At 39.5% G+C, this 491,968-nt stretch overlaps 5 protein-coding genes and 1 pseudogene across 16 annotated transcripts in view; 3 read left to right on the top strand and 3 right to left on the bottom strand.

The window, feature by feature from the left end:
- The first annotated feature begins 16,681 nt into the window (after window positions 1-16,681).
- On the top strand, window positions 16,682-179,236 carry MESK2 (misexpression suppressor of KSR 2). 7 transcript variants are annotated; one of them, XM_083121973.1, is made up of 11 exons: window positions 77,680-77,840; window positions 80,610-80,812; window positions 89,235-89,285; window positions 129,524-129,723; window positions 142,162-142,282; window positions 158,015-158,156; window positions 160,588-160,734; window positions 162,600-162,869; window positions 163,876-163,960; window positions 172,692-172,733; window positions 178,217-179,236. In XM_083121973.1, the coding sequence occupies exons 2-11, from the start codon at window positions 80,622-80,624 to the stop codon at window positions 178,339-178,341; spliced, it is 1,374 nt and encodes a 457-aa protein (XP_082978099.1). In that variant the 5' UTR covers window positions 77,680-77,840; window positions 80,610-80,621; the 3' UTR covers window positions 178,342-179,236. The 7 variants fall into 7 exon arrangements, 6 of the variants coding, with proteins under 6 accessions (XP_082978101.1, XP_082978100.1, XP_082978098.1 ...); XM_083121972.1 differs by lacking the exons at window positions 77,680-77,840; window positions 80,610-80,812 and adding an exon at window positions 16,683-17,060; XR_014441668.1 differs by lacking the exons at window positions 77,680-77,840; window positions 80,610-80,812 and adding an exon at window positions 16,684-17,060 and having other exon boundaries at window positions 172,692-172,797.
- Window positions 179,237-180,436: 1,200 nt separating this feature from the next.
- On the bottom strand, window positions 180,437-250,358 carry LOC145987603 (carboxypeptidase B-like). Its single transcript, XM_083121970.1, has 10 exons — window positions 250,203-250,358; window positions 223,034-223,246; window positions 218,419-218,524; window positions 208,117-208,264; window positions 205,861-206,018; window positions 199,468-199,558; window positions 188,921-189,066; window positions 185,471-185,527; window positions 182,869-182,953; window positions 180,437-180,713 (listed from the first exon to the last, which is right to left on the bottom strand). Exons 1-10 carry the CDS (start codon window positions 250,298-250,300, stop codon window positions 180,505-180,507), a joined length of 1,311 nt encoding a protein of 436 aa, XP_082978096.1. The 5' UTR covers window positions 250,301-250,358; the 3' UTR covers window positions 180,437-180,504.
- On the top strand, window positions 210,561-213,174 carry LOC145988166 (26S proteasome non-ATPase regulatory subunit 11 pseudogene; annotated as a pseudogene).
- A 20,094-nt stretch (window positions 250,359-270,452) lies between the features above and the next one.
- LOC145987565 (protein GVQW3-like) lies at window positions 270,453-271,804 on the bottom strand. Its single transcript, XM_083121913.1, has 2 exons — window positions 271,204-271,804; window positions 270,453-270,460 (listed from the first exon to the last, which is right to left on the bottom strand). The coding sequence occupies exons 1-2, from the start codon at window positions 271,802-271,804 to the stop codon at window positions 270,453-270,455; spliced, it is 609 nt and encodes a 202-aa protein (XP_082978039.1).
- Window positions 271,805-273,685: 1,881 nt separating this feature from the next.
- On the top strand, window positions 273,686-292,930 carry LOC145987604 (carboxypeptidase B-like). Its single transcript, XM_083121971.1, has 10 exons — window positions 273,686-273,793; window positions 274,761-274,973; window positions 277,374-277,464; window positions 278,641-278,788; window positions 279,615-279,772; window positions 285,990-286,080; window positions 286,445-286,590; window positions 287,889-287,945; window positions 291,928-292,012; window positions 292,693-292,930. The coding sequence occupies exons 1-10, from the start codon at window positions 273,717-273,719 to the stop codon at window positions 292,881-292,883; spliced, it is 1,257 nt and encodes a 418-aa protein (XP_082978097.1). The 5' UTR covers window positions 273,686-273,716; the 3' UTR covers window positions 292,884-292,930.
- A 9,955-nt stretch (window positions 292,931-302,885) lies between these two features.
- Window positions 302,886-491,968, bottom strand: part of LOC145987602 (uncharacterized) — a 616,185-nt gene continuing 427,102 nt past the window's right edge. For 3 of the 6 annotated variants that reach the window (XM_083121963.1, XM_083121968.1, XM_083121966.1), the window contains exons 2-14: window positions 437,642-437,702; window positions 361,110-361,318; window positions 351,633-351,696; window positions 344,290-344,385; window positions 341,752-341,852; window positions 340,619-340,750; window positions 333,699-333,869; window positions 328,609-328,849; window positions 326,249-327,651; window positions 322,277-322,415; window positions 315,484-315,615; window positions 311,406-311,921; window positions 302,886-305,392 (exon numbers count right to left, since the gene is read on the bottom strand). In XM_083121963.1, the coding sequence (XP_082978089.1) occupies window positions 305,352-305,392; window positions 311,406-311,921; window positions 315,484-315,615; window positions 322,277-322,415; window positions 326,249-327,651; window positions 328,609-328,849; window positions 333,699-333,869; window positions 340,619-340,750; window positions 341,752-341,852; window positions 344,290-344,385; window positions 351,633-351,696; window positions 361,110-361,318; window positions 437,642-437,702 (3,306 nt within the window). In that variant the 3' untranslated portion in view covers window positions 302,886-305,351. Of the gene's footprint in view, window positions 305,403-311,405; window positions 311,922-315,483; window positions 315,616-322,276; window positions 322,416-326,248; window positions 327,652-328,608; window positions 328,850-333,698; window positions 333,870-340,618; window positions 340,751-341,751; window positions 341,853-344,289; window positions 344,386-351,632; window positions 351,697-361,109; window positions 361,319-389,707; window positions 389,930-437,641; window positions 437,703-468,625; window positions 468,815-491,968 lie in introns of those variants that run through there. The other 3 variants (XM_083121969.1, XM_083121964.1, XM_083121965.1) reach the window with 3 other exon arrangements.

Below are 491,968 nucleotides of genomic sequence, written 5' to 3'. Positions count from 1 at the left end.
CCTCCAGATCGCGCAAATGGATGTATTGTCATCCTTGAGTCCCGAGATTACATCTCTTCCTCTCCATCCGCCTGCTTGTTCATTAACGTGATTGCAGCGCTCTCTGCGTTCCGCTGCTAATCCGACAAATGCCGAGAGTGCACGAGACGAGATGTGGGACTTTTCCTCTGCTTTCGACAAAAGGAAGACAAGAGGAGGGAGCGGGGTGATTCGTGGGAACGACCTTCGCAAAGACGCATCCTTTCCTGTGGAAACAAAGTATAGAGATTTCTTTCCTTCTCCGAATCGATGTTGCAGTAACGTTTCCGGTGTGTAGTCACGTCGTAAGGGAATTCTTCTCTTATCCGATGCTGATACTATATACAATGTGTTACCAGTGCACCCAACACCCCCCAAAATTTCGTCAATGCACCCCTAATTTTATTTCGCCGGGTCATCTTGGCTCTTAAGTTACCCCTCACGTTTCCATGTTTCTCCTTCTTTGTTGATTTCTTTTTGTTTCCCTCTATTTCTTTCTTCACGTGTTTTCATATCTCTCTTCCTCCGTTTACCTCTTTTTCTGTCTGTATCGAAATTTTCCTGTTTCTTTATCTTTTCCTTCATTTGTTTCTTTCTTCGTTTCTCTCTCTATGTGCTTAAATTTTCTTCCTTTCTATTTCCCTGTCATTGCTTTTTCTTCTGCATCTCTAACTCTTTCTTATTTTCCTTTCTCTGTATCTAGGGCCTCCCCCATGGCGCAGTGGTAGCGTCATTGCCTTGTAATCAAGGTGTCCCGGGTTCGATACCCGGTGGAGGCACAAGTGGTTCGGATCCCACTTTAAACTGTAGGTCCAGTCCCGATTAGCCTTACTGTGCATAAAGTGGACTTAAAACAGTAACTCAAACCAAACCTTTCTCTGTATCTGTCTTGCTTTTATCGTGTTTTCTCTATTTCTTTCTTTTTTCCGTTTTTTCTTTGTTTCCCTACCTCTTAGCATCACTTTCTTTTTTCTTTCTTCATTTCTCTCTTTTTGTTTCTTTAATTTTTTATTCTCTTTCTCCTTCTTTGTTTTTCATCTCTTTTCCTCTCTTTTTATCTCTTTCTTTATCACTGTATCATCCTCTCCATTCCTTCTTCTCTCTTTTCACTCTCGCTTTCCATTCTCTCTTTCTTTATCTCCCTTTTATCATTTCTTCTTATCAAGAACTGAATGCGCACGTCTTTTGTTTGGATTTGCTGTTCTTTGACATATGTCTGTAGGATTGGACTATTTTATCTTACTATTCAGATTTTTATATGTTTCTTGTCCTTGTCAAACATTTTGTATTTTATTCTTACGTTCACTTTCTCTTTTACTTTGCGATATTTGATTAGGAGTTTCTTTCTTTCTTACAATGTATTACGATCACAATTCTCGTACCCTCTCTCTCTCTCTCTGTTTAGGCTTTCTTCGTCTGCTGCAAGTCAATAATTTCGCTTCTGCTATTGCTCTTTCATTCATCCTCTGTTTCTGTATCTTCCTTTCTCTTTTCCCACTTCTTTATCTGCTTTCTTTCTGCTTGAGTCATTTTCTCTCTGCCATTTTCTTCACTCTTTATTTTATCCTCTCTACGAGGTTATGAGGTCTAGATATCCATTTGGAAACTTATTTTTGCCAATTTAAGCGGGAAAATATTCTTCGATTGAACAAAATCAAAACAGAAAAGTGGCAAAGGAGAAAAGAACAAGGAATTTCCAAATGTGATGCTTTGACCTAGTTTTACTATACTTTTGGCTCCGATCGGGACTAGACTTGTACAGTTTAAAGTGTGAAATTTGCTTCCACCGGAAACAGAATCCGTGATCCCTGAAAATCAAGGAGATATCATTATTCTGACTGTGTCGTTTAATTTAGGGAGCTCAAAACTGAAATCTCCCAGCAAAAAACACAACCAGAACAGTCTCACTTACATATCGATTCCTCCTAATAAATTGATTTATGTACTTGAAATATTACATATTTCCTTCAAAAGTTTGTTTACTTCTTATCATATAGAACACTGACAATATAAAATAGAGAATAGTACATTGTTTGTTTTGGAATTTATAATCGGGAATCAAATAGCATTAACTTTTAGTTTATGCATTAAGCACCAACCTTTTCTATTGCATAGTTACTTTTGTAGCTTACTCCTGCCATCTACCGAAGGAAATATAAATGAAATATAAGTCTGAAAAGTTTCCATGTCGGTGATCCAGTCATTTCGAAACTTTTCCAGGTGGAGATTTTAGGCCTGGAAGTGCATGATTTTGACGTGGAAACTTGCCTATCGAAGAACTTCCTTTGAGAGTCAAAAGATGGGTATAGGTTTGTGTACGAAAGTTTTCAAATCTTTTATTTCATCTCGGCATTGATTGAATAACAGCTAAATGTTGGCCACACCTGATACTTACCTCTGACACGACCAGTGCTGCCAGTACACCTCATATATGTTTTGAAGACGTCAATTGACTATTTGTGTGCAAAATGTCATAATGGGACGGCAATGGGTTCCTATAGAAATTAATTATTTTGTATAGTAATGTGTGTGACACTTCCTAAATTTCTTGACTTGCATGTTAAAACTGTAATTATAAGCTGAGTGGTTGATGTTGAAGTCTTCATATTATATTTTATAATTTTACGTATATAAATGTGTGATATTAAGATTCGAGGAGCTTTCAGACTGAAAAACATGCAACAAGCGACATACGTTGATTGTCTCTTGCAAGTTGCTCGGACTGGGTCGTTTTTTCAATAAAGTGCATCATGTCGCCTCGGCCTGTTGTTCACGCATGCGCTACGAATGCTTTCTTATAGGGACCCGTGTTGCTTGTTGTTTGTCACTTGTCACTTGCTGTTTCTGTCTGAGATCTCCCTTACAGGTATTTGAAGAATAAAAAGTATTTAAATCATGCCTCTTTAATACAACATAATGGTTGATGTGAGGTAAGATATTTAAAGTATTCCAGTCAGTTTTACGAGTCATAACAGAAAAGGAACAAGTCTCAAGGGGAATAACTAGTTGTATTTCTTGATTGTTTACAGTGATATGTGGTGACCTTGGAATTTGGGTAGCAACAGATGTGGGTAATCTTTAATGCATCGTCCATCCCCCCACCCCTTTCTGCATACACACACAAATGCATAAATTGTATTGTTGTTTCAGTAAAACTTCTGACGTGAACATTGCAATTTGTTGCAACCTTTCAATGTTTGCAGCTGCCGATGGGTTGAAGGTGCGGAAGTAGGGAGGTAGAAATAGAAATTTCAGTTTTTCTTCGGTGGCAGTCTCTACTTGAAACCCTTCCGGTTGTCGAAAAGGCTGCTGAGTAACTCCTTCCAGTCTGCTTATAGCTTACCGTAGTGGAGGGTGAGAAGCGCGTGAAAAAGAGTGTCACTTATGAAATGTGCCTTCGACAAGACAATAAATATTGCAATTAGAAATGTGAGAGTAATTGATCTATCAGTGCCAGACTTGGTATACCTCAGTGAACATCACAAATTGTCTTTTGTGAAATACTCAATGAAGTAACTGTGTTTTATACTCTCAAAGTGACGGTTTTAAAGTGAATTAATTGTTATTAAACTAATGTGTGATTGATAAAAATGGTTGTTTAGTTTATTATGAATATTTTACGCACATACAAGAGTAATATTTATATATATATATATATATATATATATATATATATATATATATAGTATATTTTTTCGATATTAAGACCTTGTATTTGTATCCTATTCTAAAATGTAAACACAAATATAAAATTTTCAATTTGCTTACCTGATATTAAAAGTGATACATTTTAGGTATTTCCATATTATTTCTGGCCCAAAAATTTTGAAATATACTAATATGAGGACTTCAACATCAACCACTCAGCTTATAGTTATGGTTTATACATGGAAGTCAACAAATTTAGCAAATGTCACACACATTACTATACAAAATAATTAATTTCCATAGGAACAGATTACAGTCCCATTATGACATTTTGCACACAAATAGTCAATTGATGTCTTCAAAACATGTATTTAAAAAGAAAAATTAAAATGGGTGTGTTTGAGATTTTAGAAGAAACTATTTTATATAGTTTTTTTAAATTGTAAAATTGAAATAGAACAGCCATGTTGCATTTCAAATTGAAGTCCATTAGAAGAAAGAGAATGACACCAGTTTGAACTCATAGTTTTTGATCTACAGCTGTTTAAAGATTTCAAAACGTCGTCAAATTTTGAGATTTTTGCTTTCTTGAAAGTCAATAACTCAAAAACCAAGTGCCCAAAGAACTGAGATTTGACAGTTTTTGTCCTCTTTTTGTACAACGAATAAACAAAAAAATGTTAAACATTTGAATCCAAAAGGTTTTAAAATATTTTTCTGTTGGTTGATTTGACATGGAATGACCCAGCTGTCTTCTATCAGCGTTTGTCTTTACTTTGTACAAACAATTTTTTACACCTTGAAAACTTTCCCCCCATACTTAACGTTCATGTAGATCATAATTTTCTTGTTTAATGTTTAAAAATATCCACATAGACAAAGTTAATACACAGTGTAAGATTCATGTAATATAATAAAAAAAAAACTTGGTCCCTTACATTGAAAGAGGAACATAAATTGAGAGTATTTGAAAATAAGATCGTTAGGAAAATATTTTGACCTAAAAGGGATGAGGAGACAGGTGAGTGGAGAAGGTTACATAATTTAGAACTACATAATTTGTATTCATGTCCAGATATTATTAGAATAATTAAATCAAGAAGACTTAGTCGTGCAGGCCATGTGGCACGAATGGGAGAGGAAAGAGGAGTTTACAGGATTCTTGTTGGGAAACCTGATGGTAAGAGACCTGTAGGAAGGCCAAGACGAAGATGGAGGGACAACGTTGAGATGGACCTAAAGGAAATCGGTAGGGATGGAAAAGAGTATATAGATCTTGCTCAAGATAGGGACAGATGGAAGGCCTTTGTTGCTGCAGCCATGAACCTTCGGGTTTAAGAAGGCTAGAGAGTTAGTTAGTTAGTCGCTTTTTGTACAAAAGTTACGTCCGTTCAAAGTCTCGGTTTGCTTGAATTTTCGGACAGCAATAAAAATCATTTTTTAAATTGTGAATTAGAGCTTGTCTTTGCCCACTCGACGGTGAAGCCCCTGCCGCGTTAGGTCAACTGAAGACTGCTAAGTTTAGGTAATAAATGTACACTCTAGCAATCTAAAACTTTCATTTTTAGTCAGTAGATGGCAGAAAGAATTCTAGTAACTTTTCGGATCTAGAAACCATGTACGTTTGAAAATTCCGTTAGTGTTGTATGTATTTTCCTGCACAGTAATTGAGCTATAGAAGATTGGATAAAAAGTGTAGATGTTAATGACAATTTACGTGGTGAAGGATTATTTTACCCACGACTCTCTTAATTTTCTATCTGCCTGTTTCATATTTCTTTTCTGTCTCGCTCTCTCTTCCTATACTATTATAGGTTTTCTAAATTCCCGCAATATGTCCTCATAACGCTAAGCTTTGTCTACCAGAGAAAGTAAACTGTTCTTGCCTTACCCAGATTTAGCACTCAATCGCCGCTACTGAACACTACTGTAAATTTGGTAACTTTGCAAGCAACCTTTTTCTCCACATTAATGAAAACAAAGCAAACACTGGACACACTGACTGAAATACAAGACCAGGGCACGTGTGGTGGAGGAATGGCTTCCATCCCATGCACAGTCACGGGGCTATTTACTGCGACGCATTAGGTTTAACTAAACAGCTCATCACAAAATGTTCATGTGACCCAAATATAGCACGAACCATATAATGATCTTCCCCTATCCAGTGGCGTGCCGTGGGAAGTGGTTGATGGAGGAGATGGTTATAAGCAGTGGCAGGGCTAGACTATTTAGTGTGGATGGGCCACAAGCAATGGCGGCCCCGAAAGACAATTACTTGTGGAAGCAGATGGAATATATTTTCTGGGCGGAGTCACATGTAGAGTACACCTGAGCAGCATACAGAAACAATGACTTTGGGATTGAAAGGGAATTTATTTACTCGTATCTAGTTTCTCTTTGAAGAGGGTACAGGCCGAAACCAAGTGTTAGGTAATAATCAAAATCTAATTATTGATAACAACTCGTTTGAAACAGTTTCCAAATTCAAATACTTAGGAGTAATATTAACAAATGAAAATTATATTAAAGAGGAAATAAAAAGTAGGCTTAATTCAGGAAATGCATGTTACTTCTCTCTTCATAAACTTTTGTCTTCTCGTTTAATATCTAAGAAACTAAAAGTTAAAATATACAAAACAGTAATTTTGCCTGTAGTGTTATATGGGTGTGAAACTTGGTCCCTTACATTGAAAGAGGAACATAAATTACGAGTATTTGAAAATAAAATCCTTAGGAAAATCTTTGGACCTAAAAGGGATGAGGAGACAGGTGAGTGGAGAAGGTTACATAATTTAGAACTACATAATTTGTATTCATGTCCAGATATTATTAGAATAATTAAATCAAGAAGACTTAGGTGGGCAGGCCATGTGGCACGAATGGGAGAGGAAAGAGGAGTTTACAGGATTCTTGTTGGGAAGCCTGATGGTAAGAGACCTGTAGGAAGGCCAAGACGAAGATGGAGGGACAACGTTGAGATGGACCTAAGGGAAATCGGTAGGGATGGAAAAGAGTATATAGATCTTGCTCAAGATAGGGACAGATGGAAGGCCTGTGTTGCTGCAGCCATGAACCTTCGGGTTTAAGAAGGCTAGAGAGTTAGTTGGTTAGTTAGTTTCTCTTTGATTTGATTGATTGTACTTCGTTTTTCTGCCAATTTTGGCTATTTACGAAGAATTTTGAATTTGAATTTAAAATTTTGGGTGCGTCAGCACTTAGGCTATTTTTCACCCGTCACGTTATACGGGGTCCAGTCCCCTTACCATAACTAAAATAACATAATTGTAATGTCGTGTCGTAACTGAAATAGCAAAACATTCTGACTTCGGTTAAAAGCTGAGACTGCACACTCAGCACACATAAGTATAAAGAAATTATAAATATAATAGGTCCATATTTGCCACTATTAATGTCAGGACAACACACAGAGTTATACTGGCTGGCTATAGGACCAGATGCCAGAGCACGTTAGTCTGCAAAATGCAGTCCAGGGTGTATTACGTGGAAGGTCACCCCATACATCCCTAATTACGAAGATGAAGATGAGTGATGATACTATGAAATTAATGAATGGACACTCACAAAGAACACTCGTGCCCAGGCCGGGACTCGAACGCGGGTCCCGTGGCGTTGTATATCTCTGAGCTAACCACTCTGTCACGGATGCCGACTAAAGTTAAAGAGAGTACACAGAAGGAAAAATGTTGTAATAGCAAGGTTATGGAATATGTCGGAAAATATTTGAAAACATGGAAATTGTATGTCAAATTTGTGGTAAAAGCTAATAGCTACTGTATATGCAAAATGTGGAAAATAAAAATATCATTTTTCGAACTTACATACCACGATTCGAAAATTACATTGATTTTTAGCACTATATCAAGATATTTACATACAAATCCGTTCTCTGCTAAAAATCTTTTACCCATCATGCAATTAGACTTCCGTCTTCGAAAAGTTGCATATTCTTCTGTGGCAACACACGCACATTGTAATACACGCTGCAAATGTGTAATTGTTATTGTAAGGCATAATTTATCTGGGGAACCATAGTCCCTTTTGTGCATGTACTCGCTTGCTATCTGCATTGTATATCACAACCACCTTGAATGTTCCAGGACAAGAAAATTTACCAAGTTACGAAACTATTTTTCGAGAACTTCCACACGTAGCATTGGAGCTCACAACAAAGAAATTATCGCAGGACGTCCAAGGAGAAAGGGGTGGGAGAGAAGGTCCTGGGACATAAGTGTGTGTCACGAAGAGCTTGTAATTTTTACTTACGTAACGAGAGATTAAACTTTTTCGAAAACAGAGTTGCCAGGTGCACATATATTACACTGGGGAACAATTTTTTTCTCATTTTCTGTTGCATTCGTTTTTTCAACTGTTTCTGAAACAGTTTCCCGTACATGCTCTAGTTATCATGCAATTTGAAACTTTGTTAAAACTATCATATGCGGGAAATCGCTCTAACTCGTTCATTCTCTACTTTTTTACATTCGTGCTTACCTATTCTGCATTGCGAAACATTGTTTAACAAAGGATTTCGCTTTTCTTAACGAAATTAGTATCTATTGTCGACATATCGAGTAATTATTGTTCGTTCTTTTCTCACTTCCTGAACACGCAAAATGGCGGGCAAATCTTGACTAGCGTTGTGTTTCAAACGGCAAAGCAGTGTTTCAATCTTCTTAACAGAAAAATTCCCGCATAGCCCCAAAAATCATTCACGCATAGCCCCAAAAACCATTCAATATAGCCCCACGCACCATCACGATGCTCGCAACATCCGGTTCAAGTACATGGATGGAAATGCAAGCAACAGCTTTCGTGCATCGGACGGACATTATTATAGAAAAATACATGATTTAGCGGCCAAATACATTGAAAAATGCGAGAAAACACTTCCACAACCTTCCGAAATGACACAGAAACTCAATTCCGTAAGTACTTTCTCCTGTAAATTTGAAGAAATCCATTTCCCGGTTATGACATTTTTACCGATACTTTTACTTTTGCGGAAATGGACATCCATTGGTATTTACACCGAGGATACGTTGACAACTATGCTTAGATCTACCCTAAACACACATTAAAACACATCCTTTTCTGTTTTTGGTATCGAATTATGGCTTCTTCAAGTAAACCTAAGCAAGCAGCTGAATTGTTAGCCTCCAGGCTACAAGAAAGAAATATACTTCAAGGTGACCAAAGAGTCACATTTCCAAAAGTGGAGCCAGATTTTTGTGGATGTTTTTAATTTTTTTATCAGAAGGCAAATACTTTGTTTACTGCCATGATGTCCCAGGTCTTCTCAGCCTATTAGATGTCATCCCGTGTAGTTCAAACAGTGGCGATTATATTTCGATAGCTCTAACCATACTTGCACGAAGTGAATGTTTATGAAGCTGTTTCAGTTAACCACTCAGTACATTTTGCGAGAACACATTCACATAGAAATTGATATTGACTTACTCAAATATCATGAGCACAATTGGATCATTTTGTATAGGTCTCAAAACGATCAGTTCCCTGCTTGAACAGCAGAAAGGCTTCACGAAGTATTCATGCTCGAGAGAAATACTGGACACTGCAGAGGCGAAGATATAGTACAAGCAATGCAAGCACTGCTTGCATAATTCGAATATCATTTAATGTACTTAATGTTCTAACCGTATTTAGTTTCCATCGCACTCGATTTCGCGAAAACATGCGGCCGCAAACTCCCCCAGCAGCTCTGTAGCAAGCACCAGCCTCAATGCTTGCAGCCGTTCTGCGGGAAAATAAGGCCTCCGAAGGAGTCACATGGCGAAGCGTGAAATTCTGGTGGAACCCGTCCACAAAGCTTCTACAAAAAGCTGTGCTTTCCGAGCTTGCGTGATTCCCGAAAATAGCCGAGTTCAACCGAAAGCAGAAGGATTCATCTATGGGTACGTTGCCAGCAAAAACTAGTAACGAATATTTGTCTTCCTGAACACGTAAACAAGATCGCAAATATAATAATAATTGTTAGTCATAAAATAACTAAAAGAAGTTATTATCACTGTTCTAAATTCCATATATATCATATTATATTACAAATTATTTTAGATTTCGCGAAATGTAAAACGCGTAAAAAAAGTTGACATTGGGAGTTGGGGCAGTGGAATTTCTGCACCCCCGTGAAGAGTTTTCTCAGGGAGGGAGGGAAGATTGGACGTACCTTGGTCCTGCACCCTGCTTCCTGGTCGGTCCAGCTCAAATTACGCCAGAAGTGTTGACCGCTACCAGTGTTTGCAACTGCCAAATTATTTACGCAGTAATTCAAGTGAGCTCTTTCACAAATTTTACAATCAATAAATTGACTGCTTTTGAATAAAACTTGGGGTGAAAATAAAGCTATCTGAGAAAGAACTATCTACTGATATTTGTACATGGCATAGAAGTAAATCGTATACATTCTGCATATTATGAGCACAAGAATATGTTTTAATGATTGATTGATTGATTTGTTGTTTTAAGTCCACTTTATGCACAGTAAGGCTAATCGGGACTGGACCTACAGTTTAAAATGGGATCTGAAACACTTGTGCCTCCACCGGGTATCGAACCTGGAACCCCTTGATTACAAGGCGACGACACTACCACTGCGCCATCGGGGAGGCCCGAATATGTTTTAAGTTCTATTATTATGACGAAAGTGGTGTTCCCAGGGTCTTTTTACGGTTTCCATTTTGTCATCTTTTCCTTCCTTTGACGTTTTTTCTTAGATATACTGGGCCAAAAGGGGGTTATGTTTACCATCCACCCCCCCCCTTCGCCCCGGGCACGCCATTGAATGACACTTTATTACTTAAATATTAATGTACATACTCGTTCTGCTGAAATGATTCTGATTCCTCCGCGTAATTTTTATCTCCAAACTGATATATCTTTCCTTTGTGACGGATAAAATTAAGGAAATAGGTTGGTATCACTTTCTGTTGTTTCAGAGATTTTCAAAGTGATCTTGTGTGGATGCTTGAATTTGCAGTTGTGGAAAGCGCGTGGGATAGTGCGAGTGTTTGTTGCTTCGTGTTTTGTGCTGTGAATTTATCGGAATGAACGCGTATTTAGGAACGGTTGATGTGAAGTGCGGGTGTATTATTGAGCAATTGAAAATTGCTTCGTTTAGCTCGAGAGAGATAAGTGTTAAAATGAAAATCGTGGAAGGGGGTCGACCAACACCAAGAGTTTGAAATTTATTGTGGTGAGTACATCGTCTATGCATGTGTTTCTTTGCTTTGAAATGAATTTTTTATTGTGTGTGCTTAACTTTTTATTTAGTGTTTAAGTTACTCCAATGCGGTTTTTATGGCGCCCAGAAATACTAAATTACATCATGCAGCGTAAAATAAGCAAATGATTCCCATTTTTTTAATCTAAATCGGTTTGGTCACCGTTTGACCATATTAAATAATAATGAACAAATAAAGGTACTAATAAGTAAGTAAGAAATTCCGTCTCCCTTTAGTCGTATGCGGAAAGTTCGCATATGCAAAACGTTTAATATCATATGAATAACGTTACCTGGATTTTTTTTAAAAAGTAAATGTGACGTTTGCGGATCATATGGTTTATTTTTAGTACAGTCACTTTATTACGATATTTTGACAAATCCAGCGACTGGGTAAATGAGGCTATAAACCTTGAATCTTTCCCCTCGGCATGTCGTTGTACTACATGTTTTGTTGTACTGAAACATTGCTTGCCTCCTTCGTAAGACTACGCTTCGCTACTGGGACACAGTAGAAGTGAAACTCTGGAAGCAAGAATGTCAAACATTGTGAATGAACTAATTGTCAGTAGGGACAGACTCATTATTCCCGTATCAAGCTTGGCTTGAAGCAGTTCGTGAAGGCATTGAATACTGATGGTGAATGTTTTCACAATATAAGTAGTTTTCTTTCCCGCTTTGTCTTTCGAGAAGATCAAAGTAGGTGTGGTGCGTTCGATGGACCTCAAATTCGTCTCCTTGCATATGACGAAGAATTTGTCAGGAAAAAGAACAAGAAACAGCAGCGTGGCTGTTTTCGGCAGAAGAAAAATAATCATAATCTTGGTAACAAAATGGCGGACAACGTACGAGGTTGTGGTTGAATTTTGTTGGCATTCCGCGATTTTGGGTGCAACATGAATATAATGATCTATTTCCTGAACAGTCACCTTGATCAATTTCCCCGAAACCTTGGAACTGTTAGCGATTAAAAGCTTAAGGATAAGGAAATGTATTCTTCCCATTATAAAGATACTATGGAGAGAATAAAAGAAAATCAGTTAAGATTGGCATGGAAAAGCTATATTAAGTTACAAATTATCAAATTCTATGGATTCAGTACTTACAACTGATGTACAGGGTGGCCCATAAGTAGTAGACCATACTTTGAAGCGCCGTAACTTCTAGCAGAGTCGGCACGAAAAGAAACCAGATGGCTTATTTTGTAACAGACACTCTTTAATATCGGTTTTCCATTGTGTGATCAACTTGCATGCCATCAGCGTCAATACAGGCCTGTAATCGTAAATACATATTTTCACACACTTTTGCACACAGTTCATGAGGAACAGCAGTAAATTCCTCAGTAATCACATCCTTCAGGTCCTGTAGGGTGTTGATGTTGCGGGAATAAATGTTATCCTTTAAATATCCCCATAGGAAAAAGTCTGATGGGATGAGGCCAGGAGAGCGGGCATTCAATTGACCTGCGACGTCCGATCCAACGTCCGGGGAATGTGTGGTCCAACCAATTCCGTACAATTGTGGCATAATGAGGGGGAGCTCCATCCTGCTGCCACCACAACTGATCCAAGTGGTGTGTCTGCTGGAGTAAAGGGTAAACAGTGTCCCTAATGAGCTTCAGGTAATTCTCACCATTGACGCCATCTTCAAAGAAGAAAGGGCCAATGACACCTTGGTACATAACACCTCCCCAGACCATGACACCGGGTCTTTTATCATCGTACTCGACTTACACGTTTGGATTCGAATGACGCCAGTAAACACAATTATGTCTGTTTACACTACCGGATAGGTGAAATTTGGCTTCATCAGTCCACACCACACTCTGTTCCAACTGTGGGTCCTCTTCCAACTTGGTGAGCCACTCTTCAGCAAATTGAAGGCGACGATCAGGATCATCTTTAGAACATTGCAATATGACACTTCTGCTACATGTTACAAGTTAAACCTGTCAGAAAATGCACTTCCGCTAGAAGTTATTGCGATTGAAAGTGTGGTCTACTACTTATGGGCCACCCGGTATTAAAACATGCTGCTTTCATCAAGAACAGTTTACTTCCCTTGGTAGACAAGGTTATCATAAGAGATCATAGTGTGGGACAAAAAGTGGGGAGCAACTGCCCCCCCCCACGCCCCCTAATCGCCGCCACTGCATCCACGCACTCCTCCAACATTCTGTTGCATTTCAAAGCCAAGAACTACACTCGAGGGTTCCGGTTGCCAGAATATGCTGATAGCACCAAACTTAACTCTCCCAACAATATAAGGTGAATTATATTCACAATTACAATTCGAATAATTCCTACGTTGTTAGCTTAGAAGGCCAGGTTTTAGGCCCTTAGCAACCAATTTTCGCGGCGCGTTAGCAGGTGGATGTGCGTGGCGACGAACCCGTGACTCGGGAGAGGGGAAGCGAGTGCAACTACCAGTAGTTTGCAGCAGCGAGCACTCGCTTTCTCCCCTTCTCTACCGTTTTGTGCGGCAATGGTCCACAGATTCACAAGGTCTAAACGCATACCGGGCCTCCCCGATGGCGCAGTGGTAGCGTCGTCACCTTGTAATCAATGGGTCCCGGGTTCTATACCCGGTGGAGGCACATGGTGGTTCGGATCCAGCTTTAAACTGTAGGCCCAGTCCCGATTAGCCTTAATGTGCATAAAGTGGACTTAAAACATCAAATAAAGCAACCAACCAATCTAAACGTTAACTTCGGAGCAAGCAATGAGGTGTTAAAAGTGCGAAGAAACTCATTACTGTGGTAGGATATTAAGGAAGACAGTATCTCTCTCTCTCTAGAATCAACAAACCAAAAGCAACACCAAGAAAGAGAGAATGACTAAGGTCATTAAGGGGACGATGATGGCAACTCAAATTGTCATACCTAGAGCTGGCGGGAGGTGAGAGATTACAAGAAGATGACTCTAAACGTGATGATGATCAAAGAAAGAAAAAACAAATTATCTCCTTTGCAAATGATAAATGGCCTGCTTTTGTATTTAGTCACTATTTATATTTTGAGCCTTGGCAACACTGATTGAAGTTAGGCGCGATTTGACGTTTGCACGGAATCGTCTGGCATTATTGACCATAACGTACTTCAAATGTTTTGTCAATAGCTTCATTTGTGTTGTTTATGTTGCCTTGGAGATTGCGCGACAACAATAAAATGGAATTAACTCGTGAACATTTTCGTGCGATGATTTTTTTACGATTTTCGACGTGGATTATCAAGACAAGAGTGCATCGATCAACTTACTTCCACATTTGGCGACGAAGCCCCATCCCTTGCCACTGTGAAACGCTGGTATAACGAATTTAATCGTGGCCGCCGTTCGCTCACCGACGAGATTCGCGAAGGTCATCCAAAATCAGTTGTTGTTCAAGAAAACATTGATGCTGTGCAAAACCTAATACTGCAAGATCGTCATGTGACATACTGTGAGATTGAGGCAACCATAGGCATTAGTTCCACCAGCATATATAAAATATTACGTGATCATTTAGCTGTGAGAAAGGTATGTTCTCGTTGGATCCCACACAATTTGACAAAAACTCAAAAAGACGCTCGCGTCAATTGGTGCAAACAAATGCTCAATAAATACAATCGTGGTGCTTCAAAAGACGTATATGAGATTGTAACAGGTGACGAATCATGGATATATGCATGTGAGCCGGAACGTAAACAGCAGTCGACTGTATGGGTGTTTCAAGATGAACCCAATCCAACAAAAGTTGTTCGCGCTCGAAGCACATCGAAACAAATGGTCGCCTGTTTTTTTGGGAAAACTGGTCATGTGGCAACTCTGCCTTTAGAGGAACGTAGAACGGTCAACTCTGAATGGTACGCAACAATTTGTATGCCAGAGGTCTTCGGTCAAATACGGAAAACAAACAAACGCCGTCGGATCATTCTTCATCAAGACAATGCCAGCTGTCACACATCTCGTCTAACAACCGACTTTATGAACAGTCCAAAAATCGAATTGATGGGTCATCCGCCGTACAGTCCTGATTTGGCACCCAATGACTTCTTCTTGTTCCCGAATGTGAAGAATAAATTGCGTGGACAACGATTTTCGTCGGCGGAAGACGCCGTTGATGCGTTCAAAAACCATATTATGGAGGTGTCTCAAGAAGATTGGTAAAACTGCTTTGACAAATGGTTCGAACGAATGCAAAAGTGTATTGACCATAAAGGAGAATACTTCGAAAAACAATAAAGCAGTTTTCAATGCCAAATTCCTGTTTTTTCATTGTTAGGCTCAAAATATAAATAGTGACCCTCGTAATATGTGCGGTAGATTTTTTTTTACCTGATGTTTGAGTCTCACTTGATCAACACCTTCCGAGTTAAAAAATATGATTCATTATGAGTAGTAGTTTTAGTAAGATTTCAGACCGAAGTGACAAGCGACAGGCAAGGGTTCACGCCAAAGTGACATGCCACACATGCTCCTTCAGTATATAAGCAGGGCCTCCCCCATGGCGCAGTGGTAGCGTCATTGCCTTGTAATCAAGGGGTCCCGGGTTCGATACCCGGTGGCACAAGTGGTTCGGATTCCACTTTAAACTGTAGGTCCAGTTAGCCTTACTGTGCATAAAGTGGACTTAAAACAGCAACTCAAACTCAAAGTATATAAGCTAGCAACAACAGGCTACACGATGCACGTCATAGGGGAGAAAGGTCTTGTCCAGCGACAGGCAGGCGATAAGCGACACGTGCAGCTTGTCGTGTCGCTTAGGTTCGAAAGGGTTCGGCAAACGATACGTCGCGTGTCGCTTCGGTCTGAAAGCTTCCTTGGGGCACGTTTCTGCCCGTCTAAATAAAAATTTTCAGAATCGTTTAAAGTACAGCTAAAATCATACATACGCAAGGAGAAAGAGAGAGAGGGAGAAATATAGAGAAAAATGATAGAAAGAAACAGATGAGCAGATGAAGAAAGAAAGCAGAAAAGGAAGAAAGATAAAGATGACGAAAGAGGTAGAATCGGAGAAAGAAAGAAGGAAACAGAGAATCAGAGAAAGATGAAAAGAAGGTAAGAAAGAAATAGGGGCGCAAGAGAGAGAGATAAAGAAAGAAAAATAAAATAGAAAGAAAACAGTGTAATGGAAAAAAGAAACACGAAGAAAGACAAAAAGAAGGAAATAGAGAAGAAACAAATGATAAAATGAAGATAGAGAGAATTAAAAAGAGAACGATGAAAAAGAAAGGCAAGAAAGAAGGAAGGAGAAAACAGAAAAGATGAGAAAGATAGAAGAAAACAGAGAAACTTAGAAAGGAAGAAAAAGGTGATAAATCGCTTTTGTAACAAACGATTGGCACTTCTGTACCTCCCATTGCCAACAATGAACATCTTCGTAGCTTCAATAGTTCCTTAGATATCAATAACAAGCCTAACATTGATTACTAACTCGGATCTACATACTCTATACACCCGCAAGCTATAATTTCGAAAACTCTCTGCATCCACAAACATGAGTCTAGCTGTTACAAATCCTTAGATGTCCTTGTAGGTTGTAAATAATAATGGCTGTCGTTAACCTACAGGTTTATTTATCTTTCTAGCTATTTACGAATAGTTGAGATAAACGTCCCACGAGGACCTTAGAATTAATAACGTTTAACGTAAGACAGACGTAACAGAACGAGAAATTAAAATCAGGCACTGGCAACTCTGCAAAACAGACCCTGGCATACGGTATGAAAGATGTGGAAGGTATATTAGTTTACAATTTGAAGCCGGCAAGCAAGCTACACATTGTTCGACATTGCAACAAATACTTGCGTATACGTAAAACGCTGCAATATAGTTAGTGTCGTTGTGTGGAACAAGAAACGTCGTGCATTCGTGTTTTGTCTGTTCTGGTTCGCGAATCCTTCATTTCCCAGTGCGTTTTGTGTAAATTGTGCAAGGGGAGAGTTAGCGATGTCTGTTGTGGGAAGTAACGGTGCTTCTGTTGATAGCGTGAAGATACTTGAAGCTTCATCTAATGGGGAAGTTTCAACAATTTCAACAATTAAGACAATGAAAAGTCCTGAGGTGCCACAACCCGCTGTCTTACCGACAACAATGGAAGTTCAAGTTCCCTTGCACGTTATCTCGCAGGAGGACCAGGTTCCGAAGGAAGGGTATGTACTGAAAAATATTTAGCCATCGATGTTTCCTTTCACCTATTTTTTTGTGCTTTGTGCAGGTTATAGATCTTCAAGATAATACGACCTTGATAAGTTCCAGCAATCTATATAGGTATAGCTATTTGGGGTATTATTTCGATGTTCTTTTCAGTGTACAAGATGTGTTTGGAGACTGTTATTCTATACGTACACACGTGGCGTTAGCAAAGAAGGGTGTGGGGGGGCACATGCCCTGCGTTTGGAAATAGAAAATATTGCCCACTTATTCTTCAATTTTATATTTTTTTCTTCAGTTTTTCTCTTCCTGCTTTCTGTCCTCTTTCCTTATCTTAATGGCTCTTCCTCCGTTCTTACTTCTTGGTCAGTTCTTTTTTCTATTTTCTCTCTCGATATCTGTCCCATTTCTTATAAAAAATCTTTCAGAATCTCCTTAACCACTCCGTTAGCTCTGTCCAACATTTATTTGTAATTGCAACAAAGGGTTTTACAACAGTAACATTCCATTGTCATTTCCATACAATGTGCGCATCAAACTCTGTCAGCACACATTCAATATCCCTTATGCAATGTCACCACCACGTCGACAGAATGTGTGTCAGTCGAACTGAATAAAAGACAGCAGTATAAAAGTCAGGCCAATGCGACCATGATGTTTAAACGGATTCAGCCACAAATATAGACAAATAAAAGAAGATATAACGCGAATAGTCTGTGACACAATGTGATGTTTTCGCCAACCGCAAGGAACTTGGTTTTATTTATTGAACTCAACAGGTACAGTGGGATCCACTAGTATTACCCCGCAAATTGTCCATGACTATTTTCATAAATTTTTCTCTTACATCCTGTGTGTTTTTAAGCGATGGATTCTTATGTTAGCTGGTGCAGAAGTTGTCAACAGCTTGTTTTAAGTTTTCTTTTAATTCTTGAAGCTCTTATTGAGTCAAATGAGTGCATAAACATGGTAATGGACAATTTGCACGTTAATTAAAGAGTCCATAAATATAGTGAATCAGTTACATATATATTTTTTCAAATATGTTTGTACTTGCTACATTTAGTACATAATTTCATTAGAAAATTATGTGTTTATGTGTTGAGAGTGGCTTTACTGAGTTCTCTGATCATAGAAAAGATGTGAATGGTCATATTCTTGATTAGCAATTTATTGTAACTCGTGCACATTCTCCATAAAGGACAATTCTTTTCAATTTCCGATCTGGCCTCATGTAGTCTTGCGTCTAGTTTTCGCTGACGGGATTTGAAAATTAATCTTCATGATTTAACAATTTGTTGAATCGGCGTATTATGTGAAGATGAAAGTTAATGTAAATTATACTGGCTTTATTAATTTGTTGATTATACTGATAAGGTTAACGTTCGACAAAAAAGATGCTGTAAGACGCGAAAACAACTTTTCTTGCACTGTGATCACAGGTGAGGGGCTGATGAGGCTAGAGCCCCCTCCGAAGTTTTTCGAAAATGAACATTTTCAAATAAAAGCAGTGAAGAACTTGGGAAAAACCAGAGTGGTAAATACAAAACACCCTTAAAATAACCCCCGATTGCCATTTTTGAGACTGGAAACTTCTAAATATTTTATTGTCCATAAAAGCAGCTATACCCTGTCCCAGCTACCTGTGGAGCAAGGCCGCGCATATCGTCAGAGAAGCGAGGGAAATCTATTGGCCAGAGCGAAGCAGTAGACACTGATGGGCACGCTGGTAACTGCAGTCGCTTTTCCCCCTCCACGCAATCCCGTTCCCTCTCACGTGTTCATTGGTGGAGCCGTCTCGCGTCACTGCTTGCGCAGACACTTCTTTTCGTTTGCCTGCTCCACAGTTAGCTGGGACGGAGTATATGTACAGTGCGTTCGTTTTGGCTCTGGGCCGAGATAGCGCGTGAACAACTCTGAACAACTCTTACAACACAGGTTAGTACTCGTTATGCAATATAAATATAATTGTCTACAAGATATGTGCGTAAATAAGCGAGACGTTACGGAGCGAAAATGCCGGCATCTGCGCCGTGTCACGCGCTATCTCGGCCCAGAGCCAAAACGAAGGCACTGTGCTTTCCACCTTTACAATTCAAGCCCTCGCGGAAAAGAAATCCTGCGTGACAGTGGTTGTCCAGCCGGTAGGGCGTCTGACTGCCAGGCGGGAGATCCGGGGTGGGTGACCTATAGTCGGAATTTTTCCGGCGTTGTCCCCTCATATAGCGGCTCTGGGGCTCACCCAGCCTCACATCAATAGGTACCTGGGGGCATCCCTGGGTGGTAAAGACGATCGGAGAGTGGTACTGATCACATCACCTCCAAAAGGGCCGAGATCGAGAATGTGTGTGCCCCACATTCCCTAACGTGCCTTCATGGCACGTACCTTACCTGCGTACGCTAGTGACGCTGATATAGTATTTTGCTGCGCTTCTATAACTTACAAATTCTATTATTTCAATGCATTATTTAACGCAGGGTCCATTTAAAATGCATGACTATATGTGAAGCATTTACTTCCTTGTTTTATGTACCAATATGGCGTTGGAACTACGCTTCTCGATCAACCCAAACTAGTAAGTTACCGGACGATTATATCGTTGACACCACCCAACAGAACGGTGTTATACTGCCCTTCAACTTCACCTGTCCATAAACATTGCAACACACAATTCATCCCAGGCCCATAAATATGCGGCGCAAAGGCACAAGTTACATCGCCCCTGCCTCCCTGTTTGATGGCTCTCCTACGGGTTTCATGCCGATGGTAAAGTCGCCAACGATGGGGATTAGGAGCGAACATTTCATTAATATTTCCAGATGAGATTGCTAAGAGTCCGATTGAGTTGCTGTAGAAATGGAAATTGCAGTACTGGGAATTTTACATCGAAAGAGCAGAACAGAACAAGATTTGGAAGGGGGAGGGGGCAAACTTCCCGATATATACTTCAATTAATAATGCTTACCGGGATTTATTTTTTTCTGTCCTGCACCGTCTATAGCTGTACGCCCACTGAGACGCGGCAGCAGCACTTCTGTTGTCTGCTTCTATTAAAATCAAATGGTGTAACGCCCACTACAGGGAAACGCGAGGAATCGAAGCGGGAATTTCCGTGCCAGAAGTCTGCGGTTATCTTAAAGGTTATCGCCCACTGAGACGCCGGAAAGGCGTCTGTTGCCGCGTTTCTCAGCGTCTTAGTGGGCGCGCGCAGGTCCGATTCTCCTCGTGATAACTTTTCTCCGGAGATTTCGGTCTGTGTATGGTACCGGTGGCCACCCACCATCGTGAGGAAATCGGCGAGTTACGAATGGGTAGCGTAACCAGGTCGTGGAAACTTACAACGACTGGGGATTCGTCGTGCTGACCACACGTCACCCCGTAACTGGTTGCATGGTCTCCCACCTCGGCAGGTAGGCAGGCCCTGGCCCCCACATGCTGTTGCGCCACGGGTTATTATTATTTATTGTTGACGATGTGATGAAGGAACACTCACAAAGAACACCCATGCCCGGGGTGGGATTCGAACCTGGAACCATTGGCGTCGTAGCGCGCTGTGGTGAACAGAGTGAGTGAGAGGGGGGAAGAGAATTAGAGGGAGAGAAGGAAATAGAGAGAGATGGAGGAAGGGATAGGGGAGGGAAGGAGGGATAGAGAGATGGGCAAAGAGAGAAAAGAGAGAGTGGGATGATAGAGAGAGAGAGAGAGAGAGAGAGAGAGAGAAAGAGAGAGAGAGAGAAAGAGAGAGAGAGAGAGGAGAGAGAGAAAGAGAGAGAGAGAGAGAAAGAGAGAGAGAGAGAGAGAGTGAGAGAGAGAGAGAGGCCTCTCGTACTTCGCACCAACAATTTCCAGGAGCATGGAGCAACCGAATGAGCTGCAACAAAAATAAATAAATAAAACATTAAAAAATGAATCTCCGGTGGGAAGAAGGCGCGAAGTTTGTTTCCTCGTTCTCCGCCAGGCGGCGCAGTTCCACCTGATGAGCTCATACATAAGTAACGCCGATGCAAAAACCCGTAAGACGAGGCCTCCCTGCTAAGCCCCCCAGTTAGCGGGGGTGAGGCTGGAATATGGAAATTGCGAGGAATCGATTTTGTTTGTGCTCCGCGAAACCAAGGTCCCGTTGCCGTGATTTCAGGTGTGAGGCAACATGTACAGGGTGATTCGCAATTAGTGCCAGCCAATGGGGCACATGTGGAGGTGTATTAGTGTGTGGAAAATAATATTTATGAGTTTATCTTCAATTCTCTGAAATTTCATTGCTCTATCATTCATACTTTATTTTCTACGATTAATTGAAATTAGGTAGATTTGAACTAAACACCCGGTATTTGATTTGATTTTTGTTATTTACCATCACTTTTCTGCCACTTTTGGCTAATCGCGACCATGAGGGTGAGTGATGATATGATGAAACTGATGAAGGGACACTCACATGTGATCACGAGTAATGTGATATTATATTAATAATATTTAGAAGAACAAATGGATTTAGTGAATACACAACATTTGGTGTATTTAGACGTTAATTGAGGCTACAATTTGTATGCACCTTTTTTCCTTTTAACTAATGCGTTTGCTTTTCTGCGTCTCGGCAATTCAGACAATCAGATGCGAATATGTGTACTATGTTATACATTTGGTAATGGCAAATTGGGTGGCACTAATTGCGAATCACCCTGTACATGTTGTATCACACTTAAATCACGGGAACGGGACCTTGGTTTCGCGGAGCACAAACAAAATCGATTCTGATTTTTCTTGACTTCATAGATTGTTTTGACATGCACTCCTCACAAAAAGTTTGGAATATTTTTAAGTTAAGCAATAGGTGATAGACACGGCCTTGGAATGCAACAACACATGGTCTCTGTCTCGTCTTTCCACCGACACCGTGCCTATCACCTATTGCCTAATATAATAGCATTCAAAACTTGTGCCTAATGTAACAATATAGTGCCGGCCCTGAGCCTACATTGACAAAGATAACAGGCTAGGCACGTCCGGTGGTCTCGTAGGTGATTCGTGTCCGTATCCGGGTTGAAGTAATACGCAGTTGAACGACGATAGCAGAATTGCTTTTCTAGCCACTCTTTTCCCAGTTAACTGCATTTCGTGTAACAACTTCACAGAGAGTGAAATATGAGTTTGCTTTGGCTTAAAAGATGCTTTGTCTTAGGCTCTTGTGTTGGCATATGTATTGCTATACGCAACCAGAGAATGTTGGTAGCTTAAAGGCATTTCTTGATAATGGTGTAAGTGATTTATTTGTGTGACGCAGATTACAAAGACATTTTTGAAAAGTACACAAGTGCATCCTAGTTTCGTTTTGACCTGCATTCTCCATTATTATTATTATTATATGGCATCCCCAGTTCCACTTTAAGCTGTAGGTACAGTTCCGATTAGCCATACTGTACATAAAGTGGATTTAAAACACCAACTCAATCAATCAATCCATTGTTATTATAAAATATAGCTATTTGTAACGACCTCCATGCTAGCCAAATTGCACTCGTATATTGGAATATATCTTATTCGTATACTTTCAAGTTAATAACTTGCATTACATTATTTATACTTAATTGTTTTCATAAATCATGTATATATTTATGTTTTATCTTTCGTTTTTATATTATTCGCGTATTTTTGCAACACTAATTCAGAATTTATAGGCTAATAATTATTATAAATAGTATTTGCAACGTTTTCATTATTTGTCAAGTACAAAATGGCTAGGATTATTTCTATCTTTCACCCAAATGTTGTTGTTTAAGCACATGTTAAATACATTTCTACTTAATACCGATATTTCACAATAGGCAAGATTGAAGTAATTTAGTCTTCGTTATAAATCCGTAAACTAAATCTTTATTTAATCATTTTATGTGCAAGGGCAAATATGAATTACTTTATAAAACCAGTTTTTTATTTGTACAAAGTGTAATATTGTAACATGAAAGCACAGCAATTCTCTCTCGCTTTCAATAATATAGCGTTATCCCATTGGCTGTTTATTTTAGGAGTGGAGAATGACACTTCGTGTAAGTGGCGACGTCAAAAGTTCCACGTTGGAATTCTTAATTGTTGCCAACCATAACCAAAGCTTACTATCGCTAATTAGCATTAGTCTGACATATGTACATTATCAGCTTTTCTTGTATTATTTTTTATGGTATGAGTTTATAGCATTGTAAAAAAAGAGCAATCTGTTATGCTATGCCTCGTGCCTGGGTAAGCAGGAAGACGGTGCGCGGATTCTGTCGTCATAAATCGAGTAAGTTTCTCTTCACCGCCTACAAGCGAGCAGGACTTAACACATTATACGGTGTATGTATATGTGTATATGTATTTTTGACTTGTGTGAAAAAGTATGTAACGCGCGCGATCATTGATTAAAGTTATTTTGGACATTTTAATTTTAAAATATTTGAATGTTATTTGCGGTGACGTGTTGCAATTCGGTGGTTACCTTCCTGGAGGAATTGAGAACCGTTGCTTCCAACTGTCTAGACGGAGCATGGAGCGCTGTGTCACCAATTCGTATCTTCATACCCTGGAGTTGCGATTGTGGCGGCACGTTGCATATTTTAGATTTTAGAACAGTAAGTTTAAGCCTTATTTAGCGTGTTCATAACAGATATACGAGGGTCACTATTTATATTTTGAGCCTAACAATGAAAAAACAGGAATTTGGCATTGAAAACTGCTTTATTGTTTTTCGAAGTATTCTCCTTTATGGTCAATACACTTTTGCATTCGTTCGAACCATTTGTCAAAGCAGTTTTTCCAATCTTCTTGAGACACCTCCATAATATGGTTTTTGAACGCATCAACGGCGTCTTCCGCCGACGAAAATCGTTGTCCACGCAATTTATTCTTGACATTCGGGAACAAGAAGAAGTCATTGGGTGCCAAATCAGGACTGTACGGCGGATGACCCATCAATTCGATTTTTGGACTGTTCATAAAGTCGGTTGTTAGATGAGATGTGTGACAGCCGGCATTGTATGGATGAAGAATGATCCGACGGCGTTTGTTTTGTTTTCTGTATTTGACCGAAGACCTCTGGCAAACAAATTGTTGTGTACCATTCAGAGTTGACCGTTCTACGTTCCTCTAAAGGCACAGTTGCCACATGACCAGTTTTCCCGAAAAAAACAGGCGACTATTTGTTTCGATGTGCTTCGAGCGCGAACAACTTTTGTTGGATTGGGTTCATCTTGAAACACCCATACAGTCGACTGCTGTTTACGTTCCGGCTTAGTGTTGTCCACGGGACGAGACGGGACAGGCTTTTAAAAATTCGAGACGAGACGAGATTGACCATGTGTCATGAGACAAACGAATATTTTCGAGACGAGACAGCATTTCCACGAGACTTCCACGAGACGAGACACGCCAAAGTCTCGTCTCGTGGGAAACACTATTCCGGCTCATATGCATATATCCATGATTCGTCACCTGTTACAATCTTATATACGTCTTTTGAAGCACCACGATTGTATTTATTGAGCATTTGTTTGCACCAATTGACGCGAGCGTCTATTTGAGTTTTTGTCAAATTGTGTGGGATCCAACGAGAACATACCTTTCTCACAGCTAAATGATCATGTAATATTTTATATATGCTGGTGGAACTAATGCCTATGGTTGCCTCAATCTCACAGTATGTCACATGACGATCTTGCAGTATTAGGTTTTGCACAGCATCAATGTTTTCTTGAAGAACAACTGATTTTGGACGACCTTCGCGAATCTCGTCGGTGAGCGAATGGCGGCCACGATTAAATTCGTCATACCAGCGTTTCACAGTGGCAAAGGATGGGGCTTCATCGCCAAATGTGGAAGTAAGTTGATCGATGCACTCTTGTCTTGATAATCCACGTCGAAAATCGTAAAAAATCATCGCACGAAAATGTTCACGAGTTAATTCCATTTTATTGTTGTCGCGCAATCTCCAAGGCAACATAAACAACACAAATGAAGCTATTGACAAAACATTTGAAGTACGTTATGGTCAATAATGCCAGACGATTCCGTGCAAACGTCAAATCGCGCCTAACTTCAATCAGTGTTGCCAAGGCTCAAAATATAAATAGTGACCCTCGTACAGGGTGAGATGATAATGCAAAATATCTCACATTTAGTTTTCGAAATAAATGTTTGACATAAAAGTTATTTGGCTTTAAGGGGAAAAGTGAAACTGCATGTGTGTTCGTGTGGTATGTAGAGGGGGATTCGGGAAATTAAAGGCTGAAGCTAACTTCCCCCAACCTAACAATTTCCACTTCGAGGACTGTATGTGAACCTTGGCAAACCCGCATACATTCGGAGGTATGCGTTATTGTCCCGGTGCATTGAATTAAACCGGAACGTCAATGACGCGAAATATTTACCGGATTCCCCCTTTTATCCTTGTTCTTTATTCTTTATTTGTAATTTCCATTTTTTTACATGGTGGTATGATTTAATATCATACCAGAAAAAGGACCAATGGTTACTCGGAGACCAGAATAAACATTGGTGTACATTAGAAGGTCAAAATGTTTTTGTGTTAGATCTACAATTATTGATTTTACGATTTTAAAGTTGGACAGAACAGGTTAGTAATACTAGTGTAAAGTGTATAAAATGGGATAAAAGAGCTAAAGTTGACAAAGTTACTAATTGGGAGTGGTACGAAGTTTAAGAGTCTCTATTTGTTGTTAATTTTTATCAGTTAAAAGTTCTTCATCACCAAGAATTAGTGAAGGTCTACACTGTAAAAACAACTTAGTCAAAATCGAGCAAACTTTAGTCACTTTTGACTAAATCCAGTACTCAAAATAGCCCCGACCCGATTTTCATCAAATGTGACTACATGCATTTAGCCATTTCATTTCATTGTGTTATATAGTCAAAAGTGAGAAATCATTTTATTCATTTTCTGACTAAAATTTAGTCAAAATTGAATAATTACTGCTTCTCAAGGCTGAGGTCAATTTATTCATTTTCTGACTAAAATTTAGTCAACATTGAATAATTACTGATTCTCAAGGCTGAAGTGGATTTATTCATTTTTTGACTAAAATTTAGTCAAAATTGAATAATTACTGCTTCTCAAGGCTGAGGTCAGTTTATTCATTTTAGATTTAAATTAGGTCAAAATTGAATAAGTATTGCTTCTCAAGCTTGAGGCAGATTTAGTCAAAATTAAAGAGAAACTACTTTCCAAGATTAAAATAAATTTGTCACTTTTCAAGTTACCTATATTTGATAGTAAGAAGTGTGGAGATTAGTAATTCGAGACGATTTAGGAGTGGGAGAGAGAGTGTCTTACTGGAATCGCAGTAGGGGAAGTGGGTACTGGAGCAACATCAGAACGAGAACGAGCTCCTGGAGGCCAGAAGAATGAGAAATCCTGGAATTCTGAAATCGTGGCGTCCGAATGCCGCGCCAGAGATCCGGGTTTGATTTCCGGAGTTCGTGCTTTCAGGTGGCAATTTTGCAACGCCCGGCTCAGGGATTCACCAAGCCTCTAAAAATCGGGTAACTGGGTGCAACCTTAGGGCTAAAGGTGGCCGGTGGTGCTGATCACATCACCTCCAGGAATCGCCGAGATTGTGAATATGTGTCTGTCCCTAAACCCCGCATCGCTCTTTATGTCTTCACGGGATGTTGTTGTGAGCAAGGGTAACTTTTTCTAATGTGTGTGTGTCTGTAAAGTACATGCAAAATTAAAAGAATAGAAAGTGTCTACGGAAATAGTCCTTGAGTCACAGGTGTTATCGTGAATATTGGATCAGGATCATGTGAAGAAAAATTACAATAATGAGATATCAAGAGCGAATAATCCACGCACCCTTAATACCCCCTAACACCTCCCTAAAATTCTTACCAATGACCCTCCCTAATGTTCATTATGGCATTAAATTTACCTTAAACTTTCCTGTATTTTGCACTCAGGTTTTTCGAGCTCACGAATCTCTGTTCGAATAACTGAATCTTATTTCTGTTATTAACTATAACAACAACAAATTTCCTGCTTTTCTTAATATAATGAGATGAACAAGTATTAAGGGAGGGGGGGTTGATGGACCGGTTCGACCGCCCTCCCAACCCCCAAGCTCTCCCTCCCTTCCAACTTTTCTCCATGTTCCTATTTTCTCCTTCTCTGTCTGTTTCTCTACGTTCGTGTTTCCTTCCTCACTCGATTCTCTCTCTCCTCTCCCTATTTTATCTCTGCGTTTGTGTCACTTTCCCACTTTCCTCCATTCTCCGTCCATCTCACTTTCTCCCTGAGAAGGAGGACTCCTCAGTCGATCTTAATACTTTAGCACAAGTTCGTTTGATGAAACGTAACCATTTCATTACTCAGCTCTCCCCACCTTTCCCCTTCTGAATCGACATTGTAGAAGAGTATTTACGTAACTGATGTCTTAAAAGGGAATGTCCCAGGTTATTAGTGTCTCCCCATGGTAACACTATATTTCACATTTTTTTCCTCCTTTGATATGGTAATACAGGGTGTATCAAAAAGAATCATCCGATTTAAAAATGCTATATTTAGGAAACCAATGGACATAGAACCTTGCAGTAAGTTGTAGAATACATGCTGGAATATAAAGTTTTGCTTGCAATAAGTTTTACTTTGTTGCAGGTAGGTGCCACTGGTGCAGATCACCCTTTAGTCTGCGTCAGGATGGCAACCAAGTAACAGGCAGCATTCTGCGTGCTCTGCTTCAACAAATGTGGTTAGTTTCAACTGTGCAACGTCGAATACTGTGAGCAGTAGGTGGTGCAGTACCATATTTACGACGAAACTCACGCTGCACAGTTGAAACTAACCACATTTGTTGAAGCAGAGCACGCAGAATGCTGCCTGTTGCTTGGTTGCCATCCTGACGCGGACTAAAGAGTGATCTGCAACAGTGGCACCTACCTGCAACAAAGTAAAACTTATTGCAAGTAAAACTTTATATTCCAGCATGTATTCTACAACTTACTGCAAGGTTCTATGTCCATTGGTTTCCTAAATATAGCATTTTTAAATCGGATGATTCTTTTTGATACACCCTGTACATTAAATGGTTGATAACCGATGGTGACATTATTTCGTATTGTAAAACCTTTCAAGTTCACTTTAACTTTGGAAGCACGTTCGTTTCCAAGATATTAAACACCCCCCCCCACACACACTAAGACTCTCAACCTCCTTCTCCTCTCTTCGGCACGCCACTGATAACATGCAGTGTGTATATATATGTGTGTGTGTGTGTGTGTGTGTTCAGTGGCGTGCCCAGGATTTTCGAAAGGGAGGGGTTATGTGTAGTTTTTATGTAGTCAGTCCTCATTTTGCCATATTTTCATGCCTTTGACTTTTTTTTTTTTAGAAATGGTGTACTAAATGAAGGGGGTTATAACCCCCACCAATCTCCCCTTGGGCACGCCACTGTGTGTGTGTGGGTATATATACACACACTGCATTTTATCAGTGGCGTGCCGAAGAGGGGAGAGGGGGGTTTAGAGTCTTAGCCCACATTCGACTCCAGAAAACCTTCAAAATCCTAATGTCACAGTATATTTACAAAAAGAAAGACGCCATCTTCTTTTATCTGAATTTTCTCTGGACGTTTCACCCGGGCGAAGAGGATATTTGGCGCTCCCCCTAATTTCTACCACGCCACCTTCCTAGATTTCCAACCTGGTCACTTTACTTTTCACTAGATATTACCAGTAATTTAATAGACTTAGGTAATTACGAAACCATAGAAAATATCTAGCCAACAGAAAACAAATCACATGAAGATTCAAGTGAATGCTGGAGCAGTTTTTTAATTCAACGCCTGAAGAAATCAGCTGATTCGGGGTTAAAAGCGTCGTCAATCCAAGTTTGAAGAGCAGTTTCGTCACCAAAGGAGCTTCCTTGAAGATGGATTGAGAGCCGAAAAGGTATCAATCCGAGGGCGCAAGATCGGGCGAGTAAGGAGGATGTGGAATAACTACCCAACCAAGCTCCTGGATAGCAGCTTTTGTCATGTTAGCGGAGTGTGGGTGTGCATTATCGTGTCGCAGCACTTGATGCTGTCTTCCTGGCCTACTCGCTGATTTGGTTGTTTTCATTTGAAGCGTGTGGTATCCTGAACGTCACCCATTCGCCGTTCATCACATTTGCTAATTCTCGGGTCGACTGATGTGGATCCTCGTGGATTGAAGCGTTTAAACTGTCTTTATTAAAGCCCGATGGCCTTCCTGAACGTGGAGAAACGCTTAAGTTAGAAATGCCCTCTTTGTAATGACAAAACCCTTTTCTTGCCCTGCTTTTTCCCCGTTGGCATTCTCCCCGTACAAGGGACAAATGTTTCGAGCCGCCTCCGCTGCATTTGCCCCTATGTTAAACTCGGACAGAAGAATATGTCGGAAATAACACCTTCTTTCTTCAAATCTGTAAAATTCAATGCGTATTCACAAGCACAACAATGCCACTCCAATTGATAAACAAACATTAAACGATAAACAAACTCCTAACACAGCAGTGTTGCCATACCAAACACAAACGCTACGAACTTATAAATCAACCCAATACTTCTCTTTAACAATGTTCCAAACTACACTAGATTTATTTTCTGAATACGCAACCGAACGTACCAGCGACAAAAACGTACTTACCACCTGACCGGCTACCTGCGGCATCAAAAATAATTTACCGAAATTACGATTTTCTCTAGTTTTGCTGAATTCCATCACACTTTATCCATGCTTTGGATTGGCAAAATTAATATATAATGCATATATAGCTATTTTGGCGTGTTTAAAATCAGCTGTGGTTAAGCTCTCGTCCACATTTTGTTTCTTTTGTTTTCTCTTTTTGTCTTTATTTCGATTTTCGTTTTAGTTACAGTATGTCAGTTCTAACCTAACCTAACCTAACCTAACCTTTGTCGTGTAGGTTGCTTAGAGTATCTTGGTAATTGGCGTGTCTTCCTCTCGAACCCTTTTCTTCGCCTCTTGCATACGCTTCTTCAAATCCAACTGAGCGTCATTCGGGACTCCACAAACGTGATCACTCGTCGGGCCACTAACCACTTTATTCTCTTTTGATTTTAAGTTTAAGCATTTTCCTTGAAGTGGTACGTTTTGTCGCGGAGTAAATATCTTGAAGGTAGGTGTTTATCTGAGTGGTACGTTTTGTCGCGAAAACCCAAGTGGTAGAGTGAGATTACTTTCGTAACATCTCTGGCTGTTTTGCATTGGCAGCTTTGGAGCGAGTCATAAGTCCCGAAGCAGCCAGTCAACAAACGAGCCGCTAGCGTCATCTCTACCCAGCACCTATCGCTATCCCTGTTGCTCGCGCTCTGGACTGTTGGTAGGCTCACTAACTGGACTCGCGCGGTGAGCTGGAGTTGTTATGGAAATAATCTGACCTTTTTTGTCGCTGGTACGTTCTGTCGGGACACCTTCTTTTCTTATCGAAAGTTGGACCTCATCTCGAAAAAAAAAAAATGTCTGCGCCCCTGGTTGTTTCGGCGATCGTGACCGAAAAGAAGAATTAGCAGAAGAGAAGACGAGACAAGGGAGAATTTATCGTCCCCGTGATTCCTCCCGACCCCTTCTTCGTGGATATTGCAACCCAGTTTTTATCGTGTCCCCTCTGGGCCCTCTTTTCCGCAAGGCTGTTCCGTGACCGCAAGAAATTCGACACCGCGCCGTCCCCACCGAAGGCTTAAATTTCTAATGAAGAAACCATAACAGCATAAATCAGCTGTTACCTAGGTTCTTTCCCAAGAATGTGGGCACACGGATCACGTATTCGTTCCCCGACCAGCACAGGCCCCAGAGGGGTCGTGAATATCTCCGCCTGTGTGCATATAAGGTCTCTCCGAGCGTCAGTGTTACCATAACCGAGTGGCAAGATATCCCTGTCTTCTGTACAAAAGATCCCCCTTTCATGTTAACATGTCCGACGTCTGTGGAGGAATGGTTAGCGCATCTCGTTATGACGCCAGGATCCCGGGTTCGAATCCCGGCCTGGGCATGGGTGTTCTTCGTGAGTGTCCCTCATCATATCATCACTCATCCTCATCCTTCCGATTAGCCAAAATCAAGCAAACAAGCCAGTGAGAAGTTGAAATCAGTAATTACTTAACTATTATCATTATTATCATTATCAGGGAGCGGAAGTTGATGACCTAAAAAATATAGGCATATGACCTACAGAACGTCCTAAAAAATGTGGAAAATGACCATTAAATTTGTTAGTTTCAGGTTAAAAATTGAAATGAAAACGAAATTTAACAAAATGCAATCTTGCTTTAAAAAAATACCAAATTCAATTAAAATATGCAACAAGGATTTCCAATGGAAACTACCCAATAATTTTAAAACAATTTAATGAAAAAGTCATAAACACTGAATGAATTGGTGTGAAATGCATTAATTTCCCGCATCTTTGCCTGGTGATGTACTATGGTGTGTTTCTGTGGCACTGTAAAAGAAGAAGAAATTATCACGATCCACGTAAGACAACTTTTGTTTAGAAATTTAAAAAATTGTATAAAAAATAGGGAAACCAAAATCAGGGACGCATCCGGGAAAGGGTTCATAGACACGCCCCCCCCCCCAGGAAAAAGTACGTCGGAAAAGTAATTTTCAACATCATAAATTGTTTGAAATATCTCACATACAAGCACTTTCTAAATATTTAACGATTTTTTCTACTTACCTTACAGAGAGTTGCAGTACACCACCATTGTCTTTCGGAGGTTCTCAAACGAGAATCTTCGTCTGTTGTCAGTCAGACTCTAGAATATTACCAAAATGAAAGAAGTGACAAAATATGACGAAACAATACACCGAATATTGCGAAAAATGACGGGAAAATGCCAAAAATCGGGGAAAATTACCTAAAACCTGAAAAGTGGCAAAAAAAATGCATTTTAAAATTACCTTTTTTGGGTTCTAGACCAAGTGTAATATTGTGTATTTAATGGGCATCGTGTCCGAGATATCAGAAAAAAGATGACATTTCATCAACTTCCGCTCCCTAATCATTATCATTACTATTATTGAAATTTCGGACATTTTATGTGTGCTGAAGGTGTCACCTTGTAATCAAGGGGTCCCCAGTTCTAGAGTGTTGTGTCTAATTAAACGTTGTAATCAAGGGGTCCGGGTTCGATACCCGGTTGAGGTACAAGTGGTTCGGATCCCACTTTAAACTGTAGGTGCAGTCCCGATTAGCCTTACTGTGCATAAAGTGGACTTAAAACGCCAAATCCAAAATCCAAACCAAAACAATGCTTACAAATAAACCATAACTTTACATCCTACCGTGTAATCCTACAGGGCGAAATTTTACATCAAATGTTATCGTGGCTAGCTTGTTGGCCTAGTATTGAATAATGCCAACAGATGCCGTGGTAAGACGAATGTAATCAACGCACTTGCCGCTCCGGCCAGATACGATAGCAGTCAGGAGCGTAGCTAGGCTATCTGCGAAGCCTGAAGTAAAGAGAATGAAATACAGGATGAAAATCGGTCAGAAATTGTAAATAAATTTTTTCATATCAGTGAAATGATGATGGTGATTCTGGAGTTGGCAACCTGATTTCTTGTGAGTTGGCAACCTGATTTCTTGTGACTTGGCAACCTGATTTCTTGTGAGTTGGCAACCTGATTTCCTATGAGTTGGCAACCTGATTTCCTATGAGTTGGCAACCTGATTTCCTGTGAGTTGGCAATCTGATTTCGTATGAGTTGGCAACCTGATTTCTTGTGAGTTGGCAACCTGATTTCCTGTGAGTTGGCAACCTGATTTCTTGTGAGTTGGCAACCTGATTTCCTATGAGTTGGCAACCTGATTTCCTATGAGTTGGCAACCTGATTTCTTGTGAGTTGGCAACCTGATTTCTTATGAGTTGGCAACCTGATTTCTATTCATAGCCTAGGACCATGTGACGTGACATAGCCCAGATCTTGGACTCAGTATACACTGATAGCAGTCATTGTTATCTTCTAGCCAGGGCCTGTAGACTGTTAGCAACTGGGCGAATGATTACGCTCTGAGCTTTCATTGCTGCGTCATTCAAATTATTACTTATTAAATTATAAAAATAATAGATATCTGGATAATTTTAATATACAGCGTGAGCACAAAAACACTCCCTGGTTTTGAAAGGGTATAACTTTAATACCAAAAATAGTATTCTACAGAAATGTTCACAGTAGTTGTAAAAACTCATAACATAAAGTTTTCGTGGTGTTCATTGGAATTACAAATCCTCACTGTGAGCGCCACCTGTTATGCGGGAAACATCGAGACGATAATCCAGCTCCAACCACATCTTCTCAAGCGTATCCGGTGTGATGAAGTTGACAGCTGTACTGATGCGTTCCTGAAGATGATTCAAGGTTGTGGGTAGTGGAGGTACATAGACCTGGTTCTTTACGAACCCCCAAAGGAAAAAGTCACAAACTGTCATGTCCCGTGATCGTCGGAGCCACTTGCATAGATTTTGATCATTGGGTCCAGCTCGTCCTATCCAACGGTGTAGGAGGTTGTCATTCAGAAAGCTGCGTACAGATTGATGCCAGTGTGGGGGCGCTCCATCTTGTTGTAGAATGTAGTCACCTCTCTCTGCAGCAAGTTGAGGAATTATCCAGTCACGTAGCATTGTTAAGTAGCTTTCACCTGTGATTGTTGGCCCCTCAAAGAAGAACGGACCGTACACTCGACGCTCTGACGCTGCACAAAAAACATTCACCTTGGGTGAGTCACGTTCCACATCAAGAGTGGCATGCGGATGCTCGCTTCCCCAGATCCTAACATTATGCCTGTTCACTTTTCCACTCAAGTGGAAGGTCGCCTCATCACTAAAAAATTATATTTGTCAGAAAGGTTTCATCGTCCTCCATTAAAGTGTGGATAGTCTCGCAAAACTCACGTCGCTTTACCTTGTCTTGTGGATATAACTTTTGAACCAATTGCAGCCGGTACTGGTGAAAACGCAAAAGCTTCCGTAAAATCTTGCTTACGGTAGTTTGTGGCACCTGCAGCTGCCTGCTGGCTTGACGTGTTGATTTTCTGGGACTGCGTACAAAGGCTTCTCGCACACGATCCACAATTTCCTCAGAGATGGACGGTCGGCCAGAATGTTCTTTTCTTTGATCACAAATGCATCCTCTCTCAACAAATGTTTTATGCCACTGCAGAATGGATTTGTGTGTAGGTGGATCAACATTAAACTTCCGTTTAAATGCACGCTGCACTCTCACAACACTGCTTGAGTGAACGCCATTTTCGATGTTACTGCCCTCTAGCTACCGAATTCACAACTAGCGATTCTGAAAAGAAAGATATTAAAATATTTTGAGTTAACTGAGCTTTGGATATCAATTTTATCAAAATTTTCAAGTAACTATTAATTTTATGACATCTTGAAACCAGGGAGTGTTTTTGTGCTCACGCTGTATAAGAGGTCTGACAATTAAGTTCGCAAACTCGCCACCGTTTAGCGCTGAAGGCAGCACTATACAAGCAGCTCTGTAAGATTTTGTAACCTTGGTATTGCAATGTCTCACAGCAGTGTTCGCGTTGACGGTTGGCGGATTTGTGCTGAGTGGCGTGCATTGTTGTTGTGCTTGTGTCGTGAAAATGGCTGAGGTGGAATTAGAGCAACGAGCAAGCATCAAATTTCTGATGAAACTGGGCAAGAGAGGAAGTGAAATACGGGAAATGTTAGTGCAGGTGTACGGCGAGAATGCCATGAAGAAAACAGCGGTGTACAAATGGATTAAACGGTCTTCTGAGGGGAGGTTAGACCATCCGCCATACTCACCTGACCTTGCCCCCAATGACTTCTTTCTTTACCCGAAGATCAAACAAGTTTTGAAAGGAAGATATTTTGATGACATTGAGGACATTAAGGCTAATTCGACCGCAGCTCTGAAGGCCATTCCGGAAACAGAGTTACAAAATATCTTCGAAGGTTGGAATAGGCTCTGGCATCCGTTTATAGTTCCCAAGGGGAGTTCTTTGAAGGTGACCACAGCGCTATTCAGCAATAAGGTAAGTAGCATATTTTCTAGGATAAGTTCGTGAACTTAATTGTCGGACCTCGTAGATATCACATATCCGAATTATTCCTATATTGTTGTTATTAGGATATTTATGAGGTAAACGACTCGCAGTTCAAGAACTTTCAAGAAAATTCCTTGATATTTGTTCACTAAGAAAAACGGATATTTATTCATATTAAATATGCACATTAATGAATATTCAACCATTTTTTTTTGTGGTTGATTACTTACTTTCTAATTTTACTAATGCTTTGATTGTAGTAACCTGATTCGACTTGCGAGCTCTGGGTTTATGGCACCAGACTGACCAGTCACTCGCAAGTCTTAAGTTAGCTAATTAGTGAACAGTAAATAAGATAACACAAAAGGAAACAAACTACTAATAATATCTAATTTTAACCTTGTATTTGAAAATAAACCTTCAAATCCAATATTCACTACATTTTATACTATAAACAGTGGTATTTCCAATAATCAATATAAACTTTTCTTCTTATGCCAGAGAATGTGGTGTGGGATTATAATAGTAACAATTTGTTCCAATAACAACTCTTCACAAGCTCAACTTTACTAACTATTAAAACTACCGTCTAATGCGTTCAAAAGCATTTTCTCGACGCCCGGATAAAGTTTGGTCAATCGCGGGGAACTCGCAACGCGACGTCTGAAGTCACTACTGCCAACCGAGGAAGCAGTTCTCAATCTTTCCGCGTCTCGAACTGAACCGTTTTCGTCCTTTGGTCAACCGCGGGACACTCGCAGCGCGACGTCTGGTGGCACTACTGCCAACCGAGGAAATCTTTGCTCATAGAGAAAGTTGATGTTACGCCTCTTCTGTTCCAAACTGGATGGATAATAAACCTTTTTTCGAGCAAGGCCTCATCTCCAGGAAGCTATCAACTCGCGGCAAGCCACGGCACCTAGCGACCTGTTGAGTAAGATGAATCAAGGCAAAATGGATAATAAACCTTTTCCTGCTCTCACAAAAATAGGCAATAATCAGGCTGGAAAGTTCATACGAACTAACCGATCTTGATCAACTTTTGAATGAAGTCTTCTGTTCCCAACTGCACTGTTCTCGCCCTTTTTGCATCACTCACCCCACTGCAACTCTAAGGCTGTGATTGGTCTTAGCATAATCACACCATGCAATGTTAACCAATAGCATTTAAGCTCTTACCCGCCTAGCTACAGCTTCTATTGCGACACTGCAAAACACGCTCACTGAAATCCAACACTCTTCCTACGCACTATTCCTGTTCCTCGTAATCACCCTTTCGTCCTACGTGTGCGTTATTTTACGTGACCCAAAGTAATCGGTCACAAATATGCCAGATTATATTTATATATAGTTGTCAGTAGAAAATAATGAAAAGTGTGCAGACTTACAATCATAGGCGTAGCTAGAACTTTATATTTGGGTGTGCACAAAGAAAAAAAATAGGTCTTGTACCTTTTTTAATAGCATATTTTGCAACACAATCACTTGGCTCTTTAACTGCACAGATGTTTGTAAAGGAATATAAATTCACTAAATGACAGTGTTGAAAATTTCTGAATATATGTAGTAGAAAAAAATCAAATTGCATAGAAATTACACACACACAAAATGTTCATAAATGTTACAAACAAATTCATCAAAATACACATCATCTATAACAAGAGACGTCTGTCAAAAGGTACAATGTTCTTAAACTCATCAATAACTTCATTTACAATAATAGACTAAGCTTTTTTTCTGTTCTACAAATAGCAAGAGGAGGGCTTCCAATCTATCCTGCTTCTGAGTTGCTCTTAATTTAGTTTTAACTTGGGGAAGCTTGGAGAAAGCTCTCTCACACGTGCAGCTTGTGACAGGTATAGAAGAAGGGCGCTGCAGTACAGAGTAGAATGCAGTAAATATCTTCTTTCTCCAATGACATCAAAAAATCGAAAATCTATAGACACCCGCTTCATCAGCGATAATTAGGGACATTGAATTTTCGCGATGCGCGAAATCGCGAAATGTGAAAAGAAGATGAAATTTTGAACATTCTGCAAGTAACTGCACCCCCAATGATGAAATATGCATGAGTTTTATTCGCGAAGTAATGCGAAATGTGTGCTTTTCCACGAAATGAACGCTTTTTCGCGAAATAACCGTGAAATATCATCAAATTAAGTAGAAAACACGCAAAAACCGGCAATCGAGGTAGTGCGCACAAACTGTCGATTTGTAACGAAACGTTTGCCTAAAGTTTCCTACCATTTGCAGCTGAAGAACGTTTTATTTTCGATCACATCAGGAAGACGCTGCAAATTGGGATTTCACATGCACATAATCTGAGTTCGAAAACTTCGCACCCTGTGAAGCTGCATTCCTTTCTTCCCCCGAATGTCTATTGAACTTCCAGTTTCATTGAACTTGCTAGCTGTAGCAGCGATAAGATTAGTCTGTTCCCGCACATCAAGGGAAACAATGGTGTCATTTGTGTTCAGTCATGAATTAATTTTGTTTATCGTCATGTGATTTTCAACATGTGTTTGTGTATGTGCAGTAGTGATTATTTTATTTGTTGGACAGCAAGGATATCATTTAAATACATACAATGAATAAATCACTTGAGATATGCAATTTAGAAATGAAGTGTTTTGTGTTGATGTTTTCTTTTTGGTTGGACAGCTAAGTACTTGTGTATGTGTACAGTATTTAAAAATGAAGTAGTTTATCAATTTATAGCTCTTTTGTATGTTGTTTCCTCTCATGATGAAAAAGTGTGTGCCAATTTTTTTTCCCACCGCTGGTATATACCGCTGATCTAACATTTTATTTACCGCTCTCCTCAGTTTTTATTTACCATAAATTTGTCTCCCCAGCGATAATGCACACGTTTGTACCAAGTAATGACATTTTCAACTTCTTACAAACTGCCGCTCTTATTGAAATATCTGTATTTAATTCTCTTTGATAAAGCACCCCGTAGCTACGCCTATGCTTACAATATAAACTTGGAATATACACATTATGTACATGTTTATGTCACCCATAGAATTCAAACGTTTCACTCGTGCTCCTTGCTTTAATATTTATCGTGCACAGATGAACGTTTGTATTCAACTGTTAAGTTAAAATTTGTTATTACTTTACATATGAATAGAAGCTGTCAAAAGCACAATATTCCAACTATCGAACACCAAATCCACAAAAGAGCATGCCAGTGTTAGCCATATTGATCTTTCTTACACGTTGTTTTTCTGAACTGAAGTTTCCATTGTGCTCATGCTGCCATCTATCCATTAAAAGTGGAATTAATATCACTGTCATATTCTCGATTCTGAAAAGAACATTTTTTCCGTCTTTGCATTACATTGCAATTGCATAAAACGCTGGTTACAATATTAGTCGTGTCAGTTCAAAACAAAATACGTGCAGAAGTTCGTGGGATAATCCTCAGTTCTCTTCTTCTTTCTCTTTCTTCCTCAGTACCTATTTCTTTCTTGGGAGCGAATTGACAACATAGAGAAAGTCTCCAATTTTGTTAATTTTCGGTATACTAATTAATTTTGGCCTCCGAATCACGAATCTGTTGTAAAAAATCGGGGGTCACGTCTGGAAATTTGAAAAAAAGCGGATTGAATTTTTTTTATATAGGTGTATATGCGGAGTTTTACGAACGAAATGTTATAACTATGCTTGCCTAACCTAACTGAACCTAACCTAACCTTACCTGAAATTGTTATCCGTGAATGATTTGTGGGCCAATGATCACTTTCAATAAGCAATTCCTAGTTTTGTAGCACGTAACCGACGAACAATGTTTCATCATTACGGAACAAGTCACTACGGAACACGCCATATGGAGAATTATCGCGGTAAATAACAACGTTATTATACAACTTCTACATGTAAATGTACAATTTTAACACGCGACCCCCACATCATAACTCCAGATACGTCACCAGGAGTGCATAAGAAGTGAGTATAATAAGTAGGAAGTGAATTAGAGACTTTCTCTATATTGTCAATTCTTACCCTTCCTTGTCGTCCGTTCTCCCTCTTTCCTTCTTTCTCTGTTTTACTTTCTCTTCCTCTCTTTATCTAAATTTTCATCGTGTGTTCCGCTTTCTTTTTACATGTCTCTTTCTTCTCTTTGTCTGTCTATTGTTCCCCCGTCTTTGTCTGATTTTCTTCCTTCCTCCGTTTTTCTCTCTCTTTTTTCTCAAAGTTTCTGTTTTTCTTCTCTTTCTTCATTACTTTCTTATCTCCTCTCTATTTGTTCATCTCTTTTCTTCCATTGTTTCTCTTTATATTATCTATCTTTCTGCTCTGTTCTGTCTCTCTCTCACACACGTTTCTCCCCTCTGATTCTCTATATCATTCATTCCATTTCTCTATGTCACTCAGCGCCTGTGTGCATGATACTATCTCTAATATAAATTATTTTTTAAAAGTAAATTTCCGCTGGCCACACTTCTGCTGACAATGACGAATTGAGAACGTTTGCGAGATCAAGGCGGCCCAAATCACGGTCCGCGAGCCAAACATTCATTTGGTCTGACTATCATCGCACGAGGAACGAACATTTGTTTCTACCCGAGAAACCGTTGCCATGTAATCAAAGGATCCTAGGTTCAATTTCTGGTGGAGGTATATTGCACAGCGGTTCGGATCCCGTTTTAAACTGTAGTTCCAGTCCCGATTAACCTCAGCACAAACTTTGACTTTCGTGTGTGTGATTTCTCATTCCTCATGCTAGGGCGTGCAGCAAGGGCGCCCGCAGAGGGGTCTGGGGCACTTGCCTCTCTTGAGATATCTGAAAATACTTCATTTAATTTACATGATGAAAGTGTAGCGTGAAAACATGGACGAGGGGTGCCGTGAAAGACAGCAGATTGTGCCCATGCAAATTATCCTAGTGCTGGAATGATTCATGACTAGGGAAAGGATTTTAAGGTGCAAAATTATGGTCGGGAAAGGGAAAGAAGGGTTTTCAAAATGGTGCTGATAAAATGCCTTTTCTTCAATGCTCTCTTTTTCTGCGCCTTCTGTATATAATGCGCGCGGACCGCAGAGAGAACTGTCATTCTGCCGAATAGGTTTTGTGGAAGTTTGTGTTTCCTCTCGCGGGTTTTGCTACATTATCTTGGAAACTATTTGGGCTGCAATGATTATATTCTACCATTTTTTAGCTCTCGTTCTGCTCTACAAAATGAGGCTATAGGATTTTATGTAGCTTCTCAAGAAGAGTGAAAATCGTTTATTTTTCTGTCTAATTTTTTAGCAAAACATGAAAAGAAAGGAAGGAAAAATGCAATGCAGCATCAAAGAGGGAGTAAAAAGGGAATAAATGTGCTAATCTCTCGAAAAGGTGCAACAAAGGGTGTTCGTTTTACTTGATTTCATGTCCTAAAATACATATCTCAACCGATCGGTATGAACACAGCTATACAGGGTGAGCATAAAGTCTTTCCCTGATTATGAATATTTACATCTCAACTTCCACGGTAGATAGGCAAATAAAACCTATGGCAATAAGTGGTGCAATACATCAAGTTCTTTTTTCCATTTCTTTGTTTTGTCTGATTCTTATTCTCTTGCCTGATCATGGCCACCGCGTTCGCCGGACATAACCCCTCTTGACTTTTTTTATGGGGTTACGTTAAGGACGCAGTGTTTAGTTCACCAGTTTCTGATATGCAAACTCTTCAGACACGAATACGGGATGCTATAGAGACGGTGACGGAAGAGATGTTGGCAAAGACATGGAGAGAAATTGAGTATCGCCTAGACGTTCTAAGGGCAACAAAGGGAGCACATGTCGAAGTGTATTGAAGTGTACTGATATCAAAATATTATGAGTTAAGCTACCATTTCCAACAAACCGCATATCTGTATCTAGCATAGCTCTTTAGAAATAAAAGTTTGTAATCAGGGAAATACTTTATGCTCACCCTGTATTTTTGGAAACGTGCTTCACCTTAAAATTCGTTCCCTATTTATGAGAATTCTGAGGGAAAGCGTAACTCCATATTTCCCCCACTTTAAGCACCGCTGCCCCCCTGAGAAAAAAAAATCCTGTTACATTTTATTTTAAACTTTTTCTTATTTTTTCCTCTTTCTACAAAAGTTTCTGTGAATTTCCCTGCGCCTGGTGAATTTGGAGTCGGTTCCGTAACACTGGCGTGCACGGCCTTTGCGGTAACCTTTCCCCGCCCCCAATTTGCCCACTGCTTCCCTCTGGTGGCTTCGAGACGAAATGCTCCACCAAAACCGCATTAAACAACCGCATACGATCTTGGCTCGCGGTAACTTTAATCATTTTAAAGGGAAGGAAAACACGGAAAGCATCGGGGGATGAGGTCGCGAACTGAGGAGGCCAAATTGTTGTCTCTTTTTTCCTTTCCCTTCCTTCCTGCTAATGCGAGAAACAGGGACTTTACCTGTTTGTATTCTGGGTTGGTCATGACTCATGAGACACCGAGTTTGGAGTTAGTGTGTATGTGTTTGTATTGATGTGTATGTGCCCTTTCGGTTTAGTTTCGCTTACGCAATGACGTGTAGTGCAAATGATGTAGGTTATACATGCTAAAGTATGATTTACCTTGCGATTTATACGTAAGAAGTTCTATTTCAGAGAGGTTTCAGCCCGAAGCGACACGCGCGTAGCTTGGAAACGTACCTTCAGCAATATATTCAACCTTTCATACCGATGCGACACGATAAGCTGCACGTGTCACCTGAGTGTCGCTCGGACTGGGCCATTCTTCTCGATGGCGTGCATCGAGTTGATCCGGTCTGTTGTTCGCGCATGCACGGCGAATTATTACTTACAGGGACATTTCAGACCGAATCGACGAGCGACACATGTCGCTTGGGAACGAGCCAATCAACGGCAAAGTTTCACACCGTAGCGGCACGACAGGGCGCACAAGCCTGCGTTCGACCGGTAAAATCCTCAAGCGACACGTGTCACTTGTCTCTTGGGTGCGAAATCTCACACGGAGCGAGACGAAACAGGCGTTTATGACTGAACGAGAGAGGTATTCACGACTCGGAAAGAGGCCGAAGACATGACGAGAGCGGGACTTTGCCTATACTCTGTCCCGTCTATCTCTGGAACAAGACCGCGTAGCGGCAGAGAAAGGGAGGAAATCGAGTGAGCAGAGCGAAGCAGTACACGGTGCTGCGAAGGCTGGTAACTGCAGTCAGTCGCTTTCCCCCTTAACGCAATCCCATTCCCTCACACGTGTTCATTGGGGGAGCCGTCTCTACTTGTGCATAGACTTGTTTTCAGTCGCTTGCTCCAGTGATAGTTGGGACAGAGTTTAACTACAAGAAAGATCATCCCTCCCGCCATCACATAAGACCACTAATCCGTTTCTGCATGAAATATTTGGTCTATATTCCTTTTCCGGAATGTCTGGAGTAGCGACGCGCAGAGGCGAAAGCTTGTGGGCGGGGCCAGACTATGTGGCGCTCCCCTGAATGCAGAATTCCCACAGAACTACTGGAACGCGAATTACCAGTCGAGTCGCCCCAGGGGGTGCTATTCCGGCTTCCCGCGCTACGGCGGCACGTGAAGGTCTTCTGCTAGAGTGACGTCAATAAGGGGATCCCTCAGCTGCGGGCCGCTTAATAACATGTAAAATCATACAAGTTTATCGCCTCATAGAGGCGATTATAACTCTTGGGAAGCAATGTTTATAACATGTAGTTCTTCTTCACTGCTTTCCCGTACCTTCTCAAGTTAACTAAGGATGGCAAACGAACAAATTCATGCATAATTTAGCAAAAAGGGAATCAATGTCTTTGGTTCTTTAACACTATTTGTCTACACTTCTACACGCAGAAATAAAGTTGGTTGATTGGTTGATTTGGTGTTTTAAGTCCACTTTATGCACAGTAAGGCTAGTCGGGACTGGACCTACATGTTAAAGTGGAATCCGAAGCACCATGTGCCTTCACCGGGTATCGACCCCGGGACCCCTTGATTACGAGACACTGCAATGAAGTTAAATGATTATTAGATGAGAGTCTCATCTTGAGACGAGCACAATAGAGAACACCCGAAAAATCGTAAAGTGAAACAATTTGAAATGCCTGTGTGTGCTGGAAGGGGGGGAGTAGAGTCTCGTGCGCATATTTTCATGCAAATAGTTTACTAACTTAATTAATTATAGCGTGGACCTAACTGCAACAGGATCGAGAGAGTAAGATTAAACGGAAAGGATTAAGTAAGTCCCTCTACATGTAAATAACCAGGGAGGTTATTTCAGTCGTTCACCGCCAGCGTGACGGCCGTTCCGCGGACTCTTCATGCAACACGTCCCGGCAAATTGCGTTCAGGAAGTCCGTAACAGAAACCGCTTGTTTTGTAATGTTTCCACTTTTCACAATTACAGTTACAATTACAATTGAAATAAGCACGTACCTAGTCGCACGGATGCAGGAAAAGGTGTCCTCCCAAATACAAATATTTCCGGCACCTTATTTCTGACATCTAATCTTAGATTACACATCGCTACTTTATCCTCAGTTGACAGAAAGGGAAGACAGCATCCCGGCGCATAAAGCAAACCGAAAGCGTAAAATGATATTTAAAAGTAATAATAATGATGATCACTAACCTCCTGTGTTATAAGAGATGTTGAAAATGACTTCCTTCAACAGCAATACAACACGTTTCTTAGGTTCAAGAGATCCTGTCTATCGTAATCCCTGACCACTTTTCTGCAAAAATTCGTTTTCACGTAATTATCGTACATAAAAACTCTATGTTCAAGACTATATTTGTTTAACGACATAAGTAATGAATGAATAACAATTAACACACAATAAAGCACTGGCCACGAGTAAGCACATTACAATAACACAGTATAAGCAACACGCGTACTGTTGAACGCAAACAGAATTGAACATGAACGAACACTGACGTCTGGTAGCCGACAGTGTTGCTAACCATTTTTCGGCAATGTCCCTACAGACGTAGTCAAAATGTCCCTACAACTGACCAAATGTCCCTACGCCAAGTAAAGTGACTAAAAAAAAACACCTCATGAGCATGCAAACAGAAGATAAAATATACACATTTACTTACCAAATCTTTCTGCTCGGTGCTTCCACAATTAATGAAGGAGCGAATTTACAATACAGGACCTCTCCCCGATTTTTTGTAATATTTCGCATACTCACTAATTGAGGCCTCCTAATCACGAATTTGAAGTTAAAATTTGGGGGGTCACGTGTAGAAATTGCAAAATAAGTGACATTGAGTGGTCCGCGATCGGCACGATTGCTTATTATTTACCGGAAGATTTTGTGTTTCCAATACTTAAAAAACGAAATATACATTCCTGATATTACTACGACCCCAAATTTTAACTATGTTTGCCTATCCTAACCTAACCTAACCGTACCTGAATGGTTCGTGGGGCTATCCGTCAATGGTTTGTTGGGCTACCCGTGCATGTTTTTTTCGAGCCCAAATTTTAACTATGTTTGCCTAACCTAACTTAACCTAAACTTACCGAGAATGGTCAGTGGGGCTATTCCTGAATGGTTTTGCGGTAATTGTGATTACGAACCGATAAAAAATATTATTTTCGTAGCACTTTAACGGCAAACGTTCATCATCGAAGACGCCATTTTCGTATCCTGCAATTTTATGATTGATGTACTGTTGCCAAATTTACCTGTAATCAAATCAGTTCTTCTACAGTGATTGTCGCTGTCACATGTAAGCACGTTCTTTGGGCAATATACTGAAATCCATAAGTTTATTAATTAGCCCACAGCCATCCTCCTGCACACTCCACCTAACAATCTGTACAACATTAACAACTTTTTTTACTGTTCTCTTCCGCCATTCTTACACGATCCATGCTCTCCAAGTATGAAATCAACAGTGTGGCAACGCTGTAGACAGCGTAACTAATTTTAATTTGTTCATATCAACAAATATGGCTACCATACTTGTATACGGAGAATCATTGCGAGAATTGAAAAGCTTATTTTACAACTTCTACACGTTAATGAACATTTTTTCCCCCTCACCCCAACATGTTAACTTGAGATAAATAATCACGAATAATTATTTCGTGAGTATAAGACGTAGCATAGAAATTACAGAAGGGTCCGGTATTGTAAATTCTTGCCTTAATGAATAATAGGGGTGTGCTGGACAGAATTTTTTGGGTCGGGCCGGGATCGGGACGGTAATTTTTTTAAATCCCGACATTCGGGACTGAAAAATTTGCAATTTCCCGACCAAGTCGGAAAATTTTCTGGACGGGAAATGTTCGAAATTTCCCGAAGCACTGGAAATCTCGAATTTTACAAGTCATTTTCACTTTAAGTGATTGTTTTTGCATTTCTAGAATAAAAACTTACAACTTTCGATAAGTTCCAGAAACTTACAAGGCAGAAAACGTCGAGAATTAACGACTTTTTAAAGTAAAGAATCCAGCACACCCCTAATGAATAACGTTGAGTCGTTTACTGTTGATTATGTTATTTGAAGTCATACATGCTGCTGCTGTGAAGAGATAGATGTTGGTTGGTGATGCTGTATTTCCTGCATTCTTTAACAATTTTGGTCCCATTTTATTTCCCTTTTTTGTTTTTGTATCACTTAACATTGAAAATATTCTTTCCGTTTCCGCGTTAGAATGCGGCAATGTTAGCACTATTTTCGCGAGAGTGGAAATGTTTTCAATGTATGTTACGCCCTCCCTTGCCCGGGAAAACAAATGCTACCACTACCTAGATAGAGGCGGCAAAATCTCCCTCTGACAAGCGAAATAGCGTTACGGTCCAGGTCAAGTTCGTGTGTAGGAACCGGTGACCGACAGTGCATAGTGATAAGCCATATCGAATAAACACAAAGACATATGTACTTTCAAATAACCACCTCTTTACCTGTAGCCGGGAAGCGGCTAGCTGCATACCTGAAAATCACGGGTAGCGACATGCATACGAAAATGATATAGCCCAAAATTAACATGAAAATAAAAAGTATATTCTATTCATAACCAACAAAAATGGAATCATTACAGGTCCCCACACTTGCACTCTCACATTCTCTCTCAGATTCAATCCTCATGGGGTCATCGACACAAGAAATTATACATGACATGTACAGGTTTTATCACGACAAGCCCTAATTATTGCATTCTCAATTAATTTTATCTTACTTTTTGTCTAATCAGGTCATTTGTGATTTTGCTCCAGTGCTACTTAAATCCTAGCCAGCCCTTACTTAAGTTCACCTTTTGTTTTTTTTAAAAAAGAAACTAGTCGGCGCGGTGACAATACATTACTTGACCAGTATAAACAAAGGCGTCTCAACGGCAATTACATTCACGTGGGCGGACGCTTTCCTTTTACAAGACCTCACGCGGTTCCAAACATAACAAATAACCTCCGTTGAGCGACGCAAACATATACTCTCTAGCAGGCGGGACTTAAACACTTCGCCGCGACGAGCAATTCACATTACCAGGCAAATACTTTTACTAAATGATCACACATGCGGCCTGACATAGCTAGCATTGACACATAAAAAATGAACAAACCTCCAGTAGATTAAACAATTAAGTGGGCGGCGCTTTCTCTAATAGTACGCACTTTAAACAAATACAAAGGAGCACAAACAACAATAAATTTAAGACCATTAGAAAAATATCACAAGGAATAAGAGAAAATGACCTGAGACGAATAAATTACAAATGACAAGCGCGACGGGAGTTTGGTATGAAGTTCGAGTTGAGTGGGCGTTTTCTAAGTGTCGACGAATTTCAAGGGCGTTCTCTAAATCAATCGGGCCGTCACGTGTTAAGGTTCACACAGATGAATACTTTACCATCTCTCAGCTTCCGGGGTGCATCCTGGCGTCTTTATGGGCGATTGAAAACACATAGTATCCACGCGAAAGGTTACTTTGGTCGCGACGATGAAGATGCGAAAAGGATTCAAACACCTAGTTCCCCGGCTCCTCTTCCTCTCGAGATCGGTGGATCTCCGTGGTATGGCGCGGTTCGGACGTCGCATCTGAGCGGTCGTTGTAGGCGTCGTCGGCGTCGTCGGGGCGTCAACATCTCTCTGTCGCGGCTGGTAGGCGTCGTCGGCGTCGTCGGGGCGTCAACGTGGCGGATGGTAGGCGTCGTCGGCGTCGTCGGGGCGTCAACGTGGCGGATGGTAGGCGTCGTCGGGGCGTCAACGTGGCGGATGGTAGGCGTCGTCGGCGTCGTCGGGGCGTCAACGTGGCGGATGGTAGGCGTCGTCGGGGCGTCAACGTGGCGGATGGTAGGCATCATCGGTGTATCAATAGGGCGGCGTTCGACGTTCTCTCTCTCTCCATGGCGGCGGATAGGCATCATCGGCGAAGTTTCTTCTGACATCTGGCGAATCGACGTAACGCCCTCATCTCTCTTCTTCTAGCCCGCCATAGTTTCCGGTGTTCCTCGTTTCTCAAAAATTATAAATGGCGTAAGGTAATCACGGAAACACGGTTTCGCTTCAACTTCCCCCAGCGGTTGAGGTAGGCGCACTCGTGTAGACTTACTGCCTATCACACACACTGGTGTTCGCACAACACAACCAAGTCCACTGTACACGAAGGTAGCGCGAAGGTGCTCTCGTTCCAAGAATCGCGGCAAAACTGTATATGGAGAGTTAGCACGGAGCTGCTCTCACTACAAGGATCGCGGTAAGACTGTGTATCGAAAAACCATGTCCTTCGTTTTATTTGGATTTTGAAAAAGGACGCTAGGCGCACGTTGGAGCGACGCTTCCGCAGAGGTTATTCCACCACGCTCTATTGTCTCCAAACTAGGACGGACCGTGTCCGAAGTTTACTCAGACGGATTAAGCTTCAGCCTCGCTGTCGCCATAGCTCAACTGCAACCGGTGTCCACAAACTGATCAATTACAACCGATTTGATCTGGCGTCCGTAATTGTTGCTTGATCGCGGCGAAACTCCACACATCCGTCCTTGCACACATGCCGCTGCGCTGGTATAAGTTTCACGTGAATCTGACCGCTGGAAACCGAGATATTTAAATGTTTGTCATTTCGGTCGAATTTCCTAAGCTTTAGGCGCATAGCGTGACCCTTCAGGTGCTCACCCTTAACACAAGCGAATGTCTCGTTCCTCCCGTCGGCTTGGCAAAAATCAAATATGTAATCTTACAAATGAAAACACTCAACACTTTGAATCGACACGTCTTTTTACCGCTACATACATGAATAATAATGATAATAATAATAATGACGGTAAATCTGACTGTCACAACCTCGCCCTTCTCCTTCTTCCAAGGATTTCGTAAGCGTGAAAAATTCGCTCTACACAGGGACAGAATTTTTTTGTTTACAAATCCTTGAACACTCTGTATATAAAATAGACCAACAAATACATGAACACCCTGTATATAAATTGGCAAACAAATACATTAACACCCTGTATATAAAAATTGACAAGCAAATACATGTACACCCTGTATATAGAAATTTACTCTCTGAACGGCACGGACACTGTGACCTTCCAGATACATAACATATATAATAACACCCTGAATATAAACATAACATGAAGAGTATGTACACAAAACAAGAACAAGAAGTGAGCATTTACGCGTCAGCTTGCACTCTTACGTCGCTCTTACTCTCGTACAGTGCTGTCCACTCTCTGCGCTTCTCATCGGAACAGTTCCACCTCTTGCAGTTCTCTATATGCTGGGGTGCTATGGTCTTCCCAGACGTGCAGTCCACTAACTCCAGAATATTGGCGGCGAGCTTGCTCTTGCAGAAGTACGGACCATCGTACATGAAAAAAAGCTTCTTGATTTTCCCTTCAATTTGTGAGCTAAGTCCGTGATTTTTTACGAATGCGAGGTCTCCAGTTCGAATCTCGGCGCCGTCTCTTGCCTGTCTTTCATTGGCCTTCCTCCTGGTTTCTCTCGTCCGTTCGACGGCCATCAGGATCTTTTGTTTGACAGTTGGGTCGCGGTTGTCCTCCCTCAATCCAAAGTGACGAATTACGTCTCTCCGAGGTGTGCTGCCGAATTGTAGCTCTGCTGGTGTGAACCCAAGGGTGTCGGATTCTGTGTTGTTTAGGAGGAGTACAATCGAGGTGACGTGCTTGCTCCATTCCTGATGCTGTTGATGGCAAAATAATCTCAAGAGGCGGTTCATTTCACAGTGCATGCGTTCGACCTTGTTTGCCTGCGGCCTGTAGCTCGGGGTCCATATGGGCTTCACTGCGTATGCTTCCAAAGTGTCCCTCCAGAGGCTACTTGTGAACTGAGCTCCGCGGTCCGTGAGTATGTAGCGCGGAGTTCCGAGGTGTACAAAGTAATTTTCAGTAAGCTTACGGAGCAACACTCTCGTCGCGGTTGACCTGACTGGATACGCAACTAGGAAACGACTGCATCCATCCATGACTGTGAATAGGTACTTCGTGCCGTCCTTGCTCTTCGGGAGTGGTCCCACGCAGTCTGCGAACAACACTTCCCGCGGTTTCTCTGCCACAAACGAGGTTGGGTTTTTTGCTGCTCTGACGCGGTTAGGCTTAGTTTGCATACAGATGACGCAATCGCGCACCCATTTCTTAGCATCTTTCCGCATCCCTTTCCAATAATAGGTACTCTCGAGGTATCTCCACATTTTCCTCCCCCCGAAGTGACCTGATTTGTCATGCGCTTCCTCCAAGATTTTCTTTCTCGCTTCAGCTGGCACATATACCCTCAGGCGCTCCGGGTTGTGGACATCTGTCTTGCACAGGATCCCGTGCGCGACGACAAAATGCTCTTTCACGCGTCGCTGGCGACGTGGATCTGCAGGTTGCTGGTCTTCCAGGATACTGAAGTACTGTGCGAGCTCGGCATCTTCGTGTTGCATTTCTATAAACCGCCCGCGGCTGAAGGTGGTCAGGTACAGGGAATCGAACTGCATCAAATTTACGTGCACTTTTGTTAATCCTTTCCCCCCAACGTATCTTGACAGGGCATCAGGCACAACATTCTCTTGCCCTTTCACATACTCCACCTCGAACGAGTAGCGCTGAAGGCGATTGCTCCACCTCGTTAGTCTCCCACTCCAGTTTTTCGCGCGGTGCAGCCATTGGAGATTCCGGTGGTCTGTTCTCACAATAAAGTGTCCTCCGGCCAGATAAACATGAAAGGTTTCGATGGCCCACACCACGGCCAGGCACTCGAGTTCTCCGACGGTGTAATTTCTCTCTGCCCCCCGCAGGGAACGACTGGCGTACTGAATCACACGTTTCTCCCCCTCCTTTTCTTGATAGAGTACTGCGCCCACGGCCGTGATTGAAGCGTCGCACTGGACATAAAAGACGTCAGAAAAATCAGCGTGGTAGAGGCAAAGCTGTTCACAGACGGCGTCCTTCAGTTTATCTAGGGCTCCTTGATGTTGATCCGTCCATTTCCATGCCTTTCCTTGTTTCAGCAGTTCAAATAGGGGTGACGCAAGTTCGCTGAAGTTCTGTATGAAGCGCCGGTGCCACGTAAATATCCCTAGAAGGCGCTGGACTCCTTTCCTTGATGTCGGGGGCTCAAGCTTCCTTATGGTTTCAAACTTCACTGGGTCCTGCCTCACGCCTTGCGCGTCTATAATGTGGCCCAAAAATTGCACTTCCGGTTGAAAGAAAGCCGATTTCTCGAGTTTAATTGTCATTCCCGCATCTCGTAATTTAGTGAGGATCAGGTTTAGATGTTCAAAATGTTCTTCCACGTTTCTTGAAAAGCACAAGATGTCATCAACATACCACAGACAGAAATCTTTCACTTCGTCTCCGAGCACTTCCGCCATGGCGTTCGTGAAAGCTTGCACGCCGTTAGAGATTCCGAACGGAACGACGGTAAACTCATATAAGTTATCCTCGAATCCGAAGGCTGTATAAGGCATGCTCTGTTCGCACAAGGGGACCTGCCAGAATCCAGATAACATATCGATTTTTGAGAACACGTGTTTTCCATGGAACAGTTGTAGGGTGTCCTGTAGTTTTAATGTTCTGACGCGTTCCAGCTTACACCTCGTATTTAGCGCGCGAAAATCTCCGCAAATTCTGAGGCTATTGTCAAATTTCTTCACCACGAGTAGAGGATTCAAATGTACGGAGCGTGATTTCCTAATTACGCCCCACTCCAGCATCTGCTGCAGCTGCCGACGCACTTCCGGTCGATGTGTAAACGCTATCGGGTAAGGCTTACTGACAACTGGACTTTCTCCCTCGACACGGATTTCATGCGTATACTTCCGGCACTTTCCTGGCCTTTCATCAAGAACGACGGCATTATCCCTCAAAAGATTGGCAAAAACTTGCTTCTGGCTCGCTGAGAGATTCTCACACGAAGCAACTGCGGCGTGCAATCTTTCCTGTACTCCTTTGTCGCGGTCGACCTCCGAACATAAAGCGACGACGGGCTGGAACTCGCCCTCTTCTCCTGCGCATGACCTCCAGAACTCGACGTTGAACTCTTCGTCGCGATTATTCAAGGTTACAAAGTGTCGACCGATGTTAAGCACAGACGCATACCGGCTCAGGAAATCCATTCCTAGCAGCAGGTCCACGGACAATGACTGGACCACCAGAACCTCAACCTCAACGTGATGTTCATCCAGCGTTGCCTGCAGAATGGTGTGACCGAGAGGCCTCTCTCTCGCTTTGCCCGAGAAATCGATGAGTCTAAAGTCTCGTACGTGCCGAAGTTGTGGCCTGCGCACTCCCTTTGTCACGCGCCGCCAAGTTGCCTCCGAGCACAAGCTTGCCTCACTTCCCGTGTCTAGGAGCCCCATCACAATTTCATCACCCACTCGCAGTTGTACATGTGGCGATTTCGAAGGCCAGCGGTCCTCGTGACTTTCCTCGGCTTCTTCGTCGGCGTGGATCTCCTCGTCCAGCCAAGCGGCACGAATCCTGATCGGCGTGGTCTTTGTTACATCCGGGTGGTTCGGCTCAAGCGAAGGTGGATCAGGTGTAGTCTGCCCCGCATCCGAGCCCTGACGCGAGACTTTTATTAGTTTCCCGGATGCTGGTATCCCGACGGTCCTGGCCTGGGCGAACCGCGTCTGGAATTCGGCCTGGTCTCTTCTCTCGCTGGGCTCCGTTGCGTCCTCGCTCCACGGCGTCCTGCATCTCCCCGATCTGACTCCGGGCTGACCGACCTGCTATCCGCGTGGCGCTGATAAAAGCCATCCCGGACTTGGCCGTTCTGAGAGAAGCTGTCGTTCCTCCTTGGCGACGCACGAGTCGGACCTCCACGCCGTCTCCTGCCTCTGAACGGGCGTCTTCGTCGCGGTGAAGGTGGATCTTGCAGCTGGCGGTTCCATTCAGCCCCTGGAGCGTGGTGCTGTCCTCTCCATCCCTGCTGGACTAGATGAACGCGCGGGTGTTTATTCCGGTGCGACGAATCATCTTCCGGTCGGCGCCGCTTGCTAAACTTCTCACCCCTGGTTTTCTGCCTCTCCTCCTCGCACTGAAACAGATTTTCCAGTGTGAGGGACATCGCGTCGGCGTCAAACACGCATGCTCCATTGAGATGACGACGAATCTCGTGTGGGAAATGGTACACCAGAGCGGCTATTATCTCCGCCGTGGTCATTTGGGGTTGCAGAGACTTGAACTCATTGTAACGTTTCCAAAAGTACTGGGCATACGTGAGTCCTCCGCCCCTGTCGTATCGTTCGTTTCGCACCTGCATCAGCATCCTCTCGACCTGCAGGGGACGTTGAAAATAAGTGAGAAACGCTTCTTTGAACTCCTCATATGAATTGAAGTTCCCCTCGTTCCTGTCCATCCAGTTCTTGGCCCGGTCCTGCATTAAACCTTTCAGAATCAGAAGCCTATCCTCGTCTGTCAGGCCTAACTCACGGGCTGTAGAATTAAATTCCTCGAGGTACGTGGAAGGAAGAATTCTGTCAGCACCCGAAAATTTGTTGAAGTGCTTCCGGTATTCGGGCGGAAACAGAGCTCTCCTGGCGGACGATGGGTCAAAGTGTAAATTTTCCTCCCCCTGCTCGCGGCGTGGACTCAACCGTGGTGACGCAGCGTCTTCTCTTCGAAGGGGGCGGGGCGTTTCTGGAGCTCGCTGGTCGCTTTCCCCGTTCGAACAAGTGGCGACGTCGGCTGCCGGTGGTGACGTCAATCTGGGCTCCCGCGACGATTGTGAAGTGCCGCTGCTAGTCATGCTCAGTTGACGCACTTTCATCTCGAGGTCCTCAATTCGTTCGGAGTTTCCTTCGGCTTGAACTGAAATTTCTCTCACTTGTCGCCCCAGGGTGTCTATGCCACGGTCACATGTCGCTTCCAGCTGCACGCATTGTCGGGCCATCTGCTGCATACCTTCCTCTTGGTCGCGCACGCTCTGAGACAGTGTTGCCATCTGGTTTTCTTGCCGGTTGACCCGCGCGTTGGTATCGGCGATCTTGGCTTCGACACGGGATTCGCATTCCTGTACCCGAGTGACGAGTTCCTGCGTAATCGCCTCACCGGATGTACGGATGGTCTCCTGGAGGCGGTCTTCCGTCACTCGCATCTGGGTGCTGATGGCCTCCATCTTGCTTTGGGTGGCTTCCATCTTTGATTCTAGCGAGGCTTCGATTCCGCTTCGCGTAGCTTCCATCTTTGATTCTAGCGAGGCTTCGATTCCGCTTCGCGTAGCCTCCATCTTGGTTTCGAGCGAGGCTCCCATCCGCAGTAGCATCTCGATGATCTGTTGGGAGTTGGTACCACTGAGGCTAGCTGCTTCGTTGACCCGTTCTGCTTCTCCCAGAGATACCTGTTGCGCGCTGGTCTCATTGGCTTGCCACCCGCTGTTCGGTAGACTGGTTTCTTCAACGTCGCACCGGGAACAAACCTGTCTAGCTGTGCAGACATTTTCACTTTCTGGGAACTCCTCGCTGCAGACATCGCAAATCACCCTTACGTCACTCATGTTTAAGTTCTCGATGCGGCGGTTGCGCAATTTCATGAAATCAAATATTCAACCCTCGGTCGATTCTCAATGCTCGCTGACAAGCGTAAACGTGAGCGCTCACAATATATACCAATATATGTATTTAAACAATTCACAAACGAAAAAGATAAGGGCGGTCGATTCCCCTTTTGCCAGAACTCAACTTAACGCCTAATGCCATATGCCAAACAAAAATTTTAAAATGCCTAACGCCTTAAGTAGCTGCCCTACTACCTTAACAAAATAAACGCCTAATATCTCAATTACCACCTCACGTCAAAAATAACACAATAAAATCTCACAATGAAACACAGTTACATGACACCAAAATACGCCTGACGTAGCCCTTACAAAAACGACATATGCACCTGCACTGAGGGTGCTTTCGATTTAAAATATACCGGTCCCTGTGTTCGCGGCGCCAAAAATGTATATGCACCTGCACTGATGATGCTTTCGATTTAAAAAAAAACCGGTCCCCTGTTCGCGGCGCCAAAAATGTATGCTACGCCCTCCCTTGCCCGGGAAAACAAATGCTACCACTACCTAGATAGAGGCGGCAAAATCTCCCTCGGACAAGCGAAATAGCGTTACGGTCCAGGTTAAGTTCGTGTGTAGGAACCGGTGACCGACAGTGCATAGTGATAAGCCATATCGAATAAACACAAAGACATATGTACTTTCAAATAACCACCTCTTTACCTGTAGCCGGGAAGCGGCTAGCTGCATACCTGAAAATCACGGGTAGCGACATGCATACGAAAATGATATAGCCCAAAATTAACATGAAAATAAAAAGTATATTCTATTCATAACCAACAAAAATGGAATCATTACAGGTCCCCACACTTGCACTCTCACATTCTCTCTCAGATTCAATCCTCATGGGGTCATCGACACAAGAAATTATACATGACATGTACAGGTTTTATCACGACAAGCCCTAATTATTGCATTCTCAATTAATTTTATCTTACTTTTTGTCTAATCAGGTCATTTGTGATTTTGCTCCAGTGCTACTTAAATCCTAGCCAGCCCTTACTTAAGTTCACCTTTTGTTTTTTTTAAAAAAGAAACTAGTCGGCGCGGTGACAATACATTACTTGACCAGTATAAACAAAGGCGTCTCAACGGCAATTACATTCACGTGGGCGGACGCTTTCCTTTTACAAGACCTCACGCGGTTCCAAACATAACAAATAACCTCCGTTGAGCGACGCAAACATATACTCTCTAGCAGGCGGGACTTAAACACTTCGCCGCGACGAGCAATTCACATTACCAGGCAAATACTTTTACTAAATGATCACACATGCTGCCTGACATAGCTAGCATTGACACATAAAAAATGAACAAACCTCCAGTAGATTAAACAATTAAGTGGGCGGCGCTTTCTCTAATAGTACGCACTTTAAACAAATACAAAGGAGCACAAACAACAATAAATTTAAGACCATTAGAAAAATATCACAAGGAATAAGAAAAAATGACCTGAGACGAATAAATTACAAATGACAAGCGCGACGGGAGTTTGGTATGAAGTTCGAGTTGAGTGGGCGTTTTCTAAGTGTCGACGAATTTCAAGGGCGTTCTCTAAATCAATCGGGCCGTCACGTGTTAAGGTTCACACAGATGAATACTTTACCATCTCTCAGCTTCCGGGGTGCATCCTGGCGTCTTTATGGGCGATTGAAAACACATAGTATCCACGCGAAAGGTTACTTTGGTCGCGACGATGAAGATGCGAAAAGGATTCAAACACCTAGTTCCCCGACTCCTCTTCCTCTCGAGATCGGTGGATCTCCGTGGTATGGCGCGGTTCGGACGTCGCATCTGAGCGGTCGTTGTAGGCGTCGTCGGCGTCGTCGGGGCGTCAACATCTCTCTGTCGCGGCTGGTAGGCGTCGTCGGCGTCGTCGGGGCGTCAACGTGGCGGATGGTAGGCGTCGTCGGCGTCGTCGGGGCGTCAACGTGGCGGATGGTAGGCGTCGTCGGGGCGTCAACGTGGCGGATGGTAGGCGTCGTCGGCGTCGTCGGGGCGTCAACGTGGCGGATGGTAGGCGTCGTCGGGGCGTCAACGTGGCGGATGGTAGGCATCATCGGTGTATCAATAGGGCGGCGTTCGACGTTCTCTCTCTCTCCATGGCGGCGGATAGGCATCATCGGCGAAGTTTCTTCTGACATCTGGCGAATCGACGTAACGCCCTCATCTCTCTTCTTCTAGCCCGCCATAGTTTCCGGTGTTCCTCGTTTCTCAAAAATTATAAATGGCGTAAGGTAATCACGGAAACACGGTTTCGCTTCAACTTCCCCCAGCGGTTGAGGTAGGCGCACTCGTGTAGACTTACTGCCTATCACACACACTGGTGTTCGCACAACACAACCAAGTCCACTGTACACGAAGGTAGCGCGAAGGTGCTCTCGTTCCAAGAATCGCGGCAAAACTGTATATGGAGAGTTAGCACGGAGCTGCTCTCACTACAAGGATCGCGGTAAGACTGTGTATCGAAAAACCATGTCCTTCGTTTTATTTGGATTTTGAAAAAGGACGCTAGGCGCACGTTGGAGCGACGCTTCCGCAGAGGTTATTCCACCACGCTCTATTGTCTCCAAACTAGGACGGACCGTGTCCGAAGTTTACTCAGACGGATTAAGCTTCAGCCTCGCTGTCGCCATAGCTCAACTGCAACCGGTGTCCACAAACTGATCAATTACAACCGATTTGATCTGGCGTCCGTAATTGTTGCTTGATCGCGGCGAAACTCCACACATCCGTCCTTGCACACATGCCGCTGCGCTGGTATAAGTTTCACGTGAATCTGACCGCTGGAAACCGAGATATTTAAATGTTTGTCATTTCGGTCGAATTTCCTAAGCTTTAGGCGCATAGCGTGACCCTTCAGGTGCTCACCCTTAACACAAGCGAATGTCTCGTTCCTCCCGTCGGCTTGGCAAAAATCAAATATGTAATCTTACAAATGAAAACACTCAACACTTTGAATCGACACGTCTTTTTACCGCTACATACATGAATAATAATGATAATAATAATAATGACGGTAAATCTGACTGTCACATCAAAAAGGAACTTGCCTTGAAAGTTTTTGGTAACCGATAACATGTTCCAAAATTCTGATGGAGATCTGTTAGTTATTTCTTTTTTCTCCTCCTCGCTAAAGTATCCAGATAAACTAATTCATAAAATGTAATTTACCAAGATTGAAAAAAGTACCTACGTTTTCCCTCATTTGGCAAAATCTGTCCCTACGTTCCTACGCGGGCGAAATTTAGTGAAAAGTCCCTATGCGTAGGGACATGTCCCTACGGTTGGCATCACTGCCGACACGTGCAGTATGAAGCGCCCTCTCGCGGCTGACAACTCACCCAACCCCCGATAAGCTGCAGGCGCTGTCGCGACAACTGAGAATAAAGTAGCGATGACTAATCTAAGATTAGATATCAGAAATAAGGTGCCAGAAATATTTGTATTTGGGAGGACACCTTTTCCTGCATCCGTGCGACAAGGTACGTGCTTATTTCAATTGTAATTGTAACTGTAATTGTGAAAAGTGGAAACATTACAAAACAAGCGGTTTCTGTTACGGACTTCCTGAACGCAATTTGCCGGGACCTGTTGCATGAAGAGTCCGCGGAACGGCCGTCACGCTGGCGGTGAACGACTGAAATAACCTCCCTGTATATAACGGGTCTCCATGACAGCATAACGCTTTAGGAAGCCAGAGGCCCCAGTTTGAACCATAGTAAGGCATATAGCAATGTTTGTCTCATTCTCCACTCATTAGTTCATCATTCATCCTCATAGTAGCCATCAACCCAGTAGAAATTCGTCTTTAAATGAACGACACATACATACGTATTGATTTATTATTATTTCGTTTATCTGCTACTTCTGGCTAATCGCGAAGATGAGGATGAATCGTGATAAGATGAGACGGACAATCATAAACATGTAAGCACAACCCAATACGAGCTCCACCAAGGATTATAATGGCCACGAGTCCAGACGCCAGAGCCTCGCTAGTCACTAGTATGTCAAATGCAGTGGTATGAGTCCTGTCGAGTTGCATCCACGGGAAGCACCAAAATTTCGGTGTTGTGTGCGTGTGAATAAAACTATTATTATTATGAAATTACAGTTACGCAATAATAAACGTCTAAGCCGTATGAATGCAAATATTGCCATCAGTTTCAATAATACGAATGTCTATAACAGTATCCTTCTTATTTAATTTTTATTTAACACGTAGTGTTTTTTTTTTTTGATACGGAAGAAATATGCATCAAATTATGTCAATATATTGTACATATATTCAGGTAGTGTTGTATTTTTAAAATTTCCAGCAGTAGAATTTCAGCAACTTCTTTGCAGGGGCGACTTATTGTTGACAAGAATTAATTGAAGTTACTGCTGCATAACGTAATAAGTACGAGTATATTGCAAAATCATAGACAAAATGCAGTGGGTGGAGGATGTCTATGCAATTTATCCTAGTGGGGGAATTTTCTTTAAGAGGATTTTCTTAACTAGAGAGATAGCATTCCAAAACCTTTCCCTCTTTGAGCACTGCTGCCTCTCCTGTGAAAAAATCTTGCGGTCGTCCTTGTCAAATTGCGTCACTACGAGACAATTTTTTTTTGTTATTTTTGGATTGCTTTCCTGTAACTTTTACCTAATTGGAAGGCGAGGATGAGTAATGAATAGATGAAATATATGGACACCAGCAAAGGGACACAATGTCCAGGCGGGACTCGAGCCTTAAACCTTCGCTGGGTAGCGAGATCGTTACTGAACCAATTAACGTTCTCATCGATTTCTATTTTGAGGGCCTCCCGGATGGCGTAGTGGTGGCATATAATCGAGGGATCCCGGGTTCGGTACCCGGTGGAAGCACGTAGTGGTTCGGATCCCACTTTAAACTGTAGGTACAATTAGCCTCAATGTACATAAACTGGACTTAAAACGCCAATTCAATCAATCTGTTTTATTATTTCACGTCGCTTTTTGACATATAGAGCAAACTAGGGCAATGAAATGAAAATGAAAGATGAAATAGATAAGACACACAATGATACACACACATGCCTCAACCAAGGTTCGCTTCTGAGTTAAAAGAGCGTTACGCTAGCGATTCCTCCAGGTAAGGGATATACGATAGACGATTTGACGTACACCGAGGGGGTTCATACCTGCAGTTGGAAACATTCAAATGGAAAGTAATTTCTTCCACTTTCCGAAAGCGACATGGCTTTCATTGTTCGGTATAAGCCAACTTCGAGGCACAGATTTCTCCAAGATGTCAGAAAAATCTGCAGGTCCAGTAGTAGCGATCAGGTATTCGTTTACAGAAGTGCTTGTGCTGTTTGTCTTGAATATTAAAGCGAGTAATTTTAGGTCGTATTACGTTTATTCGGTGTCTGTACCATGAATAAGCGTGCCAAAGGTAAACATTCTTGTGCTGTTGCAGAGTGTACCAATTGGGGCTTTAAGGAATCTGGCACCACATCTATTTCTATTTTGAGGGCCTCCGCGATGGCGTAGTGGTGGCGTCATCACCTTATAATCGAGGGATTCCGGATCGATACCCGGTGGAGGCACGTAGTGGTTCGGATATGGAAAAATTCATTCAATTTGAAATTGTGTCTGCATCCTTCCATGGGTAAACTGTTTCCAAGCAACATAAAGTTATGGACACTCTAAAGACAGTACTTCAGTCAAAATTTCCTGAAGTTAACGAAAAGATTATTTCCCTGTATGTCAGAACAAGAACTTTTATTAGAATTCGACATTTGAATAAACTAATGAAACTCAAGTCCATGGAAGCAAGTGCAGCGAGAAAAATACGACAGTGGGTAGCATCGTCTTCAAAATCATAAGTCTCCAGGAAGGGTAAGTTGTAATGAATTTTTATTCTTACTGATATTTATTTCCGCCTCGGCCTCCACCGTATAGTGATTGACAAATCACATTGCTAAACCAAGATAGAGGCCAGGCCTATTGTTCATGTATTTGTTATTTGACGTCGCTTTTTTACCACTTTTGGTTAATCGCGGCGATAAGTGTTGATCACATAAAATTGATGAAAGGGCAGGCACAAAGAACATCAATGCCCACGACGTGACTCCAAGTCGGGAACTTCAGTGATGGGATTCAAAGTCGAACACGCGGTTGACCAGATTCGCCATCGAGCTGGCACGAGTTTCCTTGAATTTATTAAGGGATTACGCTTTCCCACGACATTGCATTTTATTCATTTATTATTTATTTATTAAGTTCTAAAAAACATATTTTGATGTTACGGTTTTTTAAACACAAATCAGTCTAGGTAGAATATTTCTGCAATTTTACCATAGTGTAAACTTTAATGTGAGCGAAAGCATGTGTGCATCACTAGTTAAAGATTTTCACATCTACAAAAATAAAATATCCAAAACCCATTTCCACCTCACTCAAGGATTATGTTAATTCAATTCAAATTGTACGCGGGTTCAGTGCCATGAATCTAAACTTTACTGAAGAGAATGAGATTGGTTCATAGAATGTATCGCCGAAAATCAATTTCGCTGATATCCCGTTGTCGCTGTTCTATTTTCATTAGATACGAGCTCCAATTACCATTTTAATCCTTCGTTTTAAAAGTTATTCAAACACAAAAATAGTTATTGGGGGTCATTTTAAAGTTGTTTTTTTTACTTCATTACTGTCTTCATTTGATTTTTTATTTTCTAAGAATTTCGGCGGTCTGCAGCACCTTAAGCCCCCCCCCCCTGCGTACGCCAGTGCTTGCCACACTCATCTAGCCTACGCTCCCATCAAATTTATCATTTCACCATTCATTTTTATTGTTGCGGTTACCCTAAAAACGTAGAAAAGCGACGTCATATAACAACAGTGACAGCGACATCCTATGTGTATATAAATTATAATGAACAAATTACACTGTGTAACAAATTTACAACTTTTTTCTCTTTCCGAAATGAATGCAACTGTTTCCGATAGAACTTGTCATGCTGATTACAGTGGTGTAACTGAAATTCCTGTATCAGCCTTAGATTTCGAGAAATAATAGTTGAAAATTTTATTATGGAATGTAAATGCTATGCTATTTGAAGCACTGCAGGACATGGGATGTAACGAAGAATGAAACTACAAGTAATTCTTTTTTGAAATTACACAGTACAAGAAGCAAAGATTACAATGCTATCGATCTACATAAATACCAGTACCGGTACCGAAATAAATACCCTGCCCGACCCCTGTCCCACATCCCTAGCTGCTCCCTTATACCACCCTGAGTCAAAGGTACCTACGAACGCCTAAATGGAATTAACATCAATTCAAGAACTACAAATATATATTATGAACAAAATATGTTATGTATTACACCAATAGGTATCAGAAGTAACAATATTGATCAAATTAAGTAATGTACATACATCCAAGGATGATACATAAAGTAACATGTATAAAGATGTTCAAGGTAGTCTTATCGGCGCTTCCGTTTGTACTGAGCACTCTCGTTTTCTCGTTTCAAGCTTCAACAATAGTCAGCTAACATAGTAATCCCACACTTTCCCTTGTACCTTTCTTGCAAGACACGAATGGTCTGATGAAATCGTTCACCATGTCCATCTGATACTGGTCCTAAGTTTTCTGGGAAGAAATCTAAGTGACTGTGTAGATAATGAAGCTTTTGGGACATGTGACAACCCATTGCATGAAAGCTCAGTAGCAGTTCTTCTACAAGTTCGGCATATTGTTCAGATTTTCGGTTTCCAAGGAAATTTGTTATCACATTCTTCAGTGCAACCCACGCTCTTTTCTCATTTTCATGCAGGATTTTGTCGAATGTTTAACGAGATCTCTAATCTGTTGTTCGACGAAGATTCCTTCCTTTAACTTTGCATCTGTGATATGTGGAAATATTGTCTTTAGGTACTGGAAACCACCACCCTATTTATCTAATGCCTTCACAAACACCTTCATTAATATTCTGTCCAGGAATCATCGACTTTCTTGTGGGCCAGTGTTTCACACGATAGTGTTTCTCTTTTGCCCTGCTAACCCATTCACACAGAAAACAACAGTGTTTTGTATATCCTGACTGCATTCCCAAAAGCAGACCAAGAACCTTAAAATCAGCACAAATGTGCCAAGGATGATCCGCATACTTCATTCTGTCAAGCAAGAGCTTCATATTTTGGTATGATTCTTTCATACCTACAGCATAGGTGACTGGAATAGCAGGGTGACTATTGCCATTGTGTAATAACACAGCTTTAAGACTGACTTTCGAAGAATTAATAAATAAACGCCATTGATTCATGTCATACTCAATGTTTAATGCAGACATAAGTCCTCACACATCTGAACAGTACACCAAACCTTCGTGACAGCTGAAAAAAATTCACTAGATCACTTCCACGACAGCGATACATTGTTATTTTCGTGTCCTTTCCCAAAAGGTTGCAACCTTGTAGTCTGGAAGCTAATAGTTCAGCCTGTTATTTGGACAATTGCAGATCTCTCACGAGATCATTTAGTTCTGCTTGGCATATTATATGTGTTTCCTTTGCGTTCCCCACATACACAGGATCTTCACTTCCTTCACTTTCGGATTCACGTTCAGTATCACAGTCACTCAACGTCCAAGCAATTGGTGGCACAGGAACAGGTAACTCATTAGTGTGGAACAGGCCTAATAGCAGAAGGTACACATGGATAGTTGATTGACTTGCTTGTTTTTGCGGTTATTCCACGAATGTTTGTTAAACAAAAATAACAGTCTGTGGTGTGGTGTTGTGGCTCACGCCACACCATTGGCACGGCTAATAGTATTGCCTTGTGTGTTCCGTTCAACCATCCCCGAAGGTTCACAGCACAGGATTTACAACACACGTGTGGAGCCCATTTTTAATCCTGGTCCCCGACTTTGCAGGAAAAATACAATTCATAAGCCTTTTTCACAGCAGGTGTCAGGTGAGTAACATTGGACTTAACAGTCACTGTCACAGAACATGTTTGGGTTATTTACACAACTTCTTGGCATGATTTACAATAAAGATACATCAAACACATATAATGTCAGAACCGGAGATACTTGTCACATCCGAACAGGAATATCTAATAGTCACACGTAGCAACAAACTGAAATCTTTGTGCTGCAAGTCCAGCTTTCAGTACCTTCTGAGCAGTACATTAACACTGTGTGAACTCGTACAAGAGTTCTTGGAACAGACAAACGTCCAGAACAACAATGAATAACAACACACAAACACACTCTCAATAATGTACCACCAGCTTCTGATACGGATTTTCTTGCAGTGTTGCAACTTCACAAGAGGAAGTGTTGCCACCTTGAAAGAGGGAAATTTCGTATTTTAAAAATCCCTTTTTTCCCCATTTGCGGGAAAATGGAGGCTGATACAAACAAATGCACTAGTGCTCCTACATCAGGGTACCAAGGGGTATTATGGTCACTACATACCATCCAGGAAAGAAAACCTTTGTTACACAGTGTTATTAATAACAAACATCTGTGAAAATTTGAAGGTGTGAGGGATAATAAGTATTGGTGTGGTAGCGAAATATTTAATACGTAAAATTGCATTTATTTACCCATACGCAACTTCAGATTTCAATGTAGAGGCGCTATAAGAGGATAGTCGTGATTACTTTTTGTTTGATTTGTATAACGCCATTTATTGTATTTGCGTGCTGTAAACTTCTTCATATTATTGCCTAGGTCTTATTCCTTGCGTTTTGCTTATTATTCTGCCTCAAACGGTTAATAGAACCAAGATATGGACAATTAAAAATGAAAATATTTCCCGTAAGCTTCCATTGCTACGCGAGCCTCACCCCTTGACAGATCCCCTTGGTCACGTCAGAGCTCGTTGCGGCTTCTGGCCAATGGGAGAGCTCCGTGTCTCGGAATGCTCTTCCTAATATACTTCTATATTCCTTGAGTCGCCCCCTCCCGCGCGACCCCTCTCGTCCGCGCGTTCATTGGACGAAGCACACATCGCAACGTGCGCGCAGGACGCGTTCGCGTTCTCTTACTCCAGACATTCCGGAAAAGGAATGTAACTATACTCGCACGAGAATCTAACACCTTTTACGACCTGAGTCATCGTCGCCTTGTAATCAAGGAATACCGGATTCGATATCAGGTGGAGGCACATAGTGATTCGGATCCCACTTTAAACTATAGGTCCAGTCCCGATTAGCCTATCTTGTGTACAAACTGGACCTAAAAACTGAAACTCAAACTTATTTCGATTTGCGGACAACCGACCTTCACACGTGCACGACTGAGGCGCACTGAACGATTATTTTATCGCGAAAAGCCCCTTTGAAGATACCCGCTCCCCCTCACGGCATTCCTGAAAATTCCGGCTTTATCTACTAGGAGCGTCCTTTTATATTTTTGCTACCGTGCTTTGTATCACTGAGACAAGAGATAGTGCAAGTCATATGGCACAAACGAGGTACAGGGTGTGCGAAAAGTATCCGAACGTCAACATGTTCTTTTGCTCAAGTGTTGATTGGGGGTACATTGTACTTCACTGTACATTCGATTACAGAGTGGGATTCGTAAGTATTACCAAGCAAATTGTTCTTCATCATGTTTATTCTCTTTCTTTGACGCAATGAGAGTTTCAAGAATTGAAACAAGATACCAAAATAAGCTGTTGACAATCTGTACACCAGCAATCATAAAAATCCATTTCTTAAAATGACGTAGGATGCAACAGAATAATGTTTGAAAAAAAGACGTGGACAATTTGTGCAGCAATACTTGTGCGACCTACTGTATTGTCACGCCTGTTTTTACGTCCGCGGAACAGTGCTCGAAGTGAGGGGGGGGGCATGATATCTGTCCAGCTAGCAATTTTTTTGCAAAGCACCCCCCCCCCTCATGTCACCATGTTAAACCATAGGAGCTAACTCCAAGGTTCCACCAAACATCTCCCCAGCTAACATTTTCCCCTTTTCAAGGGCTGCCACGGACATTGGAATCGAATATACCTGCAATAATATACAGGGTGTTTCCGTGACCTGGAAAGGTGTATGGTGACCGACCAAGCACTCGACGACAAAAACGTTGCAGTAAGGAAGAGGAGTAACTTGGGACCTAACTTTGGTGTGGCAGAATCGAACTTCGAATTTAACTTTAAGGGGGCAGAATTAATTCAAGCCCATAAAAATATCACCAGGACTATTTTGATAAAAGACTGTTATCTACATTTGCAAAATCATAAGAATCTCGTTAATTTGCTCTTCAGGTTCCAGGAAATTAACAAAAGTACCATTAACTTGTAAATTTTCATAAATCTGAAAATTGAACATAACTTATTAACATGTACACAACCAAGTACAGATTAACAAGTTATGTTCAATTTTCCTGTACACTCGAATGACTGTATTTCCCCCCCCAAAGAACGTATGCCAGGAGGAAAATTCACAGTCTTCAAATATTTTACCAAGGTAAAACCAAGTCTTTGTTTTAAGTTTACGTGGTTCAGTTGTTTGTTCATCCAGCAAACAGAGGACATCAGTGCCATCTGTTGCTTTAATGTTTAATTACAAGATCTTTGGTATGCTCTTAAATCAAGAAAAATGATTAGATTTGCATAAAATATCGCTCACGTACGATTCCACGTTCCTCATTCTTTCCAGAACCGAAAGTAATTAAATTTGAAAGTCATTTTTTGGAATACTCATTCCTTCTATTGTATTCTCGACGCTCACCAGGGGGCCGTAACTTCAGGCAAATTTTACTCCAGAGCTTCCTTCGGCAAGACAGAACCAGTTCCAAGTGTGTTCCCAGTTCCCCCAGTTCCCCCTTTATTACTTCCGCCTCGCGACGCGAGATGGCAGTGCAGTGCCACGCAATGGCCGAGACATGTAAATTCCACGATGGAATATTGCCATGTTGAGGTCACATTGGAGGTAAACAGCGAAATATTCCGGCATAGGATAGGGGCAAAAAGAATAAGAAGGGAGAGCTGAATTTTCAGCAAAAAAAAAAAGGCAAGAAGCAAGGAAGAGGGGAGAAGATGTGGGAACAAAAAAAGATTGTATCGAAATTGTTCGTAAAAGATTCAGATGTCGTTCTCCATAATCTGCATACTCTAATCCGGCGATCACGTGGTTCCTTCTCATGATATGTTGCAACAGTGTTGCCAAATATGTTATCTGCATTTGCGTTGTTGTTTTTTTCATAATCTTTATCGTCTTGTCTCGAGATCCACTCTACATTAGCAATGGTAATGAGACGGACATTAAAAATCAAGACAGACATCTTCAAAATCGTGACTAGACGGAAACATGTTGTCCGAGAATGTGATTCGAGACTTTGGTAAACAAAAATATGTACGTAGTATTCGAAAATTTCACAAAGGAGAGGGCCTTTTTAAAGTTTGCTTAGCTTTTATTTTGGATTGCCGCATTTCTGCCACTTTTGACTAATCGCGACCATGAGGATGAGTGATTATATGATGAAATTGATGAAGGGATACTCAGTCACAAAGAACACCAAAGCTTGGGACGGGATTCGAACCTGAGACCCTTATCGTCCTGGCGCGCCGTGCTAAGCACTCCACCACGGAGGTCTGCTCCAAAGTTCAACTCTTTGCAATTTATACTATATATATATATATATATATATATATTCACTTGACGAAACTCTTGTTACAATTTTTCTTTCCTTCCGGGCACACTATATATTTTATCAACGTAGGAAATTAAAATTTTATCTGAACCGAACACTTGACGTTCAGCATCACATTGCAACCAGTACTCCTTCCATTGTTTGCGCTTTTCTTAATTTTGAGCAAATCTTGTTCTTATTTTCAAATAGGTGTCGTTTCGCGACTGCAAATCTGTTCACAAATGTTAAGGCTCACTTTACACGGAAGCATACTTTTTCCTGTAACATTCCGGTAGCATTTGTGATTGCGATGGAAAGCGTGCAGAGAACGTTCTATATACAGCACGAAAGGCGTACAAGATGAGTCAGTACTCTGTGTTTATAATTGAAACAACTATTTTATTCTCCCATCCGTGCACTGTATTCACTATAGAGATACTTCTAATAACCTTGCTATAGAGTACATATTTAAGCAGTGCCATTGATTTGTACCTAATGCCTTTTTATAGGAAACGTTATTCCTTTTGGTTGATAGTTATCGCTTTTTAAAAATGTGAAGTGATGCATTGTTTACATCTCACTAATCCGTCATTACGTGATTGGTTATGCTACGAAAAATGCTACTCTATCCCTGAGAAATGCCATTGTATGTGCCATGAGATCTGAAATGCTGTAAGATTTTTCACTTTACACGGGATCATTTTGGTCATGGCATAAATGTTACGAAAAAACTAAGGAAAATGAGTTCGTCTAAAGCGGTCCTAATTGCAACATTTCACTTACCACGTTTTAATATATAAAATTAAAAGTAACAAATAAAGAAATAAAGTAAACTGCATTACATGACTACTCTTATGAGAAAAATAGCACACTTACCGATTGCACCGTCACCTACGTTTCACACGACTTGTGTGAAACATTCAGTTTGCACCACACTATGTATTTCAGTCTCCACGCTTTGCGACGCTAGCGCTCCAGTGGCAGTTTGAATCGCGAATGTGTCATTCCTGCCCTTACAAACAAAATTCCAGCAAAAGCTTTTTTAATCCACCGGCACTTGTGTACCGACAATGCCGCAAAGGAACAACTGTATTTTCGTACTTGGGGGGAAAACATTGAATTGTTTGTTCAAAGCTTAGAGAAATCATGAACTACAGAAGTCCACGTCGCATTCCTTTGTTCTTTTCCTTCACAACAGATGGAGCAGTGTTTGCTAGTTATCAAATTTATCCTACTGACTTAAAATCTAGTTCTCTCCTTGTAGATAATGTATCTTTCTGCCTTGCTATGTACAGTTTCTTGTTAATATAAGGTTGTGGATCTCTCTGTGTGCAATGTCTATGGTTCTTCAAACAGATATTGCAAATTCTTCCATGTTAAGATTAAGAGTCTGTTCTTATGAGCTATGTTCTCCATTTACTCTTGAAATTTTTTAGCTTATTATTTTGTCATATCTTAAAAGGAAGTGCGTTATTAACTATGGTTTTTCATTAAAAGTAATGTCATGTAAGCCTTGTAATGTAATGCATTTTATTTAACTACGTGAGCCGCTCCCTAAACGAAAATTGCAATTTTTCACAACGTAAACTTGAAGGCCTGTCGAGTCATTGGTTAAGTCCATATTTAATTTCCTCTCCATGGTTATAATATATCGCCGAAGACACGAAAATGCACTGAAAGTGAATTTATATGCATTAGAGGAAAGTATTTTCATGAATAAAATTAAAACATTTATGTATTCAAATTCAAGTATATGACTATAAATCATTTCGCAAAATTTAGGAATTCTTACAACGTAAGATCGGTTTCGAGAACATGCTGTACAAGACACCAATATCTTACATATGCATCATCAATTTTTCTGAGTGCCTCTTCGATGGCTTAGTGGTAGCGTCGTCGCCTTCTAATCAAGGGGTCCCGGGTTCGATACCCGGTGGAGGTACATAGTGGTTAGAATCCCACTTTAAACTGTAAGTCCAGTCCCGATTAGCCTCACTGTGCATATACTGGACACGAATTCAATCAATTAATCATTTTTTCTTGATTATTGGGGGAGACGTTTCCACCTGTCCACTGCTAACGACGTCATTGAGGTTTACGTACTGCATTTTTTCAATTTCTGAAGAACTTGCTTATGCACGAAGTTAATAGCGAGAACGCTAGATGGCAGGGTAGTCGTACGAAGCTCTTGATGCCATCTTGCGGAAAGTCCTAGAACTTCTACCACGAAGGTGAACAATTCACGTTCTACGCAATCTTGTGCAACTGGAAGAGAAAGTGTCGAATGGGAACGAATGACCTGATTGCCTTGTAACAGCAGCAGGGAAATTATAGATTGTTCAGCGTCAGAATAAAATGGGTTGTTTCAATTTATATTTAGGGCCAGTTGCACGGGTATGTGTTGTGCACAAGTGTCTATTTTGTAAAATTTCTTGAGTTACCAGCTTTTTGCTTGGAGGGGGGGGGTGGGGGGTGCACACTCAGTGCCGTATTTGTGATTTCATTTTTCGGAGGGGGTAGATTTCTTTTAGGTATGCATATTTATATGTGTTACCAGTTAGTAAAATCAACTATTTCCTTCCAGTTCTAATTACCTAAGAAAGATATTAAATCTTATGATAACATTTAGCCTTAATTTAGAAACAGTATTTTTACATTCTAAGAAAATCCAAACCCATACACAAAGAGAACTATTGAACTACTATAACGCCTAGAAAAACTTTACCAAATATATATTGCGCGTTCAACTCAATGACGGCTTACGGCGAGAAATGTGATCCACCTACCTCCAACAAATAAAGATGACGCAATCAACTCATTTTGCTATGGCGGTAGGCTTTCGTAGGATTTTATTTTTTTTTTGTCAAGAGAACAGAGTAACGGCGTTACTTTGGAGGCTTTCTTGTAAAACCTCTGCTTCAGACCCGAAGTAAGATTCAATTGTTTTAAAGGTTAATTAACTGTTTTCCCGAATCTCGGTGGTGTTTCTTCCTGAGTTAAGAAGAGGTATACCTTATGTTTATAATTCCATTCTCTCTCGCAAGGTTTTTAATGTTTTTCTTCTACCGGGGATATTTTTTTGTAGGGGGGGGGGGATACCCGGCGCATCACCACCGTTAATTCGTACATTGAGTACCAGGTGATCCATACTTTATTACAGAGTTTTCATATTTTCTGACGTGAATAAGATAATATCTTATTTTAATTTTCTTTTGGAGACCGTGTAACTGAGTTCACTGCAGCTGTGATACGGTTCTGCAGGTCGCCCAGAGTTTGTGGTAGAGGTGGTACGTACACGGCTTGTTTGACATACTCCCACAGGAAAAAGTCACATGGTGTGAGATCAGGAGATCTCGGGGGCCACGACAGAAGAGCCAGGTCTTCATTTCCTATGCGACCTATCCATCGATGAGGAAGGGCTTCATTCAGAAATCCTCGAACAGCACGGTGCCAATGGGGCGGAGTCCCATCTTGTTGAAAAATGAAATTTTGGGAATCTTCATTGAGTTGAGGAGCAAATGTTCCAACATGTCGAGATACGAAATCCCGGTTAAAAAAAAAAAAAAAGGTCCGTAAATCTTTCTGTGCGATAAGCCACAAAACACATTTACCTTTGGTGAGTCTCTCTCATGTGGCAGTGTGGCACGGGGATTTTCCAGACTCCATATACGAACATTGTGCCTGTTCACTCTTCCGCTAAGGTGAGACGTCGCTTCGTCACTGAACACTACGCGTGGGAGAAATGTGTCATCGACCATTTTGTCTAGCATGTTCTCACAAAATTCAATACGCTTTTGTTTTTCACTCTCGAGAAGCGCCTGTCCAAGTTGTAAGCGGTATGGTTCGTACAGTAAACGGCGTCTTTGGAGACCCTGTCCTAGGCACTGGAAAGGCATGCATTGCAGCCATGTGCGTCGGGAGGAAGGGGATCGGATCCCATCGTCAACCCCCATCGTTCATTTGGAGTTACGAGCTTGTTTTTGTTATTGTTAGTAACATAAATAAAGCTCAGTTAGTATTCAAACAGCAAGTAGAAACTGCGTTAGACCGAAAAATATTTAACCATTTAATTCAAAGAATAAATGCTTCCACAGCTTTCAAAATTCCAATAAAATAGAGTTTGCTTTGAGTGATGATGTTCTGTTGTCTCTCCCAAATCCTCCTTGAAACTCACCGACGGCTGAATTGTCAACAAACTGGGATTAAGCGATTCCCTATCACGTCACGTTATCTGGTTGTCATGCGAAGGGAGACAGTCAAGACAGGTCATGGTCCGTTACGCCGCCTGTTGTTTGGCATGGCGGTCGGCCTTGCGACAGAGCAGAAGAGGCACATCGTTATTAAAATCTCATTGCAGTTGTGCACGAGGACGTAATCAGGACCAGGGTGACCCTGTTTCAGTGATGTGCAGTAGACTATAAGTTTACGTCTACATGCGTTGTCTACACGTAATCTACGCGTAGATTACATTGGGTTTTAGTTTACATAGACTACGTAGACAATTAATTTTCAAGGGTTTCATGAAACGAAAGTGACATTTTCAAATATATTGATTCCTAACGAATGGAAAGAATCCTATTTACAACAAAATTTCTCTTCTCTTCTATTATCAACTATGGAAGAAGATATATAGTATGCAAATAAACAACAACAGATGGCAGTCTTGAGGCAAGAGTGGTCTTTTTCCCATAAAACACTAGAATATTTCCTATATTAGGTTTCTTCCTAGGTGATAAATTGTTCGAATTTGGAAGTAAGAGTATGAAAAGTTCTCTTCACACATCAGCAACTGATACGCAGTATAATTTTATTTTAATTCCGCGGCGCCCTTTGCTAAGTTATCACCTTTCGCCATGTTGTTTACATAGATTATGTAATCTACGTGTATAAAATAGTCTACGTGTAGAATGTAGAGTATCGCTGTTTACGCGTAGACGCACATCACTGCTATATGCTGCCAACTCGAAAATCCAGCGGCGTGACCAGGAATTTTGTGACGGGGTCCTATATTACCGTAAAGAGAGGGTTACCTCAGGGGTGTATTCAGCCGGGAGCAAGGGTGGGATATTTATTTTGGTTCCTTGTGCTATTTACGCTGAGAAGTAAAATAAATGTTATTCCCTTTCAAATACCGCATTTACGTATAAGACGCACTTTTTGCCTTTAGAAATAGGTCTGAAAAACAGGGCGCGTCTTGTACGCCGGTACGTAATTTTTTATTATCTTCATTTCTGGAAATTTTCTCTGTTCTGAGTCAGACGATTTCTCTCTTGCTTCCTCGCGGTGTGTGACGAAGAAGATAAAAATGTATTCCTTCCTTGTTAGATTACGAAAGTTATTTTTTGAAAGTAGACATACATATTACTTTGGATTTGAGATACTGTATAAATTATTACAAATTCTGTGATAAAACTTTTTCCTAAAAAAAAATGTTTACGAAAAATGGAGTGCGTCTTATACGCCGGCAAATAGGGTCATTCAAAATAAAGCATTGCCATAATTTCCTCCCTGGGAAAGTGTTCTTTGTTTCAGAGGAAAAAGTATTGTTGTGGTCCTAGCGACCAGTCCTATTTTGCTTTTTTGCCTGTAGTCAGCGTTTTTAGTGATCTATTATTACTATTATTTAAGAAAGTCATGCCGAAGTTGGGGTTATAACCCCCCAACTGCACTTTGGATACGCCATAAAACCTGGGAATGGATTAATATGCAAATTGGAGAAACAATCAGGATTGAAAAATATTCATACAGTATTTTTTTTTCTATAAAACTACCTAAATGTTTACTCTAATAGGGCCTGGTAATAACACTTCTTTCTTATATAGATTATATACTTAGCATTGAACTTATACAATATACGTTGTTTTGTTTTTTTACACCACTTCCCTGGATATGGTGTTCGATGTTTTCAAGCCGGTCCCCGTGGCGTAGTGGTTAGCACATCGCGCTATGACGCCAGGGGTCCCGGGTTCGAATCCCGTCCTGGACATGGATATTTGTGAGTGTCTATTCATCAATTGCATCATATCATCACTCATCCCCATCTTCGCAAATTATCCACAAAAGGCGAAGTAAGATAAAGCAAATCAGTCAGTCGACGTTTTCAAAACCATCATCAAGAAAACACGAGCATCAAAAGAACAGAACAGACGTTTGTTTATGAAACAGAAAATAGATGAAAATATAAAACGGAAGGAAAAGAATAGAAAAAGAAATAATCTACAAGAGGAGTAAAAAAAAAAGTGAGAAAAATAAATTGACTACAGGCCACGAATTAAGGGAGCAACTTTTGATCATCAATTAAGTTTAACAATAAGAACATATTTATAATTTTGGCAACTTTTTATTTTCTGAAGATAGTAACTTTGACATCACAATGACAATTTTATCTGTTTTCCACATGATTATCAATTTGAGCTCCATTTAAATCAATGCAAGCTGGGAGACGTAAATGGCTTCCCTTCTACATGTATGTTCGTGGCTCACCAGATTGTTAAGTTCTGAAACACTTCCGGTTGGATCAAATAACTTGTTGATTCTATAGGTAGTATCACTTTTAACTGCCAGAGGTCCACATTCCTGCAGCATTCGCCGCTGAACTTCAGCTACACGTTATTGGTAATGGAAAATAGACGTACTACACATTCGACATGCTGCTCAATACTTATGCGACTTGCTGCCGTTCTAAACAACATCCACTTCTTCCGTTATGTTGGTTACATTTTACATACGCATGAAGAAAGATAAAAAGGAAAGCAAAATACTAGCTCAATTAATACAAAAGTTACAGTGACAAAAGGTGCCCCCTTAATTCGTGGCCACCCTGTAGAAAAGATTAGCAAAGTAAGACAATAACAATGTGGGAACAAAATTATAGATTGAGATTTAGGCACATACTTAGGATGATTCACTTTCTCACATTCCGGTAAAAACAAATCTAATACCAAACCGAGTTTTTAGTTCTTACATATGAGGTGACAAGCACACAGGGCGTTGCAACCTTGCAGCATAAACACATTGAACTGTAAGGTGCGTTCGAGCACACAAGTCTTTGTACAGAATAAACTTCCGAGACCAATTGTACATTATCGAACTTTGCATATCTAAGACTAGGAAATGTCTGCTGGCGAGGGGCAAGGACTTCAATGGAGACACCTTTCCAGAGAGTCTTGCATAAACATTCGTCCAAGTGGCTTTTCTTTACTCGTTTCCTGACAGGCAAGGTCAACTGGTCCCTTTTTTCTAATGCTGCAGCTGCTACGTTCTCTGAGTATGCAGAGACTGGTAGAGACGTGCCAACCAGCTGATATTCAGAAGTTATGTAGCTTAGGTGCTGCAGCTGCCTTTAGTAAAGCCCGAATCACACGGAACTGGATTACCAGTAGGAATGCCTTAGTTGTTAAAGGTCCAGGAACCTATATATTCTAATGGGTTTTATTGGGTTCCGCAACAGGACCGAAACCCTTTTTTTCTCGCACAATTTAAATTCGGTCCAAAGTTGCGTATTGTTTCATTTCAATACGGAACTTGGACTGCATTTAAATTGATCTGGAGAAGGATTCCTGGATCGTAGAAATTTATTTATCTTTGCGTCTGACTGTAAAATATGGCACCAATAAAATTATACCGTAGTAAAGTATTAATTAAATAATTACACCTTAGCCGGTATTCGTTAGCCTACGAGAATTTGACGTCAAAATCAATCTTTACCCCCCGACTTATTTCAAGCTGGCGCCGTCACTGCTGTGAAGAGGCAGGTGTAAACGTACTATAAATATGAATGCACTGTGCTTTGCTACGTAGCAGATGCAGGGAGGCTTTTTAAACTCGTAAACAAAAGCAAGAGCTCAGGACGTAAGCTCTGATTCACCGTACAAGGCCTACTTGCAGTGGTGCAAACCCCAAAGACAAATTAGTTTCTAGTTCTCTTTTTCTCTACCAAACTTGATGCAACATCCTCTGCATTTTACTATTGAGCTAGACTTTTCTTCCTTTTTCTTAAAATGTTTCCGAAATGTCACTGTGAGGCGGATTCATAGCACAATGTGCATAAGATGGCACTGTGATGCAACCTGTAGATGCGGACATGGAGGCTATCAGAACAGAAAACACCCAGAAATACGACACTCATAGCGAGGAATACGCTACGGGGTGCTGAAGCTTAGGCCGCCATGCACGTATTTTTTAAGACAACAAAGTCAGAATATACGACGGAAAAATCTTACACTTGGAATTTTCTGTTTCCCAAAGTAGTAGTAATAGTACGTTTATAAAGAGGTTCTTCAGACACTAAGATACGAAATATTATTGAATACGCTAAACTTTTTTTAAAATCAGAAATGCAAACTACGAACTATATTTCTTTTAAATGGGGCTTTCTTTGCTTTCTCATTTATAGGATGTAGGGGTGCCCATCCCCACAAGGCCTATGACGCACTCCCCCCCAAAAGGTAGAACATTCCCTCCAACCTTATGCCGAATTATTTACTCAAATTATTTTGGCGCGTCATGAAACCTGCCTGTGGGCACTCCTGGTAGGATGTGAATATCACAAACCATGGCATAAGAAGAAAATATCGAAGGACGCCAGTGGCGGCGATTGGGTTCCAAAACTAGGTGGGACAAGGTGCCAAAACTGCGGGGGGGGGGGCAAAGACAGTATATTTTCCTTTGTAGATAAGGTTTAGCATAGTGCGGGGGCAAAAGTTGCGAAAAATGGGTGGCAATTGCCTCCCTCGCCCCCACTAATCGCCGCCACTGAAGGACGCACATAAAATGTCGGTGCTTGGTACTAAGGGGGCCGCCAAACCAAATCCTGCCTAGAGCGCCAAAATATCTACGTAGAAACGGGGCTGAGATATACTTTATAAAAACACAACTGCAACTTGGCATGGATAATATCGAAATGTACATATTGAAAAACTCGAACAAAATCCCAATTATCTCTTTTCGTTCATGGCTTTTTACTTGGAATTCCGTCATGTATTGGATGTGTGGGGCAGGCCCGTAGCCAGGCAGGGGCCGGGGGGGGGGCTGACTCCCCCCTGGAACTGCCATCATCCCCCTTGACATTAGGTAAAACTATTTTGTATAATTTATTTGCAGTGAAGTGTGAAAATGTAGGCAGCTCACAACTTTAAATAAGGGTGAATTCACAGAACACGAACAGCCGCTATAACATTCGCTCATCTTGTTTATGAGCTGAAAACTAAGTAGCTGCAAGTATTTTAGAAGATTATCTAGACTTTGTAAGTTCTTTCATAGGGAAGGTTCTTTATCTGTACCTTCACTGTCCCTGTTGAGACGTCCCGTTTAGACAGAAATCTGTGACCTTGATGTCATCATGCAAATTCCCTTCGCATCTGCATCAAAGGCCAACAGCTCCCAAGTTTTGGGAACGAAGGGGAGTTTCATTCCTTCGGCCGGGGGTGGAATGTACTGCAGTAGCGGCTCGTGCCTAAAATAACAGGTGAAGAAGTACATTTATAGGCAATGAAAAACAAATAATAAGTGTCAGTGGGCCCTCCACAATTTAAAACGTCTTTTTTTGTCTTTATCCGTCCATCTGGAAAATTGTGTCTGCCACAAATTACACACTAAGTCATTTACTGGGTTCATTGTACAAACCACAGCTCAAAACATGAACACAACACACGATAGGAAACACACATGCGGAACAAGATCTCGCGAGAACGCAACGTTTTTGCCACAACCACTGTATGCAATGTTTTCTGTCGAAGAGAGAACTGCTGCACCTAGATGGCGACACCCGTTCAATTCCAACGCTAGGTGACGTCACCGTTGCCATGACAACCGGGTAAAGTCTTCCGCAACCTGGCGGCGTCTGCTCTTGATTTGTTTATGCTACGACGAACTCTTCACGTGCGTAGCGCCGAGCGGCGTATTATTTGAGTATTATCGTGTGCGTTCTGCTGGGAAATAGTTTAATTTAACAAGCAAATAAAAAATGTCAATATTAATTTGAAAATTAGGTGAAAACATCTGCACTTGGCCAGCCGCCACTGATGTACTGTAGGCACTGTGATTGAATATTGTGCACTTTTTGTGTGATATAAATATCTGTAAGCAGTATGGTGTGTGTAAGGGATGATTTCAGTATCAGCCAATTAACACTTTAAGAGGTGATCTAAAAGATGGAGAAAAAAGTAGTATTTGTATGATATTTATAAATTTTATATGACTTAATGACCCCCCCACATAATTTACCTTCATTAAATACTGTTACATTTTTAAAAAATGGGCTTGATTTACAAAGCCCCCTAACCCGTGAGCCCCTCCCCCCTGGAGATCACTTCTAGGTACGGGCCTGGGATGGGGTCAGCGTCCCAGGTTCGAGGCATAGATTTGTCCTTGTTTGTGTCCTATCATTCATTTCTTCTTCATCGTCGCGCTTAGAAAATATCCGAACTAGAAAGAAAGAAACATACTATCTGCCATAGCAAACAGGCCAAAGATGGAAGAAAATTTCATTTATCAATTTTAATGCTGTTCAGTATATCCATGTTGGGTGTTTGACCGTCATTTACGCAAAAGAGTCGGACCTTGTGGCCGAGTGGTTAGCACATCGTGCTGCGACGCCAAGGTTCCCGGGTTCGAATCCCGCTAGGGCTTGGTTGTTTGTGAATGTCCATTCATCATTTCATCACTCATCCCCATCTTCGCAAATTAGCCAAGAGGCACAAAACGCGAAGTAAAATAACCTAAATCAATCAATCATTTAGGTAAAAGAGGCAATCACTTTCATTTTGGACGTCAAAAGGGAGGAATCGCACAATGAAATCTATGCGCCCAAGTTTTCGATAAGTTTCCTTAGATGGCAAAACTGCCTCTGATACGTTCTGCTTTCTTCTGCCACCTACTGAGGAAACTGGAAACGTGAGTCACGTGGTACGTGCTAACCAATCAATGAACGCCGAAAGCAGCAGGCAGGCATTTGTTGTGTGTTCAGTACAGAACTAAAAGTCAATTACGTTCTGTGGCGTGTACCTCCGTGTAAATATTTGTTGTGAATTTGAAAGACACTTACTTTAATTTAGTGTTAGTTAAAAGGATTCTTTTCATTTTTACAAGAAAAATAGGTAAGATAATTATGGTTTTGGATTGCTTCATTTGTAAGTAGGCTGGTATGATTTTGGTTCTTGAGAAATAAAAACAAACGTAGGTGGAACCGTTTTTACCATAGTGTCATTTGACCGCTTATTTAAGCAGATGTAGATTGTTTTTCTGTGCATTTCATTTTGCAACTGTTATACTTTACAATATTTTAACTTTATTTTGCCTTTCACATTTTACCTTGTTTTTATAATCTTGAGGTAGAGACTTCTCATATCACCTGCTGTAGTAGGATTCCCGTTCTGCTTTACTGCCCGTGAGAAAAAATAACACATACACGACGTACTGTTTTGATTAATATTGTGTATTCCCGGTAGTGAATTTCATTTACTAATTAAACGTGCACATGCAGTTATGTATGGTAGATGGGTTATTTATGTTTTAAATTGAATTCTGTACACAAGCAAGAAACACCTTACTCGCTTTAAATTATTTAAAGGTTAGTTAGGTAGACAATAAACTAAATCAAAATTCTTCAACCGTAAAATCTTTATCCGTTTTTATGTTTTTTTTTACCGTGGATCATATTCATAGTCTTTCACTTCGGATGTCTGGACACGAAAGTAGGGAAGAACAGCAGAAATCGATGTTTCTGTTCTATATTTGATTTGAACATAATATGCAGTTACCTAAGTTGCTAAATTCTATTGTGCGATTTTGCTTTCAAACTTATTGAGGTGAGCGATGATCCTAGCAGCAATAACATGTGGCAATTTAGCCATCCAGGTTCCAATGATGGCTTGAGCCAATTTCCCGAATTATTTTTGAACCCAAATTACCACTTTAGGGCGAATTCATATGAAAAAAAAAATATTAACGTACACAGAAGTTAGAATATACATATCAAAACTTTGATAATTGTATTGTAAATCAACCAGAAAAATCAAAATGTTCTCATGAAGGCAATATTTTGACAAGCTTGTTTCAGGTTATTATTTTTCCTCTAAGTGATGGAATGGTTTATAGGTGTCATATGGTTGTAATCTAATCATGAGTGCATCTTAAGTACCGAATACTATGAATATCTAGTCTAGTTTTTATTTTAAATCAAATTACTTGATTGATATTGAAAAATGCAAACGCAGTAATTGATGGTGAAGTGACATTGTGACATTCAATAAAACATTTGTTTTTCATTAGGTGAATAGTTGTTCAGCTTCACGCACATGATATACCATGTGTATCCAGTACTTTTTATTTGCTAGAAACTTTAATGTCTCTGGTTGAATGCCGAAAGCTGCATGCACACTATCATCTTAATGATGTGACAACAATACTAAATTGCTCAGATTCCAGCAGGACAAGCATGATTCTCATGAATCGCAGGCTACCAGTCACACCCCAAAAATACGAACACACACATACAGTACACTTTGGTCATCAATCACTATGTGTGCGACAATCTGGATTCAGCAGTTGGAATGGGCATCTCTGTCCCCACGAATTTGTGACTAATGTAAAACAAAATATGCTTGTAAAAAAATGCTTGATGCTTTATTAGTTTCATATCATCCGAATGAGGATGATTCAAAGCTGTTGTGCTTGGATTGCTACTTGCATACATTTATTTTGCATAGAGTATACCAAATATTGATTATGTATTTTTAATTTTTAGATATTTTCCTACGGAAAGAAATTGTTTATTTTTGCCTGGCTAGTCTTTATACTAATCAAAATAATTGAAATGCTGTGTGCTTATCGTCTCGAACCAAGCGTGCTGTAAATGTTCATACTTCATAGAGCGCAACACTAACCTGTTAATAAAAATGCTAGGTTGCTTTTGTGCTAATATATTCAGTTTCAGTGAAGCTAAGTTCACATGTTGGTAATTTCCATTTCTATTCCATCTTTGGAAAAGAGTTGGGGGGGGGGGGTCAACAAATGATTATCAGCAAGACCTGTAGTTTTATATGTTATAGATTATGTAGTATACTACACTTATTTTCCTGATTATACTACTTTTCCACAACTCTTAAAATTATGTGACAAGCATAAAATTACAACTATATCAAGGTAAATTGTCGAGAATATGTTGATTTTACGCTTTGTTATGGCTGCAATAGACACTAATGATTCAGTAAGTGCTGTCACATGTGATGGCCACGTTCTCAGGGGGCAACAGGTTAACAATGTTGCTAGAATTCATTGTAAGGAACTTCGATCCAGGGGATGGAGATTGGCTGTCACAGTTTGTGACTCGATTGCACTCCACACGCCCAGGTCCATTGGCTTGTTACATATGGCAAGCAGTATAGAACCCAATTTTTCCAGACTTTCCGAGTTAATTTCAAGAAGAAGAAAAAATGTTAGAAGCTCTACCCTCAGGCCTAGCAACGACCCATGGCCAGCCTTGTGAAGTCTGGCACATCTGCAACTACGGCTTGTACCCCCACCAAATAGAAATGTTCAACAAATAGCTTAACCTTACATTTGCAATTTTTTTTAATAGTTTCAATGAATAAAGTTGTTAGTGCATTTTTTAACTGTTATTATTCTTTCATACCTTATGTATTGCTAGCACTGCATACCTTAATTTGCTTATGTTTCCTTGTTATTGTGTTTGTTTAATACTTTTGCTTAATTTTTGTGTAGTGATTTAACGTATTTGTTTTCTGATTTGTTTATTATTGCCTGTTAACATTGCTTTTTATATGTGTGTTTAATATTTTTTTTCCATTAGTTTATTTTCTGATTATTGCAACTTTTAGTTTTTGATTTGTTTTTGTTCACTATAGGCGACACAAAACATGCCTTCAGGTGTAGGAGCATCTTATAGGTCCCTGCCTGATGACGTGTACAAGAGCACTACAGTTGCGGAAAACAAATTTAGTGTAATTGAATCTGTTAAGCGTGCATTCAATTTCAATGGACCCAAACCTGACAATGCCTTAGCGCAAATTGAGGAAAGCTTTGAGGTGTCGTCTATTGCCGCTGCAAGGTAATCTGAATTTTAAAACGTTTCTAGGAGAGACTTACTTCTACCACCTTTCTTGGGAATTAAGTTCTTTTGTTAAAGAAACTTTATTGGTGTAACATCAGTGACAGTTCCTTTGTAAATTGATCTAGCTGTTGAATACAGGGTGATTGTAAAGTCACTATATATTTATGCATAAACAGGTTTTCTTATGCAATGTACTGAAACACATCACAGTAGCAGATAACCTGAAAAACACTCTCCAACATGACTGGTCAGCAACTGCAGATAACTTGAACGGGTTGTTGTAGCCTTTCAGCCACTACAACCTTCAGAATGGTTCCACCCCTTTCATGGTTAATCTAAACAAAGTTTTTACATGTCGGAAACATCTGGAACACATCTTCACTTTCTTCAATGTAGATATTGCCCTTAGTAATTCCATTGACATCAAGTCTACCAATCAGTTTACAGGTCTGCAACAACTGCCTCGTACCACACTGAAGAGCCCATACCATACCTGCAATCAGTGGATTATGGAAGCTAGTAATGACACATCAGTTGGAATGAACGATTGAATTAAAATTTTTGGGTACAGCATCACGTATGGCCTTTCTTCACCCCTCAATATATGTTGGAAAATATCCCTTATGTGAGAGTTAAAAATGGGGTCAAAAAAGCTCCCTGAGAAAGGATAAAAGTGCAAAGTCGTAAAGTGACCTACATGGGACAAACACAACACATTAAAAAAGGTAAGGCTGGACTAAAACTTCTTCGGAAACAGTGTGAGAGGTTCGCTCTTCTCAAAGAGTTAAAGACATTAGTTAGACATCTCCAAACATGGATGTGTATAGGGGGTGTGGGGGTAACGCCCCACACTTTCTTGATCCGGTCGTGAGTGGGGGTGATGTGATCAGCATTACGCCCCTGACCGCCTTTACCCCCCAGGGTTTCCCCCAGGTACCCATGTTATTTGACGCTGGGTGGGCGCCGGGGCCGCTTCCACCGTTAGAAAAGGTTGTGTGAAGAAAATAAAATCTGCACATTCGATAAGAACATGCTGAACACTTAAAATGGCATTACAGACACGACACTTTGGAGAGTCCAGCCCTTGTGACATGTTTGAGACAGCTGAGTTAGAATGACTTCTTCTCGAAGGGATGGATGGTACAAGCAACGCCATGCACCTGTAGCCTGAAGCTTGTTCCCAGTTAGCTCATCCTACTCTTCCTGACAAGTGTCAAGTTGTTGACCAGTTTGCAAGTGAGAGTTGAGCAGAAAATTACAATGTTCAGATTTCTTCCTTCTGTCCTTGCCAGGCAGTTGCTTAGTGACAGCTCTTGATTCTCTATGATCTGGTCAAGTGTAGAGGTGATAATCCTCCGCTACTGTGATGCAAGTGGTTCAGGAGAGTGGTCACCTAGAATTTTTGTAGGATAAATGGTTGGGTTCTTAGAAATATGAGATCTAGCAATCGATGTAAAGGCTTAGAAGGCTATACAGGGTTGTCCAAAACAAACTACCTGGTATAATGGGGCTCTTTCTTCCTGTCCATGTTATTTAATGCCATTTCTCAGTGTTTTGGGTTAACATGATGATAAGGATGAATGGTGAGGTAAAGAAGTAGTTGGTGAGACAACACAGTGATAAATTATCTGCTGTCGTAGCATGTTAACGCCGGCCCCTCTTCCTCAGAGTAGAATGTGGCATCTACACTACCCACTGCACTGTGTGCTTTTTTGGTAAATTTCCTTTGAAATGATATTTGTAGAGGAAACATGCGACTGAAGGAATTGTCACTGATTTCTTTGATCTTCTTCTCTTTGGTAAGGACTACCTATTTGATCAAATAACATGGTATCACATACTAACAGTGAGTTTATATCAACCCATTATTGCAACTGTGAGGCGATGGGGATTAATAGGTGTGTATCTTGGTGTTGTCTTGTGCTTCCCTCTTAACCTTTTGTGCATTACTAACACATGATGTTGGTGCTAACGTGGTGATGCAGTCTTTTTTAGATCTTACCTGCTGTAGTGTTTTGACACCTATTAGATGCAATTTTAGATAGTGAAGTAATTGTTATGTAGAATTGTGTCATGTCGCTTTGTGTGTTTAGTTACGTATGTGTGCAAGGTAAAGTGCATAAACAGTGATATTAGGCCTCCTTGATGATGTAGCGGTAACATTGTCACCTTGTAATCAAGGGGTCCTGGGTTCAATAGCTGGTCAAGGCACGTGGTGATTTCGATCCCACTTTAAACTCGAGGTCCAGTCCCGATTAGCCTTCGTGCATAAAGTGGACTTAAAAGAAGCAGCAAATCAACAATAACAAGCAGTGATAGTCTATATCTACGCGTAGCCTATATATACAACACAACATGACTACTAGTTCAGGTTTGATAACAAGAATTGTAAAAAAGTGTTGGACTTATCCCAATATATCGAGGAAGTGTAAAAAGTTCTCTTGAATATGTGAAGTACTCCTGATAAGAATTTTGAATTAAGTAGGATTGTTTTTCTGTACCATGTTCTGTAATGGTTAGCGCTTTTGTCTTTGTTGCAAGCAGTCCCAGGTTCAATTCCCATTGGGGGAGCTAAAACAATTCTGTGTTGACCCAGCATTGTGAAGACAATTGGAGAATTGCTTGAAAGGAATCATAATGTTCCCTAGTCTCAAAAGTAAGAAAAACAGCAGCAATACACACACACATGTAAATGAACCTATAAGTTTTTCTGCAGGACCTCCCTGATGGTAACAATATTGCCTTGTAATCAAGGGGTCCTGGGTTAAATCACCAGTTGGGTGCACATGGTGCTTTGGAGCCTGCTTTAAACTGTAGGTCCAGTACCGATTAGCTCATCTGTGCGTAAAGTGTACTTAAAAGTTTGTCCAGAAATGTGCAATGGCTGAACTTTAGTGCACACATGTTGCATCACCTCTCTTTTTGTCACTATTTTCCATTGTTAACACAAAGGTCCTGATGTTCCCTTTATTTACTGTGAATTGTGTGAATTTATAGAGTAGCAGTAACGAGTGAAGGAAAAGTTAACGTATCCACTATTTTTTCTGACTGTTGGAAAAATGGAGTGGATATGTTAGTTAGAATTTCTCCCCCCCCCTCTTTTGGCTAATTGAGGACGAGTGAGGACTAAATAAAATAGTTATAGGTACACTCACACAGAACACCCATGTCCAAGCTGGATTTGAACCCGGGAGATCGCTTATTGTTGAGGACCATGGTGGTTTGGTTGGTAGGGCATGTGATGGACATGTGGGAGACCTGGATTCAGTGTGTTCTAAGGTTGGAATGTTTCTGGCCCTGTCCCTTCATAAAGTGATTCTGGGATTCACCCAGCCTCTGGAAAAAGGCAATTGAGCATGGTGCTGATCACAATCACCTAAAAGAATGTTGCAGATCAAGAATATGTGTGACCATGCTCCCACATTCCCTCCCCCTAAATGTGCTTTCAATGGTGCAATGTGCACGAGGAACTTTACCTTACCTTAGTAAACCATCTGAAGTGGATACGTATGTGCTTGTAACCATTAATACATTTTTGTTGCACTTGTAATTTTTGTAACCATTCGGCCCTTATTTTTGAAATGCACTTATACAGCATGTAATTAATAATATAAACACAAGGCGACTGGTCCTGATTTCAGCATCCAGCCACACATGATGCTCACACATTCAATGTATGTAGAGTTTACTATTCCTACATACTCATACAGTGCTACATGTATAAAAAAGTTAATAGTTAAAACAGTCATCTTAGATTGTATGCATTTACATGTATAGGCACACCTGACACAATTGTTCCATAAGATTTTTTAACATTTTATATTGAGTTTTACAGTACAATTCCTCTTTGCCAATTTCTTATTTTTTAATGGCATGATTATCTTTTTTGTGATTACATGGTTTGTAGTAAGCTTGCTGCATGTAGTGGTTCCTTACTTAGAATGGGCTTAAGTTATTTTTCATTACAAGGTGAGATGACTTTCTTTTTAAATTATTACTTGATAATAAGTACGTAGCCTGTCATTAGTACATATATATTTTATTTTAAGTTATAAGTGTGAATGTCATTACAAAAGGTTTAGAAATTATAATTTAGATAACGGAATGCTTTCATGTGAGTGTGAAAAATTGTACACTTATTTCGTCATTACAAATAATGATACAGAGCACTATATATACTTGAACTGTTTTCAGTTTTGTGTATCTTACTAGTATGTTATCATTTATCTCAGTATATAGATTTCCCTACCCATATATGAGCACCCACAAATTTTCTATGATTGAGGGGAATTCAACTACTGAGAAAATATGGTTTGAAATTTTGAATTCAGTCACGTATTGGGAATTTTAACTAATTCAGTTTCCCCATGTTTTAATATAAATCCTAAGAGAATGATTAGGTACAGGTTCAGACTCGAACCCTCTTTTCTTTATTGGCACTTGGTGCTTTTTGGGTGTAGGTACTTTAATAGTTTATCAGTATATATCCAACTGCCAGTTGTCACAGCAACCAACTAATGTGCTACCTTGTAGTCAAGAGGTCTCAGGTTCGAATTTTTGTGGTGGAAAATTGCACTTTAATCTGTAACTCCAGTCCTGGAAAGCCTGTCTGAACATGTTTTTTCTCAGCAATCGAGTACTAGTAGGACGTGTTGACAGTGTTTCCCCCTGTAAAACATACTGAATCACAAACTAAATACAAACAGTTGATGCAAGGATTGCCACAAGCATTACACCAATGGTATTGGTATGTTTCAGGTGGGGTTATATGTGTAATTTAAAAAAAAAAAACATTTTTAAAAATTTGATCCCAGGGGATATTGTGAAAGATGCAGCATGTGTTTATTACAGTTTATAGATCCTGAGATGAACAAAAACCATGTGTATTTGCAAACCTGAAAAAGTTCAGTGGTTTACTTCTCTGAATATGTTGCACCAATACTTCCAATTGTTTACAAGAACCCAAAAAGCTTGTAGTGCTTAATCATCATCCTCACAATTTCACTGAATGATTTCAACCAAAATAGTATGTAAGTAAAGATTAATATGAGTTTGAAAGTGGCTTAACCTGTTACCACCACTTCATGTATGTGGGTTGGAAGAAGATGTATAAATCATAAACAAACCATAATGGATAGGCAAATACTAAAACATGTTCACAAAGTAGGACTTGGATATTTGTTACTGGGCGAAGTTACCTTACCCCTCCTCCCCTGCCCCTCAATCTCTTTCTACCTACAGACCTGCATCTGTGCCATACGGAAGTTCATAAAATCCATGCAACAATATGTGTTTCATGCCCTGTCTATTATTTCTCAGCCAGGAAAATTATGCAAAGGATTCCGTGCATGTAACACCAAGGCTTGACCACCCTCATCCCTCACCTTTCATTTTCCACTTCAAGGGCTCAAGGATCCACATAGGTTTAAGGCCAGCCGCACACTGGATCCAACATGACGGTCCACAAGTGACACTATGAGTCATTTTGTTTGTCGGCTACAATCTGATTACAGATTTTGTCCATGAATAGATCTAGGTCTGTCTTTTATAATTTGGGAAGCTGGTTAATGTTACATAATAACAGTTTACAGCAGAATCAATGCATTTTTGTATATGTAGAACTAATGTATAATTTTATGTGTTTGAATCGAGTCAGTATATATTACCTTAATGCATTGCTTATGTGACATACCAAAATATCATATTTTCTAAACAATTACTTGCTAGAAATATATTCCGACAAAATGAAACAAATGAAAGTAAGCTTCTCGTGTGTTCAGTCAACATGGCAACTGACGAAGAGGCAATTACAGTATGTGCATGTTATTTGATGCATTTGGAAGACAATAGAACCTCCCGCAGTTGCTGGATGCATCCAATAACAGAATGTCCGTGGCTTTTTAATTGGACTACACGATGATGGGAAGAATTTTTTTAATTTCACAAGGTTAAGTGTAAATAGCTTTGATTATTTACTGGGATCAATAAGGCCAACCGCACACCGGATCTGACATGATCTTCTGTTTCGGTGATCTCCTGCGTCAGAATATAACCACATTTAATTTGCAATTAGATAAAAATATTGCCACCATGATACTGTTCCCCAGTTTAGAAATTTTGGACTGAAGTGGCCTCCATTTCCGGTCTGTAATTAGACGTCTGTGGTTGAATTGAATAGATTCACTCGGACGGAGATTGTTTTGTTGCAAGCTGCTCCTTGCGATACCAAATTCCACAGACATTTGCAAACCGTTTCAAGGTGACTCAAGATGACTCGAGTCAAATGTTTCGTCAGGTGTGCGGCTGCTCATAAGAGCATCATGGTAAGCCTTCACAGAGTCCGTTTGCAACAAAAATGACTTGTCACATCGTGTCTGATCTGGTTTCGTGGCTGGCCTAAGATGAAAATAGTTTTTCTCTAGTCACTCTTAAGATGAATGGGAAGCAGGTCTACAAATATAATGTTTGAGAAACTGGAAAATTAGTTGTGATAAGTTGATATTAATATACATCCAACACGGAATCAGTATTGTAACTAGGGGTGTGCAGGATCCTGAAAGGTTGTTAACATGGACCAAGAAAATTTTTTCCGGCTTTTTGGAATTCCATATCCTCATATTTCAAAGTGCTTAATTCTCAATGTTTTCTGCACTAAAAGTGTCAGGATATTTCTTTAAATTAGCTGCTTTTATTCCAGAAATCCAAAGACAATTTCTTGAGGGTTAAATAACATGCAGAATTCGAGGTTTTCACAATGGAAAATTTATAATCTCTCCCTCCTGAATATTTACTGACCTAGTTCGGAAATGGCAAGTTTTCCCATCCCAAATATCTGGATGATAAAAATTGCACCGTCCCAATCCCATTCTTACCAAAATTTTTCTCTCCTGCATGCCTGTAACCGTAACATACATTAGCTATAAACACAAGTTAGGAAGGGTATGGTTTATTATTTTGGCTATTTGAGCTTGTTAGTACATTTAACTGAAATAAAGTGTGAGGGTAACCTCAAGCCCTCTTTAGCTATTTCATGATGTAATTGAATTCAACGAGGATCTTTGCCTGTAGGTATGCACCATGTACCCTATGTCTTAAAGTTTGATTTAAGTTCACTCTGCTCATGATGGGCTAATCGGAACTGGACCTAAAGTTCAAGTTTGGATCACAACCAATGCAACATGTCTCAAAAGGGGATCGAATCCAAGACCTTTTAAGATAATAGTTTTTTCTTTGTATATTCAATTTACTCCCCATATGTAATAGTTCAGTTCACTGTGACAATGGGAGGAATTATGATAATAACCCATCTATTCCAGCCCTGGACCCCAAGTTTTGCATAATTATGTGTTGTTATCTAGAACATGGAAGTGTGCTTGATTCCTGTTTAACAGTGCAAGCGTAGGTTGCAATTGATTCTTAATGAGGTGCTCATCTGAAATTCGCCCCTCCATACTGTAACTTGTGTGCACAGCTAGAGAACTGCAGTACAAACACTTACACTGGTGCCAAGCTACTCTGGCACAGGGGTTTATCCAGAATTTTCTGTCTAGGAAAATGTAAGGTTAAATTTAGGACCAAAATGAACATATGTTGGTACTTAGTGAAAGAAATTGGGAGGGGAGTGTTGGGGGATGTGGATAAATAGCTCTCGGGCATGTTTGGCCTTGTTTTACTGACCACTGAATGGAACCAAAATATGTTTTTGAATTCTCCAGTAGTGTAGTACCATTTCCTCTTTATACTTGGTCATCATTACCTTGTAATCAAGGAGTCTCAGGTTCGATATCTGGTGGAGGCACATTGCACAGTGGTTCGGGAGTGTTTATTCATCAATTTCATCATATCATGTAATCCAATCCCCATCTTTGCAAATTAGCCAAAAGTGGCACACAAAAAGCGAAGAAAAATTAAGCAAATCAATCAATCTATAAGAAGCTGAGCATCACAGTATTCAAAACATTGCTAAACCATGTGAGAAAAACTGGAAATGCAGGGTTGGGGGACAAAGAGTAAGAACTTATTACTGATTCTATGAAATGTTCACAACGTTGATAAAAAATATCATTTGCTAACTTACGCTGTACTGCAATTTGAACTTAGAATCTTCAAAATTTCGTACATGGCAATATTATAGGAAGAGATTAAAGTCGCCAGGCTTGAATTTTTATTCGACCTGGATTTTTCGAGCCCTGCGCATAAGTGTAGAATAAGCTCAAGTAGGGACATTGTGCGAGAGTGTGTGTGTGATATTTCTATTGACATGGTTAAAACTTATTTTAAGTTAAGATAATACCAGTAGGTGAATGTGAAAGCAGCTGGAATGCATAAGGTGTTGCATGTTGCTATTTTTGTATCTGATTTTCCTCTTAGCATCTTAGTTGATTTTATTTATATAGCGTTGCATTAATGTTTGTTTCAGGGATAGAAAGATGCCGACCTCAACATCAGCAGAAGAGACTGCGTTACTTGGGTAAGGAAGCTTTGTTTTCCTTTTCATGGGTGTGTTGTGAAGTAAAGTTACTAATTGTGAGTAATTCTATCTCTTCTCTCAGCATTAAATGTTGTCTTTTACATGCAAATAATTTAGCAATGTCACGAACTTGACATAAAAACTATACCAAAACTGATAATGCGGCATTGGTGTCGGAAAATATCAGTTACAATTACCCTTACTATCCAATAACTTCATGGAATGATTCAAAAATATAATACCACAGTTACGTAAACATGCACCATATTTCTTGAAGCAGGGTGGAAATATTTTCAATATTGCTATAAATTTTTTGTGTATGATATTCCTGCAAGTAACAATGCTTACGACATCAAGATAAGTGCAACAAGTTCCAAAGAGGATGGTGGCAGTGACCACTGAAATTAATAGAACTAAGAAAAAGAACAGTTTCGCGGAAAAAGTGAGTACTAGTTTCTCTGTATTTATCTCCTACCGTGTCTCTCGTTTCCCAATTATGAATGAAGATAAGTGTTGTTGCATGTATTGCAAGCACTGTCAGAGCCTGTGCTTGAAATGGAAGTTGCTATCTGTAGCCTTGTGTCTTTGTGAAGCAGATGCTCCTATGGTTTGATATGGTAGCAATGAGACCCCTGTGGGGGATGCCTTGCAAAAATTTTGTTATCTGGACCCCTCACTTCGAGCAATGGTCAGAGCATAAGAATGGATGCTATTATTACACTTTTGATCTCCAACATGTCATCTATCTGGACCTTGCGGCACTCATGGTGAACAAGTAGAAGTTAGTTTCCAGTGATAATTTAGAAATAAAAAGGCATTAAAGGGAAAGATATGTGAATGTATTATATTTGTTTTAGCTATTGCTGCATGCTGAATTTGTCTATGATTACTTTGTCCACCATGATACTGAACAGCTTTTTACTACGAGCCTGTTTGCATGTGATGTACTCAGGGGCGAAGTGAGGAACTTTCTACAGTTAATTTATATTTGCTTCATTTATATTTGCTTCCAGTTCTCTACTTTGTAGGAGTTTAATAATAATGCACATTATAAAATCTAGCTCAATGTATGTACAATTAACTAGGTTAGCTACTGTCAAAGACTTGACTAGTGCAGCTCCTTCCAGCTGCAGGCAAAGGACGATGGACACACAGGCTTGGCTGCCGCTCACTGAGGAACATCGGCATTCATCCTACAGACAGATGGGTGAGAAGTGGAAAGGGGCAGGGGGGAAGGTTGCGGTTTTTAAAGATCCAGTGATGAAACATCGAGGGGTTCCTCAATCAGTGGTGCCAATCCCATCAAGATGATACTAAACGTAGCACAGTTTGATTTTTTCGTTGGCCCCTAGCATCCTGCTTTGGGCATAATGGTGAAATCTAGCATAATATGCAAACGCGTGTCCCTGGGAGAGGGAAATCAAATTCAAAGGAATAGGTTTTCAGGAAATAGAAATAAAATTGTCCAAATCTTATTTATACTTCACCAGCGAACTTGTTTCAAATAAAAGGGAGTATGGATACACAGCGAGACACTTTTTTTTACAATCATCAAGCAATCCACCCTCTATCTTTTCTATATCCTGGCGATTTTGTTCCTGAGGAGATTTTCAGACAGTAAATCAATAGAAGGTTGGGGGTAAACAAACCATTTTCTCAAACAATTTCAAGTGCTATTCTATTTTGCCTGTTGAGCCATTCTATACAATTTTGTGTAGTGAATAATAAGTAACACAAGTTCAAAACTCGAATATTATATTCATAATTGAACTTAAAACTGCAGTTATCCAAAAAAAAAGTAATTTATAATAAATCCTAGCACAATTTAGAAGCATTTAGCATAATTTCAGAATTTATGCAGCACTTTTTGTTATCCTCAATCCACATGACAGGGAGAGGAGACAAAATCGAAATTCTTGCAAAATGTGAAATATCATCAATACTATTTTCATTGTTTTTTATAAGTTCACATTTAAAAAAAATCATAGTTCAAAGGGGCAAGGACCTTGTGTGTTGGCCTGCAGGTAATTTTCTAAATGTAATGGATAGTACGAGCGATTTGTGCGACTGTAATTGAACGTATTTTTTCAAACCTTTCTCAGTTGACCATAACTTTTTCCTACACTTTAAAAAAGCCACAAGTCGCCATTAGATGTACTGCTCACCGAGCCTTCAACACTGATCATGTGATTTAAAGAAACAAATCACTGTGCCACTTTGGAGTGGTGCAGTCCTTTGAATGTACTCTATGATTCCAAAATGTCTGCTAAAATACCATTGAGACTTGCCAATGTACAGCCTCAAGGGTGCATGCTACATTGAAAATTCGCGCACTTTAGATTGAAACCCAGAAAATTCCAACAAATTTCCCCTCTTTACATTTTTTACTATGCACTCTAACAATGGAGTTCTCTTGTGGGACCAGACTTTTGAATCACTCTGTATATTAAAATTATATAATTTTTTTAGCATTGTTCATTACTGTTGAACTAACTAACTAAGAGTAACAATTTATTTTGTTACTTATTGATTTTTTGCAAAAAGTAACTTGCAAACAATGGTTCCTAATTATGTTAGCATTTTGTGCAATATTGTAAGAACCGCTCTCTCTCAGGGAGCTTTCAGACTGAAGTAACAAGCTACAGGCATTTATTCAGAAGTATATGCAACCTCTCATACTAAAGTGACACAATAAGCTGCATGTTTTGCTTCTCAAGTGGCAAGAAAATCATACTAAACTATACCATAATATTCAGTAGTTACCAGTTATGAATCCTAAAAGGAATTTGATATTAATTGAACTTGATAATAAATAGAAAAAAAATTACATTTCTCTCTCACACCCATGCATGTAGCCAGGGCAAGGGCTCAGGGGTCTGAAGCCACTTCCGAAATCTTACAAATATATAATTTAAATTGTGTTTAGTGGTAATTAATTTTACTTCCTTAGCAAAAATAAACATCTTGTATAAGTTGTAATATACAGAGAAATTCATCTTCAGGGATTCAACCCTCCAGCCACTTTTTTACCTTTAGATAGCGGCTGCTGATTAGGGATGATGCCCCCCCTGCCCCCAAAATAAAATTCTGGCTAGGGGCCAGCACACGTACATCCATTGTCAAGCAAACCATAAACAGTCTGCTTCTGTACACTAAAGTACAGTTATTACTTAATTTTCTGTCTCAAATGCATTTTACATATCTTTTGTACTTGATACAGAGTCTGAAGAAGACCTTGCTAGAAGGTTGAAACGTTATGTTTAGTTTGTTTATAATAAAATAAATTACTGCCTTGGTCAGCATATTTAGTTTTTCATAATCATGGAAACAAGGCTTAATGGTGTTATAATTGTACATATCTGTTTCTTTAATACATGTACCATATTATATATATTTTTAGAGAATTTCATGTAAAAGAGCGACATAATTTTTAAGAAAATAATGTTGCCCGACCCTGTGGCCGAGTGGTTAGCACATTGCGCTGCGACGACAAGGGTCCCGGGTTCGAATCCCGGTCGGGCTTGGTTGTTTGTGAATGTCCATTCATCAATTTCATCATTTCATCACTCATCCCCATCTTCGCAAATTAGCCAAGAGGCACAAAACGCGAAGTAAAATAAACTAAATCAAATCAAAGAAAATAATGTTATTTAAGCTGTTTTCGTATTTTGTATGGATCCTAAGTATTTTATCTGAGACAGTATGTCCCTTATTACATGCTCTAATACAACTATCAAACAGTTATTAATTGACCTATATCAGTAGAATAATAGCAAGCTGATGGATTAGAAAAGTTGTTTCTGGATGGTGCGTTCAGCGTGTGTTTGACTTGCTCATGGCATTCCACTTGCTGGTTTCATGCAAATTTTATCAATTGTAGCAGGCGGCATGATTTATGGAAATTGTGTTTTTTTTCTTCTTCCGCTGTCTGCTTGTTTGTGTTCAGTTAGCATCTTGTTATGGCTGAGGCTGCAACACTCTTAGGAGCCGCTAACGTCACGATGACGCTCGTGCCCATTTGAAAATCATGCATCTTTTATGACTTGAGGATTGAGCTTTCGTTTGTTGACTACGCTAACTCACTTGCAAGATGGAAAAGACAAACATGTACGCGAACATCCCTGGTTGTTGGTGAAGGATGTCGCAGATTCTGTTTGCATCTTTTATTCCGCCTCGTTTGAGGTTAGCAAAATTGCAGATGGTGGAGGCATTGGCCCCCGCATTACAGTAGTGTGTAGTAGAAATAAGTCCTCCTCCGTGGCCGTGTTGTCTAAGGTGCTGTGCTTTGGGCTCAGACTGCGGGATGGCATGGGTTCGAGTCTGCCTGGGTTCTTGGCCTGTGTATAGGACCGGTGGCAACCCACCATTGTGAGGAAAATGGGGAGCTACGAGTGAGTACCGTAATCCGGTCTCGGAAATCTCCTATAACGGCTGGGGGTTTGATGTGCTGACCCCACGTCACCCCATTACCGGTTAAACATCTCCACACCTCTAGGTAGGAATGTGGGAGGGAGACTGGCATTCGGGAGATCTGCTTAGGCTCTTCAAGTGCTGTCGAGCCACGGGTAATAGAAATAAAATGTAGTGCCTGCCTACTGGGAATTGGCGATGCCTGAAAATTGTCCAAAAATAATCAGCTACTGTGAATGCATAGTTTCTTGGATGACTTGACACGTGAGATAGTCGCACATATAAGATAGTAATATTTGAAAAATCATGTTTTTACCTGGTATCATTCATGTGTATAGTTGTCATGTGATAGCTAGCATGTTTGATTTCTCTGACAAGCTTTGTTTTCTGTATTAGTTTATATTTCTACAAACTGATCTATTTAACACAGAGTACAGTTCTGCATAATTACAGTTGTGTTCTGTTTTTATATTTTATAAAATAATATGAGGACATATATGGCATAATAGACTAAAAGCAGATTTGAAAAACTTTTTCACCCTGATGATTGACCAACAAATTTGTTAAGGCCCAGTTGAACTTTTGGCCGATGCCAACGAAATCTTTTTTGAATTTTTAACTCCTTTCGAAAAACAACTATGATCCAAAATCTGAAAGGAACTACACATGCTTAGAATGCCTTCTAGAGCATTAACGCAAATCTTCACGTGGTTTTCTTTTGCTGTTGTCCAGATATTCTCGATAGTTTGATAGGCTTACGTAGCCATGAAACTATTGTGAATATCTAGCCAACAATGAAAGCAAGTAACAAGTAACTGCTTTGTTTTTCTTGGCTACAGTTTTCCTTCACTGAGTGAAGGCCTCTTTATGGCAGGTAGCATATGGTGGGTGGATATATTGTAGCATTGTTTGTTTTTAGAGTTGTTGATAAGGGTTTGTTGAGATGTTAGTCAACCAGGAAAGGTTATAAAATCTTGAATGCAAATATGGCCTTTGATCGATAGATGTAATAATAAAAAACCCAAATGTCATACCTGGTGCATCCGAAAATCGTGAATCAATTATGTATATATATTTCTGCTCTTTTTAAGGCAACATAGCAAATGGAAACTGAATTTATCATTACTTGGCGACTCTGGCCGAGTGCATTGACTGTCCAACTTTGTCTCGCGACCGAAGTTCCCAGGTTCGAATCACAGCCAAGGCATGGGTGTCCCTTCATCAAGTTCATCTAATCATCACTCATCCTCATTATGATTATGTCAAAGGTGGCATAAAAGTGATGCTAAGTAACAAAAATACAAATAATTAACTTTTGCTGAATTCTATTGTATGCTGATAATAGTACTACTACTACTTAGAATTTTTCTGGGTGTGTGTGAAAATGAGTTGTTGTGCAAATATAAAGTTTCTTCATTTCATTTGTGAGAAGGCGATTCTAAAATTCCACTTCCCACGAGGGCTTGTGTTCAGCACTTAAAGTGAGACTGAATGCACCAGAACTCTTGTTCGACATTTCAGTTTGGTGTTGAAACTCAGTTCCTGCTGCAACATTAGACATCCATTTTTTTTAAATACATTACACAAAGTTCATCCTTTGTTTCATTAATTCTTGTAAACAATAGGGGAAAAGAGGAAGTTCTTATACTGAATGCATCTCCTATTGGTGGGAAGTCCGAAAATTTAGGAGAAATGATACATTTCGGTGGTTGCTATTCATGCGAGATGTAAATGAGAACGTAATTTCCGGAAATGACAAATGGAAGAGATCGTGTGATTACATATTTACTTTGGATAATAATCTGTACATTTTTTCTGGTGGTTGTGGTGGGGAGATTTTTATCCCCATTGCTTCTAAATCGTTTATCCCCATGTTTCCAATTTATTTGAGTGGGCTTAAAAGGTGAAGAAAATGTTTTGTTACAACACAGTGTACTCGGTTGTTTACACAATTCTGCTTCATCTGTGGATAATAGTAAATATTGTGAACTTGAAATAAGTGGACAATGAAAGCTAATTTTGCATGGTTTATTTACAGTACTACTATTTCAGATATTTCGGACGGGGTGAACCTCCTAAAACCCTCCTCTCTGCACGCCCTTGGGTGCTTATACGAATATCCACACACACACACGCCGGCCTTCGTGGCAGAGTGGTTAGCGCAGCGCGCTACGACTCCAGGGGTCCCGAGTTCGAAACCTGGTCTGTGCATGGGTGTTCTTTGTGAGTGTCCCTTCATCATTCATCCTCATCTTCGCTATTAGCCAAAAGTGAAGTAAAATAAACCAAATCAGTGAGATATATTTTAGACAGACGTACAACTCCCACCTCTGTGTGTATGGGCCTGTTTCAGTGATTCGAATCCCGCCAAGACCAACTTATCTGTCAAGCTAGTATTTGATAACGTCGTTATGTAGCTGGTTTAGTCTGGGCTTCTCGTGCCGCAGAGAATATGGCGCCGTGCTCGCTCTAGATATACGAGGAAATAAATTATTGAGGGAGACGTATTTGCATGTAACCACCGTGATGGAAATATGGAACGCAGAATGCACGAAGGTCCGTTAAGTGCACCAAGAACTTGGACAGGTTTCTGTGAAAGCGCAATTAAATACGGCCAGATGAAACACCACGATTTCCATCGGGAACGAGAATGCACTGATAGAGAATAGGGTGTAAGGTGTTACTTTATGTAAAGACACCCACATGTTAAACCCTCTTCCACGTAGTATACCCTGGACTGCATTTTGCAGACTAACGAAGCTCTGGCGTCTAGATCCACAGACTGTATAATCCTCTGTGGGGCTCGTGTTGTGTGCTGCCCATTTGCGTTTGAGGGCCTCCAGGTGGCGTAATGGTAACGTCGTCGTCCTGTAAGCAAACGGTCCCGGGTTCGATACCTGGTGGCGGCCCATTCCAGATTAGCTCATCAGTGTATAATTGGACGAAAACTAATTTTCCGTTTGTGATTGTCCTTTCATATATCTCATCGTGGCGATTAGCCAAAAGTGGCAGAAATGCGAAGTAAATTAAAGTAAAATCCGTCAATCAGTAAATAGTTTCGTGGATGTGCCACTGCACAAACTGCATCCATACATTTACACTAAGCCGTCACCGGGATTCGAACCAGGGCTTCTTTGATTGTTGTTAGTTGGTTGATCTGGTTCATTTCATTTCTTATTTGTGCCACTTTTGACTAATCAATCAATTTCATCCTATTAGCATCACCGTCGCGATTAGCCGAAATGGGCAGAAACGCGACGCCAAGTAAGAATCAAATGAAGTATGGAAGGCATCGGCAACGGGCACTTTTCTATCTTCAACTCCTAGAATGCAGGGCTTTACGAAAACTCGCCTGCAGGCAGAGCGCGCATAACTGGACCACGTAAGGGCCCCATCACGAAAGCCTTGCAGATCAATTGTTCGTGCAGAAAGCAGGGTATCGACCCATTGAAACTTGCATGTTTCTCTCCACCACGTTCTATTCCAGGAACCGCTGCCTTCCCGCCATGTGATGCTCCGTATGGGCAGGATGGTTGCTGAATCAGCCTTGTTTTGGCTCCTTTGTTCGATGTTACTGCGGCGCCATGTGTTGAAAATTTAATTCGGTGATACGAGCACTTGGTACGAGATCGAGCTGTGTTTTCTGCGCCACTTTACCCAAATATACCGCGTTGACAATTTATCAATATCTAGTCTTCATAAAGGGCAACCAAGGTGTGCGCCCCCAAGGGTCCCGGGTTCGAATCCCGGTCGGGCTTGGTTGTTTGTGAATGTCCATTCATAAATTTCATCATTTCATCACTCATCCCCATCTTCGCAAATTAGCCAAGAGGCACAAAACGCGCAGTAAAATAAACTAAATCAAATCAAATCAAGGTGTGCGCCCAAGTTACAAAAATCCAGGAATGTTTTGTAAGGCGATGAGTGACAGTTTCGCACCAGCTTTGCATTTATTTCTGTATCGTCGGAATGCGTATTGCTAGCTACTAAAAATAAATCCGAGTATACAAGAGAGTATGAATTTCTCCCCATGGTGCAAATGGAAGCGGTTTTCAAGTTCATTAGTCAGCTAGACACGATGTTTGAAAAATATAAGAATTTTCAGAATCCCATTCCTTATGGAGGTAAAAAAAAAACGCAACAACTTCCAAGTTGCAGCTAATGAAATTGGAGTTTTGACTTTTCCAACGACCAAAAAATTTTTCAACGTGTCCTCTTTCCGTTCATGCGTTTTTCTATGCCATCGGAAGTTTCATATTAACACAAGTAAAATTATACTCCCGTAAGCGTAATGCTAGGGTTTTCTCCGTCTACAAGCACATCCAGCGCACAGCCCTGTCTCCATCTTGCCTCGGGGAAAGGTCGGGAGGGGGGCCGTTTACGGTCCTCGCGTCTGGCTGGACATGGAAACTGTTCTTCTTGCCCTTATCGACGGTATCCCCCACCCCTACATCTGCGTACGCCAGAGGGTGCAGTGATTGGAAGTTCATATCCTCTACATGCGCAAATTCTTGCAGTGTGTGTGCGTCGTCAGCACTGTTCAGGTAATTTCAATGCGTAAGCACTTCCGAGATCTCTCCGACAAGGAGGAACCGCTCTTGTTGTTGCTCTTTTGTTTGTGCTTCCTGTTTTGCATTACGGCTCCTCCCCAACCCGAACTCAACACATTGGCCAGATTCCTGTTCACAACAACATTGTAAGCAACTTTGTACTTGCACCAAACGACCAGTGTTGCCACAATCTGTAAGCACAATTTCCCTTTCCAAGGGATAACATTTCCTTTTTCGCCCATTTTTCCCTTCATCTAAAGAATTATTATTATTATTAATAATAATAATTAAATATTATCGTTGACCCACGTTCGTATGTATGTATAAAATGTTAATCAATTTAACTTTTAAATGCTACGACGCCAGGGGTACCGGGTTCGAATCCCAGCCTGGGCATGGCTGTTTGTGAGTGTCCATTAATAAATTTCATCATATCATTACTCATCCCCATCTTTGCAATTAGCCAAAAGTGGCAGAAAAGCAAAGTAAAATAAACCAAATCAATAAACAATAAAATCAATAACTTTTAAATGTTTTTTTTGGAAGATTTAGATTTTATTTCTAAACTAAGCGAATTTTTTTGTTTTGAGATGAAAGCTAAAACTATGTTATAGTTGGCAACTGAAGATTTTCATCAGTAAAAAGCAAAACACACAAACAGAGATTGGATTTAGGGAGACCAATGCCGCTTGTCTTCATCATACCATCAGAAGAAAATTAAAAATATAATACACAAAATGCTGTTCTAGTAAGGCGCACATATGAAGAGTTTGTGTGGAAAATCACATTTTTGTATATATAGTACATACCTGAGCAAATGTTCTATTCTGGTAAATTTCACATACTAGGTGGAAACTTCTAAAACAGCAAGTTTTTTATTAAAATTTAATCCATTGTTGGTCACTTCTTGCCACTCTGCACGGAATTTTTTAACTTGTTTCCGCGGGTTTTTTTTCCATCTTCCGATAATTCTCCACGATGTTTTATAACATATTCTGGAGTTGCAGAGAGTTTCCTTTGCTTCCCTTGTTCTCGCGTCGTCCAAGACGGGCACAGCCTTCCACGAAACACTCGCACACGACGAATAACCCACCCAGTGTCCAATGAAGACTGAAGTAAAGATAGGTTTGCGACAAAGATAACTTTATGGTTTGCACGTGTAGTGTTTGAGGAAAAATTCCCCATAAGGATGAATGGCCAAAGACCTCCGGCCCCAAACGGTAGCCAGATGTGAGTCAACCCAAATTCCACCCTTCCTCTCAGAACAAAGTATACGACAAAATAAAAAAATGATAAGTTCTCATTTTCAAAACTGGAATCTGTTATAATGTTTAATATAATTAATGTTTAGTCTGTCTTAAAATTTCCCTGAAAATTCGCTATTTTTCATCGAATTTCCCTTTTCACTTAAAATTAGCTCCAAATTTCCCTTCAAAAAGGGAAATTTCCCTTCATGTGGCAACAGTGCAAACGACACGAGCAAACAGGGTTCGTGACGACGTTTGCTCGTAAATCTCGTGTCCCTTCATCAATTTTATCATATCGCACCCTTTCACCGTCGCGATTAGCCATTAGTGGTAGAAAAACGACACTGACCGTGGCCTGGTAACGGACTCTGGCATCAGTTATACTGGGCAGAATGACATTGATTAGATAGAATAGTTGACAACTATTTTAAACATAATTTTATGTTTACCAACAAGCCTAGACGTGATCGAAGTATTACTTTTTATGATCATGACACGATTTATTAATTTATATTTAATTTGAATTGTACATATTAATTAATGTATAATGTTAAAAAAATATAAAGGTATTTACGAGTAAAATTGTTAGAATCCGGGCATCGACTTATAAAAAGAGAATTTACCAGGCCTCAGTCTCACGAAGGTTGAGATCCACTGCTCTAGTGGATATAATTATTTAGTACCAAAGATACATGTTCTGTTTGACATTATTCGAAGTACTGAATACTTCTTGCGATATCTATTCATTTGTTTTTAACACGTTGCTTAGCAACGAAGCACCACACTATTACACTCACGAGAATTGACAGAATCGATCATGCTGTTCACGTAATTTGAAATCGTAAGTTTTGCGAGGTCGGTTAAGGGGACGCTCGGCTTGGTGATGACCCTGCGTATCGTCACTAACTCCGGGTTCAAATCCCGGCCTGGCCATGAATGTTTTTTTTCGGGTCCCTTCATCACTTCACACATCTTCATCTTCGGAATTAGCCAAAAGTGGTAAAACAGCAAAGTAAAATGATTTTATAGGGGGAGGGATCCTTTTCCACGACACCCAAATGTGAACCTCACTTCCACATAATACACCCTGGACTGCATTTGGCAGAGTAACCAGGTTCTTGCGTCTGGGCCCATGATCGGTATAATCCGGTATGCGATTTTTTGGTGTGTTGTCCATATTTGTTTATAATTGTCCCTTCATCTCTGTCATCTTAACATCATTCATCCTCATCTTCGCGATTAGGCAAAATTGGCAGGGATTCGAAGAAAGCGAAGTAAAATAAACCAAATCATTCATTCGTAAGCCAAATCAGAAAACAATAAATCGTTAAGGCTCGCCCGGACCTTTGACTGACGCCAGGGCAGCTGTTTTCAAAGTTTCCTCTCCTTCAGAAAAACCGCTACGATATTCCAAAATCTGAAAAAGTACATCAGCTTAGAATTCCTTCTGGAGCATTCACGTGAATTTTCGTGTGGTTTGTTTTCACTGCTGTCTAGATATTCTCAATGGTTTAATAGGATGATTTAACCACGAAACTATTGATAATATCTAGAGAACGGCGAAAGCAAACCACACGAAAATTCACGTGAATGCTCCAGAAGGAATTCTAAGTTGATGTAATTTTTCAGATTTTGGAATATCGTAGCGGTTTTTCTGAAGGAGAGGAAACTTTGAAAACAGCTGCCCGTCCAGGCGAACCTTATGGAACGTGTCCTTGTGCATCGACAGATACAGTACACGCACGGCGAATACCTGGGGGTGGGGACAGGATTCCAACCTAAAAATAGTGGCATTATACTTTATCCCGCGAGGAAGTCGAGTGACTGAAATTAATTGGCAGGCCTGAATTACGTAATATATATTTCCCCCATATAGCGCACGTTATTTTGCATGTCTCTTCCCCAATGGGTGATTTTCCGTAGTTCGCATGCAACGCCAAACTACGCGAGGCTTTGGAAAGGAAAGAAAAAAAATCGCTGCATTCCAGAAAAGTTCCGCGTTATTGCTCTTGGAATCTGTAGCGTTGAAAACGAGCTGAAACTTGCTAATGCTATCATTTTCTTTCATAGCTACACAAAATGACGCACGTGTTGGAACACTTTTAGCACAGTGAGAAATCGTCGCCACAACTTGTTAACCTGAAATAACTTTTCCACTGTGCAGAAGAGAGATTGCTGATGATTGAACGCAGGAGCGGCCAAATGCTGTGGGCCACCGATTTTTTGGGGGGTCCTGTTTAAAGTTTGTGTTTAAGGCGAGGAGGGACAATTTCCCCTAGGTCTTTCTCGCTGGGGCAGCTGCTGATCACTGTTGCCAACTTCGCTCTTTTGGAGCCAGATCTGGCTCTTTCGTGCACTCGTTTGACTGTGAACTGTGGCACCCGCCCTCTGCCCCACTGTGATGCCACCACTGACTCCGGCCCATAAATACCAACTTTTGCCATGAGTGTACATTTTGCACGTGACGTGATATTCGTATAGCTATAGGCTGCGTCACCCACCTCTTCTTTCCTCCCCATGTATTTTTATATATAGCGCTGTGGCTAAGATGACAATTTTGTTATCCGGGAACCCTTTATTTTCGATTTTATATTAACATCATTGGATTATTGAGATGGGTGATGCCGCCAAACCTAGGCGGTGAAAACAAAGAATAAATTGCCATCACTTTAAAGCTAACGGTAATAGCAGCACCCCCACCGCTCTGACAACTAAAATTACCCTAGTAGGCACTTCATGCAGCCTTCGTTAATCTAGCTCCTTGAAAGTCCTCTTTAGCTATATTAATGGTGAAATTTAGCTCTTATTATGCACATCAGGTTTGGCAACACTGCCAGGATGGCCGTAGGGCGCAAGGAGAAATGCACTAGGCTTATGGGACCATTATTTATTCGTTCTCTCGGGAATATCAAACATCCGATGACGTAGAAAAGTACATGGACGGAAAAAGGAGACGTAGAACTGTCATAGTAGTAGGAAAAGTCGAAACTCCCATTTGATGAGCCGTAACTTGAAGTTGATGTCCCATAAGGAATACATGGGATTCAGTAAATACTAATTCACCATATTTTTCAAAAATCGTATAAGGCTTAATAATCAACTTAGGAAACCGCTTCCACTTGTCACATGGGGAGAAATTCAAACTCTTCATTTCTAGCGGAGATCTTTTTAGTAGCATTGCTCATTCCGGCGATATTGGAATAAATGCATGCCTGGTGCGTAATTGTCCCTCTTCGCCTTAAGTAAACTGTATGCAGTAGGCTAATCGAGACCTACAGTTCAAAGTGGTATCCGAACCACTATCTTCTTGCTACCTCCGCAGGGTATCAAACGCGAGACTTTTTTTTTTTTATTAAAAGCCCACGACGTTACCCTATTTTCGCATAAGTGAACTTAAAAAAAATGTAATATTGGTAAACCTCAGGTAAACATATATGCCTAATCGTAATTAGACATTTGTGATAGGTTTAGATATTCGTAGCACTCTAGTTTTAGGTTTGAGTCCAATTTATGCGCAGATCGGCTAGTCGGGACTGGATCTGCAGTTTGAAGTTAGATCCAACCAAACGGATATCCAGATTTCAAGTTATCCGATATCCGTTACGGATGCAACGAATAATCCGAATATCCGGCTAATTCGGATAGTACAGATTTGATGAAGGATTTGTAGAAAATCCGTAAGAGTGAAATGCAAACATGACGAATAAAATAATGTGTATGGCCGTAAAACTGAAAACGATAAAACTGTCCGGGTAATGCACACATTAGGATATCCAGACATTTGGAATAATCCAGATAGGAAATTATCCAAAACCGGATACAATTTTATCCGATTTTGGCCATCCCTACAAACCTTCTACGTGTCTACCCCGGGTAACGAACCCGGGACCTATGCATTACCTGTACCTTACCACTACGCCATTAGGAAGGCCAATCCAGGTTTGTATCCTGCTGCACGTGCCACGCACTCTTCGAACCCCCCCCCCCCCTGCCCTCCGAAAAACTCTTTTTTTTCGTCGGATAGCGCGTGGTCACCGTACCAAAATCGGTAAGAGGAGCTGTTAGCGAGCTTGGAACAGGGATATCGGTCCAACAGAGAGACGAGTCCTTACGACAACGATTGTAGGAAAACTTTAGCAATACTTTGACGTCACCAATCCTTCGATGAGAATGCAAAGTATAGTGATTACAAGGAAACCTAGATGTTGAAACACCCCCGCGTAGAATATCTTCTTGTAAATGTGATGTTCAGTTGGTTAGAAACTTCCTTAACTCCAGTATTTGTGACCGTGGATTATGTACTGGAGAGAACTCTAGTCTCGTTCGAGTCTTTATTAAATTACAATCCAAGGCGTTGGAAAATGCCGCCTGGATCAAAATTTATTTACTCCGCGACTTCTTCGGACATACCACAAGGGGATGGGTTGTTTGTAAAGAATATATCTAGACGAGACTTTGTCTGCAGTTGCAAGTGCCTGTCTTGCCTCTGTCTCCTAGGGTAAGTCTGCCTTGTCTCGAAACACATGAACAATCAGTGTTCGGAAAGTTACTCTTTAAAACTAACCGAATAACTATTACAGTTACTCATTTTGAAAAGTATGTGGGTCACACTTACTCATAAAAAGTAACTGAGCTACAGGTACTCCCTTTAAAGAGTAACTGAGTTACAGGTACTCCTTTTAAAGAGTAACTGAGTTACAGCTACTCACTTTCAAGATAACTGAGTTACAGCTACTCATTTTCAAGATAACTGAGTTACAGCTACTCATTTTCAAGAGTAACCGAGTTACAGCTACTCATTTTCAAGAGTGACTGAGTTACAGCTACTCATTTTCAAGAGTAACTGAGTTACAGCTACTCATTTTCAAGAGTAACTGAGTTACAGCTACTCATTTTCAAGAGTAACTGAGTTACAGCTACTCATTTTCAAGAGTAACTGAGTTACAGCTACTCATTTTCAAGAGTGACTGAGTTACAGCTACTCATTTTCAAGAGTGGCTGAGTTCTTGCAGTTACTCATTTTCAAGAGTGATGCAATTCTCGCAGCTACCCATTTCCAAGAATGACTGAGTGCTTGCAACTACTCATTTCCAAGAGTGACCGAATTCTTACAGCTACTCGTTTTCAAGAGTGACCGAGTTCTTACAGCTACTCACTTTCAAAAGTAACTGTGCTCCTGGGTTCGATACCCGGTGGAGGCACATAGTGGTTCGGACCCTGTAGGTCCAGTCCCGATTAGCCTTTCTGTGCATAAAATGGTCTTAAAACACCAAATCAATCAATGAATTAAGAGTAACTGAGTTACAGCTCCTCATTGTAAAGGTAGAATAGACGAGAATGTTGAGATTGGTTGCGTACCCCCAATTAACAAGGAAGTATCTGAATATGTGATATTAGTGTATTGTATCGCAATAATTCAAAGGTAACTACGCCTATACCACCAAGTCTGTCGTCCTTATTTCGTCTTTCTTGAGCCTGAAGCTATCGGGCTGTGTTGTGCTAGTTGCAATTGCGGTTTCCATGGCAACCACCACCATTCAGGCACTGCATAGCTGTCGGGCGGGTAAAAAAGTGCAGGAAGTTCCGTCACGTAACCATGGAAATATCCGCGTCTCTCGCAACGAAATGCGGTATCCAAGACGCGGGCGTGGTGCGATCGTGATTCAAAGAAGTGGAAAAGCGTCTTTTGGAGTCGATTGCCGGAGATTTTTCTCCGAAGATAAAATCTTGAAGTACACTTTCAGTAATGGGACGGAGGGGATGCTGAGACATGAACGAGATTTGTTCTCGTCTTGGTCATTCTACGTCTTCAGCTTTGCATCTTAAAGAAACGAATCACGTTTAGACAAAAGACGAAGAGAAAATAAAATAACATTTTTATGTGATGAAATTCTCCAGAGAGAAACCGGCCGAGGGCGAAACGTTCGAGTACTTTAAGCCCACTTTATGCGCAGATAGGCTAATCGGGACTGGACCTATAGTTTAAAGTGATATTCGAACCGCTGAGTATCAAACTCGGGGTCCATTGATTACAGAGACCAGTTTCCAATACTGGCAAGCAAGAAACAACTTAATTTCTGTTGATTTTTCCTGCGTTTTTACATAATTGTATGGCGTTTCTTCACTTGATTTCTTCGACTTCCCAAGGTCTCCCAGATCAAGTCTGGATCTTATGTAGATTTGTTTCATCAGGGTGTCTACCAGCCAAGAAAGTCATGTGAGTGAAAAAGTCAAGAAATTGTACTTGGGGTCAGAATTTTTGCTATTATATGACTGACTGATTTAGTTTATTTTACTTAACTTTTCTGCACATTTTGGCTAATCACGAAGATGAGGATGAATGATGGTAAGATAAGATGGATGAAGGGACAATCACAAATATTTAGGAACGACAGCAGGAGCTCCACGTAAGATCATACTGGCTGCGAGTTCAGATGCTAGAGCCTTGCGTCTGCCAACTACAGTCCAGGATGCATTAATAGATAAATCAAGTCTAATTCTCTTGTTAACTACAGCTTCAGTTTTCATCTTAACTGCCCTTTTGGTATGGGTTTTTCATTAAATAGATATTTAATTGCTAATTTTCAACTTTACCTAAGTAGGGGTTATACGAGTATAAATAAAGGTTAAGAAAAACGAAAAAGTAATGAAAATGTCAAGAATTTTGGATTTCTTATTTTGGGAGAGCAATTCGAACAAGGAAGCATGTTGAAAGGGAACGTCCGGGAGTGTAAGGGATTATCCATTCCAAACCAAATTTGCACCTAGTACACCATGGACTTCATTTTGCAGACTAACGAGGCTGTGGCGTATAAACTTTCGGGCAGGATTATCCTCTGTGTGGCTTGTGTTGCGTCTTGTCATTCAGCATCGTCACGATTAGCCAAATGGGGCAGAAAGGCGACGTAAAATAAACCAAATTAATCAAAGCATGCGACGTCTGGATGTACGGACAGTGGCGCAACCACACGGGCTGGGGTCGTTGCCCCCACAACCTTGGACGGAAACAAATTATAAGGGGGGACAAACATTGAAGTAAAGAAAAGCAAGGCTAGCAGAATCTAAGAGTAGCAGGACAAAATGATACTCAAGATCGAATAAGTTTTCATATATTTCTTGCATTTTTCTTCCAGGCGGCCAAGAGCACCTGCAGGGTGGCCTAAGAGGGGCAATTGCCCCCATCGATTTCAAATTTTATGCAAATAGAAATAAGTTTAGTAAAATTTTCTTCCTCTCTTCGCTCGCATTATCTGCTCTTCTTGTCTTATCATGTTCAAAGCCGTAGTAGCTAGAGGGCGGCAGAAGTCCGACCTGGGCACGGAATGATCTAAATTTAAAATGTTGTAAAAGAGAGAATGCTTTTGCGCCCTGTTAAATCATTCCTAGTTTTCAGTTTGCAAAAATTGGATGTAAAAAATGTCTTGCTCTCTTCGCTGGCAGTGTGATTCTTTTCTGGAATGCATTGTAAATTACTAGAGAGAAAAGTAAGACCAAATATGTACTTCAGACTGACTAAACAGTTTTGTTTTAAATGTATGAACAATTGTTTGTTCACATGTGAGAGACAATTTATATAATTTTTGCTATTGGTTTGTTTTGAGGTGGATGAATTGATTATGTAATGTATTTTAATAACAAGCATGTATTTTATATACACACACAAATACATATATATATATATAGATATATGTATTATAGAAACATTAAATACGTGCAAAATTTAGTGTTAACATGTTGAATATGTATTTTCTTATTTTACGTCGCTCCATGTTGCATATATGTAAAACATATGTTCTACATGAAAGTTACACATGTCATATGTACAAATAGAATTATATTAGTCATTTTTGTCGTACAAGAATAGTTTGTGTGCTTGTTTTCCATTATTAGCTAATGTGAAATTGAACGTATTCAACGTGAAAGAATGCCAGGAAAGATGCGAATAATAATAATAATAATTATACCATTATTATTATTGGCACGTTTTTCCTCCTGGTACTCGCCCTCCAGACAGAAATTCGTGGTTGTGCCTCTCTTCATGGATGGATGAAGGGACATTCACACACAAACACATTGGTGGAACACAAATCCTAGGCCACGGAGCCTCTTTAGCCAATTGCAGTCTATAATCATTATCTTCCTTTATGTATGGTAAAATATTAAAATGTAAGTAAAAATGGTCGAATCCTTTTTTTGCAAACGGACAGGCACCGTTGGAACTTAACAGTAGGATCGAAAATTTACGGTACCTTCAAACTGTGCATTTCGGTAACAAGCCATTGTGTGCGAACGAATTACGCACCGGGAAGGCAATTACTCTCGTGCGACTTGTTTGCCCACAGAGTTAGCAGTCGTCGGCGCCGGGCTCTGATGCACCGCCGCGGTAGCCAGGAACCGCTTCCACCGGTCTCCGGATCGATGATCGACCTTCCCAGAAACTAGGTCGCCAGTCGGCCGTCACCATTCGTAGCCTGGTTCCATTCTCCCGAGCACTAAACTGAAAGATTGCCACAAGGGGGGAGTCTGCCCTCCGCACTTCTTTCCTTGCCGTTTTTTTTTTACATCCAGGCAAAGTGTTGCAAGTTTTATGAAGGCGAACCTCGTACTAAAAGTGAGGTTTTGTGTGTCGGCGCATTCAAAGCAGCGCTTCAGATTTCGGCCCTGATGTTAAGCCTTGCCAGTTTGTGTTTCTCGTATGGTTTTTCGGTACTTATTTTATATCGCTTTTCTTCCCCTCTAGATTAATCGTGAAGATGAGGATTAGTGGTGTACTGATGCATTAAATGAATGAACGAACTTATGAACCGAAGGGGTGTGCCACTCAGATTCAATTTCCTCCATATCTTGGAAATATAGGCGCCACCATTAAGTTTCATAGGTTCGCTACTTTTGGGAATTTTTGATACAAAAATTGAATAATAGCAGACATCCGTGGCGGAATGGTTATGATAGCGCGCTACGATGCCAGGGGGTGTTCGAATCCCGGTCCGTGCATGGGTTTTATTTGGGAGTTTTCTTTCATAAAGTTCGTCATGTCACTCATCCTTATCTTCGCGATTAGTCAAGAATGGCAGAAAAAGCGAAGTAAGGTAAAAAGATAAAGATCTCTGTGCATATAGCACCGTTCCATGAAGTCACATTTAGGGGATGTGGGAGGTAGGGCCCCTTTATATTCTCGATCTCTGTCATTTTGGAGATTATGTGATCAGCACCACGCTCCGGCTGCCTTTACCCCCTAGGGTTGCCGCCAAGTACCCATAGATTTGAGCCTGGATGAGTCCCAGAACGCTTTATGCGACGAGAAGCTGGGAAAATTCCAACCTTAAATCACCCAGCCCGGGAATCGAACGCGGGTCTCTCGCGTGGCAGTCAGACGCCATACCAAATCAATGAATCAATAAAACGCCAGGGATCCAGAGTTCGAGTCCCGGCCTAGGAATGGGTGTTCTTTGTGACTGCCCCTTCATCAATTTCATTATCATCTTCGCGATTAGCCAAAAGTGGCAGAAAAGCGAAGTACAATAAACCAAATAAATCAATCAACAAAAATCAGCGAAATATTTCGGCAACTTTTAGAAATAAAAAGCATAACTTAATTTAGAAATCCATATGCGCCAATATGTCCGAGGAGAATCGCTTTTGTTCCCTACAGTACTTTGGGGAGCAAGAGGAGGGGGTCCTGCAGTGCGAGCTGGGAATTTTGCGCTAAGAAACGGAGGATCGATAGGCGACCTAGTTTATATGCTTTTCACTTTTATTGATTGGTTCTATCCGGAAGACAGATGGGCAGCGCTCACGGCTATTTATAGGTAACACTCCAGCAAAAGTATTCTGTTTGAACTACTGGGGTCTTCAGATGTTCGAAAATCCAGATTTTACAAATCTGGAAAGGATTGTATCCCTATTTGCCCGTCCCCTGTACTATTTCTATATTTTTACGTCACTTTTCTACCCCTGTAGGTTAATCGCGGAGATAAGGATGGATGCTGGGACAAACACACTTCTCTACATCCCGCTGTCTAGGCCACACACCCTAAGATGCTGTAGATGTTTTCTGTGTTCTTGTAGTTGATTTAAGATCTTCAAAGTATGGATCTGCCAATGCAGATGTGATTTTTGGTAATTTATGTTTCGTAAAATTATGTTTGTGTACCCAGAATGCAACTGTAGAAGCAAGGACTGGAACGAGTACGAGGAGTGAAGAGAAATAAAAGGTTACAAAGGCCATACATTTCAGTGTAGTTCTCGTAGGGTCAAGTAAACGTGTGTGTACTGATATGTTTATTACGTTGTGTGTGTAGATTTGTCTCGTTCTGACCGAAAGTATAGCTGCGTAGCGACTGTTCAAAGTGGCCATACGTTTCAAAAATTGGCCAAGGAGAAGCGAGGGTTGCGATTCGTTTTTCGTGAGCCATAATTGCGTCGGCTGCCCAATTTCGCAGCGAACTGGTGGAAGTTATGGTGAAGGTATGATGTGAAGGCAGCATGTAGCGGAATGTTGTCGTCCCTTTGAAGCGACGCTGGATGAAGATCAAAGTGAGCCTGAAAAGTTCTGGATACTGTTTTCTGGAATGCGTCTGGCGTCTTACTGGTGAAATACATCGAACATGCACGCATTGTTAATGCCTGTGCGTACTGCCAGACACTTCAGTATTTATGGGAGATCACCACAAGGAAACTGGCAGGCCTTCTATGCAGTCAAGTAATCATTCTTTATGATAATGCACGCCCCCCATACCGCACATTAATCAGTTGATTGCTTGAGAAGTTTTCACTGGGAAAACCCTGGACACCCCCCTTACAGTCAGGATTTGGCACCAAGTCATTTCCTTTTTCTTCTCTGCTCTAGAGGGACACGTATCTGGACACTACTTTCATAGTAATGAAGATGTTAAAACCGCTGCTTCCAGATAGTTCCGAAATCTTAATGCAAAATTTAGTTCATACCGGATCCGGAAGCAGCGGTAGTTACAGTACATTTAAATAATCTAGGAAAAGAGCCATGCTTTAAACTATTTTCAAGTAGAAAACTTCTACAGTAGGTGTTTGTCATTACCACTTTCTTGTTGCAATTTTTGAATCGTCTTTGGCTGATATTACATCTATTACATATATTTCTATAATTATTTATTATATATGGTATAATTGTTATTTTTTATATAGAAAATATAATTATTTGTTTACCATTAGTCAATACATGGCAAGTAATATATAAAAGCTCACCCCCGATCCCCCTATCCAACAGTCACTTTGTTCTGTTTCCCTTGTTTTTATACGTTTAATATGCGAAGTAAATATTCTAAAAACTTTGGTAAGTGGGAATCTAAGTCTGGTGTTTATCTGAAATGTAGTGATCGTCTTGAGTTTGAGTTTTTAAGTCCACTTTATGCACAGTTAGGCTAATCGAGACTGGGCCTACAGTTTAAAGGGATCCGAACCACTATGTGCCTCCACCGGGTATCGAATCAGACACCTCTTGATTACAGGGCGACGACGTTACCGCTACGCCCACGGGGAGGCGTAGTGATATTCTTGCACAGATGTGTAAATATACGAATTGCCCTCATGACTTGGTCTGGAAAAGCCAAGGAATTTTGTTTCTATGAACTTGTAGACGTCCTGGTATAGAAATTATGCCGTGGTGGGCCATTGCCCCTCACGGCGCGTGGGCGAATAATGTTGCTACGGCGACAGTGCTCTTCCATCGTTCGATGAGGAACGTCCCGACGCCGTCTCCGCTGCCAGTCGCCAGCCTCCCTGGTCCAGCGCAGGATGCGAGATCCTAACCGGAATTTCTCTTCGCCGGAAATTCCAGCGACTCCAGAGGCGTTGGCGTCCGAGATGGAAGAGTAGGGCGCTCGAACGGACGGATCCTTGAGAACTCTCGAATCGATCGTGCACTAGGATAAAGGCAGGTGCGATATCTCGATTTATAACCCAAGATGGTGCCCGTGATCCCGGCTGTTTACGGTCGCGTGACCCCTCATTCATCCCGTGCCGGATGTGACGTCAGGAATAATAATGGAGTGGGCAGAGAGGAGTTCACTTCGATATCTTTAAGGTTAGGCTTCTAGATGATTTACGTAGCCTCTGCTTCTAGTTCGCTACATTTAGCACTAGGCGCACTAGCTTCATCAGCAGTATTTATTAGCATAAGCCAGTCGGCGTTAGAAGCTTTAAATTGTTTCGGAAGACATATTTTGTAGTGCTCTAATGACGCTTTCAATGATTTGGGAAACAATTTGAGATGACTCTGAGAGAGACTGCCGTCTCAGGCTCGGTTGAACCTTCGGCCGGCCCCAGCGAAGTCGTTTTCGAAAATTCGTCTTCTTTCGAAAAACCGCTCTGATGTTGAAAGTTCTGATAATTACACCTGCTTAGAATTCCTTCCGGAGCATTCACGTGAATTATTCGTGTACTCTCCTTTCGCTGTTGTCTAGTTATTTCCGATATTTTAATAGGTTTGGACCTCCCCGATGTTTTAATGGTAACGGCGTCGCGTTGTTAGGGTTCCCAGGTTTGATACTCGGTGGAGGCACACTGCGCATTGGTTTGAATCCCACTTTAAACTGTAGGTATAGTCCCGACTAGCCTATCTGTGTATAAAGTGGACTTAAAGCAGAAACTCAGTTTAATATGTTTACGTGGCCACGAAACTATTGCGAATATCTACGCAACGGCGAAAGCCAAGGACGCGAAGATTCACGTGAATGCTCCGAAAGGAATTCTAAGCAGGTGTCATATTCAGAACTTTCAACATTTCAGCGGTTTTTCCAAAAACGCCTTCGCAGTCGTTGGCCAAAGGCGCCAAGCTAAGAATCCAAAGGAAGACGAGGCGAAGGTTTGTTTCGCAACGGTCTTGTCTCTTTTGGTTGGAACTTTCATGAACCAGAACGTAGAAACTTAGCGAAAAATACAGGCTCTACCAGAACTCGAACCCGCTTTTTGACATACCATTCCTTTGCTGCACCGAATCGCCCTGATTTCTGGATTCCATTTTCTTCAACTACGTGGAAATTGATCCACGAGACGGTATGCCAGAGACCAGAATTCGAGTCTGTATTTTTCGTCAGGTTTTTACATCAATGTCATATGCATGGTAATTAAAAATTCCCTGTGAGATTTTGAAGTTAACAAAAGAGCAACAAAGTCGGAGCAGAAAGAAGCATATAATTAGATGCGGAAACTTAAAGTTGTAGAACAAGATCGCGGCGCAGAGTAGTAGCATCTTCTCTCCGCTAGGAGCAGCAGTGTCGCAATTATGGTGGGTACAGGTGAACAGAAAGCATCTTGTGTTGTCTACAAATGAGTCAGTAGTGACAGCACAACGAAGTTTTCTTTCAACGTACCTCAAAAGAGGCATCTACAGACAAAATAATTTGTTACTGGTGCAGGCAATTTTCACAGACTGGCTTTTTGTGTAATGCTAAACTACCAGGCTGGACCGGTCATTCGCCAGAGACTGTTGGATAGGCTGCTCTTCTGTAAACGTCTTTGCTCGTGTTTTTTTTTTTGGCCACCGAGCTCACCGGACCTCACCCCATGTGATTTCTTTCCGTGGTGTTGCGTCAGGGATCTAGTGTACTGTCAGCGGACACTTCTGGGTTGTAACGATCGCTCTGTGTAAGTCAATTGAGTTTTTACAACCCAGAAGTGTCCGCGACTGTACAAGCCCCTTGGCCACGTGACGTATCAGACGTTCAACAAAGAATCGTGGGCGCAGTCGCTTCCATTTACCATCAAGTGTTGCAAATGGTACGACAGGAACTAGATTACACTATTGACGGCTGCAAGGAAGGACATAGGGAGGATCTGTAATTTTCTACTTTGCGTGTTTCCTCATGTAATGATATGTTTCTATCTGCTGTATCTGCCTTGGCTGGTTTGTCTATCGTTTCCGGAAAACCTGGAGCAAATTATGAATTGCCCAGTCTTCAAATCTTAGTGGGTCGGTGAGTGTGGGATTATGTTATACAGGGTGCTCGGAAATTCCCCTTACAAACTCCTAGGGCTAGTAGAGGGGACTGAGTAGACAATATTTGGAATAGGAACCCATGTCCGGAAACGTATCGTTTCCATGCTACAACTATGAGAGTGTGTCGGATGTGCCTGTGTTGATATGCAACCGGGTAGGCAGTACATGATGTCAGAAGATCACCTGATGGCACGTGACGTCTACCCTGCCGCGGTATCCTGCCTGGAGCCTCATTCACGTGCCTGTTTGTGAATAGACCGAGGTGGTCCAACCGCATGGCCCACACTATCGCCGGATTTAACGGCATTGGACTATTTCTTGCGGGGTCGTATGAAGAGTATGGTGTACAAGACCCCTGTAGAGACAAAGGGGTTGCTGCACAAGAGATTGAACATGATTCGTCGTACAATGTGTGCAATGACGTTGGTGGTCTTCACATCGAGCCACTGTTGTAGTTGAGCAGTGCCGTATGCGACATATCCAATGCAGAAGACAGAAACAAATTGTTGCGTTCCACTGTCGACACAAGTGTTATTGTGATCAATGAATAGTACATTTATTTTTTGTTCCCTTGATATTGTTACCAAATAAATTTGTTTGTATTATGTACTGAGTCACACATCATTCAATTCCGTACCTTACGTAACACCTCATTTGACATGGTTGTAATAAATGATTACACTTTATGTTATCAGGTGATCTTCTGACATTATGTACTGCCTACCCGGTTGCATATCAACACAGGCACATCCGACACACTCTCATAGTTGTAGCATGGAAACGATACGTTTCCGGACATGGGTTCCTATTCCAAATATTGTCTACTCAGTCCCCTCTACTAGCCCTAGGAGTTTGTAAGGGGAATTTCCGAGCACCCTGTATATGTTGGTTAGTTCATAGTCATCGGGCTGGTCGTTTAGTAATTTGATATCTTCCCCGTCACCATTAATCAAATGGTACAAGCAAGCGACATTTAATAAGGAAACCGACATACGACACGTAACTGCACGATGGCAAGTCGCGGCGTTTGGCATACCTTGTCACCAGATCTCATTCCGTGCGACATTACGCGACGGTTCTCAAAAAATATGTTGAGAAGATTTCTAGGTTGAAGGATGATCAGATGATGTGGGTGAAAGTGCAAACGCAATAGAATCAGCCCAGATCCTGACTTGAACGTAGCACAGACGGCCGCGAGGTCGTGGGTCGACCAGGCAACGAACTCTGCTACAGTGGCGGCTAAAATCTGCCAAAAACTGCATCTTGATCCGATCTCGGCGGAGTGGTTATCACAGCGCGCTACAACGCCAGTGGTCCCGGGTTCAAATCCCGACATGAGCTTGGATGTTGGTAAGTGTCCCGTAAGTGTCCCCATCAGTTCCATCATATCATCACTCACCCTCATCTTCGCAATTAGTCAAAATTAGTCACTGAATTTGAAAATTCAAGCGCCAGGTGAAAATTTTCAGACGTCCTGTAATTTTTTTGCCCTCGCTTTACTCAGCAACTTATCCAGAAGGGCCTTCTTGATTGTTATAAATGTAGGTTATGTGTTGTTTAGTGGAAAGAGTTAATATTTTTACCTTGTTACAATAACCCCATTATTTTTGTATATGTGATTTCGAAACCGGGACAGGAGACTTTCCATCCTCGAACGAGACAAAAATGACCATCCCCTAGTCATGAAGTTATGTTTACCTAATTTTTTTAATTACTTTCGTTGTTGCACCTTATTTTTTGCATTTACCTGACGTCGCGGCGGTTGCATCTCTCAAGGACATTTTGGGCTATTTCGGTCAGGGGGACCTCGTGCATAACGGAGCCGAGAAAAATAGTTGCCGCATTCGGGACGTTTTATTGATTTTGCCACAAGACTCCGCGCCCGTTATGTAGGTCGTGGAGTTTCCGAGAAGGGTGGGTGGCGACGGGCTATGTTCCAGATGAAACACCACTCAGGGGGAAATTGGAACAGTTACTCAAAGTATCAAGGATGCAACGAGACCGGGACACGTATTGTCCTATCAATTTTGAAAAAAAAAAAAAAAAACCTCTGTCCCTGTCGTCAACACACTAAGCGAGCGAGGGTGGTGATACAATCGACTGCTTGCCGCGTAATTCCGCCCCTGCGTTGCCAAAGTGTGCGGCTCCCAATAGCCAACCTCATTTCCACGTAGTATACTGGTAAATAATTTTTCTAGGGTAATGTGATTGTGGCGCCTGGACTTGCAGCCAGTATAATCCTCGGAACATCTGTCAAAGGATAACGCAGCTGTCCTAAGGGCGGCTCACCGAGGCCAGAAGTCTCGGGTGCGGTCGTGTTGTTCTATGTTTGCCCTTACGTGTGCCGAATGCCCCTTTACCGTCTCACCTTTTAACTAGGGTGTGAAGATTTCGTCCTCGGTGACAGTATTGTTTTAGGGGCTACTCTGATGGCGTAGTGGTAACTTCGTTCCTTTGTAATCGTAGGGTTCCGGGTTCGATACCCGGTGGAGGCACACAGTGGTTCGGATCCATCTTTAAACTCTAGGTCTAGCCTGTCTGTGCGAAGAAGTGGACTTCAAGCAAACTCAAGGAATATTGTTTTAGTTGTTAGAAATCGAATGAGAAAGTTTTAGAGAGATACGTTTTATTATCTTGTCAAGGTCCTTTCCTGTCCAGCCCATGTGCTGGCGTGCCCACGAGTTAAAAATCAATCAAAATTTATACGCCATGGCGAAGGTGACGTGATTAGCACCACGCTCCGACCGCCTTTATCTCCCAGGTATCTGTACTGGGCTAGCCCATTAGAATGAATGAATCGGTTTATTTTACTTCGCGTTTTTGCCACTTTTCGTAATTGCAAAAATGAGGATGAATGGTGATAAGATGAAATAGATGAAGGGACACAAGCGCATGTGTCCCAGTAGGATTATACTGGCCATGGGTTCAGACGCCAGAGCCTCGTTAGTCTGCAAAATGCGTGGAAGTAAGATTGACATTTGGGAGTCACCCCTTGCACTCCTAGTCCAGTAGAAGAGTGGTCAAATTTAGATTCACCTTTTTATGTGAGAAAGAGCGATTATTTTGACTATATATTTGAAAGGAATATTCACAAAAATGAACCTTGAAGTGTGGAAAGTTTTCCAGGAAAGCTAGACGTGTGCTTAAATGTTGCCTCGTCGCTAGAGCTGGCATTCCCTGATGTTTCACGTTGTCTTATCTATTTGTTGATGGCGGCGTGCTTCTCCAGAGTGAAGTTTACGCAGCCTGCGCAAACACTGATAACAGATATGAACGCTTGTCTTATTTGGAAATAAATAAGACCACCCTTCTCTGTATCTTGTCGTTAATTTGTAGTTCATTTCTTTAACTCCTAAGTCTTCCTAATGACTTTACTTTCGTCTGGTTTATCAGGGACTCGTGAACTTAATGTACCGGGTGACCACAATTAAAGTTGCTATACTTAGAGCCCTCTGGAGCCTGTTGTTTTTACCTAAAGTTATTTGGAACAAACTATTATTATCTCTTCTTTAGAGTTTTATTCAAGATTCCATCGATACACATAAACAGACAATTCACGCGATATAACTTGTAGGCCGAAACCTGATATTTTCGTAATTGCAGAGAAGCACCATTTCGGAGTCTGGGTTAGAAACATCCGACTAGGAGTACACCAAACCGCCTCGAAGAGCACTGCAAGATATTTTCCCAGGCGTCCCCTGAGTCACCAGCCTTTCAGCAACCAGGGGAATATCCGCCGAGTTTACAGAGCCTTGTCCTTTTATACATATTTTTTTTTTTACATTTTTCCAAGACACTATAGATGTTTACACATTCTTATAGTTACAGAACTTTTACAGGAATTTACAATTTTCTTGTATTTTAGCAAAATACCAAAATCTTTTACATTGTTTTTTTTAGTGAGAATGATGCATGCTTCCAAGTGATTTAAACACGCGACATTCGCACCATTGCTTCCAGGCCAGAGGTACAGTCAACGGCAAAGATAAGGGTCATCACACTGTAATTCAAACCGAATGAAAATTGTGGTGGACAATTCGCCTACTGTTTCTTTTGCCGTTGGGTGTACAAAGATGGTGTTGGCAAAGGCGTGCGCAGACCCTCTGTTAAGGGGGGGGGGTGGACAAAAACCGTGATGAAAGTTCAGTCGGGGAAAAGAAACCCTCAATTCATCCCACCGTTTTATTGTATTGATGGATGCGAAACATGGGTGTGTATGTATATCGTGTGTGTCCGGACCCACCGAAAATCACTAAGAATTCCAACTTCTGGCACCAATTTTATCAGCCCCTCCCTTATTCCCCTCTCTGTGGTGTAGATACTAATTTACGTGGAAACATGGTTTCGTACTGCAGATTCATAACAACTACACATATTTTATTCATTTCCACAGTAGCGGTGACAAGGGGGCGTGGGAGCAGTTGATTCCACACTTTCCTCCCCCCTCCCTCACTTGTCTGCCAAGAAAAAGTAAACTGTACTCCCCCCCCCCCCGTTTTAGCACCCAATCGCCGCTGCTGATTTCCAATGTATGGCCAATTTGTTCTGCAAACGTATAGAGGTAACACAACTAATGAATAAATTGTGTGGGAGAGTTAATAATAAGAAATTTGGTAGAAAATGACGTCAGATAGTCCACTTACATAGAAATGAATGCACACCTTCTCCCTCCATCGTTGCTTGGAAAGGCTTGAAAATACTTAATGTTTTCTTTAAGAGCACAATATTGTTTAATAACGATTGCTTTACCTTAAATTTCTAAGTGCCCCCGTGCGCACGCCTATGGATGGATCAGTAACCAGTGGAAATCAGAAGAAAATAATGGACCGCTCAACCCAGAGGGACCTGCTTGGCTACGAAGTTTCAAGAGGAAAGAGTTTCAGTCATTTTTCAATTTGGTACATAATTTCCATGCTCGAGCGAGTGGAAACATGGAAGGACATTTGGTCTCAACTTGCAACCATTTGGCTGCTATAAAACATATGCAGCACACGATATATTTCTCCGAATCAGCTCCTGCATTGGAAAATGTTTACTCGAACCTTGGGGTTGGCTGGGGGGTGCTTTGCGGAAATTTTGCTATCTGGTAGGGAGGATACCAACCCCACCTCACTTCGAGAACTGGCCGAGATAATTCTTGGAGCAGACGCCCCTGTGTTCCAATTACTTGTATCTTTTTAGGATCAATATTTTCATTGATATTTATTTATGACTCACCGAAAACCTTTCAACTCCCATTACTTTATGCAAAAATTCCGTGTGAAAATGACGAAACTATAGAAGTTTTGCAATATTGTTGATTTTTCTGTCCTCGTAAATCTTTAGGGTGGTTCCCGAAAATCTGGAAATGTCCGGGAAGTTGGTTTTGCAAAATTCGAACCTTGGCTGTGTTTACATTTGAAAATGTAATTGTTGCAAATGGTGGCAACTGTAGTGCTGCGGTTGGATACACTTAGGAGGAACGACAATCTAATTAGATGATAGCGTCTATCTCCGTGGCGGAGGGGTTAGCACATCGCGCTACGACGCCAGGGGAGCCGGTTTCATCATATCATCACTCGTCCCTATCTTTGCAATTAGCCAAAAGTGGCACAAAAAGCGAAGTAAAATAGAGTAAAGCCAGGATTTTATTTCTGAGAGGGAGCGCATCCATTATCAGCACATTTAAAACTTGATTAGTAGAAATAATAATGGCAATAATAATTATTACCACTGTTATAATTGTCATTTTAGAATAACTATTATAAGTTAATAAAATATACCAATTTCAATCCAAATTTATTGTTATTATTACGTAAATGGAGAGACGTTCCTACTCTATCCACCGTATGAGTGAAAATCCAACACAACTCTTGCCCATTATTTTTCTTACATTTGGTACAGTTAGTGTACTGAGATTCATAGCTACTGTATTTTGTTATTAAATTTTACGCATTCCGTTAAGAAAAGGCTTTAAAAGTTAGAGCCAAATTTTACTCGTAAAGTTTATATTTTGTGACCTCTCATAAAGAAAACTACACATTTTGAGAGCTGTGAATCCATTTATTCTTTGGATTAAATGGTAGAATATGAAAATATAAACTGGTTCCTTTATTATACACTAAACTTTTTCGATCCGGCTAAGGATGTAAAATTAATTACCACTATACACTATTTAAAGTAGATATTTCTAGGATTTCTAGGGGGGCTTCAGCTCCCTTAGACCTGCTAGGAAGGAATGCGATAAACTAGAGAATGGCAGAAAAACGAAAAATTAATATCGACGTACTATAAAGAAATTAATTAATCAGTGAGCAATTATTCCAGTTTCGGGGGGAGGAGTGAAGTGCCACCCTCTCTTTGACCCCCTCAGTGAGCCATTTCGGTTTTTCAGACGTCCATATCTAAATATTAGATATTGCGCGCAGAATACGAAAAATAAAACACCCATGTCAGCTTCCTTCCGCTCGTTCGTAACTGAGAAAATAGAGCGTAGAATTGGGACAAGATTGGCCACTGATTACAAAATTGCTTGGGGTAAGGCGGAAATGGCTGTAGAGATGCGTCATCTAACTGACTTGTCTGATTTTGACGACAGATTTTGCAAATGGCGTGTTCTGTTAAAGCGGACGTCTTGAAAGACAACCGACAACGCTGCCTTAAAGAGTCAGCTGAGGTCACAGGATAACCCCGTGCCGTTTGGGCAGCAGCGGATTAATTTGTGGTCTGTGTTGGTGTGTATTGCGCAGTGTGGGTGCCAGTGGTCACTTCATCCAGTTCGTTGAGTGCGGGAGGACCAGACGTTGGTGTGCCTAAATTTTATTCTGTGCCAGAAGATTATAACAATTCGATCAGGATGACGCAGTAATTTGAGGATTTCTTAAGTATGAGGTGTGTATTAAGTAGTGGCGATATATCGTCTAGACGTTATGTCGTGATATTGAAAAAATATCGACCACGCGATATCAACTAGACGATATATCGTCACGATATTTTGGCGACATCGTGTCGGCGATGTGTGGTCATGATATACAAAAAAATACAATACGGAAAAAATATCGTATTGTCTTGTGACGATATTTTCTTGACGTTATATCGCGATATCAAATTTCCGATATCGTCCATCCCTAGTATTAACCGATTTTGTATGTCAGGGAATTTTGAAAAAGTCAGGAGAACCGAGATTTGGGACCTCATGATGGTAGGTTATTTTATGTAAAAAGGTTTTAAAGTTTTTGTTCGTTTACTTTGAATTTGTTTTGCCAAAAAAAAGTGGGAACTTGATAGGGAAAGTGCATCATCACATTTGGCTCCCCCATTCATCTCACCCATGGCCACTTGCTGCAAGGACTGAACCCTCGAATGTGTCGTGTCTGTAATGTCGTTTTAATTGTTCGGCACATTCTTCTTGAATGTGCAGATTTTGCTTTTCTCAGACAGGCTTTTAATCTTCCCAACTGTTTGTCATCCCTGTTGACAGAGTTTTACCAAATGTTTTTAGTTTTTTTTTTTTTTAGAAGAGCTGGTCTAATCCACCGTCTGTGAGGAAGTTTTTAATTGATTGTTACTTTTTAAAGTGTAGTTTGTCTTGTGCAGGTCCCTTACAACCTCGCACTTTTAATCTTTCTTCAAGGGACTTCTTAAACCCCTTGTTTTAACCTTTAAGTAAGGAGTTTAGACAACGGGGTGTTTCCCCGTATACTTTGAAGTGGACAAAATGGTCGTATGTGCCGACGCACCCACAAATTGTAAGTCAATGAATCATTTCTCGCCAGCTATGGCCGAGTACCTTCATTGGTTGACTTCTGATCCAACCAACGAAGTTTCCGGTTTCGGCCTCATGGACGTTCTTTGTGAGTATCCTTTCATCTAATTAACACTTCGCCGTCACTATTAGTCGAAGTGACAGAAAAGCGACGTAAAATAAAACTAGAGCTGAATAAAGGAGTTTCGCACTGAGAACATGACATTGCATGCTACAAACAGTTGACGCTACTCTGCATTTGTGTCGGTGGATCTTCAAGGACGCTTTTGAACAGTACCCCATAAAGATGGGACCGTATGTCCATCGTAGTTTTTGCATTGCAAACAAATGGGGGAACGGGTCTGAAGGTGAATATTTTCTTACTCCCATTCCTATACACAAGAAATGAACACTATATTGGACCAAGGTCGGTCCTAGATGAATGCGGCACCTAGAGCATACACAAGGCCTGAGATTTCTAGAAAGAGTTGTTAAGGTGTAGCGATAATTTATTAAAAAAATATTGTTTTCTGAGACTTACAGGAAGTAAGTTACAGTTAATATGTAGTATACAGTTATGCAAATTGTGTTGATACACAATATGGAAATTACAAATGTATGTACTTTTAGAAAAAAAAACAAGTAGTAGTAATGATGATGATAGTTTTTATGAGTGCCCTCGCTGAGAAAAATCCTGCGGGCACCTTTGGACACACATACAATATTCGCGTGGCCTATAATACAAATACATCAGATTTTCGTTTCTTAGTGATCCCCATACTATCTTCCAGCTGCAACGAGTTTCACCTTGGTCGTCCAGAACAAAAATCACCTCACAGTTTTAGTCGAGGCACAACAGTGGTGCCCGCATGAATTTCTCCTAGCTCAGGGAATTTTAGGTCAAAAGGGAAATTCAATGGAAAGTACGTATATTGCGAAGAAATTTGAAGATTCAAGCCTTGATTTTTCAGTTTTCAGAAATATGAAGATCACATTTCGCCACATTCTCAGTTGAAATTTGACATCAAGCCTACCTCTGTGGCCGAGTGGCCAAGGTAATTTTTTTTTTTTTGAATTTGAATTAAAACTTTTTGGGTGCGTCAGCACAGGCTATTTTACACCCGTCACACTATACGGGGTCCAGCCCCTTATCATAACAAAAATAAAAGCGTGTCTGAAAAATAATTTCCTTACCTTGGTTAAAATCTGAGGCTAGAAAGGGCGCTCAGCACAAATAAGGACAAAACATAGGACAGAATTATACTGGCCATGGGGCCAGTCGCCAGAGCCTCCTTAGTCTACAGTCCAGGGTATACTACGTGGAAGTGAGGTTGACCATTGGGTGCACTACGGGGAAGTAGCACCCCTTACACCCCTGATCAACGTAATGTGCTCTGTCATAGGTCTCAGGTTCAAACCCTAGGTAAAGGCGGAGTGCACCTTTCCCATCATCCATTTTATCAATTCTTCATTGAATCTCATCGTCGCCATTAACCCAAGAGGTAAGGAAACAACGTAAAAATGAATGAAATTTTTGAAGGATAGGTAACTTATTGTCGTGCCTCCCCGATGGCGTAGTACTAACGTTGCCTCGTAATCAAAGGGTCCTGAGTTCGATACCCGGTGGAGGCACATAGTTGTTTGGACCTCACTTTAAACTGTAGGTCCAATCCCGATTAGCCTATCGGTACTAGTTTACTATCCTTCGGACATAATTCTTCATTTCTACAGAAGAAACTACTTACCGTAATACGTTCCTGTAGTATTGTCTAACATCGGGAAGGTGTTTGTGTGAAATTCAGGTAAGTTTTCCGTATCCTGGAAACTGATTTCTTCAAATTTAAACGTTTGGGGCTCATTTGGGGGCAGGTGACTCCGGCCAATTTCTAACATCCCTTTAACAGGGAGTCTATAGAGGGAGCCGGAGCGGAGCGGCGTTAGCGGTTGGGGGTGGTAGGTCAATTATCCCAGGGGCGGAGCCCGGAATCGGTGGGAAATTTGGACTAAAAAAATTCAAACGACAATATTTTTTAGTTTAAATTTCCCACCGATTCCGGGATGGATAGCCCCAAAAACCATTCACGGAATGTTCCGCGAAGCAGATAGTTAAGTACGAATGTCAAAAATTGACGAAACTAAGAAGTTATAGGTGTCCGAAGGATAGTAAACTGTTACCCTTTGCGAGTGTCATATCATATCACGCACCCTCATCTTCGCGATTAGCCTAAAGTGGCAGAAAATGGAAGTCAAATAAACCAAATCAGTGACTTGGTCAACCTAAAGTGAAAATTTGGTGTCAACACTGAGGTACGGTGCGTAATTGTGTCCGAACATGTAAAGCACACTGCGTCGATTTTTCCATCGTTTATCGGCGGAATTTGAGTTATCCTCATTAAGAAACAACAGCTCTTGTTTTCACTTTCTTTTCCGCTGTGCTGAAATCCAGCTACACGAGTCGTTACGACCTTCACATGGTGCATCGTGACGTTCCCATTTTGCGCTTAAGTGCGACGCTATTATCGTTGTTAGCAACGGGCATTGACTTGCCAACACTTATTCCCGGTTCTTTGTCTACGCCACGCAGTGTGGCCGTTCAACCTTGATCAACCACCGCAGAAAAGACGGGGAATCTTGCGAGACTTCCTGAAAACATTTGTCCCAGATCCAGTGTTGCTCCCACAACGAAGATAACAGTTTCCTTTGTACTGAATAACTTTTCTCACCACATTTCATGTGCATGCTGTCGATAGCAGTCTCCTTAAATGTGCTCTTCCGCCTTTGTGCGTACAGTCACGTGCACTTGGGGTATTCGACGAAAAGTAATCCTGTTCCATATGAATAACAAAATGAATTAATATGAAAATTAATGGTTTTTAATTGCATTATCGTTTAGATGTTGAATGTATATAATTTGCACATTTCACCAATTAAAAATTAATAGAATCTGCAGCCTATGTGATTCACAGATAAATGGTCAAAATTTGCTACATTTTTAAAGTCACGCACGTAACGCACTTTCGTGAATGCTTTTCATGCATTCACCCTATGCCATCATACTCAATTTTTTGTCATTTGTTAGCAAACACCACGAAGTACTTCATATTTCTATGAAATTGGTTCATTATGAATATTTTAACCCAATCTCATTTCTGAACCTTAAATTTTGTGTGTAAAATGTCACACGCGTAACGATGAAAAGCCACACTTTCGTTACAACCAGAAGATTTGTAGAGTCGAATTACTTTCGAAACATCTCCAGCGGACTAGGCGAGTCTGTCTAGCGAGTCTAGTGGGCGTGTAGAGCCTGAGCAGGGGGCTTAGCGATAGGTTCTGGGTTGAGATGACGTCAGCGGCTCGCTTCGTTGATTGGCTGTTTCGAGAGTTGTGACTCGTTCCGAAGCTTCAAATGCATAACAGCCAAAGATGTTATGGAAATAATCTCCCTCTACCTGGTAGTTCCCGCGACTTTTTGATCTAATTTGCCAGCAGTGTTCCGTGACAAACATATTGAGCCCTCTGTTTACGTGCTTGTAAAATTGTATTGCGTAGGTGGCAAAAAGTCAAATATACCTAATTGGAAAGCTTCAAGTGTATTTTTTAATAAGCGTCATCTGAAAATTATTTTTCATTGTATTTTCTTATTATAATGAAAAAATTACTAAAAAGTGTAGTTTTTCCTTCCATTTTGCAAGAACGGGGAACTTAACTTCATACAGTTCATAATCAACTATTCATATAAAATTGAGATTTTTTGTATTTAAGACTGATTATTTTGGCACCTCCGTCGAAAAAGTCAAAGATCTTCACTAGATTCTTCCAAAATTGAAATTTTAGGCAAACGTGCAATCTGGAAATGCATAATTGCAAATTCAATGAAATTGTAAAAAGCCGTCCATATGACACATTTGATCCAAATCCAGAAGTTTAACGTATGTTTCTCAAGTATGACCACAGATATAAATTATTATTGACTACTCCTATTATGGAAAACGCGCGGATGACGTATGGCGAGATGCGGCCAATGTCAGACTCCGCGGGCTGCAGGTGACTTGCACAGCGTTGCCGCCTCGCTACACGGCCTGCGGGAATATTGGAAGTGCGTTCCGTTGGCCCGATCCAAAGCATTGTAGCAGTGTTAAATAATGAATAAACAATTTGTCATATTATGAATGACACATTTTCTTTGTATACTTTAGTTGTTACATTTTCTAGCTTTTTCCAATGTTTATACGAACGTCATTGTCTCCGTATCTGTATCATTTTGTGTCGCTCATTTCAACAGAGTAAGTTCAACTAAGAGCACGATTTGATGAAGGCGATAAAAGATCTTAACAAATATTCGAACCCGTGACTTCTGGCTTCGCAGTCTCCTCTGTATAAAAAACAACAACATGCCTGCGATGTGGAGCAACTTCATAAGAAAGGAAAACAGGAAAGAAAAAGTGCATGTAAGGGATCTTATGTATGTTTGCGAGTTCAGGTAATAATTCATGGTAGAAACACAAGTGTGATAAAATAAAATTTGCATTTGTCAATTACAGTATCTGAACAATGCTTCCCTGTGCACAACAATTCGCTTTGTAATCAAAACTTTCGGCTTACTTTCCGTGTCAAAGCCGCTGGCTGAACGCAGAGTTTAAAGGGCTGCCGACGGCGGGTGCCAAACAAAGCGCACTTCGTCGTAGCAACCAGAAGGAAAACGCGCGAGCCGGTTGCCAAGAAAAACAATTCTGTCTGTCGTTTTCAATTCACAGAATATGAAAAGATAAGGCATGGAAATTTGATTTTTATTCCATGCTCATCATTTGGATATGCTTTGCATCGCCATTGGGCTAACCGTTATCGAGATTGCAACACTGTTATTATTAAACATTAATTGTGGCTGTTCCACAAATTATAGCAACATTTGGCTGAGATATTTCCACATAAAACAAGCTTCAATCACAAGAAATGTCATATTTTTACGACTGGTTTACAAGAAGCTACACACAATTGAATTCGACTTACATAAAAAACACACGAAAAACTACACTTTTATAAACAGTTTTGTTTGAATAGAGAACAGACACAGCTAAAATCAATTTGTCTTGCACAGAGGGCTCAATATTTTTGTCACGAATAGTAGTTAAAAGTACCAGTTATTTATTGACGAATTCTAACTGTTAAGAGCTACTATTTTGCAGTAGATGTAACGTTATCAACGGCTACTGTAGGGAGATTTCAGACCGAAGCGATGCATGCCGCTTGGGAACGAGCCAATTAGCGTCAAAGTTTCACACTGTAGTTGCCGCACGTTGATTGGTGAAATCCTCAAGCGACACGCATCGCCTGTCGCTTCGGTGTGAATTCACCCTTACATTACGGCACTTAAGATGTTGACTTGTGGAGTAGATCTAAATTTGGCAACTCTGTTTCCAACTATGCATTTTCTTTGGATGCTAAGGTGAAATAATTTTCGTGGAATCGCCAAGGCAAGGAAGGTAACCTTCGTTCCATGATGAATTGAGAACATCTACGCTGTACTACATTCGTCTAATTGTCCACGAGGACACCAATGTTTGGGTGTCTGCATTCATTTGGAAATGGTAGCCGTGCTAGAAAGAAGTCATTGTTTAACACCGACCTCCGTGGCGGAGTGGTTATCACGTCACGCTACGGGGTCCCGGGTTCGAATCCCAAACTGGACATGTTGTTTTTTGCGAGTGTCTCTTCATCAATTTCATCATATAATTACTCCTCCAAACGTGGCAGAAAATGTACGTGAAATAACCTAATTCAATCAAAATTTCTATACACACCCACACACATATTCTACCATATGCACTCCGTCAAATAACGTCACAAATCCCTGCGTGTAGGATAAATCGCTGCAGTAGGCATTATAACGTCACAAATCTTATGAGAAGCTATTATCAGTGAATACATAAGACTTGCCACCTACACTTACATTTTTTTAAACTAACTAACTCTCTAGCCTTCTTAAACCCGAAGGTTCATGGCTGCAGCAACACAGGCCTTCCATCTGTCCCTATCTTGAGCAAGATCTATATACTCTTTTCCATCCCTACCGATTTCCTTTAGGCCCATCTCAACGTTGTCCATCCATCTTCGTCTTGGCCTTCCTACAGGTCTCTTACCATCAAGTTTCCCAACAAGAATCCTGTGAACTCCTCTTTCCTCCCATTCGTGACACATGGCCTGCCCACCTAAGTCTTCTTGATTTAATTATTCTAATAATATCTGGACATGAATGCAAATTGCAAATTATGTAGCCTTCTCCACTCACCTGTCTCCTCACCCCTTTTAGGTCCAAAGATTTTCCTAAGGATCTTATTTTCAAATAATCTCAATTTGTGTTCCTCTTTCAATGTAAGGGACCAAGTTTCACACCCATATAATACTACAGGCAAAATTACGGTTTTGTATATTTTAACTTTTAGTTTCTTAGATATTAAACGAGAAGACAATAGTTTATGAAGAAAGAAGTAACATGCATTTCCTGAATTAAGCCTACTTTTTATTTCCTCTTTAATATAATTTTCACTTGTTAATATTACTCCTAAGTATTTGAATTTGGAAACTAGTTCAAACGAGTTATCAATAATTAGATTACATTTTTTTTGTTTAATATAATTTAAGAGAATAATAACTATTTCGTTTTAGATTAATACATCTTTAAAAACTGGAATAATCCAGGTGTGATATGTGTGTTAACGACTCGCACGTCAAGTCAACTGTAAGTACGCGACCGATCCTACATTAATTGAAGATTTCTCGTTACTTGTAGATGTCCCGAGAGAATAGTTTAAGAAAGTCTACGATCAGGAAACTGATGGGATACACGCTGCAGCCTTTCATTGAGAGAAGCATTTTCTCTCCATTTCTTCGTCATGTCACCATCTTTGTTAAGTTGCATGTTCTTTACACTTCCTTGTGAATTCTTTCGCAACCGATCTGCAACCACCCCGCTAAGCACCGCCTTTCGACGTCACGGAAACACAACTATGCGAGTAGCAAACTGTGCCGTTGAGGTGGTCCGAATCGAAAGGATAACTAGCAGCACACTTGGCTGCTTTTCCCACCAGGTGTTAGTTCGAACGTCACCCATCGCGCTCGATGTCCTGTATTAGCGACGTCCCCAACAGATAACTGAGCAAGTCGAACCAAACCTGTTGCGCATTGTTTCCCTGTGCGATAACATTGGATTTTCTATTCGAAAGGATAACTTTTAAAATTGTGATTGATGTACTATACACATCGCGATTTTGTTTCATGACTGCTGTCACAATTGTAAAATTTGCCCCTCGCTGTGGCAAATCCAATGCTATTCCATAGGGAATCACCACGTGACTGGTTGATTTGGACTCAATGTGACGTCACACTAATACGGTAGCAAAAAGGCAGTTGCCAACAATGTAAATGCTGTCCACCTATACGTAAATTGAAAATGTGGCATGATATTTCTTCTGTTGCAGTTTTTCTAAGTACACTGTTATCGATAAAATTCCCAAGTAGCAAAAAGTTAGTTCCACCCCTTAGAAAATGAATGTGCCAACTTAGAATTATATATTTTACACAAATGCTCTTAATTTCTGTTAATTATTGTAAGGCCGTTGCAGGAACGCGTTAACTTCAAACTGAAGGGTGCTTTTTCGAGGGGGCATCACTATTATAAGGGAAAATGTACCCCCGATAATATACATTGCTTGCCCCTTCCTGAAAGAAATCCTGCGGACGTCCATGCTTAAGATCTCTATTTGAGCCCAGCGTTCTCTCAAAAAGTATCCCCATGTGGTGGAGAAGTATTTACCAAACAAGGATCGGAACATCAAACTGAGAAGGTTGCCTTCCAAACTTTTTTTGTTACGACGGAAAACTGTACATTTATACTAAACTAAGTAATGCACAGATCTGTTTTAATCAAAAGAAAGTTAAACATTTTTTTTAATGCGGAGAATCCGTAATAACTGATAAACGTACAGATTGGATGAAAGATTTGTAGAGAATCCGTACAGTAGAAATACGATGACGGATAACAGAATATGCGGAGAGCAGTTTCTATGTTTAATAAGAAACTCGAAATGCTGAGTAAGGCACAATTACAAAATAGCACACTACAAGATTTTTTTCCCATTTTCATTTGGTTCAGAGACTGAGGAAGACCTTGCTAAAAGGTTGAAACGTCACATTTATAAAGTGTGTTATTTTACAGTAAATTCTGACTTGGTCAGCATTTTGAGTCCCCCCCCCCCCAAAGATGCACACGGATTTGGCATCCCATCCCTCCATTGCAGTGTGTTAATCTAATGAGTTTTGTGTTTTCTTGATTGCAGTACCATGCCGTCAGACAGTATGGACGACATCGAACTGAAGAACATTCAGCTGCAGTTCCCGTCGCCTCGGACGTTCACCAAGGCAGACGGCATCCTGCAGGAGGAGAGGATCCAGACCAGCCAGGGGACGGTCTTCGTGGCTGTCCAGGGGAACAGGAAAAAGCCCGCCATCCTCACGTACCATGACCTCGGCCTCAATTGTGAGTACTCACTTTCACTGATTTTTATATTATGGCACATCAACACACAGGCTATTTTTTAACGTCACGCAGTACGAGGATAAGCATCTTAACTAAAACAAGATTGAGAGCAGGGCCCTAACAAGAAAATAAAATATGCCTGTTAAGAACTTCCTAAGATAAAATATGCCGATTAAAAACTTCTTAAAATATGCCTGTTTAAAACTTTTTAAAATAAAATATGCGTGCTGAAATCTTCGTAAAATAAAATATGCCCGTTGAAATCAAAATAAAATATGCCCGTTGAAATCAAAATAAAATATGCCTGTTGAAATCTTCCTTCCACGTCTGACTACCATGCTAAAGGTTCCGGGTTCGATCCCCGGCTGGTTCAAATCCGGGAACTGTTCTAACGTTGGAAGCGGCTCCGGCCCCCATCCAGCGTTGAATGACATGGGTACCGGGGGGGGGGGGGGGTAAAGGCGCTCAGGGGCGTCATGCTTATCACATCAACCCCAATCACGACCGGATAAAGAAAGTGTGGAGCGTTTCCCCTCCATACCCCCTATACGCCTTCATGGCGTGCTGCTAAGCACAGGGGAGAACTTTACCTTTTTGTTACCTGTTAAAACTAAAATATGCGTTAAATAAAAACTTCTTAAAAATAACATACGATTTTAAAAACTTCCTAACTCAATTTTTAAAACTAATACATTCATTCATTACTTCACAAGAACTGCTAATATATTGTCTCTGAGGTTAATATCTGTATACCACACTTACAATCTGAGTCTGTAAAGGGGTATTGGATGAATTGCTGAATTCGACGTCGTTTCTCTTTACAGCAGCCAATAAGGCAATAAAAATTTGGGGTTAAGGTCCTAAAAACTTGGAAAACAGCAAAATAGCAGGCACAAAAAATTAACACTGTCTACTTTACTTCGCTGCGGTCTTTCTCTTTATGGTACGACTGCACATATTTCTAAATTATTGACTGTCCCGATGTCTCAGTGCTAAATTTGTCGCCTTTTAATCAAGGGGTCTCGGGTTCGATACCGCTGGAGGCACATTCAGGTTAGGATCCCAGTTTAAGCTCTAGGTCCAGTCCCGATTGGCCTTTCTGTGCATGAAGTGGACTTAACAACAAAAACAAAAAACAAACTTGCTTCCAAATGATAAAACATGAGACACCAGCGTAAATTCTTCTAGACCCGAAGTACAAACATGGGTATAACTTGGGTCTTATGGACGCAGAATCAAACTTGGGACTTAATTTTAGGGAGCAGAATCGACAAGTTTTCCATCCCATAAAAATGACGGACTAATTTGCTAAATAACGTAACGTAAGAAGATCCTGTTAGAGGGTGGAAACGTTAACGTTCTTATGTATATTTTTATACTACAAATGTTTGCCTTGTCCGCATTTTAATGTTTTATAAATAACCGTTACATTTTTGAAATCTTAAAAATACTCTTCATTACTTTGCTCCTCAGGTCCTAGGAGGTTAAACAACTTTTAAATTTTATAACCTGAAAATTGCCCCGGCGAAGTTACGCGTATGAAAATTATCGTCATTTTGATGCTGAGCATGGCTCAATTGTGAATATCAGAGTTTTGGGAGTAAATAACACGCAATAATGAGAGAAATAACCTCGAGATTTAGGAACGGCTTCGATGATGCGTAGTGGGTCATCCAAGAACATGACTTCCGATAATAATTTTAAAAATAAACTAAGAGCGTTGTGCATTTGCGGTATTTTTAACCGCCTTATACCCACTATCTAAAGAACTGTAAGGTTTATCACAGAGTTCATGAACGGAACTATTTTCGCATTACATAATTCTGGCGCGAGGACTGTTTACAAACACGGTCTTATCTCTCCCAACTCGAGCTTGCCAAGCGAAGGGGATTAATTTTGTGCTGGGAGTGCGTCGTTGCTCAGAGTTCGTTGTACGAAGAGAGAGTTGAAACCACAGTACAGTCACACAGGGGTGCCCATCCCTCCCAAATCATATAATTCGCACCCTCAAACCATATCGTAATCCGCACAAAGTATTTAATCACGACAGCGTGTCTACAGAAAGTAACTGTTTCTTAGCTTTACTGAACTGTACTTGATCTGCCGCTCCTCCCTCAACAGGGGGCCCATCACTCAAGACTACCCATAAAATCGTTCATCATAATCGAGAATATCGCTCGTCTTGTAATGCATCTACAGTATAAAAGCTTCACATTCACCTCATTAAAGCGCCAAACACGCACCTTAGTAACATATTGCGAGCGAAGCGAGCAAGAAATTTTTTTACATCCATTTCTTTGCGGGCTTTCAAGAATATTAATTTAATAGGATGTCAATACTTTATTAGTATTTTCCAGCTTCTCCTTTGCCACGTTCGGGGTCGAAAACGTTTGGATACCATATCGCTAAATACAGTCTCCGAAATTTAATGTTAAACTCTCTCTCTCCACTACAGAAATCCCTTGACAATCTAAGATTTAACGCTGTATCAAGAGCTATCTATCTCTCCCTTTAAATTTAATACTCAATTAATTTTAGACTCACTGTTGATATTGAAGAGTAAATATTGCCTCCTCAAAAAAAAAAAAATAGTCTCCACAACAGTCTAAGACAATAGGAATACACAAGAATTTGATATCGCCTCAATTTAATGCTCAGTCTCCCTCTAACTAAAATACCCGCCATAATCTAAGACCTAGAGTTGGATACTGTCCCCCGAAAATTTAATTCAGAATCCCCCCCCCCCAGAACCCACATGTCAATTAAGGCCTAATATGTAAATGTTGAATATCTCCCCCCCCCTCATCTTCGATAATACCCTTAAAAACATTTTCTTTTCTTCATTTATTGGATTAAATATGGTGCATTTGAGGTGTAAAATGTTTACATATATTTTGGCAAAAAATATAAATGTTGAATTTTATATTATTTGAATGGAAAAATCCCCCCCAAAATCTCGATGTCGCAACCTGCGTCATATTCCCCGTCCCTGTGGGCACCCCTGCAGTCACAAACACTTGTGGTTAGTCGCAACTCCACCAGTGTTATGTCCTTAACTGTACGTGTGTACTTGAAGCTTTGCGGGTTGTCCCGGAGTCCCAGGGAACGTTGTGTAAGGGAGATTTCACACCAAACTGGCGAAGGTCAAGCACGGGCAAACAAAGGACTTGAGCGGTAGAGTGACCCTAATACAGCATTTACGTTGACCCCAGCACCTCCAAGCGGCGATTCTATCGAACACAGGCAAGCATGTGCCACGTCGCACGTGACCAAAACATAGTCTCTTTACATGATATAGATATTAATATCAATGGGGAATAACAGCCGGTAGTTGCAAAAACAGAAATAATAAATGCAAAAGATTTACATTTTGAAACATTGACATTATAATGAAGCATCAATATGTACAAACTAGAATGCTTTAATCTCACCAAGCTATGTACAGTTGGACCTCGATTTTACGTTTTTCAGGAGACCGAAGTGAGAATACTTGAAATACTGGAAAATATAAAATCTGGGAAAACTTTATAACATTTTATTCTATTGCGACCATGAGTATTGAATATACAAGGTACAGTCATTAAATAACAGGAATTTTATTATAACTTTCAGGGAGATAGATGCACAACGAAAAATTGTATCACTGAACACAAAATGGTTCCTTAGAAATATGCCACATAGGTGTCGGGACGATCAAGCAGTTTGCGCCTGCGCAGTAGTACATACAACATGGCCGCTCCGCTGTCGACCTGCACCGAAGAAGAGCAACGAAATGTTATTCGTTTTTTGTGGTCAGAGGGAGTGAAACCTTCTGAAATCTACAGCAGCATGAAGGTTCAGTATGGAGACAAGTGTTTAAGTAAGGGGAGAGTACGAATGGGTGGAAAGATTCAAAAACGGGAAAAAATGTGAGTGATGAACAGCAGAGTGGGAGAACAGTTTGCGTGGGAACTGAGACAGTGAAACAGCAGATCGAACAGCAAATCAATGCCAACAGGCAAGTGAGAGTCACTGTTGATTAAATTGCCATGGAATTCAACATGAGTCATGGGTCTGCATTCAATATCATCCATTATGACCTTGGCTATAGGAAAGTGTGTAACCGATGGGTACCAAAGCATCTGCCGAGTGTTCATTGTTCATACAATCTCTCAGGAGCACTTGGACCGTTATGCTCGTGAAGGAGATGCTTTTCTTCATCGAATTGTGACAGACGAGTCCTGGGTGCACCATTATGAACCAGACAATCGATGGAGTGGAAACACCCAACGTCTCCGGTCAAGAAAAAATCAAGACGCAGGCATCCGCTGGGAAAGTGCTGCTAGCGATCTTTTGGGATGTCAATGGCCCTATATTGTTGCACTTCCAGGAGAAGGGTCAAACTGTGAATAGTGCTCGATACGGTGACATGCTGGTAAGCAAATTGAAGCCTGCCATACGATCAAAACGTCGGGGACTTCTCTCAAAAGGAGTATCGCTGCTCCACGACAACGCCCGCCCCCATACGGCTGTGCATACTATGGATACAATACGTGATCTGAAATTTGAGGTGTTGAAACATCCAACATACAGTCCCGACCTGGCGCCATCTGATTTTCACTTGTTTGGACCTTTGAAAAAAACATTTGCGGGGTCAGAAGTTTGCAGATGACAACGAGGTAATCGAGGCGGTGCAAAGATGGTTACACGTCATGTCAAAAAGTTCCGCAAGCTTTTGGACAGGTGGACCAAGTGTGTTAAAAAGCACTATGTCGAAAATTAAGGCAAAAACCATTTTTGTATGTATCCTTGTAAAAAAGTTATTATACAATTCCTGTTATTTAATGACTGTGTCTTGTATAATGTAGAAGAATGTCTACTGCAGGAAGATGTAAAATCCTGGAACGTAAAATTGGAACTTCACTGCATAAGCTCTAGAAGAGAGGCCAACCGGGGTCTCATACAAACGCAAACAGACAAGAAAACTTCGTCGGATGATAAAGCATTCACTTCGAGGCGCGACTATTGATAAAACGGCCCAGTCCGAGTGACACGCAGGCGACAAGCGACGTGTGCAGCTTGTTGTCGCTCCGGTAGGCAGGCCCGTAGCTGAGCAGGTGCCAGGGGGACTGACCCTCCCCCCTGGCATTGCCATCAGGCCCTTGACATTAGGTAAAACTATTGTGTACAATTTCTTTGCAGTGAAAAGTGAAAATGGAGACAGCAGATATTATTTGCTCACAACTTTGGTGAAGGATGAATTCACAGAGCATGAACAGCAGCGGCAAGTATTTAGAAGATTCTCTTCTGTAGACTGTAGATAGCTCCTTCATAGGGGAACTTATTTATATGTACCGTCGCTGCCTTTGTTGCGACCTCCTGTTTGTAGCTACAGAAATCTGTGACTTGACGTCATCATCAAAATTCCCTCCGCATCTGCGTCAAAGGTTAACAGCTCCCAAGTTTTGGGAATGAAGGAGTGTTTCATTGCTTCAGCCAGAGATGGAATGTACTGTAGGTACTATTATTGAATATTGTCAATTTTTTCTTGCATGATATGAATACGTATATCTGTATTATCAAAAGTAGTATGGAGTTTGTAGTAAGGGACGATTTCAGTAGGATTCAATTAACACTTCAAGTGATATTTTAAAAGATATAGAAAAATGTAGTGTTTGTATATTTCTAAAATTTATGTAACTTAATGGATTCCCCAACACACACACAATTTGCCTTCATTTAATAATGTAAAACTTCGGAAAAATGGACTTGGTTTACAAAGCCCCCCCATGATAACCCTTGAGCCCCCCTGAAAATCAATTCTACAACCTTGGTGACAATGAACTTCGACCGGAAAGGAATACGTGATTAAATGCACAGAGACATAGGCGGTGGAATGGGTGACCCGCAGAAGTGACGCATGTGTGTAAGAGGAGGCGTGTGAGCAGGCAAGAATCGTGATCCCAGCATGTTGCACCCAAGGTCACGTAAAGAACGAAAACGGGGAACTATACGCGTGACATTGAACTTCGACCAGGCACCAGACCCATACGGAAATTCCAGATAGTGGCGCATTCGACGGAAGCATGACGTCACGGACACGATAAGGGAGTCCGCCGTATATAAGCGCGTGCTGTGCACCGAGGAACCGCAGTGCATCATCACCATGGCCAGGGCAAACCTATTGACAACGCCGTGAGGAGAAGAGTGGTGGAGTTGCAACGGGATGGACTCAGTGAACGGGAAATAGGGCGCCAACTGAATTTACCCAAGTCAACCGTCCACTGCATCATCAAATACCACCAAAATACGGATACTACAGAGCCAGGTAAGGCCCCCGGTCGAAAACGCCTGCTGAGCGTGCGTGACCTACGAATATGTAGGCGCTATATCCAGACCAACAATCATGTTTCTGTGGCCGAATTACGACTGTGGACTCGAGAACGCTTTCACATTGAAGTGTCAACCAGAAACTTTCGCCGTTACCTACAGCGATGCGGTTACCGAGTGTACAAGGCGAGACCTAAACCCTTCCTTTCCATGTTGAACAAAGGCAATCGACTACGGTGGGCACGAATGTACCGGGGATGGACATTTCGGCAGTGGAACAGGATTTTGTGGACGGACGAATCCATTTTCAATGTTGTGTACGGGAAAATACGGAAAACAGTCATTTGTCTGAAGGAGGAACAGAATGAAGCAAAATGTTATGCACGTCGGGTACAGAAACCTGCGTCAGTGATGGTATGGGGATGCATGACGGCATCTGGGGTTGGCCCACTACACGTCTGTGAGGGCATTGTGAATGCACACGCCTATACACGCATACTGGAGCGGCATCTTCCCACAGTGCGAAGGCACCTGTTACACAGGCGGCGTCTCATCTTTCAACACGACAATGCCAGGACTCGTACAGCGCGGCTGACAAGAGAATGGTTGACTCGCCATCACGTGCGAACTCTGCCATGGCCACCATCGAGTCCCGACCTCTCGCCCATTGAGAATGTGTGGCGTGTTGTTAAGCGACGTATGCAACAGAGTGGACCCACGACAGTGGCTGCTCTTATCGCTTGCCTGCAGGAGGAATGGCACCGCTTCGATGTGTTACGGGCTGCTAATTTAATAAATAACTAATTATCTCAACTAACTCAACTGAGCTGAGCTTAGCAACGCAACAACGAAGAATCGCTCGCCTCACCTACTGGGCGAATTAAACATTACATGAAATATAATACGGTCAGGATAAGTGCCTAACAGTCGGAGTTACCGAGAATAAACCTAGGAGGATTTGATTTTAAATACCTGAAATGACGTTACATAATACTACGGTGTTTCTGAATATACACATATATTAAAGCACAGATAAATACACATTACATCTTGCCCTCTTTCACTCGATCTCACATTCATTCTCTCATTCTATGGCATATTGCGACAATATGACAAATACAAAGGTTAGATTAATTACTACTTTGACCATACTCTTGCTATGCCTTGGCTACATGGCCTTTTACAATTTATCGATTAGGATTTTAAGTATAAAGTGAATAATTGTTCCTTGTGCGAACCCCTTCTATATTTTCTGAAGGTATAAATATATTTCAATGAACTATTGTTTGCTGTTAACATAAACTCTCATCTTTAACATTTGATTACTCCGCCGGAAAACAGATGTCTAGGGTTGCCATAGCACTGATTTAAGTTATGCAATGATTTGATTCACGCAGATTCGCGGTAGATAGTCGTCATCTTTCTCACACACGCACATGGTTGGATCTTACCTTCGCTGCATTCCCTCTGACCTGGGTTGGGTGAAAGTGGTCCTACAGTTTTGGAAGGCCTCCACGCTCCATTGTTGCACCTCGCGGTTATCCTGGTTCGCGAAAGTGGATCCGTCGGCAGCTCCATCTGGCATCATCGGATCCTGGCTTCACTCGTTCACTGTCGACTCCATACGACAACTTGCGCAATAATAGGTCAGTTCTTCGCGGTCACTCGTAAGTACAGATACGTGACTTGGGCGATGAGACGAACATACGCGATGAGCCATTCGCGGTTTCACATGGATATCAAATGTTATTAACTTTCACTACTTAGGACGTTGTTTCGGACGATTGACACGGGTGGACGTGTCTGGCGTTATTCTCACATAACCACACGTATGTGCACGGATGCGTTGACGGCGAGGGGGAGAAGGACCCCCTGATTCTACTTTGCTCTACTCCATGGCTCTGAAACACTCACTCGAGGAAAACAAATCCAGACCTCGAGTCTGCTTGCAACTCGCAGCTCGGTCGCGCGTAGCTCACACTCCGGTGGCGATTGTAGGCAAAACTGTTCCAAATCATCCCTTTTATTCCAGATTTGAACGTAGTGACGCTGTACCCTCTATGATCAGGTGCTTGTTTATTGTTTCTGGTGCTTTGACCGTTGTCCTCCTATCCTGGCCAATGCTCACTCAGGTCCTTAACCCCTGGCAGCAGCCCCTCGCGCAGAGATTAGGCTAACTCTTCCTCTTTTGTATTCAGTCACGAAAAGCAGGAACAACTCGGTAGGGTAGCGTCTCCCTTTCAATTCGGCGATGAATCTTTAATAAATCATAACTCCCGTACTTCTATTCTGATTAGGCTCAAATCTTGGAATCAGTACTTTCATGATGTGTTCTTCCGCTGGTTGAAATCTCATCCAATTCGGTCCATTGGTTTAGAAGTTGCATTTTTCTTGTTATTCCCATAAGAATGCATGTAAATCCGAATTCGGGCGAAAAACGGTGGTTGAGCAAGCTAGTGCTGGCTAAGACAGTCGCTAGACACCTGTATTCGCGACGGATATTAATATTACCAATTGCAATTAATTCCTACTAACGGGCAATTAGATTAATTACTTGTCACTCAATATTTGACCGTTATAGATGTGGAATACCTTGAGCGACTCGTCCGCAGCATGCCCCGATGCATTGCCACAGTTATTCGCCGACGGGGCGGCGTCACACCATGGTAATCATGATCCCCTCTAACAGTGGTCGAACTTCAATGTCACGTGTAGATGGACGAAAATGTTTTATTTTGTGTGGACACCATACATTGCTGCGTTGCAGCGGAAATTTATGTTTTCCTTTGTTCCATGTAGCCTGCTGAATAAAATATGTTCAGCATATGCATGTGTTCTCCTTCTTTCACAACGCACCCCTATATTTGTGACTGGTCGAACTTCATTGTCACTAAGGTTGTAGCTATGGGCCTGCCGGCAGGAAAGGTTGCATCTATTTCTGAAGGCTTGTTTCTAGGTCACAACCAACCTAAATCAAATGGAAAAAAAAGTTTTTATCTAGAAGATTTCTGCAGGTAGGGTTGCACAGTTTGGCTGCATTTTAGCATTGACCCGTTGCTGATCTACGTATAGTTTCAAGTCTTGAGTTAATGCCTGAATACTTCAAGAATCTTCGGGATTCACTGCGAAGGTCTTTCAACCCGTCTGCCTGTGAATTGATGACATTGTTGAACCACCACCAACTTTCGTAAATTTGGTGGTGTGAAAGTCTCACCGGGACCTTTTTACATGACCTATGTTTGACACTTAGTCCGGAGACCGAAGTCCCCTTCCTAGGTGCCGGGCCCAGCTAACGGTTTTGATTCCAGGGTACGTGTGACCGGATCGGTTTTTACCCCCGACGAATAGCCGACTCGTGCATAAAGTGACGTTGAATAATAATAATAATAATCAATAATAATAATAATTGATGTTAGCCAGCAGAAATGCTTTGCTGACTTAACGTTGAACTAAAATATAAATACCACCAGTTATGAGGATTAGTATACTATTTGTATGAACACAAATCATAGTCAAATCATAAATAACAAAAATGTATATTATATAACACACAAAAATAGACAGATTACACAACCCCTCACTATCATTCAAGCATTCACACACTCTCTCATACCGCAGGGGAATAATTACATTAAGATAAATACATTGGCCCTTTTTTAGACACCATGCAATATTTAGTTTTTTCTTATGAATATTAAACTGCGCCCGAAGACGTTAATTGGCTTAGAATTAAAGATACTAAACTTTCATCTGCGCGTGCTCATTACATTCTGCCAACGGGCATGACACGTAAACTTTTTATTCTTGCAATTTACCAAAACATTTAAACAATTATTGTTTAAATTATTACTAATGCGCCTTGGAACTTCAGTAACATTAGGCAGGGCACGCAACTCGTGCAACATAGATGTCAACTGCAAGGCATACATGTTTACAGAAAAAATGAAGACACTTATGTATGAATATATATTAAAAATAGCACGCAGTTAATTTACTTCCTCACTTAGCATAAGCATATAAGGTGACATAAATAAACATTATTACTCAACAGCTCGGCGCAGAGCGTGGAAAAACAACAGTATGCTGTGAATATATCTTCCGAATTAGCAATTGTCGTGAAATTTAGATGATGCTGGCGAGAAATAATTATAATCAATACCTTTGCGACTTTTAACTTTAAATACAGGTATCTTTTCGTCCGACGGCCGATCTTTGGAGGCTTGGGTAGATGATCACTCACACATATAGAAAATTAACAGTAGTATACTATACCATCTCGACGTTCTAGACGTTTCAGCGACGTTTACCGTAGTCCTCTAAACGGCGGGGGGACGTCGATCCGCGGTCCTCTTTGCGACACTAACACTTCCCCACGCTACTTCTTTGTAGCGGCACTTCGCAATCTTCTTTGACACACCTTCCTTCACGCTTCAAACATCACGGCGATCATCCTGTCGGCCTCGTAATGGAGCGATTAATTGCTTCGCATCGTCTCTCTCTCTCTCTCTTTCTGGGGGGACGTCGAAAAAATGGGCGAAGTTCCTTTACCGGGGGTACTCGTGGATTCTCGCTGCTAATCTCACGCGGGACGTCGGCGTCGTCTCAAGACGCAGTAGGTGTCGCTTCATTATCTCAATCTTCTCTTCTAGACGGTAGATCTAAGTGTGGGCTGGTGTCGCTTCATCTTCCAATTTCTCTCTCTCTCTCTCTCTCTCTCTCCGTAGAATTCTCGTCGGGCGTCGGCGTCGAAGTACTCTAGGATGCTGATTCGGCTTCGGCTTTCGGCGGTATCATTTCCTGGCTTCTAATCGGGCTGTGGGCGTCATTTGTGGTGATGTGTCGTTTGTGGCTTTTGTAGCGTTTGTGGCGGCGTTTTAGTGGCGTGACGTCGCGACGCTGAGCGATGATCTGCTGCGTTGTCGGCTTCATGCAGGCTAGGAAGACCCCAGGCCCTCCTTCTCTCGTGATTAGCCCGCCATAGTGGTATTAGTGTTCCTCGTCACAAAACGAATAACGCGAATCCAGTGCACAGGTCACCAATTAACACGGCGTATTCGTACAACTAGTCACTGTCACTCACTCACGCAGGTTAAAATACACGGCGCGGTAGAAAAAAGACAAAGTCCCGAATCTTTACTCCGACTGTCGCAGAGGTGTTGTCGGTTCGAAAACTGGCGCTAGACTGTACTTGTTTGTTCGTTCTGCCACTATATAAAGACAGCTTGAAACTTCGAATACAACGGACTGACTTTTAGGCGCGGGAATCTGAAGTTACGACGTTGGTGGTCAAGCGTCCATTTTTTGCCTGGTCCAGCTTCTTCAAGCACACGTGTTGCGTTAAAAATGGGGTGAAAGAATAGTTCTACCCTCATCCGGTACGTAACATGTTCCTTCCAGTAATTGGCCTCCCAAGTTGACTTTCCCGTCGCCAAATGCACAAAAGTCGCTCAAAAACAGTGAAGGATTTATCACAGCACACTGTCGGTCCCGAGCTCCTACGACCGAAAGGGGGAAAAGTTGACAAAGGCAGAAAAACACAAAAGGTTCAGGAACGTGGCGTTTTTCTACCGAAGCTTCAAGCGGATACGAAGTTACAGAAAAATATAAAATAACGAAAACCTAGGATAAAAAAGTAGGTGACAAAAACTGATTGTCATAAAAGCATGCATAGAGATATTGAATTTTCATTTGCAGGATAATTCCTATAAGTTTGAGGCTTCCAGAGGATAAGACACCACTTTCTTTCACTCGTGCAAGTGTATGGACGAGGCACGATCTTTAAAATTACAAAAATGTCGTTTTGAAATCTTGAGGGCGTTTTGTAAATAACAGCTGATACCTCATGTAAATTTGAGCTGTAAGTCTGCCCTATAATTTTTGTCGGAATTTAAAAGATTTTCACGAGACACTCCCTCCCTTGTTTCTGAAATACATCTGTCCTAAATAGTCATGATAAAGAGAATATTCACGACCTAGGTGGTATTGCATGAAGGAGAAACGTCGAAAAACCTGTGGAGATGAGAATTTCGTAATTATTTTGTTTCTTTCCATATCCGATGTATGAAAATTTAAAGTCTTCCTTATTTGCTCTTGATGTGATTATTAAACCGCTCTTGTTCTTGTTTCCAGACATATCCAACTTTCAAGCCTTTTTTAACTACGTGGATATGAGGGCCCTGTTACAGAACTTCTGTGTGTACCATGTGAACGCGCCGGGGCAGGAAGAAGGAGCACCGATGCTTCCAGATGAGTGAGTACCCTATCTTCCTCTTTTTTCATCTGTGGTCTGTTTATTCTTGTACAGTTGGTGCACAAAAAGTTGCTGCACTATACCGGATTGCATAACATCTAAGGGGCTTTCAGATCGAGACGACAGGGGTTGTTCATACCGAAGTGACAAGCAACAAGCTACAGTGGCTTCTCCAGACAAGCCCGTATCCTGAGGGGGGGGCGGGGGGCCATGCTCCACCCTCGAGTTATAAAATATTTTAACGTGAGCCCTTAAAACGTACGAGAATAACGTTGACGATTTTTCCGATTTACAAGAATTTCAGTTTTTTCCTTGCATACATGAATGGGTTGTTTCTGGAGAGAGACAGTCTCCAGAAGTCGACAGTGCAATATTTTGTCATTTTATATAACCATTAATTCAAAGCTACCAGACGTCCTGATTCAGTCGGCACAGTCCATTCTTTTTAATCCCTTTCCCGACTTCTTTCGAACTGCAGTCGTGATTCGAATGTCTTTATTTTTTCTTAACTCGTTTTCAAACATGTTTTTCATTATAAGAATCGTTGCTCATACGTATAATTTAATATCGTTATTATTTTCTAAACATAGAATTATCATAACTGTTTCACTGGTGCTGACAGTTCTATTCGAATACTTCTGAGAATTAACTGTAAACCAAGCTGTACGTCATGTGCAGTGTTTGTCTGTAAGCGATTGTCTGGTTGGGGGTTCTAATAGGCGAGTTGAATTTTTCCCGTTACTTTGGACCATAATATTGCAAGTCAACAATTGTACGTCTCGCTGCAGTACTACGTACCATAACCTTGGTTGTCACATGGAGCAGGGTGCGAAATCTAAAAGGGGGGATTCCCCTCCCACCAACGACCTTGTCCTAAAACGTTCCCCCCACCAAATATACTTTACTAATTTGCCTTCTCTAGGATGTAATTGTAAAACCTTATCTCGCTTTTTTTTGGGACAATTTTCATGTAATTTAACACACTGTATGTGTAAGTGAATCCTGGGTGCTTTCACGACGTAGCCGAATTGAAGCGTCTTTGTTAGTTCGTACTCGTGTAAGCAAACATCAAGAATCAAGATAGATACCGAACAAAGTTCAGCGTGCCAGGAAGCAATGAAATCATTCTTGTCTTCAGTATACAAGGTTTGAAAGGAGGTATGGAATAGAAAGATATGCAAATAACAGTTTGTACCCTTGACCCTCTGCACCCCGTTAGAAAGTGAAAAATGTTTCATGGTTTATGAAGATTGTTGTTTATGTTATTTCTGTTGTTTTTCGCTTGCGTATGTGTGTCATGGTTAAGTAAAGCACCTCTTGTTACCTTAGCCTGAAGCAGCCCAGTGGCAAGTGAATATAGCACCCGACGCGACAATCCAAAACAACTCTAGACGGTCGTTGCCACTATACCGTTTCATAAACAAAAAATACCGATAAAAGTCGAATAAATTTACAATAAATATTAATTATATTATAATGCAATTTAAAATAAAGTAAATCCAACACGAAGGACTTAAAACTTCGAAACGAAAACATACGAAACCAAAATAGAAGCGAAGTTATAGAAGGAGTGTTAATGCTGTGTTAGGTTCGACGCTGATAGCAATTGTTATCGACGTTTTTTGTTAGGAGTGTCAAGTTTGGTGGTGTTATCATTTGCACGTGTTCTTTACAAGTGGGTGTGCGTATACGGGTTTTTACGAATAAAAACCGAAGTACTCGGATATAAGATTTTTTTTTTCCTTACGCGGGACATACCGAAGGGCTGCAGCAACACAAGCCTTCCACCTGTCCCTCTTCTGGGACAATCCAATCTTTTCCATCCTTACCGACTTCCTTTAGGTTCATCTCAAGGTTAACCCTCCATCGTCGTCTTGCCTTCCTACAGGTCTCTTACCATCAGGTTTCCCAAAAAATAATCCTGTAAGGGCCTCAATGGCGCAGTGGTAGCGTCGTCGCCTTGTAATCAAGGGGTCCCTGGTTCGATACCCGGTGAAGGCACATAGTGGTTCGGATCCCACTTTAAACTAGGTCCAGTCCTGATTAGCCTTACTGTGCATAAAGTGGCCTTAAACAAAAGAAAATCAAGAATCCTGCAAACTCTTCTTTCCTCTCCCATTCAGTGACTGCGTCAGCCTGAAATAAGTGGGGCGGCTAAAGATTTCGGAGTCAAATTCTAGGGGGGGGGGAGGGGTTAACCTATACCAGCTAAATAGTATTTTCGTAAAACTTTTCTATGGTATATTTTTACCAGTGACATATTTTACAGTTAGATCCAAAGATAAATCATTGCATTTTGTTCCATCACACACAAAGGTACTGTTAGGCACAGATCTTTCATGTCAAGTAAAATGCAATAATTCTATTGTTCTCTCTTCCAAAACCATTTTTGAGTGGAATAATATCACAGACTTACTAATTACTATTCATATAAACAGTACAAAATAAGTTATAAAAGCTACGGATAAACGTATAAATATAAACGTAACACTATTTCTATGTAAAGATTTGTTGTTGTTGATTTGGTGTCCACTTTATGCACAGTAAGGTTAAATGGGACTGGACCTACAGTTTAAAGGGGGATCCGAACCACTATGAGCCTCCACCGGGTTCTATGTAGAGAGTTTGAGTACTTTTTTTTTTTTTTTTTTTTTTTGCTAAAATGAGAAAATGAACCACATCAAGAAATACCATAAGATAGGTATATTTTCATGAGCAGCTACAACCTTGTTTAAATCCAAAGATTTTGCAACCTCTTTCTCAAAGAGAGAATAAGACAGAACGCTCAACCTCTCGTCACCAATTCGATTGCGAAGATAACACCTGATTTGCTGCAAACAGCCGTTGATATGGGTATGGACATTTCAATAACACAAAGCTTGTAAAGTTCGTAAAAGGCAGTTTTTAATTTTCAACCATTGCAAGGAGGTGCTGAAGGGCCTTTATTTTTAGTTCCTTTCTACCTCGTAGTGTGTCATAAGTCTAAATTGTCCAAATCACAACCACAGGAAGCGGCAAAAGATTGTAGCTTTTCGTGCTTCAGAAAAGTGGCACTAACTTGTTAAAGTAAGCATGAAATAAACAACACCACCCTTGAATAGAAAATGTGTTAATAATATTATTTACTCTGCTGTCATATTACGTTTTCTTGTTCAACGACTGCAATTCAGAACTTGGGGCTAAAATTGGGGAGGATACGAGAAATACCGTCAACATACGAGGTGCCACTCTCAAGGAAGAACCATATTTTCACTATAAAACTCACCTCCATTAGGAGACAAATATATTGACATAAAAACAATTAAGAGTTGCAACCCTTGCACCGAGCATTTTGACTAGTGAAAATAACTTCTGAAGATTATAATTTTATTTCAGAATATATTATGCATAAATACTGATCCGAATTGGATCAAAGATTGATTTTCCTGCACGGATACCACTATGACGGTACTGCAGAAATTGCTTTTTAACCTCACAAATGTTAATTAAGATGTAGGACTAAGACTGCAAGCAAGAAAGTTGCCCAAGCATGCTGATTTTCGCACCGCATTGCAATGTTTAGTTGATTGGATTTGTATTAAGGTTCACAATATGCACACAGAGACCTACAGTTTCTAGTGAAATCCCAACCGAACTAAATGAAAATGTTATACCTCGTTAGGGGATGGAAGCCAGGACCCCTTGATATCAGGGCTGGGAGCCCAATTTTCATGTTAGCATTTAAGAATCAGGTAGTTTGTGTACTCTTTGATTCTTTATCATCGTATTGTCCCTCTCGAATATTTGCAGCGATAAGAATAGATATAACGACGAAACCAGTGAGAGAACATCGCTAACACTTGTGCAATTCTCGGTACTCCAATGAGGAACTAACAAACAGAAAATAAACATAACGCTCCTTTAGATTTTGAACGTCGTCCTACTTATTCATGTAAAATTCATTTGTCACACCTGCTAGACCTATTCAGGAACTGTATATGCCAACAACCAAAGAACAATGTCGCAGTCACTGACTACGTTCACCTACCAGGCAGGCACCAGATTTCGTAGCAAGTTTGGCGACTCGATTGGCCAATTACTTAGTACTCACTCTGTCCCATAATTATTGTCCGGTATGCCAAAATGGTAACTTTTTATTTAGGTTGTTTTGGATACTTGATCGGCCAATTTGTACTGATCCTTGAGTATTAACGTTGTATGACACATTCCCGTGTTTCATTTACTTCTTCTGTGTACACCAATTCACAGTTTGAATATCGTACAATTATGGGACAACAAACAAAAGTGTACCGGACAATAATTATGGGACAGATGGAGTATCAAATAAATGATCAGTGGGCACTGTTATCCAGGCATATCTGCAGCTGTTCTCCCCCTATGTAATTTTACAACACATCATAAATAAGGTAACCTTGCTATCTAACCGAAGTTGAAAATGTATTTGAACATTGAACTTGCCCCAATGGTAGTTTTATAATGGAAAATGTAAACTTCTACTTTTTAAGTTTTCGCTCCAAATGAATCTACCGTATTACAAAAATCTAGGGGGCTGAGACCAGTTTTAAAGCCCCTCTAGTCTCCCTGTAGCGCCGTCCCTGCTCTCATTCGTGCCACATCTTAAGTCTTGTTGACTTAAAAATAAAATTTTAAAATTTAAATTTACCTGCTAATTTCCAAAATCTGGTTACAACCGTTTTTAATGTAAACCTAAATGCTTTATTATGCACAAGGATAGATAATGGTTATAGGTTGTAGTTTCGTGCACCATAAATGTATTTTTTTAAAAAAGAACATTTAAAATTGCATTAATTAGGTAATCATGTAATGATCGCTAACACTATAAAACGCCCATGGCCAGACTGGAAACTGAGAACAACGATGCGATGTTGCGAAAATAATCGTAGTGTATGAACGTATTCTCTCCACTCATGTTTCTTTGATGTATTCCCCGCAAGGCGCCACCGAGGCCGCGAACAGCGTAACGTTGTCTAAGCACACACCGCAATTAGCTCTGTGTTAAGGCATTTGCACGCTCGCTACTCAAGGTTATCGCCTCACCCGATACTCGTGCCGTTCTTATGGCAATCCAGTTAGACACGGCTACGGGCAGATAAATAATTACTACATTGAAGTTGCGAAGAATACAATGAGCAATTCGAGTTAGTTAGTTACCTGAGGCGAGAAATTTCTTTTGTTCTACTGATTGATTTCAAGCAGTGACTGTATCCCCCCCCCCCCATCGACCGGTCCGCCCTTTGTATCCTCCTACAGGCAAGTATCTAGAAATACATTTCAGGGGGGGTCCGAACAGGTGTCTCAATAATAATAATAATTAGGATATATTAAATTAGATTAAAATTTTAATTAAATATGTAAATTAATTAATATTGTATTAGCATTACATGAATAGGTAAAAAGATAAAAGAATAGAGATATAACAGCATGTATTCATTATCTAGCTTACGTGTAGTTAAGATGGCCAAAATGTGTATAAAACAACTGCCCTGGGAGGAAAATTGCCAAATAGATAAAGAATTTAACATTTATTGAATAACAAAAAGGAATTAGATCCAATCGTAATCGGCAGATATAATTGTACGGAGATTACTTTTAATTGCTTATTACAATTTATGAAAAGTAAAGTTTCTGATTAATATTTTATGCATATCATCATAAGTAGTAGTGTGCAGAAATCTTTGGAAATGCCCTTAGAAGCCGTATGAGGCAAATTCTTTGCCTTCCAATAAGTTCAGCGAAAATAAATAACCATCGATTGTGTAAGAAATGCTGAACAAATATTTTTGATTACTTAAGTACTTGGTAAGTCTTGGGGGGGGGGGGGGTTCTGGACCTTCTGGACCCCACTAAATAGGGTCCTTGCCTTCTGAAAACAAGAACTGGATAAATGGGTGCTATTATCCCAAATGTGCATTTTAAACTGTATTTTGATGGCAACGGTATCTTGTGTTTGTGTCACCAGAAAATATTCCCATCCCCCATGCCTCCATATTCTGCTCGGCGCACGTGGTTAAGTTAAGGGCACGAGGAACAGTTTTCACGTCCAGCCAGACGCGAGGATCCTAAACTACTGCTCCCCCAGCGACCTTTCCCTGCGGCGAGTTGGAGAAAAAGGTGTGTGCACTGGATGGTTGTAGGAGGGGAGAAAACTTAGCATTATGCTAATAGGATTATTATTTTATTTGCTCTCTTGGGAATATCAAACTTCCGATGGCGTAGAAAAACACGGGAACAGGACAGGTTGAAGATTGTTGTGTTAGGAAAAGTCGAAACTTCCATTTGATTAGCCATAACTTGAAGTTGTTGCGTTTTTTTTTACCACAAGGAATACATTGAATTCTGAAAATTCTTATCATATTTTTCTAGCATCGTGTCTACATTTCAAAACAATTTTGTAGGTTAATAATCAACTTGAAAACCGCTTCCACTTGCAATATGGGGAGAAATTCATACTCTCTTGGATAGCGTGTTTCTTTTTAGTAGCAGCCCATTCCGACGATATTGACAAAAAGTTCTTGGTGTGTTTTCTGTATCATGTGTATCATTAAATCAGAACATTAAAAATGCCATTAAGATTTTCACTTGCTATCCGAAATTTATAATCTGCAACGATATGGTAGAGTCGGCAATAGTACATTTGAATGTGTAGTGTTGTTATTCATAATGTTCTTTCGGAAGGTCACTCCGGAATTAATTACTTTTAATCCAATCTTGTATTAATAAAATTTCGAAATATGTAACTTTATCGTAGTTGGATTCGTTAGCTCGTATATGAAAGAAAAAGGGGCTAGCGCCTGAACTTTTGTCTACCCCCTCCGTCACTACAAGAAAGTGTCTTTGGAGGAAAGATGGGTGAAACACTGATAGAAGGATCATGCCAGTCCCTGCTTAAAACACACCCGCCTGCACCACCAGTTCTGATATCTGACCGATTCAACGGAAATGGAATTTTTATCGCTGGAAATAAACTGAATCAATCTCGTCCGTTGAAGCAACAAGGCACGCGACATTCCGTGACGTCATGCACGTAGGCAAAGTTGCACTTCGGGAAGGGGAGCTTGAAGGAACTCGCTCTTCGGACAGAATTCTTGAAAGACGGACACGCAGGAAATCAAACCGCACCAGCACCAGCGACCAGAACCATTTGCGAGTATCGACACACAACCAGGCAGAGCGGTTCACCCCCACAACGAAGATCTTGCCCTCAAAAATCCTCCCCTTAATTTTTTCCAGACGGGGAGTTACTATAACAACAACAACAACAAATAAGAAATTAAGTTTTGATATCAAATATACTAACTATACTAAGAATAATGTCGAACACAAGCGCGCACAGATGGAAGGATAATGTTGATGTGTGTGTGTTCCTGTTGCTTCCTGGTCCTACTCTTGTAGTGCAGATAGCAGCATGGTGAAGTAAAATAGATTTTTAAACATTACGTCACATTGGACTGTTAAATAACAGATTACACCAATAGCATTATGTACACAATGAAATAATGCAGACCGAATATAAGTATTAAAAAATATCCCACCAGTATTAAAATAAAATAGAAAGAACAATACTTAATGCAAGTATTTTGTAATTTATTGACATTCATTCATATATTTAATAATATAATAAATAATATAGAACATTCCCTGACATTCCCTACGAGACTTGGCGGCAAGCGGCCCGGCATCAGCGCTTGTCTTTCCCGGTGAACGGGATCCGCGACAGTCGCTAGAGTCGGCTATTAAAATTAGTTTTCATATTGTGTACTAACCTTCACTACAGAAGGTGTTGACTGCTGCAACACATTCCTGGCATCTCCGAAGGAAATTGGCATTTACACGTGCAAGTTCGTCTACTGTAATTCTCCCGATTTCTCGTACAATACTCTCTCTTAACTCACGGATGGTGTGCGGATTGTCTTGGTACACTTTATTTTTTTTTTGATTTCCCCATTTTTGTTTCCACTTTTATTCAGAACTGACCCTGTTACTCTAAACTTTTTTACGAGGTTTAATATAGTGGTCCTATGTGGAACGGGAACACAGAAAATTTCGTTCCAAAACATCGTCGTACTTTTCCACAATTCCTCTTTCCGAAGTAACACTCGACAAGATAAATCCATTGTTGTAATGTAAACTTTTGTGGTGCCATATTAAGTCACAATCTTCAACACAAGACACAACACAACTTCCGAGGGAGGATTATGCTGGCGTCAGTCTGCAACGTCAACAGAAAGTGAAAGAGAGCGAAGGCAGATAGAGCGAGAAAAACTGACTGTAGCGTGCGACTGTCGCAGACCCCGTTCACCGGGAAAGACAAGCCCTGACGCCGGGCCGCTTGCCGCCGAGTCTCGTAGCGAATGCTCTTATAATAAATATAATTGCACGCACATATATACGTGAGTTTAAATTTAGACCTTCCTCACACCAGTGTTTTATGATTTGGCTCTGTACAGTGATATGCATAAGTGTTACCAAGCAAATTGCCCTTCATTCACCATTTTCACAGTTTTTTTCTATTTCATTCTACCCGATTTTGCGGAATGAAATAGTTCTGTTACTGGTAGACACTTTGTCAACAGCTTCGTTGGTGTTTTTCGACTACGTTTCCTAAATCGAATTCTGCAATATGCAACGTATCTGTTGAATTTCTCGAGTTAAAACAACATTTCAAAAATAAAAGACTAGGAAGTGTAAAAAATAAAGTGAACACAAGACATAGAGCAGGATTTATTTGTTAAAGTGCTGCCATTTTAAGACCCGAGATTAGCGTTTCAGGGATTAAACGTTCTGTTTGTTCAGGAGCTGTGATAAGATAAGCCAGTCATTTGTCTTTTCCACGCAGTGTCTATGCTCACTCGTGCAACTCATTCGGCGATTAAATGCTGCGACTTTCTTGTATTAAAAACACGCGTATACAAAAACACATACACGAATAAGAATAACATCAGAAGCACTGTTAAATTGAACAGTCTGCCTTTACAAGAACGGGACCTATTTTTTCGTGAGCGCAGGCGTATTCATGTCGTCATGTTTCTGTGTTGTGGTTAGAATGAGACTTAAAGTTGGCTTTGGTAGCGGTGTGGAATATTCGACACACAAACATATGACCAATGATTAATCGGTAGATCCCAGATTTCAAAGCACTAGAAGGTGCCCAAAGGGGCTATGCACGAGAAAACAAAAACACATCGAACGGCACAATCGATTGTGGAACTGCAGCACAGCAACTTCCGGTTTACTTCCACCGGATAGGACTTAAGCACGTACTTGTGGCCTTTCTTCTCTTTTTGTGTATCAGATTAAATGGATCGTGTAAAAGTACTTGATGACGAGGAGAAGAAGATATATCTGGACAAAGTAGAGGGTTTTCCATATCAATTGGATGAGCAACGACGAAGTAATACGGGATTATTCCAAGCTGAAATCTGTTTTCTGAGCGTAGTTGCATTTGGCGATATGTGTAGCCTACATATTTAATAGAAAGTAATTTTTCTTACACAGTTCAAGCGCTTAAAGCATATAAATCTTTGGATGCATACATTATGTTTTAAGTGAAAAAGTGCGACATGTACTTTTTTTCTTCTTCAGTCAGGGCGAGTCCGAGGGATGCGGTAATGCACACTTGCTGGTTTTGTTCCCGTTTGAATACAGAAATACAAAACGCTCATTGTTACTTTAAGTAAATTTTCTACCATTTGTGTTAATCGTGACGACGAAGATGAATAATAAACTGGAAAAATCAATAACTGGAATAAATAACACAATGATTCACCATTGACTAATGTTCAAACTTAGGACCCCTTCTCTTTCAATGTTTCAGATATATGCAAAAGACAAAAATTAATAATAATACTGCCACTTAGTTTTTCTGGTCACCAAAAACTTATTTCCTCTTATTACACAAAAATTTAATACAGTTCATGATTTCTTCAAGAACATAACGTGTAACCTGACTATGACCGAGCATCTTTTGAAATGAAAAGTAATAGTATTTTTGCTCATATCACTAAAACCGAAAGAATTGAGATTTTAATGATTTCACTTCTACCTTTAATGAAGTGGTTGGGTGTGCGAGATGCAAATTTTTTGGTCTGGACGGAATCAGGACGGGGTGTTTTTAAAATTCTGACGTTCAAAACTGAAAAAAATAATGTTATTTCCCGACTAAATTGGGAGATTATAGGAGCTGAAAATATTCAAAATTACTCGACACTGAAAAATGTTAGTATACACACAATTTCAACCTCGGGTGATGATTTATTTTGCATTTATGGAATAAAATCTGGTGATTTCAATACAATTCGGACACTTGTAGTACAAGGAACTATGTAGGGAATAAACTACTTTTAAACTCTATTATTTAGATTTTTCGGAAGTCTGGATCGGGATGGAATTTCTTTTCAGGTCCCGACTTTTTGGAATTCTGCACATCCGTCGTGATTACTACGGAGTCTAATGCTGCTAATGGGCTGTCAATTTTCACGCCTGACAGCTTGAATGAAATAATTTTGACGCCCTAGATCTTGAGGAAAGATCCGTGAAAGATTATTTAGCCCTGATCGTAGTTTACATCCTACTGCTACACGCCCATTCGTTCCTCTCCCATATGATACAATCTGAACTCCCTTTAGCGGCATGTTGTGAGCCTATGCACCGGAAGTTATCGTGCTACCACTATGGTGTCCGGCCGAAGACACTTCCTTCCGGTGGATAGCCCTCATAGGGAAGGGATAGCAAGCAAAATACTGAAATGTATCTGCAAGTCACTGTAAAGATTAGATTCGGCGAATATGTAGGTATTTTACTAATTACTTTCAGATGAGGGGTTAATTAAGAAAAACGGAAGAAAATCTGGTATTTTTGAGGGAAAAAAAATAGCTTTCGAACACAGGCGATTTAGGCCATATATATAAAAAAACTATATGAAGATATCTTACGTTCTGAAAACTGAAACAAAATACTGTATTTACTGTCGGAAACAAAATACTGATGTATTTTGTATATCTGTGTAAAAACTATCGATGTTCCTGTAAAAATTCCTGTTTCTTGAAAAATTACCTCATTTTCTTAGTTATTTTTTCACTAACAACTTATCCGTGAGGAGTGAGTACAACATACGGGCTTTCTTCGAAATCTAAAGTTCGACCTGCTAACTGTGGGAGTTTGAAGTGAGGAAAAGCGGTGTTGTTACACGCCTGACCTTTGTCTAGTCGTACACGACACCTTTTTCTGTCGACCTTGCACTCTTCGCTCGCATTTCAGGGAGAGGCAGGAAGTCGGTGACCCATTCGTTTACTTCGCGGAGGCAACCATTACACCCGGTCCACACGGGCGGAAAGAATGCTTAAAAAGTGCTTAACGTCTAGGCATTCTTTCCGCATTGTGTCCGTAAGGTATTGTAGAGAATGCTGACACTCAGCGGAAACTGCAAATACTTCAAGTGACAGCCAATTATATATTGGTGAGGAATGTAAACATATAAAAAATGATATTTTCACCAAAACAAAAAAGTTGAGCCCCTTCCCTTTTTGGGAGATGAGGATGCCTTTTATGTCGGTGTATTTTGAGATATTTATTAGTAACATCCAGATTAATGTGTTTGCATGCCGTGTGTTATGAAAAAGCTCTCGTACATGAGTCATGACTTACCAACAGATTTCCTCTCTGCATCTGAAAGCTGAAAAAAGGTTCCTGGACCGTATTTGAATTGGTCTTGAATAAAGGTCCCTGGACCGTATTAAAATTGATGCGGGGAAAAAAAGTTCCTGGACCGAAACTGGTTGCTACCTTATTGAGCTGCACTATACCTATAGAATTGGCAAATCTACGGCCAGTGAGGTTGTCAGAACAGTTTGTCGTGCAATATGGGACACTCCTCATCTCAACCAACGGAAGAGATGTGGAAGAATATGGCAAACTGCTTCGAAAATCATACTAATTTTCCACACTGCATAGGAGCAATAGACGGGAAGCATGTACGTGTGAATAAACCAAAGATGAGTGGTTCGTTGTACTACAACTACTGAAAGCTCTGGGAAGTTTGGTAACAAAAGTACAGCAGATTTCAATCCACGCCGAATCTTTTCTGTTTTTGTCTTTATATTTCTCACACCCAATATCCCAAATACATGGCCTCTTTTGCACTTCCATAATAAATACTTCTGTGTCTAATTTATCTATATCACCCATCTTCATTTGCAAAAACAATGTTTATCAGAAACACAACGCTAGAACTCAGCACCGCGTGGTGTGAAACAATGAACAAAGCGCGTCACGTGATCATTCAGCCCAGCAGACGTCCCGCTCGTGTGGACGTTGCCATAAGACGCAATAGAAATAGCAATCAGCCCAGTCTTCGTTCCGCACTTTGTCCGCTGCGGCCGACGTTCAGCATCCGCAGGCTAGTCAGTCCGTGTGGCCGATCCTATTACTTCCTTCAGCCTTAACAACCAATGCTTAAAGAGTGCTGAAACGCTAAGCAGTCTTTAAGCATTCTTTCCGCTCGTGTGGACCGGGGCTTAGGCTTCGCCGTGCTTGGCCTTGTTGAGGGAGCCACCTGTTTCGAAAACTACTCGAAACGAAAAAATTGGCAACGCAGAATGCTACGAGAGTTTCCCCTCGCCACGCCAACTGGACCAAGCGGATTGGTTCAGCGGTTCATGTGACCCACCCTGGCTTTCAACGGAAAAGACAAAAATAGATTTTTTAAAGTTTATTCTTTCGCTGAACACGCTTTAGTCTTTACATTGATGCACCGTACATCTTTTTGTTTCCTAACCGCTGTCACTAATAAAAGTTACACCTTTGCGATCAGTTTCCAATGCCAAAGCATAGGGGCTTCGCCGCGTGAAACGTACATCCGGGACACTTGCTCTGGTGACGTCACGCTTAGTCAGTCCGTAGCCACGATAGTATGCGGGTGTTCGAGAATCTCAAAAAGTTTGGATAAATGTGGAATATGTGCCAAAAATGATCGAGATCACTGGTTGATTTGGTACGGATTGGCCGACGTAAAAAATTCCGAAGGTAGATTGTTTGTGTGTGGAGCCTGCAAGGCGGGTTGTTTATGGCGCGAATAAGAAAAGTGTTCATAGAAGGTCACGAGCCTTAAACTTGCGGACACGCGGAGAAATAAAGTCGATGAATAGATGTTTTTCGAAGCCCCAATCACGTGTGGGCTCCTTGTAGGAGCTCTGCTTAGGTCCTCATCTGCATGTATGCAAATGTTCGAGACGTACAATCTAAACATGGCACGCGTCCAACTGGATTTCACTCACCTTTAGTCGTACGACAGGCTCACGCCTTCCGTCGGGAGGCTACTTTGCCTTTCAAAAGATGGCGGGAAAACTAGTTTCAAGGGGTTTTGTGCCCCCCCCCCCACTCCCCGCTTCTCTAGAAGCTCCTTCGACTTTGCTCACAGGAAACGTCCAGGAAGTAAAATAGATACTACCACAACATGAAGCATTATAGTAACCCTACCAGGTTACTGTACTGTACAGTCACCAGCAATAGAAATGGGACACCTACATCCTGAAATACTCGCTTCCCTGCAAGGCGTTGTGCGTGTTGCCTATTTCTATGGCGATAAGGGGATTTTAATAGCAAATTTTCAATGGCAACTTCTACCACCGCACAGTGGTCCAGTGAATGGAAAACCTAGTCAAAATCCCCAAACTTGAAAGTTGAAAATGAAACCTTTGTAATTCGAGAATAAAGTGGCTATTGGAAACTTCGAAACTATCTGCTGTTACACAATAATGTCGCCTTCAGTCGGCTAGGAACTCTTGAAGTGTCGGGATTATGTGATCTTTCTTAGTTTCTTATGGTAAGGACTTTTCCACAGTTAGTTTTACGTTTTTATAAACATTGATCGGATGCCAATTGCAGTTTGAAAATTAGTTTTTGTAACTTTTAAGCTTTAATTTCAAGGAGATACTTTTATAATTTGATTTAATCAAGTGTTAAATTGTTGATGAGCTGGAACTCAAGTTAGTGCTAAATGCCTTAAGATTTTTCCATTTTGATGATTCTCATAGTTACAAACGACTCAAACTAGCTGAAGTTAAGATTAAACCATCTTATGTTAGCATGTTTCTGGTTTCAGGATCCAAAATTAGTTTTTGCTCATTCTTGCCCTTTTTCATAAAAAGTCGTTAATTGTTATTGGTTACGTGACACATTTTTTCCGACAAATTGCTTATCATATTTAAAAAGCTCGAACAAACTTGCAGCAAAACATATGCCCTTCGTATAACCAGGTTCTGGACGCCAAGAAGTGCTATCTGAAGCAATTGATGTAACTGAATCAAAGCCTCCAGACAGCATAGTGGTAACGTCACCACAGGAATCTCTTTGATTTATTACCTGGTGGAGGCATGTTGCGCAGTGGTTCGGATCCCACTTGAAACTATAGGTCCAGTCCCTATCAGCCTATCTGTGCATAAAGTGGACTTGAGTCGATGAAGTTACATGCATGCCATGTGAGTTGAAAGGTAAGTAAACAGTTGATGAAGAAAATAAAGCAGAAGATATAAGCTGAGCTGAAGAAGGACTTAGGCATCATTATAGATGCATCAAGGGAAAGTGGGACGTTCAAGGACAGAAATACTGAAAAAGTATTCATTTTTCCCAGAACTCAGAGAAAGTGGTGGATATGTAATGGGAATAGACAGAGACCTCCTCAAGAAATGTGCCGTGATCCTACAGGCACTACCAAGAGGAAAATTGAGCTGCACTTCTCGCTCTATTCTTTGATCAACATGCCAGCTTCTGTTCACAAGATACTTGTCCAAGGCCCAGCGATTATTTCGGCTGCCTTTCTGCCAATAGGAGAAATGTCAGAGGAGACTCAATATGCCAGAAACAAGAACATAAAGCATTCGGACCAGCTCTGGGGGGAGGGGGGGGGGAGATGGACGTAATCCTTAGACTCCTTAAATCCAGTCATCTCCACAGAGCAGTCTGAGATACACTTCAAAACGATGTATTAGACTTCCTTAAACGTCCCATCCAGCTAGTGGCTGATGTTGAAACTGATTCAGATGGAAATTGTAAGTATGTTGAGCAACGCATAAGTCGTGGTTTACTGTATTGTGAGTGCAATTGGCAACAAAATCTAATACCATTGTCAAATATTGTTCTCTTTCCCTAAAATGATAGAATACATGAAAATAATCTGCTTTCAGAGGTCACAGACCAAAAAATGAATTTCGACCAGGTTTTCCTTGCATTTGGACTACTGTGACACTAGCATAGAGTTGGGCAACACACATAATGGAAGCAATCATGATGTACACATTATAACTTGCTGGTTATATGCAGTGAAGCAAGGGCCTTTTGCTAAAACTTCAAGAGATCATCCTAGTATTTCCTTTTATCAAATAGCTGCTTACAATTCGACAAGTTCAATGAAAACTCTGAAGTCGCTTAGATCTTTTCAAGAGGTATTTAACATGTTTTGCATGTTCTGCTAATGAAAGTATGGAAATTACTAACTTTAACTGTTTTTGAAACTTTAAATGAAATTGTGTAGTGTTAAAAGCCTGGAAGGTAAAAATCCGAGGAAGAAGACACATCTGCAAGTAGAATAACGAGAATAGAAGGCTTGTCTAGTTTCAAAAACAATTATTTGTGAAATATTTATTGTGCTCTATGATTTTTGTTGCATTGTGTGGAAGACATTGAGCGAACATACTGATTTTTGTACCTTTGTTGCAGCTTTATTTACCCCACAATGGACGAATTGGCTGAGCAGCTTGCAACAGTCATGGCACACTTTGGGTTGAAGAGCGTCATTGGATTTGGAGTGGGAGCCGGTGCAAATGTCCTTGCCAGGTTTGCTTTGGCGTATCCAAAAAAAGTGAGTATGATTCTGTTCTGGCAACACTGGAATTACCTTAAGTGAACATATCAATGTGACATCTTGTGCTTAAGTGAAAATAAGAAATTGCAATCATCACAATATGTATTCCAATACTGCCAGTGTCCTCATCAGCTAGAGATTACATTATTAAATGCAATAATGCAAGATTGCATGAACTTATAATGCTTCAGAGAAATACTTATTTGGGTAAAAAAAAGAAAGTAAAGTAAAGTACTCCCCTGTGCTTTGCACCACACCATGAAGGCATATACGGTGTAGGAGTGTGGAGTTAGGGTCCCACACTTTAGAAATATTACATGCAGAGGTGAAATACTAAAAACAAATATGTTGCATTATGTACCAGGCAGTTAAAACAAACTTATTTCCAGTGTATGAAACTAGATTTCTAGAAAAACATGCTTCACTTCACATTTTTGTTAAATTTCTTCAACCTTATCAGTTAAGTAGAGCTGTCCAAGTGAACCATCCCAAGCAAGTGATCTTCCAGCCGCAGTTGAAAAGGGGACTTTCTTAATTGTACTCTTTATCTGTGAAAAAGGTTTTCCGTTTAGAACCCTCATCACATTTTAGCCTCTGCTCTTTCTTACCCAAGAGATGTCAAATATTTCAAATTGCTACTGAAAAGTGTCAACAGACATTCTATTCTGAAATTGTGAATCCAAGAATAATAAACCACAGAATACAAAACAAAAAAAACTAGATAACTCTCCTCGTACTACTTTAGAGGAAGGGGGGCATGCACCATTAGCCTTGTGGGATAGGCATCCCTAGCTTGATGCCTCCAAATTTTTTTAAATGTGGATACGCCCCTGGCTACCTTTACCCCCCAGAGTTTCCTCCAGGTACCCACTTTATACAATGCTGGATGGGCACCGGAGTTGCTTGAACAGGTGGGAAAAATCTCTGTTCTCCCCTGCCTGGGATCAAACTTGGGTCTCTTGCATGGTAGTCAGACACCCTAACAACTGAGGTACCGCTGCTTACTTATTTGGGTAAGGAGAGGAAAAGTAACATACTTTCTAATTTGTCAAGGTACAGCATTTGATAACGTATGAACATATTTGCCCAAATCTCAAAGTTGCAAATTTCTGCATATAGGGATGTACTTGGGTACATGTAATTTGTGCAGTAATAGGTGGAATTAAATGCCTTTCCAAATTTCAAAGATAGCATAATCAGACAGTAAATACTATGAATTGGTTTCAAGTTTAACTTTATTTGTAATACTTTTAAAAGTATTATGTGCTGGAATATATTTGTTTCTCCTCTAAAATACATTTAAAATATTCTACTTTATAGTTGTTACAAGCATTTAGGAACACCAAATAATGTGTTTAAAGGCTTGGAACAATGTAATCTGGAAGAAGAATTGTACAATACATACAGAATTTAAAATCTTGCCATTACACGTACCTAATATTTATATCTTCGTAGATTAAAATTGACACAAAAAGGATTTATATCTTTTGTTTTCATATCAGTATTTATAGTTTCAAAAAGTAAAAGTTGGTCTGTGAAATTACACCTAAGATTTCTAAACCTGTTTTGGTGTTACGTATTAAGAAGAAACAAATTTATTTGCATGCATTATGAACTTGCAATGAATATCCTTGCAAATTAGACTTATGCAGGTTTGTAGTGCTATATTGTGTCATCTTTGTTTAAATGTTCTTGAAGGTTCATGCAAAGTTATTGAAATGTTTTATCTTGGAAACCTACCTGAAAGAATGTGAAATATTTATTCAGTAACATTTACATGCATTGCAAATAGTAAGTTTTGTATTGATCTTTTACTTATGTTCAAAATAGGAAATATTAGTGAACAGCTGCATTAGGCTTAGCAACTTAAAAGTGCATTGTTGATCAAGACTTTCACTATCTTCTGATGCTATACATCATCCAATAAATAAGGTTTGCGTTGTCTTCTTGCAGTTGTTTTCATATTTACTGTAATGTCATTGCTTTTGTGATTCATATTTGTATTTTTAAACTTAAGAATTGGTATTTTTCTTAGTTTTTGTAAATTTTCTGGTAGTTTTGGCTAATTGTGACAATAAAGATTAGAGAGTAGGTTAGATAAATTGATATAGCAGATAATAGCAGTCTGAGACTTATGATGAGATTGTCAATTGATAACGTAACATTATTGGCCCTAAAGGCAGTCAAGAGTTAGATAATTGCATAAAAATTTAATACTATTATATTGTTAGCATTAAAAGTAGTGTGTTTGCAAATTAGACCCAGAATTGGAACTTTAGAGATGTCAAAAGAAATCAAAATTTCACCTGCTGTGTTTGCTTAAAATGTTTTTTTTAGTTTTCTTCACCCTTCAGCATGTATTTCTGTTTTGTGGTAATGTTTTTGGGGATGTATGTATGTAATATTGTTGTTGACAACATTATTTTAGGTTGAAGCACTTTGCCTCGTCAACTGTGCATCAACTCAAGCTGGTTGGATCGAGTGGGGATACCAGAAACTGAACGCTCGTCATCTACGCTCAAAAGGCATGACACAGGCTGTGCTGGATTACCTTATGTGGCATCATTTTGGCAAGGTAAGCTGAAGAGGTACATTGAATGCAAAATGCTGAAGATGTGATGATTATAAGGTGATCAGACTTCTCGCATTAACTAAATCAGTCGTGACTTGTGTTCAGTAGAGGTGATTGGGCTCCAAAACTAGAGGGGCAATGACATTTCACTTCCTGCCACTGCTTGTGGGCATGCAATTTCTGCAACAATACACCTTCTCTACTATTACGATAAACTATGGCATCGTTGGATTGAAATTATTTCACATTGCAATATCAACAATGTGCCATATTCAAATTTTCTTAAAATTTTGGAGTTTACCTGGAACTAATGCCCCCACTAGGGTGACCAGACGTCCTCTTTTATCCGGACATGTCCTCCTTTTCAGGGGTCTGTCCTGCATCCGGGCAGATTTTTCAGAAATCTGTAAATGTCCTCCTTTTTTGAAAAGAGTATATCATTGATCATAGCAAATGTGCTGCCTAGAGAATGCTCATTTAAGGCATTTCTTGGGGGCATGTTAAGAATTCGAGCTCCCCTAGCATCTTGGAACTCCAACATGGAGGATGGATGGCCCGTTCCTTTAAGAGTCTACAGACACGATACAAAAACGCATTGTGAGAATTTTTATTAAGTAATAGTTACTTTTATGAAATAACGAAGCGAAAGTGTACAATGATCTCGCAAGAAAATATCCAGCTTTTAACTGATGGAAGAAACAAATATGAGGTAAAGTGTAATGTGGTTGAAAGAGTGCTACTAATGTTAGCGGCATTAAAATCAAATTTCTTGTCCTAATCTAAACTACCTAAACTGTAACGAAGCCCGTTACATTTGCATTCATTCATGGGGATATTTCATTCTAATATCTAAGAATTGGAAAAGGAGCAAAATTCTGTGCCTGCAATGTATATGTTCTTGGTTGTGATTATGTTCGCCATGCATATAGCACCGTGCCATGAAGGCACATTTAGGGGATGTGGGGTGGGGGTCATATTCTCGATCTCTGTCATTTTGGAGGTAATGTGATCAACACCACTCTGACTGCCTTTACTGCCCAGGCACCCATAGATTTGAGGCTAGGTGAACCCCAAAGCCGCTCTATGTGAGGACAAGGCCGGAAAAATTCCGACCTTAGATCATCCACCCTGTGGGAATCAAACTGATTTTCCGCATGGTTGTCAGACACCCTACTGACTAGTTGTCATGTGCTAAATAATAGATTAAAACAGTGGTTCCCAAAGTGTGAGCCACGGTGTCGTGGCTAGTTTAAAGGTTCCAATAATTCACTAAAACGATATGAATTGTTTGAAATATGTGCTTATTTAGTACTTAGTTCCTGAATTTCAAATGTGTGTTTATTTCTTAACTTGAGGCAAGTAAATTTACCACATTAACTGAGCGTTGCAAGTGTTAGATAGGCTTATATTCTGACTTGGGAGCCGCGGCTAAATCTTGAAACGCTAAGGGTGCCGTGAAACGAAAAAGTTTGAACTCTGAAGGTATTGATGTCTTGAGTATACATACTTTTGTGAAAAATAGTTTTCCGTCCCCCTTTATTTTACAAGCAAGCGCAGCCACCTTTAGGAGACCTCTTCAGTGCCAGCTACTAAGCACAATGCAGTGGACTCTCTTTAATTTGATCTCCAAGGACACGAAAAAAGTTCGAATTATCTAGTAATCGAATTATCCAATAAGCAACTTTAAACATTTGATGCACGTTAGGGGTCCGAACAACAAAATATATTTATGGCATTAAATTATAGGTTAAGAACTGCTAACTGGTAGTGTGCAGTTATTATTATTAATAATTTTCATTTCAAAATAAAGAAAATAAATATGTAGCCCTTTTGTGTTCTATAACTTTTCCATCATTATATTTTAACAGGGCACAGAAGAAAGGAATCACGACCTTGTCCAAGTCTACAGGGAATATTTTGAACGACATGTCAATCCATCGAATCTTGCATTGTTCATCGACAGTTACATCCAAAGAACTGACTTAAATATCGTAAGAGAAACTGACCCGGTCCGTCGCCCAACTGCACGGACCTTGGAGATGGCAGTATTAAATGTGACGGGAGTCTTCAGCCCTCACGTTGACGACACGGTGACTTTCAACGGCCGACTTGATCCTACTAATTCTTCATGGATGAAGGTAATGCGACTTGTGTTGTTCAGTTGCTTTTGTTGTTAGTGTAAGTTTGCTGTACTGAAAAGGTGAAAATTTCTGTATCTCATGGGTTGTTTGATGAAATATCACCGTATTACACCATTCTGGTTCATTGACTGTCATGTCATTTACAATTGTTTGTCTTCGTCGTCATGCGTTGTTAATCTCTGGCATTGACTCAATACAGTTCCACACCTTGGTTGTGGGGTCTAAGGCGTCATGCTTTGGGCTTGGGCTGCAGAACGTGCTCCTGGGGTAAGCATCAAGACTTTTGTAAGATTTCGGCCTGTGTATGGAACCGGTGCCCCCCCCCCCACCATCACGAGGGAAATGGGGGCTACGAATGAGTAGCGTAACCCGGTCATGGAAACCTACAGCAATGACTGGGGGTTCCTCGTGCTGACCACACGTAACTGGTTGGATGATCTATCATCTCTGGTGAGAGAGAGTAGAATCAGGTGGGAGTGAGGTAGGCCTTGGCCCTCATGGGCTGTTATGTCACTGGGTTATTTACTCATTACAATCATTAATCAAATCTGTGCTTTCCAATGTAGTTAGTTTCTTTTTTAAATGTTGACTGTTTCTGAGCCAATAACAATACCAGTGTATTGATATCAGCCTATACAATTGCTATTGAAAAGTATTAATTCAAATTTAATCACGGATACTGACTGATACTTTCTACTTTCCATAACTTGCAAAATTATTACCCAACATTTTTGCAGTCTTAAGTATGCAGTAAAGTTTGCAAAATGTGTAGTTTTATGTAATTTTACACCAGTAGTGTCTGTTGGCAATATTTTTTTTACTATTCATCTAATAATGTTATTTTATGAATAGATCTATAAATTATTTTATCTTAATTATAAACATTTTATTATTAATTCTGAGCCACTTAGTCTCCCCTTCCCCTCCCGAAATATATTTTTAGATTCTAGATACGTGTCTGCTTCACTCGTAGATCTCGCTGAAAAACTCCTTTCTCTTTCAGATCCAAGATTGTGGTATGGTTCTTGAAGAACAGCCAGGAAAGGTTAGTGAGGCATTCAGGCTTTTCTTACAAGGCCAAGGATATGGTAAGTGGATGTCCAATCTTCCTACTATACCTGTTGTTTTCTAAAGAAGTATATAATGTTACTGTGTACATAGTCTGTCGCACATATGTTTTTTTAGGTAGCTTACTCCATATTTGTTTGTGATATACATTGTACGGAGTATGAATTTAAAGATAACACCAATTGCATTGTTTCCATACAATCATGGTGCATTGTGTAACCTTGTGACGTGTACAGAACATTAGATGCATGGATGGAAGTTGTGTTTTTAAGTTGTTGAAATCTGTAGATGGTTGGACCAGCATTGCGGAATAAGTGGTGAGGTACGATCAATGAGAGACTGCCCATTTTCTTTGCGAGGATGTAGATTTATCCATAAAAATGTGAAATGTATTTGTTTTTGCCTGTCCTTTTAGATTTTTATTCAATTTTATTTCCATGTGGATGGTCGAGAACATCAGAATTAACGTAACCTGCAATAGTCTACACCTATGTTTGTTTCACATATCTATGAATATTTTACAAAATTTACAGTACCACACAACTAAGATAAAGGACAGAACGAAATAATTGAACCAATGTTTCAAACCAAAGAACTACGGTTCTTCATGAAGGCTTCATATGCTTGAGAAGCATGATGTGGTAGAATTGATAAAATGCTTAATACATATGCAAGGCTGGTATGGCCAGCACAAAACTGATGTACTGAAAAGTTAATGTGAAAAATGGTGTCTCAACCAGAGTGAACATCCTCTGACCTTCATACAATTTAAAAAAACTTAGATTTTTGTGTAAGTTTGTAATGTCCATCACAGAGGTGCATTGCAACTTTGTTTTTGGTGAACTTTTTTCAGTATAATTTGGTGAACACAATAAGTTGTAAAATACTACCTTTTTGTGGACTAATTAATACATATTGACTATTGAAACTATTACAGATGGAAGGGTCATATTTCATGAACTGGAAGACTGGTTTAATACAATATAAATTAACCTGATAGATGAGTTCCTTCAAGAGTTTGAAACCAGTTAAATATTGATTCACCTGTTTTTGATTAGAATCCATAGAACACAACTTGATTACTAGGACCTAATTTTTACATAATTGAATACTTTTGTCTTTTCTATGTAAGAAGCAAAAATGACAAATGTCTGCAAATTAACAATGTTAAGAACAATACATGTATTGTTACATATTTTCCGTTTATCATTCGTATTTTTATGCAAAATGCAGTATTTGGGCCTTATCTCTAATTTTCATTGAGTAAATTTTGGGACAGTATTCAAAATATGGCTATCTAAAACTTTGTAACTTTTATCTGATTTTGACTGATCTGCCACGTCATCTCTTTTTCAAGAAAAAAAAAATACTGCCAGAACCAAGGTTCCATTTTTTACTTTGTTCGTCATCATTTCCATGTTTTTCAAATAATGCCTTCCGATTCTGAAAAGAGGTTAAGGTATTGACCCTCTTGAAATTTCAAATAAATCCACTCGAATGAAGGAAATGGAACAAAATAGATGAAAACTTCAAATTTTAAATAAATTCCAGGATAATTAGATTTTGCGAAGATTTTTGCCGGACTGTGAAAGACCAAAATGCTGGAAAAGTAGCAGCAGGTATCTGTAAATAATTCCAACTGATGCTTTCCAGTATTGAGACCACCGGTGTCAGCCAATACAGATACATCAGCTCAGCACTAATTTTTACATTAGGGACATTCCGTTGTCATAGTTGGGACACCCAGATTACATTTTTTATATTAAAGTAACTATTCTACTGATAGCAACATTTATCTTGCAGTTTCTGTGCATTGAATTATCAAACTAAACACTGTTGTTTTAAAAATAACTACCCTTAAAATAGAAGGGTAAGTCAATAAATAAGTTGCAAAATGGAATAGAAAGAAAAGTTGAAATAGTTACCTGATGAAATGTAGTGTATTTTTCAACGTAATCTCCATGAACATTAGGCACTTGTCCCAGCATTTCATGAGTCCCTCAAAGCCAGCAGCTGGTAACCTCCCGATGGACCTCCTCCATATCCTGGAACCGGTGACCACCCAGGTGATTCTTCAGTGGGCTGAAGAGATGAAAGTCTGATGGTGCCAAATCTGGACTGTAGGCTGGATGTTCCAGGGACCGTATGTGAGCCACTGTGGTATTGGCACTGTGTGGATGAGTGTTGTCATCCAACAGAAGAACTCCATGATGCTGGTTCGACCACGATTGACATGTTCCACCCAGTTGTAAACGGCTTTCCTGGATAAACATTTACCGTAAACAGGTATCATTTGCTGCGCAAGTCCACGGAAATCGAATTATGGTCTGTTGCTCACCACACGTACACTCGGCTAACACACCTGCCATCTTACCCACTCGAATGACTCACCGCCACTTGAGAACGTGACTACTAGCACCGTATACGATATACGGTGGTGCTGCCACCTACACCGACACTTGCGGAAAGGATCAGTGCAACAACTGATATTCATAAAACAATTTCACATTGCAGCAATGCGAAGATATTTCATTTTGCAGCTTATATATTGACTCCCCACGTACTTTCGAAGATTTATAGCCATGAGTGAACAATTTTGTGTCACGGGTGGGATAGATTAAAAAAACACTGCCTTTTTACTAAAGAAATTTATTTTAATTACTGGGAATTGTAAATTATGACAAATAAATTATTTAAGACAGAGAGAGAAGGTAATTTACCTTTGACTATTCTAGTGGAGTTGAGGGGGAAATGTAACAGTTGGAGAAATTAATTGCTTTTGTGTGTCACTGTTGGGACACTATACAAAAATCAAAGTAAATAAAAAAGTTAAAATAAACAAACAATATGTAAAATACATTCTACCTTCTAACTTAATTATGTGTAATACTTGCATTTCTATGCATCATGGCAACTATTTTTTTTTCTCGTGAACTGGGCATAACACGAAAAATCTAAGATATACGTTTGAAAGTGTATGGAATGTACTTTTAAAAGAAGCCACCAGATGGTGTGTGTGAACAACGGTGGAGTAATAAACATGCACACAAGTTCAGTCGGTGATTGAGAGCTTTCAAAAATGGAGGTTGTGAAGCAGGAGCAACGTTCGTTCGTTAAAACAGCAGTTCTCCACTGCAGAAATGCTGTACAGAGCTACGGGAAGCACTGGGTGTTCATGCCATGCCCTATGGAACAGTGGCAAGGTGGGTGGAGGCCTTCAAACGGGCCAGAGTGTCAACTGCCGATCTGTCTCTCGCAGTGGGCATCCTGTGTCCAAGGACAAAGATGTATGGGTAATGGTAATTGAACAGTGTTTACATGAGGACAGGTGCCATGCCTTAATAAAACACAAGTGGATAACCTGGGTGAATACTTTGAAGGTTGTTAAACAGTATAGTCTTGTGTATTTGTTGCCCATGCCACAATAAAACACTGTTGTCCACTGTCCTGTGTTCTGCCTCTTTCCTACGAGAGTCTCCCGCATCCAGACTTATCAGATGGCTTCATTTTAAGGTACATTCCATACTCTTTCAAATGTATATCTTAGATTTTCCGTGTTGTCCCCTGTTTGCGAGAAAAAAAAATAGTTGCCATGACTTATGACTTAACCCTCGTATTTTGTTCACATTTCAGTCATTAATTGTATATATATTTACATACTGACTACATAAAATTCCGGACCTTAGTGTTCACACAGTAAATGCAGCTCTGTCTAGTTTGCATTACATTCGTGTAGTCTATATCCTTAATGGAAATTGAGTTTTTAGGAAAATCTGGAATATCCTATAAGACGAAAGTTTACAATTATGACATATGGAGTGGTGATCTGTAAGAAAATGCAGTAGGCAGTCCTCATTGTATGCATGCAGAAAGCTGAGTAACAAATACATTTCATGCGTTGTACGTGATTGAAACACATCTTCTTCCATGAACATATCACTGTTATTTTCCTGTGTGAATCTTAGGAATCCAATGGCTATAATTAATGTGAAGTGCAAACTGTGTTGTTGTTTTTTGTTTTTTTTTTAGAAGAGAAGCAACTGTAGAGATCCTAATGTTTAGTAGTTGATAATCATAGTACAATGTAACTTTGTTAGGATGTTCTAGAAACCACTGTGTTTCTGGTGTTGTGAGAATTTGTTCTTTTAAGATGGATTGGTATTGCAAATCAATGGAGGAAGCTTGTTTTAATGAATATCAAAAGCAGCATACACCAGTAGCACAGTCTTCTGAGCACATCTGTAGTATGAAAGAATAAAATAGAATTGTAAATATTTTCAAACTAGTGAAAGAAAGATTGTGTTTCCAAACATATTGTAAGCAGTAACTGTCAGTTCTGGTGAAAGACTTTTAGAATGTAGATAAATCATGTTGAAACTGATTAGAACATGTTCAAAACTTTTATTTTCAATGTTTCCAAATGGAGAGCTACGTGGTATGTATGCTAAGCTTATTATGTCACCTTGCAACATAATTGAAGTCAGTTTTAGGCATATTTTAGCATGCTGTCGTAGCGTGTTTTTGTTGGCAATAGTACCCGCAGAAGCTTATATTTAATTTTTTTTCAGCAAAACATACAAAATTTGCGAAGATTCCTCTTACATTATCGTAGATATTTACTTGTTTTGCAAGTCTTTCCATTGTTGTATTACCTCGTCACCCCTTTGAAAATCTTATACTGTTTTCCATAATGTGCCCCATGTTTTTGCTTGTAAAAAATGGAATAATTCCTTTTCTGTATATGTTGCATGTGTTACGTACCCTGCAGTTTTTTCAAATGGCACTTTTTCCCAACTCATTGAATAACATTGATGCACCTATAATGTTTTAAGCATTATGTTACAAGTAAAACTTAAGTAATGCTCAAAGTGAGGCATTCGCGATTAAAATTATCAGATATGCCATCTGGTGAGATTTTCAGGAACTACTACTGTATGTAGGACACTGCTGTGTTGGTCATTCAAAGCATGGGGAATGTTAGAAAGAGTAACATCTACTGTTCAGCTTTTGGCTCTAAATCGTTTTATAGATCAGAACAAGTGAAACGTTTTTCATGTGTTGCCACCCCCTGGAATCAACAAGATGAAAGGGAGAACTGAAGCGATATGTTTGCAATTTTCTCCTGCCCCCCACCTTTTCAAGTAAAGGTCAATTTCTTTATTTTGAAATCATTTCCAAGAGCCCATTACAACATGAGGTGCAGATGAAACAGCACTGCTTTGAAGAACCAGTGCATATACATTAGTTTTGTCTGAGTTTTCTGTTATTTTTGCCTGTCATAATTAAATGCTTCATTCTCAGCACAGCTTCACCTTCGTTATAGTTCCCGATATTCACATTTTTGCAGTTTTTAAAAATATCGTGTAACTTAGTTTCTCCCATAACAGTCATGACCATGTGCTACTACTAATACTAACTGAATGTAAACATTGGACGTATCCTACATACAGTGACCATATAGGAAGTGACACTAGTGCTCGGGGGGGTAATTTAATGGCAAATAGCATTACTCAAACTACAAAAAATTGCATTAAGTATCCCCATCATCAGATTCATTGCCATCAGGTTAACAGTAAGTCTCTTGGAGTGGGAGGTTTTTGAGCATGTGCTTTTAAATTTGCAATGGTGCACAGAAATATTGTTTGAAGGAAAACTGTTTACCATAGACAATTGTGGTGGTTTCCCCCCCCCCCCCCTCAAAGTATCGTTCTCTTGTGGGAAGGGAAATTATGGTATCCCAAGAAAGCAGAATTAGAAGAAAACTTAAAATTTTTACTGAAAATTCCTATGTGAAGAGTCCCAGGGTCCCCTGCAATAAATTGAATTGAATAAAAAAAAAATCTGAAGTGTAGTACTCTTAGGATCCCACAACCATGCAAACTTTTGTGATACTAGTTCATTAGTTGATAGCAAGAAAATATTAATAGGATTACATTATACCAAGGTTGTTTAAGGTTCAGGAATCCATAAATTCTAATGAGTTCTGTAATAGGTCCGGAACTTTTTCTCGCCCAATTTAAACTGTCCAAATTGCCTATTGTTTCATTGCATATTGCCCATTTACGCTTGCTGATTTTCACTTCTGGAGCAGAATTGAATTTATTTACAATTCCTGGATCTTTAACAACCCTGGGGTTAAAATTCCCGGAACCCGTAAATTCTAATGGGTTCCGTAACAGGAGTGGAACCTTTTTTCTCGCACAATTTAGATGTGGTCCAAGTTGCATATTGTTTCATTTCAATACCAAAATTGGACCGTATTTAAATATATCCGAAAAAGGTTCTGGGACTGAATTGAAATATTTCAAAGGTCAAAAGGTTCAGAACCCATTTATGCTTGCTGATTTTCACCCCCAGACCAGAATTGAATTTTTATTTATAAGTACCTTAGCCTAGCCAGTAAGCCAGTGTCCTAGTGCACATTGTATGTACACTCCCTCAGTCTCAATAATGAACAATACTGTCTGTGTATGCCGTAAAGAGTAAGTTTGTCAACATGACTGATACCAGGTGTTGAATCTATTGATACTAGCTATTCATGAGAATTATACATCTTACCAACCTTGACTTGAATACTTCAGGTTTTACCATTATACTGATTTGTTTGTTACCTTAGTAACAATTTACAAAGTATTAAAAGTTCCCAGAATTCACTCGTGAAGTACTGTCCATATGGCTTTGTCCTTACTGGAAGCACATCAAAAATTCCTCTTTTGTTGTATTGGCTTCAATGTGTGCGATTGTTGGGACATTAATTGAGGAGTCCCATCTTGGGAGTAGTGAATGGCCAAATATAGCTGTTGCCAGATCAGGTAAGTAAGGTGGTTGTAGCACAAGTGGGAACATGCTTCTCCGCCAGGAACTTTGAAATTTGAAAGGCCTTCACTCGGCAGCCTCTGTCTCACACCTGAGACACACCACACTTGCCACAATGGTGCACCAGTCCTGGGAACTTTTTAATAATACCTCGTGTATTGTTTACGTCTCAAAAGAAGTTATTGCCCCTTGCATATACTTGGATTACTTTAGGAGTACATTAAAATTGCGAAAGTAATATTTACATCAGTTACCTACCTGTAAAATCTCTTCCTCTTTGCCTTGTGGCTTCATGAAATTAAGAATGAAAAGTTATAAACAATTATATATTCTTTTGAAATGAATTTCAAGTAAGTTAGTTGCATTTTGTGGCGTTTACATGGTGTAGTTTATTTACTTTCTGTTGTAATTTTTGTGACTGTAGCATGTTCTAATTTTGAATTGTCATTCTTTATTTTTTGGGTTTCAATATACTAAACTGGAGGTTAAAAATGCATGTAAGAACATGTGAAAAATTTGTGGTACATGTGTCTGTCGAGGTAACTTTAATGCTAAGGAATGAGTTGTTTACAGTGTAAACGGTTCTAGAATGAAACTATATTAATATAATTAGATATAGGCATGCACTTCTTGACTGATTTTCTTTGTTAGTGTTATATTGAGTGCTTATGTTATGTATTGTGCAGTTTTATGGACAGAGTATCAAATCGCGGGCAATTTACAGCATGTGGGAGGAATCCTTCTTTGTCCTGCACATTAAGCATGAATCAAAATGTTCTAAATAAGTGAAATTTGAGATAAAGATGAATTCAATTATTGAAATGTAACTTCAATTTAAGGTTGACAATGACCAGATATTCCCAAACATGGATGCCTTTGCTCCATTTAAGTCAAATGCTACTCAAGATAGCAAAACAATAGCTTATACTGACTCATATATTTTTTTGTGGCAACAATTAGTTGTCAATATTAATTAGATTTGAAGAAAAGTATAAAGTATGTGTTGTCACAAGAATATGCATGCTGGTTTTATGTAATGAAATTCTAATGTTTTCCAAACAGAAGTAATTAACCATGTTATTTAATGGTTAATTTTTATTTGGTTTGCAGTTTTGGGCTTCTCAAATAAGTACAGTGAAATTGTCCACTGCCACACTATTTATTTTTTATTTTTTATTATTATTTTTTTTTTTTGTACAGTGTTGGTTTAAGTGAAGCCAAGTATTCCGTCCATAACATTACCAGTAAAAAACCTGAAAAACTTAGATAAATCAATTTTCAATTGGGAAAGTCCTGGATAAGCGGGAAAAATATTCACAAACCTGGAAAGTTAAGCAGTTAATTGTTTTTGTATACTTCAAGATTATAGACTGAAATTACTCCAAGATGTTCATATTCAGCAGTGTGGAATTAAAAAATAAACTTGGTTCATCTGAATAGTATTCAAAGTTCAATACCAACACCCACTTTTTTGCAGTAGTTTTCTCTAGCTGTACGACAGCACTTTTTTTTTTAACACACACAAGAATAGTAACAAATAATTGTGTGCATTAACTAAAGAAATATTGATAAATGTGTGTTCCAACACACCATCATGTATTAATGTGCTGCAGTTCATCAGTACCTCACGATTAAAAATTTGTCTTGTCAAACTGAGTTATGAAGACTACCAGAATCCCCATCACCCAAAAGCTCTGCACATGTTAAAATATTATAAACTGGTCTAGAAATTAATTTTAAAACATGTGGGGAAAATCAGGGAATTTGGTTTGTCAGGAGGAGTGGGAATCATGAAATACTGGAAAATTTACATAAACATGTTTTTAAATTTTTTCAGATATATGTATAAATAAATTTTAAATGAATTTTTTAAAAAAAATATGTGAAAAAAATATATGTGAAATTCCTTCTTATATATTTGTTTCTCTTTCAAAGCTGTGAAGCTTGCTCGGAAGACCTCATCAGCTTCGGCAGAAGGTAATTCTAATTAAAAAAAAACTCATCATTCTCTGTCTGGAGAGCATACTTCCCCCATGTCGATGTAAGTGGCTGCTTCTTTCAGATTCTGTTCCAATCTTTCCTATGGTTTTGTGTCGCATGGCCTGAACTCGTGGGAACTCATGGTCTTTTCTGTCTTTTTTTTTCTCCCCTGGTAATGTGTGGTATATTGGAATGCTTGCATGCCCTTCAATGCAACTTACCTCTATTGTTTTATGTAGTGGTGTGCTTGGTTTGTTAACAGGGTTTTCACAACTGGTACTGAATTAGTCTCTGTAGAACTTTTTCAAGAAAACTGCTGTGTTTATAAAGAATGGTTGATTGATTTTAGCAATTCTTAAAATTCAGTTTCTTTTCATGCCAGAAAAGTTTGTATTTAAGATGCGGTTGGGCTTGTAGCTTGTGATTTTATTTGTTTGTAGTTTACATTGGAGCCTGCATCTGCTCATCCTTAGTATACAGGGTTATTCAAAAAGAAATTCACACTTTGAAATGATTGTGAATTTATTTTTGAATAACCTTGTACATACATCAACCAGTTTGCTGACAATCCAGAAAGGATTTGAAAGCTTGAGACCATTATTAGCTTCTTCTCGATGCCAGTTATGTGTTGTAGTAAAACAAAATTACTCTGATTGTAAAAGTTTTCAGTAAATATACTGGTATTTGAAGAATATTTAGGTGATTCAAGATCACAAGGCAACAAACGTTTCTGGTATTTGTTGACTTGTCAAAAATTATCCTCGGACCAACATCGAACAGTGCACAGCAGTTTTCTCTCTTCCAACTAATATTGAATAGTCTCTATATCCTTTCCAGCAGAATGTGTTTGTCATAATGGATTTCTTTGTATTTGGGATCCAATATAGTAGTGTGGTATGCTGGTGGGTTCTCTATGTAGTTATGTATCAGATATGTACAAATGTATATGTAGTATTAGATTTTCGTGTGTGTGCATGAGGTTTTAATGTGTTATCAAATATTGATTGGGTGATAGTTGAATATCTTGCATATGAAACTGAGATCTGTTTTGTTTTATGACTGGTTCCAAATTAAAGGAGGGCTGTCCCACCCACCTGCACTCCCTTTTCTGGTTTCAGTCGAGCCATGCACCCCACTCCGGCCTTCTATGGCAAAGTGGTAACATTGTCAGCTTGTAATCAAGGGGTCCCAGGTTCGAAACCCGATGAAGGCACACAGTGGTTCAGATCCCATTTTAAAAATTGTAGGTCCAGTCCCAATTAGCCTATCTGTGCATAAAAGTGGACTTTCAAAAATGGTTTCAATATTTTACATTTTACTTCATGGTGCAACAGCCCTCCGAAGGTGGCTTTATGATTGGATGATAGTGCAAGTCCCATCTGTCTGGCTTTTGAGCCCAGAGCCTGATACTTCTTAGTTTCAAATAGCTCCCCAATTGTTCCTACAATGTTGGACCAACTCAAGGTTCTCAATGGGACGCTTAGCATCAAAGATGGCAGCTGAGAGCCCAATTCTCAAATGTAGGCCAGTTTTGTTTGTTCTTAAGTATCGAGTAGCATCAAATATTTATATTTAAAATGATTGATTTGGTTTATTTTACTTCGCTTTTCTGCCACTTTTGGCTGATCGCAAATATGAGGATGAGTGGTGATATGATGAAGGGACACTCACAAAGAATATCCATGCCAAGATCAGAACCTGGAACCCCTGGCATAGTAGCATGCTATGCTAACCACTCTTGTCACAGAGATCGACTATATTTAAAATGTTTGTGTGTGTTTAGTTAAAAAATTGGATCATTAACAGTGTGAGCAGACCCACTATTGGGAACTACTGTGTTTAAAAAGATACTTTTAATCCTTAAAACACTTGTTTTGCTCAGAATGGAAGTCATCCTTTTTTAGTACTTATTTTTGGTTCATGCAGAGAACTTACTTCTGTTGTGGCCACGTTGCCTGCCAGACAATATATTGTCTCAGCCATAGGAACTTTTTGATATATTTTTATTCCTGTAAACCACATATGCAATGAGATTTGTCAGAGCACTCGCACACGAAAAGAGTTCTGATCCCTTAAGTTTTTTTTTTTTTTTTTCAATTTCGTGCTCAAAAGGCTAATCGGTTGATTACAAGATTACTCTGTTAGCCACTACACTATTGGGGCCCCTTGTTGCATTTTCATGATGCAGTTGACAAATTTGTAATATTTTTTAGACATGTTTCCTCTCCTATTTAGAAATACAGTACAATAACAAGGGGCAAGAAACAAAATTTTCGAGGAACCTCCTGTGCAGCAGAAATTACTTGCTTACAAATTATTATTAATTTTTTACAATAATATACACAATATATTTAAATTAGTACTTGTGATTCTAGTCTTTCTACTTCAAGGAAGTCTTGCAACTTATTAATGTTGTCATTTCCCCACTATTAAAAAAAATGAGATAATGCTGGAAGAATTAAAGATATATTGCATTTTTATAATGCAGGTGGCACCAGATTCTGCTGCTTTTATAACTAATGCAGTTCTGTCCATACAAATGTAATTGCACAATTTTGAAGTGTTGCTTTCATTTCTTCCCATGCTTCCACATGTACGTTGCAATTGTTTTTTTTCCACCACTTTCATCTTCATGAGGATGCTTTTGTAGTCTCTTTAAGTGTGGGGTTTAAGCAAATCCCCACAGAAAAGAAGTTGTGGTAGGCTGGTTAAAAGACCTTTCCCCATGGCATAGTGATTATGTAGTCACCTTGTAATTAAGGGGTCCCAGATTTAATACCTGATGGAGGCACATAGTGGTTTAGATCCCACTTTAAAAACTGTAGGTCCAGTCACAAATTGAACACAGTCAGAATCCTTACACAATTGACTCTTCTCGTTATACAGTAAACCCTCGTTAACACGAATCCCAAGAGACTGAAAAATCAAGAGTTCGTATTAAAAAAAATTGTGCTAACCGGGGACTCAACTTTTATTTATTTATTTATTTTACCTAAAGTTTCAGATACAGTACTGAATGACCATTTTACACTGAAACAGTAACAGCAGGAAAATAACAACAACAACGAAGATGGCACTGAAAACAAATCAAAATTATACATATATCGTTAAAAATTTTCTAAAACTTTCTTCTGGCAAGAATATGTCCACATTTGGAGGCAGGTTATTATATGAATGAGGAAGCCTGTAGAAAAGAGACCGCTGTAGAAGGGAGAGCCTTGTGGTGGGATTGTGGAAGAGCTTAACGTTGCGGGTTGGCCGTGTGGGAACACGTAGATGAAATTTGTTGAACAGAAATTCGGATTTAATTTTACCATTCATGATTTTGTGCAAGAATTTCATGTCTGCTAATTCGTGACAACGACAGAAAAAAAAATTATGAAAAACTTGTGAAAGTTCCTGTTAAATGAGATCTAATGACGCAACGGATTAAAAAACAGTTCGTAATTCGTGGTAACCAAAATTTGCATTAACCAATAAAACTTTCTATAAGATATAATGTGTCCCTGCCGGGACCAACATTTTGTTTTAACAGAGTATTCATCTTAAGGAAGTTTGTGTTAACGAGGATTTACTGTAGTTTACACCATTGTTAAGGCATTTCAAGACACACAGGTTTCTCTTGTTAGACTTGACAAGTGACTATCTCAAGAAGTAGCTTTTGGTGTAAGGTTTCTGACTGATAAAAGTTGTAATGAATATGTCACAGTCTACCATGCTTTATTTGCTGGATACCTCTCGTATATAAATTAAGGGTGACTTGACACTAATACTTCAACATTTAAATGTATTTTTTTTCAATGCTAATCTACCAGTGTGTTTTGAAGAAATATTTGTGGATGTCTTGAGAAGCAGTCATATAAAGTAACTCCAATTTGTGAACAACATTTTTGACATAAAATTGAAAATAATAATAATATTGTAAAATTCAGAATATTTGCTATCCATCTTCTCACCCTCAATGTTTGTAGGAGGGATATTCAGAAAATAACATGGTGCAAGAATATTCTTTCAATGCAGCTCTTTGGTAATGATTGTTGATTTGGCTTGTATAGCCAAATGTATTTCACATCGGCTGTAACATTTTGTATCAAGACTTTTCAAATTATTTTTTTTATAGTATGGCTTACGTATCGCTCTCTTGGCATTGTTAAGGTCCTATATTGGACAAGATAATCTAATCGCAACAATTCTTACCAACTGTTGCACTGAAATATTAATCTAGAATTTGGAGATTGTTTTTAATCCGTAAATAGCATTTGTAGTACTGCACTCTGCTGTGGGAATCTCTGGGGCAAGGGAAGAGGTCTCAACCAATGAGAGGGTGAGTGAGTACATGTCGGAGAAAATGCCGTTGCAGCAACCAGCCGTTTGCACTGATTTGTTCCACCTACTCACTTCCTCCCCTTTTCTACCATTATGTGCAACCTTGCTCCACAGATTCCCAAGACAGAGTGCAACTGCTCTTGCTAAGTAATTTTAACAAGTACGTTCTTTTTCTGTAATTTATGGTACGGTGGAATTGAAACTTTTTTACCCTTAATGCAATTGTACTTTAAGACGTAGTTGCAATTAGTTATTTAATTGCTTCTTTCTCATTTAGCTTAAGTATTTGCTACAAGCTGTGAAGCATGATTTATGTGAATGTTTAGATTTTGTAAACTTTCTTACAACTACATTAGATATAAATCATACCTCGTTACTTGTATTCTGTAAAGCCTGCTGTACTAACAATATCAGTATAGAGATGTGTGGAATTCCAAAACTTCAATACATAAGATTCTTGATTTTGATTTCCTGAACGCTTAGCAGTGTTCAGTTTTCAATATCGCAGGGTGTTTTGAAAGCCATACAATCGTGAAAAGTGTAAGAAATGTTTGAACGCCGGTTTGAACTCAGATCATGTAAGAAATTAGAGGTCGACCAGACCATCAAATTTGAAATGCTAGTTTCCTTAATATATCCAATTTCCCGTTCACTTGTGCAGGAGACTCCAGCAAGATTTTAAATTAGAAATTGCCAGAGCTATAAAATTACAGCTCAAGGGAATATAAATTAACTCAATTGAAAGTTAAAGATCCTGGTAATGTAACATGTTTTTTTTATTGCCCTGTTTGTCTACCTGTAAAAAATAATCATTTAATTACAACTTAAAAGTATTTTTATCAATCAAGAAATGATAACAAAAATTAATCAATCAACTTTTTGAAATTTTGACAAATGGCTTCATGGCTTGCAGAATTTGGCAATCTCTGTTATAAGCAAAACACAATGTAAACACACAGTAAAATTCTGAGAAGTTTGTAAGTTGCAAGCATCAAGTCTCCATGTCTTGACAACAATGAACCACGTTCCGCACATCTCTAGTTATAACTACAAAAATATCAACGAAACTGTCACGTTTCTGTTTAAATGTATCAAAATGAATGTTGCTAAAGTGAATTAGAATATTATACTCATTGTGTTCCTTGTTTTTGCAGTTCCATATCTTTCTCGTGAAAAAATAGAGGCAATTCGTAGAGCTGCTTCTATGGATGTATGTCAGAACCCCAGCCCTGCAATTAACATAACAGAGAACCCCATTTCTGACACCGCCGTGTGTTAAGATCCAACAATAGGAGCAGGATGCTCTGTTATGAATTCAATGTATGTTGCATGCATTGCACTATTGTTGACAAAGAACTGTTAAAGCTTAATTATTTCGGTCACCTTTTTGCCCTTCCCGGAGAAAGTACGTAATTCTAGTTAATTTTTTTTCTATGTGCAAATCAATCACTTATGACAGTTGTATTTATATATACAAGTTATGTATTAGACTTGAGAAGGCTTTGTATGTAAATAGATAGCACCATGGTTATGAAATTTAAAAAAAAAAAATAATAAATGATTGGTTATTGTTGTACATGGAACAATTACTGCATGTACTGAAATTGTGTAAAATACATGTGCTTGTGTAATGAGACTATACGTTAACATTAGATGAGTTTGATTCAGATTGCTTGAAATTCAGTGCGCACAATTTATTTCGGTCTATTTTTAGTTTCTAGTCACAGCAAAGCATATACATCCGAGGATACCAGTGAATGTTATGGTTACGTTACTAGTGTTTTTGTAGGTGTTAGAACAGAATTTTACCTTTACGATTAAAATTAATGAATTTATTGCAGTGAAATTTTACATTTAAGTGGCGATCTTGTAATCTCATTATACTTACATGGTTAGGAGACGATGCTCTTGCACCGAGCATACAGTAACTGTATAGGAGTTTAAGAAAAATGTATGTAAGTGTACATATTCATGTATTGTTCTGTTAACTATAAATATCAATGCCGAATAGAAGGGTTTTGCAGCCAAATATGTTAAGCATTTTATTATTTTTTCTATGGAATGTGCCTGCTACATCGGTAGCTTCTATAACATATAAGCTTGTAGAAAAGAAATGAATTATTTTTAGTTGTATAAAAAAGAAGTGTTGAAATAAATTTTACATGTAAACTGTATTTCTCTTCAACAAATTGTGATGTTAGGAAATAGTATGGAGAGATCCTCACTAGAGTTGAGAGGAATGAGATATGCATGAAAATATTTTCATAATGTAACACTGACATTTGTATTTATAATTTTAATCAACTTGTGTTTTTGTAAAGTTGATAGCACTCTTTAATCCTTGACGGTGGTGGGGTGAGACCAGTGATGTGCGTCTACGCGTAAACAACAATAGTCTACATTCTACATGTAGATGACGTAATCTATGTAAACAACATGGCGAAAGGTGATAACTTAGCAAAGGGCGCCGTGGAATTAAAAGAAAATTATACTGCGTATCAGTTGCTGATGTGTGAAGATAACTTTTCATACTCTTTCTTCCAAATTCGAACAATTTCTCACCTAGGAAGAAACCTAATATAGGAAATATTCTAGTGTTTTGTGGGGAAAAGACCACTCTTGCCTGAAGACTGCCATCTGTTGTTGTTGTTTTTTTGCATAATATTTATCTTCTTCCATAGTTGATAATAGAAGAGAAGATACACTTTGTTGTAAATAGGATTCTTTTCATTTCGTTAGGAACCAATATAGTTGAAAGTCACTTTCATTTCATGAAACCCTTGAAAATTAATTTTAACGCACTTTAGATTGTCTACGTAGTCTATTTAGACTACAACCCAATGTAATCTACGCGTAGATTACGTGTAGACGTAAACTTATAGCCTACAGCACATCACTGGGTGAGACACACATTTTTCTTTCTACACTCTTTTCTCACTTGCTCTCTCTTTACTCCCCATTCTCCAACTCCGTTCTCTCTCCGAGGTAGAGGAGAGAAAGAACTCTTCTTTCCTCTCTATTCACTCCCCCTTTTTCCTCTATTAAAGTGGAAAGCTGAAGAGGAGGGGAAAGATGAGACAACTGATGGATAAGAAAAAGAATGGAGAGAGGAAAGAGAAAACGAAAGGGAGACAAGAGAATTCTCCCTCTTCCCTTTGATAGCTGAGAAACTGAGAAGAGGGATTATTGAGAAGATAGATGAAGAGGAGAAAGGAAAAACTTCTTTTCCCTCTTTCTCATCTGTTATCGGGGAAAGATATTCTACAATGGGAGGAAAGTAAGGCTGCACTGCATGAAATGCATAGACTGTTATTAAAACTTCTGTGAGGCTTTGTGTACTTCTTTTCCGTATTTTGCAAATTAGGAACTACACATTAACATGGAAATATTTTTATGTAAGTTTTAGAGCCGTTTGGTACAAATTGCTTACGTTGATTCCAGATTAAACAACTAAATTCCCGTTGGCTGCTGACGAAGCAATAAAATTCCCGAACACCTTGACTGCCTCAAATGTTTCTCTCACCACACTTTTGATTCTATCTGGAGGAAGGTCGAAGCCCAAATCGCCACCTCCAGGCAGCTCCATGGTGTAGGAGTACTTGATCCCAGCTTTGGCTTTTGCCCAGTCATCACCTCCTCCACCTGCAGGCGCTGTAAAGCAGAGAAAGTCAACTAGAAAAGTTTGTCCAATAAATAGAAAAAAAAACATACCAATTAGAGCTAAGGTGAGCAAATACTGATGCTTGAAAATTGTAATAATTAAAAGCCGTTCAAAATATTGATTAATTTTAGTTTGTAAGTATTTCACAAATTATATGCATCAATGTACCAAGAGTTTTACTTTAAAAAACACAAGAATTACATCAGCATATTAAAATACCTCTTATATAACCACAAAATCCAGTTTTCACACAAAACTGGTACAAAATAAGCTTTAGATAATTAGACTCTGTGAAAGTAAGTGTGTGACAGCATTTTTACAAAACCATGAAAGCTCAAAATGCCGGAAATTCCAACTGATATTAATGTACTCTTACTAGCTTATTAATTTTCCAATGCAATTTTTTGGCAGTCTATTTTCCTAGCCTTCTGTGTGCTCTTTCATAACTATACTAGAGATCCTTAAATATGTACTTCCCGAGTAAGTGGATTTGATACTTGACTTTTGGTCCTAAACCCAGATCAGAGTACTTTTTTTTTTATTCAGGTACCCAGTAAGTTGCTAAAGTTTTGTTGCTGTTGAGTTTTGCAGCTTTAAGTCCATTTTACACACAGTAAGGCTAATTGTGACTGGACCTACAGTTCAAAGTGGAATCCATACCACTATGTGCCTCCACCAGATATCGGACCTGGGACCCGTTGATTACAAGGCTATGATGTTACCACTATGCCATCATGGAGGTCCCTTGGTATAGTGCACCTTCTCCTACTGGTATAGTGATATGCATAAGTATTACCAAGCAAATTGTCCAACACCATATTAATGATCTTTATTTTACCCAATGAGAGCATCAAGAATTGAAACAGAACACCAAATAAGCTGCTGACAAACAACCTCTGCACAAGCATACATAAAAATCTATTCCTTAACCTTTAACGGACGAAGCCTTGTCCTCTGCAGACAGGACCTTCTCAAGCACACACTTTTGGTTTTTTCTTAAAGACAGGGCTTTTAGCAGAGGTAAAATTTATACATTGTGCTTCCTAATAATGAGTATTAAAGGAAGAAAGTAGAAAAAGAAAATCAAAATTTAAAAAAAAAATGCTCCTGTGGCCCTCACAATAGACTGAGGTACATTACTACAACCATGCAAAGTTTTGATGAATAAGAATGTATAAGGACTCCCCAGTGGCATAGTGGTTATGTCGTTGCCTTGTAATCAAAGGGTCCCACCAGGTTTGATCTCGGTGGGGCACATTGCACAGTGGTTTGGATCCCACATTAAACTGTAGGTGCAGTCCCAATTAGCCTTACTGTGCATAAAGTGGACTTAAATAAGTGTGGCAGTGTTGCCAGCCTACAGAAACAGTTTCTAGAATTGATATATGATTTTGTAATTTGAGTATGTCATACCTTTAGAGGTATACTAACGAACACAAAAGACAGAATTGAAATATCATGTGTGGCATGGTGGGAGAAATATCTCCCATCCCTCCACTAAAGGTTAAAAACATAGGATCCAAGAAAAAAAATATTAAAAATATTCATGCACAATACTTATGCTTCCCACTGTACATTTGCTGCTACTAGACAACTTGAGTCGTCTTGGCATGAACATAGCGATTCCTCCTTTTGTGTGTGTTGCTAGAGCTCATGTTGCCCAGGAGTGCACCCAAAGTTTAACACTGCAGGACACATGGGGTCTGTGCAGATAAAAATATGGCAACAGTTTCCTGAACGAGGCTGACGTTTCAGGAATTCTTGTACATCTGCTCGATCTATAGTTTATCATAATGTGCAGTTGTCACAAACTTTGGTGATGTTCATGTAGCATTGTTTCTATTCATGCAGTACCACAGCTGTTTATTTCTTTCAATTACTGTTTTAGTTTGATATAACTTCTATTGGTGTTCGGATGATTTCAATCCAGTGTGGTCTCCCGTTGGTGTAGTGGTAACATCATCGCCTTGTAACCAAGGGATCTGGGTTCAATACCTGGTGGAGGCACACACTGGTTCATATCCCACTTGAAACTGTAGGTCCAGTCCCGATTAGCCTATCTGTACTCCAGTGCAGTGTATTGCAAAGTAAATTAAAATCAATCATCCCATATACATTATAATAATATTTGGTTAATACACTCACCAAGAAGTTCACATGGAGACCCAACTGTGTAATTGGTCCCAGCAAAGTTATACAAGGCATTTGCTGCTTGCCTTGCAAGTTCAGCCTAAAAAAAATTGAACATTATTTACACGTTAAAAAATTATCCAGCAGGGAGGGGGTTATTTTTAAAAAAAAATGACCATAAATTAAACCACCACAAAATAAGGTGTGTGAAGGAAATTTTGGGGGAGAGGTGGATAAATAACTGCAATAAAGTGAATCTCAAAAATTTCCACGTGAAATTGCTTTTAAATCCAGCATCCCTCAAAACATAAGTGAGGTTTGATGTTACTTCTTCATTTTCTTCAGAAAATAGTAATAAAAGGCAACGAATAACAAAATGGCAGATCTTGCACTAGGTTAAAAGCAGTGTTAATTGAATTAAATCACTCTAAATAAATAATTTATAAAATAATGTACATAAGGATTTTGTAGATGAAAGTACATTAACCTCATAAAATGGGGATTATTCGGTTCTAAGATAGCAAAATAGAGGAAATAAAATATATGTACTGATGGTGTGAAGTTCATACGAACGGAAATGTAAACACAGGATTTCTCTCCAAATTTCAGCTACGAAGACTAAAAAAATATTGAAGTTAATATTTTAAGTTACAATTACAGAGTACATCCAGAATATTTTATTTTCACTGGAAGAAAAATTACTGAAATAATTATTAGTTTCATTAACAAACTCCACAAACATTTCCATAGTAGTTACAGTATCAGAAACAGAAAAATGTATTATTTAATTAAACTGTTCAAATATTTTACAGGGACGTTTACTAGAAAAAGCCTTTCTGTAAAAAACATATCTATGTTCATGGTGCCAAAAACCATACAAGCAATTTTAAGCATTTTTTTTAAAAAAAAAAAAAGATTTAAATAAAAAAAATCTACAAAAATTATTTTTAAATAAAAATCATGTTTTTATCCACCCTGATTAAACGTTTCTTGTAGAAATATAGGAGTAAAATTATTGGCAGTTACCCAGTGCACTTATTTTATCTGATATCAATCAAGTACAGATTATTCTGCCCTTACCAAATATATGCAATGATTTATATTCTTGGTGTGTGATTCTGTACTTTCTTTTAATGTTACTATTGCTCAGAAATCTAAATTATATTTTTGAGGGGAAAAAAATAAAAATAATATGGAGACCAGTAAAAGAAAGAAATGTGAAAACAAAGGTAAAAAATTGTATCGTCTTTTTAAAGATCCCTGTATAGAAATTTATAAATACTGGATTGGACAGGCCATATACAGGGTGGGCCATATTGGTGGATTACATTTTATTTTGTAATTTCAGAGTAGGAATATTCTATCATGTTTCATTTTGCCCTGTGGACTCCTGTCGAAATTGCTTATGGTGTGGAACGAAGACTAAGCATTATAATGACATGTTAATAATCTTCATTCTTGAAATGAGGCAGCGCGATCTTCCACAAATGTGAATGCAACAAGATGATGCCACTAGTCATACAGGAATAATGCCAATGAGAAACCTTAGACAACATTTCCCTGGGAATCTCATTTACTGATATCAATTGGTCCACATCATTAGATCTAGCATCACTGGACTATTACCTGTGGCATTACTAAAACTGAAGGATGTAAGCCAGAAGACTCCAAACGATTCCTGAGCTGAAGGAAAATATCCGAAGGAAGATAGAGGCCATTCCGGTAGGCTTGCTGCACCACAGCATGGAGAGAATATAACTCTTCGAGGTGGTACTCATCTACGGGATGTTATATTCAAATGATGAACAGCGCTGTGAACTCCTGTATGTGGGTTATGTATCACACACAGTGATTATACAGGGTGTCTACCAGTCAAGAAAGTCATGAAAGTCGAAATCAAGTAGCAGGTCAAGAAGTCAAGAAATTATAATTATGGTCAAGAATTTTTGCTATCACAATGATTGATTGATTGATTTATTGTATTTTACTTTTCTGCCCCTTTGGCTAATTGCAAACATGAGGATGAATGGTGGTCATGAAGAAACAACCAAATATATAGGGATGACTGCCAAATGCAGTTCAGGATGCATTAATACATAAAGCAAATCTAATTTTCTTCAGTTTTTATCTTAACTGCCCTTTTGGTAGTAGTTTCTGCTTAAATAAATATTTATTTTCTTAATTGATAATTTTCAACTTTACCTACGTAAGGATCATATAAATAAAGGTTAAGAAAAACTGAAAATGGTGAAAAAGTCAAGAATTTTGAATTTGTCATTTTGATAGACACCCTGTTATAGTAAATGTACATGTTTCATTCCTAGTAATGTGCATTTGAAATGTGTTCCATCAATAAGGTCCACCCTGTACAAAGGATGGAACAAAGAAAATAGCAAATTGTACAATCATACAATAGGAAGATCCCAAGGGAAACCAGGAGAAGATGGATGGCAGTGGAAGTCGCAAACTGGAGGAAGAAAGCAGAGATGCATAGAGGGGCTACAAGGGAGGCCAGGGCTTGATATCGGCCGTAGGTGCCATAGACTAAGATGAACCTAGAGTATGAAATATTTTTATAAAAACTATTAGGTATCAGAAATAAGTGTAGAAAACTTACCACTTGAACAATGTCTGCTGGAGGCTGGCACGTAAATGCAAACGAATGCAGAACAAACTGGAAAACAAAGAAAAATGAGAAATAGGATTGTTGCATTTTAAGAGAACTGATAGGAACAGAATACTAACATCACATGATGTCAGCATGTGTAAAACAGAGATAAGATCACAACATGTGGATTCTCAGGTCAACACCAAACCTTTTCCATGGATGGGAGAAAAGATTGCGTTGTGGAAGGGTTAACACATTGTTAAAATAATTAAAAAAGTATAAAAACTTAATTTCTTGATTTTGCCTCCTCTGAAGCAATCAGCCATTACTTTTTAACCCTTCCACATATCATTCTTCTTTTTCTTTTGTTTTGTACCATTCCTGAAGTAGGATTGAGTTCCATCTGAAAATCTAGAGTTATAAACAAAGGTACATATTATGATTTTATCTCAGTTTGTAATGGACTGAAGTCATTGTTAATGTCATCACCTTACAATCAAAGGAGTCCCAGGTTCGATACTCTGTGGAGGCTGATAGTGGTTCAGATCCCAGTTAAAACTGTAGGTCCAGTACCACTCAGCCATAAGGGTGGGGGGAGGTGTTACCCTTCCCCAGGGTGAATGGCATGTTCCCCCAGATCATGCCACAAGTCCCATAAAGTATTTAATTACAACAGCGTGTCTACTATTATCCTATTACTGAATGCCACTTTTTTTAAAGCTTTACTGAACACCACTTTATTTCCAATTTATCTACATACATGCTAGGGAAATTTTTTTGGCAGGACAATTTCGAATAATGACAAAACGTCATGAATATTGAGAAATCTGTTTGTCAGATTAGCTACTTATTAAATCATCGGTAGAAGGAATGAAAACATTCTTGTGGAAATATTCCTCTACAATAGTACGAGGATGGTTATCTAGTTTTGTTTGGTGTTTTGTTATTCTTAGAATTGCAATTTCAGAATTGAATGTCTGTTGACACCTTTCAGAAGCAGTTTGCAATATTAGGCTAAACTCTTCATCTGAAATCTCCAGAAGTCTCTGAAGCTGTTCTGCGACATCTCATGCGTAAGAGCAGAGGTTAAATCGTGATGAGGGCTCTCTAAATACTTTGACAACTGCACTAGTCATGAAAAGCACTTCACAGAGAAATAGTGTAATTAAGGATGTCCCCTTTTCGACTGCGGCTAGAAGATCACTTGCTTGTGATGATTCACTCTGGCAGCTCCACATAACTATTAAGGTGGAAGAAATTTGACAAAAACGCGAATTTAATCATGTTTTTCTAGAAATCGTCTTTTGCACACTGACAATAGTTATTTCTTCTTTACTGTTTGGTACATAACACAATAGATTGTTTGTAGTACTTCACCATTGTATGTATTAATCTAAAATACAAAACACAAACCTCACATACTGTACCAAAACAGTTTCTCACGGTGGAGTTAGACATGGCTGAAGTCAGGCCTAGATTTATCGTATGACTGCCACAGTGCACGCACATTCCTTTTGGGTACTGTCATTTTATTCGTGAATGCATCTGCCACTCCTATTACTTGCACCATCATATCCCTGGCATATGAGTTATTTCATTTCAAGGGCAAGTTTGTGACACTCTTCAAGAAGAACTAGCTCATCCCTTATCAGAAGCTACCATCTTAAATCGAGCAAGCGTGGGGTAAAAGCCATGAAGATGAATTTCTAAGTAGATTACAACTTATCTAATCCTGCTAAGAAAGTAAAATTAATTAGCATTATTCACTATTTAATTTAAATATTTGCAGGATTTCTGGGAGCTTCATCCACCCGAGCTCCCCTGGCTATGTTTCTGCTGTGTGAAACTTTAGTGGATGTTATTGTCAGAATCCACAAACCGTGCACGCAGAGATTTTTTCCATATCTGCTACATCAGTCTCTCATCGGGAAATATGTTGAATATTTTGAAAAAGATGAAAGAAATTTAGGTGGGGGTCCGGACCCCCTGGAACCACCCCTAGGATATGCCCTTGCTATTCAGGGATATTGTCAGAAAAATTCCCACCTGGGTATCGAACCTGGGTTTCCCACATAATAGTCAGATGCTCTACTGACTGGAACACCATTGCTACAAATAATACCGTATTTCACCACACAATCCTCGCACCCTGTTTTTTTAGTCAAAAAATTCATCGTGCATTTGTCACATCGGCGCACGAGATAACGAAACCAATGATAGCATCACAGAATCTTAAATTGTGTAAGTTTGTACTTTGCAACATTGTAATAAAATTTTCTCAAGTGTAATATTTCGACTACAATGCACAATAACATCTAAAGTGTAAACTTTATTTTCAGACAGGCAAAATGTTCGCTTAACTGTCATGAAGTTTTGTACATCAATTTGGACTATATTAAATTTTAATGTATCTTCACGAGTATTCCGGGCAACCTAATCTTGCACGAAAAACAATTTAGTAATAAATGATTTTTAAGTACAAGTAATGCCATCACAATTTTTTTAACAAATAAAAACTTCACAGAACGGTGGCACCCCTCTTTTTTTTGCAGAAAAAATTGGCATAAAATCTGCGACGATTGTGTGGTAAAATATGGTATGTTAAATACTAAACTAAACTCCACGATACAACAACCCTTCGAGGACCAGGGTTGGCCAAGAAGCTATTTATTGGGCCACACGTGGTCAGTGTGTAAAGCCCCATGATAGTGGTTGAGTGGATCTTGAACCCAAAGCCTAACAGAAATTCTTTCAAGTAGCTCCCCAAATCGGCCTCACGATGCCGGGCCAGCACAGACATTTCAGAGCTTCCACCAGGACAGGAATCGAACCCTGGACCATTCACACCAAAAACTGGAGTGCTAACCTTTAGGCTACATGGGAGCTCATTAAATAGTTGAGGTTTTATTTTGATTAGCAGCTGATATTAGCCTGTAGCTGCATAAAAGTCTTTCAATGTAGCGGTGTTGTGCCATGACAGATGAAATCCACATGTAGCTGAAATATATGTTCCTTTAACATTGGTAACAAAGTATATCTAACAATGAAACTATTCTTTTTCTACAGTTCTCTCAGAACTTTAATGATGTGAAAGTAAAATATACTTGCTGGTATTTTGGATCTCTTGCTATTTATTACATACTGGAAGATCACTTTTCAAATAAATAGCTTGTATTTACAAGGTGAACTGTCCCATGAATATAATATACGAGGTGTGACTAGAAAAAAACCAGATTGATGTTGCTGTCGACAAACGGAAGCAATGGAAGATTCGTATGTAGCGGTGTATCAGTAGTGCAGGGGAGTACTTTGAAGGGGATTATGTTCATATTGTACAAAATAACCAATAAAAGATTTTGTAGCAACAGTCCAGTTTTTTCTAGCCACACCTCGTATATAAGTTAAGCCACTGATTGACACAGGAAACAAAATTTAGTTTAATAGCTTACTGTACATTACCTGTCCGTAGCTGTGGAAACTGAGATACAGAGCTATTTGGTTCCTGTGGTGGTAGATAAAATTGGAATGAGCTATTATTTCACTTTCAGAAAAAGGTTTAGGGCCAGCATATATTTCAGAGCATGGGTCGCTGTCGGAACCAACTTCTGCAAAGAAACAAATAAGAAATAAGTTAATTAAAACATAATTTTAATATAATTCACAAGATGAAATCTCTTCAGTAAAAATAAATGTGTCAAATTCAAGTAATATTGGAAAGAAAAAGTAGTAAGTAAAAGTGTTTTTTGTTATTTTACGTTTCTTGGTGAAGCGATGATGAGATGAAATTGAGGAAAGGACACTCACAAAGAACATCAATGCACAGGCTGGGACTCGAACCAAGGACCTTTGGTGACAAGATCAATTGTCAACCACTTATAATACCCAGCCATAGAGCTGGCTAATAAACCTGACGATTTTAAAAATGATATAACACAGTAAATAGAAACATTGATTGATTGAGTTGGTGTTTAAAGTCCACTTTATGCACAGCAAGGCTAAACAGGACTGATTGATTGATTGATTTGATGTTTTAAGTCCACTTTATGCACAGCAAGGCTAATCGGGACTGGACCTACAGTTTAAAGTGGGATCCGAACCACTATGTGCATCCACAGGTATCGAACCCTTGATTACAAGGTGACGACGTTACCACTGCACCTTCGGGGAGGCCGATAAATAGAAAGAGTTTGTCTTTATTCATGTACTAGCCTTACAGTCGTATGTATGTCATTATTATTGAAAAGAAAAAAATTACACCAACATTAACCATCAACTACAGTTTTGATGTCCCACGGACCGGAGTGTTCCTTTTGTTTGTTACCCCGCCAGTAGTTTTGACCTTGAGGCTACCTCTCTTTCAGTACCTTTCTCAACTTCAATGTGCTGTGAAAGCGTGAAGGGAAAGGTTGCATTATCTGCTTCTGTGGTGTTCTATTTATATACTGTGGTCCCGCGGACCATGTTTGAGGGTTAAAATCACCGACGATTTATTACGATCAGTAAAGGTAAAAAAAAAGGTAAAGTGTTCCCCTGTGCATAGCACCACGCCATGAAGGCGTATAGGGGGGTGTGGGGGTAACGCCCCACACTTTCTTGATCCGGTCGTGAGTGGGGGTGATGTGATCAGCATCACGCCCCTGACCGCCTTTAACCCCCAGGGTTTCCCCCAGGTACCCATGTTATTCGACGCTGGGTGGGCGCCGGGGCCGCTTCCACCGTTAGAAAAGTTCCCGGATTTGAACCGGCCGGGGATCGAACCCGGGACCTTGAGCATGGTAGTCAGACGCGTTACCGACTGAGCCAACGCGGCCACCAGGCAAGAGAATTTCAGATTTTTTATTTGTGGCATATACTGAATAGAGGGACCCGTGGTTTTAAAGAATGAATGTTAAACAATAACTATGGACTAAATTCACGTTGATCAGCTGTGTGTAAATACTCAGTTGAGAGATATTTTGGCTTAGTGAATTTGTTTTCCTTAAACTCACAATAAAACAAAATACTTTTTTTGAGAAGTTAAAGAATAATGTTTCGCTCTCAAAACTATGTAATTGTGCTCAGTGAATAACAAAGCATACAACATGATTAAATTCACATCATTTAAAATATGTCCTGATATAGTTATATTCCTTTTTTACTTAAGAGGTCCTGTGGACTGCACAACTGTGTTAGTGCCCGGAACGTTCACGACAGCAGTTAAGGGATAAGTGCAGAAAATAACATCTTGCAAATGGCACCCAATTTGGTGTGTTAAGTTCCATGGCTTCATGGTGACTGAAATGGCAGCTTGTGAGGAATGGAATCTCCACCACCTTCCTCCCACAACCCACTACGTGATGCAACCCAATAAGAAAACAACAGTCAGCAGGTTTTTCTTCCCCAGAAAAGAGAAGTTTCAGTGACCGACTCCAGCAGTGTGTGGACCAAAATGGGCGCCATTTAGAAGATATTATTTTTCTGCACTTAATGTTAGTGTAAATCATATTGGCTGTAAGGCTAGCACATGAATAAAAACGAACTCTCTTTTATTATTTTATTTACTGTGCTATATCATTTGAAAAATCATCAGTTTTTTCTGCCTCACCCTGTACATTAAAGAAAATGGCCTATGCAGATATCTCCTGTGCACTACAGGTGTGTTTCACCTACATCACAAACTGTTGTATTGTAGCTTCGAGCAGCCGTGATTGAGGCCAGTTCTTGTAAGCATACAGAATTCAAGTGGGCGGGTGAGAGATACTAACAGACATTCTTGATTTAAAACAATGCAGTTGGTGAATATATAACGAACGCTAAGTGGTTGATATTTCCTTGTAAATGACAAATTAAATTGGCTGCAAACATGGTGGCTGTGTACATCCTGACATCACATGAAACCCACCTATTCACTGATAACTTCAATATCTTGAATTTTTTTTCTATTTTTATTTCTGTTGTGTACTGCATGTTGGATGCTTTCATTGGAACTGCTTCAGTGGGTGAGTGCATTAAGTGAACAACTAAAGATTTCACATTTTATATTTGTAGTTTAACAAACCTTGATTTAAATTGCTTTGCTAAGATTAACTTGAATTATTTCTCGAGTATCCAGTCACAAATCTTCAATAAGATATTTATTTTTTCTGTGGCAAGCCTTCAAATATTTCATCACCATCCTTCGAAATTTCCTGCCTCTGGCTGGGTCGGCATAGAAGTCCCATTTTTTCCTGGTCTTCATCATTCCTCTCTTTCCATTGTGTTCCAATCTTGTCCTCTTCTCCTAACACTCTCCACTATCTGCTCTTTCCACAGACATCTTGGTCTCCCCCTTGGCCTTATTTCCACTCCTTGTGCATTGTAAGCTTTTTTCTGATAGTCTTTCTGCATTCATCCTCTTCATGTTTCCGAACCATCTCATCTGTGCCTGATCTATCCTGTCCTGAAGCTTCAACACTGTCTGTCAGATCTCCTCATTTCTTATTCTATCCCTTCTAGTCTTCCCCAATATACTCCTTAAAAATGTCATCTCCACTGCCTGCATTTTTCTTTTGTCTCTCTCTGTCATTGTCTAAATCTGTGCTCCATACATAATTATTGGTATATAGTATGTATTATATATTACCTTCTTGCATTTCACAGGTACATATTAATCTTCGAATGCTTTGATAGAATCCACCTCCCATTTGTCCTCTTCTGTTTACCTTCTCATCTATTCTTCCACTTCTCTCAATTATGCTTCCTAGATATTTGACTACCCCCAACTCTTCCGTGTCCATGTGTTTCTTGTTGTTATTAGCACCTCTCTTTTCTACACTGAATATCATTCCTGCTCTTCTGATTTCCTCATTCCAAGTATCAAGCTGTCTCTGTACTTCTTCTTCCCTGTTTCCCCATATTACTAGGTCATCAGCGACAACAGGGCCTTCATCTGTTCCTCTCCTATCTTCTTCCCCACCTCTTTGTTAATTACATCCATTGTAATTATGAAGAGCAGTGGGGAAAGAACACTTCCCTGTTTTAGTCCATTACTTATACGAGGGTTGCTGGAAGAGTTTCTGCAAACTACCACCAACAGTGGCGCTAGTGTTCCGCTATTATAAAAATCGGAAGAATAGACCTTTTTTTGTTTAAATTATCTCGTACTGAACCACTCTGTTCTTCTCACTGGTGTCTTCCCACAGCACTGGTTGGCCTTGTGTGTGCTATGCACTCTACACACTACCTCTTCCTCGACCTCCTCCTCTCTTAGAGCCTTCCAAATCTTTGTTCTGTCCATGCTATCATATGCCTATTCTATATCTAGGAATGCCATAATCAAATCATTTCCATACTCGTAATGCCTATCCTGTAATTGCCTTATGGTGAATATCAGATCTACTGTTGATCTGCTTCTTCTAAATCCATACTGTTCCTCTCTCATGTTCAGCTCTGTTACTTCCCTTATTCTTTTCTCTAATATTTTCTCATATACCTTTGCTGAGTGGCACTTCAGTGTTATTCCTCTGCAGATTTTACATTCCTTTCTGTTCCCTGTTTGAATACAGGGAACTATTAGTCCCTTTGTCCAATCCCTTGGCACTTCCCTCTCTTGCAACACTGTTTTCAACACACTGTACAGTCACTGCACACCAATCACTCTTGCTCCTAGTATCATTTCCACTGACACCATCTCTTCAGTGCTTCCTCCACTTCTTTCCATGTGAGATTCACTTTTTCCTTCACCTCTTCATGTTCCTTTCCTTTTTCACTTTCAGCAATTTCTCGAAATGATTTTTCCACATTCTCTTTATTTCTTCATCCTCTTCTACGATGTTTCCCCTTTCATCCCTTAGTTTACAACTGTCTCCTCCTGCTCTTCTCCTTTCTCTCACTAATCCATACAATACTAGTCATTTTGTCGCCCTGAGCCATGGCCGCATATGCTGCTCCTTTCGAACGCCCCCCCCCCATCATTACGCAGCAACGGGAAATTGAAAATCAATTTTTTCTAAGTAAAACATTAAATTATAAAATAAATTATGAGACTTGTTACGCTATTTCAATACTATTAAGGACAAAAGGATATCTCGCTCGACCACAGTTAAACTGTAAAAAATGCGACACTAATTTTATATTATTATTATATTTTATGAAACTCTCTCTTTTAAACGTATCTTAAATGTAACAAGTATTAGGAAAGAAATGAAGGCTTGACTGCATATGTTTACCATTGTAGGTCTGTGATATATGATTGGATTTTTTTAATGTAATATTCCCGGATCTCCCGCATGGGTGATCTTAGGTCTGAATTATTTCCTGCGTTGTTCCCGCATAAAGCGGCTCTAGGTTTCAACCATTCTCAAATTAATGGGTACCGGGAGGGACCTTGGGAGGTAAAGGTGGCCAGAGAGTGGTGCTAATCACATCACCTCCAAAATGGCCGAGATTGAGAATGTGCGTGGCCCTACCAGCCACATCCCCTAAATGTGCCTTCATGACATGGTGCTATATGCAAAGGGAACTAACTTTACCTTTGCATGCAATATTCTTCTTCTTATAATGCTATCTTGCATAAAATGGCAACAAGCATGTTTCAGACATGATTGACCGAAGATAGTAATTTTATTAACATTAAATTAAAAAAAAAAAAAAATGTGTTCGCCACTTGCCACGGTTACCGACAAAGTTAATAAATTCGAAGTTCTACACTCACATTAGGTGCAAAATCATGACCCTTTATCAGTTTAAGGTCTCCTTTGGTGTAATATAGCAGAAAGCAATTTTAGTTCATCTTTTAATTCAGTAGCCTTCATGTGTTTACATTTCGGCAAGTTTTCTACACTTTTCAGACAAAAGATATCTATGCTTGCTAATATCATAAAAGAAATTGAAAAATTCACTATGATGTTTAAGTTGCTCAAATCTCTCTCTTAGAGCTAAAATAATCGTCTAGGACTTGGTAATAAAAATCAACTTTGTACCATTTATGAGGATCTTCAACAGTTTCATCATACTGAAACTGCTTCTTCCGATTTCGGCCCTGTACAGTGTTGCCTATCTTTGGATCATCTATATCTAAAATCGATGCCAATTCTCTCTCGTCAATCGGGACTCACAGGTTGCCGCCCCCGACGCCTCCACGAGTGGAGGGAGGGAGGCCCTGCCAGTCTGCCAAGTGATGTCTGAGAAACTTTCAAATTTTTCATCACTTCTGCTTTTTTCAAAGCTCTGATAAGTTTCCACGAAACCATCTAAAAAATCACTGATATGTTTCCAAGAAACCATCTAATAGCATCTAACGAATCGTAGATTAATGTTTTGAAGGTATTTGCTCATTACATTAGCTACGTGGAGTGAAAAGTCATACCAGATAACTAGCGAGAAAGGGAATGTAAAGCCACACAACTGGTTTGCAATACACTGAGCCTCATGTGCGACCATTTGGACAGTTTTATTATCACCATTCTTTGAAGGAGCGCATCATAGACCACTCCCACTTGATATCTCAACAGAGTTAAGGCATCAAATCTGTTTTCCCACCTTGTGACACTCAGGGGTTTTAAAGCGAGAATACTGATATCTTCCTTCAAAACGGTGGGTTGGCATATGTTATCTTCCAAGTTATATAATATAATATTATAACACTCAAGTTTTCAATAGGCTTATTTTTTTTTCTCTCTTCAAATTTTGCCACCCTGAAAATTTGATGCTCTGGGCGGTGGCAGGGCCCTTCCGCCGGCCCTGCCAGCCACTTTCTTCTTTCCTCCATCACTACTGTTCTTGCCTCTTTCTTCTTTTCCATGTAGTCTTTTCGTGCATTTAGTGAGTTAACTTGAAACCTTTTTCTAAATGCATCATTTTTTGTTTTCACTGCCTCTCGAGTCCTTTCATTCCACCATGGTGTTTCTTTCTTCTTTCCTTTCTTGCTTGGTCTTCCACATACCTTTTCGGCTGCCTCTACTATTTTTTTAAAAATCTTATCCATTCTGTTTCTACTCCTTTGGGTTCATCTCTTGGCACTTTAGTATGCAATATTTCTTGATATTTCTCTTCTATCATCTTATCCTTCTCTCTTGTTCCTCCCTTGCATCCTTTATTTTCAATCCCCTCACATCTCCTACTAGTAACCTGTGGTCACAGTCTTAAATTCTCACTGGGTATTACTTTAATGTTGTTCATTATCTTCTTTACTGTCCTCCTCCGTAGCCGAGCGGGTTAAGGCATTCACTCGTCTTGAGATCGTTCGCTGCGGGACGGCGTAGGTTCAAATCCGGCTCTGGTCGGAATATATTCGGCCTACGTATCGGTCTGGTGGCAACCCACCATCGTGAGGAAATTGGGGAGCTTCGAATGAGTAAGAGTAATCTGGTCACGGAGACCTACTATAACGGCTGGGTATACGTCGCGCCGACCCCCCAACTATTCCAATACTGGTTGAAGATATCCACGCTTAGAGGTGACGAAGGAAAGCGTGGAAGGGAGACCGGCAGTCGGTAGGTATGCCTAGGCCCTTCATGGGCTGTTGCGTGACGGATTATTATTTATATTTATCTTCTTTACTTCCTTGTTTACCAATATATAATCTATTACAGACTTTTGTTCATTATTCCAACTGTATCTTGTAATCTTATGGCTGTCATATTTCTTCATAAACCAGCTATTACCTCTCTTACAAAAGTTCAGTATCCTCCTTCCCTCCTCATTCGTCTGTCCCCATCCATCTGCTCCAAGTACTTCTGTATACCCTTTCCTGTCTCTTCCTACTTGTGCATTAAAATCACCCATACAATTTGCCATTCATTTCCTACGTGTTCTTTCTTCAAATTCCTTCTTTCTCCTCCTTTGCACATCCTGTTTGCGTGGAATACACTTTGATTATTTCTATTACTTTTTCACTTACATTCATTTTTAGTTTTATTATCTTGTCATTTACCCTCTCTACTTCCTCACTTATTCCACCTTTGACTACAAATCCAACCCCACTTCTCCTGCTCTCTTCAGTACCTGCCCAGTACAGTTTATAGTTTTTCCTCAATTTCATTTCTCCTCTTCCTTTTCATTTCGTTTCGCTCATTCCAAAGATGTCGATTCCTCTTCTCGCCATTAGATCCACAATTTCTTCAGTCCTTCCTGTCAGTGTTCCAATATTCAATGTCCCTATTCATAGCCCACTTTGTTTTCAATTTTCAGTCTCGATTTTTTTACGTTTTCGGCTGTCGGCTAATCGGGTCTGTCACAACCTACACCTGGGTGGTGGGGCTGACACCTGTGGGTTCTCAGGTACACCCTTGTTTTCTGTCAGGATTCCAACCCCCTTAGCCTTTCTGGATCCCTCCAGGCCCACAAGGCAGTGGGGGGCAAGCACTTTTATGGCAGTGTTTATTTGCCATGACAAAAGGCTGTCGATGAGTATCTGTGAGACTGTGTGGTATCTGTATCTGCCCATACCACTGGACACCCTCCACACCCTGATAGCCTTGCTACCTTGATCCAGTACTGCTTATTTGGGTTTCCCTTATCACAGCTCCTCTTCATATCCGAGGGGTTTTCACTATCTGTCACCTGTGACTGGTCAAATATTTAAAGTTGATAATTCACTTGTAAAAAGTTCAATCGTGATAAATATAATAATCACTCTACAGATCTGTTACTAAAGAACACCAATCTTGTCAATTGAAACATTGGTCAGTGTCTGTGTGCTAGGATGCTTATGGATAATACTTAGCTGTATGTCTTCAAATATGGCGATTTCAGGCTTCCATTGCATCACCACTAAAGTAGTTCATATAAACGAAGGAATTAACAACTTTATCTGATGTCACAAGCCCTTTTTGACATAAAAATGTCTTTTAGTATTGTATAACAAACCTTTCTACTATAATTCTTTAGTTCGAGGCTAAAATAAGGAGCCTACAAAATGTCAAAGTTCTGTTCTTTCTCTTTATTCATCATCAACCAATTCAATGTTACCAGCTCCTCACAAACCATCACTAACAAGTATGATGAAAATATTGATGTTTACATGTTTTTAAATGTTAAGCATGGACATATTGTGAAAAGCAGTACTATTAAAACTGATTTAATAACAAGTATTGAAACCAAAGTACATAATTTATGACATAATCAACATATACTTCATGTATCCTGTCATAAATTCCAATAACATCCGACTTTTTATGTACTGTGCAATGGCTATGGTCACACCTCAATATACATATTCTACCACATTTAGTTCAAATATACAATTTCCAATAAACTTTTGAATACATTTTCAATATGTATACATTATTTCCTAAAACAATATAAATGATCTATAAACAGATTGAAATTTGATCTCATGTAAAAAAAAAAAAGACATGTTATTTATAATTTCAACATCTTGCAATATACAGAGCATTCCCAGACATTCGCTACGAGACTCGGCGGCAAGTGGCCCCGGCGTCAGCGCGTGAACGGGGTCCGCGACAGTCGCTAGAGTCGACTATTAAAATTACGGTTTTCATATTGTGTATTAACCTTGACTACAGAAGGTGTTGAAAATGATGTCCCTCAGCTGAAACACATTCCTGGCATCTCTGAAGGAAATTGGCATTTACACGTGCAAGTTCGTCTACTGTAATTCTCCCGATTTCTCGTACATTACTCTTATTCAACTCACGGATGGTGTGCAGATTGTCTTTGTATACTTTATTTTTTAGAATTCCCCATTATTCTTTCCACTTTTATTCAGAACTGACCCTGTTACTCTAAACATTTTTACGAGGTTTAATATATTGGTCCTATGTAGAACGGGAACAGCAGGAAATTTAGTTGCAAAACGTCATCGTACTTCTCCACAATTCCTCTTTCCAAAGTAACACTCCACAAGATAAATCCTTTGTTGTAATGTAAAGTTTTGTGGAGCCATATTAAGCCACAATCTTCAACACACGGACACAACACAACACAACTTCCGAGGGAGGATTATACTGGTGTCAGTCTGCAACGTCAACAGAAAGGGAAAAAGAGCGAAGGCAGTGAGAGCGAAAAAAACAGACTGTAGCGTGCGTCTGTCGCGGAACCCGTTCACCGGGAAAGACAAGCGCTGACCCCGGACCGCTTGCCGCCGAGTCTTGTAGCGAATGTCAGGGAATGCTCTGTAGAAACAAATGTCATAGCAGCAATATTTGCCAAGGTGTATCATAATTAGAGACCGAATTTTAAAGGGAAGTCCTTTTTTATTTTTCAACACAGATCATGGAATAAATAACAGGGTTGATAATTATCTTCCACCAACAAAATTACATGGTTTTGCCTTCCCTTTTTTGCCCTTTTTCAGCCCACATAGCCTTTTTTTAATCTTTTTTAAAATATTATCCTTTCTGGTTCCTTTATTGACTAGTTTTTCAGCCCACATTCCTTTTTTGAACAAAACATTCAACAATTATCTATTTGGTGGAGTTTAGAGGAGAAAAAGAACAAGCGATTGTTGAAACAATACGATCTGGGCTTACGCAGCAACAAACGCATTGTAAGCGGCACGCCTGTTGGGTTGAAAATGTACTTATCTGCTAGATTTAGACTTTTCATTTTTGAAGTTTTTTAGAATAGTTTTAACTTTACTGTGTGATAGTGATGACAGTATTGTCAATGAAATGGCGAAGCCAGGTACAACACAAGTGGCTGCAAGCTATGGAATGCGGTAAGCTGTTGCAAGGGAGATTTCGTCAAAACGGATGGTAAGATTATTCGCTGTTTACCTCAAAAAAAAAAAAAAAAAAAAAAGGAAATGAAAAAGGACTTTAGTTTATTTTTGCACTCACTAAAAATTCTATTTTAAATGAAAGCACAATGTATACCATTCATATACAAAAAGGGATATGTAAATACGAAATTCAATGTAGCCCTTTTTATGTATGTATGGTATACGTATATTGCGGTTTCATTTAAAATAGTATTTTTAGTGGAGTAAAAATAAACTATGGTTCTTTTCTTCCCTTGTTTTGTCCTTATGACAGCAAGCTGAGTTGGACCTTCTTAAAGTAAAGAAAATATATAGAAATATTTACCCATCCAATGGATATCATAGTTTCTGTTGCCGTCAACCCCCATACATTCAGATCCTTGATTTATGGATCTGGTCTTCCTCCAGAATCTATCCTGAAAAGATAATATAATAATATTAATGGATGTAATATATATTTGTAACTCAATTATCCTGATCTACATCCCAAATGTGTTATCAAGGGTATGTAATATATGTATTTGCTGTATCCCATGCATGGAATCGAACTGATGTAATAATATATACTTGTAACTTTAATTATGCTGCATCCCATATATGTAATCAAGTGGATATATTTGTACTGCAATCATACTATATGTTATATGTAACAAAATGATGTGTTCTATACTACTGCAGATAGAAATATCAACACTGTAGTCAACAGAACGAGAATAAATTACAATTACAAGTAGGTATCACTGACAAACTATCATATTGCATAGAAAAGTGTTCCATAAGTGTCGTCACAGAAACTTTTACCTAGTGTAATAAATTAAGTGTAAAGTTTTTACTATCAATTGAAGTTTTTTGCATTTGCCTTTCTCACTCTGTTGCTTCCATTATGCCAACTCGAGTCAACCCAATAATTTGACTATTGCTTCCACATTTGCCAGCATATAAGATGCACTTCTTACCTTTAAATCTAGGTCTGAAAAACAGGGTGCTTATCCATAGGCGCCGACTCCATGGGGCTTAGGGGGGCTCGAGCCCCCCCAATGTTAATGATGTGGGGGCAGAGCCCCCCAAATAATTTTGCTTAAGAGGATCTAATGTATTATTTTTCTTCTCTTGTAAAGTTTAGTCTGAATTGTGCCACATGAACTTAACTTTAAATACACATTCGAAATGTTCTAGACCATCAACTTTAGGGGGCTGAGACCGCTAAACCATCAACTTTGTGGGGCTATGACCGGAGACAGCAAAACACATGACTTATTACTATATACTAAGTATATAATTATTATTTACTATTATACATATATTAATCAGAGACATAATGAATTTAGCCAACGACTTGTTAAAGACTGTTTGGGAATCCCCTAAAAGAATGCAAATATTTAGGAATATTATTGATGTGAATGAGAAAGCTGGCCATACTGGACTGCGACCAGTTTGCCCTCGTCGGTGGACGTTGAGAGCCTCTAGTATGCAACAGATCTTAAGGAACTACTTGAGAAATTTTCTGAAGAAGATTCTACTGACCAGCATTAAAATGTGCTGGATACCTGGAGACAATGCTTCACTTCAAGACATTTTTCTTTCTCTCCCTCTACTGCCATGTGATGGGTCCAATAGAAGAGGTAAACTGTAAGATTCAGTCTCCACGCATTGGTGCTACAGAAGTGGAATAAAAACTAAAATACTTGACTGACATCTTTCAAGGAAAGCGAATGTGTTTTGAGCAGTCCTGGCAGAAATGCGCAGAGGACAAACCCAGCCTCGTTGATTAGCCAGAATTGCCCCGGCAACATCACTAAGCAGCTTAGCGGTACTCCACATACATCAAACTGTGCTTGATAATTTGGACCTGAGACCGCTCGTTAATGAGTTTATAAAAAAAAAACCACTGCGTAGAGCAACTTTTGCTTTATTTTCAAATCATGTTCATATGTCTTTGTTGTGTATGTCACTTTATATCTTAGTGTACATCCTATTTTTCTTGTTATTGCAAAATTAAATTTAAAAAGTAAAATATTGTAGCAAGAACAAAAGAGTAAAACTATTTTCTTGCGGTGTGTTAGCATTTATGTAAATAATTAAATAAAACTGTTAAATATTGTAAATATTCGTTACTTTATAGGTTATTTGCAACCCATCACATGTCTGTTGCGGACATTAAAACACACCCATGCCCTCGCTGGGACTCGAACCCGAGACCTCTGGATCAAAGCGAGTTGAGTCGACCAGCCAACACGCTTGGCTACCAAGGCCGGGATAAAGCTGTTAGGTTGGTCCGTTAATGTAAATACATACTATTCAATAAAAATGTTAATTGTTATCTAAAAAAACAAATGAGCAGACACAAAAGACATAAAGAGACTTTAAAACATTTTCTAAACGTTTTTCATGTTACATTTCATTTGTATGAGGAACATAATAGCTGCTTAAAAACTGCTATACGAAGACGTAATTTTTATTTTTAAAAAAGGGAGGGAGTGAGTCATTCATTCATTTATTTCAGTGATCAGAGCTCCCCCAATAATTTTGACAAGTCGGCGCCCCTGTGCTTATCACACGCCGATACTCAGATTTTAATTATCTTCATTTATGGAAATTTTCTGTTATGAGTTAGACGATTTATTTCTTGCAGTGTGTGACGAAGATTAAAATGTATACTTTCATAGTTACATTAGGTAAGTTTTTTTTTGTTGAAAGTAGACCTACATACTACTTTATACGTATTTGAAATACTGTAAATTAATTATAAATACAGTTATAAAGTTTTTCCTTCCAAAAGGTGTACAAAAAATGGGATGTACCTTATGCTAGGGTGTATCTCATATGCAGGCAAATACAGTATATTTTATTTTAGAAATAAATGTGTCTGCAGGAAGATGTTTTTGCAGTCTTGCAGTGTCTGTAAGTTCTTGTTTGTTGAGACTGATGGCTGAAGGAGATGGGTTTTTAATTATAACACCATTAAGCCGTGTTTCCATTATTATGAAAAAATATAAATATGCTGACCAAGGCAGTAATTTATTTGATTAAAAACATAAACTAAACGTTTTTAATCAAATAAATTACTGCCTTGGTCAGCATATTTATATTTTTGGGTTTTTAAGTTTAACCGTGTTATATCATGATAAATAAAGATTTCCACATAAATTGTCCTTGAAATTACAGTAGAACGTAGTTTATCTGCATTAATTGGGACCGAAGGTTATGCAGATAATCAAACATGTGTTTATTTAATAAGGAAAAGCACGTACAGTACAGGTTTATTTTATACATACAGTACACAGTACTACATACGTATACAGTACAAGAAAACAAAAGACATGAGAAAACACTCGTAATATACGTACAGTACGTGCCTAAATTACAGTACTGTACCTGTTTCTTGAGTGTACAGATAACTGACGTTGCGGATAATTGATGTGCAGATAAACAACGTTCTACTGTATTTGTGTTCTTAATCATGTGTACACCTTCCTTAAAATTTTTGGCTGAAATTTCTGAGTATAAAGAGGTAAAGTTCTCCAGGTACTTTGCACCATAGCATGAGGCATATATAAGGGGATGTGGGGTAGGGTCCCATACAATCTATTGATCACAGCCATGTTGGAGGTGATGTGATCAGCACCATGCTCTGGCCACCTTTAACTTCCAGGGTTGCTTCCAATACTCATTCATTTGGGGATAGGTGAGCCCCGAAGCTGCTCTATGTGGGGACAAGGCTGGAAATATTCCCACCTTAGATCACACACCCTGGGAATCAAACCTGGGTCTCCCACGTGGTAGTCAGACACCCTACTGAATAGACCACAACAACTCCTGAAATTTCTTACTAGATTGATTTTTGTTAATATAGCATCACTTTTGGCTAATTATGATGATGAAGATGAGTGATGAAGGGACCTTCTCAAAGAACACCCAAGCCAGGATTCAAACCTGGGACTTCTGGTGTTGTAGCAAGTGCTAACTACTCCACCACAGAAGTCTGCTTCTATGTAGTATATCACCTGTGTGTGCCAAATTTTAAACTAGTATTGCTCCTACATCTATTAGTTTCAATTTCAACTGTAAGATCCCATTTCTGCATGGATAATAGTAATAATACCAAAAGTACCACTGAATACCAGTGTTAATTTAATTGATTATATTGTCCATACCTCTAATGGCATATTTATATCAACAGTGCTACTAACATATGCTTTTGAGGAGGTTGACATTTTGATGTGTTACGTAGAATCATGGATGATTGATGGTGAACCGTTATAAGGTGGTTGCAGAACACTAGTTCAGATGACATGATAGCACATCGCGCTGCGACGCCAAGGGTCCCGGGTTCGAATCCCGGTCGGGCTTGGTTGTTTGTGAATGTCCATTCATCAATTTCATCATTTCATCACTCATCCCCATCTTCGCAAATTAGCCAAGAGGCACAAAACGCGAAGTAAAATAAACTAAATCAATCAATCAATCAATCAATCAGATGACATGAAGACAACAAATTTTCTAGCAACATTTTGCTTGTTGAGGACTTATTTCAACACTACGAGCCCATGAAAAAACTAGATTTTCTTTCCTCTAAGCTTGATTTATTTATTTTACTTTATATTTCTGCCACTTTTGGCTAATTGCGAAATTTCCTGCATGCATGCATTTCAGATTCACAGTTGCCACTGTCATTTATTTTTTGTCTAAAACAGGGTTGTGCAATTACGCGTAAGAAATTATGCATAAAAATTAAAAGAAAACATGGCTTTTGCCATGGTGGTTGTTATGTATGGCAGTTCACAGTCTTAGAAAAAAAAAACTTCCAAAAACTTTCCTTCCGAATTTGTATGTGCTCTTCTATTGCAATTTTACAAACTGCCATATTCACATTCACATCATAATTAGCCTATGCAAGTGTATATAATACGTATACAAAATAAATTTTAAGCTGTTACTAAAACTTTGAAATCCAATCTAAATAAATTGTCATTAATTTTCATGTTATAAATACAAGTACTAGTGCAAGATGTTATATTAACACATTTCTCAACTTTTAAAAATATGTGAAAGGGCAGTTTTATTTTTAAAAATCTGTTAGCGAGGGTGAGGCTGTGAGGTGGCTGTATAAACAATCTTCAGAAAATGATGATTTTGTAAGAAAACTAAAGATTAAAATGTAATATACAAGGTGCATTCAATAAATAACCGGAAAAGTAGTATAAAAAATCTAAAATACAACCGTGAATGTTATATGTTTGTTATTTTGTGAAGGCATCTGCAAGCTATTCACAGCTGGGGCTGGCACACCTGCCTCGTGCACGGGACGCTGGGAAACAGTTACACAAGATGGCGGCACCCTTACAGGAGTGCTCCAAGCTGGAGCAGCGAAGTGTCGTGAGATTTTTGTTGAGTGAAGGTGTGAAACCGATAGAAATTCATCGCCTCATGATAGTTCAGTATGGTGACAACTGTACGAGTCTATCACAAGTGTACGAGTTCAAACAGGGCATAATCAGCGTTGAAGATTCTCCACGTCCAGGTCGCTCTGTCACTGAAATCACGGAAAGCAACATTGCTCAAGCAGAGGACTTGATACAGGAGAACTGGCGTATTACTGTCAGTGAAATTGCTTCCCAGATGAAAATAAGTGTAGGATCAGACCACCATATCAGTCATGACATAATGAGGTTCAGGAAAGTGTGAGCGAGGTGGGTTCCTAAACGTTTGACACTGGAAATGAAGAAGAGACGTGTTCATGTGTGCAGGGAGCTTTTGCTCCATTATGAAGCTGACGGTGTGGCATTTCTTCATCGTATTGTCTTTGGAGATTAAAGTTGGTTCATTTCTATGAACCAGAACATAAATAGGACAACAATGGAATAGTGACATCCTTCGTCTCCCAGACTGAAGAAAGTGTGTGCTCAATGGAGTGCTGGAAAGATCATGTTAACTTTGTTTTGGGACCACAAGGGACCAATTCTTGAACATTACATGCCCAGAGGTCATAATGTAAACAGTACCACCTAGTCCAACCTTTTGCGCAAAAAACTGAAAGCAGCCATTCTGCAGAGACTACGTGGTCTGGTGTCTGCTGGTGTGCTTTTTGCTCCATGACAATGCGAGACCACACACTGCCAATGTCACATTGTCTACCATGGAGGACCTAAAGTTTGAGTACTTACCCCATCCTCTATATTCACCCTATCTCGCACCTTCAGATTTCCACACATTTGACCCACTGAAAGATGGACTAAGTGGATCGAAGTTCCTGAATGACGACCAAGTCCAGTCAGCGGTGCATGAGTGGTTACGCACGTGTCCAAAAGATTTCTTTTCGTGTGGAATCAGTGCCCTTATTAAGCCCTGGCCTAGGTGCATTGAACTAGGTGGGGGACTATATTGAAACATAGTACTGTAGTTCTTTTGGTGCTTGTAATAAATATTTGTTACAACATATTTTCGGTTATATATTGAATGAGCCTTGTAATTAAAGTAGTTTTTATATTAGTAATTTACAAAATAAAATTACTTTTTAAATGTGCGTAAAAAACTGGTTTTCTATGCGAAGTAAATTACTAGTAAATTATGCATAATTTACGTAAAAACATAACGAGTAAATAACCTTGCCAACCTTGGTCTGAAAACATTAAATTTTATAGTATGTTATGGAAACATCATGCAGTTCCAGTGAGCATATGTATAGTTAAGACGCTTCTACAAAGGAAATAATACTCACAACTGTATGTGCAAACTCGTATCCATCAGGGTTGATGACAGGAAGAATATACCAGTCGACAAGGTCCAGTAAATGTTGATGCTTTGGGTTGTTTTCTACCAGTTCCTGGATGATGTACAAAACAACTGCAGGTGATATCCATTCCCTGGCATGGATACCTGTAAAAAGTTCAAATTGTTGAGGATTTATCTCCAATATCCATCATTTGCGTGAACTCAAAGCTTAAAATTTCCAACTATTTTCAATACCTGTAATTTGGACTTAACATTCTGTAATGGTTCTCTTCACCAATAATTTAATGCAAGCAATCCATAGAGTGGAAAAATCTACTGCATTACTTGTTGAATTGTATTCGACTTTTAACCGGCACATGTTTTTAATTTCATTGTTTTGTAGACTGTACCTGGAGTAGATTGTTACATTCATGCATGCGTGTATTAGTTTTTGAGCCATGTTACATGTGCACATCTACGTAGATTTGCATTTTGTGTTCATGTTATTTTGCAACACTTTTCTGCCAAATTTGATGAATTGTGGCAATGAAGATGAGTGATGATTAGATGAAGTTGATGAAGGGACACACAAACACTCATGCTTAGGCCAGGTTTCGAACTTCAGTGGATCGAAAGTCGACCAGTGAACCACCATGTCTGCAGAAAGTTAAAATGTTGGAATTTAAAACATATACAGTGGTTACAAGTCCACTACAATTCATGCAGTTACAAACAAAACAATGAACTATTGCAAGAAGATGACATTGCTGAATGTTTTCCAGACGTTTATATCTAAAGCTCAAAATAGTGTTCAATGAATCCAAATACGAAATTGGTTCATGGCAGACCTAGAAAATATATGCTAGTTAGTATAACTTGTTGCCCATGTAACCTGATGTCCCACTAGAATGCCTTCTGGCCTCTAAACTATCTACAATTGGTATTAATTACTAGTTCTCATTGCATACGCTCCTTAATACTGCAATAGTTACAATCTTTATTCAGCATCTTTGCACAGGATTTAATTCAATTGGTATTTGTTGATTGCAATTAAGTCGTCGTCATAGTCCTCTGGCCTCGTTGGTACAGAAATCATCTGTTCTGCCATTACTCACTCTCTCACTCACTCACTCTCTCTCTCTCTCTCTCTCTCTCTCTCTCTCTCTCTCTCTCTCTCTTTCTTTCTTTCTTTGACTGTCCAATAACATCCTCCACATGCAATTCTCAGCATGTAGTATATGTCGAATATTACCTTATTGCAGTGGTTTCCAACTTTTTTTGTTTCACAGCACCCCTAGTGTTTCAAGATCTTTTTCACGGTTCCCAAGTCCGAATGTAGGCCTTTCTTACTCTTGCAATGCTCAGCGTGGTTAGGTTGCTTGACTTAAGTTAGAAAGTAAACACATATTTCAACTAAAGAAACAATTTATATGTAAAAAGTACTAAGTAAGCACATATTTTGAATAAGCGTCATTTCAGTGGAAATAGTGCAACATTTCCCAGTACCCAATATGCCAGCCATGGTACCCCAGGGTGCCACAGTGCACACTTTGGGAACCACTGCCTTATTGCATTTCACAGGCATGTTTTTGTTCTGTACCAATCCCCTTACACTTCAAAAGATTCTGAGGAGAATTTAGAAACTAAATCACCCAGTAGAGAAAAAGTGTCAGTGGACACTAGTTTTTCGTTTGTAGAATTTGTCTCATTTTTTCTCAAGGGATTTTTTTTCTAAATAAGTCTACAAAGCATGAAATTAACGAGAATCAAATTTACATCCCATAAATTACATGAATGGTTGGGTTACCATAAGGTTAATTCTGATTGGCTGCTCCTAGCAGTTTAATAGACTTATGTAATCATGAAACTAGATAAGAACAAAAGCAAGCCACATGAAAAAATCACGTCTAGATGAAACTGTAAGCTGATTTATTTTTCAGAATTTGGAATATCATAGTGATTATCCAAAGGGGAGGAAAATTTAAAAACATCTGCTCTGGAGGCAGCCCAGTGTGTAGTCTGCATACACCCTGGAAAAAATCTTACTTGCCCCTCCTGGTAAAAATTCTGTGGCCATCCATGCTCCTGGCATCAAACATAAAAATACATCATGGGCCAGTTGGAATAACTGGTTGCACAACAAGTTGGAAACATTGCATTTCTTCTTTGACAATCACAAGGACATTCTAATAGGAAATATAGCTCTGCAAGAAATGGGATTAAATATAGCAAAATAACTCAAAGAGTTTAATTTAGCACTTACCTCCATCAATAAATATTGCTGGTTTCGGGTGGGTACGTTTGGATATGGTCAATAATTTTAGTTGTCGACCTTCAAATGAGGTTCCAATGGTTTGGACGCTTACAAAATTTGGGTATGTTGCAGCTAAATAGTCAAGATATGCATTGATCTGAAAGAGGAAAATGCAACTTGTTATAACCTAACCTAAAAACCACCTTAAAGATGAGGGGTACACTTTTTTTCATGAAGTATAAAGAGTCAAACGGAAGCTAGAATTTTACACGAGAGCTTTTGGAAGAATTACCTCACCATTTACTCTAGAAGCATGTTACATAATGTAAATGCACTAAAACAGAAGAAATGAAGTCAAAACATTGCTCTGATAAGTGAAAATTAAGTTGAACAGTAAGCTTTTTCATCTTCCATAAGAAATGTATGGGAGTCATAATATTAATAATTTTGGTCAGCTTTATGTAGCTTAATAATAATTAACTGACATGACAACTGCAACATGAGGAGAAATTCCGTACCATAGACAAAAGATAAGATTCAGCTACTGTAGTACTACTACGTACTACTATACACCAATAAACCATATTGTAAGAAAAATAAATTCATTTCACCAGCAAATACGTACATGTATTTGTGGGATGTCAACATATTGTATTTTGTACTGTAAATGCACCAGGGGTAATTTCGGTGTGAAAAGTTCTCAATTAAGTTAAGATATGAGCTTCCTAAGTTCATAAAACATAGCTAACCATCAGGAGATAGTTAATTATTACTGCTTCTACTACTTCCTGATATATAGGCTACGTGTACAACAAAAAGGAAGAGGCACGGGTGTCTCAGGAAGGGTTAAAAAACAGGTATTCTAACTCCACTGAAATAAGGAAAAGCTACGTACTTATTTTTTCTTTTTCTTTTTTACTATCTCTTTTGTTTGTGCTTATACCTCCTCTCTACCTGATCATTTTTTACATATATTTCTCCTGCTTTATTCTTTCCCCCTTCTAAAGCAAACAAATTACACAATTGCATCAATCAAATTATGACATCATAATGTGCCTAACGTATTCCTTTTATATTTAACATTTCAAATGCTGCATTTTTAAGTTACAATCTCTCTTTCACCTCTTATTTCTTATGTTAATTTTTTATCTCCCTTCATTTACTTATCTCTCTTTTTTTACTCCTGTGTTTCTCTGTCCATGTATCAGACTTATTCCTCTACAGCTCCCTTCCTCAAACATTTGCTTCTCCTGATGACATAAAACATTACATCACTTGGTGGCTCATTCTGGAACATTTAACCTGGTTTACTGCAACAATTCTTATTTATTATATATTTATCACACACCCCATCTTGATTAGTTAAATTAATAGAAATAAAACGGGCATGCACCAAGGGAGCAACACTGCCTCTACCAAGCACGGCATGAAAGCAGGAAGGAAGAAGCAGCATTCTCCTGTCAACGCTGAAGCTGAGCCTGCAGGCCACGTGTTTCAAAATAGCCATTTGCTTTGGCTCCCTCGCCCTATCCACATGCCATTGGGGAGGAAGCCCGGTCATCAGAAGGGTGCGATGGAGATCGATAGTTTGCATAATATATAGAATGAGCAATTACCCATACATTAAAGCTAAATGTATATAAATATACGAATAAAGTTGGATTACCAAAATGCGGCAAACATGGAGAATACACCACTGATGTCACTACATCTCACTTTAGAACAAAATTTTCAGACTTTGCCCCCTGTTGCAAAACTGTTTGTGGTGCCCATTATGACAATAAAAATAATACATTGTCATAACTACATTTGAAAATGGTTAGGCTAAGTCCAAAATTCCACATTTGTGCAATATCTATAATAATTTAGTCATATGATTGCTCAAAATTTTATTCATATAATGCAATTAAGTGTCTGAAATTACTATTTAAACTAATTTCATTAAATATGATGTTTAAAAAAGCCAATTTGTATATCATGACAAAATTATCAAATTGTGCAATATTCTGAATTCATATTCATAACAGTTATTTTTGACTGACAATATGAAAAAACAAATATCTTCAATCATATGTGTTCTTTCAGGCAAGCAAGATAAGTTACATTCAAATTTATAATTAAATTTATTGAAATTATGTACATTTGCATTGACATCAAGGTTTATATATAAAGGTCAACTCTTTAAAATTGTTCAATGTTTAATATGATGTCATACTTGGTATTTTGTACCAACATTCAAAAAATAGTAATTGTAATCATTAGATAAGTATATTGTGATATACATAGTAAAATAGCTGTAACAGAGCAAATATGTACATTTACAACACAAACATTCAAGCTGTTAAGCACTTATGGACAAAAATATAAAACAAAAACAATTGAAAATAACACATACTAAAAAATCTGGCTTGAACTAGTTGCTCTAAGACTAGTTGTCTGTGACTTTAGAAAAATCTCAAGATGGATGGTACATAAGTAAAAATGTGACGATTGGTGAAGGTTTGATATCATTAAAAATCTGGATCTTTTGAGAGATTATACTTGATCAGTTTATCTTTAATAGTTTGTTGAAACTATATAGAGACATTTTGTTGATAACAGAAGCTTGAAAATGCTTTTATAATGGAATAATCTGTATAACGAAAAAGGAAAGATTTGGAACTGGTGTAAAGTGCCTAGTTTAATAATTGAGAGCAGGAAATTATTATCTGCTGGCATCAGCATTAACTAGCTAGTAAATGAATATTGCATTATCTAAAATGAAATGTTATGAGAAATAAGACTAAGTGAGTGTAATATTTTCTACATTTTGAATGTGAACAAGCCAAATGTGAAGTTTTGAAAATTGAAGGAAGCCATCTTGTGGACCTGATTGAGGAATCTGACATGTTGAGTGTGCTCAGATGTAGAACTGACGCATACTCAAATATTTAGTGAAAAACTTGCTCTGTCTCACAAGGAGATAATAAAGAAATGTTTTCTACATATAAATAACATTTATATGTTATAAATGTTCTTGTAAATAATTGCATAATTTGATGCTATTGTAATTTTTGTTGTTTCTAGTTTTTTCTTCTTCTTTCTTTTCATTATTATCAATATAATAATTATAAAGTTATCAGTATATGTAAATTTAAATTTCCTTTTCAACATAGCACCATAGTTACCTATTGCGCCAATACTGAGTTTAAATTATACTGACAAAGTTGTTATATATTTAAGATTATGAGACGTCAGGTGATTAGTTGAAAAGGTTCAAGCTTATAATAATCTTTGTATTGTTTTGCTTCTTGTTCTGGTTTCTGAGGTTAGGTGTTTTTACCTTTAAATATGTCAGATCCAAATGGTGATTTCTGCTTGGCAGATGTTATGGCTGCTCTCAATGCTATCAAGGATGGCCAAACAGATCTCAAAGCTAATCAGGAGGATCTCAAAGCTAATCAGGACAAGATTAATGCTCAATTGACAGAGCTGAATGATATTATTAAAACTAGTATCTCAGAAGTCAGAGTGTTCAGAGGTGAAATCGAAGCTACTTGTACAGAGCTTAGAGAAGAGATCAAAGATGAACTCAAGGTGGGCGAAAATACAAAAATGGCGGCTATATGTGTGGAAAGAGCTCAGTTAATGTCAACCTCAGATAAGTTAGAGGAAATATATGATATGTCCAGGCTTCTGCAAGAACAGGGAGATAAAAGTGAAGAAGATGCAATTTATGTCAAAGAACAAAGTATCTTGAAACTAGGAGAGACTTACAAGAAAGATGGCAAAGCAAAAGAACTGTCTGAACTTATTAAGCAGACGAGACCCTTCCTCTGCACCATTAGTAAGGCAAAGGCAGCAAAATTGGTTCGTGCTCTGGTTGACATGTTCTTGGATCTGGAAGCCACCATTGGCAGTAAAGTTCAGTTGTGCAAGGAATGCATTGAGTGTACAAAACAAGATAAAAATACTATCCTCGGGCAGTATTTGGAAGCCTGCCTAATAGCTTTGTATTTTGACACTGGAATGTTTACTGAAGCTCTTCACTTAGGATCGACCTTATTAAGAGAACTGAATAAGTTTGATGACAAAATGTTATTGCTAGAGGTTCAACTTCTAGAAAGTAAAACTTACCATGCCTTGAGTAATCTTCCAAAAGCACGTGCAGCACTTACCTCAGCTCGGACTACAGCTAATTCAATATATTGCCCTACAAAACTACAAGCATCGCTTGATATGCAGTCAGGCATTCTTCATGCTGCTGATGAGATAGACTTCAAAACAGCATACTCTTACTTCTATGAAGCATTTGAAGGCTATGATAGTGTGGAAAGCTCAAAGGCTTTGACTGCATTGAAGTACATGCTGCTGTCTAAAATAATGTTGAACACACCAGAAGATGTTCAGCAGATCATAAGCGGGAAACTGGCTCTGAAGTATGCCGGAAGTGCAATTGAAGCTATGAAGTGTGTTGCTCAAGCAAGTCTTAAGAGATCTCTGGTAGACTTTCAGGAGGCTGTGGATCAGTTTAAAGAAGAACGGGAAAATGATCCAATTGTTCGAGCACATTTAGACAGCCTTTATGACACAATGTTGGAACAAAACCTTTGTCAAATCATCGAACCTTATTCTCATGTTCAGGTGGATTATGTTTCAAAATGCATTAAGCTACCTGTAAACCAAGTAGAGAAGAAACTTTCACAAATGAATTTGGACAAGGAGTTTCACGGTATTCTAGACCAAGGTGAAGGGGTGTTTCCCCAAAGTGTTCCAAATGTCCAGTGGAAGGATAGAATAAGGAAAGGCACCAAATTTAAATTGAAAGAAATTAATAAGACTGTTTTCACCAATTGCCCAGGTGCAAGGAGGAAAGTAACAACCCATCCTAAACATGTTCGTAAAAGAACATTCCGGCAGAGATGTTTGAAATTATGGAGGAGAAAATTTCGTCTAGAAGCATTCCATGCTTACTCCTCACATATTTGTACTTTGACTGTGATAACATACTTGATCATGCATCGTACACATGTACGCAGAAGATGTCACGATGATGTCATGAAGTTAAAGTTAACTTCAAATTTGTAATGTCTTAGACTTACATTTTAATCATTTGATTACTTACCTGTAATGTATCTTTTCAAAGGCATTGTTGCAGTGCGCAGACATGTCTTACTATATTATATTAGATATGTGACTGAAAATTACTTGATGGGTAAAGATTGTTACATACTTATAGTGCTTATCATTCGTGATTAAGTTCAGTAGTACAGTAATATGAACTATGTGTTGTAACATTCTTATGTGGTTGCACATGTTTGGAAAAAGTATGTTATGAAACATACATAGTTTTATTAGTATGTGAATTTGAAACATACAGTTTAGCAAAATAACTTTATTGTGTACATGTAACATCTGATACGAAGAGTTATCTTGAATATTTTCACTATGATAGTATCAGTATATGTTTAGTTTGGGTATTGTCGATGGAGTAAGGTCAGTGGTTACATAGCTTGACATGTTGAATCATGAATATAGTTCTGTTTCAATGCTGAAATAAATAAATCACATATGCATACCCTAAAGTTGAAAAATATTATGTTTAAAGAAAAGAATTACACTTTACATTGTTCTGTGTGAACATGAAGTATAACTTTGTGACCTAAGGATAGGTTCACATGCTTCCGATATCATGTGAAGTAAAGACATGTCGACTTCGAAGTGTTATAAGGGGATGTTGAAGAAACCGAAGACAGGTTTCATCCCAACACAGAAAAGTCTCGGAGCATCAAACTTTAAGAGGTTCAATATAATGATTTGGAATTTAATATCCTTTATCTCAGATTACAAGGTGATGGTAGGGGGAGTAGTTAGAACACTCACACCCGATGGTAACCTGTTGTCTAGGTAAAGTAAGGGAATATTAATAAAGGGGTTCATGCATATTTATTCAATTTGTTCAGCAGCCTGATTCTTCTGTTGGAATACACTGTTAACAATAAAGGTGCGGTAATTTGGGCACACGTGTTAACATTTGACCACATGTGAGCTGACAACTTATTATGATTGTATACCCATCTGACTTTCAAAGATTTTTAATTTTAACAAAGATTGATTTGATGTACATCCTGAAATATTGTTGCAGGATAATTTAATCTATACTTACCATCCACAGAGTAAAGTAACTTTAAGGGTTGGTTGGTTGGGAGTTTCTTATTGACTGAGTGTCAAGGGTGGTATATAAGACCTCAGTTCTTTATTTTTTCATTCTTCGTATATTAATTTTGGCATTATGCAATTGCTTATGCTAACTTGTTGTTTATTTTGTTGGTTTGAAGGAAAAAAGATACTGCTTCATTTCACAACCATACCCATGAGGGTTGGTTGGTTGAGTTCTTCTTCTTAGGATGTTGGTTAAAGGTGGTACTGTGAGTCACAGTACTTTGTGCAGAATTTTTCTTTTGTCGGCTGTCAATGTAAAAATTTTCTCTTTTTCTTGAGTCAGAAACATTAGTTCAGATATGAAGTCTTCTTCTGTAGAGTTTGCTTTAAGTTGATCTTCATGATCCAATATCGGTCCTCATTCATATTTCTTGATCCTTAGTTGTGTTGAACGGTGGAAAAATTCAATATAACAAATATTCTTTGTTATGTGTATTTTGGAGTGCAAAAAATGTATAATATAATGTGATGGCATGTGCATAATAATTTTGAATGCTAAGATTTAGCTTTGGCTTGAAAAATATTTACTAGAGCACAAAGATTCCAAGAGTTGAATCGTAGGCTCAAATAGGAATGAACTTGACAAAGAGCAAAGAGATTCGCGTGTTGATCCAAGCTTCAGTCAAGTAGTTGTTTCCTTTACAAATGCTAGAATGCATTATGGCTCCAAAATGTGTTCACAAAGGGCTGAATAGTAAGTTCGAGCCGTGACGCTGCGAGTTCAGGAACAACAATTATTTATGATTTATAATTTTAGTGCGCACATCATAATTTATACATTTCTTGCATGAATTCATTTGTGATGTAAAAAATCTTATATTCAGCACTCCGTAAATCTGAGGATGTTTGCTTTTCGATGCAGGGACTTACATTTTTGTCTTGTTAGCTGATGTTGCTAGATGAATGGATCAATTCCTAATGGGAAATACTCTACATGTAGAAAATTATTATTAATATATTTTTTGGCTAAATAAAAATTAATATAGAAATTATGCTCCCAGGTTGAGAATGAAGTTCTGAATGGTGCTTCATTGTTTGATAATAAATAATAATGTTATGTAGGTACATTGTTTATGTAAAAATGGTTACTTTACTGGATAATAATTGTTGGTATGTCGAACTTGATGTTTTTTGTTTTTCAATATTATTATGTACTAAATGTTCATTATGGGTAGTTGAAATGTATTGGTTCATGATGAACAAGTTCTGGTTGTATTGTTGGAAAACAAATATTCAGTCACACTCAATTGATTATAATGCTGAACATGTAAACAGATTGTAAATATAGAGGCATTGTATTGATGATTATATGTTAAATGTCTCAGTAGGGCTCAGATCTGTTGTGGGTTCGTCCCTTGTTGAGCGCCAGTATGACAATAAAAATAATACATTGTCATAACTACATTTGAAAATGGTTAGGCTAAGTCCAAAATTCCACATTTGTGCAATATCTATAATAATTTAGTCATATGATTGCTCAAAATTTTATTCATATAATGCAATTAAGTGTCTGAAATTACTATTTAAACTAATTTCATTAAATATGATGTTTAAAAAAGCCAATTTGTATATCATGACAAAATTATCAAATTGTGCAATATTCTGAATTCATATTCATAACAGTTATTTTTGACTGACAATATGAAAAAACAAATATCTTCAATCATATGTGTTCTTTCAGGCAAGCAAGATAAGTTACATTCAAATTTATAATTAAATTTATTGAAATTATGTACATTTGCATTGACATCAAGGTTTATATATAAAGGTCAACTCTTTAAAATTGTTCAATGTTTAATATGATGTCATACTTGGTATTTTGTACCAACATTCAAAAAATAGTAATTGTAATCATTAGATAAGTATATTGTGATATACATAGTAAAATAGCTGTAACAGAGCAAATATGTACATTTACAACACAAACATTCAAGCTGTTAAGCACTTATGGACAAAAATATAAAACAAAAACAATTGAAAATAACACATACTAAAAAATCTGGCTTGAACTAGTTGCTCTAAGACTAGTTGTCTGTGACTTTAGAAAAATCTCAAGATGGATGGTACATAAGTAAAAATGTGACGATTGGTGAAGGTTTGATATCATTAAAAATCTGGATCTTTTGAGAGATTATACTTGATCAGTTTATCTTTAATAGTTTGTTGAAACTATATAGAGACATTTTGTTGATAACAGAAGCTTGAAAATGCTTTTATAATGGAATAATCTGTATAACGAAAAAGGAAAGATTTGGAACTGGTGTAAAGTGCCTAGTTTAATAATTGAGAGCAGGAAATTATTATCTGCTGGCATCAGCATTAACTAGCTAGTAAATGAATATTGCATTATCTAAAATGAAATGTTATGAGAAATAAGACTAAGTGAGTGTAATATTTTCTACATTTTGAATGTGAACAAGCCAAATGTGAAGTTTTGAAAATTGAAGGAAGCCATCTTGTGGACCTGATTGAGGAATCTGACATGTTGAGTGTGCTCAGATGTAGAACTGACGCATACTCAAATATTTAGTGAAAAACTTGCTCTGTCTCACAAGGAGATAATAAAGAAATGTTTTCTACATATAAATAACATTTATATGTTATAAATGTTCTTGTAAATAATTGCATAATTTGATGCTATTGTAATTTTTGTTGTTTCTAGTTTTTTCTTCTTCTTTCTTTTCATTATTATCAATATAATAATTATAAAGTTATCAGTATATGTAAATTTAAATTTCCTTTTCAACATAGCACCATAGTTACCTATTGCGCCAATACTGAGTTTAAATTATACTGACAAAGTTGTTATACCATGGAAAGTTTTGTGTGGAGTACACAGCGGAACCTAGATTTTATGTATTTACCGGACCAAGATGAAAAAACTTAAAATGCGAGAAAATGTAAAATCGAGGAAAATTTTATGACAATTTGCCATGTTGGGACCATCAAGGTTGAATGTACCAATGTGGGAAAATGTTAAATCTGGGTTCCACAATATTTGGGAAACGATTTTCTGTCTATTTTGACTGAGAAGGAGTAGCTAACCACTTACCTTCCGCACTCCTCTGGCATCATCAATGCTAATATAGGTGATAATTAGAGCCCGGATTTATAAGCACAATCAAACAGTAAAATAAGCAAGTTAATAAGCACAAAAAATGAAAATAATAAGCACCAAAATAAGCATAAACAAATACAGGAAAATCTGAAAAAATATTTGTTTATAGTTCTCTTAACTTATTCAAAGCTGTTATAGTATGTAAGGAAGGTCATCCTGAAATTTTCTTGTGTGCAGCTCCTGTCTCTGTCAGTGAAGAATGATTTGTACAGTGAAAATGTTCTTTCCACGTAGCATGACATCACAGGCGCATGTGAAAAACACCACAGTTCTTCTTCGGTGAATTCCTCTTCAATGTCTGTTTCTTCACCAGAAATCTTTTTATAAATTTGGCACAGTGTTTTGTAACCAGGATTTTTCAGTAGTTCCTGACTGAGCTTATCGGACACAATTTTACCAACACCGTGAGTTTCTGAAGACAACGTTACTGAAATTTCATGAATAAGAGAAAGCGAATGTTGCAATGGATTATTTTGAGCTTTCAACTGTGTTATAATATCAGGTAATTTGGAAAAATGATTATGGATGCACTGTATCTTTTCTAGGATGCTGTTTCTCTCGTGCGGATATTTAGAAGCATTGATCTCGTCACCCCGATGCAGTAGTGTGATTGAAATAGGATTGAAATATGACAGATTTGAGTAAAATATGCTATTTTAAACCAAAATCATAAAATAAGCAAGCATAACCGTTTCCTGCAGAAAAAAGCATTTATAAGCACTTTCAACTTTAGTTAAACAGCTCATCAAGATATGTAATACGAAGTATAACCTTTCTTCTTACAATTAGAAGTCTGGAAAAGAATATGCATTTCACTTATAAATCCGGGCTCTAGTGATAATATTCTCAACATTTTTTCAATTACTGCAGGGATGCCACAGAAGACTGCACTTAGCCACTGATTGAATATTAATAAATATCATGCAGGTCTCAAATAAGAACCTTACTTATTTCATAAATATTTAATATTATTAGACTGAGTTTCATCTTACCTCGGGGTGCCTGTTGTAAGTATCAAAGCTTATCTTTGGTTGGTTTCTGGATCGCCTGTGGGATTGACCTGAAGACATCTGTCTCCATTTCTCTTGATTGAGAATGCTTTGAAAGAAGAAGCAATCATGAGTTATACTCGGAATATAAACCACATTTACTTTAAAAATGCTTCAATCCAGAAGAAAGGTCATCTACCTTGTACCTACATTGCAAGCAATCTTCAAGGCTTAGATACTGCAGTTAATAAAAAAAAAAAATATAACAAGACAGGGGGTTTTGTGAATTATAAAGCCTTATTTATTGACGAAATTTTAAAATGCCTTTAATTGCCAGTTTATAACATACATAAAATACTACAAATTAATTAATAAGGATGTTTTATGCAAAGTTTCTTAATTGTGGAAGAGATAGCATCTCCCACATTCACCCACTTCGAGCACTGGTTACAATGAAAAAGTATCGTCAACCAAAAAGTACATTTTTTACATGTTGTTACGCAGGCAATCTTGAGAAATCTATTCAAAAAATTGTTCACTTTTGATGTAAGTATTTAGAAGTACCAGTTACACATTGCCATTTTTGAGAAACAGTAAGGGAGAATTCGCACCAAAGTGACACGCTGCAAGAGACAAGTGCAGCTTGCAAGCAAACACTCAGTAATCAATTGAACCTTTCGAACAGGAGCAACACGACAAGCTGCACGTGTTTCATGTTGTTTGCGTGTTGCTCGGACTGTGCTGTTTCCTCATGTTGCCTCAGTTTGTAGTTCATGTATGCCCGCCCAGTCAATGCGTCACCCCAATGAGCTACTTTAAGAGCAACCAACCGGAGGCCTTAAAACATGGTTGAACCTCTAATTTGTTGATATAATAAAGTGTCGACATGTACAATGTTTTAAGGTTTAAACACAACGTTCTTCTCACTCTATCAAGTTTTTTGATGCAGTTACCTGCCTTTAACACCGTGAAAGAGGCTGTGTTTTGGGCATTTAGGATGCGATTCCTTTCATTTTAAGAAGCCAGCACATTGAGGCACTTTAGTCCAAAAGAGATCAGTCAACGTGGTAAAGTACTCCAGTGCATTGTTTCTCAACTGCCGGGCCCTCGTATCAACTATACTGAGCTGTGAAAGGTTCTGATGAAATTGGTTGACAAATAACACAATCCCAATGTCATATTTGAGTTGAGTTTTCGTTTTTTAAGTCCATTTCATGCAGAAACAGACTAATCAGGTCTGGACCTACAGTTTAAAGTGGGACCCACACTAAGTGCCTCCACCGGGTATCGAACCCAGGATCACTTAGTTACAAGGAGACGACATTACCACATATTTTTATATTTGTCAACAATCCAACATGTAATCAATTACTCTTTATGATTATGCTAGAATTTATTTATCAATGTTTAATTTCATGGCTACATGTTAATTCATGCATAAAATATTAAATAGTCCAAAGGTATTTACAAGGAAAATTCTTGGGCTAAGGGCATTGACATTAAAAAAAGAAAAAAATACCGGAACATGGTTTCACGAAGGTTGAGAACCATTTCTCTAATGTTTAGGTTTTCGCTTTATCCAGGCTGGAAAGTCTAGTGTATACAGTTTTAGGTCAGTGCATATGATTTCTCCGTTTCTCATGCACAACATGCCTCTCCCTAGTTCCAATAAGTTGCACAAATTTTACAACGTGATTTAAATGTAACAATGTATCTTGTGACTAATAAACTGATTAATGCAATTCGTATATCTGTACAATCATGCAAAATGAGAAAAGAAACAAGTGTTGCTTGCCGTATGCAGCTTGTCTCGTCGGTGTGAATTTTCCCTAACGATTAACTTTTTGAAATAGTTTACTGCAAAAAATAGAAATGAAATTGTTATCTTTGGAGATATCAGGGCCATGTTGTTCATTTAAGCAATGTTTGGAAATAAAAAAATAATGTACTCCACTTGTAATCCTACAGGGCGAAATTTAATATATTAAAATGTCAATAACTGTGGGTAGGTAGTTAGCATCCATTGTGGCTTAGTATTTCAAGAACATCACGTCACACGTGTGTGTTTGAAAGGAAATGTTTTGAGTAAAGTTATTTTTCCAGTATGTGTGTTTACTCTTACTTGTTTACTTGACTTATATTTAAACATATGAGTGTTTTTCGAGTTTAATGAACAATTACTGTTGCAGAGGGTAGAAATTATAGTTAAGGAGGAGAGAGACAATTTACCCTAGGTCCTTCTCTCTGAGGCAGCTGGGGAGCACTGTTGCTGACTTAGCTCTTTTGCGACCAGATCTGGCTTTTTCGTGCACTCGTTTAGCTGTGACCTGTGGCACCCAACCCCTACTCCACAATGATGCCATCACTATCCCTGGCCTACATAGACCAACTTTTGCCATGCGTATACATCACGTATACACACGTGACGTGATATTATTATATTGGCTGCATTGTCCCACCCCCTCTTACGTCCCCAGATACTTTTATATAGCGCTTTGGCAGAGATGAAGATGATAAAAAAATCCCTTATTTTCGATTCATACAAACATCAGTGGATTATTGAGATGGGTGATGCCGTCAGATCTAGACGGTGAAAACTAAGAATAGATTGTCATTACTTTAAAGTTACGGGTAATAGCAACGCCCCCCACTCCCTTGACAAATAAAATTACCATGGGATGCACTTTATCCAGCCTTCGTAAATCTAGCTCCTCAAAAGTCAACTTTAACTCAATTTAAGGTGAAATTTAGCTCTTTTACGCACATCAGGTTTGGCAACACTGCCAAAATGGCCATAAGAGGCAAGGAGAAATGCAGAACGCTTATGGGGGAATTATTTTATTCGTTTTCTTGAGAATTTCAAACTTCCAATGGTGGAAAAAAACATATGATCGGGTAGAGGATCGATTTAAGATGATATTTGCGCTAGAAAGAGTCGAAACTCCCATTTGTTTAGCGTAACTTGAATTTGAAGTTGTCTCTCCATAATGAATACTTGGGATTCTGTAAATACTTATTCATCATATTTCTCCAACACTGTATCTAGCTTAATCATCAACTTTAAAAATCACTTCCACTTGCAATATGGGGAGAAATTCATACTCTCAAATTATGTGTGGATTGTCTTTAGTAGCAGTGCCCTTTCTGGCAGTATTTAAATAAATGCATACCTGGTGCAAAATTGTCACACCTCACCTTAAGGGTTCCAATTACTAGGGTTGGATTTTCTAGGACAGTCCTGGAATGTTATCATTTGCCCCGGTGTCTCAAAAAGTTTCTTCGGGATGCATTTATATCCTTTAATAGGGTGGGGAAAGTGATGATTATGGCTATACTTATATGAATTTCATTATTTATCAGTTACATTTCTATTCACAAATCTGTTATGTTAGGTACAAAATGGTTTTCTGAAATTTTAAGTCAAATTCTGGTGACTTTTATGGCAAAACATGTAACCTGAAAATGGGCTACAAGGCAGCATTTTCATTTTCTTCCTTGTCCTTGAAAATTGTTTATGATTTCAATTTTGTCCATAACAATTATGGTGTGCATACACACTACTTTGTTGGGTCTATGTCCTTCCTCCCAACAGCTTCTGGTCAATGGTATCCCAGATTTTTAACTCATGAAATACAGCAACCCTTATTACAGCCCATCTATGAATTAGCGTTTTTAAAGTAAAACAAGACAAGACGTATTATCTGACATCCAACATTGCCACAACCAGCCATGACACAAAGCTATATATTTTTTAAGAAGACAAGACAATGTTTTCATCATTGTACTATTTGTTTTCGTCCTGCACTATAAAGTTAATGAACTGTAAACAAATATTACTTGATAACAAAGTGATGAATAATATATGAATCAGGTAAGGTAAGGTAAAGTTTCCCTTGCGAACAGCACCATACCATGAAGGCACATTTTAGGGGATGTGGGGGCAGGGTACCACAAATTCTAGATCTCTGCCATTTTGGAGGTGATGTGATCAGCATTACTCTCCGGCCACTTTCATTCCCCAGCACTGCCCCAGATACCCATCGATTTGAGGCTGGGTGAGCCCCAGAGCCGCTTTATGCAAGGACAAGGCTGGAAAAATTTCTACCTTAGGTCACCCACCTCAGGAATCAAACCCGGGTCTCTTGCATGGCAGTCAGGTGCCCTACGACTATAAAAAAAAAAAAAAAAAAAAAAACTAGCCTTGAAACCAGAATATACAATTTTTTCAGTAATTATGGGGCCACTGTTCAAGAAAAGTTTTCATAATTGTCCTCATTTGTCAGTACAATAACAGTTATTACTAGAATAGGAAAAATTATATGAAGAATGTCATGTTTAAAAGCACTAAAAAAAAATATGTAATCTTATTGGAAAGTTGTGTATCCCTTAAAATACAATAGAGAAAAAAAATTGTACAAAAAGTTATGATTCACTAACCTATCTTTAAAAAACAAAAATTACAGATCAAGGAGAAAAGACTGACTTTTACTGACCATTTTCTAACCCTGCTGTTAACATTACAAAGTAACTAACTTGGAAGTAACTTTCCAAATCATGCTAAGGGTAACAATATTAAGTTTTATTTCTCTCCAAAACAATGGGATATAAATGTACTTACTTTTGCACGTTGTTGATTAAAGTCGAATAGGCGAAATTATTGATTCTCAAGAACTGTTCGAATGGGTCGATCTGTGCTGGGTAAACCATCACGTCAATCGGTCGGTTCACAGCGAAGGCTTGGGTCCAGAAGTCGAATCCGGGTTGGTACCGGTAACCTGACAGCATACTAAGTTGCTCATCTGTGTAAGGTAAAGTACGGAAAACTTTGTATCTGTTAAAAGACAAAGAACAATAATTAATTATACTCGATGTGTTATAAGTGTGTGTGTGTGAGAGAGAGGGAGTTTGTGTGTATATTCACATCAAGACAATTACAAGGGTTTGTTTTAGGTTAAATCTCTGGTCAGATAAACTAAACTGAACTGGAGCTTCAAAGATAAATCTGAACCACTGCATTATGTACCTCCTCTAACCAACCCAGGAGCCATTGATTAAAATATAGCATTAGTACATCTTTGTAAAATCAAGGAGTCCCGGGTTTGATACCCACTGGAGGCACATAGTAGTTCAGATCCCACTTTAAACTGTAGGCCCAGTCCCCACTAGCCTTACTATGCATGAAGTGGACTTAAAACACCAAATCAATCAATAATACCCTTATGGGAGGGGCACATGCCCTTCCCGCTAAATCTGCCAATGTATATGAGTCTATGAGTATTAGTCAAATGTTACACTTGACCATTGAAGTACAGAACTACAGAGAAATGACAATCAAAGACCATACATTTTTGCTGACATCCAACTACAACTACCATAAAAAATAATCATGATCATTTTTGAAGTATTAATGGCCATTTCAATGTTTCAGTATTTAAAAATATATATGATGCAAGCAACTGGAATTTAAAATCATTATCTTTCTTTATGGATGATAAAATATTCAATTAAAATACTGTTGCATCCTGTTTTTGTAAAGTAACACACAGACTGTTAAGTTCTAACTGTAGAGCATTGTAAAAATTATGGTAACTTAAGTACTGTGTGAGAATCACTGTTAGATCGACCTCTATGGAGGGGTCAGTCAGACCGCTGTTTTGATTTTGAACTAGCTGTTTGCGTATTTCAATTTCTGATGTGTTTCTTGTCGCTTGACATGGTCATAGAAGCCTATTGCGAATCAGTTTTTAATTTTTATAGTTTAATTAAAGAAACATAACGTAATTTATGCAAAGAGGAAGAAAATTGGCCAGAAATTGCAAAGGCTTCTTTATTTTTTAAAATTCCAAATTCTTAAAATGTCTACATTTTATATGGTCAGAAGAGCAGGAGTTCAAAGTAATATGAAATCTTTTGCTGAAATTGAAAATGAGTAATGAGCCATTGGAAAGATAACAAAACAAAAAACAAACGTAACTACTATGGTACGTCTGTCGGACCACTCTCCGAAAATAGAATTCATAAGATTTGAACCTTAGAGTATAAGATTTGAATAGGGCTTGCACAAGGAATGCAAAACAAATACAAATATAAACAACATTCTTATCGTTTGGATTAACTTGGGGAGGGAGGAAACCGACGTAAAAATATGCACAAATACAGATGCCCATTTGGCAGCTCTGTATATATCCTGCTTTCCATTATTCTCTGTCATTTGCAATAAAAACAAGTCACTGCAGTATTGGCATCGGGCATCAGTCACACAGAAGGGTAGAGCACAAGAAGAAAATACACCCCCTCCCTTCCCACAGTGACATTCATCCCTTTCCCAGGCACTCAGGAATGAGCCTAATAATGCTGGTTTTGAAAAAGTCACGTTCTTGACCAACAAGTTTGTGAACAAGAATTGGCAATGGATGGTTTCTTATATTTCCACATAGCATTGACCAGCAGGCAGTTACATGCCTTCAATGTCACATTTGGGTGCAGCACTTTAGTCCTGCCTTTCATATTGTCATCTGCTTCCCAGAAGGGTAATGTACATGTACATGGAACTCTTGTGCAGGACCCCAACCTGTCACAAGGAAGGGTGAACAAACTTTTGAAAAGGATTAATCTTGACAAATGAAATTCTTTTGGCTGCTCTAGCCACTCATAATCTTTATTATTGGATTTTATCGGCGAAAAAAAATTGAACCGATACTTGCCAATACCGATAGATCGGTATCATCTCAGCCCTAGATTTGAACAAACAAAGGCAAGTCCTCTTGTCGTTGACAGTGTGTAGCCAGCACTCTAACTGAAAGGTAGAGAGAAGAGTTCCCTTGTAGTTGGATGGGTGCAAGAAATAAAAGTAAGAGAGAAATTCAGAGTGGTCTTAAAGACTGTCCATAGTAGTTAAGGGTTAAAACTACCATAAAGATTTTTTACATCCTCAGTTCATAAACGTAGCAGGAGGATTTTTTAAAAACTCAAGTCTTAAAAATGACAATTGCACTAACACAATAGAACACTTCATAAGTTTAGATGGTAAAGCTGTTGAAGAAAAGGGAAGATAACACTACTTCAACAAAGAATAAGAGAATAACACTGGCACTGTTGAAAAATAAAGCACATGTAGCAGTGAATGTGAATATGTAACAAATTTTATTTGATGTACCACATTACGGACACAGTAGTATAAAGTTGCAACCTGTATATTATGACAGGGGTTGCATCTTCTAATGAATCCCTTCTCTGCACGGTTAGGAAATGTAATCCCTAAATACGAACTAGTCAAATAAATTATACAAACTACACAACAATATTCAAAATGAGAAAACTGTAGTGTTTACATTACGCTTATCATTATATTTACATCTCCTCGGTCATAAAATGCTTCTTGTGAGATTTACTTCGAAAGCTATGAAGCCATATTTACAAGTCCTAATTTATGTATCATTACAACACTACAGATATATTTCCTGCAGTGCTTTACACTTTAAACACAGTTTATGTATATTATAGTGAACATAATGTGGCACTACTCGTCATGGCCGTAGGCAGGAAAAATTTTCGGGGGGGGGGGTTCATTCATAATTGTTCGCAGGGCGTCGCCAGAAATTTGAATAATATAAATAATAATAATTGTACAATAATAATTAAAATTTCATAATAATAATAATTATTATATTATTGTTATATCCTTGAGGGGCTTACTCAATCCAGCAGATGAGTGAATATCCAGCATAAGTTTCTTTTTTTTTTTTTTTTTTTTACGTTTCATACAGTGTGTACTGAAATGCACAATTATTATACTTCGTCATTAAACTTTAGATACCTTCAAGAAAAAAACTTTAAAAGTTAGATGGAAATTTTAGTCATAAAGTTTTTGTTGTTGGACTTTAAAATTACATTTTTGGAATTTTGAAAAGTGTGGAACCAGTTATTCTCTTTAAAAGCTTAGCCTGGTGCATGGATTGTAACCTCAATCACCAACGTAATGCGCTACGGAACTGGAGGTACTAGGTTTGAACTCCTATCAAGGGGGGTTTATTTTCGACTTTATCGGACGGGGAATTTAAAAGCTGGAAAGGGAATTTTGGGGCAATCATAAGGGAATCTTCAGTCTATATTCCTTGTGACGCAGGAACAACACTGGAAAATGACAGCAGAAGTGATAATGGAGGGGTCGCCGGTGGGCTGCGATTCCGAGAATAAATCCTGTTTCACTCAACTTTCAGAATTCCAAATGTATGAAAATTCTAGCTCGATCGTTTCAACATTGTCTCCTTGTATTTTTGTGATGCTTCGAAAAAAAAATTGAAAAATTGTTATAGATTTTGGTTTCTGAACATCCATTAATCCAACATGTCAGAAGTTTCGGGGGGGTTTGAACCCTAGAAACCCCCCCCCCCCTAAACACGGCCATGCTACTCGTGTGCTATTATGAAAATACAAAAATCTGTATCACTAAGAAATTTAGAGATGTGAACTATTGTATATGAAACAACAATAATTAGTAGACTCTTCATTCAATAAATAAAATGTTCCCATCAGTAATTTTATGGTTGTATTGGACGAATGTACAAAAAATTTAAACAAGCTGCGCCTTGAAATATACAGTCGAACATCTACTGCGGAGGGGGCCACTCCGCGACTTGCACGTTATTGGCTAGAGCTTGTGACGTCACCAAGAGGACACGAGCGGAAGAAAGCTATGCGTAGAATGTCAAGTAGAATGTAGCAGATGGCCCATGAAACGCTGTGTTTTCATGCATCTTTTGATATTATACACCAAAGCTGTTAATTTAATTTGACAACAAGAGATCAAATACGCGATAGAAGAATACACTTATTCCGAAACAATGCATAGTTTATTTTTCAGACATTATTATGCGTGATATCTTGTCCCTGTAGGCTGTAGTCCACTGCCGGCTTTTCTTTCCAGCTAACCTATTGCATTTATTTTAAATGTCTAATTCTAAGGAAAGTTCTTGTCCGGGCATATTCTGATATGAATTTTTACTGAATCTCCTGGAATTTCCCTTTAATATTTTTACGCTACTTTTCAGATTCTCCAGTTGATCGCCATGATAAAGAAAAAAATGTTTTTGTTATTTAGCGTCTTCTTCCACTTTTGGCTAATCGCGACGAACAAGATGAGTGATGATTAGTTTAAATTGCTGAAGGGACACTCACAGCAGGCACGTATCCAAGGGGGAGCTTAGGGGGCTCGAGCCCCCCCCGAAAGTTTGCGGTTTACAATTACAATAGATAAAATGAGGTTTATGGTTTCTTGTGGTGTGAAATAAAATAATGTGACGATAAGGAGAGAAATAATTATCGAGTCAAGCACGAATCCAAGGTGGGAATCAGGGGGCTCCAGCACCCCTTCAGGAAATTACGCTACATAAAATTAGGTTCATGACTTCTTGAATAACGTTATGATAATTTGAGATAAATAATTATCGAGGCAAGACACAGAATGTTCTATAACCCTGTTATTGTTAATAGCGCGTATCCAAGGTGAGATCAGGGGGCTGGAGCTCCCCCTTAAAATTTTTCAGTTTACACTACATAAAATTAGATTTTTGTTTTCTTGAATAGTGTGCCGAAAATATAAGGAGACAAATACTTACCAAGGCAACACGGAGAATGTTCTATAACCCTGTTGTTGATAATATTGCATTAAAGCTTTTCTTGCGCTTTCGGTGTTGTCGCAGCACTATGCAAAGACTTGTCAGCATTTGAAATTGCAAACGTAGCGCCATACGCAGGGTGATTCATTGTAATTTTTTAATCTCTGGAAAGCGCGAGAGGGAAAGTTCCTGATTGAATAAGAGAAGGAGTCGAACTATCGGCAACGTTAACGAATCGTTTTAGAAGAGGAGGGTTATGCATACTATTTTTGGTGGTCAGTCCTCATTTTGCCATATTTTCCTCTCTTTGACGTTCTTTTTTTTTTCTTTTTTTTTTTTAAGGAATACTTGGTCAAATTGGGTTTTGACCTCACCAACCCTCCCTTGGGCACGTCACTGGAGATAAATGAATAAGCATTTAATCATATTGAGAGAAGAAACACTAGATGTGTTGCGATCGGAAGGGTTTTCATTGTTTTCGAACTGTATTCGAGAAGACTTACTTTGTTTCGTGCCAATATACGAGTATGACAAGACTGCGGAAGCTGTGACAGACAATTGTGAACACTTGAGAGTGCTTACGCCCCATTATGAATAATTTTGTGGGTTTCGGCTTTTATAAGAACTGCAAACATGGGAGGACAAGACACATTAGTGGTGTTCAGGCTCGAATCAGAGAGAAATATTCGAGAACTTTCTGCGTTCAGTTCGCAGCCAACAGTTCGAGTCTCGCGTTGTCGAGTGGATTGTCCTTCCCGTGCGTGTGTAACTGCTTCGTAAAAACACTCAAAGACGCCATAGATGTTTTGATGCTGATGAGAAGAAATGGTCAAACACACATACTGAGATGGTTCCGGCACACAATGTTAATGCATGGAAACAGAGGAGTTGAGTGGTAAAAAATGTTCCGATTTCACGTTCTGAATAATTTGTCAGTCTTGAACAGTGGCGACGATTTTGGGGATAGTTTCTCCCCATTTTTTTGCCTTCACACTATGGCCTCTTTATGCTAACCCTTGTATACCAAGAGAAGAGAAAGTAAACTTTACTTGCACCCCCACTCCCGTTTTGAACACAATTGCCACCACTGGCCTTAAACATACAATTTGAGGTTATATCTATACCCCTTAAAAATATGGTGTTTAGCCTCCCACGAAAGGAATTCCTGGATACGTGCCTGACTCGCAGAGAACACAGATACCCATGCTGTGACTTGAACCGGGAACTTCGGAGGCGAAATCGAAAGTCGACCACTTAACGCTCTCGGCTACCGAGCCGGCGAATGAATTAGATGATGGCTGTTGTATAAAGGGTGTCTTTTCGGGAAACATTCAAATAGCAATATTTCTTCCAGGTAATATATCCTAGGAACTTCATTCTTGCGGGCTTACTAGGCTCTGGCATGTGGGCCAACAATCTGTGTATTATTCTGTACTGTTTGTGATACACATGGATTTGTGATCATGCATTTCATCTACTCACCATTCATTTTCATCTTTGCGATTAGCCAAGGGGTAAATTATACTTGAAATAAAACAAAAGCAAAACAAATACAAAACAAAAATAATGGAACGATTATGCTGTTACGTTTTCCTGTATTTTAGGCACGTCGCATTTATCAGCCAACAGTCAGAGATTGCTTTTCGGTCGAATCATACTTCTAATAATCGGAGGTAAATGCAAGCTGAGAATTATAATTTGGTTTCTTATCCACCTGAGTTGAGGATCTAAATTTTTAGATTTTATTTGTAACAATATTTACTACTGCGAGGAATTAAAAAAAAATAATTACGGCTAATTTCGGCACTGGCTTCCTATTCTGTAATAGTTACATTTGTTGTAAGAACATAATACATTAATTTACTTTGTATAAATATTACATTATCCATTGGTTTTCCTAATTAAATCTCATACCATATCCAACACACACATAAAATGTGTTTTACTAATAATACAGTGCGCAATTAAAAAATAAGTCTTGTGAAGCAACACAAATATGCCCCCCCCCCGATGGCCTAGTGGTATCGCCGTCGCCTTGTAGTCAAGGGGTCCCGGGTTCGATACCAGGTGTAGGCAGATCGTGGTTCGGATCCCACTTTAAACTGTAGGTCCAGTCCCAATTAGCCTTTCTGTGCAAAAATCGGACTTAAAACACCAATTCAATCAAGCAACACAAATATGAAATATTAAATCAAGTTTTTTTTTATTATTTTACTTCACTTTTCTGCCATTTTTGGCTAATTGCGAAGTTGAGGATGAGTCATGATGATGAAATTGATGAATGGACACTCACAAACATCCATACCCAGACCGGGATTCGAACCTGGGACCCGTGGCGTCGTAGCGCGATATGCTAACCACTCCGCCACACATGCCGGCTATTAAATCTACATGGAAAGAGTTTCTTCAGTATGTTTGAGTTGAGTCAAACAAATTTCATAATGTGTATTCTCGCGGCATGTATTCAAATGTGTACTAATACCGGGCTAAGGCCTACCTACCGACTGCCGGCCTCACTTCCACCTGCCGGGGCGGGATATCATCCAACCTGTTACGAGGTGACGTGTGGTCAGCACGATGACCCCCAGTCATTTTTTATAGTTTCCATGACCGGATTACGCTAATCATTCGTAGCTCTCCAATTTCCTCACAATGGTGGGTGGCCACCGGCCCCATACACAGTCCGAAACCTCAGAATGAAAGTTGTTACTCTTCCCCTAGGAGACTCGAAAATGCGCATTCCGTAGTCAGAACCCAAAGCATGATGTCTTAGACCGAACGGCCACGGTGTGCGACTAAATAAGGGATAAGTTTTAAAAGCAAAAGAACCTTCTGCGCGTTGTAACATGCCATGAATGAATATAGGGATTATGATTCACAATCCCGGCCATTAATGAAGGTGGTGTTAGCATCACGTTCCGGCCCCCAAAATACTATTTTTTTAGACCCCTGTTGAACCTCGAAGCAGTTTTCATGTAAGGACGTTGCTGAGAAAATCCCCCTCGAGACCAACCACCCTGGGAACAGAATCCTCGTCTTCAGCGTGACAGATTATTTACCGACCGAACCAACGAGGCTTTTTAAAGCACATATAAAATAAATTAAAGCCAGCAAAATAGTATTATATTTGTACGATATCTTTAAATTATAATAACGTGTGTCCGGCTTAAAAGTATAATAAAAGAAAAATTAATAACTGAGAAGTAATTGAGATATTTATTGGTGGTTTGCTTCTACAAGTATGTTAACTCAAAATGTTTTTTTACATACCTAATACACCTCGATATGTGCACCACTAATGGCGCGACAGACATGTAATCTGTATTCCACTTCTCTCCAAGTGTTTTGCAGCATTGCAGGCGTAACATTAGCGATAGCTGCACGAATGCGATGGTGTAGATCTGGTAGATCACGAACTGGTGTCTGGTACACTTGATTCTTGATAAACCCCCAAAGAAAAAAAAGTGGCGTAATGCCTGGGCTTCTAGGGGGCCAAGCAATCGATGGACTACCTCTCCCAATCCAGCGATCTGGGAACTCATGATTCAAGAAATCCCTCACAATGTTCGCAAAATGGCATGGTGCGCCATCTTGTTGAAAGATCACTTCACGAGGAAGTTGTGGCACAACATACAGCTCCAACATGTCGATGTACGTTCTTGCATGAACTGTAGTCTCCGCGAAGAAGAATGGGCCTATAACCCTGATCTTCAACAATCCACACCACACAGTTACTTTCGGAGAGTCACGTTCCCACTCCATCACTACGTGGGGGGTTCACTTCCCCATATGCGGCAATTGTGCGTGTTTACCTTGCCGGAAGTGTGAAATGTAGCCTCGTCCGAGAAACAGAGGAAATCCAGGAATGCCTCGTTTTCATCTATTTTTGCCAGAATTGTCTCCGCGAAGTTCTTCCGTCGTGGCCTGTCCTCGGGCTTGATTTTGTGACGAAGCTGCATTTTGTACGCCCGTAGGTGCAACCTTTTATGGACGACATCGTGTACTGTCGAACGAGGTAACTGTAACTGCCTACTTGCTCGTCGGATTGACTTGCGAGGGCTCTGCTGGAAGGACACTCGGATTAATTCAACAGTAGCCTCTGGAACTGCGTGCTTGGCATGACGACCAGACATCGAAAGCAAACTTCCACTTTCCCGAAGCTGCTTGTCCTACTTCTTGATTGAAATGTAACTGGGAACATCGTCGGTTGGTTGCAGTCCATATTCACGCCGAAAACGACGTTGTAACAGACTTTAGTTCCGCGAGAGAAAGCACACAGAACACATTCTGCTGTGGAGTCCACATGGCTACTGACGCGCGCGTTTACGTGAACAAAGCAGTTACGTGCAGTTACGCGCATGCGCACGCGGTACCAACTGCCGCAAGCGTACGTAAAAAAACATTTTGAGTTAACATACTTGTAGAAGCAAACCGCCAATAAATATCTCAATTACTTCTCAAGTTATTAATTTTTCTTTCATTATACTTTTAAGCCGGACACCCTGTATAATAGACGTGTATACAACATATTATATTGATAATACAAAAATAATTGATAAAATTTTCCTTGCTTTGATAAGTATGCTTTACATTGAATAGCTTCTTTGGTCATTATTTACATTATAGCTCTTCTAATTAATTGATGAGAAGATTGAAAGGATGCGCAGGGGAGAAACATCTGTCCTGTAAGTCCAGCGGCGGCTCGTGACTTTTCAAAGATGCGTGCTACAACTGATGCTGTTTTTCATGTACTTATAATGACCCCTCCCCCCCACCCCCATCGACTTTCGATCTCGCCACCGAAGTTCCGGATTGGATATGGGTATTCTTTGTGAATGCTCCTTCATTAATTTCATTATTACAAAGAATACCCATACCCGGGCCGAGACTCCAACCCGGAACTTGGATGGCGAGATCGAGTGCCTTTAAATACAGTGCTGTTGTCAAGATGTTCTTTAACAGCATTGTCTAAACTGCTGACGAAATCAAGGAGCCCTAAACATACCCCAGGGTTTGCGGAGGAATCTGTTTCATCGTGGCCGGCCACGCAGGGCCAACGCAAAAGCTCCACAGAACTTGATGCAGTCTATGATTTTTGACAAGACGTGGTGATTTTTTTCAACTTGCTCATTATGCGATTCTAGATAAGCGTGGCTTAACTGCGTTGCTATGTTGACAGTTCCGAGAGAGACAAAATTTAACTCATTATTCATGTGCTTTTTTTCATATATTCACATAAATGTCCTAGATCTTTTACCCCTCCCTTAGACCACGAATCATTACTTCCAAAAAGTATGCAAGGAAAACAGAATAATGCATTTCGAATTTGACACCTACAAAGCCATGGTTCACTATCGTACAGTTTTCTATTAAATCGCCTTTTATACGTAGTGTTCTTACCATGGACGTCCGCAGGATTTTTTCCAGGGAGGGGCAAGGAAGGTGTTTTTTCCAGGGGGGGCAAACAAGTCACATTTTCCTCAATAATAGTGCTGTTCCCTCAAAAAACAATGCTTAAATTTGAATGTATCATATTCATGCAATAATTAACACATATTATTGTGGCTGTAATGAAATTATATGTGAAAAATATATAATTTTTGGTTGACTCATTTTCCAGGGGGGCCACGGCCCCCCTTGCCTCCCATGGTTCTTACCTCCCTTTGCATTTTGCGATAGATCCAAATCTGGCAACGGCCGTCCTAGCACTTTTATTTCCAACTTTTCTTCAAGTGTTTGCTGCAACAAAGAATCCACCGAATTCATCGTACACTAACACACACACACACACACTCACTTTCACTTCTAACAACAACAAAAAGCTAATCCTTCACAACAATGACCACCACTTCACACGCCACGAGATTTTAATGTATACGACATGTAACAAACATTACATTACATAAGTCTACACTGATAACGTACAGAACTTTTGAAAATGACATTAATAAACGTTCTGACAGAGGCAATAGGTTGTTGTAGCCATTCTTCTTATCCTCAGATGGCACACTTACCGTGCTGAGTCTTCCTGTAGCACGCTAGCAGACGATTTTTTTCGAGCCGAGACCCTATCCTCCGTACAAATCGAGGAGTGGGGGGGGGGGGTTAAAGTATTCATGCGCGGAGTGATGAAAAAGGGGCGAAAACGTGCTGTTGAGATTCTAGCACGGTACGCTATTCCTTATATCCCCCAACAGCGTAAGGGAAATACGTGGTGCCGCTGGTAAATGTTGAGGCTCTTAACATGAGAAGTTTCATTTCACTTTGGGGCTTCATTAAACTTCTTGCATGTGTGAGATTTGCTTTTTTCTTCTTTTCATTTTAACAAATTTAGCAACGTGCTATAGCACGGTAGCACGTATTAAGCAGCCGCCACTGTGTAAATCGTACATTATATTTTCAGCACAATTTCTCAACAAACGAACATAAAGTAAAGTAACACAGTGCAATTGTTAATTAGTGTTGGCTACCTACGAGATGTTGAAAGTATTATTTTGGCGGGCGATGTTTCAACTTCAAATCTAATAAATCTTGTCTTGCACTCAATATTCAATGAAGCAATACTTAGAAACTGAGTTCCGATTGTGTAAGTGGAAGAGAAGGCATTAATGCCTTAACTTCACCATGTAAACAAAGTCGTAAATAAATAAAATAAAGGTTTTTGAAAGTTGCATACGTGATATACGGAAGGAGAGTGTGGAAGTAAGAACAGAGGCGCAACCACGAATTTTTGTCTGGAGGGGGCAAGTACCAGGATAAACGTACCAATAATAATAATAGTAATAATAATATTAATAATGGCATTATTATTACTAGTGGTAGTAGTAGTAGTATCAAAGACGTTATTATCCTCCTAAATTAAGCAAAAGGGAGGTAGATGTCTGTGCTAAAGCATTTATTTGGAACAAACGATTTGAAATATTTTTTCAACACCAGAAATTTAACATTAGCTAATAATTGAAAACAAGCACTCAAACTGTATTTTTCAATGGCAGAAAATGAATGATAACTGCATACCGAAGATATTTGTTTTGTACATATAACATGTATAACTTTCATATGTTTTACACATATGCAACATAGAGCGACATAAAATACATATGCAAGATGCTAACACTAAATTATGTACGTATTCAAAGTTTATTCATTACATATATACAAAACATATTATTTAAATACATCACATTACAGAAAACAATTATATTGCGAGCAAAGCGACAAAGAAAATTTTAGATCCAATTTTTGCAATTTAAAACAATATTGATTTAATAGGGAACAAATAATATCACATGGCGCCAAGGCATTCTCTCTTTCACAACTTTTTTTAAAATTTAGATTATTTGGCGCCCATGGCCGACTCCCGCCGCCCGCTAGCTACGGCTCTGAACTTGACGAGACTGAGAAAAGCAGGCACTGCAAGCGAAGCGAGCAAGAACATTTTACGAAATGTATTTTTATTTGTATAAAATTTGGAATAGAAGGGGGCAATTGCTCCTCTGTGCCCCCTGCATGTGGTGCCTTTGGCCATCAATGTTTGCCCCTCCTAGAATTGATTTCCGTCGAAGGTTGGGGGGCAGTGCCCCTGCCCCCCTTTGGTTGCACCACTGAGTAAGTCCGAAATTTGGAGGAACAAATTGAATCAAAACTGCTACAGCAACTTGTTTTTTGGGAAGCGATGATCACTTTATTCCAGGCGATTTTCTACAATTATTATTGCACGTGACAAGAGCACAAACAGGGTGATTTGTTCTCATTCTACTGGCATTTAAGAAAAGGTGTGTATAAGTAAATAATAATCGACCCATTTATCTCAAGCTTCCGTATACACTAACGAAGTAAGTTCCATTCTGTCCTCTTAATGACGTCATAGCGCGCACAGAATCATGGGAAAAAATCTCGGAACCTCGGGAATGGCCTACCTAATAAAGGTACGTTGCATCTATTGCTCTGGCCAACAGTGTTGCCAAACCGAATCATCAAAAAGAGCACCTTAAATGAAGCTAAAACGCCGAGTCTGCTGGCAGGCGCGGTAAGCGTCAAATTTGCTCCTGCCACGTAATTCGTCTGCTAAGAGGATGTTACAAATCTTAAGAACAGATGAAGACGAGAAAAATGCAAGTTTATGACTAGTTGTAATGAATGTACAGGTAATTTAGAAACTTTTTTTTTTTAGAAAGCATTTAGCGATATTATTTTAATGCTAACAGAACCTAACCTAACTACGAGAGTATTTAGGATTATTATTAGAAGAATGCTAAGGGACCTAATCTTAAAACATTTTTGTGTAAGTAATCACTAAAACTTCACAGTATGTGTTACAGACGTAATTGCATACATAGCATGATGAAATCACGATAAAACAAAGACCGAGTCTGCTCCCACGCGCATGTCTCTTTTGAGGTTACAGCAGAAAAAGAACGTGGCAGCAGACACTACCAAGCTAAAAATAATTTCAAGGAGCCAGATTTTTTAAGGTGAAATAAACTAGAGTCTGTGAATAAAGCGCCTTCTCCTGGGTAATTTTATGTATCCGGGCTGGGGGGGATTGCTGTCGACTTCAACTTGTCCTTATTAGATCGGGCTCTACTACCACCCCCTCAATAATCCACCGATTCTGGGAAATCAATATTATGCAGAAGTGCCAACTTCTAATAAATATTGGGGGAGGTGGGAGGGGAGGGCAAGATTGACGATCAATATCAATATTCAGGGCAATATTTCATATCACTTCCTTCTTGGTCTGCGGGGGGGGGGAGCGCGCACCATATCTTCACAGCTTAATTTTGAATACTTACATTTGTGTCGACACGTTTTAAAACCGATAATATGCATCGTAAATTTCATTAAGCTCGTCGCCAGTTACCGAAGAAGTTGAAAAGCGATCTATATTAATCAAAGCGTCAATATTGTTACAAATAGTATTTTTTTTTTTTTTTGTGTATAATTCTGTATGCTTGGTTCAGTGTAGTATAAAGGAGCCAATAAGATTTGAACTTTCAGTCCTCCCCCATGCGACGAGGGAGGAAGTATAAATATCGCCTCTGACAGACGACAGGGGAGTGTGTGTGAAACGGATAGCAGAAGGGAGAGTGATCTTCCGTCTCCAGTGGCTTTCCATGAGAAAGAGCATCCCGAGGCGGTTCCGCCGATGCTTAGCTCCCACGCTACAGTCCTCAAATTAGAGAAATGTAAATAATGTAAATTAGAGAATCCGAGCCTTGTTTTGTTGAATTGTAAATAAATGTACAGGGTGGGAAATAACCTTTTGCTAGGGGTCTGCAGGAAAAAGTAACAACAATTAAGAAATTATGGTAATACCTAATGTTTACTACGACAATTGTGGTTACAAAAACAAAATTTAAAGTTAGTTCACGACAAAGCACCTTGCTTCAAGGCAAATGCTAAAACCAAGACCTTCTTCGGCGAAGTGGCATTGACTTCTTCAGCAGTTCTGAATGGCCGGGTGCATCACCGGACCTGAATGCAGCTGAGCTCTTTGGGGCTATTCTGAAGGACGCAGTTGAGTCCTTGATGGTAGTGGAACGCGGACCGGACCGCCATTCCCGGCCAACACTCCGTGCACATCTGGAACAAGTCCTCCGTGACATGGAATGGAATACGGACTGTTTGCGAATCTTCTGAGCTCCTACCCTGATCGTCTTCGTGCTGTGAGAGAAGCAAACGGCGGACATACTAACTTTTAATTTTGTTTTTGTAAACACAATTGTCGTAGTAAACATTTGGTATTACCATAATTTCTTAATTGTTGTTACTTTTTACTGGGGACCCCTAGCAAAAGGTTATTTCCCACCCTGTATAAAGCCCATTTCTGCGAGTTTTCAGAAATCACCCTGCAACATTAATTCAGTAAGTTCTTGCCTGTGATTGATTCTTTGGTTCCGAGCGCTCTGGTGAGGAACGGGATGGGAACCCAGGACTAACGAGCCTATTTAGTTGTTTATTTGGGTTTTTCGCCAGAAGCGGCTTGATAAGGGTGGAGTGTTGCGGAAGAGATTGAAAAGCGATCTACTATAATAACCAAAGCGTCAATATGGACACAAATTCTGGTCGAGTATAGCTTTGAGGGTCGATCCCCCCCCCCCAAGAACAATGTAAGCCACCCGTCTGACACATTATATGATTCTCAATTCATGATCCGCAGCTTTGAACAAACAGTGTTAGATATCGTGAAGAACAAACTGTCCCTGAGAATTCGCACACAGATCACCGAGTTGGCAATAATGTACACTCTGATAATGGCAAATTGAAAAGCTTACAAAACATGGAGCAAATGTTTCGGGCTTCGAAATCGAAATGTAAATGTTTTAACAATACTTAGCAAATGAGTCATTAAGTCATTAATTGCACTTTTATTGACAGGATATCGAATTAAATGACACGAAGATTAAAATAGTTGTTAATTGTCATTTTCTGCGGAACAGTGCTGGAAAGGAGACGAAAACAAAGTTGGAAAACAGAAAACGTCGCAACGCCTGAGATACATGCATCTAGAGAATTGGACATTTTAGTTTCACTGTTCGTGGGATTATTCCGAAACATTGTTTTAAATGAAGGTTTTTCATAGGCACCCAGGATTTTCGTAAAATATGTATGATCGTCGTCTTTTTTGCCAGTTAATCCTATACGTATTTTGTCATTTTCCCTATATTTGGCGTTCTTCTTTTTTTTAGCAGTTTTGGCCAAAGGAGTACTATGACAGCCACCAACCCTCCTTTGAGCACGCCACTGCTCTTACACGTAGCGACAGCAGTCGTTCACTCAAGCAACCGATCTCATTGTCTCTCAGTCTCCTCAACTCGAGCTGAGACATTACTTGACATTGGGGCTTACAAGCGTGGCGACTATACTACTCTCAATCTCGGGAATCTCTGCAGCAAACGAAAAAAAACAAAACAAGTCTGCGCAAGTAGGATTCGAGAGGAAATCGCGACTGCAGCTATTAGCCGTTTGCTGCATCGCGCACTGCTTTGCCCCGTACACTCGCTTACCTCTCCCCTCTCTTCCGTTATGCGCTATCTTGCTCTACAGATTCCTGAGTCATGTTGGCGCCTTCTGGACTGACGGTTGAACTCGACGATAAGCGATCGGATCGGAATTGAATCGGCATATGCAAAAAGGTGATATGTGATAAAAATGAAACTTTACAGAAAACGCAAAAACTGGTTAGCTCTTACAAATTCATATTTGATATGCATTTCCCTCTAAATTGGCAGAAAAATAATAAATTATGGACACACATCACCTTTTTGTAAATTAACATGATGTGTGTTGAATAATATTTATTACAAAAAAATATTTTGTCATGAAATACAATATAATAATGTACCAAAATCACATTAGAGTAACGTACAATGCGAAACAATAAAGTATTGAAACATTACTCCAAACATCGCATTTTTTTCATGGAAGTGTTTCTGTGCTAACACCAGGGACGGCGACAGGGGTGGGCACGGGTGGGCAAGCGCCCACCCAAAAATTCCTGTGCCCACCCGATTGCCCACCCAATCAAATTCAATAAGTACATATACTTGGAGATATGTGAATGACTCAATAAATAAGTGTATTCTGGTGTTCATAACATGTTTATTTTACTTGTGAATATTATCTATGTTAGAAATGTTCACATATTAATTTTTTATTTATTTGTCTCTTATTTTTTTGTGGCGGAAATTAAGGATCATGCCTTTTCTTACACTCAACCACATTATTATCAACCCATAAAAAGCCAATTTTGTCATTAGAAAGTGAAAGTAATTACTAGAGCTATTGAAACAAAAAAACTGTGATAACTAATACTTCTACGCGTATGATTAGAAGCAGCTAGTAGACTTAGGAGGCTCAAAATTATGCAGGGTATGATCATGATTAGATCAGAATTTAGGGTGAACTTGAGGACTGCAGCTCCGGGCCTCCTTATACGTATATATATATCCCAGCCTGGGTATGGTTAAAGTAATCTCCAAATAAACAAATAAAAACATCATCTTAGCGTTACTTCCTCCAGCAAACAATAAATTATTTCGACTTTTTAATTATTATTAGAATAATTTAATCAAGAAGACTTAGATGGGAAGGCCATGTGACACGAATGGCAGAAGAAAGAATCGCCGCCACTGAATAGAATTCAGTGGCGGCGATTAGGGGGAGCGGGAGGTGGGGGATGCAGTCCATCCCCCCCGGCACATTTTGCCACTTTTTGGCATTTTTGCCCCCGCACTATGACCTCTTTATGCTAAGCCATTTCTACCAAAATAAAGTATATTGCCCTTGCCCCTCAAATGTTGACACCCAATCGCCCCTACTGCAAACATTCAGATAGATTTGTCAATTGTACAAACCTTGGAAGCTAAGAAAAATGACCCCCAAGGAGTGAGATAACTCTTCAGTCAAAAACTCATACGATGAAACTACTATGCTCAGGAACATGCATTTAAATTACGAGAAACGTCACGATTGTCTACCATTGCACTTTATATCACTGTTTCGTCTTCAGCCGGTCGATCATACAACACTCGCAACATTCGCTTTGTCCTGCCGCAGGGACGGCGACAGGGGTGGGCACGGGTGGGCAAGCGCATTGCATTGCCCCCGCACTATGACCTCTTTATGCTAAGCCATTTCTACCAAAATAAAGTATATTGCCCTTGCCCCTCAAATGTTGACACCCAATCGCCCCTACTGCAAACATTCAGATAGATTTGTCAATTGTACAAACCTTGGAAGCTAAGAAAAATGACCCCCAAGGAGTGAGATAACTCTTCAGTCAAAAACTCATACGATGAAACTACTATGCTCAGGAACATGCATTTAAATTACGAGAAACGTCACGATTGTCTACCATTGCACTTTATATCACTGTTGCCGAATACATAAAATCAATTATGTGCCTTTTTTTTGTTCACGAAGAGCAAAATGTGATGCAACACAAGCTTATAACTAATTTACATTTGTTTCATTATACACTCCTCACAAAAATTTTGCAATATTGTTGTATTAGGCACAAGTTTGGAATATTAATATATTAGGTGATAGGCACGGTGGCATATGTCGGCTTAAAGACGAGAACGCCCACCAAACAGGTATCATATATTGTTGCATTCCATGCCCGTGTCTATCACCTATTGTCTAACGTTACAATATTCCAAACTTTTTGTGAGGAGTGTATGAAAGAATGTGACTGTGAAAGTATGGCTGCGCATGGATAAACACTTCGTTGAAATAATTGTGTCCATCAGAGACAACACGAAAGAAAATTGAACAAGTTGCGACAATAGATTAGAAAATAATGAAGAGGAAAACCTGAAATGGAAAGGGAAAAGAAGCAAGAAGAAAATCGGGAGTGTAAGAGAGAGGGGATACATATACGTCTTACATGCACATATACGTATATGGTCTTAAATTTATACTGCCCACCCTAATCTATCAATATGGAGCTTCTGCCCACCCGGTCGAAAAGTTCTGGCGCCGCCCCTGGCTAACACATGAAACGTTACTCGCTGTCTTCCATTTCATCTGTCCGATTGTTCTCTATAGATGTTGTAGGCCACTGTAAGAGTTCGTTGTAGAAGTCCATCTGTGGAACATATTTTACCACTTTCTTGATGTCTTCCATTTTCTTTATGGCAATTGGAAGCCTCTCACGGTATGCTTCTTCAGTTGGCAAATTGATGTCAAATTGTACGTGACACTAGTCCTTCAATAAAAAATCTTGCAATAACCTTACCTTCATACTGGCATCATAAAACAGGTGATTGAATTGACTAACTTGGACGGAAACCTTATCACTCTTTGAAATATGTCTTCCATATGATTCAACAGAAAGACAAGATTTCTTATAATATTTGGGCCACCATGATGCAACATTGATATTTTCCCTACATACTGGAATTACAGAAAAATATTGGTCTCTGATGCTTTTAGCATTAACTCACTATATTGTTCTACAGTGTAAATTCTGTCCACCCGTGTAACCAATCTTTTAATCTGTCCGAAGTCCCTATCACATGGTAGCAGTGGCGGCTGGCAGTTAGTATGATGGGTAGTTCCAACGTAATCAAGAAATCGAAAAATTATCGCTAGCATATGTCATAGAAATCTAATGAAAGAGGTAATTTTAATGGAACTTTGTTTACTAAACTTGCAGACAAAAATTCAGACTTCCTAAGATTGGTTTATTTTACTTCGCATTTGTACTACTTTTGGCTAATCGCGAAGATAAGGATGAGTGAACACTGACAAAGAACACCGATGCCCAGGCCGAGATTCGAACCCGCAATCCCTGGCGTCGTCCTGTGCGGAGGTCGGCCAGAGTTTCTAGGAAATAAATGCGACTATTAAAATTTCGACGCCTGTCACCTTTACCATTTTTTTTATATTTTTAAATATAATTGATGTTTAAATCTGGCGTGAAACAGCCAAGTTGTTTAACTTTTAATTTAATATCGTATAGTACCTTGGAAAACGGTGTATGTAATAATGCTCTAATCTGACTCATCTTTACTAACTACCCTTCCTTTCACACACCGTCGGACACTTTCACTTCACTAAAAAGAAAAACACTGAACAATAGAGACACGGAGTCGATCCCCTAGTGATGCGAATTCCCTTTGATATTTAGGCAATTCTTTTGTACAGAAAATGTCTTCAATGTTGTCAACGCCAGTTGCAACACATGAGTGTCTGTGTGCGTGAGAGAAAGGGATATATCTTTTCTTAAGGAAGAAATCGATAATAAAAAAGTCTGGATGGCTCTTTAGACGCATCTATCTAAATGGTTATATAAATTTGGGGGAAGATATTACGTTCGTTCTTGCCAATTATGCAGGAAAATATCTTTCTCGCGAATTACTTCTCCAACGAGTATTACAAATCTGTCAGGATTAGTCACTTCTCTGTGAAGTTTGCAACTATGTCAACACAATGCGAAAGCTCTCGTGTCGTGCCAGCCGAAAAGGGGGCACAGCTGGTTATCTTAAGCCTACCACTGGCCTACCACCTCCTCGCTCGTTAACTGCGGAGACTTTTTCATGCCTCCGCGCATGCCTCTGCGCACAGGCCAGACTATGCTGTCCAGAGCAAGTGAGAGAACAGCTGGGCATGCGGCGCAGGAATTGAGGCGGCCGTAAACTCGAACGCTTACGAGATTCGAATCTCCTCGTTCGTAAATGTATTAATTTAATTATATTTTGGCAAAGCAAGTGCTTTTTCTTTTTCTGAGGGTAGAGCCATGGCACGGCGGCTCTCCCCTTAGAGCCGCCGCTGCATGGTAGGAAGGAATGTCCGCGTTATTGGGAAGTAGTGTGTAATATGCTGGAAAGGCAAAAATGGAAAAATAACGCTCCCCACGCTGAACATCATGAGAAATTTAAAGAACTTCGGAATATTGTTAAACGAGGGATTCAAAAAGCATATACGCATTATATTTCAAGCACAGAGTATAACATACTTCATACCCCTAAATTTTTAATACAATCTTACTTCACTTGTAGAAGTAATTGAACTTTGGTTGTGTCATCTATCCCTATCGAAGGGAGCGCTGAAAAAAAATTAGCGTTATTGTTTAAGACGTTACTTTGATATCACAGACGGTTCTTTTTATGAGGACAGCCTTGGTTCTGATTAGATAAAAGTAATAATTGCTCAGTGTTTGTGTCACGCACTGTTTAACACCAAGCACTAAAACAATACGTTTCTGTGATGATCACTACAGTAGAACCGCTAGCTGGAAAATCTAATTCAGTTCACAAAATAAAACTTTCTTTTAATTGAAAAGAACACGTACGCGAACTGTGTCGAGAAGAAAAATAGCACTGAGATCAGTGCAAATAGTATAATCAAGAATAACCCAAGATTTCTGATCCTTTATCTCTGGTACATTCAAACCGTGCGTATGAGACGTTGACTAGAGCCACCTACCGAATTCTTCCACAACCACTCTGCTGTTTCATCGTGGCCGACGTGTTTCATGTGGTGATCTCATCAGCGAATCACGTTTAAGCTCACGAATAGTTCATTGAACCAAGACCATCTTGAGGTTCAGGCCACAGCGCTCAGTCAAGACGTCATCATCTGGAGGCGATCGTCTTAATGTTGGAAACCCCTTGTCGTAATTTTACCGTAGAGAATTAAGTTATATTTATTTCTTTTATGAAGTTCAATTTTGGCATTTACCCTCCAGACGAATATAGTTAGAAGAAAAAAAGTATAATATTGAATATTTACACCAAAATTTTCATTCAGGAAGTAACTATGGTCACAACAAAAATTCCTACTATAGCACAAAGAAAGAGTTGAAAACTGAAACTTCCTGGCAGAAAAATTTAAACATTGTATATCTTTGAAAAATATTATCGGGAATATTTGTCAGCTACAGTAAAACTCGTAACCGCTTTTGCCCGACCCTGTGGCCGAGTGGTTAGCACATCGCGCTGCGACGCCAAGGGTCCCAGGTTCGAATCCCGGTCGGGCTTGGTTGTTTGTGAATGTCCATTCATCAATTTCATCATTTCATCACTCATTCCCATCTTCGCAAATTAGCCAAGAGGCACAAAACGCGAAGTAAAATAAACAAAATCAATCAATCAATCAATCGTAACCGCTTTTGTATGAACTTTTGTATGTAAAATCAATTGATAAATCAGAACCCCTCATGTTAGGTTGACCGTAAACTTTCCAAGTTACCTAATCAATTAAATTGTCTTTAACTTTACCCAAAATTAATCAACCAGATATGTAGATATTCTGCGTAGCTATACAATCTCAATACAAAAACTTAATTTATATAACCCTTCAGCAAAAGCGAAAGAAATTTGTACAAGGGCAATGTTACATATCTGTGAATAAAGACTAAACCTAAATCATTTGTCACATTATAATTTCGATCCTATTGACTTTATTAACCGAAGATAATAAATAAATTGAATCTTTTCATTGTTGATAGTAAGATCTGTGACAATAACTTACGAGTTTCAACATTTTAATTAAAAAAAAAAGCAGATTAATATTTCGATCTTAGGGTTCACTTGGGAAATAAACATTTGGAATATTTCTTTACACTGTTTTTACACTGTTAATAAAATCGTGAAGAATGTTAATAAATTATGAAACAATAAACATTATCACTGATTTAATAATCAAAGTTACGAACATTGAAGCTTCACAAAGACAAAAAATAAAAAGCAGTTCATATGAAACAGTTTTATAAAATTTAATACATTTGTAGTTCATATTGACATAGCCAGGTAACAAAATGCTTTCTGTGTGAAAACATTTGTATTTGAAACATAAGTAATATGTTCCTGGATAGTTTTACACACGAATATTTGATCGAAGTTCTTGTTACGCGTCGCACCCTTGTATTTGAATGCACAACATATCTTCCATTAGCCTCCGATTAGCATAAAGAAGCATAAAGCGGGATAAAATAAGAATGTAAATGTACACATGTATCAACTTTGCCCCGTTGTATAGGTTTCTTTCATTAAGCATATTTTGAAACTGAAAATTTGTGTAAATAATATGAATATTTTATCGAATGCTTGCATAAAATGTGCAGCAACAAACTGCTTTGGTAGACACGAACGTAGCTAATATTTTAAACGTTGACTAAATCTTGAAACAAATTAATTTGCAATCATAAGCAATAATCTTAACGTTAACCAATGTTTGTAATTCAGGGTAAATTATTTGATATTTCTAAAAAAAATTGTTGACAAGAGATAAAACATGACCACATTTAAGAGTAGGTATATTAGATGCCCATTCCGGACACATGAAATGTTTACATGATGAACTATTACTCTTATTTATTTATGAGTATAAAACCTTTGTTACTTAACTTGTATCTTTTCGTAGGAACCAAATCACATGGACTTGCCCTAAACATTTCTCATTTTCAGCAACTTCTTGAAGAAATGTGAACGTTACTCTTACCTTTTTCATCATAATTGCCTCTGCAATTGAGCACACAACACTTATACACCATACCTCTTGCACATTTAAGCATATTTATACGTCATGTAAACTAGATTACAGTTCTTAAATTTGCATTACAATTCCATATTCACTAAAAATGTCCCACATTGATTTCGAAGAAGCAAATCAAACATGGCGGCTATCTCGCCTCCAGTTGATGACGCTTAGTCACGTGCATGGAGCAAGCCATCAGGCTTTCAGATAGAGAAGGTAATGATTGAACGAACTACCAAGTTATTTAGTACAAAAATAGGTACAATTAATTTCTAACTCAATATAGAAACCAGTCTAAAATTATTTTAAACTAATTACTGGATGCTAGCTTTAAATAAATTATGATTCGTGTAATCGATCAAACTGCCATCTAGCGAAGAGGTCAAAATGATATTTTTGTGCAGAAGAAAAGCCTCTGGTGTTCTTCCCTGGTATAATTTCGCACAAAAGAAAAAGAAAAACTCAAGAAATTTGTGTTTGTGAAACACTTGCCACAACTTCATCTCCACTTCGAAAAGTACTTTCCACAGGACACAAAGCACTGGATCAGGGAGACAACACAGTGAAGAACGTGCTTCTGCAGCACTGAAATTTTGAGCTCTGTTTGGATTAAGAGTTAAGTAACAAGGCTTCGCATATTCTGTTTCCTTTTGCGACATCTTATGTGTGTGAAACTGGATTTTCAGCCATGGCGGTGATCAAGTAAAGTTTACTGATCAACAATAAATAAACACAATGAGGTGAGTTTTACAATTTCCAAATATGTAACTGTGTGACGCCACTGACTCACTTTGCTAAACATTGCAATCAATATGTCTGCTAGTAATATCTATAATCAGTGGCGTGCCCAAGGGGGGGGGGTCGATGGGGTTATAACCCCACTTTTGCCAGTATTCCTAAAAAAAGAACGTCAAAGGTAGGAAAATATGACAAAATGAGAGCTGACTAGCAAGAAAAAGTATATATAACTCCTCCCTTTCGAAAATCCAGGGCACGCCACTCTCTATGATCCAGATTTTCTTACTGACGCCTTTTTCCTCATGAATATTGTATCGCTGATTGAATTGGCTCCAGCTTACAAACATCAAAAATTTGTACAACACATGTATTAATCACACATTATACGTTCATTACTTGTGTGTCTCTTCTTTCCCTGTTACAACCACCCTTGAGGGCCAAGGCCTACCTACAGACTGTCAGTCTCACTCCCATATGCCTCAGCAGAAGTGGGCGGTTCCGTGTGGTCAGCACGACGAACCCCAGTTGTTGTAGGTGTTCCATAGCCAGATTACGTTATACTCATTCGTAGCTCCCCAGTTTCACGTTGGTATTCAACAGTAAATAAGCACATGTGATATTGTGTTGGTCTTTCATGGTCACGCGTAATTATCTACTATTACTGAGGGGAGGCGCGTGCAGATTTTGGCAGCCGAAGAGAGCCACGATAGCAAAAAGTTTGAAACCCCGCAGGCACATTCTCTATCCCCCTCCCCAATTTCAATGTTCCCTAAATTCCCCCCACAAAGTCCCAATTTACGATAATTTTATTTTAAAATTTACTCTTCCGTCAAGTTCCCTGTGTACATTGAACTGCAATCAAGGGGTTCGGAGCCCACTTTAAACTGTAGGCCCCGTCCCGAGTAGCCTTACTGTGCATAAAGTGGACTTAAAACATCAAATCAAATACATTGAACTGCGCCACACAGTGGGATGTGGAAGTAGGGCCCCCACACATTCTTGATCTCAGGTCATTTTTTTGGAGGTGATGCGATCAGAACCACGCTCTAGCCTTTACAATAGGGGAGAAAAGAATATGAAGCACCAGTAATGGAATGAGAGCAAGAAAGAGAAATAAACCACAGAGAGAGAGAGAAAAAAGGGAAGAGAAATTGAGTAGGGGAAGGAAAGGAAGAAAAGCAAGAAGCAAGACAGAGAGAGAAGGGGAGGCAGGGAGGAAAAGAAACAGGGAGATTGGAAGAAAGAGGGGAGGGAAGATATATATAAATAAACGAGACAGAGGAGAAAGGAAACATGAAATCCTCGATCGATCCCTTTTTTATATTTACTTTTAGGAAAATGTTGACAAAGAAATGTCTATTTTCTTTGCTTCCCTTTATTACATTTTCAAGTTCTCTGTCAGAAACAGTTTTCATTATATATAATTATTTTAAATTATTCGTACCCCCTAAAAAGTCTTCGCGTACCCTCAGGGGTACGAGTACCCCAGGTTGAATACCACCGCTCTAAATCGTCGCCCCTGTTTAAGGCTGCCATTTTAATCAGTACGTGAAATCGGAACATTTTTTTACCACTAGATTCCTCCGTTTCCATGCATTAACATTGTGTGCCGGAACCATCTCAGTATGTGTGTTTGTCCATTTCTTCTCATCAGGCATCAAAACATCTCCTGGCGTCTTTGAGTGTTTTTACGAAGCTGTTACACATGCACGGGATGGACAATCCACTCGACAACGCGAGATTCAAACTGTGGTCTGCGAACTGGACGCAGGCAGTTCTCGAGTATTTCTTTCGGATTAGAGTCTGAACACCACTAATGTGTCTTGTCCTCCCATGTTTGCAGTTCTTATAAAACCTGAAACCCACCAAATTGTTCATATTCAGGCCTAAGCACTCGCAAGTGTTCAAAATTGTGTCACGGTAGTCTTGTCATGTATCGGCACGAAACAAAGGAAGTCTTCTCGACTTACAACTGGATCGCGAAACAATTCATAAACAGAGGAAACCCTTCCGTTCCCAGCTCATATAATGTTTCGTCTCCCATGCTTACTCATTTACCTCCAGTGACGTGGAGGTAAATGGCCCAGCCCCCTGATCCCCACCTTGGATACGTGATATTAAGAATTATAAGGTTATAGAACAGTCTCAGTCTTGTCTCAATAATTATTTTTTACTCTCAAATTATCATCACATTATTCAAGAAGCCAATAACCTATTTTTATCTAGCGTAAACAGAAAAAAATCCGTAAGGGGGCTCGAGTCCCCTGATCCTCCCGCCTTGGATATGTGCTATTAACAAAAACAAGGTTACAGAACATTCTATGTCTTGCCTCGATAATTATTTATCTCCTTAAATTATCGTCACATTATTCAAGAAGCCAAAATACTAATTTTATCTAGCATAAAGTGAAAAAATTCCTTGCGCGGTGGGGAGGGGGCTCGAGCCCCCTGATCGCCACCTTGGATACGTGCTATTAACAATAACAGGGTTATAGAGCATTCTCCGTCTTGCCTCGATAATTATTTTATTGTCACATTATTCAAGAAGCCAAAAATCTAATTATATCTAGTGTAAACTGAAAAGTTTCCGGGGGGGGGGGTGTTGAGCCGCATGTACCCCACCTTGAATACGTGCTATTATCAATAACAGGGTTACAGAACATTCTCCGTATTGCTTCGGTAATTATTTCTCTCCTTAAATTATCGTCACAAATTTATTTCACACCACAAGAAACCGAAAACATCATTTTACCTAGTGTAAACCGAAAACTTTCGGGGGGCTCGAGCCCTCCCCCCCCTTGGATACGTGCCTGCTGTCTCCTGTTCCGTCCTCTGCCAGAGGGGCCATATTTATACCAACTCCCTCGTCGATTTACAATTTAAAATAACTAACCCTAATTAGCATGTGATTCTGGCCAGATCACACACACTCATTCACACCAAAATATGAAATAATTAATTACGCATAATGATACACAAAAACAAATACGGTTTGTAACAGTTTAAGAGGTTTTAATGGTTTTTGGAAAGCATTTCTCGGAATTTATCATGCTTCAATTGCGAGGGGGATACGTGCATAATATCAAACTGCCCATTGAACAGAGTTTTTGATTATGCAGAAATGTAGTTTTGGTAGTGTACTTTCATGTAAGTAGTCACGAACACTTCTGGGTCATAACAATTCCATTAACTTTCAATGGAATCGTTACAACCCAGAACCATGACTGTACAGTAACCGTCCTCCATATTCCAAACGCTATTTCTTTCATGCTAGTGCAACTAACATTTTTACTAACCCTCGTAGCTATGTGCATATCCATGTATCACAACAAAATACACTAATGACGCCCTCTTCAAGTGTCCCTCGTCATTTGGCAACCTCTTCCCCTTTGCACGGTAACTCCACCCACTTTAAGAACCGATCTAAACAGTCAGTGTACTTACTGGTCGTAGACTTTAACTTGACCCAGAGTGGAAGACACGAAGATAGCCGCAAGGAGTAACGGAGAGAGGTTCATGGTTGCTATATCTCTAAATCGCATTTCGTACACTTGTAACGGCTGTAAGGGTGTTACACGCTTCGCAGGAGGACCGCTCGTAGTTGAATTTAACTATCCAATTTAATATGTGGCGTTATAATTTGCGTGAGGTGCTTCGCGATATGGTAATGTGACATTGGCATTTATTACGTTCCTGTTTGCAGTTAGCTCTATGAATCGTTGTCTTACGGGATGGCATAATGTCGTTTCTTTTGTTCTGCATCCAATCGCTCATTTCTGTGAGCGATAAAAATGTTTTCCTGTCGACTTTTATTGTGCAAGGGCTCACATAAATGTTTTCAATTGAACATGTCGTTTTTGTAACATTGATTACAAGGTTTCAATTTATTATTTCTTAAAAAATAGCTTAGTGGCATTGTAATTTTTTTTAAAAAAATGAATATGCGTGTTTAAACTCTACTATTTACATCAAGATCTTAAAACTATTTGTTCCCTACAACCTACGTATGAACTGCTTTCATTATGTATAAATTGAAGTTTCAATAACATTTATAAAATATTGGAAATATACGTACATTGGCTCACACAAATAAAGAAGGAAAGAGGACTTTAGTTGGAAATCTGATTGGAACTAACGCTTTAGATTAATTTTTATCCACGAATCACATGTTTGGGCATACGTGCTGTGATATTGGATTTGACAATCGAACATTACAATGCAATATAACAATGGAGATTATGCATTAACCTATTCATTGATTGGAGAGTTTGTACAATCAGATTTAAATTCTCCGGCTGATAATTTGTATCAATATATTAATATCCCTACACATGGGGACTCGTTAACATATTATAGTAACATTGTATATTGTATTTTTCTATAATAAAATCTTAATAAAGGTTGTCTCGCAAGTTATTACATACTGATGATATTTTTGCATGATTAAGATATTCATAACTTGATTATTGCACTTTTCTCTATCCTATTCAGGGCTGCGAGCAGTCTCGGGTTCGATTCCCGGTGGGAGCCCCTAAAATTTCGGTGCTGACCCAATATCGCGAGCACAATTGGGAAGCTACTTGAAAAGAAAAAAAGTAGTCTCGAAAGCCAGAAAACAGCGGCGATTGGACTCGACGTGAGGACCACGCATGAAAAGCCGCTTGGCAGGCTTTAAAGATCTGTTGCGCCATAGAGGCCGTGTCCGAAAGGTGCAAGACCATATTTCAAGCGAGCATCCTCCGAGTATGCTCTTGCAGTGCGGTCGTGGACTGGAAGTGAAAGTCTTTCGAATTGCACTTCGACTGCAGCGCCAAATACTATCAGCAGATAAAACTGAGGACACGTTGTTTTCCTCGCGTTTTAAACACTTGTTTTTCACTATAGATATTACATAGCATTTTCAAATGTTCTTACACATACATTTCCACACATTAGAAGCACTTTAACCAACAACTTGCTGACCCATAACGTATATTTAACCCGTGTTGCTGGCTTTCTATCCCGCGATTTTAAACAAATTAACAACGAGTGTGGATATCACGTGACCTAGTCATCAACCATCTGTGCTGCGAGCTACGTACTTGTGTGCTTCTGTTCTTGACGCTTTCGAACTGTACTAGGTGACGTCACTTCCGTCAATACCATACTTCAAGTATCTACTTTGTACCTTTCGGACAGAGCCAGAGTTTGGTGAGGTCTATCCTATTGGATTCTTTGCGAGTAGAACACTATACCGGGTTCACAGTCCTCATTTGGGGCTCGAATCATCATTTGGGGCTCAGTGTTGCCAACTCACCCCACGAAAATTTCACCAACTGATATTTTGAAGCTTTTTGAGGGGAGTTGGCAACCTCACACAAGCAGTGTTACCAACTCGGCGTAGCTTTTTGGGTGTTAACCCCAGTGTTTCTCGGCGTAGCCTTTCACGGTGTATAATTTTTTAGTTTTTTTGAGGGGGTTTTGCCAACCCATCCGAAGATTCCACTATATCTTTCACTGGCTAAGCTAACCTACAAATAGTGGCAGGACTGACGAGGCTCGAATTATTATTTGAGGCTCGAATTATCATTTGACGCTCGAATCATTATTTGAGGCTCGAAACGAATCGCTAAATATAAAATAAAATAACAATGCCTATGAACCTGTTTGGCTTCAGGAAGCAGGCTATGGAGGTATTCGCCCAAAGCGCACCATCGCCACCTGCGAGCTTGGACCTGTTGCCCTCCCTATTATCTAAACTCAACGGTTTGTTGATTATACACTTGAATAGCATTCTGACCCAGTACGACGAGGATGTGGGCAAGACTTTCTACATATTCAACAACAACTTGAATTATTACCAGTTCCCCATCTCCGGCAAACTGCAGTTTGACATGAATCCCGAGAATAAAGGAGAGGCCAAAATTTCTTCTGGCAGGAACATCTATCGCATCAAACACGATAGGATGAACAGTGCCACTACGTACGATGTATCTGCTGGCGATCGTCTGTATATAGAGCTCTTGGACGACTATGACAAACTCATCCCTCTTTTCATAGAAATGAAAATTAGCTATCCTATAATAAATAACAATGCCTAACGATATTTTTGGCCACACGAAACGCGACGACCATGGCGACGAGCTTCTTATGCTCGACGTCAGGGTTAAAAAGCTGCGAAGCGACCTGCAGGCCCTACAGTCCACGCTCAACTCCAGCCTCCAGACCGAGATAGCCAGCTTGCAGTCTCAGTGCCTGGACCCTGTACTCAAGATTGATGCAGAGCTAAAATCGCTGCTGCAAAAATACACTGACCTTGCATCGATAGACAATCTCGACAAGCTGGCATTGAGTGTGGGCAATCTGCAGAACGAACTTCTGAAGCTACAACAAACGCAAACCTCAGACGTTGAACAGCTGAAACAACGCTTGCAGGACCAAACAAGCAACATCCAGACCGAACTGCAAACTATCATCCAGAGCATTAAAACACAAGACGACTACGATCGCGTGAACGCTAGTATTGCTAAATTGCGCGAACAGTTTCAATCTTTCGAAATCCCTACGTTGGAAAGCATCAAGGCTGAGCTTCAAACGGATGCTTTGCATGCGGCCATCAACGAAGTAAAAACTAAACTCCAAACGCTGGAGGATTTTATCAACAATCTACCGTCGTCCAGCGAACTGAACGCTATTGCCCGTAGCGTGGCCAACATCAAACTCCAACTTGAGACCTACGAGGATTTCGGGAAACTGCAAGGCACCATAACCCATATTGAGGATGCTCTTGCTGTTATTAGAAATGATCTGGCGAACGTTCACGATGAGCTGGAAACCAAACTGCCGGGCATCAGGGATACACTGGCCAACGTCCAACAGCAAATCGCCAAACTGGAAAATCTGAATGCAGAATCCGAGTTGTCTCATTTCCATCACTTGATCGACGACATACAGACTAAGTTGGAAACCCTGCAGCAATCTACCCCCACCCAGGATGACATAACACAACTGCAAGAAGGCATACGTGCTGCTGCCGATGCCTCCGAGTTGGACGCGGTGAAAAAAGCTTTGGAATCGCTCCAAAACACGGTGGCCACCCTGCCTACCTCTCAGGAACTGAAAAGCGTGAAGAGAACTCTCAACCGAATACTCAAATCCGACGACATCAAAAACATCCAATCCGAAATTGAATCGATACGGGGGTCTGTCGCGACTTTACCTACCAACCAGAACATCACCGAGCTGCATGAATTGTTTGCGGAAATTAGAACCCAGGTCCATGACCTTGTAATACAGAGCTCCAAGTTGACGCTTGTAGAAAGCCTGCAGCAGATTATTGCCAGCGTGAAAGAGCAAATTGGGAGTATCGAGGCAAGTCAGGAATCGACTATAGCTAATTTCAGCACCCAACTACATGACTTAAATGAAAAATTCAAGAGCCTTATTGTCGATGTAAAGATCAAACCAAACTACGACACTGTTGTTCATGCTATCGAGGAACACCTGGAATCGGTGAATGGCAGATTGGAGGATGTGGAGACTGAGGTTCGAACCAACGTAAACACTCTAAATGCCAGCATCGACAATCTCAAGTCTACGATTGTCATCGAACTGTACAGCATACCAAACAGAGAGTTCTCCTCCCCTTTCAATCCAGGTTACAAACTCTACATGTTGACTCCTGCAAAAGCCTATCATCAATTTTTCCTCGCTGGCACACTTCAGTTCGTCAAGGTTTCCTACTGGTCTTTGCCTCACGCAACCCACTACCCAATCATGACCATAACGAACATTGGCGATGAGCCTAAAATAAGAGGAGTTGAGCTGGTCGATTTCACACACCCCGAAAGTCGCGAGACTGCCTATGCCGAAGATGCCACTCAAATTATCGACATAGAAATAGGTGACAAGCTGTATATAGAAAACCCAGCATTGTCTGCAGCCAGAAATCCCATCCAGGCTATATTCTTATTTTCGCGCCATGTCTAGGCAGGGTATCGTGAACGAGCTACATAAACCTGCACGACGAAACTACAAACGACTGGCGGTGGTGACCAAAGGCGTGGATGACCTTTGGCAGGCTGACCTTGTGGAAATGAGTAGCGGCAACCTAAAAAATTTACATAAAATCAACAAAGGATACAAGTATCTTCTTACTGTTATAGATACATTTTCAAAATTTGCGTGGGCTTTGCCCCTCAAGGCTAAAACAGGTGTGTGCGTAATGGAAGCATTCAAAACTATTTTCAATGAAAGTGGCAGGCGACCTCGATTTCTTCAAACGGATAACGGAAAGGAATTTTACAACTCGATATTTCAACAGTTTGTTCAGAAGCAAAATATTCAACATTACTCGACTTTCAGTCACATCAAAGCCAGCATAGTGGAACGTTTTAACCGTACTCTCAAAACACGCATGTGGAAACGATTCACGCTTCAAGGTAACCACAAGTGGGTCAATGTGCTTCCGGAACTCGTAAACGACTATAATCACAGTTTGCATAGCACGATACGCATGAAGCCTGCCGATGTCAGCAAGTCTGATGAGGCACGACTGATCTCTACTGTTTATTGCCCCAAGTACCGGCCCACTAACAAAAAACCGAAATTCAAAATTGGAGACCAAGTAAGAATTAGTAAATTTAAGCGCATGTTTGAAAAAGGCTTTACCAAAAACTGGAGTACAGAACTTTTCACCGTTGCTCGATTGTTACCCGGTAACCGTCACACGTATATAATAAAAGATAATCGCGACGAAATTTTGAAAGGGCGATTCTACAAGGAGGAACTCTCTAAAACAAAATACCCCAATACGTATCTTATCGAAAAAGTATTACGTAGAAAAGGTGACAAACTGTTGGTGAAATGGTTGGGACTCGAGGAAAAAAGTTGGATCGACGCAAACGAGGTGATTGTGTAACGGGTGCTTGGGATGTGGTGAGGCGACTGCCAGATTTTCCCCCGGAGCGTCAGGCTAGGAAAAACGGCGAACTGTTGCCGGACAACATTCGCTGCCTTATTGTCGGACCTTCAGGGTGTGGGAAAACAACTTTACTTATTGATAATTTTCTTCTTGCTCCCGACTGGTTAGATTGGAAGAACAGGTACTTGTATGTTTTTTCCAAAAGTTTGGAGCAAGCAAAATATCAACAGCTGACAAAACTGTACGAAGGGCTGAGCATAGCTACTTTTGCCTCCGAAGTAATGCCACTAGATTGCTGCCATGAAAATTCGGTGGTGGTCTTCGACGATGTCATCCTGGAGAACCATAACGAAATTCGCAATTTTTTTACACAGGGGCGGCACAGAGGCATGGACTGCTTCTACCTTGCTCAGACTTTTTCTAAAATTCCCAAGCAGCTTCTCCGAGACAACGCTAATTTTATTTGCTTGTTTCGTCAAGACCACACCAATTTAAAACATGCTTACGATGATTATGTAGGCGGGGACATGAACTACAATCAGTTTTCCAAATTTTGCTCTTCATGCTGGAATCAAGATGATTTCGGATTCGCCACGATAGACATGACGAGGAAACCCAATGACGGAAAATACAGAAACAAAATAAACAACTTTCTAAACGTTGCGACGTTACAAGAAACGTCTTGACGTATTATAAATAACAAATAATGAAACGCAAACTCGCAGACGACAACTTGAAGCTGCGCGACTACCTGGCCAAACGCTTCAGGGGTTGGAAATCAGAGAATCGCGGAATTTACGAAGAGAAAAAGCGACAGGACCAACCTATTATTGATGCTATAAGTGGACTAGGTAAAGACATCAAAGATGTTACCGAGCAAAATAAAGATTTAATCAACGAGCTCGTGCCACTTGCTGCTCGAAATTATGCTGTGCCTACACCGATATCCAGTATTCACACTACCCCGTTCGAACTTGGAGCTGCACCTCTGAGACGTCAGGTTCTAGGCAGTACCTCTTCGGACAAGGTAGTTGAATTAGGTCTGTTGGCGAGAGATTACCTGAGCACCGGGAAATTTGAAAAGGACGAGGTGTTTGGATTGTACCCCTCTGTGGAACCTAACGAGGGTGTGGTTTGGAAAATTGGAAAGTCAAAAGTTACGTTCGAAGGTGACGACGTGAAAATTAATTTGGGCGAGAAGAACAGCTGGACTAGGTATCCTGGCACTGTGGGCCTGTGGGAACTTATCACCAAAAAGCAACCTAAAGATTACACAGACGAGGATTACCAAAGTTACACAGAAATTTTAATCATGACGGATGCCCTGTACCAAAACAACGATGCAACACAGAATCGCGTAAAATCAAGCAGTGGAGAAAAATACAGGAACCTCATCAAGCCAATATGGAACCAAATTAAAACTGGCAGCGGTGTCAAACTCTACAATACCCTACCTAAAGAGTTTGTTTGGGTAGACGACGTAAGGAAGCTTGTAGATCGATTGCTGGTTATCGCAGGCGAAGAGAATGCAGGGAATCGCAACTTCCACAACGAGAAGGTGGGCATCATGGACATGATTAGCACCAAGCTTAGCAACTTTATTGTCAACGACAACAAAGGTATAGGTTACCTTATCAAAATCATCAACACCCTGCCTCCCAAATTATGGAATGTGGCCGAGGGTCGAGGTCTCGTGAACGACATCATCAACAAGCTACCCTTCGAGATGCACCTACCAGGTTACCAATACTGCGGACCGGGTACCCAACTCGAACGGCGACTGGAGAGAGGAGACAAGGGGGTAAATCTGCTGGATGCTGCATGCAAGGATCACGACATTGCTTACAACACATATACGAATTTAGATGCGCGTCACGATGCTGATAGAAAATTGGAGCATGCCGCGTTCGGGAGACTCGTCAGCAGAAACGCCTCGCTGGGAGAAAGGGTTGCAGCATTGGGCACGACCATTGCCATGAATACAAAACGAAAATTGGGGTGGGGGCTGTAATTAAATAACATACAGTAAAAAAAATATCTACGCAACTTACCAACAGAAGTGTTATACAAAATATTTACATTTACCTTCAACGATAGTCACGAGGCTTATTGATTTAGTTAAAATAACACCACAATTTCGCTTGCCCTGTGAAATGCTACTTCTGGATCATCTGAGAAAAATAAGCGGTGTAAAATCTTCTTCTTCCCCCCTATGCTTTTTTTCGGGCTGCTGATGAAAAATTGACTGATAAAATAGACGAACTTCACGAGTGGAGACAGGGGAGGAGACGATATACAGACGACTGGTATGCTTCAAATGCTGAAACCAGCAGGATCATCGATCACCTCATCGCATTAGACAATGCCGAAATTTTTTTCTATAAATAACACACTGTAAAAAAATCTACGAGACCAAAAAAATATTTCTTCGATATGAGTGAAAAAATTAGTGACGTCCAGGCATTAAAACAAATGCTAAATTTGTCAGTCGAATATATAAAAATTCAGGAATTGGAAGTGGACAAACCTTACGCAATAACTTCCGGTTCAATTGTTGCAACCCAGTTTGGTCCTAAAGTACGTCTGTTGCTCAACGGACAATACAGTCTATTTTTACCAGATCGATACGCTAGCATGTTATCCGACGAGAAGCTATCTATTTTAATCGAGAACACAACTCGAATCGTATACAAGGGGACAAAAGAACTTCTTGGTAAGAAAACAAAACACATAATCGAATTTGTTTAATAGCTGCAAAGTATATATAAATAACATACCGTAAAAAAATTACACGGAAGGGAAAACAAAAAATCTCTGAACATATATAAAATAACATATCGTAAAAAAAAAATACATCATGAAGCCCAAGGGCGTTGTGTACCAGATACCATATTCGAATCTAAAAACGCTGGGTGCCCTCAATGGGTTACTCACCAAAAAACAACTCGAGAAGAAACGTTCATGCTTGTCCAAAGGACACGGAATGAAATTGCTGCTCAGCACTCCACAATTGAAAAAGTTGCAGCATTCGCGGAAGCAGCAGAAGATTGGAGGTTTCATATTCAGCATTCCGGCCATCTTGGCAGCTTTGGGTGCAGTGGGCAGCTTGGCAGGAGGCAGTGCCGCTATCGCCAAAACCGTCATCGACTCGAAGAAGAACAAGGCCGAGCTGGAAGAACAGAAACGTCACAACCTGGCTATGGAGAAGAAGGGGAAAGGTGTGACCAAAAAGCGAAAAAACAACCTCGATGCTTTGAAGAAATATAAAAAAAAGAAGAAGCCCTGTCCAACTTCGATATTGAATCTCTGATCGAACCGTTGGGAATAAGAAACTTCAGGGGTGTTTTCATGTCCGATTCTCTACCCTCTGCTTTGAAGAAAAAGGAGTATGGCGTGGTCAACCTGGACAGTTACAAAAATCCTGGTACACATTGGATATGCTACCTCAAAATTGACGATGACAATGCATTTGTTTTCGATTCGTTCGGTGGCACACCGCCTGCCAGGTTGGTGAAGTATCTTAGTGTTGCCAACCTCTACTACAATGACAAACGCATCCAGGGTTTCACCGATGTTAACTGCGGCCACCTATGCCTTTCCGTTCTCGCATACATGTCTAAAATAAATAACCCGTCAGTGGAACATTTTCAGAAAGCATTGTGGTACCTAAAACACCATGGGAGTGTTCCATCTCACCAGCGAGACTTCGGTCTTGAAACTCGCGTTGCATGACGACATCATCTATCCTAAATCTATTGCTCTTCGTGCATTCTACAGCATGTACCTGATACCCAATGTCACGGAGCACAATAACAAAATTACTGTTGGAAATGAAAAAATAGTTATCACGCCAGGACAGTACAATCTGTCTACCTTGCAAGCCCAATTGCCAAGAAATATACTGCTATCTCAAAATTCTGTAACTCACAGAGTTGAAATTGTGTCTGCTACGGAAACAGTAGACCTAGGCACTGTTGGAGAGCTTCTGGGATTCGAGAACAACACAAAGCTCGAACCTGGCATCAAGCACATCGGTGCCAACATTCCTAAATTTCTAGCCATCGAGACTCTGAACATACATTGCAACGTGGCAGAAGGCATGATCACCAAATCCTCGGATGGTATCCCAGGCAGCCACAAGCAGACAGGTATCATCGCTACGTTCAAACCAAACTCTGAATTCATGGAACCGATTATATACACACCCTCACCACCGATATACTTCCCCATATCTCGTAATCGCATAGACAACATAGAATTGGCAGTGACAAACGAGAAGGGGGAGGTGGTGAATTTTGCCGGAGCTACTACCACCGCCGTCGTGGAGATTAACGTATAATAAATAACAATCATGGAGCAAATCGAAAGTTACGAGTTGCAGTCCTTCCCACCCAATCGTCGCACGTTTGCCAATTTGAACGAACCGAACAGGGAGATCGAATACGATGTGGACGTCGGGGATGGGTTTATTCACCCTCACAGAGCTGATTTGTATATCAAGTTTGATGTGGTGAAGAGAGACAACGGCGAAGCATTCCACGCCAATGCAAATTTAAGACTTGTGGACAATTTTGTGCCGCATCTGTTCTCGCAAGTGGAAGTTAGAAAGCATGGCACCGTCATCGATAGGGTTGACTACCCTGGGATTACTTCTACAGCTGTGGGAACACTGAAACTCTCCAAGACCGATGCGGCATACTACCAGGCAGGGGGATTCGAAGCAGATACAAAAATCAAAACTCAAAGCCACACAGTACTGTTTCCCATGCGTCTGCTGCCGGGATTCTTCTCCGACTACACGGAGATTATGTGGAAGGGTGGTTTACGCGTCACTTTTCGCAGAAGCGCCAACGACAACGATGTGCTGATGCGTTACAGCACCTTGGGTGCAGACGGTGCAGCACTTGCCAACACACTACCCGACGCTGCCAAGTGCGTCATCCAGTCCATGGAGCTGCGCATCCCTGTGGTGGAATACGAATCTAATTACGGTCTCAAGTACAAAGCCGACATTTTGAAGAACCCCCAAGTACCCATCCAATTTTACGGCTACCAGTGCGTGCAGAAACCTGCTTCCGGCAGCCATTTTGAATTTGATGTTACTACGCAGTTCAACAGCATCCGGTACGATATGCCTGAGTTTACGGTTGTGCTCTTCCAGACGGGGAAAGATAATAACCAAGAGAAAGATTCTAGCCAGTTTGATAATTGCAAAATTAAAAATGTTTACCTCAAAAATGGCAGGAATGAAGTTTTCCCACGCGAGAATTATAACTTAAACATTACGAACAACGATTACCTGAAACTTTACGAGGCATACACAGCTTACAAGAGAGTGACCTCCAGCAATGTGGACGTGTACTACAACCCCAACGAGTTCATAGCTCGCAGACCCATGTTCGTCATCAACACATCTAAGAGGAAGCAGGTGGTTGTCAACGATCGTACCAACATAAAGATCGTATGCGAGTTCCACGACGCCTTGCCTGCAGATACTCTGTGCAGCGTCATTCTTATTGCAGAGAAAACATTTGTGTATGACGTCAAGAATGAAAGAGTGACTGAACAGTTTTAGATACAAAAAAAAATAAAAAAAATAGCACACAATAAGAAATGTGGAATTTTATATACACAAGTACAAACTACAATAAGCAGTTTCCCAGAAGTTTAATTTTGCTGTGCTATGCATGTAATCGAGGAAGTTGAAGTAAATTAAAATTGATTTTTTTTATTTTGCATTGCCTATTATTTTTTGTTGCACTCTGGGCAGGCCTTACTAGTTTGGAGGCGATAGTGGCCCCACGGAAGTGTGTGGACCCCACATTCAAGAATACACCTCTTGTCGTCGTGTGCATCCAGAGCAACTTTCCTGACAATATTAGTTGTAAGCACATGATCGACGCTTTGGATACGATGCTCTTTTTGTAGAATGGGCGATTTTGTTCTGAGGCACTCGAGGTAATCCTCAAACTTGAGGTGCTCCCGAACCACTTGCCTGCTTACACCCTTTGCCTTTTTTGTTACAGAACCCTCAGCCCGGATCGCATAGGCTTTGGCACGAAGTCCAGCAAAATCCACAATCACATCCCCGTCTTTCTCGTCCTTGAGTTTGCCGGGTATTTTTTTGTTCCGGGGCAGAATTCCATACCGGTTTAGCTGGGGATAGCCCGATGTGTCGAAGAGCTTGACAAGAGCTGGAACTTTGGCTATATCACCATACGCATCGACCGTACGAACATGGTACACCAAGCTGTCTGTGTCTGTGTAGAGGAGCGAGATATTGTGGTTGTAGTGTGCACGTAGTATGTCGTAATATGTCTCGAACATGCACAACTTGCTCAGATCCAAAACTGCAGCTCCCACATAGATGGGCTTGTTGAGTAGCACCTCGCCCCGGTTCATGTGAATCAGAGACATCTGTTCATTGTAAATTGTTCGAGATCTGAACAGCGGGCTTGCAACAAGTCGACGACACTGTGTTTTCTTCGTCACCAACCTCACATCAACGCGATTTCGCACATTCTCCATAGTCTTCCCAAATACCGCATTGTTCATTAATTTGAAATAATCGCGATCAAGTTCCGAAGTGGCAGCAGTACGATGTTTGGTGTTCAGTTCGATGTACGGCTTCAACCATGGAGACTGCCTGAACAAGAGCACGCGGTGAACTGCTTTGACCGAGACCTCTTGCTGTATTAACCACTGGAGGTTCCGGTAGTGTAGCACATAACGTTTTTTGGGCTCCAAGTCCATGACGAGTTTCGGTTGATCCGAGCCAGGTGGACACTTGAATTCCGGAGCAGGCGAAAGGTCACAGAATGTATCCTGCAGCTTCTCGGGGAAGTCAAGGTCCACCTCGGCAAAAAACCCAAACTCGTCGCACTCTTTTTCGATGTCGTGGTATAAAGGATCAACCCACTCAAACTGTCCTGTTGGGAGTGGCTGCATCATGGAGTGCCCGTAAAGATTATTCACGTCAGTGTACATGATGTAGCTTGATGGTTGGGAGGGGTCGTAACCAGTGGCCATGTGGTGATTGTTGGCATGTGCGAAGCGTTGCGACACTTGGACCATGCCGCCCCGGATAGCTCTCTCGATGAAAAGCATGATATCAACATCGGAGATAAGTGAAAGTTTAACTTTAGTCAGCAGGAGCATGGCCGACCATGCCAGTCCAGGAAGGCTGTAAAAATATACAGGGTCCAGGTTGTAAATGTTTATCGCAGTCGCCCGAAACGCCTGGAACACATCGGCAAGAAGCGTCACATCAAGCTTCAGGTATGCATCGTGGTAATCACCAAAAGTTCGACAACCCAACTTGACCCACATAGACTGAGCATGCTTGTACTCCTCGTCGGTAATACCTGAACCTCTCAGCTGGCTGTAGAACTTATCCTGGGGAGGCAGCAACTCTTCTTCGAACTTGGAAGAGTCGGTGACGTATTCATAGGGGTAGACCCCTTTACGCCTGATGAGTGCAACATCTAAGTTCGGGAAACTTGATGTAGTAATAGCTAGTTGGTCGTCTCTGAGCTTCCCAGCAAGAGCATCCAGGCTTGCCTGGAGGAACCTCAGAGAGTCGAGGAACCGAAGCTCGATGCTCCTGCTTTTTGACTCGGCGGGGATCGGCACCCACTTGCTGACGCTAATATAACGCTCCTCGTTCTCTGCCAGGACATTGATTCTCGCATTGTCGTACCCTAGATGTGTGACCAAGTGATGGAAATCATATCCCGAGCCATTGTGAAAAAAGACCGGTATGAAGCGCGGGTCCCTGGCTCTCAAGTTACATTTGTTGCACCATGGGCCAATGTAGCTTCCGGTCCCATAATGGTCATGGTGGTGGACCTTTTTGTTATCGTCAGTGAAGACCGACTTGCAAACAGGGCAATTTAGAGCTATTTCGTGCTGATGCTCGTCTTCCGGAGACAGAGGCAGCATGGGCTTGGGGGCTAACAGCACCTTCCCTATCTTGATGGCTTCCTGTTGCATTCTCTTCAGGAAGTGTTTGACCGGGTCGGGACCGCGATACACATAGGGCTCGGAGGCAATATGGTCTCGCCACACCACAACATAGGAGTAACTCGAGGCCTCGTGGATTTGGAAAGGAATAGTAGAGGATGTTTCGGGGTTGGGCTCGCAGTTAGACAGAGGTTGAAGAAAGGCCTCGAAGTCTGCTACAATATAGGCAGGATGCTTCACCATAGCACTGTCCATGCGAAAGCACTCTACTGCACCAGGTTCGGGCAGGATAGTTCGTGCAGGCTTGTTGGTACCACAGTAGAGCATGTGGCGAGCTAGCTTCTCAGCAGCAATGTTGGGTCCTCGAGAGTGTTTGAATTTATATTGTTTTTGGTTGTCGAAAATAGACAGGCACCTGCGACAAACTTCTATGTGGGTTTTGTCTTTGCTCCGTTGGCTCGAAACAAGCCGAGAGAGGGAACGGATGAGGGTGTAGTGGTGATGGGTCTCGTTCTTGATGAGCAGAAGGTGAATTTCCTGCGCACCATCGTCGTCTACGTCGCTCACCCGGATGGGGTGGACCTCATGTTCGTTCTCGGTGAGACCGTAAACATTGATGGCTAATTGCAGGCCCAACAAGTCACGAGCACGAACCTCAAACTTGCGAATATGCGAGACTTCTACAGGGTAGGCAATCCCGGCCATTGCATCCTCCAGTTCCGACTCATACTGCTTGTAGTGTGCTACACGGCGTGGACTGTTTTTCCAGTGAACAGGGTGCAATGCTGCCAGCACCGACCAGAGGAAGCATTTGGTGTCTTTGTTCTGAATATTGACAACAGCTTTCCTTTCTTTAACCTTGGGTGGCAGGGCAATATAGCTAGACCCTGCCAGTGGCAGGAACTTGTTAAGTGTCAGACAAAGTTCGAGGGGGTCGCCACACAGCGAACCACCCGAGCCTTCAGCCTGATGCTCCTCGTGCTTTGCCACAAGCTCCTCGACAAACTTGTTGTAGATGCTGTCGAGGTCAGTGACATCTGCCTGATGCAGTATTTTTGCTTTTGTGGCATGGAAGAATTTATATATTTCATCAGACGGTTTCTTATACTTGCAGCATAGCACAGCATAGAATTTAGTGGAGTGTGTGGCCAATGCATCGTTGAGGATGGATATTATCTTAGCTCGCTCGCTCCCCAGAAAACTGCGCACATCACAGAAGCTGTTTGATGTTATGTCAAAATCTTCTAATAAATGCTCAAACGCAAACCGGTCTGCTTTCTTCGCCAGCTTGACGCGTTTGGCAGGTGGCAATGCATCGAGGGAGGTTACTTCTACCTTTCGCTTGGAAGGTTGCGGTAGAGATGTTCCAGTGCTCTTGCAAGTAAGCTGGTGTCGCTTGAAGTTGGCAATAGAAATATTTTTTCCACACTTAGAGCACAGTTTGGTTGCACATATTCGCTTTTCCGGCACACAAGTACGACAGTGTCTTTGAAAATGTTTACTTGACACAGCAGTTTGGCACGTAGGACAATTTTTTACAGAACGCATAATGCAGAGATTTTTTGGGGGTATGTTATTTAATACCCAATGCTGTGCAATACAAAATATAATTGTTAACTTTTTTTTTTTTAACTATTAACTATTCTCTATGACCTTACTTGGTTTTTTTTTCGTCAAATTATATGCTTCTAGTCTCCTATACAATACAATATACGTACAATATTGTCAAAAGCGTCATATTTGAGCAGGTCGCTTGTCATCTAAACACTGCAGCTGACAGGTTGGTAAAATTTCACATCAAAGCAGATAATACGCCTCAGTCTTATTTATATATAATTTTCACGGGTGTACAATATTGTCAACAGTATCATATTTGAGCAAGTCGCTTGTCAGCTAAACACTGCAGCTGACAGGTTGGTAAAATTTCACATCAAAGCAGATAATACGCTTAAGTCTTATTTATATATAATTTTTACGGGTGTACAATATTGTCAACAGTATCATATTTGAGCAGGTCGCTTGTCATCTAAACACTGCAGCTGACAGGTTGGTAAAATTTCACATCAAAGCAGATAATACGCTTAAGTCTTATTTATATATAATTTTTACGGGCGTACAATATTGTCAACAGTATCATATTTGAGCAGGTCGCTTGTCATCTAAACACTGCAGCTGACAGGTTGGTAAAATTTCACATGAAAGCAGATAATACGCTTAAGTCTTATTTATATGTAATTTTCACGGGCGTACAATATTGTCAAAAGCGCCATATTTGAGCAGGTCGCTTGTCAGCTAAACACTGCAGCTGACAGGTTGGTAAAATTTCACATCAAAGCAGATAATACGCTTAAGTCTTATTTATATATAATTTTTACGGGCGTACAATATTGTCAAAAGCGTCATATTTGAGCAGGTCGCTTGTCATCTAAACACTGCAGCTGACAGGTTGGTAAAATTTCACATCAAAGCAGATAATACGCTTAAGTCTTATTTATATATAATTTTTACGGGCGTACAATATTGTCAAAAGCGTCATATTTGAGCAGGTCGCTTGTCAGCTAAACACTACAGCTGACAGGTTGGTAAAATTTCACATCAAAGCAGATAATACGCTTAAGTCTTATTTATATATAATTTTTACGGGCGTACAATATTGTCAAAAGCGTCATATTTGACCAGGTCGCTTGTCAGCTAAACACTGCAGCTGACAGGTTGGTAAAATTTCACATCAAAGCAGATAATACGCTTAAGTCTTATTTATATGTAATTTTCACGGGCGTACAATATTGTCAAAAGCGTCATATTTGAGCAGGTCGCTTGTCAGCTAAACACTGCAGCTGACAGGTTGGTAAAATTTCACATCAAAGCAGATAATACGCTTAAGTCTTATTTATATATAATTTTTACGGGCGTACAATATTGTCAAAAGCGTCATATTTGAGCAGGTCGCTTGTCATCTAAACACTGCAGCTGACAGGTTGGTAAAATTTCACATCAAAGCAGATAATACGCTTAAGTCTTATTTATATATAATTTTTACGGGCGTACAATATTGTCAAAAGCGCCATATTTGACCAGGTCGCTTGTCAGCTAAACACTGCAGCTGACAGGTTGGTAAAATTTCACATCAAAGCAGATAATACGCTTAAGTCTTATTTATATGTAATTTTTACGGGTGTACAATATTGTCAAAAGCGCCATATTTGAGCAGGTCGCTTGTCAGCTAAACACTGCAGCTGACAGGTTGGTAAAATTTCACATCAAAGCAGATAATACGCTTAAGTCTTATTTATATGTAATTTTCACGGGCGTACAATATTGTCAACAGTATCATATTTGAGCAAGTCGCTTGTCATCTAAACACTGCAGCTCACAGGTTGGTAAAATTTCACATGAAAGCAGATAATACGCTTAAGTCTTATTTATATGTAATTTTCACGGGCGTACAATATTGTTAAGAGCGTCAATTTCCGTAGAGCTCTCTTTTTCCATCGGGTTCCTGATTTTTCATCACGTAGTTCCTTTTTCATTCAATAGATGGTAGAGGTTGTATGATCTTTCAAATCTATGACGTGTATGTTTAAAGAGAAAAATGTGGATTTTGGAACAGGAGATGAACACAGGGGTTTATTTTATATTATTGAAATTGAAGAATATAGTGAAAGTAACGAAGAGGTGGCTGTGGCAGAAAAAATATAAAAGGTTGTCTTGTCTCTGTGTAACCTTCACGGGAGATAGCCAAATTTAAATAGTATTTCATGGCAAAAAATTGGCATTTAAATAGTATGCGGATGGGTTAATATGGATATTGTCACATATTCCTTTTATTTTATACTGTTGTAAATAGAAAAAATTATGTACGGTAAATGTTTTGTATATTATAGGGAAAAAATGCAAAATATCCCCCAATTTTAAATCGATCCACCTCTGAATCGATTTTTTACATATTCTCACGCCGGCATATGTTGTTCTATTTTGCTTCTTTTACTTGCCTTGCTTAATTAACTCTCGCTAATTAGCATTTTTTTGGAAGAAGTCAACTAGAACAACATATGGCGGTATGAGAAATATGCAAATTAAAGAATATTTTAGTAATATAAGGGCCCTAGCAATTAGCTTCGTCGACTAAGAGTACTCTTTTAAACGTCTTGAGCTAGATCGTATTATTACGCGAGGACGTTTAAAATGTTTGGGTATTGAAAAAGTTTGACCTACTTTTTATTTCTATTGTTTGCTAATAAATAACGCTGATAGTACCTCCTCTCTCCCCCCTCTTCTCCTCTGCTGTATAACAAATAGCACAAACATAAAATCAAGATTTTGGAGAGCAAAACATAAAATTTGCATCCATCTGATGTCGAACTAGGAACTTTATCTTTCGGGGAGTCAACATTATTTTTTACTCAGTCGTCATATAACATAAACACACGCAAACATTCACATGTGTTTTTATTTTGTGTTCGGTAAGTACAAGTATATTTTTACATAAATTATTGTTTAATTTAATAAATTGTAAACTCGGAGCCTGCTATACTAACACTCCTTCTGCTTCTGAGCGATAATACTATTGAAAGCGAATGTTTGCGTGCATACAGAAATAACACAGAAAAAAAAAAGCGGATGGAAGCAATTTAAAATCAGTGGAGCAAGGTTAGTATTACGAGAACGTAAAAACACGTGCTTTCATTGTTGTCTGAATTCGCGGCAAACGTGGAGTTGGAGGGGAGAGTAGAGAGGCGCGACAGATGCACGCTTGAACTCGCCGTGACCCTGCGCTTGGCAGCCATATTCTTACTTTCACTTTGTACAGACAACATTTACTGATTAGACGATGTAAAACTCAGTGATACTTTAACAGTTTATCGATAATACTGAATGTAGAAAAATTGTAAATAATAAAGTAGCACGTTACATTTTTAATATAACTAGTAAATAGGTGGAAATCATTGTGATGTTTGTTTGGCGTCTGCCTTCTGCTTCCGTGCGGTGCGCCTGCGCCCCAGAGCGCTGTGGGTGAAGTTCGGGCTGACACCTGGCGGGAAAAATAACAACCATACTACAAGAGGACATGCAGATTCGGACGACTTGGACGTGACTTCGACGGCACGCGAGAACAACAGGAGAGAACAGTACGGAGCGCTTGCCAATCCGGACACGGCCTAAGTTGTACAATTAGGTACAAGTATTGTACAATTAGGTACAAATTGTTGTACAATTATTTCCCCCCAGTTGCCCAGTTGGAGTTGCGGGCATAACACTAGTACTATTTGTACTCACAGTGCTTACTCATGTATTTTGTTTAATATTTTATTTCAAATTCACTGTCAGAAACTAGTGTTGCCAGTTCCTGGATGTAGGTTTACCTACTCTGTTGGTTGTCACTGTCAAGCTTCCAGTATTCGTACAGCATAAAAAGCCATAACCCCCCTCTCAAAATATATATATTGTATACGCCAAGATGCTCAATAGCCTAGCAACACATCATGAAAAAACATGCCAAGAGGACCCAGTGGGTTTATAAGTCAGTGCTGCCACTATTTGTAGGTTAGCTTAGCCAGTGAAAGATATAGTGGAATCTTCGGATGGGTTGGCAAAAACCCCCTCAAACCAATAGAGTTGCCAAATATAACAAGGGGCAATAGGTCCCCCTCATAAAAAGCTACAGAGTGTTGCCCTGTGCCCTCTGTACATCAAAAGCTACGACGAGTCTCAAATGAGCCTCAAAAAATTCAGAACTATGTACGCTAAGGCTAGTGGGGTTAACACCCAAAAGGCTACGCCTCGCCCGATGTACACACACACAAAAAAACTAAAAAATTATACACCGTGAAAGGCTACGCCGAGAAACACTGGGGTTAACACCCAAAAAGCTACGCCGAGTTGGTAACACTGCTTGTGTGAGGTTGCCAACTCCCCTCAAAAAGCTTCAAAATATCAGTTGGTGAAATTTTCGTGGGGTGAGTTGGCAACACTGAGCCCCAAATGATGATTCGAGCCCCAAATGAGGACTGTGAACCCGGTATAGTGTTCTACTTTTGCGACTGCCAGAAACGACGGATGCAAATCGGAGCTGTAACTAAGGGGCCATCAAAATTTCATATTCTACATAACTTAATATCTATTGGCGGCTGCTGTTCCTATCAAAACAAATCTAATTAATTTATTGGACGTTCGTGCTAAGAAATTAATCTTGTCGTGTCAACGTAAGATAATTAATTTTAGAAGTTATTAATTTAATGGATGAAAAATGAAGGAACGCAAAGAAACGCTCATGTCAGAATCAGAACTCAAGATCAGTGCTCTTGAGGGGGAAGGGGGTTGGGTGGGGGTCATTCTCTCTTTGGCACAGTATTCCCAAAAAGAAGAACAGCAAAGACCGGAAAAGATGGCAAAATTAGGACTGAACACTAAAAAAAAGTATATCTAACCCCGACTGCTTCGAAAATCCTGGGCACGCCACTGTCTTCCAGAAATGATTTACAGTCCCTCTTACCAACTCGAAACAACATTAATCGTCGATAGCTTATAGGGGTACTCATAATTATTATATTGTCAGTACTTTTGTTATTCGCGTTTGCTTTTCTTCCTCTTCGATGATGAGTGTACATAGCTATTCCACTATTTGAGTAGTTTGATCTCTTTTCGTTGACATAATAGAGGTACGCTGCCGTTAGCTGTGTTATCTAATTTATATTGTTCATAGTAATTTGGGAAAACCCAATATAAATTTAGATTCTACTTATCATCTCAGTGTTACTATCTGTGCTGAGTTGTTTTCGAAAGAACAGCTAGACGCATTGTCTGTTATCGCACCTGAAAACACTTGAAATTCAGAGATCTGAGAAAATAAAAAAAAAAGATGTAGAAGAATATCGTCACCAACGGTTTATCAGCCGTTTCAGTTCCGCATAACCTTAAGTGATCAAGGAGTAATGATAATACAATAGATAATATAATAGTTTGATTGTTACCAGGGTTAATATTAACTAAATACGCCATTTCTGGGAGATTCTTAAAAAAACATTACGCTAATACAAGGTTAATTCAATAAATAACCGGAAATATTTTATTCTACAGAATCTATTATTAGAATGGAATACAACACATGATAATTATTCAACGTAGTCCCCCTCAAGTTCAATGCACCTACACCAGCGCTCCACAAGCCTCTCAATTCTACGTGCAAAGAATTCTTTTGGGCGTGTGCGTAACCAGTCATGCACTGCTGCCTGGACGTCTTCATCATCCTCGAACCTTGAGCCACTAAGAGTGTCTTTAACTGGACCAAAAATGTGATAATCTGAAGGTGCCAGATCCGGGGAGTATGGGGGTGGGGTAAGCAGACGAACTTTAGATCATTGATGGTAACTAATGTGACTCTAGCAGTGTGTGGTCTCGCGTTGTCATGCAGCAACAGTACGCCACTGGTCACCAGACCACGTCGCTTCTTCAAAATTGCTTGTTTCAAATTTTCACGCATAAGGTTTGCGTATGTCACACTGTTTACATTTTGACCTCTCGACATGTAATGTTCAAGAATTGTTCCCTTACGATTCCGAAACAAAGTCAACATGACCTTACCAGCACTTCTTTTAGCTCGCACCTTCTTGGGTCTTGGAGATGAAGAATGTCGCCACTCCATTGTAGCCCGCTTTCGTTCAGGTTCGTAAAAATGTATCCAACTTTCATCTCCCGTGACAATACGGTGAAGAAATGCCTCCCCTTCAGCCTCGCACTGTCGCAAAAGCTCCCAGTACACATCCATGCACTTTTCTTTCATTTCTGGTGTCAAATGTTTTGGAACCCACCTTGCACACACTTTCTGGAACATCAGTACGTCATGAACAATATGGTGGGCTGATCCGACACTAACGTTCATTTCTGATGCAATCTCACTCACCGTAATACGCCTGTTTTCCCGTATCAACTCGTCAACTCTCGCAATGTTGTTCTCCGTGACTGCAGAGACAGAGCGTCCTGGACGTGGCGAATCTTGAACACTTGTTACACCCTCTTTGAACTTCTCTGCCCACTCGTACACTTGTGTTCGACTCAAAAAGCTTTCACCATATTGCACTGCCATCCGACGGTGAATTTCGATTGGTTTCAACCCTTCAGCTAACAGAAATCTAATGACACTTCGCTGCTCCAAGTTGGTGCAAACGTGCAAGGGTACCGCCATCTTGTTTCATTGATTCCCAGCACCCCAATGGCGAGGCAGGCGTGCCAGACTCATCTGTTAATAGTTCTAGGACGCCACCACAAAATAACAAAGAAACACCAAACATGGTCGTATTTTCGATTTTTTATACAACTTTTCCGGTTATTTATTGAATGGACCTTGTATTATCGTCTTTTTGATTTGTAAGAAATCATGTTTGTTGTAGCGAGTAAAGCTTAACGCCCACTGAGACACCGGAAACGGTCCTACCCGATCCACGTGCCTTTCCGAGGGTAGTCCGCCCATGTACCGCGCAGCCACGCTCCGAACCACGCAGCTAAGCGGAACATTTTCCATGCTCTTCTACAGCGGGGCCGAGCATGACGCTTGCGGGAGTTAAACGAAGAGACGCGGAATTACACGAGAGGGCATTTGAAGAGGCGGCTAACGGGCATTTTCGACCCTAGAAACATGCACACTTCTGGCCAGTGATGCCAAAAGAAGGGAAATTTCCCTCGGCACAGGGAAATTTGAGGGTGAAAAGGGAAAAGAGAAATTTAATGAAAAATAGCTAAAAAACAGGGAAATTTAAACTCACATTTTCGTTTCATTCTTTTAAAAAGTTCGAAAATATGTTTTTCAGCGTGTATTTTTTCCAAATAAATAGTTAGCAACAGTGACACTTTTCAGTAAGCTTTCTTTCTCCCTGTTATAGATGACCTTGACCGGTCAGTCTTACATTTGTCGCGTTTCCTAGAAAGGCCTCAAGGCATGAGCCGCGCTGCACCTGGAAAGAATTTGGGACGCGATTTTCAACTTCATTCTTTGTTCCATCCATCATTTCAGAACGTGTCATAGTGGCTGTGTGTGTGACCAAAAAGTATACACTTGTAATCCTATTCTCTTTGTGTGTCCTGTGTCGATGCAAGGAGAATGGAAGAGGTGACTGATAGGAAGCTACCTGCAACTCCCAAAAAGGTTAGAAAACGTCGTGGGGATTTATCTGCGGATGAAAAGATATCTGGGAAACATGTGAAAAAATTTCGTATTGAGTGGCTGCCCATTACTTCACACTTTTATGATTTTCATATATATTTAATAATAATAAAGTTTGTTCCTCAGGCAAAACAGGCGTCAAAAGAAAAATATTAACAGCAGGCCCCTAGCTAATCTTTGACAATGGGTGGGTTTCAAAGTCCGACAATCATTGCGCCGCAGACGAAAAATTTTTTGGTTTGGGAATTTTTTCAATACATTAGTGTTTTATTTTAAAATTCAAATGTTTATTTTAGGATAATTACATTATGAAACTATGATCAGTTTCTAGTAATTTATTCAGTGGGGGGTTTGAACCCACTGAAACCTCTTATATACGGTCCTGATTAACAGTTATAGTAATACAAAGATACAGCTTCAAATGTGCTTTTAAAATCGAGGGAAATTTAGGTCGAAAAAGGGAAATTTTGCACTGGTAAAAGGGAAATCCTGCATTCGGAGATTGGCAACACTGCTTCTGGCACGGAAATTCCGCGCTTCGGTTCCGCTGTAGTGGGTGTTAAACCGTTCTGTTGCCGCGTTTCCCCGCGTCTCGCTGGGTGATATATTCTTAAGTTGACTCTACCTTGTTAAAATTGTTGGTACGTTAAATTCTAAAGACATTTTCCAAAGGAAAACAAAAATTAAACTTTTCATAATCACCCCGAGCGCAATTAGGGTGCTAGATAAACCCAAAGCTACTTTACGTGCACCAGACTTGGTCAAAAGCCGTTATCACTCTTTTGTTCTGGTCAGATAAAACTCCCAAAGACCCAATCGTCCTTTTATCTTGAAGAGGCAGACTGGGTAAAGCCAGACTATTAACAAGTACAACAATAGGGTATTCAGGACTATAAAAGGCCACAACAAGAGATAACAAGTGACAATCGCATTCAAGATGAGGTTCAGTTTGTTTGCATTGGTGGGGCTTCTGGCTGTAGGTGCCGTCTTGTCGACGCCAAAATCTTACGACAAGTGAGTTTACCTTCACTGTTGGTTTTAAGGTTATTTTAAATGGACCATTATATTATGTAATGTCCTTTCTTCAGAGCTAATTAAACTTGGTTTTATTTTGTGTTTGGGGCGGTGATACCTCGTATTTGGTGTCATCCCGGTTCCCCCTCATCAAGCAGGGTTCTCTCTTCCTCAAGTCGATACTGAGTTAGATTTCGGAGCGAGGAGAAGTATGTCGATAGTTCCAAGGACTACATATCTCCCCCTCTCTGCATTTTCTTCTTTCCTCCCCTACTGCAGAATCTATCCTCCTCCTCTCTCTCCATTTTATGTTTCTTTCTATCTCTTTCTCCTTCTACCATTCTTATCTTTCGATTTTCATTTCCTTTTCATTCTTTCTTACTATGTTTATCATTTTCTTTCTCTCGTTCTACCTTCCTCTGTTTCTCTCACTACCTCCGTCTATCACGTTCTCTCTCCATCCCTCCAAGTGCGTGCGTGTCCTGTACTGGATATCATCCTCAAAATGCCTCATAAAAGACACAGCCCACCCTAACCTCACGGTGGCGACGCCATCACTTACAGGAATGTATGCAGAAATGTCCATCTGGGGTTATGGAAGTTCATATTTAAAAGTGCGCCGGACCAGGAACCCTCTGTTGCGGCGTCTACCTGCGAAGGAACTCGCGGTCAAACAGCCAATTACGCCCACCGCTTGGGCAAGAAGTGACACCGTTAAAAATCCCCCTCCCCAAAGCAGCCATTAGGGAAACAGGATTTTGTCAAAATGACCGCTCTGCGCTGTGATTGCACACCGGTTAGTACAGCGTCACCATTATAGGGGCGTGTAAGTGTACATCTAGACCCGAAATAATAAAATTTGGCACTGCTTTCTTAGGAATTAAATTCTCCTTGTAATAGCCAATAATTAAAATTATCTGCCGATTAAGTGTTATTTTAAATTAACTGTTGAAATCATACATTTCAGGTACAAGACCTTCCGCATCAACGTACGAAATGAAGAAGAACTTCGCCTGTTCTCTCGATTCTACGACATGCCAGGCTTCGACTTCTGGACCAGAACCCCGTCCGTCCACCACCCCATCGACATCATGGTGTCCCCCGAAGAAGTGGAGAAGTTCCGAGAGTTCCTCAACCTGGAGCAGATCTCTTTCACGATTCTCATAGACAATGTGCAGAAGTAAGTTTAAAAGCCCGCTAGATCGCCTTTACGACAGCTGAACTAGGTGCTAGGCAGGGTTGTATGGAGGATACACGTATGGTTGCCAGATCACTAAAAGGGAAAAGTAGAACATGTTGTCCTAAAATGTAGGACAAACATTATCCGCAAATAATGCACATTACTAGAACATAAGCATTATCAAATAATTTAAAATTGACATCTCCAGTTTTTAAAATAATAATGATTCTTTAATTTATAAAATACAAAATTCCAAAACTACACGTATTTTCAGTCGTAGTACTTCTCAGAGAAGCTATTCTCAAAATTTCAGGTTTAGTCAAAATATGCTTAAGAAGCTCGAAAAAATCAAACACACTGGAATTATACTGAACCAGTACCAAACATTTTACAGACTATTGGAAATTATTTTGATAGCAATGAAATTGATAGCAATAATAAGGAAGAATATCATTTGCACTCTTGAAACACCGTAGCAGTGTATGTATATGCAGAGCATCTTAAGTACATTACCATTCCACGGACAAACTGGTATGTGGCAGTTGAATTATATTAATAGAGTTATATAGTATTAGAACTTGCTTTTGTAATACAGGTCCAACGGTAACATTTCCTTTGTTATGCGTTTTAGAAAATAAATATATAAAATTATTCGTAATACGTACTAGTTGAATGAACATTGTAGAATCACAACACGAAAACTGTAAATATTTACGTGCAAGTCACATTTATTTCACATCAATTTCGATTTATACTTATTCCACCATTTACTTGAAAATCCATGAATATATTTCGTAATTTTAAAAATACAATTGTCACATCGTAATCGGAAACACGAAATGAAACTTTGGCAACGCTGTATATGGAAACGAGTTGCATGCTCACAGACCAGTGTCGTGGCAATTATCGCGTGAAATCACAGTAACCGGTAACAATTTGGTACCTATAGTCCAACAGAAATTCCAGCTGTTGGTTTTATCCGCTTAAAAAGTAACTACTCTCTGTCCGCAGAAAGATTTAAAGAGAATGGAAACAAGTGCACGTGGTTTCTAAGAAATCTTATTGGTTATTTCAATAGCAGGTGTGCAGGAATCTTGCGCGTGCATAAAGCCATACCAATAAAAGCAACTGCTGTACTGAAGTTGTGGGACCTGATAACAGGAGCCGTAAAGCTACGACCAATACATTCATGGGCAAAATAACACCAGAACTAACACGCAGGAAAGAAACTATTTCTAAAAAATCATGTGGCTTTGTCTACATTAACTTTGTTCTTGCAGTGGGTGGATGAAGGGTATAGCCTGACAAGTTAAGTCCCGATATGCGCAGATCGCTGCGGAGCACTTCGTATTACGTCATCCTCCCCACCACTCTTCTACTCACTGGTCTGGCTTTGAGAGTACCAGTGGTGCCAACTCAGCAAAATTAAGCTAAAACAAATATGCCAAACAATCTTCACTGTTTAGCGTGACGGTGCATGCAGGCTCCTATTATATCAGTGGTTCATTTTATTTAATCCGGCCTTTGAAAATGCGTGCGGTGCGCCGATCGTAAACTGTAGTATTACGCACGTGCGTTAAGGTTTATACCGAAGAGAAACTACAGGGCAAATTACTTCATTTTCTGAATGCGACATCGAGCAGTGGCCAGTTTTTTTTGTTTTTTTTTTAACCGAGTGGGGTGGGGGTTCCTTTGTTTATCGTACAAGAATCACTACGAGAAAGCAATCTGATAACGTGCTTGCCTGTGTTCTTTTCTAAAGCATTGAAATGTTCATGCTCTTTACTCTTGACTGCAAGATTCTTACTTTGAAAGAGATGGACTTATGGACGAGCGTGTAGATGAACTGATAATTAGACTTGGTGAAACCGATTCAGACACGGACAGAGATTCATCGGTAGACACAGACTCGGATGAGTGGGAGAGTGAAACTGAAGAAGGAGAACCGTAAAACATTTAGAAGGTGAGCTCAGTTCTATCGTTTATATATTTTTCATTTTTCTATCGTTTTATTTCATACATTTCTTATGCTGGTAAGAAATATCCCTAATATAACTTAATTCATTTAAGGTTTAAAGGGAAAATATCAAAATGTATTTAGAATTTAGCGCAATCAATAGGTAGCGTAGGTGACGGGATACTAAATTCATGCCTTTCACATTCAAATTTCGTTGAAAATTCTCAGAGGATTCAGCTCCCTCCAGTTTGCAGCACTGCGAATGAACGTCGCCACAGACAATGGAGTGGGGAAATGTGATGTGAGGTGCGCAAACAATGGATTGCAGCGTCTTGTTTTTAAACTTGGCAAGTTATAGTTCCAGTTACTCGAAAAAGTAATAGTTATATCTGTTAAAAGGTAGCAAGTAGCCAGTTTTTAATCTTATTCTTTTCTCCATACAGAGTTATAAACGCAGAGAAGCTGAGACAAGCAGCTCCAAGAAAGGACACCTCAAGGGCCATTAGCTTTGACAAGTACTACAGGTTCGATGACGTAAGTCTCTGTTGTGTACAGGGTACCCAAAAGCAATGAATAGAGACCGGATTTTAAAGGGGAAAAATTTCCTCTAAAAAGGACAAAAAAGGGGGGAAATTATTGCCAAAAGAAAATAAAGGACTAGTTTTTTTTTGTACTCCACTAAAAATATTATTTTAAATGAAAGCGCAATATATACCATTCATATATAAAAAGGGATAGCTACATTAAATTTCGTATTAACGTATCCCTTTTTATATATGAATGGTATATATTGCGCTTTAATTTAAAAAAATATTTTTAGTGGAGTGCAAAAATAAACTATAGTCAGTGGTGGCGAGGGGGATCGTTGCTTCCCACTTTTTGCCACTTTTGCTCCAGCACTATGCTAAACCTTATCTACCAAGGGAAAGTAAACTGTCCTTGCCCCCCCCCCCCACGTTTTGGCACCTTCCCCCCAATTTTCGGAACCCAATCGCCGCCAACCTCATTCCATAGCTTGCAGCCACTTGCGTTGTACCTGGCTTCGCTATTTCATTGACACTCAATACTGTCATCACTGTCACACAGTTAAGTTAAAACTATTCTAAAAAACTTCAAAAATGAAAGTCTAAATCTAACAGATAAGTACACTTTCAACCCAACAATGCCGCTTACACTGTGTTTGTTGCTGCCTAAGCCCAGATCGTATTGTTTCAACAATCGCTGCAACTTACTCCCAACACTCGTGGAGGGAAGGTAATGTAGAAGGCGCTGGTTCTTTTTCTCCTCTAAATGTGGGCTGAAAAACTAGTCAATAAAGGAACCAGAAAGGAAAATGTTTTAAAAAAGATTAAAATTAAAGGCTATCTGGGCTGAAAAAGGGAATAAAAGGGAAGGCAAAACAATGTAATTTTGTTGGTGGAAGATAATTATCAACCCTTTTATTTATTCCATGATCCGTGTTGAAAAATAAAAAAGGACTTCCCTTTAAAATCAGGTCTCCAGTAATCAAGTTGTGAATTCGTTTACTGGGTAGTAATTAGAATTAGAACCCCCCCCCTGTAAATACGTCATTGACTGTACCACCCCTCAGTCAATGGCCATAATAAGAAAACGTTTTAAAGCTAAACTCCTTAAACACCATTGTAGAAGATTTTATGGAATGATTATTTTTTGGATTGCTAATGATAAAAATTACCTCATATATTGCAGATCAACGCTTATCTTGACGACCTCGCAGTCCAGTACCCAGACTTGGTGAGCGTGCAGAGCATTGGCATGACGTGGGAAGGCCGCGACATGAGGTTGCTGAAGGTGTCCACAGGCGGAAGTGGGAAGCCCGCCATATTCGTCGATGGCGGTGAGTATGGGAGAATGAGTTGGCTGGTTGCGAGTAAATTAAGGAACGATAAAGGGAAGTAAGTCGACGAAAACATTGGTGAACCATGGCCTGAATTTTCGATTTAAGCCCACTTTGTACGCAGACAGGCTAATCGGGACTGGGCCTAGAGTTTAAAGTGGAATCCGAACTACTACTAAGGCCTGATCTAGACAAATAAGGGTGTCCCCAGTACGATCGAATCTGACAGAAAATTGACAATTTCAAGTTTGAAATAACAAAGCAAATATACTTATCGATCGCACCTCGTATATTCACTAAGTCATGAGAAACGAAACGTGGACCATATTGTTTCCATCGTCAATTGATTCCTGTTAAAAATTATGAAACGAATCAAACTGTGGCCGATGTAATATGAGTGGTGTAAAAGAGGGGACGATTACCCCCTCCCCCACTCCCCAGTGACCCAGATTTTTTTTTTTTTTTGAAAAAACAAAATACGCAGGAAGACGAAAAATAGAGCATTAGATTCTTAAAAAGAAGCCATAATCCAAGCTACGTACACAAAATTCGTAAATTTTCTGTTGATGTGATAAGTAAATTCAAGAAAATCTTAGCATGCATTGTATGTGGGAGAGAACTGGGTAACATCATTTATGTCCACACGTATGATCAAAACGTCGGTAAAATTAGAAACTATTAAAATATTATACCACAGTTTATTCCAAATAATTGTTGAGGTATGAAATAATAATTTTCTTCCGATTCAAAGTGCAAGCCAACATTTTTCGCATCATGTACGCAGCGATCAATTAATATGCTAACAGTGTATACGAACTATTTCTAGGAATCCACGCAAGAGAATGGATAGCCCCAGCAGTTGTACTGTACATAATCAACCAATTGGTGGAGAACTATAGCGATAACAGCGAATTAGTCGACAACGTCGACTGGTACATCTTGCCAGTCCTCAACCCTGACGGTTACGAATATTCTCACACGGATGTAAGTGACAAAAACAGTTCTTAATTCCTTTCTTTAGTTGCAATGTTCTGTTCAACAGTTGATAAATTATAAGTCATTAGTTTTCTTTCATGAGTATACATATTTTCTGTATTTTTTTCACGAGATTTTAAAAATTAACGATGCGTATATAAACATATACAAGGTTCCGAAATGTATGCATCTATTAAAGTTACATTCGCTGTTTGTCATATCTCAAAAGACTTTTACATTAAACATTTTGGTGTTTCGCTGTCAAGAGAGAGGTTATCTTAATATTCAGACACATGTTCCTGTTACCTAGCTCCCTACAGGACAGCCTACGTAACATCCTGGCTATCGCAGCTGTTACGAGTTGCTGCGCTGCCTTCTGCCTGAGCTACGAGTGAAATGGGGCGCTTCTAGCAACTGCTGCTATTAACGTGCATTAATGAAAAGGTGTGCGTGCGGGTTCAGGGAAATTGCACAACAAATGTTAAATAGTATGTGTAAGTGTACGCTGGTTAACTTAACATAATAAAACGATATGGCAAGGCAAATAGGATATACAGGGTTAGTCAAAATTATGTTAACATATTTCATACCACATTGACGAAGGGAAAAAGGTGAAAGATGAATGGGCTGTAGTCAGTGGCGTACCCAAGGGAGTGTTGGTGGGTTTTACGACCCCGCCCCCCGGCTCAGCATTAAAAAAACTTTAAATTCTGGAAAATATAGAGCTGACTACTAAAAAGTAAGGTATGACTTAAGATGAACGGACCCCTCTCCGATTTTCTTCATATTTGACATACTTACCAATTGAGGCCTGCTAATGACGAATCTGAAGTTAAAATTTGTCTGAAACCTCTAGAAATTGCAAAATAATTGCGAACCATTGACGCTAGCCCCACGAACCACTGACGTGTGGTTAGGTTAGTTTCGGTTAGGCAAACATAGTTAAAAAATTGGTGTTGTGGTAGTATCAGGAATATATATATATTTCTTTACGAAGCAAAAAAAATTCGCGAAAATCGACTGTTTCCATTCCGAAAACTAACGCCTTATTTTAGCTTATTTTGCAATTTCTAGAAGTTTCCGACAACTTTTAACTTCAGATTCGTTATTAGGGGGCCTCAATTAGTGAGTATGCCAAATATGAAGAAAATCGGAGAGGTCATCTTAAGTCGTTCCAAAAAGTAAGACAACTCGAAACTACTGGGCATGCCAGTAGTTCTAGTATGAAAAATCAAGAAAAACTCCCAACTAAATGCTCCGAATCCGAAACCAATAGGTTAACTTAGAGCAGTTATTGAGACTGCTGTACATATCGACTACCCAGGAAAGCCGGTTATAATGCGATATAGTCCCCAAAAAACACACACGGTTGCTGTGAATAGGATTCGATTCATTTGGTTTATTTTACTTCGATTTTGTGGCGCATTTGGCTAATCGTGAAGATGAAATCGATGGACACTCACACAGAACACTTATGCCCAGGCATAAGTGAAAAATGGTGATCAGGATAGTGACTGCTCCAAAACTGTCCTAAAAATCCCAAAACGACACCTACATTCTCCTAATCTCAACCTCCTTAAACATTTATGGCAAGAATAAAACTGTGAGAAAAGCGGCAATTTAATCGAAATAACAAGCCATAAAAATAAAACTTCTCTTCGAATATTTATGAGAATCAATGTACTAGTTCACTTGCCTTTCCTAACGGCAGCTCTGATACATCCCAATTGGTTTGTTCTTAATTTCATTTCGTACATTTAAAAGGAGGAGGGGCTAAGTGAGAAAATATCACGCACATGCATTCACGGTGCCTGAAAATATATAAAAAAGGCACACTTAGTTACAATTTACACTTGGTAATAAATCATTAACATACCTCTGTATATATCGAACAACGGGAGCCTGTTTCATGCATTACAGGAGTATCTTTCTTCGTCCTTCCGGTCAAAGTGGACTTTGTGTTCATATTGCATCTGGTCTGGAAGCATGGTTGGTCAAACTGACATTCCTCGAAATACTTCACTCAATACGCCCTCAAACCTATGATGATGTCACTGCAATCCTCACATACACATAGGGTCAGTTCAACACGGCTTCCTTCCTCGAAACACAACGTATACACAAAGTGTAGGAACGTTCCGTCGTTGTTCGTGCTGCAATACTTCGTTGTGAAGAAAACACACAGAGAATACGTTGATTACTGAACAAAGTGTTTATTTCTCGACGTGGTTTAAAACCAACGAAAACCACCCACCTCAGTCACGTTCCCAATGTTAACGTTTCAATGATTTCAACCGCTGCAAAACACATAAAACTCCACAAAATGCACTCCTGTCAAGTCGAAAAATCATTTCTATGTTTCACACAACATACGTTACACCACAATATCACCAATAGTAACAAAGTTTCTCACCACTTAGTTGTTTACATAAGCAAGAACGGATTTGTATATTCAAGTACCTGAATATGTTTAATACGTGAGTAATCTCGAATAACAGCACTGCTCGCAATCGTAGGTAACACCGTAAAAGCTTTGTTCTATTTATTTATGTTACTCATGTTCCGATTTTTTTTCACATCCCCGAGTTCACAATAAATTCGCACACACACGCTCCAGAAGATTTCACATATTCAAAATTTTCTCCATTCTGAAGGAACATCACGTACAGTACTTATCGTACTTGCTTGACAGGTACTGATGAGCACTAACAAATAGGCAACGACACTAGCGCCACGGCGATAATTTGAATCACGAATAGCGTTACCACGTGATTCGAATGCCGTGGCGTATCACGCCGTTACTGGGTAGAAAGGCCCCTTTTCGCATTTTCTGCGGTCGACGGAAGGACGACGAAAGTTGTCGCGTCTTGTAAATTAACGTAAACAAATGGGTCTATTTATGATCTACTGTCCGCTTCACTTGCCACCGCGTTCTGAAAATTTTCGTGTCCTAGAAAATACCAGCTGCAAAAGTCTGAAAGTATTTTGCGGCTAATTTAGACATTACGTCAACATTGTGTCATTTCAACTGCCATACTGTGTCAACTTGACGTCCACACAACAATACAGTAGGGATTTCATGAAAAAGTGATCCCCCCACCCCGAGAAAGCGATAAAATGTGTATTTTAGAAAAAAGAAAGTTTCTGCAACTTACGTCATTTTTATAATTGAATGTTAATAATTTGATTTAGATATTAGGATAATAATTCTGCAGAAATTCATATTTATGTTCATTAAGTTCATTTAAAACAGAACGAAACAAGAGTTAAAATAGTATAGTTCATTATTTTAAATTTTTAAATTGTGGGTATACTAACTGGCCCCTAGGCATTGGCGGATTTAGCGGGAGTGGCATGGGTGGCATTTGCTCCTCCAAAAAGGATAACAGTATTATAACAAACAATTGGAAGCATTATTTTACAATGATCAAAAACTGTTCGAACAATCTTTTTTTCCAGATACCACAAATACCCGGGACTCCCATAGGCGTCACTTGGGACCTAACATGGTGGTGGTGGGAGGGGGAAGGGGTCAGAATCGAGCTTGGAGCTCAAATTTGTGGGGGCTGAATAGAAAAAATATAGCCAAAAATATACCATCTAATACTATTTTGCTAAATCAGTGTTAAATTGGCAAATTTATAAAAATTACTCCTTATTACATTGCTCTTCATGTCCCAGGAGGCTAACAAATGTACAATTAACGTGTAAATTTTATTAAAAGTTGAACATTTTGGGAGCGCTAGTGCCTCCTTACCCCCGCCAAGTTATGCCCATGGATTAGCCCTACAAGGCTGTAAAATTAACTCGTTAACTGATGGCACAAAAGGAGAGCATTCTATTCTTATATTTCCAATGTTTGTGAAATTTTTTTCCGAGGAAATTACTTCTCAAGTGTATCTTTCTTTCAGGAATCATTCTTAATACAAATAACATACAGCTACTTCTGTTTCGCAGCATCCTACTAATGCTGTCACCTTGTAATGAAAGGGTCCAGGATTCATTTCCTGGTAGAGTACATTGCACAGTAGTTAGGATTCACTCCCCTATGAAGTAGACTCAGGCCCGTAGCCAGGAATTCTTAGTAGGGGGGGGGGCAAAATCAATCCCAGAGGGGGCAATTTTTTTATATATTGTGTCGCATTGGCAGATATAGCAGGGTGCACTTGCCCCCCTTCCCCAAGAGCTATAAGTAACAGGAAAGGGATGATATCTTGAAACTCCAACGAACAAAAAAAGTTCGAGCAACATCAAATAACAGTATTTCGATAATGACCTTTCCGGGCTGCCAAAGAATACAAAGATAAAGTCTAGTAGGGACTGTATCTACTCGATATTTACAGGTCGATAATGTTAATAGACGATTAATATGTACCAACAGCTTTGAGCCTCTCTGCAGAGCTGATTAAGGGAGCCCTTTATAAATCGTGCTTCATAATGTTTCCCTCTAGTTTCCAGTATGCAAGATTTTTACACACAAAGGAATCTAATGAGAATCCAACTACAAATTTTGTCGCTTTTTAACCAAAATAATAAATGTGAAACACAATTACATTTTCATCGTGTTTGATAATAATTTGACCAACTAAGCTGTCCTACATCTTTCACCAGCCAACCTCTAGGGTGGGATGGTCACACAACACACTACGAAGCCAAGGGTCCCAGTTTCGAGCCTGGGCATGAGTGTTCTTTGTGAGCGTACGCTACAGCCCCCTCATACATTTTGAAAAATCGAAAATTTCAAGTAAAATCACCATAAACTGGGGAAAACCCAGAGTGGTAAATTCAAGCCCTATAAAATTATCCCCAGTTGACATTTTTGAGAGTGGAAAGTTGTAAATATACGATATGTCTTATTGTGTATGCCCCCCACTAGAAAGCAGTCAGGGATGCCAAATTTTGCAAAACATTGGGTTCTTATAAGTTTAAAAAATCTCAAATTCTCCCTTCCATGTATTATGATATTAATACGCACCATACTCGCTATTCTAAAAATATTATTTATTGATTTTAATACGAAATTATATAACAATAAAGTAAAAAAAGGTAAAGTGCTCCCCTGTGCTTATCACCACGCCATGAAGGCGTATAGGGGGTGTGGGGGTAACGCCCCACATTTTCTTGATCCGGTCGTGAGTGGGGGTGATGTGATCAGCATCACGCCCCCGACCGGGATTTTCTTTAACACATTTTTTATTTCATTTAGACCGTTTTGGCCCCATAGCTATGGCCCTGACATAGCAGATATTGCGAGCGAAGCGAGCAAGAAACTTTTACGAAAATTTGAAATCAATGGGGGCAATTGACCCTCTGTGTCCCCTCCTGCAAGTTCCCTTGGCTGTCTGGAAGAAAAAACTAATTCCATCTTGAGTATCCTTTTGTCCTACTATTCTTAGATTCTGCTAGTCTTGTTTTTTTTACTTAAATGTTTGCCCCTCCTAGAATGGACTTCCGTTCAAGGTTGGAAGGACAATGACCCCTGCCCCCCTGTGTTTGCGGCACTGTTTGTGAGTGCCTCTTCATCAATTTCATGTCATCACTCATTGTCGCGATTAGCTAGAAGTGACAGAAAACCAAAGCTAAGTAACAAAAATTAAATATCCATTCCCTCTCTCAACTTGGGAAACAAAAAATTAAGGAGTTCAAACTTCATAGCAACACATCCAAGAAAAACATCCAAACACATTAGGCACCTTTAATATAAGACTTCTCAAAATTGCATAACTGTTCTAGATACTGAAAATTACGAAATAATTTCCCGAAGTCTGAATCAGGAAGGCCCCCTCCCCCCTCAATCCTAGTATGACATTATTCGGAATCCCACACACCTCATTAAATCACAAAATCAATAAGTGTCTTTGTTATGTTGCTAGAGTAATACAGGATATAATTGTGAAGATTAGTGAGAATTTCATGTAGAAATGTGTTCTGTATTTTTTACAGGGGTGGCAAAGCAGGCTCCCAGGAGGGGCGGTTGCCCCTCTGCCCCCCTCTAGCTACGGGCCTGAGTAGACTTCGAAGTCGCAGACATTTCCAGCATGTATCATGAATTTTCAAACATGTGTGTTCTATGCTGACGTGATTGCAATTGGTGAATAGTTTTTCTTAAGTCTAATCTAATCAAATTAGTCAAGTCAATACTCTTATTCTAATACATATGGAAGTATGTACATATTATATTGAATTGACTGATGGATTTCCTTACACTGTGTATCTCTACAAATAGGACAGAATGTGGAGGAAAACTCGCTCTACAACAGCATCCACTTCCTGTCCAGGGGCTGATGGTAATAGAAATTACGACTTTCATTGGCTGGGTAAGTAGTCATTGAGATACTTCTCTTTTTACTTGAATCAAAACCTTGAACTAACAGAAGTCAGAAATGTGATCACTTGGTAAAACAGTAGAAGACAGAATTTCATTTCATTATGGGTGGAACTGAGTAAGTGAAAAGTACAGAGATCAGATGCGACATGCCTTATTTCATGATAAAGTAATGTTACTTTTAGATGAAAAGTAATGGCAATTGTACTGTGTTACTTTTAGATACAGAGTAATGATAAATGTAAGATGTTACTTTTTCATTAACTTATCCAACTCTGAAAATTAACTTTTGATTTTTGAGCCAATTACAAGAATCTGGGGCACAACTGGATAAGTCACACACTGTTATGTTTCAGAAACTGGAGCCAGCACCAATCCCTGTTCAGAGACCTTTGCTGGTGCCACTGCTTTTTCAGAGCCAGAAACTGTAGCAGCTTCGAATTTCATTGCCCAGAACAGCGACAGCATTGGAATTTACCTCACATTCCACAGTTACGGACAGGTAAGCCATGGGGGGTATGTTTGGCCAAGCTTTGGGGTTAGCTGGGGATGTTCCTATGGTTTAGCATTATGACAATGAGACAGCTGGGGGGGAGGGGATGCTGTGCAAAATATTTGCTAGCTGGAGGATACCATCCTCCCTGCATCTCCACTCATTGTTCATTTAGTTGGTGTTTTAAGTCCACTTTATGCACAGTAAGGCTAATCGGGACTGGACCTATAGTTTGAAGTGGGATCTGAACCACTATGTGCATCCACCGGGTATCGAACCTGGGACCCCTTGATTACAAGGCAACGACGCCACCACTACACCATCAGGGAGGCCTGCATCTCCACTCACTTCAAGCACTGCCTGTTTTTGAGGGGGACACATGACATGATTTTGGGGGAATGCGCCATTGGCCTTGGGGGGCATGGGCACCCGTGCCTGGGAAGATCAATTCAATCTTTTCCATCCTTACCGATTTTCTTTAGGTCCATCTCAACGTTATCCCTCCATCTTCGTCTTGGCCTTCCTACAGGTCTGGTCTCTTACCATCAGGTTTCCCTGTAAACTCTTATTTCCTCTCCCATTCGTGCAACATAGCCTGCCCACCTAAGTTGTCTTAATGTAATTATTGTAATATCATCTGGACATGAATACAAATTATGCAGTTCTAAATTATGTAACCTTCTCCACTCACCTGCCTCCTCATTCCTTTTAGGTCCAAATATTTTCCTGGGGATTTTATTCTCAAATACTCTTTATTTATGTTCCTCTTTCAAAGTAAGGGGCCAAGTTTCATACATATAATACTACAGGCAAAATTACTGTTTTGTATATTCTAACTTTTAGTTTCTTATATATTATACAAGATGATAAAAGTTTATGAAGATAAAAGTTAACATGCATTTCCTGAATTAAGTCTGCTTTTTATTTCCTCTTTAATATCATTTTCATTTGTTAGCATTACTCCTAACTTAATAAGTGTACTTAGGTACCAAAAAAAAAAATAAGTGTACTATAACATTTAACATGTAATTTAAATTTTAGAAAATATATTTTTTCAAAAAAAATTAAAGTGGAATACATAAAAAGAGAAGGATAAATACAGCAACAGAAAGTTAAAAGAAACAAGTTATCACCACAATGCCACAGAGGAGCAGGATTAATTTTATTGGCTCAACCCTATTTAAAAGGTATCCAACAATTTGCCTGGATGTTAAAAGCTTATGATTCTCAGAAAAGTGGCAGGTAAGTAAGAAAAAAGGAAGAAACAATAATTTTTCTGTTAACAATGAATCAATTTCTTTCCACAGTACTTCCTATACCCATGGGGATACACGAGCAGCCTTCCCAGTGACTGGCAAGACTTGGTAAGTTCATTTATTTCTGATTTTAATGCTTAAAAAAAAAGATACAAAATCTTCTTTATGCTACACTTTTGCAGTCACAGTCCTTCTTTGACCACACACCAAATACTAATACTCTTTCCGTTGCTATCTCATATGGTAATGAAATATAATGTTGCCCAACTTAATAAAAAAGAATACGTCTGTTATGAAAAATACAGTTTTGCAACTGTTCCAAGATTTGCATTCTTTTCACAAAGAGTTGGCATATTAGTTGTACAGTTGTCTAATCCCAGAGGAGATGACTTTTTTTCTTGGTTGGGAACCATGCAGTAGCGGCTCGTGCCTAAAATAACAGGTGAAGAAGTATATTTATAGGCAATGAAAACAAATAGTAAGTGCCAGTGCCCCCCCCCCCCCAATTTAAAACGCCTTTTTTGTCTTCATCCGTCCATCTGGAAAATGGTGTCTGCAACAAATTACACACTAAGTCATTTACTGGGTTCATTGTAGAAACCACAGCTCAACACATGAACACAACACACGATAGGAAACGCGAAACACACACGCGGAACAAGATCTCGCGAGAACGCGAAGATTTTGCCACAAGCACTGGATGCGATGTTTTCTCCGACGAGAGAACTGATTCACGTAGAGGGCGACACCATGTTCAAGGCCAACGCTAGGTGACGTCACCGTTGCCATGACAACCGGCTAAGTCTTCCGCAACCTAGCGGTGTTTGCTCTTGGGTTGGGACGAACTCAATACGTGCGTAGCGCCGAGCGGCGTGTTATTTGAGTATTATCGTGTGCGTTCTGCTGGGAAATAGTTTAATTTAATAAGCAAATGAAAAATGTCAATATTAATTTGAAAATTAGGTGAAAACATCTGCACTTGTTGCACTTGGCCAGCCGCCACTGGAACCATGTGCATAATTTGGGTCTTAACTTGAAGGGGGGAGATTGAACTTGGGGCATAACTTTGAGGGGGGAGCAGTCGAAAAGTTTTTCATCCCTTGAAAATACCATCCAGGATTATTTATTATCTTGCTTCTCAGGTCTCAGGAGGTTAACAAAAGTATTCTTCACTTGTACAATTTAACAGACCTGAAAAATTTTGGGGACAAGTGCCCCCTCTTGCCTCCGCCAAGTTACACCTATATTGGGAACAAACTGTAGAGCCCTGGAAAAAATCCAGGAGCGGGGGAAAATCCCTTCCAGCACTTCCCTTAGGAAATGGGGAAACCCCGTGTTTTCATTTTAGTTAATGTATTGGGTCAAAACATCAACATGTTTATGTATTTTAACCATTACAGGAATCTATAAATTTTTAATTTTGTAGTTCCTGCAGTATATAGGGGAAGGAAGGGTAAAGTGGCCAGTGCGGGCAAAGTGGCCATGTGAGTTTTCTTCGCTGTATAGCGCTTCCGCCACGCGGGAACCAGGCAAAACAGTCGCCACGGATGCTGTCAGTGTTGTCTGTGACTTTGAAGCGGGAGGCTGCACTTTTCTAGGTGTGAACTCATTTAAGTGTTTTTTTCGCAAGTCTGATTTTAGCTAAGTGGTACAAATTGTTGATTATAGCTAAATAATAGTAGGTGTTATAATTATATGCTCTTGTGTTGTTTGATCAGCATGAAATAACCTTTTAAATGATGTGTGTTTGAAAACGCTAAGTCATGTAGGTTAGACGTTAGACCACAGTCTTTGTAATGGCGTCATTCCGGGCAAAGTGGCCACGAAACAGACAGACTCGAAAGGCAATCAAGGATGGATTAGATGTTTAAAATGTAAGAAGTGAGCACATGAAGAGTGCGAATTTTGCAATTAGGCCTACGCCTAATCCTTTATTGATAGACTATTGATTACGAATTACTATTTACTAGGGATGTGACGAAGCTGAAAATTTGCCGATGCCGATGTACTCACCGATTATTTTTGGAACCGATACCGATGCCGATATTTAACCGATTCCGATACATAAGACTATTAAACAGAAATGGAATGTTATTTTCAGCATGACAAAAATAAATTTCCTTTAAACACTTATATTTGCACATTATACACATACATATGTATTTTCAGAGATTTAGCATTAGTACAAAAGCAGTTCTTATTAGTCAAAGGACTTCCTGTTCTTAGTAATGGAAGTTCAATTCTGTAAGATTCAACTTTAAAAACATGAGTTTTTGCAGCACTTCTAGTGTTGTGAAAAATTGACATTTCTCGTACTGAAAATATCCTAACTTGGCCAGGAACTTGTAAATTTTTCCCATCCCAAACGTCAGGTTAAAAAAAAAGTCCTAGTGCCATTCCGATCAAAACATTTCTATCCCTCACATCCGATAGTCAAAGTGAAGAAAGCATCGAGAATTAGCCCCTTTTAATTCGATTATTGGACAATTTCTGACACTTCGGGATCCCGAAATGTTGGGAAATTATTTCCCGAAGTCCCTGAACAGATTTTTCGGAATCACACAACTGAATGCTGATTAGGGATCACATGAAGCGTGTGAGAATAGTAGGGGAGTAGGGGCGTGCCGGACATTTTTTTTTTTTTTTTTGGTCGGGACGAGAAAAATTCGCAATTTCCTGACTAAGTGGGAAAATGTACGAAATTTTGTGAACCTCGGGAAATCTCGAATTCTACACGTCATTTTCACCTTAAGTGATTATTTTTGCATATCTGGAATAATTAAAAACAAACAACTTCCGATAAGTTCCAGACATTTTCAATGCAGAATATGTCGAGAATTCACGAATTTCTAAAACGACCTTTCGGTATTTTCCGACTGCTCGGGATCCCGAAAAGTCAGGAAGCCATTTCCCCAAGTCGAGATCGGAAGGGAATTTTTTTTCCCGATCCCAACTTTTCGGGATCCCGCACACACCAAGAAGAGGGCCGATATTACACTTTATCTGGCACGAATGACAACTTGACTCGAGTTAGTAACACTGGTTACATACACAGGTTCATACTTCATTTTATAACCTGTGTATTAACCTTTTTCGTCTTATGGCGTACGTGCTGTTGCAATGTATGTTAAAATTAGATTATATCATTCAAATAATGATAAATATATTTTAGTTGTTGGTGCAAATATAATTTGGCTTAGCATTTGCTGATTGTCCAACCTAAAACACATTAATCATAATAAAATGGAAAGAAGAACTGTACACAGAAGCTGTCGGAAGCAAGTCGGTATGTGTTTGTGAATACGTTCATCACCGGTACTGGACTTTAGTTGGTTTTCTGTTTTTTATGTGAACATTATAAGCACACTCTCGGATTTAACTCAATTTAACCTAATTTTCAATAAATATTACAAAATTAAAATATAAAACTTATTTCAAGGTAAAACTCTAGTATAATCGGTACCGGTTTAAATATCGGACTTTTGCCGATGCCGATGCCGAAGCCGATGTGTCAATTTCGGCCGATATTCGAACATCGGTAATCGGCTTCGGTACATCCCTACTATTTACTTTATCTTGTAAAGATTTCAACGAATTACTATTTACTTTATCTTGTAAAGATTTCATACTTAAGATAATACTTAAAAAAACATAATACTTATTCCTAATGTGTATTACTTCAGCTTGTGTTGATTAAATACACACTGAATCAATGTGATTTGTTCATTTACCTATGCAGGTAAAATGGTAAGTGGCTGGCCACTTTACCCAACCTAGGCAGGTAAAGTGGCCACTTCGTACTTTTTTAAAAAATAACGTGTACATTTCTAAACAACAAGAATTAAAAAAAAAAAAAATAGAAATTGGAAGTAAAGTTATTACACTTACTATTGGTCTATGTTTCTATAACTTTGCTCATTAAAAAGGTATGATAAGAATTCATCAAACCTAAGTGTCCACTTTACCCTTCCTTCTGCTACAAACATGTTATTTTATTCAGAATTCTTTCATCTTACCCTATTAATATTCAAAAGTTTATATGCTATTATTATAATCCTTTTGAGATCTACATTTAATATTTTATTTGCAGGATGACCTGGCAACTGCAGCTGCTTCCGCTATATATTCAGTTGATGGCACTGATTACACGATTGGGTCTTCCACTAATGTCCTCTGTAAGTAAAGCTAAGAATCCAAACACATCTAATAGAATGTAATAGGAATATATAAAGGTATGCAATTTTACCAACACCAATAGTACACTGTTAAATAATTTATTGATTATTGCTAGAGCCATGCATATTTCGTTTTTGATGAAAACCCGAATTGTAAAATAACACATTGCAACGTTTTTGAAAGGTGTGAGGTGCATTTTTCTACCCTTTCTTGTAGCGAAATGAACTGCAAAATTCGAAATAGACTCAAACAAGAAATGTAGAGTTTTTTTTACAGACACGAGACTTCTGAAGTAACAATTATCCTGCGAGTTATACAATTCACGAAAAATTGATTAATTCTGCTGTAAATAAGAATAACCTTAATATTCTGGTACCTACATAAATGTGCTATTAGAAGGGATATGTTTATTTTGTCTAGTAAGTGCAGTTTTGAAATCAAATTTGGGATTATATTCTCATTTTTCAAAAACAACATGTCATTTTATATACTGCTTTTTCACCGCTATAACAGCAACATTTTATTTTATTTATTGCTTTTGAACCCGAAATTGACTCTCTTTTTCTTCTGAATTTTAGTTTTTTTTTTTATTTACTAAAAATATGTGCCTAATTATTGCATATAGAATTTGTCTTCCAATTTGCTGAAATGTTAATGTTAACTTTGTTTACTTTTACAGACCCAGCGGCTGGTGGTAGTGATGACTGGGCAAAGGGCGTGGCTGGTGTCAAGTACTCCTACACCATCGAGTTGCCAGGAGGAGGACTCCAAGGGTTTGATCTCCCAGCCCGCAGAATTCAAGGAGTTGTCACGGAGACATTTGAAGGAGTTCGCGTTATTGGCAATTTTGCTGCTGGTAACAAGAAATGATTACAACAATGCATTCTTTACTTTGATTTAAAATATTAAATATGTTAGGAAACATTCTTGTATCTTGTTTATTTAATCATATTAAGGGAAGGTATTGTAGTTTTAAACTAAAACTGTCGAAACTCCATGATGTAACAACTCCGAGGCCTGTGCCTGACAAGCTTTCTTGGCAATTTCACATACATTACGAAGTGACAACAATACAGACTGATATTCCTGCAGCAAAACTGAAATACAGTTTCATATTGTTCTCTTTCTGCTGTTTCCAGCAAACAAAAGACCATACCGTGATTTTGCATTTACAAAAGTCTAACGAGAATTAACAATCAAATAAATGACATAATACAAGGCCTGTTAAAAAAGAAACCAAACTCCTTTTGTAAGAGTTGCATATACATTTGTTGAAGAGAACCAACAGTGGAGGTGCTTAGCGGTGTCCTTAGTTGTTAACTTGGCCCAGTTTCAAAGTTGTTGCTAACTGCAGTAACGCAGATTGCTCCGAGTGCAGTTGTGTTGAGTGCCAGCAATGATTTTGAAACTGCAGAAAACTTTCAAAGAGACGTACGACATGTTACATGAAGCCTATGGCAAGGAATGTTTCAGTTGAACATGTTTCAAATCGAACCTCCATCGAGGATGACGAATGAATAGATCCCAATTAAAGTGATGTTGATCGTGTTCTTCAACTTCAACTCGTCCACTTGGAGTTTGTGCCGCATGTTTCCACAGAGAATGCAGCATTCCACGTGAACATCATGCTACAATTACAAGAAAAGTTGTGTCACAATAGGCCTGGATGGGTCATCACCATAATGTACTTGCTCATTCCTCACTCGTTGTCCGGCAGTTTTTGGCAAAGCACCAGGCACCTGTTGTCCCAACAAACAGCCTACTCTCCTGATTTGGCACCAAAGGACTTCCTTTTTCCCCAAGTTGAAATCAAACCTCAGAGGTCACAGATTCTAGACAATACAAGAGATCAAGGAGAATTCGCTACGGGACGCATTCCAGAACTGGAATAAATGCTGGGAGCGGTGTGTAATTTGAAGGAGACAGGTGAATAATACCATTTTCTCAATTTTGTAAAAGTTTGAATTCTTTTTTAACAGCATATTATGGTTACATCTTACATACACTGATGAAAACTACAGAAGCAGAGGAAAAAGTGGATTCTTTTACTTACGTTCAAACATTGGTCTTGTTGCGAAGGACACTAGGTCCCTGTTTTGCACCATCAATCTGGGTCACCGTTTTTTCATATTGGTAGAAAAACTGTTGATTTTCATTAGCTGCTTCCTCCTGTTAAAGATTACATTTCTAAGCCTTGCTAGATATTTATGATTGTCAGCCAATGCCTTTTAATGCGCATGGAATCAACAAAGAATGTAAGAAGATTTGTGCCCTATTGATGAATGACGAAAGAACATGGCCACCACACAGCATGAAAAAAAATATATCCAAGAATACAATAATACATTGTTATGCACTTTCCAGACTTGACTTGCGCAAATGTATGCGAAAGCAGGTGAGAAATCTAAAAACATGCATATATTTTTGACATTGCAAAAAAAGAAAAATGCAGAAACATTGCAAAATATTGTACGCAAGGGCACCAGCAGGATTTTTTTCTCAGGGGCAGCAGAGTCATAGAAACTTTTATTATTATGATTGCTATTATTACTGTTATTATTGCTATCATCTTCGTTCTCATTCTTATTATTACTACTACTACTACTACTATTTACACATCATAAAATTCAAATTTAATTGAAAATACTTTAGCGTTGTATGAGGGCAATTCGGAAAAAACTGCCATTTGGTTATCAATGACAGACACTCATAGATACAGAACTTTTACTATACACACTAGAAAAGTACAACATTACATTACTTTTCGACATAATCACCATTCAAATTGAGGCACTTGTCATAACGTTTTACAAGGTTTGAAATTCCTTCTGCAAAAAAATCTCCCACCTGGGAACAAAGCCACGCTCTAACAGCATCGTGAAGCACATTGTCATTTTCGAAGCAGTGCGATGCAAGCCACTGTGTCATGTGCCTGAGGTGGTGGTAGTCACTCGGTGCCAAATCTGGGTTATAGGGTGGATGATCAAAAACATCCCAACGGAACTGCTTCAAAAGTTCTTGTGCGTCCAGCGGTGGTCTCATTGCCGGTCACAATTCTGTTAAGAAATTGTTCTCCTTCCTCGACATAACGTGAGAGAAAGTTGAAAACAGAACCCATTCGGTGTTTTTTGTGCTCCTCAGAAAGCAGTTTTGGAACACAACGAACACAGAACTTTTGGTATCCCAACTTTTCTGTTACCACCTCATACAAAACAGTCCGAGAAATTTGGGGAAAGTGAACAGAAAGTTCAGATATTGTGAACCGACGGACTTCACGAACCGTTTTGTCAATTTCCTGATCGAGTTCATTGCTGACTACAGATGGGTGCCCACTTCTTGCTGCATTGTGCATGTCAGTTCGTCCATCTTTAAACATGCGACACCATTCACGTACAACACCTTCACTCATCACGTTGGTCCATAAACATTACACAGTTCGCGATGAATCGCAGCTGCCAAAAGTTTTTTTGCCCAGAGAAATCTTATTACTGCACGCACTTCACATTTGGCGGGATTTTCTATTGGAGCATTGATTTTCAACTGTTATAGAGCAGGGGTTTCCAACTGGCGGCCCGCGGGCCGCATGCAAATCGTGATGCCTTCTTTTGCGGCCCGGAAAGCCAGTTTGCAAAATACATTAATTTTATGTATTCTTATTAAAATACGTTCTATTTTTACTGATGGAACGGAAGCTCTGTGAAGAAAGACAATAGCACAGGTAGAATTTGATTTTGCAGTCAATAATCATCAGAAGAAGAATCTAAAGTGACGTAACTTTCTCTTCACACCATGCATTCCACCCCTTCGCTATGAGAAATTAATTTGCCCGCTTCCGCGAAGGCATCACCTCTGGCTTCACTCTTTGTCTTTAGAAACAAACTGCAGGCATGAAGTACCAAGAGATTTCTAGTGTTCCAACTCGGATTGTACTGTGACTGTTAAAGTTTGTGCAGATATCGAAATGAGCCATATAAAATGAGCACCATTCAGCTATTTAGCAATCCTCTTGGAGTTAACATCGAAGAACAAGAAGCTTGTCTCCAACTTGAATTGTGTGATTAGCAAGGTGATGTGTTCCTTCAAACTAGGCAAGAAAAGGGGCCAGAGTTTTTTAAATACCTTTCAAAGGAACGCTTTCCAAACCTTCGTAGTTTTGGGCAAAGAATAACATCGATGTTCGGTAGCACATACACGTGTAAAAGTGGTTTTTCTTCAATGAAGTTCATCAAGAACCGTTACAGAAGCCGACTGGCAGATTCTTCACTGCTTCACCTTCTGAGACTTTGAAATACAGAAATTGAAGTGGACATTCCAACTTTAATAAAAGAACCAGATCGGCCTCAGTTTTCACATTGAACACTTACTATGAAGGATTCTTATTTGTATGTTGTGCGTTTCATTTCTTTCAATTCATCCATAAGTATTGGGTTTTTGTGAAATAAATTGTAATTATACAATTTTGATTTGTGAATCCATTGTTTTTATTGCCCCATTTAAGAAATTTAGGTCATGCGAAAGGATTACATTTTCAGTTCAGTACATACAATTTTTGTAATTCTTAATCCCCCTCCCCCCCAATCAAATGCTGGATATAATTTTGGCCCTCGGACCTTTTGAAGTTGGAAACCACTGTTATAGAGGACGAATCAACTACATCACAACCTTCTTCTTCCACTGCTCACTGAACACGGCGCCACAGGACTGACGTTGCTATCCCCGGCTATTTCTCGAACATGCGTAAACTGAGGTTTTTTTCCGAATTGCCCTAGTATACAAGTTCAGTCTTGAGTCTACTATTTAGGTAGAAACTGGATTTGCCTTCCTTCCTTTCCATAAAGATCTATCACTTCGTTAATGAACAGTTCTTTGTCTACTTGTACTTTTTCACAATGCACAGATATCAATCAGAGTCAGAGAACAATCTACTGTCTTTATGATAGAAATCATCCACGTTTCTATGTGCCGAAGGGTACTGTAAAATAGTAATAACAATAGTTGCTGTAACTTACTTCCTGTAAGTCACAGAAAACAATCTTTTTTCCTCTTTCCATAAATCTCAGGGGCGACACGCTTGTTTATTGAGCCACAAAAATTTATTTGACACACTACAAATAGAAAATCATGACAAGATTAAAGTATTGCCACCCCTCCTTGTTTATTTTCTGAATTGTGCGAATGTGGATTACTAAACAATTAGTTCCATGGTTCATTTAATAATCAGTTTGTAAATAGTTTGTTCCAGTAATTCGGCCTGGGCATGGGCATTGTCCCTTGATCAATTTCATCATATCACCATGGTCCACTCATTCTCATCTTTGTAATTAGTCAAAAGTGGCAAAAAATGAAGTAAAATGAACCCTATCAATCAAAGTTTGTTCTGGTGTGCGAGGGATGGTTAACAGTGGAAGTAGTGTAAGGATGTGTCCTGGCCTTCGTTAAAGGTTGTGTACTAGCATCTATGTACACACTGAAGGGAAACAGAAAACATTAAGGTCCTCAGCCCAGCTAAACTTCTTTCTGGGCGTACGTTTTATGCAGTCTAGAATTTTTGTGGAGTTTGAAGCAAACCGCAACTGTTCTTTAGTTGCTGAACCCCTCCTAAAATACATTTTTAGTCTACAAAATGGGGGGGCAATGGCTGTGATTCTAATTGGTTCTAGTAGCATGATCTTTTGCTAAAATTTCATGTAGGTCCCAAAGGTACCAAATATTTTTCATAGTTATCTACATGCCATTTCTGCTACAAATGAAAATATAAAACATAATACATGGACGTGATTTGAAGAACATGACTAACCAAAAGCAAGGGTATTTTTTTCAATAAAAGCTTTATTTTCCAACATTGAGTTCCACAGTGTCATTTTACAGCTATTAACTCACATTTTTATTTGCTTTTTTTACTTTTTTCCTCAGAACAATATTTATGTACAAAAAACACTGTTTTTCATTTCAATAATACAAAAGAAATGATAGAAAAGGTACAAAGTTTAGAAAAAACAAATTCTGTTTTTGGAATGTTGTTCTGCTTATTATGTGGCCCAACAAGTTCATGGAACCTTTGTCATCTGCTCTATTTCATACTCAAATATTCTACAACTTACGGTACACACTGCCAAAATATACTACACATTATATTGGTATTAAAAGCCTACAATACTCTTCTGTGAATAATCAAAGCTATCATCATCACTATCATATGTTGCCCATTTCAAAAACTTTTCAAGCAACAATAGGTCGAAGATTAATAAATATTCATTCTCATTTTGCGTGTCTTATACACACAAGCGTGAAACATTTACTCGACAAGTTATGTTCTGGAATTCGACTTCTGTAGTATTCAAAACAAAAGTATTGTTAAAACAATTTGTACAGCTAAAATACTATTAAAGTAATTTACATGCGAACTATTAAACGATGATATTAATAATATGGAAAAGGAAGGAATATATACCTGAAATTCCATATTGTACTTGTGGCAATTTGAGCTTTCAATAAAAGTTTTGAATCTTCCTCATATTTTGAAAAAATCAACTAATTAAAAATAAGAATAAATTATTACATTAGTTTAGTTCTTAAAGGCATATTCAAATACAATCAAGCTTATTAATTATACCTGCACTAATATTTTATTATGGGAAATTTGAATATCAAAATAGATTATTGAAACTTCATTAAGATTGCAATATTTTAGGTTCATTCACTTACATAATTAAAAATAAACACTAGCAAAAGCATGAAAGATCTTCAGCTTATATTGTAAAAGAAATAGCGGATTTATTTAATATAGCTTAAGCATATTCGATACTGCCATCAGTTCTCAAAATACTAAAACATGTTGTGGGACCATGGTCATTTTTTCCAATTGACAGTATTATTTTATAATTACTCATTTTAATGCTGTATGAAACCGTGTTAACTATAATTCAGCTTTCAGTTTTCCAAAGATACTAAAATTTTAATATTTATTGTTGTTCATATTATTATTAGTATACTGAGGTTCAAGTTAGTTAAATAATACATTTCTAAAGGTGTGAACCCAACTCAATTAGAATTAATATATTCTAATGCCCACAACAATTTTATTTTGTGATTTAAGGTCTATTTGCGAATTCTATGAAAATATCTTAACATACTTACTTATATTTACGAGATTGGAAAGAAAACTTGCATGACTGAAAGGGAAGTAATTACACTTTTTTCGTAAGATTTCATTGGGTTTAAAGATGGCATCATAATAATTATAGTAATTCGAGTTCTAGGAAATATGTCCGCAATGTATTATCTACTAAAGCATACATACAATTTTCAGATATCTTCAGAACACAGCAGTGTTTGCCGTTACCAATTGTTTTATTATAAAATGAATGCACAATGTTTACTAAAGCAATTAGAGGAATTTGGACCCCATGCCACCCTCCTCTTGGTACCCTAACCTCCTTACAGTCTGACAATCTGGTTTCTTATAAACGTTGAATCTTTCAGTTTTTGAAGAAAATATGTAAACTCTATGTTTTTACTAATGGCAGTCCACCAATTCCCACTTCTAAACTTTCCTATCCACTAAAATAAGAAATTAAAATTTTGACAGCATAGCTCTTCTCTTGAGACACCAGGGACACTTTAAACACTTGGGCAACAATTCTGCACAAATCAGAGATTCCCCCACTTAAACGTCTGTTGTTTTTTAAATTAACTGTAAAATACTGTCCTTTTTTTTTTTTGGACAATAAAAATACTTCCATATCAAAACGTGGGAATTGATCCCGAAAATTTATATGAACACAGTGATGTCAAATTTCAATATGTAATAATTTTTTTCCCGCTAATTGCAACTTTTTAAGAAGTGGTGTCATAAATTATAATTTTAAATTACGTTGACTGAAACTTAACACCTTTTTTGGTCTTACTAATATTTCCTAAAACTGTGATAGTAGTAATAATACATAATACACATTTATTGCAGATTAACGTGATTTTCCTTTGCACAATTATTGCTTTGATATGCCATTTCAGAACCAAGGAATGAAATAAAGCTCCTACTAAGTTTCTTTGGGTAAGAAATGGCTTTTGTAAGGAAGATTATAAAGACAATCTAGGTTTTTTGAAATTTGAGAATCTTCCAGAGTTGAATTTATGACTTGCGGATAAAGGGATCAAGAGATATTCAACTACTACACTTTTTCTGAATATCCGTGTTTTGTTCGTGTGTTTTAACTTTTTAATATTCCTGCCCTCGCCATAAGGAAGGAAAAATTAAATTTACAAGCTTTATAATAACAAAAGGCCTGAAATACTAATCACAAAACTGTGTCAATTGCAGTTATTACTATATATAATGTTGCTCTCTATACAGACATTGATTAACAGCTATCCAATGGTTTGCATTGTGATATTTTCAAGTGGCCCTACTCTATATTTTTCACATATTCTGGACATTATGTTTCATTATTCATTGCAAAGTACTGACATCTTTTACATGTGCCTCATCAAATTCTACATTCTTATGTCATGTAATACACATTGATCTTTGCCTCCGAAATACATTTGGATCACACTTTCTAAACTATGTTTTATTTACAAACGCCTGCGCTACTCAAAAACAGTTCGGTTCCCATTTAGAACTTGTGCCTCATGTACGCATACAGGAGCCAGACAACTGTATTTAATACAATCAACAAAACAGAAAAAAATCCTAACATACAAGAGAACAGAATTAAACACCATACGAATATGACAGGACGATACAAATACCATGACTTCCATAGTATAGCACAACACAGTTCAACAAACATGATCCATCTTCAAACCACTCATACACATGGGATAAAATTGCATTTTGAAATTCACACACCACAACGACCATCTTTCTTTATGGTATTGCATTATAAAAATATTAAAAATCAAAAATTATCTTGGTATACATTGTTAGATTATGATTGATTTGTGTTTTTATTTCAACAAATTATAGCAGTTTTGAAAAACAGAAATTGCAGAAAATAAAATTTGTGGGGAAAATATAAAACATTTACATGATAACATATTTAAAATGACTATCCCCGTATAAAATTCATGTCTTGAAATACCCTATCCACTAAGTGCAAATGAATTTACATATTGCAAAATATATTTTCATGTACTACAACCACATTTTATTTCTTTCCTTGCATAAGTTGCCACACTCGATATAACCATTATTGCCAACATATTATTATATATTGTTGTTTTTAGATGTTTAAAAGAGACTGCAGAGATCGTACTAATGAAACACTACTTTGATTTGCTTTCTAAAACAATATTTTGGAATGGTCTGCAACAATACTTTAGCTTTTCCATAAATATAAATACCTCCATCAGCATGTTATTGTGATAGCTACATGTAACTTCACTATCAGACTGATACAAATTAATGTTTACATAATCTGCACACGTCCCACCATTTCTGAGCAATCCTACAGAGGGAAAGTTCAACTTTCCTCGAATAAATAAAACCTATTCACAATGTCATATAAATTAAATATACAGGCACTTTCACCTACTTCTTTATTGATCATTCCCAAAGTTCTACTACCTTATATACAAACACCCTGTTAACATATTGCATCAATTTTATTTGTAAATCGACACCAGACTGTATTTTTGTGGCACGTTGGAAAATATTACGAGGGATTAGACCTTTCTGTGATATTAAGTGTTCACGTTAATTTAGCCCTTGATGAAGCATGTGGGATGAATTTCTTCCAGGGTCTGGCTTCTATTTTAGGTGTTCGAAATTGTTCCCAATTCTTGTGTGAACTTTGCCTGTACAGGATTTTGGAACTTGCTGAATCTGGTTTGTTCTTAATTTTGTTGAAGCAGAACATTTGATAACATTGTACAGTCTTTAGCCAAATTTTAATCCATGCAAACCTACATTGTTATTTTAAGGCGAAGAGTGACAGTTTCGCACCAGGTATTCAATTATTTCAATATCGTCTGAATGCACACTGCTACTAAAATACAAATTAAATACAAAAACAGAGTGTGAATTTCTTCCCATGTTGCAAGTGGAAGCAGTTTTCCAAGTTTATTATTAAGCTAGATACGATCTGTAGAACAAGTTTCAGCATAATCCGTTGCTTTGAACAGGTTTCAGAGGGCTCAAAGTAGGGAAACTTTAATTATGGTCACCCTGTATTTCATCTACCAATAAGTAAAGGAAAAAAAATACAACCAAGTCATGCTGAAAATACATAGATACTTCCTGGTGAGAGCTAATGGAATTGATTTCCAGAAAAACCCATTGTAGTGTCAGCCATATGGATGCTGGATGCACCAAATTTACAAGATAGCATGACAAAAGTACACTCTTCAAGGATTTGTAATCCCCATATCCCAATTTTGAAAAAAAAAGAATGAAAATATGCAACACATTTAAAAAAAAATGTAATTTTAAAAAATTAGGTTTTGTGCTCGACCACTAATTTTCGTACATTGTAAACAAGCTTTTTCAAAAAAATATTTGTCATGATTACATGTAAAAGTAAACATATGAGGAAGAAACAGTTACTGAAAAGTAATACCCATTCATATGTTCCATTTTAAATAACATTGCATGCATTTTCTTGGAAAAAATTGACATTTACAAAATGTGTTCCTTAAAAATAGAAACCAGACTGGCTGTTTTGTCATTTCGGTATGGCATATTTTCATATGTATATAAATGAACTGAAATATCACTTGTAGTGTTCAAAAACTTCAAATGGTTTATTTAATTACGGATTTTTAAAATTGTATTCACATGTACAGAGTGGCCCGTAAGTCCCTACCCATTCACATATTTTATGTGTCCAGTGTATCTGTGTACGGTCCTTCATTCTGGCTGCATAATGCAATGCCATATTATGAGAGACACTTTTCGCAACATAGCAGGGGTTATTGTTCCAAATGCTGCTGTAACAACCAATCATTGGAATTATTATTTCGACACAATGTCCTTTATGTATCCCCAAAGAGAGTTATCAGTTGTTGCCAAGTCCGGACTTTCATAGGAGCCGGGGATACTTTAGAACCACAACCTATCCATTTGTTAGGATAAGTGTCATTGAAATATTAACGCACACAGAGGGCATAATGAGCAGGAGAGCTATCTTGTTCAAACCAAACCTCATCTCTGATTCCAAGTTCATCGAGTTTCGGTATAAACCATTGTTGTAACATATTGAGATACGGTTTACTGGCCCATGAACAGGGCATCGCATAATATTATGCGTAACAGCACACAGAAAACTCTATACACTAGATACATAAGATATATGAATGGGTAGGGACTTACGGGCCACCCTGTATAATAATAAATAAATGAGCCTCCTTCTCCATGCTTTCTCACCCTCACTTATACAGACAGCATCATTGGGTAGAATACAGATATTTTCTAGGTACACAAATAAGCCTTTAAAAGAATGGAAACATAATAGAAATTCACCAGCTGATTTGTCAAATTTAGAAATAATCCATATTCTGCAATCAATTATTAGATTTTTCGGATTAAGAACAATAATAATTGAACTTATAAGAAACTACTACTAGTATTGTTATTTATTAATATTAACATTGTGGCCAGGAAAAAAAATAAAAAAACATACATTATGTGGGGCCCTAATTCCACACCCCCTATATGCCTTCATGGCATGGTGCAAAGCACAAGGGAGCACTTTACATTATGCAGAGAAAACAAATTAAAATTCACACTGAAAAGAATTATAAAATCCTATTTTAATGTCGAAAGAAACTACACTTGCACCGTTAAAAAACAAACTGTACCCTCAGTTTCAATTCTGCTTCACTAGGCATCAAAATTAAGTGAAAACACTCTCACATTATCACATTTAAAGATTCATTTTCATGATACTTTATTGGGAAAGCAGCAAAAATTATCATCATTCCCCATCACAGTCAAGGCCAACTTACCAACCAGTTTTCATTGTTATCTGTTTTTTTTTTGTTCAACTCAACATGCCACTTTATTTGATAATCACAAAGATAAAATAATTAGTTGATAGAGGCAGAACATTTAACATTACCAAAACATAAAATTAAAAATTATTTCAAAGATGTGTTTCTTTGTCCAGCATGTAGAATATCTATCTGGTTGAATTTTCTTTAATTTAATAAACATTGTAGTCTTTAATTTGCATATCAAAAATCTACATTTTTAATACAGAATATGCAAAAACTTATACATATTTACTTTTTCTTGTGCTGAAATAGTTTCTATGAAATTAAAACAAGTAGCGGCAGTCAAAGTTAAAATTTCAACCAAACAGAGCTTTTACACATCGTAACCGTTGAACTTAATAAGAACATGACAAACACATATGTATGTTTAATATGCTTAACAACTTTCATTCCAATATGTAACACTATAACCAATCAATAACAAATAAAAAAAGGCCGTCTATAAGAAAATAACGACACACACCATAACTGACAAAACATGCATCCTCACAAATACACGACGAGTGAACTCCACACTCTCACAAAACATCACATCATATTTTTGAGACACTAAGATAAAAAATATTTTTCTTCCATGAGTATAGATATTGTTTATTTTTAGGGAAAGGATAAGCGTACAATGTGCAGAGTACAATCATACTCCCGTTATTTTGTTTGGCATGGTATCAAGGTTGCCAACTCCCCTTTTCTAAAATCTATAGCTTATTTAGTTTTGGTCAAAAATTTATGAAGATAATGATTTTTCGTCCAAAAAATATGCTCATGTAGGCACATTGGACAATTTAATGTATATTTCTTTTGAAATTCAATGTAGTAATACATAAAAGTTCTTACAGATATGCCAATGGAGAAAATTTTTGAATGCAAAATAAGTTTTAGACCAAACACTGGTAACATATCAAGGGTGTTGGCAACCCTACATGGTTGTTTATTAAACGTCCATCGACATGTACATGGTACATTAACAAGTGGCAGTACATGGCCCATGTTGTGATCATGGGTTTGAAGATGATACAATGAGCAGGCAGTATTGCCTTATGGAAATTCAATAAATACATTCTTCACAGTTCCTTGTATTGTATATACTTTTTTTTTTCTGCTACACATGCACTACATAAAACCACAAGAAAAACACACCGGAAAACTTTGCCAGAAATATCTTTTCACGGGATACCAAGTTCCTCTTTCCTGAGACGGTGCAGTCTCGAGGGTTTGGAGGAGATTGCCTTCGTGGTAGCGACTAGCTTCGCGGCTGTTCACTTCGTAGTCTTCTCGTCCGCTGCTTCCTGAATGCATGGGCAGACAATGGCGACTCTCGACAGATGGAAAAAAATCTTGCTTGTGTTACATTCGCCATCCACTAGGTGTCTTCCAAGTTGGCCTCACTATAGACCCCTACCACGAGAGGCATTAATAAGTCAAGAATGAATAACGTAAACTCTGTCGTCAGTGCAATATTTGTAAATGGGAAAGGTAATATTGGGATATCGATGATTAACACTTTCTCTACCAGAGTGGTCGCACCAATTTTTACTCCTGCGCCAAAGTGCTTATTGGACTTTATTTTGCAAGTTCAAAAATTTCCCTTTTTTCCTGTAAAAAACTGAACAGCCAAAACACTTTTATGTGCACTTGAGTCCCCACGCCATGCGCATCATTGTTATACTCGTGACTGAGGACCCGCTAGGAACAGCAAAGTCAAGTCGCATGTTTCGGTCATACTGACCAACATGGCGTGATGGCTGCATGCCAGTTTCAGTCATTAACACCGACGTGGCAGAGAACATGTTAAACAATGGTCGTTGTAATAGGCTAAGAAGCCAAAGGTATAAGATGAATCCTGGTCATTCATGAAAGTATCATTGTGTTTTATCGTAAATCATCGTGATTAACCTAACACGTAGAAAAGTGGGGTTCCTAATGTCCTGGATTTTCTGGGAAATCCCGGAATAGTATAATTTGTCCCAGTATCACGAAAAGTTTCCTTGGGATGCATTAATGTCCCAGAATAGATCAAGAAAGTAAGAATGATTAAGACCATACTTTCATGAATTTTGCTATTTATTAATTACTTTCCTTTTCACAAACCCATTACGTAAGGTACAAAATGGTTTTCTGAAAATTCCTTTTAAGCCTTGAATTTTTGTGACTTTTGTTGCAAAAACGTGTCTTCTAAAATTAGGCTGCAAGATGGTGATTTCACTTTCCTCAGTGTCCTTGAAAATCGTTTCTGAAATACCCTACAATAATTATGGTGTGCATACATACATACTACTATGTAGGGTCTAGCCCCCCCACCCTTGGCTTTCCAATTGGCTTCCAGTCAGTGACGTCCCCTAGATTTTTTGCTCATGAAATATAGCAACCCTACAGAAAAGCAATGTAAAATTATCAATATAGAAAAAATAGGATGCGAACTCATGAAAATCATTGGATTCTTTGTGAATAGACCATTATTTAAAAGTAATGAGTTACTTGTAACAGATCCACAATCAACAATTCCCTTCACAAGTAACACAATTAAGTTACTTTTCCATGCATTTCAACAGTAAAAGTTTGATTCAAGAAGTGATGCTATTCCTTATACAGTACCCTGTGCTTTGAGGTTAGAAAGGGGTGAGGGGATAAGGCTCTACATATTCTAAATCTCAGCCATACTGGAGGTGATGTGATCAGCACCACACCTGACTACCCCCACCATCCCCATACAGGCACCCACTGATCAGAGGCTGGGTGAACCCCAGAGTTGCTATATGTAAGGACACTGTTGGAAAAATTCCCACCCACAACCACCCACCTCAAGAATCTAAGCCAGGTCTCCTGCACGGCATTAAATGTCCTACCAACTGGACCAGTGCGCTTCTTGATAAAAATGCATATAAAGTATTAGACGTGAAGTTTTTGCGTGATGAAATGTCCACATGTGTTTTACGTAGAATTTTCTTAACTCTAGAGATATTATGTTTATTATAATTTGATGCAATTTAGGTTTATTTTTATAGATGGTTATCAGTACAAGGAAAATAGCCAAGATGGTTACCAGTACAAAGAAGGTCTCTCCAAAGGTGCAGTGTAATTAAGGGGTCTCAAGTTCCATACCCGATGGAGGCACATAGTGGTTCAGATTCCACTTTAAACTATAGGCCTAGTCCTGATTAGCCTATACGTGTGCATAAAGTAGACTTACTCAACAACAAAATAGCCTTGTGTTTAGGCCGGGGGGGGGGGGGGGGTGAGAGACTAATGACATGAGCTGTGATCTTTGTGATGTCAGCGATGTTGGCGACATCTAACCATTGGTACAAGGAGTTATTGGTCAGGTTGCTTCTCTACTGGCATGCTAGATGGCAGTGAAGGCCGTTTGTTCTAGAGCCTCTTTTTATAGCACAACGTGCTACCAACTTAATATTCTGACGTCAGAGGTAGTGCGACTATGTTGTTAGTTTAGTTCCTTAAGGGTGGGTTCTCTTAGCATAAATACCCTGCAAATGTATTATTTATACTAAGTGAACAAAACCTAAGAAGCCTAACCTAACAAATTAATCACTTAGCGTTACAATGAAAGCTTTCTGTGGTGACGTCAGAACAGAAGATTGGCAGCGCGTTGTGCGATAAGACACACCCTTTCTTTGTCTACGCTGCTTTTTTTTTCGTTTGTTTGTTTGCTGGTGACACTCAAACATCGTGCTTAGATCAAAGCGAAAGTTCTCATTCACGTGCTGAAAAATCTTCATATTATTGCCTATTTGTGTATTTGGTTTTGTTGTCGTGTTTTTCCTAACGAGATTACATTCGCTTGTATTTGTCCGTGTCCCAATTTTTTGTTTCGTGTTTGTCAACTCTACGATTTGTGGAAATAACTTGTTGCCATGGAAGAGATTGTAAACTGGCTGAGCAGCAAAAATTATTTTGATTCCCAACAGATCCTTATATATGCATAAATCATTGATACTCCCTAAACAAATAAACAAATGGTGGGTTAAATATAACTTTTATGGTAAAATATCAGTATAATCGGCCTGATAAATCTAATAAAAATTCACATTTTACATCCCGTTTCTGGTTTTTTAACAGACTGCCATCTATCGTTGAAAAAAGGAACAACGTATGGTTGGGAGAGTAGTTCATCGTACCAATGGATAGATGTCGCTAGTGAACAAAGACCACAGAATTTAACCAAGAGATGACGGATTTCTCTTGGTTATTTGTCTATGGTTTAGGCACACAGAAGAGGAGAAGTACTACGAAAAAATTTACATGGAAAGTGTAGACTCAACAAAGACTTTGTAAGTCTCATATAACTCCATGCTGGGAGATACTAGGTAATATTGATGTCATCAGTACTTTAGGATTCCATTGCAGTAGCACTGACCTAGAATTTCCTCCCAGATAAAACAGTGGAAGCCAAAACTCGGGTGAAACCAGGGCTGGCTTATTAGCCCAGTTGGTAGAGCAATGGCAAAGTAAAGATCTGGTTAAAGACTTGGTGGTCATGATTGCATTCTTTATCTTAAATTCGTCAGAGTGGTTAGCACATCACGCTACGACGCCAGGGGTTCCGGGTTCGAATCCTGACCTGGGCATAGACGTTCGCGAGTGTCCATTCATCAATTTCATCATATCATCACTCATCTCCATCTTCGCGAATTAGCCAAAAGTGGCACAAAAAGCGAAGTAAAATAAAGCAAATCAATCAATTTATCTTAAATTCGTTCATAAAGAAAATTGCATAATTCTACAGAACAGCACATCAAATGTTAATTTCTGATGTTTTAGTCTACCTAAATAGGATTTCAAGTGTTACACTGGTGTAAATAACTCGCTTTTGTACCTCGCTTGTAACACTGTAACAAGAGCATCGGGAATACTTGAGTGCGAGAGGTGCAACTTGCAGCTGCCTTAGCAGACTGGTATACACTCCTTTCAGCATAAATTGTATGCCAGGACTATCTAACCCCAGTTTCTGCCATTATAAGTCCTATTCAGTACTTGTTGTTCAGAGAAACAAATCAATGATGCACTCTTCAACACACCCCACACCCAATATTAAACTGAGTTTGGTACAACCTGTCATGCTTCCCTTGCTAGTGATCGCTCGACAGTTTCCGTGCCAATGAGAAACGAGGAAAAAATAGTCTACTAGGCAGCGAGGAGCAAATGGAAGACTGAAGAGAAGTGCTTTGAAAGATGCTGTTGCTACGTTGCGGTCCACCTCCACTGTTTTGTTTGTGTGTGGAAGAAGCTTGCTTTGTAAACGTGATGCTGATTAGTGTGCTGTTGAATTTGTGCATTCCCTTATGTGCAGCTCCCCCAATGTGGGGTTTCACTCTGTTACCCAATGGTCTTTCTGACCATTACGAGCTGCTGAAGGAACTTCATTCCCTATTGGCGATCCCAACTAAGAGTTCAGTATGGGCTCTTGCTTTTGTAACCTCCATCTCCAAAACGAGTGTTGTTATCAGAAAGGAAAATCATTAACAGTCGAGGAGATGATAATAAATATGCAATAAGCACAAGGAACATAAGGTTTCGATGCTCTACGCCTTCTTTTTCAATTCAGACCATTCGATAAAGACGTATTACTTTATTGTTTTTTTAACGTGGTTGGGGTGTTAAAAATAACAGCCTGATGGCTGTTGCCAATCGCTGCAAACACGTCCTTGGAAGAGAAAAGAGGGCGGGAAATGTCCAGGCAAAAGTTCGTCAATAGACTCCCGTGGGCGTAAAGTAGTTTATTGTTTATGTGCACAGGTTCTCACTGTGAATTTCTCCTCAAGGAGTTAATTATTATTATACGTTCAATGCGCGTACCATGTGGCAACACTGTCACCATAAGCCCCACACTGAACTCACTGGGCTCACCAATAGCATACAGCAACTGAAGACAGTGCAGCAACTACATCCAATGTTTTCTCTCGAGCCACTCAAACTACAGGTATTATAATATCTGGATTAATTTGTTCATAAATATCTGTGTATATATTTGTAAACGAAAACTCTCTTACACTCGGTGCTAAGTTATGTAGATGCTGTTGCCAATACACTAATATCATCTGCTTCACCACAAAAGCAAGCAAGAAACCTGTGCATCAGCAGGGCAAAAGTCGTTACACGCAGGCCATTGACCTTATCAGCAACGGTGTGGCAAGCTGGTGGTCAGTTTGCTGACATGGTTGATTTTCACTGGCACGGCTTCAGGAGGAAAGAAAGAGGAGAGGAGAGGGGAGGGGAGAGTTGGGGAAGTTAGGTTTCTTTCAAATTGTCTTACTTGTCAGCCATAATGTTTCTGAGGAAAGTACTCTGCCATTCTTTACAGGCTTCATGCTCAGTAAAACTATTATTTTCTAAACATACGGCATTACTGTTACAGCTAAAGATACAATTTGGGGAATGTGATACTAAATCAAATACACTGAATAAAGTAACATCTTACTTTAATCCCCAAAACTTAAAAACTCTGACTGAGGCGATACCAATGCAACACTCATTGATACTTTTCCTGCATTTTGGACTTTTGCAGGATCAGCAAAAATTACGTTATGCAAAGTTCAAAATTACCAGCGATTTTGCCCCAATGTTGTGGGGAAAAACTGTATTTTGTGATTTCATAACAGGTATTTTGATATTCTGATAAATTGATGCTTATAATTGAAGTGGAATACCAACCCACTAATATTAATTAATATTTTGAATCACTTTTAATGAGGTGACCAGACGTATTAGATTTTGGGGACATATTAGCCGGTAAGTCCCTTTTTTAGAGTCTGCCCAAATATTTTTAAACATAAAATGGGACACCAAAACGTCCCTTTTTTGTGACTGACTTATTGGGATAGAATTACTCTAACAATATAGCTTCTCTACTATTACTAGGAATTATGGCAGATAAGCATTCAGTCATTCATATCTTCACCACCGAGGTTACATGGGAGCATAAGCAGCGACTGATACACCAACTTTCGTCGTTCTGCTTGCTGACAAGAAGAAATCGACGGCAGGTCTGTTTTGTAAACATGCTTAGCTAACGTGTAGTGCTTTGCATTAGATTGTTATACCAAATATTCGTGACCTTTATTGCTTTATATAAATACCGGCCACCAATTTGAAATTGCAAACACATATGATTTCGTTAAAAGGGATTCAGTGCAGGTGTGATTCTGCTAGGAACTACATTTATTTTTCAAAGATAAGTATTTATGACGAAACAATTTTTATATGAAAATGTGTATATTTAGTTGTCCCATTTTTCCTTCAGGAATATATGAAAATGTCCCCTTTAGTTGTTTTAAAAATCTGGTCACATTACCTTTAATTGTTACAATTTTCTAGCACTGGTATCTGTTCAAAGTGGTATGGGCTCAGTCTTAATAAAAACCTAACTTGATAGCAAACACCCACCTGAGATTACAGCCAACATATCTGCCGGAAGAGACCCTCTACGTCTCACTAAACCTTGCTCGACTCCTTGTTCTTGAGACGCCAGTGTGTACGATTTCCGAGGGAAAATGTCTCTCCAGTAACGCCACATGCCACTCACTGTATTTTCCGTTCTCCATGCTTCAGAGCTTGGACCGAGTTCTGACAACATTTTCCTACTCAGCACTGCCGAGAAAAGCTCGGGACCTCCGGAACTGCGCCTGCGCAGAAGTTTCTTCCGGGAAGCCCTGCCCCCGCTGGACCCAGCGTTGCCGTTCTTCAGTGCACTTAGTTCTCCCGATGAATATCTTACGGAGTCACTTACTTCGGAAGCACCCTGTGTCAGTTCGGTAGGAACAGAACCACGTCGGACATGAAGACGATATTGGGAGAATGGGTCTGCCTCCTTAACATTAAGAAGTCCAACGTTAACATCACCACTTAGCCTTCGCTGGATGTCTTCCACACTTGGGTAATTTTCTTTATCATTATCTTTCCCTGGAAGGAAATGTGCCATTATTGTTAAACATTTTGGACATCTTGCAAAGAGAAATTTACATTTTTTTCTGTTCAATATAGTTTACATGAATTGAAGCACAGGTAAATATTGTGTAGTGCTCATGATTATAACAACACAATACATGCTTTGCCAGAGTATGACAACCCTGCTCCATCCCTTTTTCTGCTAATGCCGATCTTTGTGTCGGAGGGGTTAGCACAGTATTCTATGGCACCAGGGGACCCAGGTTCGAATCCCAAACTGGGCATGGGTGTAAGTGCCCCTTCATCAATTTCATTGTACAATAGATATATTTTTAAGTTTTGCTAGAAAAAAAAATGCACTGCCGAATTTTTAGCGAAGATTTAATTTGCATAATATCCTACATGTCTTTATCTATTTTTCCACATAGTTTCCGTGGTTATTTAAACATTTGTCATAACGTACGACAAGCTTTTGTAAACCCTCCCCATAGAATTCAGCCACCTCCAAGGCAAGCCATTCCCCAACTTCCATTGTCACTTCTTCCTCACTGCTGAAATGCTTTCAATGACAGCAAAGAGAGTGTGAATCCTCTGTTTTCATGGATTTTAACATCTACTGCATGCCCTAAATTGTTGCTGATTATACGAGGGCAAATCGAAAAGTCTTTGCATAATTTTATTTTCAGCCAAAATAATAAGCAGGCAGGGAAATCAAAATATAGGAATTGTTTTATGTACCTTGCACTATTTTGCCAGTCACCACAGCGGTTCAGGCATTTGTCCCATCGCAGCTACATATACTTATTTACTTAACAATCAAGGAAGATACCTGTTTGATTTTTGTTGTATGTTCATAACCTCAAGGAAATTTACCTTGATATTAATAAAAGTAATAAAGCTACTTTGATAGATCAAAGCGAATTGGCGTGTGCATCTGAAGGACATTTTCGGAGGTGGATGAGGATACCCCGACCGCCCATTGTCATGAAGGTCTTCGACCATTTTTGAACTCGCAACACCACTACCGCACACTTCTCAAAGTGAGACACTTACATACATCAGCTGCATTTCCCTATGGATCTTGATGGGCGTTCATCCCTTGCTCCATAGGAAACTAATAACACTTCACTGCTCATACGAAGTGGACATGTTGAGAAAAACCTATTGCATTGAATATATATATCTCGGTTTCCCGATCCCACTAATATTTCGGCTGAAAAAAAAAAATAGGTGCAAAGACTTTTCGTAGATCGCAGACCTGAGTGTGGCTCATCATGCACATTCTCCCGCCCATCCTTCAACATTCTCACCCATTTCTACACTTTGCTATCACTCATTGCATTGGAGATCTGGATCACTGACCTTATCTTAAAGTCAGGTGGCCCGCTCGACAATCTTAAACATTGCACTCACACAGTACAAAGCGCATACACTGACAAAATGGCTCCGAATGGTGTCTGCTTCTGTGCAAGGGATGCCGAGAGTCGCTGCAAATGCACAATACTACACCTGTGTGAGATATAACAAGTTATTTGGAAACTGACCTTACTTAAAAAATATGATTCATATCATCAATAGTCAAAGAGTAATGGAGCTTAAAGTTAATGATTTTCCAAATACAAGTTTTCTTGTCATTTTAATCTGCACAGATTTCGAAGTTAAATGAAATAGCTTCAGTGCTATGATAAGCTAGGATTAATCTCTAATCTTTGGGATTAGCCAAAAGTGGCAGAAAAGCAAAGTAAAAGAAACCAAATCAATCTTCCTGCTAAAGTCGCAGTGCACTTGCTACAGGTGAAAGCATTGCTACATCTTATCCCTTTTCTCGGTTTTCTTACTAAAGCAGCCTGCCTGATTGTGAGTATTCTCACTACAATGCTCAGCAGAATATTTATGGAGAAACATTGTCCTGCAGTATTCTCCTCTTATATTGTTCAATGAAAGGGCATGGCAAGGCCAAACTACCCTCTTTCTACTACACCCCAAGGTTTATACCTGTAGTTTCTCCTACATTGAGGCAAAGGTCACCATTTCCTGTTCAGGAGAATACAGTGTTTTTTTAAATAACCGAGATGAATCCCAATGAAATCCCAAACATAAAACTGCTTACTGTTTCCAATGTGCTTCAGATTTTATTGCAATTTAGTTCAGGTATTTAAAAGAATCAGTGTTCAGGGCTACCAACCAATGTGTATAAATAAGAACTATCATTTCAATAGCCCTCCTCCGTGGCCTTGCGGTCTAGGTGCTATGCTTTGGACTTCGACTGCAGGATCCATGGGTTCGGGTTCGAGTCTGCCTGGGTTCAGTCTCTAAGTTCTCGGCCTGTGTATAGGACCGGTGGCAGGCAACCCACCATCGTGAGGAAATTGGGGAGCTACGAGTGAGTAACGTAACCCAGTCACGGATATCTCCTATAACGGCTGGGGGTTCGACGTGCTGACCCCACGTCACCCCATTACCGGTTGAAGATCTCCACACCTCTAGGTAGGATTGTGGGAGGGAGACTGGCAGTCGGGAGATAGGCCTAGGCCCTTCAAGGGCTGTGACGAGTCACGGGTTATTTACAATTTCAATATAGTGACATATTTACATTTTTTTTTTAATCACAACCATTCATTCTTTGGATTACGTGGCAGAATAATAAAACATGGAAATCTGACTACATTTTACACTCAATTCTCCGAGTTAACTCATTTCTTGCTCTGAATATTCTGCTAGAATACTAATTAACTGAAATTGATTTCTGTTATTGACTATCAACATAAAAAGTTTATTGCTTTTTTACAATTTAAAATTAATAATGCAAATTTCCAGGAGGATGGAAAAAAGGGGGGGGGGGTTTGACTGACTCTCATGGTCCAGCAGCACTTTAAGGGTTCTCAACTCTCATAAAAGTTATAATACTTATTCTAAAGTTAAATACTATGTGGTCTGCTGGCTATGTACATATTCAAATTTGCACAATAAAATCTAGTGCACATTGCTAAATAATAAACACCACGTACATGCATTAAAAGCACAAAGTTTATGTGAATGTAGGGCTCCACACCTTCTTGATCTCCACTATAGTGCAGGTGATGTAATCAGCACCATGCTCTGGTCACCTTCCCCTACCGTACCTACTGATGAGAGGCTGAGTGAGGCTAGAGCAATAATGACAAAAATTCCCCATCTAAGATTCCTGGCTCTGAGAATCAAACCTGGGAGATGCCTACTGATTGATTGATTGACTCATGTTTTATTTTAATTGCTTTCCTTCCACTTTTGACTAATTGCGAAAATTAGGATGAGGGATGATGATATGATGGAATTGATGAAGGGACACTCACAAAGAACACATGGCCCAGGCTGGGATTCGAACCTGGGACCTGGCATCCTAGCATGCTCTGCTAACCACTCTGCCATGGCCCTACTGACTACACCAGAGAAGCATGCTAAACATGTGAAGGGGGAAAAGTTAGAATGAAAACTGGTTCAAAACCACACATTGAAAGATGAAAAAAAAAAAAGTAAGTATTTGCCTCAATTCAATTTATAGAGAAAGTTAGACCAAACGAAAGCAAAGTTACATTACCTGATAAATTGCTTAAGGGTTCTAGTGGATTGAATGAGCTGTGCCGGACAAGTTCAAATGGAAGAGAGCCCCTCCTAGTCATGCAATGGATGGGTAATGTGTTTTCTTTCGAGCCCAGAGGTCGGAGGACACCTGTGTGTTAGCACAAAAGCAGAATATTAATGACTGAGGTGGGTGGAACAATCATTAAAAAAGACAACTAACATTTTTGCATGCAGCACGCAACAAAGAAAGTGCACACACTTTTTCAAACAAGAAAAACACACATATATGTACATATAATTGTTTTTACCTTTAGTTGCATGTCATTCAATTTCCATTTTCAATGTATTATTTATTTTAACTGCGTAGACATCTCAATTAAATATTAAATAATATATATATTCTCTTAAAATAGCGGTGCTTCATTTGTTTTAAGAAACAATCTTACTGTGCAATAGAGACTGCAAAAGAAAGTATTATTTATGTATAATCTTCATGTTTACTAACCAGAAATTGGAATAAATTGTCTCCAACATATCACAGTTCTGTTGGAATAATATATTTTAACAATCATCTTTTACCTGTAGTGCTGCAACCTTTTTACCTTCCCTGTAGAGACCTTTTCATTCCTTTTTTGTTATTTATCTTTAATTTAAGGTTCTTACAAGTATATAAACTCAATTTTTGATGTGGAATTTCAGGCCAACAGCCACTCCCTTTACTATTTATTTTTAGTTTGATTAATGATAGGGTTATAACTTTTCATGCAGCAGTCTCCAGTATATAAGTGCTCCTGTTTCATAATTTACTCTTGAGGAAGCCAAATGAACTTGGGGAAATATAGTATAACCACCTCATGATGTACCAAGGTGAGTACCTCTTATTATATTATGATATTGGAATAATGTGTGAGCCAAGCTTTAATTTAAATATATAGTGGGGTTTCAAAGGCATACAAAAATTTAAGTTTTAATGAACCATCCCTGTTCCCAAGGAACTTGCGCAATTTTATATTGAACTGGTAAAATATCAGCTATTACTAAATATTTGTATTTTGTTAATCAGTGTCAGAAAATATTTCATAGTGATGGATGCCTACTACAAAGTATATTTTCGAACAGATTCCATACATAAAAGAAAAAGTTAAATTTTCTGTAGATGAGAAAATGCACTAATATATGTGCAACAACAGTTCATGAGTTTTAGTTTTTGTTTTACGTCAACTTTATGCGCAGATAGTCTAATTGGAACTGGACCTACAGTTTAAAGGGGGATCCGAGCAACTATGCAATGTGCCTCAACTGGGCATTATAAAATAAAATGAGTAAAATGGAAGAATTAACGTTTTTTGATTCTGCAGTGTTACAACATTAACCGTATGCAATGCAAGATGATTCAGTTAATATTTTCATAGTGTTTAACCATGAGCAAAGTGCACCAGCACCTCCGATCAGCAGTTAGTGTTGCACCCCGATACTATCAACCACAATTTATGAGATGGAACCAACATTTTGATTATTAGTAATGGGAAATCACAGGCAGTGTTCACTTTCTTCCTTCTTCCTTTCTTGGCCATGGAGGCCAAGCAAGTTAAGTGGCTGACTTACAAATTTGCCACCAAAGTTCTAAGGTTTGAGTCTCACTCTGGGCACGAGTGTTCTTTGTGAGTGTCCCTTTATCAATCTCCTCATCGTCACAATAACTAAGTGGCAGAAAAGTGATATAAACTAACAAATATGTAGAATATGAATACAGGGTAAATCCAAATGAATGGTACAAACAGAAACCATACCAGTGACTGCCGTAATGAATTTAATTCTCAATCATGGATATAACATGATAGTTTGCCTTTACAGGTTTCATCTGGCAATACTGAAACAAACCAAGCTTGTCATCCAAAATTGCAGGATCAGCAAAAGAAAAGGCTTATTGTGTGCTAGAATAACGTAAAAACTTCATCGGTAACCATTGTTCAGACATATTTCTGGACAAGATTCAGCAAAGAAGAAAGTAAAATTCAATTTTAGTTTGTGTACCAAGAACTTGATGAGTTGACCTTTCATGTTATGTCAATAATTGTGAATTACATTCTTTACAGCAGTCACAGGTTCTTTTTGTACCATTTATTTTGAATTAAACTGTATTTCTCTTCGTGCATCATAAAACTTCACAAACTGAAAATTATGTAATGTTAATTGGATATTTTCCATTGTCTAGTGCTTTCAGAGGCTTGGGAGTAAAAATTGATAACCCACAAAGATATGAAACTGAGAAAAGCACAGGTGAAAGTTCATCCATTGCATTGTGCTATGGGTTACTCAGAATGTTCCCATGCATTTCTGGCTATCCTTTCAGTGGCTACTGAAGGAACTTCATTCATTATTGTACAGCAACTGCATCCAATGTTAACTCAATTTTGAACGCAGTGTGGGCTATCAAGTTTTACTTAGAGCCCTCAATTATTCTAACATTATGTCTCAAGGAAGCACCTCTTCTCTCGTCTTCAGGTGACCAAATTTATTTTTGCTGGTGGTGGGGATCAAACCAACGACTGCTGGTGTGCTAAACAACCACTCCCCATCACTCCTGTGGGTAGTAGTAGTAGTTGAGGCTGGTAAAAAAGGGATTTGAACCATTATGTGGCTCCACCGGATATCAAACCCAGGACCCCTTGATTACAAGGTGGTGTTACCACTACACCACCGGAGAATCCAATAAGCCTTGGAATTATTTCGTATCTGTACTTTTCTAATTCTGTGTCACTCTCCCTTGACGAAGAGAATGAATTTTGATCTCTTGGGATATCAACCAGGTGAGTTATGGAATATATTCCAAGCATTCAAGAACTGATGTCACTCTCATCTTCAGGGTAGCAAGTGCGGTCCTGAGCATCAAACAGGTGTATATACATTCGTGGAGGGGGGGGGGGCTTGCTAGTGAAGATATACAAGATACATCCTTCCGTGAATGTATATACACCAGGTTGACGATCAGGACTGCACTTCTACCCTGAAGATGAGAGCGACGTTAGCTCTAGAATGCTTAGAATCTTTCCCACAACTCACCTGGTCGATAGCCAGAGAGAATCTCTTTTCATCATTCGTCGCCAGGAAAGCTTCGAGACTTACTTCAGAATGAATTTTGTTTGGATGAAACTGATAACAGGACATTCACACAGAAATACCCTTGAAAAGACTAAAAACCTGGAACCTGTGCCGGTCAACTACTCGACACACTGTACCATAAATGTGTTGAGGTCTTCAGCATAGGTGGGGGAGGTGATAATTGCATTGTTGAACATGGTGATAAAATGTCTGGAAAAGATGCTCAATGTAAATTTTCCTAGTTGCGGAGTTGGTCAAGAGTTCGAGAGAGTTCTACATCACCCTGCACCCTCCCCATCTGACCACTTACCTTTGAAAATAAGAGGGTTACAAAACATAAAACATGAGGTAATGGTAAATATATTCTTCTCAACTAGTGAATAATACTTAATTCCTTAAAGTTATGTTTTGTTCAGGAGTTGTATAAGTCTTTGTACACAATTTTAATAGCATTTATTCAGACGATTTTAATAGGTAATCAATTTATAATTTGTTCACAGAAAAAATGTGTGTGTTTTGATACATTGGTAACTTTTCATAAATTGCTTCAACAACAAGTTCAATTCCTAGAAATGAAGATTTGTTTCAAATAGCATATTTAACACACACGCTATACATTTATATAAAGTTATATATGTACATATATATGCAGACATTGCCCATATGAAGCAATTTAAATTCAATGAATTCAAAATTTTAATGCAATGTCTTGCCAATACCTCTGTCACAAGAGCAATGGTTTTATCAGATAAATAAGAGGATGGAACTTTCTGCAATTACTACTTGCAAAATATAGTTATCATGATACGTTATATCACCATACACCAGTCTGTATACACTGATATACTTATTTGCATCCTGAGTAAATAAGACAACAGAAACAACATGTTCAAAAAATTAATGAACATATTGTTTTGAAATGAAATATAATAAATTATTACTAGAATTCATTAAAAGTTATGTCTCATATGAACAGAATAAGAAATGTTCTTTTTCACACACGCACGCATGCACACGCACGCACACACACACACACACACACACACACACACACACACACACACACAAAGTTGACCCGCATGCACAATGTACAGATTGTTGCTAAATTAGAATCCGTATTTTGATGTGTATAGAACACACTACAACCTTGTACTACCACCTTACAAAAATTAACAGAAAGAGGAAAATTAAAGTGTCTAAGCCAGATCGTTTTCTTCTTTTAAACTTTAAAATGGAGTTTACCACATGTAAATAAAGGTAACAATTAAAGTAAGAAAACAAAGAATCTAATAGTTAATTTTCTTCCAACAGAAATTTGTACAATTAATCAGCAATATTTCAAAGAAACACATGGAAGGAACTTATGTCAAAAAAGTCATAAATATATATATTTTTTTAAAAAAAACTTTTCCTATTTTGTATATGCTACAAGGTCCATGAGAAAGGACAAAATAGAAGAGATTGCATACTGTTGATACAAGTGCAATATATATAAAACTCTTGTTCTTTAGGTTTTTTTCTTATTCAATGTCACTTTTCTTCCTCTTTAGGCTAATGACGACATTGATGAAGGGATACTTCAAAAGGTCGGGCCTTGCACCTGAAACTTTTGTGGTGCGACCACATGAGGCCACTCAATAGGCGTAAGTCATTGACGCAGCATAAAACTTCAGTTATTTGTATCCTTATTCAAATTGCTCATATGTAACCAAAAGTACAAAATTTGGTTTTCATGAGAATAACAACACAGAATTTAAATTTATTGCAACTATACTTCACTTCAAATATTGTCAACATAAAATTATACATTTTGTTACGTTATAGGTTTCAATTTGATTTATTTAATATGAGGAACATGTAGCAAATTTCGCCACCCCGAAGTAAAGATGAATTTGATGTTATAAGTTATACTGATTATAAGGTTACAAAAATATGTATGGTAGCCTCTATTACAGATCTAAAAAAAAAAATGAAATATTTGAAACAAAATTGGCAACTCTCTAATAAAGAAAGCAAAACTCTTGCAAGTTGTGAAATTGCCACACAAATGCTTGTATTTCCTCAACTACTTCTTTATAAATGGATTTTAACTGCAAAGGGAACTAGAAATAATTTAATTTGCTTCGTTAACATTATTTCTTCATTGAATTGAATTAAACTAATTTTTTGTTTCAAGTCCACTTTATGCACAGATATTCTAATCAGGACTGGACCTACAGTTTAAAGTGGGATTCATGTACCTCCACCAGGTATCAAACTCAAGACCCCTTCATTACAATGCAACAACATTACCACTATGCTGTTGGTGAGGTCCTTATTTTGTTCTTGTTAATTATATAAAAAAAAAATGTAACTTTCATAATGATACAAATTAAATAAACAAGAAGGTTTCTTACGAAAAACAAATTACATCATCATGTTTGAAACACTGTCTCTCGAATGTAGTGCTAAGGTGTAGTGCTGTAAATGAACCAACTACTTATGTTGGCCAATGATGCAAGGTGGAAAAATTGCAAATTGTTAGTAAACTTGATACATGTACCTTATATGTACAAACAGAGCTTGGCAGCACAGTTAAGATAATATTCTATACAAAAATGTATTACAGTAAAAATAAGAAAGCTCCCCTTTCATTTGAGTATCTTAAGACCGGCATTATAATGACATGCTAATACAACAGAAATACTTTTGTGTAATACTGGTATAGATGCACTTCATTCTACTTATAAAAACATTATTACGAGGTGCACTTAAAAAATAAGGGCTGATTGGTTACCAAAAATAACAAACTAAGAGTAACAAAAATGTATTAGTGGTTAGAAACATATTTTTCAATGTAGTCCGCATTAATTCTGAAGTACTTTTGGGATCATGCATAAAATTCAACCATCTGGGAATTCAGCCAGTACACCACTGCTGTTTTCAACACCTCACTCTCGTGCTGACAGTTTCCGATAGAGCCACGTGTCAGTAACAAAGTTATTGGTGAAATTTCTTGGAATCCCATGGCAAGAGCACTAATTGTGAAGCAACAATATGTTTGCATTTTTGCATTCAAACATTTAGTAAAGTTTGAATGCTAGATTACTACTCCTCTCTTCATTGACAACATCTGTACAACTTTCCCTAAATTCATGCCATCTCAGCGTAGGTGTCCTTCACTCATTACTGGCAAACTGTACTTCGCAAAGTGCCAGATTTTTTATTCCCACAGCTGTCATGACTCATTGTAGCACAATTAAAACAGCAGAAGACTGATAAATGAAACTGCTACCCCAATGGACTACTTGCAGCCACTATGCATATGCGATCCAACCACTGCTGCCAGTCAAATTTTATAAACAATTGACCCTTACTTTTGAAATGCACCTCGTACAAAGAAAAATCCACTCCACAGAAAAGAGTACCTCAACCAGAGAAAGGAAAGAGAGCTACTCATATGATAACAACCAAATCTAGATACTACAATAAAAAATGTTCTAGAACTATCGAAACTAACTCCATACCCCATTTTAGATTCAATGCCGCAAAAGTAAAAGAAAAGTATGACAACAACATAAGAAAAACAAAGATTGCGTTGTAGATGAATTAAAATTTTCTATACATTTTGAATTTTAAACTACAATAAGTTTCTTTTCAGACCCGAAACTCAACCCTTTCCCGATGAAAGTCTTTTACAAAGAATTTGAAATGAGAGCATCTCCTACTTTGTCTGGGGACATCAATGGGCACCGATCCACGCCGTGGGTACTTGTGGGGGAGTTCTGCACCGCCTCGGAGTCCGTCTTCCACTTTGAGCAAACCAACTGGGGCTGAGCCACGGCGGTATTGTAAGCGTGTCATTCCCTGTGGGCAGGAAAGAGAAAGTGAATGAACTTATTTCCTGCAATGGGACAACTTTTCACATGTTACATCAACTTATTTTATAATTTGGCATACACAGGAAGTGTTCCAATAAGAATTTCCAGAAAGAAAAAAAAATGCAAGGTGTGAAGGCTGACCCTTTCTGAATACACTCCCTTCAACATAGCCACCCTGGACTGCTTTCTGAAGACTAGCAAAGCTCTGGCATCTGGAACTACAGCCACTATAATCCTCTGTGGAGCTTGTGTTTTCTCATCCATACATGATTGTTTCTTCATCCTTCTCATCGTATCACCATTCATCTTCATTTTTGCGATTAGACAAAAGTGGCAGAAAAGCAAAGTAAAATGGTAACAGTTTCATACATCGGAGACGCATTTCTTCATTTTCACAGAAGAAACTACTTACGAAAATGAATTTCTCTAAGGTTTCCAACGTTAGTCGAGGTATTTTCTTCCATCGTGGTATCTATTTGACCGGGAAATCATGTCAAGTGTTTCCAATACCTTTTTTTTAAACTATGCTTGCCTAACCTAACCAAACCCAACCTAACCTTATCGGAAGTGGTTCGTGGGTTTGTGGGGCTATTCGTCAGCTACCCGTGCATAATGTACAATTTGCACACGTGAAGATCACGATTGTAGGTATTTTTTGGTGAAGAAGGTTTGGAAACAATGATATTCGAAAATAAAAGAAGCAATATCATTCGCAAAGTAAGCAATATCGCACCGTTACGTGCGTCCGGTAGCACTTAGAAAAATGCGTTATTTTAGTAGAAAAAGTGTTAGTCTTCATGTAAAAAGCATAATGGCACCTTGAACTATGCTCCGCAATACACAATTGGTAAGTACGAACCATGCGATACACAAAATATCCGATTTTAATGTGTCTCCTATTTATGAAACTGTTACCAAGTAAAATTACTAAATCAATGAAACCAGCAAAAAATGCAGGTTCAAACAGGACTCAAGCCTAGGTGTCTGGCATAGTATGCCATTGTTACACCAACTGAGCTAACGAGCCAGTCCTGGTTTTGCTAATTTTTCGCTGTTGCTGTTTTATGTGTGGGGAATTGTCTATCAGTGCTACCGCAAATTGAAATTTGTTGCCTTTGAGACACTGATGACATCGACAGCACCTAGTTTCTCTCAGCATATAGTTGTAAATTATCTTCCTGTGTGTGCCAAATCATAAGCATGTAGTCCGTATATATTTGAAGGCATACTTGTGTAATAAGGTGGCATTTTATTAGAACTATAAAGTGTATTTTGTTTATACCCATTTATACATTTCACAATGTACCAAAGGCCAAAGCAACAACATGCATGAGTCAACTAAAGGAGATTAGAGAGAAACTTAGAACTTACGGTTTCCACAAAGCTGTTATTAGTTTGTTCTATTAATTTTGGTGGCACTGCCATCACCCTTGTTGGAACTTGTTGTGTTGTTGCTTGGTGAATTTCTTTTGTTTCTTGTTCCTCGATTGCCGCTAGGTGCATTGTTGTTGCAATCGAACAAAAAACAACAGAAATGCACCAAGCAACAAAAGTTCCAACGAGGATGATGGCAGTGGCCACCGAAATTAATAGAACAAACTAAAAACAGCTTTGCAAAAACTGCAAGTACAAAGTTTCTCTGCATTAATGTAGAGTCCAGCGCAGTTAATTCTGCCGTGCGATGCGCGAAACAACTAAAGAAGCAGTGTTGCTAATGGAGCAGATAGAAAAATCGCTGCAGTGCGCCGATGCACAGCTGTTACGTACAACAATAAAATTAGAGAATTCAGGTCTATCTAACGTTGAGTTTTAAACGTCATGCATTATACCAGGACTAGGATTAATATGTATTAACAAGTGGCTTTGTATGTAGCTACATACATATGGACTAAAAATTCGCAAAATATGAACTAACACATAAGTAAAATTACCAAAAATGCTGCAAAGAAGACTTCTTCATACGATTCCTTATTTGAGTGATTTCAAACAAAATAAAAAATATATATATATTATTTTTCATTGCATTAATGCACTGGTGGCGTTCTAACTTTTCACTCCCAAAACCCGTATACACTGGTATGGAACTGCAACGGCAGATAATAACATGCCAACGTGTTAAACCGCTACAACTGCACCATAACACTCCTCCTCAAACAGTATTATTATTTCCTCTCTCAGATCTGCGACAGTCGGTTGCCTTTATTGTACATTTACAAAGGATACCGGCTTCGACAACAATAACAAGTACATATACTGCCACTAGACGATAAGCTGCGCGGCTTTTTCTTTTGTTATGAACCAGGGCCGGCGCTAGTCATTTTGCCTCCCTGGGAGGTGGCGGCAGATGCCGCTCTATTTCGACCCCCCCCCCCCCCCGGTCATTACGCAGCAACGGAAAATTGAAAATCAATATATTCCTAACTAAAACATCAAAATATAAAATAAATAATGTGACTTCTTATGCTATTTCAATACTATTCAGCGCAAAAGAATATCTCGCTCGATCACAGTTTTCAATAGGCTTATTTTTTTCTTCTCTTCAAATTTTGCCGCTCGGTTCGCCCTCCCCTTCCGCCGGCCCTGCTATGAACTTGGTCACCCATCAAAGCATGGCAATTTTAACACAGAAAACAATATGTATCGCATTAAGCAGCAAAAATGACAGCCTCCTCTATGCAATTTCTACAAGAACACCTGCCGGAGCCAGAGTTGAATTGCTTAGAATTTCCCGAGCTTGGCTATGCAAGGTTTTTGATTTCAACTTCGACAGAACTGGAGGCATTATGGAATTTAACGTTCATTAGCAAACACACACTTTTACATACACACACGCAATACACGCACACAACGTCAAACCGGTCAAATACTTAGTATAAAATAAAAATATGGTGCTTCCAATCCAACAAAACTCACCGCCACTTTACCTGCTTTCCCCTTCCGTGACAGAAATAGTGCTTCATTATTACAGTTGGCAACACTAGTTACTAGCTAGCCAATGAACATGCACTGCATAAAAGAAGCAACGACTACGCCGTGCTATATTGCCACATTGCCGTCCCTGCTGACCGGTGGGAACCGCGAGCTGGAGCGCTGTTCAATTGTTTTCAATGAAGTTTGCACGAGTGTGTCCAGGAATGGAATGACAATATGGCAACAATAGCGAAGGTTTTCGAGCAGGGTAGAACACGTGATGCTAAGAGAGAGGGAGACGAAACGAAAATTCATTTCTACGCAACGGCAAATTTACGTGTGTGGCACTCTACTACCACATTTATCATTCCCAAAATATGAATAAAGGTTTGTAATAACAATAAGTTAAAAAACTTAATATAAAGTGTAAGACCCATGCTCAAAGTAGGGGGGGATGCTATTCAGTAGTTAAGAAAATTTGCATAAAGCATCTCCAACTTGCTTGCTTATCTCAATATTGAATCATACAAGCATATCACCACATTTGAGCAAGCTTTCCCCCAGCTGGGAACTTCCTCTTTGAGCACTGTGCAAGACCTATTTCAGAACTTCAAAAAACAGCAATTCTCAACAGCAGTGCCACAGTGTGGATATTTCTTGCCACATAACTATATACACAACCAACACCAAACATTTTCATTGGATGACATACAGTTGCAAGGTAACAGTGTACCCTGGTGCCCTGATCACATGTCATCCAACAAAATTTTTTTCACAACATATGCCGGCTGTTAAAGGGCAGATGTGACAGCATTTATAGTCCATATGACTGCATCCTAAAGTTACTCAACCAGAGTAAGAAAAAGAAAATGCTTGATGAGTAGTATTAAAGAGGAAATATCTAGTTACCTGAGGTGTAGACTTTCGATGGAGTCCCGATTTGGGGAAATCCAACTCAAGATCGCCACTGTAATCTGTCTCTGTAAGACACTGCCACACACGTTCCTTCCATGATGTGGCATTTCCCTGATCGGGATTCACGTTTTCCTTCTCCGATTGTCGTAACGCCCCTGCCGCATTGTCTAGTTTGGCAATTTTTGCACGGTCGCGCATGTAGTCCGTGTCCGGTTCCCGTTTTCCCGTAAAGTCCCTATCGGCCACTCCACCAGAAATTTGAACATTACTTGAAGAGGGTAACAATGTCATGGGGTTAGTACCACTGTCTGCAATCTGGAATGTGCTACTACTACTAATACTACAAGTTTGTCCAGAAGACTGCGAGAGGGAAGATGTTTTTTCTTGCAATACACTGTTTAACCTACTAAGGATGTTATGCTCGGTAATTCGGGGTGCCTGCATGGAAGGGGGTGTTCCACAACCATTTTTACACTTGGATGATCCTGGTCTAGAGTCACCACTTTCAACGGCTTCGTGACCTTCGTCTGCCTCAGACTGCTGCCTCGATAACGTTGCACTGTTTATGTCTGTCCGAGAAGATCCGGAGGACCCGCCTTCCGCCAAAGCTTCGGAACAACTTGACATCTCGGCCGTGGTGGACATGTACCGCAGTCTCGTGAAGGGGAAACCAGAAGGCTGAAGAGGGGGGAAGGTCTGTTGCCGAGTTAGGAGCCGAGATGTCTGATTTCGACTCACTCCGTCTGTTCCGTGCAGCACAGTAGAAAGACGGCATGCTTCGAGGCTGGTTGTGATGGAAGCGATGCTTGGTTCCGGAAGCAGATTCTCGGCACTGACCGGCCTGTTTTCAGTTGAATCTCCTCCACCTCCGGCACCGCCAGAATGCTGTAGGCTAGTGCTACAAACTGAATACAAAGAGAACGAGCTCTGGAACTCCTCCTCTTCAATGTGCAGGATAGTTTCGGACGGGTAACGCTTTTGATGTTTGTTCTCCGGCAAGCTCTCTCTTCGGATGATAGTCATCGCAGGCATCCTCGGTGCACTTAATGGTACAGAGTGGCGTCTTCCAACTCGCTGGCTCTTGTCCTCATCTAAGGACCTCGAAACTGAGTCTCTCCATGGAAGTGGTTTCGGAATTTCTTCCGGCAGCAGCTCCGTCATTTCATCTTCTCCAGCAGATGGCACCTCCTCCTCCTCTTCTTCATCTTCTTCGGGACTTTCGGCCATTTCTGCCTCTGAAAACTCTGTTTGGGTTTCCTCTGCGAGTTCTTGCTTCACCATGTCCTCCCATTTATTTTGATTACTCCTCAGGTTCCTCATCATCTCGTGTGACAAAGGAGTGTCCAAGAACTCGTGCCACTCATCGAACAACGGTGCGACTACGAATCTGAAGAAGCCTGTGAATGAAACAGAAGTGATTGTTTTTCAATAAACTATATTAACCAATAAACTTCACATGTATGCATATGAGTGAGTACAGGGTGTCCTAAAGTATCTATTAGGGATGGCCCAAGATGAAATTGTTACAAATATTAATAAAGTATCAATATACAAGTTAAAAAAACCAATGGCAAGTGTTGCTCTAAGAACCTCAAGAGTCCATTTGCCTTCTTAATGATGTATGTGACCACGTGCCATAGATTTAGCCTTAGAAAAATGAAAGTGTATACTTAGACATTTACTTTACAAAATTTTGGTATATGAATGATACATTTATATACATAAACTTTATAACTAATGGCAGGATCTAATCAAGTTAGTGTGTGGATGCCTGCGATTTTCAAAAAGGGGGGCTATGTATACTTTTTTAGTACTCAGCCCTCATTTTGCCATCTTTTCATGCCTTTGATGTTCAATCTTTTTAGTAATATTGGACCAAAGGGTGGGGGTGTATAATGACTACCAACCCCCCTTGGACACCCCACTGCAAGTTTTAGACTATAGAAATATCAGGTCAGCATAAATATCGATAATTTTACTGTTATACCTATACACAGATACAAGACAATATAGACTATATTGGGTAATTGAATTATTTGTTTATATACATAAAAAATATAACAAATGGCAGGATATATACCGAATTATAGATTATTTATAAAAATCAGGTCAGTAAAAGCATCAATAAGATAAGAGATTAATCTATCCCATTCCAGCAACTATGCATGTATTTCTTTTTGCACTAAAAATGCAAAAAATGTTCCGGACATATTTAGAAATACTCTGAAAAGATTTTGAACTATGTAAAGCTAATGATGAAACTAAATCTTAAACTTCAATACTTCACAATTCAATTTCACACATTTTAGACGCTGGAAAATAATTCCTTTACTTTTGGAAGAACATTGCCTCACCTGCTTGAATTTTTGGCATAGACGTGGTGTGCCGATCGCAAAGGGAAGTAACAGGAAGATTGAGCTTCCTTTCGTAGTCGCCCTGACGGAAGAACTCTTCACAGACCTTCTGACTCCATTTCTTGCTGATGTCCCACGGCCGACAAGGGTTGCAGATGTCCGCACACTTTAAAGCGATTTGGAGAATAAAATGACGATCTTCTGCATCCTTCATGTTCAACTTATTTCCATCCAGATACCTCTGCAATAAGAACAAATATGCTGGTTAGATATCAACTATTCGGTGTTTAGGAATAAGCTTAGTATACATGCATAATTATATTCCAGTTTTGAAATCAATATTATGGCCTTATATAGGTTCTGCATAGAAACAAATAGTAAGCACAGATATGATATAGTCAATGTTCAATAGTTCAATAGTGGCCGCGGTAGCTCAGTCGGTAACGCGTCTGACTACCATGCTCAAGGTCCCGGGTTCGATCCCCGGCCGGTTCAAATCCGGGAACTTTTCTAAGGTTGGAAGCGGCCCCGGCGCCCACCCAGCGTCGAATAACATGGGTACCTGGGGGAAACCCTGGGGGGTAAAGGTGGTTAGGGGCGTGACGCTGATCACATCACCCCCACTCATGACCGGATCAAGAAAGTGTGGGGCGTTACCCCCACACCCCCTATACGCCTTCATGGCATGGTGCTATGCACAGGGGAGCACTTTACCTTTTTTTTTTCAATAGTTCATGTTTTGAGGAATTCTAACTAACTAGTTTCCTTTAAAAATAAGTAATTGTAAGAGTGTTACTTTGTTACATGTATATACATAGAAAGTAAAATAAAATGAATTTTCATTCAAGGAAAGCTGACTTTTTTATTCATATTTTTTTTGTAATATTATAATTATCTGAAGACTTATGTATCATAAATGTAGGTGATCATATATTTGTTTTATTACAATTAATGTTCATTGATTGTGCATAATTTCTTTTCAAGAAATTTCTATGAGGAAGTAACTGTAAAATTAAATTACAAATTACTTTTGAAGTACCAGTAACTGTAACAAATTACTTTTTAAAATGAGTAACTCTAACTCAGTCATTTTTAGAACCACTTAACAGTTGCTATAACTCAGTTACTTCTAAAAAGTAACTTTTCAAACACTGAATCTAGTTAATATATTTAGGACCTCCTCGATGGTTCAATACCCGGTGGAGGCACATAATGGTGCTGATCCCTCTTTAAACTGTATATCCTGTCCCGATTAGCCTAACTGTGCACAAAGTGGACTTAAATCAAAATCTCAAAACTTAGTACATTTATCTTAATAAGGAGATTCAAACCAAGTACAAGCTATTACGAATTGGACAGTAATTTGAGTGGCCAGTGCAATGTTCTGTTGGGAAATTTAATTAATGTTACAAAAGCCTAACCTTTCCATTACATACTGTTTTACATCTGTTGCTGTTCTGAACGAACTCAAAGATATTTTTAGTGAAGCTGCACATGTACAGTCATGGACACTCCTGGGTTACTTAGGGTGACCAGACGTCCTCTTTTGTCCGGACATGTCCTCCTTTTTAGGTATCTGTCCGGCATCCAGGCAGATTTTTTAGAAATCGGTAAATGTCCTCCTTTTTTGGGAAGAGTATAGCATTGACCATAGTAAATGTGCTGCATACAGAATGCTTCATTTGGGGCACGTTAAATATTCGAGCAATGCTCACCTAGCATCTGGGAGCTCAATACGATCACTTTCCCGATTGAGTCATTATTAGGGCACGTATTTAAGGCACTAAACACCTCTGAAATAGGCAGTCAAATAGGCACCAAAATAATGAAAATAGGCACTTAAAAAGCACCATAAACTAAGAAAAGACACGAAAATAGGCACTTAAAAGGCACCCTAAAATTAAAAAAAAAGACATTAAAATAGGCAATGGATGTGAACTTATTTAAATTTTCTTCTTACAATGCACAATTATACTGTATTAGCACTTCAGTTTATGCATAAAAGTGCGCTAGCGATTAACATACTATAATACTCTTTTCATCGAAATTCACATTAGCGGGGAATCGTCTGTTAAAGTAATTCTCACAAAAAGAGCTTGTGCTAACGACTGTGAATTTGAACAAATGATGAAAAAACAATTTGCACCATTGTAACAAAAAACAATGTTACAATTCCAGATTTCAGTCAGTACAACATCAACAAAGCCTTACATCTTTCAATATAGGGAAAGCCAAATGCACGTAAGAAAAAGCTGAAGTATGCAAAAATTGCAGAATATCCATTTTTTGGCACGATAAAGCAAAATAGGCACTAACCATAAAAATAGGAATTTATAGGCACTATAAAAATGTGTTTTCGGAATAGAACCTCCATGAAAGTTTAAACATGAAAGCCTATGGTTTACTACAAAGGAATAAAAAGGCAAATAGGCAAATTGACGCACATTTTATTAAGCGCTGAGACTGCTGGAACGCATGTAGTCTGGGCAGTTCCTTTTCAATTGATTGATTTGGTTTATTATACTTCGCTTTTCTGCCACTTTTGGCTAATCGCGAAGATGAGTATGAGCGATGATGATGATGATTTTGATGAAGGACACCCATGCCCAGGCCGGGATTCGAAACCGAGGCTTCTGGCATTGTGCTAACCACTCCACCACAGAGGTCGGCCAGTTCCTTTTCGAGTTATACATATGCGATACAGAAATTCGTAGGGAGAATTTTGATTATTAAGTAATATTTACTTTCATGAAATAACAAAGCGAAAGTGTAAATTCGACAATGATCTTACAAGAAAATATCCAGTTTTAAAGGATGGAAGAAACGAATATGGGGTAAAGTGTAAGGTGGTTGCCACTTTCCCCTGCTGTTGAAAGAGTACTAGAAATGTTCGTGGCATTGAAATCATATTTCTCTACCCAACCTAAACTACCTAAAATTTTAATTTGGCTTTGCGAAATAAGTTAAGTGAATCTTACTTGTTACATTTGCATTCACTTGTGGAGATATTTCAGTCTAATATCCAAGAATTAGAAAAGGAGTAAAATTCTGTGCTTCAAATTATAAAATTATAGATATTATTTGTAATTTGTTAAAAAAACAGATTAGGAGATTGCTTTCTTTGCTTAAAGGTAAGATGAAGTTATTGAAAGATATCTACTGAAAAGCATCTGTGAGCAAAATGTTGGTAAGGATTTTGTATATTGATTAAATTATGAGTAATGGCAAATGTATAGCCATTTTTTACGGTGTCCTCCTTTTTATGACTTTGTCCTCCTTTTTCGCCATGCTCTGTCCTCTTTTTTTAATGTATGTGTCTGGTCACCCTATTGACAGTTAATGTCATAAAGGGTGTCCCAATAAAAGCAATGGATTTAATATGCTTAAGAAAATACTGTATATTTACAAAATGACAAAATTTTTTACATCATTACAATGGGTAAATGTTCCAATTTAAGAACGAAAGATGACATCCGGGATATGTCCCTCGACTAGATAGAGCGTGTGGTGCTTTAATATCTGCTGTCGAAGCAGTTTACTGAATTTTTTTCATCAACTTGCGAAATGTACTCTCTCACTAGGCACACTTTCACGTCCAAGGATTGCACGAAGCTTCCTAACAGTATCTGCATAACACTTGCCATTCTTGTAATGATTTTTCTCTATCAAAACTCAATGTTCCTTTGTGTAATGCTCCATGTCAACTAAGCTGCAACGATCACTGATAAAGGAACTTGTAAGAACAGTGTTACCAACCCAACCACAAGACATGTTGCGAAAATCTAACTTGGCATTCTTAAATCGGAACATTTACCCGTTGTAATGATGTAAAAATGCTTGTCATTCTTTTTTAAAAAAGTATTCTATTAAGCATATTAAATCCGTCGCTTTTGTTGGGACACCCTATAGTTATAATCCAGAAATGTCTATGACTGTATATGAATCAGTGATCTCTTTGAGAAACAACTGTTACTAGCCTGCCCCCCCCCCCCCCAACACTTTACCTCCGCACTCGAGGTTCGGTGCACTTCGTACTCGGCTCAGATTTGTCTAGGGGTATCTTTCTTTGTACGACAATGCACGTGGGTTGCTACAAGTCAACATAATTATATAATTAACTACAAGAGACAACGGATAACCTTTGCAAAATCTTTATGATCAGGGGGATAAATTACCTTGTCCAGCATCAGTGAAATTAAAAATTGAAATTTTGGATATTTTCTATAGTATAATTAACGTAAAATTTGAAGTATGTACAAATCGTATCCGAACGTTCATTTCTCTAATTATCGGGCCAAAACTCTAATTTTGATGTTGGAATCTCTATTGTTTGTAACTGGATGCTTTACATTTCATGAATTACATAGAGAGTACGCTTGTCACAAGGTAGACTCGCGTTACTCCAAGAAACGTCTTAACAGGCGCGAGGTCGCCCGACGTGTACATTTCTCAACCTGTATGGTGACAAGGCACTAGGCTGCCCGGCGCACCGTTATTACTTCAAAATAACATCCAGTACAAACTACCTTTTTACCTGTAAACTGGACACCAAGGCACTAGCTTGCCCGGCAATCCAATCTCTTACAGCATCCATTTCGGGAGACCTGTCCTCCGGTCCTAGCTGACCGAAGCAAAAACAGCCTCTCCCTTCCAAGTCTCAGTTCCAACAGCCAACCTCCCCTACTCTCATCTGAGAGTTTATATACGTTTTGTTGGAGTCTGTTGCCAACCGCCCTTCTTTCAAAATTTTTAATCTTTAACAGCTAAACTGCCCGCCTTTCTTTTGAACGTTTGAAACACGAAGAAAGAACAGAGAGCTACATTGTTTTATACATGGAATAATACGAACCTAAAAATGCATAATAAATTGATTTACACTAATCACATATATATGTTTATACACTTGATTACCCAATTAATTAACATATTAATAAATATTTCAATAAAGAAAAAAAAAACACTGTTGCCCTGACACGGGGGCAGGGTAACACAACAAGCACAATTTATACCATTTTGAGTTGAACAACTTCACAACAAAAGTGAGAGAGAGAGAGAGAGAGAGAGAGATACGGAACTGTGAAATGCATTACCTTGAAACGTGTCAAAAACTCCTGTTGCCGTGTTATGTCTGTAGCTAAAATAAGGGAGCTAACTTGTCGTTCAAGTTCGTAGCGCGAGCCTCCCAATTCCTCTGCAACTCCACTCTCTAAGAGACAGCCAACAGCAGATCTCCAATGGTGGTTTTCCAATACTGATGTATTCTGCATGAAAACAATTTTTATGAAACAAAATATTTTACAGCTATATGCCCCACCTCCTATCTAACATTACCACTTGAAATTTTAAAAATAATAAAAAACCTACTTTAAATTTAGTGAACTTGATTCAGCTACTTAATTTAAAATTTCTTGCAGAGCATCTCATTCCATTTTTCATCTACACACACCCACACACATATACACACGTACATATACATACACAAAAGTTATTATTTTAATTACAGATCTATGCTCTTAACACTTGAGGTTATGACTACGGATGGCCAAATGTGGATAGTGTCAAGTTATTTACTCATTTGTCATACAAACATAATGATGCATCCATGTCTTGAGCATGGTTCGAACCTGGTACCTCTGGCTTCACGTTCTTTTCACGTCTGACAAAGTGTTGAGGTAAATCAGAAAATTCAGAAGAAAATATAAAGTAAGATATGTATTTTCACTCTTTTCTCTGTTAAGGGCACAAGGAACAGTTTCCACGTCCAGCCAGATATGAAGACCCAAAACTGCTCTCTCTCTTCCCCCCCTTCCCCCCAACCTTTTCCTGTGGCAAGTTGGCACGCTTATGGGAAAATTACTTTACTTGTTCCCTTGGGAATATCAAACTTCCGATGGCATAGAAAACTGAATGAATAGAAAGAGGACAGGTTGAAGGTTTTTGATTGTGTTGGGAAAAGTCGAAACTTCCATTGCATTAGCCACAGCTTGAAGTTCAACTTCTTTATCCATAAGGAATACATAGGATTCTGTAAATACGTATTCATATTTTTTACAGATCGTGTATAGCTTCTTAATAACCAACTTTTAAATGGATATTTATGTTATTAAGATATCCATATTATCTGTCGCTTTCAAAACAATTTGATATCTGGATATCTTGGCCATCCCTAGTTACGATGTATGCAGAACACAATGTTACTAGCTCAATTTGCTAAAAAAAAGAAACAACAGCACAGTGACATACAGAAGCATGAGCAGTGCTATGCTACATCTATTTTTTTTCTCTTCACAAATTGCAGATAAAAATGTACTTAGAATACCTGGCTTCTCATGTTCCCATTTGCCGATAACTGCAAGGAGAAAAGGTAAAGACACAATGCTTTGCACTGGTTAAAAGTCTACAGCACATGTAATGTTCATAACTGAGAAATGTCCAGCCTATGTTACACATCAACAGACCATTCCACATGGAAAAAAGTGCTTTCACAGTAATAGTTTATACAGCAGCTGCTTGTTTAGGTGAGAAATTAAATATATGGTTTAAATATGGGGCATTGGTTGCACCACTTTGAACCAATACCCACACCAATGCTGATATTCTTGCAGATTCCTGCAGATACAGATATTGCTGCTTGAACTAACAATTAGAACGTTATAAATACTCTAAATTCAAATATTCCATTGCCATATTGGCTTGAAAATAAGCAAAATCCATTACCTAAATTTCAACCGTGAAATGTTAGGGTGTGACTTATATCTGCAACCTTGGCATTTACGGCATTTCATGCTGCATGCTGTTTAAAAATGGTGCTTATTCCTCATGTTAAAATAAGGCAAATGTGTTAGGTACCTAACAACTCCCTGCTGGGAACTCTACGTTAAGAAAAATGTAAACATACTTGTTACTACTGAAATTTATAATGATTCATACCGTGCCTAACAAGAAAATAAACGTGTTGGAGGTAAATTCTATAGGTACATATTGTTTTCCAAATTCTCCCAAACTTAAGAGTGCAGCTTATATCCAAGTGCGACTTATTTTCAGGCCAATATGGTATACAATACAAGTTTTGCTTCAAAATATCCCAATGAATTACATAAAATATAGTCCGAATGCTACTAGCATTTGATTATTAAATTCACTTTTGCACACAACACTGGGGCAAAATTAAATGAAGGTACAAGTTTTGCATAATTTACGGGATAATTAAGCCACAAGTGTGTCTCCCATGACCCTACGGATGCTTGAACTTCTGGAAATTATTGGCCAGTGTCTGTGAGTAAATATGAACCAAGACTTTCATAGCAAAACCACTGGTATCAGCTGATAAGATACATTGGCATGGATATTGGCACAGTGTATATTAAACATTATAGCATTTTTATCAAACAAAATGTGTGTAGAGTTGTGAACTTTTCGGTTTCAAAGATATCACAGAAACATCTACATCAGTAATTCAAGTTGTATAAATACATTTTAGATTGCCAAACTATTCATTTTGATGATAATTTAAATAAATGTAAATTTTGTCCCTTTTCTGATAGAGAGAACACTATTGCACATTATTAGTGTAACAAAGATAAAATGATTTTATAAAAAATGCATTTTCACTAAATGTAAGTTTTAAAATTGTTGTGTACTCTTGTAAATTTTAAAATACATGATGACGTTTTATTATTCGTGAGGACCTAAGTGGGTAATTATTTTATTTCTTGTACAGTGTGTCCGGCTTAAACGTCCAATAAAATAAAAATTCATAACTTGAGATGCATTTGAGATATTTCTACAGACTTTCGTTCTACAAATAGAGTAACTAAAAATGCTTTTTTTTTTTGTGTGTGTGTGGTTGCTCCACACATACGCATGCGCATAACCACATTGTTTGCGAAATCACGCCAATGCATTGTTTGCGGGGAGCACAAACACACCAGTAGCAATGTGGACTCCACAACAGAAAGTTTTCTGTGTGCTTGCTTTCACCGAGCTGAAGTCTGTAACACTTGTACAATGTAGTTTTCGGCGTGAGTATCAATTACGACCAACTGACAATATTCCCACATTGAAAGCCATCAAGAAATGGGAAACCTTTGGGAAACCATCAGTGTGAAGTCAATGTCAGGCCACCACACAAAGCATGCAGTTTCAGAGGCTAGTATTGCAGAAATCCACACATCCTTCCAACTAAGCCCTAGGAAGTCCGTCCGATGAGCAAGTAGGGAATTACAGGTACCTAAGTCGACACTACATGATGATCTCCATAAACGTTTGCATCTATGGGCATACAAATTGCAGCTTTGTCAGAAACTCAAACCTCATGACAAGCCGCTGCGGAAAGCATTCGCAGAAGAAATTCTTGTTAAAATTGATGAAAACGAGGCATACCTCGATTCACTTTGTTTTTCAGATGACTGTACGTTCCACACTTCCGGGAAGGTGAATAAACACAACTGTCACTTCTGGGAAACAGAACCACCGCGTGTAGTGAGAACACGATCGTGACTCTCCAAAAGTGAATGACTGGTGTGCATTGTTGAAGAACAGGGATTTAGGGTCATACTTCTTTGCAGAGCGTACTGTTAATGGAGCAAATTACCTGGATATGTTGCAGTTGTACATTGTGCCACAACTTCTTCGTGACGTGATATTCCAGCAAGATGGCACGCCGTGTCATTATGCAGGAATTTTCAGATTTTTTCGGACCATTAATTTCCTGGGTGTTGGATTGGTAGGGGTAGCCATCCAATTTTTTGGTCCCTAGAAGCCCAGACATTACACCGCTTAATTTTTCCTTTGGGGATTTGTAAAAAATCAAGTGTATCAAACACCAGTTCGTGATCTGCACCATTGCATTCATGCAGCTATCAACAATGTTACACCTGCAATGCTGAACAACACGTTGAGAGAGAGAAAATTCAAATTAGACGTCTGTCTCGCCACAAATGGCAGTGCACACATTGAAACATACTAGGTATGTAAAAAAACATTTTGAGTTACTCTCTTTGTAGAACTAAACTCTGTAGAAATATCTCAAATACATCTCAAGTTATGAATTTTTCTTTCATTGGACGTTTAAACCGGACACCCTGTAATTTTATGTGATTTTCTGGCTTGCTTGAGTTACTTGTGACAATAAGAATGAAGGATGAACTGATGAAATGGATGAACACTTCGCCACATAGGCTGGCTGGGTAATTATTTACGGTATATTTACATGTGCAGAAAAATGCATCTGTCTTTCTTGGGGTAAAATGGAGGAATCTCGAAAACAGAAGCATTATGTAGAAAATCGTCAAGCCTTCTGATGATTTGCTTATTTTGCATTGACTTTGTTGAGTGATACTGATTGATTTGTTTTATTTTAGTTCACTTTTTGTGCCACTAATGGCTATTGTGTGAAGATTATTGATGACATGATGAAATTGATGAATGGACACTCGCAAACATCCATGCCCAGGCCAGGATTCGAAGCCGGGACCCCTGGCGTCATAGCACGATGTGCTAACCACTCTGCCATGGGGGCTGGCTTTAATTGATACTGAAATGTGGAAAGGGAAACATCACACACATACTAGAGTAACACACGGAACCACTTTCACTTGCTCAAGTCTTTCATCCTCGAGTGTATACAATCAAATATCTTTTTGATGTAACAATAATCATAGCGATTGAGGGAAATGCTCTTCCTGCAGTAACACACACACACACACACAATCAGCAACTTAGTTCTCCCCCCTACTATTGACAAAATAGATTTTAAAGACATTAGAAAGTATGAAGGTTTTCCATATTATACTGCCTTTTTGGGTTTATTACATTTGATTCCATGTAAGAAAATGACTGGCATTTGTTTAGGTGATTATGGGGTACAATACATCTCCAGCCGAGATGTCCAACTACATGCAATCTGGTCAACAACAACAGTACAGTCACTGACACCTCTGGCTAGTAACACCACCATTGATTAATTATCGATGGTATTGTTACAACCCAGTGTGTTCGTGACTGTACACCATATTTACATCACTTGGGAAGGTGAGCCAAATGTAGCAAGACTGTTGACAATTATCAAGCTCATCATAACCAATGGGGAAGATGACCAACAACATTACAACCAATGGCATGCAACTATGGATACACAGATAATCCATTTACCAGAATGAGCATTATCTCTGCATCTCTTATAATATCCATTCTTCATGTGAAAAATGTAGCCAAGTTTTTTTTAAAAAAATAGAAATAATACGTATTCACACATTTACAAAAATTGTTCAATTCAAAGTTGCAATGAAAGTACTTTTACACAAAAAGATAATAAATAATGTAGGAAAGGAACTATCTATGCTGCCCCTGCTTTCAAATTAGTATGAGAAAGAAACACGTTAAATAAAAAAATGGCTTAAGTAGATACTGATACCATACATCGATCGATACTTCTATTGTCTGTTTCGCAGACTCTGCAAAAATGCCACATTGCAAAATGCATGATTTTTTTTTACTACAATTGTTACAATTTTTAAGTGTTCATATCAACATTGGGAATTGGTAAAAATATCGGCACTGGTATTGGTATCGACTCAGCTCTAATTAAAACAAAATTATTTTCCAAAAGAAACCCAGAAATATGTCAACACTTTGCTCTGCCAGATAGCTTTTGTTGATACTTGCACCTCTGTATTTTCATATTTAAACAAACGAAATTACCATAATGGAATGGAAAATTAATGTCATTTTTAGATGGTCATCAGTAAAAGAACAGCTGTTCTATGATTTTAACTTTATTTAGGATAAACTAACTGTAAAAGTAAAATAAAAGTTCCTTTATAAAGTAAAAATAATATCTTTATAATAATAATACAGTGAAACACTGATTTTACATTTTTCCATATTTTAAGATCTTTCACCGTGGTCCCCTAAAAAAAAAAAATCGGGGTTCCACTGTGTCAAAATTCTGTGGGTGAGGTTCAGCAGATGTTGTTTTCTCACCTGTAACTGTAACGGAGTAACATTTTTCAATGATTACCTGTCAGTTATTTTTAAAAACAAATTTTCTAAAGACTGGCAACCTCTGCTTCAGCACCAGCATAATTCTAATCCTTACAAAACATTGGATGTGGAATAAGAGAGAAAATTTGCCAACTGTTAACGTAGCTACAGATTGTACAACTGTAATGGAATCATATCCAGATTTCAGACTAAGTGACAAGTGGCGCGTGTCCTTTGGGAACGAAATATTTAGAAGAGGAACATAAATTAAGTGTTTGAAAATAAAATCCTTAGAAAAATATTTGGACCTAAAAGGGATGATCGAGACAGGTGAGTGGAGAAGGTTACATAATTTAGAACAACATAATTTGTATTCATATTCAGACATTATTAGAATGATTAAATCAAGAAGACTTAGGTGGGCAGGTCACGTGGCACGAATGGGAGAGGAAAGAAGAGTTTACACGATTCTTGTTGGGAAACCTGATGGTAAGAGACCAGTAGGAAGGTCAAGACGAAGATGGCTGGATAACATTGAGATGGATCTAAAGGAAATCGGTAAGGATGGAAAAGATCGGATTGATCTTGCCCAGGATAGGGACAGGTGGAAGGCTTGTGTTGCTGCAGCCATAAACCTTCGGGTTTAAGAAGGCTAGAGAGATAGTTAGATAGTCATACCAAAATGACACAACAAGCTTTCCAAGCTGCTTCTCACTTGACCGTCACTCGAACTGGGCATTTTTATAAATGTTAAGGCTTTTTAATCCTTCTTTTACCAACTGAAGGGTGCAGTGCTTCTTGCCGTTTATCAGTTTGGTGGGAAACCCTTTTGTCGCATAGTTGCCATAGAGCATGCAGCACTCCCTTGCCCCAGTTATACCTTTCTGTTGCCTCTATTGCTGGCTGTGACACTTCCAATCTACAGAGGCAGTGAAAAGTGATAACAGTATTTCTACCATGGATTCTGGCATTAAACATCACCAGCAACCACAAAACCATTCTTAAGTAATGGACCATGTTCCCTTACCTGATACAGTGCTGCCAGATGGTTTGAGGTGGCGATAAGGAATGGCTGGTTCACTCCCGGATGATCCAGATCGTGAGTCACTGCAGCAATGAGGGATGCCATAATTTCTAAAGGAGTCAAGTGTTCTCGGATCTGCAAGTACAAATACCACAATTATTTACTTAGGTACATGTATTGAATATATTCACATAAAATGCTTGCAAGTAAAAAATAAAAAAAAATAAAAAAAGTTCACACAACCACTGCTGTATGCTGGAATATTAAAAATTTAATGGTTTTTAAAGCATATTTTATTCTTCTAGAAAGGCTTCGTTCTAGTTCCTAAGAACTTTCTTAACCGATTTCAATTGTGATCTAGGATGTGACACAGACAGACACAAATGATCCATGAATACAGGAACTGCTATCTTTTCAAATTGCTATCATTGAAAGTTCAGAAAATTACATGACCTACAATATATTCAGCATATCACAGTAGATAAAGAGGACATCTGCCACCGATTTTCTGCAGTCTCTTTACAAGTTTCAAATATCTTACCTCCCCAAATCTGCATTCTAGCTAACTAGGTTGTTTGTCAATGCTATGACTGTCTATGAATGTACATGTATTCTGCAGTGATGGACACAATGCAGATTTATAAATAAATGAAGGACACAGTAAATTAGTAAAAGTTTTTTGCATGAATGCACTAAATTTAATCTATACAGCACCACCTACAATTGCTTGTCATGCACTGCCAGCACAAATAGATGTTACTTATGTCAAAAAATATCTTTAGATCTCCTAATTATCTACATACCATCTTCTCTAGTAGGCCCAAATATTCTTCTTAGCATCATTCTTTCAAACATTACTTCTGTTTCATGAATTCTTTTAACACCCATGTCTTTCACTCTTTTGAGTTTTGCTTAAGTCTACTTTGTGCATAGATAGGTCAATCAGGACTGGACCTACAGGTTAAAGTGGGATCCATGACTCTTGTGTATATCACATAAAGTCTAAATTATTATCTTCTGGGAATTAGTTTCCTTTTAAATAATAGTTGCAACTTACGTTTTATTGCCTAAAAATCAGTATTATCAGCATTCACATCCATTAAAAAAAAACACAAACTTTGCAATTCGATACTCACCTTCTCCTCCTGAAGAAAGCAGTGCATAGCTTGAGTGACATCTGTGGCATGGATAGCATTGTGGTAAGGATTTGTACTATGGTAACCTTCTTCTATTAGAGCTGTAAAAGAAAATTCATTAATATTGACTATGAAAGAAAGCCTGTTGAAGTTGAAATTCATTTTAATTGGTACTGATTCAGTCTCTATGTTATACTGTATATTTTACAGTTTAGTTCATGGTCATGTCACACAGGATAGTATGTTGTGACTAAGAATACTGAGTCTGGCCCCCTAGACATCCTTGAATACAGTAGTGCCAACTTTTGAGAAACATTGGGTGGGCTGATAGTATAGTATATGCATAAATAGGCTGAAAATTTGCCCTAAAATGTAGACTTTTAAGTTTTGAAACAGTTTCAGGCTATTTGTGAGACAATTACATGAATTTTATAATGGCTGTTTTGCACCTTATAGTCATAAGTGCTCATTTCGAAGACTGCTTCTTGAATGTCTAATCTGCGAAAATGATGAAGAATCTGTCAAAGTTTGTTCAACACTTTTAGTAGCTATTTCAATCTTTCGGGGCTTTTTTTGCCTCCCTATTTTGTGAGTTTTTAGTCCTATCGATCCTTATCCTTGTTAAAAGCCCTGACCTCCCTTGCTTTCCTGATAACGACATCACCACGGATAGTGTAAATAATATAGAATACTGAAGAGTATCATATTGGAGATATAACAAATTATAGTGAAATATTTTGATACCACTAAGTCAGTAATTAAGTTGTGAGAATTCATTAGGTATATGATGATGAAATATGTTTCCCTAAACACAGAGATTTTATTATTGTTTGGATTAAAGCCCCACAGGCTCATATAAGTTGGCACCACTGCTTGGATAATAGCAAAACATGTAGCTGATCGAACACAACTATGACAAAATTCTCATCGCTAGTTTTAAAACCATCACATACAGTCTTGTCACAAAATAAAATAGCAACACTGCATTTGTTTTCCACTATGAATTATGTGATCTTCCAGCAACTGGGTGATATAGAAAAAAAAATGTTGTTCCAAGCCTGTGAAACATGCAATTTTTTGTGACTGACTATACATAAATGCTCAAGAAGAAATTCTAACAAGATTCAATTTTTCAGAATTTGAAACATTCCAACAGTTTTTTAGGAGAGAAATTTATTGAAATGACTTTGCTGGTTCAGCCAAGAGGTCACACGTGGCCTTATCATCGATTTCGTAGCCATTTTAATACAGATTTGTCCTCAAAATATTTCTTTTGTGTATTTCTGTCATTCTTATATGCGAATACCTATATTTGAATGAGTGTGTCTACCAGGTGTAGAAGTATGAAACCGGAATTTGTTTGCAAGAAGTAAACGGCTGGTGCTTGCAACTGAGAAACAATATTTTATTCAAAGTAAGCTCCATTGCTAGTTACACATTTCTCCCACCTTTCCGGCAGGTTATAAATGCCACACCAAAAAAAACGTTCTACTTTTGAAGCGAACCAGTCCGCGAGCCATGTTCGTACATCTTCATACGAATTGAAGCGCTGTTCTGCAAGAGTATGTCCCAGTGAGGCAAATAGATGATAATCTGAATGAGCCAAGTCGGGAGAATACGCCGCATGCCCTAGTATCTGCCATTTGAACGCCTCGATCGTTTCCCGGACCCGTTTTGCTGTGTGTGGTGAGGCGTTGTCATGAAGCAGGATGACCTTGTGTTGCCTTGCTTCATATTCCGGCCGTTTGTCATGTAATGCTCGATGTAAATTGATCATTTGCTGTTGGTAGGGATCTGCGTTAACGGTTTCACCGGGTTTTAGCTTGCAATTCGTTGTCTTCGAACTTTTTCGGAGGTTTCCCACGTTCCTCGTTTCGCAAGTCAAAATCTCCACTTTTGAATTTCTTGAACCACTCGAAACACTGTGTGTTCCCGAGAGCATGTTCGCCGTAAGCTTCGACGAGCATTCGATGCGATTCTGCGGCGGTTTTCTTCAAATGATAACAGAACACCAATGCTGTCCGCAAATCGTAGTTCGTAGACACGAAACTCGACATGTTCCGGGTGTGCAACACCTTCCTCTGTCTGGCACTCGGGTTACTGTGTTCCGATATAACGTCCTCGGGAGTGGCGGGCAGCAGCTTGCGCTGCTTACGCGATCTTCCGCGCCCTGCAAAGCCGGCTAGCACCATCTATCGGCCAATTCCGGTTTCATACTTCTACACCTGGTATTACTGTATAATTTAACATTCTGGGGGTGGTGTGTATGTGTGTTTGGTTTGAGTTGCTGTTTTAAGTCCACTTTATGCACAGTAAGGCTAATCGGGACTGGACCTACAGTTTAAAGTGGGATCCGAACCACTTGTGCCTCCACCGGGTATCGAACCCGGGACCTGTGTATGTGTGTGAAAAGAGAGAGAGAGAGAGAGTGAAGAGAGCATAGAAGTTAAAGAAAATAAGATATTTAATTGTCACTATGTTTTCTTTCATTGTACTTGTATGATTCTGACATGCCAAATTTTGAGTAAATGTACTCACAGAACAGTTTCCACACTCGAACAACGTCCAAATCGAAGTGTTCCAAAAGTCCATACCAATGGCAAAGATGAACACACAATACTGGTAGTGAGCGGCCTGGAAAAGATAGAAAAAACATTAGGAAAGTTCGTAAATTATTGTATCTGCAAAGACACCTAACACAAAACAATTTTTGATGGATTTACAATCTGATATGAACAATAATTAGTAATCACTACAAGATGGACTCATATGCACTATTCAGTAGTTTTCATTAATATTTTGATCTCTTTGTGTGTAGCCAATAAAAAAATTACAAACTTTGGTGAACTAAGATTTTAGGATGTAACATGAATTTCATGTTACACATTTTGAGTACACATTTTTACATAAAAAATGATATTAGCTTCATTTCTGTAGTTTTCATTGAGTAATGCATTAATAATACGGTGTCTCCAATGTCTAATTGTGACAGTCCTGTCACCTTAAATTAAAATGCATCCCTTACAATTTAAAACATTTGACCACAACAGGTAATGGTACCCAAAACTGTTGTCATTCATACTTTGGGTGACCAGACATCCTCTTTTATCCGGACATGTCCTCCTTTTTAGATATTTGTCCAAATTATTTCCGAATTATTGGGGTATATGAAGGTGATATTTGGGGGAGGATTAATAATGACATAAAGGTTTAGATCTAATTTGATAACGTCCGTGAGATCAGATTTTCGACATGTATATGTACAAGCTTCCATCGTCTCCGCCACTGTTGCAGCTTCAATTAATTTGGGAAAACAAAAATTCTGTCCATCCTGTCTTCCCGTGTGAGAAGGTAGGAGGCATAATTTTTGTGTGTGGAGTTCACAATTCTCTAAATCCGTTCCACTTATTGTGACTACTTGTTTAAGGTTGTCAATGGCGATGTATGATGGGTCATGTGACACGATACATGTTAAATTTAAATGTGCAAAGGGGATAGGTTGGACTAAGAATAACTTATATTCCTTTTGCGTGGAAATTATGGGTACCTTTAATTCGATATTGACTGTGTCTGGTGAGATTCTGCATTGAGTCACTGGAATTTGGTAGTACATATCAATAAGAGTTAAAGGTATCACTAGATCAAAAGAATTGGAAAAAATATTTTTTTGAATTTTCTTGAGGTCTTGGTGCAGTATTGTTTTTGGTATAATATGCTCACTGAAGAAGTGGATTTTGCAGCTGTTAATTGCTGATTCATATTCGAAAATTTGGAAAAATTGACAATTGCATAATGATGGTCATAAATTCCATCAAAATAGCTTGAGAGTGATGTGCCTCTTTATTTGTTAAATTGTTTTTATTTATTAGTTCATTCTGATTCGCTGACAACACATCAGAATGTTTTGTATTAACCCTGTTGTTGATAATATTACACGTAAACTTTTCTTGTGCTTTAGGTGTTGTCACAACGAACTTGAGCACTATGTAGAGACTTGTCAGCATTTGGAAACTGCACAACAAAGATAGTGCCAAACGTAGGGCGATTGGTTGTAATTTTTAATCTCTGAAAGAAAAGCGCGAGAGGGGACGTTCTTGAATAAGAGGAGTCGAACTACTGGCAATATTTATGAATCGTTTTATCTGCGGAACGTTCTAGAATATAATGAGGATATAAATATGCGGCTTCTTGATCTGTAGAACAGAATCCAAGGTATCTTGAACAGAATCGGCTAATGAGACTTCAGAGGTAAGTCTGACTATTCATACAGTCAATTAGTGATCGATCAGTCAGTGTCCATTGGTTGCTTTATAAGATCTAGTGATTCGAAAATAAATAGGACTAAATGCTGTAAAGTAACAAAGTCTACGGGTCCAAAGCTGAAGACATTGACGACAGTGGAACTTCAGGAGCCTCGGTGTAGTGCTAGTTCAGGTCGAGGGCCGAAGAGATCGAAGGTCTCTCTCTCTAAAGTGAATATTTCAGCAATACCGGGTATTGGAGCGGTTTATTAGAAAACAAATAAGCTGTAGTGATCAACTGAAAATCAAAGTTCCGAGTGATTATTTAGTTGTGCCAGGACCAAATTTCGTATATGCAGTCAGAGAATTTCATGGCATAAAAAAATAATTTTGTTTAAGTCTACACTCAAACACTTAATTACCATAAAGAGACAGCCGAAAATGTTATGCATATCAAGAAGATATTGCATATGTAGACATTTTAGACGGAAATTGCAGGCTCTACCAGGACCCGAATCAGGGTTCTACCAACTGAGTCACCCTTGACTTACTGATTTTTCGCTAAAATGTCTACATAGTACATGTCCTGTATATGTCAACTCGTAAGATGTTGCCTGTATAGTGAACAAGTACAGAAAATAAAGGAAAAGAAGAAAACTGAGTGGCATTCCCACCAGTTGAGGATAATTTTTTCTTCTGTGATCAACACGAGCTACCACTTCGAGGTGACGATGACAGTTTCCTACTAATGGAGATTTCACACCGTGTCGTCTGAGGATTTCACAAGTCAAAAGTAGGTTTGTGCCAGGGGGTGCTCGTTGCTATGTGAAGTACGTATGCATTACGTCATCTGGGAGGATCGGGTTTGACAGTGCTCATTGCTATGTGCAGTAAGTTTGGTGCGGGGTACATTTAGCTACTAACACGTCGCAAAAATCGGAACAAGCAGGTTGTTGATTTTGTAGCGTTCCATTTATTTTTATTGTATTTTTGTACTTCTAGACTGCAATCATGTCTAATTGTGCTGTAGCAAGCTATGAAAACTATAACCAGAAAACTAAAGGAACTGACATAAAATATCATAATTTCCAGTCGATAATTGCGTAAGTAAACAGTGGATTCATGCTTGTAGACGAAATGTAAAAAATGCAAGTGTGCAGTGCCAATTATTGTGAAGAAGACTATGTGCGAGATCTAAAAGCAGAATTTCTGTATTTTCCACCAAAGAACGTGCTGAAGCCAACTGCAGTGCCATCGCTAAAATTACATCCAATTACTTTAGTACCAAATAATCGAGGAAATGGTGTAGTTCTCCTAAACACTTATCTTCACAATATGCTTCGCTTGTAGGACGTGCTGATAAGGTTTGCAGAGCTGTACGTTACGAAAGATATGCAATAAGGAGACGTGCCCTAAAGAAGCTAAAGACTATGCTGCCAGAAAAGAGAAAAATATATAGACGAAGGTATATGCACAAACTGCAAGCAATGTTTCGTTGTTGGAAAACATATTCGATGGTTTACAAAGGAGAAACACACGTCTGCATAACAAAGCAAATAAATTAAAGATTACAAACAACCTTTATCAACCTGCTTTAACTGAATAAAGAAGTCCAAAATCTACAACGTAACCTAACCGACAGTAGCACAAGAAAAGTCATCAATATCTTGAAAATGTGTTCAACTAGTGCGAAGTACGTAGTGAGCCTAACTGATTTGTTATGTACATTTTATGTAAGTCGGATTTATAATTATTAACAAATTCATTTAACACAGACCGATGTTGATTGTGATTTGTATGTTCACATTATCGTGAAGAACGTTGTCGGAAATATGCATTTCGAAGATCGCGTACTAACTTCCAAGCTATTGGAAATTAAATTCACTTAGTACATCTTCAATTCGAGTTACATAGAGTTGTATGCACGATGGTAAATATTGCATGAGTGAATATTACACCCATCATTAAAATGTTTCAACTTTGTTCAATTTTGGTATTTCACAAATATATTGTGAATAATTTTGTACCCTTGTACTCAATATAAAGCAATGGATGTTACATTATTTCTTTGTAGTACATTTCTGTCAAAAAGAGCAAGATCTAAGATTAGTGTAATGCAAGTTACTTCGTTAATCTACAAATGTGTGTCGCATATCAGCCTTGGAGTATATTTTCGGGTTATACAACTCAGACACACATGGGAATGGAAATGGAAAATCTGCGGACAAAGTCCTTTAACGAATAATAATTCGTACACTTGCACGGTCAATCATTGTGAGTTCATGTAACTTTTCTCCTTTATTGTTTAATTAAACTAAGATATTTTAATCGATATTCTCAAAGCGTTTCATTTACCGTGTGATCAAAAATCTATTTCTATAGGCTTGAATTAGTAGGTTAAGACATTTAAGTTTGATGTTCCTAGTACTCATCAAGTATTTCGAGTAGGTTAACTTAGTTAAATTAGTACTTGTACACTTTGACTCATCTTCAGCACGCGTTTGTATGTAAAGTTCTTAATACGAAAAAATACTTTTTAGAACTATGACAACGATAACTTGCAGCCAAATTTGAACCAGAGAAATTAAAAATATCTGCAAATTACAAACTGGAATTGCGTTTTCAAAGTCTGAAACTACTATCTTACAAACTATTTCATCATTCTTCCTCCACATAAAACTTTTCAAAAAATTTTTGCATGTGGAACTTTGATCCGTACGTAAATTATTGTACAGTAAATACATATATGAAGAAGGTTGGGAATTCTTTCGAATTTAGAGTAAGTTTCAAATGCAGAGTAAAATTTTATCTAAATTGTATATTGCTTCTTTCACTTGATAACTTCAAAAATAAAGTTACATTATGGTGAATGGTAAAGATTGGATTTTAAGTATATCAGTATAATTTTAATACTTTCTGATGTTATGTAAAATTTGAAATGTTCCTGGAAATGATTGCAACGTTCTGAATGAATAAGAAGGAACTATTTAGTCAGAAAACTAAATATTAGGCTTTTGTACTGCGTTGTGTTAAATGTTGTAAATAGATTATACCGGGCTACTATCGCATTAGAAATTACGGTTATTCAAGTTTGGACTCCAATTAAAAGTTAATCAGTAGAACCACATAAAAACGAGTTACATGAAAATTCAGCTTATTCAATTCTGTGTCAATCTATAGTTACCTATTTATTTTTTATTATGCCTTCTATTTTTATTATCCTGAGAACAAGATAGGATTATTTTTTAGTTTGGCAAACTATCGCTCTCTTTGAGATTCTATAAATAAAGAACGGGTGTTTTTTTTATTTATAGATTATATATTATATAATTTATTTATTTATTATCCAAACTCTAATATCCATAATTTATAATCCGATAGTACTCCTGTGACTTTCTGTAAGCCCGTAGTACCTCGGAGGCCTCTGACGATCTCCTTGGCGTCGTGCTTAGCACATCGCGCTTCGACGCCAGGGGTCCCGGATTCGAATCCAATCGGGCAAGATATTGATTTGTCCTTAATGGGAAAATTGAGAATTTAGTAAATGTGATAGTATATGTGAAAACAAATATTGATTGATAGATTTGCTTCATTTTACTTCGCTTCTTGTGCCACTTTTGGCTAATTTGCGAAGATAGGGATGAGTGATGAAATGATGAATGAACACTCACAAACATCCATGCCCAAGCCAGGATTCGAACCCAAACCTCTGGCGTTGAAGTGCGATGTGCTAACCACTACGCCAAGGAGCCCGGTTTGTGGAAACAAAGAAAGATATAGAAGGGGGGGTTATCTCTTATGGGTTTTCCTTTCATATTTAAAAAAGACAGAAAAGCAAAATTACACCAAATCTGTCAATCAATTCTTTCTTTGTAACTCTTTCACTATGCAATTCTTCTTTAGCATGCAACGTTTCTTATTAAAATCATAATACGATTTATGAAATGATGAAATCTGAAATTCTAATTAGAACACGGACAACCTTCTTTGTAATATATCGATGATGTTTCAGAAAAATGAATTTTTACAATACTTTTGCATGTGCAATTTTCCCCTCTTTTAAAAGTAGCATGTTTTAATTATGTTACTAATCATTAAAGGAATACCTCAATACCATCCCGAAGTATGATAATTAATATTTACCCCTCAAAGTAATGAAACACTTTCCCTCTCCGAAACTCGCATAGAAATGATAGCGGCCGTTTGCTTCTGCCAAGCCCCGAACGAACATAACCGAAGGGACACCGAGCATAACCGATCCTCCCACATGACGTCACGCGTTCGTGCATGATCGGCAATTTTCGGATGGCGCTACCTTATAGTATATTAAGTTACCTTGGGTTTGTGCGGCCTTTTCTGTCGCAACGGTGTGAAACGTTGCTGTTGATTGGCTCGTTCTAAACGACATGTATCGCGTGTCCTTTCGGCCTGAAATCTTCCTAAGTCTTGAAGATCCAAGTCACAAGGATGGAAAATTAGGGCTTTGTTAAGTTTAGGTGCGAAGGCAGGCGACGGCATCCTAAAGGATAATATCCAAACCTGCAGGAAGAACGCATCTTACTTCAGTCTCCAATACGAAATAATAAAAACTTCTGGTGTTGATTTAAAAAATGTGTCCGAGATAAACAGTGGCATGCCCAGGATTTTCGGAAGAAAGAGGGGTTATGCATACTATTTTTGGCGGTCAGTCCTCATTTTGCCATCTTTTACTGTCCTTGACGTTCTTCTTTTTAATAAATACTGGGACAAATGGGGTTATGACCCCACCAATCCTCCCTTTGACACGTCACTGGAGATAAACGAGCAAGCATTTGATCATATTGGGAGACGAAACATTAGATGTGTTGGGAACGGAAGGTTTTTTTTTCACTGTGCATTAATTGTTTCGCGACCCACCTGTATTCTAGAAGACTTCCTTTGTTTCGTGCCGATATATGACAAGACTGCGGAAGCTGTGACGGACAATTTTCAACCCTTGCGAGTGCTTAGGCCTGAACATGAACAATTTAGTGGGTTTCGGAGCTGCAAACATGGGAGGACAAGACATATTAGTGGTGTTCAGGCTCGAATCAGAGAGAAATATTCGAGAACACTGTCTGCATCGAATCCGCAGCCCACAGTTTGAATCTCGCGTTGTCGAGTGGATTGTCCATCCCGTGCATGTGTAACAGCTTCGTAAAAACACTTCTGGTACATAGATGTTTTGATGCCTGATGAGAAGAAATAGACAAACACACATACTGAGATGGTTCTGGCACACACACAATGATAATACATGGAAACAGAGGTATCGAGTGGTAAAAAATGTTCCGATTTCACGTTCTGATTAAAATGACAGTACACTTTCTTCCCCCCCCCTCTCATTTTGGAACCCAATTGCCACCACTGGCCTTAAACATACAATTGTGAGATTATATCTTTACCTACCCCTTAAAAAATGTGTTCAGTCCCCCCCCCGAAAGGAATTCCTGGATACGTGCCTGCCCTATTCATACTAATGTTATTAATTTATATCAATCATGAACTTATCAATGTTATTTCGCACATTACAATTTCATAATTTGAAAAATAACTTCTTAAAATAAAAGTTTGAAAAATTAAAGCTACCTCATTATTTTTCATGTCTAAAATTTCACTCACCTCCGGTCACGTTATCCAATGTGAAGGCATTGAATGGCCACTGGCTAACTTTATCCAACAGACACTGGAATGAAAAATATGAATAAGTAACAACTGAGTATTTATAATGACTTATAAATATTGTATAAGATAAAAATATGACCATGTAGTGCATATTATTGAAGATACCTCACCCTCAGTGTCTGGCAGACATTCAAGACAATGCGACAGGGCGAGTTCAAAATGACGCTTGGAGGTGGAGAAGGCAACATTTCAAACTCACTCTCTAGGCTCTGGGGAGATACGTCTACTTATATGTTTTTTCAAGGCCAAAATACTACATATGTGTCTGTGCGCATAAAGTAAGATCTTCCCCTCCCCACAAGCCTTCAACGATTTTGCACCCTGATGAAAGGGCAATCACAAATGTACACGGACACAGTGAAAGAGACTTCTGTAACGGTCACCCCTTACACCTTGATTTGAATGTGATTCTTTGTTTCAAGTTCACTTTTATTCACAGATACGCTAATCGGGACTGGACCTACAGTTTTAAGTGGGATTCGAATCGCTATGTGCCTCCACCAGGTATCGAACCTTATACCTTCATACAGAGCGATCCATTGAAGTGTAGACCGCCGCATCGGCAAGCGAAGCATTCGCTGCCGTTTGTCGGCATCGTAGAGTGTCGATGAAGCAAGCGCACAACAGTTTCCATATATTTACAAAAATATACCAGATTTATAAAAGAAGGTGTTCAAACTAGCCGCCTTTGATGCGCACACATTTCTTATACATCTTTATTAAGATGTATAAGACACCCACTAATGTAACCTGGCGAGGGGGGTGGTAAAACCGGTTTTGACAGGGGGCTTGAAGTACACACTAGACCGTACCGTGATAAGTACGGCTCGGAAGTTCTGGAAAAATCCTTGTTTTCCCTAGTGTCCAAAGACGAGGCCCAACGTAATATATGTTCATTTTGGGTCATTGTAGGCCAGAAGAAGGTGGGTTTTATTTGTCCTTTTTTGTCTTTTTCGGTGTTTTTTGGCTTATTGCTCCTTGTTTAGATCTTAACGGCTGTTTTTTACAACTTCACCTTCTTTCGACTACGTTTTTACTGACCATTGTCAATTCGAACAATCATCAGTTCATCACCTCTTTCTGTAGTAAAGAAATAATAATAATAAAAAAATAAAAATTGAACCATCCCTGAAACGAGAGAAAAACATTTTTGGACAACTGAAGCAGGTAGGGTACAAGGTCCTAACTTGTCTGGAAGGTGTAAGTGGCAACTTTATCTTGTTTTGAAGCTTTCAGCAGGGTGTATACGACCAGACAGCACGCGCCTGAAAAGATCTCAAGACAGACAAGGAGGTGCCGCGCATATTCATTAAATATGTAATTAGAACTGAAGTTATTAATTAATTTGGATCACATTTATACGTCCTTTTTCAGTTTTTAGGTCCTTTATAATATTTTTAGGTCTTTTTATAGGTCTTCAACTTCCGTGCCCTAGTGATAAGGGTCCTTGTTTTGAATATGTGGCCTATTTATTTACTCTAGCGACTGTGAAGTGATAGGCTGCTTGTTACGTATAGTGCCTTTTTCACACCGTGCAAAGTGTGTTATGGCTCAGCAAATGATTTCTACTGCACAGCGTCTATTTATTTATGATTCATGTGTGTTAACTCAATCGGCACGTGAAGTTCAAAGGCGATTTGAAACAAGATTCCCGTCGTAAATAAATCACTCTAAACTAATTACGGAAACTTGCGTGCTTGATTCACGGACAGTCTACAGCGCCGTCGCGAGCGCCTCGCTTGCCGATAGCTCAAACACTGACGCGGCGGTCTACACTTCAATGGATCGCTCTGTATTACATAATTTTTCAAGCCACATAAATACAGCACTGGAACAGGTAAAGCAGTGTTTTTCCCCAGAAGAGGTTTGTGGGGCATAATCCTCATTGCTCCAACTTTTTTTTTCTCTTACGTAAAACAACGTCGAATACGGGACATTTACGTCCGCAAGATTTAATCCAGGGAGGAGGAAGCGAGGTATTTTTTCCAGTGGTGTGCGTAAACGAGACAGATTTTCCCTCATAATAGCTTTAAAAAGAAAAAAACTAAAAAAAAAACAATCCTTCCCTTTGAAGCTATTATGTGTGCTGCTAATTTTAGGTTGACAAGAATTTTCAAGGTAGGCATAGCCCTAGGAAGTCCATGATACGGGATTGACTGACTAGCAGAAAAGGAATCTATACCCTTTAAGAAGTTTCTTGGCACTCCACGTTAAGGCATGGTGAGGGAGGAGAGGGGGCGTTCTCATTTCAATTGATGCTCTTCTTATATTGGCCAGCCAATTCAAACATCAAGAGCCTTCACATTATCATGAATGACTATTATTGCGTAACTGATGACCCTGCTGGTCGATCGCAGGAAGGACCTTTCCGCGAGACGAGTGTTACACTTGTGCATGCTACGTCACTGATGAAGATTTACACTAACCGGTTATTGCGGCGAGATCAAATAAACCAGCGATGCACACCATTTGGTGCGAAGGCTGCAACCTTGGCGGATCCCCAGCAACACGTTGGACCCAAAGCGTTACGTCATACGTGACGCAGGGTCGCCTTCCACAATGTTCATTGCATTGTGATCTGCTGATCTCGGAACGTTATGAAAGGCTCTGTGTAGAGATGGACTTGCTAATGCCCCTACCCGAATTGTTGATTCTACGCCCGTTAACGGTACACCGTTACTACGAACGATATTTAACGTAAGAGATTCCGTTTGTCACTTGCATCACAGTTTTCTTCCTGCATCGCGGCAGTCATTTTTTTCTGTTTGCAGTTCAACACTTGCTCCGATGATCCGAGAGTGAAAACAATCTGCCGTGAGGACAAACACGCTGTAGATAAGCGGAAACTTCCTGGTTCCAAGGTCAAGAAGTGGTACCAAGTACATATTTGAGTATGAAATGAAGAGCATACCATTCCAAACTCTAGATGGCAGTAGCTGTAGTGAATGGTGCTCTCGAAGATAAATCGATGGGAGTTTTTGACACCGCATTGGCTCAGCCACAGAAAAGGCTGAGCCACCCTTGGGTCGCTTTTCTGTTTCTTTTGGCCAATTGCGATGAGGAGGATGAACGATGGATCATACAAAATTGACCAGTGGCAAAGCCAGGACTCGAATCCGGAATCTTCGGTGGCGAGATCGTAAGTTGAATACCCAATGCGTTGGACATGTTTAAGGGTGTTGCGGGATCCCAAGTAGTCGGGAAATACCGAATGGTCATTTTAAACAATCGTTAATTCTCGACGTTTTCTGGAATTTATCGGAAATTGTGTTTTCTTTCCAGAAATGCAAAAACAATCACTTAAATTGAAAATTACGTATTCGAGATTTCCAGAGCTTCGGAAAATTTAGAACATTACACGTACCGAAAATTTCCCGACTTTGTCGTGAAATTGCGGATTTTTCCCGTCCCGATCCCGCCCAGACCCCAAAAAATTCTACCCCGCACACCCCTAGATATGTTGGATATAGCAAAATATGTACAAGCTAGTAAAAACTAAGCACTTTCCCCCGTGCTTTTCAATCCTAATGAATAATATGTAATCAATGGCCACAGTGAGGGGTGTGCGAAGTAAGGGGATGTCAGTGGGAGGGCCACATCATCAAAAGGAAATGCATTTTGATGTTGATATTCAGGGACGGCGACAGGGGTGGGCACGGGTGGGCGGTCCACCCAAAATTTCCTGTGCCCACCCAATCAAATTAAATAAATATATACAATTAGGGAAATGTAAATGGTTCTGTAGGTATAGGATGATTCTCACTCCATGTAAATTTTACTCGTGAATATTGTAGATACTAGAAAGTTCAAGTTTCATCCCATAACAAACTTTGCTGTCATTTGGCGAAACTTTTGTCTAATAAGTAAGTTTACCAAGATTAGAGCGAATATCTTTTTGAATGAAATTTAATTAAGCTTCTCTTTCTACCTCCTTCATTTTGTCATTGGAAAGCTAAAGGCACTATCAGAACTCTTTTTTAAAATGTAATCTAATGAACACTGCTATGCTTAGAAGCAATCAACAGGCTTATTAAGTTTTATTGGATAGTCACAATTATGAGGTTTGCTACATGATCAAGAGTTAATCAGGAGTTAGGAGGATTTCGAGTGTTGCAGCTCCCAGTCTTCAATGAGGAAAAATTGCTTTCAAATCAGCCATATATTGAAGAAAAAATATATTAGGAATGTGGAAGTATAAAAAGTATAATTAACCATCTCTCATGACTTAGGCTAAATGTTATAGACTAACTGAAACTGTGCATAGATGGGAGTGAGTTCTTGATGTTGTCAGCACCGGACCTCCACATAAATGTCGGCCTGGGTATGATCAAAGTAAAAAACAATAAACAAATAAAAATATCTTCTTTGCCTTAATCAAAATGATGAGTATGAATGATGATGAAAGCGATGAAGGGACACTCACAAAAACACCCATGCTCAGACCAGGATTCGAACCTGGGACCCCTGGAATCATAACGCACTGCGATAACCTCTCCGCGGGTAATTTGATGTGTCACCACAGTTTGTTTTTTTACATAAATGTCATCTTCAAATAATGCAATGTTTCTAAAATTACAAGTTTTAATTTGTTCTAATTAATAACGAGTAATCACAATCATTAACATACCGAGGTGATCAAATTTTAATGTAACAGATATGTAGGTTTCTATAGTTTTACTGAACTGATGTAATTAGTTTGCTAGCACTATTTACAAGTTCTCCTCGAACATATACATTTTCACTATCAGTTATGCAGTTCTTATGATTAACTTGCACGAATTTCAAAGAAGATGAGGGAATGGGTGGAAATAAACCTTGACTCGAGGGTGTCGGAGACCTATATTGAGGCAGACAAATTAAATAATCAGGATAATAATCCAGGAGTGATTTTTTTAAAGGTCCACCTGCTCAAATAGGCTAATTGTCACTGGATCTTCATTTAAGCTGTAGTCGTAACGAGTGTGTATTGGGCTTCCACTGGGGATTGAACCCAGGACCCCTTCATTATAAGTCGAGAGTGTTATGCGAGCAGAGAGACGATATACAAAAAGAACCCCGTCAACCGTATCATAACGTAAGATGCGTCCATATAAGAGGTGGATTACACTATTATTATGATTGGCCCATGGAAGTCCGCCGCATTTTTTTCCAGGAAGGGGCAAGCATGGTAATTTGTTCAAGGGTGGGGGCAAACGAGACATATTCCCCCGATAAGGCTTGATTCACATCTACACTCAAGCAACACTCAGTTCATTCTCCCCTAACGCTCCGCTCACGGTCAGGGGGTATCCACACTAGCGGTCAAGGTACGACCAACGTGAGTCTGGTGTTGGTTTCTTCACAGAGTACACCGATTTTTCTGTATAAAAAACCTGCCGATTGTGCTAACTGCAATGTTTAAGAGATTTTCAACGATGGACTTGGCTGTTGTATAGATCGACCACAAGGAAAAAAACCTTGGGACGGAAATTCCCCGCGCAGCTTTCCCTTCTTCCCTCCACCTCGGGCCATAAGGAAGCATGGTCCACTCTCCTCCTCCCCTACTCGCGGGGGTACGGTGCAATGGAGTCGCGGGTCTGCGCAGGTTGTTTTGCTCGTGGTTCCACTATAGCACTGGCGTTAATTAGAAGAAAATGACGAAGAAGAAAAAGAATTGCGAAAGCGGGGATTCATTGACTTGGTTGATTTTCTTCGATATTCTGCCAATTTTGACTAATCTTGAGGATGAGGATGAGTGGCAATATGATGAAATTGATGAAGGAACATCACAATGAACATCCATGCCCAGGCCGGGATTCGAACCTGGTGTCGTAGCACACTGTGCTAACCACCCTCACAGGAGGTCGGCTATTATAATGTTGTTTATTGATGTTACACTTTTGGTTAGAATTCGGCAAACTTTTATTTGCAACTACAATGTGCAAAACTGTAATGTCAACAATGCTAACACTACTTTGTCGGTCTAGGTTTGACATGAAAAATTTCGGGCTCATTGTTTCATATCGACATTGTTGGCCATTTCTTTTATTAGAAATTTTCTGATACAACACGTGACAAATATACAGCAGATTGTAAGCCTAGGGAGTCATTTTGTATTTTTTTTTCCGTAAACGAAGAACAAGTTCGTTGTTAATCTTGATTCGGGGATAGATATCAAGAATGACTTTTCCCTTGGCAGAGGGTCGACCTCCTTTCCCTTTGCACACACAGAAATGACAATTTGGTTGTCCGGGAAAATACGTATGACCACCAATAGGTTAGCTTTTCGATTTAAGGATTTTAATTGATGCAACGGGTTGGAAAAAGGTCGTTACAACTAGTGTTTATGGATCATAATTGTCTGATAGTCCCCTATTTAATTTTTTTCATTTGGTAATTGTAATTTGGTTGTTTCCGTCAGTTTTTACTTTCTTAAATGTCTTTTATTCGGGTTCATGAAATCGCATATTTTGACCGATGTTTTAAAAACAGAATTGAGAGGAAAATATTGTGGGATTCTTTTGCTCAATGCCCCATCAATCAATTTTATCATTACTCGCCTTTTCTGTGTTTCAATAGGTCTTTGCCTACTGACGGCTCATCTTCTAAGCACAAAACTGGGTTACGTATCCCCTGCAACGGAGCTGAAGACTGCTACTGAACCTTATCAGACGTTCACATTAACGACCGAGCTTCGCAAAGTCAAGCTCTGCCCCCTCACGCTCCGGTCAAATATTCTTTCCATCCGATTGTGACCGGATCTCGAGCTTGTAATGACCCCGAGTTTGCCATTACTTCGTGGTTTTTTATTATTATATCTTATATTATTATTTCATGCTTATTATAGTTGGTATTATACAGTTATTAATTTCTAAGTTAAATTCCTTATATCTATTTGTTGTTTCATGTTTCTGGCAAACGCCGTTCGTTTCTCTTATATTTTGAAAGCCATTGTTGATTTATTTAAACTCTTGTGGTGTGAGAAGATCACGCGCTTTTCATTGCATTGTTGCCACCACATACCTAAATTCTCTGTGCCAGATTACTGTACACTTCTAACATATTACTGTTTGCTTTTATCAACTTCCTGGTATTGAAAGGTTATTGTGTCTGGTAACACTGTGTAACTGGGGAGGTGTTTTCGCCTTCCAGAAAAACGGTTAGTAGTTGCGTGGAGAGATTTGAAGTAGCAAGAGGTGCTTCGCGTTACGGGAAAGATAGGCTTACGCATCTCGTGCTGTACCGTTCGAAAGTATTTTAAGTGTAATTTTAATATTTCATGATATACGTGCGTGTCTATAATAAACGTAAAGTTGAACATATTGCGGTTTTTCTTTATTTCGAAAGTGTATTTCGTACTTGTGGATACCTGCATCAGGAGGACAACCTCGTAGGTTGTCATTGGACTTCACCTGTGGATCCAAGGGGAAGGAACGCAGTATCTCAACCCGAACCCTGGGATTATCCAGCATGCTCTGCTGAGCTTATAAGGTAAGGGTACTTGTGAAGTGCACCGCTACACGGGACGTAGCAAGCTGAGCATGAATTGAACTAACCTTGACCGGAGCGCCAGGTGTGATTGCTTCTCCGGACCATGGAGGGAGAGTGATCCGAGCGTTACTAGAGTGTACATGTGAATCAAGCTTAATAGTGCTGCTCCTCAAAAAAAAAAAAAAAAAAAACATTAAAATTGAAGCTATCATGTTCCTGCAGCACCCTTTCAATAATTAACATAAATTACTGTGAATGAAAAGAAATACGGCGTGTCCCCTTGAACCCCCTCCTTCCGGACACCCATGGATTGGCCTGAGATTTAAACTACTTCTTTCTTTGAGATTTAGATAAAACCACGTCGTTGTTCGCGGCGTTATCTGTTTTGATAAAAAATGAAGCATTGTGGAGTTGACATTACTATCTCTACTTTCGAAGTGCTATGAACTATTGATACTCTATTTGTGGAAAGTAATGAAGACTGATTGACTCATTGTTATATGTCAAGTCGATTTTCTTCTAGTTTTGACCAATGGTGACGGTGAGGTTGAATGGTAATTAGATGAACGTCATGAAGGAACGAACACAAACACGCAAGGAGACACAAAACACCAAGAGGATTATCTTGACTGCGGTTACAGGCACCAGAGACTCATTTGCCTACAAGAATACAGTTTCCAGGGTGTACTATTCAGGAGGGAGGTTGACATTTGAGTGTGTTCGAAAAGGTCACACTTACAGCCCAAATGATATGTAAAAGAGATACGAATTACTAGATACGATGATTGGGTTTGATGAATTCCTTGTGTCCAAATCGCTTTCTACACAACTTAAGAGGGAAATCTCGAGTGAGAGAGAGAGAGAGAGAGAGAGAGAAGAGGTGGGGGAGAGATACGTGTTAGTCAAACTCACCTAATGCCTTACATTTGTACTGCCCACCCTAATTTATCAATATAGAGCTTCTGCCCACCCGGTCGAAAAATTCTGGCGCCGTCCCTGTTCATATTGTTATCACGTGATTCAAACAGGGTTTACTAACAGGAAATTTAAATATTGGAACAAAAATAAATTATACAAATTCAAATGTTGCATTGAAAATGTGTTAAATTTTAGGTTCGTTTAAGTTTCGCAAAATGATATGATCATGGGCGTGACTTGGGGCCTTATTTTGGGGGGACAATCGAAAAGATTTCCATCCAATAAAAACAGCGTCCAGGATTATTTGATAAATAATTGTCACGAAATCACCGTTCTCCCTTTCCCCCGTCAAGTTACGTGTATGGATATGGTAATAATTGAAGACAATAAACTATTAACAGTATACTGTGCTAATGGTAAACATGAAAAAATACTATTATATTGCAGGAGGTGGGAGACGTGTATGCATAGGTGGGGCAGTGCATAAGGACGTCCCTTGGCAAGAAGTTCGGCTGTTTTCGGGGAGTTTTTTAAGTGGAGCTTGAGTAAATATTCAAGGAATTTAAATATTTATTCCATAGAAACAATTACTTTTCTTGCATAACAAGACCTAAGGCTGAATGACACGGAACTGGATTTCCAGTTCGAGCCAATTTCTAGCCCATACTTATTTTTAAATTATTTTAATTTTAATAACAGAAGTAGCTATTCTCCAAGAACGTTCTTCAAATCGCTCGTCCATCTTTTTTAGTTTATCTGCTCTGCGCAATGCCTTGTGGGAACAAAACTATAACGACAAGGACGGTAAAACAAGCATCGTGTGGGGCGAAAACTAGCAGCTGAGCAAGTACCACACAACTAGTGCAAGCTCAACTGGAGAATCCAGTAGGAGATAGAGCCTCGCGTGATTCAGGCATTAAAAACTAATTATTATTTTCTAAATCAATAGTGGTCAATGGATGAAAAAAAGTATCTGGGGAAAAACCAACATATCTTCTCATGCAATACTCGCGCAGTGTTGCCTACCTGTACTTGTCCGTGGTAGATGTCGTCCAGCAGGGCTTGGTCCTGGGCCAGGGAGCGCGTGGCCAGTCTCTTGCGGCGTCGCTTGTGAAGGGTGAGGAAGCGGCCGGTGTGCAGGGGGCGCTGCTCCCTCGTGTCCAGCGTCTCCAGCAGCAGCCAGTCAGAGTCCGACAGCGCTGCGGTTTGGCTGCGTCCCGTCGGCTTCACCGTCCCTGCGAGGAGAGGAAACAAACATTAACGGAGTGCCTTGGGGATGCGTGCGAAAATCACTGTTATACCACTACCTAAACGCACTGCCATGAAATTAGGCGGGTGGCAGAAGTTCGCGCTGTTGCCACGTCGGAGGTTTACGAGAATGAAAGATCTCGTTGTAGAGTTGGTCTTTGCAATCCATGTGATACAAACTGACAGCATGTGCTCGAAAGGTCAGGGATGACACAAACGTAGCCCGGAGAGAGGTCGGCCTCACGCTCGAACTAGGCAACGAAGCTTGGTTGACGTTGCCACACAGTGCGCCGGAACTTGCGCCTTTGGTCCCGCTCTCGCTTTGCTTTTCCCGTAAGTGGCACCAGAGCAATTCTGCCCAGCCGCCTATTTTCATGACCGTGCGTTTAGGCACTCTCAACGAAACAAGTAGTCAATATCCCAAGCAGATAAAACTAGCCCCTTGCACATTGTATCAAGGTTCATAGGGATGTGGCCCGAACATTCACAAGCTCGGCCTTTTTAGGCCGAGTATTTGGTTGCCGCATGGGATTTGTAGTAAAAATCACAGGTCTGACATGTTCGATCCCCACCACTGGTAAAATGAAACTTGTTAACCTGCAGACACTGGTGTACGCAAGATTTTCTTTTTCGGGAAGGTCTGGAAATGTAAAGGTAGATAGTACTACTATACAGCTGCTCTCTGGGGAGACACAATAAGATATTTCGTAGACTTAGTATTGTCCACTCTCAAAAATAGCAATCGGCGGTCTGGTTGTATTTAAAAATATTGACTTTCTCAAAATTTCGGAGGGGGCTGTAGCCCCCCTTCCTTTGCGTCATAATTCACAAGAACGTACCTCTAAAAACAACCATGATCCAGGCGGGTATCGAAGTCAGAACGAGTGAGAAGACCTGGCAACCAACCAGTGTCGATGGAAGTAAATTAACAACCGACGAGCACAGTTTCCTGGCATAGCCAAGATACGAGACGGTCCGGTGGAAGATACGTAGGTTCACGTGACCCGATTGTCTTTAACCAACAATTGCGAACGTCACAGTGACCGTCCCCTTCTACGGATAGCACCGTGATGAAATGTGAATCCCCTTATTCTACAGAAATAAGCCCTGGTGGGTCGTGTTTAGACGAATGCTCGTAAATAGACAAGAATGGATCCAGTGACATTGACGGAAAATGAGGCATCGCCGATACACCGGAAATGGGCAATAGAAAGTGTCATGTAATTATTATATCCATCTGTATTATTGTCATTGCTATTACGGCTGATAATATGGGAAACATTTATATTTGCTTTCACAATTATAGCCAAACACTTCACACACTTGAGGTTGCAGTGTCATTAGGGGTTGAGTTTTGATTTAGGTCCACTTTTATGCACACATAGGCAAATCGGGACTGGACTTACGGTTTAAAGTGAGATCCGAACTACTGTTACTCCACCAGATATCGGTGGATAATCCTTGATTATAAGGCGACGACGTTACCACTGCGCCATCATCAGGGAGGCTTTCAGTGTCATTGTGGATTGTCGATACCGAAAAAAAAGGTAGGTATTCACTATAAAAAAATAGGAAGTTTGTTACGGGGGATGGAATGTCGACATTAAAAATAGGGAGTATCGACAGGAAAAGCGCGAATCCTTGGCGTTCTCTTTTTTCAAATCCAGTAACTCTTCTTTCTGCTGGGGCTCCATGTTGGATTTTTCGCTCTAGTGGCGCCCGGTGGTACTAATCCATGAGAAGCTTATCACCTCTAGAAACCGGACTGGCGTAACATTACGCTCACTTTTCGCTGCCGGTGGTAAGAGCTATGAACTTTATGACCAGCACTCGTACATGCACACTTCAAGAGTGGACGCAAACACGATCCAAACAACATAAGGGATAATGTGGCTTCCTGGCAAGAAGTCTAGATTACGTGAAATATTACTCGATTCGGGCCACTATTACGTATTTGTTCAACTAACATGCCCCAAGGAAATTAATATTTTCGCTAGGTTTTTTTTTCTTCAGGTCATCGCACGTTTGAAAGTCGTTACGAGAATACGTAAGTGACTTTTCTCAGGAACTGGTTTCTTGAACCAGGTTAAAATTGGATCTTTCTATGTCGCGGTTGGTGAATGAAAGGTAACAAATTGAACCTCCGACCAGTAGAAATAAGTTGGCGAAAGAACCAACGTACAGAAAGAGTGTAAAATACGGCTGAAATCCTCGGCAATAACAATCTATTACTGCTAAGTATTTATTTCTGATCAGGACCGGATTTAAAAATATGTTTATGATTAATACATTTATTTATATCTATTAATAATTCTGCATTATTATTACTTGCATCTATAAAAAATTAAATATAATAGCACATTATAATACAATATAATATTATTCATTATCTAGCTTACGTGTAGTTAAGATCGCTACAATCTGTATAAAACATCTGATGTGGCATGGAAATTAATGTTAAAAAAAGTAAAAAAAAATTTTTTTGAATAACAAAAAGGGGCATTAGGTACAGTTGATGAACAGTAAAGATCCAGATTATTTTTTTATGCATATTATTTTAAGTACTACTGTGGAAAAATGTTCTTTGGTACCGTCATTTCAAGCCGAATGATTCCAATCTAATTCTTGCCTTCGAGTTACTTTGGCGGAAATTAATAACCTTAGATTATTCAAAATTGCTAAACAAGAATATTTTATTGTTTAATTTTTGTACTTGGTAAATCTTTCGGAAGGTTCAGACCCCCTAGACCCAGTAAACACGTCCTTGTTTTGCTTCTGATGTTTTGGAATCTATAAATAACTGTTAGGATTTCACTGTATTACATTTTCCACCTCGCTTGTAACACTGCGACAGTGACAAAAGTACAGATCATGGTAGTTGCTTCAGCAGACTGCGCATGCGCTCTTTCGCCTTCTGGCAGAAATTGTTTGGCATAACCTCTCTTTCAATTTGCCCCCACAAAAGACGGCCTATTCAAGTTTCTAACACTCTTAAGCCATATTCAATACTCACCTATTAATATACTGGCAATGCCAGTGACACACCTTAATCCGCTCAAACTAACATCTTCTAAAGAGCATTGTGGTTGGAGATTCAAAATGCCAATCAACGGACGACCTTCTACATTATCACACAACGTGTGCATGAAAAATGAGAAACTGAGAACTGAACAATAATTTAACACGTGCCTGAACTACTGCTTTCCCGAGGACACACAGAGGAAGACAGACAAGATAAAATCACAGCTGTGATAAAATTTTGACTCAAAGTGGGACGCTCGGACGGGCAAACTGACTTGAGAACATTTCACGCACTGTTTTACTGTTGTCCGCTCGCTCTGAACTCATAAATAAGGTAGAAAAGACCGGAATGTTTATCGACCTGTTACGCCATGTGAAAGTATAATTGCATTGTCAACGAGGAGTGACGTACCAAAGGCACGATTACATCGACTTTTACGTCTGGAAGAGAAACTTTTCAGAAAAGCCGGGAACTTGAGAACGTTTTCTCTTATTCTCACGAATTCAGAGAATTTTCTACTTCTTCGAAATTACAGAAAAACAGTTTTGACCCGCCCTAATAGCCTACAGGGGAGCATTTCAAAATCATTTATACTATATTATAGAGCAGCGGTTCTCAATCTCCCCGATGGCGCAGTGGTAGCGTCGTCGCCTTGTAATCAAGGGTCCCGGGTTCGATTCCCGGTGGAGGCACATTGTGGTTCGGATTCCACTTTAAACTGTAGCTCCAGTCCCGATTAGCCTTACTGTGCATAAAGTGGACTTAAAACATCAACTCAATTAATCAACCTTCGTGAAATCACGGGACGGGAAATTCCTTTTCTTTTGAAAGTCGATACCTCCCAATCCCAAAAATTTTACTCGAATATACCTTTATTTTCTTAACTGTATATATTAACTTAAAGTATTCACTTGAAATTAAATATTAACAAATAAAGTATGGCATAATCATAAAGAGTAATAGTTTTATTTCTATTTAGCTTGTTAAGTTTAAGTTAGTTGTTAACCACACCTTCTAATGGAATATTGTAGTTTCCTCAGACCAATATCATTAATTTGGTAAGTGCTGATTTTCAGTGGCATCTTGCGTTTTGACACGGAAAACTTCCAAATTAATACAAATTGGGAAATCAAGGACTATATTACTATACGTGGAAAACTGGTAACATTATTATTATTATATTTTGATTAAAGAAAGGGTTTTAGCTTGATCTTGATCTTCTGTTCACTGGCCCCACGTCGCTTTTACTGCAGTCTCCGGCCAAAGTTTATTTTGTTATTGGCACATTTCTCCTACACTCCAGTAAAATATGTTAGTTGGCCACACTTGCTGATAAGCGTTCAAACGTTACACAACGCTTCTTTTGTATCAGACGTAAGGCACCGGCAAGCAGAAAAAGTATGTCATATATACACGCTACATTAATGCTCGATTCGCAACGTGTTTTCGTCGCACTGGCAACAGTGGGTTTTATAGAAACGTTGGGAACAGAATGCATAAAGCAAATAGCGGCAAACGGTACATCGGATGCTTGCAGGCATTGTAACCTACAAAACAAAAAAAACACACTACTTGTAGTTGTACGCGTAGATGAAGCTCAGACTTACGTTGCACACCAAGTCAATGTGTGCAAGGGTTCAGAAGTGTAAAATAAAGCCAGAATCGTTACCTTTCCGGCAAGAAATATGCCATAAAATTATTACTAAATTGCGAGCTCAGATTAAAACTTTTCGAGAACAAAACACTTTAAAAAAATCTGGGTTTAAAAAGGTCAAAACTTGTGGTATCCAGGGATGCCCGCCTACATGGGGGAGGGAGGATTATGGCGCAGACTGTGCCATAGAGATTTTTTGGGGGGGAATTTTTCTCTTCAAGTAATATAAAACTCAACATTTATATATTTTTCTAAAATATAAGTAAAAAAAATACACCTTAAATAAACCATATTTAATCCATTACATCAAGAAAAGAAAGTATTTTGGGGGCAGGGGTGTCCACAGGTGGGTTTTCTATAGCGGGGGGGGGGGGAGAATTCGAATACAGTAGGCCACCTCGGGACCCAACCGTAGGCCGAACGAACCGAAGTAATGCAAGAAAGGCCAATAAATCCTATAAACTGTACGGCCATACATTAAAATTAGTTATATAGTAGTTTAAACCATGTTTAAGTGTATTTTTCTGTACAAAAAAAACATACATCTGGCCTACTTAGTACTTACCGACAACGTGATGTTGTCGACAACATGGCCTAAAGTAAAAACCGAACTGTTAAAAGATATTATTGGCCTACAAAACTAAAAAAAACAAAACTTAAAAGAAGTCAGTAAGGGCGGGCCGAACCATCCGGCGGCCGAACTAGAGGGCGCCTACTGTATTATATTTTGGGGACTATATTTAGTGATATGGTATCCACACGTTTTCGGCGCCGAACGTGCGGAAAGAGAAGCTGGACAAGAGTAAATATCGTGGGATCCTAAAAAGAGTATTGATACCCCATTAAATTAATATTCTTGAAAGCCTGCAAAGAAATGGATGTAAAAATTTTCTTGCTCGCTTCGTGCGTGTTTGGCGTTTTGCTGAGGTCAATGTGAAGTTTTACACTGTAGCTACAATACAAGACATAAACGATATTCTTGATATTGATTAATAACATCACTTCTTAAAATTAAATGCTTAGTATTGGCATGCTGCTTAATTAAAAGCAGGTGCATCATTTGGATTAAACTTCTATTCTCAAGCGAGTTTACTGAAGGAGGAACCGTATTATATTCTCGCCCTGAGCTTAGGAATTACTAGCTAGGGTTCCGAGTTCTCGTCAAACAATAATTCAAGCAGTCACATTGTTGCAGAGTATGTTACTTGCTTTGCTCAGGTTGAATTTTCTACTTAAGTCGTGTAACAATTTGTGTTAAATACTCAGACTGTGGGGTTTATAACTCTTATTCACCACACACAAACTATGTTTAAATGCATATTTATATAATTTATTACATTTAACCCATCAATTTCGAAAATTAAACAATTAAGAAAATATGGATGGTTCAACATGGTCATGTATTAAAATAAACCAATTATTATGCATTCATTCAAACTATTTTAGGGCGATTGTAAAAAAAAAATGATGGGGGAGGAATGCACCGAGGAGGGGCAGGTCAAGTATAGTGTTTAATAAAGCTAAGAAAAAAATTACTTTTAGTAGACACGCTGTCGTAATTAAATAGCCTACTTTATGGGGATTATGACATGATTTGGGGGGAAGGGGTGCGCCATTGGCCTTGAGAAGGGAGATGGGCACACCTGGTGGTATCTGACTTGTAGAAAGGCCAGGGAACTCAAGAAAATTGGCAAGGGGGACAAGTAGATTAATCTTTCAAAGGATAAGGGCAGATAGAACTCTTGTATTGCTGCGGACATAAACTTCAGGTTTAGTTTGTTGTGTGAACAACGTGATTTCACGAGAACTCCATGTCTGCCTAAATACAGAACGACTTGTTGCAACTATGAAATGGGAAAATATTATTTTTATTATTAAAATATGTAGAATAGATGTAATGGGAATATATGTTATTTATAAGCTATTAACTATTTTACATCGTTTCTTAAAAAATATAGATTTTTTAATTACTTTACATGGCTCTTCTATTATTTACGTTCAACACGGTGTGAGTATGGGCACATTGACACTGCTACTTACACGTGTTGCGTTATATGAAAAGGTCAAAGAATTGTTCAAGCATTTATATTTCCTCTGTTGAAACGCAAAGTTGTGTGCCATGACTTATCTTTAATTTATCATTTGAAAACAACACACGCTCGCGCGCGGCCAGAGACAGGTGGCGAGAGGGATAGAGAATCAAGTTTGTGGGTTTTGGGGGATGCATTTGCACTGTTCACCGGGTTTAAAATGACTGTGGAAACTCCAAGTCCCTTACCAGTATTTGAAAGAAAAGACTGGTGCAAACTTCCGTGCACAAAACAGCAACTCAAACCAGTCTTCAAAGTTCACCGTTCTTCCCAGTATCTGGAATACATTAGGACCATATTTACGACCTGCACCGGTTTATCCGCTGCAAGATTATATCCAAGGCTCCAACCTTAGGAAAGTTTGTTTACTTTCTAAATCTTGCGGAAGCGTCCCGCCTCATTCGCGTCATTCCTAGTCACATTGAGTTGAGTCAGTGTCTTCTCTATAATTAGGCTAGTGCAGAATGAGTGAATTGTTACTTTTGGTTAATTGCAACGATGAGGTTCGTGCAGACTGTTTATGTGCAATGCCATTATTAGTCAGCCATACCAACATATTTCGCTTATTATATTTTATGCATACTTTGCCTTTAAACAATTTCGATTTTCTATCCTATTCGACACGCACAATTTCAGTTAAACATGTTCGTTGCAATCTCGGTCGCATCCCTACACAATCGATCCTTATGACGCTCAAATGAACCAAAAACTAACGTTTCGCAAGACTTTTCACTGTGTGTGTTCCACAAATTGTGTACCGTAAAATGTATTTCTGGTTGTGCAGATATGCATGAACATGTATGAACACGCCAAATTCTGAATATACCGTTCAATTTGGCCTGATAAGAACTGCAGAGAAGAACCAAACCGAAGCATCACTGCCTGGCCACAGTGTTCAAATTAATAACGATTCAGGTTTAAATGGCCAATTAACACACCGCCACAACAATATTAAAATGCAATTTGAACCGATTAGCATAAAAGGTGTCGCCGCAATTGTTAAATATAGAATGATCAAGATAGTATGTGTAGCTTTTTAGCTACTGGGTTGTTGTAGCTTGTTGGGCAATGTAGAAACTGATACAACGATCGTAAGTGCATAGCCTATGTTCATGTACACTCCTGTTCAAATAAAGTGGCACACATTTCAACTGTTCAATCCTATAAAATGTGCCACTTTATGTGAACAGGAGTGTACGTACAATGGGATCCATCAGTGTTACCGTGCAAATTGTCCATCACCATGTTCGTGCACTTTATTTGACGCGAGAAGAGCTTCAAGAATTTGACAACTTCTGCACCAGCATACATAAAAATCCCATCGCTTATAAATACACGGGATGTGAGAGTAAAATTAATGGAAATAGTCATGGACAATTTTCACGGTAACTCATGGATCCCACTGTACAGCCAACGCAAATATAATAGTAGACAATTTGTCCAATCTTTTCTTATTATAATTTCTGTGTTGTTTTAAAATGTAAAATTCTGTTGATATTAAGCTAATGTTGTCCTCTGCTTATTGACGTTTATATTTCAATTCATAATAATCACACTGTGGAAAACAGACAATGAAAATGGTGATTGACAATTCGCCTACAATTTATTTTGCCGTTGGGTGTACAAATCAAAGTATCGTGTTCCGGGGACAGGATGGTAAGAATTCTAACTCCTTTTCCTTTCACCCAATTTTCTTTCCTAAGAAGGGAACGTTGGATCCACAGAAAGATGTAGCACTGAATATAAAACAAAAATAAGATATCGGCCCTCGCTGACAGGTGCAGCGAGCCTAGGAACTGTGTCAAGGGCTGTACACTTTTAACACTTCTTCATTCATACTGAGGTTTTTCAAAGAAAGTCTGGGTATGAAACTGGGGGCAAGATATTGAGGGTATAATCTTCTTTGCATGTGCGCTGAGGATAACGTACGACAAGATTTGAGACAATACACACTTTGGCAGCATGTCCAGTTTAAGAATGAGTTTAAAATTATATTTCTCTGCTAATAAATAGTGGCTTCTCAATCCGTGATGACATACAAACTGTAGTGTATGTTGTGTATAACGACATAAAAAAAGAACAAAGAGTAGAACTGTAAAATAATCCGATTTGGTTACTCACTTTTAAAGATGGAATATTCTGCTCTAATCACTTACAACTGGATGTGCGAACCTACATACCAAACAAACGAAACTGTTTAAAGAAACAGGTTACCAACATTGTTACATTAATTTTCCCCTTTATCCATTTGCAATAAAAATGTATCCGACGGCAGGGGCTGTGCATTGGTTCTCGTCTAAAGTACGAGAAAGCAAGAACCAAATAATCGACATCATCATATTCAGTATATTTTGTATTCTTGCAATATACGACAAGGTTAAAATTAAATTCTTCGTCGTTTGGCGTTTATGCCGATCGTGATATTTTCAATGCCAAAAAACAAAAGATATCTTGAAAACATCTTTTTTTCTAAAAGATAAAGTTACTGTTTGTTTTTCACAGTCATTTGGGAAAACCCGAAAAATTAGTGGCGTTAATGGTATCCGCTGCTGTTCTCAAAAACAATCTGGATTTTTTCTTCCACTGATGTAGAATATTTTCTCGGATAAAAGTCTTTGACACTATGTCTCAATCTACGTAATTAAAGTAATCAGTTTAAATAAAGAGACTACGACAGCAGGTCACCTTGATATACGCGTAGAAGCTAAGGTTTTATAAATGTGTGAAACCAAGGGGTCCTGGGTTCAAGTCCGTTGCACGCTGTGACGTCTTATGTATTTATTGTTGCATGTATTCCAATACCACGCCCTTCATATCATCGTTGCGATTCACTCAATGAGGCTATAAAACGGCACAGCACGGCCAAAATACAAAACTATATAATAAATGCAAATACAATCCTACATTTCTGTATCCTGGCCAACCAAATTCCAGTCAGAATTGTAGAAAGTTTTGTTAAACTTACTTACGTGCAGTCAAAGGGGGCATCGAAGGTATTCCCCCAACCCCACCCTCCCAGTAATACTTTGCTCGTGACGTCATTAGGCAGTCCGAAATTTGGATTCGTTCCATCAGTGTTTCATGCAAGTTACCAGGTTTTCTTGTCGTCTCAAGTTTCTTCCCGTCAAACAACGAAGACGACGTGTGACGCGAGACAACGCACCAAGCGTCGAACTCGCTTCTTTATCGCTTGCCCACATTCCACTGTGCCACAAAACCTGAACGTTTTGCTTTTCTTTTATGGGTCGTAAACTGCGAGCAAGTTGGCAGTCGACTGGGTTGGCTGCCAGGGTCTTGGAACTTCCGAAGTTCAATTGTTTTGATCCGCAGTTAGGATTCAAACTGATGGGGGGGGGGTTGCATTTTTTAAGAGGATTTTGACGATGATTATCTGATAATTCTTCACACGACAATTAAATGAAAACTGTAACCCACATTTCAGTGGATTATAAAAAAACATACACGGAAATGGTTTCCAAATACACAAACAAGATTGATTGAATTATTTGCCTTATTTTACTTCGCTTCTTGTGCCACTTTTGGCTAATTTGCGAAGACGGGTATGGGTGATGATATGATGAAATTGATGAACGGACACTCACAAACATCCATGCCCAGGCCAGGATTCGAACCCGGGACCCCTGGCGTCGTAGCGCGATGTGCTAACCACTCCGCCACGGGAGCCGGCACACACAAACAAGAAAAATACGAATGCAAACGAATAGATTCATTTATATGGAACGTGCGTTCGGGTGGTATCGTAGGAGAAATGCGATTCTCCATCTGGCGTGCTTGTATGTGCGATACGAAGGACAGGCGCAAGGCTTCTACAATTAGGATCATTGTAATAAGGTTCTAGTAAGCTGGTACAATGCCAGGGTATTTTGCAAAATTTTTCAATATCAAATTGAATTGGCAACCGGTTTGTGGGATAATCTAAAACAAGGATAAACAATCGAAATTACCGGTATATATATTATCTTACGATTATACTTACCTTATTTACACAAACAATCTGACTTCATACTCTGATACTCGAGTAGAGCCTGGCTCACTATTATCAACAACTCCATGACAAACAAAGCTTGCTTGCTCATTGGGAACAGTTTCGTCGATCGCCTCAAATTCGGGATGATCGCGACGGAAAGGTCACAAATGCCGAAAATAAAAAAAAAAAGGGAGGGAGGGTTGGATCGCGGCTATGAAAATGCTCGTTTCGAACATGATCGTGAAAAGTGCCTCAAAAGAACTTCGACTTTCTTTAAAAAAAAAAACATGAAATGTTGTCATGATCACAGCTAGAAAAATGCCTGTTTCAAAACCATGAAATAGAAATTCATGGGAATATCAACATTTTCGAAAGGAAAAGAATGATCATTACCCAGAACGTATACATATACACTACTAACATGATAAACACAAGGGAGGGGGTTGTTTTAAGTTCACTTTTTATGTACAGATAGGCTAACTGGGACAGACCTACAGTTTAAAGTGGGAGCAGAACCATCACACCTTCTCGCAAGTAACATCTCTTCCACGTATAGTACACGTTGACAACTGTATTGTTTCAGGTTAACGAGGCTTTGGTGCCTGCACCCACAGACCATACAATCGTCTGTGGAGGATTGTGTTCGTCTCTATGTGTCTTTGTGACTGTCTGCGACGCCAAGGGTCCCGGGTTCGAATCCCGGTCGGGCTTGGTTGTTTGTGAATGTCCATTCATCAATTTCATCATTTCATCACTCATCCCCATCTTCGCAAATTAGCCAAGAGGCACAAAACGCGAAGTAAAATAAAACTAAATCAATCAATCAATCAATCTTTGTGACTGTCTCGAGGACGTGCAGAGAGAGAGATAGGTTGGAGGTTCAAACCCCGCCCGCCAGAATATATTCGAAATTGCAGTAAAAATATCGTTCGTTGTTCACTTGTATTACATCGCACTATTTAAATCGCTATGGTCTCAATTTCTTGCTAACAGACAGGAGTATGATTATTCTTACTGCACTGTGTTGTAATGGAAGTCTTCCTAACTTTTCAATCCTGCTAAAATAATAAGATTATATCCCTCAAAAATTGCACAAGCGTTCATGCACTGCAAGTGAAAACTAATTTGATTTTGCACTGCAAGCGACGAAGAAACTGCCACCATACATTTTCAAGTTTTCCAAATAACTAAGAGTGTGTGAGATTCTAAAAGTTATAGTGTCCGAAAAAAGTTGTAAATGGCAAAGTTGGTTCTAAAAGTGAGACAGTCATTTTAGGGAGGAAACAATGTGTAAAAACCAAGCTATTCATAAACATAAATATCCTACGTATATTCAGGAACTGTCAGAATAATAAAAGCAATAATATGCACCCACCCACCCACAGATGCAGTTGAAAATTATAACCTGCTTAACCCCTCCCCTACCATCAGATTATTTTTTTCTGGGAACGTCACTGGATTTAATCTTCATCAAATTAATCTAACCAGTATTCATTCGCATAGTTTCCGCTAGACAAATACAAAGCGGACGAACAGAGTTATACGTGCTAATTGGAGAATATAGTCAAGAATTGAAGAGACAGGGGGACCACGAATCACCTCACTGGTATTATACAATCAATTTCATAAAAATCACCATACCTGCAAAGAAGAAAAAATCTCCGCCCATGCAAAGGCTTCGTCGTAATGTTTCCAAAAGCTGCGTGGGTAAATATAGAGCAACTTCCACCTCGAGGCACTGTAATTGAGCGTAAGAATTGCGTAACACGTTTTGCTGGAATATGGCTGACCTTAGCGCGAATGAAATTAGAAACGAAATTCAAGCAGAGAGAGGAATGCTACAGGAACTGCATCTGAACTGAAGAAGCAAGCGAGTGGGAGATTCTTATCGGAGGCTCCCACAAATGTCTGCTTTCACATTGGAAAGTCGTTTCAGGATGTATGATAATATGACCTTTCTGGCAGTACAGTGGGATACACAAGTATTACCAAGCAAATTATCCACCATTATGCTAATTCCCTTGCAATCCGTGGTTCATGAATTGAGAGAGAATAAAAACAGGTCAGCGACTAAATTGCACTTATTTCTTTTATTATTGACGCGCAAACTACTCTCCGGCCCCTTCAGGACATCCACAATAAATTGATATTCATTTTGTCTTAAGTTCGCTTTGTCCTCTACAATAAAAATCGTATTCGTCTTAATAACCGTAGAAGAGCTCATTGAGGCAAGACACTGCTTCAACGAAAGGTTCAAAATGCACAATTGGCATTATTTATTTTTCTGTTCCATTGGATAATTTACAATGAGTCATTGTTAAGTATACTGAACACAATTAGTGCAGCACATCGATAATACATAGATTATTTGTAAAAATCATTCAATAAATGCAATAGAATACCACGACGAAGTATATATTTTAGTGACGATAGATTAAATGTGTTAAATTTGGTGTTTTAAGTCCACTTTATGCCCAGTAAGGCTAATCGGGACTGGATCTACATTTTAAAGTGGGATCCAAACCACTGTGTCATGTGCCTCCACCGGGCCTCCCCCATGGCGCAGTGGTAGCGTCATTGCCTTGTAATCAAGGGGTCCCGGGTTCGATACCCGGTGGAGGCACAAGTGGTTCGGATCCCACTTTAAACTGTAGGTCCAGTCCCGATTAGCCTTACTGTGCATAAAGTGGACTTAAAACAGCAATTCAAACCAAACCAATGTGCCTCCACCGGATATCGAACCCGGGACCACTTGATTACAAGGCGCTACCACTGCGCCATCGGGAGGCCCCATTTAGTGACAATAGTGTTGTGTTTCTTAATGCAGCTATAGTAGTACATACCTTCTTCAAACCACGTCATGAAAATCCAAACACGTGTTTCCCTATCTTTACTTTACAAAAGGTTGGAATGAGTAGAGGAAGCAAGAAAAAAAATGAACATTTCTTTTAAAACTGAAAATAGTATTAATCTAAGATGGCGACAATAATATTGTCAAGTCCACGTGGAGTAAATGAGGTGTTGCCAATTCAGTTTCATTAGAGATTTCATAACGTGACGTTGCGGCTATCTTTGCCAGGTCGTGTTATTGTGTTGTGCTCATTTCTTTATGCAATGTGGAGACCTTGGGAGTGTATCGTCGTCGCAGTTCGTGTTGGATGTCTAAACACTGCTGGTAAAAGTGACAACGGCGCTTCAGAAAAACGGACGCTGGTTCGAAACCAGATACTGAACTGGCGTTCGAATCAAGACTCGAACTATAACTATGACCCTGTTGTATGTTTCACCGATTCTTAAGAAATACAAGACTGATTACGCAAGTGTAAGATGCTCTGAAGAACTGAAAGAATGAACGTAGTCCGTTTTCGTCGAATATGCACCTTGAAGCAGACCGAAGGATAGACAATGCCATACAACTTTCAAACGCTCCCTTGTCCCTGATGACGAGATCGCAACGCTATCAATTAATCTAGACCCTGGGTGGCGTTGCACCGGAAGGATCCGTTTGGAGGGCAACTAGATTTGCCAAAAAGGTGCCCGCGTTTCGCCTGGCAACACTGCGGAGATGCTGAACCCGTTCAACAGTAGGATCGTGTCCCCGGCAAACGACCTTCCCGCCGGCAGCGCAGGAGTCTCTACCGAAGCGACCTTTCTTGCGAGCCTCGAATGTCCGGGGTCAGATGGTCGAACGCCACATCCTTTCTGCGTTCAACCGCCTCCGTGGCCAAGTGCGTTGAGTGCACTCGTGGTTTCAGAGTTCTAGTCCATTTTGTGTATCCCCCTTCGTCAGTTTCATCAAGTTCACAATGTTGCCACATCGAAGCACACCGAGTGTTCGGAGGTTTAACAGAATAAAATATCTCGCTGTAGAGTTTGTCTTTGTAATCCATGCGATACAGACACTATTTGCTCGAATGGTCAGGGATGACGCAAAAGTGCCCCAGTCGGTCTGACGCTCGAACTACGCAAAGCAGCCCGGTTGACGTTGCCACACAGTGCGCGGGAACCAGAGAAGTTTGTCCCGCTCTCGCATTACTTTTCCCATATGTGGCACCAGCGCAATTCTGCCCAGCCGCCTATTTTCATGGTCGTGCGTTTAGTGTTTCTACAGGGTGACCATAAAGCTCCATTCCGAAAGATTATTGTTAACCGTGCGACTTTTTTGTTCTTTTTTGATTGATTAGGTTTAATTTTACTTCGCTTTCCTGCCACTTTTGGAATCATGAAGATCAGGATGAGTGATGGATGATATGAAATTGATGAAGGAACACTCACAAAGAACACCAATGCCCAAGCTGTAATTTGAACCCGGGACTCTTGGCGTCGCAGCGCGCTGTGCCACCCACTCCGCCACGGAGCTTGGCTTTGTTCTTTTTTGTAACTTTCTTATGTGTCACTGAGAAATATTCTCAATATTAATGAAAATATTCCGATAAATAACGACACTTCTCTAATATTTTCATATTCCTGTTCGCTTCAATGAATTGAACAATATGAGAACAGAATAAGTGAGAATTAGCGTCATATTTCTCAATTATTAAGATATTTTCATAAACAATATTACTCAGTGTCGCAAAGTTACAAAAACAACAACAAAAAAGTTACACGGCCAAGAAGCCAGACATTTCTGCCTCTCAAGATAACCGCGACGATGAAGTTCAATGATTAAATGCACAAACAGAATGCACCACCCAGGTTCGAACCTGGGACCTCTCTCTTCGTAGTGCGCTGCACTGACCGACTATTTCATCACATGGACGGATATAGGAGGGGATCGTCCTTCCTTCCCCCTCACCAAAGCGTCTAAAATTAACAATAAATCGTGAATTAACTGAACTTATTATCATCATCTTTTGAAGTCTAAAAAGGTGATCACCCACTCTTGGTAACAAAAGTTATGCGATCACCCCCCCCCCTTCATCGAGATGCAGTAAGCTAAGGAGGCGCTTAAATTAGACGAAGTTTGAATAAACATGAATTTCCCCCAATACCCTGCGATTTGTTTAGTTTTGTCAATTGTAGTGAAATCAAGCACCCTACAATTTTTATATTTATTTCATCCGTGTTCTTGGCAATTAAAAACGATATTGGTGGTGGCGGCGAATCTTTACCCACTCTTGCCCGCGCACTGCGCTAAACCTTATCTACCAAAGGAAAGTAAACTTCCCTTGCCCCCCCCCCCCCCCAGCTTTGGCACATTGCCCCACAATTTTGGAACCCAATCGCCGCCACTGGATATTGGTGATTCTGTGTGTTTACCACGCAAAAATTCAACGTTTTTCGATTTGATTTTTGCGTCACTTTTCTGCCACTTAGGCTAATCGCGACGATGAGGATGAGTGATACGATATGATGAAACTGATGAAGGGACACCCACGCCTAGATGGCGATTCGAACCCGGGACTTCTGCCACCGTAGCGCGCTGCGATAACCACTCTGCCACGGAGGCCGGCTAAACTTGCAACGCACATGATCCATCCGACACTCGCGGGTTGACCTTACGATGCAAGAGGCGTTGATTTACATTGGCCAGAATATATAAACTACGAAAGCTTGCTTCCCAGAAACGCAGAAAAGTTATTACACAACGTCACGAAAGGCAATTAGGACGCTATTTGCGAGATGCTAGAGAAGGGTTAACCGCCAAATGTTTTCCCCGCGAAGAGAAGTTGTGTGAACATGCAAAGCACGAGGTTTTAGCGCCTTCCATCCAAAGGTTTCCCCCCAGTTACGCACTTCGCATCCAAGGACCAGCACACGCGAAAATTGTAACGAAATTGTGTCCGACCTTGAACGGAGGAACCTTCGGCTAACCCGATTTCCTCAAACCCATTTTCACGTTGTTGGAAGCCTGCCTTGTTGTGACAACATTAGCTTTATCGCATAACTGACTCTCAAACTTTTGAAGGATCGTAACAACCGACACTTTCCTCACATTCACTGGTTCCGCTACTTTATTTCAATTCAATCTTGACGTTTCAGCGCCATTTTGGATTTTAAATGTTCGTGAAATTTTCTAGTCTGTTGAGCATTAGTGGGGTAGATTGTGTTTCAAGCGCATGCCTGCATTTTTCTTGTTCCTGTAAACAATACGTTACACCGTGACCTGCGACCGGCTCCATTCCTGAGGCACCGCCTTGAGTAGCGCCAAAAACCTTATTTGTTTAGTAAGCGTGGCTATTCGTTTTTCTTAGTTAGATTTGTGTAGACAAGAATTAATTGAAGCTACTGCTGCATAACATAATAAATATATTGCAATATCATGTAGCAATTTCAGCTGATATAACTGTTGTATTGATATTATTATTATACTATATTATACATTATATTATTACATGTAATATATTATTCAATATTTTAATTATTTTACTACTATTTACATGTATACAAGTTGATTACCTCTGAAATTTAGATTCAAATATAACTTGAATCTGCATTAATACAAGCAATGTATGAAATCAGTCACGTTTATATGTAAGTATATGTTGTAGTTTCAAATGTCATATTCTTCACATGATTTGATATTGTGTATTAATTTATTGTTTACACAATGCTCTGTGAACACTGTAATTGAGCATGTGCATTTGTGTTCGAAATAAATAAATAAATAAATTATGTAGGTATGAAATAAATACATAGCCAACTACTTTTTCTCAGGGGGTCAGAGTACGATTTCATATCTCACCCCTCAGTCATAGAAACTTATATTTTACATATTATTTTACAAATCGTGAAATTGAAATTGACCTGAAAATACTTTGACAAGTACAGATTTAAGTCCACTATTTGAATAGAAACTGAAGTCGCCTTGTTTCCACAAACATCTTCACTGTGTTGATATATACAGGGAGGTTATTTCAGTCGTTCACCGCCAGCGTTTCGGCCGTTCGGCGGACTCTTCATGCAACAGGTCCCGGCAAATTGCGCTCAGGAAGTCCGTAACAGAAACCGCTTGCTTTGTAATGTTTCCACTTTTCACAATTACAGTTACAATTACAATTGAAATAAGCACGTAACTTGTTGCAAGGATGCTGGAAAAGGTGCCCTCCCAAATACAAATATTTCTGGCGCCTTATTTCTGACATCTAATCTTAGATTAGACATCGCTACTTTTTCCTCAGTTGTCGCGACAGCGCCGGCAGCTTATCGGGGAGTTGTCAGCCGCGAGAGGGCGCTTCATACTGCACGTGTCGGCAGTGATGCCAACCGTAGGGACATTTCCCTACTCATAGGGACTTTTCACTAAATTTCGCCCGCGTAGGGACAGATTTTGCCAAATGAGGGAAAACGTAGGTACTTTTTTCAATCTTGGAAAATGACATTTTTTGAATTAGTTTATCTGGATACTTTTGCGAGGAGGAGAAAAAAGAACTAACTAACAAATCTCCATCAGAATTTTGGAACATGGTATCGGTTACCAAAAACTTTCAAGGTAAGTTCTTTTTTGAAAACATTTCCACTCTCGCGAAAATAGTGCTAACATTGCTGCATTCTAACGCTGAAACAGAAAGAATATTTTCAATGTTAAGTGATACAAAAACAAAAAAGGTAAATAAAATGGGACCAAAATTGTTAAAGACTGCAGGAAATACAGCATATATCACCAACCAACATCTATCTCTTCACAGCAGCAACATGTATGACTTCAAATAACATAATCAACAGTAAACGACTCAACGTTATTTATTAGGGGTGTGCGGGATCCCGAAAAGTCAGGACCGGGATCGGGAAAAAAAATTCCCGTCCCAATCCCGACTTCGGGAAATGACTTCCTGACTTTTCGGGATCCCGAGCAGTCGGGAAATACCGAATGGTCACTTTAAAAAGTCGTTAATTCTCGACGTTTTCTGCATTGTAAGTTTCTGGAACTTATCCAAAATTGTAAGTTTTTATTCTAGAAATGCAAAAACAATCACTTAAAGTGAAAATGACTTGTAGAATTCGAGATATCCAGTGCTTCCGAAAATTTCCCGTCCCGAAAATTTTCCGACTTGGTCAGGAAATTGCAAATTTTTAAGTCTCGAATGTCGGGATTTAAAAAAAATTCCCGTCCCGATCCCGTCCCGACCCAAAAAATTCTGTCCCGCACACCACTATTATTCATTAAGGCAAGAATTTACAATACCGGACCATTCTGTAATTTCTATGCTACGTCTTATACTAACGAAATAATTAGTCGTGATGATTTATCTCAAGTCAACATGTTGGGGTGAGGTGAAAAAATTGTTCATTAACGTGTAGAAGTTGTAAAACAAGCTTTTCAATTCTCGCAATGATTCTCCGTATACAAGTATGGTAGCCATATTTGTTGATATGAACAAATTACAATTAGTTACGCTGTCTACAGCGTTGCCACACTGTTGATTTCATACTTGGAGAGCATGGATTGTGTAAGAATGGCGGAAGAGAACAGTAAAAAAGTTGTTAATGTTGTACAGATTGTTAGGTGGAGTGTGCAGGAGGATGGCTGTGGGCTAATTAATAAACTTATGGATTTCAGTATATTGCCCAAAGAACGTGCTTACATGTGACAGCGACAATCACGATGTAGAAGAACTGATTTGATTACAGGTAAATTTGGCAACAGTACATCAATCATAAAATTGCAGGATGCGAAAATGGCGTCTTCGATGATGAACGTTTGCCGTTAAAGTGCTACGAAATAAAGATTTTTTATCGGTTCGTAATCACAATTACCGCAAATCCATTCAGGAATAGCCCCACTGACCATTCTCGGTAAGGTTAGGTTAAGTTAGGTTAGGCAAGGCAAACATAGTTAAAATTTGGGCTCGAAAAATACATGCACGGGTAGCCCCACAAACCATTGACGGATAGCCCCACGAACCATTCAGGTACGGTTAGGTTAGGTTAGGATAGGCAAACATAGTTAAAATTTGGGGTCGTAGTAATATCAGGAATGTATATTTCGTGTTTTAAGTATTGGAAACACAAAATCTTGCGGTAAATAATGAGCAATCGTGCCGATCGCGGACCACTCAATTTCACTTATTTTGCAATTTCTACACGTGACCCCCCAAATGTTAACTTCAAATTCGTGATTAGGAGGCCTCAATTAGTGAGTATGCGAAATATTACAAAAATCGGGGAGGGGTCATGTATTGTAAATTCGCTCCTTCATTAATTGTGGAAGAACCGAGCAGAAAGATTTGGTAAGTAAATGTGTATATTTTATCTTCTGTTTTGGATGCTCATGAGGTGTTGTTTTTTTTAGTCACTTTACTTGGCGTAGGGACATTTGGTCAGTTGTAGGGACATGTTGACTACGTCTGTAGGGACATTGCCGAAAAATGGTTAGCAACACTGCCGGCTACCAGACGTAGTCAGTGTACGTTCATGTTCACTTCTGTTTGCGTTTATCAGTACGCGTGTTGTTTATACTGTGTTATTGTACTGTGCTACTCATGGCCAGTGCTTTATTGTGTGTTAATTGTTATTCATTCATTACTTATGCCGTTAAACAAATATAGTCATGAACAGAGAGTTTTTATGTACGATAATTACGTGAAAACGAATTCTTGCAGAAAAGTGGTCAGGGAATTACGAGAGACAGGATCTCTTGAACCTAAGAAACGTGTTGTATTGCTGTTGGAGGTAATTTTAAACATCTCTTATAACACAGGAGGTTAGTGATCATCATTATTATTACTTTTAAATATCATTTTACGCTTTCGGTTTGCTTTATGCGCCGGGATGCTGTCTTCCATTTCTGTCAACTGACGATAAAGTAGCGATGTCTAATCTAAGATTATATGTCAGAAATAAAGTGCCAGAAATATTTGGATTTGGGAGGACACCTTTTCCAGCATCCTTGCAACAAGTTACGTGCTTATTTCAATTGTAATTGTAACTGTAATTGTGAAAAGTGGAAACATTACAAAGCAAGCTGTTTCTGTTACGGACTTCCTGAGCGCAATTTGCCGGGACCTGTTGCATGAAGAGTCCGCCGAACGGCCGAAACGCTGGCGGTGAACGACTGAAATAACCTCCCTGTAGTTCCCTAAATACTTTTCGCCGCCCCACACACCCCCTCGTTATGGTAGTCAACATGATTCTATGTATCTTGTGAAAAGGTTTTCTCCTTATTTCTTGAATTTGGCAGTAAATTGCTGTAAACCACAGAATGTTATTTGCAATAACATATGGCTACAGTTTCACCAGGGCCTCCCGATGGCGCAGTGGTAGCGTCGTCGCCTTGTAATCAAGTGGTCCCGGGTTTGATACCCGGTGGAGGCACATAGTGGTTCGGATCGCGCTTTAAGCTGTAGGTCCAGTCCCGATTAGCCTTACTGTGCATAAAGTGGACTTAAAACAACAAATCAATCAATACAGTTTCACCATTAGAATTATATGAACATTTTCCAGACATTTCCCTTGCACTCCACTGTGTAGGTTATAAAGCCCACTTTATGCTCAGACAGGCTAATCGGGACGAGACCTACATTTCATCGTGGGATCAGACTATTTTGCAATGTTCCTCCAGCGTGCAATTATTATTGGTTAATTAACGCCGTTTCGCTATCTTCATAGGCTAATGGCGACGATGGAGATAAAAATGATAGCATGGGGGATTTACAAGAGACAGATTTCGAATACACGACCTCTGGTATCTTAGCGTGATACGCTAAATACTTTTTCGAGTCACAATTTATAAATAACCAGAATGATTTGCCGAGTTATCCCTTTTCTATACCACGAGAAGCTTGGCAATCATTGGCCAGCAATTTCTTCTTGAGGCTACCCTTAAGTAGGTTGATGCAGGAAGAGGGTTTCGCTCCAGCGCCAAATAGTTCCCACGGACGACGCTAGATAGCGCACGGAATCGAGAGCTTCTACGCTCGAAGTCGAATAGTACACGTATGACTGTAATTTGTGTGTGATATTGGGCCGTCAAATATGGATCGTGGTTTCGTGAAGCGAAAGACGCATTGAAATTTAAGTGAACATAATCATCTTCATGTTAAATTAGTCTATCTTATCAATACAGTGGTGTATGGAAATAAAATAGAAATTTGTGATGTGAAACTACGAGGGCGAATATTTTACATCTCTTTAATTTAAATTAAAAAGAGAGGTACTTCCCCTACAATCATTGTCACATGAAAATATTCCATTGTATACGTTCGAGGGTGGGCGACTCGAACGAGTATGAATGAGCGAGCGAAAGTAGTCCGACGCAGTATTCTACTGAGTACTATCGTGCATTTATACCTAAGGTTTTATTTGTGCGTAGTGCGAGGCCAGGAAATTAAAAACGTTCGGTAAATAAATTATACGGTTTGCTACACTGAGAAGTGGCTTTCTGACAGGACAAGTGTTATAAAAAAGTTACCGTCCTTGGGAAGACATAACCGACACTGTGGCCAGTTGAGTAACGAGTTAGTTATCCACGGCGCATACTCTTAAGAAAGCGTAAGGTATAGGAGCTGGCACTATTCACCTCAATCAGCATAAAGATCCTTAGTTGCGTAACCTCCCAATCATCTCGTAATGAAATATGTACATGCAGAACTTTATATTACTCTTAAGAATGAAAGTTGTACCCTAGCGGTAATATAAGACGAAACTCTGTTCCTTTAAGTAACAATGTTAGACGAAAAATAACTTAATATTAGCATAGAAATATGGAAGTTCATAATGAAAATGGTTGTAGGTTATAACCTCAATTCATGTGGTTATTGTTGTTGTTGCGAATTCTGAAGTATGGCCGTTTAATTGTCTTTATTACTCCATCTATTTAATTGTCATCCATTCATCCACATCGTTGCGATTAATTTAGTAGAAGAGAGCCGTTGTAGTACACAAGTAACTTCGCAAGTACAAAACATTGTTTATTGTAACCAAATTCTTTCAGTAATCATGCACATTCATGTAGTTACCAAATAATTCGATCAAAATTAATGAATTAAGTAGAGGCTATAAATTTGTTTTTAAAATTTAAGGTTAACAAAAAAGTTAACCAAACGTGTATTTTCATTCAAACAAAATAAGTTTTTCTGTGAAATAAAACACGTTTTTCTGTTATTCTGTGATAAAACGATAACACAATTCACACTTAACTGACACAGTCATTGTCAGAAATATATACAAAATAGAAGTGTCTTACGTTTAACTAACTCTCTAGCCTTCTTAAACCAGAAGGTTTATGGCTGCAGCAACACAAGCCACCCATCTGTCCCTATCCAGGGCAAGATCAATCCAATCTTTTCCATCCTTACCGATTTCCTTTAGATCAATCTCAAAGTTATCCCTCCATCTTCGTCTTGGCCCTCCTACAGGTCTCTACCATCAGGTTTCCCAACAAGAATCCTGCAAACTCTTCTTTCCTCTCCCATTCGTGCCACATGGCCTGCCCACCTAAGTCTTCTTCATTAATCATTCTAATAATATCTGGACATGAATACAAATTATGTAACCTTCTCCACTCACCTGTCTCCTCATTCCTTTTAGGTCCAAATTTAAACAGACTTTAAATAAAAAAAATGTGTTTCTCGGGCGGTTGTTGTCATTAATTATCATAAACTTGTAAAATATCAACAAGAAAACAATAAAAGTGGATGAAAACGTACACATCTGTCGCTTCGCTTCGCAAACAGCTCCAGTAACTTCAAATACAAGCAGACGGGAAACGTCTTTATTGGTTTATATCAAGACGGTACTGAATATGAGAGACGGGCGTTTCATTTCATGCCCTCGGTCGTTTTCTATCGCTTAGCAATCTGCGGTTTTGACATCATGAAATGTATAATCTGAATTCCAATGTCACATCTCCTCAACAGCGTGCTGGCTTAAAAAATGTTAAGAAGTAGTTGCCAATTCTCTGGACTGTCAGGAAATATCAAGTTCATAAATCTGGCATGGGAAACCTGGGCATGTTATGAGGTGAAACGAATTACGACAGCGTTCTGAGGTTGCTCGTGTCGTTGATTGGTTCAGGGTTGGATACAATTGTTATAAGTAAAGCTATGAGCTTCCATGCGTCGGTGGAAGTTATTTCATTAATCTATATATTTCTGAATTTTATTTTAATGGGTTATTCTTACGAAACGTAAGAAAGGCGGGGACAAAAACAAAACAGGGGAGAAGGACACAGATCATATGCAAAGTAGTTACAGGCAATCTAGAGCATTCCGTGACGTTCGCTAAGAGACTCGGCGGCAAGCGGCCCGCCATCAGCGCTTGTCTTTCCCGGTGAACGGGGTCCTCGACGGTCGCTAGAGTCGGCTATTAAAATTACAGTTTTCATACTGTGTACTAACCTTGACTACGGAAGGTGTTGAAAATGATGTCCCTCTGCTGCAACACATTCCTGGCATCTCCCAAGGAAATTGGCATTTACACGTGCAAGTTCGTCTACTGTAATTCTCCCGATTTCTCGTACAATACTCTCTTTTGACTCACGGATGGTGTGCAGATTGTCTTTGTATACTTTATTTTTTTGATTTCCCCATTTTTTTTTCCACTTTTATTCAGAACTGGCCCTGTTACTCTAAACTTTTTTTACGAGGTTTAATATAATGGTCCTATGTGGAACGGGAACACCAGGAAATTTCGTTGCAAAACGTCGTCGCACTTCTCCACAATTTCTCCCTCCGAAGTAACACTCGACAAGATAAATCCTTTGTTGTAATGTAAACTTTTGTGGTGCCATATTAAGCCACAATCTTCAACACACGAACACAACACAACACAACACAACTTCCGAGGGAGGATTATACTGGCGTCAGTCTGCAACGTCAACAGAAAGGGAAAGAGAGCGAAGGCAGGGAGAGCGAAAAAACAGACTGTAGCGTGCGACCGTCGCGGACCCCGTTCACCGGGAAAGAAAAGCACTGACGCCGGGCCGCTTGCCGCAGTGTCTCGTATCGAATGTCAAGGAATGCTCTGTTACAGGCAATCTACCTACATGCAAACATTTATCTGCATAAAATAGCTATATTTTGTTTTTATATGTGTTATTTAGCGTCACATTTCCACCACCTTTGGCTAATCGCCACGATGAGGATGAGTCATGATTACATTAAATTGATTAGCGGTCACTCGCAAAGTATCAACTATAGAGCGACCACAAACAAAAGAATCTTCGGCCAAAAATCTTCGCGCACCTTCCTCTTCATCCGTTCATCTCGGGCCATATGGAAGCGTGCTCCACTCTTCCCCTCCCCTCCATGCGGGAGAACGGTGCACAGGAGTCGCGGGTCTGCGCAAGCTTTTCTGCCTGTGGTTCCACTATATGCAACTGATGCGAACTTACAGTAAGCTGCATATGATGTGCAAATAATCCTGGCATCTAAAATCGTTGCTCTAAAAAATAGATACCTCTGGTAAAAGAGCAGCAATGGAACACGATACGCTGACGACGCATCCCGCCTGCACGAACGCGACCGACTAAGCCTCCCTCCCTCCTTGCGACGCTGCTCTCCGGTCCACGCGTGCAAACGAGAGCACTCTTCCGCAAATGCAGCGGGTTGGCCAGGCATCGGCCCTCAGTGAGATGGTGAGCCACGGAAATTTACTTCCAAGATACAAGCATGCAATTGTGTGTGGTGTTTGTGAAAAATATCCAGTGGGGGTATATTCCAGTAACTACCCTTGAATTCCAGTAACTATCCTTGAAGCACAGGAATATTGGTTCTTGGCCCGGCGGAACTGTAGTGGTATAGCTTCTTCACTCCTAACATTCTGTGGAAACTAGGAAAATAATTCACCAAATTTCTAGTAAGTAGAAAGAACTTACATATTTCTGAAAAGAACCTGTAAACGCATTTTTAAAATGAATAGTTCTTACGCGAAAAACAGCATTTTTCTCCCATGAAAACTGCCGAATCCCCCGCCAATGATGATTATTGTACTGAAACAATTAAGCTTGAATATCTAAATGTGAAAAAAAAAAAAGTTGTGAATTCCACCACTTACATTTTCTTAAACTCAAACAACGGCAACAGCGTACATTCATCTGGATGTAAAGATGCCCATAATAGAATTATTAGATTCGATGCTGTTACCATGCCGTTAGTGAAAGTGTGATTTGTGGAAATGTCGGTCAGCCTAGTCCGCTACAGTCCCTGACGTCTTTTATGTATTGTGGCATGGTTACTGACCTGCCTGCGTTCAAGAAAGCTGTCTGCCAAAGCGACGAGGCACAACGGATACAAGAGCCAGTGACTGTGTACGAATTATTACTGCGATTCCCATGCTCTGAAATTTCAAGCGCCACGGCATTGGTTTTACCTTTACGCAAGAGAGTGCATGCACAAGTTCGATAAACGTCGCTACAAATCAAAAAGAGAAAAGTACAGTAAATACTCGGGCAACCAAACTTAACTGGCCGAATTCTCAAAAGTACAACAGGTCTGCCATTACGAAACGTGGGGTCCAGTGTGTAACTATACATGCCCTTATGTTTGGAAAGTGAAAATATGGACAACTTCCATTTCTCTTCACGTTACACTTAAAGCAGCATTGCTATTAGTATTGCGTAATTATTACCTACTATTACTACATATTATATAAACACACAAGAGTTTATGCTATGAACAAACGATACTTTTTGTGCTGTTGAGACCTTGTTTCGACGCTACGAGCCCTCGAAAAGCATGCTATTTTATCCAGTGTGCATGCAACCATGCACTACACATTCATCGTTGCCACTGACAGTAGTCTGTCGTTTAACGTACTAAAAACATTATACCTTTAAGGTTTCATTTTTCTGTAGTAAATAAGCCGATTACAAATTGAGCTGTATTGCTAATTTAGCTGTCTTGCCTTTCTTTTATTCTAATGCGATGGTGTTTGCACAAGAAATGGGCGAATAAACGATTCAGTAACATTATAGGCATAACGCACATAACCGAACGAACACTATCTTGATCGACAGATGGCACTGGCTGTCCTTAATCCATTGCATGAAAGAGCAATTGAACATCGAGCTTAAAAAAGTAAAGGTGGGAGTCATTTGCAGGAAAGATAACAATCCGTGTGAACAAAGCACTATGCAACATCGCACTCTGTGTCGGAAATTAAAAAACAGTTACTTGTATATAAAGGAAAATTGATCACCGTTGTATACAATGTGATGCGTTTGGAATACTATAATGTAAATGAGAGTAATACACTAATCCTATAATTGTGTAGCGTGGCAGAGCCGTAGCTACGAAGGGAAATGGAGGGGAGGTTAACAGTCAACTAATTGTACAGTGGGATCCATGAGTATTACCGTGTAAATTGTGCATCACCATGTTCGTGCACTTTATTTGACCTAATAAGAGCTTCAAGAATTAAAAGAAAACTCAAAACAAGCTGTCGACAACTTCTGCACCAGCATACATAAAAAATCCATTGATTAAAAACACACAGGATATAAGAGTAAAATTAATGAAAATAGTCATGGACAATTTGCACGGTAATACTCATAGATCCCACTGTACAAGAGTGAGAATCGAGACGCCCAATCCAATTTATATTATTGTCAATCGGCAAAGAAATTATCTATAACTTTATTCTTCGCGAGAATTTGTTCGTGACGATGTGATACACGGCTATGGCTTGTCTAGATTTTTCAATCTGAGTAAGTATTTAGGCCCATGTGAAGGCAAATTTACCACAAAAATGACCACACATTAGATCTACGTCAAACATTTTAAGGAGGGTTGGGGTTTGTGGATAAATTATTGAAATACAAATTACCGATTGATGACTTACAGTATGGGTGCAAATCTCGGAAATGGTCAAAATCGGCCACTTCTGCGATTTGACGAAGTGCCTATAACTATTACGAGATAATGTTGTGTCATGAAAATCATAGTCAGTTATACGTAGAAGAATATTTTCATTCTCTGTATACTGTAATAACTGTACTGTACTCGATAGATCACACACTGTAAGTTGCCAATAGAACAAATTTCGAAGGTTAGGTCGCAGGACAATTTTGTACTAGCACAAATAAACGTTTATCTGTGGTACAGTGGGATCTATGAGTATTACCGTGCAAATTGTCCATCACCATGTTCGTCTACTTTATTTGACCTAATAAGAGCTTCAAGAATTAAAAGAAAGCTCAAAACAATCTGTTGACAACTTCTGCAGCAGCATACATAGATACCCATCGCTTAAAAACACATAGGATGGAAGAGAAAAAATTAATGAAAATAGTCATGGACAATTTGCACGGTAATACTCAAGGATCCCACTGTACTAGCAAGTAAGCTTTCTTGTAGTTAAGGGGGTGGGGTAAATTTTGTGGTGTACAAATTCCAAGGCCAATCATGTTTGGCAACACTCGTAACCGCTCACGCAGTGGTGCATAAAAATCCGTGCTTGAAATTGTAGTGTATATAATGGTCACATTGTTATTAATTAATAAAATTATGTTGATCTATGTAATGTACGTATTTAAGTCCACAATTTGACATTTTAAGTGAATATTTTAACATTCCTATTCGTCCTTTGTTGAAATGGGACGATCACTTCTTGAGTGAGATTTTGAAGACGCACTAAATCCGATACTTTACAGATAATGATAAAAGAACACACGGGGCGCAATATCGAAAGTGAGCAAACAGACGTTGTTTACTATTTGATGTTTATGTTTTCCACTGTACGCACCTGCATGGTCCGGCGAACCTTCCCTGCTGTTTCTGCTCCCGACCACGTAATTCCTCCTCCACGATCCGGGGGTGGGCGAAAGATTCTCCCTCGGACGCCTCACCATGTGACGTATCAGGCGTCGAAGCACTCGCTTCATGAGCGACGAGCTGGTATCAACCCGTCGCGTCATGTCCGACGGAACACGCGGATCGCACGACATTTCTATACAGACTGAAGCGAAAGACCTCGTCCGCCGGTTTACGCCGGAACAACAACCGGCCACGCATACAAGTCACGTCTCCCACCTGTTCGGAGCAGTGTTGCCAACCGCATTTTTACAATATCCCTGCACGCACGCGACTTGGACGAAAGTGGAATTCATAGAGGTGGAACCGTCGGACAATTTGTGTTCTGGAATTGTCATGTGCTCCTTATGCATAAAATCACAATACAATTTTCCGGCATACCCATCCCAAACAAACTTGCTACAAACTATTTACCTAGAGGTGAGGAATGTGTAAACACTAACAGATAAATAGTCCGTCCCCGTGCTCAATAACATGCATTACGAGGTCAAGAATTGAAACAAGAACAACGAAGCGTACAACCACCTATGCACCAGCATCAGTATAATTCCTGTCAAAGAAACATAAACATAAAGGTAAAAATGAATAGTGATGGATGTTTTACCTACTAATCTTCATACATCGCGTTTCTCATTTGAAACTCTCCGGTAGATGGCAAATCAATCGAATAAACTATAGATGGCAAATCAATCGAATAAACTAATCAAAAAATTCTTAATGCTAACGTACAGCAATAATGTGATTAGGCTTCACATCGAATTAGAAATTCACTGTAGCTATGTTTACACTAAATGATATGGTTGGAGAGAAAAAGCTAGTTGAGATTAAATTTAATTGCCGCAATCAACCCTACTCCTAAGTAACAAAATATTGATTTGAAACGATCCGGTAGGTGACACTACTGAAAAACTCAACCGCGTCGATTACACATATTGGAAGAAGAGTTTTAAATCCTGGCTCATTCTCACTAGTTAATCGTGTTGAATATCCTTGCGGTCTAAATTATCCGTCGTCTCAAACTCAATTTTTGAATCTTTTCAATGTAACCAATGGAGGTACCAAATACATAGTACATTCAGTCTGCCACTTCAAGACAAAACACTAAGTGCACAGCAACTTCGTCTTCGTTAAAATCCCTTCTGCCGCACTATCCCTAACAACGAACTGTAAAATTTCTTCGTGAACATTGGGCCTCTTTCTAACGTGTTTTGAAAAAGCCTGAAATGGTACATTTACTAGACATGTTACGTGGAACAAATACACAGAACGTATTAACAGGAAAACTACCCTTCACGTCACAACTAGCATTAATAATAATTTCCCGAGCACGACTTGTTCAGTGACTTGGTGATACCTTTAAAGCAGCTGAAATTTTTGCTCCAGTGTGAGGAAGAACAAATAGGCGGAAAATAAACCGTTTATCAACAATGCAAAAGAAATAAAACATAACACATTAATCTGTAGGCAATGATCGAAAAACACAAACAGACCATTTGAAGAAACGAAGAAAAAAATCATAACAATGCTGACGAAAGAAAAAGAACGCCCGCTGCTCTTTATAGAGGCTGCCACCAGTACAGGAAAGTATGTACAGGGTGTTTCACTCGTGGCGGAACCCTGTATTTCGTTCATAACTCGGACACTAAGTTGCAACGACATTTGGAGTGGACTTACCTCCGTTCATGCGAAGTCAGGTGACATCATAAGAAGTGCTAGAAATGGCCACCATTGGCGTCCAGGCAGCATTGGACGCGGCGTTCCATGTTGTGGAAAGTCCGTCTCAGTACGTCAGGTGTCCCTGCTTGGATGGCAGCACTGATGTTTGCTTTCAAGGCTTCTATGGTTCGCGGTTTGTTGGCGTAAAGCTGAGAATTCAAATATCCCCACAAAAGAAAAAAATCAGCAGACGGCGTGAGATCGGGCGAGCGCGGTGGCCAAAGTCCCCTGGAAATTACGTGGTCGCCGAAAAAAGACCGGATTTCGGCCATGCTTGCGCGCGAGGTGTGCGGTGTTGCTCCACCCTGCTGGAAATAACCAATGGATAATTCCTCATCGTCCAGTTGGTTTACGGGCGCGACCGATCGGCGCCGTTGCTACTCCAGGTCGCGCGATGTATTGCTGCGTGGACGCCAATGGTGGCCATTTCCAGCATTTCTTATGGTGTCACCTGACTTCGCATGAACGGAGGTAAGTCCACTCCAAATTTCGTTGCAATATCTATATTAGTGTCCGAGTTATGACAGAACTACAGGGTTCCGTCCCGAGTGAAACACCCGTTATATCGGCATCTCTTTCAGTGCTAGCCTGATGCATGCAATAATAGCGGTCTTACTTCAGTACCTAACATTCGACGCTCGATATGACGACATGACATAATATGACACTCTAAGGGTTAGTGTTGAACGTAGGGGGGTGCTGAAGGGGGTGCGCAAGCACCCTCCGCGCCCCTGAAAATAGACGAACTTGGCATCCATAAAGCATGGCAACCCTTATGAAAAACGGTGGATTACAGAGAATGTGACGAAATGTACACTGTGGAGGAGAATTCCTCGCAGTTCCCATCGACACACTAGCGTATAATTCATTGTGTGCTGTCTGCATGCAAAGGATATTATTCTACGAGGTTTTATGTCAGAACTCAAGTCTACTTCTTATTTCTAACTGTATAAATCTATCGACAGTTAAATTGTTTTGCAATATTAGCGCCTTCTCAAAATTCTAAAGGATACACTGCACCTTACGCCCCCAATGCGTCATATCATTATTAATAAATTTCGACATTTTGTGTTTATTATTGAAGGGTTTCAGACATCTCATTGAAAATTGATTTTTGAAACAGACAACTTGGATTTTTACAAAAAAAAATCTTGCTGGCAAAATATGGTCCAAAAATCCATGCGCATAGATATATATTGCTACGGTCGGCAACACTGCTCACTGCGCAAGCTCCAAACGCATGAAAAGCGGGTTGAATGTTACGAGTACACAACTACACACCCCTTCTCTCCCCCTCCAAAACTTTATGCTGTTCTTTGGAAAGAGAGAGAGAGTTGCCAACCGACAATGTTTCTTACTAGTCTTCGTGCTCAATGTGTCATGTTGGCTTCTTACAGAATACAGATAACACACGCCACAAAATTCCTCTTCCACACGTCGACCGTGGCAAGTGCATTTTCAAGAATGCCTGTTGTTATTACAGCCTTGCTTTCCTTAGATTGAATCACACTATGCATGGCGCAGGGTGATTCAAAAGTCGCGCGGCCCTAACTTTTAAACGCTTGTAACATGAAGATCGCCATTTACACAAATCTATGACAGTTTCCACCGCGGGCAATTGTGATGAAGCTACAATTGCGGACAATTACGATTACTTCTTGGAAAATGCACTTTTAAAAGTCGCAGGTAAGACAATTGCGACCAGATTGAGTGACACTGGGTGGTGACACGCGAATTGCAATCCCCATTCACAAAACGTTGCCATCTCACCTGAAATTAAGGGTAGTCAGGTTAGATATGGAATTGCATGTGAAATTATTTCCAACAAACGTGCAACACCTCTAGCGCAAATAACATATAATTAGTTACACTAATTCACCACTTCCCGAGGTTTACTATTTATCCTCGAAATCAATTGCTCTTTTTGAATTATAGTATTACCAGTTGTTATTAGCCTGAATCGGTTATATAAAGTATATAAAAGTTTTGACTGTGCATATTGCCCGTCATATTATCGAGATAAGTATCCCGGACCCATTAAATACAAGGTGGCGCTACCACTACACCATCTTGGAGCCCCGTACGTACGCCCTTTAGTGTATGTAGCAATGAAAAAATTGTTCAAAAGTACTTCCCGGGAAGTGTGTAAAAAATCCTTTCTTTACAGCGAATTTTTAAACGCTCAGGATTGAAACACTGATTATACTCACGCATGCAATTTTTTCCATGTGGTGAACGCCGCCTAAACATATACATAACTCATTTCTTCCGTTTTCGTATATTTCTAATTAAGAATAGCCTGAAACAGAGACAGGCGCCGAAACCCCTGCCTACGTAGCATAAAGCGCTGGGGGGCTATACTCGAACCAGACGCTTTTGACCTACTAACCCAGTCATGGAACCAGACTACAGTATAGATCGCTTCTATTTTTATCACACGGAAGACATGCATCGAATTATGCATTAGTAAATTTATATACAGGGCCATTTACAATTAATACTAATAGAGTGATTGTTACGATACTATGCGCACAGACTTCTTTTCGTGCGCTTTGCTCACGACATTCCCGGAATAGAGCATAGACACGGAAAGTGGTGACGTTTTCAGTGCTGGCATCAGGATAATCGCTTCATTTTAACAACGTGACCGTTTGTCACTTACTTCTACAATAAGGTTAACCGCGACGGTAGGCGAGAGGCCAACGGTCAAATGTGACAAGGAAGAATGCGTCCTTTCGAGGGGGGCGAGAGGGACACTCTCCCCACGCAAGCCGTTATTTGAAAATTAGAGGAAGTGTTTAGCTGCAGATTAGGCAGTATGGGGAATTACTGAAATCATATTCTAAGTATTTGCTCCACCTTAAACGTTAAAAAAGTTCATTAGCTTTCCATTGATTTATAGAAGGAAAAACCTGTTGAACGGTAACATTCTATGCAGGCAGCGTGTTACGTAAAAAAGGTACGTAAATACAAGTGAATTATGATAGACGTACGTCTACAAATTCGTGTTTTGTTTGGCAAATAATAAAAATTGATATATAATTAAAGAGGCTTCATCAGTAGTACACAGGAACTGGGGTGGGGTTTGGGAGGACAAAATCATTCGTCTGCTTACAAGAGTTGGTTTCAAGATATTTCTGTCTAATTGATCGATTGGTTTTGTTTATTTCACTTCGCTTCTATGCCATTTTTGGCTAGTCGCGAAGAGGAGGATGAGTGATATGATGAAATTGATGGAGACTCTCGCACAGAACATCCATGTCCAGGCCGGGATTCGAACCCGGAACCCCTGGCGTCGTAGCATGCTGTGTTAACCACTCCGTCACGGTGGTCGAAAAAAAAGGATCTCTAAGTCATCAAACCTCATAATCAAAACTATTTTGGCCATTTCGGAATTTGCCAGGAGTACATACGGAAATCTACAGGGGGAGACAGAGTTTAGATGTCTGCAAGCGGGATTTAAACGAACGAAATCCGAAACACATCTTTATTAGCTTTGTACAACAGGCAATAAAAAGGTGGTACCTAGATCCTGAAACACTGGCTGCAAAGAGTTTCGGGTGTTGCCTAGATCTTCAGCGATAGAATAACTTCCTATTTTGCTATTAGAAGAAAAAGAGCTTGCAAAGAAAGAATCAACGTAGAATTCATTATAATTAAAATAGTATACCAGTGATGAAATATAGTTAATCATGGCAAAACCAAATGGAGCGTCCTCTGAAAAAGCAATAGTCGGGCAAATCACACAGACTCTTTCTTGTTTGCAGATTCATTCATTCGCGTGGCATTTGTTTTTAAGTAAGGCGAGTAGCTGCCTTTGCAGCTTGGGAGAGTTCTTAATCTATGTTAATGGCTGTGATGGCTTCCTTACCTACCTCCGCGGGGGCAAGAGACGACGAACAATTTCCAAAAGTACGTGTTAGCGTAATTTATTGCGCAGATATTTCCCCCACGAGGCGTCTCGAGCAGTCATTCTTGCTTTTACGATGCAATGGCGTGCAACAAATGAACGTCGGTGTCTTTTTCCGTACAAAATGGCCAGACGGTGTCTTTGCCACAAAATTAAAGCACATATTTAGTGGAACCACGAGCAAAGCAACCTGCGCAGACCCGCGAGTCCTGTGCACCGTACCCCCGCGAGTAGGGGAGGGGGAGAGTTGACCATGCTTCCTTATGGCCCGAGGTGGAGGGAAGAAGGGAAAGCTGCGCGGGGACTTGTCCTCCCAATGTTTTTTTTTTTTTCGTGGACATGAAAAGGGGATTGCTCTAATTATAATAGGCGCTATGTGCTAGTCGAGGGATCTCGCCAACTAAGGTTTAGAGTTCGAGTGCAAGCTTGGCTTGATGTTCTTTGCGAGCGTTTAAGGGGATGAGGGACAATTTCGCAACAGCTGTGCATTTATTTCAATATCGTCCGAATGGGCAGTGCTACTGACAAAAAAGCAGGTGTTCAATAGAGTATGAATTTCTCCACATGTTGCAAGTGGAAGCGTTTTTTAAAGTTGATTATTAAGCTAGATCCGATGTTTGAAACATATGATGAATAAGATTTTCAGAAACCCATGCATTCCTTATGGGGAATCAACTTCAACTTAAACTTAAAGTTACGGCTAATCAAATGGAAGTTTCGACATTTCCGCCTGCCAATTATTAATTCAGTCTGTCCTTTTTCCGTTGATATCTTTTTCTATGCCGTCGGAAGATTGATGCAAAGAGAACAAATAAAATAATACTTCCATAAGAGCAATGTATTTCGCCTTGCCTCCTACGGGCATCCTGGCAGTGTTGCCAAACCTGATCGACATAAAAGAGCTAAATTTCACCGTAAAGTGAGTAAAAACTTTCAAGGGGTTAGATTTACGAAACTGGATAAAGTGCCTCCTGGTAATTTTCGGTGTCAAATGAGTGGGGGTGTGGGGGCGCTGTTAATACCGTTAGCTTTAAAGTGATGGCAATTTATTCTTAGTTTTCACCGTCTAGATCCGGCGGCATCACCCATCTCAATAATCCACCGATGGTGGTATGAAATCGAAAGTAAAGTATTCCCGTATAACAATATTACGTCCTCTTCACGTCAGCCAAGGCGCTATAAAGGAAAAGTATGTGGGGATGTAAGAAGGGGTGGAGCGACGCAGCCAATATAACAATATCACGTCACGTGCAAAATGTATACTTATGACAGAAGTTGTCTATAGAAGCCGGAGCCAGCGATGGCATCATAGTGGGGCAGGGGGCGGGTGCCATAGTTCACAGCCAAACGAGTGCACGAAAGAGACAGATCTGGCTCCAAAAGAGCGAAGCTGGCTACAGTGATCGGCAGCTGCCGAAGAGAGATGGACCTAGGGGAAATTGTCCCTCTCCCCCTTAAGGGGATCTTCGCTGAAAGCATTTATATGCCAACCTCTTTTTCACGTAGCACACCCTGGGCTGCATTTTTGCACGCTACCTAGGCTCCGGCGCCTGGGGGTTTTGTTTTCAGTTGTCCATACATGTTCGCCATTGACCCGTCATCTCATCTTATATCACCATTCATACCAATCGTTGCGATTAGCCAAGAGAGGAATAAAAGCGATGTAAAATAAGAAAATTACAAATATGCTATTTAGGGTGTCTCGCTTCTTTCTGGCGACTTGTCGCACTGTGCTACTTCTACCAGAAGTGTTGGAGGTGTGATTAATTTTGCCCCATTTCTGTGGCTAACGTCGTCGCATTGCAATCAAATGGGTCATGGTTCGGATCCCACTTTAGGTCCAAGTCAGATTAGCTTGCGAGTATAAAGTCGACTTCAGGCTTCTTTCAGACGGAAGTGACGAGGGACACTGACTGGAGTCAACTGCCCAACCGAGGCGACACGTTGCATGATATTGAGAAAACGGCTCAGTCCGAGCAACATGTGCAGCTTGGTCGCTTCGGTACGAAAGTTTGGAGGTTCGTTTCCAAAAGCCGGAATCGGTAACGGAGTGGTTAGCACAACGCACTACGACGAAAAGGGGTCCCGGGTTTGAATCCTGCCCTGGGAAAGGGTGCTCTTTGCGAGTGTCCCTTCATCAATTTCATCATATCATTACTCATACTCATCTTCGCGATTAGATAAAAGTGGTAGAAAAGTGAAGTAAAATAAACCAAATCATAATCAATCGTTTCCAAATGACACGTATAGCTAGACACTTCGCTCAGAAAGTTCTCTAAAACAAACTTTGAAGTATTCAAAAAGCATCTTTCTTTCGTGGCACCCTATACATCATTGTAAAGCAGCAATGCAATAACGAGAGGTAGCACTTTAGATCAAACTTTCTCAATTGCCCATCCGATATTGTCGATCAAAGTGCTTTCCATTGGGCGCCCTGAGGAATTATTCACTCCTCGAATCTCTTTTACGGTTACTAAAAGTTTCCCCGAAATTGGAGCCGTTGGAATAAACGAAGCCCGTAACCAGCGTTTCGCGTGTTGCAGAGCTATAATGGGCATCCGTCAGTCATCACCGACTGCTCAGAGAAATGTTCCGTTGATCGGTTCGTTCTTTGAACCGACACGAACTCAAACAGTGAGACTCGCGACATGCTCGATCGGTCACTTGGCATTAAGAGTTGCACTGCCAACACTTCTACTCGAAGATGGCAAGTTCGTCCGTTTAAATTGCCTGTGACTTTATTTTCTCTCTTTATTTTGACCCAGTATTGTCACTTTTTCCACTTTCAAGTTCTTTCTATATTTTAGCCTTTCATTTTGACTTTTTTCCCCTTTTCTTCATAGTTATTCCCATTTCACCATTTTCACCTCTTTTACACCAGTCTTTTCGGTTTCCCATAACACGTATTTTGCTTTATTTTACTTCGCTTTTCTGTCACTTTAGATGAGTGATGATATGATGAAGGGACACTCACATTGAGCATCCATGCTCAGGCCGGGATTCAACCCGGGATCTCTGGCGTCATAGCGGGCTGTGCTAACCACTCTGCCACGGAGGTCTGCTTTCTTTTCTTGCCTACCAATTATTTTGCACGCTTATGTCGCATGGCTTTTGGAAGAACTAGATTTTGACGTTTCTTCTTATTTTGCTTCGTTTTTTTGTCGCTGTGGGTTAATTACGACGATGACTTTTGACATTAAGGAAAGTTCTTCCTGCTTTTCTCAATCGACATGACAAACATTTTAAACCAACACAAAACAAGTATCGATATCACTAACTTTCGGTGTCTCGCAAAGAAGAGTCCACGTAGTTGTCGCTGATATTTGAACAAGACCAGTTTAGTTGTGTTATAGAATCTAAGAAAAGACGCGTGGCCCAATTTGATTGAGGGGGCGAAAGAACACGGATTTCTGGGGAACAGAAGACGAGATAAGTAACTGTTTCTGTTGGTTGCATATTATACGCGAGTGTGAGCTCTTATGTCACCATTAGACCCCGGATTTTTATGTAATACAAAGTACAAAATATGTACATAAATATGTAACAATAATTGATACAATATGTGACTAAATATGTATTATCAAAAGGATCTATAACTAAATATGTAGTATCAAGGCATATGTAATGTTAATAATAATCGAGTATCCAAGCAATTTCAAGAATTCTGCAAGATATTTATTTTATTTGAACATATTCAACATAATTTAAAAACATAAGTTGTTCAAATTAAAATTTGTAACAAATTTATACTCAAAAAAGCACAGCAACGTGTACATATTCAAGAAACCAATTGTGTTAACTGTTAATTACTTTCCACATCGCAAATTAATGTAGAATATGTAAATGTAGGGGCAGATTCAAGAAGAATCAATGCATGGAGGACATGTTTTGTTAAGAGTGAACCACTAGGTACTTTTCCATGTTTTCAGCTGTCATACACTGCCGTCGATCCGATAAAATGTTCTTGTAAGCTGAAAAGGGGAGAGGGGGCGGGGAATCCAGCATATTTCGATAAATAACAGTTTCCGTATTTGTTTTGGTCTTCAGCCTATCTTTCGACTTGGCAGTCAATCACTATGCATATCATTGATTAGAAAATATGACATCCCGATCCCATGAGGTACAAATTTTCTTCATGTTTCAGAGATCGAAAATGTAGGAAAAAGGATCAAGAAAAAAAAACCGAAATATGTTGTTTTATGTAAAGTAAATTAGCAAATATGTAAAATATGTAATATCCTGGCAAATATGTAAAAATATGTAACATGAAACGTATGCAAACTCATGTCAGTTGTATAATTCGTTGACATTTTCCTGTTCAAGGTATGTATAGAGAAAGGAATATGTAATTACATATAAATCTGGGCTCTAGAAACAATGAAACATGATGTGGTCAAGTTCTTGACAGATTCCTTCGATATTTCAGAGGAAACGTCTACGAAGGAAGAACCTGTAGCTTTCGAACATATTTAAAAAAGCTGCTGCTTGAAGAAGTTATCCTTGAAGAGTTTAACACGCTTATAATAGCAGCTATACATTTTACGATAGATGAACTACATAGTTCATTCAACACACTACATAGAAATCGGAATTGCGCGACAAAACTTTGGCAATCCCAGACAAGATAAGTTACAAAAAAGATAATCTCTTAAGCCGTATGACCAATGAGTTCATAACTTCATGTTACATAAATAGCCTCACTGGCATGTTAAAAAATCTGTTCGAGGCAACAAACGAGTCATTCACCCCCCCCCCCCCGCCTTTAACAACCTCTGTTCCAAAGAAACAAAAATGATATACTAGAAAACTCACTATATCTATTGTACAGTGGGCACCATGTTCGTGCACTTTATTTGACCCAATAAGAGCTTCCAGAATTGAAAGAAAACTCAAAACAAGCTGTTGACAACTTCTGCACCAGCATACATAAAAGTCCATCGATTAAAAACACATAGGAAGTAAGAGAAAAATTAATGAACATAGTCATGGACAATTTGCACGGTAACAATCATGGATTCCACTGTACTTTATACCTTTTCGCCAGTTCGTACAAGAATGCAACGTTTCAAGTTCTGGAGCATTTTGCGATTACATAATAGAGCAACTCCAACTTTCTAAAATCACTAAATCACAGCGAAATTACACTAGATTGGTAGACATGATATCCATCAAAAAGGCAGGAGCCGTATTTCATCATGCTGTGATCAAAAATCAGTTAAGAATCTCGTAATGTGCTTATTTCGAGTTGGGAAAATACCGGGACAAGGCTTAAACATTTTCTGTTGCTTAAAGTATAAACGAAGCCATTGAATTTTCCTCTTTTTACAGGGTAAATGATTTTGAAAAATATAATGGAGAACTCCAAACACCAATGCAGGTACGCAGCTTTCCAGGTTAATCTATGTGTGTTGCCTAGAGATCTAATCGTGACAAATCTACCCTGCATGGAGATAATCTCTGAAGGGGAGGGGGAGAAGGGCTTAAAAAGTTCAAACAGGTTTGCTAGTTCAGCGGACGAGATTGCAATTTAGCTGTGTCAAGATTTGTTAATATAGAAAGAGACGTTGCCAACCTCAGTCTTGAATTTTAACCTGTAGCATGATTTTGGGGTGCGTCTAAATCCAAAAACACAGCACTAGTTATGAAACGAGGTCAAGTTCTGAGGAAAGCATGTCATTTGAATAAAGCTATAGAAAATGGCTGCACACAGGCCCGGGGTATCACCATCTTAACCCCCACTTCTGTATACAGTTTCAGTTATAACTCTTAGGACAGTCATAGGAAATGTTTTTTTAATATTTTTACCACAGGAATTTCGTCGAAAAATACAGGCTCATCAGGACTCAAACCTGAGTTTCTGGCATACAGTCTCAATGCTCTGCCAATTGAGATACCGAGCCAGTCAGTCCTAGTTTCGCGCAGTTTTTTCCCATGTCGCGGTTTTACCTATAGCCCCATCCCTTAAATGTGTGTCTAGCTGCACATGGAAAAAAAATAGATGGATTTACCTACTACTCACACCAACATTGGACGCAAGCCGCTCATCGACAGATGACGTCAGGTTTACTACGACATAAATATACACATCCATGCGCTGGTGGTGTCGTCATTCATATGATTTGAATCTGTAGTCTAGTATTTCGGCAAGTTACCAGTTTTCTTTGTGACGTACTGTATCGGAAGGTGGGGCCTGTGTTCGATATTGGTGTGGAAAAGGAAACAGAAAGAACAACTCCGTTCAGAAAAAAATTGGTACATGTAAAATTTCAAAATAGCTTAATCGACTTAAATTTACGCTTACAATTGCACTATGAGGAGAAATATGATTCCTTGGAACGGAGCCAATGAGTATGTGGTGTTTCATGCGTGTAAGTTACATCACTAGCGCCACCAGACTAGTAGCACGAAGACAGTCGTGATGCAAAGGAAGAATGGTGTACAACCACTCAGAAAACGAGTGCATAATTTCCACTAATGCAAAGTTTTACTTCTATTTGGGTTACCTTGCAGTGTAATAACTCAGTTAGTGAATAATTAAGTTGCTGTTTGTTATATTTTCTTACCAAGTAACTCCAAAGTGAGGTCATTTCGTCAATCAATGATCGTTAAGTGATTTTTATTGACTCATCCGTATTCATCCACCTTGCATCTACGTCTTACACTAAGCAGTAGCTCCACCTAGTGATCGAGTGTGAAGACTTCCATGCGAGCGAAGAAAGTATTACTTATTCTAGAATTTATCCATTGTTTTATGAATGATTGCGTGCATTTTGGCAGAACTGAAATAAATATATGCCTCCTCCACTTCAAGGTGTCCTTTTCAGAGCATTATGCCACACGGAAATCGACGTGAGAATAGCCGCAGAAAGAGACCACGTTAGCCATGACCTGCCAAACTGAAAAGTCACCCCGTAGCGTATGTCCCGATCACGAGAAGGGCGTGTGGAAGCATTGTGGAGGACATCGATGTGTTAATCTGCTTGACCCAGATCTTTTTTGAACTTCTTTTTTTTTCTTTCATGAAGCCCTCGACGGCGCTGTGAAAGTGTGCAGGTAATTGTAGACGAACAGTGTAAATATTTATAAGACCTACATGTGGCAATATTAATTTTTATCTCGTCCTGGTTCTTCGAGCGTAGCATAGCAAAGGTCAAGATTCAGGAATCGGCACGGGAAAGATACATACATAAACATGCATCGTTGAAAGTTGTTGTTCTTGAGTCTGAAATAGTTTCTATCTCTCTGTGTTAATCTCGAAGGTGAGAATGATTGAAGACAGCTAAACAGATAAAAAAAAAAAGCAAACGATGCAGCGACTCTGTCGGATCTCGAAACTAAACATGCAAAGGTGAGATTATGAGTACATACTAAATACCCTCAGCAATGTTTAGTATCCGTATGGGATTCCTGTTTGTTTAGTTATTGATTTATTTAGTTTATTTTAATCCGCTTTTCTGCCACTTTTGACTAATCGCAAAGATGGGGATGAGTGATGATATTGACGAAGGGATGGATATCCACAAGGAACACCCCTGGTTAGGCCTGGATTCGAACCACGGACCTCTGACGTCATAACCTGCTGTGATAACCACTCCACCACCATTCATTCCTGTTAACAGATATCGAATGGATCGACACTTGAGAGACAATGGATATACCAGTCGAGACTGTTTACATGTCATGACATTTGTAGGATTAGTAAATACGGAGATATGGATCATGGACTCGTATAAGCACCTTCAACCTTCAACGTCAAATCATGTGATTATGATTTATAACTCTATGCAGTACAACCATAGATTATGATGGGTGTAAAACTATCGAATCGTCTTGCGAGGCGTTGAGACTAGAGCCATCTTCTGATTCGTTCCAAACCACTGTTGCCAGCCAATCACGTTTAATCTAATTATAAATTCATGAAACAACTATTTTCTGTTTAGTCCTTATCTTTAGTTTACAGATCTCATAGTTTCAAGAAATGTTTAATCTCATATAGCAACTCAACTACTGAAATTGTTAAGATCTGTTTAAGCGACTAGTCTGCCATCGAGTGGACAGTTCTAAACAAGGCACTTTCATTACCTCGAATTTTCATCCATAGCAACCCACGGTGAAGCGTATAAATGATAAGGCAAATTGTCCATCGTATTTTCATTCACTTTTGTTCTGTGCAATATTGGGATTAGAAATTTACTAAAACTATTTTATCTGTATATGTTTTAGGGAATGGATTTGTACTGATGTTGGTGCAGATGTTCTCAACTGTTTCCTTGCTGTTTTGTTTCAGTTGAAAAGATCTAATCAGGCAAATTGTCCATAACCATGTTCATTCACTTTTGTTCTACGCATATGACGTTTAAGACAAAACGGCAAGGAAACAATTGAGAACATCTGGACCAATATCAGTACAACTCCATTCGCTAAAACATGTAGGATGTTGGAGAATAATAAAAGTTTGGTTATATTTATTCATCCCACTGTAAATCTCTGTTTTTAAGGGCTGGAACTGTACTGATGCTCATGTAGAGGTTTGTGAAATGCTAGGTTTGGATCTTGTTTCAATTATTGAAGCCCGCACAGTGACGAGCAATTTACCTGATGTTATTTTATGCATCCGATGGGCGCCAGAATCGACAACTCTGCAGGAAAAGCGATTCGTCTGTGACTTTCCCTCGGAGCAGCAAAAGATCACAGGAGGATCAGCCTACCGGAAGCACGCGAGCCTCTCTCTTTGGTTTACTCTTCGGTTTAGGAAATGGCCTTGCGTATTACGTCACAGCCTGCACAACACTTGATCAAGGAACTTTCTACAGGCCCCGCCCAGAACTTCCACGTCACTCCTCTGGGCCCGTGACCACATTAGCCCCGTCTAGTTCGCTGCACTTTTTGACACTGGGTGTAGTGCAGGTGGATGCCGGTGTTAGGCTGGTGCAAGGAATAGACGGAAAGCGGTGTTCAAGTTCATAAGATTCAACAAAGCCTGTCTGCTGCTTTAAACGTTCATTTGATTAGTTAGCACGCACCACGTGACCATACACTACACTGCCAGAACGGTGCAAACACCAAATCAAAGAAGTAGACGATTTGGTCGATAGCCCGAGAGAATATTTTCTTCAGACGAGTCGGTGTGGAGAAAGAGTCAAGAAGTACTTAGACGCAGGACAAACGGCGCCTTTTACAGTGCTGTATCCGTCCTTCAGTCCGTGTCAATTGTAGTTCGTCAGAAAACACTTGGTACTCTGATCACCCAGCCTTTTTCAATGAGTACCTGGGTGGCAACGCAGGTCTCGTGGTGCTCTCTACATCACCTTCAATGTGGCCGAAATCGAAGAAGTGTGGAGCCCTACCTCCACGCCAACATGACACGGTGCAATGCACAGGGGATAGCTTTACCTTTTTTATATATTCATATTTTGTGTATAGTGATTGTACAGTTGATCCATAGTAGCGATTCCATGCCGTGGCTGCACCAATACAGGGGTGTTAGGGGTGACCCTTTCCGAAGACACCCAAGTGTCAACCTCCCTTCCACGTAGTACACCCTGGACTGCGTTTTGCAGACTAGCGAAGCTCTGGCGCCTGGACTAACGGCCGGTATAATCCTCTATGGGGCTCGTGTTGTGTCGTCCTTATGTGTTTGTGATTGCCCCTTCGTCCATCTTATCTTATTACCATTCATCCATATCTTCGCGATTAGCCAAAAGTGGCAGGACCAGTGGCGTATACTGAGTCCAAGATTTGGGCTATCTCACTACGTCACGTGGTCCTAGGCTATGAATAAAAATAAATTTACCAACTCCTAACAAATCAGGTTGGCAACTCATAAGAATTCAGGTTGGCAACTCATAAGAATTCAGGTTGCCAACTCATAAGAATTCAGGTTGCCAACTCATAAGAATTCAGGTTGCCAACTCATAAGAATTCAGGTTGCCAACTCATAAGAATTCAGGTTGCCAACTCATAAGAATTCAGGTTGCCAACTCATAAGAATTCAGGTTGCCAACTCATAAGAATTCAGGTTGCCAACTCATAAGAATTCAGGTTGGCAACTCATAAGAATTCAGGTTGGCAACTCATATGAAACGAGTTTGCCAACTCATAGGAAACCAGGTTGCCAACTCATAGGACACCAGGTTGCCAACTCATAGGACACCAGGTTGCCAACTCATAGGAAACCAGGTTGCCAACTCATAGGAAACCAGGTTGCCAACTCATAGGAAACCAGGTTGCCAACTCATAGGAAACCAGGTTGCCAACTCATAGGAAACCAGGTTGCCAACTCATAGGAAACCAGGTAGGATGGCCAAGTAAAATAAATCTATACAGAACTTATTCTGTGTGTAGACGTTATTAGAGGGCTCGTAGCTGTCAAAACGAGGACTCAACGCCAAAACTTTATTAACAAGATTTGCCGACCTTGCTGTTCCCTACACGGTGAGAACATTTGTGAACTGTTATAAGGCACAGTAATGTGATATTTACCTTTTTCTTGCTGGGTTTCAATAACAAAAAATTGATTTCACGCTCTGAAAATATTGCAACGTTAAGTACACCGCCCATCCCCAAGTTTATTAAATAAATCTTTCGTTCTTCGTACTCAACACCATAGCGACAATCTCCCTCGGTGACGACAATGACAAGTTTCCTAACCTCATTTGCCATGTCGTCTCCTCGTCGTGGCGGACTTCATTTGTTTCTTCCCAAATCCGTGTTTGCATTAAGCTCACCCATTCTACTAGGATTTCCATGCCGCACAGCTGTTGCCTACTCGTGTCAGATGTACTACGACCGTTCCCAGTGACGTATTTAAGAGTGAGCTAGCTATCGGGCTTTACGACGAGTTTCATTCGAGGCTTTACTGTAAGACTTATTAGAGGCTTGCCAAGTGGGTTGTTGGCGTCATCACTTATACAGTGCCTTTCACGGTCGAGTTGGCCGTGGAGCGGCGACTAGCACACCGGGCAGCAAGAGAGCATCTGCCGTCAAACTGGATGCAAGATCCGCGTAACTGGAACCGCTAGCTATATACTGAAATAAGCTCGTACAATTACATTGACAGTTAAAATTAAAATAAGCACGTACCTTGTTACAGAAAGTGTTGGAAATGTTGTCCACCTGCTTCCACACATTTACGGCATATTTGAAAGGAAATTTTCACTAACACGCATCAGTTCCTCTTCTGAAATTACTTCAATTTCTCTCCTGATGTTCTCTTTCAATTCTTCTAATGTATGACCTTCGGGTTTAAAAGTTTGGTAGCTCGCCTCGCAGACGTCGTGGAAATGGCTGTTTCTTGTCAAGGCGCTGGAGGGATTTGTGAGGAATACAAAGGACGTTCAATAACTTTTGCACAGATGGTTATAATATTCTTATTAGTTGCAATATGATGAAATTTTAGGTGGACATACTCTGCTCCTTTGGCTAGAAGACCATGTCACTCAATGTAGCCTCCATCTGCTGTGACGCATCTCGTCCAACGTTCTTTCCATGCCTTGAATGCACTTCGGTAAAATTCAGGTGGCTGACTTTCACACCATTGTTTCACACAAGACATGAGGTCGTTGTCACTGTCGAATGTTTTCCCCCGCAGGTGGGCCTTCAGACGACCAAACAGGAAGAAATCCGAAGGAGCCAAGTCCGGACTATAGGGAGGCTGAGGGACGACTTCCCATCCCATTTTCATGATTTTTTGCTGTGTCATCATGGCTGTGTCAGGCTTGGCATTGTCATGGATATACGACGTGGTCTCCAGACCAAGAGACCGGAGCTGCGAGGTAAGGTCATCAACTGTATGTTCCAATCGTGCTCCAACTTCGTCTAGTTTCTCCTCTGTAAGCTCAAGAAATTTCACCCTTCGCGTCTTATCAAGAACAGACCCTGTTGACCTAAATTTGTTCACAAGTTTTCGAACACCGTCCAAAAACGCCAACTTCTCTATAAGAATTCGTAATGACGTAAGAGTCGTACCTAAAAATTCGTTGTTTTAAATTGTACGGATAGCGTGACATTATTAGACTGAAGAAAAGCACCAGTAATCAGGGTTGTTAAATGTCCAGGAACCCATAAATTCTAATGGGTTCCTCTGCTGGACCGGAACCTTTTTCTGGCATAATTTAAATTCGGTCCAAGTTGCGTATTGTTTCATGGAAAAAGGTTCCTGGACCGAATTTAAATTCAGCTGGAAAAAAGGTTCCTGGACCGTATTTAAATTCAGCCGGAAAAAAAGGTTCCTGGACCGTATTTAAATTCAGCCGGAAAAAAAGGTTCCTGGACCGAATTTAAATTCAGCCGGAAAAAAGGTTCCTGGACCGAATTTAAATTCAGCCGGAAAAAAGGTTCCTGGACCGTATTTAAATTCAGCCGGAAAAAAAGGTTCCTGGACCGTATTTAAATTCAGCCGGAAAAAAAGGTTCCTGGACCGAATTTAAATTCAGCCGGGAAAAAAGGTTCCTGGACCGAATTTAAATTCAGCCGGGAAAAAAGGTTCCTGGACCGAATTTAAATTCAGCCGGAAAAAGGGTTCCTGGACCGAATTTAAATTCAGCCGGAAAAAAAGGTTCCTGGACCGAATTTAAATTCAGCCGGAAAAAAAGGTTCCTGGACCGAATTTAAATTCAGCCGGAAAAAAGGTTCCTGGACCGCATTTAAATTCAGCCGGAAAAAGGTTCCTGGACCGTATTTAAATTCAGCCGGAAAAAAAGGTTCCTGGACCGAATTTAAATTCAGCCAAAAAAAAAGGTTCCTGGACCGAATTTAAATTCAGCCGGAAAAAAGGTTCCTGGACCGAATTTAAATTCAGCCGGAAAAAGGTTCCTGGACCGAATTTAAATTCAGCCGGAAAAAAAGGTTCCTGGACCGAATTTAAATTCAGCCGGAAAAAAGTCCCTGGACCGAATTTAAATTCAGCCAGAAAAAAGGTTCCTGGACCGAATTTAAATTCAGCCGGAAAAAAGGTTCCTGGACCGTATTTAAATTCAGCCGAAAAAAAAGGTTCCTGGACCGAATTTAAATTCAGCCGGAAAAAGTCCCTGGACCGAATTTAAATTCAGCCGGAAAAAGGTTCCTGGACCGAATTTAAATTCAGCCGGAAAAAGGTTCCTGGACCGAATTTAAATTCAGCTGGAAAAAAGGTTCCTGGACCGAATTTAAATTCAGCCGGAAAAAAGTCCCTGGACCGAATTTAAATTCAGCCGGAAAAAGGTTCCTGGACCGAATTTAAATTCAGCCGGAAAAAAGGTTCCTGGACCGAATTTAAATTCAGCTGGAAAAAGGTTCCTGGACCGTATTTAAATTCAGCCGGAAAAAAAGGTTCCTGGACCGAATTTAAATTCAGCCGGAAAAAAAGGTTCCTGGACCGAATTTAAATTCAGCCGGAAAAAAGGTTCCTGGACCGAATTTAAATTCAGCCGGAAAAAAGGTTCCTGGACCGAATTTAAATTCAGCCGGAAAAAAAGTCCCTGGACCGTATTTAAATTCAGCCGGAAAAAAAGGTTCCTGGACCGAATTTAAATTCAGCCGGAAAAAAGGTTCCTGGACCGTATTTAAATTCAGCCGAAAAAAAAGGTTCCTGGACCGTATTTAAATTCAGCCGGGAAAAAAGGTTCCTGGACCGAATTTAAATTCAGCCGGGAAAAAAGGTTCCTGGACCGAATTTAAATTCAGCCGGGAAAAAAGGTTCCTGGACCGAATTTAAATTCAGCCGGAAAAAAGGTTCCTGGACCGAATTTAAATTCAGCCGGAAAAAAAGGTTCCTGGACCGAATTTAAAATCAGCCGGAAAAAAGGTTCCTGGACCGAATTTAAATTCAGCCGGAAAAAAGGTTCCTGGACCGAATTAAAATTCAGCCGGAAAAAAGGTTCCTGGACCGAATTTAAATTCAGCTGGAAAAAGGTTCCTGGACCGTATTTAAATTCAGCCGGAAAAAAAGGTTCCTGGACCGAATTTAAATTCAGCCGGAAAAAAAGGTTCCTGGACCGAATTTAAATTCAGCCGGAAAAAAAGGTTCCTGGACCGAATTTAAATTCAGCCGGAAAAAAGGTTCCTGGATCGAATTTAAATTCAGCCGGAAAAAAAGTCCCTGGACCGTATTTAAATTCAGCCGGAAAAAAAGGTTCCTGGACCGAATTTAAATTCAGCCGGAAAAAAGTCCCTGGACCGAATTTAAATTCAGCCGGAAAAAGGTTCCTGGACCGAATTTAAATTCAGCCGGAAAAAAGGTTCCTGGACCGAATTTAAATTCAGCCGGAAAAAAGGTTCCTGGACCGAATTTAAATTCAGCAGGAAAAAAGGTTCCTGGACCGAATTTAAATTCAGCCGGAAAAAAGTCCCTGGACCGAATTTAAATTCAGCCGGAAAAAAGGTTCCTGGACCGAATTTAAATTCAGCCGGAAAAAAGGTTCCTGGACCGTATTTAAATTCAGCAGGAAAAAAGGTTCCTGGACCGAATTTAAATTCAGCCGGAAAAAGTCCCTGGACCGAATTTAAATTCAGCCGGAAAAAGGTTCCTGGACCGAATTTAAATTCAGCTGGAAAAAATGTTCCCGGACCGTATTTAAATTAATCCGGAAAGAAAGGCTCCTGGACCGAATTGAAATACCTTACAGATAAAAAGGTTCTTTACGGTCCAGAACCCATTTACGCTTGCTGATTTTCTCTCCTGGACCGGAATTGAATTTATTAAAAATTTCTGGACCTTTAACAACCCTGCCAGTAACACGTAAACTAAAACAAAACACTTGTTAATTCCTTAACACTTCACAAATACGTGCAAACTGGATACTGAAGCACTGACGCGCCGAGTTCCAAGGTCAGCGTACAACTGTGGGTCTAAATGCCGGCAGATGCGCTCTCACTGAGCGCACGCTACCCGCCGCTCCACGGCCAATTCAGCCGTGAAAGGCACTGTCGATAAATGTGTTCTTTAAAGTTTTAGAGTTGTTACATTAGGTGTTTTAATCAACCTTTCACAAGAATTTGAACCTAGGAGAGCTCTGGCTTCGTAGCACGTTACGCTAAGCCCCTCCCCCTTTTCGTCGTCGAGTAATTATATACTGCCCCATAAAACACACGCTTGCATAGTGACTGTACATATTTATGTTAAGTATAGGATCAATTATTGGTGACCCTCAAGTTTTTTCTACGTACCACGATGGTATGTCTGTCTGTCTGTGCACCTGAACCGAAGTAAAAAACTGACTTTCCGTTGTACCGTCACCGGCAATAAAAATGGGGACACCTCGATCAGCTACTTCTACCACCGCTGTAGAAAGAACTAAGCAACATAACGCATTGCAGGATAGCGAGTATTTCAGAATCTAGGTGGTCTTTGCCGGTGAGTGTACAATTTTGGGACAAGCAAATATAAGGCTAAAATAAGAAATTCACTTAAACAAAAAATAATTATAATGAAACCAAATGCACACAAAAGCAGTGTGTTCTGGTTTTAACTGAAGAGAAACGAACCGCTATGATTCTCTGTAGTGTGTTCAAGGTTCGAAGGAAAAACTTGGCTTTTCAACTCCTGAGCCCTGGTTTTAATATACTCATTTCCGACAAGGAAATCGCCGGGTTGAGGAAAATCAAGTCGATAAAACCCCGAGAAGGTCGTTGCACGTTTATTTCTGATCAGTTTCAGCCGCGAGGAATTTCTATGGTAACCGATTCTCCCTCCATAAATCCCTCTCCCACACTTCACACGCCATGAAGTCCGCCCGAAAGCGGCCATTGGAAAGTGTTAATACGCAATGGTGTGTGGAAGAGATCAGACTGCTCAGCGATTCTCAAAACTTGCCGGTAGAGGCGCTGGAGGTCAGGGATCTTGCTGCCAAGAACGACAAAGACAAAAAATATATTGATAATGTTTTCAAAAATATATATATTAATTTTGAACAGCGTCGCAATCAAGCAGCTAATCCAAGCAGTGGCGTCTCCTGACCCTGAACTTAAGGCGTTGGCAAAGAAGGAATGTTAACCCCTCCCCGTCTCATTTCTGGGAACCAATATTACAAATTTTCTCCTAACATTTTTGGTGTAAATTTAGCAATATTTAGAAAAACATTAAATTACATAAATTATTTTAAATGAAGTAAATACATCATTTAAAATATTAATATATTTGAAGGGTAAGGACAAGCAAGGACTACCAAGGAACAGTTTAAACGAGAAAATTAATGTTCAATACTTCGCCATACAATTAGTTTTTAAAGTAAGAGTTTCAATGATCTTAACGTATGTGGGCATTTCTAATTCCAGTGGGGGAGAAATTCTAGTAACTTGGAATATTGTATGTATTATATTTAACAACCCACTTTGGCTAAAAGTTTGCAACCAGAGGGGTTGGTAGAACTCCCATCACCCCCTACAAAATACACCCTGGCCATAAGAATGACCCGGACCGTCTGTCTGACAACCACTGAGCGCTGTGCCGCGTTCGAAAACTGCCGGGCGCTCGAAACTGACAAAGAAAAACGCTCAAAATCGTAATTTATAAAAGTACAGATATTTCTTCTTTATTTCATTTTCCTTTGGGCGTTGACACACGACTTACACACCCAGAGAAATCGCCACTGAATACAAGATAACAGTTTGAAAAGAAATTTCAAGAATTGTACTTTTATAAATATTGATATTTTTGTACCACACATAATACACGATAGACTGCACGATTTCAAACCTCCCAACAAATCCATCTGTGGCAACGACGTGGTTGTCACAAAAATTTTCCTTACCTGTCCAGAAGAAAAACAGCATTTTAATACAGAATTACTTTCAAAACACAGGCATACTAATAATAGTAATTATAATAATAATTTCGTTGAAAATTCGATGCCAGCGCCACAGAGGTTCTCTCATCTTGGTAACCCCCCATTAAATGTACCCTATCTGTGATTAAGCTTTACGAATTGATGAATTCACGATTACGTTGCATTAACATTTGCATTGGACGATTCCCTATCAAATAATTCTGCTTTTCCTCACGTCTTTAATAATTATTCCAGCGTTAGCCTATGAACAGTATGTAATTACGATATTGATTTTGTTAACTTGCATTGCATAACATTTTAAACGCATTGCATTACATAAAATAGTGTTCGGCTACCCATTTACGCTCTTTCACACTCCAGTGATTATATTTTCATTTTCCAAACATGAATGTGATGTTGGATAATTCGAACAATGCTTTGTTCATACAGAATAATATCGTTCCTGCTGTTACGCTAGATGTTCAATTGTTCGTTCATTCGGGTTCACTCCTCAGCGCCATCTGCCATCTAGTGTTTACTTAAAGCTCTTTGGATTGCGTATACCATTGACATAAAGCAGGCGAATCTTAACGTTATAGTTCTTGTATGCAAAAATCTAACCAACTTTTGCCAAGAATATGGCAAAATGGTAGAAAGAGCTATAACCGTGTGGAAATATACTTCCTTTCTGCCTATAAACGACCTCATTGCGATTGTTAGCTGATGCTATTATGTCAGAGATAAAGAGTCGAAGGCAATTACATAAAAATAGTTTTATCGCTCGTGATTACATCTTGCAATTTTTGTTTAAAAAGTAAACAGTTTAATCATGTCCTCTTTTTTCACACAATTGGGTTCTTAATGTGACAATGAATGACTTTTTCTCGTCAAGAGCATTCGATAAAATTCGGCTCCGCTCAACAAAATTGTAAGTATTCACTTAAAATCTTACCAAAAAAGAGGTAAAAAAAATTGCCTTTTTTCATGAGTAAAGTTCAACTTAGACGAGGGGAAGGGGAGAATAGGAAAGTTATAAACAAATCGGAGCTGGATAAAACTATGATAGTCGAAATGGTTTATTTTGCATTCTTCAGCTCTCGTAGCTTTTCAAACCAGACTCTTAATACGTGTCTCGGTAGTATTCCTATCTGGAAGCAAAGAATCATCACCAGTATTCGCAGCTAAGCAACTAATGAAACTGTTTTTTAATGTAATTATTAGTTAAAAGTTACACAAGGAGGTGTTTGGGATATGCTCACGGCCCGACTGGCACAAAGTATGGACCAGGTCCTGTTAGAAACGACTGCAGAAATACTAAACGCACGCACGCACACGTTCTGTTGCCAGAGAAGACAACCGTGGCCTTCGGCGATTCAAAGAAACTATGGAAGACATGAGTTAGAGAACCCTGACCACGTAAGCCTCGGAGAAATTACCATATCTTTTGACCATCTCCGGCGCATAGAGTATCCACCAGCAGGAAGAACCTTTACAAAACACGGGCCGATTGTCATCGCCTCGGTCGCATTTGCAATTCAAAGAAACTCACAGAGAAAGAAGCCTTTTAAGAACACAGAATAGCATGTACGACAAGTGTCTGGCTGGGAACCGCACAGGTGGCGCGCGGGTTGCCTGTAAATAAACACTCGATCAACAGGCACTTGAACGTAAAGCACAGACTATCACCTTGGTCAGAATTACGGTGGAACAGTGTCGAAAATTTATTTGCTTCTTGGGCAACAATTATATAATCTGTGGTACGAACAGTCCATAGATTATTATATTATTCTTCCATGACGTTGTTTCGGCAGAAGTCTCACAATTATTCCATCGCTATAGGTGTGTTTCACCTAGTTCACAAATCGTTGCACTGTCGCTTCGAGCAGCCATGATTGAGGCCAGTCCTTGCAAGAATACGAATTCAAGTGGGCAGGCGGGAGATACTAATACAACATTCGTGATTTAAAACAAGGTGCATTTGGTGCAGATGTAATGAACGCTACGTGATGGATATTTCCTTCCAAACGACAAATAAAATTGACCGCAAACGTGCGCATCCTGACGTCACATGAAGCAGGAATATAATTACCGCATTAATTTTGTTAATTTTCATTAATATTTTATGCAGTGATATTAAATCTTCCTCCACACTCGAGTAACTAAATATTTATTTTCTTATGGTGTTGCACAATTTCAAACAATTACTATTGTTACTATATATAATGTGTGGTTCCTACTGCAAGAAGTAGTGTTTCCAATTGGTCCTAACAAACTCCTAACCCTTAGTTTTCTTACATTAGGATGTTTAATTGTTCGTTCATCCGGTTCTTTCAGCCAATCAGAACAATCAACGCCTTTTGTTAATGTACTAGTTATTTATAAGATCTTTGGGAAACAGCTTTCACAGTTGAGAATATATAACAATGCAAATGAAAGAATAGTAGGTCACTATACTGCTGTTTGCAGAAGGGGATTAATTGTAGGACACGTGATCATTATTGTACGAGAGGATATTATATAATCTGTGAACTTGCAGGAGCGATGATGATGTATGAAAGAAAAAGACAATTGAGTGGAGGTAATTATGATGAAACTGATGAAGGGACCCTCATTAAGAACAACCATGCTTTGATATTACATAAATATCCTGGGTCTAGTGATAAAAGCCTCTTAACTCAAACAAAACTGAACAGACCCATAACAAGAAAATATCTCTGTTAAAAACTTCCTTAGTCAATTTGTAAAATTAATTAATTCATTCATTATTTAACAAGATCTAAAACTGTACTGTCTATGAATACTAAAATTTCCTTACATAGGTTAAAAGCTGAGACTATAGAGAGTCCCTCAGCACACAGAAGGACAAGCACAGGAACACACGACCCCAGCAAGGATTATCGTAGACGAGGCACCAGAGCAGAGCCTCGATGTCCTGCAAAAGAGCGGTGACCAGGGTGTACTACGGGGAAGTGAGGTTGACTTCTTGGTGCCTGCCTGATCCTTTACACCCCTGTTCAAGACTTGAAACTAACGATTTATTTTACGTAGCTTGAGACGGGACTGTGCCAATTCTCGCCTCGTACAGTGGGATCCATGAGTATTACCGAGCAAATTGTCCATCACAATGTTCGTGAACTTTATCTGACCCAATAAGAGCTTCAAGAATTAAAAGAAAGCTCAAAACAAACTGTTGACAACTTCTGCAACAGCATACATAAAATCCATCGCTTAAAAACACATAGGAAGTAAGAGAAAATTGAATGAAACTAGTCGTGGACAATTTGCACGGTAATACTCATGGATCCCACTGTACCATCCTCCATAATTACCACCACCACGACTTACCCTTGACTAATCTTTCCTTCAGATTAGGAAGGAGGTGGCAATCGAGGAAAATTACAGGCGCTGCTTCAGAGGACGCTCCTCCCCCCCCCCTCCATGCACCCACGCTCTTCATGACTTGCAAATGAAGACGGGGGACTTAGGGAAGTCCGTCGGACAGAACTAATGAAATTCCATGGAAGAGCAGGGCTTTCCTTTAAAGGTTGCTTCCAGTTCGACAAGGCTAAAAGCACAATGTGGCTGCTCAGTCAACATGTAGCGAAAGTTTGAAGATTCACTTGACTTTCCGATGTTGGTAATTCTTCAAAGATGGTTACCCTTTCCGAACGACCAACCTTCGTATATTCTCACCGGATGCTTCACAATTCTCTGTTGCTGTTGTAGCTGAAAAGGGAGGCAAGAATGACTTTACGAATATTTTATTGTGTGTCTGTATACTGATGTTTATCGGAAATTGTACATATTTTTAGCTGCTTTTTACAAGGACGTATTTTAGGAGAGGTCGCCTCAAAGACTTACCAATTTCTACAATCAAATAATGAAAATATACTTGTTTAGCATTTATTCTACAATCGAGGGTCTTTATTTCCTCTGAACTTATTCGAATGCAAGGATTAGATTAGGATCGTTCGGCTTTGAATGACCAAAGAAGATTTATGCACACTACTACTACATAAAATATTAATCAGGAACTTTACTTTACGCCAACTGAACCTAACATTATTTTTCTTATTCAATAGATATTCAATAGCTCAGTCGTTAGGGCGTCTGACTACCATGCGAGAGATCCGGGTTCGATCCCCGGCGGGAAAAAACCGGGACTTCTTCAACCAGTTCAAGCGGCTTCGGCGCCCACCCAGCGTCGCATAAAGTGGGTACCTGGAGGAAACTCTTGGGGGTAAAGGCGGCCAGGGGCCTGGTGCTGATCACATCACCCCCAGTTCGGCCGAGATCAAGAAAGTGCGGGGCCCTAACCCGATACGCCTTCATGGCGTGGTGCAAAGCACAGGGGAGCACATTACTTTTTATCTATTTGACATTAATTTCCTTGCCAGGGTAGGCCTACTTGCTTTTATACAAATTCTGGCGATCTTAATTACACGTAAATCAGATAATAAATACATACTGATATCTATTCTTACCTATTCTTGTAACAATACAGTATTAAAATAATTAATTTACATATTATAAATATACGTATACATTATACCGTGCGTTCATTTCGATCTTCAGCCGAGAGATCGGGAGAACCGTGGCGGGCGACGCTGACGGAGATGCCGACGTTTGCTGCCTGTAATGCCCGCTTATTTTTATGGACATATGCAGACATTTATATAAATATTGCAAAACGAGCACTAACCTGTATTATAAGAGTACGGTTTTAATTTTAGTAGCTTAGTGGCTGTATGTGCTGATGATTTTGACACGCCCATCTCCTGTGAAGCACGTGAACTTTGCGGCTGGCATTCCAATCGTCTCACTGACACAACACACATACACACTGCAATAACACAAACAAGTAACGGCAAGTAACCAAGAATAACACTCTTGCGGACAGTACGAAATTAACACGCTCTTGGTTTACATCTGCTCGCCACTATATTCACAGCTCTTGTCTTCAACCAGTCGCGAAGGAACAAAGAACTCGAGCTCGGAGATTTCGGATTGCAAGGAAGCTCACGAAAACCATTGACATTTAACGGTTTCGTCTGCAGCGTAATCTTGATACAGTGTTGCACATTCGAAACCTCCAAACGATCCCCGTCGACACAAAACTCTTTTAAAGATATAGACTTACTGTGGCTCTTAACATCTTTTCTATAGCGTATTTATTTGTGTATATAAGAGCAGAACTTCCTGCAGAAGAACTTTTGCGTATTATAACACAGGTTAGTGCTCGTTATGCAATATTTATATAAATGTCTGCGTATGTCCATAAAAATTAGCGGGCATTACAGGCCGCAAATGTCGGCATCTCCGTCAGCGTCGCCCGCCACGCTTCTCCCGATCTCTCGGCTGAAGATCGAAACGAACGCACGGTATTAAAGTATTAAACATTTATATTATTATTACTATTTCTGAGAGACTAGGTTCGAACCACGTGGTGCCTGGGTTTTGTTTTCAACTCTAATCTGGTTCTCATCTAGTTTTTCTAACCGTGACTTGGTCTCGTTTGGTTTGTCTGTTCTTGTGATCCGTGCTCACACAGGGACTCGTCGATAACTAGACAACGTTAGCCACTGCACAATCGCCTTCAGGAGGAGGGGGAGGGCGGGGGGGGTCGGTGACTGGAAAAAAAAAAGTTTTGAAGCTCAAACTTGGCGACAGTTTCTCTGGAGCGTGGTTCTTGCTCACCCAGCTGCCCTCTCTTTGGAAGCGTTCCTGGAGGGTTCTGCCACCGGGAAATCCGAGGCTGCAACCAACGACCTCTCGTGGATTCTCGGAAACCACGGAAGTCCGCTCCAGCTGCGAAGAAAGGGGGGCGAGGGGGTATCGATGTCCACCGGAAGTTTCCTCTCCGGGAGCCTCCATCTAATTAACGCCTTTGAGAGGGAGGGGGAGGGGGGATGCGGCCAACCCCCTTCGCCCCTTCCGCCTACTCGCCGTCGGTTCCTTAATTAATTACGAGGCGTAATGAGTCCCGGGAGATCCCGTTCATTCGCTCGTCCGATCGCACTTGAATCGGAGGAGCGGCGCGTACACATGCATTGATGAATTCGGAGTGGTGGGGGGTTTAGCTTGTACATCTTGGGCGGAATGAAAACCTGTTTGTCTCTTTGAGATCGGTTTTAAGTCCACTTTTATGCACATATAGGCTAATTGGGACTGGACCTACAGTTTAAAGTGGGATCCGAACCACTATGTGACTCCACCGGGGAAGTGAAGTGGTATTTATAAATATTATTAAGTAAATTGTCTCTTACCATGTTCTTTTCTTACGCAATGAACTGAAACAAAACACTAACGAAGCAGGTCACCTCTGCAGTTGCCCAAGAAAAATTCTATTCCTTAAAATGCAAGATGTGGGAGAAAATGAATGAGAAGAGTGATGGACAATTTGTCTTGCAGAAGGCCTATTTACGCATCCTTCCGCACAAAAACCACAGACCGTTCAGTGGCGCCGCCAACGACGAAGAGTGAAAGCAAACTTCATGAAAACAACAAGACGAGGCAGGTTACAATACCTCATACTGCCTAGGATAAAGATTTATCTTGTGAACGACTGCAGTTGTTCGTCGAAATCAATTTATTAAAAAAAAACATTGATAAAGTGTTTACTTTTATTTAACGACACTTTATTCTCTTGTACGGTTGCGTGCCGTTTGTCGAGTTGCAGCAATGAACACGTGTGTAAGTTTCACAGTTCGTGAAGAGAACAGAACTAAATGTCATCTTTCTAAGAGAGACATTACTTATTCCATATTTTTACAGTTCTCGAGTATTTATTTCTCGGTTCTCCAGCAATATTTCAGTTACTCTCAGTGATGGTTGGCGTTGGGCTGGCAAAAAGCGAGGCAGACGAATTTTAAGACGCATAACTTAAAAGACTTGGCAAAGTTCACTTTCCTAAATCTTTCGAAGCACAGAAAGAATGCGTGATGGTTCTTTTATGCCTTCTTTCATTAAACAAACACGGCTTTGCTCTTGCTTGCGATAAATCAAGGAAGGACATTAGGAGAAACTGTGGATGGAAAAAGTCTGAGGGTTTAACTGTTTCGAGGCGCTAGTTGGGCGGAAGTTTCATATTTTCGCATAATTCATCGTTTGGCACAAACTGTTGTGGAGTAGGCCTACTCTTCCCTCCTTTATTACCTAGATTTTAAAATTCCAAATTATTAATGTAGTCTGGTAATTAGCAACTGGCAGAGGGGGATATGTTACAACAATATGCCGGCTTGACACGCCTTAGGCTATATTGCGAATCTCTACTCGCTGATCAACAGAATTCTTGTTGGGAAACCTAATGGTGAGAGACCTGTTGGAAGGCCAAGACGAAGATGGAGGGATATCATTGAGATGGACCTAAAGGAATTCGGTAAGGATGGACAAAATTGGATTGATCTTGCCAAGGATAGGGACAGGCAAGGCTTGTGTTGCTGTATAAACCTTAGGGTTTAAGAAGGTTAGAGAGTTAGTTATTCGTTGATCTTGTTCTAATCTACTTGTTTACAATTGAATATTTTCGCCTAATTTCTTGCAAAGTTTCGTGTCCACCGTGGAGCTGAATTATTTGTTCATGATGTCAAATCAAATAAGGAGAAATAACATTGAAAAATCTAGTCAAACATTATAAACTTAACTACTGTTACAAGTGTTTCGAATCTTTTTTGGTGGAATGTTCCAGTCGGCGTACCCATGAATGTCATATACTTTGCCATCTCTAAATCACATTTGGCGTTTATTTACTTGAATAAATGTTGCATTAAATGTTGGCGATTATAACCCTTGAGCACGCCACTGCTCCTAACATGTGCTCTAAATTGAGAATAATAACTGTAGAAACGTCCTCGAACTCGGTGTGATTCACCTTTGACGGTTCGGAAGTCCAACCTGTCAGCAACCGTTAGTGTTCCAACCAAGCGAAGCTTCCCAAATAAACAGAAGACCCAGCACGGCTTTCGGGAGGTATTTTTGGAGCCTATTGTGTTTGTTCGTCACAGGGAGCCTCACACGGAACAGAAAGGGAAAAGATGTTTTCTTTACAGCGCTCTAAAAATGTTAATATTAACTTGAAGGGGAGACAAAGTCTTCCACCAGCCCACGCGTGGAAATTCTTCCGTTCAGATGGTAGCGTACTCTCGCGACTTCGACATTCAGGACAAATGTTCCGCTAGAGGCGTGCTGGTCATTCGGGGCAACGGGCCTACTTGAACTTGTTATGTAGCAGAGTATAAGTACAGATAACCCATATATGTAATAACCCGCTGGTCAACAGACCGTGAGGGCCATTGCCTTGCCTACCTACCGACTACCGGTCTCGCTCCCACCTGCCAAGTTGGGAGATCGTCCCATCAGTTACGGTGTGACGTGTGGTCAGCACGTCGAACCCTCAGTCATCGTTGTACTTTTCCCCCATACGAAGGCGGAAATCTCAGGAGAAAAGTTGTTACGCTTCCCTCAGGAGACTCGAACCAGCGCGCGTCCCGTAGCCCGAACACAAAGCCTGACGCCTTGTGGAGATTTCACACCGAAGAGAACGCGACGTGTCGCTTGAGGATTTCACCAATCGAATGCAGTCCTGTCCGGGCTGTCATGCCGCTACGGCGCGAGACGTTTCTGTTTATTGACTCGTTCCCAAGAGACACGTGTGGCGCGTCGCTTCAGTCTTTTAATCCTTAGACTACACGGCCACAGCGCGGGACATTTGATACAGATACTACACAGAATTTATAGAAAATTAATGAATTCCCTCTGGAGGTGAGGACTGCAACGAACTCAAGCGTCAACCTTACTTACACGTAGTACAACCTAGGCTCATTTTGCAGAATAGCAAGGCTCTGGCGTCTGGTTCCTCGGCCAATAAAATCACCCTCTTTGAGACTCGTGCTGTGTCGTCTATATGCGTTCATCATCATCCATCTATCCATCTCATCGTCTCCATGGTCGCTATTAGTCACAAGTGGCAGAAGAGCGACGTACAATAAACTAAATCAAATAATATCTCATAAGATGAATAAGTTCCATGTGATTTTCTATTTTTCTTCGCAGAAAAAAATTAGTGTTGCCCACGGGACGAGACGGAACAGGCTTTTAAAAATTCGAGACGAGATTGACCATGTGTCATAAGACAAACGAATATTTTCGAGACGAGACAGCATTTCCACAAGACGAGACAGGCCAAAGTCTCGTCTCGTGGGCAACACTAAAAAAAATTATGATGCTGAAAATGTCCGATATTTACTAATTTTTCTTCAAATTCTTCCCCGACGCCCGGCATAACCCTCAAATATAGGGAATGTCTGGATACTTCACGGCAAATCAGTGTTGCAAACTTATTATATCGGTTTCGCTTTCATTCCACACAACAACACATAATTATAACAGTATAATGTAATCACAGCTGAATGAAATAAGGCAAGTTTCATTCCTCTGCAGCACGTAACCCTGTAAACCTTCAATGTTATGTGTCACCGTAAAATTTACAATATTATACAGTAAAAATTTGAAAATCTTTTAATTTACAAAAACGGGACACAGCTCCTCTCTCTTCCCCTTGTGAGCCCTGCAGCTACAAGGGCATTCTTATCTCGGTCAAGCTGCACTAATGCCCTAAATTCGGGAACAAATAACCTAGGATCGCCCTGTATATACAATTAGGACGAGTAAAATCTCAGAATGTGGTGGCGTAGGCGCTTTCAACCCGACGTTGTTTTGAGTAAAGATGCGCTTGGCAAATATCAGGCGGTCGTCTGTTTGAAAGCTCTCGGCATGGAAGGGGGAGGGGAGGGGGGTGGAGATGGATTTGCTCCGAGCGTGTGGGAATCGGGAAAAGAAGGAACACAAAATAGATTCCATCGAGATTACCGCCTGGCTACCTGCCAATCCACCCCTCGCACAGTTTTCTCCTTTTTTAAAAGATAAACGACGCGATTTGAATCGAATTTGTCTCCTGAGAAATGTTAACCACTTCTTCGAAGTCGGGAATGCGTACTGACATTTACGATTCTCATAAGAACGCGGTTATTTCAACCACGCTCTGACAGGTGTAATAAAATAGGGTTACCTGGCAATCGTGAAAGAAGAAAAAGAAGAGGAGATGGAAAGTGAATGTTTCCAGGAAAAGAGGAAATCAATTGAAGAGGGGCATCTTGTTCTACACGGGTATCAGCATCATGTATATACGAGGGTTGTCCGAAAAGTAAGGAGAAACTGGCCTAAAAACGAATTAATGTTTTATCAATACAACGATATCAATTTGATAAATACAAAATACAAATTAACGTAATATAAATATTTTGGGCATTTGTTATGTGAATTTATAACTTAAAGAAACAATAAATTAAGAAATATATTTATACAGAGACGAATTTGTATTTTCGTCGTTCTTCAGTTTCTTTTAAGTAATCGCAACAATGGTCATGAGTGAACAGATGAAATTAACCATTTACAAAAGATATTAACTTGGATTTAGCTATATGCGAGCTTCGCTTTGGTAATTGTACAGTGGGATTCACTAGTATTGCAAATTGTCCATGACTATTTTCATTATTTTTTTTCTTACATCCTGTGCTTTTAAGCAATGGATTTTTATGTATGCTGGTGCAGAAGTTGTCAACAACTTGTTTTGAGTTTTCTTTTAATTCTTGAAGCTCTTATTGGGTCAAATAAAGTGCACGAACATGGTGATGGACAATTTGCACGGTAATACTCATGGATCCCACTGTACAGAGTGGTCCGTGACTGAGTCGACGCGCACGGGCGGAGTTTGAGCTTTTGCTTTGGGAGGGCCAGACTCTGGGAGAAGCATATGATGTACCTGAGGGTTATTGAATATCCTTAGTTTACTGGTATAAGGGGTTCGGAGGCCTTCCCCCGGAAATTAAAAAAAAAACCACTTAGTTTTAGGCCTTTTAGATTTGAAAATGTTAAATTTCCTCGCTTAAGTAAACAAATATTAATTAGTATATTGGTTGTCAGTTTTAAAAGAAGCAAAACAGTTATTGCATTTTGCATTTCCTTAAATTTGTATTGATACAATACCCGTATTACTTTTTAAAAAAAGTTACAGTACAATAGTAAGCTTCAGAAAGTTTAGAAAAATTAAATTGAAAAGTTATTTTGATGCCCCAGCAGTAACTGTTGACTCAACACAAAGTCATTTTACGTTTCTCTTCCTTCAAACTGTACACATCAATCAAATCGTCTAAGACCCGCTATTGCGAAGCAATTACCGCACATGCCAACATGCCAAACGTCAAGATTTGGGGTATGGCTTCATAACAAAAATGTAGTAACCGACTTTAATTATGTGTTATGTGGAGGGGCCCTCCTGGCCCCTCCAGAACTCCGCCTATGTAGACGCGTCACTCTGTGGATTCAATGTTCGTTTATTTCGTTTCATTTAAGACTATTTTAACTAGTTGTGTTATTATAATAAGTTCAATATCTTCATTTTCTCAAGCCAATACAAATTGACAGTTTAAATTATGGTTCCTTTAACGTATCTCTGCGTTGAAATACTTCTCACGATTCAAAGAATTTGAGGTTAAGAAATCACGTTGCGAAATACTGAAGCACCATACATACACACGGCTGTATTTATAGGAAAATCATGGGAGGGGTTCGTCTTTAAGTAGTCCGAAGGTAGTAAAATTTAAATATCTGTAATATTAATAGTAACTATTGATTGTGGATCTTATGCACTAATGGTAAGCTGGTTAACATTTACATTATCATTGTCTTTAAGCAATTTAGAATTAATATTTCTTAATATCTCACTGCGAATATTTACGTGCACCAATTATATTAACAATTACAATATTATTTTTCATTATGCAAACTCATGTACACATAAAGTGGCACTATAGGGTTTATCAGATGAAGTGTGTGTCACTTTATCAGAACAAGAGTCATTTAAATTTTTATTCTCGAAATTTCCAAATTGCATGTCAAAATATATTTGTGTGTTAACTTACTTGAAAATTTATACCCCTTATTGTCACTTTCCAGTTTATTTCCAACATAACGAATGCTGATAGTTATTCTTAAGATAGGAATAAAATAAAATCATTGTGAATGAAGAATATGACAATTATGTCTGTGGACCACATCTGAACTATAGTTTCAAAAATGTTTAAAATATTATAGTGACTTGATCCAATGTTGGTGCGACTGTTCAATTAGTGCAAAATATTTATTAAACCAATGGGAAAGGGGTTTGGACCCCATACTCCCCCTCCCCTGCATACGGATATCTTCTTATAAAAAATACACTTTTTCTAATCGATTTTTCTTCTATATTTTAGTCTATGAGCTTGGCAGACAGCCTAGTTAGTGTAGAATAGACGCTCTTTGTATTTCATCAAAGGTCAAAACAGACGAGACCTTACGAAATAATAGAAACCACGGTTCCCGTGTCGTCCTTGTATCCGGTTCATACCGGCATTTTAACTCTAGGTCTAGAGCAATGAATGAATATTCAGTTTAGTCGAAACGGAAGTGACCTGGTTGTAGGTCGCAGAAGGGTGAACGCGCGTGGAAAAGCAAAAGATCCCAGACTAAGGTCATTCTCTTGCAGTTCAAGGACACCCGAGACCGTCCGCCAGTTCCGCATGCTTTGCTTTCCCTACCTTCCCAGCAGCCAGGCACCGGTGCCCAGATGTTGCCATATTAGGATATCCGTACGGTGCTTCCCTCCGGCGGTCACTGATGTAACTATCTGCACCGCAGGCTTCGGAGGCCCTTCACACCTAGTTGTGACGTCACCGCCAACTCTTACATAAATCAATAAAGGGGCGAATCGTACGGCAGGGACACGAACTACGTGTGCTCCGATACGAAGGCAGCGCCTACAGATGCTCAATGAACGAAATGTTCTTGCACTCCTTGCGGTGGTAGAACGAAATACAAAGCAGTCTTCAGATTTCCTTGCCAAACTGAATACGAATCAACCAGATATTCGACAGGAAAGTCCAACCAAAGCAGGTACAGTATATAAAGTGGAGAAAAATTACGGGAAAGGTAGGAATTGGTAGGTTAAAACAAAAAATCTGCACTCCCACAAACGTCACCAAATGGAGGATCCAGGAATACTTTTGAGCAGGGCTGCCATATTTCTGCTTCACAAATACACGAGAAACACGAACACGAACATTAAAAAAAAACAAAAAAAAAAAACTATTATACGCTGACATATAACAATGATATTGTTTCATATATTCCAGCCAGCACACATTACATTTTAGATTCAAACGAGTTGTACCTTTCACAGGGCATAAAACCAAATTGGCTTGTAATGATCAGACTAACTTGTTAAAACCCAGAAGCGTCTGTGATTGTACGATAATACAGGATATACCGTAAAAACAGGACGGCTGGCAATCCGACATTTGAGAGGTTGTTTTTATAGATTAACTCACCCAGCACAGAATCTATTCTCCTGTTACTTCACGTCTTGCCTACTGCTTTAAAAGAACACCAAATTACGACTAATTACTTTCCCGCTAATATCTGTCAACAACTCGTTGCGGAACCTCCGAAAGTTTTGTTCCATTACTCGTATTGTGAGCTAAAGCTTTTGCCGGATCTCGCATTATATGTTATTTTGTAAATTTATGAATAATGGGTTCAAAAGGAATATCAGAACTCGGCTGTGCTAAACCTTCACTAATGATATTTAAAAAGCATGGAAACATTTTAAAATATTTCGAATATAATATGTAGAAAAGTACACAAGCTATCCAAAAAAGTGTAATTTTCAATAAGTTGTTTTACAAAATGATAGATTTAGCGCCTACTATTCGTCAGTGGGATGCACAAGCATTGTTGGGCAAATTGTCCATAACTATTTAACATTTTCTTTTGTGTCCTACGTTTTTAACTAATATACGTTTACTTATATTAGAGCAGATGTCAGCAGATTGTCTGATGTTTTATTTCAATTCTTGAAACTCGTATAGCGTAAAACGAAGAAATAAACACTGTGATGGACAATTTACTTGCTAATACTTGTGCATACAAGTGTTATCGGGCTATCTGGGGAAGGTCCATAACGGTTCGGATACCACTGTAAACTGTAGGTCCAGTCCCGATTAACCGATCCATGCATAAAGTGGACTTAAAAATACACACTCGGGTACGTAGCCTCGGCAATCTTACGAACTACCAGTAATGGATCTATCAATGTTTCAGGTTTTAGAAGCTTTAAAGAGCGTATGGGTGTGTTGTCCTGAAGGCGCGGTTCCTGTACCCTTTCATCCCTCGGTGAGGCTGGAAGCGTCCCAGCAGCCGCTTCCAGCGCCCGACCGGTTGGGTAGATCGAGACCGCCACCGAAAGGCAGACTTTTTTCGGGTTTCTAGTCCACCCCCTTACCCCCACCCCGCGTCCCCCTGCATCAAACCTGCCGGCTGCTGCAATAGTTCAAAATAGGCGTGGTTTATGCAGTACAGTAAGGTAATTGTGGATAATATTGAAAACACACTCAACATAATGAGTTTGTGTTTGTTACGTGTTTTCTCTCTCTCTCTCTCTCTCCCTCTCTCCAAGAAGCCAGATCTACACAAATAACAATAGACGCACAATAAAAGTAGAACACATGCAAGACAAATATAACTATGAAACCTAAACGATATACGATTAATAGGAAGCAAAAACTAAACGAAAACTTATACATAATAACTCTATTTTAACTATTTTGTAATTTTTTGACTGCTAGGGGATTGTGTTCCTCGATTCCCTTTCACTTCGTCCGAAGAACTCTGTAGAGAGATTTCTGGAGTCAATATACCTATTATGACGTCACATGTTTACATTAGATTTAAGCATATAATAGCACGATACAATCATGCGATTTGAAGTCTTATTATTTATGAAATAGTCGAGCATTTTGAGTATACGTACGAGTTATGTGTACGGACACAAAATATTTAGAAATGTTATGTTTTCTTCATTTTTCTCGGTACAGGCGGTATAATTAGTAAATGAACAAGAATTCATCTCTCTCGTTTTGGTAATATGTTTTACAATTGCACGAGCATACAATCAGAAATATGCGTGTGTCCACGTTGTAATAATTTTGCACTCAAAAAGACAAATATTACTGTAGAGATTATGCACAAAATCCCTGATTAAGCATTTTTATAATTGTGCAACACTTATCCAGCTTTTTCAATTTAATAGCGAATATAAAAATGGTTAAAAAACTCATGAAAGTTATGAATGGGTTCAATATCTATGGCTGTCGTTGGGGGTGGGGGGTGGAACGAAGTACGAGTAAATAAAATTCAGGTTTTAGCAAATTATGATTTCCAACGAAAGCGCTAAAATCTTTTTCAGAGTAAAAAACACCGTGGTTCATGTACTGAGGGAGAGAGTGCCTAAGGCTTTGAAGCACTAATTACGAAGGCGATCAATTTAATGACGTCGATTTGTGTACTTTGAAATAATCGTCCCACTCCCAACATCAATTGCTACTCCAAGTACCAAGATCACCGCTCGACCCTATGATCTACTAAAGGCAGAAAGATATAAACCATTGTGGCAGGCACAAAAGCCAAACGCTATTATCCCATACCTGAACATGCATGCATGACAATGCATTTCCCCACATCTATGTGAACAAGCTACATTATATATGTCATAGTCATTATCGTGCTTCACCTTGCATGCATGTGGATATCATGTGCAGACTATCCTCCATTTTCTTTATTCTCGCAAAGCTGATCTCTGAAATTGCAAGTTAAAAAAATAACAGTTCGGTAACAGTTAACATGGCAGCTGTTGACACGCGGATGAATATTCAAAGTGGGGCCAGATTTGCAATTTAAAACGAACGTCCCGGCTTATTTCCGCTTCGCGCCTGAATGGAGGAACCTGCTAATGTCCTCCCCTCTGGCGGCCGCTTCTGAAAACACAACACTCCGCCCCCGAGCGACATACTAGCTTCTTCATTACAGCAAAACTTTTTTTTTATGCACCTCACCTTTCATGCGCTCGAGTTCGCCTGCCAACCAACAAGTATCCACTTCCCGCAAGTTTTACACACAAGCGCCAACAACCAACAACAGAAGCCCGCAACCCTCCCGAAGAGATTTATTTAGTAGAAAGTTGCGATGGTCTGGCCCTGTTGCCTTCTGTCACCTAATTTTCTGAGCATCTTGTTTGAATGCCTATAAAATTATGTTCGAGTAGATGTAGCGAAGTACCCACAATTATGAAGATTATTTTACTGTTATATCCACAGGTGTCTGTAAAGATCTCTCTCATGAAATCCATGCATCTTCTGCAGTTGAAACATTCGAAAAACAGTTAAACACAACTCTTACTAAAAGAACTAGAAATTTGACTAGCGTGAACACAAGACGTGAAGCAGTGTGAGAATTTATTATTACAGCTATCAGGGGTGCCCACAGGGGGGTTTCATGATATCTACTATTTCTTATATAATTTCTACGTGTGTGGTAGTTTCATATTTGCGTATTTCTTTTTCTGGTAGGCAATTCTTGATTTCCCATTACAATTTTTTGCCTTTAAATACAATTGTGTATGCACTTTTTTTCCGAATCAGTTTAAATAGGGTCCAAGTTCCGTATTGAAATGAAACAATACGCAACTTGGATCGAATACGGACCTGACGATAAACAATTATCCACTTGTGAGCATGAAAGATTAATCCAGGTGCTGCCTGGGCGAAACGCAAACGCTGCAGTCACGTTACCCCTCATCATGTAGCCCCATTCTCTCGCGCGTGTTCCTTCACTTGGTTGTAGCAACACTACCAGTCCCTGTTGTAATAGCTATCTGCTGGGAACACAGCAGCCTCACGTTACCTCATAGACGGCTCCTATTGGCTGCGGTTCCTGGATCGGATGCCGGAGCAACATTTGACGGGTTTGCATTGATTTATGTATAGTAACTCTTCGACAAGGGAGTTTTTGAACCTGGCCCACGAGAGAACAACAATGTTATTATTTATTCCCTGTGCTACGCTTTCTACAACCGCAGTTTGACATTCCAATGTAAAACGTACTCGCGGACATTTTGAGAAGGCAACTTCTAATCGGTCAACTCTGGTTCAGGAATTGTAAATAAATTCAATCCCGGACTGGGAGAGAAAATCAGCAAACGTAAATGAGTTCCAGACAGTGTATAACCTTTTCATACTTAAAACATTTCAATTGGGTCCAGGAACCTTTTTTCATGATGAATTTAAATTCGGTCCAGGAACCTTTTATCAATGAAACAATACGGAACTTGGACCGAATTTAAATTGTGCGAGAAAAAAGGTTCCGGTCCTACAGCGGAACCCAATAGAAGTAATGGGTTCCTGGAACTTTAACAACACTGGTTAAAACACGATTCGTTCAATCGGTTAGTCTGCCATCTGCCGGAGGGTTCTAAGACAGAATATTGTAGAGTGGGATCCATGAGTATTACTGTGCAAATTATCCATAACTTTTCATTAATTTTTCTCTTCAATCCTGAGTGTTTTTAAGCGATGGATTTTTCTGTATGCTGGTGCACAAGTTGTCAACAACTTGCTTTTGAGTTTTCTTTCCATTCTTGAAGCTCTTCTTAGGTCAAATAAAGTGCACGAACATGGTGATGGACAATTTGCACGGTAATACTCATGGATCCCAATATCCCCGATATTTCAATCTTTTAGTAACGTATGGTAAAAGGTCCCACTTTTTCGATAAACCGTATATTGCTATCAATTTACAGTGGAATGCATAAATAATACCAGGCATATTATCTCTCTATTTTTTCTCATTCATGCTACATGTTTATGGAGTGGAATTTTACCGATGCCGAGGCTATAAAGTATTTTTAGGCGTTTCATTCAATCCTTGGAACATCGCATTGAGCAAAACGAAGTGAATGAAAATGACTATGGACAATTTGCATGTACCAAGAGGTGGCCGACCCTTGAAAATTCGGAGAAAGCCTAGAGTGTATAATGGAAGGATTGTAACACACTCCGCTGTACTGAGGTTTTGCGCAATTCTTAAGAAACTATTAATGAACAACAGACGTTGAATCGCACATAAGAAAGAAACAAAGAAAAAGGGCATTAAGACTCCATTGTTTCGTCAATCTGAAGGCCAGCTGTGGTCGTTTAGAACCCAGGAATACGAAGGACGTAGTGAAGAGCTTTTGAGCACATGGTCGTAAGCTTGGGTTTAAACCTCTCGACCTCACGAGTAATTTCTTCTGAATGAGAAGAGGCGTATTGGCATGTACAGGATGCCACGTGAACAACACGTCAAGGACTACACGTAATGCCAGCTATTCTGTCATCTGCTTCAATGATTGTAAACTCCTTAGAGGTGGGTATATCGAAAAGCAGCAACGATAAATTGAGATTTCTGTTGACACGGAGTCTCGAACTCTCGGTCTCGTAATTCGAGACGAGGCCGACACTTGTTTGGGTACTATACCCAATGTGAATTAGTTTTTTATGTATCAGTAATTTTATTACTACACTTATCTAATTATTCATAGTTTCCCGCACGCAACACAACGCTCATATTGCCATCTGTATGGTCCTGATACTCTAACTCCAAGGTCGTGGCGAGAATTTTAGATAATATATCGAAAATAATTATGAACTTTTAAAAAATGTCAATAATAACGTTCTTTCAACTCAAACAATCAATAAAAATTATTCGTGCACACTGATATATTAGTGCTGTAGCTTTGTAATGAAGAAATTCTGAGTTCGATTGCAGATGAAGTCACATTGCATAATGGTTCGAATCCCATTTTAAACTGTAGATCCAGTCATGGACGTCCGCAGGATTTTTCCAGGGAGGACCAAAATGGTATTTTTCCCGTGGGGGTCAAACGAGGCACATTTCCCCCCTTAATAGTATTGTACCCTCAAAAAAACATTGCTTCAGTTTGAAGTTATGTTCCTGCAACGCCCTTGCAATAATTAACATATATTACTGTGACTGAAATGAAATTATGTGTGTGAAATATGTACTTTTTGATCGACTTTTTTTCCACGAAGGGTGGTCTCTCCTTGCCCCCCCCCCTTTCCGGATGTCCATGGATCCAGTCCCGGTTAGCCTATCTAAGCATAAAGTGAACTTAAACTGCGACAATCAGTAAGGAAACCAAATCATTCAAAATACTGAACTATACTTCGTCATTTAAAAGTTACTTGTTTTCTGTCAGCGGTCCACTTCGCGGATTTATATTTCAGGGTTGAGGCTCGACAACATCTTCAGTGTGCTACAATTGTGCACACGGTCTAAGAGACAAAAATACGGCACGTTTGACAATGACATGCGTGTACGTAATGTGTTGAGAGCTTGGCATATTTTTGTCTCGTATCTTGTGCCGTTCCGATATCCAACCCTTGGCAGTTGGACCTCGTCTCAAAAAACGGATACAAACCAAGAAGAGAAATAATATTGAAACAAACTACACTATTAAGCCGCGTTTACACCGAATGTTACCAACAAATGTTATCAACTTTTTGTTACCAACGCGGTTAACAACAGATGTTAACAAATGTTGGTAACCAGAACACTAGTTTGACTTTACTTTTGTTAATAACTTTTGTTAACATTTTGGCTGCAAGATGTCGAATATGGAGGAAATTGTACTCGTTCCGGCAGCATGTGTCATTTTGGTGCAACAGAGGAGACCAAAAAGATTCTTATGACCTTCACTGCAGGCAACAGCTAATTATAGCAGAAGTGACCTCTTGGTTTTTGTCTTTAAATTGTGGACAAGTTTGGTCCCAAAGGACAGGCTTCTCTTCTCGCGGAACAATTCAACAAAGTTCAGCACTTGAACCTTTCACCACTCCATTTCACTCAAAAGATTTTCCATGATAAATAAATTACAAAACACAACACACGTCGCACGAAACAATGCTCTCGCATTCGCTTGCTGGCTGTCACTAGCGTGATGGTGGCGGGAGGGGAAGAGGGGGAATTGTTGCTAACATCGAAAAGGCTCTGCTAACATGTGTTGGTAACAAATGTTGCTAACATTCTTTGATCTTTACAGACTTCTTGTAGATAACAAAATTTATGTTGCTAACATGAGATGTTGATAACAGATTCACAAGCGTTTTTCGAAATGTTACCAACATTTGTCGGTAACATGTGTTAGCAACCTCGATGTAAACGCGGCTTTAGAAGTTACCGTAGTTAATATGGTGTTGTCTAGTGAAATGACGCGCTGTATTACAATTAATAATTAATATCAACATATTTACATAAAGATCAAATAATATAAAATACATACAACACTGGCTTTTGTAATTTTCTTCTCCTTTAAAAATTTAAACAGATGAAAATCGTGAATGCTAGTCAGCTCGCTGAATAGGGATTCTTTTAAATTCAATGTACGTATCCTCAATACTTTCTCAGCAATGTTTATTAAAATAATCAATTTGTGCAAGTGAAAGATATTTCCATGTTGTTATTTTGCGTATGATCAAGGATTTTATTTATTTTTCACAACGTCAACAATATATCAGAAATATAAAAAGCATGCCGAAAGTACGATTTGATTTAAGTTTGATTCTGAATACCCAACTCACTTTATAACGGTAGGTTAATCAGGAGAAATATAAACTACGAAAGAATGAAATAACAAGAATGACCATACAAACTTAACTTGTGTAAAGATCTTGGTGTAGGACTGAATCCATAAGACACGACAACAAATAATAATTAACAAATGAAAAGAAAAAAGAACCAGAAGAATAAAATATAAATGCAACATAGACGCCACCTCGCATCAACGACGCATCTTCACGTAGACTGGAAATAAATGCTGGCCTATGTGCAGTGGGATCCATGATATTACCGAGCAAATTGTCCACGACTATTTTAATTAATTTTTATCTTACATCCTGTGTGTTTTTAAGCGATGGATTTTTTGTATGCTGGTACAGTTGTCAAAAGCTTGTTTGGAGTTTTCTTTTAATTCTTGAAGCTCTTATTGGGTCAAATAAAGTGCACGAACGTGATGATGGACAATTTGCACGGTGATACTCATCGACCCCACTGTACCACTACAATTTTGAATAAACGTGAGTTGGGAGTGGATTTAAATTTCCAATACGAATAATTCCCGCATAATTCCTATAATTCAAGGGACAGTGGGCACCCTGCTATAGTCTACGATTCATCAAAGATCGTGAGAAAGAAACTTAAAGACTGCTACAGAACATCGTAGTAGGAAGTCATTAGGGACTTCAGCCGCTGCACGTACTCGTGAATCGTCGTTTGCTTCCAACGCTAAAACCTACAAATAACTACAGGCAGAAAGGTGCGTTATGCAACGCCCCCTACCAGTCTGTTTCTGAAGTCCACTAACAAGGCACGAATAAGCAGTTGGTCGCGGTGAGATTCTGTTAACACTGGCCAATAACATATTTTACGATAATGGGTCTTGTGCCACATCGTCGAGATGTGGCTGTTCCATTACCGTCTAGGACGTAAGAAGATAATTGTGTGGCGAAAATTGTTTTAAAATATGTCCAGTACGGGATGGATTCAAAAGGCAAGAAGTCTTGTGGAATTCCTTGAAATAAATTGCAAACTACTTCTAACAAGGATATCCGCTTTGATTTTTAAAATGTCAGATCATTTGCTAAAATTGCGTAGTATGAGATTTCCCTCTCGATTGCAATTGAATCCAAGTTTCTGCAATTATTTAGTTAGAATTTACACGACAGGTTGTTTACCCGCCATTGCCATATTAAAATCCAATATGGCGGTCAACGCAGGGTCATCAAAATTTGGGTCTTCTGCGTTTTCAGATTACAAATTATACACTAACCACAAATAAATGAATATGTACTTTACCAGAAGTTAATTATTTTAAAACTCTCCTAGCTCACTAAATGCAGCCAAAGGTGATGGCAAATACAAATATTATAATTTATATTTACGTATATTCTCAGTGTTAGAGCATGTTGAGTGTTTTGTTCATGATCGATCGATTGATTGATTTGGTGTTTTAAGTCCACTTTGTGCACAGTAAGGCTAATTGGGACTGGACCTACAGTTTAAAGTGGGATCCAAACGGCTATATGCCTCCACCGGGTATCGAACGACCCCTTGATTACAAGACGACGACGCTACCACTGCGCCATGGGGAGAGGCTTGTTCATGATCGAGTACAGCGAGATGCATAAATATTACATGGCAAATTATCCATCACTACTTTAATTAATTTTGTCTGCCCTGCATGAGTTTATGGAATTGTCTCATGTCCTTGTGCGGAGATTGGCAATTGTTTCGTTATAGTTTGTTGTTGAATTGAGGAAAACGATGCGTTGGATAATTTGCCTGAAAATATTTATGCTTTTCCCCACACGACTAACCTAATGATACGAAAGAGCAGGTTTAAATACAGATACAAGAAAAGGAAGTGCCCCTGACCGCATTCTCAGCTAATATTTACAAGTGACATCACAGTCTTGGGTGAATACCCTGAAGTGAAGCTGTTATGCACGCCATGTCACTGAACTGCAAGTTTTATTGTGCAACAGTTTACCACCCTCGCACTTCCGCTACAACTTTATTTTCTAACTGCAATAACTCTGTTCACAGAGCTTAATGGATTTTGAATTTGACTCCAACGGCCGCTACTAGAACAGTTATTATATTACCCACAGAGTGCTAATACCCAACGGTATATAGTCTGTGCCACATCTGCTAGCGATAACAGTATATACACACATACGAAGAGCTCGACAACAACAGTGTTGCCAAGTAAGATCGACACTAAACGAGCCAAATAGCACCTAAGATCAACTTGTTGCGAGACTATCCAAATGTTGATATTGAAAATCCACGTCAGGGAAACCCCCTAAAACCACGGGTATCTTTTTTTTAAAAAAACCAAAAGCGTACCAATTGAAGCAATTTGCACTTTTCTGGAACTTTTAGGCTAATCGCGACGATGAGAATGAATGATTAGATTAAATTGGTTTTGATTGATTTGGTTTATTTTTCTTCGCATTTCTGCCACTTTTGGCTAATCGTGAAGACGAAGTTGCACCCGTACACAGGCGGGATTTAAACCTGGTGCCCCTGCCGCCGTAGCGCGCAGATAAAATTGGTGAAGGGGCACTCGTAAAGAGACACGGATGTCCAGACCGGGACTCGAACAGGGCACCTTAGCTGGCTAGTTGAGTAGACCACTCAACGTACTCGACCGCGGAGAGGGTAAATTTGAGATTATTATTTATTGGTTATTTCTCTAATGAGGACATGTCACCGGATGACAGCATCACAAATTGGTCACTCTAGATATGAATAAATCTTAGGATGTATTGAAATAAAGCTGGGAATCTCATGTATCTACAATATGTTCCCAGGTGACAGTTGTTCTGACCTAAGATTTCCTTAAAAGGTGAACGTCACTGATCGAAAGATATTGATCTGGAGCTAAAATACTCTTGAAACCGTGTCGCCGCATGAATGGAGTTGGCAACACTGCGAAAAATGAACGTATTGTCGTAAAACACGCGCGGCGCCTGGAACGGAACAAATACGCCACCTGTGGCAAGACCCGGCTGCATTAAAAAGCTGTCATTGGTTTGGGTGCAACACCCTTTCAGCCAAGCGATGCGGTGCGCATGTTATCTGAGTTTCTGCGACAGATAAGTACCGGTAACCACGGGCGGCGCCACAGAATTTCGTTCGGGGGAGGGTTCAAGGGTGGACGAAATACTTTTAGGTGAACTCTGTGGTTAGGTCTGCTAAGATTCTACAGGGTGTCCAAAAGTCATTCAACCAAGACTTCGAACGTACGTAACTTTTGTACAAAAAGCAAGAGAGAGATGAACTATATACTGGATATTAACTACGTCTATGTGGATATTTCTGAAACATTAAACAAAAGATCATGCTCTAAATGAACGTTCAGTATGTGGAAAAAGTTACTATACTTTTTTTTGTACATCTGCGTACGAGTGTGTATACGTGTGACAAATGATTCTGAATTTTTCTCATGTGGGCTATTCAAGGGGGGCAGCCAGAGCCCACCTTTGCCCACCTGGTGGCGACGCCTCAGAATACGGAGCAAAATAAAGCAAAGCTGTTCTTTTCACGTTCCCTACAGAATCAGAACTGACTGACAAACCAAGTGATGACAAAAATGGCAATACAGGATTGAATTTCAGGATGGGGTGTACAGTGGGATGCATAAGTATTATTAAGCAAATTGTCCATGACCATATTTTTTTTCTGTTTTATCCAATGAGAGCTTCAAGAATTGGAACTAAACACTACACAAGCAGCTTCCAGCTACAGATGACGTTGAGAGCCTGTTGCTTAAAAACACGTAAGATGCAAGAGAAGAATTAACGGAAATAATCATGGGCAAATTGCTGAACAATACTTGTGTATCCCACTGTACGTTGCAGGTACTTTGACTCGTTTTACAATAAGTCCTTTGCACATTCTGGAGAGAATATACCAAAGTACCTGCAACGTAGAGTGGGATGCACAAGTATTGTTCAGCAATTTGTCCATGATTATTTCCGTTAATTCTTCTCTTGCATCTTACGTGTTTTTAAGCAACAGGCTCTTAACGTCATCTGTAGCTGGAAGCTGCTTGTGTAGTGATTAGTTCCAATTCTTGAAGCTCTCATTGGATAAAACCGAAAAAAGTATGGTCATGGACAATTTGCTTGGTAATACTTATGCATCCCACTGTACACCCTATCCTGAAATGCAATCTTGTATTGCCATTTTTGCCATCACTTGGTTTGTCAGTCAGTTCTGATTTTCCTAACATCACTATCGAACAAAATGTATATTTATACTTCAATAAATTCAATTTCCTCTCTTTTGATTGGAAAGGGCAGAAGCTGCTTCCACACCCTTCCAATACCAAATAACATTCAGTGACTGCCACTATGTCGAACCTATCGGAGTGGAGTGAAAAGGCTTGTGCGTTCAACTCCAAAACGGACGATTCTAATCAGAAACATAATAGGCTAATAAAAGAGGCCGATTGCCTCTGTTTATGGCAATTTTGTGGAATCGTCACAAGCCGTTAACTGATTTTACAGAATATCGAATTATCGCTTTCATGCTACTCACTCCCTACCGCTTCACCTCAAACCTTCGATTCAAACGAAAGAGGTAGGAGAGGGATGAAAAACTACAGGTTGTGTAACAATGAAATTTGTGTCTCTTTCATTCTAGGTTTGAAAATGAATATCGTACTCTTCAAAGTCAGTTAAGGGCTTGAAGATTCTTGTTCCTGGCGCTGCCTATGTTGGGTGGGGTGGGCCAAGCCCCTTTCCTCGGGCTCTTAACAATTGGATGTAATTCATTCCCCGCCTTGTGTGTTAACCGACGAAGAATTTTTCTTGAAAGAAACCCTTAATGAAGAAAAGACATGCGAGCACCAACGAACACGCCGAAAATTCCCGAACTCACAAAAACTGTATAAAATCAATTTTCGCTCAGAAGACTGACTTTGAATAGGAAAGAACTTTGGACTTACCGATCATCCTGATGTAGATGGCATTGTGGTCGGCACGATCGAAAGAGATGCCACCCCTTCTCTGAAAGAAAGAACTGAATATTAGTGAAAGCCTTGAAGAAAAGTTAGTGATTGCATATATCTATGAACAAGCGTTAATAAACTTAAAAAAAGGATGATACTTGGATTACCTGTACTGCTAGAAGATATCGTAAAAATTGCAATACTCTGCTGTTAAAATATAACAGTCTGCTGGCTAATTTATAAAAACGCAACAGTTGTTTCTTTGAAAGCCTGCTCTCTCTGTTCCGGTTAGAATAAGAAGAAAACCTGGCGTCGGCAACTGCTTGGAATTAAATAGACAAAACACTCACGCATATACATCCATGTGCTGTGCCAATTAAGCTTTTTTTCTTTGGGAAGGCTGCCCGCTCAGTGGCGTACTTGTGATTGAATTTTTGGGAGGGGGTATGCAAATATGTATGCTACCAATCGGCAAACTAACCTAATACCTTGCGGTTCTAAGGACCTTATAGCATTGGTTTTAGCCTACGTCATTAAATGTTATGATGAACCCAAACTCATACACAAAAAGAGCTATCGAACAAATAACACCGAAAACTTCACCGAATTTCTATTGCCAAGCCCATTTAACCTAACTTGCATTTCTAGCAGAAACCACGCGGCATTGCCGCTGCAGACCGCGTGAACTCCGTGCTGGGAAAAGCCGAAGCCCGGCTGTGAATAAAATGCACAAATATACACAATTCTCCTTCCTGAATGTTCCAGCTAAGATGACACTAAACCCAAAAAGGAAAGAAGCAAATATCACCAGAAAAAATTCCATCCTGGATACTTTAAAACGCACACTAATCAGCACCACGCTTACAAAACAAGCTTCTTCAACAAGACGCAAACAAAACACGTGAGTTAGACCGCAACGTGGCAACAGCGTCTACGTAAGCGTCCCTCTTCTGCCTCCCATTCGCTCCTCGCTGCCCAGCAGATGACCTTTTCCTCGTTTCTCATTGGTACCGAAACTGTCCAGCGATCGCTAGCGCGGGAAACGAGACAGGTTCTAACAAACGCGGTATAATGAAAATAGAATATCAGCACTGCCATGAAAACTTCTGCCGTTGCCCCGGCTCGATGAGGTTGGTCTGTTACAGAATGGTGTCTTTATTTGATCCACAAGACTGCTACTGCATTCTCTGAGGGGGATAAAACCACCCCTGGCATGGACACAAATCTTTTGTCGCGGATATTTGGGAGGAGGTAAATCCCAGCATCCCTCCTCCCCCGTTAATTCGCACACTGAACACATGAGTGTACAAAAATAAGTTATAAAGTTAATACAGAATACTGTGTGTGCGGCAATATTGACGCTATTATATTGATAGTCCTAATGTTTTTTCCCCCAAAAGTGCAGGTGGAGGGGTTCAGTGGGGTCCATAAGTATTGCTCAGCAAATTGTCCATGACTATTCTCGTTGGCCTTTATCTTCATCCTACGTATTTTTACGTATACTGGTTCAGAGGTTGTAAGCACATTGTTTGGTGTTTTGTGTCAGTTCTAAGAAGCTCTCATTGCATAAAACAAAGGGAGTAAACGTGCTGATGGACAATTTGCTTGGTAATACTTATGGATCCCACTGTACATAAGGCATCCAATTTTTCGCCGCTGAAATGCATTTTATTTCAGTCAATTTCATCTCAATTGACTGAACAGAATTATACTTGCAATCTGAATAAGTCACCATATTCTGTAAACCAGTTGGATGGGTGGGTACACACACATATACCGAATTGCCCACCAAAGTGGAAAACAAAAGTTGTACACCTTTATTGTATGCTCTCTAAATTCGTGTGATTGCTTTCTTGTTGCAAATGTTACGCTCCCCATGTAGACTTTCCTGGCAACGAGTTTACAAATGAGTCTCCTGACGGCGTCAGATAAGGGAGGCAATGAAGGCCGTAAATTCCACGCGGGGAAGACCTTTTCTTTTTAGAAATGGATTTTCTTGCAAGTGTTGCCGACTCTAACGCTACAGTTCGTCAAAAATTTGTTTTGGGTTCGCTTTGTGCAGACATGGACTAGTCGATGGACAAGTTGCCACGCCCCTTGTGGGTACGTACTTACATGTTATTTACTACGGCTACAGATATCTTAATCTCAGGGGATAGGTTCTTTGTTTGAGAATTCCAAATAAGAAAGCGTTTTATAGCCAAGAGGATATAGTTAAATGCGGATCTATATTCTGAGAACTATACAAAATACAGAGAAAAATATATAGCGACATTGAAATATATCGAAAATTTACATCGGTTACATTCTTCTTGAAAGGAAATTTTCTTCTTTCTCTTCGTAATTATGGAAAGGCTTCTTCTTCTTCTTCTCTCTCTTGATTATAGAATAGGCTTCTTCTTCTTTGATTATGGAAAATACTTCTTCTTCTTTTGATTATGGAAATAAGCTTCTTCTTCTTTAATTATGGAAAAGGCTTCTTCTTCTTTTCTTCTTTATACAAGAAATTTATTTGCGTCGTGTCGCTTCCTTTTCTTTATGTCTTATATATGTTTTCTTTCCTTTCCCCGTGGGTCTTTCTCATTACTTCCCTGGCAATTCCCCAGCAACCAAACTATACTTATATAAAGGAGTAGGGTCGGCTAAACTGACACTAGCGCCACCTCCTACGTAACGACCAAAAGGGGATAACCAGGATCGCTAATAAAAAGCGCTGCCAATGGCCCAGTGCGACTAAAAAGAAGCGCAACCGTAAAGTGCTTCGGGGCGTCTAATTGACCACAGCGCCACCGGGGAACGGACAAATGCAAAAGCTGACGATGTTCTCCTCGTCAGAGAATCAAAAAGAAATTTATATACATTTCTGAATTCATTTACTCGCTTAATAAATTTCCTAAACGTTTCATATGCGGCTATATTCTTAATTCTTTTAAATTACTATATACATCATTCTATTTACTTCTATTATAGTATTTGAACTCTTCTTTTATATATTTCTCAATTTACTATAATATATATCATCCCTCTTCTCCGCATTAAGTTTTTTATAATTTTCTTCACTCCTCTTTACATAGCGTGCTGCCATCTCTTGTCGATTCCGAGAAACCATTCCTCCTTCCAACATTCATTGTGTCGGGTGAAACTGGCACGTGACAAAGTTCGACGTGTTTAATTCTTTATTAGAGCGTTTCGTTTATATACTGGAAAAAAATTAACATTCTTATTAATTTATGAAACTTTAACATGTTTCCTTAACAATATCTTCTTCATTTCATTTGGAAGTCTTCCATCTTTCTCTATTGACTTCATTTCTCCATTACAGTATTCCCTGCTACCTTGATCAATTCTAAAGGCAAAGTGCTCCCCTGCTCTTAACACCACGCCATGAAGGCGTATAGGGGTGTGGGGGTAACGCCCCACACTTTCTTGATCCGGTCGTAAGTGGGGGTGATGTGATCAGTATCACGCCTCTGACCGCCTTTACCACCCAGGGTTTCACCCAGGTACAAATGTCATTCGACGCTGGGTGAGCGCCGGGGCCGCTTCTAACGTTTTTGAACCGGCCGGGGATCGAACCCGGGACCTTTAGCATGGTAGTCAGATGCGTTACCGACTGAGCCACGGCGACCACCCTTGATCAATTCTGGATATATTATATATATATATCTCCATCTCTTCGTCTTATACAATTTAAAAAGTAAGAACTTACATAATCTACATTTGAAACAATTACTAACCACGCATGGTCATCTGAACTTTACAGTAAACATGCGGACCAGGAAAATAAATTAAGAAATTATTTGCCAATCGTGTGCTTGCAAAGTAGCCACATCCATTCAATCTTCACGCAAAGGTAGCACATTGTTAATCACGTAGGTGTCGCCATCTGTACGCGTCCGAACGAATTCAATGAACGAAATGTCGCACCTACCTATTGTTTTCCGTAATCGCTCGCGCCTTCGAGAGCTGAATCGGATTTTCGCATAAAGCCATCGGCTCGTCTGGATTCGGGACACGTATTGAATGGTTTTTTATCATGGACTTCATAATGAACGCGTTAAAACAATGGCACACCTGTATCTCGTTTCACCTTGAAGGGAATATTTTCGGTTTCTGCCACCGGCGTATTAGCCAATAGGTTGCGGCTTAGGGGTCAGGAAACTAACAACATCCAGTGTTGCCAAGACGTGAAACAAAAAAATTCATAAAAATCACCAGAAAAAGCTATAAAAAAATGAAGTGTACAAAACAAACTAAATGTTTTAAAAGAGAAAATTCCACCTATATTATTGCTTTGGGTTTAGTTCATATTTTGCACATTATATCGTTCCCAATCAAAAATAAAAAAATGAGAATGCCAATATTTTTTATAAAAGTCTGAATTTTATTAAAAGCTGTGCCTCTGTATCATTCATTGAAAAATATATCATTTTAGAGGTTCGGAATTTAGGTTGGAAACTGACATACATATGGTTTACTTACTGATAAAATGTATCCTATTATTGTCTATATAAAACAGACAAATTTTAATACAAAAATTTAATTGCGCCTGGCAACCCTTACAAAACGTAAACCTGCTGCTATCAGAACAACGTACTATTGGCCGCAATTCAGGGCGGTCACGATAATAACTAGTGTTGCCAGGTGCACGAAAGTTCACCTTGAGAATTCAGAGTAATTTCTCTCTTTCCACTGAGCGAAAGGAGAGTTTGAAAAATATAATTGGATGACGAAGCTGGCTGGCGCTCTGTTTCTGCCGCCTCATTGATCGAGTGTTCCCGTAAAATGGAAAAGATAAACAAATTAGGGAACTAGGTAATTAATTAGTGTTACGCTGAGCTTTCATCGATATTCGCTGGCGAGCAAATGCCGGCACGACTGCACACGCCCACACATCACACGTAACGAATCACATATGCTGTTTGCACACATTTGATTAACATCATTTTCCAAGCACAGAATTCAGATTCAACTGTAATCTGATTTTTTATTTGTTCCACGAGTTTCTTTTAGTTTTTTTACTTCGCTTTTTGTGCCACTTTTGGCTATTTTGCGAAAATGGGAATGAGGGATGACATGATAAAATTGATGAATGGACACTCGCAAACATCCATGCCCAGGCCAGGATTCGAACCCGGGATCCCTAGCGTCGTAGCGCGATGTGCTAACCACTCCGGCACAGGGGCCGGCTCCACGAGTTGTTAAATGAGTTTCAAATTTATGGGATTAAAATGTAGGACAAGTGAACATTCCGTATGGGGAAAATGTTACAATGTCTCCCTCCTCTAAAACTTGTATCAATGTATGAACGTAACAAGTTCGAGCTGCGTTTGCGGAGTCTAATAGCTGTACTGAACAACTGGTGCGTACCCAGTGTACTAAAACCCTAGTATAGGGGTAACCGTGTGCTGTCACTAGAAATTTAACGTTGTCAGGGAATCGCTAAAATTTGTACAATATATAAGGCTGATACAATGAGCGTATATAAGGGAAGATCCACACCTTTTCTTGGTTTAGTAAACATTTTGAATGAATCAATCAAAGCAACAATCATTTCAGTATACATAGTGTCCAAACAGTCACTCAACCGAGACTTTGAACGTATGTAACTTTTGTACAAAAAGCGATAGAGACATGAATCTTACACTTTGTTCATGTGGACATTTCTCGAGTATTAAGGGGAGGAGATACAGTTACTAAAAAATTGTGCATTTATTTCAATATCGCCCGAATAGGCATGCTACTAAAAGAAAACCCTTGGTGTATTGAAGAGTATGAATTTCTCTCCATGTTGCAAGTGGAAGCGTTTTTTTATGTTGATTATTAAGCTGGACACGATGTTTGAAAAATATGATGAATAAGAATTTTCGGAATCCCATGTATTCCTTATGGGGAATCAACTTCAACATCAAGTTACGGCTAATCAAATGGAAGTTTCGACTTTTCCGCTGGTGAAATGCATCTTCAAACTGCCCTCTTCCCGTTGACATCTTTTTCTATTCCATCGGAAGTTTGATATTCCCAAGAGAACGAATCAAATCGTACTCCCATATGATCAATGCTTTTTTCCTTGCCTCCTGGCAGTGTTGCCAAACCTCATGCGCATAAAAGAACTAAATTTCACCTTGCATTAAGTTAAAACTGACTTCAAGGAGCTAGATTTACGAAGGCTGGATAAAGTGCCTCCTAGGATAATGTTAGTTGTCAAAGGGGTGTGGGGCATTGCTATTATCGTTAACTAAATTGAAGACAATTTATTCTTAGTTTTCAACATCTAGATCCGGCGGCATCGCACATCTCAATAATCCACCGGTGGTCGTATGAAATCGAAAATAAAGAATTCCCTGATAACAATATTACGTCAATTTCACGTCAAACACGGCACATATAAAGAAGTAGCTGGGGAAATATGAGGGAGTTGGGCCACGCAGCCAAAATAACAATATCACGTCACGTGCAAAATGTATAATTATGACAAAAGTTGGTCTATGTGAGCCGGAACCAGTGATGGCATCATAGTGGGGCGTCCCATTTCACAGCCGAAAGAGTGCACCAAAGAGCCAGATCTGGCTCCAAGAGAGCTAAGTTGGCACACTGCCACGGACGGAAGAGCTTGGGAAGAGTCCCGTGGAGACTGCATCGCATGCCCTCAAGCAAGATAAATCATGCTCTATATGAACGTTCAGTATGGAGGAAAAGATACTAAGGTGTAAAAAAGTATTTGTACAAAGTTTTGTACAAAGTAAAAAGAATAAAATACAGCTCTGGAGTCGCTTCCAATAATTTCAGATGTGTATCGATGGAATATGTAGGTATTTATCGAATTTGAAAAAGAACGATAAATGTTTATACATGTTATGCATTACAGACGATTTCCTTGGTTAGTTACGGTATATACATAAAAAAATATGTTTTTCGAAATTACGAGGTGTAGTGGCAACATTGGTCGTGTCAGAGGGCACTCGATATCTGGTTACGATATTCTATCAATGCTCAGACGAAATAAAGAGAGCTGAAATTTATCGCACACAAAAACTAACCTACAGTACCTTACTTTTTGTATTACTTAAAAGAATTTGAAAACATATTGATGGCATACCTACTTATAATGGATATATTCTTCAATTACAATGACATTTTCTTCATAACATAAGCATGTTTCAGAATTTGTTATGTAAAACATATACAGAAATGGACAATATTAATTGCAGTCTTAAAAAGTGAAAATTCAGACTTTCATATACTTTTCAAAAGTTTATAATAGAAATATGAATGAACGCACTCCTACAATAAACATAATGAAGAATAATAATGTTATTAATAGGTGCATGCTGATATAAACATAATGAAACTGATTTAATTAGTTCTGAAATCACTCTGAAAGGTTTAGTGGATAATATTCTCATACTACTCCCTGTGCTGGTTCATCTGAACCATTTCATTAAATTTTCAGCTTTATTAACCTCCTGGACTCTGAGGAGAAAATTTAAAAAAATATTTTTTGATTTAGCTTATTTAGCAAATAATCACGGGTGCTATTTTTATGAGATGAAAAATATTAGAGTCTGCACGCCCCCCAAATTAGGCTCCAAGTTACGCCCTGGTGTATCACCTTTAAAGAGTTGGAAATCGAGGAAGGTCTCTTGCAAAGCCAAAGCATTATAAGGAGTTCACTGAGGAAGAATCCTTAATAAGGCTTAAGGATGCGCCTTAGTCGGTATCTTCTGTTGTTCTTCCGTTGGGCGTGTTCTGCAATAAATCAATCATCTCCTGGCTGGAAGATTTTTCGCACACTCACACACTCGCCGGCCGATGGGAAAGGTATCCACCATTGCCATGTATGGGACGGTGTCATTCGGAGAGACCTTGGGATCCACCAGACACGGGGCGTTGTCTTGAGCTGCTCCGTCGGCGAGGGAAAAGGGGCTACCAGGGCTGTGTGTGGCACGGAGCGGCAAATTTGAACCAGTGTTGCCAAATCCCTTTTGTAAGAAGGAGCTAAACCGGCCACACAAGTGTGCCACTTAAATTGTCATGTGGGTAGTGTCTGATGGTTCAGATATAAACAGAAAATGTGCGTTGTTGTTGTTATTAGTATTATTATTATTTTGGAGAAGTTGATAGAGCATCTGGGTACCACGGGGAAGCCGCGGGTTCGAATCCCGGGGCAGGTGACCAGGAAATTTTCCAGTCATTTTCCTGTTTCTGCGCGGCCCACCCAGTTTCGTATCTATGGATACCTGGGAGCATCATCCCAACTATGGATGGCCGAGATCAAGAATATGTGGAACTCTAGCTCTACATCTCCGCACATGCCTTCGTGGCATGTGTGCACATTCACAGAGGTACCTTTACGTATTATTATTATTATTCGTATCAGCAGTAGTAGTTTAATTTCAATAGGAGGACAAAAAGATCCTATGTGGATGACCTAATTAATCGAACAAAATAAACAGGTACGCGGATACGAAGAACGTTTCATGTGAATATTAATATCTTATCGCCATGAATGAATGAAAGAGGACAACTTCGTAAAATGACCATTGAGTATTACTTCCATATTCATTTCCACTGACTTGTACACTCACCGGCAATAAAAATGGGAACACCTAGATCCTGCAATACTCGCTTCCTTGCACAGCGTCATGTGTGTTGCCTAACTCTAGGGCGGTGAGCAAAACTCAATAGCAAATGTTCAATGGCAGCTTTAAACATTTATGTGGGACACCCTATAGAACTATCGTTTCGTTCGCCAAAGGATAAGCCTAAAATTTCACAGTACAAAAAGGGACGGACGGATACACCTCTATGGAATTCCACTTGTTACAACTAAATACACGTTTATCCTATATGTTGATGTACCACACTCGTTTCGTGTAACGAAAATTCGGATAATCCGAAATATATTGTATAAATCATGTACTGTACGTTAAAGAAATTACACAAGAGACTAGTAAAAACACTAAGTTGCTGACCAAGGCAGCTGATTAATATAAAAAACACTTAACACGTAAAGTTTCAACCCTGTATCAGGGTCTTCCTCGGACGAAGAACTAAACTAAAATGATTAAATATACTACACACAGAAAGATTAGTCTATGTGTCTATATGTATGTATCTTTCTGTGTGTGTATTTAATCATTTTAGTGTAGTTCTTTGTCCGAGGAAGACCCTGATACAGGGTTGAAACGTTACGTGTTAAGTGTTTTTTATATTAATCAACTGCCTTGGTCACCAACTTAGTGTTTTTAATATGAAAACAAGGCTTAATTATATTACAAGAGACTAATATATATTACGTGTGAAATGCTACATCACTTGGAACTGTGCATACTATAAATATTGATTACATCGGCGAAAAAACATTTTTGTGCATTTTCAAAACTTTAAGGGAGAATTCACACCGAAGCGACAAGCGTCAGGCGACACGTGTCGCTTGGGAACGAGCCAACCAGCAGCAACGTTTCACACCGCAGCGGTACGACAAGCAGCACAAGTCTGCGTTCGATTGGAGAAATCCTGAAGCAACACGTGTCGCCTGTCGCTTCGGTGCGAATTCTCTCTAAAGTCGCTTAAAAATTAATGAATCTGTTTATCTCATAAATGTGTTTTCATTAGAATGCAAACAATTTCAATAATTTCTAACCGAAATTCTCTTCCTCAAGGAGAGCGCACGACTCCCAACTTGGCACCAAGGTCCTCGATGCGTAAGGGAAAGGGTGTAGCCAAGGGCTGCCTACGCACCTTGATTTGCGAGCTACGAGAGTTGGATTTTTTGGGTGGTCCTGAAGGTTGCGTCGTAACATTAATTCTTAATGTCATATCAATCTCGTCAGACTGACGTTACCTTGGCTGAAGGATCGGCGATATCCCCCACTCTTCGTTCAACTATTTGCTTTCTGCATACAGGGCGACCGTAAATAATTACCCTCATTTCTCACTATTATATAAACAAAGTTCCAAACTTCAATTTTTCTACCCGTGTCGCCCCTGTCAACACATGCCTTTTAAGCACTAAACTATTCAGTCTATGTTATAAAAATCTATGTTGTTAAGAATTAGTGTTGAATCTTTTCTCAAAAGAGTGTGAGATTTCTTTCCACAAAAATATTATTGTTAATGTTACAATAGGTAATTATTTTTGTTTAACTTAAATCGGAAAAATATGCTGAAACTATGGAAATATAAAACAACTATGTAGTAACCATGGTAAACTGTAAACAAAATTATGATATAAAAGAGCTAGACTTTTGTAAGCCTACGGGGACATTCTTCTGGTCGCCGTAAAGCTGATGGTTCAGGGGACGTTGGGTACTATCTTGCTTCAATCTTCGGATTGGCTGGTGTACTTGTACTCCATTTGGCGGATATTCCACAAACCCAACTCTGAATAAGGCGTTCTCCTGCATCATCAAAAAGACCAGGGTTATAAACCTAGGTACAACTAATAGGTTTAGGCCTACAAGTTGTATCGGGTGAACTGTCTGCTTGAAAAAAGTGTTTGTATATCATCGGAAGTTTAAATAAATCTCCTAGTAAGAGATCTGGATGATCTTTTATTCCTAACCAATAAGGATAATTAAAAATAAATCCTGCACCACAGACCACGCAAGGGCTTGGTCCTTCTAACCCTAAGAAGCCTTTGAGAACTCCGATAAAAGGGTTTGTAACCAGACTAACATAAGGCGCCAAAAGCAGAATGTGCTGTCATACCTTTACATGATTTTGTTTTGGTTCTTGCAGTTTTCGACACTATACTGATGGCGTTTGCAGCTGACGCACAGTGTGGTATTTTCGTAATCTAGCTGGACAAAAGTCAATTTTCGCACTTGGCTACATGGGTTAAATACTTGTTAATTTGCAAAACAGTTGAACCATATTACATGAAACTAGGCTTTGTATTCCAAGAAATCACACTGAACAATAGAAAAAAGGGTCTCACTAGCCGACTACCTGAGTTCCGCCTGCCAAGTGGTGCAAACGATCGCGTCATTTGTCTGAGTTTGCTCGATGAATGCGGTCGGTTTCTGTGTGCTAGTGGTGATTGTGTGGTGTTCTTATTTGATTTCGTGTTTCAACGTAAGGTTACATTTGTTCGTGTATTATTATATGTTTTAGTTTAAGCATGAGCACCATCAGAAAAAGTCACGTTTATTTCTGTATGAGAAAACGTATAAGTCATTTTGGACTAGAGTTTTAGTATATTATATCGCATTATACATATCTGTTATCCTAGTTTTCTGAAAGAGTTACTTGTTACCTACACAAATGATGTTAATTTCTTTGCGAATGTTTGCGACACTCATGTACTTTTTTAAAATTACAGAATGACTACGCAAATTTCACGGTGGACTTTTTTCGACGTGTGGTATATATTTTTTGTACGTCTATATATTTGTACGACTATGTAGGTTCTTGTTCTTATATATTCTCTTGAATACTTTTCGTTTCTTCTGTGCTTTAGTTTCATTGATATTCTTAACCGATTTAACGCCAATCAATGTCATATATTTTATTAGTAGTATGAGATATTTTCTTGAAATATATGTCTCAACCATTGGCAGTGCTTTTGTATTTCATTTACAACACTTTACAGCATATATAACTTACATATTGAAGGCTAAATAATTTTGTCCAGCTAGATTACGAAAATACCACAGTGTGTGACGGCTGGGAAACAACGAATGAGCGATCAGTTCAATTCACTTCGACTGACATCGTGCATTTTCGAGTCGCAAGGCACCGAAAGTTCCTGGCGGGACGAAACAAATGAGCGTCGGATACAAAATATATTGTCAAACGTACTGTAAAACGAGGGGGAGAGAAAGATGATCAGCGCCATTACTGGATAAAAGTTGTACAATAGTACACAAAGCACGGAAACAGAGTACAAGCAAGATAATAAAAACAACTGACAAAATCAGACGTACGCTTTGCAACGTTGTCACGGAAGAACGATAATATCCCTACAGCTTTTACTTCGCTACCGAGTTGATGACACTCAATGGAGGAGCACATCCCCGTAGACGATTGGTAGACAGATCTATGTAGCGAAAAGAGTAGATCAGCCGCTAGTTGGGCCCGCGACCAGTGTAGAAGCGATGTAGTTCTAATGGTATCTGTTGCGAAGGTGGCTTAAAATGCTCTGCATAATGTGATATTTGAAAACCATTCTAGGGTGGCAAGAATTTCATTGAGTTTTTGTGAAAATGTATTATTCAGTGGCGCATGCTGAATCCAAGAACAGGGCTATCTCACAATACTAGTATTGGAAATGACGAAACGGAGGTGGGACCCTTTTGAGATTATCGTAGCGAAGTAACATTTTGTTCGATTATTCTCTCATTTTGTCCACCTGACGGAAACAATACTGAAATCGAAAATTTGCATGATAATACTATTTAAACTGTGTCGAGTTTCTTCTCGATACCATCCCTAACCAGAATAGGATAAGTGCTTTTGGCAATTGCGATACAATTTACGAGCTCTAGAGGATGCTCCGAAGACTGATACATGAGAGAAGAAGGTTCTTGAATTACGTCACCGAAGCGATGACTTAAAAACTGCGTAAATAATAATCTTTTTCGGTTTACAGCTAATCCGTGCAGCTCTCCGGTATGCGGTATTTGGAGAAAGATCAGGCGATCGCACAACCAGAGATAACCAGGTTCTAGTGTTTCCCTTATCTCACCCACAAAGCCACGCTGCTCGACGTAAAAAAGACTTGCCTCTTGGGGCGTGAACGGTGCCTAAAGTGTGCTCTACCTTTGGGCAGTTGACGGGACAGCAACTGCCGCTAATGCTTGAACGTCTTTTGGACCCGCCCTTTCTTCGACGACTGTTTGCACACACTTTAGTCGGTTCCATTAAAGCGGGACAAAGAATGTGCGTGTACGAGTGTTAGGTATCGAATGGTCGTGCGTTCCTTTCTTAATTGGTCGATTGAAAATTCACAAACTTTCGCTTTCGACACTGCCCGTAAAGCTCCAAATTAAAATAAGTAGACACGTGAACAACAAATGGCAATTTTACACTGAAATCGTCAACAATGAAAAGTACAAGAATAAGAAAAATTAGCAAAAATAAGTCAAAGATATCATAATTTGATTAGTAACATTGGTTCTGATGGAAAACCGGAAAGCACACACTGAGGTAACCATAACATAACCCCACAGCTCTACAGCACCTTAGCGGGCCTTGGCTTACCTACCGACTGCTGGTCTCCCTCCCACACTGTTCCACCGTCACCTGTTATAGCGTGGAGGTCTTAGACCAGTATTGGGGTGACGGGTGATCAGCCCGACGAACCCCCGGCCGTTGTAGGTCTTCTCGACCGGGTTACGCTCACTCACTCGGAGCTCCCCAATTTCCTCACGATGGTGGGTTGCCACCGGCCCTATACGTAGGCCGAATAAATTCCGACCAGAGCCGGATTCGAACCTACGCCGTCCCGCAGCGAACGATCTCAAGACGAGTGAACGCCTTAACCCGCTCGACTACGGAGGAGGACTGAGGTAAATATTAAAAAACACTTGATGGGAGGTCATTATATTGGGGGGAAAGTCTTCAAAAGAGCGATAATTTGTTTAATTTCCAGTCTAGGATTTAAGTCTGTGTTAAGTGTTGTGCGCATAGGCACTCGAAAGTGGAGTTCCTATAAGAGCGTGTTGCCATTCAACAAACGGTGCTGATAGGGAATCTGTAAGTGTAGATAGGACAGGAGATGCGGTGTTGAAAAACTGCGTAATCAGGGAACCCCGTAATGAACTATGGGTGGGTTTCATGTGACGTCAGGATTCGCACCGCCGCCATGTTTGCGGCGAAGTTGCTTGTCGTCTGCAAGGAAATACCCACCACGTAGAGTTCGTTACACCTGCGTCAACTATATGTTTGTTAGTACTGCGTAAAATGTCGGTAACATTGCATAAAATTAATGACAATGCCGTGTCATCTGAGGATAGCGGTAATTTTTCATATGTTCAAACTCTTTGCGCAATCGACAGAAAAAGATATGGAGGAAACGCAAAGTTTTGCGGTGTAGGTTCATATGAACTGGACAATAACGAAATGAAAAGGGGCCTAAACCTTTGCCCAACTGTAGTTCATTTGTGTATATTTACTTGACCCAGCTACCTGGAATTAATTTGTTTTCGTATTTATTACTGGTTAGGATTCTGCTTGAAACATTTATATCCAGTAAAGATTAACTGTAAATTCCAAGGCTCAGCCAATATCGTCTCAGTTTCCTTTAAGATTTGTTGAAGCGGTGTAATGTAAAATGTTGAGGTGCTCGAAAACAGAAATTTCACTCCTTGCTTTAACAATTTCGGAAATACCGGCCTCCGTGGCAGAGTGGTTAACACGATGCCAGGGGTTCCGGGTTCGAATCCCAGTCTGAGCATGGATGTTCTTTGTGAGTTTCGCTTTATCAGTTTCAACATATCATCACTAACCCTCGTCTTTACTATTAGCCAAAACTAGCATAAAAACTAGATAAAATAAACCAAACCAATCAATCAATCGATTTGCGATACTTTGACAGCAGTGTTTCTTATTTTCTCACAGTACGCAAAGGCTACTAGCGGCACCTTTTCTCATGGATCGAATAACAATAACAGTTCGTGTTAACGAACGAAATATAATACATAACCAAGTACAAACGTACAATTATCGAGATGAATTAAACTTTGAAGATTATCATTTTTATCGTCAAACTTGTCGGAAGTATCAGCACCATTCTACCAAAAAACAAGGAAACACTATTGCAAGTCTCATTAAGCACACCAGTTCTATCCATTTGTACTAAAAATCAAAGACAAAATTGGCATATGAACTTACCCGAGAGGAAATGCTCACTGCATAGTCTGTAATGTTCGCTTTGTTCATTAATGTTGGCACGATTTACTTTCGCCAACCAGACGACGCGCTGGTATCTTCTGGTCAACAATTATCGAGTCCCGTGCTCTGAAGCGCATTTTCTGTCCTTTCTCGGAAAATTCGAGGATGAACGAGAGTTTCTGTTAAACAACCGAAAAATTACACAGTGCCATCGTAAACAAGGTTGAAATCTCCCGCCCGCCCGCTTGAATTCCGTATGTTTACAAGAATCATGGCTGCTCGATCCCACGATGCAACAGTTTGTGACGTAGGTGAAAAACACTTATATCCAGGAAAAAGTGAAGGATAGAATCGATTCTAAAGAGCTCAGTGGGACACAGCATGGTCCAGACTGAAGACGAGTATTCGATTATTGGGGAAATAAGTTACTTGAAGTGAGGACAGAGAGATTACTAATTTCAGGAAAACAATGCAGTAAACTTAAAGAGACGCATGTCCCTTTATCGTGGCAGTACAGAGTAAATTAATAGTAGCCACAAATTAAGTTTACCACTTTTAGGTATTTCTCTCCCCACCGAGCTGGCAACACTGCCGAGCGTGACCCGTCCTCGAACAACGTAATTTTCATAGGTCATCTGGATAGAAAGAGCATTGTCTGCGTGTGTAAGCGCGCATGAAACAGAAAGAGATTTACAACCGGAGGCTTACGGCGAAGGTTTATGGTGTTATTTGCCCAGGAACTAACATAACAGGACTCCGCGTCTCGCCACGAATGCGGGAATAAGGAACGCAAACAACAGGACGGGGAGACGGAAGAAATTCAGGTAAACATATGACACTGCACGCTTGCTACCTTTATTTCAATTTTCACAGCAGTCTCTCTCTACATTTGCTCACACTGCCGTTATCGTGTAAGGAACCTCCGCACAACCCTTTGTACGGTCACCGGCAATAAAAATGGGACACTTGGTTCCTAAAATACTCGATTCTCTGCAAGGTGTTGTGTGTGTTGCCTAACGCTACGGCGATTTGAATACCAAATTTTCAATGGCAACTTCTACCACTGCCGTGAGTTTAGGTAACAGTTATCTAAATCAGAGAAGCGGGTATTTCAGGATCTACGCGTCCCATTTTTATCGCTGGCGGCTGTACAGGCAAGTATCTACAGTAAACCCTCGTTAACATAAACTCGCTTAAGACGAACACTCTGTTAACATGAACAAAATGTTGGTCCCGGCAGGGCTGTATTATATCTTATAGAAAGTTGTATCGGTTAACGCGAATTTCGGTTACCACGAATTACGAACTGTTTTTTTTTTTTTAGTCCGTTGCGTCATTAGATATCATTTAACACGAACTTTGAAAGTTTTTCATAACTTTTTTTCTGTTGTTCCGAATCCCAAGGGACCGAAAATTCAAGAGTTCGTGTTAAAAAAATTCGTGCTAACCGGGGACTCAAATTTTATTGTTGCAATAGAGTTATTTCTACACATTAACCAGTTACAATACGTATTATGTATGTCATCATAGAAAACAGTACTACAGTAATTAACTTTTTTTAAAAAAAAGTACTCGTAGATCATTTTCTGGTGAAAAATTCCTGTATATTGCGCTTTCGCAAGATACGATAAGACCTCTTCATAAGAGCAATAATGCCTTGATCCAAAGGCACTTTGATGTTACTTGTACTGGCTACGTCTTAGAAAATAGAAAATCGTTCCTCTGCTAGGTGTGTAAGAAATCGCTCAACAATTTCTAACATCTTGTCAACAACCAACTTCTACAGTATTGTAACCAACAGATTCAGATCATCAATGTGCTCAAATATGTTTTTATATTCTTTAAAACATAACCAGTACGAGTAACATCAAGATTAAAACTTGGGTGCAATTGCTCGACAATCGCGATCTTCGCGTCAACAATGAGCTTATACGTATTTAACCAACAAATTCAGTTGTGTGTTCTGATGTGATTTTCTATTTTCGAAGACGTAGCCAGTACAAGTAACATTAAAGTGCCTTTGGATCAAGGCATTATTGCTCTTATGAAGAGGTCTTATCGTATCTTGCGAAAGCGCAATATACAGGAATTTTTCACCAGAAAATGATCTACGAGTACTTTTTTTTAAAAAAAGTTAATTACTGTAGTACTGTTTTCTATGATGACATACATAATACGTATTGTAACTGGTTAATGTGTAGAAATAACTCTATTGCAACAATAAAATTTGAGTCCCCGGTTAGCACGAATTTTTTTAACACGAACTCTTGAATTTTCGGTCCCTTGGGATTCGTGTTAACGAGGGTTTACTGTAAAACTATAATTTTGAGAGTGGTCCAAACCAAGTGCCTAACATGTAATAATAATAATAATAAACTATTATTAATTGTTAATAAGATTAATATGTCCATTAATATTATTAGAAATGGTCAGCTATTATACATGAACAGGTAAATGGATGCTGTAAGAATAAGAATAGAGATATAACAGCATGTATTCATTATCTAGCTTATGTAAAGTTAAGATCACTAAAATTTGCGCAAATACAACTGTCCTACCAAATAAATTAATGTAAAAAAATGTTCATAATGAATAATTTATATAATACCAAAGAGGTTTTAGATTTTTCACAAGTTGAGAATGGAAATACCACTGTACTAGTATAATAAACAATGAATAATAATAATGTACTTGTATATTAAGTGGACATTGATATACACAAGTATACCGTAGCAGTTTTACACAGAGGAAAAAAATTGGAATAGCCAAAAAACAGTTCTGGTACAAATATTTCTTCAAATGGACCACAAACAAATGTCTGCTGAGCAGAACCAAATTATTTTATTAAACCTGCACACTTGTTTACAAAGTTCCGAAATAATTTGGTCAAATTTATAAATTGTTTCTGTATAGTTACCAAGAAACCAACCTAACCAAACGTGTATCGTTCATTCAAATAAATGAGTTTCTTTTCTGTGTAGAACACAATCGGGGGCCTATTATAATGTACGTGGAAATCAAGTTTTAAACTTACTGAAATATAGTTCCAGAGTTGCTCCATTTCACTAAAGGAAAAAGCCGTGAGAGAGTTATCTCGCCCAGGACAGACTGCAAGATATGTTACAAAGTTAAAACACGAATAACAATTATGACCTTGCACAAAAACTGCCATATTTCAGGAATTATCAGCAATAAAAATGTCACGAAAATCACTTCTAACCTGACACTGACTACTTAGGTTAAACCAACTTTCGATTCGGGCGTGCAATAAAAAGTCCACAGTGAGATGAGATGCATATCAACAAACTGTCTTATCGTGTCAGTCAGAAAAAAGCAACTTACAGAGACGTTGAACGAAAGCCTTTAAGTAACGCAGTCAGTGATAAGCTGAAGTGAATGTTGGTAAGAAGATACGGCAACAGTCAATGAATTAAGGGATTTAAATTGGACCATGAAATTTCGACGTCAAATGTGTAACCGTTAACTCAAGTCTCCTTTTAACCTGTGTAACGAGTAACGAAATAACCACTTTCTTAACAGTTACTATCGTTTATGTTTTCGCTTGGAAAGAAATTTTTGATTACTCTGAATTTTCGTAACTCTGCATTTTAATATGACATTTATAAGTTAATGAAACTTTAATTTTAAATTGAAATCAACAGTGTTGCCATTGTCCCTTGTAATATTGTGAAAACACGAGTTTTGGAACAGCCCATTTATTCCCTTGTGCAATGTTTTTGAAACTTCGTCAAAGTTCTCTTTCTGTCAAATTGAATAGATGGCCATCCAAATTGTTCGTTGGTATTGTGAAATGTTGCAATAATTTACCTCAGTGAGTTCTGTGCATGAATACACACGATTTGAAAAAAAAAAAATTCCGCCTTTGGCAACACTTTGCTTATTTATTATTAAAACATGCATGTTATATGTTTGTCTCTCTAAATTTTCCCAATATACAGGGCATTCTCTTGGCAGAAAGAGTTTCTTCTCATTCCGTTATACGATCGTAAACACCGGGTTGCGTGACTTTTCGGACACACTGTAGAATACAGTAGCTAAAATTTACTCAAGGCTGACATGAGAGCTGTTTATTCCTGCCAATAGTCTTCGTGGTCGAGGGGTTGCAAAGTAAACGCTGGATGACGCCGACTGTCCTGTAGACAGTCATTGGAAACCTACATTATGATGCATGATCCTTTATGAATAGCTTAGAAGAAAAGGGGGAATATGCCGTCAGAGTCATTGTGATATACGCAATACACGTTCATTGAAGGTCGCGTGTAGGTGTTCTTGAAGCACTTTCGCCTCACGACCAAACACTCGCACGTCTCAAGAGACACTCAATAACATATCGAGGTCACGGCTAGACAAAATAATAGGCCTCCGATACTCAGACGTAAATATCGCACGCGAAGTTGTTACTGTTTTACGGATATAGTTTCGAAAGTTGTAATAAGTTATATGATGGAGAATGAAGTTCTGCTAAACATGAAAGGTATGTCAAAACATTGGAAACAGGTTGTAAGAAAATAATTAACTTTGTTGCTAAAGTGGAATTGACGGTGAAACAACAAGGTGAGTGATACCAGGTGAACCCGCAAAGGAGTAAAGAATGGACATTGATTGGTTGATGAAGGATAACGTCATTAGGATGTACGTTGAGTTTTCTTTTTTGATTAGAAAAGTAGAACGACACCAAGGGAGGAAATTGTTACAAACAGTATTTGTTTTTTGTTTCTTTTTTGTGTTTTGTGTATGACTCTGTATGCTAAGATTTGAACTTTCAGCCCTCCACCATGCGACGCGGGAGGAAGTATAAATATGGCCCCTCTGACAGAGGACAGGGGAATGTGTGGAAACGGATAGCAGAAGGGAGAGTGATCTTCGGTCTCCAGTGGCCTCCCATGAGAAAAAGCATCCCGAGGCGGTTCTGCCGATGCTTAGCTTCCACTTGGCAGTTCTGCCGTGGGGCTCAAGTTAGAGAAATGTAAATAATGTAAATTAGAGAATTATTGGAAGATCCCGAGCCTTGTTTTGTTGAATTGTAAATAAATGTATAAAGCCATTTCAGCGAGTTTTCAGCAATCACCCTGAAACATTAATTAATTCAGTAAGTTCTTGCCTGTGATTGATTCTTTGGTTCCGAGCCCTGTGGTGAGGAACGGGATGGTAAGCCAGGACTAACGAGCCTATTTAGTTGTTTATTTGGGTTTTTCCTGCCAGAAGCGGCCCGATAAGGGTGGAGTGTTGCGGAACAACACAGAGTTCCAATGTAGGCACTCGAACGTCCTGATCTGGATGAATCTCTCTTTAGGCTGCAGAGTAGTGATGGGCATTAGTCGACTAATATTAGTCGATTATTAAAACCATCGAAATAATTATCGACTAATGAAAATTAGTCGACTAAAAAAATTAGTCGGATTAGTCGTTCGACTAATATTAGTCGGATTAGTCGTTCGACTAATATTAGTCGGATTAGTCGTTCGACTAATATTAGTCGGATTAGTCGTTCGACTAATATTAGTCGGATTAGTCGTTCGACTAATATTAGTCGGATTAGTCGTTCGACTAATATTAGTCGGATTAGTCGTTCGACTAATATTAGTCGGATTAGTCGTTCGACTAATATTAGTCGGATTAGTCGTTCGACTAATATTAGTCGGATTAGTCGTTCGACTAATATTAGTCGGATTAGTCGTTCGACTAATATTAGTCGGATTAGTCGTTCGACTAATTATAGTCGGATTAGTCGTTCGACTAATATTAGTCGGATTAGTCGTTCGACTAATTATAGTCGGATTAGTCGTTCGACTAATATTAGTCGGATTAGTCGTTCGACTAATATTAGTCGGATTAGTCGTTCGACTAATATTAGTCGGATTAGTCGTTCGACTAATATTAGTCGGATTAGTCGTTCGACTAATATTAGTCGGATTAGTCGTTCGACTAATATTAGTCGGATTAGTCGTTCGACTAATATTAGTCGGATTAGTCGTTCGACTAATATTAGTCGGATTAGTCGTTCGACTAATATTAGTCGGATTAGTCGTTCGACTAATATTAGTCGGATTAGTCGTTCGACTAATATTAGTCGGATTAGTCGTTCGACTAATATTAGTCGGATTAGTCGTTCGACTAATATTAGTCGGATTAGTCGTTCGACTAATATTAGTCGGATTAGTCGTTCGACTAATATTAGTCGGATTAGTCGTTCGACTAATATTAGTCGGATTAGTCGTTCGACTAATATTAGTCGGATTAGTCGTTCGACTAGTATTAGTCGGATTAGTCGTTCGACTAGTATTAGTCGGATTAGTCGTTCGACTAATATTAGTCGGATTAGTCGTTCGACTAATATTAGTCGGATTAGTCGTTCGACTAGTATTAGTCGGATTAGTCGTTCGACTAGTATTAGTCGGATTAGTCGTTCGACTAGTATTAGTCGGATTAGTCGTTCGACTAGTATTAGTCGGATTAGTCGTTCGACTAGTATTAGTCGGATTAGTCGTTCGACTAGTATTAGTCGGATTAGTCGTTCGACTAGTATTAGTCGGATTAGTCGTTCGACTAGTATTAGTCGGATTAGTCGTTCGACTAGTATTAGTCGGATTAGTCGTTCGACTAGTATTAGTCGGATTAGTCGTTCGACTAGTATTAGTCGGATTAGTCGTTCGACTAGTATTAGTCGGATTAGTCGTTCGACTAGTATTAGTCGGATTAGTCGTTCGACTAGTATTAGTCGGATTAGTCGTTCGACTAGTATTAGTCGGATTAGTCGTTCGACTAGTATTAGTCGGATTAGTCGTTCGACTAGTATTAGTCGGATTAGTCGTTCGACTAGTATTAGTCGGATTAGTCGTTCGACTAGTATTAGTCGGATTAGTCGTTCGACTAGTATTAGTCGGATTAGTCGTTCGACTAGTATTAGTCGGATTAGTCGTTCGACTAGTATTAGTCGGATTAGTCGTTCGACTAGTATTAGTCGGATTAGTCGTTCGACTAGTATTAGTCGGATTAGTCGTTCGACTAGTATTAGTCGGATTAGTCGTTCGACTAATATTAGTCGGATTAGTCGTTCGACTAGTATTAGTCGGATTAGTCGTTCGACTAATATTAGTCGGATTAGTCGTTCGACTAATATTAGTCGGATTAGTCGTTCGACTAATATTAGTCGGATTAGTCGTTCGACTAATATTAGTCGGATTAGTCGTTCGACTAATATTAGTCGGATTAGTCGTTCGACTAATATTAGTCGGATTAGTCGTTCGACTAATATTAGTCGGATTAGTCGTTCGACTAATATTAGTCGGATTAGTCGTTCGACTAATATTAGTCGAATTAGTCGTTCGACTAATATTAGTCGGAAACATTCCGACTAATATTAGTCGGAAACATTTCGACTGATTTCAGTCGGGAACATTCCGACTAATATTAGTCGAAATGACCGAACATGTCTCATTTCCAGACGAACAATCGACTACTTGAGCAGAGTGCTTATTGTCAAAAAGGGAAGCAAAGCAGGTAGGTATTTCTTGGAAAGGTCAGTGACTGGAATCTTTTATCCCTTGATGCCGCGACAGAGCTGGTATGCAAAGGGAAAGCTGACCCTGCTGTAGCTCTATCCCCCCCTACCTCCAGGGGGCGATGCCTACCGTCATTCATGTCGCTATTTTTGTTTTCTCTGAAGGGATACACATTCATAGTTCCGAGAGTTTCTTGGTATTCACAGGCCAGTGCACATTGTTGGTGCAAGAAAGACACCGCAACATTTTAAAAGCAAAACTATCCATTTCTGACCTTCAGATGGATTAGAGGCTTTATGATAAATGCATTTTACTGGAATGGAAATATTCTTAAACTTAAAAAACCGGTCGAATATAAGAAGAGAGTTTACAATCCACCAGCTCTGATGCAAGGTAAGGTAAAATTAATTTAATTAAAAATAAACATTAATTATGTTCGTGGGGCAAATACTAAAATATACGCTGTCCAGAACGATCTCAAACTTGCTGCAGTCGCTAGATGTTAATTTACCTTTCTGCCCCTTATGGGGTACAAATTTGCCAGCAACATCGGTGGCAGAGCGCGCAGGGTGGTTCATTCACATTCACGCCTTTTACGGCTCCGGGTTCGAATCCTGTGGTGGACATGGGTGTTTCTTGTAAGTTTCCACTCATCCATTTCCTGTAATCACAATTCATTCTCATCATCCCGATTAGCCTAAAGAGGCATAAAAGCGATGTAAAATGAGGATAATAATAAAGAAAGATAGAGGATGTATGTCACTTTGGGTAACCACGACGATGAGGACGAATTGATCAAAAAGAACATCCATGTCCAGCCTAATACTCAAGGGGTGGGGCAATGGGGTCATTTACCCCCTCCAACTATGAAATGTTTTAATATGAAGCTGTAAAACCTACGAAAATAACATTGACGATTTTTCAGATTTTGCAAGAAATTCGATTTTATTCTTACATAAATGAATGGGTTGTTCGCGAAGCGAGATAGGCTCCAGGACTCTGCAGTCTACAATATTTGGTTATTTTATAATTTTAGTATTATAACCTTTAAAGGTTTAATTGATGCATATCTATCAGACGCCCGGATTCAGCCCAGAGTGTCCTTGTTTTAAATCCCCGTCCCGACTTTCTTCGAACTGCATTCACGATGAAAAAATGTCTTTTTTTTCATTTAATTATTTATTGAAATTTCCAGTACAGCAGAAGCCATTTTAAACCGGAAAGAAACAACAGTAAAAAGTACACTGGTGTTAAAACGAACACATTAAACACTAAACAAGACCAAAAAATTAAAAAATTATAATAAAGAAAAGAAAATAAACAAAATATAAATAATAAACAAGACAAGACAGTACCAAGGTAAACAGATTATTTACACAATGCATTACTTATGTACAATGTTTTTCAAGTTGGTGATAAAAGACGAATATGCAGTGAATATATCTACTTGGTTTGAGATGTTGTTGAATTGTTTCGGTAGCCTTTGGAATATTGAACGTTGTATGAGCGAGAGTCTGGGCGTTGCAGTGTGGAAAGTTTCCTTGCTCCGTGTTTTATGTCTGGGCACTCTGAGGGAGAGTTCGTGGAGTTCAGACATGCTCTTCATTATAAGTATCATTGCTATCACATACTTAATTTAAAAATATATCATTTTCTATACATCTAATTATCATGATTGGTTAATTGATAGTCAAACATAGATGGTTTTGATTGATTGATTGATTGATGTTTTAAGTCCACTTTATGCACAGAAAGGCTAATCGGGACTGGACCTACAGTTTACAGTGGAATCGGAACCACTTGTACCTCAACCGGGTATTGAACCTTGATTAGAAGGCAAAGGCGCTACCACTGCGCCATCGGGGAGGCCCTCAAACATAGATGGAATTGGGTGCCAAAACTTGAGGGGAGGGGGAGGATTCTATCTTGATTGACAAGGCTTAACACTATGAAAGCATAATATTTCATCTCGCAATCGTCGCATTAACGCATTGACGCATCAGATCACGAAACCAGTTAGAGCGACACATGATCTTTGGACGCAGAGATTTATTTTTTTAAGTAAGTACTTCGCAACATTAGTAAATTTTCTCACATTTAATATTAGTCGAAATAGTCACACGATTAATTTCAGTCGAAATCGACTTTATTTCCGACTAATATCAGTGGAAATCGAACACAACTGATTCTGATTCCGTTTCCAGACGAAGCGTAGACCACTGAAGTAGAGAGGGCTTATCGCTAAGAAGTGATGCGAGGGAGAATGGCCTATACCGCGTTTGGTAGAACCTGTCCCGCTTCCCGCGCTAGATGCTCCCTGGCTTTTCTCGGTGCTGGGGAAAGTCAAACCCAGGCAGCCAATTAAAATACGCAACGTCGCAACAGCGTCTACGTAAGCGCCTCTCTTCTGGCTTTCATTCGCTCCTCACTGCCCAGCAGACGATTTTTTTCCTCGTTTCTCATTGGCACCGAAACTGTCGAGCGCTCCCTAGCGCGGGAAGAGGGACAGGTTCTACCAAACGCGGTATAGGTGTATTTAATTTCTTGGAAAGGTGAGTGACTGGAAAATTCCGGTACCGCCTCACAGCATGCCAAATTGAAAGCGAAAGGTGCCCCTGCTGTAGTCATTCATGTGGCTATTTGTTGTTTACAATGGTGTCTTTTCTCAAGAGATACGCATTCAGGACTTGGAGAATTTCTTGGAATTCAAAGACCTAACCATCCCTAGGTATCATTAGTGGTGCAAGAAAGATATCGCAATATTTAAATCTCAATGTATGGCCTTCATGTGAACTAGAGATCTTATCTTAAAAGCATTGTACCGTAATGAAAATATTCTTAAACTTAAAACTAATGTCAAACTTAAGAATATAGTTTAAAATCAACCAGTTCTCACGCAAGGCAAGGGAAAATTAGTTTTAATAAAAATGAACACTAATTATGTTCTTGGAGCAAATACTAAACTTTACGCTGTAAAGTACAATCTCAAACTTGCTGCACTCGCTATAATACAACCTTGTATGTTGATCTTCACTTTGCGCTGAGTGGCCATTCACATTATCCGCCAATCACGACTCCGGGTTCGAATCCTTTCATGGGAGTGTTCCTTTGTAAGTTTCTACTCATTAATTTTCTTTAATCACCATTTATTCTCTCTTTGTCCTGATTAGCATAAAGAGACAGAAAAGCGACTAAAATTTGGAAAATTATAACGAAAGACATAGGATTATTTACTGCAGAAACTTGTAACAAATAATCATCAGGTATTAGTAACGTTCTTTCAAGTTGTTTCATTATTGCTGTTTCACTACACAAAATAGGCATTTTACATTATGATATTGCTTCTAAGTTGTAAACCTTATTTTCGAACCGGAAAGTAATCATTACTTGAGAGAGGACCTCCCACATGGCGCAGTGGTAGCGTCATTGCCTTGTAATCAAGAGGTCCCGGGTTCGATACCCGGTGGAGGCACAAGTGGTTCAGATCCCACTTTAAACTGTAGGTTCGGTCCCGATTAGCCTTAGTGTGCATAAAGTGGACTTAAAACAGCAACTCATTACTTGAGAAGGGTGTATTGAAGCCTCTTATAGTATTCGAATTTTTATTTAGTGTCGCTTTTCTACCACTTTTGAGTAAACACGGCGACGATGATGAGTGACGATTAAGAAATTAGTGAATCGAAACTCACAAAGAAAGCCATGTAGATCCGCGTAATCAAGGGGCGATGAGGGCATTTACCCCTTCGAATTATGAAATGTTTTAATGTGATGCTATATAAAACCTATCAAACTAATTGACGAATTAATTTTATTTCGTCCTTGCATAAATGAATGGGTTGTTCGCGGAGAAAGGCAGGCTCCAGTCTGCCATATTTGGTAATTGTACCCAGGTAGTTTTATAACAATTGATGCAAGTCTACCAGACATCCACATTTTTTGGGACAGTCAAATCTTTTTAATCCCTGTCCCGAGTTTCTTCTAACTAACCGTCGCACCCTGCTTTTTCAGTCAAAAAAATGGTTTATAATCTCTCATCTCGTAATCGTCGCATTGGTGCGTTAGAGAACGAAACCAATTATAGCGCCGCATGATCTTTCGACACAGTTTCGCAATACTCTGGTAAATTTTCTCAGGTGTAATATTTCGACTATAATGCACAAATCAATAACAACTAATGTCTTACTTTTTTGTTTCATACCGAAAAAAGGCTTACTGTCACAAATAAATTATGTTTGTCGTTTTAGATTATTCAATTTCAACTTATTCGCTAGTATTTCATTCATCCTAATATTGCACCAAAGGCAATTTACATCGTAATAAATAATTTTTAACTGATCAGAACTATATTTTTAAAAGCTTCACATAATGGTCACACCCCTTTAAAAATTTCGACCAATATGTGTTGGATAGTATGGGAGCAAGAACTCGCCTCCACTGTTGATTAAAGGAAATTTGAAAACACTGTTAAGGAATACAGTACTATTAGAATACTATTAGAATACTTCTAAGAATATATGTAAACATCAAACATGAAGCTGTACGACGTATGCGAGGTATCTATCAGTGAGATTGATTTGTTCCGTTACTTTAGATTTTAATGCAGCATCTCTATAATTGTATGTCTAACTGTAATACTACTATAGTAAAGTTATCGGTCACATCTGAAACTCCAACAAACAACATTTCGCATCTTTTCTTTGTTCCAATTAGGATTTGTCCCCCCCCCCCCCCACCCAAGACACATGATAATTCCCGTCTATGGGCCTGCCTATGTCTTCTTTACGTCTTTATTTGAAGCCGGAACCTTGATGGTGACTGACATCGTGAGTACACAACTCAACGTTTCGGGCCACAGAGACTGTTCTCAATGTTCTCATGCGTGACCTTGTAATGAAGAGATCCCGGGTCTATTCTCTGTGCGCCTACACACACACACACACATATATATATGTATGTATGTATGTATGTATGTATGTATGTATGTATGTATGTATGTGTGTGTGTGTGTGTATGTGTGTGTGTGTGTATGTGTGTGTGTGTGTGTGTGTGTGTGTGTGTGTGTGTGTGTGTGTGTGTGTGTGTGTAAACATTCGTTTATAAACAGTCCAATTTAGCCTGGCTCAGCTCAGCACAAGAGTGGAGGAATTTGAAAATAATAAGAAAAATATATAATTTTTGACTAATATTTGTCGTTAACGACTGATTCGACTAATATTAGTCGAAAGACTAATTCGACTAATATTAGTCGAAATACTAATTCGACTAATATTAGTCGAACGACTAATTCGACTAATATTAGTCAAACGACTAATTCGACTAATATTAGTCAAACGACTAATTAGTCGAAAAAATTAGTCGACTACTTTTTCGACTAATATTAGTCGAACGACTAATTCGACTAATATTAGTCAAACGACTAATTCGACTAATATTAGTCGAACGACTAATTCGACTAATATTAGTCGAACGACTAATTCGACTAATATTAGTCGAGAAAGTAGTCGACTAATTTTTTCGACTAATTAGTCGATATTTTGTTTCGAGTAACGACTAATTAGTCGATGGTGAAAATTAGTCGATGGTGCCCATCACTACTGCAGAGTGCCGCTGTCCAGGATCTACCCGAACAGTGCCACTCAAAAATAAAATATTATTGTACGTACCTTAATATCCAAAAGCCTAAAAAGATTGCATTGAAGCTCGTGTACTATGACCGACTTGATATACAAAATACAACAAAGAACTGGGATGTCCAATGACTCACTGCGTTTTCCCAGCCATCATTAATGTTGCAGTACAAAAAATCGTAAAGACCAACCACCGGAGAAGGAGTACGTAGAGTTGAATAGAAAGATCATAAAGGAGAGAAGAAAACAATTTCCAATCATCCTGTTAGTAACTCATAGTCCGACGCGCGCTCTTCTGCTCCTGTGATGGGAATTCCGAAAATGACCCAAGGGCATTCTGTCCCACTACACGAGAGATAAGAAAAACAGTTTCCTGCGAAATTCTCCAATCGGCAGTTCTGAAATTGGGAATTCCGTAGCAAAGGGATGAGTACACCATATCCCGGGAATCTCTGGAGCGAACGAACGTAAAGAAATCTCTGCGCAAGTAGTGGCACGACCAATGAAGAGAAGCTAGTGCATACCAGCTGTTTGCAGCAGCGCGCGCTTCTTTGCTCCGGCAATTCAATTTCTCCACCTCTCTTCCGTTATGCGGGGCTTCGCTGCACAGATTCCTTCCAGCGCCAAGTAGTTTTGCACGGACGACAAGCCTCTGAACAAAAAGTTCGACACTACATTAGCAATTCCAAGCTAACGCCGAGACAACTCCTAAAATCTCAGCGTCTGTGCTCAAGGAGGAACTTAGCGCGGACCTTGCCCAGGCGTCACTTGCGATATGCTAATCGGTGCAGTGAAGGGAAGGCACAGAGACAAGACTTGGCACCGTCTCGGCTCGACCATTCACACGGATGGACAGACAGACTTGATTGGACTTCTGTTACTTAGCGTCGCTTTTCTGCCACTTTTGGATAACTGCGACGATGACTGATGATAGAATAAAAGTGATAAAAGGATACTCGAAAAGAACCCCGATGCGCAGGTCATGGGACAGACACGAGGCATAAGGGACCACAAATACGTAAATCGACACCAATGCGTTGATTCCAGTAACAAACACACGTAGAAATGCATCAAAGGATGCTTATATCGCTGTTGTTGTGCATCGACGGACATCAGGCACGATCATTTCAACAAAATTACCTGTGTCAGTTGATGCTCAGAAAGTGCATCAGCCTCGACTTGATGCATTTTAAGTTATTTGTATACCCTAAAAACTATTTAAATTTGTTGAAACAACTGTATTTACCTTGATTGCATTTTGCATATTAACGAACCTCTGGAGTCTGGACTCTCAGTCAGTATAATCCTCTGGCATTTGTGTTGTGTCAGTCCTTTCACCAATTTCATCCTATCACTATTCATCCTCATCCTCGCGATTGCCCAAAAGTGGTAGAATAGCGAAGTAAAATCACATCAATCAAGCATGTTGTAATTTATGTGTATTTTTGTAACTAATAACAGTTGTGGGCAGTGGCGGCGTGGGGGGGAGTTGAACCCCCACTTTTTGCCCCCCCATTATGGCCTCTTAATGATATAAGGAGAAAGTAAACTTTCTTTGACCCCCTCCCTCCCAGTTTTGACACCCAATCGCCGCTTCTGGTTGTGCGAAATCTTCACAGAAAACAGTGGGGGGGCGGTAATTGAAATCCTGTTCTAGGTAAAGAAGAGGCGTAAAGTACACACACATCTCCTTCACTCAAAAAGGGCCGATTGCTGTGTCTATTTGCCTACAGAACAGATTGCATCATGGGATGACCGTGTAAGATGCACGTCGCCGCGTGGACATAGACTGCAGTTTAGAGGCGATCCCAATGCTAGGGTGACCAGATTTTCTGAGGCGAAAAGCAGGATATTTCTGGATGCGTACGGGGGGATTGCATATATAACTGAAAGAGCACAGCGTCAAGTGCACCCCCTCTCTCTCTTTGGCAAAGGAAAAGTCATTCTTATTACATGTCTCCCGAAATATTACACAATTCTCTTTAATCTGCTTTCTTCTTGATTTGATTTTTGTTATTTAACGTCGCCCAGGCCGGGATTCGACCCCAGGACCCCTGGCGTCCTAGAGTTCGATCACTCCACCACGGATATCTTTCCTTCTTATTTATTTCCCTTTTCATTTCTCTTTTTCGTTCCTCCTGTTGCTTATATTTTTAATTTTACAGATTAATATTCCTATTTCTCTCGTTCTTAATGGTTTTGTGTGTGTGTGCATGTCTCCTTACTTTCTTACCAAAATATAATATTAAAATATTAATCAATACTGAGAATACATTTGTCTCTTTCCGCATCTGTAGTAATCATCTAATCAATGCATCAAACATGCAAATCCCCAGAATTGGGCTATTTTTAATTCTCAAAGTGCCCCTGCATATACTTTTATTCATCACTCGGTACCTTGCGTATGATATCATGAACGGGCTGCATGCAATATCTGCTTCTAAGCAATAAATATAAGCTTTACAGTAAGAATGAGGTCGCGAGAAAAGCGAGCGGGGAAATTTTTAGATCTACAAGCATTTCTTTGCACTAACAGTTTCAAAGAAGTAAACAATTAGACTGGATGTTTTGCAGGACATTTCGCAGGACGGTACTGAAAAAAATAGGACATATTTGTTTCTTTTGGAGTAGCATCGCCCCTCAAAATAGGACTGTCCTGCGAAAATCAGGACGTCTGGTCACCCTACCCAATGCACAACCCCTTTTGACTATCCCGCTCGAACAAAACCACAACATGAACCTCAACAGTTAAAGAACATGCGTTCTGGCTATAAACTTAAGCAACATATACAATAAAAATAACACTCAGCGACATGAATTATTTTATGACGATCAATAAAAGCGCAAAGGACAAGCAACATCTTCGCAGTGTTGGCAGTACGTTCTCGCCACCAAACCGCAAGCATCAACCAAACCATACTTAACAACACTAAAAAGAATTTTTGCTTTAAAAAAATAACAAATGACGATAGAAGTGTTCTTTTTTTTTTTACCTTCAACTGCTGCTGCGAAGCGATTCCTGCCAGATGTGGCGCTGGCCTCGCAAATGTTCACAAGCTTCGGCCTTCGGAGTTCAGAAACAAAACACAATCACTCATTTTTGCATGTTCTATAACCTTGAATTTCGCACACAAGATGATGCTATTAAACTCGTGGAGCATCGGCGGACACACTGTTTCGTCGCTTCGAAGCAGAAATGCGTCCACCGCGAACGTTTTCCGACCGAAAAACGTTAAAAGACAACTTCCCGAAGGATTGTTGCATGCTCGCATGAAGAAAAACGAGGAACAGATGGGTGTGTCGCTACGTGGGACCAGTCGCCGATTCCGTCCGAGGTCACGTGACCGTTGTTTGTGATTTCTCCCTCCCTCAAACTCTTCCTTTTTCTCTACGTCTTCCCCCAACACAGTGAACTGGGTGATGTAGAAGAGAAGGTCACTTCGTGAAGCGGAATCCGTCAAGGTCACGCAGAACTCCACTCCACAACAGACTCGTGTGAAACACAACCCAGCGCAAGGACCGCTGCTTTCGGATCCGCTCGCCAATCATAGCTGCCTGGTGAACCGGAAGTGACATTTGATTCATGTAACGCAACGTCATAATGGCACATACGATCCCTTGGCGCAACAATCCTTTGACGACCAAGACCTGTCATAGCGGCTCTTCATCAAGTGACTTGTTCGGCGATCTGAATCCAGGATTCTTTGCAAGCAGACTCTCATTTTGTTCTCACGGTGTTGCAATACTGACAATTTGTACATTTCCATCTGGGTTTAAACCTGACTGGATCACACCTACAGCCACTTCGTGTGAGCACTTAATCCCGTCTCCATAATTTAAAGCAGAATCGAATTCGCTATTTTTATTCCTCACGAAAACTGGAGCATTCAGTGGCGCAGGAACGTTTTTAATTTAGGAAGGGAAAGTTCAACGTCCTTAATTTTTGTGTTTTTGCAGATATATTTTATTTGGTTTATTTTACTTCGCATTTCTTCAACTTTTGGCTAATCGCGAAGATGAGGATGGGGGATCAATGTGACAAAATTGATGAAGGGACGCACACTAAGAACGAACATGCCGGGAGATTGCTCATAACCTTGTAATGACTACAAAAACAGTTCCCACAATAATTTTGAGCTTTTCAAAAAATATATGTGGCTATTTTCAGAATGAGTTTTTAACCTTTATAAACACGTGCAATTCGAGAACCTACAAGGCTTGTATGCTTCATTCCATCGTCTTGGAATCATTTTAGACAGTTTCTACTTCTGTCCGCGGTGGCTCAGTCGGTAAAGGTCCCGGGTTCGATCCCCGACCGGTTCAAATCCGGGAACTTTTCTAACGTTGGAAGCGGCTCCGGCGCCCACCCAGCGTTGAATAACATGGGTACCTGGGGAAACCCTGGGGGGTAAAGGTGGGCAGGGGCATGATGCTGATCACATCACCCCCACTCACGACCGGATCAAGAAAGTGTGGGGCGTTACCCCCACACCTCCCATACGCCTTCATGGCGTGGTGCTAAGCACAGGGGAGCACTTTACCTTTTACCTTTACGACAAAGTATGCACAACGGAAAATTTATTTCGGGACACAGAAACTGATTCCTTAGCAAAAACAACACGCCTTTGACAGAAGTAGAAAAAGGTAAAAAAGGTAAAGTTCTCCCCTGTGCTTAGCACCACGCCATGAAGGCGTATAGAGGGTGTGGGGGTAACGCCCTACACTTTCTTGATCCGGTCGTGAGTGGGGGGTGATGTGATCAGCATCACGCCCCTGCCCACCTTTACCCCACAGGGTTTCCCCCAGGTATCCAAGTTTTTCGACGCTGGATGGGCGCCGGAGCCGCTTCCAACGTTAGAAAAGTTCCCGGATTTGAACCGGCCGGGGATCGAACCCGGGACCTTTAGCATGATAGTCAGACGCGTTACCGACTGAGCCACCGCGGCCATTACTTTTTCGTGAACTTTAAAATAAAATTCGTTATTTAATGACCCGGGAATATCTGGAGCGGGCGAACGAAAGCAAGTCTCTGCTGACGTGAGAGGGCTTGAGCAATAAGCAAGTGGGAGGGAACGGGATTACGTGGAGGGGGGATAGCGACTGCGTTTCCAAACCTTTGCAGCAACGTGTACTGCTTCGCTCCGCCCACTCGCTTTGTGCTGCCTTGCTCCAGACATTCCCTGGATAGGGTATATACATTTTGGTCGGAAAGGGGGAGGGGTTAAAGCCCACCGAGAAGCAGACCCGTCATCTCAAAGTGTCCCAGCCGAAGCCTGTGGCCAGCTATTTCCTTTCTGTTACAATCACGTCGACGCTGCTCCACACAATTGCCTCCATCCATCACGCACGAAACGTGCGTCGAATGCTACGAGCGTTTTTTATTGGAACAAAGAGAGCTCAATAAGCGCAGCTGTACGCGTTTCCTCCATTCAATTCTGCTCACTCGCTGACTCCATGCTCAACGTCCTTTTTAACTGCCCGTCCCGCACTGGCGCTGACCACCACGAGACAGAATTTACATCGTCGATTTAATCGCCGTTTTATGAGCGATGTGCATGCAGGATATTGCTTAATCGCACAACGCCTCGTTCAAACCATTCTTTTAATGAGTCATACAATTTCAACTAACCTCGTGGACAGCTTGGAAGAGTTTATGCGATGCCCCTTGAATGAGCCAAGAGGGGGCGGGGGACTATAGCCGCCTACAATCCCAACATACTCAGCGTGATCGCTAGGAGAAAGTCAACTTGCTGGTTCCTATTTAGATAGTAAGAAATTTAGTTTCCTATTTAGGAGGCGAGTCAAGGTGCACTGGTTCCCATTAGGAGGCGAGTCAAGGTGTACTGGATCCCATTAGGAGGCGAGTCAAGGTGTACTGGATCCCATTAGGAGGCGAGTCAAGGTGTACTGGATCCCATTAGGAGGCGAGTCAAGGTGTACTGGATCCCATTAGGAGGCGAGTCAAGGTGTACTGGATCCCATTAGGAGGCGAGTCAAGGTGTACTGGATCCCATTAGGAGGCGAGTCAAGTCAGTGGCGAAGATATAGTACAAGCAATGCAAGCACTGCTTGCACAATTAAAATATTATTTAATGTACTTAACGTTGAGTGCATTATTTATTTTCTATCGCACTCGATTTCGCGAAATTTTACGGCCGCAAATTCTCTCCGCAGCCCGTTGGCAAGCAGCAACCTCTCTGCTTGCAGCCACTGTGCGGGAAACCAACGCTTCTCAAGTATCATATGGCGAAGGGTAGATGCTGGTGAAGGTACGGTCCCCAAACCACTAATAAAAGCTCTGCTTTTCGGAGCTTTTCGGCTTCTCGAAAACACCCGAGCCAAGCAGAAAGCAGACACTACTATCAGAAAACATATAAGTGTTAACATGATCTCGAAGATGTATATTTGCTTTATTATAAACACAGAATTATTGAAATAAATTATTATAACTGTTCCAAATTCCATGTAGATAAACTTTAAAGCATTACTTTGAGTTTCAAGATTTGTAAAACGTGTCAATAATGTCGACGTTCAGGGATTAAGACAAACATGGTGTTCCGGCACTGGGGAGCGCTGGAATCTGCAGAACAGCTGGCTGTTGTCCGCTTCACACTTCTCTTGTCTCAAATTACAACGCACGCCAGTGTTGACAACTACCAAATAATTTACACTATATTTATCGTAAGTTTTCATACAAACAATGAACTGATGTTTTTTTTCGATAAAACGTATGTAAAAAAAAAAAAGCAATGAAACTCTCTTCTGAGACCTGCAAATAGCAAAAACGTTAAGTCATAAATGCTATCCAACTCGAAATATTATTTTTATTAATATAATACATTATTAAAAAGAAGAAACAGCGCATGTTCTTCCTATTGTAATGGCCTATTATTCGAAAGCTTAATTAATTTTAAGCTTCAAGTCAGTTCTATTACTCCCCCGTGAATATTAATTTTTACAACGAGGTTGACATCACTTTTCTGTTAGCTTCTGAGCTTTTCGGAATATTTTCCATTTATGTGGGAAGAACGAGTGGTTGAAGTGAGTGTTCTCTTTTGTGAAACAAACATGAATATTTCAAATTTCGTACGGGAAGCTGTAAGTAATAGCAAGTATTTTATTATCAATAACGTGACAAGAATTTTGAACTTAGCAGTATGGCCGTTGAGAGGCGAGTCAAGGTGTACTGGTTCCCATTAGGAGGCGGGTCAGGGTGTACTGGTTCCCATTAGGAGGCGGGTCAGGGTGTACTGGTTCCCATTAGGAGGCGAGTCAGGGTGTACTGGTTCCCATTAGGAGGCGAGTCAGGGTGTACTGGTTCCCATTAGGAGGCGAGTCAGGGTGTACTGGTTCCCATTAGGAGGCGAGTCAAGGTGTACTGGTTCCCATTAGGAGGCGAGTCAGGGTGTACTGGTTCCCATTAGGAGGCGGGTCAGGGTGTACTAGTTCCCATTAGGAGGCGGGTCAGGGTGTACTGGTTCCCATTAGGAGGCGGGTCTAGGTGTACTGGTTCCCATTAGAAGGCGAGTCAAGGTGTACTGGTTCCCATTAGAAGGCGAGTCAAGGTATAGTGGTTCCCATTAGGAGGCGAGTCAAGGTATAGTGGTTCCCATTAGGAGGCGAGTCAAGGTATAGTGGTTCCCATAGGAGGCGAGTCAAGGTATACTGGATCCCATTAGGAGGCGAGTCAGGTTAATGGCTCCTAATTTAAGAGTCGAGTCGTATTACTGGTTCATTTTAAAAGTAGAGTCACGTTATTGTTTACATTTAGAAATTGAGTCAAAATACAAGCTTCTATTCAGAAAACGAGTCACTGTTTAATCTTGAAATGTGTCAAATAACTTTTAAGAACACAGCTTTTCAAGTAACTGCCCAAGATCTTCACAAAGCACGCAGGCATCAGCTGTTTCCTTCACTGTATACACTTGTATTTTACTTACCAATCGCTTCGCCTACTAACAACCGAACTCCCTCCCATCCGAAGTGCAAGAAGACTGTTTCTCCCATCCGCTAATGATTTACCGCCCCTGGCGGCAAATCGAGGAACTACTTCGTTCGATAAGAAGGGAAAACATGGGTTTACCTCGCGGCATAAGACGTGTCTAGCGCCGAGACAACGTATTGCCATATATGGCAAGAGCATGCAAAATAATTGGCTAGGCATTCTTCACACAGTCGCCAACCTTTGCGAGAAGTCGCTAAATGTGGTGTATTTGTATTCATGAACGAGCTTTTTCTGGCTACTTCGGGAGTTTTTACCAGCCGATACCGAGACTCCACATGATATATTTATATGATGGGGATAGGAAAAAATGGCTTGAGGGGCAGACTGCAGAATGGAATATTTTCTAGGAGTCATATTTAACGTCACCAAACACCATGCAAAAATGTCTATTTGGCCCAAAAGAGCCATTATTTATGTTCTTTGTTGTTCGCGAGGGGTGGGGGTGGAGTCGATGAGAGAGTGCCCTCCTCCATTTCAGTCATTGAAATTATTAAGCACTTCCGGTGTTGAACCGAAGAAATCTCATTTCAAAAAACGAAACTGAAGAATAGCTTTGAAAACTGAATACATATTTTGACAACATAGTTGAATCTATGATGCTGGAAGTAATCTATGTTGGATAAAGCTTTGTGCTACTGGCCTTTTCCTGTCCACACAAACACAAATATACAGGATGCTCCGAAAGTCACAACCCATTATAATTAAGACGCCCACATTTCGTTCTTCTCTTTGCAGTGTTTCTGAAAACGTGACTTTTTTCACGGAAAGTGGATCAACAACAATAAGGGCTACCCGATCACTCTTCTGACTTCTTTGCGTGATTGATCAACTGCCAGGTTTACAAACCTAAGGTCTGTGACCTAGCAGAGACTTGCAATGGCATCAGATGTCGTCCCACTCGAGATGTCGCACCACAACTGAACGATGGCCGTGCTTTGATACGGGCGGAGGAGACTTCTGGGACACCCTTCATGTGCATCATTCAACTTTCGACGTCCGTTCTAGTGGCTATGAAGCAATACTGTTCCTTTTTTTATACGTATAAACACACATACTTGCGTGAATAATTACTCTTTAGTTATTTGTGTGTGTAGTTTTAGCGAATTCCACGTTGCATGTGTTGGAAGCACTGTTTCGTCGCCGGCGGCAAGGCAGATATTGTAACGGTTCGGAAGAAGCTTTCCAACATCATAAGATGCTGAAATAAGTGTCTCATTAAAGCAAACGCAATTACGGAACACGTGTTAATCAACGGTGAGCAATTTATGCTTGGGGAGGGGGGATAAGGAATATGAAGGAGTCTGACGCATCGTTCAATCACTTCCAAGTACGAAATGCATCCAGTGCAAGTCTATTACAACGATCCCGAGTGGCGAGGAGCAAGTAAAAGTTAAATGTTATTCGGCAGTGGCGTCAAACATCTGCGCTATCTCACTATGTCACGCGCTCCTAGGCTATGGATAGAAATAAGTTTACTAACTCATAAGAAATCAGGTTGCCAGCTCATAAGAAATCAGGTTGCCAACTCATAGGAAATCAGGTTGCCAACTCATAGGAAATCAGGTTGCCAACTCATAGGAAATCAGGTTGCCAACTCATAGGAAATCAGGTTGCCAACTCATAGGAAATCAGGTTGCCAACTCATAGGAAATCTGGTTGCCAACTCATAGGAAATCTGGTTGCCAACTCATAGGAAATCTGGTTGCCAACTCATAGGAAATCTGGTTGCCAACTCATAGGAAATCTGGTTACCAACTCATAAGTAATCAGGTTGTCAACTCATAGACTCATAGGAAATCTGGTTACCAACTCATAGGAAATCAGGTTGCCAGCTCATAAGAAATCAGGTTGCCAGCTCATAAGAAATCAGGTTGCCAGCTCATAAGAAATCAGGTTGCCAACTCATAAGAAATCAGGTTGCCAACTCATAAGAAATCAGGTTGCCAACTCATAAGAAATCAGGTTTTAACTCATAAGAAATCAGGTTGCCAACTCATAAGAAATCAGGTTGCCAACTCATAAGAAATCAGGTTGCCAACTCATAGGAAATCAGGTTGCCAACTCATAGGAAATCTGGTTGCCAACTCATAGGAAATCTGGTTGCCAACTCATAGGAAATCTGGTTACCAACTCATAAGTAATCAGGTTGTCAACTCATAGGAAATCTGGTTACCAACTCATAGGAAATCAGGTTGCCAGCTCATAAGAAATCAGGTTGCCAGCTCATAAGAAATCAGGTTGCCAACTCATAGGAAATCAGGTTGCCAACTCATAGGAAATCAGGTTGCCAACTCATAGGAAATCAGGTTGCCAACTCATAGGAAATCAGGTTGCCAACTCATAGGAAATCTGGTTACCAACTCATAAGTAATCAGGTTGTCAACTCATAGACTCATAGGAAATCTGGTTACCAACTCATAGGAAATCAGGTTGCCAACTCATAGGAAATCAGGTTGCCAACTCATAGGAAATCAGGTTGCCAACTCATAGGAAATCTAATTACCAACTGCAGAATCACCATCATAATCTCACTAATATGAATAATAACATTTACAATTTCTGATCGATTTTTCTCCAGTATTTTATTCTCTAGTCTTCAGGCTTCGCAGAGAGCCTAGCTAGGCTAGAAGATACGCTCCTGTTATTCGGTAAATATTATGACTGGAGAAGAATTTGCAAGACTTTACAATTTTTAAACTGAGCTAAAAAAATTTAATATATTACTTTAGATATCAATATGTAAGCTTGAACTTTTCTTGCACTGGTGATCGTTTCGGGCCGTCCCGATTAGCGTTAGTGCACAACGTGGACTTAAAATACAAAAACAATCAATCCTGTCTTAGGGGACGAAATTTCATTCGTGATATAATGTATCTCTTCTACCATTGCGTACCATGTGACTCTTTTTGTTTATCGATCGCAGTTATGAGGGAAAAATTGCACGCGAGGCAATTATTACACGTCATTTCACTAATTAGCGTATGTACGGAGAAAGGGGACCGATCTGTACACGTGTAAACATCCTGATATCCTGGTCGCAGTTTTATACACCATCGATCTTGTAAAGGCTTATCTGTATATTTGATACAAAGCTTTATAAATCATATAACAGGTAGATAGCATAGTGGAAGGGGCAGTACATGTGGAGATAAACAATGTTTTAGGGGGGAAATGCATCTCAAGCACTGGTGGCATGTTTTTTCTACATTTTTTGTTGTATTTGTCGTAAATTTTCAATTTGATTCACAATTTTCCACTTCCAAGAGCAACTCTACCTACAAAGTTTGAAAAGATGCACGAAGAAAGAAGCTAAAGGTAATGGTATGTGCGAATAATTTATTTGATTTTTGTTATTCAGCTCGCTTTTCTGCCACTTTCGGCTAATCGGGACAACGAGGGTGAGTGATATTGATAAAGGGACACTCACAAATAACACCCAAGCCCCGGCTGGAATTCGTATCCTGGACCCCCGGCGTCGTAGGAGGTAGGCATATATCTATATCTGCTTGTATCTGGAAATTTCATTTGAAAAAATCATCAAATATTCAATACCACTAGAGAAGTTTTTAGTTTTGCATATATGATTAAACGCATACGATAACTTTCATTCTTCGAATTCTCCTTGTAAAAAAAGTATTATTGAAGTGTTAAAATATAGAATTTATAAAAATAAAGAACAAATTATATTAAAAATTTCACCTAATAAATAAAATATAAACAACCAAAAATTAATTATTACTACAATTAAGCCAACAACCCTCCATTTATGTCCCCACGTCTAACCGCGGCAGCTGGAACGAATTTAGCCGGACAAATAACTATTAAAGATTAAAATCCTATAATCTAACTTATATTAAACTAAACAAACTCACGCACTGCGAACCATCAAACTCAGTCATACCGTCTCAACCCATAAAAAATTGGCGGAATTCTTACCTATCTTTAATCAATACATATGTGAAATTTAATTAATGTTTGAAAAAAAAAATCATTTTGTTCATTCATTTGGGTTTCTGCAAAAATTACACACCATCCTTTTGTGCCATTGCACATCCACCGTGTTTTTAGAAGCTATAGGCCTATACGTCCTCTAACACAGGGGTTCAACCTGGGGGGCGCGCCCCCCTGGGAAGACGGAGAATTTCAGGGGAGGCGTGGTGAGCAATGAAAAATATATACATGAATTACCCCCCCCCAAAAAAAAAGTTGAGGCAAACACAAACCCCTCAGAAAAGGGCTCAGAAAAGAAACTTCTGCAAATAGTTTTCTCTGTCACTCATTAATTGTGTTCTTAAGTAAAAACAAAAACAAATGATGTAGCTTGAAATTTTAACTGCAGTGAAAGCAGAATGCTTTGTAATGTAGGCCTATTAAGCACTTTTATTAATTAATGAAAATGCTCTATCAACAAAACAAGTATTAGTATTTTTTAATATCTGTAATAATAAAAGCATTGTAAAATATTCTTTGAGTTAGATTTATTAACTCTAACAGCACAGTTTTGTACATCAATAATTCATTACGCCTAGAGGGAGGGGGCGTGGACTAATTTGAGGACGCAAAGGGGGGCACAGGCCCAAAAAGGTTGAGAACCCCTGCTTTAACAGATTAAGCTCAGTAATACCAGCACTAAGGTATCCATAATACAAACATTATTTCACATCATAATTCTACCACGTTATATGAAAGGTAGGCTACTAAATGTGCTCCACTACAGTGCACAGTTTATGTTAAAATTACACTGTGCATAAAATTAATTATTCAAAATTTGATATAATGTAACTAATTGGTTTCAAATACAGAGCGATCCATTGAAGTGTAGACTTCCGCGTCAGTCTTTGCGCTCGCGGTCGTTTGTCGGGATCTAAATCCTAAAGTGTTTTAAAACAATACTATAGTCTTAAAATGGAACAAAGCTCTCGTTTGCTAATTTGGCCCACTAAATTGCGTACATTGTTGAATAAGCATGACCTACATATAGATAAGGAGTATCACTACTGTACAAGTCTTTATTTGAGCCATTCGTAACAGTCATGTAACTACAAAGAAAAAGCCAAACCTTTAGATATCGAGCTTTCCCAACTGTTTGCCTCAAAGGTAAGAATTTGCGTGAATGCAATAATAAGCGTCCTCTTTATACAGTATTTAGGGGGGAGGGGAAGATCTTACGATGATTGAAACTGTCACTTTTTTGGTGTGGGCCATAGTTTAACAACTTCTCATTTCCTGGTTTTATAGTGTGGGAGGACAATGCTATTAATTGCACATGTTCATTAGACTTTGCTAAGTTGCTCACTCTTCAAATGATGTATTCCTCTTTATTGTTCAAACCTTATTGTTGTCATTAGTCATATATCTTGTTTTTGCACCAATCTTGAAGTAAAAATATACTATTTTCTCTTGCCTTTTAATGGCGACTTCGTAACGATTACAGTCTCCTGGTTGCATGTTAGTTTCTGATGATCTCACTAACATCAACTTTAACATTATAGAGCGACCACAAACAAAAGAACCTTCGGCCAGAAGCCTTCGCGCATCTTCCCCTCCCTTACACGTGCGAGTATGATGTATAGGACACGCTGTGCGCATGTTCATTCGCTTGTGGTCCTACTATACTCTACACTTCTAATAACTAGTGATGGGCATTAGTCGACTAATATTAGTCGATTAGTCGATTATTAAAACCATCGAAAAAATTATCGACTAATGAAAATTAGTCGACTGAAAAAATTAGTCGACTAATATTAGTCGAATTAGTCGTTCGACTAATATTAGTCGAATTAGTCGTTCGACTAATATTAGTCGAATTAGTCGTTCGACTAATATTAGTCGAATTAGTCGTTCGACTAATATTAGTCGAATTAGTCTTTCGACTAATATTAGTCGAATTAGTCGTTCGACTAATATTAGTCGAATTAGTCGTTCGACTAATATTAGTCGGAAACATTCCGACTAATATTAGTCGGAAACATTTCGACTGATTTCAGTCGGGAACATTCCGACTAATATTAGTCGAAATGACCGAACATGTCTCATTTCCAGACGAACAATCGACTACTTGAGCAGAGGGCTTATTGTCAAAAAGGGAAGCAAAGCAGGTAGGTATTTCTTGGAAAGGTCAGTGACTGGAATCTTTTATCCCTTGATGCCGCGACAGAGCTGGTATGCAAAGGGAAAGCTGACCCTGCTGTAGCTCTATCCCCCCCTACCTCCAGGGGGCGATGCCTACCGTCATTCATGTCGCTATTTTTGTTTTCTCTGAAGGGATACACATTCATAGTTCCGAGAGTTTCTTGGTATTCACAGGCCAGTGCACATTGTTGGTGCAAGAAAGACACCGCAACATTTTAAAAGCAAAACTATCCATTTCTGACCTTCAGATGGATTAGAGGCTTTATGATAAATGCATTTTACTGGAATGGAAATATTCTTAAACTTAAAAAACCGGTCGAATATAAGAAGAGAGTTTACAATCCACCAGCTCTGATGCAAGGTAAGGTAAAATTAATTTAATTAAAAATAAACATTAATTATGTTCGTGGGGCAAATACTAAAATATACGCTGTCCAGAACGATCTCAAACTTGCTGCAGTCGCTAGATGTTAATTTACCTTTCTGCCCCTTATGGGGTACAAATTTGCCAGCAACATCGGTGGCAGAGCGCGCAGGGTGGTTCATTCACATTCACGCCTTTTACGGCTCCGGGTTCGAATCCTGTGGTGGACATGGGTGTTTCTTGTAAGTTTCCACTCATCCATTTCCTGTAATCACAATTCATTCTCATCATCCCGATTAGCCTAAAGAGGCATAAAAGCGATGTAAAATGAGGATAATAATAAAGAAAGATAGAGGATGTATGTCACTTTGGGTAACCACGACGATGAGGACGAATTGATCAAAAAGAACATCCATGTCCAGCCTAATACTCAAGGGGTGGGGCAATGGGGTCATTTACCCCCTCCAACTATGAAATGTTTTAATATGAAGCTGTAAAACCTACGAAAATAACATTGACGATTTTTCAGATTTTGCAAGAAATTCGATTTTATTCTTACATAAATGAATGGGTTGTTCGCGAAGCGAGATAGGCTCCAGGACTCTGCAGTCTACAATATTTGGTTATTTTATAATTTTAGTATTATAACCTTTAAAGGTTTAATTGATGCATATCTATCAGACGCCCGGATTCAGCCCAGAGTGTCCTTGTTTTAAATCCCCGTCCCGACTTTCTTCGAACTGCATTCACGATGAAAAAATGTCTTTTTTTTCATTTAATTATTTATTGAAATTTCCAGTACAGCAGAAGCCATTTTAAACCGGAAAGAAACAACAGTAAAAAGTACACTGGTGTTAAAACGAACACATTAAACACTAAACAAGACCAAAAAATTAAAAAATTATAATAAAGAAAAGAAAATAAACAAAATATAAATAATAAACAAGACAAGACAGTACCAAGGTAAACAGATTATTTACACAATGCATTACTTATGTACAATGTTTTTCAAGTTGGTGATAAAAGACGAATATGCAGTGAATATATCTACTTGGTTTGAGATGTTGTTGAATTGTTTCGGTAGCCTTTGGAATATTGAACGTTGTATGAGCGAGAGTCTGGGCGTTGCAGTGTGGAAAGTTTCCTTGCTCCGTGTTTTATGTCTGGGCACTCTGAGGGAGAGTTCGTGGAGTTCAGACATGCTCTTCATTATAAGTATCATTGCTATCACATACTTAATTTAAAAATATATCATTTTCTATACATCTAATTATCATGATTGGTTAATTGATAGTCAAACATAGATGGTTTTGATTGATTGATTGATTGATGTTTTAAGTCCACTTTATGCACAGAAAGGCTAATCGGGACTGGACCTACAGTTTACAGTGGAATCGGAACCACTTGTACCTCAACCGGGTATTGAACCTTGATTAGAAGGCAAAGGCGCTACCACTGCGCCATCGGGGAGGCCCTCAAACATAGATGGAATTGGGTGCCAAAACTTGAGGGGAGGGGGAGGATTCTATCTTGATTGACAAGGCTTAACACTATGAAAGCATAATATTTCATCTCGCAATCGTCGCATTAACGCATTGACGCATCAGATCACGAAACCAGTTAGAGCGACACATGATCTTTGGACGCAGAGATTTATTTTTTTAAGTAAGTACTTCGCAACATTAGTAAATTTTCTCACATTTAATATTAGTCGAAATAGTCACACGATTAATTTCAGTCGAAATCGACTTTATTTCCGACTAATATCAGTGGAAATCGAACACAACTGATTCTGATTCCGTTTCCAGACGAAGCGTAGACCACTGAAGTAGAGAGGGCTTATCGCTAAGAAGTGATGCGAGGGAGAATGGCCTATACCGCGTTTGGTAGAACCTGTCCCGCTTCCCGCGCTAGATGCTCCCTGGCTTTTCTCGGTGCTGGGGAAAGTCAAACCCAGGCAGCCAATTAAAATACGCAACGTCGCAACAGCGTCTACGTAAGCGCCTCTCTTCTGGCTTTCATTCGCTCCTCACTGCCCAGCAGACGATTTTTTTCCTCGTTTCTCATTGGCACCGAAACTGTCGAGCGCTCCCTAGCGCGGGAAGAGGGACAGGTTCTACCAAACGCGGTATAGGTGTATTTAATTTCTTGGAAAGGTGAGTGACTGGAAAATTCCGGTACCGCCTCACAGCATGCCAAATTGAAAGCGAAAGGTGCCCCTGCTGTAGTCATTCATGTGGCTATTTGTTGTTTACAATGGTGTCTTTTCTCAAGAGATACGCATTCAGGACTTGGAGAATTTCTTGGAATTCAAAGACCTAACCATCCCTAGGTATCATTAGTGGTGCAAGAAAGATATCGCAATATTTAAATCTCAATGTATGGCCTTCATGTGAACTAGAGATCTTATCTTAAAAGCATTGTACCGTAATGAAAATATTCTTAAACTTAAAACTAATGTCAAACTTAAGAATATAGTTTAAAATCAACCAGTTCTCACGCAAGGCAAGGGAAAATTAGTTTTAATAAAAATGAACACTAATTATGTTCTTGGAGCAAATACTAAACTTTACGCTGTAAAGTACAATCTCAAACTTGCTGCACTCGCTATAATACAACCTTGTATGTTGATCTTCACTTTGCGCTGAGTGGCCATTCACATTATCCGCCAATCACGACTCCGGGTTCGAATCCTTTCATGGGAGTGTTCCTTTGTAAGTTTCTACTCATTAATTTTCTTTAATCACCATTTATTCTCTCTTTGTCCTGATTAGCATAAAGAGACAGAAAAGCGACTAAAATTTGGAAAATTATAACGAAAGACATAGGATTATTTACTGCAGAAACTTGTAACAAATAATCATCAGGTATTAGTAACGTTCTTTCAAGTTGTTTCATTATTGCTGTTTCACTACACAAAATAGGCATTTTACATTATGATATTGCTTCTAAGTTGTAAACCTTATTTTCGAACCGGAAAGTAATCATTACTTGAGAGAGGACCTCCCACATGGCGCAGTGGTAGCGTCATTGCCTTGTAATCAAGAGGTCCCGGGTTCGATACCCGGTGGAGGCACAAGTGGTTCAGATCCCACTTTAAACTGTAGGTTCGGTCCCGATTAGCCTTAGTGTGCATAAAGTGGACTTAAAACAGCAACTCATTACTTGAGAAGGGTGTATTGAAGCCTCTTATAGTATTCGAATTTTTATTTAGTGTCGCTTTTCTACCACTTTTGAGTAAACACGGCGACGATGATGAGTGACGATTAAGAAATTAGTGAATCGAAACTCACAAAGAAAGCCATGTAGATCCGCGTAATCAAGGGGCGATGAGGGCATTTACCCCTTCGAATTATGAAATGTTTTAATGTGATGCTATATAAAACCTATCAAACTAATTGACGAATTAATTTTATTTCGTCCTTGCATAAATGAATGGGTTGTTCGCGGAGAAAGGCAGGCTCCAGTCTGCCATATTTGGTAATTGTACCCAGGTAGTTTTATAACAATTGATGCAAGTCTACCAGACATCCACATTTTTTGGGACAGTCAAATCTTTTTAATCCCTGTCCCGAGTTTCTTCTAACTAACCGTCGCACCCTGCTTTTTCAGTCAAAAAAATGGTTTATAATCTCTCATCTCGTAATCGTCGCATTGGTGCGTTAGAGAACGAAACCAATTATAGCGCCGCATGATCTTTCGACACAGTTTCGCAATACTCTGGTAAATTTTCTCAGGTGTAATATTTCGACTATAATGCACAAATCAATAACAACTAATGTCTTACTTTTTTGTTTCATACCGAAAAAAGGCTTACTGTCACAAATAAATTATGTTTGTCGTTTTAGATTATTCAATTTCAACTTATTCGCTAGTATTTCATTCATCCTAATATTGCACCAAAGGCAATTTACATCGTAATAAATAATTTTTAACTGATCAGAACTATATTTTTAAAAGCTTCACATAATGGTCACACCCCTTTAAAAATTTCGACCAATATGTGTTGGATAGTATGGGAGCAAGAACTCGCCTCCACTGTTGATTAAAGGAAATTTGAAAACACTGTTAAGGAATACAGTACTATTAGAATACTATTAGAATACTTCTAAGAATATATGTAAACATCAAACATGAAGCTGTACGACGTATGCGAGGTATCTATCAGTGAGATTGATTTGTTCCGTTACTTTAGATTTTAATGCAGCATCTCTATAATTGTATGTCTAACTGTAATACTACTATAGTAAAGTTATCGGTCACATCTGAAACTCCAACAAACAACATTTCGCATCTTTTCTTTGTTCCAATTAGGATTTGTCCCCCCCCCCCCACCCAAGACACATGATAATTCCCGTCTATGGGCCTGCCTATGTCTTCTTTACGTCTTTATTTGAAGCCGGAACCTTGATGGTGACTGACATCGTGAGTACACAACTCAACGTTTCGGGCCACAGAGACTGTTCTCAATGTTCTCATGCGTGACCTTGTAATGAAGAGATCCCGGGTCTATTCTCTGTGCGCCTACACACACACACACACATATATATATGTATGTATGTATGTATGTATGTATGTATGTATGTATGTATGTATGTATGTATGTATGTATGTATGTGTGTGTGTGTGTGTGTGTGTGGGGGTGTGTGTGTGTGTGGGGGTGTGTGTGTGTGTGTGTGTGTGTATAAACATTCGTTTATAAACAGTCCAATTTAGCCTGGCTCAGCTCAGCACAAGAGTGGAGGAATTTGAAAATAATAAGAAAAATATATAGTTCCACTTTGACTAATATTTGTCGTTAACGACTGATTCGACTAATATTAGTCGAAAGACTAATTCGACTAATATTAGTCGAACGACTAATTCGACTAATATTAGTCGAACGACTAATTCGACTAATATTAGTCGAACGACTAATTCGACTAATATTAGTCGAACGACTAATTAGTCGAAAAAATTAGTCGACTACTTTTTCGACTAATATTAGTCGAACGACTAATTCGACTAATATTAGTCGAAAAAGTAGTCGACTAATTTTTTCGACTAATTAGTCGATATTTTGTTTCGACTAACGACTAATTAGTCGATGGTGGAAATTAGTCGATGGTGCCCATCACTACTAATAACCTTGATTATACTTACTTGTGATGCTTGTTTGGCAAGACTTCATTCACAGCCTGCTTTAAAAATTCTGAAATGTGGCAACGCTGTCTCGCCGGCCTCAACATCCAGCTACATAGCATGGGTGCGAATAGCAAAATTGATGTTGACTCTTAAAGAAACACGGGAATCTGTGCAAAATGTTTTCCTTTTTCCAAATCTGGACAGAAGATTAACATTACGATGTACGCGTAAGTGGAAAACATACGTACATTAACAATTGAAATATAAATTTGCCGTTAAATAACTTGAAATAAGCAGAAATACAATTCCATACGCATTATCAAGTATGGAACTTTCCAATAATGTGTAGCTTGCCCTTATTTTATTTGCTAGTATTTCGGAATGACATTCGAATCTAACAACTAAATATTTAAATGATGGAAGATCTAACAGACTGGACTTAAAAGTTCTAAAAGTAAGACATACAAAGTAGTTGTGGATTTGATAAACCAGCATGAACGAGTGTTACATTCAGAGTTTAAATAAATCTTATGCAACCTACATATTTCTGTACAACGTCTTCATTTTAACAGTCTATGACATAATTGCCAAGATTTTGTTCAACAGACAGTACATTGTAATTACGATGTGCATATGTACAAATATTTGTTTTGTTTGCATATAGCTAGCCCATGTATGTACAAGGATAAAATAATGCCGACGGCTGGTGACTAGTCCCTGCAAGAAAGTGGATAATTTTGCATGGTTTAGAAATGAGAATGTGTTACATTTCCGTTGTTTTTCTCTTGCGGAGATATGTTACAGTGAAGGAATTAGTGATTTTGTGTTCTACTGTTTTTGTTAGGTTAGGCAGTTTTATGCTCTTAGAGGTTTGTTTGAGTTTGTATTGTTTCCCAAATTCTTGTTTGAGTGTTGTAGTTTACCCCTTGTACTTAATACAAGTAAAAGCTTAGCGTGTGGTGCCTCATGCACACAACTTTTCTGAGCGTCAGCGTGAAATTTGCTTTTTGCGTAAACATGTTTTAAGCCTCTATGTCACGGTTATAGCTCTTCGACGTCGCTAATTTATTTTGCACATGATAATTAAGAATATTAATGACATCAATATGGGATATTTATTATATTCGATGATTCACCACATGTGAAACGTACGGAATGCTTCGTGAAATGCTGATATGCTGCTCAAAACATGTAATGTATATTTTTAACAACTTGATAAAATTTGCTTTACTTAGGAAAAATAACGTTCAATACACAAGCGAATACAATTTGAGCGAATGAAGTTATTACGGGATGAATAGGCTACATAAAATTATTACTTTTTTTCTTCTAGACGTTCATTCTCTAATGTTTCTTCCGAGAAACATCGGCCGGCTGATGTCACGGTTTACAGGGTTGCCAAATTGAAGGCTCTGGCCTCTATTAAGATGGCCGTGCTTCAGTCCAAGAGATTATTGTAGGTGCAAGATGGGTACATACTGAAGAGTCAATTAAAAGTAATGGACGATCATTGGTTGAAGAAATGACCTCACTTTACATGGAAAAATTCCACAAATATAAACGTAATTCTTCACTGAATTGAGCACCCATACCGTAATGTGAACAAAATATGATTAAAACATACGCATTAATGGAAATTAATTACGGCTGACTTGTTCCAACAAACCGTCCGCTTGGCGGCGCAAGCAGCAAAACGTAAGTGGCATATCCTGTTAAAACATCTAGCGCATGCCTATGAAATTCTTCACAAATATCGCCTCCTGCAAGAACTGTTAGAACGAAACTTTTGGGGGGTACAGTTAGAATAATATGTATAGAAGTACAGGAAATTTGTTGTGTACCATTGTCCTACGTCGTCCCAACAGTTCAAACCGTCTGCTTGGCGGCGTTGGTAACTTCGACATTAACATTGCAGGGTATCGGGTTCGAATCCTGGCTTGGACATTGGGTATTCTTTCTGAGTGTTCCTTCATCAGTTTCATCATATCTTCACTCACCTTCATCGTCGCGATTAGCCAAAAGTAACAGAAAAACGACGCTAAGTAACGAAAATCAAATCAACATTTCAGAGGCAAGTGACGCGGGTGGAAATTAAATTCTTTTCGGCCTCAGAAACCTCGCCATGATATCTAATTTCATTATTGTTTCAGGAGTTACAGACGTTCCTAGACTCACTCTCTCTTGTTTTGGCTGGAGAAGCAAACGAGGCGCACGTGGATTTGTAGTTAGCGCGTGACGTCATAAACAACGGACGGAGCTTTGGGAAACTGATTTATTTGCTCCACGAGGTTTCCATCTCATGGTTTTGCCACGCGGAATTTTTTGGCTGGCCGCCAAACATCGACCGGCCAACCATTCTCTTTACTGTTTTTCTCGGACTGTTTTGCCCTCCCTTCGCCAGCGATGTTCTTCCATCACAGTAATGATGACATTCGGGTAGAACAACAACATCAGGGGGAGGAAGTGTCAGAGATCTGACACCAAGGGGCAAAATAATCCTAACAAAGGAATCATGACTTCCATTCCTGCCACATCCTTGTACTCTAGACTTTGTTTCTGAAACCAGCCACTGCTCTGAAGCACTTGCTAAAAGGAACACAAATTACTGTCTAGCGCCCATGGTCACAGATAATATACTCTGCTCGTGTCTTAAAATTATGAGTTTGAATTACAAGTTCATTTTATGCACAGATAGGCTAATCGGGAATTAAACTACACTTTAAAGTGAAATCCGAACCACTAAATACTTCCACCGGGTATCGAACCCGGAGCACCATTATAACAAGGTGACCACGTTACAACTACGCCAGAGGGAGCCTAAACTTATGAAAGACCTATTGACAGCAATATCTGGTCACACTAGCGGCGATTGAGTGCCAAAACTGAGAGGAATGGACAAGTATACTTTTCCTTGGCAGACAAGATTTAGCATTAAGAGGTCATAGTACGAGGGCAAAAAGTGGATGGCAGCTGCCCCCCACGCCCCTCTGAATCGCCGCCACTATCTGGTCATTTCATTTTTGTTCATTCGAGTTATATTCTATATGCATTAAATTATAATTCCCGCTAAACTTCGCCAAGATGCTAGTCTATTTTATGTTCACGACGCTCTTCTACTGTTTATGTTATGTTCCGCTAAAAAAAAAAATAGGAGCGCGATTACACTTATATCCTGTGCTCTAACACCTATATCGAAAAGCACAAGTTTAACTCGTACACTGACGACACTCCACCTACCGAACCGAACTATAATAAATTTACTATATTTTCGAAAGTCCTGGCAAGCCTACTCCGAATTACGACCATTAAAGCGATTCTGCAAATCCAAGGGTCTTTGTTTGTGGGCTGAATCTTCCACGTTCTGTAGGTGCAGCGACAGGGGTGAAACTTTAATGAACACCTCTCGGTTTCACGCACACAGCGGCACCCTTCCGCAAATACCTAGAGAGTTCTTAGGTGCGAGCCCTCGCATCAGGGGTACGAAACGCAGGGGTGTACAAATACCGCGAGCTCCATAAGCCTATAAATCCCTACCCTCCAAAGTTATTAACAATTAATCGCACGCTTCGACCCGGAGATGTGGGGATCTACGTCACAGCGACACTAACGCCGCGGCTCGGCTGGTCTTAATCCACGCAAGAGCTTCTCCCAGTTGTGCGAGGTAGGGTTGCCAGACGTTCCCCTTTTCGGGGCATGTCCTACAATAATTTAGTCTTGTGCTCGACGCCCGGTAGGTATGTGTGAAAAGAAAACCGAAAATACATTTTATGCATAAAATGTGTATTAAGAAAATTCGTCTTTAAGTTGGAGAAAATATAAAATCAGGGAGAAACTGTTTATCTAGTGAGAGAATTTATCACACTACACCCTGGCAACGATGATTAAGTTCATTGAATAGCTTGCCGAGCAGAAGGAGATGAAAAGCTTATCACAATGCAAATACTGAACGTTCTTTTTTTATTTCGCTTAAATGTTCTACATTTTGAGGCAGTGTATCCTACTTGTAATCTGGAAGCACTATGTTGTTTGTTTTTAAGGCCACTTGAAGCACTGAAAAGCGTAACTGTGACTCGGCTACAGTTTAAAGTGGGATCTGAACCACTATGTACAGTGGGATTCATGAGTATTACCGTGCAAATTGTCCAGGACTATTTTCATTAATTTTTCTCTTACATCCCGTGTGTTTTTAAGCGATGGATTTTTATGTATGCTGGTGCAGAAGTTGTCAACAGCTTGTTTTGAGTTTTCTTTTAATTATTGAAGCTCTTATTGGGTCAAATAAAGTGCATGAACATGGTGATGGACAATTTGCACGGTAATACTCATGGATCCCACTGTACCTCCTCCGGGTATCGAACCAGAGATTACAAGACGAAGACGTTACCACTACGCCATCGGGCTACACTGGTAACACTTTACAGAAGGAGGAAGCATTTATATATAAATATCCTCGGCAGTAACTCTTCACAGGAAAAAAAGGTCAAAGCTTGGTTGTGTATTTCTCGAACGCGGTCACCATTTTCGATACCGAGCTGCGCATGCGCAAACAATGTATAGCGTCCCTGCTACTAACAGCCATTGTAAGTTATTCCACGACTAATTTATTTACTGGCTTTCCCCTCATAAATTCAGTATCTATCCTGGTCCTAAGCAATAATACCACGGTCTATAAGTGTACGGAATTTATCAATCGTTGTTTTCATTCATTGGAATTGTGACTGAACTCAGATTCTAGGCCAAACGCTTATGTTAACCCTATTGAAAAAAAGCAGGAAACCATAAAATAATTCAAGTTTTATGTAATATTGAAAGTATTGACACGGTTTTATACTCGCCTGAAATGCCTATTTACCTACTAGTTAATGGCAACTAACCATTACAAAAGTCTTGCTGTTTTTGTGAAAATATGTATTGTATTTTTAAAGCTTTCATTATGTGCAGGTTCTTGCATAGTTCCAGACATGTTACAAAGACAATGTCTGCACAACTTAAGGTAGATTTTTAACCAAGGAAATGCCTACAGATTTATTTGAGAGAATGGAGATTTTCTAAGTCATTTAGTACTTTTGTATTTTTTTTACTTCGATTCACTTTTTCTGGTTTCGAACCGACTTCTTTGTAGCTTTAGAGTAAATTTTTGTAGTTTTTAAGCCACTCTGTTGTATTTTTAGAACAGACCCACTTTTTGTAGTTTTATAGCGCATTTTGAAGTTTCAGCCCATGTGTGATTTTAAAGTGGTTAAAGTGACAGGCGTGGCAATAAATCAAGTCTGCCTTCTGATTCGTTGCCGTTTTTGCTACTTTCTTAACCCTAGCATTGCGTAAAACTGAGTACAATGTGGTGGCGGACGATTTACCTCGTATTATCTTCGCGAGCGACCGTACGATGTTGTCCACGTGGAGACTTTTTAAAGTAGTCCACAGATGGAGGCGATCACGATGGGAGAGGGACATGGATGGATCCACAGTTCCACACTGCTTATTTTCGGCACGCGTGGAAACAAAATCATGTGGACGGCGGTTAAATTTATAACGAAAACTTTGCGAGTGCTTTTTTTCCCCTCTTGCAACCGGAACCACAGTAGATTAATCGTGAAGCTTTCCCTGCAATTTACATGCCTCTGACGTGCCTTGCGTCATCGTCAATCGAATGCTGTTGAACAAGGATAAAAAAAAGTAGTTACCGCAATCAAGGACGGGCCATCGAAGAATAATTTGGTTGGTTTTACGAAGCTTTTCTGCCACCTTTCGCTAATTGCAAAGATGGGGATGAGTGATGACATGATATAATTAATGAAGAGGAACCCAGAAAGAACATCCATGCTCAGGCCGGATTCGAACTTGGGACCCCTGGTGTGATAAGCACGGAGGTCGGCGAAGACATCGAACGAAGAGGTTAGTGAGACAGTATCAAAGAAGATTTATGCATCCTACTGCTTATGATAATATGCATAAAATATTAATCAGGAACTTTACTTTTCGTCAACTGGATCTAACATCCTTGTTTGTGGTTCAAGAGTGGTGCAAAAGTACAGGGAGGTTATTTCAGTCGTTCACCGCCAGCGTGACGGCCGTTCCGCGGACTCTTCATGCAACAGGTCCCGGCAAATTGCGTTCAGGAAGTCCGTAACAGGAACCGCTTGTTTTCTAATGTTTCCACTTTTCACAATTACAGTTACAATTACAATTGAAATAAGCACGTAACTTGTCGCAAGGAATGCAGGAAAAGGTGCCCTCGCAATTACAAATATTTCTGGCACCTTATTTCTGACATCTAATCTTAGATTAGTCATCGCTACTTTATTCTCAGTTGTCGCGACAGCGCCTGCAACTTATCGGGGGTTGGGTGAGTTGTCAGCCGCGAGAGGGCGCTTCATACTGCACGTGTCGGCAGTGATGCCAACCGTAGGGACATGTCCCTACGCATAGGGACTTTTCACTAAATTTCGCCCGCGTAGGAACGTAGGGACAGATTTTGCCAAATGAGGGAAAACGTAGGTACTTTTTTCAATCTTGGTAAATTACATTTTATGAATTAGTTTATCTGGATACTTTAGCGAGGAGGAGAAAAAAGAACTAACTAACAGATCTCCATCAGAATTTTGGAACATGTTATCGGTTACCAAAAATTTCAAGGCAAGTTCCTTTTTGAAAACATTTCCACTCTCGCGAAAATAGTGCTAACATTGCCGCATTCTAACGCGGAAACGG

Source organism: Lepisma saccharinum, chromosome 5 (assembly GCF_977018435.1).
Source record: "Lepisma saccharinum chromosome 5, izLepSacc3.1, whole genome shotgun sequence".
Lineage (NCBI taxonomy): Eukaryota > Metazoa > Arthropoda > Insecta > Zygentoma > Lepismatidae > Lepisma > Lepisma saccharinum.
Note: the sequence above shows the minus strand (reverse complement) of the source record. Positions and strands in the feature narration are given on the sequence as shown.

Excerpts from the sequence above, each read along its gene's own strand:
- MESK2 (XM_083121972.1), top strand. The coding sequence starts at position 16,858 with ATGTCTGTTGTGGGAAGTAACGGTGCTTCTGTTGATAGCGTGAAGATA. Across the intron at positions 89,286-129,523 it reads GAAGAGACTGCGTTACTTGG|TACCATGCCGTCAGACAGTA; the intron begins GTAAGGAAGCTT and ends TCTTGATTGCAG. Across the intron at positions 160,735-162,599 it reads TGTGGCATCATTTTGGCAAG|GGCACAGAAGAAAGGAATCA; the intron begins GTAAGCTGAAGA and ends ATATTTTAACAG.
- LOC145987603 (XM_083121970.1), bottom strand. The coding sequence starts at position 250,300 with ATGCGATTTAGAGATATAGCAACCATGAACCTCTCTCCGTTACTCCTT. Across the intron at positions 218,525-223,033 it reads TTAATCAACAACGTGCAAAA|CATTCTCAATCAAGAGAAAT; the intron begins GTAAGTACATTT and ends CTTCTTTCAAAG. Across the intron at positions 185,528-188,920 it reads GTTTCCACAGCTACGGACAG|TTTGTTCTGCATTCGTTTGC; the intron begins GTAATGTACAGT and ends TTTGTTTTCCAG.
- LOC145987565 (XM_083121913.1), bottom strand. The coding sequence starts at position 271,804 with ATGGCGGTACCCTTGCACGTTTGCACCAACTTGGAGCAGCGAAGTGTC.
- LOC145987604 (XM_083121971.1), top strand. The coding sequence starts at position 273,717 with ATGAGGTTCAGTTTGTTTGCATTGGTGGGGCTTCTGGCTGTAGGTGCC. Across the intron at positions 273,794-274,760 it reads ACGCCAAAATCTTACGACAA|GTACAAGACCTTCCGCATCA; the intron begins GTGAGTTTACCT and ends CATACATTTCAG. Across the intron at positions 278,789-279,614 it reads CGCCATATTCGTCGATGGCG|GAATCCACGCAAGAGAATGG; the intron begins GTGAGTATGGGA and ends AACTATTTCTAG.